Here is a 576716-nt window from a genome sequence, read left to right on the forward strand (position 1 = left end):
AATTCACATCACTTATTCATATTTCCCGCAGAGAGCTGTGATTGGTCAAATGGTTCCAGCTACTCACAGCTCTCTGCGGGAAATATGAATAATCGGTATATATACGGCATATACAGTGGGACTAGAGAAGAGCGGCCGGCCGCCCGCATCTATACATTATACAGGACGATCGCAGGGGTATCAGAAGTGACATCTGCTGCAATCTGTCTATTAATGCAGGTACTACAGCTCCCTGCCTAGAGCAGAGTGAGCTCCATGTTGGGAGTAGTAGTACCTGCAGTCGAGGACAGAGCACAGCAGGTATCACTCCTGACACCCGATGCGATCGTCCTATCTATTGGAGAGATGTGAGCACAGGAGAAAGCCACGCGCATCTATACATTATACAGGACAATCACAGGGGTGTTGCTGATGAAGAAATTAGTTATTTTGAATCGAGTAGAAGTTCGGATTCGGTCCGAATAAAATTTTTCTTGAAATTCGGAATGAATTCGACTTTGTCAGATTCCATTCGCTCATCCCTACATTCAACATGCATTAGCCATCTAAAGTGCCTTTATGTACTGCATTCGTACACACAGTGGGGGAGATTTATTAAAACTTGTGCAAAGGAAAAGTTGCCCAGTTGCCCATAGCAACCAATCAGCTCGCTTCTTTCATTTTGAACAAGGCCTCTTCAAAATGAAAGAAGCAATCTGATTGGTTGCTAGGGGCAACTGGGAAACTTTTCCTCTGGACAGGTTTTAATAAATCTCCCCCAGTGTACCTACCTGGTTTTAAGATAACAGTGCAATAAAAAGTGTGTACATTGAACAGGCACTAGCCATGTAAAGCCACTTTATGTATATATTCTTGGTTTAAGTGCACACACAGTATACCTACTTGGTTGTAAAATAACAACGCACTTTAAAGTGAGTTTATTGAACACTCATTAGCCATCTAATATGCATAAGTGTATATGTTCTGGGTTTATTCGCAAACAAAGTATTTAAAACTGGTTGTAAGATAATAACACAGTTCAAAGCATTGAAAGTGAAAGTTGACTAGCAGGTGAGTGAAAAATCACCCCAAAAATAAGATAGAAAGAAACTTTTAAATACATAAAGGGAATAAACACAGTAAAAAGTAGAGCATTTTTAAAAGAAGAAAAACTACTACAAGAGGACATTGTTTTATATCAGAGGGGAAAGGTCTCTGCAGTAATATCAGGAAGTATTACATTACTGACAGAGTAGTGGATGCATGGAATAGCCTTCCTGCAGAAGTGGTCGCTGCAAATACAGTGAAGGAATTTAAACATGCATGGGATAAGCATAAGGCTATCCTTCATATAAGATAGGGATATGCATAAGGCTATCCTTCATATAAGATAGGGATAAGCATAAGGCTATCCTTCATATTAGATAGGGATATGCATAAGGCTATCCTTCATATAAGATAGGGATAAGCATAAGGCTATCCTTCATATAAGATAGGGATAAGCATAAGGCTATCCTTCATATAAGATAGGGACAGGTATAAGGCTATCCTTCATATAAGATAGGGATAGGCATAAGGCTATCCTTCATATAAGATAGGGATAGGCATAAGGCTATCCTTCATATAAGATAGGGATAAGCATAAGGCTATCCTTCATATAATATAGGGATATGCATAAGGCTATCCTTCATATAAGATAGGGATAAGCATAAGGCTATCCTTCATATAAGATAGGGTCAGGACTATTCATAGTATTCAGGAAAATGGGTAGACTAGATGGGCTGAAGGGTTCTCATCTGCCAACACATTCTATGTTTTATATTTTTCTTATATTAAAATGATTGGTTGCTAAGGGCAAAATCAGACAGTTATAGGCAGATTTATTAAATCTGTGCCACTGTATATATATATATATTTTTATATATATATATATATATATATATATATATATATATACATATAGATGCAAATCATAAAATGTTGCAGTATCTTGTAATACCTTTTTTATTGGACAAACAGAATTTTGTAGAAAAGCTTTCGGGATTCCTCCCTTTATCAAGTCCAAAATTCTCTACAGAATTCTGTTAGTCCAATAAAAAAGGTATTACAAGATACTGCAACATTTATATATATATATATATATATATATATATATATATATATATTTTTTTTTTTTTTTATTTTTTTTTTATTTTTTATTATTATTATTTTTTTAAATATGATTCTTTTTAAAGAGGGAAATGTTTGCATTTCTAGAAAAGTGGCTTTGGTTGGACAATACACTAATAGACTTTGTGAACTGGAATAATGAAGGATCCAAAGAAGACATGTCTTGTGTGATGATGCATGGCAAAAAAGGAACATGGACGACTACATGGTGTTTTAGTTACAAAGGGTACATATGTAAGGCAATGAAAAGTAAGTAGCAATAAACCTGTATCACTTTTCATGTTAGAAATATATATGTATATATATATATATATATATATATATATATATATATATATATATATGTATTCTCTTTCCTTTTCTTCCACATCTGTCCCAGACTTCTTCCAGGAACAATTTGTCAAATTCAGAATCTGCCAAACATCTTAGGCTCCCTACTTTTTGAGTATCATCATCCTCACCTTTTCCCAACCATAGTGGCACAGTAGGTAGGCTGTTTTCCCCATTAGGAATACAGGTGCCCCCTGTAGATTGGTGACACAGTGTGTAGATAGTTAAGCCAGTATGTACATAGATGCCCCCAAGAGGTAAATAGGTGCTCCCAGTAAGTAATTAGATGCCCCAAGTTTGTAAATGAATGCCTCTATTAGGTAGCTAGGCTTCCATAAGGTACTTAAAGGAATACCGTAGTGTTGGGACCCCTGCAATCTGCTGTATGGGGCCCTGGCAGTCTGCATGAAGGGAATGTTCCTTCCCCGCACGACACAGTGTCTGACACGCCCCCTCCATGTATCTTTATGGCATACATGGGGGGCGTGTCGGCCACCGCATCATGCTGGGGACAGACACGCCCCCTTTCGGCCAACTGCCGGGGCCCTGTACAGGAAATGGTCGGATCCCCCGCAATCTATACCTTTTTTTTTTTTTTTAGGGGATGTTATTTTGCACTAAACAATTCCTTTAAATGATCCCAGTAGGAACATAAGCCCCGGGTATCTAGATGGGTCCACCAGTATACAGATTGTACCTTCAGCAAAACAATGAAAAAACTAAGTGTAATCATTTTTCCATTACATTTAAATCGTAGAAATGAGAACGAGTCGTCACGTCATGACAAGATAAAGTACAAAATTACTTTTATTCATAAAAATCCTATTTCTAACCTACTGTATTTTGTATTCACAGCTCCACTGCCCACAGAAAAGACAACAGAGAAGCCAGGTACAGTAAAGACAACATCCAATACTTATGTATTTTCTATTGTATAAAGCAAATTAAGATACAAATGATACCTGCAGTGATGCACCAAGTATTCATACATACATTATAAGCACATTATTCTAAATCATGGGCTAGTTCACAGATCTCAGGTCTATTTATTTATCTATATATCTAGGGCCGGCTCTAACCATAGGCAGATTAGGCTGCTGCCTAGAGCGCCTCCTTGATAAGGGCGGTGCTGAGAAACAGTTTTTTTTTTGTGAAGCCACAGTTATTATTAATGTGTATGTGATGTAATGTGACAGTGCTGCACTCCTGACAGCCGGATAGAGGAGCCAGCACAGCACCACAACTGCACACTCCTCCTCAATTTTCCATCGTTTGAGCTCTGCAGGACCTACCCTAGAATTGAGCTTACTCCTCCCTCCACCTCCTCCCTCCACCTCCTCCCCCAGCCGGGCCGACTAGATGGCGAAAGTGAAGGCCCTTTGATGATGTCACCATCATGTGACCAGATAAGAAGAAGCTTTTTTACAGTGTGTCACCCCAGTAGCAAAGTAATTACATGAGGAGGAGTTTTGTTACAGTGTGTCACCCCAGTAGTAAGATGATTTCATGGCGATACGCTGAATTATTGTACACAGTACATACCGTATGCCTTGGGACCTACACCAGATTTATATTGGCAGCAGAGTCTTTAGGCCATCTCTGAGCTACGGTGACTGTAGCCTCTGTGCCCAGTGGAGTGCTAATGGTCTTTGAACCAATAATAGTGTCTGCTTAAAGGGGTACTCCACTACTCAGCGTTTGGAACAAACTGTTCCGAACGCTGGAGCTGGCGTCGGGAGCTCGCGACGTCATAGCCACACCCCCTCATGATGTCACGCCCCCATCCCCTCAATGCAAGTCTATGGGAGGGGGCTTGAAGGCTGTCACGCCCCCTCCCATAGACTTGCATTGAGGGGGCGGGGCATGACATCATGAGGGGGCCGGGCTATGACGTCACGAGCTCCCGACGCCAGCTCCAGCGTTCGGAACAGTTTGTGGAGTACCCCTTTAAGGAGAACTATTACTCCTTTCCCCTATTACTAAGAGAAGTACTTACACTGTTGGAAAAGATTTTGTGCCACCTCTGTCTGTAGGATTTATATATGTACTAACTTTTTTTATCTGTATTTTTTTTCTTTACAGAAGAAAAGCCCTCACATGGCCTGACCATTGGTGTGGTTGTCCTACTTGTTATTGCTGCCTCGGCCATTGCAGTCTTCTTTGCATATAGAAGGAAATGGAACAAGTCACAACCAGAAATTGGTCTTGATAACAGAATATACCTGGACAGTAACTGTGAAGACGGGACACAAGATGCAAGCGTTCTAATTGAAAACATTGAGCAAAACGAAAATGCTAAATCTATATAAATATAATCCAACCATAACTGTACAATAACATCCAGGCTCATATACAATACCATCCAAAAGGAATATATATCACTGGTCTACAAGACGTTCCATACAATTAAAACATGGTCTAAATAAATAAAGATCACAGAAAGCGAGTTTATGTAAAATTGTAAAGTGGTAATAAATTATTTGTGATTGTTCTCATATCTGTTCATACAAATGCATTTTATTGGAGTGCTTTAACCCCTTAAGGACTCAGGGTTTTTCCGTTTTTGCACTTTCGTTTTTTTCTCCTTACCTTTTAAAAATCATAACCCTTTCAATTTTCCACCTAAAAATCCATATTATGGCTTATTTTTTGCATTGCCAATTCTACTTTGCAGTGACATTAGTCATTTTACCCAAAAATGCACAACGAAACGGAAAAAAAAATCATTGTGCGACAAAATCGAAAAAAAAACGCCATTTTGTAACTTTTGGGGGCTTCCGTTTCTACGCAGTGCATATTTCGTTAAAAATTACACCTTATCATTATTCTGTAGGTCCATACGGTTAAAATGATACCCTACTTATATAGGTTTGATTTTGTCGCACTTCTACATGCAGGAAAATTTATACGTTTAAAAATGTCATCTTCTGACCCCTATAACTTTTTTATTTTTCCACGTACAGGGCGGTATGAGGACTCATTTTTGGCGCCGTGATCTGAAGTTTTTATCGGTATGATTTTTGTTTTGATCTGACTTTTTGATCACTTTTTATTCATTTTTTTAATGGTATAAAAAGTGACCAAAATACGCTTTTTTGGACTCTGGAATTTTTTTGCGCGTACGCCATTGACCGTGCGGTTTAATTAATGATATATTTTTATAGTTCGGACATTTACGCACGCGGCGATACCACATATGTTTATTTATTTATTTTTTTACACTGTTTTATTTTTTTTATGGGAAAAGGGGGGTGATTCAAACTTTTATTAGGGAAGGGGTTAAATGACCTTTATTAACACTTTTTTTTTACATTTTTTTGCAGTGTTTTAGGTCCCATAGGGACCTATAACATGATGTCAGCAGAGAGCACTGTGGTCATGATGTCAGCAGAGAGCACTGTGCTCATGATGTCAGCAGAGAGCACTGTGTTCCAAAAAGAAAATAATTTCTTCTGTAGTATTCAGCAGCTAATAAGTACTGGAAGGATTAAGATTTTTTAATGGAAGTAATTTACAAATCTGGTTTACTTTCTGGCACAAGTTGATTTAACCCCTTAAGGACCAAGGACGTACCTGTACGTCCTTGGTCCTGCTCTTCTGATATAACACGGGGTTACACAGTAACCCCGCGTCATATCATGGCGGGCCCGGCGTCATAGTGAAGCCGGGACCCGCCTCTAATAGCGCGCAGCGCCGATCGCGGCGCCGCGCGCTATTAACCCTTTAGCCGCGCGCTCAAAGCTGAGCCGCGCGGCTGAAAGTGAAAGTTCCCGGCCAACTCAGTCGAGCTGTTCGGGATAGCCGCGGCTAATCGCGGCATCCCGAACAGCTGACAGGACAGCGGGAGGGCCCCTTCCTGCCTCCTCGCTGTCCGATCGCCGAATGACTGCTCAGTGCCTGAGATCCAGGCATGAGCAGTCATCCGGCAGAATCGTTGATCACTGGTTTCTTATGAGAAACCAGTGATCAACATAGAAGATCAGTGTGTGCAGTATGGGACCTATAACACTGCAAAAAAAAAGTGAATAAACATAATTTAACTCCTCCCCTATTAAAAGTTTGAATCACCCCCCTTTTCCAATAAAAAAAAACACAGTGTAAATAAAAATAAAAATAAACATATGTGGTATCACCGCGTGCGGAAATGTCCGAATTATAAAAATATATCATTAATTAAACCGCTCGGTCAATGGCGTGCGCGCAAAAAAATTCCAAAGTCCATTTTTGGTCACTTTTTATATCATTTAAAAATGAATAAAAAGTGATCAATAAGTCCTATCAATGCAAAAATGGTACAGTTAAAAACTTCAGATCACGGCGCAAAAAATGAGCGCTCATACCGCCCCATACATGGAAAAATAAAAAAGTTATAGGGGTCAGAAGATGACAATTTTAAACGTATTAATTTTCCTGCATGTAGTTATGATTTTTTCCAGAAGTCCGACAAAATCAAACCTATATAAGTAGGGTATCATTTTAATTGTATGGACCTACAGAATACATATCAGGTGTCATTTTTACCGAAAAATGTACTACGTAGAAACGGAAGCCCCCAAAAGTTACAAAACAGCGTTTTTTTTTCAATTTTGTCGCACAATGATTTTTTTTCCCGCTTTACCATAGATTTTTGGGCAAAATGACTAACGTCATTACAAAGTAGAATTGGTGGCGCAAAAAATAAGCCATCATATGGATTTTTAGGTGTAAATTTGAAAGAGTTATGATTTTTTAAAGGCAAGGAGCAAAAAACGAAAATGCAAAAACGGAAAAACCTCCGGTCCTTAAGGGGTTAAAAAAAAAAGGTTTTCCACCGGAGTACCCCTTTAATAACTTTTCTCTTTTTTTATAAGTTGAAAAAGAATAATATTTACTCCTGATCCAGTAATGTAGACACATTTAAAACTTCTATATCTGTAGTACTCAGAATTGATGCTTGTTGTAAAAGGATTACTCTTCCCTTAGACATCTTATCCCCTATCTAAATGATAGAGGATAAGATGTCTATTCACAGGCCCCCATGATCTCCACCGCGGCACCCCAGTCATATGGTGCATGAATAATGCGGCCGGATGATGGGCGACCACAGGGATCATGTCCCCTCCATTCATGTACTAGCCGCCACACCCCTTCCCATAGACATGAACGTAGGGACATGGCATGACTTCACGAACACTAAAGCTCAGAGCATATAAAGTTATGGTCCTGCACACGACCATATTAGTATCCTCCTCGCTATATATTAAGAAATATTTAACACCAGCTGACCACACCAGTGTGAGGAAGTGTTTAAAACATAACGATTATTTAATCTTTCTAAAAACACAACTAATTATGTGCTTTCTATCGTACCGAATAATGTTAGCAAAGCAAAAGCAATTAGAAGCCGCTATAATGATGCAAAGTACAATCTGGAGTGCAAATGGTTAAACATCCACCTCACAGATCCCCATATTATAACAAATATAACATATTATTCAATACAGTGCATCGCCATTGCAAAGCATTGAGTACATTTTTCAATACTTTAAAGGGGTACTCTGCGGGCTAATTCTTGTCATCTGTGGCATGTGATAAAAAAACATACCGTTTGGAGAATTATGTAGAATAAAACACAATTGTTCTGACCCAGATGCATTCATAGGGGAGAAATAAAAAATTAAGGAAAGAGAGGTTAAAATTGAAAGGGAAACACTTGTAGCAGAAAGGGAAATGTATGCAACAAATAATATTAATATAAAGAAAGGTTTTAAAGGACAACTGTAGTGGGACACTTTTATATATTCCCGTGCCCGGGCCTCAAAAATAAACAAAATAAACTCATACATACCTTCCTACGACCCCCCGTTGGTCCGTCACAGGCCTCACGATCCGGCATTGTTGACCTCATTCCACTTCCTGGGGACGGGGACGCCGCAGAGCCGTCGGCGTATCACCGGCCGTAGCAATGTCCCGCCCCGGCCTGTGATAGGCTGAGCCCACTGTCATGTAAGAAGCCGGCCAGAGCTCCTTACATAACAGTGGGCTCAGCCTATCACCGGCCGGGACATTGCTGCGGCCGGTGATATGCCCACGTCTCTGCGGCGTCCCCAGGAAGTGGAATGAGGTCAACAATGACCTTAAGGCCTGTGATGGACCAACGGGGGCTCGTAGGAAGGTATGTATGAGTTTATTTTGTTTATTTTTGAGGCCCGGCCACGGGAATATATAAAAGTGTTCTAGAGAAATAAGAGAAAATGTCCCCCTAAAATTTGTAACCCCATTTCTCTCGAGTAAGGAAATACCTAATATGTGGATGTAAAGTGCTCTGCGGTGCACTGCAGGTCTCAGAATGGAAAGAAGCGACATTGGGCTTTTGGAGAGTCAATTTTGCTTAATGGTTTTATGGGGGCACATTGCATTTCGGAAGCCCCCATGGTGCCAGAACAGCAAAAAAAAAAAAAAAAAACTACACCCCTCAATGAACATAACAAGGGGTACAGTGAGCCTTTACACCCCACAGGTGTTAGAATTTTTGCTAAAGTTGGACTTAAAAATAAAAAATAAAAAAATTTCACTAAAATGCTGTTGTTACCCCAAATTTTTCATTTTCACAAGGGGTTATAGTAGAAAAAGTCCCCCAAAATTTGTAGCACCATTTCTTCTCAGTATGGAAATACCCCATATGTGGATGTTATGTGTTATGCGGGTGCACTAAAGGTCTCAGAAGAGAAGGAGCGCTATTGGGCTTTTAGAGAGAGAATATGGTTGGAATGGAAGTTGGGGGCCATGTGCGTTTACAAAGCCCCCATGCTACCAGAACAGTGGACCCCCCCACATGTGACCATATTTCAGAAACTACACCCCTCATGGAATGTAATAAGAGGTGCAGTGAACATTTACACCCCACTGCATTTGGCAGATCTTTGGAACAGTGGGCCGTGCAAATGAAAAATTACATTTTATTATTTTCATGGACCACTGTCAGACACCTGTGGGGTGTAAATGCTCACTGCGCCTGTTATTACATTTCCATAAGGGGTATAGTTTCCAAAATGGAGTCACATGTGGGGGGGGGGGGGTCCACTGTTCGTGGCCTTCAATTCCAGACAAATTCTCTCTCCAAAAGACCAATGGCGCTCCTTCTCTTCTGAGCCCTGTAGCGTGCCTGCAGAGCACTTTATATCCACGTATGGGTTATTTTTTTACTCAGAAGAAATGGTGTTACAATTTTTGGGGGGCTTTTTTCCTATTACCCCTTGTCAAAATGACAAATTTGGAGTAACACCAGCATTAAGGCTCACTATACCCCTTGTTATGTCCTGTAGGGGTGTATTTTCCAAAATAGGGTCACATGTGGGTGTTTTTTTTTGTGTTTATGTCAGAATCGCTGTAACTATCAGCCACCCCTGTGCAAATCACCTCAAATGTACATGGCGTTCTCTAACTCCTGAGCCTTGTTGTGCACCCGCAGATCATTTTACGCGCACACAATGGGTATTTCTGTACTCAGGAGAAATTGCATTATAAATTTTGGGTGTCTTTTTTTCCTTTTAGCTCTTGTGAAAATAAAAAGTATGGGGCAACACCAGCATGTTAGTGTAAATTATTATTTTTTTTTTACAATAACATGCTGGTGTAGACTTTACCTTTTCATAAGGGGTAAAAGGAGAAAAAGCCCTCCAAAATTTGTTAGGCAATTTCTCCCGAGTATGGAAATACTCCATATGTGATCCTAAAATATTGCTTTGAAATACGACTCCGAAGTGAGAGAGCGCCATGCACATTTGAGGCCTAAATTAGGGATTTGCATAGGGACAGACCCTGATGCAAGCATTACACATGCCTCCGATACAAAAAATATCTCACGGCAGTGTTTCCCAAACAGGGTGCCTCCAGCTGTGGCAAAACAGCATGCCTGGACAGTCAATGTGTTAGGATTCGGCTAGCTGGATGTGGATCCTCTGTGTCAGCGAGGAATTGGCGTGGACCGTGTCGGTGGACCGGTTCTAGGTTGCTACTGGTTTTCACCAGAGCCCGCCGCAAAGCAGGATGGTCTTGCTGCGGCGGTAGCAACCAGGTCGTATCCACCGGCAACGGCTTAACCTCGCTGACTGCTGAGAAGGCGTGGGACAGAAGGACTAGGCAGAGGCAAGGTCAGACGTAGCAGAAGGTCGGGGCAGGCGGCAAGGTTCGTAGTCAATAGCAATAGCAGAAGGTCTGGAAACACAGGCTTTGGACAACACTAAACGCTTTCTCTGGCACAAGGCAACAAGATCCGGCCAGGAAGGGAAGGGGAAGTGAGGTTATAAGGACAGGGAGCAGTTGGAAGCTAATTAGACTGATTGGGCCAGGCACCAATCACTGGTGCACTGGCCCTTCAAATCTTAGAGAGCTGGCGCGCGCGCGCCCTAGAGAGCGGAGCCGCACGCGCCAGAACATGACAGCCGAGGACTGGGACGGGTAAGTGGCTTGGGATGCGATTCGCGAGCGGGTGCGTCCCGCTATGCGAATCGCATCCCCATCGTGAATGTCAGTGCAGCGCTCCCGGTCAGCGGGTCTGACCGGAGCGCTGCAGAGAGGAGAATGCCGCAAGCGTTCCGGGGAGGAGCAGGGACCCGGAGCGCTCGGCGTAACACAATGGCTGTCCGGCACTACTGGGCACTATCTGTGGTCGTTGAGACAGTATCCCGGTCTATATATACTTGTATACATTTTAAGTGATTTTAAATGTATGTTCTTTTTGCATTTGTGTCAATAATAATTGGATACCTTTTCTAAACATTGATCTGTATACTCTTTCTTTTTATGATTATGATGCCTCTCTTGCGTAGGATCTAGTTTACATTGCTAGGGGACCTTAGTGTATTTACTACTGGGAGTTGTTAAAATATCCAAAGTCACCTATTCACACCTGGGTGAGTGTAATGCGTTTTTCGTAAGGGCTCACAACTCACTTTATGTCATAATTTAATTTAATGCAATAATATAGTGTAATAATTTTTGTCCCTTGTATAGTGGGGATATTGATCACTGTATAGTGGTTTTTATTTACCAACAGTATGATGGTATTAGTCACTCCAGCAGTAATATCTCATCCTGAAGTGAAGGTACGCCCTTGGTCCTTAAATCCCAGGACGCGAGGGATTACCTGTACGCCCTTTGTCCTGGTGGGGTTAAGAGGTGCCATAAGCTCAGCAGATCCCCTTCTGCCCCCCCCCCCCCCCCCCCAAGATGAGGAACACATTGTATCACCATTATCCCAGCAGATGTTGGTAATAATGGAAAACATGAGTAAAAGTCTTAAAGATTTAAATATGCAGTTGGCACATAAGACCCCATTGCAGTGCCTTTTAACTGTAAATACAGTTTGGTATTAAACATGTAGAAGTAATATGTCAAAATTAGATTAAATAAATTAAATAAGAAATCCCAACGTGGTTCAGAAAGATAAACATGTGAGAGTCTTTTTATTTACCTCAATACCATTTTGATATTTAAGTATTTAAGTATACCGACTAAGTCTAAAGAAGCAATAAAATAATGCCTTCACTTCAGGATGAGATATTACTGCTGCAGTGACTAATACTATCATACAGTTGTTAACTAAAACCCACTATACAGAGATCAATATCCCCACTATACAAGGGACAAAAATGATTACACTATATTATTGCATTAAATTATTGGACTATATTATTGCATTATATTTTAATTGCCATTTTATTTTTTAAGAGACTGTTAAAGTGGTACTCCGCCCCTAGACATCTTATTCCCTATTCAAAGGATAGGGGATAAGATGTCTGATTGCGGGGGTCCCGCCGCTGGGAACCCCCACAATCTCTCCTGCAGCACTCCTATCATCTGGTGCACAGGGACTGCTTCACTCCCTACCTGATGACTGGCAATGCAGGGGCCGGAGGATTGTGATGTCACAGCCCCGCCCCCGTGTGAGGAGCGGGGCTGTGAGAGGTACTTCCCCGCCCCCCCCCCCCCCCCCTGATGGTAGGAAATCTCTGTCTGTTTCCTCTTTTTAGCCAAGTGATAGTTTGCGTAGAGTAGAGGTGAACAGATACATTGTATCTAGTCCACAAGCTTAATTTTGGAAAGTTGGAGCCAAGTGATCTATGAATTAACATGAGCAAACTTGAAAAGTTCAACTCTGCCAGTTCCCCAAACTCGGGCAAAAAGTTCTGGTTCTGACCAAACTAATTCTGTCCGAACCTGTACTTCAACAATAGCCCAAAAACATGTTTCTTTTTTTATTTATTAATTATTATTATTTTTTTTACAAAAACAATACAAATCAAATATATGTGTTAACAATGTAAAATACCAAACTGGCTAATCCTAGCCAGAGCTATCCTGCTATGAAAAACACCTAACTTAGAATAAGAATACAATATAAAGGGAAACAGGAAAAAGAAATAAAGAGGAAAAAGGAAAAAAAAAGAAAGAAATGGGCACCTATCTTAAAAAAAAATACTACTGGGCAGAGAAAGGGACTTTGATTTAGCGTGATCTATATACCTCCCATTTTGCCCATATTCTATTAAATCGATCTTGACTGTTAGAGGCAGAAGCAATGGAACGTTCCATTATATAATTATGCTGGGTAGCATTTAAAATTTGTAGGACATCTGGGACTAATGTACCTTTCCACTTAGCTGCAATTAAAGTTTTAGTCACTGTCAAAACATGTACTATGATGGTAACTTCTGAAGGAGGTGTCTGGTCTAAGTTCAAATGTAGTAGGCCCACTTCTGGTCCCCAAGGGATAGTGGAGCCCGTTATCGTACACAAAGTATCATAAACCTTCCTCCATAACATAACAATTACTTCACACTCCCACCAAACATGAAGCATGGTCCCTATGTGGTTATTGCATCGCCAGCATATTTCAGAGCTGCCAGGGAACATCTTTGACAATTTCTGTGGTGTTAAGAACCATCTATATAATATAATTTCCTGGTAGTCTCCAGAAGGGTTGCGTTATGTGAAACGCTAGAGCATAAAGTAAATACCTGAGTCCATTGTTCTATGGAGAAAGATTTCCCTAATTCTTGCTCCCATTTCTCGCAGCATCTAGGTAGAGTTATTAGAGGTGAGAGGGCATCATACGCTCTCGAGATGCCCCCTTGTTTCATGCTCGCGTTGAAAAAAAAAAGCACAGTATCGCGATTTGGGTTGTTTGAATGGGATGTGTATAGTGGATTTGAAGTGTCTTAGCTGGTAGTATTTATAATATTCTGTAGCTGGGAGGGCAAATTTTTTAACTATGATTGTAAATGGTAACATTCGTCCCTCTGTATCTGTTATGTCGGAGTATTTCTGTATGCCCTGTTTTTCCCATAAACGGAAATTAATATTAGGGATATGCAATTTGAGTGTTTCCAGAGGGATATCTCCCAATCCTAGAGGGAGTATATGATTTCTGATTGAGGGGAGGGTCCTGGCTTTACATGAGGCTTTGATTGTTGGAAAGTGGTTGTGTACTGTTATATTAGTTAAGCGTTAGTTCCAAAGGACTGTAGGGTATCAATGAGGATCCCAAATTAACCCATGATTTGGCTTGGTCGTTGATCCACCATGATTTAAGTTGGTCAATCAATGTCGCCCAGTAATATCTATTTAGATCTGGGCATCCTAGACCACCTCTGTTATTTGGGAGACATAACAGCTGAGAGGAAACTCTAACTTTTAGATTTTTCCAAATAAATTGCATCAGGCTACACTATAAAGCCTGAATTCTGTACTTTGGGACCAGAATGGGGAGGTTATGGAATAAATAAAGGACCTTTGGTAATATGTAATGTCACTGGATAATGTGGATAGTAGTTTGGAGTAATTAATTGGTATCAATTGAGATATGGGAGAAGTGAGTACTATTCCTAAGTACTGGATATTACCATCTGACCATTTGTATGGGTACAGCTTTTGTAGGTGTTCTTTCAAGGCCGGCTCAATACAAATACTTAAAATCTGTGATTTAGTTGGATTTATTTTATAGCAACTCACTTCCCCAAATCTCTACAGAATTCTTGTAGTGACTGTGCTGGTGCTTTGAGAGATGAAATAATATCGTTGGCACAAAGGCCGATGCGGTGCTCTTTATTACCAATAAGCACTCCTTTGATGTCCTTGGCATCTCGGATGCACTGGGCGAGGGGCTCCATCACTAGCGCGAATATCAAAGGAGATAATGGACACCCCTGCCTCGTGCCATTCGACACCCGGTGGAAACAAATAGGATGAATACAAATGCTTTGCACTAGCGGATATGTTATGCTTTTAAAATAAAACTCCAAAAATGATCCCTTTTTGGAGGTAGATTCCTGCCGGAAGAAGCAATGGCTTTTTCCAAGTTATCCAAAAATGATCACTTTTGGGGAGTAGCAACAGGTTGTGTGTTTGGAAAGTGGAGAAGCAATGGCTTTTTACAAGCTGTGAGAAATTATTTCTCTTTTTTGGGGTGTAGCAACAGGATTGGTGTCCTAGAAAATATACTAAAGTGTCACAAAGTCCTTTATGTAGCTTTTTCACAATTAGTCTAAACAAAAAACTGTAACATTTTACTTTCAGTAACATTTTGCCCTGACAGCACAGATGCAGTATGCTCACTGCTGCATAACTATAATAATGATATGTGTGGTCCTACTCCTGTGTTGTTTAGTGCTTAGTGTCCCTCACAGAGATCTTCACCCAACACCTATTATCTCTTAAAATTACTGCAGCTATGTGCATAGGTTTTTATAGTGGCTTTGACATCACCCCAGTAAAGCATTATGGGATACTTTTTAGCAAAGTTCTGACTGTACTGGGATTGTACAGGTTCTGTTCACTCATTTCTACCTATGAAAGATTTATAAATTGTCCCTGCATCCCCGTCAATAGTAAAATATGGGACAAATAATGTGGAAGGGCATAATATGATGCACAGTGTGGATTACAAAAGTTTCCCTTAACAATTGTCTATGTAAAGGGAATTTGTCAGCTGCAATTTATGATCCAAACTGCTGGCACTGTTAAATAACTATTATGACAATGTGATACCTTTAACCTGTTGGGGACGAAGGGCGTATGCATACGCCCTTGCATCCTGGTACTTAAGGACGAAGGGCGTATCCATATGCCCGTGAGAATTTCGGTCCCCGCCATGCAAAAACACCCCCCCCCCCCCCCCCGGTCGGCGATCGGCACAAATCGCAAGTGAATTTACACTTGCGATTTGCGCCGATTCCGGGTCATTTCGGGTCTATGGTGACCCGGAATATAAGGGGGATCGCAGTTGTCTAAGACACCTACAATCCGCCTGAAGGGATAGGAGTGAGGTGGGAGAGGTGCCACCCCTCCTATCCCTGCTATTGGTGGTCTAGACACGACCACCAATAGCAGATCGTTTCGTTTCCCCTGTCCTGCCCACCCACAATAGGTGGGGCAGAACGGGGAAACGAAGGGGACCGAATGCTGAAGGTCCACTTACCCCTCCGGAGGCTGCGGGCGGCGGTGATCGCCGGGCGGCGACGTTGTGCGGCTGAAGAGGACGGCTCCCTGGATCCTACAGAAGCCGGTAAGTTGCCTAGCAACATCTGGAGGGCTACAGTGGTCTCTAACCTGTAGCCCTCCAGATGTTGCAAAATTACAACTCCCAGCATGCCCAGACAGCTGTTTTCTGTTTGGGAATGCTGGAATATGTAGTTTTGCAACAGCTGGAAGACTGCAGTTTGAGACCACTATAACGTGGTCTCTAAACTGTATCCCTCCAGATCTTGCAAAACTACAACTCCTAGCATGCCCAAACAGCTCTTTGCTGTCTGGGCATGCTGGGATTTGTAGTTTTGCAACATCTGGAGGGTCACAGTTTGGAGATCACTGTCCAGTGGTCTATAAACTGTAGCCCTCCAGATGTTGCAAAACTGCAAATCCCAGCATGCCCAAACAGCAAACAGCTGTTTCGGCATGCTGGGAGTTGTAGTTGCGTAACTCCAGCTGTTGCATAACCACATCTTCCAGCATGCCCTTTGGCGATCAGTACATGCTGGGAGTTGTAGTTTTGCAACAGCTGGAGGCACACTGGTCGGAAAATACTCAGTTAGGTTCTGTTACCTAACTGAGTATTTTCCAACCAGTGTGCCTCCAGCAGTTGCAAAAGTACAACTCCCAGCATGCACGGTCATTCAGTACATGCTGGGAGTTGTAGTTTTGCAACAGCTGGAGGCACACTGGTTGGAAAATACTGAGTTCGGTAACAGAACCTAACTGAAGGTTTTCCAACCAGTGTGCCTCCAGCTGTTGCAAAAGTACAACTTCTCAGTCAGTACATGCTGGGAGTTGTAGTTTTGAAACAGCTGGAGGTTTGCCCCCCCCATGTGAATGTACACGGTACATTCACACGGGCAGGTTTACAGTAAGTTTCCTGCTTCAAGTTTGGGCTGCGTCAAATTTTTTGCCGCAGCGCAAACTCCTAGCGGGAAACTCACCATAACACGCCAGTGCTAATGTACCCTAAAAACACTACACTACACTAACACATAATAAAGGGTAAAACACTACATATACACCCCCTTACACTGTCCCCCCCCCCCCCCAATAAAAATGAAAAACGTATTGTACGGCAGTGTTTCCAAAACGGAGCCTCCAGCTGCTGCAAAACAACAACTCCCAGCATTTCTGGACAGCCACTGACTGTCCAGGCTTGCTGGGAGTTTAGCAACAGCTGGTGGCACCTTGTTTGGGAATCACTGGCGTAGAATACCCCTATGTCCACCCCTATGCAATCCGTAATTTAGTCCTCAAATGTGCATGGCGCTCTCTCACTTCAGAGCCCTGTCGTATTTCAAGTAAACAGTGTTGAGCCACATATGGGGTATTTCCGTACTCGGGAGAAATTGCACTACAAATTTTGGGGGGCTTTTTCTCCATTTTTCTCCTGGTGTTGCCCCATACATATTTTCACAAGCAGTAAAAGGGGAAAAAGACACCCAAAATTTGTAAAGCAATTTCTCCTGAGTATGGAAATACCCCATATGTGGGAGTAAAATGCTCTGCGAGCGCACAACACGGCTCAGGAGTGAGAGCGCACCATGTACATTTGAGGCCTAAATTGGTGATTTGCATAGGGGTGGCTGATTTTACAGCGGTTCTGACATAAACACAAAAACATAAATACCCACATGTGACCCCATTTTGGAAACTACACCCCTCACTGAACGTGACAAGGGGTATAGTGAGCCTTAACACCCCACAGGTGTTTGACGAATTTTCATTGAATTTGGATGGGAAAATGAAAAAAAAAAAGTTTTCACTAAAATGCTAGTGTTACCCTAAATTTTTCATTTTCAGAAGGGAAAATAGGAAAAAAGCCCCCCAAAATGTGTAGCCCCATTTCTTCTGAGTAAGACCATAACCCATATGTGGATGTAAAGTGCTCTGCTGGCGCACTACAATGCTCAGAAGAGAAGAAGGAGAGCCATTGGGATTTTGAAGAGAAAATGTGTCCGGAATTGAAGGCCACTTGTGTTTACAAAACCCCCATAGTGTCAGAACAATGGACCCCCCCCACATGTGACCCCATTTTGTAAACTACACCCCTCACGTAATGTAATAAGGGGTACAGTGAGCATTTACGCCCCACAGGTGTCTGACAGATTTTTGGAACAGTGGTCCGTGAAAATGAAAAATTTTATTTTTCATTTGCACAGCCCACTGTTCCAAAGATCTGTCAAACGCCAGTGGGGTGTAAATACTCACTGCAACCCTTTTTAAATTCTGTGAGGGGTGTAGTTTCCAAATGGGGTCACATGTGGGGGGTCCACTGTTCTGATACCACGGGAGCTTTGTAAATAAACATGGCCCCTGACTTCCATTCCAAACAAATTATCTTTCCAAAAGCTCAATGACGCTCCTTATCTTCTGAGCATTGTAGTGCGTAAGCAGAGCATTTTACATTCTAACATGGGGTATTTCCATACTCAGAAGAGATGGGGTTACAAATTTTGGGGGGCATTTTCTCCCATTACCTTTTGTAAAAATGGTAAATTTGGGGGAAAAAACTGCACTTTAGTGAAAACATTTTTTTTTCATTCACACATCCGAATTTAACGAAAAGTCGTCAAACACCTGTAAGGTGTTAAGGCTTACTGGACCCCTTGTTACGTGCCTCGAGGGGTGTAGTTTCCAAAATAGTGTGCCATGTGGGGTTTTCTGCTGTTCTGGCACCATAGGGGCTTCCTAAATGTGACATGCCCCCCAAAAACAATTTCTGCAAAATTCACTCTCCAAAATCCCATTCTTGCTCCTTCCCTTCTGAGCCCTCTACTGTGCCCGCCGAACACTTGACATGAACATATAAGGTATTTCCGTAATTGAGAGAAATTGAGTTACAAATTTTGGGGGGCTTTTTCTCCTATTACCACTTGTAAACATTCAAAAACTGGGTCTACAAGAACATACGAGTGTAAAAAAATGAAGATTTTGAATTTTCTCCCTTCACTTATGCTGCTATTCCTGTAAAACACCTAAAGGGTTAACAAACTTACTGAATGTCATTTTGGATACTTTGAGGGCTGCAGTTTTTATAATTGGGTCATTTGTGAGGTATTTCTAATTTGAAGGCCCTTCAAATCCACTTCAAAACAGAACTGGTCCCTGAAAAATTCCAATTTTGAAAATTTTGCGAAAAATTTGAAAATTGCTGCTGAACTTTGAAGCCCCCTGATGTCTTCCAAAAGTAAAAACTTGTCAACTTTATGATGGAAACATAAAGTAGACATATTGTATATGTGAATCAATATATAAAAATTTTTTGGAATGTCTATTTTCCTTACAAGCAGAGAGCTTCAAAGTTATAAAAATGCAAATTTTCCAATTTTTCATCACATTTTTGAATTTTTCACCGGGAAATGGGAAAAAGGGGAAAAGTATTGACAAAAATTTACCACTACCATAAAGTAGAATATGTCATGAAAAAACTATCTCGGAATCAAATGTATAAGTAAAAGCATCCCAGAGTTATTAATGCTTAAAGTGAAGGGGTCAGATTTGCAAAAAATGCTCCCATCCATAGGGTCATAATGGGGTCCGTCCCCAAGGGGTTAATGTATCTGTCTGTGCTTTTTATTCGCTGGTGTAAGAAGTTAAAGAGGCATTCCTTAGACCCTGAAGTGCTGAGGTCTGGAATGCCTCCTCGCTCCTCCTCCCATCCCTAGCCCTTTTTGATTGACAGTCAGCTGGAAGCACAGTTTGTATATACAGTGCAAAAATTTGATTTGAAAGCAGAGCTTGGCTTCCAGCTGACTGTCAATCAAGAAGAGACAGAGATGGGAGGGGGGAGTGAGGCGGTGCTCCAGACCTCAGCAGTCAGCACTTTAGGGGCTGAGGAACCCCTCTTTAACTCTTTAGAACATCAAATATAAACAGTTTTCTGTGTTATGGGAGCACCGACAGATATATGAAAGGCTCCATGTGTCTCCTTGTCCTAACAACATCTAACAGGGTCAACAGTTTGGAATGTGAATCGCAGCTGATAATATTTTTTTCTGATCTGATAAATGCCCCAGAATGAAATAGGAATGAATTAAGATTGACACCAAACCAGATAAATAATAATTTTGGAGAATTAGCAGTGACAAGGATTTGCTAATCTTTACATAAACTGTATACTGACGTATGCAGAGAGGTTGCTTCACTAATTCTTTACAATATACCAATTCCTTAGAAGATCTCCAGCTGTGATTTTTATTAGATCATCTATTTTCTATTGAAAAAATAGCAGATGTGTACATGCAATGCTATTTTGCAACTCTCTATAACCCCTTAGGAACACAGCCCATTTTCACTAGAGATGAGCGAACTTACAGTAAATTTGATTCGTCACGAACTTCTCGGCTCGGCAGTTGATGACTTATCCTGCATAAATTAGTTCAGCCTTCAGGTGCTCCGGTGGGCTGGAAAAGGTGGATACATTCCTAGGAAAGAGTCTCCTAGGACTGTATCCACCTTTTCCAGCCCACCGGAGCACCGGAAAGCTGAACTAATTTATGCAGGAAAACTCTTCTAGTGCCTAGCCGAGAAGTTTGTGACGAATCGAATTTACTGTATGTTCGCTCATCTCTAATTTTCACCTTCAAGGGGTATTCCAGGATAAAACGTTTTATATATATATATATCAACTGGCTCCAGGAAGTTAAACAGATTTGTAAATTACTTCTATTAAAAAAATCTTAATCCTTTCAGTACTTATGAGCTTCTGAAGTTAAGTTGTTCTTTTCTGACACGTGTCTCGGGAAACGCCCAAACGCCCAGTTTAGAAGAGGTTTGCTATGGGGATTTGCTTCTAAACTGGGCGTTTCCCGAGACACGTGTCATCAGAGAGCACTTAGACAGAAAAGAACTACCTTAACTTCAGAAGCTCATAAGTACTGAAAGGATTAAGATTTTTTAATAGAAGTAATTTACAAATCTGTTTAACTTTCTGGAGCCAGTTGATATATATAAAAAAGTTTTTTCCTGGAATACCCCTTTCAGGACTCAGCCCTTTTTTTGCTAATCTGACCTCTGTCACTTTAAGCATTAATAACTCTGGGATGCTTTAACTTATGAATTTGATTCCGAGAAAGTTTTTTCGTTACATATTCTACTTTACCTTAGTGGTCAATTTTCGTCATTACTTGCATCCTTTCTTGGTGAAAAAATCCCAAAATGTCATCAAAATTTTTTAACATTTTGTATTTTTCTAACTTTGAAACTCTCTGCTTGTAAGGAAAATGGATATTCCAAATAAATTATATATTGATTCACAAATACAATATGTCTACTTTATGTTGGCATCATAAAGTATACATATTTTTACTTTTTGAAGACAATAGAGGGCTTCAAAGTATAGCAGAAATTTTCAAAATTTTCATGAAAATTTCAAAATCTGTATTTTTCAGGGACTCAAAGGATAGGGGATAAGATGTCTGATCACAGGGGTCCCCGCTGCTGGGGCCCCCCTGCGATCCCTCCTGTAGCCCCCCCGAGTCATCAGCTCTCCAGAGCTACAGTACATTTGCTCCATGGCTGATGACTAACGATACAGGGATCGGAGGTTTGTGATGTCATTGCTCCGCCCCCTCATTGCGTTACGTCCCGCCCCCTTAATGCAAGTCTATAGACTTGCAATTCAGGGGGTGGGGCACAACATCACGAGGGGCGGAGCCATAATGTCATGAACCGGCCGGCCCCTGTCATCAGCCACGGAGCAAACTTAGCTCCGGAGACCTGATGACTCGGGGGGCTACAGGAAGGATCGCAAGGGTCCCCAGCAGCAGGACCCCTGTGATCAGACATCTTATCCCCTATCCTTGGATAGGGGATAAGATGTCTAGGGTCAGAGTACCCCTTTAAGTTTGAAGTGGATTTGAGGGGCCTTTCTGTGAGAAATACCCCATAAATTACCCCATTATAGAAACTAAACCCCTCAAAGTATTCAAAATGACATTCAGAAAGTTTGTTTACCCTTTAGGTGTTTCACAAGAATAGCAGCAAAGTGGAGGAGAAAAATCAAAATCTGCATTTTTTACACTAACATGTCCTTGTTTCATTTTAAAAGTGGCATAAGGAGAAGAAGCACTCAAAAATGTGTAGCCCAATTTCTCTCGAGTATGGAAATACCTCATATGTTGACATAAACAGCTCTGCGGGCTCATTACATGGCTCAAGAGGGAAAGAGCAACTGTGGGATTTTTGGAAACAAATTTTGCTGTCATGATTTTTGGGGGTCATGTTGCATTTAGGAAGCCCCCATGGTGCCAGCACAGCAAAAAAAAAAAAAAAAACACATGACACACTATTTTGCAAACTATACCCCTCAAGGAACGTAACAATATAGTGACAATATAGTGACGTAGTAACGTATAGTGAGCCTTAACACCTCACAGGTGTTTGATGACTTTGTGTTGAATTTGGAAGTGAAAATGGAAAATTAGATTTTTAACACTAAAATTATGGTGTTACTCCAATTTTTTCTTTTTCACAAGGGGTTATAGGAGAAAATGGACCCCAAAATTTGAAGCATAATTTCTCCCAATTAAAAAAAATGACACATATGTGGACGTTAAGTGCTCTTATGGCGCACAACAGGTCTCAGGACAGACATTGGACTTTTGGAGAGAGAATTTTGCTGCAATTGAAGTCTGGGCCATGTGCTTTTACAAACCTCCCATGAAGCCAGAACAGCAGAAACCCCCCACATGTGACACCATTTTGGAAACTACTTACATCTCACAGGTTTTTTGAACAGTGGGCCGTAAAAGTGAAAAATTAGATTTTTCGCACTATATTGATAGTGTTTTCCCAAATGTTTCATTTTCACATGGGTAATAGGGCAAAAGGCCCTCAAATTTTGTAGTGCATTTCACCTGAGAAAGAAAATACCCCTTATATTGATATAAAGTGCTCTGCGGGCGCACTGCAGTACTCAGAATAGAAGGAGTGCCATTGGGCTTTTGGAATGAAAAGTTTGTTGGAATTGAAGTCGGGGGCCATGTGCGTTTACAAAGCCCCCATTGTGCAAGAACGGCAGTAACCCCTCACATGAGACACCATTTTAGAAACTACACCCCTCAAGGAATGTAACAAGGGTTATATTGAGAAAAGAGTTTTTTTTTTTTTTTTTTTCGGGGGGGGGGGGGGGGGGGGGGGGGTTAGGTTTTAAACTTGGGAGACAAAGTACTCTGGACTGGTACTTTGAAGTTGAATTTGGGGGAATTAAAATTAGGGAAAAGGAATATAAATTTAGTCCTCCATGGAGGTGTGATACTTCCTGAAGCAATTTTTAATGTAGAGGCCCGGATGATCGGGCAAGTGTCACAGTGATGGTGGTGTCCTTTCGAATCCCCCTCCTGTGACATACACTGCATTTTTTGGGGGGGATCGCCCCTTCATTTCAGTGTGGGGGACATCACCTGGAAAGTGTTGGCCGGGGACGATCTGGGCGACAACAGTTCCAGAGGTGCTCTTACCCGCTCTTTGGCAGTCACCAAAGATGAGGGCCTTTAGAACATACTCTTGGAACTGCAGGTATGTCCTGTGTTGCCAGCGTACTGGGACAGTACAAAAGAGTTATACATCACAACCTGTACCATGTAGACTGCAAATTTTTTGTACCATGCCCGTGTTTTCCGCATGGCATTATATGGCTTGAGGACTTGATCAGAAAGATCAACTCCCCCCATATGCCGATTGTAGTCCAGAATACAATTGGGCTTGAGGACCGGTCCCACGGTACCTCGCACAGAGACAGGGGTGCTGCCTTTCCCATGGATTGTGGACAGCATAAGGAAATCCCTCTTGTCCTTATACCAGACCAGCAACAGGTTTCATGGGAAAAGGCACGGGACTCACCCTGGGGGAAAGGAGTCTGCAGGAGATAGGAAGGAAGGCCTCTTTGATTCTTCCGGACTGTCCCACAAGCAACCGTGGATCTGCCGGCGAGGGATGTGAAGAGAGGGATACAAGTGTGAAAGTTATCCATGTAAAGGTAGTAACCTTTATCTAGCAATGGGTGTAAAAGGCCCCAAAGATTTTCCCGCTAACACCCAGAGTGGAGAGAACATTCTGGGGGTTCAAAACGGGAATCTCATCCTTCATGCACTATAAACTTGCAAGTGTACTATGAGGTACTCTTGCAAAGTTTATACATCTTCACGCCATACTGCACTCCCCTTAAATCTGATGAGAGACTCATCAATAGCGACCTCCCTTCCAGGGACATAGGCCTCCCAAAATTTGGCCCCAAAGTGATTGATGACTGGCCTGATTTTATACAGACATGCCGCATTATCAGCATAATGCAAACAGTTCTGAATGGCCTCGAACCGGGGACGGGGTCTGGTAGAGGACATCCCCACTCCAGTACTGCCTGACCTTTGGGTTTTTAACTAGGCCCATATGCAGCACGAGGCCCCAAAAGGTCCTCATTTCGGCTGCAGTGACTGGGAACCAGCCACTGGCCTAGCTAAGAAGGAGCCCGGGTTTGCGGTGACAAACTTTTGGGCGTACAGGTCCCTCTGGTCAACCATCAGATTGACAAAGTCGTCACTGAAAAAAAAAAAATAGTCCATTTCAGTGAACCTGACTATGTCAATCTTGATTCCTGAGTCGCCAACAAACTCAGGAATCACGGGCTCGTGGTCCGCTGGCTCAGTATAGACAAGTTCACAGGTACCAGGCACCAGTAAACTTGGCTGGGGGGCTTGACTAGTATGAGCGCCATGGGTACTCATACCAGCATGGGGCACAGGGTCAGGAGCAGAGGAGGTTTGCTGCCTCTCATGGCGGCGTCTTCACTGCCTTGATGGCTCATCATCAGAAGATGATGAGTAGGACGCGGAAGAAATAAGGAAGCTGGGGTCTTCTTCGTCCTCTGTGGCGCTTTCAGTGTCGGAGGCAAGTATGGCATATGCCTCATCAACTGAAAACACCCTGCGGGCCATTTCCCTACTCTAATGAGGATGGGTGTGTGTGTGTGTGGGGAAAACTTTATTTGTGTATGTGCTGCGTGTGGTGTGGTGCGATAATACCTTCCTAACCCGCCTAAACCCTACCCAACCTAACTAAACCCGCCCTAACAAAAAAAAATATAAACAGGGAACATTTTTCCAATTACCCCTTGTGAAAATGAAAAATTTAAGATAACACCAGCATTTTAGTGAATAAATACAAATTTTTCCTTTTCATATCCAACTTTAACGAAAATTCTTCAAACACCTATGGGGTGTTAAGGCTCACTATACCCTTTGTTATGTTCCGTGAGGGGTGTAGTTTCCAAAATGGGGTCACATGTGAGTGTTTTTTTTTTTTTTTGTCAGAACCGCTGTAACGATCAGCCACCTTTGTGCAAATCACCTCAAATGTACATGGTGCGCTCTCACTCCTGAGACCTGCTGTACTCAGGAGAAATTGTGTTACAAATTTGGGGGGGTCACTCTGTGTAGGGGTGTGTATATGTAATGATTTACCCTTTATTTTATGTAGCTGTAGATTAGTGTAGTGTTTTTAGGGTACATTCACACGGGTGGGGGTTTACAGCGTTTCCCACTGGGAGTTTGAGCTGCAGCGGAAAATTTGCTGCATCTCAAACTTGCAGCGAGTAACTCACTGTAAACCCCTGCCCGTGTGAATGTACCCTGTACATTCATATGGGGGGGGGGGGGGGGGCGGGACAAACCTCCAGATGTTGCATAACTACAACTCACAGCATGCCCTTTGGCTGTCCATGCATGCTGGGGGTTGTAGTTATGTAATAGCTGGAGGCACACTGGTTGTAAAACACAGAGTTTGTTACTTAACTCAGTGTTTCCCAACCAGTGTGCCTCCAGCTCCTGCTGACACCTCTGACTGTGTCAGGAATTGTCCGGAGCAGGAGAGGTTTGGTATGGGAATTTGCTCCTACTCTGGACAATTCCTGACACAGACAGAGGTGTCAGCAGAGAGCACTGTGGTCAGACTGGAAAGAACTGCCCAACTTCCTGTGGAGCATACAGCAGCTGATGAGTACTGGAAGGATTGCAATTTTTAAATAGAAGTAATTTACACGTTTGTTTAACTTTCTTGAGCCAGTTGATATGGAAAAAAAATAGTTTTCCGTTGCAGTACCCCTTTAAGGCCCCTTTCACACTACCATTATGCTCCTGTAAAAACTACCGTCCTGAACTCCTGTCAGAAAGTCCATAAAACGTCCGTCAAAAAATCCCATTAATGTCGATGGGATTTTTTTTTAACCATCATTTAGCATCAATTATGTCCCATTATGACAGTACATGTACAAATTTTTGTCTCGTCAAAAATAACGGTGGAATAACGGATGTTAAAATTTTAACATTGACGTCCATGGCTGACAGACGTTCAAACATCCGATAGCTCCCGTTATTTTCACCTTCTGGTATGATCCGCTATTGCTACTGGGAATGATTAGTATGGCATCCCAACCAAAAGGGGTTAAAACGGACATAAAATAACGGATGAAATAACGGGTGATAACAGATGGAACATGTCTGTTATTTGACAGAATACCCGTTATAATAACGGACATTGGTCATCAGTCAGTATCCGTTATGTTCAGTTATTTTGTCTATTTTTTCATGACCTCTTTCAAAATGCAGGAACATGACATCAGTGTGAAAGAAGCCTAAGAAAACAACTTGAATGCGGCATGGTAAGCTTTTTTCTGTGGTCAAGGATTTATAAATTGCGACTTTTAAAAAAATGTTGCATTTTTTTTGCACAAACACTTTAACCCCTTAAAGGGGTACTCCGCCCCTGGCATCTTATCCCCTATCCAAAGGATAGGGGATAAGATGTTAGATCGCCGCGGTTCCGCTTCCGGGGACTCCGGGGATCGCTGCTGCAGAATTTTTGGAATTTTTGGAATTTTTCAGGGACCAGTTCAGTTTAAAGTGGATTTAAGGAGCCTTCATATTAGAAATACTCCATAATGGACCCCATTATGAAAACTGCACCCCTCAAAGTATTCAAAATGACATTCAGAAAGTTTGTTAACCCTTTAGGTGTTTCACAGGAATAGCAACAAAATGAAGGGAAAAAACGTTAAAATCTTCATTTTCCACACTCGAATATTCTTGAAGACCCCTTTTTTTAATTTTTACAAGGGGTAAAAGGAGAAAAAGCCCCCCTACATTTTTAACCCAATTTTGCTTGAGTAAGGAAATATCTCATATGTGGATGTAAAGTGCTCTGTGGGTGCACTACAGGGCTTAGAAGGAAAGGAGCGACAATAGGATTTTGGAGAGTGAATTTTGCTGAAATGTTGTTGATTTTTTTTGGGGGGGGGGAGGGTATGTCGCATTTAGAAAGCCCCTATGGTCCCAGAACAGCAAAAAAAAAAAACACATGGCACACTATTTTGGAAACTATACCCCTCAGGGCACGTTACAAGGGGTATAGTAAGCCTTAACACCTCACAGGTGTTTTGCGACTTTTCATTTTTATTTTTCACTAAAAGGCAGTTTTTCCCCCCCAAATTTACCATTTTTACCAGAGGTAATAGTAGAAAATTCCCCCAAATCTGTAACCCCATTTTTTCATAGTATGGAAATACCCCATGTGTGGACGTAAACAGTGCTTTAACTGGGCCGGAACACGGCGGTACTCAGTACCGCCACTTCCAAAAATGGCTCTGGAGAGTACCAGCACCTCTCCGTGCGCCCAGAACGTGGGTTTCTCGTACCGGAACGCAGCCCCAGCAAGTCTGTCGCTATACCGTTCAGCAGGCAGCTCGCCCTCCCGCTCCTTTTTGTGCCCCGCCCCGCTCCGGCTCACCTTCAGTTGGTCCAGGATTTGTATTTCAGCGCGTCCCTGCCGTCACATGACCATCATGACGTTCTGACGCTGGCCCTAGAGCGTGACGTGATGTGTCACGTGATGGTACGCGGCTCACAGGATTACCGCGCGCGGCGTTTAGTGCTGACTGCTGAGTGAGTGAATGTTATTTCAACCTGCCTACTGGGTCTGGGGGGAGGGGAGGGGGTTAATCTGGGGCATCGTATTACCTTCCTACAGGGGGGGAGAGGGGGTAAATTTGGGGCGTACTATCTTCCTACAGGGAGGGAGAGGGGGTTAATCTGGGGGGTATTCTATTCCTACAGGGGGGGAGAGGGGGTTAATCTGGGGGTACTACCTTTCTACAGGGGGGTTAATCTGGGGGTACTACTTTCCTACTGGGGGGAGGGGGTTAATCTGGGGGTACTACCTGCCTACTGGGGGAGGGGGTTAATTTGGGCCCCCCCAGTAGGCAGGTAGTACCCCTAGATCAACCCTCTCCCCCCCCAGTAGGAAAGTAGTACCCCTAGATTAACCCCCTCCCTCCAGCAGGCATGTAGTACCCCAGATTAACCCCTCCCCCCAGTAGGAAGGTAGCACCCCCAGATGAACCCCCCTCCTGGGTTAATCTGGGGGTACTACATGCCTGCTGGAGGGAGGGGGTTAATCTGGGGGTACTACCTGCCTATGGGGGGGAGGGGGTTAATCTGGGGCCCCGAGTAGGCAGGTAGTACCCCCAGATTAACCCTCTCCCCCACGGTAGGATGGTAGTACCCCCAGATCAACCCCCCCCCCCCCCAGTAAGAAGGTAGTACCCTCAAATTAACATCCTCTCCCCCCCAGTAAGAAGGTAGTACCCTCAAATTAAACCCCTCTTCCCGTCAGTAGTAAGGTAGCACCCCCAGATGCTGGGAGCATTCATGTCTATTTTGCTTTTGTGGGGAACTATACTGCACCTAATGTGGGGGAACTATACTGCACCTAATGTAGGGGAACTATACTGCACCTAATGTGGGGGAACTGTACTGCACCTAATGTGGGGGAACTATACTGCACCTAATGTGGGGGACTATACTGCACCTAATGTGGGGGAACTGTACTGCACCTAATGTGGGGGAACTGTACTGCACCTAATGTGGGGGAACTGTACTGCACCTAATGTGGGGAGAACTATATTGCACCTAATGTGGGGAGAACTATACTGCTCCTAATGTGGGGAACTGTACTGCACCTAATGTGGGGGAACCATACTGCTCCTAATGTGGGGAACAGGTTTATGTTTTACTGTTCTATGGTTAGTATGTTATGTTTTATAATTTATTTTATGTACATTTTGTACAACATTTTTTCAATACCCTTTTGCACATTTTATTTATGTTCAGTAGCTCTTTCTAAGGGTACTTTCTAAGGGTATTTTCATGTTCAGTACTGGGGGGGTGGCAAGGGGTGGGGGTTGCGGCGAGCTGGGGGGGGGGGGGAGCACCGACACTTAATAGAGTACCGACACCTCTTTTGGCCCACTTAAAGCACTGGACGTAAAGGAATCTGCAGGTGCACTACAGGGATCAGAAGAGAAAGAGCCACATTTGGCTTTTTGAAGGCAAATTTTGCTGAAATGGTTTTGGGGGGCAGTTCCCATTTAGGAAGCCCCTATGGTGCCACAACAGCAAAAAAACAAAACAAAAAAAAAAACACATGGCACACTATTTGGGAAACAACACCCCTCAAGGAATCTAACAAGGGGTACAGTGACCCCTAACACCCCACAGGTGTTTGATAAATTTGACAGTGACAGCACTACAGGGCTCAGAAGTGAAGGAGCACCATTGGGCTTTTGGAGAGAGAATTTGGTTGGATTAGTCGAAGGCCATGTGCGTTTACAAAGCCCCCATGGTGCCAGAACAGTGGACACCCCCCCCCCCACATCTGACCCCCTTTTCAAACTACACCCCTCACAGAATTTAATAAGGGGTGCAGGGAGTATTTACACCGCACTGGTGTTTGACAGATCTTTGGAACAGTGGGCTGTGCAAATGAAAAATAAAATTTTCGATTTTCACGGACCACTGTTCCAAAAATCTGTGGGTGTAAATGCTCACTGCACTCGTTATTACATTACATGAGGGGTGTAGTTTCCAAAATGGGGTCACATATGGGGGTGGGGGTCCATTGTTCTGGCACTATGGGGACTTTGTAAACACACATGGCCTTCAATTCCGGACACATTCTCTCTCCAAAAGCCCAATGGCGCTCCTTCTCTTCTGAGCACTGTAGTTCGCCCGCAGAGCACTTTACATCCACATATGGGGTATTTCCATACTCAGAAGAAATGTGGTTACAAATTTTGGGGGGCTGTTTTCCTATTTTCCTTTGTGAAAATTAAAACATTTTGGGTAACTCAAGCATTTTAGTGAAAAATTTTTTTTCACTTTCATATCCAACGTTAACGAAAATTTTTAAAACACCTGTGGGGTGTTAAGGCTCGCTATACCCCTTGTTACATTCCATGAGTAGTTTCCAAAATGAGGTCACATGTTGTTATTTATTTTTTGGCATTTATTTCAGAACCGCTGTAAAAGCAGTCACCCGTGTGCAATTTACCAATTTAGGCCTCAAATGTACATGGCGCTCTCTCTCACTGCTGAGCCCACAGAGCATTTTACGTCCACATATGGGGTACTTCCATCCTCAGGAGAAATTACATTACAAATTTTGAGGGTCTTTTTTCCTTTTACCTCTTGTGAAAATGAAAAGTATGGGGCAACACCAGCATGTTAGTGTAAGCATTTTTTACAATAACATGTTGGCGTAGAACCCAATTCTACCTTTTCATAACGGGTAAAAGGAGAAAAAGCCCCCCAAAATTTGTTAGGCAATTTCTTCCAAGTACAGAAATACTCCATATGTGGCACTAAACAGTTGCCTTGAAATACGACAGGGCCCCGAAGTGAGAGTGCGCCAAGCGCATTTTAGACCTCGATTAGGGATTTGCATAGGGACGGACCGGGATGCTAGCATTACACTTGCCATCCAATAACAAAAATACCCTATCATAGTGTTTCCCAAACAGGGTGCCTCCAGCTGTTGCAAAACTCCCAGCATGCCTGGACAGTCAATGACTATGCGACAATACTGGGAGTTGTTGTTTTGCAACAGCTGAAGGCTCCATTTTTTAAACAGTGCCGTAGGAGACATTTTTCATTTTTATTGGGGTTGTGGGGGGGGGGTGTAACTGTGTATGGGTATGTGTATCTATAGTGTGTATATTGTAGTGTAGTGTTTTTAGGGTACATTCACACAGCGGGGGTTCAGAGCAAGTTTCCCGCTGAGAGTTTGAGCCGCATCTCAAACTTGCAGCAGGAGACTCTCACTGTAAACCCCTGCCCGTGTGAATGTACCCTGTTTCAAAACTACAACTTCCAGCATGCCCTTTAGCTGTCCGTGCATGCTGAGAGTTGTAGTTATGCAACAGCTGCAGGCACACTGGTTGCAAAACACAGTTTGTAACATAACTCAGTGTTTCACAACCAGTGTTCCTCCAGCTGTTGCATAACTACAACTCTTAGCATAGACGGACAGCCAAAGGGCATGCTGGGAGTTGTAGTTTTGAAACAGCTGGAGGCACACTGGTTGCGAAACACTGAGTTAAGTAAAAAAAAAATTGTGTTTCCCAACCAGTGTATCTCCAGCTGCTGCAAAACTACAACTCTCAGCATGCACGGAAAGCCAAAGGGCATGCTTGCAGTTGTAGTTATGCAACAGCTGGAGGCACACTACTACAACTCCCTGCATTCCCTTTGGCTGTCCGTGTATGCTGAGAGTTGTGGTTGTTCAACAGCTGGAGGCACACTTTTTTCATTAAAAAATAATGTGCTTCCAGCTGTTGCATAACTATAACTCCGAGAATGCACAGACAGCCAAAGGGCATGTTGGGAGTTGTAGTTGTGCCTCCAGCTGTTGCATAACTACAACTTCCAGCATGCCCTTTGGCTGTGCATGCTGGGAGTTGTTGCTAAGCAACAGCAGGAGGCTAACAGGCCTCAGCTCCTGCTGTATCCTGCTGCCTCCGCTGCTTCTGTTGCTGCGCCTGCCGCTGCCGTCACCGCTCCTGCTGCTGCCACTGCCTGAAGGGAACCCGGCCGACCTCCGGAGAGGTAAGCAAGGCCCTGATCGCCGCCTCAATCACCAGTGATCACCGCCCAGCAGGACAGTGATTGGTCAGTCTATCCGACCGATCACGTGATCGTGAGGCACCAGTGCCACCTAACTCCTGCTATCACCCTTTTTCCCGGGTCATCGGAGACCTGATTGACCTGGAATCGCCGCTAATCACCGGTCTGAAGCACCTCAGGACCCCACCAGCCATGTGATTTCAGCAGGCATCCCATTCCGTTCATAGCCCGGTTACCGAAAGTGAACGGAAACATCCAGGGTGTACATGTACGCCCTTTGTCCTTAAGTCCCAAGATGCAAGGGCGTACCAGTACGCCCTTAGTCCTGGAGAGGTTAAGTATATTTTACTATATTTACAGAAAAACTGTCAGCAGAGTCACCGGCACTAAGCAGTACTGGTCAGGGTCGGACTGGCCTACCGGGATACCGGGAAAATTCCAGGTAGGCCGCTCACCCTGGGGCCGGCAGTGGCCGGCAGTGGCTGGCCTCTGCTCAGTCACCTGAACCATTCTTGTAGATTGGAGTGCGGCCGGGTCGCCCATGCACACTAGCATACAAGGGCCTGATACTAGTGTCAGGACCTTGTATGCACCGGCCGCAGAGTGGCGGAATTGGGAGCTATAAGCTCCCGGCCCCGCCACTCACTCCACTCACCTGTTCCGAGGAGGCCGCGCAGGATGTCTGCTGCATCCAGTGGCGGAATGGGAGGGGGGGGGGGAAGGGGCAACGGGCAATTGGGGCAACTATAGCATGGTGGAGCGGGAGCTGTCAGCTGTCCCGCTCCACCACTCCGTCACCTTTCTCACACGCTGCGGGCTGCGGCTGCTCCGTTCTTGAAGTGTCAGTGACAGCCGCAGGGACGCCACCCACGGCAGGCCGGCATGATGACATCGCCTCTGAGAGACCATTGTATGTTGAAATGATCGTATGACGGTGCCATCGTAGGTCGGGGGGGTCACTGTATACATATATATATAAAATGTTAGCGCCATGAGATTTTGCCACCGCTGCACTATTTGCTGCACTAGGGTTGGGCCTTTGGTAGACCTAGTGACAGATAGTGACAGATGCACCACTGTATTTCACATATATTTAAAAAAAGACTATACATATACACATACATACATACATACAATGCATACATACTCACTCACACATATATCATACATGTGTATATAGATACCTGCATTACACACACGTACAGCACACTATACTTGAATACATGTAACAGATAAACTATTTACATCACACATGTACATCTACACATTACATCTACTTACCTTTATTGAAGGCTGGCTGGCTGCATTAAATACTTTCGGGAGCTGCTAGATGTCCATGCCTCTTGGTGCCTGTAGACTATCCTCATCATCATCAGCTGACAGGCAGCTAAACTGTGCGACAACTAACAGCAGCAGGAGGAGGAAGAGGAGACGGGGGGGGGGGGGGGGGCTGTTTAAGCAGCCTCTCACTGCCAGCACTATGTAAATGAACTCTGCAGCAAAGCTCAACCTTGGATGCTGCTGGCTGCATGGCTACACTGCTTACCCCAGCTACAAACACTATAGCAGCCGCAAGGGTCTCTCTGGAGGATGGGGGCCCTGGGCAATGGCCCAGTTTGCCATGCCCTAACGCCGGCCCTGATTGGTAATATTGGTCAGTATACAGGATTTAGTCAGTAACTAGTGTTGAGCGGCATAGGCCATATTCGAATTTGCGATATTTCGCAAATATATGGATGAATATTTGTCATATATTCACTAAATTCGCATATTTGTAATATTCGCGATTTATTTTCGCATATGCGAAAAACTTGCATATGCGAAAATTTGCTTATGCGAAAATTAGCATATAAAAAATTAGCATCAGCAAACATTCGCATATGCGAAGATTAGCATATGCAAATTTTCGCATATGCGAAAATTCACACGCCAGTCTCACACAGTAGTATTAGAGCCTTCTTTACACCACACAAGCTGGAAGCAGAGAGGGGTGATCACTGTGATGTGTACTGTGAAAAAAAATAAGAAAATTTGCAATTGCGAATATATAGTGCTATATTCGGGAATATAATTCGCATTGCGAATACTCGCGAGCAATACTATCGGTAACAGTATGGTGGTAATATGTATGGTGATAATATTCCTCCTTTTATACTGGTATTTTTGGTAAAATTAGTCTCAGTATACAGGATTTGGTCAGTAACAGTATGGTGGTAATATGCATAGTGATAGTATTTGCTTCTTGTATACTGGTATTATTGATAATATTTTTCTCAGTATACACGATTTTCATATACAATGCTCCAGTTCCTCCAAAGAACCTTTTTCAAGTGTCTTTTACGCTACGGATGAACCACCGACAGCAGTCACACAAGCGAGCTCTCTGCTATAGCTGGGTAGCTCTATGTGTCCGCTTGTGACTGCCGATGGGAAATCTGCTGGTACATGCGGACACACAGAGCTACCCAACCACAGCAGGGAGCTCACTTTTATGACTGCTGTCAGTGCATCAGCAGCATGAAATACGCCACTGTAATGGAGTGTTGCACCATCTTACTTTTTGATTTTGTGAACTGTGATTGGGCCTTGGACGCTGGCACCATTTAATTGAAACATTTGGCGAAGTAGTGCTGTATTTCTTCTGTGATATATATATATATATACAGATTAAAGCAGAAGTCTCATATAGTAAATTTTTTCCATAATGCCCAAGCTGCCTGCAAATAAAACAATAAGGAGGACTCACCTGCCAGCAAAATGCCTGTGTGCCCCGCAGCCGTTTGCTGGCACAATGCTGTGGGGCTGGTATGTAGTATTTTTAAGGGCTGGTTTTTATCCCCAGTCTGGAACTGTTTTACTACAATACAACTTTTTTTTAATTAAAACTGACCTTAGTTAGGTTTAGAAATTAAGATACAGTATATGGATAGAGAAGTACATAAATAGTAGGCGTAAACGTTTAGAATATAATGTAAAGAAACTCATGTTGGATGTAAATGATACATAATTGATGCTGATTTTCTCTTCAATTACATTTACCGTATTTTTCGCCCTATAGGACGCACCGGCATATAAGACGCACCCAATTTTAAAGGTGCAAAATCTAGAAAAAAAAAGATTCTGAACCCAACAGTGATCTTCAACCTGCGGACCTCCAGATGTTGCAAAACTACAACTCTCAGCATGCCCGGACAGCCGTTGGCTGTCCGGGCATGCTGGGAGTTGTAGTTTTGCAACATCTGGAGGTCCGCAGGTTGAAGACCACTGGTATAGGAGGTAATACTCACCTGTCCCTGCCGCTCCGGACCCGTCACCGCTCGTCACCGCTGCCCTGGATGTCGCCCCATCGCTGTCGCCGCGTCCCCGTGGTGTCCCCGACGCTCCGGACGTATTCTTCCCTGGGATCCTCGCTCTCCTTCGCCGTCATCACGTCGCTACACGCGCCGCTCCTATTGGATGACAATCGTGATGACATCGAAGGAGAGCGCCGGCCATGCAGGGGATCCCGGCACGGAGCAGACACCGAGGAGGCAGGTAAGGTCCCTCCCGATGCATCCGGTTTAGTGTCACTTTCCCTTCAGACGCGGCGGTCAGCTTTGATCGCCGCGTCTGAAGGGTTAATACAGGGCATCACCGCGATCGGTGATGTCCTGTATTAGCCGCGGGTCCCGGCCGTTGATGGCCGCAGGGACCGCCGCGATAGGTGTGTGTATTCGCCGTATAAGACGCATGGGATAGGGACCCCCACACCCCCCACCAATAACCCTTTTACAAGTATTATATAAATAAGACAAACAGACTTTTGGAAGAAAGGCCACGGCCGTTTATTGAGGTTAATTAAATAATAAATAAATAATTTAATAAACCTTTAATAAATAAATAAATAATTTAATAACTACCATCAAGAAATGACTTTTATAACCCAAATTATAAACACCATAAACATCAGCTGTCCACCCAGAGGAATCTGGGTGACACCCCCACTGCTAATGTGACAAACTGTCCACCTTGTAGGTGACAACCTCAAAAACAGCCGTGACAAGGGAGGGAGGGTGGGCGAGCTGGTACCTCTTCTTCTTCTTTCAGCAGACTGAACTCACCCCCGAACTGGCCGGGTATATATCGCCCTCAGGATTCCCGCCGTAGGAGAGGTCACCAATCAGGAAGAGATCCCAGCTCCCAGTCTGCCCAGCAACAGCCGGCCCTGCAAGAGAACTCAGCACCACAGTAAGTAAGTGTTAACTCCTAAGGTGCCAATAACTTAAATACAGGATTACTAACCCTGCCTGACCTGAACTGAGGGGGGGGGGGGGGGGGAATGGGGGCCCATCCCATGTGGCCCTTACGTTATCCTCCAGGGCCCTTGACATGGGATAGGGACCCCCACACCCCCCACCAATAACCCTTTTACAAGTATTATATAAATAAGACAAACAGACTTTTGGAAGAAAGGCCACGGCCGTTTATTGAGGTTAATTAAATAATAAATAAATAATTTAATAAACCTTTAATAAATAAATAAATAATTTAATAACTACCATCAAGAAATGACTTTTATAACCCGAATTATAAACACCATAAACATCAGCTGTCCACCCAGAGGAATCTGGGTGACACCCCCACAAAAGCATGCAAACAGCATGCTTACCCCAAAACCGTGGCCTTTTCAACCATACTTTGCAGACCTAAATTTAAAATATCCGAACCAATCTGCGACAAATGAACCCCATCCTCCCAATACAGCCCAGGCACAAAACCCTCTAAATCAGTATGCCTATAAGAAAAACCACTCACATTTTTCATGAAATTCTCCATACTTCTGTTCAGACGTCTACGGATTTTCTCCAGAAATCTAACATTTCTAGCTGACCATGTCAGCCTCGGTATAATTTCAGAAAAAACAAGAACAGTGGAAGGGAAACATTCATGTAAAGCAAACATTGAAAAAGAAAAGAGGTGTTAAACTTGCCAACATCGTTGCCGCCAGCATGCACTATAAGTATATCAGGAGTAGGCCAAAAGGCAGCTTTGGTTATACATGTATCAAACAGCTCTACCCATTTCAAACCCCTTTTACCTCCCCAGAAAACACAGACCTTATTGTTTGGCATATTTAAGTTTAAACCGCCAGATCTAACTGCAGCCCGCTTCTTTGCCCAATGGACGAATGAATGTCCAATCACCCAGACAATTCTGATAGGCTCATCTGAAAGAGAGAGTACTAGTTAATCAGCAGTTCTGGGCGAATGTATATTTTATATCTATTGGATTTCCATCTACCGATATTCATAATTTGGTCGCCAGAAAAACCAGCCAAGGCCGCCTCAGTCGCAGCCCCAATCCTAAAAGAATGGGGGCTGATCCTAAGGGTACCAACACCTAACTCATTACAGCATTTTTTAAGCACATATTTAAATTGGAATGATGTTAAAGGGGAACCATCAGAGTGAGCGAAAAAAGGGGCAGAACCCAACACCTGAGAGCCACAAACCGACATAAATCTCCTGACTAAACCTACTGGACATAACTCGTTACCTGGTAATTCAAAAATCTGTAAAGACTTACCATGACCCATAAGATCATTTTTTGACTTTCTTATGAATAAATTGACAAATGAACTACCCACAGAAACATCCGCAATACGAAGCGGAGAACTAGAAGACCTATTAGCTGCAGTGAACTCGCTAATCCTAAGTGCACAAAAAAATGATATCACAAATGCCGTCTGGAATAGAAGTGACTCAAACCCATCGGTACACACCTTGGGACAGGCACGGAACAGCTTCATCAACAAATTAAAGTCAATGGGGCGCCTCTGGTCCTTTACTGCGGAAGACAAACGATAACCTTTCAAAGCTTGCTTGATCTGATACAGAGAGCTAATCGGGCGAAGCCCCAACCACCTCTGAAAAAACGAAATGCCTGCAAAAATGTTAGAAATGTAACTGGGAGAAAGCTTCTTAACCAATAAACTCTCAAGAAAAACCAGGGAGCTAGAAACCTCAGCACTGGGAACAGAAAAATTATTGGACACACAAAAAGAACACCATTCCGACCATGACTTACAATAATCCTTATACGTTTTTGCAGAGACAGAACCTCTAACATATTGCTGTATCAGTCCCATACTATGTTCCAGAGGTGAGGCGGACAAGGAAGGCCCTCCTGCTGTGCATCCGGACACATCTTGTAAAACCTGGAAAACTTACCACGAGATAGTGCATCAGCAATACATTTAGTAGAGCCTTTGACATACACTGCTTTTAGCCAAATATTCAACTGTAAACATAGTAACACTAAATGACGCAAGAGTTTTATAACAGGGTCGGACTTAGAGGATAAACAATTGATAGCAAAAGCTACTCCCTTGTTATCTGTGTGTATGATTATGCGTCTGTTGCAGAATAACTGAGCCCAAATCACCAATGCTACTACCACCGGAAACAGCTCTAATAGAACAATATTAGTGGTCAAACCTGCATCTATCCATGACTCTGGCCATGCTTCAGCAGACCACTGGCCGTGAAAATACACCCCGAAACCAAATGACCCAGCTGCATCAGTAAAAACCCCCAATTCCGACCAACTAGCAAAATCCGCTTGCCAAACCGACGAACCATTGAAGTCGGTCAGAAACTCCGCCCATAAAGAAAGATCATCCTTAAGGGATCTGCCTAAACGAATATGATGGCTTGGGGATTTAATACCTCTAGTAGCTAGATACAGTCTCTTGGAAAATACTCTGCCCATTGGTATGACTTTAGAAGCAAAAACTAATAGACCAAGCAGTTTCTGAAGCTCCCTTAAAGTGACCTTCTTCCTAACCAAAAATTTTTCAATGTTGAGCAGCATGTCCCCAATTTTTTCTTGAGGTAAAGAAAAAATCATCCTGGTGGAATCAATCTGAACACCCAAAAAAGTTAGATTTCTACAAGGTAACACAGTTTTCTCCTCGGCCAGGGGAACACCAAACTCACAGCATAACTTAGTAAAAGTGTGAAATAGCAAATATATATCGCTCCTACCCATAGCACCCAAAAATAAAAAATCATCCAAATAATGCACCATTCCCCCCGCTGGACATAAACTTCTCACTGCCCACTCTATAAAGGATGCAAAGGCCTCAAAGTAAAAACAAGATAAGGAGAAACCCATTGGGAGAGATTTATCGAAATAATATTTATTCTCAAATTGAAACCCTAGAGAATTAAAGCCTGACTGCCTAACCGGGAGAAGTCTAAACGCTGATTTGATGTCAGCCTTAGCCAGCCACGCACCAGAACCCACCTTGCGGAGCTCCTCCAAGGCTGAGTCAAAAGAAGAATACTGTACTACAAACTCGCTAGCGTCAACTTCATCATTAAGCGATGACTTCTCAGGAAATGAAAGGTGATGAATCAGCCTAAATGTGCCAGGCTCCTTTTTGGGGACAATGCCCAAAGGGGACAGTCTAAAATTTCTAAAGGGAGGTGTATCAAAGGGACCTTCCACTCTCCCTTCCGAAATTTCTTTATTAATTTTTTCCCGTACCACCTCCTTGTGTTGTGTCACAGATTTCAAATTTTCCACCCAAGTACAACCAGAGCCAGTGAATTCAGGAACAAAAAATCCCAAAGAGAAGCCCTCTATTAGCAAATTAGCTTTCTGTGTGTCGGGGAATTTGTTTAGCAATGGTAACATGTTTTTGAGATTCACTGGCGTCAATGCTCTTTGATAATGTCTCCCTACTGGATGGCATGCTCTGGGTGGAGTTAATCTTTCTAAAGCACTTACTAACCGGGTGGTTGTTACCGCAGTGCGAGCATTCATGCTTATATTTACAGTTTGCCTGCCACCGACATTGACCTTCATTGAAGGCAAAACATGTTCCTTTGCGAAAAGTACTTTGACCGGTGGCAGGGAAACTGCGATTTCTTTGAGGCAACATCAGGTTCAACCACAAACCCACATCCTTCTGACCCCATTTCATATGCGGGTGTACCGAAATTTTCTGCCTAAACATCTCATCATAAGTGATCCAGGCCGATCCACCAAAATTTTTATAAGCTTCTAAGATATTATCCAAATGTTGGAACAAGCCAGAACACAACTGGGGTTTTTTCTCACCCATGACCGCCGCTAGAATACAAAAGGCCTGAACCCAATTATGAAACGTTTTGGCAAACGTCTGTCTACGTCTATCCTCTTCCTTCTCATCCTTCTTATTCTCAGACGTTTTATGGTCTTTAAAAGAGGGCAACAATGAGAATATGTCCACAAACTCTCCCCTCCAGATCTTCTCTTTAATATTAGTAGCGAGGTGAAAGCCTAATGGAGACAATTCACAAGTCAATGCCTCTTTCATGCATATACTAGGGACAGAAATAGAACTGGAGGGGAGAGTAGCAGACCGCTCAGCTAAAACCTGACTATCAGTCCCCGAGGGGGACCCACCCGCGGCCTCTGGTATACATAATTTATCAGTAACATCCCTTTGTTCTGAGCTAACCACACTAACCATGTTCTCATTATGTGGAACCGAGGATGGACCCCCCAGCCATGCCGAAGCAGCATGGCTAGGGGCCTTCTGGTTGGTAGCTGGCATGGCGGCTATCATATTAAACAATGCCGCCAGGCCCGCAAAAATACTATGCCCAGTAGCAGTAGTATGCCCCCCGGCAGCTAACCCCTGTGTGTCCGGTGTGTGAGCAGCATCGTACTCACCGGCGGATGCCCTCTGCGACGTGGAGGCGACTTCTTCACCCTTCCTCCTGGGGGAAGCAGACCTGGATAGATGGGCGGGCTGGGCGGGCGTCCTCTTGGCTGAAGTCCTGCTTGTGTTGACGGTCCTCGGCGGCGAAGCCCTCCTCTTTCCTCTGCTCACGCACCTGAGTGATCGGCGCAGCTGCTCCGGTGCTGTACTTGCCGGCGATGGTCTTCCGGTGGCGACTACCTCTGACGTCATTAGCTGGGCGACTTCCGGCTGAGGCCCCGCCTCCTCCGCGTCTCCGTGCAGACTTCCGGCCGGACATCGCGGGGCTGGAACTAACGGAGGAGATGCCGGAACTTCGCCCTCTTCGTATCCGGGCCCCAAGGGATCATTCAGGCAGCGGAGAAGCCAGTCCTCGCCGCCCGACCCCGAAGCCTTCTCCAGCAACCGCAAGTATAGCTCTTTTACAGCGGTGCTGGGGTCGGCAGGGGACTCTTCTGCTGGCTGGAACATCTTCTTTACTTTATCCGCGCAGGAACGAACCAGGAACGCGAGCTGGTACCTCTGCTTCTTCTTTCAGCAGACTGAACTCACCCCCGAACTGGCCGGGTATATATCGCCCTCAGGATTCCCGCCGTAGGAGAGGTCACCAATCAGGAAGAGATCCCAGCTCCCAGTCTGCCCAGCAACAGCCGGCCCTGCAAGAGAACTCAGCACCACAGTAAGTAAGTGTTAACTCCTAAGGTGCCAATAACTTAAATACAGGATTACTAACCCTGCCTGACCTGAACTGAGGGGGGGGGGGGGGAATGGGGGCCCATCCCATGTGGCCCTTACGTTATCCTCCAGGGCCCTTGACACCAACTTTTTCCCCCCAGTTTTGGGGAAGAAAAAGTGCTTCTTATACGGCGAAAAATACAGTATGTATGTAAACTTAAATAAAGAATAAAAAAAATAAAAAAATAAAACTGACCTACAAGTGGTGTATGACAGAATTGTGGCTTTCCTCTGAAATTGTGTGAAAACCATAAAAACAGAAGAGAAATCAGCTGACGAATGCAGATATGACTGGGAGGTCCTCTTTATGTGATGTCCCATGTGACAGGATATTGCTCTATTATATAGACACCACATTTTAGACTATTTTCACTCTTCTCTTAGTGGACGGTAACCGGACTAGTTTGTTGTAGTTTTATTCACATTGAAAGATTATTGAGATATTTTCAATGGCTGGTTTCATATTACTTGCACTTTTATGCCTATTTTGGCCTTCTTGCCTGCTGGGTGAGTAATCCTGTACTTACATTTTCTATAATGGTTATTATTGATATGTCTGGACATATAGGCAGCCTATGTCCAATGTATTCAGAAAGTCTTCAGACTCTTTTACTTTTTTCACATTTTGTTATGTTGACACCTTCCGTCATTCTGCCTTCATTGGGGAATATTTCTCAAAACCTGTGCAGAGGAAAAGTCGACCAGTTGCCCATAGCAACCAATCAGATCGCTTCTTTCATTTTTGAAAAAGGCCTTGAAAAACAAATGAAGCGATCTGATTGGTTGCTATGGGCAACTGGCCAAATTCTCCTCAGCAAAGGTCTTGATGAATCTCCCCCCGATATCCAATAATAAGAATACATTTAGTAAAAACAGAATTTAGAAATATTTGCGCATTTATAAAAAAAGGGAATCCAAATTTTGCATGGACATAAGTATTCAGACCCTTTGCTATGAGACTTAAAATTTCTATCTGGCTCATCCCATTTCTCTTATTCATCTCTGAGATGTTTCTCCTCCTTGGTTGTCACCTGTGGTAATGACTCCTGTCTGTAAGAGTCCTATCCATCTAAGGTCTCACAGCTGACAATACATAGCAGAGCAAAACCAAGCCATGAGGTAGAAAGAACTACCTGTAGAGCTCAGAGACAGGATTGGGTGGAGGAACAGAACTGGAGGAGGGGAAAAAAAATATATTTATACTCAGTGAAAGTTCCCAAGAGCACAATGGCCTCAATAATTCTTAACTGAATGAGGTTTTGAAAACTCAGGACTCTTCCTACAGCTGTCTAACAAAAATGATTAACCTATTGTCATATCAATCGTGGGTTCCACACCCCTCATAATACAGAATATTGTCTGCAGAATAATGTTCACCTTTGAATCCTCTGAACAACTGCTGTACTTGTTGTGGTATTGAATTCGGGTATAAATGTGGTATTTAGAGTGGTTACTACTTGATACGAGTGGGCACTATTTACTACGAGTGGGCACTATTTACTACGAGGGGGCACTATTTGCTACAAGTGGTCATTATTTGATACAAGGAGGCACTATTTCCTGCGAGAAGATACTATATACTATGAGGGGGGCACTATTTGGTATGAGAGGGCACAATTTACTATGATGGAGAAATGTTTGCTATGAGAAGGCACAATTTACTACGAGGGGCTCTATTGGCTATGAGAGGGAAGTAACTAGATATATTCTCTATATTCTCTATTACCCAGTACAAAGGTGGACATTTTCATTTTGTAGGGCACGAATTATTATTTGGGGTAAAAAACTAGTGTTGTTTCGTCTGCTCTAAAACAGTAATACTAACTCGCTTTGTGTCTCCCCACAAATATAAATGACCACCTGTGAGACTCTCATAGATAATAGTGCCTCACACAGAGGTACTATTACTAGTAGTTTTTTTGTGTAACACTCCCAATAAAAACACAACCATTTTGGATTTCTGATCAATGATGATGATCATTAGCACTGATCAAACACAAATAGTGTTTTGTAAAATGTCTTAACATGGTTTTTACATTGTTTTTTTTAACACACTACAGAATCAAGTCTTTACATGGTTCTTTAACACACTACAGAGGAAAACTCTATGTAAAAGCAGCTGCTTTATAATGAGTCAACATTGCTGTCAGACAGTATGGAAAGGAGTAGGAGGAGGAGATTGTGATCCTACTTTATAGTCTGTGAGATCACATCTGGGACACTGGGTTCAGTTTTGATGAACTCATCTACAAAAACCAATGATAAAATATTCAAAAATAGGCAAAGAAAGTGGAACGTAAAACATCAGAATAGACTCTGTTCTGCTTACAAAAAAGACCAACCATCACACAGTGAGTCTGGAAGCCTCTTTAGTTCTTTAACACACTACAGAAAAAAACTCTATGTAAAATAAGCTACTTTATAATGAGTAGATATGAGCGAAGTTACAGTAATTCGATTTGTCACGAACCTCACGGCTCGGCATTTGCTAACTTGCATAAAATAGTTCAGCTTTCAGGAGCTCCGATGGGCTGGAAAAGGTGGATACAGTCCTAAAAGATTCTCCTAGGACTGTATCCATCTTTTCCAGCCAACCGGAGCACCTGAAAGCTGAGCTAATTTATGCAGGAAAAGTCATCAACTGCCGAGCCGAGAAGTTCATGACGAATCGAATTACTGTAACTTCGCTCATCTCTAATAATGAGTCAACAATGCTGTCAGACAGTAGGGGAAGGAGTAGGAGGAGGAGATTGTGATCCTACTTTATAGTATAGTGGGATCACATCTGGGACACTGGGTTCAGTTTTGATGAACTCGTCTACAAAAACCAATGATAAAATATTCAAAAATAGGCTAAAGAAAGTGGAACATAGAACATCAGAAGAGACTCTGTTCTGCTTACAAAAAAGACCAACCATCACACAGTCTGGAAGCCTCCACATACCTTGTTTTATCCATGTGAAGTGATAGTTATCCACATATCTATTTGCACCATTTAGGAAATTGTAATATAATTGCAATAACTAATACAATTTTACCAAAATTTGCAGCAAAAGGTTTTCATAAAAATCATCTTATTTTCAGGTGCCAAAACATTTCTAATCTACAATGACTCCAGCAAGCAATGTTTACAAGCAGAGAATTCTGGGCTCGTCATGGTTGAATGTAATGAAAAGTCTACAATGCAGAAATTTCAATGGATTTCTGAAGATCAGCTTATAAATGTGGGGACATCACAATGTCTGTCTGTATCATCTCTAGTAGAAGGGTCAGCAGTGACGCTGAATACATGTGATGGCAAAAGTGGTCTCCAAAAATGGGAATGTAAGAATGAGACTTTCTTTAGCGTCCTAAAAGTTGATCTTTACATGACCGACAGAGATAGAGGAAAAGTTGTTCTCTCTTCACAACCAAAAGACGGGAGTCGATGGAAAATCTATTCAACTGATGATGATTTATGTGTTAATTCTTATGAAGGTAAGGAAGGTATATATACTCCAAAATGCACCAAGAAGTAGATGTTGGAATAGAATGAAATTGTATATGTATGAATGTAATGATGATATATTTAAGCAATTACAATAGAGTTAAGTGATAAGATTATTGGGAAAAACTGGATGATATAAAGAATTCTCTAGTATCCTGTTGGGCAGCTCTAACCTGGATACTAGATACAGTAAGATAGGGTTGGGCACAGAGAATACCGGTTCCGTATGGCATCCTGTGGGACAGATGCCACCAGATGTTGCAACTGAGCATCAAGCTCCTGCACACTCTTGCTGTATGTGAGTGAGCATTATCCTGCTGAAAAATGGGAGATACAAGGGTCTATTTACACGGCAGAATTTCCGCATGCGGAATTCAGCTCGAGAAATTGCGACTCAAATGAAAGCCCAATAGACTTCAGCGAGATTCCGCTCTCCCATCCACACTTCTGAATTTCTGCTTGCGGAACGTGGATGGGAGTGCAGAATCCCATTGGTCTATTGGGCTTTCATTTGAGGTGCATTTCAATATGCGGAAATTCTGCTGTGTGAATAGACCCTAAGGGAGCTCCTTGTGCTTATCTGTAGATGAAATGATGACATGTTTCTTGGTCGGCTCCCTTGGGGGACACAGGAACCGTGGGTATATCTTGCTGCCACTATGAGGTTGACACTAGGCATTAATAAAAAAAGAAGTCGGCCTCTCCTGGCAGGATATACCCCACCTACTAACTCTGGGCTAATCAGTTTTACCTTAGTGTCAGTAGAAGGCAGACACAGATTTGAAGCTCTCCAGACCTGGTCTTTTCTTTTCTTTTTTCTAGTTTTCTAGTGTGTTAGATTGTTTTTATCTCTTTGTTTTATTTATGTTGGGGCGACAGGTGCATGGCACTGCCTGATCCCCCACTTGCGATGAAGGGGCGCGGTACATAGAGTATGCACTGTTAACACCTTCTCACCACCGACCAGCACAAGGGATGTGCCCTGGGTCCGGCCCCCTAGTGCCCCTGCTCGTCCCGCTTTGGTAGCATGGCACTCTGCTGGTTGAAGCCTTCAGCAGGTGAGTATGTGGGACACCGTCCCTATATACATAATAACCATAGGCGTGCGCAGCCTATTGCATTAGGGTGTGCACCCTAAAGCACAAACTCACGCCGCGCGCGTGCATATATGTGTGTATATATATATATATATATATATATATATATATATATATATATATACACACACATACACACAATTAGTATAGTTCCCCCACATTAGGTGCAGTATAGTTCCCCCACATTAGGTGCAGTATAAGTCCCCCCACATTAGGTGCAGTATAAGTCCCCCCACATTAGGTGCAGTATAAGTCCTGCCACATTAGCTGCCGTAATTGACCACTGGCCCCTGTTCTGCTTATCAAGCACAGGTAGGATTAGCGTTAGGTCTCGCACCAATTTGAGAAACCTTGGCGCTGGTGTGCGGGCTCTGGTGTGTCCTTCATATAAGGATACACTGGCGAATGTCTCAATTTTATCATCAGTGTTGAGGGATAGCCAATGTATTGTTTACATCTACCACAGGAGTGCACCCATATTCCTGTATTGTATTCCTATTGTTACACATCCACACCGTTTATCTGGTGTAGGATTCTATTGTGGCACTTGTAGTCCGCTGCAGGCATCCTCCATTGTATGCATTTTTATGCTGGGGATCGCCCCTAGCAACGGACTACAAGGGCAGGATCTGCTCCCCCAGTATAAATGCACAACCACATTTGGGGTTGAGCACCTCCAGCCATTTGAGACCACGTTTTTTGTTGTTTGTATATATATATATATATATATATATATATATATATACGCACACATACACACAATTAGTATAGTTCCCCCACAATAGGTGCAGTATAGTTCCCCCACATTAGGTGCAGTATAAGTCCCCCCACATTAGGTGCAGTATAAGTCCCCCCACATTAGGTGCAGTATAAGTCCTGCCACATTAGGTGCAGTATAGTTCCCCCACATTAGGTGCAGTATAAGTCCCACCACATTAGGTTGGCAGTACAGTTCACCCACATTAGGTTGGCAGTACAGTTCCCCCACATTAGGTTGGCAGTACAGTTCCCCCACATTAGGTTGGCAGTACAGTTCCCCCACATTAGGTTGGCAGTACAGTTCCCCCACATTAGGTGCAGTTCAGTTCCCCCACATTAGGTGCCACCTAATGTGGGGGAACTGTACTGCACCTAATGTGGGGGAACTGTACTGCACCTAATGTGGGGGAACTGTACTACACCTAATGAAGGGGAACTGTACTGCACCTAATGCGAGGGAACTGTACTGCACCTAATGCGGGGGAACTGTACTGCACCTAATGTGGGGGAACTGTACTGCACCAGTACAGTTCCCCTACATTAAGTGCAGTACAGTTCCCCTACATTAAGTGCAGTACAGTTCCCCCACATTAGGTGCAGTACAGTTCCCCTACATTAGGTGCAGTATAGTTCCCCCACATTAGGTGCAGTATAGTTTCCCCACATTAGGTGCAGTATAGTTTCCCCACATTAGGTGCAGTATAGTTTCCCCACATTAGGTCAAGTATAGTTCCCCCACATTAGGTGCAGTATAGTTCCCCCACATTAGGTGCAGTATAGTTCCCCCACATTAGGTGCAGTATAGTTCCCCCACATTAGGTGCAGTATAGTTCCCCCACATTAGGTGCAGTATAGTTCCCCCACATTAGGTGCAGTATAGTTCCCCCACATTAGGTGCAGTATAGTTCCCCCACATTAGGTGCAGTATAGTTCCCCCACATTAGGTGCAGTATAGTTTCCCCCACATTAGGTGCAGTATAGTTTCCCCCACATTAGGTGCAGTATAGTTTCCCCCACATTAGGTGCAGTATAGTTTCCCCCACATTAGGTGCAGTATAGTTCCCCCACATTAGGTGCAGTATAGTTTCCCCCACATTAGGTGCAGTATAGTTTCCCCCACATTAGGTGCAGTATAGTTTCCCCCACATTAGGTGCAGTATAGTTTCCCCTACATTAGGTGCAGTATAGTTCCCCCACATTAGGTGCAGTATAGTTTCCCACACATTAGGTGCAGTATAGTTTCCCCCACATTAGGTGCAGTATAGTTTCCCCCACATTAGGTGCAGTATAGTTTCCCCCACATTAGGTGCAGTATAGTTTCCCCCACATTAGGTGCAGTATAGTTTCCCCCACATAGTTTCCCCCACACCAGCTCGTGTTGGTCACTTACTATTCCGGCCGGCGCGCGCATCATCTTCCTGGAATCTCCGCTCCTCTGTTGCTATGGGCACACGCACGGGACGTCAATGACGTCCCTGCGTGCACTACTTCCCGGCGGCCCCTGTGTTTTGAAAGTTAACACGGGGGCCGCTGTAGAAAGGTTACTGGGACATCCTTGTGTCCCGAAAAGATCTTTCGGGACACAGGGATGTCCCGAATGTGACGGGGGGGTCCTCTGCGGGCTGCTCAGTGGTGGCCTCGGATGCCTTCCTGGGCTTGATTAGGGTGTGCCTGGGCACACCCGGCACACCCCGTGCGCACGCCTATGATAATAACCCCCCCGCCGCCCTCTCCTTTCTCTACCCTCCCCTCTTTGGGGACCGGGATACTAAAGGGTTGGTAAGACTTCTTTATTATACTTGGGATGGGGATTTTTTCCCTGGCAGGGGGTTCTGTTTTTTTCTTCCCTCCGGCACCTTATTTTGTCCGTGGCCCTGTCCGTTCGGGTCCTGGTGGGCCCTCTCCCTTATCAGCACCTGCGACACTTCTGGCTCTCTGTCTCTCCAGTTGGCACAGCCCTGCTCTTTTCTCCGGCCACGGAAGCTTTGCGCCTGTCGTGCAGCCTTGATTTTTACTTCTTGGGCTTAGCTGACTAATCTGTGTATTTTTTTCCATGTCCAATCCCAGAACCGATCCCCTCCCCCAAACAGGTGGTCGCCGCCTTGGTCAAAGACTTTTCCTGTGCGGGCTGTAAAACAAAAATGCCTGGTGGTTCGGCTGAGTCCACCTGTTCTGCCTGCTCCACTTCACGCCCCAGCCCTCCTGTGCCTTCCGTTCAGGATGGCCCCCTGGACCGTGCGATTTCTGACCCTTCCCCAGTTTGGGTGTCCTTTCTCTCAGACAATCTCTGATTTGGCGCAGGAATCCAGAAAGGTGGCTACTGCCTTGAAACGGTCCTCCTTGAGCCTTCACTCCTGGGAGTCTTGTTCAGCCTCCTTTGGCCGTCCGTCCTGGCGCTCTCACAAGCAACCTAGGGTAATTTCTCAGATTTCTCACTCGATGGGACTTCTCCACGATGCTCCCGCTCCCCATCTCCCAGGCAGTGTCCTCGCTCCTGTGGTTGCTCCCCTGGGGCCCCTTCCCGGTCCCCGGCCTGCTGTTCCAGATATACTACGCCTAGGTCTAGGACTTCAATTGCCAGTTCCTGGTCTCCAGGGGAACTAGTGGATATGGAGTCGGATCCACTCTCGGACATGGTGGACAGTTTGGTGTCAGCCGTCAGGGACACCTTTCACCTGCAGGACCCTGGAACTTCAGACTCAGCACCAGAAGTTTCCTTCCGCCGCACTCGCCATACTCCTAAGGTCTTCCGTTCTCATATGGAGTTTGATGACCTACTGGACGCAGCCTGGAAGCATCCTGACAAACGCTTCCAGGGGTCAAAATGGCTGCAGGCTATGTTTCCGTTTGCCCAAGACCTGGTGTCCAAATGGACCGCCCCGCCTACAGTGGATCCTCCGGTCCCACCCCCTTTCCTTTGGCTTCTTTCAAGGACCCAGTGGACAAGCGGATTGAGAATTTGGCCTAATTCACTTTTGAAGCTGCAAGGTCGTCCTTACTGCCGGCCCCAAAGCGTTGTCTGCCTGGGCTTCCCAACTTCGCCAGGGCATTTTATCCGGGGCTCCTCCAGATGATTAAGCTGACCTGGCCCTCCAGATCTCTAATGCTGGTGACTGTGCTCGGCGTCTCTGGATTCCACATGTTGTGCGGCCTTTGCTTCTGGGAGTTTGGTGGTTATCCGCCGCTCTATGTGGCTGAAGGCCTGGAATGTTGATGCAGCCCCCAAGAAATCCCTCACAGAGCTGCCTTTTGCCAGCGGCCATCTTTTTTTTGGTAAATGCATGGATGAAATCACCTCTGAGGCTCATGGCAGCAAGGGCTCTCTGTTCCCGCAGAATAGGGTACATCGCACCAATTCCCACCACAAGTCCTCTTCTTTCAGCCCTTTCAGTCTTTTGCCTCAAGCCACCACGACAAACCAGTGGCCTAACAGCCTAGGATGGCTCCTTCCTTCAAAGCGTGTCCCTCCTGGAAGCAGGACGATCATTCCAGACTTTTTTTGCCAAGGCAGGTACCCGCAAGCCTCCCTCCACCTGAAGGGGCACCCCCACCCGAGTCTCTTTCTCGGGTGGGTGGTCACCTGTCCCTCATTCGGGACATTTAGCTGGCCCAGCTCCAGTATTCTTGGGTTCGGGACGTCGTTTCCGATGGCTACCGAATCAAGTGTGGTTCTTTTTCCCGGGATCGTTTTTTCAAGTCCCGTCTTCCCCGCTCTCTCCTGCCTTGGCCACAGCTTTTCAGTGTGCACTTCACAAGCTTCTTGCTCAAGAGGTCATCATTCCAGTGCCATTCTATTCAAATCTTTTTGTCGTTCCCAAGAAAGGGGGAACAGTCCGACTGATTCTGGATTTGAGGCTTCTCAATCGGCACTTGCGCCAGCGGCACTTCTGCATGGAATCTCTCCGTTCTGTGGTTGCTTCCATGGATCAGGGCAAATTTCTGTCCTCAGTGGACATCCGGGATGCTTACCTCCACATGCCCATTTGCCCGGCCCACCAGCGGTTCCTCCGTTCTCCACTTAGAGTTTGTGGCTCTGTCCTTTTGGTTGGCCACAGCCCCAAAGATCTTCACCAAGGTCTTGGCTGTGGTGATTGCCATCCTCCATCTCGGCGATCCACATTCCCGGGGTGGACAATTGGGAGGCAGACTTTTTGAGTTGCTCCTCGCCTGACCCTGGAGAGTCTCTCCAACCGGAGGTGCTCAAGCAAATTTGCAAACGCTGTGAGACTCCGGACATGGACCTCTTTGCGTCCTGCCTAAATCGGTTCCTGGCTTCGTCGCCAAGTCTGGCAATCCTCTGGCACTGGCCATAGATGCGTTGGTGATTCCCTGGACACAGTTCTCCCTCCCTTACCTCTTCCCTCCGCTTCCTCTCCTGCCCACGATCATAAGAAAGCTCAAGGCGGAGGGCGTATCGGCGATTCTCGTGGCTCCGAATTGGCCCTGGTTCTCATGGTTTGCCGACGTCGTTTGCCAAGTGGCAGACATTCCCATGCGGCTTCTGGTTCAGCCTGATCTGTTCTCACAAGGTCCTCTCTGCCACCTCAATTTACTGCTGTTGCGGCTGACGACTTGCCAGTTGAAACCGCGGTATTGAGGGCTCGGGGTTTCTCGGTTTGGGTCATTTGCACCATGCTCCGGGCTCGTAAGCCATCATCAGCCAGGATTTATCATCATACCTGGCGAGCCTATTTTCGGTGGTGGGAGGCCGTTGTCTTTTTCTTGCCCAACCTGCTTTCCTTTTTGCAGGCGGGGCTGGAAACGTGCCTCACACTTAGTTCCCTTAAGGGGCAGTTGTCGGCGCTTTCCATCCTTTTTCAGGATTTTTGGCATCTGACCCTCATGTCTGCACTTTCATGCAAGGGGTGGCTCACAAGGCTCCTCCGTACAGGTCCCCTCTCCACAACAGTCTTTCTCGGGTGGGTGGTCACCTGTCCCTCATTCGGGACATTTAGCTGGCTCAGCTCCAGTATTCTTGGGTTCGGGACGTCGTTTCCGATGGCTACCGAATCAAGTTTGGTTCTTTTTCCCGGGATCGTTTTTTCAAGTCCCGTCTTCCCCGCTCTCTCCTGCCTTGGCCACAGCTTTTCAGTGTGCACTTGACAAGCTTCTTGCTCAAGAGGTCATCATTCCAGTGCCATTCTATTCTATTCAAATCTTTTTGTCGTTCCCAAGAAAGAGGGAACAGTCCGACCGATTCTGGATTTGAGGCTTCTCAATCGGCACTTGCGCCAGCGGCACTTCTGCATGGAATCTCTCCGTTCTGTGGTTGCTTCCATGGATCAGGGCAAATTTCTGTCCTCAGTGGACATCCGGGATGCTTACCTCCACATGCCCATTTGCCCGGCCCACCAGCGGTTCCTCCGTTCTCCACTTAGAGTTTGTGGCTCTGTCCTTTTGGTTGGCCACAGCCCCCAAGATCTTCACCAAGGTCTTGGCTGTGGTGATTGCCATCCTCCATCTCGGCGATCCACATTCCCGGGGTGGACAATTGGGAGGCAGACTTTTTGAGTTGCTCCTCGCCTGACCCTGGAGAGTCTCTCCAACCGGAGGTGCTCAAGCAAATTTGCAAACGCTGTGAGACTCCGGACATGGACCTCTTTGCGTCCTGCCTAAATCGGTTCCTGGCTTCGTCGCCAAGTCTGGCAATCCTCTGGCACTGGCCATAGATGCGTTGGTGATTCCCTGGACACAGTTCTCCCTCCCTTACCTCTTCCCTCCGCTTCCTCTCCTGCCCACGATCATAAGAAAGCTCAAGGCGGAGGGCGTATCGGCGATTCTCGTGGCTCCGAATTGGCCCTGGTTCTCATGGTTTGCCGACGTCGTTTGCCAAGTGGCAGACATTCCCATGCGGCTTCCGGTTCAGCCTGATCTGTTCTCACAAGGTCCTCTCTGCCACCTCAATTTACTGCTGTTGCGGCTGACGACTTGCCAGTTGAAACCGCGGTATTGAGGGCTCGGGGTTTCTCGGTTTGGGTCATTTGCACCATGCTCCGGGCTCGTAAGCCATCGTCAGCCAGGATTTATCATCATACCTGGCGAGCCTATTTTCGGTGGTGGGAGGCCGTTGTCTTTTTCTTGCCCAACCTGCTTTCCTTTTTGCAGGCGGGGCTGGAAACGTGCCTCACACTTAGTTCCCTTAAGGGGCAGTTGTCGGCGCTTTCCATCCTTTTTCAGGATTTTTGGCATCTGACCCTCATGTCTGCACTTTCATGCAAGGGGTGGCTCACAAGGCTCCTCCGTACAGGTCCCCTCTCCACAACAGTCTTTCTCGGGTGGGTGGTCACCTGTCCCTCATTCGGGACATTTAGCTGGCTCAGCTCCAGTATTCTTGGGTTCGGGACGTCGTTTCCGATGGCTACCGAATCAAGTTTGGTTCTTTTTCCCGGGATCGTTTTTTCAAGTCCCGTCTTCCCCGCTCTCTCCTGCCTTGGCCACAGCTTTTCAGTGTGCACTTCACAAGCTTCTTGCTCAAGAGGTCATCATTCCAGTGCCATTCTATTCTATTCAAATCTTTTTGTCGTTCCCAAGAAAGAGGGAACAGTCCGACCGATTCTGGATTTGAGGCTTCTCAATCGGCACTTGCGCCAGCGGCACTTCTGCATGGAATCTCTCCGTTCTGTGGTTGCTTCCATGGATCAGGGCAAATTTCTGTCCTCAGTGGACATCCGGGATGCTTACCTCCACATGCCCATTTGCCCGGCCCACCAGCGGTTCCTCCGTTCTCCACTTAGAGTTTGTGGCTCTGTCCTTTTGGTTGGCCACAGCCCCCAAGATCTTCACCAAGGTCTTGGCTGTGGTGATTGCCATCCTCCATCTCGGCGATCCACATTCCCGGGGTGGACAATTGGGAGGCAGACTTTTTGAGTTGCTCCTCGCCTGACCCTGGAGAGTCTCTCCAACCGGAGGTGCTCAAGCAAATTTGCAAACGCTGTGAGACTCCGGACATGGACCTCTTTGCGTCCTGCCTAAATCGGTTCCTGGCTTCGTCGCCAAGTCTGGCAATCCTCTGGCACTGGCCATAGATGCGTTGGTGATTCCCTGGACACAGTTCTCCCTCCCTTACCTCTTCCCTCCGCTTCCTCTCCTGCCCACGATCATAAGAAAGCTCAAGGCGGAGGGCGTATCGGCGATTCTCGTGGCTCCGAATTGGCCCTGGTTCTCATGGTTTGCCGACGTCGTTTGCCAAGTGGCAGATATTCCCATGCGGCTTCCGGTTCAGCCTGATCTGTTCTCACAAGGTCCTCTCTGCCACCTCAATTTACTGCTGTTGCGGCTGACGACTTGCCAGTTGAAACCGCGGTATTGAGGGCTCGGGGTTTCTCGGTGTGGGTCATTTGCACCATGCTCCGGGCTCGTAAGCCATCGTCAGCCAGGATTTATCATCATACCTGGCGAGCCTATTTTCGGTGGTGGGAGGCCGTTGTCTTTTTCTTGCCCAACCTGCTTTCCTTTTTGCAGGCGGGGCTGGAAACGTGCCTCACACTTAGTTCCCTTAAGGAGCAGTTGTCGGCGCTTTCCATCCTTTTTCAGGATTTTTGGCATCTGACCCTCATGTCTGCACTTTCATGCAAGGGGTGGCTCACAAGGCTCCTCCGTACAGGTCCCCTCTCCACAACAGTCTTTCTCGGGTGGGTGGTCACCTGTCCCTCATTCGGGACATTTAGCTGGCTCAGCTCCAGTATTCTTGGGTTCGGGACGTCGTTTCCGATGGCTACCGAATCAAGTTTGGTTCTTTTTCCCGGGATCGTTTTTTCAAGTCCCGTCTTCCCCGCTCTCTCCTGCCTTGGCCACAGCTTTTCAGTGTGCACTTCACAAGCTTCTTGCTCAAGAGGTCATCATTCCAGTGCCATTCTATTCTATTCAAATCTTTTTGTCGTTCCCAAGAAAGAGGGAACAGTCCGACCGATTCTGGATTTGAGGCTTCTCAATCGGCACTTGCGCCAGCGGCACTTCTGCATGGAATCTCTCCGTTCTGTGGTTGCTTCCATGGATCAGGGCAAATTTCTGTCCTCAGTGGACATCCGGGATGCTTACCTCCACATGCCCATTTGCCCGGCCCACCAGCGGTTCCTCCGTTCTCCACTTAGAGTTTGTGGCTCTGTCCTTTTGGTTGGCCACAGCCCCCAAGATCTTCACCAAGGTCTTGGCTGTGGTGATTGCCATCCTCCATCTCGGCGATCCACATTCCCGGGGTGGACAATTGGGAGGCAGACTTTTTGAGTTGCTCCTCGCCTGACCCTGGAGAGTCTCTCCAACCGGAGGTGCTCAAGCAAATTTGCGAACGCTGTGAGACTCCGGACATGGACCTCTTTGCATCCTGCCTAAATCGGTTCCTGGCTTCGTCGACAAGTCTGGCAATCCTCTGGCACTGGCCATAGATGCGTTGGTGATTCCCTGGACACAGTTCTCCCTCCCTTACCTCTTCCCTCCACTTCCTCTCCTGCCCACGATCATAAGAAAGCTCAAGGCAGAGGGCGCATCGCCGATTCTCGTGGCTCCGAATTGGCCCCGGCTCTCATGGTTTGCCGACGTCGTTTGCCAAGTGGCAGACATTCCCATGCGGCTTCCGGTTCAGCCTGATCTGTTCTCACAAGGTCCTCTCTGCCACCTCAATTTACTGCTGTTGCGGCTGACGACTTGCCAGTTGAAACCGCGGTATTGAGGGCTCGGGGTTTCTCGGTTTGGGTCATTTGCACCATGCTCCGGGCTCGTAAGCCATCGTCAGCCAGGATTTATCATCATACCTGGCGAGCCTATTTTCGGTGGTGGGAGGCCGTTGTCTTTTTCTTGCCCAACCTGCTTTCCTTTTTGCAGGCGGGGCTGGAAACGTGCCTCACACTTAGTTCCCTTAAGGGGCAGTTGTCGGCGCTTTCCATCCTTTTTCAGGATTTTTGGCATCTGACCCTCATGTCTGCACTTTCATGCAAGGGGTGGCTCACAAGGCTCCTCCGTACAGGTCCCCTCTCCACCCTGGGACCTGAATCTGGCATTGCAGGGTGCCCCACTTGAGCCCCTCCAGGAGGTTTCCCTCCGCTTACTTTCTTGGAAGGCGTTTTTTTTCTCCGCTGGTGTCTTTATTGGCAGCTCTCTCCTGTCGTCCTAATCCTTCATCAGGCTGTGCTTTGGCTGGTTCCGTCTTTTTTGCTAAAGGTGGTATCCTCTTTCCATCTGAACAAGGATATTGTCCTTCCTTCTGTCCAGCCCCCTCTCACCCTAAGGAGAGCTCTCTCCACAAATTGGATGTTGTCAGAGCCTTGCTAGTCTATCTCTCGGTCACTTCTTCATTTCGACGCTCTGATTCCCTGTTCGTCCTTCCGGAAGACCTATAGTTAGTTAGGCCTATAGTTATAGGGGAGGTTATAGTGCATTCCACCTGCTCCGTTGGGGCCTCCTGGGCGGTCCACAACACAGCTTTGGCCGTGCAGGTGTGTAAGGCGGCCATGTGGTCGTCCGTGCACATGTTTACCAAGTTCCACCAAGTGCACACTTCTGCGTCCTCTGACGCCGGTTTTGGCATTGGGGTGTTGCAGGCAGCGGTGGCTTTGCCCTCTGCCTGGTTTCTCTCTATCTGCGTTCTTTATTCCCATCCTGGGGACTGCTTTGGTACGTCAAACGGTTTCTGTGTACCCCAATGGAGCTAACCGAGAAAAGTAGATTTTTTTATACTTACTGTAAAATCTTTTTCTCGGAGGATCCATTAAGGGGACACAGCGCCTGTCATTGGGATGGTTCGGTTGTTTTTTGTCTGGGCTTTACTTGGACTTCTTGTTGTTGTTCTGTCGGTTCCCTCCTACTGCTTTGGGACTAAACTGATTAGCTCAGAGTTAATAGGCGGGGTATATTCTGTCAGGAGGGGCCAACTTCTTTTTTGTTAATGCCTAGTGGCAGCAAGATATACCCACGGTTCCTGTGTCCCCCAATGCATCCTCTGAGAAAAAGATTTTAAAGTAAGTATAAAAAAATCACTTTAGAAGGAAATAGTAATGGTCAGCCCTGCCCTGTTGAATCCCAAGCAAAACTTGGATTTTTCATAAAAGATGGTACGATTCCCATTCGTAGCAATTCAGGTTTCTCCTTCATGACACCTCTGCAAACAAAGGTGATGGGGGCAGGACATGTAATGAACACCATGAAACAAAAAGTTATTTATGCTAAGCATCTGAAAATGGTCTGGGAAGAGACAAGAGTGTGTGATAGAGGGGCCACCTGTGTCTGGGAAAACTAAGGGTCTATTTACATGGCAGAATTTCTGCATGTGGAATTGCGCCTCAAATGAAAGCCATACTTCTGAATTTCCACTTGCAGAATTCTGCAAGCAGAAATTCAGAAGTGTGGATGGGGATGCAGAATCCCAAAGAAGTCTATCGGGCTTTAATTTGAGGCGCATTTCCGCATGCGGAAATTCTGCCGTGTGAATAGACCCTAAGGGAGCTGCTTGTGCTTGTCTGCAGATGAAATGATGACATATGTTTTTCCACAGAATTATACACTTTAGAAGGAAATAGTAATGGTCAGCCCTGCAAGTTCCCTTTCAAGTTTGATAACAAGATTTATGTAGACTGCACAACTGCTGGGCGATCTGATGGAAGATTCTGGTGCTCTACAACTTCAGATTATGAAACGGACATGTTGTTTGGATTTTGTCCTCCTAAATGTAAGTGTTATAATGGTTTACTGTATATTTATATGGTTACCTAATACATTTTTAAGATCAAGGCATTGCTTTGGGTGAACAGGACCAAACCAATTGATGACACAATGTAGAGTAGTACCGTACCAGCATACAAAATGTGTGTAGATTAGATCAGTACAAAAGTACTGTAAATAGAATCAAAATCTCAAATTTAAATTGTCCCATTTCCCACCTCTCAAAACCAGCCCCAGTGGCCATTCTCTGAGAGTCTTATATATTTGCTAATTTTCTTTCCTCAACATTTGCTAGTTTAGAGCTGTCACGATGCCGGCTGGCAGGTAGTGGATCCTCTGTGCCAGAGAGGGATGGCGAGGACCGCGCTAGTGGACCGGTTCTAAGTCACTACAGGTTTTCACCAGAGCCCGCCGCAAAGCGGGATGGTCTTGCTGCGGCGGTAGTGACCAGGTCGTATCCACTAGCAACGGCTCACCTCTCTGGCTGCTGAAGATGCTGAAGATAGGCGCGGTACAATGGAGTAGGCAGAAGCAAGGTCGGACGTAGCAGAAGGTCGGGGGCAGGCGGCAAGGATCGTAGTCAGGGGCAACGGCAGGAGGTCAGGAACACGGACTAGGAACAGACAAGGAATGCTTTCACTAGGCACAAGTGCAACAAGATCCGGCAAGGGAGTGCAGGGGAAGTGAGGTAATATAGGGAAGTGCACAGGTGATTACCAATTAAGCTAATTGGGAAGATTGGGCCAGGCACCATCATTGGTGCACTGGCCCTTTAAATCGCAGAGACCCGGCGCGCGCGCGCCCTAGGGAGCGGGGCCGCGCGCGCCGGGACAGGACCGAGGGAGAGCGAGTCAGGTACGGGGACCGGGGTGCGCATCGCGAGCGGGCGCTACCCGCATCGCGAATCGCACCCCGGCTGAAGGCGGGACCGCAGCGCACCCGGTCAGTGGATCTGACCGGGGCGCTGCAACAACGAAGATGAGGCGAGCGCTCCGGGGAGGAACGGGGACCCGGAGCGCTCGGCGTAACAGTACCCCCCCCCTTGGGTCTCCCCCTCTTCTTGGGGCCAAAGAACCTGAAAAAAAACTCAATTTTTCCGTGAAGAGGTCCGATGCAAACTAGGAGGGGCTCAGCGCGGAAACGCACAAGACAGTCCAATCTTTTATTGTAAAAACAATAGATGTAGAGGGGTCTGGCGAGACTGGTCACAGGAACGTAGAACCTGTTGATGAGAGAGGCCAAAAAAAATTTTCCTGCAGATCCGGAATCCAAGAAGAGCATAGTAGAGAAGGAGAAGGTAGAGGCAGATATCCGCACAGGCACAGTAAGGCGTGGAGAAGCAGAGTTGACATCAAGAACTGTGTCACCTTCGTGCGGAGTCAGCGTGCGTCTTTCCAGGCGGGGAGGACGGATAGGACAATCCTTCAGGAAGTGTTCGGTACCGGCATAGTACAGGCAAAGATTCTCCATGCGGCGTCGTGTCCTCTCTTGAGGTGTCAAGCAAGACCGGTCAACATGCATAGCCTCCGCGGCGGGAAGCACAGGAACAGATTGCAGAGGACCAGAGGAGAGAGGAGCCGGAGAGAAAAAACGCTTCGTGCGAACAAAGTCCATATCCAGGCGGAGCTCCAGACGCCATCCGGAAGAACGCATGTCAATGCGAGTGGCTAGATGAATGAGTTCATGTAGGTCAGCAGGAGTCTCTCGTGCGGCCAGAACATCTTTAATGTTGCTGGATAGGCCTTTTTTAAAGGTCGCGCAGAGAGTCTCACTATTCCAGGACAACTCGTAAGCAAGAGCACGGAACTGAATGGCGTACTCGCCAACGGAAGAAACACCCTGGGCCAGGTTCAGCAGGGCAATCTCGGCTGAAGAAGCTCGGGCAGGTTCCTCAAAGACACTTCGAATTTCCGAGAAGAAGGAGTGTACCGAGGCAGTGACGGGGTCATTGCGGTCCCAGAGCGGTGCGGCCCATGACAGGGCTTTTCCAGACAGAAGGCAGAACACGAAAGCCACCTTAGACCTTTCAGTAGGAAACTGGTCCGACATCATCTCCAAGTGCTGGGAACATTGCGAAAGAAAGCCATGGCAATACTTAGAGTCCCCATTAAATTTGTCCGGCAAGGACAGGCGGAGGCTAGGAGTGGCCACTCGCTGCGGAAGGGGTGCAGGAGCTGGCGGAGGAGATGATTGCTGAAGAAGTTGCGAATGTTGGCGCACTTCCGACAGCTGGTGGGTTAGAAGGGCGACCTGTCGGGCGATATCAGAGGCAACTGGCAGGGGATGTTGGTGCAAAATGGTGGACACTTCCGACAGCTGGTGGGTTAGATGGGCGATCTGTCGGGCGATATCAGAGACAACTGGCAGGGGAACCTCAGCGGGATCCATGGCCGGATCTACTGTCACGATGCCGGCTGGCAGGTAGTGGATCCTCTGTGCCAGAGAGGGATGGCGAGGACCGCGCTAGTGGACCGGTTCTAAGTCACTACAGGTTTTCACCAGAGCCCGCCGCAAAGCGGGATGGTCTTGCTGCGGCGGTAGTGACCAGGTCGTATCCACTAGCAACGGCTCACCTCTCTGGCTGCTGAAGATGCTGAAGATAGGCGCGGTACAATGGAGTAGGCAGAAGCAAGGTCGGACGTAGCAGAAGGTCGGGGGCAGGCGGCAAGGATCGTAGTCAGGGGCAACGGCAGGAGGTCAGGAACACGGACTAGGAACAGACAAGGAATGCTTTCACTAGGCACAAGTGCAACAAGATCCGGCAAGGGAGTGCAGGGGAAGTGAGGTAATATAGGGAAGTGCACAGGTGATTACCAATTAAGCTAATTGGGAAGATTGGGCCAGGCACCATCATTGGTGCACTGGCCCTTTAAATCGCAGAGACCCGGCGCGCGCGCGCCCTAGGGAGCGGGGCCGCGCGCGCCGGGACAGGACCGAGGGAGAGCGAGTCAGGTACGGGGACCGGGGTGCGCATCGCGAGCGGGCGCTACCCGCATCGCGAATCGCACCCCGGCTGAAGGCGGGACCGCAGCGCACCCGGTCAGTGGATCTGACCGGGGCGCTGCAACAACGAAGATGAGGCGAGCGCTCCGGGGAGGAACGGGGACCCGGAGCGCTCGGCGTAACAAGAGCACTGTGCACAGATTATTCATATCAGTTTCTTTTGTGACACATTGGAGCTCTTCAGTAGTGTTGAGCACTAATATTTGAAATGCAAATTTTAACCGCGAATATCGGCACTTCGCAATTTCAAGAATATGTAGAATATAGTGATATAGATTCGTAATGATGAATATTGTTTATTTTTTTTGAATATGCGAATATATGCAAATATTCACGAATATGCAAATATTCACGAATATCGGCACTTACAGTCAGAGGACACTGATCCCTCCCTTCTTTTAGGTGAAAGATATAATCACGCATGTGCACTATGCGAATTTGATTCCAAATTTTTGCATGGAAAAATTAAGGAGAACGAACATAGTGCATATGCGATTTTCACGAACATAGGACGAATATGCGTCCATACATTCGCAAAATATCGCAAATTCGAATATGGCCCCTGCAGCTCATCACTACTCTTCAGGAGACTGGAAAAAATGAGGAAGTACGGTGAGCCCTAAACTGTGTCCTGCATACACATATATAACATTCTTCCCTGGGCAAAGCCGGGTTCTTAGCTAGTTATGTCTAATATGGACATTAGAAAAGGAACTTAAATGAATAATATATATATATATATATATATATATATATATATATATATATATATATATAAAAATATATATATATATATATATATATAGATGCAAATCAAAAAATGTTGCATTATCTTGTAATACCTTTTTTTATTGGACTAACAGAATTTTGTAGAGAAGCTTTCGGGATTCCTCCAAAGTCCAAAGCAAATCTAAGCTCACAAGCAGAAGACACAGGTTACATGTCCACATATTAGACATACTGACTGAGTACCAGGAACAAGGAACAATAATATATATGTTTAAGCAATACACAGTGTAGGGCTCACCATACTTCCCCAGCTTTCCTAGTCTCCTAAAGAGAATGTCTGGAGGGTAAAGCTGCCACATTGGAGCTCTTCAAGAGGCTCTCCAGCACTGACATGCCCTCTCCCTCCCTGAACACTGATAAGTTATCTACTTCCTCACTATTTTCTTAGCCCGCAATAAATCGTCTCTCCCCCGACCGCCCCCCCCCTCTTCTCCTTGCACCCAAACTTATTATTCTCTACACCTCTCTGCCAGACAGTTAAATTATACTTCACCATGATGTTGTCTGGCTGTAGGATGTATAAAACTCCTGGGCAATCTTCACAGCCCGAGAGAGATGCAATCAGGGAAAGTACAGGAAGTTCCATAGATTTGCATGGGACTTCCAGTACATCTGCTGATTGCATTGCTCTTGGGCTGCAGAAACATGCTTTAACTCTACTATATTTTTATTTGACATATAAGAAAGATAAAATGCAGCTAAATAAATAAACATTGTCATGTGCTCATATACAACTGGCATCCGCACATACGGAGTCGCCACTGTTCCTAAGTCAGCTCCATATTACCCCACAGAACTTTATTACAGTTATTGGGAATGAATTGACAGTGAAATGTCATAGACTATTAGAATTTCTAGGTGATAACGGAGTATAGCACCCTGATGCACTGACAAGGGAGTTGTATACTATGTATGTATACAGTGTAACTATCTACCTTATCTTGTTATTTAGCCGTATAACAGTGCTGTCATTAAATCTCCACCAATTTTTTCATCCTGTCCCAGTCTGCACAGCAAAGCTGACATGTGAGCTATGGAAAACAAAAAGTCAAAGACTGTAGTGACTGCTTTATTCACTCATTTAAAAATAAACACTAAAAAATAACAACAAAAATGTATATAAATATGCAGATTTCTGGTGATATTATCCATTTAACATGTCAAATATGTTTTTTTTCCCAGCCACATCTGACAGCTTTTGGAAAACAGATCCTATTAGTGGTGTCTTCTATCAGACTAACTCCCATTCAGCCCTCACCTGGTACCAAGCGAGAATAAGCTGCCAGCAACAAGATGCAGAACTGCTGAGTATAACTGAACTACATGAACAAGCCTACATCTCAGGTGAGAATTAAGACTGGAAGGGATAAAACAGAGACCTACATGATGGGAGACACAAAGTTTTTTGCAGAAGTTCCCTTTCAGTCACTGCCAAGATAAGTGTGTCTCAGTAGGTATTCACCAACTCGAAGGGATGCTGTATAATCATCACTAAGTAAACAAAATAACAAGAAAGGAGTTTTAATGAGCGGATTTGGTTCTGGCAGAAGAGTTTATTTCTCCTGGCTTTTGCTGATGCATTCTGCATTGCTGAGAGAATGCATGGGCCAATCAGGAAGCTTCCACATCCCTTCCCTCTCAGGTGGGATACTATATATGTAGTCAGCCAGTCTGTTACTCTTTGCCTGTGTTTGAGTTCTTTCTGCACTAGCTCCTGTATCACTCCTTGGTTTATCTTTCCTACACATTTTGACCCTTGCCTAAGTGAACCAACTATTCTTCAGTTTGTTATATTTGTACTACACACACTCTAGGTCTGACTACCTCTTTTACTGTTTGTCTGTGTATCCCCTGTGTTGTCTCTAGTTCTATGCCTGTTCATGTCTTGTGTCCCCCTGAACTACCCCCTAAATTCTGTACAGTGCTTGATTATTGTATTGGACTTTACTATGCACTGCAGTAGAATAAGGTCCTATGCTGTGATTGGAACCTTCCAATTAAGGAGGTGGGCACCCCAAAAGGCAGTGACAATGGTCTAGGTGAGCTCAGGGATGCACTTTTTCCTGCCCAAACTATTAACCTTTGGGATATATATATTCTTGGACTAAACTTTATGTAATGCAGTGTGTTATCTATATCCTGTAGGATTACTGAATGGTCTCACCTCAGCCTTATGGATTGGGCTCAATAGTCTGGACGTTAATGGTGGCTGGAGATGGGACGGTGGAGGTCCTTTTAGATATCTCAACTGGCTTCCAGGTGAATATTGAGGTTAATCTTTGAATGGTATTTTGTAGGTCAAGGGGTGGGGTTTCTCTTTGAGCAAAACACTATTAATGGTGTGTGGAGATTCATAGGCCATAAGCACTCCACTGGGAATTCTGAGAAGGGAGAATATGCAAAGAAGCTTAAAAGGAATCTGTCATTAGTGTCACCCGCACTAACCTGCTGGTGCAGGCTGGTAGTGCGGGTGACACTGATTACAACAATACCTACCTATCCTCAATCTTAGTCCTGTTTGTCTTCTATCTTCTTTAATCTGGCAGCAGGCTTGGTGCACAGTAGGAGCATGCTAATGTCACTGCTGCTGCTTCTCTGCTAGGCCCCACTGTGAGGAGGCTTGGGGAAGCAGCAGTGGTGATGTCAGCGTGCTCCTGCCATGCACCAAGTCTGCCGCCGGATTAAAGATAACAGACAAACGGAACCATGGATTGGGGTTAGGTAAGTATTGTTAAAATCAATGTTACCCACACTATCAGACAATACCAACAGGTTACTGGGGGTGCCATTGATGACAGATTCCCTTTAAGCACAGATAGCTTTCCATAAACATCAGTTTTTTACCCCAAACTACAGAACTTTAGAAACTAACTGGGATTATTTATTACATGGATATGCCTGGACACTGGAGTAGTCACTTGTTGAGATTATGAGGAAGCTTGAAATTAAATTGATCAAACTTTATTTAGATTAAAAATCTTCACGCAAACAATATAATGTATATTAGGTTTACCCATTGTAAAAATAAATAAATAAATACTGCAGTAAAAAAGATATCAAAAAGCAGTTTTTTATTATTATATTAATGTGTTCTATTAAAGTCTATGGAAAAGTGGCCATCTATGTACACATTGGATAAAAAAATATGCAGTAATTTCAACACTGAAATTACTGCAATGTGCACTGACGGCCAATGTTTATAGACCTTATTAAAACACCTTATTAGATAAAAATTAACCCCTTTTAAAACCTATTTTGCAGCAGTTGCTTTGTTATGATTTTATAATGTGTGAATTTAGCCTTAAAATTTTGAACTGTCAACCTTATCTCATATAATGGTGTCTATACAGAACATCTATACCCATTAAGCTAGGTTTCCACTTGGTATTATATTTTTTGTAATTTTTCTAACTGAAGAATTGCCCCAAAAAATATTGGGTTTTGGTCGTCCGTCCCCCCCCCTGTGTTTTTCATTTGACAAGTCATGTGATTCTTTCAGGATTTAAAGAAATTAGAATTAAACAATTAGAATTAAAGAAATAGGGGGGGGAAATGGCAGAAAAAAATTCAGTTTTTCCTCCTACAGACTCTTAGAACTATGATTCAAAGATTCTTATAAATAACAAAAAATAAATAAAAAACGCCAAGTTGCAACATTTTTAAAAATTGCGCTGATCTCAGAACAGCACAAAAAAAACGCTCAAGATAAGTGAAAAAGGACAAAGGAAATAGATATTTCATAATTTCCTATTGACTTTCAGCGAACACCTGTTTTTTAACTTAAAAAAAACAAACAGTGCGGTCAATGTGGCAGAAAAAATGGAAAAAAAAGATGGAAACTTGGCCTAACACTGGTTGGAAGTTACTTAACTTTGTCACTTTATTTAGGAAATCCATCAGACGAACCTGGTGCAAACTGTGTAGCGGTAAATCCTGGAAAAATCACAAAGTGGGAAAGCAAGGAATGCAAACAAAAACTGGGCTATATCTGTAAGAAAGGCAACAGCAAGTCCTCAGAGGTCCCCTCTCCAGGTAGGAAACAATGATATTTGTAAGGGTATGCTGACACAGTGTGTATTTTCTGCTGTAATTAAAAAATCAGCTAACAAAGGCTGAAAATATGTCCGTTAATAAAATACAGCCATTTTTTTGTACTGTGTGAACGTACACTAACAATGACGCATCTAGTTGATTTCAATAAGCTGCTGCCAGACACCTCAGGTGTGAACTTATATACTCTGAGAACAAAATGATTGGACACATAACAGATGTGTAGATTTTTTTTGCCAGTATCTACTGTGATAGATGATAAGTTGATATCAGTGGGGATATACAATATATACATGGAGGGTACAGGAACCTGAGTGATCTGTCACTGGATGTACTAGATGGTATATTTCCCGGTATATTCCCTTATTGGGGTGTATGAATCAGTTGAGATGGTGTGATGGACGACATTAACATTTTTAAACTCTATAGGGGGCTAACTGAATGCGGGGTGCAAGTTGTTCTAATGCAAATTCCAAAACCCCATTTTTGAAGTGTCCTCTTTAGATATATTTATGTCTTCCCAACATGGTTTCTCTGGAGTTATATCTGAGCAGGTTTTTGTCTAGGTCGAACAATATGTTGCCAGTTATGACCTCAAATCATCTTGGAACATCATTTTTACCCGCTTGGCAATTGTCTGGTGTTAATTCACTTTAACAGCCTGGTGACTAATACATAACGTGTAGGGTACTTTCCCCCGAGTTAGGGTACATTCACGTCACATATTTTGCATATGGTTGCCATATACAGTTTTCACATTGAGAAAGGCATGCAAACCATATCGAAATGTATGGGATTTGACATCCCGTACAAAAACGTACACAACTAGATTTATCCGGTTGTGTATCTTTTTGTTCTTGTACGTTATTTTCCTGGGCGTAAAAGTGTGGTGTTGATTTTGGGTTCATTCATGATGTTTTAAAAAACTTTTACATTGTCCTCAATGCAAAAGGCATTGAGCATTAAAATACATACGGTTGTATCACCCGTTTAGAGAAACAAAAAACTGATACGAAACCGTATGTAAAAATCATGATGTGAATGTATCCTTACAGTTTGTAGAGTACTTGGAATAATTCAAGACTTCTTCCTCTCTACTAGTTCAAATTCTATCAAAACCTCAGAATTTTGACCATGTGTGACAAATTCCCAGCCTTGGAGGGCAAGGCTGTGGCAAGGCTTGAGGCTAGCTTTCCTCTGGGTTCTGCTCAAGGTAGTCACACAGTGAAAAAAGTACATGATGAGTGCATTGTTGGTAGAGTGCCCCACCACACATGTGTATCTTGTGACAAATGGTTTTACTTTTCTTATGATATAGAACACTCTTCTAGCCCTGGAGACATATATAGTCTTTGATCAGTTATAGCAATGTATTTCAATAATACAGTCTCAGTCTTATTCACATCTGTTAGGACCGCACTCTGGCTGTTATTTTTAACATTGGTTATTAACCTTGCCGACCGGTACTGCCTGCTTCATGGTACTTGCACTATTGGTGCTCCCCCAGCTAACCCTCCGGTTATTATTGGGGTTCCCTGTTCTGGCTGCTATTCATTGCTTGAACTGGTATACCGCTTCCTTAGGATCTAGCTCTGTACTCTACCCTTTTGCCTAGGGAACGCTGAAAGTCCAAACTGGCTCTATAAAGTGGAACCTTCTAAGTTTACATTAGAGAGGATGGGTTGGTCCACCTGTGGACCCATGGTCCCCTGTGGAACAAATCCAATGGACACAAAAACCAGAACATTACTTTATACCCGGGCAGCACCAGGTACTTTTTTCTAGTTCGCATATAATGGTCATCATGAATTTCTTTTTTATCTTGTTACAGGGACCAGTGAACCCACATTTTGTCCTTCATCATGGACTCCTTATAATGGATACTGCTATTACCTAGTTCATGAAAATAAGATTTGGAAGGACGCCTTGTCATCTTGTAGAAAAGAAGAGAGTGATCTTGTAAGTGTGCACAATATTGAAGAAGCAAGTGCTATAGCCTCACAGTTTCAGTTCGGTAAGTATCTTCTGGTTTACTACAAGTATAAATATGCAATAATATTACTTAATCATAAGACTAGGATGAGTCAACACCAAATGATGTGGCAAACATTGATCTGACCGCACTTCTTCTTCTAGATCTGCATGGATCTTCGGTGTAACTTCAGTTATGAAGAAGCTTGGTCTTATGCCCTAGTGCAGTGTTTCCCAACAGTTTGCCTCCAGCTATTGGCTGTCGAGGCATGCAGGGTGTTGTAGTTTTTCAACAGCTGGCAGCACCTTAATTGATGCTCCAAGGTTTGAAATATCGGAAGATGCAACAAGGGAAACAGGGCATCTGCACCAGTTATTGTGTAGGTTAGTTTATCAATACATCACATTACTGTACGGGGCCTGGTAGCATAGACTACTCTTACAAAAATGCAAAACACTACAGCGAACAGTGTGAAGACATTAAGCCGGCAGGGACTGTTACAAGATCTGCATTCAGAGAACCACAGAACTAAGAATCAATTTACCATTTCTTTCTGTAGTTAGCTCAGCATGATAAAAATATTGCCACCAAGAGTATATGAAAACAATAAAATGTCATGATATACAAATATTATGTTCTTTCAGGAGATGCAGAGTATGTTTGGCTTGGGTTGAATGACTTGAAGACTCAGCTATTGTTTGAATGGAGCGATGGATCTCCAGTGACGTATACGACATGGCAGAGAGGAGAACCATCTCACCTCAATAGCAGAAAAGAGGATTGTGTTGCATTATCCACTAAGGTATGACATTGTGAACGTGTGGACTATGAAGGTAATGTTAGCGATATTAATGTTCCTAGTTAGGGTATTGACTCTTCTTGTAATACGTTTTTACCAGGATGGACAATGGGCGGACAAGATATGTGAGAAAATGTTCCCATATATGTGCAAAAGAAAATCCCTGCAGAGTCACCAAGGGCCAGTTATCGATGATCACCCTGGATGTGATGAGGTAGAGTACATTATGGCCGACAGTTATCAATACATTTCTTATTTTTTTTCTCCAAAATAATATTTCACCTTCCACGGATACACTTTTTACTCACTTGCTTTATCCGTAAAATAAAGTTACTTTGTATATTCAGAGTAAAAAGTCTGAAGTTAGACAAATTTATGAAATGTGATAGAACCCAAATGGAGTGGTCAATTGATTTACGAACATTATTCTTTCTTTATACATGGAATTGAGACCATCCCCTTAGCCAGTCCCCTTAACTATAGCAGGACTGTGCTTATGGTCCTTCCTTCATTCCTCCCAGAATACATGAAATGTTCCCTCCTCACACCCCTCTCCAGATATTAGGGGAGATTTATCAAAACCTGTCACGAGGAAAAGTTGCTGAGTTGCTCATAGCAACCAATCAGATCGCTTTGCTTCACCTACTTAATTTCATCATGTGATTTTTTTAAAAATAATTAGCAAATCCACCACCAAGGCTAAATGGGGAATGGTCTCATTGCCTGACAATATATCAGATCCTCCAATTAAAAGGGTACTCAACCACTACACATAAGATGTCTGATCATGGGGGTCCTGTCTCTGGGACCCTCACAATCTCTGTGCAGTATCGTATCGGGCGTTCTAAACAGTATGTTTAGAATACTGGGCTCCCATGGCGGGGGTCATTATGTCATGCCACGCCCCCTTGTGGCATCACACCGTGCCCTCTCCATTCATGTCTATAGACATGAATGGAGGGGGTGGGGTTATTGGGTGTGGTGTGACATCAGGCCCCTGCTGCGGGAACACAGGTATCTAAACATACTGTTTTGGGTTTTACATTTGCCCACAGTTAGATCCTGTCTCACACAATGGTGCGTGTAATGATTTAGAAGTTGGGTTTGTAGTTTATCAGTTTCCTCCTATTGTTTGATTCGTTTCCTGAGCTTCACTTTATCCCTAACATAGGAGTTTTGTTTTAAGTGTGAAAAAGTTCTGTGCATTTTGATCTTGGTCCGTGTTAAGACCTGTGGGTCTTTGAGTGTTTTTGTATCCTGACTTGTTCTGGACCTTGGACTGTTTGTTTGTTTTTTGACCATGACACCCCTACATGTTAGAGTATAGATTGTCGCCCAGTTGTAAGCCACCATTTTAGGGCTGGTATGCAAGTAGGCAGGCAAAGAGGTTCAGGATCAGCTTAGGGCTCTCTCTCCCCTGCCCTACATTAAATTTTGTGAAGCAATATAAGAAAGTAACGTGGAACTCCACTTGTGGTGTACTCAGAAAAATTTTATTAGCGCAATCCAGTTTACAAAAAGTGACGTTCCGGTCAATTAAGACCTTTCTCACACCAGATTGAATAGTGGGTCAAGAGTGAAATAACAGTGAGGTGGTACTTCGACCATAATCGCTAGTACAATAGATTCTACTAGCGACTATGGTCGCCGCACCACCTACTCTTGTGCACAGTACCTGACCGTTATTTCAGCCTTGACCCACTATTCTTCTGCAGAAATCTGGTCTGAGGAAGGTCTTAATTGACCGAAACATCACTTTTTGTAAATTGGATTGCACTAATAAAATTTTTCTGAGTTCACCGCAAGTGGAGTGCCACGTTACTTTCTTATACTGATTGAAACAGCTTGGGACCCTAACTGAGCACCCACGCTTACAGAGAGCGCCGTATTCACTGCAACTTATGTGAAGCATTCAGCACATCATTCGTGACATAAGGCATGCCATATGTATGGATCATTCTTCCTACTGTTGTCATTTGTGATGCTTTTGCTTTACTTTGTTGTATTCAATATGTGTATTGAATGCTTAAGTCTTTATGCAATGTTGATTTGTGTTTTTAGATTATTTTCTTTGCTATTCTTAAAAAAAAATGTATTGTAATAAAAAGATTGAAAGGAAAATTGCTCTATTCTGACCCCTATAACTTATATTTTTCCATATACCTGTATGAGGGCTCATTTGTGTGCTGTAATTTCTAATTTTTACCAATTTTGTTTGGATGATACTTTTTGATTACTTTTTATTAATTTTTTCTGATATATTATGTGACGTTTATGCTGTTTACCGTTCGGGATCATTAGCATTATATTTTAATAGTTTGAACTCTGCATGTGGTGATGGCAAATATGATAATTAACTTTTACAATTTTTTATTTGTAGAATGGGAAGTGATAAAAAATTTTAACAGGGGAGTGGCTTATATATTTTTAACAACTATTTTTTTTATTTCATACTTATACACCCTATAAGGGACTATTATAACCAACCATTCGATTGCTTGTGCTGTTTAGTGTCATGCTCTAGCATAAAACAGGTCAATAATATTGGCTCTCTACTTGTACAGTCTGCCTAAGGTAAGACTACACAGAGGCAAGGAGAAGCCCTCCAACCAACTGATCGGGATTGCCACATTGCACTGCGGAGGTGACGATCAGTCTCCTGACCCCACGACACATGTCATTTCAACTTTTATGCCACAATCTGCATTGATCACAGTATCTAAAGGGTTAATGATGGACATCAGCATGATTGCTGATGTCCGGCATTAGCAGTGAGTCTTGGCTGTTGATAGCAGCAAACCTATCAGGTAAAAATTGGGTGTAAAGTAGGTTTTAAGAATTCCTATAAAAATTACAATTTATTTAATTTGGAGCTGATCCTTTGCCCTTTGCTTCATGCTCACATTTTGGCACAATGACATATTATCCAATGCACCTCATCCTACCTCATCTACCAGGGATCAGAAAAGTGCATAGATCTTCAGCAGAGATGTGATGACTGATGACATACTGAAATACAAAATATGGATGTTAATGTATATGATATGTAAACCCCCAAACCAAACCCCCCCCCCCTCCCACACACACACACCTGTTCCATTATAGCTATTCCTGCAAATAAGCATAATAGAATTGAACAATAAGGAAGCCAGTTTTTTAAAAAAAAATTTAAAGGGTACTCTGGTGGAAAACAATTATTTTCATATAAACTGGCTCCAGAAAAATTGACTTGTAAATTATTTCTATTAAAAAATCCTAATTCTTCCAGTACTTATTAGCTGCTGTATACTACATAGGAAGTTGAGTTGTTCTTTTCTGTCTGATCACAGTGCTCTCTGCTGACACCTCTGTCCATGTCAGGAACTGTCCAGAGTAGGAGCAAATCCCCATAGCAAACCTATCCTGCTCTGGACAGTTCCTGTCATGGACAGAAGTGTCAGCAGAGAGCACTGTGGTCAGACAGAAAATACAGCATCGCTGTCCTAGATCAGCTCCTAGATCAGGCCGTGCCCCCCCTTGTGCCCCCCCAATTTAAAATAAACTAAGTTATATTCTAATAACTCAGCCGGCGCCCCCCCTTGTGCCCCCCCAATTTAAAATAAACTAAATTATATTCTAATAACTCAGTCGCTCTGACAGCATTTGCAGCCGCGCAGGTGCTGCAAGGGAGCACTGCTTCCTTTTCCATACCCTCTCACCTCGTGAACAGAAAGAGAGGAAGGCTGGCGCGCACATTGCGGACAGCAAAGAGACAGAGTGTAAGCAGTGAGAAGAAGTTAGAACCTGAAGAGCAAGACACAGCAAGAACAGTAAGTACAGTAAGGAGAACTGAGCAAGGAAAGGGGAGTAGAGTGAGAAGAGCCAAGAGCAGTTAGGACAGTTAGGAGCAGTTAGGAAGAGCAAGTAAGGGGGTCTGGGGGGCTGAGCAAATAAGGGGGGAGGTTGAGCAAATAAGGGGGCAGAGCTAATAAGGGGGGCTGAGCAAGTACGGTAAGGGAAAGCTGAGCAAGTAAGGGGGCTGAGCTAATAAAAGGGGACTAAGCAAATAACGTAAGGGGGGCTGAGCTAATAAAGAGGGACTAAGCAAATAACTTAAGGGGGGCTGAGCTAACAAGGGGGAATGAGCAAGTAAAGAGAGATGAACAAATAAGGGAGGGAGGCTGAGAAAATAAGGGAGGGAGGGTAAGCAAGTAAGGCAAGGGGGAGCTGAGCAAGTACGGGGGCTGAGCAAATAAGGGGGAAGCTGTAAGAGGGGGATGAGCAAATGGGGGGGGTGAGCTAATAAGAGGGGGCTGAGCAAATAAGGGGGGAAGGCTGAGCAAATAAGGGGGATGAGCAAGTAAAGAGAGATGAACAAATAAGGGAGGGAGGCTGAGAAAATAAGGGAGGGAGGGTAAGCAAGTAAGGCAAGGGGGGGCTGAGCAAATAAGGGGGCTGAGCAAATAAGGGGGAAGCTGTAAGAGGGGGATGAGCAAATAGGGAGGATGAGCTAATAAGAGGGGGCTGAGCAAATAAGGGGGGGAAGGCAGAGCAAATAAGGGGGATGAGCAAGTAAGGTAAGGGGGAGCTGAACAAGTAAGGAGGGCTGAGCTAATAAGGGGGGACTGAGCAAATAAGGGGGGCTGAGCTGTAAGAGGAGGCTTAGCTAATAGGGGGCTGAGCAAGTAAGGGGGCTGGGCAAGGAAGGGGGAGCAGAAAGCAGAGCAAGTAAGGAGGAGCAGAGGAAGTAAGGGGGGACTGAGCAAATAAGGGGGGGTGAGCAAAAACGGAAGGCTGAGCAATTAAGGGGGGCTGAGTTAATAGGGGGCTGATCAAATAAGGGGGTGCTTAGTAAGTAAGGGGGGGTTGAGCAAACAAGGGAGGATGAGCAAGTAAGGAGCAGCAGAGCAAGTAAGGGGGGGCTGTGCAAGTAATAAAGGGGCTAAGCAAGGAAGGGGGAGCAGAGCAAGTAAGGGGGGGCTGTGCAAGTAATAAAGGGGCTAAGCAAGGAAGGGGGAGCAGAGCAAGTAGAGGGGAGCAGAGAGCAAAGGAAGTAAGGGGGACCTGAGCAAGAAAGGGGGGGCAGAGCAAGCGGACAGTGCGGCTACACTTTACCTACCTGAGATTGCAGTTTGCAGAGGGAGCCAGTGGAGCAGACAGTACGGCTACAAACATCATCTACCTGAGAAAGCAGTTTGCAGAGGGAATGAGTGAAACGAGCAGTGCGGCTTCCTTACCTACCTGAGAGTGCAGTTTGCAGAGGGAGTCTGCAAAATCTGATTATTATTATTATTATTATTTTTTTTTTATTAAACATGTTGTGCACGGTGTGTGTACATGTGTGTGTGTGTATATATATATATATATATATATATATATATATACACACACACACACACACACACACACACACACACACACACACGTTTTAAACCCCCCCCCCCCACACACACACACTTTTGTCACTTGCCCCCCATGTGCCCCCCCCTAAATATGAATGCTGGAGATGCCACTGAAAAGAACTACACAATTTCCTCTGATAAGTACTGGCAGGATTAATATTTATAAATAAAAGTCCTTTACAAATCTGATTAACTTTCTAGCCCCAGTTGATTTGAAAACATTTTAGAGTACCCCTTTAACCAAACAATGCCCCAAGCTTCCAGGCACATAAATAGGGTGCTAGTTAGATGTTCCTTGTGCCCTGTTACTGTTTTTCATATAAATATAATGGATTTTCATTATGATACACATCTGAGATTTCCATGACACGTTTTCTTGCATTACATTTGTATGTATAGATGTGTCTTTATTCCTTACTCCCCTTATTTTTTTTCTTTCTTTCCTGTATCCTTTGGTTTTAAATTACTAATACAAATATTTAATGAGAAAAAAAATAATCTCATCAAATTGTGCAAAACGTATTTCTCATCCTTTAATGTGTACACAGGGTTGGAGGAGACACGGCTTCTATTGTTATCTAATTGGTGAATCCCTTAGTACATTTGCAGAAGCTAACAGCACATGTAACCATCATGGAGCCTTTCTGATGACTATTGAGGACAGGTGATTATTATTTCTATATGTAACATCTTTTGAATAAGAAGGAGGAAAAAACTGCTACTCTGCCATTGTAATTTGTTTCTATGGGTCATCATTACTGTTGTCGTAGTACTCATTCTAGTGGTCACCATTGCAATAAGTGAAAGAGACCCCATCCTTTGTGAAATCGCTTGTTACCACTGATTCTGACACATGTTTGCTGGGGTATAAAAGCAAACTTTGGAATAAACTTATAAAATCACTTTTTCATTTCTTAGTCAAGTGTCAAGAAGGCAGAGCTGAGCTGCTTAAGTGCCATATGATGTACAGAGCCCTACATGTCAAACAAGAAGGATCTGGGAGGTGACGGCCAGCCAGGAGATGTACCAGACTCTGGCACTTGAGCAGCTCAGCTCCACCTTCTTGACACTTGGATGAGAAAAAGCCAAAAGTTTGGCAGCCACCATCAGCTCCAGGATAGGTGCAGTTTGTTCTTACATCTAATCAGCTATCCATCAATGTCTTCAGCTCTTAGCAGCAAATACAGCTGACAGATAACCTTCAAGTAGGCTATAAGTTTCAACATAAAAGTCTGAGACTTTTACACATTGTATCCTCGTATTCTCTTTCAGTGTCATTCGTAAAGACATTTTTGTACCACAAACTTCCATTAACTTTCTGGATATTTTGTCAGAAGCCAAGAATAAAATGTGACATAATGTTTGCTTTTACTGCAGGTTTGAACAGTCCTATATAACAAGTCTGATTGGGTTAAGACCCGAAAAATATTTCTGGACCGGGCTCTCTGATACGGAGGATAAGAACACTTATAAATGGGCCAACGGGCAAGAGGTTTTGTATACACACTGGAACGCACACATGCCTGGTGAGTCCATTGTACACTTTGCTTTTATTGTGCTCAATGTGTCTAGAGGTGAAACTGTCTGCCAACAAAAATGTTGTTAAACAAATTGTATGATACATAATTGTTTTGTCAAACCTTTAAAGGGGTACTCCAGTGAAAAAAATCAACTGATACCAGAAAGTTAAACAGATTTGTAAATTACTTCTATTTAAAAATCTTAATCCTTTCAGTACTTATCAGTTGATATATGCTCCAGAGGAAATTCTTTTCTTTTTGAATTTCCACAGTGCTCTCTTGGTGACACCTCTGGCCATGTCAGGAACTGTCCTATCCTGCTCTTGACAGTTCCTATAGGAACGCCCAGTAAGTAAAAAGGATTTATTCAAATGCAACGCGTTTCACCGCGCTTGTGCGGCTTTCTCAGGCAACTGAGGAAGCCATGCAAGTGCGGTGAAACGCGTTGCATTTCAATACATCCTTTTTACTTACTGGACGTGTCTTCTCCTGGTCAGTGTCGCAAATCTCCCACCGCCCTCTGGAAGTCAGCACTATTATACCGTTCAAGGTTGGGGAGGCTGCAGTCCAGGTTTCTCTGCTCACCCAGGCTAACCATTGTTGTCTGTGAGTTCACACAACCGCCTCTGGTAAGAGTTTTTACATCAATTACCGTGAACCTTACAGAGGCGTTTTTATGCTATGGAGCGCTCTTCTATCTCGTTTTACTTGACAGTTCCTGACATGGACAGAGGTATCAGCAGAGAGAACAATGATCAGACAAAAAACTATACAACTTTCTTTGGAGCATACAGCAGCTGATAAGTACTGGAAGGATTAAGATTTTTAAATAGAAGTAATTTACTAATCTGTTTAACTTTCTGGCACCAGTTGCTTTTTTTTCCCACTACATCTACAACAGAGCTGCACAACCTGCGGCACATGTTGCAGCTAGCTAAGGATCCCGACACACTGTGCAGAAACAAAGCTGATCGTCTGCCTGTGCTGTCAGCAGGGTCTCATGCTACAAGCCATAAGGTCTTTCCTTCTCTGCAGAGGAAGGGGCCCAGGGACCTGCAATAAAGGAAATATGTCATCAATGTCACCTTCACTAACCTGTTGGTACAGACAGGTGATGCAGGTGACACTGGTGACAATATTTACTTGGTCCCGTTCCGTGATGTGCTTCTCCTGCAATCTTCTGCTGTATCTTACATTCCAGGGCCGACTTAGTGACGTCACCGTTGCTGTTTGCTAGCGGTGGAACCCTGCACAGCTGGAACCCTGCACAGCAGCGGTGACATCACTAAGCTCCGCCCATGCTACAACCCGGCCCGGAACTAAACATATGGCGGATGATTGTGGTAGAAGCACTCCATGGAACAGGACCAGGTAAGTACCGTTGTCATCAGTGTCACCAGCAGTACCTGTCTGTACAGACAGGTTAGTGCAGGTGACACTGATGACAGATTTCCTTTAACCAGTGAATTTTTGTATTTTTCATGCCTTCTGATCTATCCAGAAGTATGAAAAAATATATATATACTGTATTCATACAAAACAGATAATCCAAATACACAATATAAATAAGAATAATTAAATGACTAAAATTCAATGGATGCAAAAGACTAAAATGCTGAAAACGAAAAGTCTAATAATGAATGCCTTCAAATATTTTCGTTACAACTTGTCCAGCGGAAAAGTTAACCAGTTGCCTACAGCAACCAATCAGATAATTTCTTATATTTTTCAGAGGCCTTTTTAACAATAAAAAAAACAATCTGCTGGTTGTTATGGGCATCTGCTCCACTTTTGCTTTGCACAGGTTTTGATAAATCTCCCCCATTGTAATTCTTACCGAAATGCTGTGTGGTACCAAAACAATAATTTTATTCAAGAATATGGAATAATTTAAAATACAGAGTAAGGTCGAAATATGAAAAATGAAAACAAAAATGTGCTTAACTTTACTTAAAAAAACTAAACTAAACATAACTATATGTTTCTGTAGTGTGAGTAATAAAAAGTTCAAAATAATAAATAAGTTTGAAAAGGAACATAAAAATGTTCTTAATGAAAAGAAACAAAATAAACAAAACCAGTTCTTTCTGTCATAAACATGTCTAGAAAGCATTAATTGGCTAGTGAATGATGCCGGTCACAGATAAATATAAAATTTGAGATAGATGGATAGATAGATATGAGATAGATAGATACCAAACAAGAAAAATCTGCAGCACTCCAAAATGCGGTAAAAATATGGTGGATTTAATTAACCTAATGGCATAGCTATGCCTTTAGGCTAAATAAATCCACAATTTTTTCACCGTTTTGTATTTTGTATTTTTTCACAGTTTTTCTTGTTTTGTATCTACAATTGACCCATTATCTGGGACAACGACCTGCTGGCACCTGGCACTTTCTCCTTTCCTGGGTTGAGCTGCTTCAATTTTTTACTTTGATAGATAGATAGATTGACAGACAGCAGACAGTGGGAGACTGGCGGGACTGTAGTAGCAAGGAAACAGCAGTCAGAGGTGGAATACTGGAATTATAGTAGCCAGCAGGCAGCAGGCAGTGTTGGACTGGTAAAAGTTGTAGTTGTCATATGACGGTTTAAATCATGTTTTTGTACTAACCTTATTTTTAAAGAATTGTTGGTGATGTTTTTCAAATTTTTTATTTTTTATTCTACTATAAATTTTTAAAATAATGATGAAATCTTGTAGCTTTTTCTGGCCACTAGGGATAAAACTATGCTGAGACTTCCTGTTCTGTACAGATCATTTCACAGTAATGCCTTTCTTCTCAGGGCAGAGAATAAGACACCAGTATGTAGATAACTCTGGATCCACCACCATTCACAGCATAGATCAGCATTCTCCCTCCCTGTAGATTGACCCCTGAAAAGGTCACAGAGAATGCTCAATAGTGTATTTATTTTATCTAAATGGAGCAGGTCCAGTCTACTGCTGTTTATGCCCATAAGTCCTGCTGTAAAGCAAATCACTAAATGCTGTTAAAAACAGCTCAGGAAGGAGGGAATCCCCCATAATAATGTACAAAAAAGACAAAAAAAATTACAATCAGAAATTAGAAACTGAAAAAACGGAACCTCAATGTAAAAACTACATATCTGAAATAAATATAAAAAGGAAACATGCTGCTGAGTCTCTTTTCACTTCATATATTGTAGCAGACCATAACAAAACGTGAGATATGAGAGAGTGATTCCAGGGAACTTAAAGGAAAATAAAACATTTTTAATAAACATGCTATACGTACATAACACACCAATGTTTCTGGTTCACTCTGCTTCTTTTTGGTTCTGTGTCCCATATTTCCAACCGGACAGGACCTGCCTGCTCAGCCAATCAGTGACGGAGGTAAGACACCAATGTGCCACAGGATGAGCAGACAGGTCCTGTGTGATCGGGACAACACAGAACCCAGAAAAAGCAAAGACCAGTGGTAGAACTGGAGCATCGGCGTGGCAGCTACAGGGACCTGAGGTGATAAATATGGGCTTTGGTGCCTGCTCTGTTGCCTTTACACATGACTAGACTGGCTCCGTTGGTGCCCATCTGGCCCAGTTTTTCACCCTAACGCTGTTGGTTACTGTGTGTGCGCTTCTTCCTTGCATTTATAGTCACGTCTTTGCATCTTTGTCCAGCTCCAGTGTCCAGGATTCCGATCCCTCTGGGGACACAAATTGGCTCCTCAATATGTTCTCGCAGAGTTCCTGGAGGCTTTATCCACCCAGTACTTTGTCCGTTGCCGCAGGGCGGATTGTCCCTGCTCCTACAGTGCCTGGTGTACTTTAACAATCCTCCTTCCATGGGGGTACAGGGATAAAGGGGCTTGGCATGTTCAGTGCCTGAGTTTCATCTCCACTACCCCTTGTTTTCCCCTCCACTAGGGGGACTATTTCGCTGGTCGCTTTCTACTACAGAGATGCAGTCATCTTTTCCTTTCCCCTTTATAGGTGGGATATCTGGCTGGGCCCTAATTATTGTCTGAGAGCATTCAGTAGAGCTTTTCACTGTCTCTGCCTGTGTACTTACTGCCCCCTATTGCAGCCTGGCTCTCTTTCTTTTTCTTGGTTATCTACTGCTGCTCAGGCAGCCTTGGCACTCCCCTCTGTCAGAGAGGTTTCTGCTATCATGTGTGGCTCGGCGACAGCTGGTCTAGCCTCCGTCTGTCGTTTGGGTCCTGCCATTGCTCTCCTCCCCCCTCGGCACAATCTCTCTGGTAGGGTGGGTTCCTGCTTCCCTTGACGGTGTCAGTAGCGCTACACTGACTCCACAGTTTTCTAGAGTCACCTTTTTGTGCCCAGAGCCTGGGAGTCCCAGCTCGGTTCCCTTTTTTTCCCCCTCCATTCCTGTCTTTACGGGTAGTTGCTTCGGGCTGCTCTGGTCTGCTTGGACCACTGGAGCCCAGGACCGGTTGGTCTCCTTGTATTGGCCACTATCCTGGGACGCTCTTGCGTGCCTTCTTCTCTAGGTCGGCCCTCCTGATTCTTTGGGCCTTAGTCATGGTTGAGGTCTCATGCATGTGTAGCGACCCTGCCCAGATTTCTCTGCGATCTCATTTATGGGGTGTTCTTTCCCTACCACACTCCTTCTGTCTCAGCACGGATCTTTTTCACCTGGAGCGTTTCGTGGACGTTGGGTTTCCTTACCCTTCAGGTGTAAGTCTTCCGGGAGACTCGGGAACCTCCAATTCCTATGTCGGCCGCTCCAGTGTTCCGGATACTCCTTTTCAGGGTCTTCCGCTCCTTTATTGGCTGTTTATTCTTCTGTGTCTATCTTCCAGGTGACTCAGGAACCTCCATTTCCCATGTCTGTCGCTCTGTTGTTCCAGGATGCCCCTTCTCTGGACATTCCGCTTCTTCTTGGCCATTATTCCCTTCCATCTTCTCCTTCAGGGTCCTTTGTACACCACTGAGGAAGGGGTCAGGACATCACCTATGTGTACCGCGAAACGCGTTTGGTTTGATTGAATATTGCTATGTGTTCACACGGATGTGCGGTTCACCCAAGTTTTTTACCAATTTGCCTATATTTGGACTTAAATATCTATCAGAGCATTTCACATATGAGAAAGAGTGCTCTCCCCATATCAGGATTACATCTATTGCATCTTTGAAGGACTTGAATCTGGACTAAAAACTCTAGCAGACCTTGCTATCCATTTTCATATATTAATAATACATAAAATAATATTTTATTTATTCTGGCTTGATACTATCAATTTGACATATATATATATATATATATATATATATATATATATATATATATATACACTTTTTAGTATTACACACTATTGTGTGGGGGGCACTGATGATCGAGTGTCACATCATCAATTAGTCCATTTTCCATGTGTCCTTCACATACTTCTTTTTAGTAGTGAGTTACTGAGGACTGAGTTTTTCTGTATTATAGATATGTAAAGTACTTCTATTTAAAAATCGTAATCCTTCCAGTCTTTATCAGCTGCTGATGCTCCAAAGGAAGTTCTTTTCTTTTTGAATATCTTTTCTGTCTGACCACAGTGCTCTCTGCTGACACCTCTGTCCATGTCAGGAACTGTCCAGAGTAGGAGAAAATCCCCATAGCAAACCTATCCTGCTCTGGACAGTTCTTGACATGGACAGAGGTGTCAGCAGAGAGCACTTCCTGTAGTCCAGAGCAGTTCAGTGTGTGCAGCGAGCGGGTGTATCCCTTTCTGAGCTCCTCCAGACTTCCAGAGGCAAAGCAGCAGGTGTTACATCAGCCTTTCCCAGGAGCGTGGCAGGCTCCTCGGGAGTCCCTCCCTGCATGGAGTCTCAGGCATCCACTCCTCATTCTTCCAGGCTGGCGGGGAGTGGAGAGAAAACTGCAACAGCCAATGTTCCGGCCGGAGGAAGAAGATCTAGCAGAGTCTGCAGCAATGCAGGCTCTGCTCTTCCGGCAACGGGTGCAAGCCAGAGATCTGGTGGAAAGAAGGTGAGGAGGAAAAGTGTGGAGTTGTGGGCTGAGAGAGGGCCCAAAGAGGCCAGCGCAACCTACTGCTCTCGCATGGCCGCAAGGTTTGCGGAGTACGACCAATGCGGCATGGAGCTGAGGATGGCCAGAGAGGATCTACGGTTGTCTCAAAATCTGCCAAATACGTGGTCCAAAAAGAACCGTCCAGAATTAAAGAAAAGGATCTCAGCGCTTAAAGGTGAAATTGTGAAATTAGAGGTGCGGAGGGCAGAGATTGTTGAAGGGAGCGGCCTCTTCCGGGAGAAGCTGATCAACGAGGATCGGTTTGCCGCCACAAAATCCCCAGGTAAGGTGGAGGTGGATGATGGGGAGAGTAGTGGCGGTGAAGAAAGTGAGGATGGTGGTGAGGAAGAGGAGAAGGTGGTGGAAAATGCAGTTGTGGAGGAAGATGCTGTGCCTGTAGCCCATACCACCCAGGACAGCTACATTGAGCCAGCACAGGTGGCACTTCCACTGACTGATAGTGATGAGGATGATGCAGAGAGTGAGGCTGGGGGATTGCTGAGGGCTATAGTGTTACAGGAGTCCCCAGCCCACCTCCAGAATTTCACTTTTGGAGAAGACCCATGTGAGGATGTGGCAGTTAAACATAAGGCTAAGAAACATGAGATGCAGGAAACTGTGCAGTATGTCTTTGTTCCTTTCCAGCAATCTGGGCCAGCTGCAAAGCTGGTTCAGGCTGCTGGGCCCCCCAGACTGCCAGACCCCGTTTCTGCGGTGGAACGGAGCCAGCATGGGGGGTACAGCATGGCATCAGTAAAGGCTGTGGACGCAATAGAAGTGAAGCCCACCCATCCTGCCGGTAGGGAGGGGCAGGATGGGCTCATGGTGGGCAGCTCTGGCACTACAGGACCGCCCCAGGGTGGCGGGGGGCGTGTGCAAGTGCCAGAAGGGAGCTATGCCGCCGTGTGCTGGGGGGGGGCGGTTCCCCGAGTGCTGTGGGCACTACCGGCACTGCAGGGCACTCCCCTGTGAGAGGGGGGGGGGGAGTGTCCGGGTGCCGGTGGCAGAGAGTGGTAGGTCCATGTGCTCGGGGGGTGGTCCTTCGAGTATAGTGTGTTCTGTGGGCACTCCTCTGTGAAGGGGGGGAGTGTCCAGGTGCCGGAATCATCCGCAGAGCCCGTGCGGTCGGGCAAAGCAGGTGCTGGCATTGTGGGAGGAGCTGGGGTGCGCCCGGTGGGGCAACCTCAGACTCGGATAATAACACCATCCATGGAGGAGGAGCCATCTGTGTCGACCCCAGCAGCAGCACCTAAGCCAGAGAAAAAGACTATTCTGAAGCCAGCAATACTACAACTCCCAGCCAGCTTAGAATCTATTAGTCAGGTCAGGAGTGCAGGGTGTGCGAATGCTGAGTGTAGTAGCGTTGTGGATGAGAGGAGTGTATGTGGGAGTGTCAGTGGAGTGAATGTTGGTGGGAATGGTAGTGGTATGAATGGAAAGTCTGGTGTAGATGAGAGCAGTGGTGTGAATAGTGGTATAGGTGGTTCTGAATCTAGTTCTGGGTCTGGTCTGGCTGCCCCCTCGGTAGTGACTGCTCCTAGGAGCTATGCCAATGTCACTGCCGAGGGTTCAGGGGGGTCCCCGTCTCCGTCCGGCCCTGGGGGCCATTTGCAACAGCGCCTCCTGGAGGCTTTACACAGGGGTGACAGGTCGATTCAGGTAGAGGGAAGGGGGGAGGTCGACCTGTCTTTCTGGATTGAGAGGCACGGTTTGGGGGCTTTCCAAGAGCAGAATGGGGAGGTGGTCTGGTCCCTCCTGACACCCGGGCAGGACAATAACCGTAGGAATGTGGTCCTTCTGATTTGGAGGGGTGAGGATGCATGTCCACCTCACGCTAAAGTGGTTGAGCTCCTCCTTCAGTTGGAATTCAGGGAGAGTGACATCTTTGCCCTGATTCACCCCTACGGTTCGTCTGAATTTGATGTCAGTTTCGTTCGGCCAGAGGGTCTTGAACTCTTCTGGTCAAACTACGAAGTGGCGAAGAACGAGCCCGGCTGGCGGGATTTCGCTGTAAAGGCAATTTCCCATCAGAACTCTGTCAAGAAAGCGACCGTTTTGACCCGTAACGAATCACTTTCTTGTTATGACATCATGACCTGGCTCGGTCGGTATGGGGATGTGACGGACATGCCCAAGAAAAATTTGGATGAGCACGGGATCTGGTCTGGGGCCTGGATGTTTTCCGTCAAACTTAAGCGTTCAGGCAGTACAGTTGCCCACATTCCGTCAGCCGCCTTCCTTGGACGTGATAGGATTCAGGTCTTCTACCAGGGGCAGCCTAAGGTCTGTCACAGGTGTGGCAGCCCCACCCACTTTAGCGCAGCCTGTACTGTGCAGGTCTGCGCTTTGTGTGGTGGGGTGGGTCATCTGGTCTCATCCTGTCGGCAGATCCGGTGCCACCCTTTTAGCCGTTATCCTAGCGCCTTCGCCCGTGCAGTGGCCGCTCCGGCTGAGGAGAGCTGTCAAGTTGCCTCGGCTGGGGAGGGTACGGGCAGGGATGGGGGCGCAACAGGGCTTATGAGGAGGAAAAAGGGCCCCGCAAAACTAAGGCGGGAGGAAAATCGTAGAAGGAGTAGGGAGCTGGAGAGTGCCCAGGTGGCGGGGATAGCTTCAGCCCCTGCTCCTGAAGCTGGCCCTGTAACTGCTGAAGCCCTGGAGGAGAACGTGCTAGATGAGGAGATCAGGAGGCTGCGCAAAGAGGATGGCAATATGGCCAACCCTTCAGATTCCTCCCACTATTAAAGTGTGGATGAGGATAGTGGGGAGAGGCCTAAAAAGAAAGATAAGGGCAAAAGGAAAGGGAGAAAGAAGAGGTCAGAGTCCTCTGTTCCTTGTACTACGGGCCAGGTCCAAAACAGAAGCCTGACTGCCCCCCCTCTGACTGACCTGTCAAACCGGTACCTCGTCCTCGATACAATCTCCTCCCCCTCCTTGGAGGGGGAAGGTGAGGGCGGGGTGCCTAGGAAGAAAAAGCCTCTGGGGGGAACTGGGCCCTGTCCTGTCGGGACACCTTTCTCGGAGGGCAGGGCTAGACCGGGGCCGGATGGAGACGGGGATCAAATGGATCAATCGGATTCCAAAAAAAGGTCTAAGTGTGGTCCAGCCCTCTCGTCTTCTTCGGGGGATGAGGGGGCGAAAAAGAAGGGGAAAAATAAATAAAGGGTGAGGCCATCTAATTCAATCACCCTGTATGGAGGCACTCACCCCATTGACGCTGGCATCTATTAATTGTGCCAGCATAAAGTCTGATACGGCTAGATTCGCAGTCTTTGATTTTCTCGGCCGCTTTGAAGCCGACATTTTCTTTTTACAGGAGACCAGGTTGTCAGATCTAGCCTCTCTGGTTAAAGCCAGAAGAGAGTGGAGGCGCGGCCCCTCCCACTGGTCTCTTGCGGCTGAGCCGTATAGTGGGGTGGCGGTCCTTTTTACCGCTCCTGTTGAATGCCGACGGGTTATTGAATTAGAAATGGGGAGGCGCCTGATCTTAGATGTCTTCATGAAGGGACAAGAGCTTCGGCTCATTAACATCTACGCCCCGCAAACTAAGCAGGGCCGTAAAGATCTCTTTATGAGGATTAAGCCCTTTCTTTTTACGAGTCGGCAACTGATCTTTGGAGGGGACTTCAATAATGTCACAAGGTCCCAAGATCGGAGAGGCTCCAATGGTCCGCTGACTTGCGATAGTGTGGCACTGATTAGCATAGCTAGAGAAGCTCGTCTAGAGGATGCCCACATCCGGAGCCCCTCGGGCCACGCGGGTTTCAACTATCATCAAGGTGGTCACAGGTCAAGGATAGATAGGTTTTATTTAAAGGAGGAAGCCGTCTCTTCCGCAGTGTCCGTGGTTGAGATGGAGTTCTCCGATCACTGTATGATTTTGTTTTCCCTGAATGTTTCAGAGACCCCCCCGGATGGGAAAAGGTTATTGGAAGCTGAATTCGTCCCTCCTGGAGGAAGCAGAGATAAGACAGTCCTTTTTTCTTCAGAGTCAGGTACCTTTACTGGACCTATGTAGTAGTAAGTCAGAGTGGTGGGAGATATTCAAGAAGCGGGTTGCAGGTTTCTTCCGCCAGCTCTCGAGCCTCAGGTCCCTGAACAGGTATCGTCTGTATCAGGGTCTGAGGAGGAAACTCGAACTTCTCGTCTCGACTGGAGGTAGCCGAGAGGATATCTCCAGAGTGAAATCCTTGCTGATGAGGTGTCAGTACGATAGGCACGCATCTTTGGTTTTTGAAAGGGATTACGGGAGGTACCGCTCGCCCGACCCTTACAGAAACTGCAAGATGTCAGTGAGTAGTAAAGTAATTTCGGGACTGATTGATAGTACGGGATCTCTGAATCTGTCTGGATCGGGGATCTTGGAGGTCGTCAGATCCTTCTACTCGCACCTCTTGGGAAGGAAGGATCTGGATTGGGATGGGATGTCGGGTTTCCTGGCTGAAGCCATTTCTGAGCCAGGGGTAGACCCCTCTCTTGGCTTTTTGGCAGACGAGATCAGGGAAGAGGAAGTGAGACTGGCGATCGAGGGGCTTGCAACCAAGAAGTCGCCAGGTCCAGATGGCTTAACATCTGAGTGGTACAGGACCTTTAAGGAGTCTTTAGCTCCCCTCTTGACTGAGGTATTCAATGAGTGCCTCTCCTCGGGCACTCTGCCGAAGTCAATGAGGAGGTCAGCCCTGATTCTTCTCTAAAAGGGTAAAGATCCCATATTGAGAATTGGAGGCCCATAGCTCTTCTCAATACGGACAGGAAGCTTCTGGCTAAGATACTGTTTAATCGGTTGGTGAAGTTTGCACCCCGGCCCCTTTCGGAGGCCCAGCACTGCACTGTTCCAGGCCGAACCACTTTAAGCTCTGTCCTTAGTGTCAGGAAGGCAGTGGAGCAGAGTAGTGCAGGTCTCTGGAAGGGGTACTTGCTGTCCCTGGATCAGGCCAAAGCATTTGATTGGGTGAATCATGAGTACCTCTGGTCCGTCCTCCTGAGATATGGCTTACCAAGTACTTTTGTTAATTGGCTTAAGACCTTGTATGCAGGGGCAGAGGGTTTCCCGCTGGTGAACGGGTGGTCTGGCCGCTCCTTTGAGGTGGGGTCCGGCGTCCGGCAGGGTTGTCCTTTGAGCCCACTCTTATATGTGTTTGCGATCGATCCCTTCCTTAGGAGGGTGAGTCGTGGACCATTGGTGGGAGGCGGGATGAGTCTGGCGGAGCTGGATGTAACCCACAGAGTGGTGGTGTACGCTGACGATGTCACTATTTTCGTCTCCTCAAGAGAGAGGAGGTCGATGTGGTGATGTCGGAGGTGGACCGCTACTCGGAGGATAAGTGTGAGAGTCTCTGGCTGGGAGGTGGAGATCCCACGTTTGATCTCCCGGACACCCTCCCAGGGCCCCAAGAATCAGCAAAAGTCTTAGGCATCACATTCGGCCAGCATGATTATCCCACCAAAAACTGGGATGGTAAGCTCCAGGATGCTGCTCAGAAGGTGGACCAGTGGAAGGGTTGGTCTATGACCCTCAGAGAAAGGGTTCACCTGATCAAATTGTACCTGCTCCCCTTGTTTATCTATCTGGGCAGCGTATGTATCTTGCCAGAGGCTTACTATACTAGGATCTACAGCCTGTTTTTCCAACTGTTATGGGGGAACAGGATGAACCTAGTCAAGAGAGAGGTTACGTACCGCACGAGGAGACAAGGGGGTTAATCTATGGTAAACCCTGTGGTGTTCTTTACGAACACCTTCTTGAAAGCTAACATCGCAAACCTCTGAAAAGAGAGGGCTCCTCCATGGGTAATCTCCTGCAGGGAATGGTTTCGGCCTTTCTTCCAGGAATGGGAGAGAGGAGGGCGAGGGAAGGACTTCCGTACGCCCCATGGATATCTTCCGGCTTACGCTACCCCGACTCTGAAGGCGATACGTCGGTGGGGTCTGGGAGTGTGGGAGATCAGGAGCCAGTCAAGGCAGTTCCTTGATAAATGGGTTCTATTGACCCACTTCCAGAAGCCTCTGGCGCTCAGGGACTGCCCAGGTCGGGATCTGAGGGTGGGGTTGTATCTTTTAAACATGAAAAGAATCCCCCAGAAGTTTTGGGACTTGGCCTGGTGCTGTTTTCAGGGGAAGCTATATGTAAGGGACAACCTGAAGAACAGGAACTCTGATGACCGGGGATGTCCCCGAGAAGAGTGTGGGGACACGCTGGAAAGCATGGACCACTTCCTGTTTCATTGTCCCTTTAATATAGGGGTTTACAACAGGGTGGGTGCTTCCATCGGCTGGAGTCAACTTGCCAGCCTTACCGATCTGGAGTGGGCTTATGGGGCATTCAGGACCCTGGGTGGCCAAGATCGGGGCACTTTATTCTTAATTAGTTTAGTGGTTAGGTACTACACGTGGAATGCACGGTGTTTAGTGTCGACCCAACAGAAAATCCTCTCCGAGGTGGAGGTCTGTATGAACATCACCGGTGACCTCTTGGAAGATCAGGTCTTTGGAGTATGGCAATCTTGGTACCAGTAGGGCTTCTCTCCTATGGAGAGTTTTTTCTTTTGATGTGCCCTATGTACTAGGCCCTTAAGGTGAAGTACCTTGATTTTGGCCAGGGATAGTGTATATATCTTAGGGTGAGTATAGGGTAAGTTTCATGAAGGTAGAGATAGGGTTAGAGGTTGATAGGGAGAGGAATTTAAATTTTATTTTATCAGGATTGCCATCCTTCTTCCTGTTGGGGGCTATGCATGTCACCTTAGCCTTTTGTTTTGTTTTCTATGGATGGATTGTAAAGGGCTTGCAGGCAACCAAACTTGGGCCTTGTGGTTTTTGGTGTATTGTATTGTTAATATTGCTTTGTTGTAGAGTATGTATATATTGTTTTGTATATATTGTTCTGTTTAGGTGGGTAGGGGTGTATTTTAGGTTGGGTGGGGGTTTTTGGAGGGTGATGGTGGCGGTGTGTACCCAGGACCCAGGACTGGACTGTGGCAGTGGGTACTATTTTTTGGGGTCTGGCATGGGTCAATTGTGGACAAAAACCATGACCTATGGACTCTGACCCATGTCCAGAGGGTGTGGTGGGTGATGGGATAGTTTAGTATAGGTTGTTTTTCTGTGTTATTGAGTTGTTTGTTTTGTATATTCTGTATGGTTTTATGTATGTGTATATATATATATATATATATATATATATATATTATTATTATTATTTTTTTATAATTTTTTTTTTGTTTTTTTGTTTAATGTCATAGTTATTTTGAGAGAAAAGCAGTCAGACCAGTTTTCAGTTATTATAGTATAGTGTTAAGAGTATTCATTCCCTTAGGTACGTGAGCGTGATGTTGTGATTTTCTTTGGTATTTTTATGTTTGTGTCCTAGTGTGGATTAGTTTTTGTTTGTGGGTATATGTGTGTGTGTGTGTGTGTGTGTGGCGGGGGGGGGGGGGGTAGGTCGTGGGGGAGAAGAAAGAAGAAATAAAAAATTGGATTTCCAAGTTGGATTATTTTAGTTACGGCAGCTAGCCATATTTTTGTTTTGTTACGGGGAGGATAATAAAAAAAAAATACTAAGAAAAAATGTAAAAAGATGCATGCTATGTTTCCTAGTTTGGATATTTTTAGTTTTTGATCACAGCGAGGAAAGCTCTATTTATGTTCATTAGGTGTGTGTGTGTTGGACTGTAGTAGGTAATGATGAATTTTTGGTTTATCTGGGCTGGCCGGTTAGGAAGGTTTAAGTTGTTATTTTGAGAAACATAGTTTGTTTTTATGTTCAGTTTTGTTAATTATGTTACAGTGAATTGAACTTGTCTTGTGTTTTTTAAAGTTTTGTACTTTTATAATTAAAAAAGAGTGTCAGCAGAGAGCACTGTGATTAGACAAAAAAAACGACACAACTTTTTTTGGAGCATACAGCAGCTGATAAGTACTGGAAGGATTAAGATTTTTAAATAGAAGTAATTTACAAATCTGTTTAACTTTCTGGCACCAGTTGACTTAAAAAAATGTGTTTACTTAGTCTTATCTATGTTATGTAAAGATATGTACTCGGTTCTATTAAATAATACAACTTGCTATTAAATACTATAAAATAATACAACTTGCCCTGCAGAAAAAAAGCCCTCAAATAGGTATGTACTGTAACTAGGAAAAAATTCAGAGTCAGAAGTGTTATTGCAGCCCCTTGAGGTGGAACAATGTGGTAAAGCTCTAGCAAGATGATATATATGTGTTTGCCCCCTATGGATCTCGCTACTTTTATGTGTGTGCTGCAATGATGTTGCAACTTGTTTGCAGTTAATTGCACCAAACAAGCTTAAAGGAGAACTCTGAGATACAAATTATCCCCTATCCTAAGGATCGGAGATGAGTGTTAGATCGCAGGGGGTCCGACTGCTGGGGCCCTGGCTCCCTGCACAGAACGAGCATTTTCGACCACAGTACGAAGCTGCTCCCGACATGCCCCCTCCATGCAGTTTTATGGCAGAGCTGGAGATTGCCAAAAGCAGCGCTCCGTCTCTGCCATAGAACTGTATGGAGGGGGCATGTCGGCCGCCTCTGTCAGCGGTTGTCGAAAATGCCCATTTCATGCAGGAAGCTGGGCTCAGTTCAGGAGATTGTGAGGGCCCCAGCGGTGGGACAATCTAACACTTATCCCCTTATCCTTGTGTGTGTGTGTGTGTGTGTGGGGGGGTTCCGAGTGATCGGACCCCTGGCAATCTTCTCTACAGGGCCTTCCCCAACCTTACGAGACCCACTTTAGCCAGTGATCAGCTGTGCAGACCGTCACTTGTTCTTGTCTTGAAAGGTGGAGGCTGGAGCATGCTGAGAAAGGGTAAGTAACATGTGGACATCATGTATAGGACATTGCGGGGGGTCCCATTGGTCTGACTTCCACCATGACCAGACACTTTTCACCTATACTGTGGATACGGAATAACTTCAGTTCCCCGGAGTACCCCTTTATTGCAATAGCAGCCATTCACATAATGTAATAAAGTCTTATACCAACCTGAGAGTGGAAAGAAAAAGGCTGGGTTCACACCACATTTTTGCAATACAGTTCCCGTATATGTTTTCAATTTGAAAACCGTACGGAACCGTATTGAAAACCGTATGCATTGACTCTCCATTGAAAACCGTATGCCAAAAGATGCATCAGGTTGTGTCCGTTTTGCATCCTGTACGATTTTGTAAGTTTTTTTTCCCATACCCAAAACCGTAGCCTACCATGGTTTTTGGTACGGGTGAAAAACCATATTGAAACGCAAACGTTTTTTTTTTAGCATGGGAGTCAATGGAAACAGTACAGAACAATATGTGCATACGGTTCCATCCGTTTTTCACCATATGGTTTTTGACTTTGCACAGTTTTTTTCTTCGAATTTCAATCAAACAAGTGAAACTTTATTCATAATGGAATAAAAAGTTAAAAACGTATAATTTTTCTCTTAAAAAATTTATGCAAACGGTCATCATTTTTCAAGCCGTATACGGATTAAAATTTGTACACACGTTTTAATATAGTTTAGGCTGCATCCAGATCACGTTTTTGCAATACAGTTGCCGTATCCAGTTTCAGCAAAAAAAAAACGTATTGAACCGTATTCCAAACCGTATGCAAAGACATTACATTGACAACCGTAGCATCCGGTTGCGTACGCTTTGCTTCATTTATGGTTGTATGCGTTTTTTTTCAGCACACAAAACCGTAGTCTACTATGGTTTGAAGTCCGATTGAAAAACTGTATCTAACCTGTGTACGGTTATTTTAAAATGGAGTTCTATGGAAACTGTATTGAACCGTATGTGCGTACGGTTACATCCGGTTTGCACAATACTGTTTTTCTCTTTTTCTTTTTTTACATTTTTTGGGGAAATTCAATAAAAAAAGAACTTTATTTACAATGTTGACAAAAATAAAACCGTATCCGTTTTTTTCCAATGAAAACATATTAAAACGTATGCAAACAGACATCAGTTTTCAAACTGTATATGGTTTAACCCTTTAAGGACGCAGAACGTAAATGTACTTCCTGGTGCGGTGGTACTTAACGCACCAGGACGTACATTTACGTCTTGTGCATAACCGCGGGCATCGGAGCGATGCCCGTGTCATGCGCGGCTGATCCCGGCTGCTGATCGCAGCCAGGGACCCGCCGGCAATGGCCGACGCCCGCGATCTCGCGGGCGTCCGCCATTAACCCCTCACGTGCCGGGATCAATACAGATCCCGGCATCTGCAGCAGTGCGCGATTTCAATGAATGATTGGATCGCCCGCAGCGCTGCTGCGGGTATCCGATCATTCAGAACGCCGCACGGAGGTCCCCTCACCTTCCTCCTTCCGGCTTCTAGCTCCCGGCGTCTTCTGCTTTGGTCTGAGATCGAGCAGACCAGAGCAGGAGATGACCGATAACACTGATCTGTTCTATGTCCTATACATAGAACAGATCAGTATTAGCAATCATGGTATTGCTATGAATAGTCCCCTGTGGGGACTATTCAAGTGTAAAAAAAAAATGTAAAAGTAAAAAAAAATTTGAAAAATCCCCTCCCCCAATAAAAAAGTAAAACGTCAGTTTTTTCCTATTTTACCCCCAAAAAGCATAAAAAAATTAATTTAATAGACATATTTGGTATCGCCGCATGTGTAAATGTCCGAACTATTAAAATGAAATGTTAATGATCCCGTACGGTGAACGGCGTGAACGTAAAAAATAAAATTAAAAAAAAGGACAAAATTGCTACTTTTTTAATACATTTTATTAAAAAAAATTATAAAAAATGTATTAAAAGTTTTTTTATATGCAAATGTGGTATCAAAATAAAAGTACAGATCATGGCGCAAAAAATGAGCCCTCATACCGCCGCTTATACGGAAAAATAAAAAAGTTATAGGTCATCAAAATAAAGGGATTATAAACGTACTAATTTGGTTAAAAAGTTTGTGATTTTTTTTAAGCACAACAATAATATAAAAGTATGTAATAATGGGTATCATTTTAATCGTATTGACCCTCAGAATAAAGAACACACGTCATTTTTACCGTAAATTGTACGGCGTAAATTGTACGGGATCCGGGATCCGTATTGCAAAAACGAGATGTGAATGCAGCCTTTGTCAGGTTTTGAGGAATCCGTTTTTTTATCAAAAACCTATACTGTACAGGAACTGTATTGCAAAAGCGTGGTGTGAACCCAGCCTTACAAAGAATAATCTAACAGAACAAATGCAGTTCTCAGGCTGCAAGTCTGCAGGATGGAGCTTGGGTTCTTTGGTGAGAACATAAGACTTTCAAGCATCTTTCATTCTGTAGAGATAGTAATATGTGCAGACTTTGTTCAGCCTAATAAGAGTCCAACTAAGGTGGGATGATGGAGTTAAAGCAGATCTAACAGCTGAAAAACATGGGTGTATGTAAACAATTGGCTAGATAGGCTTAGTCAGCAGGATTCCAAATGCTCCTTTTTATCTCCATAGTCTGTTCCAGTGCCGTGATATAAGCCTTTTTGTTAATATGTAAATAAGGCTCAAAAGTTTAGAAGGCGTTCCCCAGTACAGAAAGAACCAGGTAAGTCCAGCCCATGTCCCATTTATCTAGTGGCGGTCTGACTGGGTAGGTGGATGCAAGCGCAGTGAATAGGAGGACATGGGATGGACTTACCTAGGCTCTTGCTGTACTGAGTGACACGAGTCCTGAGCTTTTGAGCCATATTTACATACCGTATATACTCGAGTATAAGCTGAGTTTTTCAGCACGATTTTTCGTGCAGAAAACACCCCTCTCGGCTTATACTCGAGTGAACTCTCCGCCCTCAGTGGTCTTCAACCTGCGACCTCCAGATGTTTCAAAACTACAACTCCCAGCATGCTGGGAGTTGTAGTTTTCAAACATCTGGAGGTCCTCAGGTTGAAGACCACTGCCGGGCCTTCGTCATCATCCAGACCCCCCCCCCCCCCTTTAGTTTTGTACTCACCTCCCCTTGGTGGGAAGGAAGGGTGAGCTGGTCCGGGCCATCTGTGCTGCAGGGACCGTCCGGTGGGGAAGGACGACGCACCGGGACGTTCATGTGCAACGTCCCTGTGCGTCGTCGTCAAGTCAAAGTCATTATTCCAGGCCTGAAGCGCAGAGAAGAGCCCCCCCCCCCCCCCCCCGGTGAAAATGGACAGCCCGGAACGACTATCCCTCCCCACCGGACGGTCCCTGCAGCATAGATGGCCCGGACCAGCTCACCCTTCCTTCCCACCGAGGGGAGGTGAGTACAAAACTAAAGGGGGGGGGTCTGGATGATGACGAAGGCCCGGCGGTGGTCTTCAACCTGCCGACCTCCAGATGTTTCAAAACTACAACTCCCAGCATGCTGGGAGTTGTAGTTTTGAAACATCTGGAGGTCCGCAGGTTGAAGACCACTGCGACATTGACAGGCGGTGATGATGAAGGGGGGGGGGGGGGATGATGAAGAGGGGTGTGGGATGATGAGGGGGGGGTGGGATGATGACAGGGGGATGATGACAGGCGGTGATGATAAAGGGGGGATGATGAAGGGAGATGATGAAGGGAGATGATGAAGGGGGGATGATGACAGGGTAATGATGAAGGGGGGGATGATGACAGGCGGTGATGATGAAGGGGGGATGATGACAGGGTGATGATAATGAGGGTGTTAATGACGGGGGTCTGGATGATTACATGGGGGATGATGTATTTCCCACCCTAGGCTTATAGTCGAGTCAATAACTTTTCCTGGATTTTTGGGGTGAAATTAGGGGCCTCTGCTTATATTCGGGTCGGCTTAACAAAAAAGGTTAATAATATTGTTGGATATGTATTAGAGAAGACACTAGCAGCTTGTGATGAGGCAGAACTTGGTTTGCTTGTGTGGATTAACTTGCAAATAAAGAAAAACACTTTAGCTAATTGTAACAGCAGCCATCTTGGTATAAGGAGAAAGAGAGAGAGAAAACCAACAAGTTTTACAGATATACACAACTGACAACCTTAGTGTACAGTGCCATCTACTGGTCAAGTGATGTTAATACACAATACTGTATATGGTACATGCTGTTGTATTCCCAACAACAAATATCACAGCACAGAAAAGGACTATGGAGATTTAAAAAAAAAAAAAAAAGGTATGCAAGGAATCCTGATGACTGGCCCCTTATATTCAGCCATGTTTTCCTGCTGAGAAGTTCACTTTAGGAAACGTGGTCCAGTTTAATTGTTTGCGCACCTGCTGGTAAGTCAGGTGTTCTGGGTATTTGTTACTTCGTGCTGGATAAGGGCCTTTCCTAATGGCCACGTATAACAACCATTGACCCTCATTTCATAAGCCTCAGGGCAGTATCTTGTTCTTTTGGTGGACTTTACACCATGGAAAGATGTGTCTTGGGCTGCAAGTCTTGGACTTGAGGTATAGCCATACTTCTTAAAAAAAAAAATAAACTAGAAAAATTGGATCATCTGCCTATACACGACTTATGTTCTTGATGAAAAGCAAAAGATTGTCTGATAATAAGTCAAGTCTCTTTTCATTACATTTTCAAGACAGAAGACAGGGCTGTGTAGCTGTGAGAACAGGAAACGAAGCTGGATTATGGGATGTTATAATCTGTGAAGAAAAGACTAAGTATGTGTGCAAAAAGTGGGCCCAAGGAGTGACACCACCGCCACCCATCCCGACAACAACAGCAGAACCAACGTGTCCAAGTAATTGGAGTTCACTAGGCCATGCATGCTACAAGGTAAGGACACCTGTCAATGTGAGCGATATATTACAGAGCCACATGTCTGTTCTACTGAGTTATATTCTGTCCGAGCACCAAAGCCTTTCTGCAGTTTTAGTTGGATAAATGTTAGGCTGCCTATGAATGATACCAGTAAGAGGCCTTTAGGCATATGCTTGGCTGGTATATGTATTTTAAATGTATAAATGCTTATTAATAGAGAGATATATCCGAGTTTTTCAGAAGCATATCTAAACTTGGAGCCTTAGGGTATGTTCACACTACGGAATCTTTGCCCAAAATTCTTCTTAGAAAGTATGGAATTTCGGTGGCAAAATTTCACCCACCAAAAAAAAATGATCTTGTTCATTCTTGTGGAGGAATCATGCAAAGACTCCAGGAGAAAATTCCAATTAAATAATTTTTAAACTATTTCAAATTAAAATACAAAATACATATTTTTTTCTACAGTATTACTCTTCAAGTGATCATGAAAAAAAGACCTGGTCTGAAGCAAGAGATTTCTGCAGAGCTATAGGAGGTGACTTGCTCAGTATCACCAGCGAGGAGGATGAGATTGTTGTCCTTCGTACATTGGGGTAAGCCGTGATCTAGTTACAAATAACACATTACAGTATACAATAGATAACATGATATACTTTATGTTTGTTAAAGAAACCTCACTGAATCACACTGAACCTCACTGAATCACACTGAACCTCACTGAATCACACTGAGCCTCACTGAATCACACTGAACCTCACTGAATCACACTGAACCTCACTGAATCACACTGAACCTCACTGAATAACACTGAACCTCACTGAATCACACTGAACCTCACTGAATCGCACTAAACCTCACTGAATCACACTGAACCTCACTGAATCACACTGAACCTCAGTGAATCACACTGAACCTCACTGAATCACACTAAACCTCACTGAATCGCACTAAACCTCACTGAATCACACTGAATCACACTGAACCTCACTGAATCACACTGAACCTCACTGAATCACACTGAACCTCACTGAATCCCACTGAATCACACTGAACCCCACTGAATCACACTGAACCTCACTGAATCACACTAAACCTCACTGAATCACACTGAACCTCACTGAATCACACTGAGTCACACTAAACCTCACTGAATCACACTGAACCTCACTGAATCACACTGAACCTCACTGAATCACACTGAATCACACTGAACCTCACTGAATCACACTGAACCTCACTGAATCACACTGAACCTCACTGAATCCCACTGAATCACACTGAACCTCACTGAATCACACTAAACCTCACTGAATCACACTGAACCTCACTGAATCACACTGAATCTCACTGAATCACACTGAACCTCACTGAATCACACTAAACCTCACTGAATCAAACTGAACCTCACTGAATCACACTGAACCTCACTGAATCACACTGAGCCTCACTGAATCACACTGAACCTCACTGAATCACACTGAACCTCACTGAATCACACTGAACCTCACTGAATAACACTGAACCTCACTGAATCACACTGAACCTCACTGAATCGCACTAAACCTCACTGAATCACACTGAACCTCACTGAATCACACTGAACCTCACTGAATCACAATGAACCTCACTGAATCACACTAAACCTCACTGAATCGCACTAAACCTCACTGAATCACACTGAATCACACTGAACCTCACTGAATCACACTGAACCTCACTGAATCACACTGAACCTCACTGAATCCCACTGAATCACACTGAACCCCACTGAATCACACTGAACCTCACTGAATCACACTAAACCTCACTGAATCACACTGAACCTCACTGAATCACACTGAGTCACACTAAACCTCACTGAATCACACTGAACCTCACTGAATCACACTGAACCTCACTGAATCACACTGAACCTCACTGAATCACACTGAACCTCACTGAATCACACTGAATCACACTGAACCTCACTGAATCACACTGAACCTCACTGAATCACACTGAACCTCACTGAATCCCACTGAATCACACTGAACCTCACTGAATCACACTAAACCTCACTGAATCACACTGAACCTCACTGAATCACACTGAATCTCACTGAATCACACTGAACCTCACTGAATCACACTAAACCTCACTGAATCAAACTGAACCTCACTGAATCACACTGAACCTCACTGAACCTCACTGAGTCACACTGAACCTCACTGAGTCACACTGAACCTCACTGAGTCACACTAAACCTCACTGAATCAAACTGAACCTCACTGAATCACACTGAACCTCACTGAATCACACTGAATCACACTGAACCTCACTGAATCACACTGAACCTCACTGAATCACACTGAACCTCACTGAATCCCACTGAATCACACTGAACCTCACTGAATCACACTAAACCTCACTGAATCACACTGAACCTCACTGAATCACACTGAATCTCACTGAATCACACTGAACCTCACTGAATCACACTAAACCTCACTGAATCAAACTGAACCTCACTGAATCACACTGAACCTCACTGAACCTCACTGAGTCACACTGAACCTCACTGAGTCACACTGAACCTCACTGAGTCACACTAAACCTCACTGAATCAAACTGAACCTCACTGAATCACACTGAACCTCACTGAATCACACTAAACCTCACTGAATCACACTGAACCTCACTGAATCACACTGAACCTCACTGAATCACACTGAATCACACTGAATCACACTGAACCTCACTGAATCACACTGAACCTCACTGAATCACACTGAACCTCACTGAATCACACTGAACCTCACTGAATCACACTGAACCTCACTGAATCACACTGAACCTCACTGAATCACACTGAACCTCACTGAATCACACTAAACCTCACTGAATCACACTGAACCTCACTGAACCTCACTGAACCTCACTGAATCACACTGAATCACACTGAACCTCACTAAACCTCACTGAGTCCCACTGAACCTCACTGAGTCCCACTGAACCTCACTGAGTCCCACTGAACCTCACTGAGTCCCACTGAACCTCACTGAGTCCCACTGAACCTCACTGAGTCACACTAAACCTCACTGAATCACACTGAACCTCAGTGAATCACACTGAACCTCAGTGAATCACACTGAACCTCAGTGAATCACACTGAACCTCAGTGAATCACACTGAACCTCACTGAATCACACTGAATCTCACTGAATCACACTGAATCTCACTGAATCACACTGAACCTCACTGAATCACACTGAACCTCACTAAACCTCACTGAGTCACATTGAACCTCACTGAGTCACACTGAACCTCACTGAATCACACTGAACCTCACTGAATCACACTGAACCTCACTGAACCTCACTGAGTCACACTGAACCTCACTGAATCAAACTGAACCTCACTGAATCAAACTGAACCTCACTGAATCACACTAAACCTCACTGAATCACACTGAACCTCACTGAATCACACTGAACCTCACTGAATCACACTGAACCTCACTGAATCACACTGAATCACAATGAACCTCACTGAATCACACTGAACCTCACTGAATCACACTGAACCTCACTGAATCACACTGAACCTCACTGAGTCACACTGAACCTCACTGAATCACACTGAACCTCACTGAATCACACTAAACCTCCCTGAATCACACTAAACCTCACTGAATCACACTAAACCTCACTGAATCACACTGAACCTCACTGAACCTCACTGAATCACACTGAACCTCACTGAATCACACTGAACCTCACTGAATCACACTGAACCTCACTAAACCTCACTGAGTCACACTGAACCTCACTGAATCACACTAAACCTCACTGAATCACACTGAATCTCACTGAATCACACTGAACTTGGGACCCTGTCTGTTCACACTATGTTCTGAAGCAGGAGGTGCAGACCAGATTAATCTATAGCTTTTTTGAAAATATTTAATATTTATCTATTTTTTAAACCTCTAAACTTTGGAGTCCAGTGGGCGGTGCTCTCAGTTACCGACAGCCTACAATGTATACACAGTCATATGGAAAAATCACCCCTTCAGATTGACAGCAATGAAATAACCAACAACTGTTAATTTTATTCACAAAATGCTAGGCAGAAAAAAATAAATATTTACATAATGTCTAGGGATTTACTGGACCAGATGTTGGTTGCAAAATCCTCCTGGTATCCAGGTGGAAAGTGTCTGCAGAACTATTGATTTTCTATGGATATGATTAATTAATATGTATAGATGAGCAAATCAATTTGGAATGAATTACCGTATTTATCGGCGTATAACACGCACTTTTTAGGCTTAAATTTTTAGCCTAAAGTCTATGTGCGTGTTATACGCCGATACACTCCCAGGAAAGGCAGGGGGAGAGAGGCCATCGCTGCCCGCTTCTCTCCCCCTGCCTTTCCTGGGGTCTAGAGCGCTGCTGCCGGCCCTTCTCTCCCCCTGGCTATCGGCGCCGCTGCCCGTTCTGTCCCCCTGACTATCGGTACCGGCGCCCCATTGCCGGCGCCGATAGCCAGGGGGAGAGAAGCGGCGCCGACAGCCAGGGGGAGAGAAGGGGCAGCGGCACCCATTGCCGGCGCCGCTGCCCCGTTGCCTCCCCCCCATCCCCGGTGGCATAATTACCTGGGTCGGATCCGCGCTGCTGCAGGCCTCCGGCGTGCGTCCCCTGCATCGTTGCTATGCATGGCGTGGCGCACTGACGTCATGCGCCGCGCCGTGCAGCGCATAGCCGGGGACGCACGCCGGAGGCCTGCAGCAGCGCGGACCCGACCCAGGTAATTATGCCACCGGGGATGGGGGGAGGCAACTGGGCAGCGGCGCCGATAGTCAGGGGGACAGAACGGGCAGCGGCACCGATAGCCAGGGGGAGAGAAGGGCCGGCAGCAGCGCTCTAGACCCCAGGAAAGGCAGGGGGAGAGCAGCGGGCAGCGACGGCCTCTCTCCTCCTGCCTTTCCTGGGGGTATATCGGGGTATACACGCGCACACACGCACCCTCATTTTACCATGGATATTTGGGTAAAAAACTTTTTTTACCCAAATATCCTTGGTAAAATGAGGGTGCGTGTTATAGGCCGGTGCGTGGTATACCCCGATAAATACGGTAAATGCATTCCAAATGTGTATGTGTTACCAGGCTCCCTATTTCAGCCTGTGAGGTGCACAGAGAGTGTGGTGACCACATCAGCATCCGCTGATGTTATCTCAGGTCATATGATCACCAAAGCAGGAAGCCTTGTAAGTATTACAGGAGCTTAACAGGGGTTAAGCAGGATGGCATACAGTGTATACCTCGCTGCTCAGTACAAATAGGAGCAGGGCTTCTGTATATATTTTCTATGGTGCTCTGCAGACATTATGTACAGGAGCAGTACAGTACTGAGTCAAAGACAAGTGACCTTGCTCCTGTACACCAGTCCAGTGGTAAGCGACAATGCCCTAAACAGCTCTGCTTACAGCTCCTGCATTCACTGCTCATTTACTGGCATAGTCCATTTGGGTGTGAAATCCAAAGTCCAATTTGAGGCAAATACTTCAGTCGGAAAATTTGGAAGGTTTGCTCATCCTTATTAACCCTTTAACGACCCATTTTTGCACTGTAATTAGTTTTTTTTTTCTCCTCGCTTTTTAATAGCTATTACTCTTTCATTTTCCCATCTAAAGAGCCATATGAGATTTTGTTTTCTTGCTGTAGTGACTGCCTTAATTTTTTCTATAAAATATGCAGAATAAATGACCAAAAAAATAATTGTCAAATTTTGGGGGAAAAAACAAAAAACTATTTTACAAGTTTGGTGGTGGTGGGGTAGGGGTTTCATACCTATTTTTAAGCATTTCGCTAAGCTGCAGTCAAGCTGATGTTTCCTCAGGTCTGAACTATTAAAGCGATACTCAACTTTTTTTTCTATGATTTACTAATTTAAAAAATTTGAACTTTTTTGTTTTTAAGAATGTGCTTTACCCCTTAAAGGAAAACTGTCACATATTTTCGCCCGCACTATCCACAGGTATTGGTGGATAGTGCGGGAGACACTGATTAAAACGAGCCCTACCTTGGTCTGATCCGCGCCGCCGTTCGCCCGCAATTTTAGTTTTAATCTCTCTGTATATCCTGCTGTAACTGGCAAAGGCGGTGCTTCTGCGGGCTAACGGACACTGACGTCAGCACCGCTCATGAATATTCATGAGCGGCGCTGACGTCAGTGTCCGTTAGCCCGCAGAAGCACCGCCTTTGCCAGTTACAGCAGGATATACACAGAGATTAAAACTACAATTGCGAGCGAACGGCGGCGCGGATCAGACCAAGGTAGGGCTCGTTTTAATCAGTGTCTCCCGCACTATCCACCAATACCTGTGGATAGTGCGGGAGAAAATATGTGACAGTTTTCCTTTAAGGACTCAGCGTTTTTCCGTTTTTGCATTTTCATTTTTTCCTCATCACCATCTAAAAATCATAACGCTTTCAATTGTGCACCTAAAAATCCATTTTATGGCTTATTTTTTTGCTACACCAATTCTACTTTGCAGTGACATTAGTAATTTTACCAAAAAATCCACGGCAGAACAGAAAAAAAATTTATTGTGCTACAAAATTGAAGAAAAAATGCCATTTTGTAACTTTTGGGGGCTTCCATTTCTACACAGTGCATTTTTCAGTAAAAATGACCTTATATTTATTCTATAGGTCCATACGGTTAAATGATCCCCTACTTATATAGGTTTGATTTTGTCGTACTTCTGGAAAAAATCATAACTACATGCAGGAAAATTAATGTTTAAAATTGTCATATTCTGACCCCTATAACTTTTTTATATTTCCGCGTATTTGGTGGTATGAGGGCTCATTTTTTGCGCCGTGATCTGAAGTTTTTAACTGTACCATTTTTGCATTGATAGGACTTATTGATTGCTTTTTATTCTTTTTTTCATGATATAAAAAGTGACCAAAAATGCACTAATTTGGACTTTGGAATTTTTTTTTGCACGTACGCCATTGACAGTGCGGTTTAATTAACAATATATTTTTATAATTCGGAAATTTCCGCACGTGGCGATACCACATGTTTATTTTTATTTTATTTACACAGTTTTTTTTTTTTTTTTTTATGGGAAAAGGGGGTAATTCAAACTTTTAATAGGGAAGGCGTTAAATGATCTTTATTCACTTTTTTTTTCACTTTTTTTTTTTTTGCAGTATTATAGCTCCCATAGGGACCTATAACACTGCACACACTGATCTTTCACATTTCCTATGAGAAACCATTGATCAACCAGTGATCGATGATTCTGCCGCTTGACTGCTCATGCCTGGATCTCAGGCAATGAGCAGTCATTCGGCGATCGTACAGCGAGGAGGCAGGTAGGGATCCTCCAGCGGTCTTGTAAGCTGTTCGGGATGCCGCGGCGATCCCGAACAGCTCCCTGAGCTAACCGGCAATGTTTCACTTTCACTTTAGACGCGGAGTTCAACTTAGAAAGCCGCATCTAAAGGGTTAATAGCGCGCGGCACCACGATCAATGCTGCGTGCTATTAGCCACGGGTGCCGGCCGTTGTTAGAGGTTGGCCCCGACCCACTATGACGCTGGGCCACGCCGTTGCCCCGCGTAATAGATCGGTAGCGGACTCATGACGTACGCATACGTCATGGGTCCTTAAGAGGTTAAGGTGAAAATGGGCTTGGTCATTACAGGGTTTAACCCCTTAAGGACCCAGCCATTTTACACCTTAAGAACCGGCCATTTTTTGCACATCTGACCACTGTCACTTTAAACATTAATAACTCTGGAATGCTTTTAGTTATCATTCTGATTCCGAGATTGTTTTTTCATGGCATATTCTACTTTAACATAGTGGTAAAATTTTGTTGTATATTGCATCCTTTCTTGGTGAAAAATCCCCAAATTTGATGAAAAATTAGAAAATTTAGCATTTTTCTAACTTTAAGCTCTCTGCTTGTAAGGAAAATGGATATTTCAAATTATTTTTTTTATTCACATATACAATATGTCCACTTTATGTTTGCATCATAAAATTTACGTGTTTTTACTTTTGGAAGACACCAGAGGGCTTCAAAGTTCAGCAGCAATTTTTCACAAAATTTCCAAACTCACAATTTTTCAGGGACCAGTTCAGGTTTGAAGTTGATTTGAAGGGTCTTCATATTAGAAATACCCCACAAATGACCCCATTATAAAAACTGCACCCCCCAAAGTATTCAAAATGACATTCAGTCAGTGTTTTAGCCCCTTAGGTGTTTCACAGGAATAGCAGCAAAGTGAAGGAGAAAATTCACAATCTCCATTTTTTACACTCGCATGTTCTTGTAGACCCAATTTTTGAATTTTTACAAGGGGTAAAAGGAGAAAATTTATACTTGTATTTGTAGCCCAATTTCTCTCGAGTAAGCACATACCTCATATGTCTATGTAAAGTGTTCGGTGGGCGTAGTAGAGGGCTTAGAAGCGAAGGAGCCACAAGGAGATTTTGGAGAGTATGTTTTTCTGAAATGGTTTTGGGGGGCATGTTGCATTTAGGAAGCCCCTATGGTGCCAGAACAGCAAAAAAAAAAACACATGGCATACCATTTTGGAAACTAGACCCCTTGAGGTACATAACAAGGAATAAAGTGAGCCTTAATACCCCATAGGTGTTTCACGACTTTTGCATATGTAAAAAAATGTAAAAAAAATTTCACTAAAATGTGTGTTTCCCCCCCAAATTTCAAATTTTTGCAAGGCTTAATAGCAGAAAATACCCCCAAAAAATTGTAACCCCATCTCTTCTGAGTATGAAGGTACCCCATAAATTGACCTGAAGTGTACTACGGGCGAACTACAATGCTCAGAAGAGAGGGAGTCATATTTTGCTTTTTGAGAGCAAATTTTGCTCAGGGGCATGTCGCATTTAGGAAGCCCCTATGGTGCCAGGAGAGCAAAATAACCCCCACATGGCATACCATTTTGGAAACTAGACCCCTTGAGGAACATAACAAGGCATAAAGTGAGCATTTACACCCCACTTGTGTCTGTCAGATCTTTGGAACAGTGGGCTGCACAAAATGTTTAATTTGCACAGCCCACTGTTCCAAAGATCTGTCAGACACCTGTGGGGTGTAAATTCTCACTGCACCCCTCATTACATTCCGTGAGGGGTGTAGTTTCCGAAATGGGGTCACATGTGGCGTTTTTTTTTTTTTTTTGCGTTTGTCAAAACCGCTGTAACAATCAGCCACCCCTGTGAAAATCACCTCAAATGTACATGGCGCATGTACATATGGGGTATCTCTGTAGTCGGGAGAAATTGCTTTACAAATTTTGGGGGGCTTTTTTCCCCTTTACCTCTTGTCAAAGTGAAAAGTATAGGGCAACACCAGCATGTTAGTGTAAAAAATTTATTTTTTTACACTAACATGCTGGTGTAGACCCCAACTTCACCTTTTCATAAGGGGTGAAAGGAGAAAGAGACCCCAAAAATGTGTTAGGCAATTTCTCCCGAGTACGGCGATACCCCATATGTGGCCCTAAACTGTTGCCTTGAAATACGACAGGGCTCCGAAGTGAGAGCGCCATGCGCATTTGAGGCCTAAATTAGGGATTTGCATAGGGGTGGACATAGGGGTATTCTACGCCAGTGATTCCCAAACAGGGTGCCTCCAGCTGTTGCAAAACTCCCAGGCTCCCAATGGCTGTCCGGCAATACTGGGAGTTGTTGTTTTGCAACAGCTGGAGGCTCCATTTTGGAAAGAGTGGCGTACCAAACGTTTTTCATTTTTATTGCGGAGGGGGGCTGTGTAGGGGTATGTGTATGTAGTGTTTTTTTACTTTTTATTTTATTTTGTGGTAGTGTAGTGTTTTTAGGGTACAGTCACACGGGCGAGGGATTACAGCGAGTTTTCCGCTGCCGCGCAAAATTTGCTGCATTGCAAACTTGGAGCCTGATACTCACTGTAAGCCCCCTGCCCATGTGAATGTACCCTGTACATTCACAGGGGGGGGGCTCCAGCTGCTGCAAAACTGCAACTCCCAGCATGCACAGTCCATGCTGGTAGTTATAGTTTTGCAACAGCTGGAGGCACACGGGTTGGGACACACTGAGTTAGGAAACAGACAATGTTTCCCAACCAGTGTGCCTCCAGCTGTTGCAAAACCACAACTCCCAAACATTCTCAGGCATGCTGGGAGTAGTAGTTCGGCAACATCTTTAGAGCCATCTTTTAGATCTGGAGGACTACAGTTTGCAGACCACTAATACAGTGGTTCCCAATCTGTGCCCTTCCAGATGTTGCAAAACTACAACTCCCAGTATGCTAAAACTGTCCAGGCATGCTGGGAGTTGTAGTTCTGCAACATCTGAAGGGCCAGATGTTACAGAACTACAAATCCCAGCATGCCTGGACAGTAAGGGCATGCTGAGGATGTGTAGTTTTGCATTCATCGCCGGGATCCGGGTCTTCAGGGACAAGGTAAGTACCGGGGCCGGTCCACAGCACTCCCCCGTCCCCCGCCGCGTCCTCCGGTCTTCCTCCCATCCTCTCCGGACTTCAAGGGGCTGGGCAGGGCGGGAGGAAGTAAACCCCCTCACCCCCTGCAATTGGTCGGATCGCAGGGTATAGGAGGAGGTGGCAGGCTTGGGTCTTTAGCATGGTCCTGGTTGTCTGTGACAACCGGGATCATGCAAAATTACTGGGCGGTCGGGTCCCAGAGACCCGATCAGCCCGGTATCGCCGCAGATCGCAAGGGCGATTTTCCTCGCGATTTGCGGCGATTCGCGATTCGCGTTTGCCCTGGATGCCTGCTGAAGCATTTCAGCAGGCATCCGGTTCCGATCTCTGCCCGGCGCGCGACAGGGACCGGAAATGCCAGGACGTACGGGGACGTCCTGGGTCCTTAAAGCCCAGGGTGCGGGGATGTCCCCTTACTTCCTGGGTCCTTAAGAGGTTAAGGGTTACTCCCCTGGAAAAAAAAAATTTTAAATCAACTGGTTCCAGAAAGTTTAACAGATTTGTAAATTAATTATAAGGAAAATTGAGGCTCAGGATCTTGAATACTGGATAGGCCTTTATCAATTAATTGTTTAAAATAGGTAATCTGCTCCGTGACGCACAGGGCCCTTGTGGGTCAGCGGGGACACAAAATACAATTAAAAAAATTATTAAATTACATAGATAGCATAGAATACATTATAATACAAAAATATATAATGAAATACAATCAATATAAAAGGCACACGTCTGTGGATATTCCAGCCTGTAAGAATAAAATTAAATAGTGGTGCACGTGTCTTTTGAATAGATAGGAATAAGTAAATTGCATAATTGTACTGTTCAACGCGCTGTTTGTAGAATAAGTGGTATCCATTGGTAACAATGTAACAATTATTGCATGGTAACAATGTAGCAATGTCTGGTATACTAGCATTGTTTATGAGCAAACAGTAGCAATGTTAAGTATACTTGCAGTACTGAAGTGGTGAAGGATAGATCGCCGCTTAGAGACTCTGCCATCTCATATGGATAGCGGTGATAGTGGGCTTCAATGATGGGGACTGCAGCGCTTCAATGAGCCGAGAATTTTTCCAAATCGCGTAGAAAAGCGGAGAGAATGTTCAAATTCACGGTCCTATGATGTGTGGCATATGCTGATAGAGACTCAGCTGTCTCAGAAGTTACAGCAATAATGAAAGATCCATTTTTTTTTTGAGGCTGTACAGGTAATCCCTGATGCGGTCAGAGGGTATGTGGCGTCCTCGTGGCCGTGGCAATGAGCATAAGTACCTGGGGCTTAGTGGATGCCGTATAAGCGCAATAGCTGTATTCCAATATAGAGGCTGGATATATGTCATTAGTAGCGGAGCTGGACGCATTTCAAGTCCTCCATAGGACTTTTCTTCAGCAGCTTTAAGATGTGACATTTTGGCATTCAAATACTTAATGTACCCCTGGTGAACCCCTTGAGTAGTCTATTTTTTAAAATGGGGTCATTTTTCATTTTCAGCACCTTTCAGTCTCTGCAAACCTTGCTTAATGCATAAAAACAAAACATACTTTTAAAATTTTTACAATTTTCAAATTTTGTTTGTTAAAATTGTTATCTTTCTAAAATGTAAATCTTTAAAGGAAATCTCTCATCAGTATCACCCGCACTATCCTGTCATAAAGGCTTCTAGTTCAGGTGATACTGATCAAAATGATACTTACATTGCCTCCCTTCCTGCTTTCACGGCTTCCACAGCGCATGCGCCGCTTCCAGACTACACCCGGAAGCGGCATCAGTTTCAACCTCATTCACGCGGCCAATAGTAAAGTGTGAGGATGCACGAAGGCATGAGGGTGAATTACACTGAAACTGACACTGCTTCCGGGTGTACTCTGGAAGCGGCGCATGCGCCGTGGTGAAAACCCGCCTGGCAGAAGATGATGTGGAGTGCCCAGAGCTCCAGTCCTAGCTCCGCCCGTGTCCGAAGGACCTAATTTACATACAAAGAAAGACAGGGATAACGGTGCAACGGTGTCATGTCTGTATTGGTCTGTGTTCACACACAGCTATTGCATTACTGTGTTGTGAACAGTTTTATCTTTCCTGGTCAGGGAAGAGTTAATTTCTCTGGCCTTTTCAGCCCAGGCCTCTGTTAGCAAATAGCCTTTCGGGTGTATCTATTTATAGTCAGCCCAGCTTAGCCTCTGGTTGCTGGTGATTACAGATACTTCCTGATGTCTTGCTGCTAGCTGGCTACTGCCATGCTGCTATGGAGGCTGGGTGAAACACTTTTTGTGTGACCTTTTATCTACTATATCTGTTTTAGCATGCGCTTTGTATTTTCTGGTTTTAGCTATGTTATTTGGAATGCTCTTAGTAGATTTTAAGCTGTGTTTTATAGTTGGTTTTAGGATTTATTATCCATTCTGTTATGTGTCTGTTCACACTGTTTCCTATTGTATCTGTTTTTTGTGTTCAGTGTGAACTGTGTTCTATAATTATATCCGTTGTCTATAGATATCCCTGTTACCTGTCCATGGGGAATCTGGGGAATTGAGAATTAGTACAAGATATCTTCGTGCAAGGTGGACTCTGGGAGATTGTGTTCTAGTATCAAGACATTCCTGTTTCTACTGGAGGTTATCTGGGGAATTGCGATATTCCTGTTTGGTATCCTGGTTCTGTTGTGTGTCCAGTGTGAACAGCGTCCTATATTTATATTCTGTTTGGTTGATCTGATCTTTGTCCTTTTGTATTTGTACCTGTTCAGTGTGAACAGTGCCCTATCTGGAATCCCTGTTTCTGGTCCATGGGGACTTGGAGTCTACTGGACGTTTCTGAGGGATTGCGGTTTCCTGTCTTGTGTTCAGTGTGAACATGTCCTATAATTATATCGTGTGTATCTAGATATCCCTGTTACCTGTCCATGGGGAATCAGGGGAATTGAGAATAAGTACAAGATATCTCCGTGCTCCAAGGTGGACTCTGGGAGATTGCGTTCTAGTATCAAGACATTCCTGTTTCTACTGGTGGTTTCTGGGGAATTGCGATAATTCCTGGTTAGCGATATATCCCTGTTTCTGGTCCATGGACTTGGAGTCTATTGGACGTTCTGGTGGATTATGCTATATTCCTGTCTGTTCCTGAAGTCTGTTGACTTATTCGTTTTCCTGTCTAGTGTTTTGAACTTTATGTTTATTAGTTCTTGTATTCTTATCTCTTGAGTTTGGTACATGTCTACTTATCTATAGTGACCTCTGTTCATGACCACAGATCTATAGAGTCCTCTGTTCACGGCCACTGATGGTGTCCTCTGTGCTGCTCTCTTATCTGTGTCCTCTGAACTTATATATCATAGAGTCGCATGTTCCTGTTAGTTTTCCGGTTGGTGACCGACTATTTGTTAGTTTGTGTTTTTATTAGGCCTCAGCCCTTTAGTTCAGGAAGGGACCAGCACCAAGTTGTCGACTAACCATTTAGGGTGAGTGGGCAAGTAGGCAGGGAGAGCGGTTTTAGGGTCAGATTAGGGCTCGTTCTCCCTGTCCCCTGGTCGGTCCCTAACAAACGGCTGGGCCATTCAGGATATTGTAAGTAACATTTAGATCAGTATCACCCGCACTACAAGCCTGTATGACAAGTTAGTGCGGGTGATACTGATGACTGATTTCCTTTAAAAAACAACAAATTGGTGTTGAAATAAAGTAGACATATGAAAATGTAAATTTCATACTCTATTTGCACAGCATGGCTACGGTCTTACTTGCCGTATGTTGCGGCGTATTTGCTGCAGCATATTTTCCTACCCATTGAAGTTCATGGTTAACAAAATCAGCTGCATATTTTGCTACCCTTTGACTTCAGTGGGTAGCAAAATGCACATCAGCAAATACGCAGCAAGATACAGCACATGAGACCCTACCCTTATTATATAAATATATGTGACATATTAGAGTTAGAAATGTAAATTTTTTTGCAGTTAAAAAAAAATAAATAAATAAATATATATATATATATATATATATATATATATATATATATATATATACAGGACAGACCAAAAGTTTGGACACACCTTCTCATTCAGAGTTTTCTTTATTTTCATGACTATGAAAATTGTAGATTCACACTGAAGGCATCAAAACTATGAATTAACACATGTGGAATTATATACATAACAAAAAAGTGTGAAAATATGTCATATTCTAGGCTCTAGACACCTTTTGCTTTGATTACTGCTTTGCACACTCTTGGCATTCTCTTGATGAGCTTCAAGTGGTAGTCACCTGAAATGGTCTTCCAACAGTCTTGAAGGAGTTCCCAGAGATGCTTAGCACTTGTTGGCCCTTTTTGCTTTCACTCTGCGGTCCAGCTCACCCCAACCATCTCGATTGGGTTCCGGTCTGGTGACTGTGGAGGTCAGGTCATCTGGCGCCGCACCCCATCACTCTCCTTCTTGGTCAAATAGCCCTTACACAGCCTGGAGGTGTTTGGGGTCATTGTCCTGTTGAAAAATAAATGATGGTCCAACTAAACGCAAACCGGATGGAATAGCAGCCGCTGCAAGATGCTGTGGTAGCCATGTTGGTTCAGTATGTCTTCAATTTTGAATAAATCCCCAACAGTGTCACCAGCAAAGCCCCCCCACACCATCACACCTCCTCCTCCACACCAGCACACCTGTGAAGTGAAAACCATTTCAGGTGACTATCTCTTGAATCTCGACAAGAGAATGCCAAGAGTGTGCAAAGCAGTAATCAAAGCAAAAGGTGGCTACTTTGAAGAACCCAGAATATGACATATTTTCAGTTGTTTCACACTTTTTTGTTATGTATATAATTCCACATGTGTTCATTCATAGTTTTTAATGCCTTCAATGTGAATCTACAATTTTCATTGTCATGAAAATAAAGAAAACTCTGAATGAGAAGATGTGTCCAAACTTTTGGTCTGTATTGTGTGTATGTGTATATATATATATATATATATATATATATATATATGTATATATATATATATATATATATATATATATGTTGCACTGTCCTACTTCTCCAATGTAATTTTTTTTTACAATTTGTGACTAACTTGGACTTCCAAAACATTAACAGAGTTATTTTCTATTACAGTCATACATTCCTGATATAAAACAAACTGCATTGGTTGCTAATGACATACAGACCTACAGTACCTTTATTTAGCATGTTCATTAAGAGGTTATGTTTTCCCGTTTATATTGAGATAGTTGAAGTTCCTCATATTAACAACCTCATTGTGATTTGCTGCCTTATGATTTTGCTTCAGTATTTTTTTTTTTATTGTTTTTATCTCCATATATTTCTACCCATGGATATCACACATTTTTAATTTCTCTACAAAATATCTTCCCCAAGTGTGGAATTAAGACATGAGTTAAAATTAGGTCTGTTATACACACATGCAGGATGTATCTGGCTATGTTCCTAAATATTCATGTATTTCTTTCTTTCTACAGATTCTGGAACTTTAAACCCGTGTGGATCGGTCTAGTGCTCAACAATTTGGATGAAGGTTTTACGTGGTCAGATGGTAGCCCAGTAAGTATTGCTTTGGTTGTCATTGTGGTGGGCCGGGGACCTGTATGTGTGGGTTTGTGTGATGAAGTCATAGTTTCTGATAACTGGCTTGAGTGGTTTAACCCTTTGTTCCTCAATGTCCTTTTTCACAAAGCCTAGGAAAAAAGACTTCTGACAGTCAGGGATTTGGTAAACAATGTAAATTTAGGCTGGGTTCAAATATCAATTGTCTAGCAAAGTTTCCCTCCAGTGTGCACCGAAGAGAAATTGATGCTAGAATTGATCCGATTCATTTTAATGGGACAGTTCATAATCATCCAGCGTCCCAGTTTTGGTTACTTGCTGCATTCCCCTGTCCGGTGCCAGAAACAATGGACGCTGGATGCCATACAGCTGATGACAACTATTGCATGTTGTCATCAGTTGCATCAAGATTTAGGATGCCGGACATATGTGAACCCAACCTAACTTAGTTCCTGAAGCAGTGCAATACAATGCAGCAACTTTAATATGTTGCATGACGACTTTGATAGTACAGTTTGAGCATCATGAAAAGCAGAATTTGGTCACTAGTCACTGTCCCTTGCTTTTAGCAGATATTTTCTTTAGCACTGTTAATATTGTCAATGTATGTAATTGTGTCCTAATTTATTGTGCTAACTGGACAATGATCTTCTTGGGGGGTGAACTGTGGTAAAACTATAGAACTTTACCCCACTTACTTTTTATGTCTGATGCGGCAAAACGTCAATTTGAAAGGCACATACAGGAGAAGATCCTGACTTATCGGTGTGTCACCAGGACTGTTACGCCTAGCGCTCCGGGTCCCCGCTCCTCCCCGGAGCGCTCACGGCGTCTCTCTCCCTGCAGCGCCCCGGTCAGTCCCGCTGACCGGGAGCGCTGCACTGACATGGCCGTCGGGGATGCGATTCGCACAGCGGGACGCGCCCGCTCGCGAATCGCATCCCAAGTCACTTACCCGTCCCGGGCCCCTCCTGTCATGTGCTGACGCGCGCGGCTCCGCTCTCTAGGGCGCGCGCGCCAGCTCTCTGAGACTTAAAGGGCCAGTGCACCAATGATTGGTGCCTGGCCCAATTAGCTTAATTGGCTTCCACCTGCTCCCTGGCTATATCTGATCACTTCCCCTGCACTCCCTTGCCGGATCTTGTTGCCTTGTGCCAGTGAAAGCGTTTAGTGTTGTCCAAGCCTGTGTTACCTGAACTCTTGCTATCCATCTTGACTACGAACCTTGCCGCCTGCCCCGACCTTCTGCTACGTCTGACCTTGCCTCTGCCTAGTCCTTCTGTCCCACGCCTTCTCAGCAGTCAGCGAGGTTGAGCCGTTGCTAGTGGATACGACCTGGTTGCTACTGCCGCAGCAAGACCATCCCGCTTTGCGGCGGGCTCTGGTGAACACCAGTAGCCTCTTAGAACCGGTCCACCAGCACGGTCCACGCCAATCCCTCGCTGACACAGAGGATCCACTACCTGTAAGCCGAATCGTGACAGTAGATCCGGCCATGGATCCCGCCGAGGTGCCGCTGCCAAGTCTCGCTGACCTTACCACGGTGGTCGCTCAGCAATCGCAGCAGATTGCCCAACAAGGACAGCAGCTGTCGCAGTTGACCGCCACGTTACAGCAACTTCTGCCTCTGCTACAGCAGCAACCATCTCCTCCGCCAGCTCCTGCACCTCCTCCGCAGCGAGTGGCCGCTCCTAGCCTCCGCTTGTCCCTGCCGGACAAATTTGATGGGGACTCTAGACTCTGCCGTGGATTTCTGTCTCAATGTTCCCTGCATATGGAGATGTTGTCGGACTTGTTTCCTACAGAACGGTCTAAGGTGGCGTTCGTAGTGAGCCTTCTTTCAGGAAAGGCCTTGTCTTGGGCCACACCGCTCTGGGACCGCAATGATCCTGCCACAGCCACAGTCCAGTCCTTCTTCGCTGAAGTCCGTAGTGTCTTCGAGGAACCAGCCCGAGCTTCTTCTGCCGAGACTGCCCTGCTGAACCTGGTCCAGGGTAATTCTTCAGTGGGCGAGTACGCCATCCAATTTCGTACTCTTGCTTCCTAATTATCATGGAATAATGAGGCTCTCTGCGCGACCTTTAAAAAAGGCCTATCCAGTAGCATCAAGGATGTGCTGGCCGCACGAGAGATTCCTACCAACCTGCAAGAACTTATCCATTTGGCCACCCGCATTGACATGCGTTTTTCTGAGAGACATCAGGAGCTCCGCCAGGAAAAAGACTTAGATCTCTGGGCACCTCTCCCACAGCATCCTTTGCAGTCTACGCCTGGGCCTCCCGCCGAGGAGGCCATGCAAGTGGATCGGTCTCGCCTGACCCAGGAAGAGAGGAATCGCCGTAGGGAAGAAAATCTTTGTCTGTACTGTGCCAGTACCGAGCATTTCTTGGTGGATTGCCCTATTCGTCCTCCACGTCTGGGAAACGCACGCACGCACCCAGCTCACGTGGGTGTGGCGTCTCTTGGTTCAAAGTCTGCTTCTCCACGTCTCACGGTGCCCGTGCGGATTTCTCCTTCAGCCAACTCCTCCCTCTCAGCCGTGGCCTGCTTGGACTCTGGTGCCTCTGGGAATTTTATTTTGGAGTCTTTGGTGAATAAATTCTGCATCCCGGTGACCCGTCTCGTCAAGCCGCTCTACATTTCCGCGGTCAACGGAGTCAGATTGGATTGCACCGTGCGTTACCGCACAAAACCCCTCTTAATGTGCATTGGACCCCACCACGAAAGGATTGAGTTCTTCGTCCTTCCCAACTGTACCTCTGAGGTCCTCCTCGGTCTGCCATGGCTCCGGCTTCATTCTCCCACCCTTGACTGGACCACCGGGGAGATCAAGAACTGGGACTCTGCTTGCCACAAGAGATGCCTCTCCCCCCCTCCCAGTCCCGTCAGGCAAGCCTCAGTGCCTCCTCATGGCCCCCGTCCTTGTGTCACCCTGCCCCGTGCCAAGCTTCACCCTCTGCCCTCCCTCCCCATTCCCACTCCTGCTGTACTGCCTACCTTTGAGGAAACCCTCCATTCACTCCCGGTGTCCTCGTCCCAGGTAAAGCAGTTGTCGGACAAAAAAAGGGGGAGACCTAAGGGGGGGGGTACTGTTACGCCTAGCGCTCCGGGTCCCCGCTCCTCCCCGGAGCGCTCACGGCGTCTCTCTCCCTGCAGCGCCCCGGTCAGTCCCGCTGACCGGGAGCGCTGCACTGACATGGCCGTCGGGGATGCGATTCGCACAGCGGGACGCGCCCGCTCGCGAATCGCATCCCAAGTCACTTACCCGTCCCGGGCCCCTCCTGTCATGTGCTGACGCGCGCGGCTCCGCTCTCTAGGGCGCGCACGCGCCAGCTCTCTGAGACTTAAAGGGCCAGTGCACCAATGATTGGTGCCTGGCCCAATTAGCTTAATTGGCTTCCACCTGCTCCCTGGCTATATCTGATCACTTCCCCTGCACTCCCTTGCCGGATCTTGTTGCCTTGTGCCAGTGAAAGCGTTTAGTGTTGTCCAAGCCTGTGTTACCTGAACTCTTGCTATCCATCTTGACTACGAACCTTGCCGCCTGCCCCGACCTTCTGCTACGTCTGACCTTGCCTCTGCCTAGTCCTTCTGTCCCACGCCTTCTCAGCAGTCAGCGAGGTTGAGCCGTTGCTAGTGGATACGACCTGGTTGCTACTGCCGCAGCAAGACCATCCCGCTTTGCGGCGGGCTCTGGTGAACACCAGTAGCCTCTTAGAACCGGTCCACCAGCACGGTCCACGCCAATCCCTCGCTGACACAGAGGATCCACTACCTGTAAGCCGAATCGTGACAAGGACCAGGGCCTGAGGCAAAACGATATCCAGTGTATTTACTAGAGATGAGCGCATTTTTGAAAAATTCGATTCTGCCAATTTGCCAAATTTTCCAGAAAAAAATGGTTCGGTCAGAATTTATTTGCGGTGAATTGCTAGTAAAAACAGCTATTTCTGGCCTACTGAGAGCCTCAATAGGGGTACAGAACACTTTGCCTTGCTGTACCATGCATAGGGTGTGTGCTGGGTTAGTGAAATAATACTGTTATTCAGTATGACATGCAGATTACAGGCATCGCTATTAGAATCACAGTCACAAAGCGGCAGAATGACAGAGCCTGGTGGTGGCATCAGTATAAGGAGACCATATAGTGGCTGAATGACACAGCGTGGAGGTGGCGGCAGCATGAGGAGAACATATAGTGGCTGAATAACACAGCGTGGAGGTGGCGGAAGAATGAGGAGACCATATAGTGGCTGAATGACACAGCGTGAAGGTGGTGGAAGCATGAGGAGACCATATAGTGGCCGAATGACACAGCGTAGAGGTGGAGGCAGCTTGAGGAGAACATATAGTGGCTGAAATACACAGCATGGAGGTGGCGGAAGAATGAGAAGACCATATAGTGGCTGAATGGCACAGCGTGAAGGTGGTGGAAGCATGAGGAGACCATATAGTGGTTGATTGACAGAGCGTGGAGGTGGCGGAAGCATGAGGAGACCATATAGTGGCTGAATGACACAGCGTGGAGGTGCTGTAAGCATGAGGAGACCATACAGCCTCAATATGGGTGTAGAACACTTTGATTTGTCCTAACACACATAGGAAGTGTGCTGTGTTAGTGAAATAATACTGTTATTCAGTATGACATGCAGATTGCAGGCATCACTATTAGAATCACTGCCACAGAGCGTCTGGATGTGACAGAAGGGAGACCATATGGCGTCAAAATTGAAGAGAATAAAAATATTTATGTAATTTTAATTTAATTAAATTTTAATTTATTTAAAATTTTTGAGTACCCATTCTTGTGAGCATCTAGCTGGCAGTCCTCCGTCAGGCAAGATACCACCTGTTCCAGCCAGATTATGGCCTCCTCATGCTGCTGCCACCTCTAGGCTCTGTCATTGTACCGCCATGTTACATGTGACTCCTTGTTGGATTTGGATTTTATTATTAAATCTTAAATTGAAATGTAAAAAAATCGATAGAGCAATAACAATGAACCATAACTGATTAAATGAAAAATTTGCACTTTCACAGTCAGGGGGGCGCTGAGAGGCCCCTGCCTCTCAGTGCCCCCCTGACTGTGAAAGTGCAAATTTTTCATTTAATCAGTTATGGTTCATTGTTATTGCTCTATCGATTTTTTTACATTTCAATTTAAGATTTAATAATAAAATCCAAATCCAACAAGGAGTCACATGTAACATGGCAGTACAATGACAGAGCCTAGAGGTGGCAGCAGCATGAGGAGGCTATAATCTGGCAGAATGACACAGCCTGGAATTATATCCCTTCAGAATATATTGGGAAACACACCCCCATGGGGACCTGAGGTTGCACTATTGAACTTAGGCTTAGAAGACAGACATTTAGCAGATATAACCATAATGGTACACATGCTGACAGTAGTCAAAATGAAGATCGCTAGATTGTGGAATAAGGTTGAAATTAGGAACATATACCACGTAATAAACAATAATTACCTAATGGAACAGTCTATAGCAGCTGCCCAGTACCAACTCCCAAAATTTTTGAGTATATGGGGGGAAATGGCCCCAATTTATGGATAGCCAAATAACACAGGAAGGTTAAAAATAAAAAAAATAATAAAAAAGGGGGAGTTATAAGTGAGTAAGTGGAGATACTCATGGGGACTTAGAGACAAAAATCATATGAAGAACAGGCTGAGTCTATACTTAAAGCTTCTTACTTCTCTCCTTTCTTCTTCTTTACTCTTGACACCTTATTTTCTTCTTTTCTTTTATGTTCCTTTTTTTGTCTCACCTTCCTTACCCACCCATAGGTTATTTTCATAGATATGGAAGTCTAGAATTGAGATGGGGGATACAGGAAGGCGAAATATGGATCTATGTGAAGTATGTGAAGGAGGTGAATTCTACTGGATGATTTCACTGTAATTTGATATATTTAATTTGGAAAATTAGGTGAATTCTACTGCTTGATCTCATTGTAAGATGTTTTGTTTAAAATACAAAAAAAAATAAAAAAATAAAAAGCGATAAAAAAGTCCTATAAAAAAAAAAATGGTCAAGATAGAAACACTATCCGGCACTGCTGTATAGGGAGTGAACATAAGTCTGCACATAAAGTGCAAGAGTGGATACAGTCCTAAGGGTGGTGCTCAATCTTGTAGAAAGAAAGAATTCTTACAACATGGCAATGTAGAAGAAATGATGGCACTCACCCGAAAACGGACTTGCAAGGATGACTTTTATTTCGTGCTTGTCAACCAAAGTGCATGTGCATGGCAGCGTACAGCATTCAGGCAGGTGGAGCGGGCAAGGACGCCGGGGGAACCAGCTTGCAGATGGTTACAGCTGTCTCGCACTTCCGTGCTTCGTGAGGCCATATCCGCTCCCAGGCTGATCCCAGGTAAATACCTGTGGGACCTCTCCTAGGGGCGGAAACTTAGAACACTATGTGAGACAATCAAACAAATGGTGAACCATGTGTAAAAGTTAAAAACACTTAAAAACACAAAATTTTAAAGCAATGTTGGAATATTGTAACTTAATGTAAATAGCATTTATATAAAGATGCCTAGGTCCAATGTATCATTATGACCAAGTCTACCTTGTGCGCCTGTGCGCATAATCCATCTAGCTTCGGTCTGAAGCAAGTCTTTGCGCCTGTCAGTTCCGTCTTTAACTGGCACCCTTTCGATGCCAAAAAAACAGAGTGATGCAGGGTTTTCCATTATGAGCTTCCCAGACGTGGTCTATAATTCTCGGTGAACCTTTTCTTCTACGCAGAGAATAAATATGTTCATGGAACCTGATATGTAACTGGCGAGTGGCACTCCCAACATAGAAACGTCCACAATTGCACTTGAGTCCATATACTACATAGTTGGTTTTACAGCAACAAAAATCTTTCATCTGAATATCTATGTCTCCTATAGTTATTACTTTATTGCATAACAGTTGTTCTGTTTGTTTGTTATTCTGAGAGGACACAAATTTACAACGGGTCAGGATGTTCCCTAAGTTATTGGCTCTGTGAAATGCTACAATTGGTTTCTTCACAGAACATTCAGCAAGAATGGGGTCGTTCTGTATCAGAAACCAATGTTTATTAATCGTGGTATTGATTACATTATGCATAGGGCTGAACTGAAAAGAAAAGGTAAATCTATCTGATTTTTCCTTTCTCCTGCCCGAGCCATTAAGAAGTTTACTCCTATCCTGTCTCGAAGCTTTTGCAAAGGCTTTCTCCAGGACCTTGGTGGGATAACCCCTCTTTTCCAATCTCCTGGAGAGATCCCCGGCCTGGCTGCAAACATTTTCAAAGGAACTGTTAATTCTCCCAAGTCTTAACATTTGGCCATAAGGTATGGCGGTCTTAACGTGCTCAGGGTGGTAACTACCGTAATGTAGTAAGGAATTCCCTGCCGTGGGCTTCCTATACCCGGTAGTTACCAACCCTTCATTGCTGGCCTTAACTAACACATCAAGGAACTCTAATTCTACAGTACTCACATTGAAAGTGAAACTTAAATTCATATCATTTTGTGAGATGTGGTGGCCGAAATCTGAGAAGTCGGCTTCCGACCCGTTCCAGACGACGAACACGTCGTCTACAAACTGGGTAAAACTCTTGATGAACCTTAAATAAGGATTCATGGTAGAGAAAACATATTTTTTCTTAAATGAAGCCACGAATAAATTGGCAAAAGTGCAGGCCACCGGAGTGCCCATGGCAACTCCGGAGGTCTGCCTATACTTCATCAAAAGTAAATGCATTATTTTATAATATGAAAGCCAAGGCTTCACAGATAAAGTCCACACACATCTCACTGTGGTCTGTTTTTTCTAGCATTTCTCTGATGCAAGCAACGCCCACATCTTGCGGAATATTGGTGTATAAAGACTCTATATCTTTGGAAGCCAGTATACACCCTTCTTGCCAATCAAAGTCTGCAATAACAGCCAAAAACTCATTAGTGTCTATAACCAAAGTCTTAATAGAAAATCAACATACCTAGAAATACGTTCGGTTATGGAACCCACCCCGGACACAATGGGGCATCCGGGGGGGGGCCTCCAACCCCTTATGTATTTTAGGTAAAAAATACCATGTAGGGGACTTGGGTGCGGGGGAACAAGTTTAACAGCCATTTTCTCAGAGAGAACACCCCTCTCTACTGCTCTTCTAAGGAGGGTTTTTAGCTTGGAAGCAATTTTAAGGGTGGGATTATTGTCAAGCCTCTCATAATTAGAAGAGTTCTCTAGTTGTCTTCTAGCTTCAGTAACATAATACTCTTCTGTTAGCATGACAATATTCCCACCCTTATCTGCCTTTTTAAAGACCACATGTTTAAGATTCCTGAGCCATGCCAGGGCTTCCCTTTCTTTTGGATTAAGATTATCTGTATGGGTGGAATATTTGAGGGCCCTGATATCCTCCATCACTTTGTGATGGAAGAGATCAAGGTTACTCCCTGGAGTGATAGGGGGGCTGAAATTGGATTTTACACCCCCTGTAAAAATATCATTTGTGGTATGATGACCTGTGGCTGCCTCTATAGTACCTCCTAATAATCAGGTCAGAAGGACACTGGAATTCCGTGCCCTCCGCCTCACTGAAGGGACTGAACCCAAGAGGACCGATAGAAATTGGCATTTCAGCCTTTTTAATATCGCTACTGCCCATGAATTTGTTAGAAAAAAAATTCTTCAAATTAAGCTTTCTTAAAGATTTAAATAAATCAACTTCAAACTGAACCACATCAAAAACTTCAGGAAAACTAAAATTAAGGCTCCGGCTCAGGACCGACAAAGCTGCGGAACTCAAAGTCACATCTGTTAGATTCACAACAGTGGTATTTGGCTGTGGTTCTTCATCTTTTAATGCTCCCACACTACTTGCTTCTTGCGTTTGTATACTATTGGTGCTGTCTTGTTTCCTCCTGTTCCTCCCACGGCCCCTTCTAATGCGTTTTCTAAAGGGACTGTTTTATCTTTATTGTTGGTATTGATACTTTTTCCATCTGTTTTATTAGATTTATTGCACTGTTCAGAGCTATCTGAGGTACTGGATTCCGACTCAGTAGTTAAAAAATCGGACTTCTTTTTAGTATAGGCTTTTTTAGGTCCCCATTTAGATTTGGCATGAGTGGGATTATTTATTGATTTGCGGTATGTTCTTTTATTGGCATTGATGCCCATATAGCCAGAAAAAATATTGTCCAGTTCGAAATCCATTTTATCACGCACGAACTTGTCGCGCCTTTGATCCTTGATGTTTGTTTGTAAAGTAAACAGTTTTTTTTCCAATTTTTTGATGAAGTTGGAATATTGCACGTCCGACATCCTTGTATGTAGTTCTCTCTTGGCCTTACAAAGTGCATCCGTGACAGTGATATATCCAGCTTCATTGCGTTCTCGCAGTAACACCAACATATTACGAGAGTAATTTAAATGAACATTATTCCAGGCCTGTAAAAACGCAGTGTCCTCTAAAAATTGGGAAGGCTCCTTAGAATTACGCAAACCTCTAGGAATTAAATTGCAATCCTCATACGACTTTAAAGACTTAACTGTCCAGTATGTGCGCATTTCTTTTTCTGCCAAATGATGGATTTTTTGTTCCAGACTTTTAATATTCATCACATGTAGGACATCTTTAGCATTACAAATAGTAAAAAACTCCTCAGCGTCCTGCCGCCCTGCCGATACTGCATTTAACTCTTCAATATCCACACTGGTACTAGCTGTACCTTCCTCCATTGCTGCAGACAGCGGATGTTAAACTTGTACTTGTAATGGTACTGATAAAAACTTCAGATCATGGTGCAAAAAATAAGCCCTCAAACCGCCCAGTACGCGGAAAAATAAAAAAGTTATAGGGGTCAGAAGAGGACATTTTTAAACATATACATTTTCCTGCATGTAGTTATGATTTTTTCCAGAAGTACGACAAAATCATACCTATATAATTAGGGTAACATTTTAACCATATGGAATAAAGAGAAGGTGTCATTTTTTACAGAAAAATACACTGCGTAGAAATGGAAACCCCCAAAAGTTACAAAATGGACCAAACTCAAAACTCAACCAACAAGATAGAGAAAGGTTCCACCTCCATTCCTGGGACAGGGGGTGGAGTTGGGAAATCTCCTGCATTTATTGGGTTTTAGCTTACCCTTTAAAGGACAACTGCAGCGGTATGACACTTATCCCCTATCCACAGGATAGGGGATAAGTGTTTGATTGCGGGGGGTCCGACCGCTGGGACCCCCCTCGATCTCCCTAATGGGGCTCCGCCATTAGCGCTCATGGTGACGTAGCGTCAACCTAGAGGTCGACGGTGACGCCCCGTCTCCTCCCCATCCCCATACAGTTCTATGGGGGAGACGGGGAGGCACGAACGCTGCCTCCCCGCCTCTCCCATAGAGATGTATGGAGGAGGCGTGCCGGCTGCAACCTCATGCTGCGACAGGCACGCCCCCTGCACGGGAGAGCCGCGGCCCCGTACAGGAGATCACAGGGGGTCCCAGCATTCGGACTGTGGATAGGGGATAAGTGTTAATCACGCTGCAGATGTCCTTTAACCCTCTCAGGCTGTAAAAAAAAAAAAAAAACTCAGTTTAGGCATGTTTTACAAGAGAAACACAAGAATATGCAATGAAGAGAAACAATTAGCAGTAAACCTTATTATACTGCAGCCACCTAAGTTCGGCGTAGCGGCATTGGCCACCACGTTCTTAAAACAGTTAGTTATGGTTATTACTAGTACTAAAAATAGCAGGATGAGTATCTGTTCAGATTTAGTTTTTCATACATGGGATCAGAAACAAAAAAAACAGGATAAAAGGAGCGGACAGCCCACTTTACTTTGACAATGCCCCAATTAGTAGCAGTATAATGCTTCAAATGACTTACTTCACTGAGGGGAGCTCAGTCCTTATGCTCCCTCTGTGCCAGCTTCCCACCCAAGTCATTGCAGTGTAAGAATAGAAATAAGGCTGCACTCACTAGTGATGCTTCAGCGTGCGTTTACTTCTTCAAGTTCAGAACATAACAGGGGTGCGGGTAACAAAATGCAGGTGCGTGTTGGAGCAACACGTGTTTCACACGGAATGCGCTTCTTCTGGCTCTCAGCGTCACCTGCAATTTTCGCTCTAAATACACCTCCGCTTCCCCCCACTAACTAACTCACCTGAGTTTCACCTTCATTCTTCATGATTACCTGTTCATTCCTGGCCCGCCCAATCCTCAGAGCGTCTGGCGTTCCTGTTACGCCTCTTCCCTGCGTCACACGGGCCGACCCAAAGTTAAACAGATTTGTTAATGACTTCTATTAAAAAATCTTAATCCTTCCAGTACTTATCAGCTGTTGTCTGCGCCAGAGGAAGTTGTGTAGTCCTTCCAGTCTGACCACAGTGCTCTTTGCTGACACCTCTGTCCATTTTAGGAACTGTCCAGAGTAAGAGCAAATCCCCACAGCAAACCTATCCTACTCCGGACAGTTCCTGACATGGACAGAGATGTCAGCAGAGAGCACTGTAGTCAGACTGAAAAGAACTACACAACTTCCTCTGGAGAATACAGGATATAGTGTTTTTTCCATCGGAGTATCCCTTTAAGGCCAACTCATGTTTGTACAATAGATGGCAATGATGGCTTGCTTTTAATATCAGAGATTCATTGTACAGAATTCTAGCATATATCATAAAGTACCTAATGTATTTTGGTAAACAGATTATATAGTATTATACAGGGGTCAAGGGAACTTTACTACTGTCACATGTAGGTTACCACCAGGCTAGTGGCTGACTGGCCTGCTCTGTAATATATACCAGAAAGCTTGTGCTGATATTATATTTTACCATCAGTAATAACGCTGGATGTAATACATGGGTATGTTTAGCTTCCTGAAGTCTTAGAAACCTTGGTTGTTAAGTAGCACCTGACACCAGACATCAGAAAAGGGGTATTCCAGGATTTTTTTTTATTTGACTATGCTACAGGGGCTGTAAAGTGAGTGTAGTTCATAATATAGTGTCTATACCTGTGTGTGATGGTGACCTCGCAATTCTTCTGTGATCTTCGCCTCAATATTTATTTTTAACAGCATTCAAAATGACTCAGGTCTCAGGATTTCCCACTTTGCAGTGCGTTGAGACATGACATCACTAGTCAGTTGTGCAAAGGGAGCCTGTCCTGCTTCAGTGGGTGGAGCGACCGCTGGGTGGGAGAGAGATTATTTAGCAAAAGCTGTAGGCACCCAGATTAGAAAACACTGAATGAATGCAGCTTATTCGTGCTGCAATGGGTGAGGTAGATGATGTATAAAAGGGAGGAAAGTGACCGCAAACTTACAAGCAGGGAACTATGGGATGTGTAGTTTGAGAACCAAATCCAACAGGAAATGCCAAGTTCACAAAAGATAGCCTAGTAGGTATGTACTAAAATCACCTTATGGTGGATAATTCCTTTAACACTGGGGGAAATGGATAGCTTACACTAGCCCCTCCTTCAGACCCAGGGGTGGACACAGACAGCAGAGGGCCCCTGTGCAAAAAATGTGCCTGGGCACCCCCCCCCCCCACCACCACCACCAACACAGATGAACATATAAATGCTATAAATCTATGCTGCCTAAAGGGGGCTCTAAATCTATGCTGTAGATATAGGGCTCCCCTTTAGGCAGCATAGATTTAGATTCCCCTTTAGGCAGCATAGATTTAGAGCACCCCTTTAGGCAGCATAGATTTAGATTCCCCTTTAGGCAGCATAGATTTAGATCCCCCTTTAAGCAGCATAGATTTAGAGCCCCCCCCCCCTTTAGGCAGCATAGATTTAGATCCCCCTTTAGGCTCTGCTGCCTAAAGGGGATCTAAATCTATGCTGCCTAAAGGGGGATCTAAATCTATGCTGCCTAAAGGGGAGCCCTATTTATACAGCATAGATTTAGAGCCCCCCTTTAGGCAGCATAGTTTTAGAGCCCCCCTTTAGGCAGGAAAGATTTAGAGACCCCCTTTAGGCAGCATAGATTTAGAGCCCCCCTTTAGGCAGAATAGATTTAGAGCCCCCCTTTAGGCAGCATAGATTTAGAGCCCCCTTTAGGCAGCATAGATTTAGAGCCCCCCCTTTAAGCTATGCTGCCTAAAGGGGGGCTCTAAATCTATGCTGCCTAAAGGGGGGCTCTAAATATATGCTGCCTAAAGGGGGGCTCTAAATCTATGTTGTAGATTTAGAGCCCCCCTTTAGGCAGCATAGCTTTAGATCCCCTTTAGGCAGCAGATATTTAGAGCCCCCACATCAGGCACTGGCAGCATACTTACATCTGTCGGCGGGTCTCGGGATGCGGGGACTTCTTGGAGGTGCGCGCTATAAGTGATGTGTGCACGTCATCGCATGTGCAGCGCAGGAAGTCGGCGTAGCGGCGCAGTGCTGCGCTTGCAATGACGTCACTACGCGCACCTCCGCCAGGAAGTACCCGCATCCCGTGACCCGCAGGCAGATCCCCCCCTGCCACTTTATTCAGAGATAATGGGGAATAATTATCAGATCCTGTGCAGAGGGAAAGTGGAGCAGTTGTAGATCACTTCTTTAATTTTTCAGATGCCTTAAAAAAAAAAAAAAAAAGAACAATCTGGTTGCTATGGGCAACTGCTCCACTTTCCCTCTGCACAGGATTTGATAAATCTCCCCCATTATCTGTGAATTTCATGTGTGTTGTGGCCTCTGTGATTACTTGTGGTTTTCTCCTGATGAAACAAACTTTTAGCGATATGTGGACCCTTTTTTTGTTTTGTGTAGGTGCTTTGTTTTGGAGTTTTACCCTTACAGTTACAGTCGCCGGCAGATCAGCCAGATATTGTGGCAGCAGTGGTGGCCGGTCACAGGGGGCTCAGTCATGATTGTGACGGCTGCGACCATGAGATTTATACCACTTGTGTATTACAGCCAGAATACTTTTCATTTTCAACTTTCAGACCTATATGAGACTTGTTGCTTTTTGTGCCACCAATTTTACTTTGCAATGGCATCAATCACGCTACCATGAAATACACAGTAAAAACGCCATTTTGCAACTTTTGGGGGCTTCCGTTTATACAAAAAGTAGTATACTTAAAATCATCCTCTTCTGACCCTATAACTTTAGCATTTTCCCATATACTGTGAGGGCTCATCTTTTGCGCTTTGATCTGTAGTTTTTACTGGTCCCATTTTTGTTTTGATGCGACTTTTCGATCACTTTTTTTAAATTAATTTTTTATGGTATATGAAATTACAAAAAATTTGCAATTATGGACTTTGGTATTTTTTTTAACAATTATGCCATTGACCGTGTGGGATAATTAACGTTATATTGGAATAGTTTGGACATTTATTTATTGATTCTTAAATCAATAAATGTGGTGGGTGTGTTAAATGCAGTGTGTGGGAATTATATAGTGCAGTGTTTTCCAAACAATGTATCTCCAGCTGTTGCAAAACTACAACTCCCAGCATGCCCAGACAGCTGTTTGCTTTCTGGGCATACTGGGAGTTGTAGTTTTGTAACAGCTGGAGGCACACTGTTTGGAAAACACAGACATAGTAATTTGTGTGTGAGTATGTAGTATAGATTACCTTCACATGATACACATTCCCCTATACAGGAACTTCTTCCTGGGCCTTCATTGCATAGTAGTCAGGCTCCTCCCACCCATGTGACTGATCACATGGTAATGACATCACCAAATGTCCTCTGCCTCCCATACATAGCCCGATGTTCTGCAGTTATCGCTCCATTGTGCTGCTGTCGTCTGTAAGAGCCTTATCCAGGGAGGAGAGGACAGATGGCAGGAAGTATTTTGCAGCTGGCAGTGAAAGCAGGAGGCTGGGAGATGGGGCCCCTTACTGGAGTACTGGCTGTACCCCCCTGATGGCGGCCCTGCACGAGAGATACAAATGCCGCCTGCATCATTCAGGTCCCATGGTAGGGACGGCCCAGCATGAGAGGGGGCCTGCCGCCGACGGGCCCCCTCTCACGCTGGGCCCCTGTGCAGTTGAACATGTTGCACATGTGATATGTCCGCCCCTGTTCAGACCACCAGGGGCCCTGACATTAACTCCTTATTGCATTTAACTACCACAAATGCTTAAGATGACTCCTCTCCCCCCCAAACCATTAAAGGATATCATATTAACCCATCCAAGCCCTAGACCATGAGGAATAGTGATGTTGACCACTTACTACTCAAGGAATACAAAATGTGTTGTCAGCTGCCATTCACTGCCCTAGACCATCATGGATGCTAACATTAACCTCCTAACTGCACTAGGTCACTAGAAATACTTAGATTAAACAGGATTGAAACAGGTGTGTATGCTGTAGCTCAGCACTGTTCTATGGCACTTAAAGGGGTTCTCCGGTGCTTAGACATCTTATCCCCTATCCAAAGGATAGGGGATAAGATGCTTGATCGCGGGAGTCCCGCCGCTGGGGGACCCCCGGGATCTTGCACGTGGCACCCCGTCTGTAATCAGTCCCCGGAGCGTGTTCGTTCGGCGGTGTGTGACGTCACGCCTCCGCCCCCGTGTGACCTCACGCTCCGCCCCTCAATGCAAGTCTATGGGAGGGGGCGTGACAGCTATCCCGTCCCCTCCCATAGGCTTGCATTGAGGGACGGAGTGTGACGTCACACGCAGTCGGCCCTGTGGTCGCCGGTAATCAGACCCGGAGCGAACACGCTCCGGGGACTGATTACAAACAGGGTGCCGCGTGCAAGATCACGGGGGTCCCCAGCAGCAGGACTCCCGCGATCAGGCATTTTATCCCCTATCCTTTGGATAGGGGATAAGATGTTTAAGCACCGGAGTACCCCTTTAAAGTGTACCATCAGATCCAACAAATTATATATATATATATATATATATATATATATATATATATATATCACTAAGTACCTAATCCTGACCATGTACATCAATTTTTTATGTGTCTAGCACCTTTATTTATTTTTTATTACACTTCTAATTTAGCTCACTAGTCTTAATTCCTCTAAAAGGGAGGGGGCGTGGAATCACTGTTCAGGTCTCCGCCCCCTCCCTCAGTATGCTGTCTGCTCACATCTCACCTAGCATTAGCAAAACTACAACTCCCAGCTTGTCCTCACTGACAGTAGTGGGACACAAGTCTACAGTGGGAGGATTTTTCCTCCAGCTGTGAACCCTGCGCTCACAGCTGTCATTCAAGGAAGTGTGTCCATGACATAGGTGATGATGAATGGACACAGCAGGACTAATATCTGTCCAAGCAGGCGGGGGGGGGGGGGGGGGTGGTGCAGTTGTTTGACTGGCTTTTTCAGTATAAAATACTGAAAATGTTCTAATGAAAGCAATTGCAAAACCAATTGGTTTTGCATGCTTTACAACATATCAAAAGTTTTTGTATCTGACAGTGCCCATTTAAGCTTAAAAGGGAAACATGATATTTTAACCTTGCAGTCAGCCATCACCTAAGAGATTGGTAACATTTGTTTTATTTGCCTATTGTCTGCAGCTCTGAGCATGATACAGATCTGACAGATTCCCTTTGAATGTTGTTCTGGTTCTTCAGTCATTCATTTACAAACTTTCCTGATGAAGGAGTCTCTGAAAACTTTCCAATCTAACTATTTTTGTTGGCCAATAAAGATAGTGCTCCTATAATGCCTTGGTCTCATTTGACACAAAAGTATTAACTACATCTGTTTTTTTTTTTCTATTCATTAGATGAATTTTAAAAATTGGTACTTTTCGGAACCAAACAATGTTGGTGGGAAAGAGTTCTGTGGCATTCTGAATGGCAATGGTTGGCATGATGTACCCTGTGAAGAAGGAAGGCCATGGATTTGTAAGCTAAAAAAAGGTAAATATCGTTCAAAGTTAAAGTGTACCTGTCATTAGCAAAAACTATTTAAACAATGTGGAAAATAACATTATACGTATATTTGTTATATAAGGTACATTGGTTAAAAAAAATGTGTACATTTTTGTCCATGCAGCTATTGCCTGTGTGTCTCTGTAGTAAGCCCCTGTGCACTGAGGACAAGCAGGGCTCTGTACACTGAGGACAAGCAGGGCTCTGTACACTGAGGACAAGCAGGGCTCTGTACACTGAGGACAAGCAGGGCTCTGTACACTGAGGACAAGCAGGGCTCTGTACACTGAGGACAAGCAGGGCTCTGTACACTGAGGACAAGCATGGCTCTGTACACTGAGGACAAGCAGGGCTCTGTACACTGAGGACGAGCAGGGCTCTGTACACTGAAGACAAGCAGGGCTCTGTACACTGAGGACGAGCAGGGCTCTGTACACTGAGGACGAGCAGGGCTCTGTACACTGAGGACGAGCAGGGCTCTGTACACTGAGGACGAGCAGGGCTCTGTACACTGAAGACAAGCAGGGCTCTGTACACTGAGGACAGGCAGGGCTCTGTACACTGAGGACAGGCAGGGATCTGTACACTGAGAACAAGCAGGGCTCTGTGCACTGAGTACAAGCAGGGCTCTGTGCACTGAGGACAGGCAGGGCTATGTACACTGAGGACAAGCAGGGCTCTGTACACTGAGGACAAGCAGGGCTCTGTACACTGAGGACAAGCAGGGCTCTGTACACTGAGGACAAGCAGGGCTCTGTACACTGAGGACAAGCAGGGCTCTGTACACTGAGGACAAGCAGGGCTCTGTACACTGAGGACGAGCAGGGCTCTGTACTCTGAGGACAGCAGGGCTCTGTACACTGAGGACAAGCAGGGCCCTGTACACTGAGGACAAGCAGGGCCCTGTACACTGAGGACAAGCAAGGCCCTGTACACTGAGGACAAGCAGGGCCCTGTACACTGAGGACAAGCAGGGCCCTGTACACTGAGGACAAGCAGGACTCTGTACACTGAAGACAAGCAGGGCTCTATACACTGAGGACAGGCAGGGCTCTGTACACTGAGGACAGGCAGGGATCTGTACACTGAGTACAAGCAGGGCTCTGTGCACTGAGGACAGGCAGGGCTCTGTACACTGAGGACAGGCAGGGCTCTGTACACTGAGGACAAGCAGGGCTCTGTACACTGAGGACAAGCAGGCTCTGTGACACACCCCTGGCTCACACAGCAGGATGACTGAAAAGCCAGGAGCCTACACAAATCCCTGCTTGTCCTGATCTCACTTTCTGTATTTCGTCTCCCAACAGAGACACAAAGACAACAGCTGCAGTGACAGCATTTAATCACCAAAAAATACACATATTTTTTAACATATATATATATATATATATATATATATATATATACAGTATACAGAATATATATATATATATATATATATATATATGTATGTATGTAATAAGGAGAAAGTAGTGGTCAGCTCACACAGGACGACCAACCGCGACCCAGAAAGGTGCGGGCCTCCCCGGAGGCAAGATAGAAGAAAAAAGCTGAAAGTCCAGTGCATTGTAATCAAAGCAGATCGTGCAGTTTATTGTATCAAGCACGCAGAACAACAATGATGCATGGTGGTGACGTGTTTCGGCCAATGGCACCCGGCCTTACTCATGCAACGATAAGACTGCCATGCTATCCTTATGAGGGGGAGGATACTCACCTATTAGTCCACATCGGTGGAATCACACCTGTGGTGCCAGACTGGCGAGACCTCCCACCCATATAGGGATTTCACAATGTGAGAGAAAAAAGAAAAAAAATCACTTAATGGACAAACACAAGAATAACAAAAGAATAACAAAAACAAGAATTAACAAATTGTGCATAATACACACTGGCCCAGATTCATCAAACTGTGTGAGAGAAAAAGTGGAGGGATTTTCCCACAGCAACCAATCACAGCTCAGCTTTCACTTTACCACAGCTCTTTAGCTGAGCTGTGATTGGTTGTTGTGGGAAAATCCCTCCACTTTTTCTCTCACACAGTTTGATAAATCTGGGCCACTGAATTGATCCAAATAGTTATTAAAATATGTCACATCATAACATCAATAAGAAATAACAAAAATGACAAGTTTACAAAATAAAATAAAAGTCAGATATTTAGAAAGTCTCCAATTACGTAAAACATAGGCGATTTTAAAATGTATTTATGACAAACCATCATAAGACTACGGGATTGGACATCAATTGTCATGTTTGTTTTAATATATATAAAACACAATAAGCCAAAAGCCGCAATAATGTAGACAAATATCTAAGTATATAGATAAACGAAATAGCAGCATAATGTGGCATAAGTGCATAATCCCAGTAGAGAAAAACATGGCATCATGGATGAAAGGTATCTTGAGTTGTTATAAATATTAGATATGCAGATTGGGCTTGAAAAAAAATAATAATAATAAAAATAAATAGAACATAAATGTAAATATAAATGTAAAAAATCAAGTGTCTGAGCAAGTAGCAGAGGTCTGAACAGGTGGCAAGAATCAGTGTTAACTACAAAATATAGCATTAAATATGTAGACCTAAATAATAATAACATTACAAATATGTTTCTGAATTATTCAATAATGCAAAATGACATCTTGTCTCCTGTTCAGACCTTGGGGAAATCAGGTATCTATTTTAAGAATGCAAAAAACCTCCCTGTCTAGTAACATCTGTTTATGATTCCCCCCTCGGGTTGGTACATTAACCCTCCCTATACCCTGAAGTTTAAGGGTTAATGTGCTGTCGGAATGTTGTTTGGCACAATGGCGTGTAACCATGGATACATGTTTAGAACTAAAATGCGCAACATCTGAGAAGTGCTTGCGCACTCTGACCTTCAACGGGTTAGTGGTACACCCCACATATTGAATTTGACAAATTTCAGACGATATTAGATAGATGACAAAGGGGGTGTTACAATTCCCATCCTGTTTTATATTATGAATTTCACCCATGGAATAAGATTTGAGCTGAATACCATTGGCCATAATCCCACAACAAATACATTTTTTGTGTCCACACTTATAGGAGCCCGGAACATTGAGCCTCGTGGGTATTATCTAAATTATATAAAGACAGGTACACTTTAACCCCTTAAGGACAATGGACGTACTCCTACGCCCCCGTTTCCGAGCCCTTAAGGACCGAGGACGTAGGAGTATGTCCTGTCCATTCCCAGCCCCCCGCAGCCAGCTGGAGCGAAGCCGGGGCCCGATGCCTGCTGATATCGATCAGCAGGCATCGCGGCATGTCGCCCAGGGGGGTCATGATGACCCCCCATGTCAGCGATGGCCGCAGATCGCTGAACAATTCAGCCCAGCGATCTGCGGCGGATTCCGGGTCAATCGGGTCTCCAGTGACTCGGAATTACTGGCTGATCGGGGCCGTCTCTGAAGGCCCCAAACAGCCATAGCCAGCAAGGGTGAGGTGGCACTGGTGCCACCTCACGATCGCCCTGATTCGTCGGCCGGTTTTCCGGCCGACCAATCAGGGCACCTGCTGCAGGTGTCACTCCCGCAACCCGCTCCGCCCCTCTTCCGGAGGACGTGAGCGGGTGCCGGAACTTGACGCCGGCAGCTGGGGACCCCGATCCCCGGTGCCCCTGTTGGGATTGGGGCCCCAGGAGGGCCGGCGGCGGCGAGGGACTGACCTGCAGCGTGGATCAGCAGTTGGACGTGAGTGACAGCCTCCTGCTGTTGCTTAGCAACAGCTCCCAGCATGCAAAAAGGGCATGCTGGGAGCTGTAGTTATGCAACAGCAGGAGGAAGACCACCACAACTCCCAGCATTCCCTTATGGGCATGCGGTGACTTATAGTTTTGCAACAGCTGGAGGCACATTTTTTCTATGCAAAAGTGTACCTTCAGCTGTTGTATAACTACAACTCCCAGCTCGCACAATCAGCTCAAGTGCATGCTGGGAGTTGTAGTGGTGCATCTGCTGGTTGCATAACTCCAACCTCCAGCATGCCCGTTGTTGTAGAGTTGTAGTTTTGCAACAGCTGAAGGCACACTGGTTATGAAACAATGAGTTAAGTAGCAAACCAGTGTGTCTCCAGCTGTTGCATAACTACAATCCTCAGCCAAAGTAGTATGCCTCCAGCTGTTGCATAACTACAAGTCCCAGCATGCCCTTCCACTGTCTGTACATGCTGGGGGTTGTAGCTTTTGCAACAGCTGAAGGCAAACTGGTTACAAAACACTGAGTTTGTTACCAAACTCGGTGTTTCACAACCAGTGTGCCTCCAGCTGTTGCAAAACTACAACTCCCAGCATGCACGGATAGACCGTACATGCTGGGAGTTGTAGCTTTGCAACAGCTGGATGTTTCTCCCCCCCCACCCCCAATGTGAATGTACAGGGTACACTCACATGGGCAGAGGTTTACAGTAAGTATCCGGCTACAAGTTGGAGCTGCGGCAAATTTTCTGCCGCAGCTCAAACTGCCAGCGAGAAACTACTGTGAACCCCCGCCCGTGCGACTGTACCCTAAAAACACTACACTACATTAACACAAAATAAAATAAAAAGTAAAAAACACTACATATACACATACCCCTACACAGCCCCCCTCCCCAATAAAAATGACAAAGTCTGGTACGCCACTGTTTCCAAAACGGAGCCTCCAGCTGTTGCAAAACAACTACTCCCAGTATTGCCAGATAGCCACTGACTGTCCAGGCATGCTGGGAGTTTTACAACAGCTGGAGGCACCCTGTTTGGGAATCACTGGCATAGAATACCCCTATGTCCACCCCTATGCAAGTCCCTAATTTAGGCCTCAAATGCGCATGGCGCTCTTTCGCTTTGGAGCCCTGTCGTATTTCAAGGCAACAGTTTAGGGTCACATATGGGGTATTGCCGTACTCAGGATAAAATTGTGTTACAAATTTTGGGGGTATTTTCTGCTATTACCCTTTTTAAAAATGTAAAATTTTGGGGAAACCAAGCATTTTAGGTAATTATTTTTTTTTTTTTACATATGCAAAAGTCGTGAATCACCTGTGGGGTATTAAGGTTCACTTTACCCCTTGTTATGTTCCCCGAGGGGTCTAGTTTCCAAAATGGTATGCCATGTGTTTTTTTTTTTTTTTGCTGTTCTGGCACCATAGGGGCTTCCTAAAGGTGACATGCCCCCCAAAAACCATTTGTCGCTCCTTCCCTTCTGAGCCCTCTACTGCGCCCGCCGAACACTTTAGATAGACATATGAGGTATGTGCTTACTCGAGAGAAATTGTGTTTCAAATACAAGTAAAAATTTTTTCCTTTTTACCCCTTGTAAAAATTCAAAAATTGGGTCTACAAGAACATGCGAGTGTAAAAAATGAAGATTTTGAATTTTCTCCTTCACTTTGCTGCTATTCCTGTGAAACTCCTAAAGGGTTAAAACACTTACTGAATGTCATTTTGAATACTTTGGGGGGTGCAGTTTTTATAATGGGGTCATTTGTGGGGTATTTCTAATATGAAGACCCTTCAAATCCACTTCAAACCTGAACTGGTCCCTGAAAAATAGTGAGTTTGAAAATTTTGTGAAAAATTGAAAAATTGGTGCTGAACTTTGAAGCCCTCTGGTGTCTTCCAAAAGTAAAAACTCATAAATTTGATGATGCAAACATAAAGTAGACATATTGGAAATGTGAACCAAAAAAATATTTATTTTGAATATCCATTTTCCTTACAAGCAGAGAGCTTCAAAGTTAGAAAAATGCAAAATTTTCAGTTTTTTCATCAAATTTGGGGATGAAAGGATGCAAGGTACCACAAAAATTTACCACTATGTTAAAGTAGAATATGTCCCGAAAAAACAATCCAGAATCAGAAAAAAAATGCTCTGGTCCTTAAGGTGTAAAATGGCCTGGTCCTTAAGGGGTTAAAGAGTCTTTCCTTCGAAAGATATAGGGGGAGATTTATCAAGGGATTTAGAGCAGTTTTTTTGCTTACAAAAGTCGAACAAAAAGTCGCATGTGCACCTAATCTAATTTTTGTGTGACTTTTGGCTGTAGGCAAAAATGAACAAAAGAGCTTACCAAAGCAAATTTCAGTTTTCACTTTGCAGCAGTCAGGGATTTATCGAGTGCGAAAGTCACACAAAAAGTCACACCCGCCTCAAAGTGGCGTAAATGAAAGCAAGTCTGGAGCTGGCTTACAAAACTTGCTTTTGAGAGCGGAACTTCATATTTTCCGCTGGGAGCAGAGACCACTGCTCCGGCAGGAAATATAAAATCATATCTGTACAAAGGAGTCTGGGCTGACATCACTGTGCAGCCGTCCGGGCTCCGTTTTACCCCATCACCCCACGGTCATCTCCCACCGACTCCCCCCCACCCCTCATCTCTCCCTATTTGTCTTTCCCCCCATCCACGCTCATTCATCTCTCCCCTGGTCATCTCTCCCCCCACCCCCGCTCATTCATCTCTCCCCCCTGCCTGGTCATCTGCCGCAACCCCCCCCCCCCCCCAGTTATCTTCCCCCGCTGCCGGTCCCCCCAGCTTGTCTCCCCCCCTGCCCGGTAATCTCCCGCAACCCGCCACTTATCTTTCTTCCACCGCTGGTCAGCTTCATCTTGCCGCCTGTACATCTCCCACACCGCCGATTGCTGTTACAGGACTATAACTCCCAGCATGTCCTTTCAGTGAGGACATGCTGGGAGTTGCAGTTGCAGCGGTGAGCAGGCCGGTGGTAGATGCAGGCCCGCCTGGGCTGTAATTGGCTGATCCGTCTCAGCCAATCACAGCTCAGACTGGGAAATATGAGATTACACTGTAGTTTCATATTCCGGGGAGCCGGCCAGCCTGCATCTACCACCGGCCCGCTCAGCGCTGCAACTGCAACTCCCAGCATGTCCTCACTGAAAGGACATGCTGGGATTTATAGTCCTGTAACAGCAAGCGGCGGGGTGGGAGATGTACAGTCGGCAAGATGAAGCTGACCAGCGGCGGAGGAAAAGATGAGCGGCAGAAGAAAGATGAGCGGCGGAGGAAAAGATAAGTGGCGGAGGAAAAGATAAGCGGCGGAGGAAAAGATAAGCGGCGGAGGAACAGATAAGCGGTGGAGGAAAAGATAAGCAGCGGAGTAAAAGATAAGCGGAGGAGGAAAGATAAGCGGGGGAAGATAGATAAGCGGCGGAGGAAAAGATAAGCGGCGGAGGAAAGATTAGCAGAGAAGGAAAGATAAATTGCGGTAGATTACTGGGCAGGGGGAGACAAAGGGGGAGATGAGATGGAGGGGGGAGATGAGCTGGGGGGGAGATGAGCTGGAGGGGGGGTGAGATGAGCTTGGGGGTGGGGGGGAGGAGAGATGAGCTGGGGGGATGAGCTAGGGGGTGGGAGGGGGTGCCTCCAGCTGTTGCTAAACTACAACTCCAGTTTAGCTACAGGGTGCCTCCAGCTGTTGCTTAACTACAACTCCCATCACTGGAGTAGTAGTTTAGCTACAGGGTGCCTCCAGCTGTTGCTGAACTACAACTCCCATCATGGGAGTTGTAGTTTAAAAACAGCAAGTCTCTGTTGCTAAACTGGAGGCTTGCTGTTGCTAAATTACAAATGATGGGGGTTGTAGTTTAGCAACAGCTAGAGGCCTCTTGTTTGGAAACGCTGGTTTATGGATGTTTTCCCAAAGGAAGGGTGCCATAAATGTACATGTGTTTTTCTCTTCTCATTTCAGATCCGTGTATGCAGAGGATTTCTTCAGATTCGGTGGACTACATCGATGACCAGTGTTTTTTTTTTTTTTTTTAAACATTAATAAAATGGCTAACAAGGGCTTGTAGGGGAGTGTTTTTTGGAATAAAAGTTTTTTAAAAGTGTTTTTTTTATTTATTTCCTTTACAGGCTTAGTAGTGGAAGCTGTCTTATAGACGGAGTCCATTACTAAGCTGGGTTTAGCGTTAGCCCCAAAAACAGCTAGCGCTAATCCCCAATTATTACCCTGGTTCCCAACGCCACAGGGGTGCTGGGAAGAGCCGGTACCAACAGGCCTGGAGCATCAAAAATGGCGCTCCTGTGCCTAGGCAGAAACAGGCTGGTGTTATTTAGGCTGGGGAGGGCCGGTAACAATGTCCTCGCCCACCCTGGTAATGTCAGGCTGTTGCTGCTTGGTTGGTATCTGGCTGAGAATGAAAATACAGGGAACCCTATGCGTTCCCTGTATTTTCAGAATCAGCAAGATACCAACCAAGCAGCAACAGCCTGACGTTACCAGGGTGGGCGGGGACATTGTTACTGGCCCTCCCCAGTCTAAATAACGCCAGCCTGTTACCTTACGCCTAGGTCCAGAAGTGCCATTTATGATGCTCTGGGCCTGCTGGTACCAGTTCTTCCTGGCACCCCTGTGGCGGTGGGTATTGGGGTAATATTTGGGGGTTAGCGCTGTTTTTGGGCCTAACGCTAACCCCTGGTTTAGTAATGGACTCTTTCTATAAGACAGCTTCCATTACTAAGCCTGTAAAGTAAATAAATTTAAAAAACACAACACGTTAAAAAAAACTTTTACTACAAAAAACACTCCCCCAAAATGTCTTTAAACATTTTATTAATATTAAACCAAACAAACGTGGTTCATCGTAGTCCACTGAATCTGAAGAAGTCCACAGGATACATGGATCTGAATTGAGAAGAAAAAATGGGTTAGTACATTCAGGGGCGAAAGAAGTTGTAAAAAAAAATGTAATAAACACACACATATATATATATATATATATATATATATATATATATATATACACATACTGCACATTTTTTTAAAGCTGCGACTTGAGGTGGGGTGACAAAGTACTGTTCTGAAGTAACTTATTGTTTTTTGCTTATGTGTGCTAAAGAAATGGTATTCAAAAGGGATTTATTGGTTTTTGCTTATGTAAGCCAAATTTATCAACCCCCTGTGATAGTATGATAAATATGTTACACATAAGCAAAACCAAAAGCAAGAAAAAAAATGCCTACAGAACTCGCTTACCAAAGCAATGATAAATCTCCCCCATTGCCTCTTTTGTAGCCAAATTGCATCCTGAATCAGAAATTTTTATGATCCACTTGATGCACAAAAAAAAAACAAAAAAAAAAAACTGCAACATATAGCTTTTCGGCTAAAGCATTCAGTTAGCGGTTATCATCTTCTTGGTACAATCATCCATCTTTCTCCAATATGTTTGTGTAATTACTGTATGTGATTGTGTAAATACTGTTGGGTGCTGCATCATGCTTTGTAAACAAAGACACAATGGGACAAATTCCTCTTGCCACAATGGCCTTTATATGGTAACAAGCACCGTTTCATAAAATGCCCAACGATTGGCTTAGAGTAATGAAGAAAGGAAGCAAAGGGCTGTAGAGCTAAATGAATAAAAGTTAAGTTTCAACTTTTTTTTTTTTTTTCTGACAGTTTTTGGAATACTGCCACTGCAGTTTTTGAGCCAAAGTCAGAAGTGGATCCATAAGAGAGGAGAAGTGTAAGTCCTTCCTATATATATCCTATTCCTTTTGAATACACTTCTGGCTCTGGCTCAAAAACTGCAGTGGCAGTATTCCAAAAACTGCCAGGAAAAAACCAAGTGGAAACTTAGCCTTACACTAATACTGATTATTTTATACATGTAAATTTATGATAAAATTTTACTTTTTTTCTTGTGTCTAGGAGCGGTATTAAAGGAAGAACCAAAACCTATTGGTAAACCATTCATTTTTCATTCATCAACCTAATCTGCCAATCTGTGTCCTGATATTTAAAACATGTGAAAGACCAGACCCACCAAATAAATATAGACTTCAGAATAGAATGAAACAGACTGAAGACTAGATCCCCTTAACTGATACATACTTCAGATCAGACCTACCAAATGAAGATAGACCTTATATTCGACCCCCTTATAATAGACCCCCTAAACTAAAACAGTCTGAGGACTAGATCTCCTAAACTAATACAGACTCCAGATTGACCCAGAGTTAAAGGGGTTCTACACCATAAGGTGATTTTAGTACGTACCTGGCAGACAGTAATGGACATGCTTAGGAAGGATCTGCGCTTTTCCTGGGGCTAAATGACTATGTTGTGAGATTACCATAACACTGTGGCTAGCTGTTTGTGAACTGGTATTTCCTGTTTGGCTTTTCTTTTTTTGACTGCAAATCCCACAATTCCATCTTTCTCCCTTCCACATATCAGCCACCCCACCCAATGAAACATAAATGAGCTGCATCCATTCAAAAGACCTGTGGTTTTCAATCAGGGTGCCTACAGCTGTTGCATTAGTTGCAGATTGATCTCTCTCCCACCAAGTGATCGCTCCACCCATTGAAGCAGACAGGCTCCCTGTCATCAGCTGACTAGTGATGTCAGGTCTCGGCCGAATTGCAACCTGGGAAAAATCTGAGACAGCAGTAATTTTGTATGGCGGTAAAAATAAATATTGGAGTGAAAATCACAGAAGAATTGTGAGAAAACCGTCACACACAGGTAGAGACACTATATTATGAACTACACTAACTTTACAGCCCCTGTAGCATAGTCAAATAAAAAAAAAATATCCTGAAATACCCCTTTAAGACCTTACCCTATGGTATACTCTGCAGATTATAGTCTGTGGCAACATCTGGGCAAAAGTGGCAGGATTCACAAACAGACTCATTATTTCTGCGCGCAATCTGATTAAAAAATATCCAATGCATTTCCCTATTTAAAGGGCTACTCCAATGGAAAACATGTTTTTTTTTTTTTTTTAAATCAACTGGTGCCAGAAAGTTAAACAGATTTGTAAATTACTTCTATTAAAAAATCCTAATCCTTCCAGTACTTATCAGCTGCTGTATAATACAGAGGAAGTCCTTTTCTTTTTGAATTTTTTTTCTGTCTGTCCACGGTGCTCTCTGCTGACATCTCTGTTCATGTCAGGAACTGTCCGGAGCAGGATAGGTTTCCTATGGGGAATTGTTCCTGCTCTGGACAGTTCCTGACATGGAAAGAGGTGTCAGCAGAGAGCACTGTGGTCAGACAGAAAGGAAATAAAAAAATGAAATGAAATGTATTATACAGCAGCTGATAAGTACTGAAAGGATTAAGATTTTTTTTAATAGAAGTAATTTACAAATCTGTTTAACTTAAAATAAAACTGTTTTCCACCTGAGTAACCCTTTAATGGGGTTTGTCTCCAAGCTTGAGGAGTTCGGAGACAAACCCTATAGACATAGTCAAAACCTTTGGTACGTTTACGTTAGAAACAGAAAAATCCACAATGCTCACTGGAATAACTTGAAACTGACAAAAGGTAATAATGTAGAGTGGGTCAAGATACCTGCTGTCTGGAGAAGACACCTTCATACCTGAGACAGCTGGAGCAGTATCTTATGAGGAGTGGGCCAAGATACCTGGAGTTAAAGGGGTTCTCCGGTGCTTAGACATCTTATCCCCTATCCAAAGGATAGGGGGATAAGATGCCTTATCGCGGGAGTCCCGCCACTGGGGACCCCCGTGATCTTGCACACGGCACCCCGTTTGTAATCAGTCCCCGGAGCGTGTTCGCTCTGGGTCTGATTACCGGCGACCACAGGGCCGACAGCGTGTGACGCCCCCTCCCATAGGCCTTCATTGAGAGGCGGAGCGTGACGTCGCATGGGGGCAGAGGCGTGACATCACACGCCGCCGGCCCTATTGTGAACACTGGTAATCCGACCAGGAGCGAACATGCTTACAAATGGTGTGCCGCGTGCAAGATCACGGGGGTCCCCAGCAGCGAGACTCCCGCGATCAGGCATCTTATCCCCTTTCCTTTGTATAGGAGATGAGAAGTACTGGAGAACCCCTTTTAGTGCTGAAGTCTCTTTAAAGGAGTACTATGTTGTTTTTTTTATTATCCCCTGTGCCCGGGCTGCAAAACTATACAAAACAAACTTTAACTCACCTGCTTATGTTCCCGCATTGCTTCGATATCGGTGTCCCGTTCCCCAGTCTCTTTCTTCTTCCACTTCCTGCGGGTCGGTGAGTCATGCTGCTCTCAGCATATCACTGGCCACAGCAATGTCCCGCTGCACCCGGTGATACGATGAGCGCAGTGTGACTCACCGACCCGCAGGAAGCGGAAGAAAACAGAGACTGGGGAACAGGACACCGATATCGGAGCAACGGGGGTACATAGGCAGGTGAGTTAAAGTTTATTTTGTATAGTTTTGCAGCCCGGGCACAGGGGATAATAAAAAAAAAAAAAAAAACACCATAGTACTCCTTTAAGAGTTACGGAAATCGCTGGACTGCAGTGACTGCTTCAAAAGATTGTACAACACAATATTAAGTTCAGGGACCATCATCTGTGTCCAGGCCAATTTCATTTTTTTTCCTTTTTTTTAAATGATTCTGTTGAACCACAACTAAAAAGCAATGTCTGATTTTAATCAGTTATTTTCTGTACATTTTTATTCCATATTCCGTAAGTTTCAACTTTATTGGATCTTGCTGTCTAACGTAAGGGGACCAACAATTTTGTCCATGTCTTTAGTAAATTTGAAAATGTAGTGTATTTTCACTGTAATCCAGTGCCCCCTGTGCCGCCATGCTGCCTGTTACCGTATATAGAACGCATTATTTATGTCCTTCTGACTAACATTGTAATTAGATATTTGTATCCCTTTCACAGAATATGAATTTACAAGTGACGGCTGGCTAATCTACAATGGCAGCCAATACTACGTTAGCGAGGATGAAGTTCCGATGGAGAAAGCGCAAGAATTTTGTAATCGCAATTTTTCGCATCTTGTCACCATTAACAGTGAATCTGAACGGAAATTCCTCTGGAAATATGTGAGTTCTGAATTTTATTATTCTCATGTTAGGCTACAAATTACAGGTCTCATAAAGTTAGGGTAAAATGATAACCAAAACTTCCGGTAAAACAAAAAAAAGAAAATATTTCTGGGGTGAAATTGAAAATAAAACACAACACTATTTAGCAAATTTTGTGGGATTTCATCTTTACGCAGTGCACTTCATGATGACGTGTTATCTTTATTCTGTAGGTCAATAATACGATTACAACAATACCCAATTATGGGTTCTGTTTTATTTTACTACTTTAAAAAAAGAAAAAGTTTACTTTTGTTAACAAAAGAAGTATGCATAAAATTGCCCTACTGACCCCTGTTCCATTTTTGTTTTTACGGGACTTTTTGATCGCTTTTTATTCATTTTTTTCTGATATATGAAGTGACCAAAAATCAGCAGTTTTGATTTTTTTTTTGTTTACATCATTCACCGTGCAGTTTCTTTACCATTCTATTGAAGTAGTTCGGACATTTCCACACACGGTGATATCAATATATATATATATATATATATATATATATATATATATATATATATATATATATATTTATGGTTTTTTTTTAAAGGAGGAAAAGGGGGAGGGGTGATTTATATTTTTATTTATTTTTTATTCACAATTTTAAATCCCCTATTATAGGGGGCCATTATAGCCGTTTTTACTCTGCAATGCTGTACAATAACATTGATCAGTTATATCGGTGTTCTACTTGTATAGTCAGCCTGAGGCAGACTATACACGAAGAGTCCAAAGTATAGTAGGTGGCACTGTAAGATAAAGGTGCTCGGGGATCAGGTACATCCAGTAGAAGTCACGGAAATCCCGGCAATCAGAAATATGCTTGTGAAGTTGTTTTTTTTCTATTCAGGGATGAACTGCATACAAACAGGCAGCACACATTCCAGCGGTTACAGCCTTTGTCAACTGCATGCAGTTGACAAATAGTGTTGAGCGGCATAGGCCATATTCGAATTCGCGAATATTCGCGAATATATGGACGAATATTCGGCATATATTCGCTAAATTCGCATATTCGTAATATTCTTGTATTATTTTCGCATATGCGCAAAATTCGTGTATGCGAAAATTAACATATGCGAAAATTAGCATATACATAAATTAGGATAAGCGAAAATTCGCATATGCGAAAATAAATATATTCGCACGCCTGTCTCACACAGTAGTATTCAAGCCTTCTTTACACCACGCAAGCTGGAAGCAGAGAGGGATGATCACTGTGATGTCTACTGTGAAAAAAAAAACGAATATTCGTAATTACGAATATATAGTGCTATATTCGCGAATATTCACGAATTCGCGAATATGCGATATTCGCAAATAAAATTCACATTGCGAATATTCGCGAGCAACACTATTGACAAAGGCTATTAACCCCAGAATGCATGCTGCCTGTTTGCATGCAGTTCATGCTTGAATAAAAACGATACTTCACAAGCATATTTCTGATTGCCGGAATTTCTTTGACCTCTACTGGATAACAAGAAGAGTGACTATGGCCAGCATAGAGGTAAGCAGAAGACCTCCGGCCGCCATCTTAAAGGGGTACTCCGGGAAACTAAACCCATAGCCCATCCATTCCCTCTCACCAACCTATTTATTTGTCTAAATATCATTCATTATCTTTATAGAGCAGTTTCCTTCTTTCAGCTGTCACTTACATGCAAGAAATTATAGAAAGATGTCATATTCAGATCCAGCTTGTCTCTGTGCAAACCCCTCACTGAGACCTAACACTCACCCTCCTGGAAGACAAAAAACATGTGATTTCTGGCTTCACAGGCACACCTCCCCTCCCTGTGTGAGGATCTTGCCGGCCGGGAAGCCCAGTGAAGATTCTCAGTCACAAATCAGCACATAACGCTGCTCTTTTACGGCTGTAGATCTTTTCACTGACTGCTGCCATTCAAAGCGTATCATGATTTATTGCTGGGGGAAAGGATAGTCTGAAAGAAAAGACATGTACAATGTGTGTGCTGCAGTGTGAGCATGCACATAGATAGTGAAAGCAATTGTCTGGCAGCCATTACACAGAGCTGCACTGACTTCTGGGAGTTGTAGTCTGGACTGCAAGCAAGGAAAAAGAGTTGCCAAAACCACATGGATAAGTAAGGGGACACAGAGGATGGCTTTGGGGCATTTTTTTTTCTTAACTTCCTCGGAGCACTCCAACTTATTGGACCTTATTGATTGCTTTGTAGAGGTCTAACGAGTGCCCCCAAACTCCCAGGCACCTATTATTTACATTCTAAAATATTGCTATTGATTGATTGACATTGATTGACATTGATTGCGGCATATAAAGGGTTAAATAAAGGCCATCAGTGTGATAGTAAAAAAAAAATAAGAAAATGCTGTAGAAGCATATTGCATTGCTTACCTGTCTTCCCCAGTTCTGAAACCACCAACAATACATTTGTTTGGTGGATATGTACCTCCCCTCAACAGATATCACTATTCACTACTTCCTGGTCGAGCAGTTGCTTAGTACTACAATTTATAGAATGTATTGCTTTCCTTCAGGTTTTAGTGCCTTACCCACAGCTGCTACAGATAGTATCTTTTAGGGTGTGTTCACATGCTTCGGATTTGCTGCGACTTATCTCATTTTACATACATTTGTTTTGCTGCTGAAACACTGAAAAGATGACTAAAACTGTTTTGCAACAAATCGGCCACATGTGAACTTAAAGGGGTACTCCGCTGCTCAGTGTTTGGAACAAGCTGTTCCAAATGCTGGAGTCGGCACCGGAGCTCATGACGTCATAGCCCCACCCCCTCATGACGTCACGCCCTGTCCCCTCAACGTAAGTCTATGGGAGGGGGTGTGAAGGCTGTCACACCCCCTCCCATAGACTCGCATTGAGGGAGCGTGGTGTGATGTCATGAGGGGGTGGGGCTATGATGTCACTAGCTCCCGGTGACGGCTCCAGCATTCAGAACAGTTTGTTCCAAATGTTGAGCAGCAAAGTACCCCTTTAACCTTACGCAGTCAGTCAGACAGTAGCTGCTGTATTCATTCCCTGTCTGCTCCTCTGCTCACCACAAGACAGCAAGCTGTAAATACCACATTCTTCCCTAAGGGTATGTTCACGCTGAGGATTTGGAGAGGAATTTCCACGAGTAATTCTGCTTGCTTATTCTTCTCCAATTCATTCAGCAGTGCCATACCCCATAGTATGTAGTTAACTTTCCTCTCCGCAGTTCACACTGAGGAAATTCTGCTAGCGGAATTCTGTCACAGAATTCCGTTCCGCATGAAGAATGAACATGTTCTTTCTTCATGCGGAATTCGGCTCGTAACTTAATAGAAGTAAATATATACATTTTTGGCAGTCTGCCACGCCTCCGTGCGGAATTTGCACGGAATTTGAGCAGGAATTCGTGCATTACTGTGTGTCCTATCCTCTTTTTTATTTCCGCACGGAATTCAGCATGAATTCTGCACAAATCCCGCGCGAACTCTGTGCAAATCCAGCGCGAATTCCGCGGGGAAAAAAAAGTTTTGGAGCAGATTTTGTAAGCAAAAATTCCGCTCACACCTTAACCAGTGCGAACATACCCTTAATGTCTAAATAAGGTTTTATTCCCCCCATCAAAATGTAAAAACAAAAATATACATAGAAGTATGTGTGTATGATAGGGCTGGGGAAAAGTGGTGAACTGAACTTGAGGAGCTTGTTAGAGGTAGTGACATCATTTAGGGGGTGGGGCTTGATCTCAGAGACAAGATCCAGCCACACCTCCTGAGACAGCAGAGTATAAGACACTGTATAGATATGTGTGGAGAGATAGAGATAGAGGAGATAGATAGATATAGAGATAGAGGAGATAGATAGAGGAGATAGATAGAGATAGAGGAGATAGAGGAGATAGAGGAGATAGATAGATATAGAGATAGAGGAGATAGATAGAGGAGATAGAGGAGATAGATAGATATAGAGATAGAGGAGATAGATAGAGGAGATAGAGGAGATAGATAGAGAAAGAGATAGAGATAGAAGAGATAGATAGAGATAGAGGAGATAGATAGAGATAGAGGAGATAGAGAAAGAGATAGAGGAGATAGATAGAGAAAGAGATAGAGGAGATAGAGATAGAGGAGATAGATAGATATGGAGATAGATAGAGACAGGGGAGATAGATAGAGATAGAGATAGAGGAGATAGATAGAGATAGAGGAGATAGATAGAGATAGAGGAGATAGAGAAAGAGATAGAGGAGATAGATAGAGAAAGAGATAGAGAAGATAGAGATAGAGGAGATAGATAGAGATAGAGGAGATAGATAGAGAAAGAGATAGAGATAGAGGAGATAGATATAGAGATAGAGGAGATAGATAGATATAGAGATAGAGGAGATAGAGATAGAGGAGATAGATAGATATAGAGATAGAGGAGATAGAGATAGAGGAGATATATATATATAGAGATAGAGGAGATAGATAGAGATAGAGGAGATAGATAGATAGATATAGAGATAGAGGAGATAGAGATAGAGGAGATAGATATATATAGAGATAGAGGAGATAGATAGAGATAGAGGAGATAGATAGAGGAGATAGATATATATAGAGATAGAGGAGATAGAGATAGAGGAGATAGATAGATATAGAGATAGAGGAGATAGATAGAGATAGAGGAGATAGATAGATATAGAGATAGAGGAGATAGATAGAGAAAGAGATAGAGGAGATAGATAGATATAGAGATAGAGGAGATAGAGATAGAGGAGATAGATAGAGAAAGAGATAGAGGAGATAGAGATAGAGGAGATAGATATATATAGAGATAGAGGAGATAGATAGAGATAGATGGAGATAGAGGAGATAGATGGAGATAGAGGAGATAGATAGAGATAGAGGAGATAGATAGAGATAGAGGAGATAGAGAAAGAGATAGAGGAGATAGATAGAGAAAGAGATAGAGGAGATAGATAGAGAAAGAGATAGAGGAGATGGATAGAGAGAGATGAGATAGATAGAGATAGAGGAGATAGATGGAGATAGATAGATATAGAGATAGAGGAGATAGATAGAGGAGATTGATAGAGATAGATGAGATAGATAGATATAGAGATAGAGGAGATAGAGATAGAGGAGATAGATAGAGGAGATAGAGGAGATAGAAATAGAGATAGAGGAGATAGAGGAGATAGAGATGGAGGAGATAGAGATAGAGATGGAGGAGATAGAGATGGAGGAGATAGAGATGGAGGAGATAGAGATGGAGGAGATAGAGATGGAGGAGATAGAGATGGAGGAGATAGAGATAGAGGAGATAGAGATAGAGGAGGTCGAGAGAGAGAGAGAGCGCACTGCTGAGACAACACCACACTGACAATAAGAGGACTACACAACTTCCTGTCAGGGGTATTTCAAGCAAAAACATGCTGAAGCTCATGCAATTTGTGGCAACACTATATTAGTAGATTTTAACTGTTGGGGTGATAGATTTATCTCAGTACAATTTCTGATACCATTAACCCCTCAAGGACACAGACCATTTTGGCCTTAAGGACATAGGAAATGTTATCTTTACATGTTCTCTTTTTCCTCTCATTCTAAAAATCATAACTCTTTTATATTTCCATCCACAGACCCATATGAGGGCTTATTTTTTGCTTAACCAATTGTACTTTGTAATGACACCTTTTTATTTTACCATAAAATGTATGGCAAAACAAAAGAAATATTATTTGTGTGGGGAAATTGAAATGAAAACTGCAATTTTGCACATTTTCGAAGGTTTCGTTTTTACACTGTACACTTTACAGTAAAAATTACATGTTTTCTTTATTATGTGGATCAATACGATTAAAATGATACCCATTATTACATACTTTTCTATTGTTGTACTGCTTTATAAAAACAACTTTTTTTTTTTTTTACAAAAAAAATTATATTTAAAACTGCCCTATTTTGACCATCTATAACTTTCTCATTGTTTTGTATACAGGGATGTAAAAGGGCTAATTTTTTGCGCTGTGATCTGTAGTTTTTATCGGTACCATGTGTATATGTGATATAATATTAGTTTTTTATTAAGTTTTTAGGGAATATGATGTTGTGACCAAAAAGCAGCAATTTTTTTTTATTTTTTATTTTTTTACATTTACAACATTTACCGTACAGGATCGTTATCATTACGTTTTGATAGTCCGAAAATTTATACACATAGCAATGCCAAATATGTTTATTAATTATAATTTTTTTTACGCTTTTTAGGAGTAAAATGTTTAATTTGATTTGCTAATACTGTTCCGTTCTATGCATATGCATAGCACAGATCAGTGTTATCTGCGATCTTCTAATCTGGTGTGCTCGATCTCAGACCAGAGCAGAAGACCCCAGGAGACGGACGGAGGCAGGTGAGGGAACCTCCATCCGCCATGCTGGATAATCGGAACCTTGAGACAGCACCGTGGGCGAACCGATCAAGCAATTTAACCCTCGCATTGCTGCAAATGCCGTGATCTGCATTGATCATGGCATCGGAGGGGTTAATGGTGGACATCAGCTCGATCGCTATTGTCCACCATTACCAGCGGTTTCCTGGCTGCTGTTAGCAGCTGGGACCTGCTGCGCATTATGCAAGCACCGTTCTGGGGTCGCGTCATGTATAGGATGTAAATGTACATCCTGGTGTGTTAATTACCAGGGCACCAGGACGTAAATTTACATCCTATGTCATTAAGGGGTTAAAACCTGTTAAGTCCGACTCATTGCAGCTCTCAGAAAAAATAGAACATAACTGGGGCCATGATGCTCATGTGTATAGAACCTTATTTACCTTCTTCTCTTTTTTATTTTTAGACTTTAAGCAAAAGAGAAGAACAATCTTATTATATTGGCCTCCGTTTGGGACTGGATAAAGAGTTTAAGTAGGTGCTTAACAGATAAAGCCACTTATTGTTGGTTATTGAACATATATGGATGATATACTGTATAAAGCTATTGTTTACATGGTGCAGACCAGGAAGAGCAAGGTGCTAAAAAAAAGGGACATCTCTGCTGTAAGTGACAAGTTACATCAACCATCCCCTGTATACTAACCTGTATACTCCAGCAGAAGACATTCTCACTAAATAAGGAATAAAAGTATTGTCAATCCCAACTCTAAAGGGGTACTCACTCCGGTGGAAAACTTTATTTATTTATTTTTTTTTAAATCAACTGGTGCCAGAAAGTTAATCAGATTTGTAAATTACTTCTATTAAAAAATATTAATCCTTCTAGTACTTATTAGCTGCTGAATACTACAGAGGAAATTATTTTCTTTTTGGAACACAGAGCACTCTGCTGACATCTCTGTCCATTTTAAGAACTGTCCAGAGTAAAAGAAACTCCCCATAGCAAACATATGCTGCTCTGGACACTTCCTAAAATGGACAGAGATGTCAGCTGAGAGCACTGTGGTCGTGATGTCAGCAGAGAGCTCTGTGGTCCAAAAAGAAAATAATTTCCTCTACAGTATTCAGAAGCTAAGAAGTACTGGAAGGATTAAGATTTTTTAATAGAAGTCATTTACTAATATGTTTAACTTTCTGGCATCAGTTGATTAAAAAAAAAAAAGCTTTACAGCGGAGTACCCCTTTAAAGGAATTTCACACATCTGTATTGAAGCTGTCACTGAAGGACCCTGGTGTAGCTAAGGGCCCTGGTGTAGCTGTATGTCGGAATTATATGTCATCATATCTTTAAAAAGATATTTAAATATAAACTGTGGTGTATTGGTAGCAGGCCAATTGATTGACAGTATTAGACCAAACTCTTTATTTTTTTTTATTTTTTTTTTTCAATTTAAAAAAAGACTTATAATTATTGCTACAAATTGTAACAATACATTATACAGCAATACACAACCCATCCCCACAACCAAATGCCTCCAGGGTACACCACAAAAATCTCCACTGCGTCCAATTGCAGAGTGGGCCCAGAGCCCAATTCCAAATTGGCAAATGTAATATGGTAAAGAAGAAATGAAAGCTGGCCACTCACCATTTCGTGTCTTCAAACTTCTTTATTAGACGAAGATATTACTCACATACATTCATGGGACTGGGACAGATCCAGGGGGGTACAGATAGGCAACAAGCTCTGTTTTGCACTAACAAGGGCTTCCTCCGAAACCATTCACGTTCAAGTGCATAGGGCGTCATGGAAGGTCAGGCCAGGTCAACAACTCACGGGTAGAATAGGTACCAAGTCAATAGGAAAATCAAGAACAAGCCAAAATGTCAAAACCAAGAGGAGAGCATAGTACAAAAACCAAGCCAGAGTCAAATCAAACAATGGTCAAACCAGAAGGGCAGCATAGTACAAGATCAGCAGGCATGAAAGTAGTCGTGAAACAGGCACAGAACAGGTCACATCAGGCCAGATCAGAAAAACAGGAGACAAGGCATAGGGGAACAAGAAAAAGTACGATGGTAACAGAATGGAACCACAATTACATATATATATATATATATATATATATATATATATATATATGTGTATATATATATATATATATATATATATATATTGAGAAAACAGACATGATCCCACATCCACAATTTGTAATTTGATCTACTTGCTTCTCAACATCAATTCGATAACTAACAGGTTGTTAGTATACATTTTGATCAAAAAGTACAAGCCCACTCTCCACGTTAAGGCCACCTATTCAGAGTGGGTCTAGCATAAAATGGCGTAGCACTGGGGGGCGACCACCACCGCCGCAACACCAGTGCCCACAGGAGGAACGACCCACTGGCAGAGCAGCCCCAGTGCCACTCAAACCAGTCCCAGGGCCGCACCTCCCCATAGACACATTGCCACAGCAGTAATGGACGCCGCACAGCACCACACTAGTGTTAACAAGGTGTAAAAGCTCACTTACCATGTGCTCCCAGACTGGGAGGCTGCTAGAAACGAAAGGGCCCTGTGCAGCCTCCTGCTAATTATATATATATATATATATATATATATATATATATATATATATATATATATTTATATACACTGCTCAAAAAATAAAGGGAACACTAAGATACACCCTAGATCTGAATGAATGAACTAATCGTATTTAATAATTTCGTCTTTACATAGTTGAATGTGCTGACAACAAAATCATACAAAAATTATCAATGAAAATAAAATTTATCAACCCATGGAGGTCTGGATATGGAGTCACACTCAAAATCAAAATGGAAAACCACACTACAGGCTGACCCAACTTTGATGTAATGTCCTTAAAACAAGTCAAAATGGGGCTCAGTAGGGTGTGTGGCCTCCACGTGCCCGTATGACCTCCCTACAACGTCTGGGCATGCTCCTGATGAGGTGGAGGATGGCCTCCTCTCTAAAGCATCCGCCAACTCCTGGACACTCTGTGGTGCAACATGGCATTGGTGGATGGAGCGAGACATGATGTCCCAGATGTGCTCAATTGGATTCAGGTCTTGGGAACGGGCGGGCCAGTCCATAGCATCAATGCCTTCCTCTTGAAGGAACTGCTGACACACTCCAACCACATGAGGTCTAGCATTGTCTTGCATTAGAAGGAACCCAGGGCCAACAGCACCAGCATATGGTCTCACAGGGGGTCTGAGGATCTCATCTCGGTACCTAATGGCAGTCTGGCTACCTCTGGAAAGCATATGGAGGGCTGTGCGGCCCCACCAAAGAAGTGCCACCCCACATCATTACTGACCCACCGCCAAACTGGTCATGCTGGAGGATGTTCTCTGGCAAATGCCAAACGTCCTGCACGGTGTTAGGCTGTAAGCACAACCCCCATCTGTGGATGTCTGGCCCTCATACCACCCTCATGGAGCCTGTTTCTGACTGTTTGAGTGGACACACGCACATTTGTGGACTGCTGGAGGTCATTTTGTAGGGCTCTGGCAGTGCTCCTCCTGCTCCTCCTTGCACAAAGGCAGAGGTAGCGGTCCTGCTGCTGGGTTGTTGCCTTCCTACGGTCTCCTCCATGTCTCCTGATGTACTGGCCTGTCTCCTGTAGCGCCTCCATGCTCTGAACACTACGCTGACAGACACAGCAAACCTTTTTGCCACAGCATTGATGTGCCATCCTGGATGCGCTGCCCTACCTGAGCCACTTGTGTGGGTTGTAGACTCCGTCTCATGCTACCACTAGAGTGAAAGCACCGCCAGCATTCAAAAGTGACCAAAACATCAGCCAGGAAGCATAGGATCTGAGAAATGGTCTGTGGTCACCACCTGCAGAATCACTCCTTTATTGTGGGTGTCTTGCTAATTGCCTATTATTGCCTGTTGTCTGTTCCATTTGCACAACAGCATGTGAAATTGATTGTCAATCAGTGTTGCTTCCTGCGTGGACAGTGTGATTTCACAGAAGTGTGATTGTCTTGGTGTTACATTGTGTTGTTTAAGTGTTCCCTTTATTTTTTTGAGGAGTATAGTTTAACAACAGAAGAACCAGATGGTTCTAGTAGAGATACATATCAAGATGTATGAGCAGCATACGGGAATCAGCCTCAGTGTAAGGTGTTTCCATCAATAAGGCTATAATTTATTTATGACCTAAAGTCACCTATGTAACTTTCAACATATGACAAAAAGAGAGAATCTAACATAAAACATTTTTTAACTGTACTGTGTGACTGGGAAACACAGACGTTGGTTGGTGGGTCCGCAGATTTGTATGGGTGCTGAATTCAGCATATGTGCTAACTATATTCAATGTAATATTAGACATATCCAATGCAAAAAAGTGGCACTGTTCTAAGGAAACCCCTATAAGCCCTTTAGAGTAAATTTCCACCTAAAACATAACATGGTCATACAGTATATTAGTAAATCAGTAGCCAATGTTTGATATTTGAGGAAAAACCAGCATTCCAGCCAGAAAAAAACTCAGGTGGATGGCTGAACTGCCGCCTGCAAGACCCTGCGGCCCAAGCCTGCTTCAGAGGATGCAAAGATGTGAACACAGTAAAACTTGGCAAAGGTATGCAGAGACGACCAAGCTGCCGCCTTGCAAACCTGCAGAGCCAAAGCCCCAAGCCTGACCGCCCAAGAAGCACCCACCTGACCCTTGCAACGATATGCCTCCGAAATGGGGAAGTGTATCCACTGGGAGATAGTGGCCTTGGAAGCCGGGAGCCCCTTCTGCCGCCCATCGGGAAACACAAACAGAGAGTCACACCCCCAGAAGGAGGAAGTGACCGTCAAATTTGTCCAAACCACCCGAACCAAGTCCAGCCTGTGAAGCCGGCGTTCCTGCGGAAGAGAAGGGGATGGGCAGAAAGAAGGCAACACGATCTCCTCGTTCAAGTGAAAGGAAGTCACTACCTTGGGTTGAAAAGAGGGTACCTGCCGAAGGACCACCTTGTCTTGGTGAAGCACCAAAAAGGGGGAATGGCAAGAGAGGGCAGCCAATTTTGACACACAGCAAATAGACGTAACGGCGACAAGGAAGGCCACCTTTCAGAAAAGGAAGCGAAGGGAAACCTTCCCAAGAGGCTCAAATGGAGTGCCCTGCGGAGCATCCAAAATGAGGTTGAGGTCCCAAGGTGCAGTGGGGGGCTGGAATGGAGGGATCTCGTGAGCCGCACCCTGAAAAAAGTTGTACCCTGCAAGGGGGCGTTGGAAGAGAACAGAAAGTGCTGAAACCTGCCCCTTGATGGAACTGAGGGCAAGGCGCATTTCCAGGCCCGATTGCAAAAAGGCCAAGAGATTCGGCAAGGAAAAAGTTGGGAGAGAGAGAACTAGCTTCACACCGACACGGAGCATGGTCCAGATCACATGGGTAGAGAATATCGGAGCGCTCAAAACCACCACACCGTCAAACGAAAGTAAATTGGGATGGCAGAGAGGTCCTTGGGAATGGAGGATGGAATGATCAGGAAGACGCAAGGGAACGTCTGCCACGAGACTTACCAAGTCCGCGTACCACATGCGACGAGGCCAATCCAGAGCCACCAGAATTGCCGAGACGCCCTCTGCCTTGAGCTTGCAGCCGACCCTGGGAAGAAGTGAAAGCGGAGGGAAGAGGTAGGGAAGACCGAAGGGGATCCAAGGAACCACAAGAGCGTCTACCGCCAGGACAAGGGGATCCCTCGACCTGGAGACGAAGCGAGGGACTTTCCTGTTCAGGCGAAATGCGAAGAGATCCACGTCTGGAATTCCCCAGCGGTGACAGATTTGAGCGAAGACCTCCGAGTGAAGGGACCATTCACCCGGGTCGGTAGTGGAGCGACTTAGAAAGTTTGCTTCCTAATTGGTGATCCCGGGAATGTGAATCGCTGATATGGCTGAAACGTGAAGTTCCGCCCAAGAGTGGATCTTCAACACTTCCTTCCTGGCTGCCGAACTGCGGGTGCCACTCAGGTGATGGATGTATGCCATGGCTAGAGCGCTGTCCATCTGCACCTGTACTGGAAGACCCCGTGGCAGGCAACTCCAGAACATTGATGGGTAGGCCGGACTCCGACGGGGTCCAACTGCCCTGGACCTTTTCATCCTGAAAGACACCACCCTAGCCAAGCAGACTCGCATCCGTGGTCAGAACATGCCAATGGAGAGGCAGGAAGGAGTAGCCCTGCCCAGAGGAGAGGAGACCAAAGCCACCAAATGAGGGAGCGGAAGTCGGTGGAGAGACAAGGGGGATTTGTTCCACTGAGAGACGATGGCCCACTAGAGAGGATGGTACCAAAATTGGGCAAAGGGAACTACCTCCATAGAAGCCACCATCCTGCCCAGAACAGACATGCAGGCATGGAAAGGAATCAGACCCGGCCACCGAAGTAAGCGAATCCCCGACAACAGCTCGCAGAGCTTGTCCTCCGGAAGAGTCAATCGAGCTGCCGCCGTGTTGAAGCGGTTCCCGAGAAAGGTCAAAGATTGGGAGGGAGACAGGTTGGATTTCTCGTGGTTGATGATCCAACCGAAACTGGAGAGTGATTGTAGAGTGATGTTGACACTGACCCAATTCTGCTCCAGGAAGGGAGCCTTGATGAGTAGGTTGTCCAAATTGGGGAGGACCGAGACACTCCAAAAGTGGAGGAGAGCCACCACTGCTGCCAGCTTCTTCAGGAAGACTCGGGGCGCAGTCGCCAGCCCGAAGGGCAGGGCGACAAACTGAAAATGACCCCCAGGAACCTGAGAAAACGCTGGTGGGTCAGGAAGATAGGCAAGTAGACATCCCCTACAGTATGTACATGGCAGAGAGGAACTTCCCCTGATCCATAAAGGTGACAACTGACTGCAGGGATTCCATCCGGAAATGTCGCAGCCACACATGATGGTTTAGAAGCTTCAAGTTGAGAACTTCCGCTGCGAGTCCGAGCGACGCGGACGATTTTGGGGCAAGAGGGAACTCTTGCCCCCGGTAGCCACAGGGATGATCTCAACTAGGCGCTTGCCAAAGAGACGAGACCCCAAAAAGGGAAGCTCAGTAAGGGAATGCTTAGAGGCCGCATCGGCATTCCAAGCCTTAAGCCACATGGAGTGCCGAAGAGCCACTAGATTGCCTGAGGCAAAGGCAGCTCAGAGAGCAGACTCCAAGGAGGCTGAGCAGAGGTAGTCCCCAGCATTATCGATTTGCTGAGCTAGATCTGCCAAATTGCCAGGGGATGCACCCGCTAAAATCCCCTGACGCAATTGACTGTACCAAACCAAAAGGGCCTTAGATACCCAAGTATAGGCAAAGGCTGGTGCCAAAGCTGAACCTACCGCCTCAAAAGCGAATTTTGCCAAATTCTCAATGCGCTTATCAGAGGGATCTTTAAAGGAGGCTGCATCAGCCAACGGCAGGGTAGTGTATTTAGACAGCCGCGAAACAGGAGGGTCCACCGTAGGAGGAGAAGACCACTTGGTAACCAGGTCCTGAGGAAGGGAAAGAGAGTCCGAAGCTTCTTAATCCCATGGAAGCTCTTATCAGGATGCTTCCAGGCCGTCTACAACAGCTCGTCAAATTCAGTGTGTGGGCTGAAAACTTGGGGTGCCTGACGAGCACGATGAAAGGACACTTCAGGGACTGCCCCTGAAGTTCCTGGTTCCTGCAGGTGGAATATGTCCCTGACTGCCCACACCAGACTATCCACCAAACCTGACATACGGGAAGTCTCTTCCGAGTCAGAGGGAGGACCTGAATCCGAGTCCATGAGCTCCCTGGAACGGGTGGAGGTGGACTGGGAGCGGGGGGGGGGGAGACCGGGAGCGGACACTGGGTGACCAGTTACGGCGGCGCCTGGAAAGAGGAAGAGAAAGAGCGGCGGTGTGAGGGCCCCGCGCGTCTGGACCGAGGAGTCAAAGGAGAGGCGACCCGGGCGGCCACTGGAGGGCCACAGAGAATGGCTGGAGGGAGGATCTACCGTCGTCTCCCTGGGGGACAAATGCAAGGAGGACCGCCTCAAAGCGTAGACACTAAGCTTAAACTGAGTTGCTCAGAGCCAGGAAGCAGGTATATACCGCTGAGAGGAGCCAACTTTCTTTAGTTTTTTTTTCCCTAGTATCAGCCTCCTAACGGCAAGCAGCATATACCCATGGTCCTGTGTCCCCAATGAAGCTCTCAAGAAAATAAAAAAACATCTTCTTCCTAGAAACAGCACCACTTCTGTCCATGGGTTGTCACAGGAAAGATATATATATATATATATATATATATATTTATGTACACTCAAGATTAAGATAAAACTCCCACTGGATAGTGCAGGTGTGACATACTAAATATTGCCCAAAGGGTTTTGTTTTTAATAGCAGACTGTATTATAACATACTTTCAAGGTTTTGTTTCATGGTAAATGGATGCTGTCATTATAACAGAAAAAATGAAACTTTTTATCTATGACAGAGACATGTTAAAGGTTTTGATTGGTCAGGGTGTTCAGACTCCCACCGATCTACAGAATATGCGAGGAGAATTGCGCACTTATCGCATTCTCTCAAGGCTCTGTGTCACATGACCAAGATGGTCTCATGATGGAAGTCTATGGGACCATTACAGTCACATAGACAAAGAAAGGGGAGAGAAGCACTTAGTCTGACAGAGCGGCCAGCCGCAGAGTGAAGTCCACTGCCACACACTTCACTGACTTGTAACTCCCGATCGCAGAGAGTCTCAGGACTAAGACCAAATGGGATCTCAACTTTTGACATGAAAAGTTGTATCAAGTGAAGCTGTAAGGCTATGTTCACACAGTGGAATGTCGGCACGGAAAATTTCGGTGCAGACATTCCACCAACAGCGAAGCGCCGGTAGAACATGTCAGAACTAGAGCCGCTCAGAAATGCATTTCGTGTAGACTCAGCAGAAAGCATAGACATGACTATTCTTCCTGTGGATGCTGAAATCTGAATTTCCAACACAGTTTCACTGAAAGCAATTATTCTGCGGAATTCTGCAAGGAAATTCCATTGTGTGAACATAGCCTAAGAATTATTCTAGTTGTCCACAGGACTATAGGGTTATTTTAACCCTTTGGTTATCAGATGAAAAAAAATGTATTATGATCGTTCTTCTTTTATACCTGGTTATATTAAGCTTTAACATTATCCTGACAGTTGCATTTGTTTGTCATTAGGTGGATGGATGGTTCTCCAATTGACTTTGTTGCCTGGGATTCTACCCAACCTGACTTTTACAATTATGATGAATTTTGCACTGAGATGAAATCATCCAATGGTATGGCTTAAATCTATATTGATGTTCTTATATGTAACAAAATCATGAGAATTTGCAACTTTGACAAGAATGGATTTTGCATGTTATGGCGGAAAAATTGTTTGTTTATGCCTCAACCTTTTTACACAGTAATCCTTAATTATTTGACCCATTGTACTATGAGTGATCGTACCATAGAGGAAGACTTTGTGGCTGCTTCTGCAAATAGAGTAGAAGGGAGGGCAATTCATTTGTTTAAAAGAAGCAGATCTAGGAAATATTCACATAACTGTTGCCATTCAAGTCCATAAAGGAGTGATGTAAGTGTTGCTGTGTTTTTTTTCTTAATTTACACAATTAAAGGGGTACTCCAGAGGGGGAAAAAAAATATGAACTGGTGGTAAAAAGTTATACAGATTTATAAATTACTTCTATTTATAAATCTTAATCCTTCCAGTATTTATCAGCTGCTGTATGCTCCACAGGAAGTTGTGTAGTTCTTTCCAGTCTGACCACAGTGGTCTCTGCTGACACCTCTGTCCATGTCAGGAACTGTCCGGAGTAGGAGCAAATCCCCAAAGCAAACCTCTCCTGCTCTGGACAGTTCCTGACATAGACAGAGGTGTCATCAGAAAGCACTGTGGTAAGACTGAAAAGAACAACTCAACTTCCTCTGGAGCATACAGCAGCTGATAAGTACTGGAAGGATTAGGATTTTTAAATAGAAGTAATTTACATATCTGTGTAATTTTCTGGTATCAGTTGATTTGAAAACATTTCTTTACTCCGAAGTACCCCTTTTAATTAAAGGGGTACTACACCCCTTGACATCTTCCCCCCCCACCCCCCCTCGAGTAATCAGCTACACGGAACTAAGTTTGCTCCGTGGCTGATGACTAACGATACAGGGGCTGGAGTATCGTGACGTCACGCCCCGTCCCATAGACTTACATTGAGGGGGCAGGTCTTGATGTCACGAGGGGGCGGAGCCGTGTCATCACGATACTCCGGACCCTGTATCGTGAGTAATAAGCCATGGAGTAAACTTATCTCTGTACAGCTGATGACTCGGGGGGCTGCAGGAGAGATCGCGGGGGTTCCCACTGCAGGGACCCCGCGATCAGTCATTTGGATAAGGAATAAGATGTCTAGGGGCAGAGTACCCCTTTAATCTTATAGTATATTTTACACTGATCAGTCCAGATTTTTATAGAACCCCTTTAACAAATGTTTTATTTCTTTATATTATTTCATTTTTATAGGACTTTGGTGTGACATAAATTGTGGTTATCCCAAAGCATTTATCTGTGAAAGGACAAATAGTTCCAGCAATGCAACATTTACCCCAGCTATTCCTGCACCAGACGGTGGATGCCCATCAGATTGGCTTTTATTTGGAGATAAGGTAATTTATAACTAGAGAGTTAAGTACGTAGAATATTTTTTTGTAATAAAATAATGCCTGGTAAAGGAATGGTTGGACGAGGATGGGGTAGAGAGGAGTACTCATACAATCACCATAGATTGGACAGCTGATGTATCTGTGTCGTGTCTGGCTAGAGGCTCCGTACACCCCAGCTGTATAGACCAATTCACATAGAGAAAAATGACACATACACAGGGATTGTGTTATATGTCTATGTGGTATTATGGTAAAGGGTTGAATACCTGAAAGGCGTTGGCGAATGTGCTCTCCTGTTTTATATGCTCGAATAAAGAACCATCATCACTGCACTCCTGGATGCTGGATATTCCTTTTATACTTTATCTTGGATGTTGGTGGGGATGCGGCGCGCTAATCCGTGCACAGGTGTATTTGAGGAATGTGTAGAAGTCTATTCCATCTCACAATGTCATATTGTCAACCATCCTCCTCCTGAGATGACAGAGAATGAGCAAACCAGTCCACAAAAACTGAATTATCCTCCAAAACAACACAACCTTAAGAAGACATGGACAACTTTTGTTTGCTGATGTTGCTGCTTCTACGACCACAAGGCTGCTTCTACTACCTGTACAGGAAATTACTTTTCATTTCATACAAAAGTATAGTAAACAGGACATGGAAACATATATTCACCTGGTGTTAAAGTCTCTAGGATTCCATTACTGGAACGGTCTTTAGAACAAATTCATCACCCTCTGGGACACTCCATTCCTGGCCATCCTGGATCGCCTCCCTCTGGGCAAAGATGAAGCGCTCGCTAGCATGCGAGCTGCAGAACGTTTCAGGTGTTGCCTCCCTTTCTCAACTCTCAACTCAAACGTCCCGATCTGCAGCTCGCATGCTAACGAGCGCTACATCTTTGCCCAGAGGGAAGCAATCCAGGATGGCCAGGAATGGAGTGTCCCAGAGGTGGATGAATTTGTTCTAAAGACATCGTACCAGTAATGGAATCCTAGAGACTTTAACACCAGGTGAATATATGTTTCCATGTCCTGTTTACTATACTTTTGTATGAAATGAAAAGTAATTGGATAAAAGTAGATATACAACGCAATCCCTGTGGAAGTGTAATTTTTCTCTATGCAAAGTAGAGAGGAGTACCCCTGCCATGTCCTTTGCCAGTTAGCATGTTGATAATACCAGCACTGTGGGTGGCACCAATTTTCCCAGGCCCTGTACAGGTAGTAGAAGCAGCCTTGTGGTCGTAGAAGCAGCAACATCAGCAAACAAAAGTTGTCCATGTCTTCTTAAGGTTGTGTTGTTTTGGAGGATAATTCAGTAATTGTGGACTGGTTTGCTCATTCTCTGTCATCTCAGGAGGAGGATGGTTGACAATATGACGTTGTGAGATGGAATAGACTGGTACACATTCCTCAAGTACACCTGTGCACGGATTAGCGCGCCGCATCCCCACCAACATCCAAGATAAAGTATAAAAGGAATATCCAGCATCCAGGAGTGCAGTGATGATGGTTCTTTATTCGCGCATATAAAACAAGAGAGCACATTTGCCAACGCCTTTCAGGTATTCAACTCTTTACCATAATTAAGTGTTTAATACCTGAAATGCATTGGTGATTGTGCTCTTTTGTTTTACATGCACAACTAAAGAAGAAACCTGATCACTGTACTCCTGGATGCTGGGTATTTCTTTTAGACAATATGACACTAAGCCAGGTGTCAGCGGATTCCTCATTGTCTATAGTTACACGGGGTGGTGCCTTTTTCTAGATGGTGTGTTCCATCATCTCTGTCTTTGCCCCCCCCCCCCCCCCCTCCAGTGCTAAGCACATGGAGGAGTTGTATAAGGACAGTAAGCCTCTGAAGTGTAATGCAGAGGCGCTGAAGGTGGAAGCAATGGCCAATCATAGCACTAGTGGGACTGGTGGTGGTAAGCTCCGTGGCGATAGAGTAAGGCATCATGGATGGATGGTGGATATTATAAAGGGAAGCAAGGAGTCCATGCTTCCAACAGAAGTTCATATTGAGAGGAGTGATGGGGTCGATGAGGAGGAGTTTGACGATGCAGAGGTAGGTCCAGAACATCTGTCAAATGTACCATACGTAGGCCTGCTGGTACGATCACGCATAGCAAGAGTCTGAGTCACTACAAGGGACAATCCAGTATTTCTGGGCTTCTTCCTGTAATAAAAACCAAGTTAGTTTAAAAAGAAGAGGAATGAGAGAAATAAAAACCAAAACAAACAGATATAAACCAATCCATTACTCTCCACATCGCCAGTACCCCAAGTGAGTGTGCTCTATGGTCTCCTTTTGCACTGTTACTGTGACATTCTCCTATCATATCAAATTTGTTGGGTACATGAGCTAGGTTGCATATTCACGGTCAGGGCACAGCCCAAGAAACTAATTATAAAATCTTAACCAGATGGTACAGAGTTCCGGCCATCCTTACTCGTATGTATCCCTCTCTCCCGGACATGTGCTGATGATGTGGCGCTGCAGGCGGCACAATGCTACATATTTGGCTTACCTGCCCTACACTGTCGACCTTTTGGACCCGGGACCTGGATCTGATTCACCTCTTTCAAATTACAACTTGACCCAAGCCCCTTCTTCCTTTCCATCCTTCCAGACACGGTCTCCAAATGGTCTAAATCTCTTCTTTGCTTTCTTTTGGCTGCAAGGACAGTAATCCCCTGCCTATGAAGATCTACCCTTCCTCCCTCCCTCTCGTCTTGGCTTCAGGAGGTCTCTCATCTCCAAAGAAGGGAGGAACTTTTGGCAGACTCACGTAGGCAGTTGACCAAACATCAGACCCTTTGGCACGGATGGAATTTGCTTCCTCCTCAGAATTCAGAGACCTTTACCCACCGATCCCTTCTCCAATACATAATTCCTATACACACCTAACTTTTGCCCCTTTGTGTGAGAACTGCTTCAGCTAAAGTAAACCGTCCATTGTTCGCCTGTGGGCTGAAGGGAACATTTCCTAAAGTTTACTGGTTCAGTTTGCTCAACACGTAATATGACATATGAGTTCCTCTCCAAACCCCAGTCATACAGTTCTATTTCTCTATGTCTTTATTTGTTGTCCTTTTGTTGTAACTTCGAATGTCCCTAAATTTCTGATAATAGGTGTACAGTATAATGGTGAGTATTTTTATATATGATTGAGTAAGGTAACCAAAGGGAAACTTTTACTTTCTATGATACCTCATGGTGGTATTGCTGTCTTTTGGTTATATTATAAACTGTTTTGATTATATTTTAGATCAAACTTCCTATGTCAAATATCTATTAATATATTTCAGTGTTATGGAATATTTGGCACAGGAGAGGATGAAGGAGTTCACTGGGATAACGCTAGACGTGAATGTCAGTCCTTAGGAGGAAATCTGGCCACCATAAATGATGATTTGGTACAATGTAAGTCATGTATAGACTTTTTCTAATGTATATTTTACTGATGACCAAAATGACAAACCAAAAAGAATAATATATAGATGTCACAGGGGGTGTCTAACCAGTCTATATGCACACCCTACCAAAATGTGAAGTAGTACACCAAGGCAAAAGGTAAACTCAATATCCAATATATACCAAAAAAGAACCAAAAGGAGCCACTTGTAATATATATATATATATATATATATATATATATATATATATATATATATATACATCTGTGCCCAATCCCGCCCACTGACATTGCATTGCTATACGCATGGGGATATGTACAGAGCATTGCACCCTAGTGGCTGTAGTACAGAAACTAGGGTGCAATTCTCTGCACATTCCCCCCATGTGTAAGCAGGGGTGTAGAAGGGCTGAATGGAGGGATGAAGACAGGAGTGACAGAGGGGAGGACAAATCACAGGGGGGAGTGGGGTACCTGAAGCTGAGCTGTGGTTATGGAGCATCATCCCCTTCCTGGCACATGAGAGTGTGGATCCCCTTCCCAGCCTGCACCGCACTCACGGCGCCGTAGGGGGAGGAGGCGGCTGTGTGTGCACACAGACTTCACTTTCCCCCTACAGAGCCGTGAGTGAGTGAAAGGCGTGCTGGCCGGGGCGGGAAATTAAAAAAATAGATATTTTCTTTTGTAGGCGCCAGGCAGCTTTCCCTTTTTGCCGACACCCCGGCTGAGGCAGTGCGGGATTTGCGGGACCTGCAGGTATAGCACCTGACGTCACAATCCCAATGTAGGCCTCTAATGGTAACATAATAATATATGATATAACAGAGTTAAAGGGATTATCCTGGAATAGAAAACCAGAGCTAATTTGTTCCAAAAACAGTGCCACCTCTGTCCTTGGGTTGTGTGCGGTATTACAACATGTCTCCATTCACTTCAATGGAACTGAGTTGCAATACGACACACAACCTGAGGGAAGGGGTGGCACTGTTTTTGGAAGAAATTAGCTCTGGTATTCTATTCCTGGACAACCCCTTTAATATGGTACATCTTATAAGATTTCTTGCCCAGTTAAGGTGCCATGTGCATAAAGTGCCAAAATACAGAAATCAAAATCCAAGATGAAGGGTACAAAATACTGTGGTAAGTGAATCATACAAACCTAACAAGCTAGTGCAGCAAGTGAAGCAGGTACCAGGATGGCACCACTCCAACATGCGTTTCGCCATGCATGACCTCCATTCGGGAGTCCCGGACGAAGGTCATAGTACAGGGAAATTGGTAAATATAGAAACCGTACTTCATGTTGGTTGAAGGCTTTAGAAGAGGTGGTGAACAGAATTTGAGCTTGGTATGAATGTAGTCCTAGAAGGTTGACCAGGCTGGCTAGTATGGAACTAAAGCTGCCACAAAGCACTGTATGGCGTATCTTTATAAAAAAAAAAAAAAAAAAAAATATATACAGATTACATCTTCTGACAAGCTGGTGTTCAGTGATGAGGTGACTTTTCACCACAAGGTTAGAATTTGGGGCTCAGAACAACCATGCAACCCTTATTGAGCACACAAAGACCTCACCCAAAGTAGACATGTTCTGTGCAATGAGCAGATTGAAAGTCTACAGTCCCTTCTTTTTTTTTTTTTTTTTTTTTTAGGATGCGGTCACTGGCCATCCTACCCGGACATGGTACATTAAAGGGGTACTCCGGTGGAAAACTTTTTTTTTTTTAAATCAACTGGTGCCAAAAAGTTAAACAGATTTGTAAATTACTTATATTAAAAAATCCAGTACTTATTAGCTGCTGAATACTACTAAGGACATTCTTTTCTTTTTGGAACACAGAGCTCTCTGCTGACATCACAAGCACAGTGCTCTCTGCTGACATCCATTTTAGGAACTATCCAGAGCAGCATATGTTTACTATGGGGATTTTCTCCTGCTCTGGACAGTTCTTAAAATGGACAGAGATGTCAGCAGAGAGCATTGTGCTCCAAAAAGAAAATAATTTCCGCTGTAGTATTCAGCAGCTAATAAGTACTGGAAGGATTAAGATTTTTTAATAGAAGTAATTTACAAATCTGTTTAACTTTCTGGCATCAGTTGATTAAAAAAAAAAAAAAAAAGGTTTCCACCGGAGTACCCCTTTAACCCCTTAAGAACCCAACCATTTTACACCTTAGGACCCGGCCATTTTTTGCACATCTGACCACTGTCACTTTAAACATTAATAACTCTGGAATGCTTTTAGTTATCATTCTGATTCCCAGATTGTTTTTTGTGACATATTCTACTTTAACTTAGTGGTAACATTTTTTGGTAACTTGCATCCTTTCTTGGTGAAAAATCCCAAAATTTGATGAAAAATTTGAAAATGTTGCATTTTTCTAACTTTGAAGCTCTCTGCTTGTAATGAAAATGGATATTCCAAATATTATTTTTTTTTAATTCACATATACAATATGTCTACTTTATATTTGCATCATAAAATTGACGAGTTTTTACTTTTGGAAGACACCAGAGGGCTTCAAAGTTCAGCAGCAATTTTCCAATTTTTCACAAAATTTCCAAAATCACAATTTTTCAGGGACCAGTTCAGGTTTGAAGTGAATTTGAAGGGTCTTCATCTTAGAAATACCCCACAAATAACCCCATTATAAAAACTGCACCCCCCAAAGTATTCAAAATGACATTCAGTAAGCGTTTTAACCCTTTAGGTGTTTCACAGGAATAGCAGCAACGTGAAGGAGAAAAGGATAGAATGTATACTTATATTTGTAGCCCAATTTCTCTCAAGTAAGCACATACCTCATATGTCTATGTAAAGTGTTCGGCGGGCACAGTAGAGGGCTCAGAAGGGAAGGAGCGACAAGGGGATTTTGGAGCGTACTTTTTTCTGAAATGGTTTTTGGGGGGCATGTTGCATTTAGGAAGCCCCTATGGTGCGTGCCAGAACAGGAAAAAAAAACACATGGCATACCATTTTGGAAACTATACCCCTTGAGGAACGTAACAAGGAATAAAGTGAGCCTTAATACCCCACAGGTGTTTCACGACTTTTGCATATGTAAAAAATTTAAAAAAAAATTTCAATAAAATGTGTGTTTCCCCCCAAATTTCACATTTTTGCAAGGGTTAATAGCAGAAAATACCCCCCAAAATTTGTAACCCCATCTCTTCTGAGTATGGAGGTACCCCATAAGTTGACCTGAAGCTCACTACGGGCGAACTACAATGCTCAGAAGAGAAGGAGTCATATTTAGCTTTTTGAGAGCAAATTTTGCTCGGGGGGCATGTCGCATTTAGGAAGCCCCTATGGTGCCAAAACAGCAAAATAACCCCCACATGGCATACCATTTTGGAAACTAGACCCCTTGAGGAACGTAACAAGGGGTACAGTGAGCATTTACCCCCCACTGGTGTCAGATCTTTGGAACAGTGGGCTGTACAAAATTTTTAATTTGCACAGCCCACTGTTCCAAAGATCTGTCAGACACCAGTGGGGTGTAAATTCTCACTGCACCCCTCATTACATTCCGTGAGGGGTGTAGTTTCCGAAATGGGGTTACATGTGGTTTTTTTTTTTTTTTTGCGTTTGTCAAAACCGCTGTAACAATCAGCCACCCCTGTGCAAATCACCTCAAATGTACATGGTGCACTCTCCCTTCTGGGCCTTGTTGTGCGCCCCCAGAGCACTTTGCGCCCACATATGGGGTATCTCCGTAGTCGGGAGAAATTGCATTACAAATTTTGGGGGGCGTTTTTCCCTTTTACCTCTTGTCAAAATGAAAAGTATAGGGCAACACCAGCATGTTAGTGTACAAAATTTATTTTTTTACACTAACATGCTGGTGTAGACCCCAAGTTCACCTTTTCATAAGGGGTGAAAGGAGAAAAAGCCCCCCAAAATTTGTAAGACAATTTCTCCCGATTACGGCGATACCCCATATGTGGCCCTAAACTGTTGCCTTGAAATACGACAGGGCTCCAAAGTGAGAGCGCCATGCGCATTTGAGGCCTGAATTAGGGATTTGCATAGGGGTGGACATAGGGGTATTCTACGCCAGTGATTCCCAAACAGGGTGCCTCCAGCTGTTGAAAAACTCCCAGCATGCTTGGACAGTCGACGGCTGTCCGGCAATACTGGGAGTTGTTGTTTTGCAACAGCTGGGAGTTGCGATTTGCGGCGATCGCCGACATGGGGGGCCTACATGGCCCCCCTCGGCGTTTGCCCTGGATCCCTGCTGAAGGATTTCAGCAGGGATCCGCTTCCGATCTCCGCCGGGTGAGCGGCGGAGACCAGGAGAAGACCATGACGTATGCATACGTCATGGGTCCTTAAGAGGTTAATGGTTTATGCCACAGATCAGCAGGATGGTCACCTCTACATTTCCATCTGGATATTTGCCGATATGTGGTAACCACGAGTGAAACCCTACTTGGTTCTTGGGGGGGTTATGAACTCAGGGTCGGCTGGTATTAACCCTTAATGTCATGTGAAGCCACTGTAGTCTTGGTATCTCCCGGGGTACTACAGGTCCGGGGAACTCCATCTCCCCACAGGCTAGCAAGGAAAGAATTTACTCCACACTAGGTTGCAGTTTAACGGAGGCTTTACTAACTTGAAGATAGGTGGTACAATCTCCACAGCGCTCAACCAAAGTCTCCCAAAGGGTTAACAGACAGTCTAGTCTAGAGGACCACACAGCTTGCAGTGCCTGGACTTGATATTACATATATGCTTGGCTCTTACAGCCGGACTAGGAGTTTTAGGTCTGCGCTATATTAGGCTTGAGATTAAAGTCACTTACTGAAGTGTTGGTAGATTTGTGGCTTTTCGCCAGAAGATATTGAATTGTCCTTTAGGAATTCTCTGATCAAGGCTGCAGTAAAGGCTGGATATTCCTCCACTCTGTACTCTGAACTCAAATTAGCTGATGATTCTTCACTTTGAACCCTGAACTCCACTCAACTCCTCTACACAGGAAATACCACCCCTTATCAGGGAAGGCTGAACTACAGCCCATTGGCCAGGCAGCTGTGCATCATAGAGTTGTCTGTATCCCCTTTAGGATTTACAATAAAGCTACATACATGTAATAACATAATATAACACCTTACACAAAAGTCTAGCCCTCAGTCCTCCACTCTCACATACCCTGACTAGGCATGAGGTTGCTAGGTAACATACTTAAAGCTACGGACACCTAATAACGGATTGCTAAGTTATAACAGTACAAATACACATTAGAAATGGTTGAGTCCCTGCAGGGGAGCCCCCAGGACACTGGAGGTCTCAATCTGACAGGGCCTACAATACCTTGACACAATGTAACTGTACTGGGACACCACAGATACATGAATGAAACTCTACATGTACGTTGGATCAGCTGTGCAGGAATCAACAATTCTCCAATATTGTGCTGGCCTCCATGATTGCCAGAGAATTGACAGTCAGCCACAGTACACATTGTGAGACAGTGACAGGAATGGTGGTCAGGGATCACAATATTTCCTCAAGGTACATATCACAAGGTTACAGAAAGTGCATAGGTCATCCAGGAAAGGTCGGATGACATATGAGAAATCCAGGATAGTATAAATTCCTTAGAAGTCCATAACTTCTAAGGAACCTTTGATAAAGTCCATTTTCAGGCTTGGATTATTATGGAATAAAAAGAAAGTTTAAAGTGGGGCCTTTTATTCCCTTCCTGGCAAGTCCAGGTTTTCATTGTGGCCCAAATCAGCATAGGTGCTGACAAAAGCTTGTTAAAGGGGTTATCCAGTAGATATAGTTAGTTTACTATTGTCCCCAGGCTGCATACAAAAATAACAAACGCTTTGACTCACCTTTTGCCACTCCCTTGTAGCTCCACAGCTGGTAACTCTTCTTTCCCCTGAGCTGCATAGCATCTACAGTCGGGGGATGTGACAGTGCCGCTCCTAATCAGTGGCCAAGGGGGGCACCGGTACAGCCAGTGATTAATGGAGCGGTGCTGTTACATCACATCTACAGTTCTGACCGGCTCTGGTGAAGCAGACTGTCATCGGAGCCCTGATCCCGGAGCTATGAGGGAGCGACAGCAAGTGAGTTAAAGGGGTACTCCATCCCTAAACATCTTATCCCCTATCCAAAGGATAGGGGATAAGATGTCTGATTACAGGGGTCCTGCTGCTTGGAACCCCTGAGATCTCTCCTGCCGCACAGAGGATCATGATGTCATGGTCCCGCCCCCTTGTGATGTAACCTCTGCCCCCTCATGACATCATGCCCCGCCCCCTTAGTGCACGTCTGTTGGAGGGGGCGTGGTGGCCGTTACGCCCCCTCCCATAGACTTGCATTGAGGGGGCAGGGTGTGACGTCACGAGGGGGGTGAGGCCGTGACGTCACGATCTTCCGGCCCCTGCATCGCCAGTCATCAGGCACGGAGCGAAGCTCACTTCGTGCACCAGATGACATGGGTGCTGAAGGAGAGATCGTGAGGGTTCCTTTGGATAGGGGATAAGAGCACCCCTTTAAAGTGTTTTTATTTTTGTATGTAGCTTGGGGACAATAAGAAATTTATAGAAAATTATATACCGTATTTTTCGCCCTATAGGACGCACCGGCGTATAAGACGCACCCAATTTTTAGTTGCAAAATCTAAAAAAAATTAAGATTTTGAACCCAATAGTGATCTTCAATCTGAGGACCTCCAGATGTTGCAAAACTACAACTCCCAGCATGCCCGGACAGCCGTTGGCTGTCCGGGCATGCTGGAAGTTGTAGTTTTGCAACATCTGGAGGTCCGCAGATTGAAGACCACTGCAGCAGATGGTAATACTCACGTGTCCCCGCTGCTCCGGACCCGTCACCGCTGCCCTGGATGTCGCTCCATCGCTGTCGCCGCGTCCCCGTCGCTCCGGAACGTCTCTGCTGCTGGCCGGGTATCCGCGCTCTCTGTCGCCGCCATCACGTCGTTACGCACGCCGACGCACGTACGCAACGACGTGATGACGAGGAAGGAGAGCGCCGGCCATACAGCGGATCCCTGAACGGAGAAGACACCGAGGAGGCAGGTAAAGTCCCCCCCGGTGTCCTGTAAGCACTAACCCGGCTATTCAGTCAGGCTGTTCGGGACCGCCGCGGTGAAATCGCGGCGGTCCCGAACAGCCTGACTGAACAGCCGGGTTAGTGTTACTTTCCCTTCAGACGCGGCGGTCAGCTTTGATCGTCGCGTCTGAAGGGTTAATACAGGGCATTACCGCGATCGGTGATGTCCTGTATTAGCCGCGGGTCCCGGACGTTGATGGCCGCAGGGACCGCCGCGATAGGGGTGTATTCGCCGTATAAGACGCACCGACTTTTCCCCCCCAGTTTTGGGGAAGAAAAAGTGCGTCTTATACGGCGAAAAATACGGTAATAAAGGAATTATATAACCAGTCCTCAAGGATAGTAAAAAGAGAAAAAAAAGGGAGAAATAGCAGGGAGAAATAGCAAGGGGGAAAAGAAAAAAGAATAAAGAATAGTAATTGACAGATAAAAAATAATAATACACCAGATATAATGTCTAAAATAGTTACTAGAATAGTTAAAATTATTAAAATATAGATAAAAAATACCTGCAAAATAAATAGCTTAAACAATGATATACATGTATTAATTAAATAGGAAAAATACTAAAACACCTGGGCAGGGCCCTTACCCAGGTATTAAATGTTTATGCTTTATAAAAAATAAGTAAAAATAATTGCCAACCTATATAAAAAAAATGTTCATAAAAAATAGTACATGAATAGTTTCAATGTCAGCCAATATCCAATAGCAGTATGGTGATTGCAATCTGATTTAATAGCCACAAGGATTAGTACTGTTCATCACATACAGCTAGTGAGCTGTAATAGCAGCAAAGGGAAAGTAAAATGTCTATTAGATGTAGCAGATGAGCGATACAGTCGTGACAGTTGTAGCAATCATTTGAATTGTAACATTCACTTAGATAGAAGAGAGTCGGTTACTATGAATGTAGATGGTAACAATATTCAGAGCGGTAGCTTATTAGAAGTCTTCGCCGTGTTTCTCGGCAGCTGGCTGGCTCCGGAGCGGCAAACTCCGGTGACTGTGATAGATCAGCGCCTGCACGGACTCAGGCAAGGGCAACCACCAACCTTGTATGGTTATAGGGGTTCCTCCAGAGAAATGCTGAAGTTGGTACACTGGCTCAAGATCATGCGGTGTTCATCTCTGTATCATAGAGAGCCGGCATCCGATATCAGAGGGTAAGTGAATGTTCTTGCAGTCTCAAAAACAGCGAGCAGCTGGAGGCCGGCGTCCTTGTGGTGTGAATAGCGCGCTATTCACTGGTGGGCCGCAGATTTGGGTATTGCAGCGCTTACAAGGCGGCATTGGCTGATTAGGTGGCTGATATTAGCAATATATGGTTATGGCAAATAGTAGCAATAAGAAATTAACTAATTCCAGATAACCCCTTTAATGAGCTTTAAAGAAAGCTGTAGCTCAGTCTGCAGCCTGAAGCTGGGAAGATCGTGAACCTCTGATGGAGTCAGGCCAACAGTTGGAGAGGCGGAGCCCCGGGTCCCACTCTTTTCCGGGCCGCACCTTCTCATTCTGCCTATGTCACATAGTTGACTGACAGGCAGCCATGTATAGCTTTGGTGAATCTGCCCTCTGCCTGCCAATCAACTACATTGTGCTGTCCCAGTACGGGATATTGTCCCGTCTGGTCCTTCTGTCCTGTCAGGATGAGTCCCTGTCTGTCCCTGGGGCTCTCCTGCAGTATGTCCCCCTGTGTACATAGGTTTTACAAAAGTAAAGGACCTTTTATTGTTAGTCACATGATTATAATTAAATCACATGTTTAAGTCATATGACTCAAAGAACCCCACCAGTGACCAGGTGACCTCCCAAGTAAAATATGGGCTCCTTGCACAGCCCCCCTATATAATATGGGGAGGAGCTGCAATCGCTCTTTTTTTATCTCTCTTGTTCCTGAGGTCCAGTGCAGTGCAGATGTCTCAGTGTGTGTGTCCAGAGCATTGGAGGCCTCAAGCCTAAAGTCTACAGCCACCTATCAATTGCAAGTAAGCTAAAGTCTTCTAATTGTCAGTCATCAAGTCAGTCAAGTCAAGTCTACTGTCTATTCAGCATAGCCTGCAATATACTGTAGTCTGTCAAGTCACTGCAAGTCCCACAAAGCCTGCGAGGTCTCTCTGTGTCTCTGGCCACCTCTCTGGGATATTGGCCGGACTGCATAGACTGTACCATCTGTCTAACCTCAGTAAAATCTACCGTTACCCTTAACCTTGCCTTGGACTCTTTATTGCCCCTGTCTCACCTAGGATTAGGGGTACTACCTTCGGGTGGTTATATAAGAAAACCACGCCCTGGCGTCACGAACATGAAGGGGTTAATACCATCTATCCCTTAGGCACTAACATCTGTCCCGCATCTACCTCACCACACCCGTGGCTCACCACAAGGTGACATAGGCAGAAAGAGAAGGTGTGGCCCAGAGCAGAGCGGATCCGGGGGTCCGACTGTAAGCCTAACATCCCCCGAGGGCTTATAAGGCTGAAATTTGTAAGTATAAAGAAGCCAAGCGTAACTATAAATATATAGATTTATGGCATTATGCTGCCATACTATACACATTATTACTGACACCATACAGTGCACAAAAATAACTCTGCCATACTGTACAAATACATAATGCTGCCATCCTGTGTATAAAATAATACACCAATATAAAGAAAGCCAGAGTTCTACTAATAAATTAGAGTACCCTCCTTACTACTGCCAGATTTCTGCACAAATTCACATTTCTGCATGTAAATCTTCAGCAGCAAATATGCACCAAATTGTGTGTGTGGGGGGGATGGGAGCTGTCAGGACCTGCCACCTGTTACTACTTACCAGGCTCCAGGCAACTTTTTTCAACCCTTAACAACCACAAGCGTATATTTACGCTTGTGGCCGGCTCCCAGTATGTGAAGCGCGCTGAGGAGCTGAGTGGGCTTCGTACCTGAGGGGTCCCGGTTGCTATGAACAGCCAGGACCTGCGTCTAATATCGCCAATCAGGCTGATGTCTGGTGTTAACCCTTTAGACGCTGCGATCAAAGTTTATCATGGCGTCTAAACTGTGAGAAAATACTGCTGGTTAGCTAAGCGGAGCTGTTCGGGACCGCCACGGGGAAATTGCAGCGTCCCGAACAGCTGAGAGGACAGCAGGAGGTGCCTTACTGTGCTCCATGCTGTCCAATCGTTGTTTAATTGTTCCAAGCCTGAGTTCCAGGCTTGGGAAATCAAGCGCAAATAACACTGATCAATGCTATGCTATGGCATCGCATTGTTCAGTGTATGCAATCAAAGGATTGCATGTAATAGTTCCCTATGGGGGCTAAAAAAAAAGTGTAAAAAAAGTGAACAAATGTGATTTAACCCCTTCCTGAATAAAAGTTTGAATCACCTCTCTTTTCCCATAAAAAATAAATAAATTGTAAACAAAAATAAAAATAAACATATGTGGTATTGCCGCATGCGTAAATGTCCAAAATATAAAAATATAGTGTTACCTAAACTGGTCAGTGGCATACACGTAAAAAAATTCCAAAGTCCAAAATTGCGTATTTTTGGTCCCTTTGTATACCCTGAAAAAAATTATAAAAAGCGATCAAAAAGTCCCATCAAAACAATTACGATACCAATAAAAACTTCAGATCACGGCGCAAAAAAAATTCGCCCTCATACCACCCCGTATATGGAAAAATAAAAAAGGTATAGGGGTCAGAAGATGACAATTTTAAACATACTAATTTTGGTGCATGTAGTTATCATTTTTTTTAAAGAAGTAAAAAAAAAAATATATATATATATTACTTGGGTATTATTGTAACTGTATGGACTTACAGAATAAATATAAAAGTGCACTGCGTAGAATCGGAAGCCCCCAAAAGTTACAAAATAGCGTTTTTTTCCAATTTTGCCCCAAAAATATATTTTTTCTGGTTTTGCCATAAATTTTGGGCTGAAATGATTGATGTAATTACAAAGTACAGTTGCTGGTGCAAAAAAACAAGCTCTCATATGAGTCTGTAGGTGCAACATTTTATTTTTAAAAGGTGAGGTGGAAAATACAAAAGTGCAAAAAAAAAAAAAAAACTCTGGTCCTTAAGGGGCTAAACTATGATTATTATAAAACACCCGAGCTTACTGTATCATAGTAATTCACAGTGTCCCGACATCTTGCTGCTTGCACCAATTTTATGCAAATGATTGTTTTCCTTTAAAGGGTTTTTCACTAATGAAACCTTTTTTGAACTGTCTAATAGATTTTTGTATATTGGTAGATAAAGTTATTTTACTACCTTTCTGTGATTTTTCTTGCTTTGCTTCTGATGCAAACTGCTCTGTTCTCTCAATTAGCCCGCTTCCTGTCTAGTGTACCTCCTATAATAAATTATCTGTTTCTTATTGACACTGTAGCTGGCAATTCATTCAACTGTATCTCCTATCCTGTGGTTGTAGTGACAAGGGTTATAGTCAAGAAGGTTAGCGGATGGGAGATAGAATTGGCTGAATTTCCAGCTAGAATGAACAGCAGAAACCGGAAATGAGCCTGTTGAGAGAACAGAGCAGACAGTTTGCCTCAGAAGCAAAAAGGAAGCATGAAAAACCACAGAAACGTAGTAAAATAACTTTTGGGGCAAAGATTGACTATGGCCCAGATTCACCAAAGAATGTCTACGGTAGAGCTTTTTTCCCACGTTTTTTTGGGTGGTGGGTTTGACTAGCGTGCATCTTATTTATCAAGAAGGTGCAGCAGGATGATAAATTTTGCGTAGCTCTGCTGTGGTGGGAAAAGCTCTACCACATACACTTTTTCTAGACGCTTGTGAGGGAGGGAAGTAAACACTTTCCCGGGTCCAGAATTTGGCAGGTTATGTGTTTTTACTTTCACTGAGCTGCCGGGACATTTTTACTTGTGTTTTAGACGCTACAAACAAATTTGATTGCGGTGTCCATGGGTTAAAGCCGGCATCACTGTGATCGGTGATGTGTGGCATTAGAGATGGATCCTGGTGGCAGATAGCCTCCAGGACCACCCAGCTATGACCCGCACTCAGCTCTTGACCACAAGAGGTTAAAGGTTGAATTGCGGAAGGTAGAAGTGATTCCCACACCTACTGGTAGGGGGTGTAGCTTTGTGCCTGAACTGCGCCAAAACATAGACAGAAAAAATGCTCTAATGCCCTATGTATCTAAATGACATTGCATTTTTCCGTAGCCTGATATGTATATGATATGTTTTATTTCAGCTTTTTTGATGTCTAATTTAAAAAACATCATGGTTGATGTGTGGATTGGATTACATAACCTGGCTAAGACAAACAATTTTGTTTGGGCGGATCAAAGTGGAGTGTATTTTACCAACTGGGCCAACGGTCGGCCAAACCGCTTTTCTTGGAATCCTGTAAGTAATTCTTTGTGTTTACACAGTTTAATATATAACAATAGTTATTAACAATGCAGGGGCCTGAATCACTTTCTACTTTTGTATGTGCATTGGCTGATTTTTTTGTAGGCATATAGGCAACAGTAACTTATAAATACACTGACTATATGTAATGAAATGTATTACTATTTGTTATTGATACAATTAGAGATGAACGAGCTGAGCTCAAGGGAAAAAGTGGCTTACCAGACTTTTGAACTTTGCCAAGGTCAGCCCACATGAGCCTGACAACAGCACTATTTTTAGCAAAAGGGATGAGGAATAACTGATGTTTTGGCCCCTGAATGACTGGAGTAGGTAATAGGAACACTAAGATTAAATCAGGGCATTCAGCTCCCAGACCAATCAGGAGGCAGCATAAGGGTGGGTTTAAGAGGCACCTTGTTGCAGCTGCCATTTTGGAGAGAAAGCTGAGGAACTACTATTCCCAGAAAACCTTCACAAATCTAATAGAAAGCAAGCTGAGCAAAGCATCAGTGGATTGACCACAGACAGTGGCCTCCTGTCACTTGCATCACTGTATTGATTTGGTGCACTACAGATCCCAGCAGCTTGACTGCAGCATGCACCTATAAAACTTATCACATTGCAATATAAAGCCAGCTGAGCAAAGTATTGCGCAGTGGGCTTACCTCAGACAGTGACCTTCTGTCACCTGCATTACTGTATCCAATTGCTGCACTACAGATCACAGCAGTGTGGTGTGATTCTTTTCTATCTTACCAGATGCAGAAAACTAGGCACAGTGCCATCTCTGAAAAAAAGGCATAGCCATAAGCACATGGAGCAGCATCACAAGGTCTGGCTACAAGTATCACTAGACCACCACCACCTGTTGTCCGCTGGCTACTACAACTACCATTAGGTCACCACCACCTGCTGGCTACAACTACTACCACCAGTCCACCTATGCCTGCTGTCTGCTGGCTACTACAACCCCCACCAGTCATCCTATGCCTGCTTTTACTACTACTCCCACCAGTCCACCTATGTCTGCTCTCCGCTGGCTACTTCAACTCCCACCAATCCACTACTACCTGCTGTCTGCTGGCTACTACAACTCCCACCAGTCCACCACTACCTGCTGTCCCCTAGCTACTACAACTCCTACAAGCCCACCACAGCCTTTTATCTTCAGGCTACAACGCCCACCATTCCACCATTACCTTTGCTGCTGCTACTACCAGACAGGCCTACACATATACAAGCCATTTATTTTTTGTTATTTTTGGGGCTTTTCATAGAAAAGCTATTTCTTCTTCACTATTTTTGGATACCAATCCTGCAAAAGCAGTCATTTTAGGAATGCTTGGAAAAAGCCATTTCGTCTTCCAATATCTCTGTGTCCCTTTTAACACATGGAGGCATGTTTCCACAACCAGGGATACTTTAGGCCACTTTATTTAAGTGTTAGATAATATGGATTACATGAAGGACGCCGTAACTTTTACATGAACTCAGCCAACCACTTTCAAACCACTTTTATACATTCCTTTGTGACCCTAGCTGTGTTATAGACTTTAGGCTTTAGAGCTCTTAGGCAGTGTTATACACATGTTTTGAGGCTTAAATTATTGCCGAACAGGTTCTCCGCAAACCAAACTTTTTTGAAAATTTTGACGAACCAGCCGATCCTAACTTTTGAAAAGCTTGCTCACCTTTACTCACACCTAGAGAGGGACAAGGAAAGGGTTGTAGAAGACGCTAGATGTTGTATGAAGTACGCTACAATGTTCTCAGCCATACAGTACACTTTAAAGACAAACATGTTTAACCCCTTTCCGCCCTATAACATATAGTTAACCCTTTCATGACCCAGCTAATTTTTTTGAATGGAATTGCACAATTTTGTAGGGCAATAATTTTTTCGGAGTTCAAAATACAGTAAATCTGACATGCCATCTTTATTCTTATACTTTTTTTTACATTTTAGATGCCTCATTTTTTACATTTCAGATGCCTAAAGGGTCTAAAGGGTTAATAGTGCCAGTCACCGAGATCAATTTTACCGTTCCCTTCTACCTAGTTACAGAACCCCATTCACTTGCATTGTACTTTGTTGCACATTTTCAGAGTGCAAATCATAACTGATAAACCACATACCTCCTCCGCCAACATCACCCCTGCACTCCTACAGAATACCAGTGACTGTCTCTCTGCTGTCTCAGACATCATGTCCTCTTCATATCTGAAACTAAATCTTTCTAAAACAGAACTTCTTGTCTTTTCTCCATCAACTGATACTGTACCTAACCCTGACATTTCCATCTCGGTATGTGGTACTACCATAACTCCTTGGCAGCAGGCTCGCTGTCTTGGAGTTATACTTGACTCTGATCTGTCTTTCACTCCCCATATTCAGTCTCTTTCACGTTCTTGTCACCTGCATCTCAAAAACATTTACAGAATCCGCCCGTTTCTCACTACTGACACTGCTAAAACTCTCATTATTGCTTTGATTCACTCCCGCCTTGACTACTGTAACTCTTTACTAATAGGCCTTCCTTTCTCCAAACTCTCTCCTCTCCAGTCCATCCTTAATGCTGCAGCCAGACTCATCTTCCTCTCCAGCCGCTACACCGACGCCTCCTCCCTGTGCCAGTCACTACACTGGTAACCAATTCAGTCCAGAATACAGTACAAAATCCTCAGTCTCACACACAAAGCTCTCCACAATGCTGCACCTCCCTACATCTCCTCTCTCATCTCTGTCTACCATCCTACACGTTCTCTCCGATCTGCTAATGATCTCACACTAACATCTTCTATAATCCGAACTTCTCACTCCTGTCTCCAAGACTTCACTCGTGCTGCACCGGTTCTCTGGAATGCTATCCCTCAATCCCTCAGACTCAACAACAACATCCATAGTTTCAAACATGGCCTGAAAACACATCTCTTCAGACAGGCCTATAACAGTCTCTAATTGGCCTCAACATATCCTCAATATATCCCCACACCTCTTGTTTGAATAGTTATTGTGTAATTTTATGTCTGATACTTGTCTTTGTTTGTACCCCATAATTGTAAGCACTGCGGAATCTGTAGGCGCTATATATATAAATAAATAAATAATAATAATACAGAAAGCTAACCCAGTCCACCCTATTTGTATTGGATATACATGATAATGTGTAAATTTTGCCATGGGCTACCTGATAACTACTGGGGGGATCGGGTGCCGTCGGGCGCTGTGGGAAGTCTTGTAATTTTGGGTGGCTGATTTCCATGTAGTAGTAACAGCAGCCGTCTGGCCTGTGCTCGTCACGTGTTCCGGCCACAGGCTGAGATTTCAGACTAATGCCAGGCCAGCATGAGTCCGAAATCACTAACAGACTTCCCGAATAAAAATAAAAACCATATAAATAGACATCTTTCATAAAGACATACATTTAGGAACTTGTTATTTATATATTTATTTACAACATATAAAAACTTTAATCTTTTTAAGATTGACTCTGAATGCGTGGCTTTGCAACGTGGGGGTTTATTGAACGCTGGTACCTGGATTGACACGGATTGTAGTCTGAACAAAGGATACATCTGCCAGAAATATAAGGGTAAGTTCAGACATGGTGAAAAAATGATTTCATGTGAATGTTTTTAATCAGCAGGGCCTGGATGTGACTGCAACCCCTGCATCCTCTATTGGTTTTCTCTGCTTAGAGGATATATAGCAGACGATAGAAACATAGAATGTGTCGGCCCAATATTGTAAATACTGTGAATAGTTCCTGTCTCTATCTTATATGAAGGATAGCCTTATACCTATCCCTATCTTACATAAAGGATAGTCTTATGTCTATCCCTATCTTATATGAAGGATAGCCTTATACCTATCCCTATCTTACATAAAGGATAGTCTTATGTCTATCCCTATCTTATATGAAGGATAGCCTTATGCCCATCCCTATCTTATATGAAGGATAGCCTTATACCTATCCCTATCTTACATAAAGGATAGTCTTATGTCTATCTCTATCTTATATGAAGGATAGCCTTATGCCCATCCCTATCTTATATGAAGGATAGCCTTATGCCTATCCCTATCTTATATGAAGGATAGCCTTATCCCTATCCCAATCATATTATATTATTATCCCTTTAGAGGCTAAGATCAATGCTAATCACAGTGTCAAAAAGAATAAATGACAGGTGCTTATTGTCCTGTGCTGATCATCAAACCCCACAGCACAATCGTAGGGTCCGATGAGTTCAAATGGCGTTGGAGGTCCCCTTACTAGCCTCCTGCCGCCAGATCAACATTTGATGGGGTACTCCAGTAAAAAACAAATATTTTCAAATTAACTGGTACCAGAAAGTTGTTAATTACTTCTATTTAAATATTATTTAAATAATATATTCTATTTATCAGCTGCTGTATGCTCCAAAGTAAGTTGTGTAGTTCTTTCCAGTCTGACCGCAGTGCTCTCTGCTGACACCTCTGTCTGTGTCAGGAACTGTCCATAGTAGATGCAAATCCCCATAATAAACCTCTCCTGCTCTGGACAGTTCCTGACACGGACAGAGGTGTCAGTAGAGAGCACTGTGGTCAGACAGGTAGGAACTTCACAAATTCCTCTGGAGCATACAACAGCTGATAAGTAATAGAAGGATTAAGATTTTTTTTATAGAAGTAATTTAAAAATCTTGAAAAGTGTAATGTGCAGTCAGCTCACCAAATCATCTCCAAGGAGCCTCCAATAGTACATGTAGAAAAACAAGTGCCAGCGGTAAAATTACTTCTCCTTTATTTTATCCAATTTAAAACATCGACATAGGATGGTCTCAGAAACATCAACAGCAAGGTAAAAACTCAGGAAACGCTCTGCATGACGCGTTTCAGGTCATGTGACCTTTCTTCAGATGCATGACAGGTAGTGAAGAGGTTGAGTTTATATGTGGCTGAACGGAACAGGTGCGCAAATAGCGCACAAGGGATTAACCCTGTTGGTTCCAAACCCTAATTCACCTGTCCACTGAAAATCATGACAATGTGTTCCATAATAGAATATAAGCTCCATTTACCCTAGAATTCTTAAATTTTGTCCCATAATTTTTTCAGTTTTCAGGAACAATTTTATGTTCAGAGTACAGGAGCTTTAATGGGGGCTAAGTCCTCCCCATCAGTAGCAAATATTTGTGTCCACTGGTGGGAGATGCAATACATTTTTTTGTGATTTAAATCCTTTTTTTTTACCCATATTGTCTAACGCCTGATGAAAAGACCATTCCGGCCTTTAAACTCGCTGTGCGTAGAAATAAATCATAAGTTTATGTATACCCCTTGTTCCTACCTTATCTTTTGATGACCGGCAGCGCGGATCTATTTCCAATCAATTTCTTGTGTCCGTCCTTGTATGGTCTTAATTTAGGATCGTATGTTATCTTGCACTAATATATATATATGTATATATATATATATATATATATATATATATCACAATGTGTTATGTCGTGTTTTTCTTTTTGTTTTTTTCTACCCTTGAGCTTATATTCTATAGTTCCATTATGGAACATATTGTCATGCTGTAGTCATGATTTTCAGTGGACAGGTGAATAAGGATTTGGAACCAACAGGGTTAATCCCTTGTGCACTATTAGTGCACCTGTTCTGTTTAGCCACATATAACCCACACCTCTTCACTACCTGTCATGTATCTGAAGAAAGGTCACATGACCTGAAACGCGTCATGCAGAGCGTTTCCTGAGTTTTTACCTTGCTGTTGATGTTTTTAAGACCATCCTATGTTGACGTTTTAACTTGGATAAAATAAAGGAGAAGTCATTTTACTGCTGGAACTTGTTTTTCTAATTTACAAATCTGTAATGGCACCAGTTGATTTGAATATTGAAAAAATTTAAAAAAAAAATTCCACCGGAGCACCACTTTAAACCTTCCAGTACTTACCAGCTGCTGTTTGCTGCAGAGGAAGTTGTGTAGTTCTTCCCAGTCGGACCACAGTGCTCCCTGCTGATACCTTTCCTGCTCTGGAAAGTTCCTGACACGGACAGAGGTGTCAGCAGAGAGCACTGTGGTCAGACAGGAAAGATCTTCACAACTTCCTCTGGAGCATACAGAAGCTGATAATTACTGGAAGGGTTAAGATTTTTAAATAGAAGTAATTTACAAATCTGTCAAACTTTCTGACACTGGAGTACCCATTTTATCCCCTTAAGGACCCAGCCCATTTTTGCACATCTGACCACTGTCACTTTAAGCATTAATAACTCTGGGATGCTTTTACTTTTCATTCTGATTCCTAGACTGTTTTTTCGTGACATATTCTAGTTTATGTTAGTGGTACAATTTTGTCAATACTTTCTTGTTGAAAAATGCAAAAATTTGATGAAAAATTTTAAATTTTAGCATTTTTTTAACTTTGAAACTCTCTGTTTATGAGGAAAATGGTCATCCCAAATAAATTGTATATTGATTCACATATGCTATGTATATATATATATATATATATATATATATATATATATATATATACACACAATATAAAGTAGACATGTGTTTACTTTTGTAAGACATCAGAGGGCTTTAAAGTTCAGCAGCAATTTTTCAAAAAAGTTTCGAAATCAGAATTTTTCAGGGCCCCCTCCCATAGACTTGCATAGAGGCGGTGGGGCGTGACATCACATGGGGGCGGAGTCGTGACGTCACGATCTTCCGTCCCCGTGGTCTGGAGCAGACCCTCCAGCGCTTCCGGAGCAGTAACAGGTGGGTGCTGCGTGCTATATTGCGGGGGTCCCCAGCAGCGGGACCCCCGCGATCAGACATCTTATCCCCTATCCTTTGGATAGGGGATAAGATGTGTAGGGGTGGAGTACCCCTTTAAAATTGTAACTCATCAGAAAAAGACAGGAGCCGATGGAGCCAAAGTCTGCGGGATGGCTAAAATGTAGCGCAAATGACAAGCAGCGAGAGGAGTAGAACAAATAAACAGGACAGCACAGGGAACCAAGCAGGACCAGAGAACTCAAAACGCAAAAACTCTGCAACCCACCAGAGAGGCTTTCCAATACCGGATTCTAAACTGCGCAACATGAATGCCAGCAGGACATAGGACAAACACACAGAGGGAACATGTTACAGCATTAACAATATACAGTAACAAGCCCCTAAAAGATAGTAAGTGGATCCTTAAAGGGGCACTGCAGTGGAATGTTTAAGAAAAAGAAAAAACATGCCGAGGCTGTCTTTTAAAATAATTAAAAAAAATAAAAACCTGTCCTTATGTCTCTTGCTCTTCTGCTGCATCTGTTATTCGTCTATGACACTTAGCTGCGCTCCACTCCGTGGTGCTGAGGGTCAATATGCCAAATTGTTGCTCTGACAATCAATGGCCACAGCAGTGTCCCACCTCAGCCAATGATTAGCTGAGCGACAATGTCACGTATTAACCCCCTGCACCAGTTTGAGCAGGCAGCATGGGCATTCTTCTACACAATCCATTTAAAAAGCCTCAGGAATAGGGGCAACACCTCAAGGCCTGAGAACGCATAAACTAGACATGATCATTACAGCATATCCAAAGCTGAAGCGGTTGTGCAGCGAAAACTAACTTATGCCCTATCCACAGGATAGGGGATAAGTAGATGATCGCGGGCTTACCACAATCTCCTGCATGGTGCTTCAGCCTTTCTCATGAACGGACCAGGGGTCGGCACTCCCTCTTTATGTATCTTTATGGGAGAGCCGGAAATACACAAGTACAGCAAGCTGACCCCTACTCCCCCCCCCCCGAGATCAGCTACTTAAAGGGGTACTCCCGGTGAAAACTTTTCTTTTAAATCAACTGGTGCCAGAAATGTAAACAGATTTGTAAATGACTTCTATTAAAAATGTTTAATCCTTCCAGTACTTATTAGCAGCTGAATACTACAGAGGAAATGGTTTTCTTTTTGGAACACAGAGCTCTCTGCTGACATCATGACCACAGTGCTCTCTGCTGACATCTCTGTCCATTTTAAGAACTGTCCAGAGTAGGAGAAAATCCCCATAGCAAACATAGGCTGCTCTGGACAGTTCCTAAAATGGACAGAGATGTCAGCAGAGAGCACTGTGGTCATGATGTCAACAGAGAGCTCTGTGTTCAAAAAAGAAAACCATTTCCTCTGTAGTATACAGACCCTAAAAAGTACTGGAAAGATTAAGATTTTTTTAATAAAAGTAATTTACAAATCTGTTTAACTTTCTGGCATCAGTTGATTAAAAAAAAAAAAGTTTTAAAGGAGAGTACCCCTTTAACCCCTTAAGGACCAAGGGCGTACAGGTACGCCTTTGCTCCCTGGTACTCAAGGACCAAGGGCGTACCTGTACGCCCGTGGGAATTTCGGTCCCTGCCGTGCGCCGGGCTGGGACCAGACCAAGGTGACTGTTGATATCGATCAGCAGGCACCCCGCGCCAATGCCTGGGGGGGTCATCAGACCCCCCCATGTAGGCGATCGCCGAAAATCGCAAGTGAATTCACACTTGCGATTCTCGGCTATTCCGGTGATGCGGGTCACGTGCTAACCCGGAGATACAAGGTGATCGGGGGTGTAGGATACACTCCCTATCACCCTCTGTATCTATGGGGAGGTGGCGATTTCGTCACCCCCCCGAGGATCGCTGCTATTGGCCGGACGATTAACGGGGTTAACGGCCCCTTCTCGCGGCTCTGCTTGCCCCCTGAGTTCATTCAGCGGGCAGAGCTGCGAGAAGGAGCCAGGGACCCCCCCCTCTGTGAAGATCGGAGCCCCTCACAGAGGAAGACCCCCCTTAGAGCAGGGAGAGAGTACAGCCCCAGGGACAGGTAGGGTTAACAAGTAAAGTAAAGTAAAAAAAATAGTTAGAATTTCCGCCACAATTTTTTTTAGTGTGACACGGGCCTATTAGGGGTTCAGGGCGCTGCATTTGCCCGCAGATTATTTTTTTCCCCCATACAGTTACACCAATCACACACACTACATACTCAACCCCCCCACACACACACACCCCCACCCCCCCCCCCCACCACCGTAGAAAAAAGGCGATGGCTCGCCAGGCATTTTTGGCAGCGGAGGCATACGCTTTTCTTGCCTCCGACTCCGAATCTGTCAGTGAGGACGATGAAGATCCTACATTCCTGTGTTTTTGGAGGCCTACATACCCCTCAGGGAGCTCTCGGTCGATGAGTCTCTTATCAGTTTTAAGGGGAGACTCATCTTCCGCCAGTATATTCCCTCGAAGCGGGCGCGGTATGGCGTGAAGCTCAATAAACTTTGTGAGAGTACCTCCGGGTACACTCTCAAGTTTAGAGTGTATGAGGGACGAGATTCCCGTATTGAACCCCCAGATTGTTCCCCCACTCTGGGTATTAGCGGGAAAATCGTTTGGGAGCTTGTGCACCCTTTGCTGGATAAGGGTTACCACGTGTACGTGGACAACTTTTATACCAGCATCCCTCTGTTCACATCCCTTGCCGACAGATCCATGTCCGCTTGTGGGACTGTGTGGAAAAACCAGAGAGGCCTCCCTCTAAATTTTCTGCAGACACCTATGCCCAAGGGTGAGTCCCGTCCCCTTGCCAATGAAAACCTGTTGCTGGTCAAGTATACGTATAAAAGGGATGTCCTTATGCTGACCACTATTCATGGCAACGGCAGCTCACCTGTCCCTGTGCGAGGTACCACAACAACGGTCCTCAAGCCCGATTGTATTCTGGACTACAATCGGTATATGGGGGGAGTTGATCTTTCTGATCAAGTCCTCAAGCCATACATGGCCATGCGGAAAACACGGGTATGGTACAAAAAAGTTGCGGTCTACTTGGTACAGGTTGCCATGTACAACGCTTTTGTACTGTCCCAGTACGCTGGTGTGGTAAGCCTCTGGGGTAGTGGTAGTGTAGTCAGGGTTTTGCTTGAGTATATCAGGGGTTAAGGTTAACCCTATAGTTCGTGACGCCAGGCTGAGGGCTAGTATGCTGAGGTAATTATCCAGCCAATCGCCGCCCTTCCCAGTAACGATAGGTGCATGCAAATAATAACTGAAGGTAGCTGAACTTGAACTTGGATAAACTTTACTTAAAGGCTTGCGGTACATCCAATGAACAGTAACAGTCTCATCACTACAGTCTCTATACACTTCAGTGACTGACAGTTGTTGCGGACCTTGACTTTTGCTATAAGTCTCTGAATTCAGGGTAATTTGTGAAGAACCGTACGGATTTAGGGGATTGAGACGGTCCGGTGATCTTGCAGAGTGCTTAGGGATTGATACACTCACGGTTTTGTAATGATCAGCCGTTGCCGCAAGGCTCAGGCCTAAAACTCACTGGTGACAGCAGCGCAGATCCTTCTCTCACCAAAGCCCGGGAACAAGAGAGTGAGCAATGGCCGCCGCTCCCTTATATGGGCAGGGCCGTTTTAATTGGTCCGAATATCTGTCACTCACCGTTACAAGGAATGATAGGTGCAATACGTCAAAGGGACCTCCAAAGGTCCTTAAGCAAAAACCATAGAGTTTACCTGATCACGTGATCCGCAGGTCCTGCTACGCTCTGTACAGGTAATTAACCAATTATATACATTTGTACATTTACATTTATATAAATCCTCAATAAACTGCTAGATTTACTAATTTCTAGATGAGAGGTGACAAGGGGCGAACTAGATAAGAAGGACCCCGACGTCCTAGGGACTCTGGCTATGGGGACCTATACACAGGTACCGTATAGGATGCGGTACCGGGACACCACACTGGCAACACAGGGACATTCCTCCAGTTCCGAGAAGAAGTCCTAAAGGTCCTGATCTTTGGCGACCGGGAAAGATCAGGCCAGACTTCCCAAGAAACTGGAGTTATAGGTGCCAGAGTGTGTAACAGGAGGGGGATAGGGAAGGATACCACCACTCAGTGTGACACTTTCCCCCCGATCATCCGGGCTTCAGCAATAAAACTCACTGTACCGCTTGTTATGTTCCTTGAGGGATGTAGTTTCCGAAATAGTATGCCATGTGTTTTTTTTTTTGCTGTCCTGGCACCATAGGGGCTTCCTAAATGCGACATGCGACTCCTTCTCTTCTGAGCATTGTAGTGTGCCCAAAGTGCACTTGACGTCCACACATGGGGTATTTCCATACTCAGAAGAGATGGGGTTACACATTCTGGGGGGCATTTTCTACTATTATCCCTTTTAAAAATGTAAAATTTGGGGAAAAACCAGAATTTTTGTAAAAAAAATAAAATAATCATTTACATATCCAAAGTCGTCAAACACCTGTAGGGTGTTAAGGCTCAGCGGACCCCTTGTTACGTTCCTTGAGGGGTGTAGTTTCCAAAATAGTAGGCCATGTGTTGTTGTTTTTTGCTGTTCTGGCACCATAGGGGCTTCCTAAATGGGACATGCCCCCCAAAATCCATTTCAGCAAAATGTGCTTTTCAAAAGCCAAATATGACTCTTTCTCTTTTGAGCATTGTAATGCGCCCGCAGTGCACTTGACGCCCACACATGGGGTATTTTCATAGTCAGAAGAGATGGGGTTACAAATTTTGGGGGGCATTTTCTCCTATTACCCCTTGTAAAAATTTAAAATTTGGTGGAAAACCAGCATTTTAGTGAAAAAAAAAATCATTTACACATCCAACTTTAACGAAAAGTCATCAAACACCTGTGGGGTGTTAAGGCTCAGCGGACCCCTTGTTACGTTCCTTGAGGGGTGTAGTTTCCAAAATAGTATGCCATGTGTTTTTTTTTTGCTGTTCTGGCACCATAGGGGCTTCCTAAATGGGACATGCCCCCCAAAAACCATTTCAGAAAAACTCACTCTCCAAAACCCCACTGTCGCTCCTTCCCTTCTGAGCCCTCTACTGCGCCCGCCGAACACTTGACATACACATATGAGGTATTTCCTTACTCGAGGGAAATTTCTTTACAAATTTTAGGAAGATTTCTCTCCTTTTACCCCTTGTAAAAATTCAAAAACTGGGTTTACAAGAACATGCGAGTGTAAACATTTAAGATTTTGAATTTTCTCCTTCACTTTGCTGCTATTCCTGTGAAACACCTAAAGGGTTAACACACTTTGAATGTCATTTTGAATACTTTGGGGGGGGGGGGGTGCAGTTTTTATAATTGGGTCATTTGTGGAGTATTTATAATATGAAGGCCCTTCAAATCCGCTTCAAAACTGAACTGGTCCCTGAAAAATTCTGCTTTTGAAAATTTTTGGGAAAATTGCTGCTATACTTTGAAGCCCTCTGATGTCTTCCAAAAGTAAAAACATGTCAACTTTATGATGCAAATATAAAGCAGACATACTGTATATGTGAATCAAGATATAATTTATTTGAAATATTCATTTTCCTTACAAGCAGAGAGCTTCAAAGTTAGAAAAATGCTACATTTTAAATTTTTTCATCAAATTTTGGAATTTTTCACCATGAAATGATGCAAGTATCGACAAAAATTTACCACTAACATAAAGTAGAATATGTCATGAAAAAACTGTCTCGGAATCAGAATGAAAGGTAAAAGCATCCCAGAGTTATTAATGCTTAAAGTGAAAGTGGTCAGATGTTGCAAAAAAACGCTCTGGTCCTACAGTGGAAATTGGCCTGGTCCTTAAGGGGTTAATCCCTATGCTGTGAGTAGGGGATAACTTAGTTTTTGCTGCACAACCCCTTTAATGTTGTTACCATGTGGCTCCATATTAAAAAGCAGTAGATGATGAGATGACAAAAGTTCTTCTGTCCTGTGTGATGCAGTAGACTATATCAACATTAGGGCCTGATCTAGTATAATATCCAACTTTGTAATTATATCCAAACTACAATATGTTTGGAGTACTACTCTCAGGAGATAGAGTATTCAGGAAGGTAAGGTTAAAGTACAACCGGCCCACCAGTAGCATTATTACTTGCTTAGCGTGCGTCTAAGAGAATGTTCTTAGAGGGATAGAAACCCTCAGCTTACATACATTTACATTTCGTATACATTACACTCATCCTGATTGAATGTAACTTTATTGTGGTGTATACACAGCTCACCATTCTGTCTTCTCACGATCAGCAATTACCTAACTAAATATAAAGGTGTCTTCTCAAGGTTCCTGTATGATCCGGACACCTTTTAAAAATATAAATGAGAAAAAAATGTCATAAAATTTGATCAAAAAGTTCCAACAAAACAAAAAGGGTACTGATAAAAACCACAAATCACGCTGCCAAAAAATGAGCCCTCATACAGCCCTGTATACAAAAATATAAAATAAAAAGTTATAAGGGTCAGAATAGGACAATTTTAAGCATACTGATTTTGTTACTTACATTTTTTTAAAGCAGTAGTAAGACTACGTAAACATGGGTATCATTTTAATTGTATTGACCCACAGAATAAAGAGTCAGTTTTACCATCATGTGCAATGTGTAATCAAAATGTCAGATACCAATTCATTCAGTGAACTAAAGTAGCCATTATATTATTGCTAATCACATGGGAACAATTATAGCGTAATCAAATAGCAGCGCCTACAGAGCTCACATAGTGTCTTGCACCTACCTTTTTTATTGTCCCATATTATTGTGGGATTGTCCTACCAAATGGGCCTAGAATGGGCCAAGATTTTGAAGCCATTCCTGGCAAAACTGGGGGTTGAGTAAAGAGCTGCACAAAAAGGTCACAAACCAAATATGGCTCATGCCTTTTCATAAATGCATTTTTTATTTTAGACTTAAAGAGAAACTGACAGCTAGTTCACCTTCACTAAACTCAATATACTGGGTATAGTGCAGATGAACAGCTTTAAAAAGAAGGATTACTCACATTTTTATTTCCATAGCTATTGCACTCCTGTGCGCAATGGAGGCAGGGAGCCAGCTCGCCAAGCTCCCCTGCCTCCTTGTTCTCATGTCCTAGTGTTCATGTCCATGTTCTCATGTCCTAGTGAGAGTGAAGATGTTAGCATATTCAGCAAGATGGTGGGCCGAGCAGTAAAAATGGAGAAGGCAGGGGAGCTTAGCGAGCCGGCTCTCCACCTCCATTGCACAGAGCTGTGCAAAAGCTACGGAAATATAAACAGGCAGAAATCTGAAAATGCTTCATCAACAAATGTGAATGACCCCTCTTTTTAAAGCTATTCAGTATATTGGGCTTAGTGCGGGTGAACTAGCTGTCAGTTTCTCTTTAAAAGCTGTAATGTAATAGTTTATTGCCTTCTGCTAATCTCTTTATTTGTATCTCTTTGCTTTAGATCCAAGTTTTCTGGTTATTCCAACCACTCCTTCTGCTCATGGCTACTATAACTATGGAGATGCCAGATACAAGTTTGATAAAACCAAGAGGAGTTGGGACGAAGCGCGTCAGGAGTGCCTGAAGGATAATTCACAGCTAGCCAGCATCTTAGACGAGTACACCACATCTTTTCTAAAACTTCACTTGGTCAAACATAAGGAGCCTTTTTGGATCGGCCTATACAGTAGCAATGAGGTATAAAAAAAAGATAACATTGTGCAACTATATGGACATGTTAGGACTCGTTCACATCAATGTCAGTCCCCGTTAACTCATGCAGGTTTTCAAATCTGTTCAAGGCTTTTTCAAACGGCTGTAGATAGATCTGTAGTATGGGGTGTGAGATGCAGGGCAGATGGGATTACCGTAGGGGCAGATTGCATTAACCCCTTGTATTCGTGATGCCAGGGTGTGGTTTATCCTCATGCCACCTGAAGGTATACCGCTGGATCCTGTGCTAGGCACGGGGGCAATAATGACTCCGATGCCAAATTACGGACAATGGTAGCTTTATTGAGTGACAGATGGAACAGTCTATACAGTTCAGCCAGGCCCACAGGCGTGACCAGTGCCTTTAGAGACCTTAAAGGGGTACTCTGGTGAAAAACCATCAACTGGTGCCAGAAAGTTAAACAGATTTGTAAATTACTTCTATTAAAAAATCTTAATCCTTCCTGTACTTATTAGCTGCTGAATACTACAGAGGAAATTATTTACTTTTTGAAACACAGAGCTCTCTGCTGACATCATGAGCACAGTGCTCTCTGCTGACATCTCTGTCCACAACAGCATATGTTTGCTATGGGGATTTCCTTTTCCTCTGGACAGTTCCTAAAATGGACAGAGATGTCAACAGAGAGCACTGTGCTCATGATGTCAGCAGACAGCTCTGTGTTTCAAATGGAAAAGAATTTCCACTGTAGTATTCAGCAGCTAATAAGTACAGGAAGTATTAAGATTTTTTAATAGAAGTAATTTACAAATCTGTTTACTTTCTGGCACCAGTTGATTTAAAAAAAAAAAAAGTTTTTCACCGGAGTACCCCTTTAAGGGCTTGCTGGGACTTGCATTAGATTGGGACAATTTTAGCGCAGGCCACTCTGACTTGACAATAGATGACAGTGACTGACTTGACTTGAGACTGACTAAGCTGTGACTTTAGCTTACTTGTAGAATTGTAGCTTGTGGCTGCAGGACTGACTTGAAGCCTCCTATGACACCAAACACACTCCTAGGCTTGACTTGAGAGACTCAGGAATTAAGAGAGAGAAGAGACTCCTCCCAGGGCTTTTAAAGGGGAGACTCTGGTGGGGTCCCATAGGTCACCTTTAGGTCACTTGGTCACCGATACCTCCTGGGTTACACTCACATGACTACTCACATGACAACTGGTGATCACATGTTAACATTTCTTAAAGCAATAACACTTCTATACACATTTTACAATATAATATATGGCAGAAAATATATACATGAGGGGACACTGAAGGGAGGCTGCCTGACAGGGCAGCAAGGGTACAGGGGAACAACTTCCATACTGGGCCACCGCAGATTCATTGATGTGAATGGGATTTTTTTTTTTTTTACATTTCTTTGTCACCCGTTTGCACTTGTTTGGTTCCTATTCAATTTTTTTGCAGAGAAAAGACATGCAGTATTTTTGCTGTATTTATGCAGTATTTTTTTTTCTCCGTCAAAATAACTGAACAGAAACGGATAAATTAAATTTATCTTTGAAGTATGTGGCAAATGGATGAGCCTTTTATGTCATCCATTTGCACCCGGTTTTAAAAACCTGTTTTTGATCTGTTATTACTTCTGACCATGCTCAGAAGAGGTGCAAACAATGGACTCCTGCAGTGCTGTGGGACTACTACTATTCCCATCATAGAACAGACTTGACTGGGTTTTTACACTCATACTGTGCGGATTATGATTCAGAGAGCCGGCCAGCCAGGGCTAAGCAGTAATAGGAGGGATGGCTACTGCCAGGGAAGCGGGCGGCATTGCGCTGCATTCCCTGGCCAGATATCTTAATAAGGATCCGCACGCTATGAGTTTAAAAACCCATTTGAAAGCCCTGAATGACCATTCTGTGTCGGCCATTCAGGGCTCTGGTGGGGGATTCGAAAATGAAAGTACGGGACAAATATACATCGCATGGGAGCGGAGCATGCCACCCCCTGGTTAATCTGTTGGGGACGGTGGGCATACCTGTACGCCCTCCGCCCACTCACTTTCTATAACGCTGGTCACTCGGCACCTAGCAACGGCTGGGACCAGTGGCTAATAGCATGCAGCACTAATCGCAGTGTTGCGCGCTATTAACCCTTTAGACGCATGGTTCGAAGTTGAACACCGCGTCTTAAGTGAAAGTAAACTAATGTCAGTTAGCTCAGGGGGCTGTTCGGGATAGCTGCGGCAAAATCACGGCATCCCGAACAGCTGTAAGACAGCAGGAGGGTCCCCTACCTTCCTCCTCGCTGTCAGATCGCTGAGATCAGGGCATGATCAGTCAAGCGGCAGAATCATTGATCAATGGTTTCCTATGAGAAACCATTGATCAATGTAAAAGATCAGTGTGAGCAGTGTTATAGTCTCCTATGGGAGCTATAACATTGCAAAAAAAAAAAAAAAAAGTGAAAAAAAAGTGAATAAAGATAATTTAACCCCTTCCCTAATAAAAGTTTGAATCACCCCCCTTTTCCCATAAAAAAAACCCAGTGTAAATAAAAATAAACCGCGTGCGGAAATGTCCGAACTATAAAAATATATCGTTAATTTAAGGAGATCTGTAGTGCTCTGAACTTTATCCCTTATGCGAAGGATAGGGGATAAGTTTTAGATCGCGGCGGGTCGGAGCGCTGGGGCCCCCCGCGATCTCCTGTACGGGGCAGCAGCATTGTACAGGAATCCCATAGGGGCATGCCGGCTGCTGTGTCATGCAGGAACGGAACGCCCCCTTTCCTGTACATTGCTGCGGCCCCGTACAGGAGATCACGGGGGGGCCCCCGTGCTCGGACCACCCGCGATCTAAAACTTGTTGTAAACTTATTATAAAGTTCAGAGCACTACAGATCTCCTTTAAACCGCACTGTCAATGGCGCACGCGCAAAAAATTCCAGAGTCCAAAATAGCGTATTTTTGGTCACTTTTTATAAAATAAAAAAATTATTAAAAAGCGATCAAAAAGTTCCATCGATACAAAGATGGTACTGCTAAAGACTTCAGATCACGGCGCAAAAAATGAGTCCTCATACCGCCCCGTACACGGAAAAATAAAAAAGGTATAGGGGTCAGAAGATGACAATTTTAAACGTATACATTTTCCTGCATGTAGTTATGATTTTTTCCATAAGTACAACAAAATCAAACCTATATAAGTAGGGGGCGTGGTTTGGCCGCTGCACTGAATGGCCGCCTGAAAGAACAGCTCCGTGCACAGCGCTCTTATACTTGCTGATAGTACCTGCCAGCGACCATCTCAGCTACTGCAAAGGACACCTGGTCCACCATGGCATCCTACGGCAGGAAGAGGAATACTTACCAGGGCGATAGCGGGTCCCTAAAGAACTTTTTCAGTGCCGGGAAGCAGAGAGGACGCGCGAAGCAAGATGGCGCCGACTCCCCTCCGATGCATGGAGAAGATCCCCGCGCTCACAAGTCCCTTATCCCACTGCCGCAGCGCTTGGGGAAAACCAATACCGGAGGTCAGACAAGAGACTTACCTACTACTCGAGCCCTGAAGGACTGTGAATTGCCGCGTCATTGGGGCTCCCCGATCCACCCGGCGGAGCCTGTGCTGGGAGACTCGGCCGCGGGAGACGACACGCTGCCTCTGCTACCAGGTGAGCTCTCCGATCTCCAGCGGGAGGGACCCGAGGCCCCGGGACTGACATCTTCCTCTCCCCAGTTTAGTCCCGCCAAGCAGAGGCCGAGACTCCACGCTGAATCGGGCAGTGAGTGGGAGGGAGAATCGAGGGACTTAGCCGTCAACCCAACAGAGGAGGCTGACTTATTTGCAGCGTACCAGGCCTCTGATAAGATGGTGTCTGAAAACACCTTGAAAGAAATGCTTTTGATCCTTCGATCATCTATCAGTAAGGACTTCTCCTCCCTCCTGGTACCTATAAAGCAATCCATACAAGGTCTTGATTCTAAAGTGCAACATGTGGAGACTAAAATGGCCTCCTTTGCTTCTGCCCACAATGGCCTTGTGGATGCCCACAATGCTCTGGATGACAAGGTCAGCGCCATCTACGCCAAAGCGGTAGACGCAGAGGATCGAAATAGGCGCAACAACATTAAATTCCGGGGTATCCCAGAAGCTATTCCCAATTCACAGCTTGCAAAGTACGTGACGGATTTAACAAAGCACTTTTTACCTGACCTGGAGCCGTTTGAATACAGCATAGATCGGGCTCATAGAGTGGCAAAACCTAGGTCCTTACCTGATGACCTTCCCAGAGACGTGCTGGATAGATACACCTTTTTTAAGACAAAAGACCTGGTCTTACAATTCTCTAGGAAGCACAAATATATGCCAACTCCATATGAAGATATACAGCTTTTTGTGGACCTGTCGTCCGCGACACTACAAGCATGACGGAACCTGCAACCGCTGACTATGGAACTTCGCAAATTAGATATTCCATATCGCTGGGGATTCCCGACAAAGCTGCTGGTGACATACCGCAACAAGATGCATTCCTTCTCAACTGTGGAAAGCGGTTTGAAATCACTAGCCGATTGGGGATTCAAGACCTCCATACATCACCAGTCCTCCCCACCTCGTTCCCCAAATGGAGATACCATGCCGACCACTTGAATCCGGTTTCAGAGTATGGTATAGTGCCCTGTTAGAGAATATGTTTGAGTGCTCCACACGCTGTGATATTTTCATTGACACTAGTTGTACACGTACCCCCTGAGAGCAATTCAACTAGATTGGATTGCGGTCAGTTCTATTTTTGCTATTATTCTTACTGTTCAGTTGTTTACCTGTTCTGTACAAATATTGCTGTCGTATTACTAGAGAGTATATATTGACTGCTTAGCTGGAGCCACTGTTTCTTCGCATAGTAGAGCGTTACGTCCAGAGTGTGCATCCTTTCCTCCTTCTCTGCTTTCTTTTATTTATTTATTTATTTTCTCTCACCTTTGTCTTTTCTCCTCTCTTTGACCCCTTTATGCTATGGGTATAGAGATTTTATCTCTCAATGTCAATGGGTTGAATAGCCCTTACAAACGGAGCTTCTTGTGGCGAGAAGTGACGCGGACGCCTGTAGACATAGTATGCATCCAGGAGACCCATGTGTCCTCCAAAAAGCCGCCTACTTTACGCCACAATAAATTTCCACTTATTGTACACTCCTCTTACCGTAAGAAACAACGAGGTGTTATGATAGCCTTTAGTAACAATATTGCTGTCTCCATTACTCACCAAATTATTGATCCCCAGAGCAGATTCATAATATTAGTTTGCCTACTTGATAATGTTGAATATACTATTGTTAATCTATATGCCCCCAATGTGAGACAAAGTCGCTTTCTGAAGTCACTGATGACCAAAATTGCTTCTGTACGTAGAGGTGCCCTTATTCTATGCGGGGACTTCAACTCTGTAGTTTCGTCCTCATTGGACCAGTCGGTTCCATCGACCCGCAGATCATTTTACTTACCAGACTTTTTAGCTGATAACGATCTCTTTGATATATGGCGATTACAGCATGCTTCAGAACGCAACTTTTCTTACTACTCCCCAAGATTTCATACCTTCTCGAGAATTGACATGATACTAATTGATAGACATCTTATTGATCGGGTTGTTTCCTCCAGCATTGGTCATAGAACATGGTCTGATCATGCCCCCGTTGGTATAACGATACAAGATATCACCCAAAAGCACAGTGATTTCGTCTGGCGTGCCAATACCCATTTGATAGCCCACACTGACCACTCAGCCACTATCAATGCCGCTCTAGCTGAGTACTTTGCCCTCAACGACACTGCAGACGTCACTCCAATGACTGTGTGGCTTGCCCATAAAGCAGTTGTCCGGGGCAGGTTTATTCAGTTGGGGTCGCAACTTAAGAAACAGAGGAACTTAGAGGTTAATGAATCTCTTAATAAGATTGCCACTTTAGAGTCTCTTCTTAAATGCAAATTCTCTAAAGACATTGATAGCCAGCTCACCCATGAGAGACTTCACCTTAGGCGACTATTGCTACATAAAAATGAACAAGCTCTGAAAAAATCTAGGGTAAAGTTCTATACCCAGGACAACAAGACTGGGTCATTGCTTGCTAGGAAGTTGAAACCCGCCCATTATAGACAAAGAATCTCCTGCCTTAAACACCCTATAACACTACAACCCCAACAGGCTCCCAGAGACATAGCAAATGCCTTTCAAGTCTATTACAAATCTTTATATAACAGTCAGACCCTACCTGTCCACAACCTGAACAAGTTGCCATAGATGACTTTCTTTCTTCTTTGCGCCTTCCCAAACTCTCTCCTACTGCTCTCTCTGCTCTCAATGCTCCCATATCTACCCAGGAGATAGCTGATGCTGTTAAATCTATGCCCAATAACAAATCCCCTGGACCGGACGGACTCCCTAACGAATACTACAAACGGTTTCTTCCTACTTTATTACCTTACCTTCAATCTATCTTCTCCACTGCTATGACATCGGGCTCCCTTCCCCCAGACATGTTAGACGCTTTGATCACGACTATTCCAAAACCGGGTAAATCTCCTGACTCGACTGCTAACTACCGCCCCATATCTCTCTTAAATGGTGACGTTAAACTGTACGCGAAAATCCTAGCACGACGTTTATGCCCATATTTACCGGGACTGTTGGGTAGAGACCAGGTGGGCTTCACTAGAGGTCGTCAGGCTCCAGACAACACTAGGCGTGTTCTCTCCCTGATGCAATACTGTGAACATGCTAACCTCCCTGCCGTGTTCCTAACATTAGATGCTGAAAAGGCTTTCGACAGAGTAAATTGGTCCTATGCCTTTTCGGCCTTGCGAAAGTTTGGCTTTGACTGCCCGATATTATCTGCAGTTAAGGCTCTCTACTCTAATCCAGTTGCGAGGGTTTTCACCAATGGTGCCCTCTCTGATAGATTTGCCCTGTCAAATGGAACACGGCAGGGATGTCCCCTGTCCCCACTGATCTTTCTCCTCACCATAGAACCCTTAGCGCAAGCCATCAGACAGGATAGTAACATAGCGGGCATCTCGGTAGGGCCAACAGAACACAAACTTGCGCTCTTCGCGGATGACATTTTGCTGACTTTGATGAACCCTGGTCCCTCCCTCTCAGCCCTTTTTGACAAGCTCCATTCCTTCGGTGATCTTTCCTACTACAAACTGAATGTCAGCAAATCCCAAATCTTACCCGTGTGCGTTCCTTCTGATCTCTTATCCTCCATCCGACCTTTGTTCCCACTGGATTGGCAGCATCAATCTGTCTCCTATTTGGGTATTCAACTTACTTGTCCCTCTTCTGATCTTTTCAGCGCCAACTTTCTACCCATCCTTTCCTCGTTTACGACAGCTTTTGCGTCTTATAGCAAACATATCCTGTCCTGGTTGGGGAGAATAGCGGCGTTTAAGATGCTCTTACTGCCTAAACTGCTCTACTTATTTCGCACACTACCTATTGCTATTCCTCGCTCCTTCTTTCGTTCTCTAGACGTCATTCTAGATAAGTTTATCTGGACCCAAAAACGGCCGAGAGTTCCTAGGAGAGTTATGACCCAAAAAAAACCTAGTGGCGGACTGGGTAGACCACTTGTAGAAGATTATTATAAAGCTTCTGTCCTTGATCAGGCAAGATATTGGTGGTCCGGATCGTCTGATAAAAAATGGGTGGAATTGGAACAACACCTCAATAATGCTTGTTCCTTAAAAGCGAGACTCCTAGTGCCAGCCTCCCATAATATTTTGCCTAAAACCTTTCTCTCCTCGGTTACTACCACAGATAAAATATGGCGGGATTGTATGCGCCATGTCCCTCAGAGCCCCCCATGTTCTCCAGCGGTGATCCCTCTGGACTTGCTAAAACTCTATATACCTGACCTAGACCTTAAAAGATGGCATGCTGCCGGTATTTACTCGATTAGGGACATCCTTGATGATCACAGCTCAGTACACTTCTCTACAATTAGGGGAAAATATCACTTATCTAATAAGGAATTCTGTAGAAGTCTTCAAATAAGAAGTTGTCTGGACAAAGGGCTTCTGAATGAGGTCAAAGTCTCGCCGAGACTCCTAGGTTTTCTTAACGTGTCTGATAGCCAGACGAGGGGCATCACCTTTTTCTATGACCTGTTGGGTAACAAATCAGAAATATCTAAGTTTCCTTTTATGCAACGTTGGGAGAGTGACCTGGGCAGTGAGTTTTCCCTGGAGCAATGGCAGGCGGCCTTCCGACTCGTATCATCTACATTCAAATGTACGAACCATCAGGAGGCGATGTTTAAAACAATGTACCGATGGTATTTTACTCCCCATAGACTGCACCGAATAGACCCAAATTGCCCCCCCTGTTGTTGGCGAAATTGTGGAGGAGTCGGAACGCTGTTTCATCTGCTATGGGACTGCCCTGCTATCCAGCCTCTATGGCAGAGTATAGGTAGAGTTGCCACGAGGCTCCTGGGCCTTCAGATTCCGCTAAAACCGTGCACTGCCCTGCTGTTGATAGACTTCCAAGACTATCCCTCCACAGCTAGAACACTGATGGCTCACCTTTTCATGTCCACTAAACTGCACATCGCTAGAAAGTGGAAGTCCACATCAGTACCTACCCTGTCTGATATTTTGACATATGTAAACCTTTCCTGTGCCTATGAGAGAACTTATGCCCTTGCTAACTCTGCTGATGCGAAATTCCTCAGAGAGTGGGACATGTGGATTCATAGCCCACACTATTTCTCTTAACCTGTTCTATTGTCCATTATCCACTTTCCTCTTGCTCTTCCCTCTATGTCTTCTTGTATGCTCCTCTCCTCGCTCTTCTCTACCGGCACACTCTGGCCGTGATTCGACACATGACGCTTAGTGGCATTAGATATTCACATCCACTGTTTTCTGGTATCTTTACTACCGTGGCTAGTAGGAGGTATTAAGCCTCTGTTTATTTTCTTTGTTTATTTCTTTGTTTATTCAGTCTACTCCAACTACCTGTTTCCATCCGTAGATGCTTCAGCTTGCATCTGCATATGCTGTCTATGTCTGTTACAATTCTGGTTGCCCAAGCTCTCACATGACATTTACCTTACAGTGTTTCGATACGACCATCATCGAGAGCTATATTGGACTTTTTTAGTTTTGGAGGAACTATAATGGACTCTACTAGACTTGTCTCGAATGTTGTCTATTTTTTTCTTTCTCTCTGTGTTTATTTTTTTTTTTTTTTTGTGTTCGTTTATACGTGATGGTCCTTCTGTCAAAGGACCACCCTGTTCATTCCACTGTTGTCTGGACACATATGTCCTGGTGTTACTTGCTTATGTTTATTATAAAATGAATAAAACATTTAAAATGAAAAAAAAACCTATATAAGTAGGGCATCATTTTAATCGTATGGACCTACAGAATAAAGATAAGGGGAGATATTTATCAAAGCTGTCTATGTCCCGCATCAATATAGACCAAACTACAGAGGGTTAGGCTGATCTACTGTGCGCCTAATTTATCAAAAGGTGCAAGGCTCTTGATAAATTCTGTGTACAGACTTCATGATCTATGCTTTAGACTGTATTTAAGCGTGCTCCAGCATGGTCTGACATTTCGGCGTACTTTCAGCCGATGCGACTTGTCGCTGAAAAGTCACTTTTGATAAATTCAGCACCAATGCATTTTTTATGCATTTCCGTCTAAAATAGACTAGAATGCATCATGTTCTAAAAATACTCTAGAGCAAAAGTTGCAGAAAAGTCACACATATTTAGACTGCGACTTTCTCTGCGACAAATTTATACAGGAAAAAACAGTCTAAATACTTTGATAAATATCCCCCATTGTGTCATAAGATGAGGATAAGGTTTTAACGAACAATGTACTGCGTAGAAACGCACAATGATTTTTTTTTCCTTTTCACCGTAGATTTTTGGGTAAAATGACTGATGCCATTACAAAGTAGAATTGGTGATGCAAAAAATAAGCCATCATATGTATTTTTAGGTGCAAAATTGAAAGGGTTATGATTTTTAAAAGCTAAGGAGGAAAAAAAAAAACAAATGCAAAAGCGGAAAAACCCTCCGTCCCCAAAGGGTTAATAGCTCATGATCGCAGCAGATCTCAGAAGTGAGCCCGGTGGGATCAATCCCTCAGCCCCTGTACTGCTACTCCCAACATGGAACAGACTCTCTTCCATGATGGGGTAGTAGTACATACACTACTGTAGTCTCCCCAGCCACCCACAGACTCCCACTGCCGGGGGAACTACTACTCCCACCATGGAAACGAGTCTGTTCCATGATGGGAGTAGTAGTACTCTGGCTGCGGGAGTCTGTAGGCGGCTGACTTTTTCACAGTTAACGGATGAAAAAACTGATGCAAAAGGATGAATCAGTTTGCATCCATTTGTTAGTATGGTCCGTTTAGCAGCAATGACAGGATAATAGCTGGACAGGAGACAACGGCAGTGTGAACCTAGCCTTATACATATTTTGTTATACAATAAACAGATAAGACACCAAGATGTCCTAATATAGACTGGAAAGCTGAGACCTCAAGGGTCTGCAAAGGAAAAATGGAGAAACCCCTTGCTCCAGGTAGATTAACCCTTCAAATGCCATTTTCAAATCATGACTGTGGCACGTGAAGAGTGCCACTTACCTGCAGCAGCAGCCCGGGTGATCGCCCACTCCTGCAATCCTCTTCTCAGTGTCTATGGCAGCTGGGGGTCTTGTAAAGGCCATGAACGTCTGAATATCTGGCTGTGCTTTGCACAATAACTGAGTATATTGCCTGTCAGCATTATGCTGATAGGCTTAATATACTGCACTAGAGACCTAGGGCAGGGTATTATACCAGCCATCTGGTGACCACTGTTAGGACCAGCTCTGCCTATAGGCAAAATAGGCAGATGCCTAGAGCGGCCTCTCCTGGGGGGGGGGGGGGGGGGGCTCTGCCCGCCCCAACAAAAGCAACCAGCTAGCTTTTCCCCGATCAGCCAGTGCAGCCCTGATAGCACCCCCCCCCCCCCCCACATATGTTGGAGGAGAACAGCACGCAGCGCTCCACTGATGTCACCCCCTCTCCCCTCTCACCCCCACCATCATGCTGGAGGAGCACTGCAAGCAAAAACAGGGATCCACTGTGAAAGTGCCCCAACAGCAAAATTAGCTTTTGCCAAGGTTGCAAAAGTCCTTGCACCAGCCCTGACCAGTGTCAATCCTTGTGGGACTAGTGAAAAGTAAAATAAAAAGTAAAATTAAAATGTACATGAAATTCAATATTTTTAAAAATTCCCATAATTGCAAGAAAACAATTAAAGTCAAACGTTTTCCCCCAAAAATACATTTCCGAAATTTGCCCTAACATAGGACCTTCATGTCGAAAAAGAAAACCAAGTTATGGCTCTTGTAAAGTGGCAACACTAATTCTAAATATTTTTAAAAGTTTTTATTATGGCAATATAGTAAAAAAAACTATAAAATGTGGTATCACTGTAATTGTACAGACCTACAGAATAAAGATATCATTTTATATTTATCGCATGGTATGAATTTAAAATGCAAAAAATGAGCAAAACCAGCAAAAAATAAAAATAAAAAAAAAATGTTATAAAAATTATAATTCTTTCAGACTAAAAACACATATAAATGGGTTGATAACTGGAAAGTGCGCTACACAAAATGGGCGGCTGAGGAGCCAAGCAAAGACCTTTCCTGTGTATATGTGGATACGGATGGACAATGGAAGACATCATCTTGTAATGAGAGTTATTCTTCAATCTGCAAACAAACAGATGGTAAGTGATCATTTCCCAGCTGCCTAAGGCTAGGTTCTCAGTTTTGTGGAACCCTGATACAACAGCTGATACCTTTTCCTGATCCCGTCGGGAAGTTGAAAACAGATGAAGTGGGTAAGTAATGCAATTTATGTAACTCCCATTGACTCTAATAAAAGTTGTACAAATAGCTTAGCCCCGCGAGCTATGCTGTTTATGTAACGCCAGAATAGCTAGTCTTGCATACAGGCCTGGTGGGGGTTGGGTAGCTGAAAAGATAAGATGGATATACCTCTTTAGGTAATTCAGGGAACCAATCTGTGCGTAGGTGCTAGATAATCATTAAGAAATTTTGCCCAATAAAAAAAAAGATGGAAACCAAATAGCCTATTATAAGTCAATGTGATCTTGTATTATCACAGATCAAGAATTGAAGGGGTATTCCGGGCAAAAACAGATTTCTGATCACGCTGGGCCCACTGCTGGGACCCCCCGCAATCTCCCAAGCAGTTCCAACATTCCATGCGGGACTGCGTCTCCAGTTTCGGAAACCTCCGGGTTTCTTGGACTGGGGATGTGACGTCATGCCACGCCCCTTCCATTCATGTCTATGGGAGGAGGCGTGGCAGCCGTCATGCCCTCTCCCATAGACATGAATGGAGGGGAGATGTAGGAGAGAGAAAAAGAGACGGGGGCGCTCCCTTCGTATATGTATACCGACTTAGTGTGACCCTCCACCACACCTAAGTGATATACTCACCAGATAGAGTTGCAAGCCTTGATCCCAGGTTTCCCGGGGTCAGTGCATGTAGTGGGCCGGTGTAAGTATGGTATTGGTAGGTATTGGCTGCCGCACTCTGACCAGGACTGGACCCTTGTGCAAGGGTCAGTATAAGCAAATTGTGGATATTGGGGAAAAAAACGGTCTTAGAGGCGCTGCACAAAAGTGGACTGCACAAAAGAGACTCGAGCCAGCACAGGACAATTATTATTTTATTTGACAATGCGGACGATGCGTTTCGGCACACAGAGAGTGCCTTCCTCAGGTCCAAACATAAAGTGTTAGGGTGTCTACTGGGCAAAAGACCACCAGAGTGCACAACTCCTTTAATCATGAAGAATGTCCTCCATGTTTCCAGTTCCTGCTTTTAAACATTAAAGGAGTACTCCACAGTGTTTAACATCTTATACCCTATCCACAGGATAGGGAATAAGTGCCTAACAGCGCAATGTCCTACTGCTGAGACTCCCCTGTGATCTTGATTTTGAATTGAGAGGGATTGAAATCCCTGCTTCAAACATTCTCTATGGGAGCAACAGAGACAGGGAGATTCAGGCACCATTTTGGAGATCACGGGGGTACACCCAATCACACACCTATCCCCTTTCCTATGGATAGGATATAAGTTGTCAAACGCTAAAGTACCCCTTTAATATTAGTCTGAGTCCAGAGATTCTCTGTGAATACATTAACATGGTTGCCTCAGTGTATATGCCGGCATGACAGGCCCTATAGTATTGGAGGAACACAATACACATATGTTTAAAAATGTGTACTGTTTATATGCATTGATGTTTTCTTGTATATTTTTTTTTTTCCATTTTAAAGTTGTTCCTCCCACTTACCTACCTGAAACACCTGGGGCATGCCCAAACACAACATCAAAGATCTGGATTCCCTTTCGTAACCATTGCTATTTGTTTGAATCATCTTCCTCTAAAAAGTGGTCTGATGCACAATTACAATGTCTTTATTATGGTAAGTTTTAGAAATACATGATAGATAAATAGAACTTATACCTAGTGTTGAGCATGAATATTTGAAATGCTAATGCAAATTTATGCGAATATTTATGCAAATATCGGTACTTCCAGACTGGACACTGATCCCTCCCTTCTTTTAGGTGTAAGATATAATTGCGCATGCACACTATGCGAATTTCATTATGAATTTTTGCATGAAAAAAAAAGAACGAATATAGCAAATATGCAAATTTCGCGAACAAATATATTCGCAAAATATTGGGAATCCGAATATGAAAATTATTTCATTTTATAGTGGTCACTATAATTGCTTGTTATACTGTAGATATATGGTGAGCAGAGGGTCTAGCATAAATGCTATGAAACAAATGTAGACACTTGGCTGGCAAGTTGTCAGGTTTGTTACAGCAAAATTAGGGTTGTAGTTAGTATGTGTGAGTGTGTACTTCAGGGGTCTTCAGGAGGGTGTTCCATAGTAAACTTTGCAAGGTCTCCCTCACCTAAATTTCCTTGGGTTACTCTGAGACATCACTGACCTGAGAAAATACAGAAGGGAGACTCCAGATGTTAGTCTGTCGATTTGGACAGGCCGGCCCAAGGGACACCTGAACCTAGTCCTTACTTTGTTAGAGGGCCCTTCAGCTTTGCTCTTGTCCCTAAAGCATCCACTTATGTTGGTACTAGCCCTGTAGCGGAACACGCTGTAAAGGTGTTATCTTGTTGCCTAAACCTGGAATATTGTAGTTGGAGGCAGACTCCCACTGAAGGTGTGAGAGCTGCTGCTGCGGGGGGAGGTTACTCCTTCTTTGGCCAAGGCAAGACTCAGCATGACCAGTATGTGTTTTAGGTCCATCCACTGTATCTGGGGACTAGGGTGGAGACAGGACAGCCCATAGACATGTTACCAACTTTACACAGTGAAGATAAGGATTTGGGGTACAGGCAATTAACCCCCTTGCACTTATAATGGCTTAGTGCATACAGAAGACATAATCATAGAAATAAAAATACACTTGCATAGCGATACATTTACAGACATACACCTGAGACTAACCTCAGGCAACAGTCACCTGAACAGTGTCAATGATAGCACAAGGTGACCATGCCCTAGGATACCACATATGTATATAAGAAGCTAATGCATAGGTATTCAAAAAGCACTTGGGGAAAAAAAAAAGTCTTATAAAGTGCAGCATAGGATATTTTTTAATTATAGATAATGATCTAATCATGTAGTTTACAGGAAATCAGGTGACACAGGAGAGACAAGTTCCTGTGACACATAAAACCATATCATTTTCTTGTTGTTTGGGGTGAGTGTGCATTATTTGGGCAAAAAAGGGGATTACTTAAGGTACATTTACACATACCGCCCCTGCTGCAGATTTGATGCTGCAGATTTCAGCTATTTATTTATATTGAATAAATCCTCAGCATCAAATCCACAGCGCATGCGGTACGTGTGAACGTACCCGTATATGTTTTTCTAATTTCATAATGACAACTAACCAAATAAAAAAAAGGAATGTAATACACTTACCTATTAGAGATGTGCTAACACCTAGGATTTTAATTTTTATTCTTATGCTGGTTTTGGTGTTTATCACTAGTAGTTTGATGAACAGTAGACGTCACTCAGAAGCTCAGTTATTCTCGTAGTGTGGCCATTCCTTGTTGGTTCGCCATTTAGTATTTCTTTCTTTCAGTGCAGCTCTTTTATTTAAAGGGGTTCTCCATGTTTGAAACACTACATTTAAAAAGTAAGGGGGAGGGCAGACCAGCAACTTACTAATTGGAAGTATTATATATACTGTGTTTTTATATATATAGATATATATAGATATATATAGGGAAAACACACAAGACCATTTGTACACTCTGTGCTCTGGCCGCTAACACTGCTCTGCCGGCGGGGATGGGATTCGCATCGAGGGACTCACCTCCCACACTTCCATGCCGGATCTTCAGTGCCCCTAGCCTGAGATTAAGCGACCCTTATAGCCTGTTAGCCTACCCGTGTTTCCAGACCTTCCGCTACGTTTTTAGACTCCGCACCTTTGCCGCCTGCCTTGGCATTCTGCTACGTTTGACTATGCTACTGCCTTGTCCTTCAGTACCTCACCTTGTCCAGCTACCTGTGTGTGGTTGAGCCGTGTCGGGGGTAGCGACCTGGGTGTCGCCTGCCGCAGCAAGCCCATCCTGCCTTGCGGCGGGCTCTGGTGAAGACCAGCGGCACCTTAGACTCCGCTCCCCGATATGGTCCGAGTCATCAGACACTCAGGTCAGTGGATCCACATCCAGCACCGTTACAGCCATGCTTCTTGCTGCTGCTATGGGGCAGAATGTGGAGAAATGATGTCCATGGTGCTGACTGTGGATAGGGTTGCCACCTGACCAGTATTTTACCGGCACAGATGGTATTTTTTATATTCTGTGGTATAGAAAGGTCACCTGGATTTGCAGCTGAGAGTTAAAGGATATGTGACAGGATGAGATGGCAGTTTAGAATGGAGGCAGTTGGAGTGGGGGTAGGGGGAGAGATACGGGAACATTGAAGACTCATGGGAAATGTAGTCTTCGGTTTATAAGCAGTGAATGCTGTGGGAGCAAGGGGCATCGTTTAACTGAGCATCATTATAAAAAATCACTAAAAACAGCTCTACTAGGCACAGCGACTATATATTAATGCACCACATGCATTATCTGAGGAATCGTGAAAGTCGGATAACCCCTTTAAGGCATTGTCCCCCACTTTAACTCCCAACTGTCTCTCATCCAAAGCTTGACAAATCTCAGGAACCAGGTCATCATGGCGACTGAGAATTTTATCCTGGCTCCTATGTGTTTTTCAGCCTAAGCATCGGCAGCAGTGTATAGTAGTTGGATACACCCGGCAGCTGATGTATCCCCTTCAAATCTAGGGCTGAGCCACCTGTGCAGAGAAGGGCACTGCTCTGTGCTTTCCCGGGTGGTGACCAGCGGTAGCTCTTTCTGCACTTCCTCTCATTGAAAGGGCTATTGTGCTGCCTCCTAAATGCACTTGGCTGCGGCATTGCCGGAGAGGAGTGGCGGCAGAGGGTGTATCCTGGCCTCAGTCACTTTGTGCCCCTTCAACCTGCAGGGGAAGCTGTCATCAGGAGCGAAGGACACAGCCAGAAGGTGACCAGAGGACGTCGCCTTGCACTGTCCCCGCCAACCAGGTTGGTGCTGCAGGCCCTGCCATGTGTGGGAGAGACGGAGGACTGTACACTCAGCCCCTGCCCTGCAGCCTGCTCCTGTCCAGGTGATCAGGTGATAACTCTGCTGTCACCTGCAGTGCTGACAGCCAGCCCCAGGCCCCATGCTGAATCCTCTGTCACCCTCCCTCCTGCTGTTCCTTCTGTCATTGCTCTCACCCTCCCTCCTGCTGAACCTCCTTTCACCTTTTTTCCGGCTGCACCTTCTGTCACTGCTGTTACCCTTTCTCCTTCTGTACCTCCTGTCACCCCTCCTCCTGCTGCACCTCTTTTCATCCTCCCTCCTGCTATACCTTCTGCTGTAAAAGTATTTAAAAAAATACTTTTAAAAATATAAAAAAAATCTCACCCTAATTGGAATTCTAATTAAATTTCAAATTAAAAAAGTTAAAAAAAAAATGCATTCATTAAAGGGGTACTCCGACGCTAAGACAACTTATGCCCTATCCAAAGGATAGGAGATAAGATGCCTGATCGCGGGGGTCCCGCCGCTGGGGACCCCCACAATCTTTCATGCAGCACCCCGCTATCATCAGCCTCCAGAGTGAACATCGCTCCGGGTCTGATGACTCACGATCATGGGGCCGGAGTATCGTGATGTCACGGCTCCACCCCGTGTGACGTCATGCTCCGCCCCCTCAATGCAAGCCTATGGGAGGGAGCGTGACAGCCGCCACACCTGTTTCTGTTGTATTTTTTAATGTTATACCTGTTAATATTTTGTATCCTCTTTGGTTAGGTTTGTTACATAGCTTGTTGGTTGTCCCTAGCCTGTAGTCAGTGTACTTGAACTGTGTCTTGACCCGTATTCATACCTGTCTATTTTGTATCCTTTATGGCTAGGCTGGTTCCATAGCTAGTTGCTTTTTCCCTGACCTGGAGTAGGTTTGTTTTTTGTATTTTGTATTCCTTCATGGTTGGAGTTTGGTTCTGATGTTTGTCTAGTGTGAATTAGTTCAAGTGAATCCTGTTCTATATAGTTTTCGGATTTCAGATGACCTTCCATCCCCTGCATTCCTGGGTTAATCTTGCCATTATATTGACACATTAACCTTCCTCTGTTATATTATTATACCTGTTGCATCTTGCTTTGGTTTTTAGGTTGTTGTCTGTACGCATTATACTTTCTTCTATGATTTCCTGATATCTGTTTGTATCTATTTTGCATTCCTGCCATTATTTAGTATCCTGGTTTCCTGTCTTTCTTAGCTTGTTGCCATTGGTATCCTGACTTGTATCCCCGACCTTGTACAATTCTGTTTATTGTTTTGAATCATGTCGCCCCTGTACTTTAGAAAAATCCTCCAGCTCCTCCTAAGTAGTGTTGAGCGGCATAGGCCATATTCGAATTTGCGATATTTCGCGAATATATGGACAAATATTCATCATATATATCGCTAAATTTGCATATTCGTAATATTCACGTTTTATTTTCGCATATGCGCAAATTAGCATATGAAAAATTAGCATAAACAAAAATTTGCATATGCAGAAATTAGCATATGCGAAAATTCGTACACCAGTCTCACACAGTAGTAATAGAGCCTTCTTTACACCACACAAGCTGGAAGCAGAGACGGGTGATCACTGTGATGTGTACTGTGAAAAAAAGAAGAAAAATAAACAATATTCGTAATTACAAATATATAGTGCTATATTCGCGAATATTCACGAATTCGCGAATATGCGATATTCGCGAATAAAATTCGCATTGCGAATATTCGCGAGCAACACTACTCCTAAGGGACAAACAAGGCACTGCCTGTAAAACAGGTCATAGACCCATAACAGGTCATAGACCCATCAATGTACATGTATAACATGTTTCGAAACTGGACAGGTTTCTTCCTCAGATACAAGGTACATAATGAAACACACAATTTATATACACTCCCACGGCCACATGATCGGAAATGACATGTATAAAATTAGCATACAAGGCATTACAAAACAAACACCATAATTTCATAAAAATACCTTTTCATAAAAAATTATTAATAACTTTCAATATGAGGTGTATAAAACCTTTTATTTTATACTGAGGTATGTTCAATAACTTCATTTAGTCCTTCCGGTGTCAGCGTGTTAAATCACAATATCTAATAGGACCTGTACTTTAGTCAGGGGAGGGACTGGCTCCAAGTTGTGAAATTGTCGCCTAGGGCGATTACACAAGTAGGCAATGAAAGGGATTTTGAATAAGCTCAGGGTGCACTATTCTCTTCCCTACGCAACATTATGTGACAGTACCACTTTGGAATGCATATGACTTTTTGATATTTTTTTTTCTGTTTTTCAGGAGGTGGATTAACAAAATATTTCTTTTTTTTTTGCTTTGTTTAAGCCCAAGAAAAATGTCCAGCAAAAAAATTCCCTTTTATTTAGATCAAAGTAAAAAGCATGGACATACAAAAGTGGTCACAAAATAAGATAGGCTTGACACGTTTTGGGGGTTACTCCTAAATCATAAGTACTGGTGAATGCCATCCATGATTCCCTAAAATAGACCCCACACTAATGTCAAATGAATTGCACCTGGCAGTGTCTTGGTTTCCGTTAATATGATTCGCTGAGAGAGAAAAACAGCTAGTATTAAAGGGGTACTCTGCCTACAGACATCTTATTCCCTATCCAAAGGATTTGTTGAGAATGTTGGGTTTGGGCATCCGGATAAGTGACATCACGCCCCCTCCATTCAGTGACATTCATCATGCCCCCTTCCATAGACTTGAATGGAGGGGGTGTGGCGTGACATCACGTCTCTGGCTGCCCCAAACCTTTAGATAAGGGATAAGACCAGGCCGTTCGCTACAGGACAGGCAAACCCAGCAATTGCTTGGGGCCCCGAGCTGCCTGGGGGGCCCCGAGCAGAACCAGTGCTTGCCCGTCCTGTAGCGATTAACAATCCTGCTCTTGGAGTTTGTGCTCCGGGCCCCAGGCACCCAAACAAGAGGGCCCCCGAATGTCTGACATGTTTTTAAAATAAACTAATTTGCAGCTTTGGAGTTCTTCTCACCTCACCACAATCACGCTCCCCCACCCCCGCTGCATTTGGTGTCTTCCCTAGACCGGACTCTTCTCTCAGCTGTCTGAGCAGGAGGAGGGGGAGCAGAGAGCTGTGAGGAAAGGAGATCACAGAGGCTGTCCAACATGGGGCCTGACTAACGTAGGTGTCCCTGCATGTATTTGTGTGTAAGTGTGTGTGTGTGTGGATATATATATGTGTATAAGCATGTGTGTGTGGATATATATGTGTGTACATATGTGTATGTCTATGTACTGTGCCTGTGTGTGTGTGTGTTACTACTGTGGATGTCTATATGTAAAGTGCATGTGTTTATCCATACCAGTGTTTCCCAACCAGGGTGCATCCAGTTGTTGCAAAACTACAACTCCCAGCATGCCCAGACAGCCAAAGGCTGTCTGGGCATGCTGGGAGTTGTAGTTTTGCAACCTCTGTAGGCATCCTGGTTGGGAAACACTGATCTATTCTGTGTGTGTATGAAGCATGTATAGTATGTAATGTGTGCAGTGTGTATTTGTGTGTGTATGATGCATGTACAGTATGTAATGTGTACAGTGTGTGTGTATATGATGCATGTACAGTATGTAATGTGTACAGTATGTGTATGTTTGAAGCATGCATGTACAGTATGTAATGTGTACAGTGTGTGTATGATGCATGTACAGTATGTAATGTGTACAGTATGTTGTGTGTGTGTATGAAACATGTACAGTATGTAATGTGTACAGTGTGTTGTGTGTGTATGAAGCATGCATGTAAAGTATGTAATGTGTACAGTATGTTGTTTGTAGGATGCATGTACAGTATGTAATGTGTACAGTGTGTTGTGTGTGTATGAAGCATGCATGTACAGTATATAATGTGTACAGTTGTTATGTGTGCATGAAGCATGTATGTACAGTATGTAATGTGTACAGTGTGTGTGTATAATACATGTACAGTATGTAATGTGTACAGTATGTTGTGTGTGTATGATACATGTACAGTATGTAATGTGTACAGTGTGTTGTGTGTGTATGAAGCATGCATGTAAAGTATGTAATGTGTACAGTATGTTGTTTGTAGGATGCATGTACAGTATGTAATGTGTACAGTGTGTTGTGTGTGTATGAAGCATGCATGTACAGTATATAATGTGTACAGTGTGTTATGTGTGCATGAAGCATGCATGTACAGTATGTAATGTGTACAGTATCTGTGTGTGTATGAAGCATGCACGTACAATATGTAATGTATACAGTGTGTTATGTGTGTATATAATGCATGCAGTGGCAGATTCAGGGGGGAAACGGGGCAATTGCCCCGTCCCGTGCATGCGCCCATTGGAAAGCAACGCGGAGGAGCGAAGCATTGAACAGGACATGTGCTGGCCAAAATGGTAAGTGACCAGCGGCACATCAGCTTCAGTGCTCCGACCACCGCTCCTCCAGTCCCGGGACCTTCTGCTATGTTGGCCGGACAAAAGAAGCAGTGGTCAGAACACTGAAGTAGGGCAGTAAACAGACATACAGCCTCCAGCCATACACTGTATGGCTGGAGGCTGTATGTCTGTGGGGGAACATACTACACCTAATGTGGGGGGACTATACTGCACCTAATGTGGGGTAAACTATACTGCCAACCTAATGTGGAGAACTATACTGCACCAAATGTGGAGAACTATACTGCACCTAATGTGGGGGACTATACTAATGTGGAGAACTATACTGCACCTAATGTGGGGAACTATACTGCACCTAATGTGGAGAACTATACTGCATCTAATGTGGGGAGAACTATACTGCACCTAATGTGGGGAGAACTATACTGCACCTAATGTGGGGAACTATACTGCACCTAATGTGGGGAACTATACTGCCTAATATGGGGGAACTATACTGAACCTAATGTGGGGGAACTATACTGCACATAACGTGGGGGACTATACTGCACCTAATGTGTTGAACTATACTGCCTAATATGGGGGAACTATACTGCACCTAATGTGGGGAACACTGCTAGCCTAACATGGGGGGAACTGTGCCACACCTAATGTGGGGGGAACTGTGCCGCACCTAAGGTGGGGGGAACTGTGCCGCACCTAACTTGGGGGGGGGTGGGACTGTGCCGCACCTAACGTGGGGGAACTGCGCTGCACCTAATGTGGGGGCCTCGTATAGACGTTCGCTCACGTCGCGCTCCCAGCATTCAAGGGCCGGTGTTACTACGTCCTGATGCTGGCCCTAGAGCGTGACGTGCGTTAACATAATTGGGGGGGGCCTCCATGTCCATTTTGCTTGGGGCCCCCAAATTCCTTTAAATGGCCCTGGATAAGACGTCTAGGGGAGAAGTACCCATTTTACCCTTACTAAGTCAGTACTGCAGAGATAAATATTTACAAATACATGTTTACATGAAATTACATCTCATAACGGGATAATTACAAGCAGAAGAAACAAAGCTTTTTTGCTAATTTTTTTAAATAATTATCTTTTGTAAATATATATTGTTTCTTTAGCTTGTAATTATCCTATAATGACCTCAGGTAAACATGTATTTGTAAATATTTATCTTTGCATCACTGGAAAATGTTATTGGTCAGGTCATGGCGGTTGTGTATTTTGATTTTATTTTTTTATGTTTTATATTTTTTAAGAGATGTAAAGTGAAAATATATTTTTTATTTTTTGGTGGATGGCTGTTTTTTTTATATACTTTATTTTATGTGCATTTAACTTTTACTTTTTTTTTTTTACTTTTACTAGTCCCAGTGGGTAACTATCATTAGAAAAAAAATTTTGATCGGACTGGGTCCCACTCCTGAGATCTACCGCAATGGCTAGTTATATGCATAATTGTACAGAGAAAAAGGACGTATCTGCCGACCAGGGAGCTTAGCACACTGCCGCTTGCTTCCCTGGCTTATCACTAGCGATTGCAGTAGATCTCAGGAGTGGGACCCAGTGCGATCATAAATTTGACATATCTGGGCAACATGTGAAGAGTTTTTTCATGGTAAGGCTTAAAGTGGAAATTATATAAAAAGAAATATGAGATCAGTAAATAAATTGTGTAAATCACGTACCTAGAGGAATAGAGATGACAAGCATGCCAAATTATTCACTGTTGAATTTTATAGGTGCCAGTTTAACTTCAATTGAGGATTCAATGGAACTGGATTTCCTCCTCCATCATACTGAGTTACTCAGTGACCGGCAAAGTATATTTTGGATTGGACTATACAAGAATGTGGAAGGTATAGTATCAGAACATTGTCTGTTTTGTCAGAGACCATTTATTTTTCATCATATTGTTGTGTTGACCATTCTGCAAAATAGACTTATTTATCTTGATTAATGAAGGAAATATACACAAGGCCTACCAGGTGGCAGATGGGCATTCCCTGGGCTGCCATATGTTTGGCATTGGGCTAAACTAAACAGTAGAGTCTAAGGGAAACTCTGTTTTTCACCCATTTACCGCCATATATAGATTTGGGCATTACTGCAGGGAACACCCTGGTGGCCACTTTTAGAGTAGTCTATGTTGGCAACAGCCGATAAATCTAAGTGCAGTACCAAAGCAGTAGACAATTGGAGTAACTTGGCAACCAGACATCAGAGTTAGTTTGTGTTTTATCAATACAAAGAACAAGCCAATATCAATTCAGGCAGAACTCTTAAAGTACGAAGAGCAGTCAATGGGTCAGGGCAGACAGCAGGTGAACAAACAAGGTCAGGAACCGAAGAAACTGAACAGTAAATACTGTTGTACAAACAGGGACCTATGAATCTTGTGTATAAGGCAGGGATATGATGAGAGAGCAGACAACAGCAGACTTACTGGACAATCGATTGGTTTAGGAAGAGAAATGTAAAAGGAATCAAGTATCTATAATGATGCTGGAAGGCAAAGCTTGGAATATACCGAATTAATATACCGAATTGTTTATGGTCCTAAGAATTGTGGGGCCAAGTTGTATTGAGTTCTGAAGAAATGACAAACCTTGTCCCTGAAATAAAAGGAGGGGCCCTGTGCTTTTTATCTGTATTAGTTTTAAAACAAGAGATGTCTTTGATGCTTATGTCAGAGAGCAAGGAGTTAAGCTAGGATTACATATGTCTGGCGTCCCGCATACGAAATCTCAACGCAACTGATGCCACAACTGATGACAACGTGCATCAGTTGTGTAGCATCTTGCGTACATTTTTTTCTGAACACTATATGCGCTGCCAGGCAACTGATATATGTAAAGGAGGCTTTAGAAAGAGATTTGTTGTTTGTGTACGATACATTTTGAAGCTCTACTTTTTTTCAGTTGTATTATTATTCTAGGAGAATTTAGCCCAGGGAAAAAACTCAACCAATTGTCTATTTAGGAGGGTGCAAAGCATCAAAGGGAATTTTCCCGAACTTGATTGACATAACTGTTCATCAGTCTGTGAGTGATAAGGAGAAGATGAGCTTGGCTTCTAAAAGTCTGCAAGTCCGATGTAAATAGAATGCTCCTGCCTAATATTATCTGCATAGGTAATCAATACACGGGAAATGTTTGATAAGCAAGGAGAGCTGGTAAGCTGCCAACTTGGACAACTGCTACCAAGATGACCATGTATTCTGAAGAACTTCAAAAGCCCAAAATAAAGTTGATAGATGTATGAGTCTATAGAGAATCTGGAACTGGCACAGGAAATAACAATATAATGTATTAGATTTTTGGTGAATGCCCTTGCTTTGTGCATATATAAAACAGCATTCTGATTCTGTGGCACAACCACAAGGCAAGTGGGATCAATATTAAAATGACATTTTGTAGACAAATTGTCAAAGCAGGACAATGCATATACCTTAACATTCTTGTCTATAGGGTGCCATTTTTGAAAAAGTCAAAGTAGGAGAAGAAAAAAGTATCAACAAGGCTGGCTGGGTTTTAAAGGGGTACTCCACTGCTCAGTTTGGAACAAACTGTTTCGAACGCTGGAGCAGGCGCCGGGAGCTTCTGACATCATAGCCCCGCCCCCTCAATGCAAGTCTTTGGGAGGGGCATTACAGCCATCACGCCCCCTCCCATATACTTGCATTGAGGGGGCGGGGTGGGACGTCAAGAGGGGGTGGGGCTATGTTCTCACGAGCTCCCCTGCCGGCTCCAACATTCGGAACAGTTTGTTCCAAACGCTGAGCAGTGGAGTACCCCTTTAAGATAATGGCAGGGTTGACAGACACCTCCAGAAAGTGTCACCACTTTTTCAAGGCCAGTTTGATTGCAAGTCTTCACAACACTCATACAATACTTCTTTTTATCACACAAAAGCTCTGGAAAATAAACTGCAGGGTAGACATTTCCATTTTCTCTCCTTATGAGAGATAAAGAAAACAGCTCCTGTGCCCACAGAAGAAGCGTCCACCTCTAAGAAGAATGGAATGGAGGGATCCGGTCAGTGAAAATTTAAGCTAAGGCAAAAGTATCTTTGAATTGTTAGAGAGTCCAGTTCTTGGCATTGGTAATGTTCATGGTTGAGGCAGTGATAAGAACCTACCAAAGTTGAATAATGGGGAATGAACTGTCATTAAAAGATGTCAGAGACCTAGAAACATTCAATGGCTTGGATACTTTGAAGACATGGGCACTTGAGATATGCAAAAAAAAAAAAAGCTTGAGCCATTCCATCTGCATGGGAATATCAGGAGAAGCTGATGTAGAAGACTGCAGTGGTCTTAGGAAAGTGGAGGTCAGCTGACTGTGCTGAAGCATCCAATGGACACAGTCAGTCTTTCATTATCTTATTCAGAATCTAGTTATCCAATTTGATGGAGAAATACCTGGCAGGTCATTGACATCTAGTTGTTCCTTTTACAAGGATGCCATCAAGGCCTGATTATTCCGTGTGACCTTAGTATTCATTTTTCAAAACTGGATAGCACAACGAAAAATGGAGAGAGAAGCAATCAGAGGAGCCCACTCTGGCTGCTTAGCAGCCCCCTGGAAGGAAGAAGTCTTGCAAGTTGGACATCACCAGGTCAGTTCTCTCCCAGAGACATAATACTCTGTCAAAAACTTAAAATCTAAGGTACGCTGGTTGAGAAATCTCTGCAGCATTTGTGGTTGCCATCATAGTAAGGACCAGAGGCACATGTAAACCAGGACTAAAGTATTCCGACTGAGGTAAAGTCAAGAAAACTGATGCAGAGGCCACTACTTCAGAAGCCTAAGTAGCTAGTGTGAGGATATTAAGATGAAGGAAAATGGTCTGTTGGACTGGTTTAGCATCTAAATCATAGGCTTCTGGAGGCCAACATCAGCAGAATTCATGGCCTAAGTAAATTGTGAAATTTGGTATATGTGCATCCCCTAGGTTGCTATGGGTTTAGGTTGGGCTAAACAGATGAGTGGAGTCTACCAGAGCACCTTGTTTTATGTTTTAATCCTTACACTGGACTTTGTAGTAGGGAACCCTATGGTAACAATCCTTAAGAGTTATCTCCATTACACTCAGACATAGGTCAAGGCTGACAAAGTTCTATCAATATGAAACGTGGTCAGTAGGTTAGGACAGGCAGCAGACAAACAGGCATGGTCAGGGAACAGTTTAAGAAACATAATAAATAGATCAGTAGAACACTTTCCCACCAAACAATAACCTGGAAACCTTTCTGTTCAGACAGGGAGTCATACTTTAAAGAGGTATTATCACTGTCACTCATCCTCCTGTTCACATAGCCCCTTATCTATCAATCTACATCTGGTTTTGCCCAAAGTCACAGGTTACCTATCATATCTAAATGAGCGCCAGTAAAATGCTATGGGCAATATCAGACAGTTTTGATTTTAGGCAGATTGATAAAACTGGGCCATAGTGTGACAGTATTGAAGCTGTAGTAGGGCAATGGTCGGCACAATCTGAAAGGTGGTGGTGCACAAGGAGAGAAGTAATACAGTGTAATGAAGGAGGTCCCAGCACTCACCAATGCAAGCAATTGATATTTTATTGTATATCCAAGTCACAGGACGCGTATCGGCACTTAGCCTTCCTCTGCTGTCCTGTGACTTGGATATACAATAAAAGTATTGAAGCTGTAGTGACTTCCATATTGTCTATAAAGTTTGGGACTACAGTACAGAAGTCAGTGCTTGACCTTGGTTATAACGGAAAAAAAAGGCCATTTTGAAATTTTAAGCTATAGTTCCATCTAACCAGGAACCTAAAAGGATATTTAAAGGGGTACTCTGCCCTTAGACATCTTATCCCCTATCTAAAGGATAGGGGATAAGATGTCTGATCATTAGGGTCTTGCTGCTGGGAACCCCCGCATTCTCCCTGTAGCACGCCGACATCTGGTTCACGGAGCGAGCTTCGCTCCATGCCTGATGACTGGTGATGCAGGGGCCGGAGGATCATGAGGTTAGGCCCCCTCCAATAGACTTGCATTGAGGGGGCGGGGCTGTAACATCATGATCCTCCGGCCCCTGCATCGCCAGTCATCAGGCATGGAGCGAAGCTCGCTCCGTGAACCAGATGTCGGCGTGCTACAGGGAGAATGCGGGGGTTCCCAGCGGTGGGACTCCTGCGATCCGACATCTTATCCCCTATCCTTTGGATAGGGGATAAGATGTCTAGAGGCTGAGTACCCCTTTAAGTAAAGAACACCCTCAAAGATACATTGAATATTCGATTTTTCAAATATACATTTTTGTGAAAAAAATATTTGTGTTCCTAGACAAATGGCTTTGGTTGGACAGTACACCAATTGACTTTGTAAACTGGAACAATGAAGAACCTCCCAAAGACTTGTTTACAAAGTGTTTGATGATGAATGCTATAACAGGAACATGGGACACTAAATGGTGCCAATTCATGGAAGGGTACATATGTAAGACATTAAAAAGTAAGTAGTTATAAACCTGTGTCACCACTTTTATTTTAGAAACATTTTTTTTTTATTTTTCTATTCATGGTAATACTGTATACCTCAAAACATGCGTCCAAGGTAGAGAGGCGGCACTCCAGACAGAATTTGTTTCTGCAGAATATGTCAGACATCTTAGGCTCCTCAATTTTCAGACACTTTTTCCCACCCATAGTGCCCCAAATGGTAAAAAGACATTCCTGGTAGAAGGTAGATTTCCCCAGTAGGTAGTTGGTCCCAATAAGTAGATGGGCCCTTCAATTAGATCAGTTGTTTTCCCCATTAGGAATATAGGTGCCTCTAGTAGGTTGGGTAGCTAGACCCCTGGTAGGTTCTTAGGTGATCCAGATAGAGAGATAAGCCCCCAGTATCTAGATAGGTACACCAATAGATAGGTCCCCTATCCTGTCTTGATAGGAGGAGCTTTCAGCTGAAGGCAGCACTCACTTTCAGGATCAAGGGCAAATGCTTGCGGTCCCCAGTCCTGGTAGGTGGTGGCACCCTAGGCAGGTGCCTATCTTCACCTACCCGTCCTTTCAGTCCTGGAGTGAAGCTTAGCGGGAAGGAATGGTGTCTGACAAGTAGGGGTCTGTCGCAAGAAAGTATCTGATAGGTGAGGATGTAATACTGTGCCATAAAGAACATCATCCACACAGGTACAGTAAGGATTAAGATTTTTTAATAGAAGCAATTTACAAATCTCAGTATATACAAGTTGTTCGGCACTGCTTACTTCTGTACCTATAGCGGGTGGACACTGAGTCGCTGTTGCGGCAGTGGACAAGGGGGTGCTCAGACAAAGAAGACGTAACCTTGGTATACTTGATGGAAGAAGGAAAAGTCGGCACTCACCGGTATTTCCAGTTCAGTAAGATTTATTGCACATACTCACAGCCTGATACATATCAAAGGGAGGACAGCAGATGGTAACTGGGGGGGGTATCACAGAGAGGCGACACCGATGTTTCGCACTGATTAGTGCTTCGACGGAAATACCGGTGAGTGCCGACTTTTCATTCTTCTATCAAGTATACTAATTTACAAATCTGTTTAACTTTCTGGAGCTAGTTGATATTTAAAGGAGTAGTCCGGCGCGCAATTTTCTCACTTTATCCCGTCCGGGGTGCAAAATAAAAGAAAACAAACTTTCTCTTACCTGCCAACGAGCCCCCGGTGCTCCGGTACAGGTGTTCGGACCCCGGGCTGTATTCTTCTTACTTCCTGTTAGCCCGGCACGTCGCACGGAGCTTCAGCCTATCACCTGCCGCAGCGATGTCCCGCCTCGGGGGCTCGTTGGCAGGTAAGAGAAAGTTTGTTTTCTTTTATTTTGCAGCCCGGACGGGATAAAGTGAGAAAAGTGTACGCCGGAGTACTCCTTAAAAAAAAAAATGTTTTTTTCCTGGAATACCCCTGTAACCTCCTTCAAATACTGAAATGGTTGTCAGAACATGGATCACATGACACAGCTAGGGGTTGAAGATATATGGATACAAGATAGCTGCCATTAGACACATTACACTGCTGGAGTACTGGTGATGATTTAGAATTGTTTTGGCACAAAAGTATAGATCACTATAAATGGATTTTTACTATTTGAACATAGGTATGAGTTCACTCCAGGAATGAACCAGACTATACATCTAATCTTATATACGGATGTATTTCTTTATGCATTGGATTGTGGATACAAGCTATGTTTTTGCCTTGAAAGTCAGTGCATATGGTTTCCTTTTTCCTACTGCAAAAGTTGTGTCATGCAGAGCTATTAAAGGTCACCCATACACATACCTCCCGACATTTCAGTCCCCATATACAGTAATATTAATCCTCACCTCCCCAAAATCTTCCAGAAACACCTACTTTTGGATACATTGTCGATGGACAAACGGCTAGGAGGTATGCCCACAGAGCGGCATGAGGCCTTATTGTATCTCTATGTGCCACCTACATCATACATATCATTATCTTATGTCTTATTTCATAGCTGCTGTTAGCTTGAAAAATATTGAATAATAATTCAAATATCCCCAGATGAATTTTCTGGGTAAACCTACCCGCATCTTGATGGCGGCTTTATGTCTTTGTACTCTAAGCAGAACATTGGAAGTTCAAAGGACAATGATTCCTCCATTACACTGAAATAATAAAAATGTGAACATGAGAACAAATCCAAAATTATAAAAGATTTTTTTTTCAAAATTCATGAAAAACTGATTTATAACCTGTTATTATTATATTCACAGCTCCACTGCCCACAGAAAAGATACCAGAGATACAAGGTATAGTAGAGACAACATCTACTACTTATGTATTTTCTATTGTATAAAGCCAATCAAGATACCATTGATACATCAAGTATTCGTACATACATTATAAGCACTTTATTCTAAAAAAAAAATGACTCCTATAATGTGGGTTGGTTAGCAGATCTCATATCAAGAGCTATCTTTATATCTACAGTATCTATCTTTCAATTTATCATTATCTATCTATCTATCTCATATCTATTTATCTATCTCATATCTATCCACTTTAAGTTACTGTATATAAAGGGTAGGTGGGGCATATACCTTGGGACCTCAACCAGGTTTTTATTTGGCAGCAGAGTCTTAAGGTCACCTCTGGGCTGCGGAGTGACTGCGCCCTCTGCACAACCTACATTTAGGCCTTTGCATGCAGCATTTATTACAAAGGGTCCAAGTTCTGTTCTTCTTGTCAATCGCTATGATTCCCCATTTATCTGCATTTAGGAAAAATCCACTGGTGCAATTTTTATTGCCGTAGGAAAATAGACATACAGTAATATATTGTCAGCCGGTCTGGCTTTGCCTGTCTCTCAGATAAACAGATGATCAGATGTGTTAACTTCTCTGATGTATATCTATTGGGCTTACATGGTCTATCGCCTAGAGCAAAAGATTTTGTGCTTTGAAAAAAAACTAGTTTTCAGGCCACAAATATTTTTCTATATGGAGCATTAGGCGAAACAGCTGTCGTGCTCTATGTCTCACTGTGGGGCTCTGTTTTCTACATCGTGTGAAAATGGCAACCACACAACATTGAAAGGCAGCAGTGCACCAGCCATTGCATCTGCAGACAAGTATATGTAAGGATGAGAGACTGTCGCATGCATACATACACTTCATTAATGCACACCATAGAATGTTCTTTCCATGAAACTTTACACCGATAGAGGAAAGTACATACAGAAGCAGGGACTCCTGTTAAAAAAGTAAAAGTAGCGCGCAGTGTATCAAGTTGGCAACAGCTGCATCTGTAGCTTTATAATGATTAAATTCCACTTTCATTGATGTTAATATTGATATAAATGATAGTAATGTTTACCTGCATAAGGTTAAGTGTAACGCCCCATGGGTGTGGACCCATGGTGCGACAAGTGGCAGCCGGCCAGACAGGCAGTATGGGGCAGAACTGACACGAAAATACCCTCAAACGCAGCAATGGGGATTAATGTGTTTATTTACAACGTATTATCAAAAGGAAAATACCATAACAGGCCGGGGTCATCAGCCAGACAGGCTACAGGACAGGGAAAGACATCCTTGCTGAAGCCCAGAACAGCAGGTGGTGCACTGGCAGGTTTAAAAGGGTTATCAAAGAATCGAAAAAGAGAGCTAATTTCTTTCAAAAACCGCTCCCCCTCTGTCTCCAGGTTGGGTGTGGTTTTGCAGTTCAGTTCCATTGAAGTGAATGGAGCCAAGTTGTAATACCACATCATGCTATAGACAGACAGGGAGCTGTTTTTGAAAGAAATTAGCTCTGTTTCTGGATTCCTTGATAACCCCTTTAAATAGGGAGGAGTGTCCATTAGGAAGTGCATGCTGACTCTATAAAATAGAGCCAGTATTTGCATGCGGCCCCCTGTGGACAGAGTGGAAACAAAGCAGACAGGAACATGGAACAAAGCAGAGTACAAATACCAGGAAACACAGCAAAAACAAAGTACAAAGAATGTCACCCGGCACTGGTAAGACCCAGGGCACATGGTACGCTGGTGGTTGCCAACCAGCAGTATTACAACTAGGATTCCTTACAGGTTTTTATGGCATTTTTTTGGATAACGGCCACTGCAGTTTTTGAGCCTAAGCCAGAAGTGGATCCAGCAGGAAGGAGAAGTCTAAGGCTGCATTCACACTGTGGTTTGAGCGTATGGCTGCTGGATCCGGCTGGGGGAGGAGAAAACCATGCGCTCCTGTACCCCAGCCAGTGCCGAACTCCATTGACTTTATTGAGCCGGTTCATTAAAGTCAATGCAGTTCGGTGCCGGTCCGGCTGGGGTATGGGAATGCGCGGTCTTCCTCTTCCCCAGCCGGATCCAGCAGCCGGATACTCCAAACGCAGTGTGAATGCAGCTGAAGTCCTTTCTTTATATTTCCCATTCTGCATACACTTCTGGCTTTGGCTCAAAACTGCAGTGACAGTTTTCCAAAAAACGCCAGAAAAAAAAACCTGCATGGAAACCTAGCCTAAACAGAAGTTATTATGGCAATTGGCATTGGAACCTCTATTGAGATCTGTCACAGATTTCCTCTTTTTGATGGGAAAATATTGCGTCATGCAATGATAGTTTTCCCATGAAGATGACAGTCACCTCAGCGGAACCTAAGGGACTGAACCTGATGATAAGTCAAGGTGGTTTGTCTTCTGGTGACCAATGTGTAATGCAACCAGCAGAACCTTTTGGCTTCTGTTATCAATGGAAGTCATTTTGTAACTGTTGGGGTCTTCTGATTCTACGTAGTTCACTTTTCCAGGGGTCCAAGGAACTAAAATGGAACACAGTCTACTTGTCCCTCATGAAAACCCACTTGTCTTGGTACACAAAATAATTTCAACCAAAATAGTACATAAATATGGTCTTTATTTATTATTAATTGCGGCGCCAATTGTACTTTGTAATGAAACCTTTCATTTTTCCATAACTTATGCTATGAAACAAAAAAAATGTATCCGTGAGGAGAAACTGATAAAAAATATATATATCCCGAGCCCGTGTCATAGAAGGGGAGTACTCTGTTGCTAGACATCTTATCCCCTCTCCATAGATTAGGGGATAAGATGTCTAGCAATGGAGTACCCCTTTAAGTGTGACCTCTATCTGTAGGATTTATATATGTAATAACCTTCTAATCCATATTTTCCTTTACAGAAGCGAAGCCCTCATATGGCATGCCCATTGGTGGGGTCATCCTGGTCATACTTATTATTGCCAGCGCGGCTATCGCAGTTTTCTTCGTTTACAGGAGGAAATGGAACAAGTCACAATCAGGCAATGGTTTTAATAACAGAATATACCTGGACAGTAGCTGTGAAGCTGGGACACAAGATGCAAACGTCTTAATTGAAAATATTGTACAAAGTGAACATGAAGATTAATTCATATATAATCCAACCGTCACTGCACAATAATATCCAGGCTCATATATAATCCCATATACAAAGAATAAATAAGACAGGTACATGCTCCAAACCATTACAAAAATGATGTAAAAAAAATAACAGTAAGCAAGTTATTGTAAAATAGGTAATGGATTATTCTTAATAAATTCTTCTTTTCTTATGTCTGTATGTTTATGATACATACAAATACATTTCATTGGAGTGCTATAATAACTTTCTCTCTTTAATATAATGAAGAAGTATAATGTTTATTTCTATAAAATAAGAAATTGTGTAGTACTGAGAATTGGTGCTTGCCACACCTCATCTAGGAAGGTCACTATATTCCTAGTCCTGTCTACAGTCCTTGGCTCAGGTATTATCCCTCTGCAAGGATACAGGTCTTTACAGAAAGGAGAACCAAGCTCTAGGGTGGCATTTGAGGGGGATCTCTTGCATCCTTGTCGTCCTGGTCCAGTCTCCAGTATGATAGACAGAGTCAGGGGGAGTCCCTCTCGGATATGCCAGCAGTTTGGTGTCGCAGCAAAGGCCATAGATGTAAGTAGAGAGAGGTCCTTTGCACAAGTACCATGGACCCTCCCCAAAGTTTGCTCAGTTGAATAGCAAAAACAAAAAATACGCTTGTTAGGGAAAGGATCTAACAATATCCAAGGTGCCCCACTTGGCACTGATAACCCTATATAACCCTACTAAAACGTAACTTATAATCATATACTTAAAAGATGACGTTATATTTAAAATCATCAATGTTGCCACAGAATCCCAAATATGACCAAAATAAATCTCAGTGCTTTTCAATAGAGAATGTATAATATGTCCTCTATACCATAGTAGCTGGTCACACTGAGTGGAAAACAATTGATATAGAAATAGATGTGTTAAACCTTATGCCGTAATCCTTAGGCTACTCATTCTGTGACAACAAAGAATTTTAAAAACATAACAGACACAGCCTCCCTGACATGTTTCGCTCTAATCGAGCTTCATCAGAGGTACATGCTCATGACAGTCATAAGCCTATTCCTCTGATGAAGCTCATTTAGAGCAAAACCTGTCAGGGGGGCTGTGTCTGTTATGTTTTTAAAGTTCTTTGTCACAGAATGAGTAGCCTAAGGACTACGGCATAAAGCTTAACACATCTATTTCTATATCAATGGTATAGACTGGATGTATTATAGAGGATTATAATGGTGAAGAGGATGTATTCTATGTTCTCTATTAATAAGCACTGAGATTTATTTTGTTTACATTTGTGATTCTGTGGCAATATTGGTGATTTTAAATATAATGTCATCTTTTAAGTATATTATTAAAAGTTATGTTTTATTAGGGTTATATAGGGTTATCAGTGCCAAGTGGGGCACCTTGGATAGTGTTTTCAGTTGAATAGGACACAAGCCAGTGCTATATCCAAGCAAGTGCAACACTAAGTTAGTCTACGTGCTCAAGGGACATTCCTAAATCCAGGTACAGTGAGAACACAGGATTAGAGATCCACAAGCAAGTCAAGTAGAAAGTAAAGTTGCTAAGTTTACAGCTGTTTTCCAAAAACCATGGCTTTTGGGGTCCGTCTGTCAGGGGCTACAACCCTCATCTCCAACCCATCATCACTCTCATCATACACAACCTTTTTTATGGCATGACAAACTTCACCTTTAGATTATCACAAAAGTTTAATTTAAAGGGGTTATCCAGCATAAGGTGATTTTAGTACGTACCTGGGAGGCAGTAATGGACATGCTTAGGAAGGATCTGCGCTTATCTTAGGGCTAAATGGCTATGTTGTGAGATTACCATTACACTGTGGCTAGCTTTTTGTGAACTGGTACTGTATTTCCTGTTTGACTTTTTTTTTCTTTTTGACTACAAATCCCACAATTCCATTTTCCTCCCTCCCACACATCAGCCACCCCACCCATTAAAACCTAAATGAGCTGCATCCATTCAAAAGACCTGTGGTTTTCAATCAGTGTGCCTACAGCTGTTGAATTAGTTGCAGATTGATCTCTCTCCCACCAAGCGATCCCTCCACCCATTGAAGCAGACAGGCTCCCTGTTATCAGCTGATTAGTGAGTCAGGTCTCGGCCTCATTGCAAGCTGGGAAATATCTGAGAAAACAGTCATTTTATATGCTGTTAAAAATAAATATTGGGGTGAAAATCACAGAAGAATTATGAGAAAACCGTCACACACAGGTACAGACACTATATTATAAACTACACTAACTTTACAGCCCCTGTACCATAGTCTAATAAAAAAAATTATTAATTAATTCCGAAGGAACAATATCTGATGATGAGAAGGAAATGTTCCACCTTTGTTGTCTTCAAAAAAAAAAATTTGTACTAAAATGCGGGTTTTCCCAAAAAATTTTCAATTTTACAAGGGGTAATAGGAGAAAATGACCCCCAAAATTTGTAACCCCATCTCTTCTGAGTATGGAAATACCTCATATGTGGATGTCAAGTGCTCTGTTGGCAGACTACAATGCTCAGAAGAGAAGGAGTCACATTTGGCTTTTGCAAAGTACATTTTGCTGAAATGTTTTTTTGGGGGCAGGTCCCATTTAGGAAGCCCCTATGGTGCCAGGACAGCAAAAAAACAAAACAAAAAAAAAACACATGGCACACTATTTTGGAAACTACACCCCTCAAGGAAGGTAACAAGGGGTACAGTGAGCCTTAACACCCCACAGGTGTTTGACGACTTTTCGTAAAAGTTGGACGTGTAAATTTATTTATTTATTTTTTCACTAAAATGCTGGTTTTCCCCAAAATTTTACATTTTTACAAGGGGTAATAGGAGAAAATGACTCCCAAAATTTATGACCCCATCTCTTCTGAGTATGGAAATACCTCATATGTGCACGTCAAGTGCTCTGTTGGCGTACTACAATGCTCAGAAGAGAAGGAGTCACATTTGGCTTTTGCAAAGTAAATTTTGCTGAAATTGTTTTTTTGGGGAGGTCCCATTTAGGAAGCCCCTATGGGGCCAGGACAGCAAAAAAAAAAAAACACATGGCAAACTATTTTGGAAACTACACCCCTCAAGGAACATAACAAGGGGTACAGTGAGCCTTAACACCCCACAGGTGTTTGACGACTTTTCGTTAAAGTTGGACGTGTAAATTATTATTATTTTTTTACAAAAATGCTGATTTCCCCCCAAATTTTAAATTTTTACAAGGGGTAATAGGAGAAAATGACCCCCAAAATTTGTAACCCCATCTCTTCTGAGTATGGAAATACCTCATATGTGCACGTCAAGTGCTCTGTTGGCTCAGAAGAGAAGGAGTCACATTTGGCTTTTGCAAAGTAAATTTTGCTGAAATGGTTATTTGGGGGGAGGTCCCATTTAGGAAGCCCCTATGGTGCCAGGACAGGAAAAAATCCCCCACATGGCATACTATTTTGGAAAGTACACCCCTCAAGGAACGTAACAAAGGGTACAGTGAGCCTTAACACCCCACAGGTGTTTGACGACTTTGGATGTGTAAATGGTTTTTTTATTCTTATTTTCCACTAAAATGCTGGTTTTTCCCAAAATGTTACATATTTACAAGGGTTAATAAGAGAAATGCCCCCTCAAAATGTGTAACCCCCCTTTTCTGAGTATGGAAATACCCCATGTGTGGACGTCAAGTGCACTGCGGGCAAACTACAATGCTCAGAAGAGAAGGAGTCACATTTGCAAATTTTGCTGAAATGGGGGGGGCATATCGCATTTCGGAAGCCCCTATTGTGCCAGGACAGCAAAAAATCCCCCACATGGCATACTATTTTGGAAACTACACCCCTCAAGGAATGTAACAAGGGGTACAGTGAGCCTTAACACCCCACAGGTGTTTGATAAATATTCATGAATTGGGATGTGAAAATGAAAAATTTTATTTTTTTACACTAAAATACTGGGGTTACCCCAAATTTTTCATTTTCACAAGTGGTAAAAGGAGAAAATGTCATTGTAAATGTGTAAATACATTTCTTAGGAGTAAGGACATACCTCATATCTTGGCGTAAACAGCATGCACACCGGTCTCAGAGGTACCGGAGATCAGTCAGGGTCCTTGAGCTTTGGCTTTCTCCTATGGAGCCAGAACAGTGGGACCCCCCCTCAAGGGGCATTACATGGGGTAAATAACTGGGGTACACTAAATAACTAAAATGGGGTACAGTGGGACATAAAATTATAAATTATGTTCCCAGAATGATGACCCAGAGCATAGCCAAAACTAAAAAATATGCCCACCCCAAACCCTGTGATCTGAATCATCATTCTGGGAATGTGATGTGTGTGGCCGTCCCTAACCTGTTGCCTCAAATGCGCACCCCGCTCAGGTGGAGAGAGAGCGCTGCGCATTTGAGGCAACATAAAAATTCCCCGATGATAGTGACTCAATGACCCATGACCCATTTTTTGTAAAAAAAAAAAATACCCCCAGAGGTCTTATCAGTTTTTTTTTCCAGATGAAACTTTATTTTGGGCAATTTAGTGGTTTATGGCGTTAAAACTTGGAATGTACTCTGGACTTGGTACATTGGGGTCAAATTATGGAAAATTAAAATGAGAAGGGAAAATTTAGTACTCCATGGAAGTGTGATACTCCCTGAAGCAATCCTTAATGCAGAGGCCCGGATGATCGGGGCAAGTGTCACATTGAGTGGTGGTATCCTTCCGTATCCCCCTCTTGCAACACACTCTGCATCTTTTCTGGGTTCGTCCCTTCTTTCCAGTATGGGGGACTTCACCTGGAAAGTGTTGGCCTGGGACGATCCTGGCACCTATTACTCCAGTTCCTTGGGAAGTCTGGCCTGCTCTTTCCCGGTCGCCAAAGATCAGGACCTTTAGGACTTCTTCTTGGAACTGGAGGAATGTCCCTGTGTTGCCAGCGTGCTGGGACAGTACAAAAGAGTTGTGCATGGCAACCTGTACCATGTAGACCGCAACCGTGTTTTTCGCATGGCCTGTATGGCATGTATGGCTTGAGGACTTGATCAGAAAGATCAACTCCCCCCATATACCGATTGTAGTCCAGAATACAATCGGGCTTGAGGACCGTTGTTGTGGTACCTCGCACAGGGACAGGTGAGCTGCCGTTGCCATGAATAGTGGTCAGCATAAGGACATCCCTCTTATCCTTATACTTGACCAACAACAGGTTTTCATGGGCAAGGGCATGGGACTCACCCTTGGCAATAGGTGTCTGCAGAAAATTTAGAGGGAGGCCTCTCTGGTTTTTACGCACGGTCCCACAAGCGGACGTCGATCTGGCGGCAAGGGATGTGAAGAGAGGGATGCTGGTATAAAAGTTATCCACGTACACGTGGTAACCCTTATCCAGCAATGGGTGCACAAGCTCCCAAACGAGTTTCCCGCTAACACCCAGAGTGGGGGAACAATCTGGGGGTTCAATACGGGAATCTCGTCCCTCATACACTCTTAACTTGTAAGTGTACCCGGAGGTACTCTCACAAAGTTTATAGAGCTTCACGCCATATCACGCCCGCTTCGAGGTAATATACTGGCGTAAGATGAGTCTCCCCTTAAAACTGATAAGAGACTCATCAACCGAGAGGTCCCTGAGCGGTACGTAGGCCTCCAAAAATTTGGCCCCAAAGTGATCGATGACCCGCATCACCGGAATCGCAGTGATTCACAAGTGTGAATTCGCTTGTGGTTTTTTGCGATCGCGGAAACCCCCCTGGGCGTTTGCACGGGATGCCTGCTGAATGATTTCAGCAGGCATCCCGGTCCGATCCCCGCCCGGCGGGGACCGGAATTGTCCATGTCGTACGCGTACGTCATGGGTCCTTAAGTACCAGGGTGTCATGACGTACGCGTACGTCAACGGTCCTTAAGGGGTTAAGGACAATGGACGTATATTTACATTTATTGTCCGCTCCCGTTATATGAAGCGTGCTCATAAGCTGAGTGCACTTCATACCCGGTGGGTCCTGGTTGCTATCAGCAACCAGAGCCCGTAGCTAATGCAGGACATCGCGGATCGGGCTGATGTCTGGCATTAACTCTTTAGACGCTGCATTCAAAGTTGATTGCGATGTCTAAACAGGAGAAAAGTAATCCCGGCTAGCTCAGTGGGCTGATCGATCAGCTAAAAGGACGGCAGATGGTCTCTTACCTGGCTCCCTGCTGTCGGATCGGTGCTCAGAGGCTCCAATCAGTCATGGCAGGCTGGAGCAATGGAGCACTGATAAGGGTGCATTCACATCACGTTCTCGTATACTTTTTTTTTTTTAGGAAAACCGTATGCATAGACATCCCATACAAAAATGTATGCAACAAGAAGCATCCAGTTGCATATGTTTTTGGTCGTGTACGGTTTTGTGTGTTTATTTTTACCAAACACAAAACTGCAGTCTACTATGGTTTTGTGTCCTGTTTAAAAACCGTATACAAACTGTATCCATTTTTTTTTTACATTCAAGTCAATGAAAAACGGATGTGTCTATAGTGGCATACTTTTTTGGGGATACGTTTTTTTTTTCTTGCACATGGAAAACCACACCTACTGTCCTAGGAATTTCAATAAAACAATCTGAACTTTATTGCAAGAAAATGTTAACCTCTTAAGGACCCATGACGTATGCATACGTCATCACACCCTGGGTCTTAAGGACCCATGACGTATGCATACGTCATGGTCTTTTCCTGGTCTCCGCCGCTCACCCAGCAGAGATCGGAAGCGGATACCTTCTGAAATCATTCAGCAGGGATCCAGGGCAAATGCCGAGGGGGGCCATGTAGGCCCCTCATGTCGGCGATCACCGCAAATCGCAAGGGAAATCGCCCTTGCGATCTGCGGCGATACCGGGCTGATTGGGTCTCTGGGACCCGACCGCCCGGTAATTTTGCATGATCCCGGCTGGGAAGTCCGGAGAGGACGGGAGGAAGACCGGAGGACGCGGCGGGGGACGGGGGAGTTCTGGAGACCGGCCCCGGTACTTACCTCGTCCCTGAAGACCCGTATACCGGCCAGGAAGATGGCGGCGGCGGCGACAGGTGAGTGGATGTTCAGCCGTGGTCGGGCCCTTTACAGCAATGCACGTCGCCGTAAAGCGACATGTATTGCTGTATTGGGACCCTGTATACTACAACTTCCAGCATGCCCAGACAGCCCTTGGCATCTGGGCATGCTGGGAGTTGTAGTTTTGCAACATCTGGAGGTCCACAGTTTGGAGACCACTGTGCCCTTCCAGATGTTGCAAAACTACACATCCTCAGCATCCCCTTACTGTCCAGGCATGCTGGGAGTTGTAGTTCTGTAACATCTGGCCCTTCAGATGTTGCAGAACTACAACTCCCAGCATGCCTGGACAGTTTTGGCATACTGGGAGTTGTAGTTTTGCAACATCTGGAAGGGCACAGATTGGGAACCACTGTATTAGTGGTCTGCAAACTGTAGTCCTCCAGATGTTGCAAACTACAACTCCAAGCATGCTGGGAGTTGTAGTTCGGCAACATCTGGCTCTAAAGATGTTGCCGAACTACTACTCCCAGCATGCCTGAGAATGTTTGGGAGTTGTGGTTTTGCAACAACTGGAGGCACACTGGTTGGGAAACATTGTCTGTTTCCTAACTCAGTGTTTCCCAACCCGTGTGACTCCAGCTGTTGCAAAACTATAACTACCAGCATGCACTGATAGACTGTGCATGCTGGGAGTTGTAGTTTTGCAAAAGCTGGAGGTCCCCCCCCCCCCTGTGAATGTACAGGGTACATTCACATGGGCAGGGGCTTACAGTGAGTATCAGGCTGCAAGTTTGCGATGCAGCAAATTTTGCGTGGCAGCTCATACTCGCAGCGGGAAAATCGCTGTAACCCCCTCTGCCCGTGTGACTGTACCCTAAAAACACTACACTACACTACACTACCACAAAAAACACTACATATACACATACCCCTACACAGCCCCCCTCCCCTCCCCAATAAAAATGAAAAACGTCTGGTACGCCACTGTTTTCAAAATGGAGCCTCCAGCTGTTGCAAAACAACAACTCCCTGTATTGCCGGACAGCCGTCGACTGTCCAAGCATGCTGGGAGTTTTGCAACAGCTGGAGGCACCCTGTTTGGGAATCACTGGCGTAGAATACCCCTATGTCCACCCCTATGCAAATCCCTAATTCAGGCCTCAAATGCGCATGGCGCTCTCACTTTGGAGCCCTGTCGTATTTCAAGGCAACAGTTTAGGGTCACATATGGGGAATCGCCGTACTCGGGAGAAATTGCCTTACAAATTTTGGGGGTCTTTTTCTCCTTTCACCCCTTATGAAAAGGTGAAGTTGGGTTCTACACCAGCATGTTAGTGTAAAAAAAATTATTTTTTACACTAACATGCTGGTGTTGCCCTATACTTTTCATTTTGACAAGAGGTAAAAGGGAAAAAAGCCCCCCAAAATTTGTAATGCAATTTCTCCCGACTACGGAGATACCCCATATGTGGGCGCAAAGTGCTCTGGGGGCGCACAACAAGGCCCAGAAGGGAGAGTGCACCATGTACATTTGAGGTGATTTGCACAGGGGTGGCTGATTGTTACAGCAGTTTTGACAAACGCAAAAAAAAAACAAAAAAACACATGTGACCCCATTTCGGAAACTACACCCCTCACGGTATGTAATGAGGGGTGCAGTGAGAATTTACACCCCACTGGTGTCTGACAGATCTTTGGAACAGTGGGCTGCGCAAATTAAAAATTTTGTACAGCCCACTGTTCCAAAGATCTGACAGACACCAGTGGGGGGTAAATGCTCACTGTACCCCTTGTTACGTTCCTCAAGGGGTCTAGTTTCCAAAATGGTATGCAATGTGGGGGTTATTTTGCTGTTCTGGCACCATAGGGGCTTCCTAAATGCGACAAGCCCCCCGAGCAAAATTTGCTCTCAAAAAGCCAAATATGACTCCTTCTCTTCTGAGCATTGTAGTTCGCCCGTAGTGCGCTTCAGGTCAACTTATGGGGTACCTCCATACTCAGAAGAGATGTGGTTACTAATTTTGGGGGGTATTTTCTGCTATTAACCCTTGCAAAAATGTGAAATTTGGGGGGAAACACACATTTTTGTGACATTTTTTTTTTTTTTTTACGTATGCAAAAGTCGTGAAACCCCTGTGGGGTATTAAGGCTCACTTTATTCCTTGTTACGTTCCTCAAGGGGTCTAGTTTCCAAAATGGTATGGCATGTGGGTATTTTTTTTTGCTGTCCTGGCACCATAGGGGCTTCCTAAATGCGACATGCCCCCGAGCAAAATTTGCTCTCAAAAAGCCAAATATGACTCCTTCTCTTCTGAGCATTGTAGTTCGCCCGTAGTGCGCTTCAGGTCAACTTATGGGGTACCTCCATACTAAGAAGAGATGAGGTTACAAATTTTGGGGGGTATTTTCTGCTATTAACCCTTGTAAAAATGTGAAATTTGGGGGGAAACACACATTTTATAGAAATTTTTTTAACATTTTTTTACATATGCAAAAGTCGTGAAACACCTGTGGCGTATTAAGGCTCACTTTATTCCTTGTTACGTTCCTCAAGGGGTATAGTTTCCAAAATGGTATGCCATGTGTTTTTTTTTCCTGTTCTGGCACCATAGGGGCTTCCTAAATGCAACATGCCCCCCAAAAACCATTTCAGAAAAACGTACGCTCCAAAATCCCCTTGTCGCTCCTTCCCTTCTGAGCCCTCTACTGCGCCCGCCGAACAATTTACATAGACATATGAGGTATGTGCTTACTCAAGAGAAATTGGGCTACAAATATAAGTATACATTTTCTCCTTTTACGCCTTGTAAAAATTCAAAAATTGGGTCTACAAGAACATGCGAGTGTAAAAAATGAAGATTGTGAATTTTCTCCTTCACTTTGCTGCTATTCCTGTGAAACACCTAAAAGGTTAAAACTATGACTGAATGTCATTTTGAATAATTTGGGGGGTGCAGTTTGTATAATGGGGTCATTTGTGGGGTATTTCTAAGATGAAGACCCTTCAAATTCACTTCAAAAGTGAACTGGTCCCTGAAAAATTGTGATTTTGGAAATATTGTGAAAAATTGGAAAATTGCTGCTGAACTTTGAAGCCCTCTGGTGTCTTCCAAAAGTAAAAACTCGTCAATTTTATGATGCAAATATAAAGTAGACATATTGTATATGTGAATAAAAAATAATAATATTTGGAATATCCATTTTCATTACAAGCAGAGAGCTTCAAAGTTAGAAAAATGCTAAATTTTCAAATTTTTCATAAAATTTTGGGATTTTTCACCAAGAAAGTATGCAAGTTACCAAAAAATGTTACCACTAAGTTAAAGTAGAATATGTCACGAAAAAACAATCTCGGAATCAGAATGATAACTGAAAGCATTCCAGAGTTATTAATGTTTAAAGTGACAGTGGTCAGATGTGCAAAAAATGGCCGGGTCCTAAGGTGTAAAATGGCTGGGTCCTTAAGGGGTTAATGAAAAAAACGTATACGTTTTTTTTTTTTTGCAAAATCTAATGCAACAGGACATCTAAATGCAAAACACATTTGGTTTAAAACAGTGTACAGTTAAAATTATGAGCACGTGTTCCATATTGTTTTGACAGTTTTTGAAACATACCTTTTCCTAAAAAAAAAAGATTCAAAACAGTATGGCAAATTTGTGAAGTGAATGCACCCTAAGGCCGCTTTCACACTATAGAATGCCCTGTTTTAAAGATCCGTTACAATGACCCCTTAACAAAACCATTAAAAACGGATGTCAAACAGCCGATACAAAATCCCATTATAGTCTATGGGATTTTAACATAACCCGTTTTAACCCTTCATAGCCCATTATTAATAATGGATGTTATTTTGTGACGGGAGAAGGTAACGGGAGAAATAGTGCATGTGTGCCTAAATGCCAGAACTATAAAAATATAATGTTAATTAAACTGCATGGCCAATTGCTTACACGTAAAAATATACTAATTTATTGCATATTTTTGGTCACTTCATATATCATAAAAAAATGAATAAAAAGCAATCAAAAAGTTGCCTCACAAGAAAATTGGTACCGATAAAAACTACAGACCACAATGCAAAAATAAGCCCTCAAACATCCTCGCATACAGAAAAATAAAAAAGTTATAGGGGTCAGAAGAGGACAGTTTTAAAAGAAAACAGTCAGCTTTCTCCCCTTGTACTACTGGCTGGTAGTGCGGAGGACGCTGATCAGTTTTATGCTTACTGTGCCTGGATCTGCCACGCCGTTCGCCCATAATCTACTATTTTCAGTATATGTAAAATGAGGTCCTAACTGGCACCGGCCAGGCTAACTGGCACTCTGACGTCAGTGCCGCTGTCCGCAGCACCACCCAGCTCATCAATATTCCTCCCCTCTCTCTTCATAACAGAGCGGGGAGAAGAGGGAGAGGCGGAGGGAGGAGAGGAATATTGATGAGCCGGGCGGTGCTGCGGCCAGTGGCACTGACGTCAGAGTGCCAGTTAGCCTGGCCAGGGCCAGTTAGGACCTCATTAGCATATCTCGAAAATAGGAGATTACGGCACGTCGAATCCAGGCACAGTTAGCATCAAACTCATCAGCATCCTCCGCACTACCAGCCAGTACCGCTGGTTAATGCGGGGGGAGAAAGCTGACAGTTTTCCTTTAAGCATTCTTATTTTTGTACAAAAGTTATACTTTTTTAACAGTATTGCAATAAAACAAAACCTATACCAATTGGGTATTATTTTAATCCTATAGACCTACATAATAAAAATGTAACATTTTTACCGAAAAGTGCAGTGCATAGAAATAGAAGCCCCCAAAAGTTGCAAAATGTGTTTGTTCTTTTCAATTTTGCCCCAAAATTTTTCTTTCTTGTTTCACTGTTGATTTTCTGGTAAAATTAGTGATGTCATTACAAAGAAAAATTGGTGGCGCAAAAAGCAAGCCCTCATATGGGTCGGTAGGTAGAAAACTGAAAACGTTAAGATTTTTAGAAAGGGAGGAGTAAAAAGCGAAATTGCAAAAAAGAGAAAAAAAATACTTTGTTCTTAAGGGGTTAAACTTTCCAAACCTAAAAACCTTAATTTACTACCAGATGTCTATAAGGGACAGTGTCACAAAATCCAACAACACTGGCCCTCATTTACTAAGAGTGTTGGGTTTTTACTAGTGTGAAATGTTATTTCAGACTTGCAGGATTCCTCTCTATTTACTATGGGGATTCTCTGTGAATTTAAAAGTAAATAGGTTGGGTTGTGAAACCACACCCCCTTTTGGTCTGACCACACCTCCTCTGCAACAGACCATGCCACTTTTTCCCATTCTGGCTATCACTTAATAATAATACTAATACCCCCTATGTATTCCTGTATTAAAGGGGTACTCCGCTGCTCATTGTTTGAAACAAACTGTTCCGAACACTGGAGCCGGCGCCGGGAGCTCGAGATGTCATAGCCCCGCCCCCTCATCATTCCACATCCCACCCCCTCAATGCAAGTCTATCGGAGGGGGCTTAACAGCCTTCCCTAGACTTGCATTGAGGGGGCGGAGTGTGATGTCATGAGGGGGCAGCGCCAGCTCCAGTGTTCAGAACAGTTTGTTCCAAATGCTGAGTAGTGAAGTACCCCTTTAAGAGACATTAATGGCCAGAAGTTTTGCCACATCCATTGACTACAACACGAAACCTATTCTTCATCATTTCTATTCCTCTCAAGAGTGACAAACTGGATCAGGGGACCCTCGTTCTCCTGAAATGTTTTGGCCCCACATATGGAATCCCAACTAATGACATACTTATGTAATATTCTGTGGATAAGCAATAAACCTCACAGACAGTACTCTTTTAAAGGAGATGTCCGGTGCAGACTTTTCCTATTCCATCCTGCCCGGGCTGCAAAAAAAGAGAAAATAAACTTTCACTTACCTTCCTACGTTCCCCCCGGAGCTCTGATCAGTCCGCTGATCAGTCGGCCTGGCTGTCTGCTTCCTACTTCCTTTATCCCGGTACGTCACACGGCGCTTCAGCCTAAGGGAAGTAGCTGGTAGACAGCCCAGCCGACCGATCAGCTGTTGCGGAGCTCCGGGGGAACGTAGGAAGGTAAGTGAAAGTTTATTTTCTCTTTTTTTTCAGCCTGGGCCGGATGGAATAGGAAAAGTCTGCACCGGACATCTCCTTTAAATTGTGTGATAAGAATAATGGAGCTGATGGAGAGTGGAGTGCTTCTTGGGTTTGCAGTGATCTAGCTTATCCTTCAGGAAGGAACTTGTCAGCATCTTCTAATGTTTTGTTTTACATTGATTTCCCTTGCCTTATTTCATTGTCTCCATTTTCGACATATCAAGGACAACATCCGAATTCCTAGTATGTACAGATGAGACTCTTTTCAGATTCACCAAATCTTCTAGAACAACTTCCTGCTCTTCATCACTTAGACACTTCCTTCACCTTTGGAAATTCCTAGACAAGTAGTATTTTAAGCAATATGGTATGGTTGTAAAGTTAGGATGCTGGTAGCTTCCTAAGCAAGTCTATTCATGCCCTTAAAGGCATATGTATGTATGTATGATGCCCCAGTTATTTCTTAAAGGGACATTCCATTCACATTATTATATATGGACAATAAATTAGGATGACAAAGCATAAAATTGTAATACCATTATTGATGCTTCTCTTATGGCCCACCATCATCTAGGGGTATATGTACCTTAAAGCCTTGAGTACTGAAGCAGCTCAGCCCCCCTTCCTCTTTGACATTTTAGCCACAACGACAAAGGGCTTTTTAGAAGTCATTGTTTCCCTTGCAAGTGAGGCAGTGGTATGTATTATACATTTGTACTGTTGTCAATAGAAGTGTGGTGTTCCAGTGCAGAACACCTTTACTACTGGAGCTCTGTCAGGTAGTTGTTATCCCCAAGGTGCCTGTCTCTGACACTAACCCTGTGTTTTAAGGTGAAAATGTCTTAATTTTGTTTTCCAACCTTTGGTGCTACCGTGCCTTTAATAGAGTTAAAGGAAATCCACAGGATAAGTGTCTGATTTCGGGGGGTCCGAACGCTGGGACCCCCTGTGATCTCCTGCACAGGGCCCCGGCTCTGCTGCAACATGATGCCGTGTCCAACACGCCCACTCCATGTATCTCTATGTGAGAGGAAGGGATGCATTACACATGTAGACAGCTTTTACTCTGTGTTTTTTACTCTAGTTTTATATGGTAATTTCAAGTGACAGTTGCGCTTTAAGTCTTATTATGGCGAAAATCTCAGAGGCTACAGAGATTAAAGTAATGTAGGCATGGTAAAGAGGTAAATTTAGTTTTAGATTGATGTTCTATCACAGCACGAAAATCAATTAGGTGAAGGGTTCATCAAAAAACATTAGCACTCCACTCCACCCATTCGGCCCAGGCATTTTTAATTAGCAGGAGACTGCATATGGGTTTCCTCCTAGCATTCTCCAAGCAGGGAGCACATGGTAGGTGTTCACACTGGTGTGGTTCTCTGTGGCAGCCAATGTTGCTATGATGCTTTGTCTGTGGGATGCTGTGCCCCAGAGCTGGGGGCTTGGTCGGGCAGTAATGGGGCTGCCTGGCCACTGGATCATTCCCCCCCCGGTGGGCTTGGTGTCTCGGAGGCAGTGGTCACCGCCTAGTGCTATGCCGGAGTTAGGTTAGGAACCCACTCTGACTAGTTGGCCTTGACGCAACGTCAAGGCCAACTAGTCAGACTGGGATCCAACCTTGTGCTTGTACTTTTTGACCAAAATACTTATACTAACAACCTGCTAAATTTTGGAATCTATGCTGAGAAGCAAGTAGATCAAAATACAAATTGTGGATGTGCGGTTGTGTTTCTGTTTCTCTATTTTTGTTTAAAAATATCATCACTGAAACCAAACAACTGTCCTTCTAAAATATACATTTTAATATGTCTTATATAAAATTTCCGACCAACATAGCCGGTGGGCCCTAAAATCCAAAGGAATGCACAAATACTACATAAATAACAGCAATTACTTATAAATGGATATATGACAGAACAAAAAGTGTGTTCAGGTGACTTGTGCACTGTAGTAAATGGTCTACTCGCAGTTGAGTTGCTTCAGAATCCATGAAAAGCAATACAAGCAACTATAGCAATATATAAATCTTGATGTCTATGCTGTCAGCAGTTATACTTTGAACAATACAAGCAATAAGGATAGCATAAATAATTCATAGACTCCTTCACTCAAGGGATTCAAATCACAGGCATCCACATGCTATATATCAACCACACATCCGTGGGCGCTAAACATATCCACTTAAGCAAGCCAACTGATGAACAAACAAAAACATAACCGTGTACTCGAGCAAGAGGTGCTATACAACAATATACTTAAAAAATTCTCAACGCGTTTCCCCCATTGCCTTAGGGGTTCCTCAGGAGACAAGTTACCTATACCCCATGATAAGGGCAAGAGGTGATCCTTCAATGTGTAGAAGAACTGAACGGCCGATATGTTCTAACATTATGGCTGATGTAGGCAGATAAAAGCATACCCGTATGCCATGGCCAAAGTCAAAGGCTTAAAGGGGTTATCCAAGAATAGAAAAACACAGCTATTTTCCATCCAAAAGCTCCCCTTCTGTCTCCAGGTTGGGTGTGGTTCTGCAGCTTAGTTCCAAAATCTGTGGCAGGCTATCCACTATGAAAGATGATTTATAATGCTCCTTGCATCGGGACTGTTGGGCTCCTTAAAGGGGTACTCCGGTGGAAAACAATTGCTTAAAAATCAACTTGCTCAAGAAAGTTAAACAGATTTGTAAATTATTTCTATTTAAAAATCTTAACCCTTCCAGTACTTATCAGCTGCTGGGCTACAGAGTTCTTTCTTATTTCATTTTGTTCAGTCTGACCACAGTGCTCTCTGCTAACACTTCTGTCCATGTCAGGAACTGTCCAGAGCAGGAGCGGTTTGCTATGGGGATTTGCTCCTGCTCTGGACAGTTCCTGACATGAGAATCAAAAACTACCCCAATGGGTAACTGATCCCAGGCTACTTACAAGAGCATAACAAAGACAAGAAAAATGCATTGTAGAGATCAAACAATACTTTATTAAACACACAGAAGCATTAAAAACCCATAAAAGGGATTGAAAGAAGTACAATACACATTATAATGATGGCCACAATGGACCAGACTAAAGAATGATGGCTACCAATAAGATAAATATAAAACACAGGAATGTATGTAAACAAATCCTTATTATTGGGCCTAAACCCACATGAGAAAATATAACATGATAAGACAGGTTACTCTAGTGCTGAATAGATTGTAGCAAAATATATAACAACATATAGAAAAAACCACAGTGGGACAGAGTATACCTGGGTAACCAACACCTAACCCAACGTTTCGCTACTGCTTCATCCGGGGCGTGGTCTATGCCAGTTCCACCCCTCCTTTTATATGGCTATGAACCAATCATGACATGACCTGTCACACCTACGTCATCGCGCTGCGCCCAAGCAGTATTACAAAAGAGAGCGTTTGCGCCCAAATAATAGACATACAGGAGTATAAGGCGTGGTACCTCCCACCGCTCACCTGTATTAACCGGAGCAATTCGCGCCGTGTAAGTATCACAACGGCGCATGATCGAACACGTCATGGACACTTCCGGCGGATGATACGCCCACGGAGCGACACGCCACAAAGCATGACGCGGAGCGCCACCCCAGGGGCGGGCACACGCTGGGAGCAGCCCGATCATGTGATCGCATCAAAGCACGTGACCGGGAGCACAGCCCGGCCCCCCCGCAAACCACAACGACAAATCAGCAGTGGAGAGAGGGGGGACGGGCGGCGACCCCGAGCACACACCAAGAAGCAGAACGTGCTCAACCAAAAAAGTATGCATTATAAAGAACAATACATAGATGATAAAACATAATAAATAAAAATACATGTTAGACACTCAACACAGAATAATCTGTTATGAAATATGCACATAAGGGTACAACAGATAGGCGTGATACAGGTAATTATATGTGTTAAACTAACATATTCCCTATAATGAGTATATATGGTGTGAAATATGAGTAACAAGATGTAAGTGAATAAGTTGGTGATGTGACTTGAAGGATGATGAATGCGACAAACAAAAAATATAAATACATATAATAGAGACATTAAATAAATAGTTGATTCTTGTTGATTATTAAGTACATGTAATAATTTATAATATTAATCACGTGATACCATGGTATAGACAAAATTGGTAACATGGGACAATGGGTTACAAGAGCCCATATGTACCAAGCACCATATTGCAATGTGCCCACAAATATTTACATAAGAGGTCTCAATAAATCAAAAAGGAGACCAAAAACGTGATGCATGCAAAAAACAAAACAGTGCAAAGGAGTGAGGGTGAAAAAAAGGTTGTGCAATGTGCTCACAAATGTGAAGTATACTTACCCAAATACCACTTTAACCAGTGGTCACATGATCTAGGGATCTTAAAATAGATTAATTGTGCATACATATGTATATGAGTGATTGCATACCCATTTTTTGAAAGGACCAGGATAACCAGTAAATAGAAATGTGAAAAAATATGAAAAAATATACAATATAAATATCAAAAAATAATAATAAAATTGATGATAAAAAAGAACCCCGGATGATGCAGCAGCGTTGTCCAAGATAAGAGCTAATATAACAATGTAAAATATGACAGAGAGCTTGGAGTTGAACATGATTCACATAGCTTCATGACTGCAGGACGAACTTCCGTATGGTAACAGGACCTAAATATGAAAAATACAGAAAAAAAGGAAGGAAGGAAAAAGGAAATATTAAAACCAAGTTAAAATCAAACTTAAAAAAAGTCGAAAAGAGAGATCCAAAAGAAGAAGGGCATGTCACTCATAGATGCAAGGGCAGTTCAGAGGAACGGGGCATAGCTATTTACCTCGTTCAAGCCTTGGGGTGCTATTGTTCCCAATCTAAAGATCCATCGAGTTTCATGCTGGGCTAATATTCGCGGCCAGTTACCTTGACGTGGTCCAATAGTCACATGATCAATGCCTCTAAATCGGAGGAGAGAACTGTTGCATTCATGTTTTTCTCTGAAATGTCGAGGAATGGACTTTAATTGGACAATGTCAGTCTCGTTTTTTGCTGCTTGTATGTCTAATACATGCTCTCTGATCCGTCGCCGAAATTCTCTTGTGGTCATCCCTATATAGGTCAAATTGCAGGGGCATGTTGCTGCATAAATTACCCCTTTGTGGTGCATGTAATCGGATGAAGTATCTTATAGGTTCTAGTCCCTGTAGCATCATTGAAGGATGTAGTTTTCTCCATATTGGGACAAGCGACACATTTACCACAGGGTGTATTTCCTGATCTGGGACCCTTACCTCCAAATAGATATCTTTTTTTGTCGCCTTCGGTGTAGTGACTGTGCACTAAAGTATCCTTGATGTTCCTGCTGCGGCGATAAGTAATCGATGGTAAGGGTGGAAGTGCATCACACAGGGATGAATCTGTTAGGAGGATAGACCAATGGCGTTGCAGGATTTCAGCTACCTGGGTACTTCTGGAATTATATTCAAGAATGCATCTGACCTGTTCGTTGGTCTTCTTATGTTCCTTATTGTTGGGTAATAAAGATGTACGATTAAGTCTCTTCGCTCTATTGTGAGCAAATTTGATACACCGATTACTGTACCCTCTTTCCTTGAATCGCGTGGTTAGATCAGCAGCCTGTTGCTCAAAATGTATGTCATTGGAGCATAGTCTTCTAGCTCTTACAAATTGGCCATATGGGATGTTCTTTAACAACCTTTTTTTCACCCTCACTCCTTTGCACTGTTTTGTTTTTTGCATGCATCACGTTTTTGGTCTCCTTTTTGATTTATTGAGACCTCTTATGTAAATATTTGTGGGCACATTGCAATATGGTGCTTGGTACATATGGGCTCTTGTAACCCATTGTCCCATGTTACCAATTTTGTCTATACCATGGTATCACGTGATTAATATTATAAATTATTACATGTACTTAATAATCAACAAGAATCAACTATTTATTTAATGTCTCTATTATATGTATTTATATTTTTTTGTTTGTCGCATTCATCATCCTTCAAGTCACATCACCAGCTTATTCACTTACATCTTGTTACTCACATTTCACACCATATATACTCATTATAGGGAATATGTTAGTTTAACACATATAATTACCTGTATCACGCCTATCTGTTGTACCCTTATGTGCATATTGCATAACAGATTATTCTGTGCTGAGTGTCTAACATGTATTTTTATTATTTATTATGTTTTATCATCTATGTATTGTTCTTTATAATGCATACTTTTTTTGTTGAGCACGTTCTGCTTCTTGGTGTGTGCTCGGGGTCGTTGCCCGTCCCCCCTCCCTCCACTGCTGATTTGTCGTTGTGGTTTGCGGGGGGCCGGGCTGTGCTCCCGGTCACGTGCTTTGATGCGATCACATGATCGGGCTGCTCCCGGCGTGTTCCCGCCCCTGGAGTGGCGCTCCGCGTCATACTTTGTGGCGTGGCGTGTCGCTCCGTGGGCGCATCATCCGCCGGAAGTGTCCATGACGTGTTCGATCATGCGCCGTTGTGATACTTACACGGTGCGAATTGCTCCGGTTAATACAGGTGAGCGGTGGGAGGTACCACGCCTTATACTCCTGTATGTCTATTATTTGGGCGCAAACGCCCTCTTTTGTAATACTGCTTGGGCGCAGCGTGATGACGTAGGTGTGACAGGTCATGTCATGATTGGTTCATAGCCATATAAAAGGAGGGGTGGAACTGGCATAGACCACGCCCCGGATGAAGCAGTAGCGAAACGTTGGGTTAGGTGTTGGTTACCCAGGTATACTCTGTCCCACTGTGGTTTTTTCTATATGTTGTTATATATTTTGCTATAATCTATTCAGCACTAGAGTAACCTGTCTTATCATGTTATATTTTCTCATGTGGGTTTAGGCCCAATAATAAGGATTTGTTTACATACATTCCTGTGTTTTATATTTATCTTATTGGTAGCCATCATTCTTTAGTCTGATCCATTGTGGCCATCATTATAATGTGTATTGTACTTCTTTCAATCCCATTTATGGGTTTTTAATGCTTCTGTGTGTTTAATAAAGTATTGTTTGATCTCTACAACGCATTTTTCTTGTCTTTGTTATGCTTCAGTTCCTGACATGGACAGAGTTGTCAGCAGAGAGCACTATGGTCAGACAGAAAAAAATATTTAAAAAGAAAAGAACTTCCTCTGGAGCATACAGCAGCTGATAAGCACTGGAAGGATAAAGATTTTTTTTTTTAATAGAAGTAATTTACAAATCTGTTTAATGTTCTTGCACAAGTTGATTTAAAAAAAAATTGAAGTACCCCTTTAAGAATCTAGGACCTTAAAGGACCTATATCCTAACATACAGAACACAGCAGATGTCTGTTGTCTTGTAGACAGTCTTCTCCGGAACTTTCAATGAATGAGACTTGCTAGCTTAACATTTTACCTATCAGTTATCTTGAGGAAGGAATACATTTTTTTCTTCATTGTTTCTCTCAGAACACAAAGTTATTCACATGATAACTACAAAACTATCATTAGATATCAGTTCCTTTACGCACGAGAGAAACAAACATCAATGTCCAACCAGGGTCTCCAAGCAAATATATTGTCTACTCACTGATAAGGCCTAAAAATTGTACTTTCTCCTTGTGGTGCCTGTAGAAATACTCAAAAATACTAGACCATTGTTTGGTACTATATATCGTTCCTTAAAGGGGTACTCCAGTGGAAAACTTTTTTTTTTTTTAAATCAACTGGTGCCATAAAGTTAAACAGATTTGTAAATTACTTCTATTAAAAATCTTAATCCTTCCAGTACTTATTAGCTGCTGAATACTACAGAGGAAATTATTTTCTTTTTGGAACACAGTGCTCTCTGCTGACATCTCTGTCCATTTTAAGAACTGTCCAGAGTAGGAGAAAATCCCCATAGCAAACATATGCTGCTTGGGACAGTTCCTTAAATGGACAGATATGTCAGCAGAGAGCACTGTGCTCGTGATGTCAGCAGAGAGCACTGTGTTCCAAAAAGAAAATAATTTCCTCTGTAGTATTCAGCAGCTAAAAAGTACGGGAAGGATTACGATTTTTTTAATAGAAGTAATTTACAAATCTGCTTGCCACACAACAGGAGAAGGAAATAATCGGAGCACTCACCTTGGACACCGAATACGTAGTGCAAAGAACCTTTATTTTCATAAATCCAAGTTGGATACAGTAGCAGGGAGGAGGAGATGTTAACCTGCGGGTGGGCTACACAGATGGGCGACGGTCCGTTATTGCGCCTTAGCGCTTCGTCAGGCCCCTCAAGTCGGCATGTTACAGCCAGGTAGGTACAAAAGACAAAGGGGTTACAAGGGGTTACAATCCAACACCAATAGAAACAACTGTGTCCAAATTAACACCGTGAGTGCTGGTGAAAAACAACTAAAACCAAAGTGTCTTTAAATACCAAGTCTGAACATGGAGCAGCGCAACGAGTGGGAGACAAACATATGGAGGAATAAATCATAATAGTGCACTTAATTCATTGCAATCAGTTAATCCCAGTGGTCCCGTTACATTGCAACAGATTATCCACCTGGCTTCTTTTTTCATTAGATTTGATTTTTGTTTTTCCTCCATATGGTTGTTCAACCCTTTCCAGTCCTGCGAATCTAAGGGCTTCTGGGTCTCCATTGTGGAAATTCATCATATGTTCTATCAGACGGGTTGATCCCTTCTTAGTTTTTATAGAATACAAATGTTCCTTAACCCTATGAAATAAAGGGTGAATCGTCTTCCCTATGTAAAAAAAAAAGCCGCAATCGCATACCAATGTGTACACGACATGATCTGTTCGGCATGAAATAAATTGATTTACATATACATCTTTTTCTCCCAATTTAACAGTTTTGGCTCCCATATTAATCTTACAGTATGGACATGTTCCACACTTAAAATTCCCTATGGGTCTTGTGTCTGTAAGCCAATTGTTACGCCGAGCGCTCCGGGTCCCTGCTCCTCCCCGTAGCACTCGCAGCGTTCTTCTGTCTGCAGCGCCCCGGTCAGACCCGCTGACCGGGAGCGCTGCACTGTTACTGCCTGCGGGGATGTGATCTGCGTAGCGGGACGCGCCCGCCCGTGGGTCGCATCCCAATCGTCTCACCTGTCCCGTTCCCTGGCTGTCACGTCCCGGCGCGCGCGGCCCCGCTCTCTAGGGCGCGCACGCCGGCTCTCTGAAATGTAACCCCTCAAGGACGCAGGACGTACTCAAACGGCCCCTTTTCCGAGTCCTTAAGGACTCAGGACGTTTGAGTACGTCCTGTCAAATCCCGGCCCCCCGCCGCTAGCTGGAGGGGAGCCGGTGCCCGATGCCTGCTGAAATCGTTCAGCAGGCATCGGGGCATATCGCCCAGGGGGGTCATTATGCCCCCCCATGTCGGCGATGGCCGCAGATCGCTGGACAATTCAGTGCGGCAGATTCCGGGTCAATCGGGTCTCCAGTGACCCGGTGACCCGGAATTACAGGCCCCGAACAGCCAGAGCCTGCAGGGGTGAGGTGGCACTGGTGCAACCTCACGATCGCCCTGATTCGTCGGCCGGTTTCCCGGCCGACCAATCAGGGCGCCTGCTGCGGGTGTCACTCCCGCAACCCGCTCCGCCCCTCTTCCGGAGAACGTGAGCGGGTGCGGGACGTGCACCCCAGGTGCTGGGGACTCCGATCCCCGGCGTCAATGTTGGGATCGGGGCCCCAGGAGCGACGGCCGCGGCGGCGACGACGAGGGACTGATGTGATGCGGCTGGATCGTTGGAGGTGAGTGACAGCCTCCTGCTGTTGCTTAGCAACAGCTCCCAGCGTGCAAAAAGGGCATGCTGGGAGCTGTAGTTATGCAACAGCAGGAGGCAGACCACCACAACTCCCAGCATGCCCTTATGGGCATGCTAGGACTTGTAGTTTTGCAACAGCTGGAGGAACATTTTTTCTATGGAAAAGTGTACCTTCAGCTGTTGTGTAACTACAACTCCCAGCTTGCACAAACAGCTAAAGTGCATGCTGGGAGTTGTAGTAGTGCATCTGCTGGTTGCATAACTACAACTCCCAGCATGCCCGTTGGCTGTCGGTGACTGCTGGGAGTTGTAGTTTTGCAACAGCTGAAGGCACACTGAGTTATGTAGCAAACCAGTGTGTCTCCAGCTGTTGCATAACTACAGTCCCCAGCATCCCCAGCCAAAGTAGTATGCCTCCAGCTGTTGCATAACTACAAGACCCAGCATGCCCTTCTGCTGTCCGTACATGCTGGGGGTTGTAGCTTTTGCAACAGCTGAAGGTACACTGGTTGCAAAACACTAAGTTTGTTACCAAACTTGGTGTTTCACATCCAGTGTGCCTCCAGCTGTTGCAAAACTACAACTCCCAGCATGCACTGATAGACCGTACATGCTGGGAGTTGTAGTTTTGCAACAGCTGGATGTTTCTTCCCCCCCCCCAATGTGAACGTACAGGGTACACTCACATGGGCGGAGGATTACAGTAAGTATCCGGCAGCAAGTTTGAGCTGTGGCAGATTTTCTGCCGCAGCTCAAACTGCCAGCGAGAAACTACTGTGAACCCCCCACCCGTGCGACTGTACCCTAAAAACACTACACTAACACACAATAAAAAGTAAAAAACACTACGTATACACATACCCCTATACAACCCCCCTCCCCTCCCCAATAAAAATGAAAAACGTCTGGTACGCCACTGTTTCCAAAACGGAGCCTCCATCGGTTGCAAAACTACAACTCCCAGCATGCACTGATAGACCATACATGCTGGGAGTTGTAGTTTTTCAACAGCTGGATGTTCCCCCCCCCCCCCCCCCCCCCCCAATGTGAACGTACAGGATACACTCACATGGGCGGAGGATTACAGTAAGTATCCGGCTGCAAGTTTGAGCTGCGGCAAATTTTCTGCCGCAGCTCAAACTGCCAGCGAGAAACTACTGTGAACCCCCGCCCGTGCGACTGTACCCTAAAAACACTACACTACACTAAGACACAATAAAATAAAAAGTAAAAAACACTACATATACACATACCCCTACACAGCCCCCCTCCCCAATAAAAATGAAAAACGTCTGGTACGTCACTGTTTCCAAAACGGAGCCTCCAGCTGTTGCAAAACAACTACTCCCAGTATTGCAAGATAGCCACTGACTGTCTAGGCATGCTGGGAGTTTTACATCAGCTGGAGGCACCCTGTTTGGGAATCACTGGCGTAGAATACCCCTATGTCCACCCCTATGCAAGTCCCTAATTTAGGCCTCAAATGCGCATGGCACTCTCACTTTGGAGCCCTGTCGTATTTCAAGGCAACAGTTTAGGGCCACATATGGGGTATCGCCGTACTCGGGAGAAATTGTGTTACACATTTTGGGGGGTTATTTTCTGCTTTTACCCTTTTTAAAAATGTAAAATTTTTGGGAAAAGAGGCATTTTAGGTAAAAAAAAAAAATTTTTTTACATATGCAAAAGTCGTGAAACACCTGTGGGGTATTAAGGTTCACTTAACCCCTTGTTACGTTCCCCGAGGGGTCTAGTTTCCAAAATGGTATGCCATGTGTTTTGTTTTTTGCTGTTCTGGCACCATAGGGGCTTCCTAAATGCGGCATGCCCCCAGAGCAAAATTTGCTTTCAAAAAGCCAAATGTGACTCCTTCTCTTCTGAGACCTGTAGTGGGTCAGAAGAGCACTTTTCACCCCCATATGGGGTGTTTTCTGAATCGGGAGAAATTGGGCTTCAAATTTTGGGGGGTATTTTCTGCTTTAACCCTTTGTAAAAATGTAATTTTTTTGGGAAACCAAGCATTTTAGGTATTTTTTTTTTTTTTTTACATATGCAAAAGTTGTGAAACCCCTGTTGGGTATTAAGGTTCACTTTACCCCTTGTTACGTTCCCCAAGGGGTCTAGTTTCCAAAATGGTATGCCATGTTTTTTTTTTTGCTGTCCTGGCATCATAGGGGCTTCCTAAATGCGGCATGCCCCCAGAGCAAAATTTCCTTCAAAAAAGCCAAATGTGACTCCTTCTCTTCTGAGTAGTGTGCCAGCAGAGCACTTTTCACCCCCATATGGGGTGTTTTCTGAATCGGGAGAAATTGGGCTTCAAATTTTGGGGGGTATTTTCTGCTATTACCCTTTTTAAAAATGTAAAACTTTTGGGAAACCAAGCATTCTAGGGAAATTTTTTACATATGCAAAAGTCGTGAATCACCTGTGGGGTATTAAGGTTTACTTTACCCCTTGTTATGTTCCCCCAGGGGTGTAGTTTCCAAAATGTTTTTTTTTTTTGCTGCTGTTCTGGCACCATAGGGGCTTCCTAAATGTGACATGCCCCCCAAAAACCATTTGTCGCTCCTTCCCTTCTGAGCCCTCTACTGCGCCCGCCGAACAATTAACATAGACATATGAGGTATGTCCTTACTCGAGAAAAATTGGTTTTCAAATACAAGTAAACATTTTCTCCTTTTTACCCCTTGCAAAAATTCAAAAATTGGGTCTACAAAAACATGCGAGTGTTAAAAATGAAAATTGTGAATTTTCTCCTTCACTTTGCTGCTATTCCTGTGAAACACCTAAAGGGTTAAAACGCTGACTGAATGTCATTTTGAATACTTTGGGGGGTGCAGTTTTTGTAATGGGGTCTTTTATGGGGTATTTCTAATATGAAGACCCTTCAAATCCACTTCAAACCTGAACTGGTCCCTGAAAAAAAGCGAGTTTCAAAATTTTGTGAAAAATTGGAAAATTGCTGCTGAACTTTGAAGCCCTCTGGTGTCTTCCAAAAGTAAAAACACGTCAATTTTATGATGCAAACATAAAGTAGACATATTGTATATGTGATTAAAAATTTTTTTATTTTGAATATCCATTTTCCTTACAAGCAGAGAGCTTCAAAGTTAGAAAAATGCAAAAATTTCAAATTTTTCATCAAATTTTGGGATTTTTCACCAAAAAAGGATGCAAGTTACCACAAAATTTTACCACTATGTTAAAGTAGAATATGTCACGAAAAAACAATCTTGGAATCAGATTGATAACTAAAAGCATTCCAGAGTTATTAATGTTTAAAGTGACAGTGGTCAGAATTGCAAAAAATGCAAGGTGAAAAAGGGCTCAGTCCTTAAGGGGTTAAAGGGCCAGTGCACCACTAATTGGTGCCTGGCCCAATCAGTTGTATCACTCCCATTCCTTATAAAAAACCCACTTCCCCTTCCTGTCCTTGCCAGATCTTGTTGCCCTAGTGCCCTGAGAAAGCGTTTTGTGTATCTCAAGCCTGTGTATCCAGACCCTTGCCGTTGCCCCTGACTTTGAACCATTGAAGCCTGCCCTGACCTTCTGCTACGTCCGACCTTGCTCTTGCCTTGTCCCTGTGTACTGCGCCTATCTCAGCTGTCAGTGGGGTTGAGTCGCTATCGGGTGGAACGACCTGGGGGTTACCTGCCGCTGCAAGTCCATCCCGCTTTGCGGCGGGCTCTGAGGAAAACCAATAACCCCTTAGATTCCGTTCCCCTGGTACGGCCCACGCCATCACCTCCCTGACACAGAGGATCCACCTCCAGTGTCCTCTCCGCATACCAGTCCGGATCCTGACACCAATCTTTTTTAACGGTATTATTTTGAGCACATTTTTTTTTTTAAATCATGTATGGTGGCATTCTTTTTATATGTGATAATGGGAGGATTTTTTTTGTCACTGTGTTGAGATCCTCATCTGTCTGCAAAATATGCCAGTGCTTGAAAATCGCTTTTCTTAAAGTGTCATTCATATTAGTGTTCTTGAATGAAAAAAACGCACGTTCCTCATTTATTTTTATCTCTTTTTTTCTGACTTCTTTTTAAAACATTTCTTGGAGCCTTATCAATTTTCCTTTTCGCTTGTTCACAGATCTTACTGGGATAACCCGTATTTTTTAGTCTAACCATTAACTCCTCAGTTTGTTCGTGAAATTTTTCTTCTGTGTTATTTATAAGTTTTAGACGAACCATCTGCCCGTACGGGATATTATACTTTACCTGGGGAGGTTGAGAGAACTCGTAATGCAACAATGCGTTTTTAGAAATCTGTTTACGGAAACCCGATGTAACTATTTGACCATCCGTTATGTCTATTTCAATGTCCAGGAATTCCAGAGAGTCACCTCCAAAAACATGTGTGAATTGCATATTGACGTAATTTGCGTCATTCAAATAGGAGACGAATTCCTGGAATTCCTGAGGGGACCCATCCCATATCAGTAGTAAATCGTCCACAAAATGCAGAAGGAGTTTGATGTTACGTGTGAACGGGTTTAGAGAAGTAAAGACATAATTTTTTTCAAAAATGGCTAGAAAAATATTAGCAAAAGAGCACGACATGGGCACGACACATCACTGTACTCGTTTTTTGATTTAACCATTGGGAGTCAAACTGTAAATTATTGTTAGAAAGGACTAATCGGGTAGATTCTGTAACGAAATCCCTAAAATCGGCAGATTTCTTAGTAAACACGAGGAATTCGTTGAGAGCCCCTATACCTGCATACTGAGAGATGCGGGTATACAGGCATTTGACGTCAATGGAAGCTAACGCAAAACCTGGTTGCCATGAAACATTTTGAGGGTATGTGTTTTAACAAAGGAGATATGAGCCATTCAACGTAGCTCGTCAGGTACTCTGTGGGGAATCCTATCCCCGCTACTATTGGCCTCCCGGGGGGAGGGAGGGGGGGGAATCACCCCTTTGTGAACCTTAGGTAAAATATACCACTTCGGCTTCGTCGGCATCTCAGGAAGTAATTTCTCTGCTGTTTTTATGGAGATTAAGCCCTTTTCTGTGTATGTTCTCAAATGATTACGTAACTTATCCATAGTTTTTTTGGTAGGATCATAATTAAGTTTTTGATAGACCTCTGTATTGTTAAGTTGTTTTAAAGATTCATTCACATAGTCCTCCTTTTTCCAGACAACTACCCCGCCCCCTTTATCAGCCTTAGAAACTATTATATCTTTTTGGGTGCCCAACCATTTTAGTGCTTTTTTCTGCTTTTCAGAGATATTATCATGATTAGGTGGATAAATTAATGCCATCACTTCTTGGCAGACAGATTTATAAAAAAAAAAGGTCAATTAGGATTCCTGGTGCGATAGGATTGCTAAATTTCGAAGAATTTTCTCCAGAAAAATATTGGGGTGATGGATCGGGGGTGTCATCTGACTCATAGGACATATTGGGGAAGACATTACCTAATTCTTCTAACTCATTTACTACTAGCTTATCTTGGCTAGTCAACTCAGCTACGGGACTAAATCCCAACGCTCCAATTGTGCATGGGATCTCTCCCTCTTTCACAAACATATCATTATCCCATAGACTTGCATTGAGGGGACGGGCGTGACATCACATGGGGGCGGAGTCCTGACATCACGGACTTCCGTTCCCGTAGTCACGACTCAAACCCTCCAGTGGTTCCGGTGAAAAAACAGGTGGGTCCCGCAATCAGACATCTTATCCCCTATCCTTTGGATACAATGTCTTGGATGTCCTTTAAAGCACGATCTGGAAGACCAAGAACAATATCAGACAGAACAGCTCGCAGGATTGTGAGAAAAACTATTCAAAACTCACGTTTGACTGCACAATCTCTCCAAAAAGAGCTGGCAGACACTGGAGTTGTGGTACACTATTCCACTATAAAGAGATACTTGTACAAATATGGTCTTCATGGAAGAGTCATCAGAAGAAAACCTCTTCTACATCCTCACCACAAAAATCAGCGTTTGAACTTTGCAAATGAACATATAGACAAGCCTGATGCATTTTGGAAACAAGTTCTGTGGACCGATGAGGTTAAAATGTAACTTTTTGGCCGGAATGAGCAAAGGTACGTTTGGAGAAGAAGGGGAACAGAATTTAATGAAAAGAACCTCTGTCCAACTGTTAAAGAGGTACTCCGTTGAAAACCTTTTTTCTTTTAAATCAACTAGTGCCAGAAAGTTAATCATATTTGTAAATTACTTCTATTAAAAATCCTTCCAGTACTTATTAGCTGCTGAATACTACAGAGGAAATTCCATTCTTTTTGGAACACTGATGACATCAGGAGAACAGTGCTCTCTGCTGACATCTCTGTCCATTTTAGCAACTGTGCATAGCAGATGTATGCTAAGGGCAGCATGGGGGCTCAGTGGTTAGCAATGTTGCCTTGCAGTGCTTGGGCCTTGGGTTCACATCCCACTAAGGACAACAATAAATAAAGAGTTATTATTATTATTATTATTATTATTATTAATAAAATGACGTCAGCAAAGAGCACTGTGTTTGTGATGTCATCAGAGAGAATTCCAAAAATAAAAGAATTTCCTCTGTAGTATTCAGCAGCTAATAAGTACAGGAAGGATTAAGATTTTTTAATAGAAGTCATTTACAAATCTGTTTAACTTTCTGGCTCCAGTTGATTTAAAAGAAAAATGGTTTTCACCGGAGTACCCCTTTAAGCATGGGGGTGGATCAATCATGCTTTGGGGTTGTATTGCAGCCAGTGGCATAGGGAACATCTCACGAGTAGAAGGAAAAATGGATTCAATAAAATTTCAGCAAATTTTGGATGCTAACTTGATGCCATCTGTGGAAAAGCTGAAGTTAAAGAGAGGATGGCTTCTACAAATGGATAATGATCCTAAACACACTTCGAAATCCACGGGGGATTACATCAAGAGGCGTAAACTGAAGGTTTTGCCATGGCCTTCACAATCTCCTGACCTCAACATAATTGAAAATCTATGGATAGACCTTAAAAGAGCAGTGCATGACAGACAGCCCAGAAATCTCAAAGAACTGGAAGACTTTGGTAAGGAAGAATGGGCAAAGATACCTCAAACAAGAATTGAAAGACTCTTGGCTGGCTACAAAAAGCATTTACAAGCTGTGATACTTAACAAAGGGGGCAGTACAAGATATTAACTCTACAGGGTGCCCAAACTTTTGCAGACGCCATTTTTTTGTTTTCTGCTATTTTGAAAGTGTAAATGATGGAAATAAAATCTAACTTTTGTTGACATATTATAAGAATGTCTAATCTGTAATTTGATGCCTTTTGGAGATTTTTCCATCTTTCTTTGGCTTCCTTATGCACATTAATACAAATTTTTACCTGGGGTTCCCAAACTTTTGATCCCCACTGAGTATCTTCCAAGACCTGTGATGACATCATCAGGAATCCTAGCCTATAGGAGTCATCGCAGGTCCTAGCAGATCAATAGTAAGTCTATTAGTGCTGTCTATGTGCTCTACTATACTCACACTACTGTATTTTGCCGCTGCAAAAATGCCACAATTTTACAGTGAAAATGTAGTAATGTTAATATCACCTTAAAGCTTTTCAGGGGCCCCCTTTTGACTACCTGGGTTGCCCCCCACCCTAACGCCGACCCTGCATGGGGGCTTCCTAAATGCGACATGTCCCCCCAAAAACCATTTCAGCAAAATTCTCTCTCCAAGATCCCAAAGTTGCTCTTTTCCTCCTGAGCCTTGTTGTGTGCCCACAGAGCACTTTACTAGAATTGACAAAGACCAGTATATGGTGGGTGAGTAGCTAATCACAATACTAATTTTGGGGGGCTTTTTTCCCTTTACCCCTTGTAAAAATGCAAAGAATGGGGCTACAAGAACATGTAAGTGTAAAAATTGAGATTTTGAGTTTTCTCCTCCACTTTGCTGCTATTCCTGTGAAACACCTAAAGGGTTAACAATCTTTCTGAATGTCATTTTGAATACTTTAAGTGGTACAGTTTTCATAATGGGGTAATTTATTGGGAATTTCTAACATAAAGACGCTGAAATGGCTGGATGCGAGCTATGACTGGGCGGTTAATAGACAGGATTACAGTCTTCAGAAATTATGTACAAATAAGAAAGGGGGAGAGGTTTGCTTATACTTAAAATCCTGTCTTAGGCCCTTTCTGCGTGAGGACATTATTGAGGAAAATGATTATGTGAAGTCTCTGAAGGTGGAAATAAGGTGTGGGGGTAAGAACAAGAAATTACTCATAGGCATTTGTTAGTAGACACCTAGCATAACAGAAGCAACAGAAGACATACTTATAGGACAAATAGATGGAGCAGCAAAGAAGATAGAAGTCACTATTATGGGGGACTTTAACTAACTGACATCGACTGGGAAGCTGAAACCTGCAGGTCCAGCAAGGTAAACAGATTTTTGGCAATAATAAAGGACAATTACCTATGCCAACTAGTGCAGGATGCAACAAGAGGGGGATCGCTTCTGGACCTTATACTAACCAATAGGCCAGACAAAGTTTCTGAGGTAGAGAAAGGGGGTCATTTTGGTAATAGTGACCACAACATAATAAGTTTTCATTTATTATATAAGAGAACGTCTACTAGTGGGGTTACAAAAACTTTAATCTTCAAGAAGGCCAATTTTCAACAACTTTAATAATGTACGGTAGGTAGTATTTTATTTTAAACATGCAACGCGTTTCAAAGCCCTGTCGGACTTCTCCTCGGGTGTGTATTACACGCGTTGCGTGTTTAAAATAAAATACTACTTATTTTATTGAAGTCAATCTCCTTCATCAAACTGGCAGCATGATTGGAGGTTTCCCATTCCCATTTGTCTCTATCCTCTGTTGTACGTCCCTTGTGGCATTGGAAGCCGCAGTAGCCGGATTCAATTATTATTACTGAAGTGATTGTAAGTGTTGTGCCTGGAGTATGTAACACCCTGAAAAGGTGAGCACGTTTCCTGACACTTATGAAAGCTCTGTTTGGTCTCATAAATCCTACAAAAGGGAGTGCTCCCGGTTTGTTTTGTTCTCAATTTTCAACAACTAAGAGAGGACCTGGAAATGTTGGCCCTTTAAGGAATATTATGGAGATAATGGTGAAGGAGGATGAGGAAAAGGCCAATCTACTAAATGACTTCTTCTCTACTGTATTTACAAAGGAAAATCCAATGTCAGATAACAGGGGAGGGAGCAAAGTAAATTCTCCGGCAAATCTCACCTTTTTAAACCAAAAAAAAAGTGCAGTGCCGTCTTAGTGACATAAAACACACAAATCACCAGGCCCAGATGGCATCCATCCCAGGGTTTTACAAGAATTAAGTACTATTCTAGATAGACCCTTATTTCTTATATTTAAAGATTCTATAATAACCAGGATTGCTCCACAGGACTGGCACTTAGCAAATGTTGTACCAATATTCAAAAAGGGGGTAAAAATGGACCCTGGGAACTATAGGCCTGTAAGTTTAACATCTGTTGTGGGTAAGATTTTTGTGGATTTTCTGAGAGATGCTAGTATGGAATATCTTAATGAATATAACCTTCTGACACAGCAACTATATGGGTTTATGCGGGATCGGTCCAGTCAGACTAATCTTATCAGCTTCTATGAGGAGGTCAGTTATGGATTGGATCGAGGTGAAGCTGTGGATGTTGTATATCTGGACTTTTCTAAGACATTTGATACTGTGCCACACAAAAGGTTGGTACATAAAATGAGGATGCTGGGACTAGGGGAGGATATATGTTAATGGGTTAGTAACTGGCTCAGTGATAGGAAGCAGAGGGTGGAGATCATTGGAGCTTACTCTGGTTGGGTGACAGTTACAAGTGGGGACCACAGGGGGCAGTAATGGCTCCACTCCTTTACAATATGTTTATTAATGACCTTGTAGAGGGATTACAGAGTAGAATTTCTATATTTGCAGATTACACCCAACTGGGTAGAGTGATCACAACAGAGGATGATAACATAATATTACAGAGGGATCTGGGGAAGCTGGAGTCTTGGGCACAGACATGGCAAATTAAGTTTAATGTGAAGAAATATTAAGTTATGCACTTGGGTCATAAAAACGAAATGTTAAATTATGTGCTAAATAATAAGACATTAGGTCAAACTTCTACAGAAAATTATTTGGGGTACTGGTGGACAGTAAACTCTACTTTAGTGATCAGTGCCAGGCAGCAGCTGCCAAGGCTAACAAACAGCTACTGTTGAAAAATGAATGTACTAATGATGAACTGGAAAGTTTTCACAAACAGATGGATAAACAATTTGCAACCTGGAAGAAGGAGATATCTGATAGGAAGAGCAAAAAGCTAGCCCGACAGTTAAATGATGTACAGACAAAAAGGGTATATAAATGGCAGCGTCGTCCAATGGAGGAGGGACGAAGACGCTCCATGTCAGTGTCATCATTTTCCTCTTCAAGTGAAAATGGCGAAAATAGATATCGGAATACTCAGAACAACCAAGTTTCAAACGGAAGAAGGATAGTTATCAAAATACCTCAAAGAGACGCCCATCGGGCCAGGACGGGGCAGCAGGACAGAGGGGTCCGTCTGGAGCAGCTTGTACAATTCAGGAGGAGACATCCCAAGGCACCAATTTGAAGGTAATTCATTTATCTCATCATTTACTGACACCTACAGACTTAGATGTATTAGGGAGAGGACTGACTTTTTCTCCCTCTGCATCTTTTGATACATTTTCAGCAATAAAAGACTTACATTTATTTGGCCGGAACCTGATTTTTAAGAAATGGCACCACAGCACAGAGTGTGAAACGTTTACAACAGCTGAGGAAAGAGCAGCTATTCGCACCTTAGAGGAATTACTACATGAACAAGAACCTCCCTTTGCACAGGTACCTACATGTATAAGAAAGAAATCTAGCAAATTTCCAGCCTTGTCGCTCTGCCCAGCCGTAGACCTGTTTGTCAAATTAGTAAGTAAAGAATTCAAACAATTTCCAGGGTACATTTATAATGATAACTTGACCAAAGAGGAATGCCAGAGTCTGTTTAAATTGAGTAAACTAGAGGATGTAATATACAAGGCGGCCGACAAAGGTGGCAATATTGTAAATGGCCAGTCAAAATGTATGAGGCTGAGGCTTATAAACAGTTGAGAAACACCTCTCTTTTTTCCTTGTTTTTCACCATTCAGGTTTTTTTGCACATTTACTTTGCAGTGTTATTTTCACATCAACACTCTTTTCTTAGTGGTTCATTATTTGTTATACACTTTCAGTATAGTATATATGTATATACATATGTATATATATATATATATACATTTTTTGTACATTATTAACATGCACTTTACACTTATTTATATATTTTATTTTTTATGGACGTACATCTATAATCTGCTTTTTTCACTCCTTTTTTCGTATATTGATGCTTATATCACTGACAGTGATCACTTTATAACTTTCATATATATATTTTTTTTTTATTTGAATTTGGGTCTTAATTCATCACCTTTTAGCATATCACCTATCCGCTTCTCCCCCCCCCCCCTTTTTTCTTTTTCCTCTTTTTTTTGTTGGGGTTCTTAATATATTTGTATGGGGTTCTTAATATATGGTGGGCGATGAATTTGAATTAATTAATTGTTTGGGATATTACTATGCTTTATGGATTTATGTATATATGAGTAAATTATACATTGTGAACTAATTATTTATTCCTATGTACTTATGTATTTATGTATATATTTATCCCCTTATATATGTATTTTTGTTCCTTTATGTATTTCTGCTCCTATATGTACTTATACCAACTTAATAGCAATGGTTTGTGTGGACCCCTTTGTTATCAAATATACTGTGTTACCATGTTATGCCACTGGAGGGCAATATGTCTCCTCATGTGCAGCTTAGCTGGATTTCCAGCGGCTGCCTCTACCAGTAGTGCACATGCGCCGCCCTGGTTCCCATTCGGCGTCCTTGTCGGCCGCGTCTCTCGCGCGATCCAAGTCACATGACTGGTCATGTGATCGGGTTGTAGGACGCGGCCTTCCGGGACGCCGGGTGGAGTATCCGGTGCGGCAAACGTGCACCGTAATACATGTGTGGAATGAGGACACATACGTGGCAACTATGTTTTAATTGGTTTTATGTCGGTATAAATAGAAGAGAGGTTGAGGGTAGCGCCACTCCCGGACGAAGGCTTGAACGTGCCGAAACACGCCTTGGGGTGACGCTGCCTTGGACCCTGTGAGCTGTCTGCTGTCCACATCCTGCACTTGCACATTGCAATTTTTTGAGGGGGTTGGTATCAGCTTACCATAGCACTTTATGCATTTATTTGCACATTTCCCTTAGTCTACCTTATAGTGTGACTTACGTATATACTGCCAACTTATTATAGGGGTTAGTGCAATAATTACCATAGCTACCTCTCTTGTGCAATATCACCTTATGTGACAGCGCAGGTTCCGGGGCAGTGTTGTTTCTTTCCCATGTGTTGTAATTTTCCTCCTTGCATATTATGTGCCTGTTTTTATGAGTTTTTTGGTATAATAAAGTTTATTGATATTTGACATGACAAGGGGGCATCCTCTATGTCTAGAGGAAAGAAGGTTTCACCATCATCACAGACAGAGATTATTTACTGTTAGAGCAGTGAGACTATGGAATTCTCTGCCACAAACTAGTTCAAGGGGGGCCTGGATGTTTTTCTGGAAAAATATAATATTACAGGTTATGGATACTAGATTCATGGGGATAAAACATTGATCCAGTGATTTATTCTGATCGCCATATTGGAGTCGGGAAGAAATTTTCCCTCTGTCATGGGCAATTGGCATCAGCCTCCTGGATCAACACAGTAGGGTTTTAGGTTGAACTTGATGGACTCTTGACTTTTTCAACATTGCAAACTATGTTACTATATTACTATGTAAATTCACTTAAAAAATTAACAGGTGCCTGAAAAATTCAGATTTTGACATTTTCGTGAAAATTTGGAAAATTGCTGCTAAACTTTAACCCCTTAAGGACTATAGTCTGTGTGTCAATACGATTAAAATAATACCCATGATTATATACTTTTCTATTATTGTTCGGCTTTAAAAAAAAAATTACAAACTTTTTAACCAAATTAGTATGTTTAAAATCCTTCTATTATGCTGACCTATAACTTTTTCATTTTTCCGAATAAGCGGCAGCATGAGGGCTAATTTTTTTGCACCGTGATCTGTACTTTTTATTGATACCACATTTGCATATATGAAACTTTAAATACATCTTTTAGCAATTTTTTGGGAATAAAATGTTACAAAAAAGCTGCAATTTTGGACTTTTCTTTTTTTACGTTCACGCCATTCACCATATCGGATCATTAACAGTATATTTTAATAGTTCAGATATTCTATCCTATTCGCAGCGCCCCGGTCAGACCTGCCGACCGGGTGATAATGTTCCCAGCCGGGATGCGATTCGCGATGCGGGACGCGCCCGCTCTCTATGCGCATCCCGACTCGCTTACCAGACCCGTTCCCCGTCTGTGCTGTCCCGGCGCGCGCGGCCCCCGCTCCTTAGGGCGCGCGCGCGCCGGGTCTTTGCGATTTAAAGGGCCGATGCGCCACTGATTGGCGCATGAGGTTTTAATCAGTACCTTCACCTGTGCACTTCCCTATTTATACCTCACTTCCCCTGCACTCCCTTGCCAGATCTTGTTGCCATTGTGCCAGTGAAAGCGTTTCCTTGTGTGTTCCTAGCCTGTGTTCCAGACCTCCTGCCGTTGCCCCTGACCTTCTGCTACGTCCGACCTTGCTCTTGTCTACTCCCTTGTACCGCGCCTATCTTCAGCAGTCAGAGAGGTTGAGCCGTTGCTGGTGGATACGACCTGGTTGCTACCGCCGCTGCAAGACCATCCCGCTTTGCGGCGGGCTCTGGTGAATACCAGTAGCAACTTAGAACCGGTCCACCGACACGGTCCACACCAATCCCTCTCTGGCACAGAGGTTCCACCTCCAGCCAGGCGAATCGTGACAATTATTATTATTATTCATTTTACAATTTTTGGGGGTAACATGGGAAAAAGGGACAATTTAAATTTTTTATGTGGGAGGGTATTTTTCTAATTTTTTTAAAAACTTTTTTTAATAACTTTTTTTACTTTTATTTTTAAACTTTAATATTCCCCATAGGGCAGGGGTTCTCAACCAGGGGTACGTGTACCCCTAGGGGTATGCCAAGGGTTATGAGGGGGTATGGCAATTCTCTGACAAATATCGGCCATGCATTGGCCAATATTTGTCAGCGCAGAGCGGGAATTGGATGCTGCAGTTGCCGCAGCAGCTTACGCCGGAGCTGCGGCTGCAGCCACTTTGTGTGAGCTGCAGTGGCTGCCAGGCCTGACGTGTGACATCCCTGACATTACGTGGTGGTGCTGGTACAGTGCAGAAGGACGTCCCCCATCAGTGTGGCCCTCAGACTCCTGCCGAACGGGATAGACACAGGCCTGGTAAGCATGTTAAACTAAGTATAACACTGCAGTATGGGAGGGTGCAATTGTATGTATCTCCTGTATTGGCCCAGGGGGATCGGAGGGGGGGAATAATGACACAAGGAGATTAAGATGGAGGGGGGGGGGAATAACGGCAAAAGGGGATTAGGAAAGAGGGGGGATAATGGCAAAAGGGGATCAGGGGGAAGGGAATAATGGCACAAGGGGATTAAGATGGAGGGGGAGGGATAATGGCAAAAGGGGATCAGAGGGAGGGGGGAATAATGGCACAAGGGGATTAAGTATCACATTAGTATTGCATTAAAAAGGTAAGCACACGCCAATATGAAATTAAGTACTTTTATTAGTTATTTTGTCTGCAGGTACCCCTCGCGTGTAAGTTCCACATGAGGGGTACCCGTGGACATACTTTCACCCTTTGGGGCTACAGTCGTGAAAAAGGTTGAGAACCACTGTCATAGGGGACTATCTATAGCAATCATTGCTAATACTGTTCAGTGCTATCCATAGGGCATAACACTGATCAGTGTTATCGGTGATCTTCTGTTCTGGCCTGCTCGATCTCAGACCAGAGCAGAAGACCCCTGGAGACGGCCAGAGGCAGGTGAGGGGACCTCCGGCTGCCATGCTGGATGATTGGATCCCCGTGACAGCACTGTGGGCGATCCGATCATCTATTTTAGTGACCGCACTGCCACAGATGCCGTGATCTGTATTGATCACGGCATCTAAGGGGTTAATGGCAAACATCAGTGCGATCGCTGGTGTGTGCCGTTACCGGACGGTCCCTGGCTGCTGATAGCAGCTGAGACCTGTGGCGCATGACCTGAGCATTGGTCCGATGCTTGAGCTCATGTACAGGGCGTAAATGTACGTCCTGGTGCGTTAAGTACCACCGCAAAAGGACGTACATTTATGTCTTGCATAGTTAAGGGGTGAAAGTCCTATTTTGTATATGCATCTATATATAATTTATTTGGCATGTCCATTTTCCTTACAAACAGAGAGAGGCAAAGTTAGAGAAATTCAATATTTTCTAATGTTTCCTGAAATTTGGGAATTTTTCACTAAGCAATTATGCAAGATTACCACTAACATAAAGTAGAATATGTCATGAAAAAATTATCTCAGAATCAAATTCATAAGTAAAAGCATCCCGAGTCCTTAAGGTCAAATGGGCTGCGTCCTTAAGGGGTTAAAGGGGTACTCCGGTGGAAAACATTTTTTTTATTTTTGTTTCAAATCAACTAGTGCCAGAAAGTTATACAGATTTGTAATTTACTTCTGTTAAACAATCTTAATCCATTCATTACTAATCAGCTGCTGTATGCTCCAGAGGAAGTTGTGTAGTTCTTTCCAGTGTGACCACAGTGCTCTCTGATGACACTTCTGTCCATGTCAGGAACTGTCCAGAGCAGGAGCAAATCCCCATCGCAAACCTCTCCTGCTCTGGACAGTTTCTGACATGGACAGAGGTGTCAGCAGAGAGCACTGTGGTCAGACTGGAAAGAACTACACAACTTCCTCTGGGGCATACAGAAGCTGATAATTACTGGAAGGATTAAGATTTTTTAATAGAAACAATTTACAAATTTGTTTAACTTTCTGAAGCAAGCTAATTTGAAAAAAAAAAAAAATTCCACCATAGTATCCCTTTAAGAAAAACAGAGTGCGTGCCTCGTTATAAATTTGGCACATTTTGGACTATAATGAAATCTTGCCCTACTATGAGCAGACATAGCTATGCTCCAAAACTCACACCATTCTCTGCATGTCAAGTTTACTTGACATTCTTCAAAACTTATAAATGTAGAGAAAAGGCTCAGTGCAAACTATAAACTGGCTGAAACTGATCCATAAATGTAGGACTCAAAGTTTGTCTGGCACTAACTTATTGGGCGGCATTTTTTCATTGTGTTAACCTTTTTTCTGTCTATATTTGGTGCTATTTTGTTGCAAGTGTCCTTTTCTTAATCCTTTTTTGAGCCTTTCGGTCTACACATTTCTGCTGATTTTGAGTTGCAATCCACTGATTTTGGCAATACACATGATACGGACGAGTTTTATAAACTGCGCCTTTTTGTGAAAAGGCGCAAAAAAGGTGCAAAACCACCAAAAAGTCTCTAAACTACACCAGCCCAGACTTAACTTAGCTTTTTGGTGTATGTGAAGAGTGAAATTTCAGAAAATGTGACCTGCACAAATTTTATCAAATGCTCTGTGACCATTTAATAAATTTGGTGTCCTACACATTACCAGCACACAAAAAAAGTGTAGAAAAATGCTTCACTTACACCTACAATGATAAATGCTTCACTTACACCTACAATGATAAATGACCCCATTGCTCTTTGCTAGTGTTGCTCGCGAATATTCGCAATTCGAATATTATTCGCGAATATCGCATATTCGCGAATTCGCGAATTTCGCGAATATATCGCTATATATTCGTAATTACGAATATTCGTTTATTTTTATTTTTTCTTCACAGTACACATCACAGTGATCATCCCTCTCTGCTTCCAGCTTGTGTGGTGTAAAGAAGGCTCTAATACTACTGTGTGAGACTGGCGCGCGAATATTCGCATATGCGAAAATTCACATATGCTAATTTCCGCATATGCGAATTTTCGCGTAAGTTAATTTTGTATATGCTAATTTTCACATGTTAATTTTCGCACACGCGATTTTTCGCATATGCGAAAATAAAACGAGAATATAACGAATATGCGAATATTCGCGAATATATGACGAATATTCGTCCATATATTCGCGAATATTCGCGAATTCGAATATGGCCTATGCCGCTCAACACTACTCTTTGCATAATTTTTTCCTTGGAATGCAAATAGAGAAGGATGTGGTAATAACTGGTATATTTCTTGATTCATTTTGTCATTGTATTTAGGGGCTTTTCTTTAGGGAAAATAGGGAAGTTTCTGTTAAAAACGGATGTTTGCTGTTCCAAAGCTGTGACTAATAGTAGCTTGTTATGTTTTTCACTCGTGGATGAAATACAAGAATTTTTGTTGTTTTATTTATTTTATTTCATATTTTATCTTTTTTTTTACAAACAGTATCTCCCATAAGTGAGTCCACCCCTCACATTATATATACAGTATATACCATAAGTGAGTCCACCCCTCACATTATATATACAGTATATACCATAAGTGAGTCCACCCCTCACATTATATATACAGTATCTCCCATAAGTGACTCCACTCCTCACATTATATATACAGTATCTCCATAAGTGAGTCCACCCCTCACATTATATATACAATATCTCCCATAAGTGAGTCCACCCCTCACATTATATACAGTATCTCCCATAAGTGAGTCCACCCCTCACATTATATATACAGTATATCCCATAAGTGAGTCCACCCCTCACATTATATACAGTATCTCCCATAAGTGACTCCACCCCTCACATTATATATACAGTATCTCCCATAAGTGAGTCCACCCCTCACATTATATATACAGTATATCCCATAAGTGATTCCACCCCTCACATTATATATACAGTATCTCCCATAAGTGAGTCCACCCCTCACATTATATATACAGTATCTCCCATAAGTGAGTCCACCCTCACATTATATATACAGTATCTCCCATAAGTGAGTTCACCCCTCACATTATATATACAGTATCTCCCATAAGTGAGTCCACCCCTCACATTATATATACAGTATCTCCCATAAGTGAGTCCACCCCTCACATTATATACAGTATATACCATAAGTGAGTCCACCCCTCACATTATATATACAGTATCTCCCATAAGTGAGTCCACCCCTCACATTATATATACAGTATATCCCATAAATGAGTCCACCCTCACATTATATATACAGTATCTCCCATAAGTGAGTCCACCCCTCACATTATATACAGTATCTCCCATAAGTGAGTCCACCCCTCACATTATATACAGTATATCCCATAAGTGAGTCCACCCCTCACATTATATACAGTATCTCCCATAAGTGAGTCCACCCCTCACATTATATACACAGTATATCCCATAAGTGACTCCACCCCTCACATTATATATACAGTATCTCCCATAAGTGAGTCCACCCCTCACATTATATATACAGTATCTCCCATAAGTGAGTCCACCCCTCAGATTATATACACAGTATATCCCATAAATGAGTCCACCCCTCACATTACATACAGTATATCCCATAAGTGAGTCCACCCCTCACATTATATACAGTATATACCATAAGTGAGTCCACCCCTCACATTATATACAGTATATCCCATAAGTGAGTCCACCCCTCACATTATATACAGTATCTCCCATAAGTGAGTCCACCCCTCACATTATATATACAGTATCTCCCATAAGTGAGTCCACCCCTCACATTATATATACAGTATATCCCATAAGTGAGTCCACCCCTCACATTATATATACAGTATATCCCATAAGTGACTCCACTCCTCACATTATATATACAATATCTCCCATAAGTGAGTCCACCCCTCACATTATATACAGTATCTCCCATAAGTGAGTCCACCCCTCACATTATATATACAGTATATCCCATAAGTGAGTCCACCCCTCACATTATATACAGTATCTCCCATAAGTGACTCCACCCCTCACATTATATATACAGTATATCCCATAAGTGAGTCCACCCCTCACATTATATATACAGTATATCCCATAAGTGAGTCCACCCCTCACATTATATACAGTATCTCCCATAAGTGAGTCCACCCTCACATTATATATACAGTATCTCCCATAAGTGAGTCCACCCCTCACAGTATATATACAGTATCTCCCATAAGTGAGTCCACCCTCACATTATATATACAGTATCTCCCATAAGTGAGTTCACCCCTCACATTATATATACAGTATCTCCCATAAGTGAGTCCACCCCTCACATTATATATACAGTATCTCCCATAAGTGAGTTCACCCCTCATATTATATATACAGTATCTCCCATAAGTGAGTCCGCCCCTCACATTATATATACAGTATCTCCCATAAGTGAGTCCACCCCTCACATTATATATACAGTATCTCCCATAAGTGAGTCCACCCCTCACATTATATATACAGTATATCCCATAAATGAGTCCACCCTCACATTATATATACAGTATCTCCCATAAGTGAGTCCACCCCTCACATTATATACAGTATCTCCCATAAGTGAGTCCACCCCTCACATTATATACAGTATATCCCATAAGTGAGTCCACCCCTCACATTATATACAGTATCTCCCATAAGTGAGTCCACCCCTCACATTATATACACAGTATATCCCATAAGTGACTCCACCCCTCACATTATATATACAGTATCTCCCATAAGTGAGTCCACCCCTCACATTATATATACAGTATCTCCCATAAGTGAGTCCACCCCTCACATTATATATACAGTATATCCCATAAGTGAGTCCACCCCTCACATTATATACAGTATATACCATAAGTGAGTCCACCCCTCACATTATATACAGTATATCCCATAAGTGAGTCCACCCCTCACATTATATACAGTATCTCCCATAAGTGAGTCCACCCCTCACATTATATATACAGTATCTCCCATAAGTGAGTCCACCCCTCACATTATATATACAGTATATCCCATAAGTGAGTCCACCCCTCACATTATATATACAGTATCTCCCATAAGTGACTCTACCCCTCACATTATATTTACAGTATCTCCCATAAGTGAGTCCACCCCTCACATTATATATACAGTATCTCCCATAAGTGACTCTACCCCTCACATTATATTTACAGTATATCCCATAAGTGAGTCCACCCCTCACATTATATATACAGTATCTCCCATAAGTGAGTCCACCCCTCACATTATATACAGTATATCCCATAAGTGAGTCCACCCCTCACATTATATACAGTATATCCCATAAGTGAGTCCACCTCTCACATTATATATACAGTATATCCCATAAGTGAGTCCACCCCTCACATTATATATACAGTATCTCCCATAAGTGAGTCCACCCCTCACATTATATACAGTATCTCCCATAAGTGAGTCCACCCCTCACATTATATATACAGTATATCCCATAAGTGAGTCCACCCCTCACATTATATATACAGTATATACCATAAGTGAGTCCACCCCTCACATTATATACAGTATATACCATATATGAGTCCACCCCTCACATTATATACAGTATCTCCCATAAGTGAGTCCACCCCTCACATTATATATACAGTATCTCCTATAAGTGAGTCCACCCCTCACATTATATATACAGTATATACCATAAGTGAGTCCACCCCTCACATTATATACAGTATATACCATAAGTGAGTCCACCCCTCACATTATATATACAGTATATCCCATAAGTGAGTCCACCCCTCACATTATATACAGTATCTCCCATAAGTGAGTCCACCCCTCACATTATATATACAGTATATCCCATAAGTGACTCCACCCCTCACATTATATATACAGTATCTCCTATAAGTGAGTCCACCCCTCACATTATATACAGTATCTCCGATAAGTGAGTCCACCCCTCACATTATATATACAGTATCTCCCATAAGTGTGTCCACCCCTCACATTATATATACAGTATATCCCATAAGTGACTCCACCCCTCACATTATATACAATATATCCCATAAGTGAGTCCACCCCTCACATTATATATACAGTATATCCCATAAGTGACTCCACCCCTCACATTATATATACAGTATCTCCTATAAGTGAGTCCACCCCTCACATTATATACAGTATCTCCGATAAGTGACTCCACCCCTCACATTATATATACAGTATCTCCCATAAGTGAGTCCACCCCTCACATTATATACAGTATCTCCCATAAGTGAGTCCACCCTCACATTATATATACAGTATCTCCCATAAGTGAGTCCACCCCTCACATTATATACACAGTATCTCCCATAAGTGAGTTCACCCCTCACATTATATATACAGTATATCCCATAAGTGAGTCCACCCCTCACATTATATACAGTATCTCCCATAAGTGACTCCACCCCTCACATTATATACAGTATATCCCATAAGTGACTCCACCCCTCACATTATATACAGTATCTCCCATAAGTGAGTCCACCCTTCACATTATATACAGTATCTCCCATAAGTGACTCCACCCCTCACATTATATATACAGTATATCCCATAAGTAACTCCACCCCTCACATTATATACAGTATATCCCATAAGTGACTCCACCCCTCACATTATATATACAGTATCTCCCATAATTGAGTCCACCCCTCACATTATATATACAGTATATCCCATAAGTGAGTCCACCCCTCAGATTATATATATACAGTATCTCCCATAAGTGAGTCCACCCCTCACATTATATATACAGTATCTCCCATAATTGAGTCCACCCCTCACATTATATATACAGTATCTCCCATAAGTGAGTCCACCCCTCACATTATATATACAGTATCTCCCATAAGTGACTCCACCCCTCAGATTATATATACAGTATCTCCCATAAGTGAGTCCACCCCTCACATTATATACAGTATATCCCATAAGTGAGTCCACCCCTCACATTATATATACAGTATATCCCATAAGTGACTCCACCCCTCACATTATATACAGTATCTCCCATAAGTGACTCCACCCCTCACATTATACATACAGTATCTCCCATAAGTGACTCCACCCCTCACATTATATATACAGTATCTCCCATAAGTGAGTCCACCCCTCACATATATACAGTATCTCCTATAAGTGAGTCCACCCCTCACATTATATATACAGTATATACCATAAGTGAGTCCATCCCTCACATTATATATATATATACAGTATATCCCAAAAGTGAGTCCACCCCTCACATTATATATACAGTATCTCCCATAAATGAGTCCACCCCTCACATTATATATACAGTATCTCCCATAAGTGAGTCCACCCCTCACATTATATATACAGTATATCCCATAAGTGACTCCACCCCTCACATTATATATACAGTATATCCCATAAGTGAGTCCACCCCTCACATTATATATACAGTATCTCCCATAAGTGAGTCCACCCCTCACATTATATATACAGTATCTCCCATAAGTGAGTCCACCCCTCACATTATATATACAGTATATCCCATAAGTGACTCCACCCCTCACATTATATATACAGTATATCCCATAAGTGAGTCCACCCCTCACATTATATATACAGTATATCCCATAAGTGAGTCCACCCCTCACATTATATACAGTATCTCCCATAAGTGAGTCCACCCCTCACATTATATATACAGTATCTCCCATAAATGAGTCCACCCCTCACATTATATATACAGTATATCCCATAAGTGAGTCCACCCCTCACATTATATACAGTATCTCCCATAAGTGAGTCCACCCTCACATTATATATACAGTATCTCCCATAAGTGAGTCCACCCTCACATTATATATACAGTATCTCTCATAAGTGAGTTCACCCCTCACATTATATATACAGTATCTCCCATAAGTGAGTCCACCCCTCACATTATATACAGTATATCCCATAAGTGAGTCCACCCCTCACATTATATACAGTATCTCCCATAAGTGAGTCCACCCCTCACATTATATACACAGTATATCCCATAAGTGACTCCACCCCTCACATTATATATACAGTATCTCCCATAAGTGAGTCCACCCTCACATTATATATACAGTATCTCCCATAAGTGAGTCCACCCTCACATTATATATACAGTATCTCCCATAAGTGAGTTCACCCCTCACATTATATACAGTATCTCCCATAAGTGAGTCCACCCTCACATTATATATACAGTATCTCCCATAAGTGAGTTCACCCCTCACATTATATATACAGTATCTCCCATAAGTGAGTCCACCCCTCACATTATATACAGTATATCCCATAAGTGAGTCCACCCCTCACATTATATATACAGTATCTCCCATAAGTGACTCCACCCCTCACATTATATATACAGTATCTCCCATAAGTGACTCCACCCCTCACATTATATATACAGTATATCCCATAGGTGAGTCCACCCCTCACATTATATATACAGTATATCCCATAAGTGAGTCCACCCCTCACATTATATATACAGTATCTCCCATAGGTGAGTCCACCCCTCACATTATATATACAGTATATCCCATAAGTGAGTCCACCCCTCACATTATATATACAGTATCTCCCATAAGTGAGTCCACCCCTCACATTATATATACAGTATATCCCATAAGTGACTCCACCCCTCACATTATATATACAGTATCTCCCATAAGTGAGTCCACCCCTCACATTATATATACAGTATATCCCATAAGTGAGTCCACCCCTCACATTATATACAGTATCTCCCATAAGTGAGTCCACCCTCACATTATATATACAGTATCTCCCATAAATGAGTCCACCCCTCACATTATATACAGTATATCCCATAAGTGAGTTCACCCCTCACATTATATATACAGTATCTCCCATAAGTGACTCCACCCCTCACATTATATACAGTATCTCCCATAAGTGAGTCCACCCCTCACATTATATATACAGTATCTCCCATAAATGAGTCCACCCCTCACATTATATATACAGTATATCCCATAAGTGAGTCCACCCCTCACATTATATACAGTATCTCCCATAAGTGAGTCCACCCTCACATTATATATACAGTATCTCCCATAAGTGAGTCCACCCTCACATTATATATACAGTATCTCCCATAAGTGAGTCCACCCCTCACATTATATACAGTATATCCCATAAGTGAGTCCACCCCTCACATTATATACAGTATCTCCCATAAGTGAGTCCACCCCTCACATTATATACACAGTATATCCCATAAGTGACTCCACCCCTCACATTATATATACAGTATCTCCCATAAGTGAGTCCACCCCTCACATTATATATACAGTATCTCCCATAAGTGAGTCCACCCCTCACATTATATATACAGTATCTCCCATAAGTGAGTCCACCCCTCAGATTATATACACAGTATATCCCATAAATGAGTCCACCCCTCACATTACATACAGTATATCCCATAAGTGAGTCCACCCCTCACATTATATATACAGTATCTCCCATAAGTGAGTCCACCCCTCACATTATATACAGTATCTCCCATAAGTGACTCCACCCCTCACATTATATACAGTATCTCCCATAAGTGAGTCCACCTCTCACATTATATATACAGTATCTCCCATAAGTGAGTCCACCCCTCACATTATATATACAGTATCTCCCATAAGTGAGTCCACCCCTCACATTATATACAGTATCTCCCATAAGTGAGTCCACCTCTCACATTATATATACAGTATCTCCCATAAGTGAGTCCACCCCTCACATTATATACAGTATATCCCATAAGTGAGTCCACCCCTCACATTATATACAGTATCTCCCATAAGTGAGTCCACCCCTCACATTATATACACAGTATATCCCATAAGTGACTCCACCCCTCACATTATATATACAGTATCTCCCATAAGTGAGTCCACCCCTCACATTATATATACAGTATCTCCCATAAGTGAGTCCACCCCTCAGATTATATACACAGTATATCCCATAATTGAGTCCACCCCTCACATTATATATACAGTATCTCCCATAAGTGAGTCCACCCCTCACATTATATATACAGTATCTCCCATAAGTGAGTCCACCCCTCACATTATATACAGTATCTCCCATAAGTGACTCCACCCCTCACATTATATATACAGTATCTCCCATAAGTGAGTCCACCCCTCACATTATATACAGTATCTCCCATAAGTGAGTCCACCCTCACATTATATATACAGTATCTCCCATAAGTGAGTCCACCCTCACATTATATATACAGTATCTCCCATAAGTGAGTCCACCCCTCACATTATATATACAGTATCTCCCATAAGTGAGTCCACCCGTCACATTATATATACAGTATCTCCCATAAGTGAGTCCACCCCTCACATTATATATACAGTACAGTGGCATTGCTTGGGTTGGTGTCACCCGGTGCGGTAGAAAATGGTGTCACCCCCATACCTACCCCCTCCCCCCAGTACGTTTTTAGCCTGTTGTGACAGACACCATTGGTGTAGCGCATTGTGAGAAATTCCAGTATAATAATCAGACATACCAGTTGCCACAGAATAGGAAAGTGTTAAAGAAGTTTTCACCATTCAAATATACAGCTCCCTGAATTACTTAAAGGGGTACTCCACTGGAAAACATTTACTTTTATATCAACTGGTGCCAGAAAGTTAAACAGATTTTTAAATTACTTCTATTTAAAATCTTAATCCTTACAGTACTTATAAGCTGGTGTATGCCCCAGAGGAAGTTGTGTATTTCTTTCCAGTCTGACCACAGTGCTATTTGCTGACACCTCTGACCATGTCTGGAACGGTCCAGAGCAGGATAGGTTTGCTATGGGGATTTGCTCCTACTATGGACAGTTCTTGACATGGACAGAGGTGTCAGCACAGAGCACTGTGGTCAGACAGAAAAGAAATTAAAAAAGAAAAGAACTTCCTGTGAATCGCTTGTACAGCAGCTAATAAGTACTGGAAGGATTAAGATTTTTAAATAGAAGTAATTTACAAATCTGTTGAACTTTGTAGCACCAGTTGATAAAAAAAAAATGTTTTCCAGTAGAGTACCCCTTTGAGCAGTGGTGAGGTTATGCTGGGAATTGTAGTTTCACTCACCATAAGTGTAGAACTGACAAGCGACTACAGCTCTTATAGGACATAGAGAGGAGAATGTACAATGGTATCAGTGACTACAGGTGACGTCTTCTCTATAGTCTTCCCTTATCTAATTCCGATGGTACATACCGCCTGGACTTGTTCCAGCTAAAACTTCTCTCCGCAGAATGTGACGCCCAGACGTCTCCTCACTATGTCAGCGCATTCTCATCCTCTATATGAAAACAAGTATTATTATAAACCTGCCAGACACTGAATCCTCTAAATATAATACTACTATACACTATACTCTCTGATTATAAACCTTCCATACACTGTACCCACTGAATATAATACTACCACACACTGTACATTCTGAATATAATACCAACACATACTGTACATTCTGAATATAATACCGCCACACACTGTACCCTCTGAATATAATACTACTACTCACTGCGCCCTCTGAATATAATGCTACTACAAACTGCGCCCTCTGAATACAATGTTGCCATACAGTGCACCCTCTGAATATAATACCACAACTGCAGTAACACCCCTAAACATCCGTTAGCTGATGCTATTACCACGGGAGGGGGGTATTGGTGGTGTTGCTAGTGGATGATGGGGGTGCTACTACTGGGGGGGGGGGTGTTGCTGGAGGATGATGAGGGTGCTACTGGTCATCCCCCCTGGCAGTATTACCCCCATCATCCATCGGCAGGCTCATCCTCCTGGCAGGAGCACCGCCATCATCCACCATCAGGATCTGCTGATGGAGGTGCTACTGCTGGGGGGGGGGCGTGTTGCTGGTGGATGATGAGGGTGCTACTGCCCCACTTTAGGTAGGCAGCAGTTCCCCCACATTAGGTAGGTACCAGTTACCCCACATTAAGTAGCAATTTCCCCACATTAGGTAGCACATATTCCCCACATTAGGTAGCAATTTCCCCACATTAGGTAGCACAGATTCCCCACATTAGGTAGCAGTTTCCCCACATTAGGTAGCATAGATTCCCCACATTCGGTAGCACAGATTCCCCACAATAGGTAGCATAGACTCCCCACATTTGGTAGCACAGATTCCCCACATTAGGTAACAGTTTCCCCACATTAGGTAGCATAGACTCCCCACATTAGGTAGCATAGACTCCACACATTTGATAGTAGTTTCCCCACATTAGGCCACAGGTTCCCTTGCAGGTTCCCCAAAATTGGTCAAAGTCTCCCCACATTAGATCGCTGGTTCAAACCCCCCCACAAAAAACACATACAACACAGAGAGACACACACACAAACACACACACACAGTCAGAGAGACACACACTCACAGACACACACAGAGTCACACAGTCCCCCACACACACAGTCACACACACACACAGTCACACACACAGTCACACACACTCACAGACAGACACACACAGAGTCACACAGTCACACACACAGTCACACACAGTCACACACACGCACAGTCACACTCACAGACAGACACACACAGAGTCACACAAACACACACACACACAGAGTCACACACACACAGAGTCACACAAACACACCCACACAGAGTCACACAGTCACACACACACACACAGAGTCACACAAACACACACACACAGAGTCACACAGTCACACACACACATACACAGAGAGTCACACAAACACACACACAGAGTCACACACACAGAGTCACACAGTCACACACACACAGAGTCACATGCACACACACACACAGAGTCACACAGTCACACACACACAGAGTCACAAACACACACACACAGAGTCACACACAGACAGTCACACACAGACAGACAGAGAGACACACACACACTCACCCATCCAGCGCAGCGATCCTTCTCTCCGGGCGCCCTGCGAGTGACGTCACTTGTCCTCCTGCGCGGCCATGCGGTGGGATGTCAGGCCAGCGCAACCGAAGATGCGGGAGCGGAGGCCGGGCACCGTGCAGGTGAAGGCCGGGGGGGGGGGTGCTGACAGATGGGCGCACCGCACACACAGCGCAGGTGAAGGGGGGGGTGCTGACGGACTGGAGGCCGGTCGGAAACAGATAACAGATGGGGGGGGGGGGGTGGTTTTAGCTGGGGAGGGGGGGGTGCTGCGGAGCGTCTTGGTGTCACCCGGGTCGCAACGCCACTGATACAGTATCTCCATTAAGTGAGTCCACCCCTCACATTATATACAGTATCTCCCATAAAGGAGTCCACCCCTCACATTATATATACAGTATCTCCCATAAGTGAGTCCACCCCTCACATTATACACAGTATCTCCCATAAGGGAGTCCACCCCTCACATTATATACAGTATCTCCCATAAGTGAGTCCACCCCTCACATTATATACAGTATCTCCCATAAGTGAGTCCACTCCTCACATTATATATACAGTATCTCCCATAAGGGAGTCCACCCCTCACATTATATACAGTATCTCCCATAAATGAGTCCAACCCTCACATTATATATACAGTATATCCAACAAGTGAGTCCACTCACATTATATACAGTATCTCCCATAAGTGAGTCCAACCTCACTTTATATACAGTATCTCCCATAAATGAGTCCACCCCTCACATTACATATACAGTATCTACCATAAGTGAGTCCACCCCTCACATCTTATGTATATATAATGTGAGGGGTGGACTCACTTATGTGAGATACTGTATATAATGTGAGGGGTGGACTCATTTATGGGAGATACTGTATATATAATGTGAGGGGTGGACTCACTTATGGGATATACTGTATATAATGTGAGGGGTGGACTCACTTATGTGAGATACTGTATATATATTGTGAGGGGTGGACTCATTTATGGGAGATACTGTATATATAATGTGAGTGGTAGACTCACTTATTGGAGATACTGTATATATAATGTGAGGGGTGGAGTCACTCATGGGAGATATTGTATATATAATGTGAGGGGTGGACTCACTTATGGGAGATACTGTATATAATGTGAGGGGTGGACTCACTTATGGGAGATACTGTATATATAATGTGAGGGGTGGACTCACTTATGGGAGATACTGTATATAATGTGAGGGGTGGACTCACTTATGGGAGATACTGTATATAATGTGAGGGGTGGACTTACTTATGGGAGATACTGTATATACACCCTGTTCAAAATGATTATGCTAATTATATTTTTCTCATTTACCTAAATAATTTATGTAAATAACAGCATAATTTATCAACTATTACATGTTAAATTCAAATTTTATTGAACAAACTTCCTAATGATAACAGGATTTTTTTTAAACAGAAAAAACTTACAATGCACTGTTCTAAATTATTGCGCACAGTAAGTATCAAAACACTTTATAGGTTGTAAAGAACTGAAAATTGTCATTTGTTGTGTTTGCAGCATATTTACTGAAATCACAAGCTATTTCAATCAAACTTTTAACAACATTTTAACTTTTTAAACATTTCAACAGGTCACGTTACATTTTAACACAGGACCCCTTATTTGATAGCAGCTTCACAAGTCTTTCATCCATTGAACTTGTGAGTTCTCAGCTTGAATTTGTTTGCAAGATGTCAGAATACCCTCAAAGAGCTGCTGTTTGGATGTAAACTGCCTCACACTCTCATAAATCTTTTGCATGAGGATGCTCCAAAAGTTCTCAATAGGATTGAGGTCACGGGAGGATGGAGACCACAGCATGGCTTTCTCTCCTTTTAACCCCATAGCAGCCATTGATGCAGAGTTATTCTTTAAAGCATTAGATGGTGCATTGTAATGCCTCAAGATGATTTTATTATGGAAAGCATAGTTCTTCCTTCTGTACTAGCGAAGAACGTGGTCAGTCAGAAACTCCACATACTTTGCAAAGATCATTTTTTACACCTTCAGGGATCCTAAACGGGCCAACCTGCTCTCTTCCCATGATTTCGACCCAAAACATGACTCCACCACTGCCTTGCTGACGTCACAGCCTAATTGGAACCGGGTGGCTGTCCGCCAACCATCCACTACTCCATCCATCTGGACCATCCAGGGTTGAATGACACTCATCAATGAACAGGACTGTTTGAAAATTAGTCTTCATGTATTTTTCTGCCCAATGCAGCCGTGTCTGCTTGTGAGCATTGTTTAGTGGTGGCCGAATAGAAGGTTTATGCACAGTTGCAAGACTCTGGAGGACTCTACACCTTGATATCCGTGGTACTCCAGAGGCACCAGCTGCTTCAATTATCTGTTTGCTGTTATGTAATGGTATTTTAGCAGCTGCTCTCTTGATCCGATGCATGGATCTGGCCAAAATCTTCCTCAATGTGCCTTTACCTTTTAGCCATTAGTCCTACTTTTGAGACACAATGATAACCGAAGATGGGTCTGGACGGAGATTACATGGGCATTTTTTTTAATCATTTGCATATTATTAAAGGGGTACTCCCTTGCCCCAGCACTCTGAACATTGTGTAACGACCACACCCCCTTGTGATGAGGGGGGCCTCCATTCATGTCTATGGGAGGTGGCGTGACGCCCCCCTCTCATAGACATGAATTAAGGGGGGGGGGGTAGTTTGACACGATCACGGTCGCCCGCTCCAAGCATTCTGAAGAAAATGTTCAGAACGCTGGGGCACAAGAGTATCCCTTTAACATATTTATTGATTCTGAGATTTCGATAACTACATGACTGTCCCTTTTGGTTACATTTTAAATGCTAATGCTGTGTAATGTTCATGTGAACTGCCAAGGTTAGTTGGCAATTCCCCCACAGTGCCTTGGAAAAAGGAAAATGTACAACACAGAAGACGTTTGAATGTTATCTGTAAATGCTCTGGATTGCTTCATAAATTGCCAAAGCAGCATCCTGTATCAGTTGTGTTTACTGGATGTCCTCAGTTTTTCCTGCATGTCTGGGTAGGTAAACAAGGGTGTTACATTCTATAAATATGTTCATCTTGTAATGATACTAATAGCCCTTACAATTGCAACTCCATCTTTGTATCCACTTAAAAAATTCAGATTGTATCACAAAGACTGTGGTCGGGTTTCAGATATCATATGTGACTTTATTGATTCATACAATTTTATATTGTTTGCTCTATTTCATGAAATCTGTTTATCCAACTGAAACTGTAAACTTATGTAGCAGGCAAAGCTGAGATCTGTGAAAGGGTTAAAACACACACACTCACACAAGAACGTTTGAGGAAACAAATGGAGCTTCTGCCAGTCAAGCCTCTCTACAGAGAGGAAGTTAGTTCAGTGCTATTCTGTCCAGGACAGCATAGGGTGAAGATCTCCTGTTCTGTTTAGGCAACACTCAGAAGCTCAGCCCATGGGAGTATGGTGAAAAAGGACCCTACAATTTCACATCAGGAATTTTACTGCATTCTACAGTTGGACATTGCAGTACCTCTGATACTAGCAACAAGTGTCTCTGCCTCTGAACGACACAGTGAGAAAACAGATGTGTAGAACAAAACCTATTGCCTCTAAGCTCCGTTGTTAGTGACACTAAAAACTATGATCCAAGTAGTTTGCTACCTGTACCAGAGAGAAACCAGAGACCCCATGAAAACTGAATACAGATGGGTATCCTCTCCTGGAGAAGTTTTTTGGCTTGGCGTTAATCTCTAGTCATGTTTTAAGGCTTCTAATCAGAGACAAACACTGACATGCAGGGAAAGCTGCCGTCAAAAGGTGGCAACAGAGAGCTAATTTGAATGTTCTTCTACCCAGAATTCCCAGTGGAGCATGAATGGCCTTTAAAGGGGTATTCCAGGAATTTTTTTTATTTGACTATGCTACAGGGGCTGTACAGTTAGTGTAGTTCCTAATATAGTGTCTGTACCTGTGTGTGATGATGGTTTTTTCACAATTCTTCTGTGATTTTTGCCCCAATGTTTATTTTTAACAGCATACAAAATGACTCAGGTCTCGTGCTTTCCCAGATTATAGTGCTTCGAGACATGACCTCACTAGGGGAGTGATCAGAGGGAGTCTAGCCTGCTTCAATGGGTGTACTTACCGCTGGGTGGGAGAGAGGTTATTTTGCAACAGCTGTAGGCACCCTGATTAGAAAACACTGGTGTATTGCATTGAATGGATCAATGAGTGGGGTGGCTGTTGTGTGGGTGGTCGGAAAGTAACCTCATACTTACAAACTATGGAACTATGGGATGTGTAGTTTAGAGAACAAAATTCAACAGGAAATACCCAGTTCTGGCAGGTATGTACTGCTAAAATCACCTTATAGTGGATAACCCCTTTAACCTCTTAAGGACATAGGACGTTCTCTAACGTCCCCGCTACCTGGGCTTTAATGCCCAAGGACTTTAGAGAACGTCCTGTTGTATTTCCGATCTCTGCCACGCGCCGGGCAGAGATCGAAACTGGATGCCTGCTGAAATCCTTCAGCAGGCATCCAGGGCAAACGCCGAGGGGCGCCATGTAGGCCCCCCCATCTCGGCAATCGACGCAAATTGCAAGGGAACTCTCCCTTGCGATCTGCGGCGATACCGGGCTGATCGGGTCTCTGGGACCCGACCGCCCGGTAATTTCGCATGATCCCGGCTGTCACAGACATCCAGGACCATGCTGAAGACTAGGAGGGAGGTGGCAAGCCTGCCACCTCCTCCGATCCCCTGCGATCAGTCGGTTAACTAACCGACCAATCGCAAGGGGGGGGGCGGTTACTTCCTCCCGTCCTGCCCGGCCCCTTGAAGTCCGGAGAGGACGGGAGGAAGACCGGAGGACGCGGCGGGGGACGGGGGAGTGCTGGGGACCGGCCCCGGTACTTACCTCGTCCCTGAAGACCCGGATCCAGACGATGAAGACGGCGGCGGCGACAGGTGAGTAGATCTTCAGCCGCGGTCGGGCCCTTTACAGCAATGCACGTCGCCGTAAAGCGATATGCATTGCTGTAATGGGACCCTGTAAACTACAACTCCCAGCATGCCCAGACAGCCCTTGGCGTCTGGGCATGCTGGGAGTTGCAGTTTTGCAACATCTGGAGGTCCACAGTTTGGAGACCACTGTGCCCTTCCAGATGTTGGAAAACTACACATCCTCAGCATGCCCTTACTGTCCAGGCATGCTGGGAGTTGTAGTTCTGTAACATCTGGCCCTTCAGATGTTGCAGAACTACAACTCCCAGCATGCCTGGACAGTTTTGGCATACTGGGAGTTGTAGTTTTGCAACATCTGGAAGGTCACAGATTGGGAACCACTGTATTAGTGGTCTGCAAACTGTAGTCCTCCAGATGTTGCAAAACTACAACTCCCAGCATGCTGGGAGTTGTAGTTCGGCAACATCTGGCTCTAAAGATGTTGCCGAACTACTACTCCCAGCATGCCTGAGAATGCTGGGAGTTGTGGTTTTGCAACAACTGGAGGCACACTGGTTGGGAAACATTGTCTGTTTCCTAACTCAGTGTTTCCCAACCGTGTGCCTCCAGCTGTTGCAAAACTATAACTACCAGCATGCACTGATAAACTGTGCATGCTGGGAGTTGTAGTTTTGTAACAGCTGGAGGTCCCCCCCCCCCCCCCCCCTATGAATGTACAGGGTACATTCACATGGGCAGGGGGCTTACAGTGAGTATCAGGCTGCAAGTTTGCGATGCAGCAAATTTTGCGCGGCAGCTCAAACTCGCAGCGGGAAACTCGCTGTAATCCCCCGCGCGTGTGACTGTACCCTAAAAACACTACACTACACTAACACAAAATAAAATAAAAAGTAAAAAACACTACATATACACATAACCCTACACAGCCCCCCTCCCCTCCCAATAAAAATGAAAAACGTCTGGTACGCCACTGTTTCCAAAATTGAGCCTCCAGCTGTTGCAAAACAACAACTCCCAGTATTGCCGGACAGCCATTGACTGTCCAAGCATGCTGGGAGTTTTGCAACAGCTGGAGGCACCCTGTTTGGGAATCACTGGCGTAGAATACCCCTATGTCCACCCCTATGCAAATCCCAAATTAGGCCTCAAATGCGCATGGCGCTCTTATTTTGGAGCCCTGTCGTATTTCAAGGCAACAGTTTAGGGTCACAAATGGGGTATCGCCGTACTCAGGAGAAATTGTGTTACAAATTTTGGGGGGCTTTTTCTCCTTTAACCCCTAATCAAAAGGTGAAGTTGGGGTCTACAACAGCATGTTAGTGTAAAAAAATAAATTTTTTACACTAACACGCTGGTGTTGCCCTATACTGTTCATTTTGACAAGAGGTAAAAGGGAAAAAAGCCCCCCAAAATTTGTAATACAACTTCTCCTGACTACAGAGATACCCCATAAGTGGGCGCAAAGTGCTCTGGGGGCGCACAACAAGGCCCAGAAGGGAGAGTGCACCATGTACATTTGAGGTAATTTGCACAGGGGTGGCTGATTGTTACAGCGGTTTTGACAAACGCAAAAAAAAAAAAAACACATGTGACCCCATTTCGGAAACTACACCCCTCACGGAATATAATGAGGGGTGCAGTGAGAATTTACACCCCACTGGTGTCTGACAGATCTTTGGAACAGTGGGCTGTGCAAATTAAACATTTTGTACAGCCCACTGTTCCAAAGTTCTGACAGACACCAGTGGGGGGTAAATGCTCACTGTACCCCTTGTTACGTTCCTCAAGGGGTCTAGTTTCCAAAATGGTATGCCATGTGGGGGTTATTTTGCTGTCCTGGCACCATAGGGGCTTCCTAAATGCAACATGCCCCCCGAGCAAAATTTGCTCTCCAAAAGCCAAATATGACTCCTTCTCTTCTGAGCATTGTAGTTCGCCCATAGTGCACTTCAGGTCCACTTATGGTGTACCTTCATACTCAGAAGAGATGGGGTTACAAATTTTGGGGGGTATTTTCTGCTATTAACCCTTGCAGAAATTTGAAATTTGGGGGGAAACACACATTTTAGTGAAAAAATATATATATTTTTTTTACATATGCAAAAGTCGTGAAACCCCTGTGGGGTATTAAGGCTCACTTTATTCCTTGTTACCTTCCTCAAGGGGTCTTGTTTCCAAAATGGTATGCCATGTGAGGTTTTTTTGCTGTTGTGGCACCATAGGGGCTTCCTAAATGCAACATGCCCCCCGACCAAAAGTTGCTCTCCAAAAGCCAAATATGACTCCTTCTCTTCTGAGCATTGTAGTTCGCCCGTAGTGCACTTCAGGTCCACTTATGGGGTACCTTCATACTCAGAAGAGATGGGGTTACAAATTTTGGGGGGTATTTTCTGCTATTAACCCTTGCAAAAATGTGAAATTTGGGGGGAAACACACATTTTAGTGAAAAAAATATATATATTTTTTTACATATGCAAAAGTCGTGAAACACCTGTGGGGTATTAAGGTTCACTTTACCCCTTGTTACGTTCCCCAAGGGGTCTAGTTTCCAAAAGGGTATGCCATGTGGGGATTTTTTGCTGTTCTGGTACCATAGGGGCTTCCTAAATGCAACATGCCCCCCAAAAACCATTTCAGAAAAACGTAGAACACTTTACATAGACATATGAGGTATGTCCTTACTCGAGAGAAATTGGGCTACAAATATAAGTATACATTTTCTCCTTTTTCCCCTTGTAAAAATTAAAAAAATTGGGTCTACAAGAACATGCGAGTGTAAAAAATGAAGATGGTGAATTTTCTCCTTCACTTTGCTGCTATTCCTGTGAAACACCTAAAGGGTTAAAACGCTGACTGAATGTCATCTTGAATACTTTGGGGGGTGTAGTTTTTATAATGGGGTCTTTTATGGGGTATTTCTAATATGAAGACCCTTCAAATCCACTTCAAACCTGAACTGGTCCCTGAAAAATAGTGAGTTTGAAAATTTTGTGAAAAATTGGAAAATTGCTGCTGAAATTTGAAGCCCTCTGATGTCTTCCAAAAGTAAAATCATGTCAATTTTATGATGCAAACATAAAGTAGACATATTGTATTTGTGAATAAAAAATTTTTTTATTTGGAATATCCATTTTCCTTACAAGCAGAGAGCTTCAAAGTTAGAAAAATTCAAAATTTTCAATTTTTTCATAAAATTTTGGAATTTTTCACTAAGAAACTATGCAAGTATCGACAAAATTTTACCAATAACATAAAGTAGAATATGTCACGAAAAAACAATCTCGGAATCAGAATGATAGGTAAAAGCATTCCAGAGTTATTAATGTTTAAAGTGACAGTGGTCAGATGTTCAAAAAACGCTCCGGTCCTAAGGTGTAAAATGGCCTGGTCCTTAAGGGGTTAAGTCTTCACACATCTTTATTACTACCTTCTTATATTGGTTCATAGTTCAGTTCTTATCAGTTTTGAATTGTTATAAATGTAGTGGCCAAATACTGTTTATGTAAGTATAGGAGAATATAACAGGCAAGAAGCAGGTAACCTAAAAAGCATAGCCCCATCCTTGCCAGGTCTCACCTCAGGTCCACCAGTGGTCTTTTTCAGGAAAACCTCAGCACATAACATTTACAGTTTATCTTCGGAAACAAAGTGTCATTTCTGTTAATTCCAGGAAATGCCTGTTATTTCCTTTTCCTATATCCAGACGTGTAAAAGAGAAACCCTAAGATATATAGATATTTCAATCACTCTTCTCTGGTCAAAAATGTGATGATTTCACAGTAATGGTGGAGAATGAGAGGTTAATCACTGCTCGCTGACCTTTCATTGTAAAAGGTATTTTTAACAAGTGGTCAAATCCGATCTGTATGTTCATGACTGGTGGAATGTCAGAGCCATAAACTATATATACATAGAGGTGTGTCTGTGTCATGAGTACCATTACTTTACATACAGAATGCACCTACAAAAGACATTTCGTTACTTTATTATTTACCGTATTTTTCGCCCTATAGGACGCACCGGCATGTAAGACGCACCCAATTTTAAAGGTGCAAAATCTAGAAAAAAAAGATTCTGAACCCAACAGTGATCTTCAACCTGCGGACCTCCAGATGTTGCAAAAGTACAACTCCCAGCATGGACCTGTCACCGCTGCCCTGGATGTCGCTCCATCACTGTCACTGCGTCCCCGTGGTGTCCCCGACGCTCCGGACGTCTTCTTCCCCGGGATCCACGCTCTCCGTCGCCGTCATCACGTCGCTACGCACGCCGCTTCTATTGGATGATGGTACGGCGTGCGCGACGAAGTGATGACGTCGAAGGAGAGCGCCGGCCATGCAGGGGATCCCGGCACGGAGCAGACACCGAGGAGGCAGGTAAGGTCCCTCCCGATGCAGCCGATTTAGTGTCACTTTCCCTTCAGACGCGGCGGTCAGCTTTGATCGCCGCGTCTGAAGGGTTAATATAGGGCATCACCGCGATCGGTGATGTCCTGTATTAGCCGCGGGTCCCGGCCGTTGATCGCGATAGGTGTGTATTCGCCATATAAGACGCACCGACTTTTCCCCCCCATTTTGGGGAAGAAAAAGTAAGTTTTATACGGCGAAAAAATACGGTATATTGCATTATACATATCTACAATTCATAGTCATCCCGACTTGTATTATACTTCAGAGCTGTATTCAAAATTCTGCCTCTCACATCTGCCAGCCTTAAATGTATTTGAACGCTTGATCTGGTATTTGCATTTGGAATGATGTCATTTTAACACCAGCCAGGTATAGTTATGTCAGGTAAAGCTGTGTGTGGTGTGTTGGTTTAAACACAAAAATGTTTAAACATTTTATAATAGATATCAATTGGATACAGCCAGTATAAATCAGCTCAGTAATACAAAGAGAACCAACACATGTGCTATCCAATATATGGCAATTAAGGGAATGCTTTTCTTTTGGAAGAGTGGCATAAAGCAGATTTCCCTTAAAGGAAATCTGCAGTAAAATAAACGTATCCACTATCCACAGGATAGGGGATAAGTGTCTGATCGTGGGGAGTCCGAATGCTGGGACCCCCCGCGATCTCTAGCTCAGGGCCTCGTCTCTCCTGCGGCTTTCCTATGCAGGAGGCGTGCCGGCAGCAGCATGACGCCGTGGCTGACAAGCCTCCTCCATGTAGTTCTATGGGAGATGCGTTAATGCAGTGTTCGTGCATCCCTGCCTCTCCCAAAGAACTGTATGGGGGTAGTGTCCGTCGAGCTCAGTGAGGTCGCCGATACACGCAATAGAAAAACAATCAAGAAAATGTAGATCAGCTCACCAATACGTGTCAAGCATCTGACAATGATTCCGGAGCACGGATGCAGGGAGCCGCCACTCCCCGTAACACTGGGAAAAAAAATAGAAGCAAGGGTCCGGCTCCTGGGTGTGCATATCCAATAAAACTTAGCCTTTAATAACGCATATTAAAACATGGAGGTTCGCCACTGAGTGGCAAGTGACATGTCACTTAAAAAAAAAAAGGGGTGAAACGCCGACGCGTTTCGAGCAGTTGCTCTTAGTCATGACGTAACTAAGAGCAACTGCTCGAAACGCGTCAGCGTTTCACCCCTTTTTTTTTTTAAAGTGACATGTCACTTGCCACTCAGTGGCGAAACTCCATGTTTTAATATGCGTTATTAAAGGCTAAGTTTAATTGGATATGCCCACCCAGGAGCCGGACCCTTGCTTCTATTTTTTTCCCCGATACACGCAATAGTCAATGCACAGCGTGGCAATGCCGGTGCCCCATGCGGGGGATTGTGGGGGGTTCCAGCGGTCGGACTCCCCTGCTGTTGTTGTCACGTATGGGCAGGGTAGAGTGAAGCCCTGAACTCACCTGTTCCCACTTGCCCTGCCCCCCAGGCGACTGGTCCACAACCACGGTGACAGTCCCTGCCTGAATAAGTGCAGGGAATAAAACATCAACAAAATAAACTTACAAGAAAGATGGAGGTCGGGGCAATGTATGGACTCACACACACACTAACAGAAATAATTACTAAACATACACACGCAATATGTCACAGTCCACAAGCCGAGTCAGTACCAAGAGATAACAGAAAAGCAAAATCATAGAAACAGGAGAGGAGTCAGAGAACAGAGACAATAGGTCAAACATGCCAGAAATTCAAGATACAGTAAAAAATGCTAGCTAGGAGTATGAGCTCTTTCGCAGGCAAGGTGTGAGAGCCGACTGCCAGCTTATATAGGAGCCAAAACAGGTGCTCCAATCAAGGTCAACTGACCAGTCTCAGAAGACAGGCATCAGCACAGCAACAAGAATAAACAAAACCTTTCAGTGCAGATTAACCCTTTGGCTTCCTACAGTTGTCCTTTTAAAAGTCAGTGTTTCGCTCTAAGTTTTAGAAACTGACTGGGAATATATGCCAAGCCAGTAACCTCTCCAAAAGGACAGCTATGCTCTGTATTAACGAGGGTCAATAACCATGAAACAGCTTTCTGCAGATGGGTTTTCTTTCCTTCTGGAGAGATTTCTCACCTGGCATACATTCCAAGTCAGTCTCTGCGACTCCGAGTTGGAGCAAAACACTGACTTTTAGGATATGGTCCCACGTAACGCTAATGCAGCGTATTCCATGCTGCTAAAAATGTGCAGTTCAGCGAGAAATACGCTGCATATTCTAAGCATACACTGTGTTTAGTGAGGTTTGGGGGCAGGACCGCGCGTCACAGTCACGTCAGCACGCAGCCCCTCCCCCAAACCTCACTGAATACACATGGCTTCCACCGGGTAGCCCTGTATGTATGCTGATCAGAGAATATGCAACGTATTTCCCGCTGCGCAGCGTGAAATACGCTGCGTAAGCGCTACGTGGGACCGTACCCTTAAGGGAAAGCTTCCTAAAATGGTGGCGTGAGAGCTGCTTTACATATTCTTTTTTCCCCATCCAATAAATGAAACAAATAACACATAATCATAAAAAATAAAATAATAAATAACATGCCAAATCGTGATCTGTCTAATATATCCCACCCTGTGACAGGCACCATTGTCAGCAGATAAGCCCTGTTATTCACGTCACCTGTCAGTGTTAGGTGTTCATAATATTACGGGTCACTCAATAATAGTACTATTAAGCTGACACATTTTCATAATTTTCGGTCATTCACCCCTTTGTTTTTTTCCCCTTTTCTTGGAAAGACATTGAGATAATTAGTGTAACATGGAACAAAACAAGAATGAGTCTGTGCAATGATTGTTCTTCCATTTTCCTGTCGGCAGTCAATCTATTAACAGATGCCGGTGACTCTCACTTTTTACTGTGCTGTGTCAGATCTGTTCTAGAACCGAATGAATCAGCAAAATTACTTCTTTTTAGGACAGAATGTTTTATTTAAGATGTTCTTTGCACACACACACACATATAGGGATATATATATACAGTGGTCCCTCAACATACGATGGTAATCCGTTCCAAACGGACCATCGTTTGTTGAAACCATCGTATGTTGAGGGATCCGTGCAATGTATAGGACAGTGGTCTACAACCTGCGGACCTCCAGATGTTGCAAAACTACAACACCCAGCATGCCCGGACAGCCGTTGGCTGTCCGGGCATGCTGGGAGTTGTAGTTTTGCAACATCTGGAGGTCCGCAGGTTGAAGACCACTGGTATAGGAAGTTGTACTCACCTTTCCCCGCCGCTCCGGACCGTCACCGATCGTCACCGCTACCCGGGATGTCGCCTTCCATCGCTGTCGCCGCTTCCCGAGGTGTCCCCGACGCTTCAGCAAGGCCTCTGCTTCCCCGGCATCCTCACTCTCCGTCGCCGCCATCACGACGCTACGCACGCCGCTCCTATTGGATGACGGGACGGCGTGCGCAGCGACGTGATGACGACGATGGAAAGCGCCGACGATGCAGAGGATCCCGAAGAGGACGCGCCGGAGCCCCAAGGACAGGTAAGTGATCATCACCAGAGCACATGGGGCACCGTAAACGGCTATCCGGTGTCAGCTGAAGCAGTCTGCGCTGTCGGATAGCCGTTTACGCGATGGCCCCGATATACAAAAGCATCGTATGTTGATGCTGCCTTCAATATGCGATGGCCTCTGAGAGGCCATCGCATGTTGAAATTATCGTATGTCGGGGCCATCGTAGGTCGGGGGGGGGGGGGGTGTCACTGTATATATACATATATATATATATATATATATATAAATGTATGTTTTTTTATTAATTAATTTATTTTTAAAATGGCAGTCAGAGAAAGCGGTGATATTGGCATTTCCATTCTCCTTGCTAATTTCGTTATTTGGGCTTTGCATGCTCCTGGTCACATTATAGATCTGTTTTGCATGAAACCTGAAAGGGGTACACCACTGGAATACTTTTTTTTTTTTTAATCAACTGATTAAGATAAACTGAAGAAAGTTAAACAGATTTTTTAAATTACTTCTATTTAAAAAATCTTAATCCTTCCAGTACTTATCAGCTGCTATATGCTCCAATGGAAGTTTTTTTCTTTTTGAATTTCCTTTCTGTCTGACCACAGTGCTCTCTGCTGACACCTCTGTCCACGTCAGGAACTGTCCAGAGCAGGACAGGTTTGCTATGGGGATTTGCTCCTGCTCTGGACAGTTCCTAAAATAGACAGAGGTGTCAGCAGAGAGGACTGTGGTCAGACAGAAAATAAATTCAAAAAGAAAAGAACTTGCTGTGGAGCATATAGCAGCTGAAAAGTACTGGAAGGATTAAGATTTTTAAAAAGAAGTAATTTACAAATCTGTTTAACTTTCTGGCACCAGTTGATAAAAAAAACAATTCCCCTTTAAAGTGGCATCTCATAAAGGTGCACAAGGCCCCTACTGTTCCTACATAAGGTTTAGATTCCATGCAAAGGAACATGGAAGTTTTCTCTATTGGATTTGTGGAATGTTCCATCTAACCTGTATACGCCAAGCATATCTCTGTAAATATGGCACAGAGTCAACTGCGTGACAATAGAACTCTGAGGCTTTGTAGTTCCATTCTAGGCACCCATACATGCTCTGTGCGCTGCTTTACAGGCTTTACCATGTGTATGAACCTTCAAAGCATATCTGTCATATTACAGAAAAAAATACTCGGTCATACAGATGCTTCAAATTTTTGTGTCTTGGCTCACAAATCCCTCTGTTCTGCTGCTCACTCATTCTGACATCCACTGCACAGGGAAGAGCGTGTCTGAGGCAAGCGCTGAGCCTGCCCTCGCTCAGCATGCATTCAATTCTTCCCTGAGTTTGCTCTGCTGTGCTGGGCCTCTTCATCCAATCACTACAGGCTGCTCTGTAACCCCCTCCTCTCTTTTTTCAGACAGTAGTCTGATATACAGGACAGGAGTGAGCACAGAGGAGAGCTAGTCCCGCCCTCACTTACTGGTCTTTGTTCCGGCCTGTGCTTCAGCTGAGACAAAGATGATGTTGCAGCTTGACAGGATTACGTTCTGGATGGTATGGGGACCCCTAGAGGTCATTTTTTATAAGTTATGATTTCTATAAAAAGTACATAATGAAATTTATATGAAGCATATTAGATTGATTAAAGGGGTACTCCCATGGGGAAAAAAAAATCTACTTTTTATCAACTGGTTCCAGAAACTTTAACAGGTTTGTAAATTACTACGAGATTACTACTAAATAATATTAATCCTTCCAGTACTTATCAGCTGCTGTATGCTCCAGAGGAAGTTGTGTAGTTCTTTCCAGTCTGTCTACAGTGCTCTCTGTTGACACCTCTGTCCATTTTAGGAACTTTCCAGAGTAAGAGCAAATCCCCATAGCAAGCCTATCCTACTCTGGACAGTTCCTGTCATGGACAGAGGTGTCAGCAGAGAGCACTCCAGAGTACCCCTTTAATGTCTCGGAAAGATGCACAACAATGCCCAAGTGGATGACCTAACTTATCTTAGACTGTACTAGGGACCTACTCATTGACAATACCATATACTACAAAAGAAAAACAAGCATTAGACTGGTTAAAATCGTTAAAGGGGGTGGTCATAAAGAAATCCGATAAAGGAGGTAATGTTGTTCTGATGACAGAACAAAATTACCTCCAGGAAGCACAGCGACACCTGTCAGATAGAAACAATTATGAACCTCTGAAGAAAAATCCCATCCCCCAGCTATCATCTAAACTTCAGTCCCCCCTTAGGAAACATGTCGAAAAAAGGTACCATTTCCCAAAATACAGCAATAAAACTCTTCCCCCCAAATTCCAGTTATCCATGTTGGTACTTTATACCTAAAGTATACAAGACGTTGGAGACCCCACCCGGACGACCTATTGTCTTGGGGGTGGGGTCTCTAACAGAACCTATCTCTCAATATGCAGATTGGTTGTTGCGCCCGTTACTTAGAGAAATACTGACTATGGTGAGAGACACAAATGAGTTTCTATCCATGGTGGGTGCCATAAACTGGCCTGAGGGGTGTATATTAGCCTCATTAGACATTGTTCACATTTGTTCACAAGTATCATTCAGGAGGTAGCAATAGATTGTGTGCGCAAGCTTCTACAAAAAACAGATAAGAGACAAGCATTTGTCACATTTGTATGTGAAACTCTGCTTCTGATCCGGTCTAATAATTTTATAACACATGGTACTGTATAGTCAAAAAAGTGGCGTGGCTATGGGGACGCCGGTGGCTTGTCAATATGTATGTAGCCGTATTAGAACAGAGATTATTTTTTTCCTTAAACAACAGATTTCTGAAATACATAAAAAATTACGTCAGATTTGTCAATGACGTTTTGATAGTGTGGACAGGGTCGGAAGCAGAATTCACTGAATTTGTAGACTACGTTAATAATGCTAATAATAGGAATTTGAGATGTACATACAAAACTAGTCCAAAGGAGCTGGAAATCTTGTTGGTCCTGGTCAGGGTGCAGGATGGAGCTACAGGAAGCCCACGGCAGACAACTTCCTCCTGCACCACGACAGCTATCATCCATCACATGTCCAATCATCAGTTCCCTACAGTCAATTTTTAACTCCTTAAGGACATATGACGTACTGGAACGTCATGTGTCCCCTCCCGATCTATAACGCGGGGCCACGGCCGGGCCCCGCGTTATAACATCGGCTGGGAACCGTGGATAATAGCGCGTGGTGCCGCGCGCTATTAACCCTTTAGATGCGGCATTCAATGTTGAACGCCACGTCTAAGGTGAAAGTATGCCGGTTAGATCAGTGGGCTGTTTGGGATAGCCGCGGTATCCTGAACAGCTTACAAGACAGCCGGAGGGCCCCTACCTGCCTCCTCGCTGTCCGATCGCCGAATGACTGCTCAGTGCCTGAGATCCAGGCATGAGCAGTCAAGCGGCAGAATCATCGATCACTGGTTTCCTATGAGAAACCAGTGATCAATGTAAAAGATCAGTGTGTGCAGTGTTATAGGTCCCTATGGGAGCTATAACACTGCAAAAACAAAAGTGAAAAAGTGAATAAAGATCATTTAACACCTCCCCTATTAGAAGTTTGAATCCCCCCCCCTTTTCCCATAAAAAAAACACAGTGTAAATAAAAATAAAAATAAACATATATGGTATCGCCGCGTGCGGAAATGTCAGAATGATAAAAATATATAGTTAATTCAACTAAAAATTCCAAGGTCCAAAATAGTGCATTTTTGGTCACTTTTTATATCCTGAAAAAATGAATAAAAAGCGATCAATAAGACCCATCAATGCAAAAATGTTACCGTTAAAAACTTCAGATCACGGCGCAAAAAATGAGCCCTCATACCGCCCCATACGTGGAAAAATAAAAAGTTATAGGGGTCAGAAATGACAATTTTAAACGTATTAATTTTTCTGCATGTAGTTATGATTTTTTCCAGAAGTCCGACAAAATCAAAACTATATAAGTAGGGGATCATTTTCATCATATGAACCTACAGAATAAAGATAAGATGTCATTTTGCACCGAAAAATGTACTACGTAGAAACAGAAGCCCCCAAGAGTTACAAAACAGCGTTTTTTTCAATTTTGTCTCACAATTATTTTTTTCCCCGTTTCACCGTAGATTTTTGGGCAAAATGACTGACGTGATTACAAAGTAGCATTGGTGGCGCAAAAAATAAGCCCTCGTATGGATTTTTAGGTTCAAAATTGAAAGAGTTATGATTTTTTTAAAGGCAAAGAGCAAAAAACGAAAATGCCAAAACGGAAAACCCCCCGGTCCTTAAGGGGTTAAGATTAAAGAGGATTAATAGTACACAACAGAGTTTTGAAACACAAGCAAACGACCTCTGCGACTGTTAGATTGAGGATATCTGAAGCGAGTCCTACAAAAACAAAAAGCCTATATTAAAGCAAACAGCATGGATAGAAATGACAAGTTAAGGAATTCTGTTCAGGTGAGCAAAAATAGGACAAAGAAGGATGACAGCAATCGGCGCTTTTGCTTTGCCTTCCAATATAGCTCCATGTCTATTACATCAAAGCCATAGAACGAAACTGGTACCCAGTGTAGGTGATACCATCGTAAATTGGTAAACATGTCCCCAAAGTAGATGATACCATCACCCGCAGCAGGTTCCTCACAGGGAAATCTTACTGGTTAAGCAACACGGACCCTGCAGGTAATCACAAATGCAAGGGATGTAATTGGAGTAATACTTTTTTTACCTGGAAAAGGATACAATATTAGAGGTCTTTTTATAAAAATCAGAGACTTCATGTGCTGCCGAACCGATCATGTAATTTACCCATTAACATGCGGTTTTATGTGGGAAGCACCACCAGTCCCATGCATGTACGGTTCAGGGAACATGTGTACTCCCGGAAATCAGGAAAGGGTTCCCCAACACTTTAAAGGGTACCTCTCATCAAAAAAAATGTTTTTATATATTATAGATTAATGTATGCAGAATAACTTTACAATTGCATGTTATTAAAAAATATGCTTCTTTCTATTTAATTTTCCACTTTGAAGAAATGACCACTAGGGGTCTCTCTACCAGTCCTGGCAGCAAGCATTTCAGACTCATGCTGGAGTCCTAAACACTACGAGCTGCCAGTCTGCTTTGTTCACAAAGGAGAACACTCAGAGCTGCCAGCCTGCTTTGTTCACAGCCTGTTTGGCTGTGAACAAAGCAGGCTGGCAGCTCTGAGTGTTTAGGACTCCAGCATGAGTCAGAAATGCTTGCTGACAGGACTGATCGGGAAAAATACAATAGAAAGAAGCATATTTTTCATTAACATGCTATTGGAAAGTTATTCAACATTCATTAATCTAAAATATAGCAAAAGTTTATTTGATGAGAGGTACCCTTTAATGAAGTACAGGGGGGAAAACCCAGCAGTCATAAAATTCTTTGGAATCCAGCGAATCCCTTTCAGAGGAGGTGCGGATAGGAAGAAAACCTTACTACGCACAGAAGCTAGGTGGATCTTGCGCATGGATGCGCAGGGTAACCTAGGTCTGAATGACAAATTAGATTTAGGAGTATTTTTGTAAAAGGTCTTCTAACCATGTGTACATACATTACTGTATCGAATTGGTTTGATTTTAACCATTTTTAAAGTCACTAGCACTTTTTTGTATCACACCTACCTGATGATGTCAGCCACGACAGGTGTATAACCGGCACTGACGTTACCAGGTCGTGAACTACGAAACAGCTGTCACACCGGTTCTATGAAACATCCCGGCATTGCCGCCCGCTGCCTGTTCAGCTGCATTCTGCACTTTCATTTTTGCATCACGACAAGAAAGAATAAAGTAATTTGCCTTTGAAGAGCGGTGAGTGCTATCCGTGTATATTCTTTTTATATTCATTTGTGTGGAAGCGATTTGTGCAATACTGGAGTGAGCACCATCTGTCTCTTATCTCAGGATTTCCAGCTGATTTAATCACGCTTGTTATACAGTGGAAGCCGAGTTAGGCTAACTTAAAGGGGTACTCCGCCCCTAGATATCTTATCCCCTATCCAAAGGATAGGGGATAAGATGTCAGATCGCCGGGGTCCCGCTGCTGGGGACCCCGGGGACCGCCGCTGCAGCACCTCGCTATCATTACTGTGCAAAGCGAGATCGCTCTGCACGTAATGACGGGCAATACAGGGGCCGGAGCATCGTTATGTCACGGCTCCGCCCCTCGTGACGTCACGTCCCGCCCCCGTCAATACAAGCCTATGGGAAGGGGGCATGGCGGTCATCACGCCCCCTGACATAGACTTGCATTAAGGGGACGGGCCGTGATGTCATGAGGGGCGGAGCCATGATGTCACGCTGCTCCGGCCCCTGTATCTCCCGTCATGACGCACAGAGCGAACTCGCTCTGTGCAGTAATGATGGCGGGGTGCCGCAGCGGCGATCCCCAGGGTCCCCAGCAGCGGGACCGCGGCGATCTAACATCTTATCCCCTATCCTTTGGATAGGGGTTAAGATGCCAGGGGCGGAGTACCCCTTTAATGCAGTGCCAGACAAAATATTTCTACTGTGTGCATACCACATGATAAATTGTGATAATGTGCAACCCTTTTGGCCCATTGTACAAAAATTAATCATAAACTACCCCAATGGACACAGATCTGGGAGACTACTGCATAATACTCTAATGCTCAAAATATCCAATAATGTCCTATTAGATGGTATCTAGTACCTGCAGGGATTGATCTTGAGGCCCCCGAATACTCTTCAGAATGTTTAAGAGGGTGTTCAACTACTGGAGAGGTATCATATTTGCCCTGTAGTTTCCAGATTCTGGACCCAAATCTGTAATCTTCCTCTGTAACTATGACAAAGGAACATATATTTGTTTAGGGGACAGAAAGTTGCATTGGCATCATAGATGGGGATTCTTTACTGTAAGAGCTGTGAGAAAACGGAAATGTCTTCCAGAGGATGTTAAGATGGTTCATTCGTTCAAAAGGGGCCTGTATGCCTTTCGTATAATACACACATGCGAGGAAAATAGTTGGTTGCATTTGTTAAAGACAGAAAACCCACAATACTCCCTGAAATAACTTGAAACTGATAAAAGAAATAATGAATAAAAATTAACTGAAAATTAACTGAAGAAAATCCAACATTGCTTTTGAACTATGGTTTAATAGAATGAATCCTTTTGAGAAACAATGAAACCGGTCTGGACAAGAATGATGAGCCCTAAAAAGGTAGGAAATAATTTGACAATAGGGACATGTTATACTGAGATGTGTCCTGCAATAAGTGTCACAGGTGTCTCCAAACTTTACATCAGTCAGTCGCCTATTTATTGGGTGAAAAGTAGTCACTGTTCTGTTTGGAATCATGGTGTGAACCACATTGAAGATGGACCACAGAAAGCCAAGGGAAGAGTTGTCTCGGCAGATCAGGAAGAAAATGGTAGACAGGCATGTTATAGGAAAAGGGGAGAAGACCATCTCCAAGCAGCTTGATGTCCCTGTGACTACAGTGTCACATATTATTCAGACGTTTAAGGTCCACAAGACTATAGCTAAACCCCTTGGACGGGAACCCGCCCAGTTTAGAAGCAAATCCCCATAGCAAACCTCTTCTAAACTGGGCGGTTCCCGGGACACGTGTCATCAGAGAGCACTTAGACAGAAAAGAACAACCTTAACTTCAGAAGCTCATAAGTACTGAAAGGATTAAGATTTTTTAATAGAAGTAATTTACAAATCTGTTAAACTTTCTGGAGCCAGTTGATATATATTTAAAAAAAAAAAAGTTTTTTCCTGGATAACCCCTTTAAAGGGGTACTCCGCTGCTCAGCATTTGGAAGAAACTGTTCCGAATGCTGGAACCGACAGCTCGTGACATCATAGCCCCCGCCCTCTCATGACGTCATGCCCCGCCCCCTCAATGCAAGTCTAGGGGAGGGGGCATGATGGCTGTCACGCCCCCTCCCTTACACTTGCATTGAGGGGGCGGGATGTGACGTCATGAGGGGGCGAGGGCTATGACGTCACGAGCTGTCGGTTCCAGCATTCGGAACAGTTTGTTCCAAACGCTGAGCAGCGGAGTACCCCTTTAATGAAATACCATTCACATCTGATGGTGGAAGATCTCAGAAGAGAGAAATGTCAAAAAAGACCAATACATTCTGTCACAAATGTTTGCAAAGACGCCTGCATCGGTAAATAATTTATTTTAACAGCATAAAGAAATAAATAAATAAAGCAAGACGCGTTTCGGGAGTCACAGCTCCCTTCAATTAATTGCAGGTGGTTGTTTTATTCTTTATGATTTCTTTATGCTGTTAAATTATTTACCAATACCCACGACTTAGGGTTAATTCCTTGGACGCGCCACCGCAGCATTTTTTCTACATTTTCTTGCATTCTACATACGGACCCATCACTGGGCACCGTCCTCATGCTTCAGGCCTGCATACCAAGCTACCATCACCGGCAAGGGACACGCTACCCTCCACCCGGGTACCTACCTACACCGGCCAGAGACCCACACCGCACCCGGCGCTACCTCCACTTCTTTTTTCACCAATGCATTTCATCCATATGTGTACAGTTACAACTAGAGATGAGCGAACTTACAGTAAATTCGATTCGTCACGAACTTCTCGGCTCGGCAGTTGATGACTTATCCTGCATAAAATAGTTCAGCTTTCAGGTGCTCCCGTGGGCTAGAAAAGGTGGATACAGTCCTAGGAGACTCTTTCCTAGGAATGTATCCACCTTTTCCAGCCCACGGGAGCATCTGAAAGCTGAACTAATTTATGCACGATAAGTCATCAACTGCCGAGCCGAGAAGTTTGTGACGAATCGAATTTACTGTAAGTTCGCTCATCTCTAGTTACAACCACGGAACCTGGCTTTGTCCTCATTGTGATAGATGAATGAACCTGTATGAATCGCTTTTATACATCAGAAAGTTTTTTCCCGAATATATTCCTATACGCCACATGGTCTTGATAGGTCATAGAATGGCCCCACTTTGACTTTGTGATGATTTTATTACCAATAAACCAATCCATACAAGAAACACAGAAACCATTTCCAAGAAGCCACAATATCAAAAAGAGTGGGAAACCATCATGGGGCTTCCAGCCTCTTACGTGAAGCCGTGGTCAATAGAAATTTAGCTTATGAAAGCAAAGTTAGGACTGGGAGTTCCTGTTTGCTTTAAAGTTCCATGTGACAGGATATTTCTTTGTCATTTAGAGGCCACAACTTTCCTTGGATGTTGCAGTCTTCTTCCTAAAGTGAAGGGAAGGTTTGCTGGACTCGCAGGTTCAGCTCCGGCTTCTAGAACTCATAGAACTCAATTCCAAACCAAGGACTGGAAAGAATAATGAGATATTTGCAATGACTGCCTCCATATTCCTAATATTCCTTTACCTGATCCTGCCGTCCTATCAGCTGGGTGAGTTTATTCGTGTTATTTCCTAATGTGCTGAGTTATAAATGTTACAGATATTCCAGGACATCTGCATTATCCTATAACATAACTGTACAGTATTGGCTCACAGCCATGTTGTGTTATCTATTACAGTACTGTGCAAGAAAATATGGATGTGAAATTAGTTTTTTTTTTTATAGAATTTTAGACAGATAGATATAAGAAGGATAGATATATAGATAGATATGAGATAGATAGATATGAGATAGATAGATATAAGAAGGATAGATATATAGATAGATATGATATATATATATATAGATAGATAGATAGATAGATATGAGATAGATAGATAGATAGATAGATAGATAGATAGATATGTGATGAGTGTATGAATGTATTTTGGTGATAAATAAAGTCACTATTTTTCACTACGCTGGAGTGCTGCTGCATTTACCTGTTTGCTAGATATGAGATGGATAGATATGAGATAGATAGATAGGAAAAGGATAGATAGATATAAAGATAGATAGATATGAGATAGATAGATAGATATGAGAAGGATAGATATGAGATAGATAGATAGATAGATATATAGATAGATATGAAATAGATAGATAGATAGATAGATAGATATGAGATAGATAGATAGATAGATAGATATGAGATAGATAGATATGAGATAGATAGATAGATATGAGATAGATAGATATGAGATAGATAGATATGAGATAGATAGATAGATATGAGATAGATAGATAGATAGATAGATATGAGATAGATAGATATGAGATAGATAGATAGATAGATATGACATAGATAGATAGATAGATATGAGATAGATAGATATGAGATAGATAGATAGATAGATAGATATGAGATAGATAGATAGATAGATAGATATAGATAGATATGAGATAGATAGATATGAGATAGATAGATATGAGATAGATAGATAGATAGATATAGATAGATATGAGATAGATAGATATGAGATAGATAGATAGATATGAGATAGATAGATAGATAGATATGAGATAGATAGATATGAGATAGATAGATAGATAGATATGAGATAGATAGATAGATATGAGATAGATAGATATGAGATAGATAGATAGATAGATAGATATGAGATAGATAGATAGATATAGATAGATATGAGATAGATAGATATGAGATAGATAGATATGAGATAGATAGATAGATATGAGATAGATAGATAGACAGATAGATAGATATGAGATAGATAGATAAATAGATAGATAGATATGAGAAGGATAGATAGATAAATAGATAGATATGAGACGGATAGATAGATAGATAGATTTGAGATAGATATGAGATAGATATGAGATAAATAGATAGATAGATTTGAGATAGATAGATAGATAAATATGAGATAGATATGAGATAGATAGATAGATAGATTAATAGATAATTATATAGATATGAGATAGATAGATAGATAGATAGATAGATAGATAAATAGATATAAATATGGATATTATGGATATTTTTTTAATAGAATTTTAGACAGATAGATAGATGGAGGAACAAAAAAAAAAAAGAGTGGAAAATCTATGTGGCAGCTACATGTACTGTTGTGCTCTAGACATTGCGGGTACTTGAGGACCGCGCTTGAGAAACACTGATGTAGATGTTGCAGACACATTTGGTCCCAGAAGACTGAATGGGATCTTAAGTGCTCTGTACCAAATGAGGGAGGCCTTTAGGCCTTTAATAGATTGTGCATTGGGATTAAGAAGCTAAAACTTGACTTTAGAGTCAAAATTATATCAAAGTCCATGAACTATTTGAGTACAAACTATGGGGGAGATTTATCAAAACCTGTGCAGAGGAAGAGTGGTGCAGTTGCCCATAGCAACCAATCAGATTGCTTCTTTCATTTTCCACAGGCCTCTAAAGAGGCCTGTGGAAAATGAAAGACGCGATCTGATTGGTTGCTATGGGCAACTGCACCACTCTTCCTCTGCACAGGTTTTGATAAATCTCCCTCTATATCCATCACATTTTACTATTCAGTAAAGTATTTTGCATTGTATAAAAGATTGAGAACCGTGACTATATACAGATGACTGTCATCATGTATCCTATTTTTATGATGTAAGGTGCAAACTCCCGAGATTTCTGGGACTATTTTGAGTATACATTACAGTAGTTTCACATTTTAATTGGATAGAACAGATTGAGGAATTCTTAGCTCTTGGACAAATCCTTTAAGGAGGCTCCTTGGCCATTTCACTCCATTGACTAATACAATATTGGGCACTGGTATGAACTGGATGGATGGATGGATGGATGGATCTGAGGTGGGAATCTTACATTAGTTACTGATCACTATCGTTCATCTGTTTATAAGAAAGTCATAGCATGGGAGGTATAAGACTGGGGATTACAGGGTCAGGGTGGTCATTGGTTTGACTCTTTTGTTGCTGAGAGGTTTTGGTCTTAAAGGGGTATTCCAGGCAAAAACTTTTTTTTTTATATATATATATATATATATATATATATATATATATATATATATATATATATCAACTGGCTCCGGAAAGTTAAACAGATTTGTAAATTCGGGTAGAAAAACAGACATGGTGCACATCCACAATCTTGTATAATGATCTGATTGCTTCTCAGCATAATATCAAAAACTAACAGGTTAGTTTTTGATAACCTGTTAGTTTTTGATATTGTGCTGAGAAGCAATCAGATCATTATACAAGATTGTAGATGTGCGCTATGTCTGTATTCTACTCGAATTCATATTGTGATTTCTATCTTCCCCTTTTTTTTTAATTTTTTTTTTTGAACATGTGCTGCACTCTTCCCCACCCCCTCAGCCCAAACCTATATAGGTGGTAATTAGCCACACTAGGGCCATTTCACTCCTGGCTGCCTCCCAGTCTAACTGGGAGAGCAAGGTAGGTGAGCCATTACACCTTGTTCACACTGGTGTGGTGCGGGGCGGCGTCTTTTGCTGCCGTGGCGCTGTGTCTGCGGGCGGGTGCGGCCTATAGACTGGTTTGAGAGGCATTGGGGCCGCTCTGCCAGTGGGTCGCTCCCCCCCCCCCCCCCCGTGGGCACCTGTGTCGCGGCGGTGGTGGTCGCCGCCCGGTGCTACGCCATTTTATGCTAGGGACCCACTCTGGATAGGTGGCCTTGACGTGGCGAGTGGGCTTGTACTTTTTGATCAAAAATGTATACTAACAACCTGTTAGTTTTTGATATTGTGCTGAGAAGCAATCAGATCATTATACAAGATTGTAGATGTGCGCTATGTCTGTATTCTACTCGAATTCAGATTTGTAAATTACTTCTATTAAAAAATCTTAATCCTTCCAATAGTTATTAGCTTCTGAAGTTGAGTTGTTGTTTTCTGTCTAACTGCTCAATGATGACTCATGTCCCAGGAGCTGTGCAGTTCCTATGGGGAAATTTTCCCATCATGCACAGCTCCCGGGACGTGACATCATCATAGTGCAGTTGGACAGAAAACTTCAGAAGCTAATAACTATTGGACTTTTTAATAGAAGTAATTTACCAATCTGTGTAACTTTCTGGAGCCAGTTGATATATATAAAAAAGTTTTTGCCTGGAATACCCCTTTAAGACTTGGACCCCTGACCTGTTATATCGTAATGATGGACTTATAGTGAACCGGGTACATGTCTAGGCTATGAGAGTGATCAAGAGCAACTAATGTGCTGGTTTGATTTTATAGGGATTTTGTAGATTTCAGTAAATTAGATTTAAATATCACTGCATGCCATGTTCTGTAACTTCCTTTTATACAGTAAGGACTTCCATTTATATTATTATATTTTATTATACCTATTCATGGCATACATCCAACATATATGTTTTCACAGGTTCAGGGACACTGATTGTCATGTCTCACTATGTTTCCTCAATTATATTCTTAAAGGGGCACTCCGCTGCTCAGCATTTGGAACAAACTGTCCCGAACACTGGTGCCAGAAGCTTGTGACGTCATTGTCCCGCCCCCTCATGCCGTCATGTCCCACCCCCTCAATGCAAGTCTATGGGAGGGGGCGTGACATCCGTCACGCCCCCTCCCATAGACTTGCATTGAGGGGGCGGGGCGTGACATCATGAGGGGGCGGGACTATGATGTCACGAGCTCCCGGCGCTGGCTCCAGCATTTGGAACAGTTTGTGCCAAACGCTGAGCAGTGGAGTACCCCTTTAAGGTGACCATACACATGAGCTAGCTATTTCTCCCTATCTCACTAGACACATGTCTGCTTGGCTCAGGTGAGCATTCATGTGTTCTAAAGAGAGAGAGAAAGAGAGGAGGGGTAAGCCGATGCCGGACTCCTCTGATGGTTGTTTATCTTCCCAAAAACAATGGGGTCGAGTAGTTGAAATGAAATATACCTGATCCTTATCTCTCCTAACTTTCTCTGTCATAGGCGAGTCAGGAGGCCCCTATACACATTAAATGATTGGCTGGTTTTGTATGGAAGCCGTTAACATTGTCAGAGGAGAACGATAAGAATCTCCACTGGGCTGCAGAATTATGAAATATGGGGACAGTAAAAGAAAATATATTATACATTAAGCAATATCACCACTTGGCTGCAAACATGGCAGTAAATTACTGTAAATTACAATATGTTCTTCCCTACTGAGCCCTTACTGCCATTTCTGCCATAAAGAAACTTAAAGTAGAGATGGGTAAAGCCTTGTATAGTTCTTGTCAAGAATGAATGGGAACCCTAATTGGTAAACTGCATAAAAAAAAAAAAAAAATTTTAAAAGTAGGAAATATAGCTATAAGGTGGCAACGAGGAGTCAAACAATTGCACAAACAGTACCAAATAATAAATAAATGGCATTAGGAATTGTAGTATTTTCAAAACCCATGAAGGTACCTTACTCTTTATAGTGACTCTACACTGGTAAATGATGGGAAAATTAGATTGCGGTTACTCAATATTAATAAAAAGTAGGGTATTTGGGGAAAAAATAAAAAATAAATATATACAGTACAGACCAAAAGTTTGGACACACCTTCTCATTCAGAGTTTTCTTTATTTTCATGACTATGAAAATTGTAGATTCACACTGAAGGCATCAAAACTATGAATTAACACATGTGGAATTATAGACATAACAAAAAAGTGTGAAACAACTGAAAATATGTCATATTCTAGGTTCTAGCCACCTTTTGCTTTGATTACTGCTTTGCACACTCTTGGCATTTTCTTGATGAGCTTCAAGAGGTAGTCACCTGAAATGGTCTTCCAACAGTCTTGAAGGAGTTCCCAGAGATGCTTAGCACTTGTTGGCCCTTTTGCCTTCATTGGGTTCAGGTCCGGTGACTGTGGAGGCCAGGTCATCTGGCGCAGCACCCCATCACTCTCCTTCTTGGTCAAATAGCCCTTACACAGCCTGGAGGTGTTTGGGGTCATTGTCCTGTTGAAAAATAAATGATGGTCCAACTAAACGCAAACCGGATGGAATAGCAGCCGCTGCAAGATGCTGTGGTAGCCATGCTGGTTCAGTATGCCTTCAATTTTGAATAAATCCCCAACAGTGTCACCAACAAAGCCCCCCCCACACACACCATCACACCTCCTCCTCCACACCAACACACCTGGGAAGTGAAAACCATTTCAGGTGACTACCTCTTGAATCTCAACAAGAGAATGCCAAGAGTGTGCAAAGGAGTTATCAAAGCAAAAGGTGGTTACTTTGAAGAACCTAGAATATGACATGTTTTCAGTTGTTTCACACTTTTTTGTTATGTATATAATTCCACATGTGTTACTTCATTGTTTTGATGCCTTCAGTGTGAATCTACAATTTTCATAGTCATGAAAATAAAGAAAACTCTGAATGAGAAGATGTGTCCAAACTTTTGGTCTGTACTGTATGTATATATATATATATATATATATATATATATATATATATATAGAGATATATATAGAGATATATAATGCTGCATTAGTCCCCCTTTATAAACTCGTATGCTTATTTAGAGCCAATTTCTTATGTGACAGTAGAGCTCAATTGCCAGATCCCAGATGCATTTACCAGTTCCACCTTATACAGATGTTCTAAATACATTTGCTTGGCTCACCTATAGATATAATAAACTTGTTTGTCTACTGATGTTTCATTTGGAGCTGTAAATAGAAGCTGTCACTGTTGGTTTATTGAATAACCGGGCATTGCCCCATATATGTAAAAATGATTGATCTTGATTTTCCTCCAACAAATAAATTAAAACATTAATTTATTTATTTACTTATTTTTAATTTATACTATACAAATTGCTTCACAAAATCTTTTTTTTTAGACTCTGACACATTTTTAATCTACAATGAAGACCACAAGAAATGTATAGACACTAGGAATTCCATTATTGTGACCGCTCGATGCAATGAAAAGTCGAATACACAGAAGTTTCGGTGGATTTCTAAAAACCAGCTCATAAATGTGGGGACATCCCAATGCTTGGCTGTATCATCCATAGCGGATTTGTCAGCGGTGACGCTATACACATGTGACGGCAGCAGTGACCTCCAGAAATGGGAATGCAAAAATGAGACTTTGTTTGGAATTGTGGGATCTCCCCTTCACTTGAACTATGGCAACAGAAAAGAAGACGTCCTGCTCTATAAAGGTGCGGGGGTGTGGAGCAAGTGGAAAATCTACTTAAGTCCAGATGATTTATGTGCTAAGGCATACGAAGGTAAGGAGAACAGCTCTGGGTAGGTGTACTATAGGTGTACTAATGGTGTACTATAGGTGTACTAATAAGTGTACTAATGGTGTACTAATGGTGTACTATAGGTGTACTAATGGTGTACTATAGGTGTACTAATGGTGTACTATAGGTGTACTAATGGTGTACTAATGGTGTACTATAGGTGTACTAATAAGTGTACTAATGGTGTACTAATGGTGTACTATAGGTGTACTAATGGTGTACTATCGGTGTACTAATGGTGTACTATAGGTGTATTAATGGTGTACTAATGGTGTACTATAGGTGTACTAATGGTGTACTATAGGTGTACTAATAAGTGTACTAATGGTGTACTAATGGTGTACTATAGGTGTACTAATGGTGTACTATAGGTGTACTAATGGTGTACTATAGGTGTATTAATGGTGTACTAATGGTGTACTATAGGTGTACTAATGGTGTACTATAGGTGTACTAATGGTGTACTATAGGTGTACTAATGGTGTACTATAGGTGTACTAATGGTGTACTAATGGTGTACTATAGGTGTACTATAGGTGTACTAATGGTGTACTATAGGTGTACTAATGGTGTACTAATGGTGTACTATAGGTGTACTAATGGTGTACTATAGGTGTACTAATGGTGTACTATAGGTGTACTAATGGTGTACTAATGGTGTACTATAGGTGTACTATAGGTGTACTAATGGTGTACTATAGGTGTACTAATGGTGTACTATAGGTGTACTAATGGTGTACTAATGGTGTACTATAGGTGTACTAATGGTGTACTATAGGTGTACTAATGGTGTACTATAGGTGTACTAATGGTGTACTATAGGTGTACTAATGGTGTACTATAGGTGTACTTATGGTGTACTATAGGTGTACTATAGGTGTACTATAGGTGTACTATAGGTGTACTATAGGTGTACTATAGGTGTACTATAGGTGTACTATAGGTGTACTAAAGGTGTACTATAGGTGTACTAATGGTGTACTAATGGTGTACTATAGGTGTACTAATGGTGTACTAATGGTGTACTAATGGTGTACTAATGGTGTACTATAGGTGTACTAATGGTGTACTAATGGTGTACTATAGGTGTACTAATGGTGTACTATAGGTGTACTATAGGTGTACTAATGGTGTACTAATGGTGTACTATAGGTGTACTAATGGTGTACTAATGGTGTACTATAGGTGTACTAATGGTGTACTAATGGTGTACTATAGGTGTACTAATGGTGTACTAATGGTGTACTATAGGTGTACTAATGGTGTACTATAGGTGTACTAATGGTGTACTATAGGTGTACTATAGGTGTACTATAGGTGTACTAATGGTGTACTAATGGTGTACTATAGGTGTACTAATGGTGTACTATAGGTGTACTAATGGTGTACTAATGGTGTACTATAGGTGTACTAATGGTGTACTATAGGTGTACTAATGGTGTACTAATGGTGTACTATAGGTGTACTAATGGTGTACTATAGGTGTACTAATGGTGTACTATAGGTGTACTAATGGTGTACTATAGGTGTACTATAGGTGTACTATAGGTGTACTAATGGTGTACTAATGGTGTACTATAGGTGTACTAATGGTGTACTATAGGTGTACTAATGGTGTACTATAGGTGTACTAATGGTGTACTATAGGTGTACTAATGGTGTACTAATGGTGTACTATAGGTGTACTAATGGTGTACTAATGGTGTACTATAGGTGTACTAATGGTGTATTATAGGTGTACTAATGGTGTACTATAGGTGTACTAATGGTGTACTATAGGTGTACTAATGGTGTACTAATGGTGTACTAATGGTGTACTATAGGTGTACTAATGGTGTACTATAGGTGTACTAATGGTGTACTATAGGTGTACTAATGGTGTACTAATGGTGTACTATAGGTGTACTAATGGTGTACTAATGGTGTACTAATGGTGTACTATAGGTGTACTAATGGTGTACTATAGGTGTACTAATGGTGTACTATAGGTGTACTAATGGTGTACTAATAGGTGTACTAATGGTGTACTATAGGTGTACTAATGGTGTACTAATAGGTGTACTAATGGTGTACTATAGGTGTACTAATGGTGTACTATAGGTGTACTAATGGTGTACTAATGGTGTACTAATGGTGTACTAATGGTGTACTATAGGTGTACTAATGGTGTACTATAGGTGTACTAATGGTGTACTATAGGTGTACTAATGGTGTACTAATGGTGTACTAATGGTGTACTATAGGTGTACTAATGGTGTACTAATGGTGTACTAATGGTGTACTATAGGTGTACTAATGGTGTACTATAGGTGTACTAATGGTGTACTATAGGTGTACTAATGGTGTACTAATGGTGTACTATAGGTGTACTAATGGTGTACTATAGGTGTACTAATGGTGTACTAATGGTGTACTAATGGTGTACTATAGGTGTACTAATGGTGTACTATTACACAGAGGTCCCCATTCTGGTTCTCAAGGCCACCAACAGTCCAGGATGTGAATATTTCCCTTGTTCCCATGGAGTAACTGAAAAAAAAAATAACAAAATGTTGGTGGATCCTGAGGACTGGGTTGAGGACCACTGCTATAACATGATTCCTTTGGAAATAGATGTAAACAATGTCAGGGTCCAAGTCAAAAAGGGTATCCTAATACAGTGATCTCTATTATTGGCTTTTTAGCAATTGTGAAACTAAAATTCCCAGCCGATCTATCAGGGAATGCTGAGTGCTGCAATATCATCACCAATAGAAGATTCCAACTTATAAACGGGTACTCCGATGGAAAACCTTTTTTTTTTTTTTTTTAATCAACTGGTGCTAGAAAGTTAAACAGATTTGTAAATTACTTCTATTAAAAAATCTTAATCCTTCCAGTAGTTTTTAGGGGCTGTATACTACAGAGGAAATGCTTTTCTTTTTGGAATTCTCCTTTGTCACGACCACAGTGCTCTCTGCTGTCCATTTTAGGAACTGTCCAGAGCAGAATATGTTTGCTATGAGGATTTTCTCCTACTCTGGACAGTTCCTAAAATGGACAGCAGAGGTCAGCAGAGAGCACTGTGGACGTGACGGAAGAGAAATCCAAAAAAAGAAAAGCATTTCCTCTGTAGTATGCAGCCGCTAATAAGTACTGGAAGGATTAAGATTTGTTTTAATAGAAGTAATTTACAAATCTTTTTGGCACCAGTTGATTTAAAAAAATTAAAAAAAAGTTTTCCACCGGAGTGAGTACCCCTTTATAAGTTGGAATCTTCTATTGGTGATGATATTGCAACACTCAGCATTCCCTGATAGATCGGCTTGGAATTTTAGTTTCACAATTGCTAAAAAGCCAATAATAGAGATCACTGTATTGGGATACCCTTTTTGACATGGACCCTGACATTGTTTACATCTATTTCCATAGGAAGCATGTTTTCCACCAGAGTACCCCTTTAACAGTGATATCCTATCTATAGGCTTGGAGATGTGTCTGATCACAAGGGTCAACCGTTGGGACCTTCCACGCTCTTCAGAATGGGGACCTTAGTCATATGCACACTGCCACTCCATTCATTGGCTATAGACCTGCTGGAGTCTAGTACAGTGTTCGACTACCTCCGGTAGCTCCATAGACAATGAATGGAGCAGTGCCATTCTCTCATGACTCGCTGCTCCTTTCCAAGGTAAGACTCCCATTCTCAAGGCCGCAAGGTTCCCAGTGGACGAACCCTCCACAATCTGACATTTATTCCCTAACCTGTAGATAGCAAATTAGTATTATAAATTGGAATATCCCTTTAACCCGAGGGTCTCGCCTTCTGCATACTATCAAGGAAAGAGAGAACGGAGAAGGCACTCTCATGTGCAGGAATCCAAGTAATCCCACACGGAAGAGGGGGAAGAGGAAGAAAGCCTCTTAATAAAGTTGGTTGTGTTACAAACACAACAATGGGGAGCGCATGTGAATAGGTTCCGTCTGCGGCCGTCCTGTCAAGATGTAGCTACAGATAAAGAAAGACTTCAGAGGAAGACAGGAAAACCAGGCGCTGATCGGAACAAGACGAGCAGAACCACTGGAACTTCAGGTAAGTAACTTTATTGATCCAGCATGCAACGCGTTTCACTGCGCATGCGCAGCGAAATGCGTTGCATGCTGGATCAATAAAGTTACTTACCTGAATTCCCGTGGTTCTGCTCCTCTTGTTCCGATCAGCGCCCGGTTTTCCTGTCTTCCTCTGAAATCCTTATTTATCTGTACGTACCAACAAGATCTAGGTATCACTTCGGGGATGATGTTCTGATGTCACATTGGGTGGGCCACCTGCAAGTTCTACCATGTATTCTAGTCTGAAAAGCTGAGATGCCGAGTGACGGAGAATTGAGGAGTTTATGGAGAATTTTTAGATTGCTACTATAACTTCAAGTAAATATTTCAGCTAAAGTTTTATGGGTTGTCAATATACTTACTTAATGCTCCTTCTCCTCAATGTTGAAAGGTATCTTTACATGACAGATCGGCTTTGGGTGAGCAGCAAATCTATTGCAGACATGAACAAATGATAGAGCCCATTGCAAAGTATTGCATGTTGTCGCAGCTACAATACCTTACAATATGAAAAGTATGGTGTTGGCAAAGTATGAACTAGTATGTGCAAAAATGGCTCCTTGAAACAACTAACCGGTTGGGTTGCTGGGTTTTCACTATCGTAAGCATCTGTCATTAATTTTAAAAGACAGGATAAATCTTTTAAATGTAAAGGACTTGTCTAGTAGTTCCAGAATGTAGACAAGTAGATGCAATTTTGATTGACCAATATGGTAAGTTCTTCTCCTAGGCATGACTTTATTTAATAAATGGGCCTCCCGGCAACAGCGAAAAGTTTCCTTACTTCAATTGTATATTACTAGCTCGCAAATCAAATCTGTACTGGCTTTACCAACGTGGCCAACAACAGCATTGTCAGGGGCGTACCTAGAGCATTTGGCACCCGGGGCGGACCCTTTGTTTGTCACCCCTCCTTAATTATACCCCTTTTTTTTCTTATATTCCATTTTCTTTATTGAAATGTTATCACATTACATGGCACAATAATACAAAACACAACCCACACCATATGCGTCAAGTCTGCCCCCCTCCATTTGGCATTTTGGGAATGGGCCAGTTTTATCATCGAGATTCTGTGGTTCATATTTAAGGATGAACATGCAATGTTGGAAAAAACCTCCTCCCACTCTTCTACTCCTACCTGACCTACATCTTGAGACCACTTTTCTCTACTTTTTGGGCCTGATTTTTCCATAGAAGCTCTTACCAATCCCCTATGCACCCTGCCCAGCCCCTTTGTAGTTGTAGTCTGTAACCCAAATATATAGTCCAATAATGTATGTTCGTCTATTACCCATCTAGGATTATTTTTTTGCCTCTCATACGCGCTCTTCGTTTGTACATATAGGAAGTGACTCTTCTGATTTATGTTATATTCACTTCTTAATGTGCTCCAATCTTTTAACCTATTCTCTACCACTAAGTTTACAACCTTTATCAAGCAGGATGTGGAATCTAGGCATCTACTGCTAGAGGGTACAAGGTTACTGACCCAAGTAGCCCTGGTATGGGTCGCGGCTTGCCAAGTGGTCCAGACAGACCCCGGGGCACAGACATATTTTATGCAGGTTTGAGTACCAGGATATTAGTCAGATCCAGGCAGAAGAGTGATGGCAGGTAGCACAAGTTCATAGTCAAGTACTGGCAGTAGAGTTGTGGTAGGTGGCACAAGTGTCACCAGTCCAGGGAGTTCAATGTAATACACAAGGGTCAGGAAGAGACATTATCAGGTAAACAGGAATAGGGCAGAAAAAGTTAGGAGATAAGGACCAACATACCTTCACTATGGCAAAACCAGACTATTGCTCAGGTACAATGAAGGCATGGAGCAGTCTTAAATAGGTAATGCCTGGCAGGGAGGGATGAGGATACATTAGAAACAAGCACACTGGCCCTGTAAATTGCAGCCAGTGAACATGCATCCCCCTAATTAGGCAGATCAGAAATTGCAGCCATATGGGTGGGAGGGGGGGGGGGGGGTTGAGCAGAAGGCAGACTAGAGGAGGAAGCGAAGGTCAGATGGTCTTTGGGATGAGACATTGATTGCAGCCCTGCAGCAGTAAGTGCCAGGTAGAGCCAATCACCTGCAGGTGCCAACTACCGGCATTACAGATATGTTAAATATTTCAGCTCTAAAGGCTGTATAGATGTGAAGGAAGTTCTAGAATTTAATGTAACATAGGATCAATGCAAGATAAGGAATGTTATGTATTTTTATAAATAATTTTCATCTGTAAACTGTTAAATAAATGGTCCCTCTTATTATGCCAGTAATTGTTCTCATCATCATGACAGTTTCTGTGGCTAGTTTTGCATTTCAGTATATCTGTTTCCATAGCTGTATACACAAATTGACAATAGATGGGATGGTGCATGACTGGTTGGGATGCTCCCCACTTCCACAGTTTTTGGAAAATACTGGTGAGGTCAGCTGTGAATTTTCTGCTCCTAATATACCTAGTACACCAGATGACAATCTTCTATACCTATAATATTTCCTTAAGGTAGGATGGAAAACACTTTGAGAACTGGATATACTAACCAGTTCTTGGATACAATGTCGTGTTCAAAGGAGATATCTTGTGCCGGAAAACGTACCCCCTATTCAAAAAGTACCTGTCAGATCCCACTAAATGTTTCTCAGTACCTAATCCTGACCAGGTACATCTAATTGTTATGCCTCTATCACCTATATTTATTATAAAAAATCTCTCTTTTCAATAGCTCACAGTGTAAAATCCTCCCAGGGGAAGGGGGCGTGTCCCTCCCTTGTGGTGGTGGGAGGTAATTGGTGTGTGGTGGGAGGGGGCGTGTCCCTCCCTTGTGGTGGGAGGTGATTGGTTTGTGGTAGAAGGGGATATTTCCCTCCCTTGTGGTGGTAGGAGGGGATTGGTGTGTGGTGGGTGGGGGCGTGTCCCTCCCTTGTGGTGGGAGGTGATTGGTGTGTGGTGGAAGGGGATGTTTCCCTCCCTTGTGGTGGTGGGAGGTGATTGGTGTGTGGTGGGAGGGGGCGTGTCCCTCCCTTGTGGTGGTGGGAGGTGATTGGTGTGTCTGCTCACGCAATCTTGTCTATGACTCATGGACAAACCTGAAGCTGCTGCAGGACTGGTTAGTGTCCCAGTAAGTATGAGGGCCCCTAGTGGTAGGATTTTCAGGAGCAGAGCGTTTACTTAAAAATCTTAACAACCAGATTACAAAAGGTCTTTCATTTTCTTCAGCAACAACACATAAAAGTGTTTGGATCTGAGAGTGCGCATTTAAAGGGGTATTCTAATTTTATAAACTGATGGCATATGGCTAGGAGTGAATGGGGTTAGCGGCAGTTCCTTGCACAACCTGGAGGCCAGGAGTGCTGCTGCTGCTTATTCTTTCACATGGCTATAAACCATTACTATGAGATAGAACTAAATGGGTAATGTTTCTTCTGAGGGAGAGAGTAATTAAGATGTGTGGAGACTTATAGGCCATTGATCGTCCACTGGAAAAACTGTGAAGAAAGGTTTTGCAAAGCAGCTCTTATGCCAGGTGGTTTTCCCTCAAAATAAGTGTTTCACTCCAATTAAGAGTTCTGGAAACTGACTGGGAATGTATGTCTTAGCAGTAGAGAGGGAAGTGCTCATATCAGGTGAGACCTCACTTGGAGTATTGTGTGCAGTACTGGAGATCTCCAGAATGATATAGATACATTGGAGAAGATACTACACTACTACATGGGTTGCAGGATAAAACTTAAGGATAAAGGATCTTATTGTGTATAGAATAAAGATGAGACAGAGGGATATGATAGAAACTTTTATATACAAAAAGGGAATCAACACGGTAAAGGAGGAAAGGAGATTTATATAGGAGAAAAACCACCACAAGAGGACATAATTTTATATCAGAGGGGAAAGGTCTCTGCAGTAATATCAGGAAGTATTACTTTACTGAGAGAGTAGTGGATGCAAGGAATAGTCTTCCTGAAGAAATGGCAGCTGCAAAAACAGTGAAGGAGTTTAAGCATACATGGGACAGGTATAAGCCTATCCTTCATATAAGATAGAGATAGGTATAAGGATATCCTTCATATATGAGAGGGATAGGTATAAGACTATCCTTCATATAAGATAGGGCCAGGAACTATTCATAGTATTCAGAATTTTGGGCAGACTAGATGGGCCAAGTGGTTGTTATCTGCCGACATATTCTATGTTTCTATATGTACACTTGTACTTTTTCTCCATAGAGTCTAATATTTGTTAATATGTATGCATTTCATAACTTTCCCTATGATCCTTCACATGAAGAATGCTTCATTTTGCTTTTCCACAGAGATATACACTTTGCAAGGAAATGCCAATGGGCAGCCCTGTGTGTTCCCCTTCAAGTTTGAAAACAAATGGTACGCAGACTGCACAACTGCTGGACGATCAGATGGAAAACTTTGGTGCTCTGCAACTGTGGAATATGAAAAGGAGAAATTGTATGGATTTTGTCCGTCTACATGTAAGTCATCTACTGATTTATTGTTAGGCCAGGTTTAAATGCCTTGATGCTTTGTAACTTTTCCCCAGAATATTTATAAATTCTTGTTTCATAATAAATGGGGAATCTCTGAGCTGTAGTTCCACCTCCTTAGTACTGTCATCACCTCTTTTGTTGGGACATTTTGTTGGGACATTTAGAGGAGAATGAAGTGTGGTTACAGAATGCTGCCTTGTCCTGAGCAATGCCACAGGCAGAGGAGCGGACAGGGAATGAATACAGCAGATGCTGCAGATTTACTGACTGCAGAGCAATAGACTACTGTGTACTGAAATGTTCTGCAGCAGCTCTGGTCAAAGAACTGGCAGGAGTGATGTGGGAGGGGGCAGGGCAGGGTGGAAGGCTGAAGGAAAGTTATACATTCTGGGAATTGTATTACTGAGCAACTGCTCAACCACAAAATAGTAAGAGGAAAGGGAGAGGATTCCTTACCCACAAACAAATATATATTTTTTTATAATTTCAGAACTTAGGGAAGAAAAGATAATGATATATGCTTCTGCAGCAATTTTTTTTTACCTGATGTGAGTGTATGGCCACACAGTACGGGACAGTGTCAGATTTAATAATGAGCAGTACTCATATTATTTGAGCAGTGTATTATTGGTTAATTATATACTTTATCATTGTATTATTTGAGTGTTACATGGTTCACCATATGGAGAGGCATTGCCAATATACAAGGTCCTGCACAGGGCATCATCCAATCTAAGGCCAACCCTTGCACTTCATACATTTTCCATTTGATTTGAACAATTTTGCTTAGTTTGGGTGAATTTTTAGACCTGACATCTCATGACCCCCCCCCCCCCCTCATTACTCTCCACCTCCACTATTTATGGTTCATACTGGAAGAATATACGACCAGATAGGAGAGAATGGTAAAAATCTTGGCCTACAGCCATAACAACAGTTTTGCATCGTCACATGTCAGTGGTATTTTACTCGAAACTATAACAATATATGTTTCCTTTGTTTTTGTCGGCGGAGGGGGGGGGGGGGGGGGGGGGAATTAGCACTTGCCCAGCGATACATTTGTTATTTTAGGCTCGGACAATGCACATTACCAGCAGAACATCAAACATCTGCTTTGGTCATTCACCTCTGATAATGTTTCTGTCAACAAGACCTTCAGATCGTTGTATTTCCAGGTTTCCTACATGTCAGTTCCCCATCTCAAATGGCGTTTATGTCAGATCCCATTATTGTAGAACTGAACTACGCACATTTACTATTATTATTATTACTTTTTCATTATTATGAATATTATTACATTTCATTATTATTATATTATTATTCTTTATATGATTATTGTTATTAGATCACCTGGGAGAGATGTCACATAGTGTTATTAAATAGGATTTTAGAAATCTCCTGACCCTGATGTTTTGTAGAGTTTTACCCATTGACTTTAAGGGTAGGGTCACACTGAGCGGATACCGGGAGCCGACCGTGCGTCACAGTTATGCCGGTGCACAAGGCTGGCCTTCGAACCTTATTGCAGACACAGGGATGCAGCAAGGAAAGCCCTGTATCTGCTCCTAGCGCATACACAGCATATTTTCCGCTGCTCAACAGATTTCTCGCATCATCAAATACACTGCGTATCCGCTCAGTGTGACCCTACCGTAAAGAAGTAACATCGACAACCGTAATTGTGGCGCAGTATGTATTATCGCAGTTATTTTCTATAGAAGCAGTTTTAGAAGAATCTTTCTTATGCTGGATTCATACTGCACAAGTCTCCTCCATTTAGAGAAGGTCAGAGGGCTCCCCATTATCTCTACCTTCCTGGCTGCCGAATACTCTGTGCAATGCTACTGGCTGTAAGGGCACATTCAAACCAATATTCAAAATGTGGTCAAAATGGACCCAGGGAACTATAGGCCTGTAAGTTTAAAGGGGTATTCCAGGAAAAAACTTTTTTTTTATCTATCAACTGGCTCCATAAAGTTAAACAGATTTGTAAATTATTTCTATTAAAAAATCTTCATCCTTTTAGTACTTATGAGCTTCTGAAGTTGAGTTGTTCTTTTCTGTCTAAGTTCTCTTTGATGACACCTGTCTCGGGAACCGCCCAGTTTAGAAACAAATCCCCATAGCAAACCTATTCTACTCAGTGCAGTTCCTGAGACAAGCAGAGATGTCAGCAGAGAGCACTGTTGCCAGACAGAAAACAACAACTCAACTTCAGCAGCAGATAATTATTGAAAGGATTAAGATTTTTTTGATAGAAGTAATTAAAAAATCTGTTTAACTTTCTGGAGCCAGTTGATACAAAAAAAAGTTTTTCTTGGAATACCCGTTTAACATCTGTTGTGGGTAAGATTTTTGAGGGTTTTCTGAGACATGCTATTCTGGAATATCTTAATCAATATAACCTTCTGACACAGCAACAATATGAGTTTATGCGGGATCGGTCCTGAGTAATCTGATGTGAGGATAGTTATTGATTGGATTGGGGTGAAGCGGTGGATGTTATATATCTGGACTTTTCTAAAGCGTTTGATACTGTGCTAAAGGTTAGTACATAAAATGAGAAAACTAGGACTAGGGGAGGACATATGTAAATGGATTAGTAACTGGCTCAGTGATAGGAAGCAGAGGGGGGGGGGGATCAATGGAACTTACTCTGGTTGGGTGACAGTTACTAGTGGGGACCACAGCGGGCAGTACTGGCTCCATTTCTTTTCAATACCTTTATTTGCAGATGACACTAAATTGGGTAAGGTGATCACCACAGAGGAGCATAATATAATATTACAGAGGGATCTGGGGAAGCTGGAGGCTTCGGCACAGACATGGCAAATTATGTTTAATGGGGATAAATGTAAGGTTATGCACTAGGGCTGTAAAAACAAAATGTACAATTATGTGCTAAATAATAAGACATTAGGTAAAACTTCTACAGAAAAGGACTTGGGGGTACTGGTGGACAGTAAACTCTACTTTAGTGATCAGTGCCAGGTAGCAGCTGCCAAGGCTAACAAAGTCATGGGATGTATCATAGAGGCTTGGGACAAGGACATAGTTTTACCTCTGTATAAATCATTAGTCAGATCACATATGAAGTAATGTGTCCTGTATATAAAAAGGACATAACAGAACTGGAGAGGGTGCAGAGGAGGGCAATAAATATAATGAATCATATTGGAGGATTACAAGACCAAGACAGTCTATAAAGCTTGGGGTTGTTTAGTCCGGAGAAAAGACATCTTAGGGGCCATCTGATCACAATGTACAAATATATGAATGGACAGTACAGAGATCTTTCTTGTGATCTTTTTATACCTAGGCCGGTAACCATGACTAGGGGACATCCTTTACATCTAGGGGACAGAAGGTTTCGCCATCATCATAGACACAGATTCTTTACTGTAAGAGCAGTGAGACTATGGAACTCTCTGTCACATTATGTTGTGATGTCTGACTCAATAAATGAGTTCAGGGGGGCCTGGAGGATTTCTGGAAAAATATAATATTACAGGTTATGAATACGAGATTTATGTGGATAGAACTTTGAAAAAAAGATGTTTCCTCTTTCATGGGGCAATTGGCATCAGCCTCATGGGTTTTTCTTTTTTTTTTGCCTTCCTCTGGACCAACACAGTAGGGTTTTAGGTTGATGAACTCTTGTCTTTTTGTTCAACCTTACAAATGATGTTACTATGTCACATGGTGGAATGGTTGAAAGTTACAGAAAGACATTCCGTATGAGGCAGGTGCCGACTTAATCAGTCTCGGACTGTAATGAATGTTCAAGCGGATTTTACCGATGGAATCAACATGTTCATTTTTTCCACCATGGAAGTTCTGCCACATGTACGGTGCAGCATTGCACAGTAAGGAGTATGTGGTGATGGGGTTACATTACCGGGGTCAGTTTAGGAGACAGATGGTCTTTAAATGTTTTTGGTCATTAATGGGAAGAATAAGTAAAATATCAATGTAAATTAAGGAGTCCCGATAACTAATCTTGTCATGCATTTTTCCATTTTTATTTTGTTGCTTCATTTCTGTACAAAGTTACAAAGAAGTTAAAATCTAGCAATGAGCTTTTTCTGCCCAGAGATTCTGTATGATACCTTGTTAGAGGCTGTTTTTTTTATATTGAAGGAGGGGAAGTGACCTTAGGGTCCAGTTAGAAAGTGAGTGGCTTCCTTTTTCCTGTTCCCCTGCATGCTTACATAGCTGTCCAGATTGTATCCTAGAAAAAGGGTCAAAGTAAACAATAGTCGACAAAAAAGAAATCCTTTCACGTGTCAGAATGTCATTGTGGTTTCTTCCTCTTTCACGGAGAACCATCCGATAAGTGGCCCTTGCTCCGTTCTCTGGGGCTTCAGTTGTAAAACAGCCTTTGACAGCAGTAATAAAACTGCACTTTGTTTTTTGTATCGCTTCATTTTTTGCTAAAGTTTTTATTGTATTTTGCAGTAGTAAGATAAAGGCTTGTGAAGCTTTGTAGAGGGTATAATGACACATCCCTATGCAACTCAAAATGATTTTTTTCATTCATCAAATTTTTTGTTTATAGTTTAAAGGTTTTCCAGTGAAAAAATAACTCCTCCCCTGTCCACAGGATAAGGGATAAGTATATGATCATGGGGGGGTCCAACCACTGGGATCTCACACGATTTCCAGAATGGGGCCTGAGTGCTGTACTAGGGAACCTTCCATGCTCCCTTATAAATGAATGTAGCACGTGCGGGCTGAGAGCTGGAGTCCCATTCTGGAGAACGTGGGGGGTCCTAGCAGTCAGATTCCATGCGATCAGATACATATCCCTTATTCTGGGGATATGTGATCGATATTTTTAGCTGATAAACCCCTTTAGGGACCAGGTTCACATGTTGCGGTAACCACTCAAGCATCTTATAATCACATCACAAAACCATAACAAATTAGGGTAAAACTGGAGTCATTTACCATACAGCACATTATCACCCATTATAATAAGAGATGGAGCCTATTTGGTCTGGGCTTCCTCTCTCCAAATGTCCCATCACTTGGTCTGCTTCTATAGTCTGGTAATCCATTCCTGCCACTAAAGGAAACAGGCCTATTGTGCCTCATGACAAATCTAGGTCTCATCATAGCCTTCCAAGCTACCATTACCCATAGAACGTAGCAATATAACCGGCACCAGGTAGAATAGTTTCAGATTGTGGAAGGAAATAGGGCTCGTTCACACTGCCGCGGTGCTTTCTCTTCTCAACTTCAATAAAATTTCGGATCCATGACGGACCCTATTCAAGTCAATGGGATCCATCGGTACCCAACGGTGTCAGTTGTGCATTGACCAAATCTGGGTCCGTTCAGCACTAAAACAAGAGCAAAACGGACCCAGAACGGGATGGAGCATAATGGCCATGGCAACTTCTAAAAGGACAGAAAGACTAAAAAAAAAAGCTGCTATAAAACATTCAATATTTTCTTCTCAGCCACAGCTGAAAACATGTGGACTACAGATTCTGTTACTGGGGTCAACTATCAAATTAACGCCAATTCAGCCCTTACGTGGTACCAAGCCAGGAGGAGCTGCCAGCAACAAAATGCAGAACTGCTGAGTGTAACCGAGCTACATGAACAATCATTCATCTCAGGTAAGAACCAAATTAAAGGCCAATTAGTAAAGACACATCAAAGATCTACACAATTGGAGACACAATTACATTTATGAGGAATGGTATGGGAGATCTGTCAAAATAGTTTCTAAGTATTCCCATATCTGCATATAGAAGATCTAGTGACTTTACATACAGAACTTAAAGGAGTAGTCCAGTGGTGACCCAGTGGTGAACAACTTATCCCCTATCCTAAGGATAGGGGATAAGTTTGAGATCGCGAGGGTCCGACCGCTGGGGCCCCCTGCGATCTCCTGTACGGAGCCCCGACAGCCCTTCGGCAATCTCCGGCTCTGCCATAGAGATGTATTGAGGGGGCGTGTCGGCCGCCGCTTTGTGCGGGGGTCGACACCCACTATCTGGCCGGAGAGCCTGGCCCCCGTACAGAGAGATCGCAGGGGGCCCCTGCGATCTCAAATGTATTCCCTATCCTTAGGATAGCGGATAAGTTTTTCACCACTGGACTACTCTGTTAATTATTTACTTATCATCTAGGGGCCAGATAGCATATCACATGTCATAACAGTCTAGGAGTCTTTGGACCAATGGTGCCCTCTACTATATGTAGGGTGGGTAAAGGGTACATTTTACATTGATACCTACATGTATGGTTACTAACAAACAATGACCCATCTCTACTTTCAGAGCTATATAGTGAATAAGTGAATTGATTATGTTAATTAATTTTATTTAATTTTATAGGGTTAACAAATTCCCTTACTGCAGTCCTATGGATGGGACTGAATAGTCTGGACTTCAATGCCGGATGGCGATGGGAAGGTGGAGGTCCTTTTAGATATCTCAACTGGGTTCCAGGTGAATATTGAAGTTCATATATTGAATAGTAATCTATATAGAACTATTTATCTTATTTACTTATTTATCCTTCATTCAATCAATAGGTAAAATGTAATTTATTACAATGCATGATGGGAGCGTCAGATTCATGGAGATGGATATTCTCCAAATAATGTTCTTATGATGCAAACATTTTGTCTTTTCTATAGGAAATCCATCAACAGAACCTGGAATAAACTGTGTGTCACTAAACCCTGGAAAGAGTGGTAAATGGGAAAGCAGGGAGTGCTCCCAAAAACTGGGGTATATCTGTAAAAAAGGCAACAGCTCCGCTTCTTATGTTCCACCTTCAGGTAGGAAAAAACTTCTACATTGTTATGGGGCTGCCTACGATTAGAAAAACAGGGTCTGCTCTTTTTCTATACACAGAAAGAATTGCAGCTTGAATGGGGCAGCAAAATCTGCAGCAAAAATACACACGTGTGCATACCTATAAAGCATATTTCCGGTATATAACACAATCCGCCAATAATTTCTGGGAAAGTTAAAAGGGTAATGTTCAGAACGCCAGGCATCTGCATGGAGATCGCGGGGGGTCCCAGCAGCCGGACCCCACGATCAGACATCTTACCGTATCCCCTATGTCTAGATGTCTAGAAACAGAGTTCCCCTGTAAGGTCATAGGGGGAGATTTATCAAGACCTGTCCGGAGGAAAGTTGCTGAGTTGCCCATAGAAACCAACAGATTGATTTGTTCATTTTTGAAAAGTCTTCTTAAAAATTAAAGAAGCGATCTGATTGGTTTCTATGGGAGACTCAGCAACTTTTCCTCTGGACAGGTTTTAATAAATCTCCTGCACAGGTCTTTCTTAGCCTACTAATAAAGCAAATGTATCACCTACATTTTTTTTCCTAATTGGAGACGGATACTGAAAAATCTTTTTTCTAATGTGTTTCTATATTCTGATTGTAATTTTTGATATATATATATTTTTTTTTTCTGTACATTGTTATGGGGCCGCCATCTGGCCTTTATTTATTGATATCTTCATGCAGGACCCATGGGCATAGGGAAGAATAGACAGGACCTGTCCTATTCAGATGAATTAGAAATGTTATCTGTGACCATTTTAGAGATCATTTCACAGGGAGCGGCGATGCTGAGCTCTGCTGTTAAAGGGGTTATCCAGGAAAAAACATATATATATATATATATATATATATCAACTGGCTCCAGAAAGTTAAACAGATATTTGTATATTACTTCTATTAAAAAATCTTCATCCTTTCAGTACTTATGAGCTGCTGAAGTTGAGTTGTTCTTTTCTGTCTAATTGCTCTCTGATGACACGTGTCTCGGGAACTGTCCAGAGTAGAAGCAAATCCCCATGGCAAACCTCTTCTACTCTGTGCAGTTCCCGAGACAAGCAGAGATGTCAGCAGAGAGCACTGTTGCCAGACAGAAAACAACAACTCAACTTCAGCAGCTGATAATTATTGTAATGATTAAGATTTTTTAATAGAAGTAATTTACAAATCTGTTTAACTTTCTGGAGCCAGTTGATATAAAAAAGAAAAAAAGTTTTTCCTGGAATACCCGTTTAATGGTGATGGATCCAATGTTATCTTTATACTGGTGTCACCTTTCACTCTATGCCTAAGAAGAAAGACATTGCTGGGAAATTATCTATATGGAATAGGATTATAATAAAAAGATGGTAAAATAGCATAAACTATGTGTATATATATATATAGTATATATTATTTGCAAAAATGTTAGTAGACTAGAAAAACCTATTGCATCTCATTCTCTATCCCAACTTCAACACTAGGTTCTATGTTGTGTTTTTTTTACTGTGAATTTTTTTTTTTTTATGACTGTGGTGGAGAAACGTCCCAAGTTGGACACCATCTTTTTAGGGAAAATGTCTCAACTGCAAGGGCAAGAGACCAGGGCAGAATAGATAGCGGGCAAGGTAGGAGGCTTAAAAGGAAATCCCCTGAGGCATTCTCATGTTCCGTTAGCCACTGCGGACCTACTTGTTTCTGTAATCTAATGTAACTGACTAGACCAGATGAAGGCTCTAAGGCCCCTTTCACACTATACATTCTTCCGTTTTTAAGATCCGTTATATGTTCTGTTATGAAAACCCTGAAAATTGGCCGTGAAATGGCCGTTACAAAATCCCATTGTAGTCTATGGGATTTTTACATTATCCGTTTTAACCCGTCACAGACCTTATTTTGTGATGTGCATGCACTATTTCTTCCGTTCTTTCTCCCGTCACAAAATAACGTCCATTATTATTAACGGGCTATGACGGGTTAAAACGGATAATGTAAAAATCCCATAGACTATAATGGGATTTTGTAACGCCGTTTAACGAACGATTTTCAGGGTTTTCATAACGGAACATATAACGGATCTTTAAAAAATGGAAGAATGTATAGTGTGAAAGAGGTCTTAAAGGTTATGCTGACTTTACATTTACACCCCTATATAGAGCCGGAAAAGCTTGTATTGTTTGGACTGAGAGTAGCCACCAGTCCTTCCTGACGAAGCAGGGGTGCCAGTGAAACGTTGGAGGCGCTGGCTAATGCTCGGAGTTTTTAATTAGCAGCCACTAACAGCTCCCTAAAACAGATCATCTTATCAAAAGATGATGATCGCTGTGCAATCATTCTGCTATTAATTGAAGTTACTGCTTATAATATTACAATGGGAGCTGGTCTGAGGCTGGGATTTTAAATAATTAGTTGTGTAGATCACACCATAAGGCAAAATCACACATTTACTATTTATATTATATACTTTAATATTTTAATAGGACAAATAAAAGTTACATTTTAGGAGGTACTTAGTTTAAGGGTTCCCCTTAGGGGGTTTCCCCTAAAATAGTTGTGAATATATTATGACCCTGGTACCCCCTGTGGGGCATTTGTTGTGATATGGGACTGAGAGTAGACATAAAGGCAGCAAGCAGGAATGAGAAACCCGAAGACAGAGGAAGCATCAGGGTAGACAAGTAACAAGTCAGAGGTCAAGTCCATAGAACCAGGATCTTAAAGGGGTACTCCAGTGGAAAACTTTTTTATTTTATTTATTTATTTATTTATTTATTTTATCAACTGGTATCAGAAAGTTAAACAGACTTGTACATTACTTCTATTAAAAAATCTTAATCTTTCCAGTACTTATTAGCTGCTGAATACTACAGAGGAAATTATTTTCTTTTTGGAACACAGAGCTCTCTGCTGACATCATGACCACAGTGCTCTCTGCTGACATCTCTGTCCATTTTAGGAACTGTCCCGAGCAACATATGTTTTCTATGGGGATTTTCTCCTACACTGGACAGTTCTTAAAATGGACAGAGGTGTCTGTGCTCGTAATGTCAGCAAAGAGCTCTGGGTTCCAAAAAGAAAAGAATTTCCTCTCTAGTATTCAGCAGCTAATAAGTACTGAAAGGTTTAAGATTTTTTAATAAAAGTAATTTACAAATCTGTTTAACTTTCTGGCACCAGTTGATTAAAAAGAAAAAGTTTTCCACCGGAGTACCCCTTTAAGTGATATAATATCTGTACATTTCTTAGATAAGAACCCACTGTAAAAGTCAACAGCAAGTCTATATATACCAATAAGGCCATTAGGTTACACAGAAAAGGAAGTGCTCCATAAATTTGTTACCAGATAACCCCTGGATAAACTACTGACATTGTCTGCTTAATGTATCACTGTAAGTATGTAGTGGTCATACATGGTTTGATATCTTGTTACAGGGGTTAATGACGCAATCACTTGCCCGGCATCCTGGATACCCTATAATGGATACTGCTATACTTTGCTGAAGGAAACTATGATGTGGAAGGATGCCGTGTTAGCTTGCAGGAAAGAAGAGGGGGATCTCGCAAGTTTGCACAATATTGAAGAATCAAGCTTTATTACCTCCCAGTTTGAGTTTGGTAGGTAGATGTTATATTAATGCACATATTATTGACTTTATTTAGAATGACACAAATGTCAACTGGTGCCAGAAAGTTAAACAGATTTGTAAATTACTTCTATATTAAAAATCTTAATCATTCCAGTACTTATCAGCTGCTGTTTGCTTCAGAGGAAGTTCTTTTCTTTTGTAATTTCTTTCCAGTCTGATCACAATGCTCTCTGCTGACACCTCTGTCCATGTCAGGAACTGTTCAGAGCAGGAGCAAATCCTCATAGCAAACCTCTCCTACTCTCCTGGACAGTTCCTGACATAGACAGAGATGTCAGCAGAGAACACTGTGGTCCAACAGAAAAGAAATTCAAAAAGAAAAGAACTTCCTCTGGAGCATACAGCAGCTGATAAGTACTGGAAGGATTAAGATTTTTTTATATGGAAGTAATTTACAAATCTGTTTTAAAAAATTCCACCAGAGTACCCCTTTAATACTTTTTTTTTATTTTCTCTCTAGGAGATACAGAGTTTGTTTGGCTTGGGTTGAATGACTTGAAGACTCAACTATTTTTTGAATGGAGCGATGGATCTCCAGTGACGTATACGACATGGCAGAGAGGAGAACCATCTCACCTGACCAACAAGCAAGAGGATTGTGTGGCGTTATCCACTAAGGTATGACATTGTGGATCTTGGGGTCATAAGAATCTGCATTTAATGTAGAAACATGAAGCATAATCCATAAACCATTACGTAAGATGCAGTTGGCAACAAAGTATCTACCCTATAAAAGCGAATTATCTCATTATTTGAGAAAGGTTTGAAGCTTGAAACCTAAAAAGATGTAAGACCAAGCCTAGAATAACTAATATTTGAACTCTTTGTCTCACCCAAAGCTCCAAAACCCTGCTTCTGTTTTCACATAAGTAAAATTAGGACACTCACCCCATGTCTGGTGGTAGAAAGTGTTGATCATGTCTGAATTCTGAAGTATGACTGTACCTGGAACATGGCCTCCCACTGCTCCCTTAAAAAGTCCCTGTCATGATCTTAATACATTTTATAATCCTCCCAGTTCACTCCCCCCCCATCATGATAAACCACGCCCCAACCTTTATTTTTATTATTTTTTAGTTTTCTAGCTTGAAATTGCTCTGTATGTTCTGTTCAGTCTCAGTCAGCTCCACAGACTGAAAAGGGGCGTTCCCCAGCAGGCGTGACATCATCTGAAGACATACAGGGGAGAAGCTTCTCTCTCACTCTGCTTCACACAGCCGAGCAGTTCAGTGTAAGATGGGCTGTGATTGGGCCACACACACCCCTCAGTTTTGTGCACTGAACTCTACAGTGTGTCAGCTCTGCACAGCAGTTTCAAAAGGAAGCTGACATATTCAGCTCTATACACTCTATATACTGTGTTGAGCTGAGGTCCCGCCTGCATTTCCTGACTTATGTCTCTGCCAGGCTGCCACAGAGACAATCTGCAAGCTGAACTGCAGGCAGGCCCAGGAGGAGGACCCCTGGTGGCCAAGCTGTTAGGGGTTAATTTAACACATAAAGTTACAACAACAAATATATTAGAAAAGTAATTAAAATAGACTAATCTACAATATATTTCATTTCATTGATGGTGACAGGTAGCACTTAAATGTGTATCAGAACATGCATGTCTCTATCTGCCTACCAAAATCATAATCCTGTACACCGCGGCACCGTTCTCAGCTCAAATTATGGATGATCTTTGCATAATACAAGAAAAAAAAGGCCACAAATCCATCACTTTGGGGTTTACAATGAATTGTCCTTGTTATACAGGATGGACACTGGGCAGACAAGATGTGTGAGAAGAAGTTCCCATATCTGTGCAAGAGAAAACCCCTGCCGGTGGATCATGAACAAGCTCCTCCTGTGGAGCAGGGTTGTGATAAGGTACAGTATGGAACAGCGATAACAAGACTTCTAGATATCACATTTTATCCTTATTGAACGTCACACACATAATAGTGTATAAGAGTTAATAGGCCACTGACCGCCACATAAAACACATAAGGCCGGGTTCACATGGCAGAATATCCGCATGGAAAACCTCTGTTCCGACATTCTGCAGACCGCGGGAGCTGACATCACATGCTGGCGATAGGACTGCACACGCAGAGAATCCCATCGCATTTCAATGGGAGTCTTCTGCTGCAGAATTACTGTGCGGAATTCCAATGCATAACTCCGCACTGAAATTCTGCCCTGTGCACAGAGCCTGAGTGATTGGTTAAAGGAGTACTCCGGTGGAAAACATTTTTTTGTAAATCAACTAGCGCCAGAAAGTTAAACAGATTTGTAAATTATTTCTATTAAAAAATCTTTACCCTTCAAGTACTTATTAGCAGCTGTATGCCACAGAAGAAATTATTTTCTTTTTGGACTTCTTTTTTGTCTTGTCCACAGTGCTCTCTGCTGACACCTCTATCTGTGTCAGGAACTGTCCAGAGCAGCATAGGTTTGCTATTAGGATTTACTCCTGCTCTGGAAAGTTCCTGATACGGGCATCGGGTGTCAGCAGAGAGCACTGTGGACAAGACAAAAAATAAATTCAAAAAGAAAAGAATATCCTCTGTAGCATACAGCTGCTAAAAAGTACTGGAAGAGTAAAGATGATTTTTTATATAGAAGTCATTTACAAATCTGTTTAACTTTCTGGCACCAGTTAATTAAAAAAAAAAAAAAAAAATTTCCAGTGGAATACCCCTTTAACAACAATGCTTTTCCTTTAATGCTTGGCTTAAAGGGGTAATTCAGTGGAAAGCATTTTTTTTTAAAAACAACTGGTGCCAGAAAGTTAAACAGATTTGTAAATGATAGTGCAAGCAGAAGAAGATATTCACCGGAGCACTCTCCTCGGACACCAGGTACGTAGTGCAGCAAAAAACGTTTATTTCTTTTTGCCAAGTTAGATACAGCAGCAGGGAGGAGGAGATGTAAACCTGCGGGTGGGCTACACCGATGGGCGACAGTCCGTTATCGCGCCTTAGCACTTCGCCAGAATTTCCTTTGTAGCATACAGCTGCTAAAAAGTACTGGAAGGGTAAAGATTTTTTTTTAATAGAAGTAATTTACAAATCTGTTTAACTTTCTGGCACCAGTTGATTTAAAAAAAAAAAAAAATGTTTTCCAGTGGAGTACCCCTTTAAGGGATATGTGCATTTCTGATAGGTCCTAGCGCCGGCTTGTTCTGCCGTTGCATGCTGCATACAAACTCTCTGCCTGGAATTTCAGGTGTAGATTCCGTAGTGTGAATGGGCCTGAACACTAAAAATGCAGAATGCCTTTTAGGGTATGTTCACACGATGGAATCAGTGGCGGATCCAGAGTGTAATCTCGGGAGGGGCACTATCGGGCTATATTTGCAAGCGGGAATGTCCTCACAGAAAATCTCAGCACTGCAGAGTCCCATTGATAACAATGGGATTCTGCTGCACATGGCAGAATTTCCGCACTAGATGTTTCTGCCATGGAAATTCTGATTCCGGCATCCACAGAAAGAATAGACAAGTCTATAAGATGGCTCATTTCTGAGTGGTCCTAGCGCATGTTCTGGTCGCACTCCGCTGTCGGGGGAATGTTCACACAGAAATTTTCTGGGCCGACATTTCAGCATGTGAACATAGCCTTACAAGGCTAAATGAATCGGCAGTTGATCCATTAGCTTCAGGTTCCCTCAACAGAGTCATCTATATAATCCAATGGACTTCCACTGATTTCTGTGGGTGCCCTGCAATTCATTTTACTGTCAAGAACACAAAGGGTGTCTTCACACCATGCAGTTATATTCTTTCTGCCTATTCACTTGAGCAAAATTCAAGTAATGAGGAATGTTAGAGGTGAGTAGATCCTTCATTTAGGAAACTGGTGGTTGTCCAAGCTCATGGACTCTATTGTGACATATGACTATGAAATAGGGAATAACCATTGGGACTGGATTAGTGCTTTACTCTAGATAGCATGTTAGCAGGATACAAGGATGTGGCCGACCTTTCTAAATTCGGTATACTGTCATCATCACAACTGTATGTCCCTACAAATAGAATACTCATAGGTTGTATGTGTTGACAGGGATGGAAAAGACATGGATTCTACTGCTACTTGATCAGTACATCAGCGGGTTCATTTCCAGAAGCGAATAACACGTGCAATAGTTTGGGAGCGTACTTGATGACTGTGGAAGACAGGTATGGTAATATTCTTCAAGCTATCCAAATAACAATTAATATTTGTATAATAAGTTATACACAGTATAGTTATATACATTATAATCATTTGGTGATCACCCAAGTGTAGATTTCATATAAAGAGCTGTAGACCTAAGTGATCGTCACATGACTAGTGTTGTTCACGAATATTCGCAATGCGAATTTTATTCGCGAATATAGCACTATATATTCGTAATTACGAATATTCTTTTTTTTTTTTTTGGCTTTTTTTTTCACAGTACACATCACAGTGATCAGCCCTCTCTGCTTGTGTGGTGTAAAGAAGGCTCTAATACTACTTTGTGAGACTGGCGTGCGAATTTTCGCTTATGCGGAAATTTGCATATGCTAATTTTCGCATATGCGAATTTTCGCTTATGTTAATTTTTTATATGATAATTTTCGTATATGTTAATTTTTGCATACGCCACTTTTTCGCATATATGCGAAAATAAGATGCGAATATTACGAATATGCACATTTAGCGAATATATGACGAATATACATCCATATATTCGCAAAATATTGCGAATTCGAATATGGCCTATACCGCTCAACACTACACATGACCAGGACAAATTTTTTAATAAAACTACCCTAAACTAAACTCTATGGCAGTAGACTTTAGTGACTGTAGACAGGACACACTTGTCTTTGTACTCCTCAACTGGTCACTGCCCCACACACTTGACACCATCTTAACCAAATAAGTTTATCTTGGTCTCATTGGTTCCTGAAATCCATGTTCTTAGTCTTCTTGTCTTCAGTAAAGTGTTTGTGGATTTTCTTGTGCTTCATCTTTAGAAAAGTCTTCATTATGGGACAACAGCCATGCAGGTCAATTTGATGCAGTGTGCCACATATAGCCTGAGCACTAACAGGCTGACACCCCTTCTCCCCCCCACCTACCCTTTCACCCTTTGCAGCAATGGGTGTCTATTTCCCAAAGACAACCTCTGGATATGTCGCTGAGCACGTGCACTCAGCTTATTTGGTTGGCCATGGCAAATCCTGTTCTGAGTGGAATCTGCACTGTGAAACCACTGTATGGTCTTGACCATTGTGCCGCAGCTCAGTTTCAGGGTCTTGGCATTCTTCTTATAGCCTAGGTCATCTTGATGTAGAACAACACTTTTTTTCAGATTCTTGGAGAGTTCTTTGTCATGAGGTACCATGTTGAACTTCCAGTCACCAGTATTAGAATGTGTGAGAGCAATAACACCAAATTTAGGACACCTGCTCCCAATTTCCACCTTAAACCCTGTAACATTAACAAGTCACATGACACTGGGGTGGGAAAATGGCTAATTGGGCCCAATTTGGACATTTTCACTTAGAAGTGCACTTAGTAATTCTGTCCATAGTGTCAATTTAGTCTAAATCCTTTTGACTCATTCATGCAGCCATATTTCCCAATATTTGTGAATGACATGTGGTAAGGACTCAGATTACCCAGCCCTGCATCCTCCGTCCTGTTCTGCTGTCATCAGCGATTATATTCCTACAACAATCGGATATCACTCATTCAGTAGTGCTGAAGCTGCATCTGTGTCCCCAAGCTTCCTGACGACGCTCATCCTCAAGACAGTCAGATAAGGAAGGGAAGAGAGGTTATCAGCTCTAAAGGAAACTCAGCCATAAGAAATCGCAATAAGAGAGTAAGAGGAGGGAACTGGAAAGATAAGGATGTCTGTACTGCCTGGGAATAGCATCCTGTATCCACCAGTATTTAGGACACTTGAGAAGATTTAAAAAAAATAAAATTATATATATATATATGATCTATCATTTTTTGGTTAAGATTGGATTGTTTTGTTGTAAAACTACTAACAAAATAGCGCCAAAGTTTACAAGAGGGATAGCTACAGCGTGTTACTCTCCAGCCATTGGAAGACTGTAGGGCAACTGGGAGCTGTAAAAAACTAAAGATACTGCTCTATACTATATGTGGTGGCCCAGTACAGGAATTGCACCCCTGTACCCCAGCTTCCCTGTCCGTCAGACTTCATCCTGTGACTCCGGGCCCCCCTTCACCTGTTTCCTATGTATATTCCTTATATTGCCTATGTTATCCAGTGTATTGTACATAAAATGTGTTATACCTTTAAGTAATGTTGCTTTGTGTTGTAACCAAGGAAGGTACCAGTGACATGTGACCTACAGGGTGACCTATGGGACCCCTCCAGAGTCTCCCCCATATAAGCTCTGGGTGGAGCTTTCTCAGACTTTTATGCTCTTCTCTACTGAGTGCAGCAAGATCAAGTCTGGAGACAGTGTCTTGTGTCCTAAAAGGCCTAAAGTCTACCACGCAGCCACAAATCCACAAGTCCATCACCCCCTAGATCCAAGTCAAATCCTGGTAAGCTACAAAAGGGGTAAAATATGTCATAGTCAGTCTCAGTGAAGTCAGTTCAAGTCAAATCTGTCTCAAGTCAACGTGGCCCTGCATCAAATTGTCCACGTCCACTATAAGTCCCAGCAAGCCCTGTGGTCTCTGAAGTCACTGGTCACCTCCATGGGCCTAGCCAAGCTGTATAGACTGTTACACTTGTCTGACTCAGTAAAGCTGCCGTAGTTCAGTAACTTGGCGTCAGAGTCATTATTTGCCCCCGTGCCTAGCCAAGGATCCAGCAGTATACCTTCGGGTGGTGTGGAGGATAAACCCTGCCCTGGCATCACGAACACAAGGAGTTAATGTCATCTGCCCCTAGGGTAATTACATCTGCCCTCATCACACCCTCACCACATATACCTCTATAGGGGGCGCTAGTTCTTGTGAGCAACTTATCAGCATGGGCTGACGTCCTTTGCCTATCAGGGCATGCTGGGAGCTGTATATTCCCACAAGCGAAAGAGCCACAGGCTGGAGCCAACTGCTCTATACTTTACCTCTAGTGATAGACTGGTACCCAAGGTTTGCTACCACCATGAATCTTAACTCCATAGCTGTAAATTACATTTTGTGTGGTAAAAAGTTAACGCAATGTCTTTAGATTACTTTCTGCATGTTAACTGTATTTTACTATTATTTGAGCACTGTGTGGTAATATGCACTTTTTATGTAGCATTGTTTTTTAGGCTCAATGAGGGAGCTTTATCAAAACCTGTGAAGAAGAAAAGTTGGCTAGTTGCCCATAGCAACCAATAAGATGGCTTATTTTATCCTTCTGTGGCCTTTGTAAAAATTAAAGCAGCAATCTGATTGGTTGCGATGGGCGACTGGTGAACTTTTCCTCTGCACAAGTTTTGATGAATCCCCCCTTTGGCTGGGAGTTGTAGTTTTGCAACAGCTAGAGGCACAATGTCGGAAAATACTGATCTACATGAAAATACTGTATAACCTTATCTTGGATGTTCCTTGCAGATTTGAACAGGCCTATTTGACAAGTCTGATAGGTTTTAGACCTGAGAAGTATTTCTGGACTGGACTCTCCGATTTAGAGGAAAGGAACACCTTTAAATGGACCAACAGGGAAAGAGTACTGTACACCCACTGGAACGCTGACATGCCGGGTAAGTCACTGAATCTGTTTCCATGCTTCCTGTTCAGACCCTGTACTTTGTGCTGTGAACAGATTTCCCTGACTGCTCCTCCTCCCCTCTCACAGCAGAAGCAAAATATGCAGCCACATCCCCTTCTTCTCCCCCTCTCTGGGTAAATACTCCAAATGCATTTTGGGGAGGCTGAGAAAAATTTATAGTGGATAGATAGAGGCCTGTAGGAAACTAAAAAGTGAGGAAAATTCACGTTTACTACTGATTTATGCAAAAAATTATATAATGGGTTGTATAACAATGTTATTTGCATTGGAAATAGGAGCATACTGAATTTGGCTATTCTATTGCTGAGCCTTTAAAGGGGTACTCCGGTGAAAACCTTTTTTCTTTTAAAGCAACTGGTGGCAGAAAGTTAAACATATTTGTAAATTACTTCTATTAAAAAATCTTAATCCTACCAGTACTTATTAGCTGCTGAATGCTACAGAGGAAATTCCTTTCTTTTTGGAACACTGATGACATCAAGAACACAGTGCTCTCTGCTGACATCTCTATCCATTTTAGCAACCATGCATAGCATATGTATGCTAAGGGCAACATGGTGGCTCAGTGGTTAGAACTGCTGCCTTGCAGTGCTGGGGATTTGGGTTCAAATCCCACTAAGGACAACAATAAATAAAGCGTTATTATTATAATAATGTCAGCAGAGAGAACTGTGGTCGTGATGTCATCAGAGAGCATTCCAAAAAGAAAAGAATTTCCTCTGTAGTATTCAGCAGCTAATAAGTACAGGAAGGATTAAGATTTTTTTATAGAAGTAATTTACAAATATGTTTAACTTTCTGTCACTAGTTGATTTAAAAGAAAAAAGGTTTTCACCGGAGTACCCCTTTAAGGCCATGTCCAGACGGGGGAATGTCCCCCACAGAAGCATGAAGAGACACATTATGATATGAAATCAGCATAGAACAGGTTAAACACACATCAGATCAGATGACTATTCACATTAACCTGTGATGGTACACTGCAGAATCAAGAAGATTTTCATGAATTGACTTCTGTGGGAACATATACAAACTTTTTCAAAAATGTTATTGAATTTTCAAGGCAGGAAACAGGGCTGTGTCGCTATGAGAACTGGAAGGAAAGCGGGATTATGGGATGTTATGAACTGTGAAGAAAGTGCTAAGTATGTGTGCAAGAAGTGGGCCCAAGGAGTGACACCACCGCCCTTACCTACCACTACACCAGAACCAACATGTCCACCCAACTGGAAGTCATCCAGCCGCTCATGTTACAAAGTAAGGAGAAAATAAAGTGGAGCGGCATGCCTATAAAATCATAGGGTCGATAAACAAAAGTCAGAATGGACCCCTTCCCACTTAGGGGTGCGGCCCACTGGCTATGGATTCTGTATCTCTGTATGAAGTGTTAGAGTCACAGAACGCATGAGCCAGCCTCTACGGTAGGTAGATCACTCGCTTTTAAGAGCATTGGAAATTTGGGGAAAAAATTTGAATCTCTAATCTGCATTGAAGGTGAATTGCTCCTTTATATACATACAGTTTGGGGATGGGATCAGTCCATAAATAAAACTGCCCTATTAGTATGTAAAAATGGCAAATTTCAACAATATTAGGTTGAAATGTATAATGTAAACTTCACAAAGCAATGTGAAAATGTTGTATGTTGGGAGGACATCACATATTTTTGTTCCACATATGTCTACAAGGAATTTTACAAAATGTTACATCTGTTGTTTCGTTTTATTTACAGCATTACATAATGGAGACTGCCGATAAAAAGTCATGGTTTAATGCCAAGACATTCTGCAGAGCAATCGGAGGCGACTTACTCAGCATCTCAGACAAGGAAGAAGAGCAGACGGTGTGGTCCATGCTGCTGTAAGTGGTATTACAGTTCTTGATCATACCAAGGACGTTCAAAAAGTTCCTGCCCTTTTATATTTTCATTGGAAAAGGTGAAGGCAGGAGAAGTAGTAATTTGTTGTATCTTAGCCTGTCATGTGTTAGATAGTTCTTCCTGTCAAGCCACCCACGTAGACAAGTCATATAATTTGTTTTTTATGTGGAAACTTTTTGAATGTCCCTTGTATATACTTTAGGATACTGTATGCCAGGGACGTGCACAGACATTTTGGATGGCAGGGGCTCAAGTAAAACAGAGGGCACTTTTCATAATTTAAAAAACGTCTGCCAGACTTAATGTGCTGCGGCCCAGGGATACAGTGGACTCCCGCCAGGCCTCCTCAACATTCCTATCCCCCATAAAAGTTGGTGTTTTTGTAAAATCGAGTCAAGAACAGTTTCTATGAAGGTCCGCCCTGTGTATATACACTTTGGCTGTGCTGTCAGTCTTATTTACAGAAAACATGTGACAGCTGCCCTATAATATACTGTATTATAGAGGAGATTCATCAAAACCTGTGCGGAGAAAGAGCAGTGCAGTTGTCCATAGCAACCAATCAGATCGTTTTGCAGAAGGATTTTCCTCTGCAAAGGTTTTAATAAATCTCCCCCTATATGCCCCGGTCTGACCTCTATATGACAGAACCCATCACCTATCATCAATCACCAATCACCCATCCCCAATCATCCAGCACCAATCACCCAGCACCTATCACCGATCACCCACCATATGCAGGAATCTCCACACAGCTCTGGTTCTTACACTGAAGAAATGGGCACCACACAAATATATACTTACATGCTACAATATACTAGAGTTGGCAAAAAAAAAAAAAGAATTATAAATATACAAAGACGGCCAGGTGTAGCACAGCATACAGGATGGAGGCAGGGAAGCTCCGCCTCCATTGCACACAATACTGATGCATACTAGCAATGTGGGGCAATACCTAGAAATTGGAAAGAACAATTTTTGTATACATGCACTGTAATCTAGTGTATTGGGTTTAGTGCGAGTAAACAGCCTGTCAGTTTCCCTTTAGTTATATACCGTACCCCCCTTAATTCCCTATATACTGTGCCACCATTCATCTATTAATTCCCTATATACTGTGCCACTATTAATTAACTATACTGTGCCCCCACTAAGGGTGCGTTCACACATGCGTATTTTCTGCTTCAGATCTGCTGCAGATTTGCTTTAGCAGATTTCTCTTCCCATTGTCAATGGGAAGCAAAATCTGCAGCAGATCTGCAGCAAAAATAGGCACGTGTGAACGCACCCTAAGGATCTATACACAGTGCCAGCATACATAAAAAATATAATGTTCCAATATAATGAAATATATACTGTGCTTCCATAAATTCCCTGTATACTGTGCTTACATTCCTCCAATAATTCCCTAATAATGTGCTTCATACAATACATACAAACACAAAACATAAAGGGACATACAGTACATAGGTAATATACACACATACACAGAGACACTTTGACACATACATACAGGTACAAATATACATTAACCCTTTAACGACGCAGGACGTATATTTACGTCCTGCGCCGGCTCCCGCGATATGAAGCGGGGTCGCGCTGCGACCCCGCATCACATCGCGTCGGTCCCGGCGCTCATCAACGGCCGGGACCCGCGGCTAATACCACACATCGCCGATCGTGGCAATGTGCGGTATTAACCCTTTAGAAGCGGCGGTCAAAGCTGACCGCAGCTTCTAAAGCGAAAGTGAAAGTATCCCGGCTAGTCAGTCGGGCTATTCCGGACTGCCGAGGGGAAATCGGGAGGGCCCTTACCTGCCTCCTCGGTGTCCGATCGACGAATGACTGCTCCGTGCCTGAGATCCAGGCAGGAGCAGTCAAGCGCTGATAACACTGATCACAGGCGTGTTAATACACGCCTGTGATCAGCATAGGAGATCAGTGTGTGCAGTGTTATAGGTCCCTATGGGACCTATAACACTGCAAAAAAAAAGTAAATAAAAGTGTTAATAAAGGTCATTTAACCCCTTCCCTAATAAAAGTTTGAATCACCCCCCTTTTCCCATAAAAAAATAAAACAGTGTAAATAAAAATAAAAATAAACATATGTGGTATCGCCACGTGCGTAAATGTCCGAACTATAAAAATATATTGTTAATTAAACCGCACAGTCAATGACGTATGCGCAAAAAAATTCCAAAGTCCAAAAAAGCGTATTTTGGTCACTTTTTATACCATTAAAAAATGAATAAAAAGTGATCAAAAAGTTCGATCTAAACAAAAATCATACCGATAAAAACTTCAGATCACGGCGCAAAAATGAGTCCTCATACCGCCCTGTACGTGGAAGAATAAAAAAGTTATAGGGATCAGAAGATGACATTTTTAAACATATAAATTTTCCTGCATGTAGTTAGGATTTTTTCCAGAAGTGCGACAAAATCAAACCTATATAAGTAGGGCATCATTTTAACCGTATGGACCTACAGAATAATGATAAGGTGTCATTTTTACCGAAATATGCACTCCGTAGAAACGGAAGCCCCCAAAAGTTACAAAATGGCGTTTTTTCTTCGATTTTGTCGCACAATGATTTTTTTTTCTGTTTCGTCGTGAATTTTAGGGTAAAATGACTGATGTCACTGGAAAGTAGAATTGGTGACGCAAAAAATAAGCCATAATATGGATTTTTAGGTGGAAAATTGAAAGGGTTATGAATTTTAAAAGGTAAGGAGGAAAAAACGAAAGTGCAAAAATGGAAAAACCCTGAGTCCTTAAGGGGTTAAGAAACATAAATACACAGACACACATATAACATGGAATATATACTAAAAGATATAGCCAATAAGCACATTATACATACAGGTACACACATACAATCAATGTAAGTGTGTACCAGCTCACCTTCAGCTGCTAGCGCACGAACTGGCGTGGACTACGCCCATGTAAGATGCAGAAAGGAATAGAATGTCCAGCGCTTGACTCGGAGAGCAGGAACTTTTAATTAGAATCCACAGGAAAACATACAGGAACACAAATGCATTTGTGTTCCTGTATGTTTTCCTGTGGATTCTAATTAAAAGTTCCTGCTCTCCGAGTCAAGCGCTGGACATTCTATTCCTTTCTACACATACAATCACTCATAGATATATACACATACATACATAGATTCACTTGCTATACACACACACACACACACACACATACATACATACATACACACACACATACATAGATTCACTTGCTATACACACACACACACATACATACACACATACATAGATTCACTTGCTCATTATATATATGAGCAAGTGAATCTATGTATGTATGTATGTATGTGTGTGTGTGTGTGTGTGTGTGTCTATATATATATATATATATATATATATCTATATATATATATATATATATATATATATATATATATTACACACACACACACATATACACTTGCTCACATATACAGGCACATACATAGAGATAGACACACACACAAACACACATATATACACCTCACACTGACATACAGTCACTCAATATATACACAGTCACTTACACTAAGGCCCCAGCCATCCCACTCTGCACATACATAGAGATACACACACACACATATATATATATATATATACACACACTGAGACACAATCACGCAAATATATTTACAGTTACTTACAGTAAGGGCTGCATAGACTGAAGTTTGTGGCGGGACATGCTGTGGGCGGGGCTTCTCTCTGCCTCCTCTGCTCCTGTCTCCTCCGTGTGGAGAAATAGAGAAATAGCAGAGAAATAGCTGATAATGACAGGGTAAGTGACGCCCCCTTGCTGCAGGGAGGGCACAGCACCCTCCAATAAACCACATACAAATCTCCCCAGCAATGGATCCTTTTTACTTCACCTGTCACCCTGAGTCTGCAGCTCTTTTTCTGAGGGCATTAGAGGGGCAGGTTAGGAAAAGGGCAGGGGCTCAAGCCCCCTTCCACTCCTATGTGTGCACGTCTCTGCTGTATGCGCTATTTGTGGATCTAGAGGAGATGGACTGGCAACTCTTCTCACAGTTGTCCTGGAAAGTTCTACATAGAAAGCTTAGTTGGGGGAATATATCATGTGACCAAGGCATCACTCATTCTTTATCCAAACATTTAATTCTTACACTCTTAAAGGGGTACTCCGCTGCTAGGCATCTTATCCCCTATCCAAAGGATAGGGGATAAGATGTCTGATCACAGGGGTCCTGCTGCTAGAACCCCCACAATCTTCGTGCAGCCGAAAACAGCTTTCTAAATAAACTTACAGCTCTCCACAGACAGATTTATGCAGTTTTTAAAAATGTTTTTCTCAACCACATGATGACTTTACTCAGATTGCTTAAACACAGTTACCACGACGCTGCAACACAGCATAAAATCTGCTGCAAGAAATCCACAGCTCATACAGTACATGGGAACATTCCCTTACAGTGCAACACTGTGTACTTACAGCAGTAGATACGCTAGTATTTACACAAGGGACACCTGCCCTAACCTTTACGAGTGGTGAGAGAAAAAAGGGAAGCCTTGATTTACCTTTCAAGTACAGTGTGGATCCAATCCAGGAGACAAGCTTGCTCAGTTTTTAGGTATACAGACTTTCTCAATGAATGTTTTCCTCTCTCCTGCACATAGCACATGCTGGCCCTGATTTATCAATCAGCCTGAAACCCTAATTGTCTGTTTTTTCCCACAGCAACCAATCACAACTCAACTTTCACTTTACCAGAGCTTGTTAAAATATGATAGTTGAGCTGTGATTGGTCGCTGTGATAAAAAACCAAACAATTAGGGTTTCAGGCTGGTTGATAAATATAGGCCACCAAGTCCTTCCCCCATTTCCTGTGTTCCCTCTTACTGTCAATGTTACAAGAGATGGGATTACCCTAACAACAGGCAGTGGACAACAGATTGCAGAGAAGGCAGACACCTAGTGGCCGTTTGTCTGGAGTTAGAAATCATTTTTGGTCATTGAAGTGATTTAAAAAAAGATTTAAAAATACTGTATGATAGGTATGTTAGGCTATCAATGGAGGGAAATTGTTTGAAACAACAGTACCCAATTAAATGAATACCTATCATGTCCAATTCTTATACAGTGACCCCCCCGACCTACGATGGCCCCGACATATGATCATTTTAACATACGATGGTCTCTCAGAGGCAGCATCAACATACGATGCTTTTGTATGTCGGGGCCATCGCATAAATGGCTATCCGGCAGCGCAGACTGCTTCAGCTGCCACTGAATAGCCGTTTACGGTGCCCCGTGTGGTCCTCTGACGATCACTTACCTGTCCTCGGGGCTCCGGCGCATCCTCTTCGGGATCCCCTTCGCTCTCCTCCACTGTCCTCACGTCGCTGCGCACGCCGTCCCGTCATCCAATAGGAGCGGCGTGCGTAGCGACGTGATGGCGGCGACGGAGATCGAGGATGCCAGGGAAGCAGAGGCCTTGCCGGAGCATCGGGGACACCCCGGGGACGCGGCGACAGAGATGGAAGGCGACATCCCGGGCTGCGGTGATGAGCGGTGACGGTCCGGAGCGGCGGGGAGAGGTGAGTACAACTTCCTCTACCAGTGGTCTTCAACCTGCGGACCTCCAGATGTTGCAAAACTACAACTCCCAGCATGCCCGGACAGCCGTTGGCTGTCCGGGCATGCTGGGTGTTGTAGTTTTGCAACATCTGGAGGTCCGCAGGTTGTAGACCACTGTCCTATACTTTACATTGCACGGATCCCTCAACATACGATGGTTTCAACAAACGATGGTCCGTTTGGAACGGATTACCATCGTATGTTGAGGGACCACTGCATCTGTTTACTTGTAATAAACATTATAACAGATTTATATAAGATAAAGCCTTTTCTGTCTGCTGCATTATAAACATCAAGAGACTTACTGGTAGTTTCTGTTTCTCTTTCTCTGCACAAGACACGATGGCATCTACCGTAATGTCTTCTGGGTTGGTCTAATAAACAGTAATACTGAGGAAGGCTTCGCATGGTCAGATGACTCCCCTGTAAGTGAATCTTTTCTTTTACTGCACACTAGCATGTGTTTCACCTATAGTTACAGTAGAACAAGCTCGGCTATGCCGTTCAGCACACTATGGCGGTCTATCAGCAGATGAGAATGTCCCATTACACAGTAAAAACAAGCAATCTCCAGGTAGCAGAGCGGGATCAATGGAAGCGCTGAGACCAGATAAGAAGTTAAAAGGATTTATTTCCCATAATGCAACGCGTTTCACGGTCACCCGCTTCCTCAGGCATGACCCGCTTCCTCAGGATGCCTGAGGAAGCGGGTGACCGTGAAACGCGTTGCATTATGGGAAATAAATCCTTTTAACTTCTTATCTGGTCTCAGCGCTTCCATTGATCCCGCTCTGCTACAGGGAGATTGCTTGTTTTTATCGTGATTCTATTTCAGCGGGACGAAGCTGCAGAGACCCTTTGATGATACGCCCAGTTCCATTGTTGTACTTGGTTGGAGTACAACTTCATGTGGTAAGCGCAATTCACACTTAGCGTTACCAACTCACCTTTGGTGTTACACTACGGAGCGCATCCGTTTGTGCTTTTTTATTTCCATTACACAATAAGGGTCTATTCATACGTACAGTATTCTGCGCAGATTTGATGCGCAGGATTTCAAGCGGTGTTCAGTCATTCAGTTTATATTGAAATCTGCAGCAGAAAATCCTGCGCATCAAATCTTTGCACAATACTGTACATGTGTTTAGGGTCTACTAAATCAACAAATTAACTGTATGATACGTTATACTAAATTTCATTTTACTTTACATTAAATTCAGCATAGTTTGTAAGATCTCTGCATGCTGTCACTGAATGGGAATCTTCGTTGTTAGTTACCATTGTATTAAAATGTGTCCTGGTCATGTGATTTAAATGTAGAAACAAGAAATGGAGCAGATCACGCTCTGGTATCCAGCACCTGATTGTGTGTAAGGTGAGAAATATTGCGCACTCACCTGGAAGTGTTACACTCCAAACACAACGCCACTTGCGTGTAGAAATTACAGCTGTATATAGGGGGTGCTGGTGTTCATCCAGGGGATGTTAATGGCAGTCAGTATCCTCCCATCACCCAGAGCCGGATATGGGTAACCTGATGAAGAAGAGATATGCCCCTCGAAATGCGCCGGCTATATTATAAACTATGGAAGGAAAATGGATACTGAGACAGTTCTTTAAAGGGTACCTCTCATCAAATAAACTTTTGATATATTTTAGATTAATGAATGTTGAATAACTTTCCAATAGCATGTTAATGAAAAATATTCTTCTTTCTATTGTATTTTTCCCGATCAGTCCTGGCAGCAAGCATTTCTGACTCATGCTGGAGTCCTAAACACTCAGATCTGCCAGCCTGCTTTGTTCACAGCCAAACAGGCTGTGAACAAAGCAGGCTGGCAGCTCTGAGTGTTCTTCTTTGTGAACAAAGCAGACTGGCAGCTCGTAGTGTTTAGGACTCCAGCATGAGTCTGAAATGCTTGCTGCCAGGACTGGTAGGGAGACCCCTAGTGGTCATTTCTTCAAAGTGGAAAATTAAATAGAAAGAAGCATATTTTTTAATAACATGCAATTGTAAAATTATTCCTCATACATTAATCTATAATATATCAAAAGTTTTTTTGATGAGAGGTACCCTTTAACATCCGATGTACCGCTGTTTGGCAACCCGGGGAGTATCCATTTTCCTTTGGTAGTTTTCGGGGCTTTGGACAGACTACTTCGTTTGACTGTTCATGTGATGGGCACAAAGGTGCAGGGGCTGTGAGAGTACAGGTATCACCAGTGCATCATTACATCATCATCACATCATCAAAAATCCACATTGATGAGATGATTTGTGTGTAATTTTTCAATTTAGCAAATAAGAATGTTTTATGCTCTTCCTATATTCATTATTATATACAGTTCATCTATGAAAACTGGGCGTATGGTGAACCCAACAACTACCAGGGGCTGGAGCTCTGCGGGGAGGTGAATACTGATCATCGACTGACCTGGAATGATAGACACTGTGATATTCCACAGGACTGGATCTGCGAACTAAAAAAAGGTACAAAACTTTAAAAATATAAAGCCAACAAATGTCCAATCCCTACCACCAGGAAAAATTCTTAAAGGAGTACTCCAACGTCAAATAGAAAAAAAAAAAAAAACGCTGCAGAAGCATATAGCAATGTTTTTTAGGGGTCTGGTTCTTCCTGGTTGAGTAGTTGGTCAATTCCCAGAATGCATTGCTTTTGGAGATGAGTGAACTTACAGTAAATTCGATTCGTCACGAACTTCTCGGCTCGGCAGTTGATGACTTATCCTGCGTAAATTAGTTCAGCCTTGAGGTGCTCCGGTGGGCTGGAAAAGGTGGATACATTCCTAGGAAAGAGTCTCCTAGGACTGTATCCACCTTTTCCAGCCCACCGGAGCACCTGAAAGCTGAACTCATTTATGCAGGAAAAGTCATCAACTGCCGAGCCGAGAAGTTCGTGACGAATCGAATTTACTGTAAATTCGCTCATCTCTAATCTTATCCCCTATCCTTTGGATAGAGGATAAGATATATTAGGGCTGGAATACCCCTTTAATTAATTTCATTGCAACTGAGCTGCAATACCACACCCAACCTGCGGGCAGGATTTATGCTGTTCTGGGAAGAAATCAGCTTTGTTTTTCTAATCCTAAATGGCAATTTTTTTATTTTATTTTTTTTTAATACTCTCATTTACAATGATTAGGCAATTCATGAATTAAGTGTGTCCCCGATCTCACTCATACCAGAAATGCAGACATTTATAGTAAAATATAATCTGCTTGGTTCTACAATTACATTGACATCCTTGCGTATAGTGTTAGTATAGAAAACATCTTTCAGCATTGATGGTGTATAAGGTACTGCTGACATCTAGGGGTCAGAAAGAGTTTAACACTTCGAAAATTGTAGGGTTAATTGTAGGGCCCAGATTTGGCTAACGTAGCCGAATGCAGGGTTTCCCAGCCAGGGTGCCTCCAGCTGTTGCAAAACTACAACTCCCAGCATGCTTGGACATCCAGCAGTTTTCCAGGCATGCTGGGAGTTGTAGTTTGGCAACAGATGGAGGAACACTGGTTGGGAAATGGAGTGTAGCCTTGGTAAATTGTAAGGTGCACAATAGGGAGCTATAGAGTGCATGAACCATTGGGGGCAGTGTTTCCAAAAAAAAGTGTGCCTCCAGCTGTTGCAAAACTAAAACTCTCAGCATGCCCAGACAGCCTTTGGCTGTCTGGGCATGCTGAGAGTTGTAGTTTTGCAACAGCTGGAGGCACCCTGTTATAGAGATATGTCCATCCTTACCTTTCCTTAAATTTAGTTACATGATGATGATACAAATTCAGTACTATAACACAACGTGCTTGCAAAAACCCTCAACAAGCTGCAATTCACAAGACAACCACTAGGAGTTGTAGATCTGCAACAGCTGGAGGCTCACTGGTTTGGAAACATTGCCTTAGGCTAGGATTCCACTTTTTTTTTTTTTCTGACAGTTTTTGGAATACTGCCACTGCAGTTTTTGAGCCAAAGTCAGAAGTGGATCCATAAGGGAGGAGAAGTGTAAGTCCTTCCTTTATATGTCCTATTCCTTTTGAATACACTTCTGGCTTTGGCTCAAAAACTGCAGTGGCCGTATTCCAAAAACTGCCAGGAAAAAAAACTAAGTGGAAACTTAGCCTTAGGGGTTTGAAGAATTGCAACAAAAATAAATAAATAAATAAATAAATAAATAAATAAATAAATAAAAATGACATCTTTTAATCCATTGAAAAATAATAGCTTATGAAATTTGTGGTCGCACTATATCTTTCCACGGTGACTGCCAAGTAAACAGTTATAAGGCATTTTCATTAGTCAGAAGAGATACCCATCTCCGAAATTACAGCGAATGTAACAAAAGTTGAAAAGGGCATCAGGCTAATAAGGAGAAGACTGAAAGATGGATTACCACAGCGCTACCTGCGACTAACATGGAAATGATGGAAATGAATATTTATTGTGAGACTACTACCTTAAAGGGGTATTCCAGGAAAAAACTTTTTATATATATATATATATATATATATATATATATATATATATATATATATCTATATAATATATATATATCAACTGGCTCCAGAAAGTTAAACAGATTTGTAAATTACTTCTATTAAAAAATCTTAATCCTTTCAGTACTTATGAGCTTCTGAAGTTAAGGTTGTTCTTTTCTGTCCTCTCTTATGACACCTGTCTCGGGAAACGCCCAGTTTAGAAGAGGTTTGCTATGGGGATTTTCTTCTAAACTGGGCGGTTCCCGAGACACGTGTCATCAGAGAGGACTTAGACAGAAAAGAACAACCTTAACTTCAGAAGCTTATTAGTACTTAAAGGATTAAGATTTTATAATAGAAGTCATTTACAAATCTGTTTAACTTTCTGGAGCCAGTTGATATATATATATATATATATATATATATATATATATATAAAAAAAAGTTTTTCCTGGATAACCCCTTTAATACAGGAAAATAAATCCTGTAGCTGTTGCTTTAAAAAAAAACAAAAAAAACACTTTTAACATGTCCTAGAGCAGTGGTCTTCAACCTGCGGACCTCCAGATGTTGCAAAACTACAACTCCCAGCATGCCCGGACAGCCGTTGGCTGTCCGGGCATGCTGGGAGTTGTAGTTTTGCAACATCTGGAGGTCCGCAGGTTGGAGACCACTGTCTTAGAGCAAAGTTTCCCAACCAGTGTTTTTCCAGCTGTTGCAAAACTACAACTCCCAGCGTTCCCAGGCAGCCGGGCATGCTGGGAGTTGTAGATTTACAACAGCTGGAGGCACACTGCTCTTGGACATGTCAAAAGTTATTTTTTTCAAAATGACAGTGCCCATTTAAAACTGTATGCCAATGATATGAACTCATGGGCTATCACTGGGATATCCTGTAGTGCCATGATCCATGAGGATCATGAAAAGAAAAAAAACTCCAACTTCGGCGCTGTTCCAGTAAAGCACTGTTCTGTTTTTTAATCAAGAAAAAACATATTTATTGCACCAAATACGTTTTACAGGCACATCAGAGGCAAGACGCGTTTCGGGTCACTGCGTACCCGTCACATCTGCAAAAACCCTGAGAAAGGGTACGCAGTGACCCGAAACGCGTCTTGCCTCTGATGTGCCTGTAAAACTTATTTGGTGCAATAAATATGGTTTTACTTGATAAAAAAACGGAACAGTGCTTTTACTGGAACAGCGCCGAAGTTGGAGCTTTTTTTCTTTTCATGAACCTTTGTCTCTGGACCCGCTGATTCGGTGTCCAGCAATCACTCCTCTGGCCTGCAGTTCCTTGGTACCCCGACATATGGGGTGATATGCATCGAAACCAAGAGGTGACACAGGTGAGAGTCCACTTTTAGACTGCCACCATCCTCTTATACTCGCAGGGTTACACGAGGCGCTGCCCTCTTCTCTTCTTTTTATCCTCTCTATGATCCATGAGGAGGCCTGATTATTTGGACTCCCATTTATCCATAGAATAAAAGGGGCAGGGCCTCTTACATGCTTTTTCTGTCCAGCGTGGCTCCCAAGAGTCATAGCAATGAATTGTATCCTTTTTAATTATTTATTTGAAGGGGTACTCCAGTGGAAAACTTTTTTTTTTTTTTTTTAAATCAACTGGTACCAGAAAGTTAAACGGATTTGTAAATTACTTCTATTAAAAAATCTTAATCCTTCCAGTACTTATTAGCTGCTGAATTCTTTTCTTTTTGAAACACAGAGCTCTCTGCTGACATCATGACCACAGTGCTCTCTGCTGACATCTCTGTCCATTTTAGGAACTGTCTAGAGCAGCATATGTTTGCTATGAGGATTTTCTCCTACTCTGGAAAGTTCTTAAAATGGACAGAGATGTCAGCAGAGAGCACTGTGGTCATGATGTCAGCAGAGAGCTCTGTGTTCCAAAAAGAAAAGAATTTCTTCTGTAATATTCAGCAGCTAATAAGTACTGGAAGGATTAAGATTTTTTATAGAAGTAGTTTTCAAATCTGGGAAAGAAATGTATAAAGTTGTGTAGCTCACTTAGTAGTAGATTGAACCTTAGGTTAAAGGTGTTACCTTTACCCAAGAAGGCCTATAATTAAAATAAAAGGAGGTATATAAACATAATTTATATAAAACCAGTCCACAAGGTACAATTTGAAAATGTGAAGAATAGGTAAATGAGAGTTGGTCCAGTAAAAGTTAATATATGGTATTTATTAGATACAACAATTAATTAAAATATATATATATATATATATATATATATATATATATATATATTAAAGGACAACCTATAAAGTCCCAGCAGGGCCCTTGCATGGGGTATAGGGGTCCAAGAGGATAATAAGAAGGGTAATAAAAAATGGTAATAAAAATTAAAAATGTAGGGGTATACTGTATATCGAAGCAATTATTAATAGTCTCTAGTATAGATGAAATTCATTCGGTTTAAACGCTTATTAGGCTTGCGTCCGGCCTATTGAAGTTAATGTCCTGGACTCTGATTTGCCGCTGGGTGTTCCGGAGCTGGTTGCGGGAGTGGTGATCTGTGATGGCGTCCTCGTGTCTGAACAGAGCGCTGACTGCGCGCGTGATGCGGTGTTCACCGAACAGAGGGCATCCAGCAGTTGCAAATGCCGGAATGGCAAATTGATTCTGAATGTCGATATACAGTACATTATAGAATAGCTATACGCGTTTCAAGGCCTTGGGCCTTTTCTTCAGTAGCAATGGAGATCTCCGGCAAATCAGAGTCCAGGACATTAACTTCAATAGGCCGGACGCAAGCCGTGCCAGCCCAGGACTCAGCCATCCAACTGCCGGACAGGCACCTACCCATTTGTGCCGACTGCCCAGCCGTGCCAGCCTATCCTGTCCTGTTCCCCTTAGGAGCTGGTGAGTGGTGCTGTGCACCGAACCCTATCATTAACAACCGTTCAGACTCAGTACAATATCGCAGTGCAGCGCTCTTCTACAATAACTTTGTATCACCTACCGATGACTGAGCTGTGATAATATTAGTATATTGCCACATGAATTGTTACACTGCATTACTACAACAACTTCGTATCCCCAATTTATGAATGAATTGTGATAACCTAGCAGCCTATAATCACAGTATACTTTCACTTCAACGCTGAACATTCTAAACATTTTTGATTGAACTGTGACACATTGACTAATAAGCGTTTCAACCGAATGAATTTCATCTATACTAGAGACTATTAATAATTGTTTCGATATACAGTATACCCCTACATTTTTTATTTTTATTACCATTTTTTATTACCATTCTTATTATCCTCTTGGACCCCTATACCCCATGCAAGGGCCCTGCTGGGACTTTATAGGTTGTCCTTTATTATATATATATATTAATTAATTGTTGTATCTAATAAATACCATATATTGACTTTTACTGGACCAACTCTCATTTACCAATTTTTCTCATTTTCAAATTGTACCTTGAGGACTAGTTTTATATAAATTATGTTTATATACCTCCATATAGTTTTCAAATCTGTTTAACTTTCTGGCACCAGTTGATTAAAAAAAAATCTATTTTCCACTGGAGTACCCCTTTAAGATAGCTGCTTTCTCTAATCACCCCCTACCACAATAAAAGCTCCTCCCCATCCTTAGGTTGTGTGTGGTATTACAACTTGGCTCCATTCACTTCAATGGAACTGAGCTGCAGAACCACACACAACCTGAAGACAAAAGCGGTACTGTTTTTGAAAGAGGGCGGCTATATTTCTCTAATCCTGGATAACCCACCCCCCCTTTTTTTTTTTTTCAAATCAACTGGTGCCAGAAAGTTAAACAGATTTGTAAATTACTTCTTATTAGAAATCTTAATCCTTCCAGTACTTATCAGTACTTTCTTTTTGAAGTTCTTTTCTTTATGAATTTCTTTTCTGTCTGACCACAGTGCTCTCTGCTGACACCTCTATCCATCTCCAACTGTCCAGAGTAGGAGAGGTTTGCTATGGGTGTTTGCTCCTTCTCTGGACAGTTTCTGATATGGACAGAGGTGTCAGCAGAGAGCACTGTGGTCAGACAGGAAAGAAATTCAAAAAGAAAATAACTTCCTTTGGAGCATACAGCAGCTGATAAGTACTGGAAGGATTAAGATTTTTTAATATAAGTAATTTACAAATCTGTTTAACTTTCTGCCACCAGTTGAGAAAAAAAAAAGTGTTTTCCACTGAAGTACCCCTTTAACTCTTGGCAGCTTTTTAAAAGTTCAGAAATCTGGAGCTACCTTTAACCCCTTAACGACGCAGGACGTATATTTACGTCCTGCGCCGGCTCCCGCAATATGAAGCGGGATCGCGCCGCGATCCCGCATCATATCGCGTCGGTCCCGGCGCTCATCAACGGCCGGGACCCGCGGCTAATACCACACATCGCCGATCGCGGCGATGTGCGGTATTAACCCTTTAGAAGCGGCGGTCAAAGCTGACCGCCGCTTCTAAAGTGAAAGTGACCCGGCTTCTCAGTGGGGCTGTTCGGGACCGCCGCGGTGAAATCGCGGCGTCCCGAACAGCTTACAGGACACCGGGAGGGCCCTTACCTGCCTCCTCGGTGTCCGATCGACGAATGACTGCTCCGTGCTTGAGATCCAGGCAGGAGCAGTCAAGCGCCGATAACACTGATCACAGGCGTGATAATATACGCCTGTGATCTGTGTAAAAGATCAGTGTGTGCAGTGTTATAGGTCCCTATGGGAGAGATCAGTGTGTGCAGTGTTATAGGTCCCTATGGGACCTATAACACTGCAAAAAAAAATGTAAAAAAAAGTGTTAATAAAGGTCATTTAACCCCTTCCCTAATAAAAGTTTGAATCACCCCCCCTTTTTCCATAAAAAAAAATAAAACAGTGTACAAAAAAATAAAAATAAACATATGTGGTATTGCCGCGTGCATAAATGTCCGAACTATAAAAATATATCATTAATTAAACCGTACGGTCAATGGCGTACGCGCAAAAAAATTCCAAAGTCCAAAAAAGCTTATTTTGGTCACTTTTTATACCATTAAAAAATTAATAAAAAGTGATCAAAAAGTCCGATCAAAACAAAAATCATACCGGCAAAAACTTCAGATGACGGTGCAAAAAATTAGTCCTCATACCGTCCTGTACGTGGAAAAATAAAAAAGTTATAGGGGTCAGAAGATGACATTTTTAAACGTATAAATTTTCCTGCATGTACGGTAGTTATGATTTTTTTCAGAAGTGCGACAAAATCAAACCTATATAAGTAGGGTATCATTTTAACCGTATGGACCTACAGAATAATGATAAGGTGTAATTTTTACCAAAATATGCACTGCGTAGAAACAGAAGCCCCCAAAAATTACAAAATGGCGTTTTTTTCCGATTTTGTCGCACAATCTTTTTTTTTTTTCCATTTCGCCGTGCATTTTTGGGTAAAATGACTAATTTCACTGCAAAGTAGAATTGGCGACGCAAAATATAAGCCATAATATGGATTTTTAGGTGGAAAATTGAAAGGGTTATGATTTTTAAAAGGTAAGGAGGAAAAAACGAAAGTGCAAAAACGGAAAAACCCTGAGTCCTTAAGGGGTTAAAGTCTAAAGCTCTTCTGGGTAGTGTGCCCTCAATTTGTAAATATATATAAAACAGGAAACATCATTCTTTACCTGTCCTCATGGTCTAACACATCCCAAAATGTGTGTCCCAAGATGACTAGCTTAGAAAACATGACTGTGTTATACTTTGTCAGTAGATGTTCATATGCATTGCGGCCACCCAGTGGTTGTCATGTGAATTTCAGCCTGTTGAGTGTTTTGTTAGCATGTTGTGTTATTGTGTTCAATCTGTATCATCACGAACTGGAGCCTGTAACTGAATTCAATGAAATTTCAAGGGGTATTCCAGGAAAAAATAACTTTTTTATATATATATATCAACTGGCTCCAGAAAGTTAAACAGATTTGTAAATTACTGCTATTAAAAAAATCTTCATCCTTCCAATAATTATCAGCTGCTGAAGTTGAGTTGTGGTCATGACATCAGAGAAATCTAAAAAGTAAAGCATTTCCTCTGTAGTATACAGCCCCTAAAAAGTACTGGAAGGATTAAGATTTTGTAATAGAAGTAATTTACAAATCTGTTTAACTTTCTGGAGCCAGTTGATGTATAAAAAAAAAGTTTTACCTGGTTAACCCCTTTAAGGGTGGACATATATCTATAGCAGTGTTTCCCAACCAGGGTGCCTCCAGCTGTTGCAAAACTACAACTCCCAACAGTTTTAGTTTTGCAACAGCTGGAGGAACCCTAGTTGATGAATACTGCTCTAAAAGGTAGGCACTGTATTTTGTTATCATTTACCGTAAAAGTACATTGTCGGAAATCACAGGTTATTACGACACTATCATTTTATTCCTAGGTGCAACATTAAAGCCAGAACCCACAAAGTCACCAGTTCCCGGTAAGTAATTTTTATGTAAATTTGACATTAATCTGGTTATGCTTTTGGGAATTTGGTAGCAATAGATTTCACAGAGGGCAGATTATTATTAGGTATCTAGAGGGGTAATATTTAGAAAAGGTAACAATTGTGATTGTAGACAAATAATTTTTAAATAAAGTCCAGCACGGGTATGAAATCAAGTAAAATCTTTTTATTGGTCTCCTGTATAACATACAGTGATCCCTCAACTTACAATGACCTCAACATACAATAGTTTCAACATACAATGGTCTTTTCTGGACCATTGTAACTTGAAACCAGGCTCAACTTACAATGTACGGACAGTCCAGATCTGTGAAACGTGTCCATGGGCGAAAGAACCGACCAATCAGAATGGGCATTCACTGGTAAAACCCCTGTATTACTGAAGTGCATGCACTGACTGGTGTCTGGTAGCGCCCCCTACAGTACAGGGAGGTATTACATGTTCTGTACTACTCCTAACCTGTATTACTGAAGTGCATGCACTGTCTGGTGTCTGGTAGCGCCCCCTACAGTACAGGAAGGTATTACATGTTCTGTACTACTCCTTACCTGTATTACTGAAGTGCATGCACTGACTGGTGTCTGGTAGCGCCCCCTACAGTACAGGGAGGTATTACATGTTCTGTACTACTCCTTACCTGTATTACTGAAGTGCAGGCACTGACTGGCTGTCTGGTAGCACCCCCTACAGTACAGGGAGGTATTACATGTTCTGTACTACTCTTAACCTGTATTACTGAAGTGCATGCACTGACTGGTGTCTGGTAGCGCCCCCTACAGTACAGGGAGGTATTACATGTTCTGTACTACTCCTAACCTGTATTACTGAAGTGCATGCACTGGCTGGTGTCTGGTAGCGCCCCCTACAGTACAGGAAGGTATTACATGTTCTGTACTACTCCTTACCTGTATTACTGAAGTGCATGCACTGACTGGTGTCTGGTAGCGCCCCCTACAGTACAGGGAGGTATTACATGTTCTGTACTACTCCTTACCTGTATTACTGAAGTGCAGGCACTGACTGGCTGTCTGGTAGCACCCCCTACAGTACAGGGAGGTATTACATGTTCTGTACTACTCTTAACCTGTATTACTGAAGTGCATGCACTGACTGGTGTCTGGTAGCGCCCCCTACAGTACAGGGAGGTATTACATGTTCTGTACTCTTTACCTGTGCCAGGCATAGCTGCTCCTTTGGACACCAGGTGATTTACAGCTCCCAGGAGATTTTTCTTACTTTTATATATAAGGATTTGTTTTATCTGTATTAATTATCTACTTCGTGTTCTTTAATCCTCACTTTTTTTCCTATTTTTGGATGACATTTTGGGGCTTCAGAACCAATTACCAGGTTTCCATAGAGGACAAACATAGTAACATAATAACATAGATTGTAAGGCTGAAAAAAGACAAAGGGGAGATTTGTCAAAACCTGTCCAGAGGTTAAGTTGCTGAGTTGCCCATAGCAACCAATCAGATCGCTTCTTTCATTTTTCAGAGGCATTATCAAAAGTGAAAGCAGTGATCTGATTGGTTGCTATGGGCTCTGGACAGGTCTTGATAAATCTCCCCCAAAGAGCCCATCGAGTTCAACCTATAACCTTACTGTGTTGATCTGGCAAAAGGCAACCCCCCCCCCCCCCCCCCCCCATGAGGCTGATGCCAATTGCCCCATGACAAAGGAAAAATTTGTTCCCGACTTCAATATGGCAGAATAGATCCCTGGATCAACGTTCTATCCCCATAAATCTAGTATCCATAACCATTAATATTATCACTTTCTAGAAATACATCCAGGCCCCTCTTGAACTTGCTTATTCAGTCAAACATCACAACATCATGTGCAGAAAGTTCCATAGTCTCACTGCTCTTACAGTAAAGAATCACTGTCTGTGATGATGGTGAAACCTTCTTTCTTCTAGACATAGTGGATGCCCCCTTGTCATGGTTACCGGCCTAGGTATTAAGAGATCCCTAGAAAGATCTCTGTACTGTCCATTCATATAATCAGATCGCCACTAAGATAACCTGTCTTGGTCCTGTAATCCTCCCATACCATTAATAATCGTTGTCGCCCTCCTCTTCACCCTCTCCAGTTCGGCCATGTCCTTTTTATATACAGGTGCCCAGAACTGGATGCAATACTCCACGAGCCTCTATGCCTCTCCTGATACATCCCATGACTTTGTTAGCCTTGGCAGCCGCTGCCTGGCACTGATCACTAAAGTAGAGTTTACTGTCCACCAGAACCCTCAAGTCTTTTTCGGTAGAAGTTTTACCTAATGTCTTATTATTTAGCACATAATTGTACATTTTGTTTTTTTTATGGCCCTAGTGCATAACATTAAATATATCCACATTAAACATAATTTGCAATGTCTGTGCCCAAGACTCCAGCTTCCCCAGATCCCTCTGTAATATTATATTATGCTCCTCTGTTGTGATCACTCTACCCAGTTTGGTGTCATCTGCAAATACAGAAATTCTACTCTGTAATCATTACTAAACATATTGTAAAGGAGTGGAGCCAGTACTGCCCCCTGTGGTCCCCACTAGTAACTGTCACCCAACCAGAGTAAGTTCTATTGATCACCCTCTGCTTCCTATCACTGAGCCAGTTGCTAATCCATTTACATATGTCCTCCCCCAGTCCCAGCATCCTCATTTTATGTACTAACCTTTTGTAAGGCACAGTATCAAACGCCTTAGAAAAGTTCAGATAAATAACATCCACCACTTCACCCCGCTTGACGGGTTTCAACTCATCTTAATCATAAGTGATCTGTCAAGCATATAAGTTTGTCTGATATGTTGTACATGTGACCAATAATGCATTTTACTTCATTTAATACCCGTACTGGACTTCATTTGAAAATTTGTCATAGGCCATATTCAAATTCGCGATATTTCGCGAATATATGGACGAATATTCGTCATATATTCACAAAATTCGCATATTCGTTATATTCCTTATATTTTTTTGTGCATATGTGAAAATGTATGCGCATATTCACGAATATCGAGCCCTCCCTTCTTTAAAGGGTAGCTCCCACCATCATGTTTTTTTTTTTCTGTCCCTGCCTATTGCCCTTCTATCCCTAACACCCTAACTGCCTTTATTTTTTTACTATTTTAAAAAGGGCATTTAGTCTGCCTGGTAGTGTGCTTACTACCAGGCAGACTTCCCCAGCAGGCACCGCGTCACTGATGCCTCCTGGGGGGGGCCAACTTCCGCCCTTAGTTCTCCTAACAGGGTGCCTCCAGCTGTTTCACCACTACAACTCCCAGCATGCCCTGACATCTATTGGCTGTCAGGGCATGCTGGGAGTTGTAGTGGTAAAACAACTGGAGGCACCCAGGACAGGAGCTTCATGGGGGAAGGAGTGAGCCGGGAGCCGATGCAGGAGGGACGGGTGCGGGGGAGCCTCTTCCTGCTGCTCGGTGAGTAACACCCAAACACCCCCCCGCACCCCCCGTACCTTGCAGCAGCGCCCCCCACCCCCCCCCCTGTACTTTGCAGCAGCGCCCCCATCCCCCCCCCGCACCTTGCAGCATCGCCCCCCGTACCTTGCAGCAGCACCCCCCGCACCTTGCAGAAGCACCCCTCGCGCCCCCTGTACCTTGCAGGAGCAGCCAACCCCCCGCGCCCCCCGTACCTTGCAGGAGCAGCCCCCCGCACCTTGCAGCAGGGCTGTCTGTGAGTGCGGGAAGCCGATGCGCAGCCCTGGCCGTTACTGTGCCTGCGCAAAATTTCAACTGATGCCCTGCCGGAATCAGTCGGAATTTTGCAGTGACGTCACTCCGCACTGCATTCGGCCACTAGGAGGGCGCCCCCTAGTGGCCGAATTTCAAATTGCTTTTAAAATGTTTTCAAAGCATTTTTTTTTTTTTTTATAAAAGTATATTAGAGATATGTTGTAGTACTTAATACTACAACATATCAAAAATAATTTTTCATGACAGTGCCCATTTAATGGTATAGGGAACTAAAGGGCTAGTGCAGTGGTCTCCAACCTGCGGACCTCCAGATGTTGCAAAACTACAACTCCCAGCATGCCCCGACAGCCGTTGGCTGTCCGGGCATGCTGGAAGTTGTAGTTTTGCAACATCAGGAAGTCCACAGGTTGGAGACCACTGCACTAGCCCATTAGTTCCCTATACCATTAAAGAAGGGAGGGCTCAATATTCGCGAATATGCGCATATGCGAAGAGCAGAGAGGGATGCAGTGATCACTGTGATGTGTAATGTTAAAAAAAAGCGAATATTCGTAATTGCGAATATATAGCGCTATATTCGCAATATTCGCAAATTCGCAAATATGCGATATTCGCAATTAAAATTCGAATTGCGAATATTCGCAAGCAACACTACTTATGAATGATACTCTCATGGCTTGAAACCCGTCAAGCATGTGTTTTTCCATTATGCTGTACATGTCACCAATAAAAGGAGATTTTACTTGATTTCATACCCATGCTGGATTTTATTTGGAAATTTGTAATTTGTCTACGGGTTGGCTCTACCGAGTCCAAAAAATTCAAGATCCCCCCCAACCATTCACTTTCTTTCTGCCGCAGATTTCGCTGCAGTTTTGAATGGGAATTGACCCTATTCAATCTGCATCCTGGCTGCCCGACATGCTTTATGGGCAAAATCCTTACAGAAAACTCATAAGAAAGTGAATATGAGTGAATGCGAACAAAATGACAACATTAGGACGTTTTTTACAGAAGGCCGTCACAAGTGTTCTGCGTCAGGACGTACATGTAAAGTACTTCATATGAACATGATGGTGGATTTTTTTTTAGTATTAATGCTGTGTTCACATTGTGTAGTTTATTTTCTCAAAATTTTTTTTTTTTAGCACTTTTCTGCGATTTTTATGTGATTTTGCTAAACAACTGACCTACAATACCACACACCACCTGAGGACATGTGTGGTGTTTAGAGATGAGCGAACTTACAGTAAATTTGATTCGTCACGAACTTCTCGGCTCGGCAGTTGATGACTTATCCTGCATAAATTAGTTCAGCTTTCAGGTGCTCCGATGGGCTGGAAAATGTGGATACAGTCCTAGGAGACTCTTTCCTAGGAATGTATCCACCTTTTCCAGCCCACCGGAGCACCTGAAGGCTGAACTAATTTACGCAGGATGAGTCATCAACTGCCGAGCCGAGAAGTTTGTGACGAATCGAATTTACTGTAAGTTCGCTCATCTCTAGTGGTGTTGTTTTTGGGAGAAATCAGCTCTGTTTTTGTAATCCTGGATAACCCTTTTAAAGGGGTACCCCGATGGAAACCTTTTTTTTTTTTTTTTTTTTAAATCAACTGGTGCCAGAAAGTTAAACAGATTTGTAAATGACTTTGATTAAAAAAAATCTTAATCCTTCCAGTACTTATCAGCTGCAGAATACTACAGAGGAAAGCTCTCCGCTGACATCTCTGCCAATTTTAGGAACTGTCCAGAGCAGCATATGTTTGGCTATGGGGATTTTCTCCTATTCTGGACAGTTCTTAAAATGGACAGAGGTGTCAGCAGAGAGCACTGTGCTCGTGATGTCAGCAGAGAGCTCTGTGTTCCAAAAAGAAAATAATTTCCTCTGTAGCATTCAGCAGCTAATAGGTACTGGAAGGATTAATATTTTTTTAATGGAAGAAATTTACAAATCTGTTTAACTTTCTGGCACCAGTTGATAAAAAAAAAAAAAAATAAGTTTTCCACCGGAGTACCCCTTTAGGTTACCTATGTTGATATGACTGCAACAAGCTGATTTCTATGGGAGGGAGAGTTGGGGTAGGTGGGGATTCCCTTTCTTGCAGCTATAATATACAGGTTTCACTGAAATCTAAGGCTGCACAACTCCTTAAAGGGGTAGTCCACTGGCCAGCGTTCGGAACTAAATGTTCCAAACGCTGTTTTCGCGCTATGGAGGTCGGCCATGCTCCTTGTGACATCATGGTCACGTCCCTCAATGCAAGTCAATGGGAGGGGGCGTGGGCCCGGGGTTCGCATCCCCTCTCTCCGGCTATGTTGATGACACACAGGACTCACCTGCCTTCGACACATGCCAGCTGTCAATCCTCAGCGCAACGTAATTGGTGAGGTGATAAAGCCCTGGATCCTAGCTGACCTCAAACTGTGACTATTGGCCCGACTCTCGCAGGTAGGAATCAGACAGGTGAGTATCCTTTATTTTAGTATTTTTTTTATTTTTTATTTTTTTTTAAGCCCAGATGAGCCCATGTTTCTAGCAACAGACAACCTGTTTAAAGGGGTACTCCGGTGAAAAAACTTTTTTTTTTTTTTTTTTTAATCAACTGGTGCCAGAAAGTTAAACAGATTTGTAAATTTCTTCTATTAAAAAATCTTAATACTTCCTGTACTTATTAGCTGCTGAATACTACAGGGAAATTCTTTTCTTTTTGAAACACAGAGCTCTCTGCTGACATCACAAGCACAGCGCTCTCTGCTGACATCTCTGTCCATTTTAGGAACTGTCCAGAGCAGCATATGTTTGCTATAGGGATTTCCTTTTACTCTGGACAGTTCCTAAAATGGACAGAGATGTCAGCAGAAAGCACTGTGCTCATGATGTCAGCAGACAGCTCTGTGTTTCAAACGGAAAAGAATTTCCACTGTAGTATTCAGCAGCTAATAAGTACAGGAAGGATTAAGATTTTTTAATATAAGTAATTTACAAATCTGTTTAACTTTCTGCCACCAGTTGATTTAAAAAAAAAAAAAAAACGTTTTTCACCGGAGTACCCCTTTAACCATTTATTTGCTGATTAATAACCTACTTTTTTTTCCCCTTAGATTTTGAGCTTACAAGTGACGGCTGGGTAATCCGTGATGACAGACAATACTATGTTAGCAAGGAAGAAGTGCCCATGGATAAGGCCCGCGAATTCTGCAAACGTAATTTCGGCGATCTCGTCTCCATTAACAGTGAATCCGAAAGGAGATTCTTGTGGAGATACGTAAGTTCAGAATGCTAAAAATGAATGATCTACACCAGTTGCTCGCAATGTAAAAAGAAGGGGAAAGGAAGCCTTCTATACATTGATTCCGAACTAGAGCAGTGGTCTCCAACTTGTGGACCTCCAGCTGTTGCAAAAGCTGGAGGTCCACAGTTTGGAGACCACTCCCCAAAAGGAATAAATCATAAAGGGGAAGGGGAAAAGCCCTTATTTTCATACAGGAACATCCTATTAAACCTTTATAGATACAGGACGCACATTTACAGCCTGAAAGCCCTAAGGGGCTTTGAAGCTAGCTCAGGATTCAAGATGGCGGCAAGAGGTCTCCAACTTTCCTTTGTGATTCTCCCTGTGGCTCAGATTGGAGTGCACTGCGTAGAAACATATCCCTCCAAATTAGCCAAATTGCTTCTATTATTATTATTATTATTATTATTATTTTATCCTGTAAATAATTTAATTTAGTTTTTTCATACATTTTCGGGTAAAATAAGTAATGTAATTACACATTGCAGTTGGGCCCACATAAAACAAGCCCTTCTATGGACCTATAGGTGCAAAATTGAAAAAGTTATGTTCCATGAAAAGGGGAAGAGGAAAAAAAATTATACTTAAAAATGAAAAATTGCTGAATCCTTAAGGGGTTAATGTTATTGTTATATTTTCCCTTTGATGTCAATAAGGGAAAATCCACACAAAGGGTACGTTCACAAGGACGGATCCACAGCGTCTTTTACGCTGCGGATCCGCCGACGATGGACCCTACAGTGTTGCCTCCATCTGTGTCTGCTCATAGCAGCAATCCGCCGCTACGAGCAGACATGCTGCAATGTGCGAGTCGTCGTGCGCATGCGCAGTATACAGCCGTTGGTTGTTCCAGCATGCTGGAAGTTGTAGTTTTGCAACAGCTGGTGGCACCCTGGTTAGGAAACCAGTTAGTTCTGTAACTCTCAATAAGACTTGCACTTGTCTCCAGGTATCTCGGCCAACTCCTCATAAGATACTGCTCCAGCAATCTCAGGTGTGAGGTGTCTAAATAAATAAATAAATGTTTTAAAAATATATAAATAAGCCCCTCCCTAATAAAAATTTAAATACCCCCCCACTCCCATTTTACAAATAAAAAAGTATATTTAAATAAATAAATAAACATTTGATATCACTAATGTTGAAATAACAAAAGCCAAAAATAAATGAAAAGGGATTAAAAAATCCTATCATAACAAAAATGATACCAATAAAAACTACAAATTACGGCGCAGAAAAGGAGCCACTATACATCCTTGTATACGGAGAAATAAAAAAAATGATAGGGATAAGAAAAGGACTATTTTAAGAATACTTATTTTGTTAAAAAGTTGTTTGACTTTTTTTTTTTTAAAGTACCGTATATACTCGAGTATAAGCCGAGTTTTTCAGCACGATTTTTCGTGTTGAAAATGCCCCCCTCGGCTTATACTCGAGTGAACTCTCCGCCTGTCAATACTTCGTCATCATCCAGACCCCTCCTTTAGTTTTCTACTCCCCTCTCCTCGGTGGGAAGGAAGGGTGAGCTGGTCCGGGCCATCTATGCTGCAGGGACCATCCAGTGGGGAGGGTTAGTCGTTCCGGACTGTCCATCTTCACTGGGAGGCCCACTTCTCCACTCCGGGCCCGGCCCCGGACTAGTGACGTTGCCTTGACGAAGACGCACAGGGACGTCCCTGCGCATGAACGTCCCTGTGCGTCGTCGTCAAGGCAACGTCACTAGTCCCGGGCCGGGCCCGGTGCAGAGAAGAAGGCCTCCCGGTGAAGATGGACAGTCCGGAACGACTAACCCTCCCCACCGGATGGTCCCTTCAGCATAGATGGCCCGGACCAGCTCACCCTTCCTTCCCACCGAGGGGAGGTGAGTAGAAAACTAAAGGGGGGTCTGGATGATGATGAAGGCCCGGCAGTGGTCTTCAACCTGCGGACCTCCAGATGTTTCAAAATAGCCGATTGCTGTTCGGGCACGCTGGGAGTTGTAGTTTTGCAACATCTAGAGGTCCGCAGGTTGAAGACCACTGATTGAAGGGATTGACAGGTGGTGATGATGAAGGGGGGGAGCGGATGATGACAGGGTGATGATGACGGGGGTCTGGATGATGACAGGGTGATGATGACAGGGGTGATAATGACAGGGTGATGATGACAGGGTGATGATGATGAGGGTGTTAATGACGGGGGTCTGGATGATGACATGGGGGGGATGATGTATTTCCTACCCTAGGCTTATAGTCGAGTCAATAACTTTTCCTGGGCTTTTGGGGTGAAATTAGGGGCATCTGCTTATATTTGGGTCGGCTTATACGCGAGTATATACGGTAGTACAATAATACAAAAACTATGTAAATATGGATATCGTTATTAACCCACAGAATAAAGAGAACATGTCCATTTCACCGTAAAGTTCACTGTGTAAAATGGAAACCCTGCAAAATTGCATGACTGGAGGGACGTTAGACCTGCCCCTTTCCCTTAAAACATTAACCAACCATCTCTCGTTCCACCACCCACCATTGTTCCCACAAAAAACCCTGACACATGTTGTGGTGAAAAATGGGCCGGTATTTACATAAATGTAACCATTTACATAACCAAACATTACTTTCAAACCTTTTCCTCAACTTAGGCACTAACTATTTTACCCCTGGCCAAATTCACCTGACCCAGGGGTACCCACAAGCGTTAGTGCCTGCTCCCATTAACTCCTGGGGCCCCGACACACCACCAGAAGGCCCATCCAGCTGTGTCCCCAACAGCTGTCAACACCATTCCTCTAACCAAACACTGGAATTGTCCTCCATTAATCCCAACCAGGATCCCTTTTACCTGCCAACCCGAATCGTCAGCATCTACTCCCGGAAAATCAAGGAAGGGTGGGTGGGACCTCTTCTCTTCCTTCTTCATGTGGGATTGAGCTCTCCTCACCTCCGGCACTGGCTACTGCTACAGACTCCTCCCCCTGACCTCCTCCCGACCTCTGACCTCACGTACACCTTCCCCCCTTAAAGGGCCAGCTCTCCTCTAAATTTCTTTCCTATATTGACCCCCCAAACTTAAGTGAAGGGGTCTCTAACGTCCCCGTCACGCTGCCACTGCGTTACAGGGTGCCCCTCCACTCCGTTTTGCTCCCATTGTCTTTTTTTTTTTAATTTCTCCCAACAAATATCGTTTTCGTTGCACCATACATTTTATGGTAAAACGAAAAGTGTCATTGCCAAGTACAATTGGTCACTCAAAAAAAAAGAACCCTCATATGGGTCTGTGGATGGAAAAATAAAAGAGTTATGGCTCTTTAAAACAATAAGAAAAAAATTGAAAATGTAAAAATGAAAATTGTCTGTATCTACAAGGCCAAAATAGGATGTGTCCTTAAAGGGTTAAAGGGGTTATCCAGTGTTTGCTAATATATATATATATATATATATATATATATATATATATATATATATACCTCTAGGAAAAACAACTATACTAACCTGGTCCTGATCCCCTGCTGTTCCTTGGCAACAATCAGCTCCCTATCTTTCTCTCTTCTTCCTGCTTCTGAGATGCATCCAGACACTTAACTTCATTTTCTCTTCTTTTTCCCTTTTAGATTTTGAAGACTGGAAAGGCCGATGGTTACTTTATTGGCTTACGTCTGGCAGTGGATAGAGAGTTTATGTAGGTGCTTATAAGTGTTCAGAGCCCTGCTTGTCCTCCCTGCACAGAGCCCTGCTTGTCCTCAGTGTACAGAGCCCTGCTTGTCCTCGGTGTACAGAGCCCTGCTTGTCCTCAGTGTACAGAGCCCTGCTTGTCCTCAGTGTACAGAGCCCTGCTTGTCCTCAGTGTACAGAACCCTGCTTGTCCTCAGTGTACAGAGCCCTGCTTGTCCTCAGTGTACAGAACCCTGCTTGTCCTCAGTGTACAGAACCCTACTTGTCCTCGGTGTACAGAGCCCTGGTTGTCCTCAGTGTACAGAGCCCTGCTTGTCCTCAGTGTACAGAGCCCTACTTGTCCTCAGTGTACAGAGCCCTGCTTGTCCTCAGTGTACAGAGCCCTGCTTGTCCTCAGTATACAGAACCCTGCTTGTCCTCAGTGTACAGAGCCCTGCTTGTCCTCAGTATACAGAGCCCTGCTGTCAACTGCATGCATGTGTTCTGAATGGACAGAGGAGGAAAAGCCATTGCCAGACTTTCCTGGGGGCATCTTATCTCCCAGGAACAATAGGATCTGGCAGTTAAAATGATGTATGATCCTTCTTTTCCCCACCAGAATACGTAGAATATTCTATATTAGTTTGACTGTGTTTTTTGGTGGTCGGAAGAGAATCTGGAGGTTATATTAAGTGTACCTTAAATAACCAGAGTATCTCATTGACCAATATTATAAGACCGTCTCGGTCACATGATACAGAGGCGGGAGGCCCTAAGCAGCATGTGCCAAACGAGCACTTCTCTTAACTCCTTCTAGCGATCGGACAGGGTCTGAACACTGACCCCGACGGATGAAAACTTTTAAAGTCTCCATGACCTATCAAAAATGTTGTTATTACTATTTTTTTTTTCTTTTTTTTTACGTTAGTCATGATATTTCAGCAGTCATTTGTAAAATATAACTGGTATTATAACCTCAACATTTCTATTTTATCAGGTGGATGGATGGTTCCCCTATAGACTTTGTTGCCTGGGCATCCTATGAACCCAACTTTGCCAACAATGATGAGAACTGCGTTACAATGTATAGAAACTTAGGTATGTCTTGTGACTATGACAACTCTATCTTAAACAAAAACATGGCAATATATAGAAATGTCCTCAAAGCATAAAAAAACATAAACCACCTCGGATTGCCCACTGAACTCTTATGAAGCGCAAACATTATGGAGGCTTAGGCCTGCCGGATTGCAAGTTCTATTACATGGCCTCTGTTCTATGTAGACTCCTGAATGGTTTCCATGCTCACACAAAGAAATCATGGATTCCTTTGGAATCCACTCTCTCAGGCTGCTCTTTCACAGTTTTTCCTTAGTTGCCCCTCTCGGCTTTGCCCAGCAATACTAAGGAGCTCTCACCCGTTTCTCATACACTCAGAACATTTTGTAAAACATATTTAGTAAAATTTCCCCTGTTTTCTAAAGATGGTCCACTAACGCCTTTATTAGGCAATCCCCATTTTCTACCAGGCCTTACCTCTTCTAGATTCCTAAAATGTCTGGCCTACTATCCTCTAGTGGTCTTTTCAGTTATGTCTGGACCATCCCTTAAACCTTCCTTGAGCTACTCCCAGTTTCTCCTCAGACGAGCAAACTATTGATGGAATATGCTCAGTTACGGCACTTTATAAGAGCTAAGGAAACGGAGCTTTCCTTATCCAGAGACTTAAAGGGGTACTCCACCCCTAGACATTCTTATCTCCTATCCAAATGATAGGGGATAAGATGTCAGATCGCGGGGGTCCTGCCGCTGGGGACCCCCAGGATCTTGGCTGCAGCACCCGCCTGTTGCGGCTTCTGGAAACGCTGGAGGCTTCGGCTCCCGACCACGGTGACATAAGATCGTGACATCACGACTCCACCCCCGTGTGACATCACGCCCCGCCCCCTCAATGCAAGTCTATGGGAGGGGGCGTGACAGCCGTCACGCCCCCTCCCATAGACTTGCATTGAGGGGGCGGGGCGTGATGTCACACGGGGGCGGAATCATGACATCACGATCTCCTGTCACCGTGGTCGTGAGGCGTTAGGATGAGAGCCTCCAGCACTGCTGGAGGCCGCAACAGGTGGGTCCTGCAGCCGAAATCGCGGTTGTCCCCAGCGCCGGGACCCCAGCGATCTGACATCTTACCCCTATCCTTTCAAAAGGGGATAAGATGTCTAGGGGCGGAGTACCCCTTTAACTCCCTTTGAACAGCTATGCATTGCTTCTGAACAAACTATGAAATCTATTATATATAACTTGCATCCTGAAATAGATCGAGACCATAAACCTATCTATATAAAGAGCTGGGAAAAGGAACTTAATAGGTCATTCACGGAATAATGAATGGAATTCTTCCTATCTTTTTTGTCACAAATTGTTTAAGTCATGCAGGATACAAATGATAAAATCTTATCGAGATGGTATAGGGTACCATCTCTTTTGCATAAAATTTATTCACAATCTTCCGCTATATGCTGGAGGTGTAACGAAGGAATCTTTTTATTTTTTTTATCCATGTCTGGTGGTCATGTTCTCTAATTCAACTATTCTGGTTAAAAGTAATAGAGATCACTAATAAAGTCACTGGAGTGAATTTGGAAAATGATCCAGCAGTTCTTCTTTTATCTATGTTTCCTGATAGCATCACTCGCACATCCAAATCGCTTTTTAGATTTTTAATTTTATCGGCTAGAACAGTTCTTCCAAGATTATGGAAGTCTTCACATCCTCCAACAATTATTGACTGGTTTGCGGAAGTTAAAAGGGTATGTAGAATAGAAGATCTTTTATCCTCCAATACTCCTAAATCAAAGACATATTCTAGAACAGGCATAGGCAACCTTCGGCACTGCAGATGTTTTGGACTACATCTCCCATGATGCTCTTACAGCCAAAATGCTGACGAAACATCATGGGAGATGTAGTCCAAAACATCTGCCGAAGGTTGCCTATGCCTGTTCTATACTATGGCTCCCTTGGGTGACATTTACCCACTCCTCGGATTATCTAAAAGGGGTACTCCGCTGCTCAGCATTTGGAACAAAACAATGTTCCAGCACCGGGAGTTCGTGACATCATAGCCCCACCCCCTCATGACATCACACCCCCTCGCATAGACTTGCATTGAGGGGGCGTTATGTCACGTTATGTTTGTTCCAAACACTGAGCAGCGGAGTACCCCTTTAATCTCTAACTTTCTATGGACACACAAACTACTGTTATATCAAACATCCCATCTTAGGTGGGCTTCCCCCCATAGGAATTAGCTTCTGTTTATAACAACTGAAACTTTGGACTGGGATAGATGCAATAGATGTAAAAAAAAATTTGTGTGTGTGTAGGAGGCCCCCTGCTTATGTTATTCTGTGTGAATCCAACAAATTTAACATTTGCTATTATAACTTATAATTTTGTACTTATTTCCTTTATATGCCCTTTCCCATTTATAAGGTTTATGTAGAATTTTTACATTCCTCCTGCTCCCACTCTGTATGAACACTATTCACTATTCCCTACCCTTTTATTTTTCCTTTCCTGTACCCCTTTTATATTATTTGGGATAAGAAAAATCAAAGAAACCTGTTTCGAAGTGATAAAGTTTACCGGCACTGCAGAAGAATTGAACACCTGTTTATGACTGACTGCTTTGCTCATGATTAAATATTACATTTCTATATCAGCTTGAGCAAAACATAACAATTTTTTTTACTTTTGTTAATTTTAATAAATGTCCTGTGTCTATATGTTGTTGTTACATACCTGTCACTGCGCCCCCTGGTGTATTTTTTCCACTCATAGAATGTCCTTCTAATATGTCCAATACTGGGGGTCACACATGCTCAGTAGCTCAGTTCTGTCACCAGGATCCTCCTGTACATGGGCAGATGACGGATTTCTGCTGTTGGGCTTCTTCTCACTGGCCCTATCATGGTGGATGTGCAATATAACAGCAATATCTAGATATAGGAGAATTTTTTCACCATATTATCCGACAGTGAAATGTAATATGTAAAGGACATCTGCAGTGCAATATAACTTATCCCCTATCAGAAGGATAGGGGATAAGTTATAGATTGCGGGGATTCCGAGTGCTGGGGTCCCCCGCAATCTTCTGTATGGCAGTATGCTGGAAAGGAGGGCCTTTCGTCCATGCATGATGCGGTGGCTGACACGCCCCCTCCATGGATCCCATAGAGATACATGGAGGGGGCGTGTCTGCCATGGCTTTCTGCTGGGGGGAACACTGCACTTCCTGCAGACTGCCGCGGCCCTGTCCAGGAGATTGTGGGTGGCCCCAGCGCTCGGACCCCCCGCGAGCTATAACTTATCTCCTAACCTTCAGTGAGCACTGTCACTTAAAAAAAAAACTTTTGACATGATGTAGAGACGAGATCTGAGTGTTCACACCACAACCAATAGCTAGAACTAGTTGAAAGAAGAGCGTGCAAAGCAAGACAAACTTACCATGTAAGTCTATAAGATTGTCTGGGTCAGCTGCACGTTCTCCCCACTGGTTCTAACAATTGGTCTAGGTCTGAACACTCAGACCCCAACCAATTAAAACTTTGAAGTCAAAAACTTCTTTTGACATGTACAACATATAAAAAAGCTTTTGACGGTGCCCATTTAAAAAAAAAATTAAACTAAAAAAACTAGACTATTGCATCATTTCATTATTATTTCATTCTGATCGCAGGGTATTGGAATGATATAAATTGCGGTTATCCAAATCCATTTATATGTGAAAGGAAAAACAGTTCTATAAACGCAACAGCTGCTCCAACTGCTCCATCACCACAAGGCAACTGTCAGCCAGACTGGCTTTTATTTGGAAAAAAGGTACATTTTTGGTAAAGAAATGTTTAATTATAAAATGTAATTAGATACTGTAGGTTAGACAGTCAAGTAGAGTAATGTTTTTTCTTTACTAAGAGAGGGTCTTTAATTGAACTCTCACCAGAGCCATTATTAAAATGATAAAATAAAGTTTTTGTTTTTATTGACTTCAATGGGGGCTGTATAGTTTCCTATACAGTAAGTTCCCCTAGTTGCGGCTTCAGGCAAACACAATTTTATCATGAAACTGAGTGAAACATGATGCATACATGGAAAATGAAAAAGGGGGGAACCCATCATTTGCAACATGTTTACTCCACTGTTCTAAATTACACCTTCATCCTAGTCCTTAAATTCTCTCCGACACACACACACACCTTATTTCCCTACTCTTTTCCTATAGGATTTTTTTATTTTAAGATTTGTCTGTACTCATCTGATTCCCACAGGGACATATTTTGTGGATGTCTTTGTTGTGGATAGTATTTTGGTATGTAAGATTATTGGTGGCCAGCCCGTTCATTTGGACTCATGCAAACTTGTTTTAGTATTTAATTTGTATTGATGGTCTTTCTCTGCAAGCGTTGTTAAGCGACCTAATTTAACATTCACTTCAATTTAACGTTGTTATTTTTGTGAATCCGTTCACTTGGGGAACAGTTGACCTCTTTTTGGACACATTGATCTGTGGTGGTCTTGTGGGATTATAAGGCTACTATTGATATCTGTTATTCATTGTAGTCTGGGGTGGAGATGAGTTGATATCCAATAATTTCTGGAAGTCTAAGTAGTTAACAGTTAACATTTTATTTTATTTTAATATAATCATATTTTTATTTAATTTAGAACACTAAAAGTGTTGAGAGGAATCTGTCAGATGCAATTCACATTCCAAACTGCTAACACTGTTAGATGCTGTTAGGACAAGGAGACACTTGGCACCTTTTATATATTTGTCTGGGCTTCCATAACATAGAAAAATGCTTTTATCCTCTGGTGTAAAGTGTCAAAGAGGTGTTCCCAAGCCCCTGAAGTGCTGAGGGCTAGACGCCCCTATACTCCCCCTCCCATCCCTGTCCCAGCTTGCTTGACAGTCAGCTGGAAGCCGGGCCCTGTTCCCAAATCTTGCACCTGCACACAATTTGTATGCACAGCACAGGAACCAGATTTGGAAACAGTGCCTGGCTTCCAGATGACAGTCAATCAAGCAGGGACAGAGATGGGAGGGGGAGATCCATTCCTTAGCACTCTTGGGAATGCTTCTTTGCACCAACTAATAAAAGTAAGCACAGACATATATATGATAGGTCCCATGTGCATCTTTGACCTAACAACAGTCTAACAGTGTCAGTAGTTTGGAACGGGAATGGCAGCTGAGAGGTTTCCTTTAATGGAGGTCAAGTCAAGAAGGTGTAAATGTAATATTTAGACTTCTAGAGATTGAAGCTCTGATGAATTATCCCTATTGCAATACATTATATGATGTAGTTGTAGCAGAACAAATAGTTTCATCATGTTAGTTTGTTTTTCTTTGGGTGAACCAATTGTTTCTGACTTCATGATGAGCTGTTGTAGTCTTGCTGCAGCTAGAAAACCATTGGTTTAAGACCATTGACTCAACAATTTGTATACATTTTACAGCAATTATTATAATATGTTTAATCTGCTTCAGTGTTACAGAATATTTGGCAACGAAAATGAGGAAGTGATTGACTGGCATGCCGCAAGAACCTCCTGCCTATCAAAAGGAGGAAATCTGGTCACCATAAATGATGACTTGACACAATGTACGTAAGCTAAATCTCAGTGTTCTCCCCTCTTACCAGTATATGGCCACTTATCTATGGCTAAATATCTGTATTTGATCTGTTTTATTCCAGCTTTCCTTATAGCTAATTTAATAGACGCAAAAGCCGATGTGTGGATCGGAATGAACGACGTGAATTCAGAACACAAGTTTCTTTGGACTGATCAAAGTGGTGTGTATTTTACAAACTGGGCTAAAGGTCATCCTTCAGGAAGTCACATCTATGCCTACGATGATGATGTAAGTTATGCAATGTATTGCTTACATTTTAGATATCATCAAGCTAGAAAATTATATAAACAGTTAGGCACTGTCACTTGAAGAAACTTTCATAGGGACATGTGAAAAATTTTGATCGGCCAGGGTCTTATTGCTGAGCCCCCCCACCAGTCAGGAAAATAATTGGGATAAGCGTCCGGTAGCACACTTTGATCCCATAGACTTATAATGGAGCACCAAGACAAAGATCGCTCAGAGCTGGGGAGTAAAGCACGTTGCCGCTCGCTTATCCCTGCTCATTCTCCTGATAAGTGTGCGTCTCAGCACCGAGATCCCCAGTCTATCAAGACATTTGACATGTCCTTGTGACATTGACAAAGTTAAGGCTGGAGCTATTGGTAACTTTATTAATATGACAGGATAACAATTTAGTGGTTACATTTTTAAAAGCACTGTGTCTTAGCTTGAAGAGATTTTCTACTTTGTACGAAACCTTTTTGTTAGAAGAGAAAAAATGACCATAAGGTGTCCCAGCGAACAATTGCAATCTCTGGGAAACATAATAGTAAATGTTAAATTTCCCTACAGCTCCCCCAGAGGAAGAATGAAGTATTTCATGATGGGATGTTAGCAGGGCCAGACTGGGACCAAAAATAGGCCTGGGCTTATTAGACTATGCCGCCCTTTTTTTTTTTTTTTTTTTTTGTGGGGGTCGCAGTAGTCAGACTCCCATTAAAATAAAATAGGTTGCATAGTCTAAAATCACCTTGCTTAAAGTGGTTCTCCAGCTTTTGCAAAGCTTCAGGCATGATGGGAGTTGTAGCTTTGTAACACCTGAAGAGCCACAGATTGGGGCAGAGTTTTGTCCATCATCACTGCAGAAATTAAAATTGACAACAGCTCTGATGGGACACAGTCAGACAGAATACATATTAATATACTGATTCACAGGAGACGTCATCTCTGTTGTCTTTCTTTTTCACCTTCTTCTGGTCCAGATGCCATTTCTTCTTCCAGCTACATCTTCCTCTGCAGAGTCTGATGCCGAGACATCATTGGTTACTTGGTCAGCAGATCCTCATCCTCTGTATTATGACAATAATCATTATAACCCTGCCAGACATCATACCTTAAAAAAAATAATACTGCCAAACATCAGTTCCCCTAAAAATAATACTGCCAGACATCATGCTCCCTAAAAATAATACTGCCGGACATCATGCTCCCTAAAAAAAATACTGCCAGACATCATGCTCCCGAAAAATAATACTGCCAGACATCATTCCTCCCAAAAATAATACTGCCAGACACTGTTTCTTCTGTTTGGCAGAATCCCACCCCAGACGACTTTGCCCCTTCTTACCCTCCCTCCACCAGTCATCATTCTTCCAGCTTTTGTTCCCCATTCTGCCCCCTTTTCCTTCTTCATCCTTCCTTCAACTCCTTTTTGTACCCCTTTTTGCTGTTGAAGTGCAGTTAGCTTATTTAAAAATACCCAGTATTTTTGGTTGCATCTATATCTGCTTAATGGGGTACTCCACTGGAAAACTATTTTTTTCTACGCAACTGGTGTCAGAAAGTTAAACAGATTTGTGAATTACTTCTGTTTCAAAATCTTAAAGGAGTACTCCGGTGCACACTTTTTTCATTGTATCCCGTCCGGGCTGCAAAATAAAAGAAAACACACTTTCTCTTACCTGCCAACGAGCCCCCGGAGCTCCGGTACAGGTGTTCAGTCCCCGGGCTGTATTCTTCTTACTTCCTGTTAGCCCGGCACGTCACACGGAGCTTCAGCCTATCAATGGCCGAGGCGGGACATCACTGTGGCCAGTGATAGGCTGAAGCTCCGTGTGACGTGTCGGGCTAACAGGAAGTAAGAAGAATACAGCCCGGGGACCGAACACCTGTACCGGAGCTACGGGGGCTCGTTGGCAGGTAAGATAAAGTGTGTTTTCTTTTATTTTGCAGCCCGGACGGGATACAATGAAAAAAGTGTGCACCGGACTACTCCTTTAACCCTTCCAGTACTTATCAGCTGCTGTATACTACAGAGGAAGCTGAGTTGTTCTTTTCTGTCTGACCACAGTTCTCTCTGCTGACACCTCTGTCCATGTAAAGAACTGTCTAGAGCAGGAGAGGTTTGCTATGGGGATTTGCTCCTGCTCTGGACAGTTCCTGACATGGACAGAGGTGTTAGCATAGAGCACTGTGGTCAGACAGAACAGCAGCTGATAAGTACTGGAAGGATTGAGATTTTTTAATAAAAGTAATAAAAAAATCTGTATAACTTTCTAATGCCAGATAATATGGAAAAAAAATGTTTTCCACTGGAGTACCCCTTTAATCCCTTAATGACGAGTGCCGTAAATGTACGGCGCTGCTAGGAGTTACTTAGCGCATAGTGCCATACATTTACGGCATTGCGTTCCTTGATTAGCGCATCTCCAGACATGGTAATTGGACTGGGATGGCTGCTGTTATCTAACAGCAGTCACCCCTGCATATGGTCCAGGGGGGTCCTGAGACGCCCATTGTCTGCAATCGTTGTGATTCGACGATCAATTCTGATTGGCGAATCACGGCTTTTCCGGGTCAATCGGGTCACCGGTGACCCAGAAAATGACGGTGATTGGTGCTGTCAGAGACGGCACCAATCACCCTTGCCGACCAGGAGTGAGGTGGCACTGATGCCACGTCATGATCACCGTGATTGATCGGCCGAGATCGGTTCCTGCAGGACAGGTGATCAGCAGTGGTGGCGGGAGTCGCCTTACCAGCGAGTCCAGAGCGGCTGCAAGAACCAGCAGCAGTAGGAGGTGAGGCCGATGTGCCTCCTGCTGTTGCTTAACAACAACTCCCAGCATGCAGAGCCAAAGTGCATGCTGGGAGTTGTATTTATGCAACAGCTGGAGGCACAACTACAGCTCCCAGCGTGCCCTTTGGCTGTCTGTGCATGCTGGGAGTTATAATTATGCAACAGTTGGAGGCACATTTTTTCATAGAAAAATGTGCCTCATGCTGTTGCATAACTATAACTCCCAGCATGCACTAACTGCCAAAGGTCATGCTGAGAGTTGTAGTTGTGTCTCCAGCTGTTGCATAACTACAACTCCCAGCATGAACTTCGGCTGTCTGAGAGTTTTAGTTTTACAACAGCTGAAGGCACACTGGTTGCAAAACATTTGGTTAGGGTTTGCTACCTAACTCAGTGTTTCACAACCAGTGTGCCTCCAGCTGTTGCAAAACTAAAACTCTCAGCAAAACTCTCAGCATGCATTGACCGACCGAGGATGCTGGGAGTTGTAGTTTTGCAACAGCTGTACAGGGTACATTCACACAGGCAGGGGTTTACAGAGATTTTCCCGTTGGGAGTTTGAGCTGCAGCGGAAAATTTGCCACAGCTCAAACTCCCAGCAGGAAACTCGCTGTGAACCCGACCGTGTAAATGTAAATTAAAAACACTAAACCACACTAAATAAAAAGTGAAACACTACATATACACACCCTTCTACTATACACCAATCCCCCACCCCCAATAAAAATGAAAAACACCTAGTATGGCACTGTTTCCAAAACGGTGCCTCCAGTTGTTGCAAAACAACGACTCCCAGTATTTTGCAACAGCTGGAGGCACCCTGTTTGGGGAACACTGACGTGTCCATCCCTATGCAAATACCTAATTTAGGCCTCAAATGCGCATGGCACTCTCTCACTTCGGATCCCTGTCGTATTTCAAGGCAACAGTTAAGGGCCACATATGAGGTATTTCCGTACTCGGGAGAAATTGGGTTACAAAGTTTGGGGGGCTTTTTTTTCCTTATACCATTTATGAAAAGGTAAGTTGGGGTCTACACCAGCATGTTAGTATAAAATGTTTTTATTTTTTACACTAACATGCTGGTGTTGCCCCATTTCAGTGGTAAAGGGAAAAACAGACCCCCCAAAATTTGTAATGCAATTTCTCCTGAGTACGTAAATGCCCCATATGTAGACGTAAAGTGCTCTGCGGGCGCACAATAGAGCTCAGGAGTGAGAGCGCACTATGTACATTTGAGGCCTAAATTGCTGATTTGTATAGGGGTGGCTAATAGTTACAGTGCTTCTGACATGAATGCAAAAAAAAAAAAACACCCACATGTGACCCTATTTTAGAAACTACACCGCTCACGAAACATAACAAGGGGTATAGTGAGCCTTAACACCCCACAGGTGTTTGACAAATTTTCCTTAAAAATTAAAATGTTTTCACTAAAATGCTGGTTTTCATTTTCACAAGGGGTAATCGGTGAAAAAAACACCCAAAATTTGTTACCACATTTCTTCTGAGCATGGAAATACCCCATATGTGGATGCAAAGTGCTCTGCGGGCGCACTACAGGTCTCAGAAGAGAAGAAGCGCCAATGGGCTTTTGAAGAGAGAATTTGGCTGGAATTGAAGGCCATGTGTGTTTACCAAGCCCCCATGCTGCCAAAACAGTGAACCCCCCACATGTAACCCTATTTTGGAAACTACACCCATCATGGGATGTAATAAGGGGTGCAGTGAGCAATTACACCCCACAGGTGTCTGACAGATTTTTTGAACAGTGGCCCGTGAAAATTTTTAATTAAATTACTAATTTCCAAAGATCTCTCAAACGCCAATGGGGTGTAAATGCTCACTGCACCCCTGATTACATTCCGTGAGGGGTGTAGTTTACAAAATGGGTCACATGTGGGGAGGGGTCCTCTGTTCTGGCAGCACAGTGGCTTTATAAACGCACATGGCCCTCGACTTCTATTCCAACCAAATTCTCTCTCCAAAAGCTCAACGGAGCTCCTTCTCTTCTGAGCCTTGTAGTGCGCCCACAGAGCACTTTACATTTACATATGGGATATTTTCATACTCATGCAATGAACAGTGCTGGCAATCAGTGTATGCAGTGTTATAGCCCCCTATTGGAGCTATAACACTGCAAAAACAAAGTGTCAAATAAAAGTTAATAAATGTGATTTAACCCTTTCCCTAATAAATGTCTAAATCACCCCCCTTTTCCCATAAAAACTAACAAACATGTAAATAAAAATAAATATAAACGCATGTGGTATCGCCGAACTATAAAAATATATCCTTAATTTAACCACACGGTCAATGGTGTACGCTCAAAAAAATTCCAAAGTCCAAAATAACGTATTTTTGGTCACTTTTTATATCGCTAAAAAATTAATAAAAAGCGATCAAAAAGTCCGATCAATACAAAAATGGTACTGATTAAAAAAATGAGCCCTCATACCTCCCCATATGCGGTAAAATAAAAAAGTTATAGGGGTCAGAAAATGACAATTTTTAAACGTATAAATTTTCCTGCATGTAGTTATGATTTTTTCCAGAAGTACGACAAAATCAAACCTATATAAGTAGGGGATCATTTTAATTTTATGGACCTACAGAATAAAGAAAAGGTGTAATTTTTTTATGAAAAATTTACTGCGTAGAAATTGAAGCCCCGAAAATGGCATTTTCTCTTCAATTTCATTGCACAATGTTTTTTTTTTCTGTTTCGCTGTAGATTTTTGGGTTAAATGACTGATGTCACTGCAAAGTAGAATTGGTGGCACAAAAATAAGCCATCATATGGATTTTTAGGTATAAAATTGAAAAGGTTATGATTTTTAAAAGGGGAGGAGGAAAAAACGAAAGTGCAAAAACTGAAAAACCCGTGGTCCTTAAGGGGTTAAAGGGGTACTCCACTGGGGCAAAAAAAAAGTTTTAATCAATTGATGCCAGAAAGTAAAAAATAAATGTAAATTACTTCTATTTAAAAATCTTAATCCTTCCAGTACTCATCAGCTGCTGTTTACAACAGAGGAAGTTCTTTTCTTTTTGAACTTCCTTTCTGTCTGACCACAGTGCTCTCTGCTGACACCTCTGTCCATTTAAGGAACTGTCCAGAGTAAATCCTCATAGCAAACCTCTCCTGCTCTTAACAGTTCCTGACATGGACAGAGGTGTCAGCAGAGAGCACTGTGGTCAGACAGAGAGGAAGTTCCAAAAGAAAAGAACTTCCTCTGCAGTATATAGCAGCTGATTAGTACTGGAAGGGTTAAGATTTTTTAATAGAAGTAATTTGCAAATCTGTTTAACTTTCTGGCATCAGTTGATTAAATTTTTTTTTCCATTGGAGTACCCTTTAAGGTCATAATACGCTGCGTCCTTAAGGGGTACTCAAGTACTTTTCCTTAAGTGTCTGATCACAGAGTGTCTGTCTGTTGCAATCCCCTGCAATCTCCGAAACGGGGCCCGGCTCTCCGTGTGCAGTGGGGTCGGCACATGCTCCATGCAGATACACAAGCACTTGAGATACACAAGTATCATGTATACACTGCAAATGGGGATTCGGGGCCCCGTCCTGAAGATAGCAAGGGGTCCAAGCAGTCTCACTTCATGTGGATAGGAATTATGTTTTAAAGTACTGGAATACCCCTTTAAGGTAAGACAGAAGAAAAGTACAATCTTCTTGATGTGTCAGAAAAGATTTGGCTTTTTTTTCTGATCAATATTGAATTACTATATTTTATGATAGACTGACTGTGTCGCTATGAAGCGTGGATCTGTATTGGATGCTGGGGCATGGACTGAAGAAGAATGTGAATTGAACAAAGGATACATCTGCCAGAAAGCTCAAGGTAGGCAGCATAGGATTTTATAATGTTAAGCATATGTCAATATTAGGGATCGACCGATATCGTTTTTTTAGGGCCGATACCGATAATCGGTGGAGGTTAGGGCCGATAACTTATACCGATATTCCGGTATAAGTTATCGGCTATTTACCCCCCCCCTCACACCGCTGCAGATCATTGATTTAAATCAACGAACTGCAGCGGCTTTTGCGGTGCCATAGACCGCCGCTCCCACCCGCTTCTCTCCCGCTGCCTGTCCGGGGGTCCTGAGTCCTATCACCGCCACCGCGCCCGCCCCCCCCCCAACCGTCGCACCGCCCCATCGCGCCGCGTCGCACCCCCCACCACACCGCCCCATTGCCTCCCCCATCCCTGGTTTTATAATTACCTGTTCCCGGGGTCCACTCTACATCTGGCTTCGGTGGCGTCCTCCTGAGCTGTCACTGTGCAAACTGACGGTCACGTTGCGTTGCGTCACATCACTCGTCATTGCGCACAGCATAACGCAGGACGCAGCAGGAGCCAGAAGTAGCGTTGACCCCGGGCCCCGGGAACAATTAATTATAAAACCGGGGATGGGGGTGGCAATGGGGCGGTGCGGTGGGGGGTGCGACGCGGTGCGGCGGGTAGGTGGGGGGGGGGGCGTTGGGGGGGCGGTCGTGGTGTTGTGGGGGCGATGCGGGGGGCGGGGCATTATCGGCATATCGGCAAGGTAATTGCCGATACCAATAATGCACAAAATCGTGATTATCGGCCAAACCGATAATCGGTCGATCCCTAGTCAATATGAATGATGGAAATGTAAAAAATTAGGGGCACTCACCAACAGGTCATGTACAACCTGTTGGTGAGTGCCCCTCATTTTCTACATTTTCACCTGGGACTTCATATGCTTGTTATCTATGAGGTTTGAGCACCACTATCTAGTTACCACCATGTCTAGGATTTTAGTGAATTTTAATATGGGCAGTGTCGGCTGCTGTATTTTGCTAGACCATGGTCAATTTTAATGGCATAGTCAACAGATTATGTGGTAAGAGAATGATCGACCATGATGGCTTTTAACTTGTTGTCCCCTTTGTTATCCTATTGAAGGTGTATGACCACATTGAGATGTGCTCCCCTCCCCCTTCCCCAGATATTTCTCTGAAGTTATGGATGGCCAGTCCAACCATGGAACCAAAGTTTTCTTAAAACTAATTTTCGCTATTGCACTCCTTATGGTGAATAAAAAAGATTTCTAATATACTTTGGTTAAAAAAAATGAAGTTTTCTATGTTTTATTTGTGCTTAAAAAAGCTCAAGACCACATTTTCCCCCATCTCATACACAGACTTAGGACGGAAACACAGGAAGTGCAGCCTGGAGTGCTGAGGGGTGTGTGTCCAACCAACAGCATATGGCAGTTAAGTGTGAGAGGAGCTATGATTGGATGAGGCTGGACACACCCCCATCAGCACTCCAGGCTGAACTTCCTGTGTTTGGGCTTCGGTCCTAAGTCTGTGTATGAGATGGGGGAAAAATGTGCTCTTGAGCTTTTTTAAGCACAAATAAAACATAGAAAACTTCATTTGTTTTAACCAAAGTATATTAGAAATATTTTTTATTTACCATAAGGTGTGCAATAGCAAACATTAATTTTAATGAGAGTTACCCTTTAACTATAAACAGAGAAGGGTGAGGCCCACTTTTGGGCATTATTAATGCTGTGTGATAGCTGTATTGTGAAGATATCCTTGGTCTCTTTAACCCCTTAACGACGAAGGACGTATATTTACGTCCTGCACTGGCTCCCACGATATGCCGCGAGTTCACGCGGGGACCCTGCGTCATATCGCGGTGTTCCCGGCAACCATCAACGGCCGGGACCCGCGGCTTATACAGGACATCACCGATCGCGGTGATGCCCTGTATTAACCCTTCAGACGTGGAGATCAAAGCTGACCGCCGCATCTGAAGCAAAAGTGAAACTATGCCAGCTGCTCAGTCGCGCTGTTCGGGACCGCCGCGGTGAAATCGTTTCGTCCTGAACAGGTTACAGGACACCTGGAGGGACCCTACCTGCTTCTTCGGGGTCCGATCGGCGAATGACTGCTCCGAGCCTGAGATCCAGGCAGGAGCAGTCAAGCGCCGATAACACTGATCACAGGTGTCTTAATACACGCCAGTGATCAGCATAGGAGATCAGTGTGTGCAGTGTTATAGTTCCCTATGGGACCTATAACACTGCAAAAAAAAAGTTAAAAAAAAGTGTTAATAAAAATCATTTAACCCCTTCCCTAATGAAAGTTTGAATCACCCCCCTTTTTTTCCCATTAAAAAAATAAAACAGTGTAAATAAAAATATGTGGTATCGCCGCATGCGTAAATGTCCGAACTATAAAAATATATCATTAATTAAACCGCACGGTCAATGTCGTACACATAAAAAAAATTCCAAAGTCCCAAAAAGCGTATTTTTGGTCACTTTTTATACCATTAAAAAATGAATAAAAAGTGATCAAAAAGTGAGATCAAAACAAAAATGGTACCGATAAAAACTTCAAATCACGGCACAAAAAATAAGCCATCATACCGCCCTGTATGTGGAAAAATAAAAAAGTTATAGGGGTCAGAAGATGAAATATTTAAACGTATAAATTTTCCTGCATGTAGTTATGATTTTTTCCAGAAATACGACAAAATCAAACCTATATAAGTAGAGATCATTTTAATCGTATGGACCTACAGAATAATGATAAGGTGTAATTTTTACCGAAATATGCACTGCGTAGAAACGGAAGCCCCCAAAATTACAAAATGGCGTTTTTTCTTCGATTTTGTCCCACAATTATTTTTTTTTCCGTTTCGCCGTGGATTTTTGGGTAAAATGACTAATGTCACTGCAAAGTAGAATTGGTGATGCAAAAAATAAGCGGATTTTTAGGTGTAAAATTGAAAGGGTTATGATTTTTAAAAGGTAAGGAGGAAAAAACGAAAATGCAAAAACTGAAAAACCCTGCGTCCTTAAGGGGTTAAATCCTTCTCAATCTTTTCTTATTTAGATCCAGAAATTCCAGCTGTTCCCACCGCGCCCTCCCAATCCAACCAGTATAAATATGGAGATGCCAGCTACAAGTTTGTGAAAAACAAGATGAAATGGGATGAAGCGCGTCGGGTGTGCAAGAATTCAGACTCCGAACTAGTCAGCATCTTAAATGAATATACCACATCTTTTCTGAAACTTCACTTAGCTAAACATGAGGAGCCCTTTTGGATCGGCCTGACCAGTAGCAACAAGGTGTAGAGCGATATATTTTTTTTATTTTTCTGTTAAGCATAGAAAAAAATGTTTACGTGACACAAATGCTAGCGTTATGGGAATGTTATATATAGCAGGAATCTGCCTGCCATCCTGTCTTCTCTTGTTCATTGGTCTGTTTGGGTCACAGCTGATCCCTTACTCTGGTTCAGACTACCTTGACTGCCAACCCTGGAGTTTTTAGGGTTTTTCTAAATTATCCCTGGATTATCCCTGTATTGTGCAGGTCTGTGTAGATTGTAGTGTAAACTCTGTGAGTTTGAATGTAGTATCCCTTGAATCTCTATAGTTCCTCATTCTTGTCTTGATCTTAGTTCCTTAGGTTGGTTTACAGTATTTTTTGTGTATGTTTGTATTTAGTAGTCGCTGCTGGTTTAGGCTGCATTCACACCACGTTTTTGCAATACAGTTCCCGTATACGTTTTCTATGTGAAAACCGTATGGAACCGTATTGGAAAGCGTATGCTTTGACTCTCCATTGAAAACCGTATGCCAAAAGATGCATCAGGTTGTGTCCGTTTTGCATCCTGTACGGTTTTGTCAGGTTTTTTTCCTGTACCAAAACCGTAGTCTACCACGGTTTTAGGTCTGTTTGAAAAACTGTATTAACCGTATACGTTTTTTTTTAAACATGGGCGCCAATGGGAACCGTACAGAACTGTATGTGCATACAGTTCCATCTGGTTTTCACCATACGGTTTTTGACTTTGCACAGTTTTTTTTTCTTGGAATTTCAATCAAACAAGTAAAACTTTATTCAACTTTCTTAAAAAACGGATGCAACCGGATGTCAGTTTTCAAACGGTATACGGTTTTTAACTGTATACGGGTTAAAATTTGTACACACGTTTTGATACAGTTTAGTCAGGTTTTGAGGAATCCGTTTTTCCTCAAAAACCTGATACAGGAACTGTATTGCAAAAATGTGGTTTGAATGCAGCCTTACAGCTAGTTTTTCTTGTTGAGAGTTCATGTGTTTTAGTTTTCCACTATCCTTGCTTCTCTGTATAAAGACTTTCTTCATGTTTCTTTTAGGGAGGGTTGGTCCAGGGTTTCCATAGGGACATTGCAGGGACAGTAAGACTAGTTTTTTGGGGGCAAAATGAGGCAAGTTTGGGCTTTTTTGGGGGCAAAACACCAAAAAAAACAACAAAAAAAAACAAGAGGAGTTCTAGCCTAATAGAATGTTAGGTAACATGTATCTACTTCTAATTCTAGTCTAGTGATATGTACCACTGGATCGATAACTGGAAGCTTCGCTACACAAAATGGGCTGCGGGGGAACCAAAGAGGAAAAACTCTTGCGTTTATGTTGACATCGATGGACAGTGGAAAACATCATCTTGTGAGGAGACCTATTCAGCAATCTGCAAACAGACAAATGGTAAAAAGATTAAAACCAGATAGATGCCATGTGTGAAATAAGGAATTTGGGAATATGAAATACTGAAACAGATACAAAGTCGAGGCAGCTTATATGTACTTAAGGAGAACAACCCAACAAAAATGTATATTTATTTATGTCATTAAATAGCTTTGGCTTCCCTGAACACACACCTTTCTACATCTACAGTGTTGTTGTAATGTAGGTTAGATTTGCATTACGATTGCGCTTTTTGAGGCATTGATACATCAGGGTGTTAAATTAAGGTGTTGACAGGTACGAACCCCATAGATTATGATGGTCTGAACATAGCAAGTAACTACATTCAGGTACATGCGTTTGTACTCAGACCCTAAAGCGTAGTGTGCTGTACTTTAGGGTCCCAGTAAAAGCTCATAGAAGCTCGTAAAATGACTGGAACGTTGTCACTATCTACATTCAGGTTATTAAACCTATGAGGCTTGCTCCTGTCCATGCATGGATATGTCACTATCATTTGACAGGATTCTGACTCCGGAAGGTACATTCATAATGTGACCATATTATAAAGAAAGAATAATATGCACTTACAGCTAGGCTATGGCTGTCAATCCTAGGAGTCCGGGGACACGAGTGGAGTCGGCGTCTGCATGGAGCGCTCCGAGCGCTCCATGCAGACGCCGACTCCACTCGTGTCCCCGGACTCCTAGGATTGACAGCCATAGCCTAGCGGTGAGTGCATATTATTCTTTCTTTATAATATGACCACGATACTGCAGCTTTTCTAATATGCACCCCGCAGGTGGCGTTTTCACGTGAGTACCCCGGGCCGTCATATCTGTATATACGATCCATAGGAGCCATAGAACAGGCTTAGATTACATTGCACACCTTGAGAGTGCCCCCATCTGCCATTTCTGCTGTATATTCGTACATTCATAATGTGACCTAACTTTAGCAGGGCTCACTGGTCATTAAACAGCCAAACAAACTAAAAAATGGCTACCAATATGTAAAACACTGCTCTAGATGGCTTATAGGGGTACTCTGCTGCCCCAGCATTTGGGATATTTTGTTCTGAATGCTTGGAGTGGGCGACGGGGGTTGTGATGTCACGGCCATGCCCTCGTGATGTCACACCACGCCCCCTCAATGCAAGTCTATGAGAGGGAGCATGGCGGCATCACGAGGGGCATGGCTGTGATATCATGACACCCCCTGTCGGCACCCAGTGTTCTAAATGAACACTGGGTGCTGCACAGAGATCACAGGGGTCCTTGCTGCGGGACCCCTGCGATCAGACATCTTATCCCCTATCCAAAGGATGTCTAGGGGCGGAGTACCCCCTTTAAGCTACCAGTGGGTATACACCAGGACCTGCTGCAATGGAGGATAGGCATGGCTGCTAGGGACACAGCTTGCCGCAACGGAAATTCTAATTCCATACTCCACCAATAAAAGGATCATTCTATCATGTTCATTCTTTTGACCGAATACCACGCAGACTTCATTGATGTCAATAGGGACGGCACAGATCCATGCAGTAATAGCACCAATTCATTCTGCGGCATCTTACACACGATATGTCCACCCAGAATTTCTCTGGGTCAATATTCTGTACTCTGCACATAGCCTTACTGTCTTTGACATGTCACCAAAGTTTAGATCACACTGGATCTCAGTCCTGAGACTTACATCAATCAAGAGTTATAAGTCGTTAAAATACATGGAAGTGCACACTTCCCTTCGGGGCTGTCAATCAAATTTGACTTATTCACTGATTTAGTCTATGCAGTGAAAGGAATAGATTGTGCAGCCAGCCAGGGAGAGAAGAGTGCTACTGTGGACTTCACTGGCTTATAATTCGCTATTGCAGCTGGTCTCAGGACTGAGACCTGGTGCGATCTAAACCTTTGGCATTCCTGGATGACATGTCAGAAGTTTTAAAAATGATAGCAATGCTTCAAAATACTTTAAGATAGGATGGATTGTTTGGTACTTCATGCTATCAATAGACGTGAAGACACTTATATAAAATGCAAACTTTGTATTGTATCCACACACAACGAAATTGTGTAAACAGAAATATAAGATTTCATTTTATAAACATTTCCTTTTTTTTTATAGTTATTGCTCCCACCGAACCACCTCAAAAACCTGGAAAATGTCCGGAAACAGGTGGAAAACCCTGGTTAGCCTTCCGGGGCCATTGCTACCTTATTGAATCAACATACACCAGAAACTGGGCTTCAGCCTCCATGGAATGTCTTCGAATGGGTGAGTTCTAGGAATATTTACTTCATGCATTGTTAGTGCAACCATAAAGGATATTGTGGCTTTGTATGCAGAAATTGTCTAGAGCGAGTGGGAATGTAAATATTTTTGGGTTACTGGAATGTTTTGCCAAAGATCTCCTCTGAGTTTGGAGGATTTGGAACTTCATGAATATCAAGGACAGCCATTGATTTCAGTAGGATGTTTGCAATTCTTCATGGTGGATCTGTAAGAGGGAATTGAACTGTTTCTGCTCGATTTCCCTGCAAATTACAACTGGTTTCCAGAGATCCTAGCACTAAAACACCCTGTGATCCAGTGTTACCCAACCAACAGGCTGTCCGGCCATGCTGGAAGTTGTAGTTTTGTAACAGCTGGAGACACCCTGGTTGTAAAATACTGCTGCTGCTACAAAGAGTGATTATCCAAATTAGGCAACCTTTAGTCTTAATTTTTGTTTTCTTATTTCAAGTGTACACTTTTTATGCTTTCAGAACTAAAGTTGAGTGAGCAAACTTTGGAGCATTGCTAGGTTCGGCTAGTGAAAATCTGAAAATTTTGGGGCTGAGCTTTGCTCGCAGCTGAAAGACACGAGTACAGCTCAGCCCAGGAAGGAAGGAGTTAAATAGCTCTGCGCTAGTTAACTCCTTGGAAGGTGTTTACATTATACATCTATATGGATGTATAATATATACAGTGAACAGAGTGATACTTACCATGTCCTCGCTGGTGCAGACCTCTTCTTGTGTAGCCCCTCCCATGACATCATCACTAGAGGTGGGGCTACACAAGAAGAGACCCGGACCAGCAACGAGATGGTAAGTATCACTCTCTTTATTGTAAACATTAAACAGCCATATAGATGGCTGTATAATGTATCCCCCCCCCCCAGGGAGTTCACTAGGGCAGCAATAATTAACCCCTTCCTTGCAGGGCCAGCTGATAGCACTCAGCCCAGTAAGATGTTACAGTAAACCAGCAGATTCTCTTGTTTACTGTGACAAGAGTTAGGTTGCTCTGCACAGCATCTGCGCAACACTTTGACAAGCCTATAGAGCCGAGCTTTCGTCTAGCTCACTAAACTCTGTTTAGAGCCAATTTCCAGTTTTTTTATGGTCTCAACAATACTGATAACCTGAGCATTACATAATACAATCATAAAATTGTATCTTGTATGGCTCTTTTGATGATGTATGAATTCCTCCATTTTTTCATATATATTTTTTTTTATATTTGCTTTACATATTGGTTTGTCTAATAAAGATTTATTGCTGTATTTACTCTTTACAAGTGACTCAGTTTTCTTCTTTTGGTTGTATATATGGAGATTGCCATACGGTGCTGACTAGTTTACAGGGGCCACTGTGCTATAGTACAGTGGTCCCTCAACATACGATGGTAATCCGTTCCAAATGAACCATCGTTTGTTGAAACCATCGTATGTTGAGGGATCCGTGCAATGTAAAGTATAGGAAGTTGTACTCACCTGTTCCTGCCGCTCCGGACCCGTCACCGCTGCCCTGGATGTCGCCCTCCATCGCTGTCGCCGCGTCCCCGGGGTGTCCCCGACGCTCCGGACGTCTCTGCTTCCCCGGGATCCTCGCTCTCCGTCGCCGCCATCACGTCACTACGCACGCACACCGCTCCTATTGGATGAAGGGACGGCGTGTGTGCTACGTGATGACGACGAAGGAGAGCGCTGGCGATGGAGGGGATCATGAAGAGGACGCTCCGGAGCCCCGAGGACAGGTAGGAGACCATCACCGGAGCACACAGGGCACTGTAAACGGCTATCCAGTGGCAGCTGAAGCAGTCAGCACTGCCAGATAGCCGTTTATGCGATGGCCCCAACATACAAAAGCATCGTATATTGATGCTGCCTTCAACATGCGATGGCCTCTGAGAGGCCATCGCATGTTGAAATTATCGTATGTCGGGGTCATTGTAGGTCGGGGGGTCACTGTACTTCTCAAAGCAATATCCTGTATGATTGCCTGTTTTTCTTTTTATTGGTTTATGCTGTTTTGAGTAAACCTGAGCCAACAGCAGATCATTGAATACATTGCAAACCATAATATTCGACCAGCATAATATTGGGATTTTATGCCAACTAGATTATATATCTGTATTTTATTCCATAACTCCTTGAATTTTACAGATGCCAATTTAATATCGGTCGAAGATTCTATTGAATTGGATTTCCTTTTCCATCATCTTGAGTTGCTAAGTGACAACGTGAAGTCTTTTTGGGTTGGTCTATATAGGAATGTAGAAGGTATAGTATTAACCTCCTTGCTACTTTATATCAATATTCAGTAATGACAGTCAGTTTGGTTTTGCCTGTATTTTTACCTTAGTCCTCCTCTCTTTTCTTAAAGTAGAATTTTTTTTTTTTAAATCAAGTTCAAAATTCTATTTATATACGGTAGACGGATTATGCCCCATTGGGTGTAAAATAGGGAAACCTGCATCAACAACATTCTGTATATTATATTTTAGGTTTAGCACACAACTCAGTGACCTCTAACTTAGGGGTAATACCGGTATATCAAGGGTCCTTTACCCTAATAAACCCAAGACATGGTGTGTCCCTGAGGTGCCCTAGTTGCAGCAATAGTCTCTCCAAGAAGAAAAATATTTTATAATATTTGACAATGTAAACTGTGTTCCAAAAAAATAGCAAAAATTATGGAATGATCTCAACAAACTATAATATCCAAACCTCCAAAACACCTGTTTAGGAACATTACCCCCGGCTTCCCCTTGCCCCTAGCAAAGCTCCCTGCTGTTTGCCAATCATGCTGGCTCCACCAAGATGTTCGGTGTCCTCCCTTATCGTTCACAGCCCTCTCATGCCAATCCCTCTGCTCTCTGTCAGGAACTACTTACTTACTCAATGGATTGTTCAGATGTACCTATAACACTTTGGATAGTGTGGATAAAAAGAAAGAAAGAGAAAAAACTGCAGGGTATATTTTATAACACTCAAAGGAAAGGTCTCTTGCAGAAATGTGACCAACCGGTTTTGTCAGGTACATGCTGACTTCATCAGGGATTTAATTAGACAAAACTAGACAAATTTTTAGGGCACAAGAAAAGAATAGAAATTGCATTAAAGGGGCACTCCGCTGCTCAGCCTTTGGAACAAACTGTTCCAAACGCAGGAGCCAGTGCCGGGAGCTCGTGACATCATAGCCCCGCTCCCTCATGATGTCACACCCCACCCCCTCAATGCAAGTTTATGGGAGGGGGCGTGACGGATGTCACGCCCCCTCCCATAGACTTGCATTGAGGGGGCGGAGCGTGATGGCCGGAGGGGGCGGGGCTATGACGTCACAAGCTATCAGCTCCGGCTCCAGTGTTCGGAACAGTTTGTTCTAAAGGCTCAGCAGTGGAGTGCCCCTTTAATATGTAGTTTGGATGGATCAAGTGTCTGGGCCTCAGTACTATCCTTAGCTTATTGGAAATATCTGTGTTAATTTCTAGAAAAATGGCTTTGGTTAGACAATACACCATTGGACTTTGTGAACTGGAATACAGGAGAACCGTCTGACGGCTCCGATGAGAACTGCGTGGAAATGTACGCCACAAAGGGGACATGGAATAACATCTACTGCTCTTCTTATAGAGGCTATGTATGTAAGAGGTTAAAAAGTAAGTAACCAAGGTCCTGTCTTCTTGATGCTGTAATGGAATTTTACCATAAATATTGTCTTTGTTTGTCTGTGTTATCTTGATTATAGGAATACCCACAATCTAACCAATTTTTAAACAAAATGACGAATATCTGATATACTGACTGTACAATGATTGATCGTCCAACTCATGATATGTTACATCTTGTATTCACAGTTCCACTGCCTACCGCAAAGGCTATAGAGAAACCAGGTACAGTATATTTCCCATTCATCCACAAAGACATATGCAAACAACAACTGCATACATATCGTCACACAAATATACATACATACACAGATCCACACTGTTACACAGATACACAGACATACAATATCTCCCATACTGTAAGTACATCCTTCATATTTATGTAAATATTGTATTCTATCTTTTCATGCGACAAAACTGAATAAATGACCCTCTGCTAGAATGTAAAGTAGTGAGTGCACAGCCTGTATAACAGTGTTTAATGTTGTGTCTCCTCAAGAGAGTGTGAGAGCGATAACACCAAATTTAAGACACCTGCTCCCTATTCACACCTGAAACCTTGTAACACTAATGAGTCACACGACACCAGGGAGGGGAAAAAAAATGGCTAATTGGCCCAGTTTGGACATTTCCACTTAGAGGTGCACTCACATTTTTGGCCAAGGTTTAGATATTAATGGTTGTGTGTTGTTATTTTTAGGGGGTCATTTCTTAAGTGTTGTCACATTCATGAGAGATACTGTGCACACATTTCCATACACATATACACACCGTGACACACATATAGTACATGCAGGTACATACACAGATATACACTGTGACTAGTGTTGAGCGGCATAGGCCATATTCGAATTCACGAATATTCGCATATTCATAATATTCTTGTTTTATTTTTGCATATGCGAATATTCACGTGTGCGAAAATTAACATATGCGAAAATTTGCATATGCAAAAATTAGTATAAGCGAAAATTCGCACACCAGTCTCACACAGTAGTATTAGAGCCTTCTTTACACCACACAAGCTGGAAGCAGAGAGGGATGATCACTGTGATGTGTACTGTGAAAAAAAAAAAAAGAATATTCGTAATTACGAATATATAGCGCTATATTCGCGAATATTCGCGAATTCGCGAACATGCGATATTCGCGAATAAAATTCGAATTGCGAATATTCGCGAGCAACACTAACTGTGACACACATGTACACTGAAAGGAGGGACCAATTCACATAGTGACAACTATAACTTATCAATTATCTTTTTTTTTTTTTATATATATACTGCATTGATATATGCATACACTTTTCTATGTATACATTAATATTAGATTGTGTGTAAGAGAAACAGTTCGCCTGGCACTGCAAATGATTAGTTCAAGCTGACATATGAAGCAACATACGAAGTTAACTGGAAGTCCCAGAGAAAGGAGGCGCTCACACCTTTAGTGCACAAATCGCTTCCAACATTAGGTATGTAAAGAAAAGGTGAGGCAAGCACTCACCACTCTTCTTGTAGTTTTTTCTTGTTTCTCTTTATTCAAGTGGTGCACATGACAAGGTACATAACGTGCAAGGACAAGCAGCGGGCTGCCGCCCGCTGCTTGTCCTTGCACATTATGTACCTTGTCATGTGAACCACTTGAATAAAGAGAAACAAGAAAATACTACAAGAAGAGTGGTGAGTGCTTGCCTCAAATTTTCTTTACATACCTATTAATATTAGATTACTTGAGTGATTTTCTCCAGATTTACTGGGAATACTTGGAGTATACATGCATTCCTATAATGTATAATTGTATATTGTGTATATACAATACTTGTTGGTTGTATTATAATGCATATTTTAAATCAGTGATTTATTATTCTTATTTTTTTTTTTTTATAGAACCACTCAAGCCAGAAAAGTCCTCCCATGGCATAACCGGTGGTGTGGTCATTGTGGTAATACTAGTCATTGCTGGCGCCACCATAGCAGTCTACTATTTATATAGGAGGAAGCAGAACAAGTCACCACCAGATGCCAGCTTTAACAATTCGTTATACTTTGATGACAACCCTGCACCCTCAACACACGATACAAAAATCTTAGTGGAAAACATTGAGCAAAATGAAAACGCCATTTCTTAATTCTCCATAAAATCTGACTTTGATTGTACAATGATTCTCAGGCAGGGACGGACTCTGTTGAGATGTAAGCCCCATCATTCCAACTATGGCAAGAAAAATCCATCCAAAATAATAAGGCCGATTCATGAATTCCACCATACAGGGTTGACTTACTATTTTTTTTGCAAGAGACAGGCCCCATTTATAGGACTGATATCCTAGCTAAAGGGTAAACCAAAATTGACACCCAGCAGCCATCTTGTTAGTATTTAGAGTTCATGGCATTTTCACGTTCTGAACACTTTGTCATATGGAATGGACAAAAGTCATTCATTGAAATCTTGATTTATAAAGGTGTAATAGAATAGGACGGTCTGGATTTAATCTTTTTTTTTTTTTGTAGTTTAACTACATTTTGCTTCAGACTTTACATCTGAACATATTGGGCATCTCTATAACGCTGTAGAAAAAGAGCAGTTTTGCTGCAGTAAGGAATAAAAGTATTAGAGTTAAACAAATATGTCACATACAGTACCTGAGACCAGCATAGGACAGAAGTAGATATACTGAGCTTGTGAGCTCGAGAACATGCATTTTTCTATTATTTGTGTCAGTATTATAATTAAAAACTGTATAAATGCTGCTAAGACACACTCAGCACCTGTGAGTTCTGCTCCCCCCAGCACACACAGAAGCCTGTGAGTCCTGCTCCCCCCACCACACACAGAAGAAGCCTGTAAGTCCTGCTCCCCCCAGCACACACAGAAGCCTGTGAGTCCTGCTCCCCTCACGACACACAGAAGAAGCCTGTGAGTCCTGCTCCCCCCACGACACACAGAAGAAGCCTGTGAGTCCTGCTCCCCCCACCACACACAGAAGAAGCCTGTGAGTCCAACCCCCCCGCCCCCACCACACACAGAAGAAGCCTGTGAGTCCTGCTCCCCCCACCACACACAGAAGAAGCCTGTGAGTCCTGCTCCCCCCCACCACACACAGAAGAAGCCTGTGAGGCCTGCTTTCCACCACCCACTCAGGGACAGCCTGTGAGTCCTGCTTACCTTTCTCACACACAGCGGAAGCCTATAAATCCTACTTCCCCTGGCTACACATAAAGAAAACCTGTGATTCCTGCTTCCCCCTCCCACTCATAAAGAAAGCTTGTGAGTCCTACCTTCTCCACTATTCATAGAGAAAGCCTGTGAGTCCTGCTTCCCACACCCACTCCTAGAAAAAGCCTGTGAGTCCTGCTTCCCTCATCTATTCATAGAGAAAGCCTGTGAGTCCTGCTTCCCCCACCCTATCATAAAGAAAGCCTGTGAGTCCTGCTTTCTCCACCCACACACAGCGATAAACATCTACTATTTAAAAATACTGAACCAAATAATGGAAAACTACGTACACATGGGCCAACCATCTCCTCCACTATCATTTGCAGAGGATAGCATAGGGGACCTCATAGAGCTGCTTTATTTGACCAGTGAGATATACACAGTATTATCCCACACAATTGCTATCATATGCAGAGGATAGCATAGGGGACCTCATAGAGCTGCTTTATTTCACCAGTGAGATATACACAGTATTATCCCACACAATTGCTATCATATGCAGAGGATAGCATAGGGGACCTCATAGAGCTGCTTTATTTGACCAGTGAGATACACACAGTATAATCCCACACAATTGCTACTGCTGCTATGTAGAGATCAGTGTCAGAAGCTAGCTACATCCCCCCTCTCAGCCATTCTTCTATAGGCATTCATTTGATCATGTCTCTCCATAGTGAGAGGTATAGGGTTTTAGGATTTATAAGTTTTGTTCAGATGTTGGGGTGGAGCCTCTGAGTATCTTGGTGACAGCTACAAAAACGAATATGACTGACAGTGGTAGCGGATTCCTGTCTCAATAACTAAAAGCAGTAATTTTCATTGTTAAAGGCATTATCCCACAATCAAAACTCATCCCCTATTCCCAGGATAGGGAAAAACTAGCTGATCAGGGGTCACAGCTGATTGGACTGCCACAGATAACAGAAAATGAATGAATGAATAGAGCACACACATATGTGCAGTCAGAGCTCTATTCATTATCTATGGGGCTTCCAAACATTGCCAAGCGTTCCAGGCTAAGCATTTCACATATCGTTCTTGTGATCAGTAAGGGTCCCAGCGGTCAGGCCCCCAGTGTACAAGCTAGTTATCTTCTATCCTGTGAATGGGCATACCTTTGTTTTTTGTTTTTTTTCTCTCTCAGAGCCGAGGTACGTGCTCTCAAATCACCCAAGTAGAAGTAAAATCTGCAATTGTTCACACAAAAAAACGTGCACGAAAATGTGGTCTATCGCAAGCCCTTCTCCGAAAGGAGAGAGGCCCCCCAACAAACTAAACCCTTCGCCTTCTGGCCAAAAGGCACCTGCAAGGTTCCAGGTACAATGCCCCTTTTCACCAAAGCTACTTAGGGACCGAAAGTGTTCCCGGCGGACAACTAGGCGTTAACCAGGCTGTCACCAAGGAACCAATAAAACCGGTTTGGCATCCTGCTGAAGCAGGGTTGCGACGGAGTTTAGCAGGGAGTTGAGGAACCTCATGGCCACACACACCTCCCCTAGACAGGCAGGAGGAACACCCAGAAGGACCTTTGGGCCTCAGGCACTAAGCCGGGGGGCACGTCTGACCTCAGCATCTGAAGTAGCTATGCCACTGAGTGTATATACATGTTTACAGCAAGTAGTACCAGGAATAAGACAGGGTTGCTGCAGAGTGTTGAGAATTACAGATTGTGAATGTGTTATGATTCCTCATTCAAAGGGACATGGCCAGATACAAAATGCTCCTAAAAAGCAGGTGATGTACAGTAATATACAATGTGGGCTGTGAAAATTCCAGATTCATATTAAAACAGTATTATTTCACATAAACGTGCCTCATTTTACTATCTCAAGCTGCACAGTGGTGCATTGATCTACACATAATCACAAATCATTGCAAATATTTCCGTTGTTTGTGTTGTTTCTAATGATTGTTACAGATGATGTGTCAAATAAAATGTTCCTTTTATTCCTGTGTGTGCGCATCACTCATTTCACTATCATCCAAAATTTGATTTTATATATATATATATATATATATATATATATATATGTATATATATATACATATATAGTTGAGTATAGTTGAATATACTATATATACTGTGTATATATATATATATATATATATATATATATATATATTTTTTTTTTTATACAGATATATTGTTGTGTAGTTGGGGACACCCAGCGCCCATCATAAACGAATAAAATTTAAAAATACAGAAAAAAATAAATAAAAAATAAATAAATATATATATATACATATATATATATATATATATATATATATATATATATATATATTTTTTTTTTTTTTTTGGTCAGGGCAACTATCAGAAAGCCTAAAGCCTAACTATCCCTATAAGCATAAATCGTGACCTCCTGAGGTTGACCAAGCATGATGACTGGGTTAGACTTACCTTATATATACAAAAAGCCGATTTAATTTTGCCCTAGCCGCCGTATGAACGTATGCCTATAAAGTGGGCATACCCTGTAATAAAGTAAGTATGAAAGAATAAGAAATAAAAAGAGTGGGTCGGGTGGGGCATGCCGTAATGGCGTCAGTGTAGGAGACGACCTGAGTGCTTTAAGTAGGGACAGCAGCCCCTCCCACAGCAGGTGTGAAAGCCTAACACACCAGTGACACATTAAACATAATTGAGGACGACGTCGACAAGCCCTAACACTTGTGGTCAGGGCAAATATCAGAAAGCCTCGACCCTAGCTATCCCTATACTACAATGCAGCATAAATCGTGACCTGAAGTTGACCAAGCATAATGACTGAGTAAGATTTACCTTATATATACAATAAGCAGCTTGAACTGTGTCCTAGCCGCCGAATGAAAGTACGCCTATAAAGTGGGCAAAAATCAAACGGGTAGGGTAATTAAAGATAAACAGAAAATGTAACATCTGTACCGTGCGGATCTTTGTGTAATCATATAACCACTGAAGACTACCATACGTGGACAGTGACATATGTGCAATATGCTAATTGTAACAACATGAATAAGTACTTGGAAAGCAGTGACCATGATTTATATTGTGTATGAAGTACACACGTGGTAACCCTCATAAATGACAAGCTATTTACTTACCCATCCCTGCTCCTTACGTTCTGTATGACATTATGTTGAACAAGGATAATCCGAATACCTTCTCTATAGCAAATGCCTGTTGCACCTCAAATAGCCTAAAATCTAAGTGGCAAAATATAACAGAGTGGATAGGTGAAATGAAAGCTTAATTGAACATATGGTAACTAGTGTTGAGCAGCATAGGCCATATTCGAATTCGCGAATATTCGCGAATATATGGACGAATATTCGTCATATATTCGCGAATATTCGCATATTCGTTATATATTCTCGTTTTATTTCTCGTATGCGAAAATTAACATATGTGAAAATTAGCATATACAAAATTAACATACGCGAAAATTCGCATATGCGAAAATTTTCGTATATGCGAATTTTTGCACGCCAGTCTCACACAGTAGTATTACAGCCTTCTTTACACCACACAAGCTGGAAGCAGAGAGGGGTGATCACTGTGATGTGTACTGTGAAGAAAAAAAAATTACGAATATATAGCGCAATATTCGCGAAATTCACGAATTCGCGAATATGCGATATTCGCGAATAATATTCGAATTGCGAATATTCGCGAGCAACACTAATGGTAACCTCCTGATATACTTCAAGTGGAAACAATGACAGTATGAATTTGTGTTAAACAGATACACTCCCAATTAATCTTAGCATACCCTGGAAGAAAGAAAAACTCACACTACTTAATGAACGCTCTGTGAATCAGACTCTTAATGTAACCATTGTGCCTATATAGTTGCGACATGACAAGGTGTAATCATCGTTACTGTAGTCGTGACAGGACATTGCATACCATGGTGCCTGTGACAGGACATAGCGTAACCTTCATACCTGTTATCGTGACAGAACATTGTGAAACCATTGTGTCTGTAGTTGAGACAGGACATTGCATTGCCATTGTGCCTGGAGTCATGACAGGGCATTACTTACCATCGTGCCTGTAGTCGTAACAGGGCATTACTAACCATCATGACTGTAGTCGTGACCGGACAATGCATAACCATCATGCCTATAGTCATGATAAGACATGGTGAAAACCATTGTGCCTGTAGTCATGACAGGACATTACTTACCATCGTACCTGTAGTTGTGACAGGACATTGCGTAACCATCATGCCTATAGTTGTGACAGGACATTGCATAACCATCGGGCCTGTAGTCATGACAGGGCATTACTTACCATCGTGCCTGTAGTTGTGACCGGACAAAGTGTAACCATCATACCTATGAAAGGCATGGCAACGTGTGAAGGGTATGGTAACATATGAAGGGCATGGTAACATATGAAGGGCATGGTAACTTATGAAGGGAATGGTAACGTATGAAGAATGTGGCAAAGTATGAAAACGTACCGTACAAAAACATGGCACTACATGAAGGACATATAAAAAATATGGTGAAGTCTTCAAGCCATGCATGCATGATAATGTATACAATATAACGTAACACATCAATAGTATATAATGTACATATAGCATGGCAACTTATAATTGGCATAATACGTATACCAGTCAAAGTCATGAAACAAGGCAGGGAAACCTTGAAATGTCATGGTAACGCATGAACAACATGGCGATGCATGATTTAGCATGGTGGTGCCTGTATAGCATAGTGACACATAATATAGCACCGTGACACATGTAATAGCACCGTGACAACTGTTATAGCATAGTGATGCATGTCATAGCATAGTGACGCATGTCATAGTACAGTGACACATGTAACAGCATGATGACACATGTGATAGCACGATAACACGTACTAGGAATGGTGCTGTATGCCAAGTGTATCCAACAGCATTGTAAAGTAGGTAAAGTAACATATGCCTGGCGTAGTAATGTATACATGGAAAGGTGATGTTGGAATGGATTTAACATATATATAATCAAATATATTTTAATTGATATAATGACTTCATTTACATCTGCTTAGTTCTTTGCTAAACATTAGCTGACCAGAAGAAATCAGCCCCACCCCCCACCCCCCCCCCCCCTCCCCAGTACAGCATGACAATCAAGATTGAACTGTTTGCAGAGAGATGAAGTAATGTCAGAATGACATTTGGACATTTGGGGAGAAGAACAAGGTTAATAATTGCTTAGCGCTTAGAAGCGAATAAAGTCAACTTGCACATGACAAAAAAACTATGTACTCATATCTTAAATACACACACATCACTAATAATTAATCAATAATGTGTGTGGTAATTTATGTTGATTCTGAAGTCTACATAAACCTGTGAAATGCTGTAATAAACACTAGGAAGTATTTCTTTACTTCAATGCATTCATCAAATAATGATAAATTTGGACAGGAACACTTCAGTTGGCGTCCGAACAGGGACTCCGAGCAGTGGTACCGGAAGGCAGTCACGAGATAAGGCATTAAGCCAGACCAACCGGATACAGATGGAACACAGACAAGCCTGATCAACTCTAAAAGTACTGTAGGACAAATTTCTTGTTGTATCCTAGCCATTACTCTGTCTCCCCCGCTTGGTCTGCCTTATGATTTAGCTGACTGGCTTTTGGCCAACACACAAGACAGGTAAAAAGTTCTTGCTCAGAGTCGTTTTGCTGAACCTGTCATAATCTGTTGCCCGGGTATATTTGTTGAGATGTGTGTGTTCTCAAGAAGAGGGCTGGGTCTCAAGGAGATTGAATGGGAGAGGGCACTAATAGCTGCTGCTACAGAAGATATTTCTGTTAGTGAGAGTATTAGTGAGTAGGTGCTGGACTCCCGTAGTTCAAACCACCACTGCAGTAAGGCGTGTCTTGAATAAACGTGTATACAGAAAAGTATAACATGAGAGTTCCTCTGCCTATAAGACATTTCCGTGATCTTCCCTGAGATCCCAGACAGAATTATACAGGACAAAGCTGAGAGATTGAGTTCCAGAGAAAGCTAATAATCAACTCCAGTTAGTCTGTGAGAGAAGATATTAGTGAATTTGGCAGGATGCCAGTAGTTTAATAGAGACAAAGTGTACAGTTAGTGCCCCTGGTACGTGCACACGCACGGGATTTCTCTGATAATAACACATTTCTGTGACTTGTCCTAGTGTGTATATTTATGTTATCATTATTTATGTCATGTCATGTCCAAATTGTGTCTGTGGATTAATGTTAGCAGTTTCAGATGGGGGTTGAAGATTGCTTAAAGGGGTATTCCAGGCAAAACCTTTTTTATATATATATCAACTGGCTCCGGAAAGTTAAACAGATTTGTAAATGACTTCTATTAAAAAATCTTAATCCTTTCAATAGTTATTAGCTTCTGAAGTTTTCTGCTCAATGATGATGTCACGTCCCGGGAGCTGTGCATGATGGGAAAATATCCCCATAGGAACTGCACAGCTCCCGGGACATGAGTCATCAGAGAGCAGTTAGACAGAAAACAACAACTCAACTTCAGACTTGTTCATTAGAACAAGAAATAGATCAGGGGGATAAGAAGGTATATGTGTACCATAAATGTCTTAATGCTGATGAAATGCCCCCAACCCCCATCAATGTTTTAAGTCAGCCACCACCCTTTAATGTCTCAGCACAGGAAGCTGAACTTCAGGCCCTCATCATGGCATGCAAATTGGCAGAAGGCCAAATAGCGAATATATACACCGATTCCGCTTATGCATTTGGTGCTACCCTTAATTTTGGATTACTGTGGAAAACTAGAGGCTTCCTGACAGCAATCAAGGATCTGATGGGTGCCTTACTCCTCCCAACTCAAGTGGTAGTTCTGGAAGGAAAGGGCAGCAACCTAGCAGACTCTGCAGCCAAACAAGCAGCCAGAAACTCACAGGAAGGGAAGAGCAGAGTGGAGGACACCCCTACATTGGCCCTACAGACCCTACCAGTAGACAAATCCCAGTTGAAAGAACTACAAGAGGCAGCGAGCCCTGAAGAAAAGGACGTATGGAAACAGAAAGGAGCCGTGTTGAATAGGAATGGCCTATTTGAAAATAACAGGAAGCCCTGCTTACCAAGAAGTATGTACCAAGCAGTGGTGCAGTGGGCAAATGGAGCTGCCCACTTGTCAAAAACTGTCATGAATGCCCTAATTCAAAAGTACTACACAGTACCAGGAATTACACCACTAACAAACAACTACTGCAAGTCGGAAGATTTGAGTACACCCTTGTGGTGGTGGACATGTTCTCAGGGTATCCAGAAGCCTACCCAACTAACAATATGACAGCCAAGACCACAGGCAAGAAACTCCTCAATGAAATAGTATGCCGTTATGGAGTATCTGAAGTCATAGAAAGTGACCAAGGACCTGCTTTCACAGCTATGGTGACAAATTAAATCTGGTTTGCCCTAGGAGTCACTTTATCCTTCCATACCCCCTATAACCCCCAGAGCAGTGGAAAGGTTGAAAAAATGAATGGTACAATTAAAACCCAAATGTTGAAAAGGCCCCAGAAACTGGTCTACCCTGGCCCAATAGTCTACCCATTGCCCACTATAGCATCAGATACACCCCTAGAGGAGTGCATTCCCTATCCCCCTATGACATTTTGTTTGGCACAACCCTAAGATTAGGGTGTTACTATCCTCAGCAGTTACAAGTACAGTCTGATGCACTAACTACAGTAATTATGTGGTCGCATTATCAAAGGAGCTGACTAAAATGTATGCCAAGTTTTTTCTTCTATTCCAGATCCTGAAGCAGTTGCTTGGACTCACAAGCTATTGCCTGGTGATTGGGTACTAGTGAAATAATTTGTGACAAAGAACCCTCATGAGCCCAGATTTGATGGTCCACTCCAAGTTGTGCTGACCACATTCACTTCAGTCAAGGTGAAAAGAAAGAACACCTGGATCCACACTTCCCACTGCAAGAAGGTGCCAACACTAGAAGACGAAGGAACCAGTCCAACCCAATCATGAAGATCATACATATCCTTTGTCTAGTATCAATGGCACTAGGCAGCCCAGAGATAGAGCTATATCTATGAAAAAAAGGGACAAATATGGTTCTGATTTAATTCAGTAAATACCACTGTAGCCACATATGTTTTTGATGCATGTGCAATGTTAGCTTGCCCAAGGGGAGCCAATGAATGGGAGTGGTATTGGGAAGGTTATGGGGAAGGATATGTGTCACTGGTGGCCCATGGGGAGAGGATTGTAAGTACTGGTCCACAGCGGCCTGGAATTCTGGGCCCCCATGGGGTTACAAACCTGAACAGTCCACAGCTACAAACAGCAAGGACAAGGAAGGTAGACCTTTGTTAGACTGCCTGAAGTTGGTAAAAACAGGCCCCGGTATGCGTCTAACACTATCCATTCAGAATCCAGTCCCCAGTGATGCAGGGACTTATGTCCTTGATTGGTGGTTTGGAGGGACTAACCAAGGTCACCAGAAAAGGTTTGAAATTAAGGATATATATAGTTCAGGGGAATGGAGAGACCCTAATGCACCCCTAGTTCAATCTATAGAACAACATGTCCAGTCCTACAAGAAAATGGTAGCTATAGCAAATCTTACCTTCGTAGACACTATGGCCATAGAAACAGGATAATCAGATGTTAACCTCTGGCTCGAGTAGATGAGGTATACAGCAGGAAAGAGTAATAGAACCATCTGTTATGTTTGTGGTAGTGCCAGGCCTCATCTAGGTACAGTCCCATTATATACCCCAGAACAAGCAGAGAAATGCTTCCTCAGCCTATATACCAATAGGTCCACAAAGCACACAAATTGTGAATGGTGGAAGAAAGAATATCCTATAATCACCAAAACCCCTAAACCAGGAGAAGGTATCAACATTTACCCTGGGAAATATACTTGCTATTCCATCCCAGGTAACCAAGGCAGATTCATGGGAACTTTACTGGTGGTTACTATTCCTCATATCGAGTTATGGATAAACCAAACTACAAGGCCAAGTCCAGTCTCTAGGTGATATTTACTCGTTGTGTGGAAACTGGACTGGAGAATGCACATTGACTAAAGTCATTATGCCTGTGCATATCTTTAACCATGAACCAATAGCAGAACAAAAAACTTACCATAGGAACAGGCAAGAAGTCCCTAAAGGGAGCCTTGACCCCATGTGTATATTGATGCCATTGGGGTCCCAAGGGGGTTCCCAGAGGAGTTTAAGGCTAGAGATCAAGTAAAAGCAGGATTTCAATCTTTCCTACTACCCATAGTCACGATAAATAAGAATGTAGACTGGATTAATTATATATATTACAATCAACAAAGATTTGTAAACTTTTCAATAGAAGCCTTCAAAGGACAGGCTGAACAGCTTAGCGCCACATCTACTATGACGTTTCAAAATAGGATGGCCTTAGATATGATCTTAGCCAAGAAAGGAGGGGTATGTAAAATGTTTGAGGATACCTGTTGTACGTACATCCCAGATAACACAGGATCCAAGGGTAAAGTAACCAACTAACAAAAGTTAGAAAGTCTTTCATTGGAAATTAAAAGAAATTCTGGAGTGTCAGACCCCTGGGACCAATATTTTAATGGGATGGGGGGTTAGCAGATATTGATTCAAATAGGAATAACAATTCTAACAATTCTTATGATCCTTGCATTCATCATCTGTTGTGTGCTGCCATGCCTAAAAAAGATATGTGAAAAAGCCATGGATAATGCTACTCCTATGCTGACGAACCTCAACTATGAAGAATACCATGAAGGACCATATACCCCATTAAAGAAATTACTGAATACAGAATCATTGTATATGTAAGGGACAGCTTCTGAAAATCTATGTACAAAGTCTGTGGCAAGGGGGTCATGGAATAATAGCCATGATTCATCTAACGTACAGCAAGAAGAAAAAGAGTTGGAGAAGTACATAGGAGAGATGACATAGGACTAAATGTTAGGGAAAGAATGTAAAAATAGCCATTTTAAGGGGCAAATTGTAATGGATTTAATATAAATAAATATATATATATATATATACATAAAATCATATATATTTTAATTGATAAAATGACTTATTTTACATCTGCTTAGTTCTTTGCTCAATATTAGCTGACCATAAGAAATCAGCCTCCCCCCCCCCCCCCAGTACAGCATGACAATAAAGATTGAACTGTTCGCAGAGAGAAAAAAGTAATGTTAGAATGACATTTGGGGAGAAGAACAAGGTTAATAATTGCTTTATTTGCTTTAGAAGCAAATAAAGTCAACTTGCACATGACAAAAACTATGTACATGTATCTTAAATGCACACACATCACTAATAATTAATCAATAATGTGTGTGGTAATTTATGTTGATTTTGAAGTCTATATGTGGTAGCCTGGTACCGGATTGTATCCGTTACCTTGTGGTGAGGTCTCCAAAGTCAGAGTCCCTAGTTACCGGTGGGGTCCTCATCTATAGTTAGCCCCTTGTCACTCCTTAAATAATTCAAATTAGTCAAATTCTAAGTGTATATATGTATATAATGTATACTTACCTTGTTGTAGCGTCGCAGGACCTGCGGGTCACGTGATGCATTTCAAAACTCTATGGTTTTATGGTTCAAGGACCTTTGGAGGAAGTCAGGTGATCGCCCACCAAGCATTGTAACGGTGAGTGACTGCTGGCGCGGAGCAATCCAAAACGGCCCTGCCAATATAAGGGAGCGGCGGCCATTAAGCCTCGTGGGCTGCTGATAGAGGAGGATCTGCGTACCTGGCGTCAGCAGTGGCTAGGCCCTAGCCTTGCAGCAACGGCCATCTTACAGAACTGTGAGTTATCTCAATCCCTCTTAAGTCTGCGGGATCACCGGACCTAAACAGACCCCTAAATCCGGACGGATCTCTGCATCAATCATCACCTAATTCTAATAACCTCTTGGATAAGTTAATGGTCCGTGGCATCTGTCAATCACTGCCGTACTGCATAGAGACTGTATTGCTAAGACTGTTGCTGTTAATTGGATGTACCGCAAGTACCTTAGTAAAGTTTATACAAGTTCAAGTTCATCGATATTGTGGACCTTCATTCATTTAAGTACGCACCTATCGTTTCTGGGAAGGGTGGCGATAGGCCGAAGATTTACCTCAGCGTATTAACCCTCACCCTGGCGTCACGAGTGACAGGGGTTAAATTAACCCCTCATATACCTAAGCAACACCCCAGCTACACTACATCCCCCAAGGGCTACCACAAAGCCTTTTTGGTGTCGCACAAACAGGATTCGGGTGTGTGCCTACTACTGTTGCCACTAGTGAAAGTGTACTCCCCCCAAGTAACGAACTTTATTCATGTGCTGTGAACCGTGTTGTTGTGTACGGGAGCGGTGTCCGTGGTGCACCATACAAGGGAGCCACGAGGAAAGTAAGGGGGGAGGCGAAAATTTATCTGCAACTAAGATGTGTAAACTGCGCAATGAGTTCATGCTGCGATCCTCTGGTCCGGTCAGCACAGGCGGAGCTATACTGCTGCTGGAAAAGTGCGCAAAAAAGGTCCACGCTGTGCCATGCCCCGCCCCTGGGTGTGGCTGCCAAGATGCTGTATAACAGCCAAAAGGGAACGTGGAGATACAGGAGTCGTCTCTGGAGGGACCGGAAGTTGGGGCTGCACCGATGACGTCCTTCCAGCTGGCCGCCATTTTGGGGAAGCCAACTATAAAAGACACCACGCACAGCGACCTCTTCAGTCTGCACAGGGAGCCGGAGAGTACAGACATGGCGGAGAGCAGAATTCCACGTGGTGAAGATGGCAAAATGGAGCTGGAACAGCGGAAAGTTGTGGCAGTTGCAGCCCGACTTTTCCAAGAACTTGCTGACTGTCTGCAGCGGTTGTCATTGGACGAAGAGGGGGCCTGCAATCTTCCCCCACTGCCTGATGATGACGATGATTGGCCAGAGACACCTACAGCGGTGAGCGCAGGGACACCTGGAGGTGCATCGCCGGTGAGACTGTCCCCTCACCACAGAACTTGGGGCTCGTGGACCGAGATCCCATTGGAGGAGTCTGCAGTGAGTACCCCGCCAGAGGCGGACTTCTCTTCCTCCTCCAGCGCTGAGGCCATACCCCGATTAAGCTTGCCATGTGCACGACCGTGCTCACCGAAATTGCCGCAATGGGTGTTTGGAGATGAGCCAGAGCTGATCGAATACATGCACAAGGTACTTCAACTAATACCTGGGAAGCCACTCCCACAAATCCCAACTGCACAGAGAGAAAGGGTTCGTCAAGAAGCCGAGCTGGCCGAATTGATGGAAATGTTAAAGGCCCAACACAAAGAATTGTATGCCCCTAATCACGTGCATTTGCCTCATGAAGAAAAAGTGCGGCATCAAGAAAATACCAAAGAAATGGAGGCATTGTACATACACAAATGGGATCACCCCCGAGAAGGGGAGGAGCCATTGGAAAGAAGAAGAGCAACTGTGGCCAAGTTCGACAAGGTCAGAGGTTATGGGACACTTCTTGACTGCCACACTGGGCAGACCATCCTCGTAAACCGGCGAGCAGTACAAAGGCCATATCTACACAAAAAGTTCTACAGCCTCTTTGGATTTTATGCATTACCCCCTCATCAACAGATACAGTTGCTTCTGGGACAGCTCCAGGGACCCGCCTTGGAGGAACTTTGCACCTGGCCGGCGGCTGATAAAGCCACAGTGGGACAGATTTTTGAAGGACTTTCTCAGGTGTTTGAATCTCGTTCTCCCTCGGAGGTAAGCCTTAGACTATATGATCGATGTCAGAAGCCAGGTGAGACTCTCAGAGCATATGCAGTAGCTTTACAGCTTTACAGAGCGCATTAGAGGCGGTACAGAAGTTGGACGGCATCACGCCCGATCAGGGCAACCGAGCACTGATGGACCGTTTTATAGAAGGGGCACTGAACAAATGGGACAAGGCCCAACTTAGGATGCTGGCCGCACAAAATCCCGACATGGCTTTCCCAGCTTTTAAGAGACTAGCGGTTAAAGTGATAGAATCAGAACCTCAAACAGAGGAGGCTAGTATTCCCGCTAGAGAATCTCCGGGGCCCTCGCCCCAGCCACCTGTCCCTTCTCAGCCTGCCCTGCCAACACCTTCTTCTAGCCCTTGGACAGCTGACCTAGAAGACATTAAACAGGACATTGAGCAGTTAGCCAAGGCCTTTAACCCTTTAACGACGCAGGACGTATATTTACTGCGACCCCGCATCACATCGCGTTGGTCCCGGCGCTCATCAACGGACGGGACCCACGGCTAATACCACACATCGCCGATCGCGGCAATGTGCGGTATTAACCCTTTAGAAGCGGCGGTCAAAGCTGACCGCCGCTTCAAAAGCAAAGTGAAAGTATCCTGGCTAGTCAGTCGGGCTGTTCGGGACCGCCACGGTGAAATCGCGGCGTCCCAAACAGCTTGCAGGACACCGGGAGGGCCCTTACCTGCCTCCTCGGTGTCCAATCAACGAATGACTGCTCCGTGCCTGAGATCCAGGCAGGAGCAGTCAAGCGCCGATAACGCTGATCACAGGCCTGTTAATACACGCCAGTGATCAGCATAGGAGATCAGTGTGTGCAGTGTTATAGGTCCCTATGGGACCTATAACACTGCAAAAAAAAAAGTAAAAAAAAGTGTTAATAAAGGTCATTTAACCCCTTCCCTAATAAAAGTTTGAATCACCCCCCTTTTCCCATAAAAAAAATAAAACTGTGTAAATAAAAATAAACATATGTGGTATCCCCGCGTGCGTAAATGTCTGAACTATAAAAAGATATTGTTAATTAAACCGCACAGTCAATGGTGTACGCGCAAAAAAATTCAAAAGTCCAAAAAAGCGTACTTTGGTCACTTTTTATACCATTAAAAATGAATAAAAAGTGATCAAAAAGTCCGATCAAAACAAAAATTGTCGTGAATTTTTGGGTAAAATGACTGATGTCACTACAAAGTAGAATTGGTGACGCAAAAAATAAGCCATAATATGGATTTTTTGGTCCTTAAGTCCTTAAGGGGTTAAAGAAATGGCTGTACTGCCCAATCCTTCTAGATCTGCAAAACCGCCACCTAAGAAACCTGACCCCGCCCTGCTGATCCACCTAATACCCCTCCTGTGAGACCGCCTGAAAGTCAGAGACCTGTCTGTAGTTATTGTAACAAGAATGGACACTGGAAGAGTCAATGCTGGGCTTTAAACGGGCGTCCCCTGGGGTCGAGGACCGCACCCCAGGTGTGGCTGCTGATGGTCCAGAACCAACCAGCGACAAGAAAGGACTGTCTATGTATGTAGCTTCTTGTCCTTATGTATAGGTGATAGTTGAAGGTATCCGGTTACAAGCTCTGATAGATACGGGGTCTCAGGTGTCCACTATTCCACAGGGGGTTTTCTATAAGTATTGGGGTCCAGAAAGGTTGTGTGAACCTAAGGAAGCGGAGTTTAGAGTAATTGCAAGGAACGGGAAACCAGTACCCAGGCATGGCTACTGGGAGCCCACGGTGAAGGTGGGAAAGCATGTGTTAGAAAGGCGGGGTGTGATTGTCACCAATTTTAGAGATGAAGGGGCAGCTTACTTCATTTTAGGAATGAGTATTATGAGGCACTGTTTTAATGATATTGTCTGTGCACTGCATGCATCTCTCTCTCACTTGTCACTTCCAGGCCGGCGAGCTGCCAAACACTACCTCAAAATCCCCCAAGCAGAACAGAAGTTTGAGAATCATCAAGGAGAAATCTGTCGAGTAAGGATCCAAGATATACGTGCCGTTAGTCTACAGCCACAGACGGAGACAGTTATTTGGTGTCGTGCCCGACCCGGGGTGAAAAATCAAGATTATCAAGAGCTCTTGGAACCCATCCTACTGGAAGATTGTCCCTTGGTGTGAGCAGCTAGAAGCCTAGTAACAGTATGTAATGGGAAAGTTCCGGTGAGACTCATTAATCTCTCTCAAGTTGCCGCCCAACTACCCAAGTATACCCCTGTGGCTACCCTGCACCATTTAGACGTCAGAGATGTGGTTTCGAAGTCACAAGTGGCCCAACGAGGACCTGACCAGAATCCTGCGGAACCTTGGTGGGGCCAACTGCAAATAGGAGGCGAAGATACCCCCAAGGAACAAGTGGAAGGAGTCATCCAGGTAGCTAAAAAAAGAAGCTTTCAGCAAATTCCCCACAGACTTTGGCAGGACCACAATGATCAAACATCGGATTCTCACTGGGGACAGTCCACCCATTAAGGAGAGACATCGCCATGTGGCTCCTGGGATGTATCAGACCATAAAGAAGATGCTCGTGGAGATGAAAGAGGCTGATGTCATCCAAGAAAGCCAGAGTCCTTGGGCCGCACCTTTGGTCCTGGTGAAGAAAAAAGATGGGATTATCCGATTTTGCGTAGATTACTGGAAGTTGAACGGCATAACTCATAAGGATGCCTACCCTCTTCCCCGTATTGAAGAATCCTTGACTACACTGGGGTCTGCCGCCTACTTTTCCACACTGGATTTGACGAGCGGTTACTGGCAGGTGCCAATGGCGGAGGAGGATAGAGAGATGACCGCATATGTGACCACTATGGGACTCTTCGAGTTCAAAAGTATGCCCTTTGGACTGTGCAATGCACCGGCTACTTTGCAACGCTTAATGGAACGATGTTTGGGACATCTTAACTTCCAGAGTGTTCTGTTGTATTTAGATGACGTCATCGTCTATTCCCGGACATATCAGGAACACCTGGACCACCTGAAAGAAGTCCTTATCCAACATGGACTCAAGGTTAAACCTTCTAAATGTCACTTGCTAAAGCCACAAGTACACTATCTGGGACTTGTCGTCAGTGCTCAAGGAGTTCAGCCTGATCCGGACAAAATGAGTGCTGTGAAAGAGTGGCCTACCCCCAGGACAGTGCGAGACATCCAAAGTTTCCTGGGATTTGCTGGTTATTACAGACGCTTCATCCCCCACTTTGCTCAAATTGCTGGGCCCTTAACCGAGTTACTGAGAGGGACTGCCCGGGAGAATTATAACCGGAGGCTACCCATACAGTGGGCAGAAGAACAAGAAGATGCCTTCCAAGCCCTGAAGTACCTCCTAACGGAACCCCCCATTTTGGCGTATCCTGACTACAGCCTGCCATTCCGTTCATATACAGACGCTAGTGTTACGCCGAGCGCTCCGGGTCCCCGCTCCTCCCTGGAGCGCTCGCTTCACTCTCCCCGCGGCAGCGCTCCGGTCACGTCCTCTGACCCGGGGCGCTGCGATTCCGCTGCCAGCCGGGATGCGATTCGCGATGCGGGTAGCGCCCGCTCGCGATGCGCACCCCGGCTCCCCTACCTGACTCGCTCTCCGTCTGTTCTGTCCCGGCGCGCGCGGCCCCGCTCCCTAGGGCGCGCGCGCGCCGGGTCTCTGCGATTTAAAGGGCCACTGCGCCGCTGATTGGCGCAGTGGTCCCAATTAGTGTGTTCACCTGTGCACTTCCCTATATCACCTCACTTCCCCTGCACTCCCTTGCCGGATCTTGTTGCCTTAGTGCCAGTGAAAGCGTTCCTTGTGTGTTCCTTGCCTGTGTTTCCAGACCTTCTGCCGTTTCCCCTGACTACGATCCTTGCTGCCTGCCCCGACCTTCTGCTACGTCCGACCTTGCTTTTGCCTACTCCCTTGTACCGCGCCTATCTTCAGCAGCCAGAGAGGTGAGCCGTTGCTAGTGGATACGACCTGGTCACTACCGCCGCAGCAAGACCATCCCGCTTTGCGGCGGGCTCTGGTGAAAACCAGTAGTGGCTTAGAACCGGTCCACTAGCACGGTCCACGCCAATCCCTCTCTGGCACAGAGGATCCACTACCTGCCAGCCGGCATCGTGACAGTAGATCCGGCCATGGATCCCGCTGAAGTTCCTCTGCCAGTTGTCGCTGACCTCACCACGGTGGTCGCCCAGCAGTCACAACAGATAGCGCAACAAGGCCAACAGCTGTCTCAACTGACCGTTATGCTACAACAGTTACTACCACAGCTTCAGCAGTCATCTCCTCCGCCAGCTCCTGCACCTCCTCTGCAGCGAGTGGCCGCTCCTGGGATACGCTTATCCTTGCCGGATAAATTTGATGGGGACTCTAAGTTTTGCCGTGGCTTTCTTTCCCAATGTTCCCTGCATCTGGAGATGATGTCGGACCTGTTTCCCACTGAAAGGTCTAAGGTGGCTTTCGTAGTCAGCCTTCTGTCCGGAAAAGCCCTGTCATGGGCCACACCGCTCTGGGACCGCAATGACCCCGTCACTGCCTCTGTACACTCCTTCTTCTCGGAAATCCGAAGTGTCTTTGAGGAACCTGCCCGAGCCTCTTCTGCTGAGACTGCCCTGTTGAACCTGGTCCAGGGTAATTCTTCCGTTGGCGAGTATGCCGTACAATTCCGTACTCTTGCTTCAGAATTGTCCTGGAATAATGAGGCCCTCTGCGCGACCTTCAAAAAAGGCCTATCCAGCAACATTAAAGATGTTCTGGCCGCACGAGAAATTCCTGCTAATCTACATGAACTTATTCACCTAGCCACTCGCATTGACATGCGTTTTTCCGAAAGGCGTCAGGAACTCCGCCAAGATATGGACTCTGTTCGCACGAGGCGTTTCTCCTCCTCGGCTCCTCTCTCCTCTGGTCCCCTGCAATCTGTTCCTGTGCCTCCCGCCGTGGAGGCTATGCAGGTCGACCGGTCTCGCCTGACACCTCAAGAGAGGACACGACGCCGTATGGAGAACCTCTGCCTGTACTGTGCTAGTACCGAACACTTCCTAAGAGATTGTCCTATCCGTCCTCCCCGCCTGGAAAGACGTACGCTGACTCCGCACAAAGGGGAGACAGTCCTTGATGTCTACTCTGCTTCTCCACGTCTTACTGTGCCTGTGCGGATGTCTGCCTCTGCCTTCTCCTTCTCTACAGTGGCCTTCTTGGACTCAGGATCTGCAGGAAATTTTATTTTGGCCTCTCTCGTCAACAGGTTCAACATCCCGGTGACCAGTCTCGCCAGATCCCTCTACATCAATTGTGTAAATAATGAAAGATTGGACTGTACCATACGTTTCCGCACGGAGCCCCTTCTTATGAGCATCGGATCTCATCATGAGAGGATTGAACTTTTGGTCCTCCCCAATTGCACCTCGGAAATTCTCCTTGGACTTCCCTGGCTTCAACTTCATTCCCCTACCCTGGATTGGTCCACTGGGGAGATCAAGAGTTGGGGGTCCTCTTGTTCCAAGAACTGTCTAAAACCGGTTCCCAGTAACCCTTGCCGTAACTCTGTGGTTCCTCCAGTAACCGGTCTCCCTAAGGCCTATATGGACTTCGCGGATGTTTTCTGCAAAAAACAAGCTGAGACTCTACCTCCTCACAGGCCTTATGATTGCCCTATCGACCTCCTCCCGGGCACTACTCCACCCCGGGGCAGAATTTATCCTCTCTCTGCCCCAGAGACTCTTGCCATGTCCGAATACGTCCAGGAGAATCTAAAAAAGGGCTTTATCCGTAAATCCTCCTCTCCTGCCGGAGCCGGATTTTTCTTTGTGTCCAAAAAAGATGGCTCCCTACGTCCTTGCATTGACTACCGCGGTCTTAATAAAATCACGGTTAAGAACCGCTACCCCTTACCCCTCATCTCTGAACTCTTTGATCGCCTCCAAGGTGCCCACATCTTCACTAAATTGGACTTAAGAGGCGCCTATAACCTCATCCGCATCAGAGAGGGGGACGAGTGGAAAACGGCATTTAACACCAGAGATGGACACTTTGAGTATCTGGTCATGCCCTTTGGACTGTGCAACGCCCCTGCCGTCTTCCAAGACTTTGTCAATGAAATTTTTCGTGATCTGTTATACTCCTGTGTTGTTGTATATCTGGACGATATCCTAATTTTTTCTGCCAATCTAGAAGAACACCGCCAGCATGTCCGTATGGTTCTTCAGAGACTTCGTGACAACCAACTCTATGCCAAAATTGAGAAATGTCTGTTTGAATGCCAATCTCTTCCTTTTCTAGGATATTTGGTCTCTGGCCAGGGACTACAGATGGATCCAGACAAACTCTCTGCCGTCTTAGATTGGCCACGCCCCTCCGGACTCCGTGCTATCCAACGCTTTTTGGGGTTCGCCAATTATTACAGGCAATTTATTCCACATTTTTCTACCATTGTGGCTCCTATCGTGGCTTTAACCAAAAAAAATGCTGATCCCAAGTCCTGGCCTCCTCAAGCAGAAGACGCCTTTAAACGACTCAAGTCTGCCTTTTCTTCGGCTCCCGTCCTCTCCAGACCTGACCCTTCCAAACCCTTCCTATTGGAGGTTGATGCCTCCTCAGTGGGAGCTGGAGCTGTTCTTCTACAAAAAAATTCTTCCGGGCATGCTGTCACTTGTGGTTTTTTCTCTAGGACCTTCTCTCCAGCGGAGAGGAACTACTCCATCAGGGATCGAGAGCTTCTAGCCATTAAATTAGCACTTGAGGAATGGAGGCATCTGCTGGAGGGATCAAGTTCTCCTGTTATTATCTACACCGACCACAAGAACCTCTCCTACCTCCAGTCTGCCCAACGGCTGAATCCTCGCCAGGCCCGGTGGTCTCTGTTCTTTGCCCGATTTAATTTTGAGATTCACTTTCGTCCTGCCGATAAGAACATTAGGGCCGATGCTCTCTCTCGTTCCTCGGATGCCTCAGAAGTTGAACTCTCTCCGCAACACATCATTCCACCTGACTGCCTGATCTCCACTTCTCCTGCCTCCATCAGGCAGACTCCTCCAGGAAAGACCTTTGTTTCTCCTCGCCAACGCCTCGGAATCCTCAAATGGGGTCACTCCTCCCATCTCGCAGGTCATGCGGGTATCAAGAAATCTGTGCAACTCATCTCCCGCTTCTATTGGTGGCCGACTCTGGAGACGGATGTTGTGGACTTTGTGCGAGCCTGCACTATCTGTGCCCGGGATAAGACTCCTCGCCAGAAGCCCGCTGGTTTTCTTCATCCTCTGCCTGTCCCCGATCAGCCTTGGTCTCTGATTGGTATGGATTTTATTACTGATTTACCCCCTTCCCGTGGCAACACTGTTATTTGGGTGGTCGTTGATCGATTCTCCAAAATGGCACATTTCATCCCTCTTCCTGGTCTTCCTTCTGCGCCTCAGTTGGCTAAACAATTTTTTGTACACATTTTTCGTCTTCACGGGTTGCCTACGCAGATTGTCTCGGATAGAGGCGTCCAATTCGTGTCTAAATTCTGGAGGGCTCTCTGTAAACAACTCAAGATTAAATTAAATTTTTCTTCTGCATATCATCCCCAGTCCAATGGACAAGTAGAAAGGATTAACCAGATCTTGGGTGATTATTTGCGACATTTTGTTTCCTCCCGCCAGGATGACTGGGCAGATCTCCTCCCATGGGCCGAATTCTCGTATAACTTCAGGGTCTCTGAGTCTTCCTCCAAATCCCCATTTTTCGTGGTGTACGGCCGTCACCCTCTTCCCCCCCTCCCTACTCCCTTGCCCTCTGGTCTGCCCGCTGTGGATGAAATTTCTCGTGACCTTTCCATCATATGGAGAGAGACCCAAAATTCTCTCTTACAGGCTTCATCACGCATGAAGAAGTTCGCGGATAAGAAAAGAAGAGCTCCCCCCGTTTTTTCCCCTGGAGACAAGGTATGGCTCTCCGCTAAATATGTCCGCTTCCGTGTCCCTAGCTACAAGTTGGGACCACGCTATCTTGGTCCTTTCAAAATTTTGTGTCAAATTAATCCTGTCTCTTATAAACTTCTTCTTCCTCCCTCTCTTCGTATCCCTAATGCCTTTCACGTCTCCCTTCTCAAACCACTCATCCTCAACCGTTTTTCTCCCAAATCTGTTCCTCCCACTCCTGTTTCTGGCTCCTCGGACATCTTCTCGGTCAAAGAAATTTTAGCTGCCAAAAAGGTCAGAGGGAAGAATTTTTTTTTAGTGGACTGGGAGGGTTGTGGTCCTGAAGAGAGATCCTGGGAACCTGAGGACAACATCCTAGACAAAAGTCTGCTCCTCAGGTTCTCAGGCTCTAAGAAGAGGGGGAGACCCAAGGGGGGGGTACTGTTACGCCGAGCGCTCCGGGTCCCCGCTCCTCCCCGGAGCGCTCGCTTCACTCTCCCCGCGGCAGCGCTCCGGTCACGTCCTCTGACCCGGGGCGCTGCGATTCCGCTGCCAGCCGGGATGCGATTCGCGATGCGGGTAGCGCCCGCTCGCGATGCGCACCCCGGCTCCCCTATCTGACTCGCTCTCCGTCTGTTCTGTCCCGGCGCGCGCGGCCCCGCTCCCTAGGGCGCGCGCGCGCCGGGTCTCTGCGATTTAAAGGGCCACTGCGCCGCTGATTGGCGCAGTGGTCCCAATTAGTGTGTTCACCTGTGCACTTCCCTATATCACCTCACTTCCCCTGCACTCCCTTGCCGGATCTTGTTGCCTTAGTGCCAGTGAAAGCGTTCCTTGTGTGTTCCTTGCCTGTGTTTCCAGACCTTCTGCCGTTTCCCCTGACTACGATCCTTGCTGCCTGCCCCGACCTTCTGCTACGTCCGACCTTGCTTTTGCCTACTCCCTTGTACCGCGCCTATCTTCAGCAGCCAGAGAGGTGAGCCGTTGCTAGTGGATACGACCTGGTCACTACCGCCGCAGCAAGACCATCCCGCTTTGCGGCGGGCTCTGGTGAAAACCAGTAGTGGCTTAGAACCGGTCCACTAGCACGGTCCACGCCAATCCCTCTCTGGCACAGAGGATCCACTACCTGCCAGCCGGCATCGTGACAGCTAGCTTCGAAGGTCTGGGAGCAGTCTTATCTCAGGTGCAAGATGGCAAAGAGAGGGTGATTGCCTACGCCAGCCGACATCTCCGAGGCGCCGAAAAGAATGACGGCAACTACAGCTCCTTCAAACTGGAGCTCCTGGCCCTGGTCTGGGCCATTACTGAGAAGTTTAAAGGGGTAGTCCAGTGGTGAAAAACTTATCCCCTATCCTAAGGATAGGGGATAAGTTTGAGATCGCGGGGGGTCCGACCACTGGGGCCCCCTGCAATCTCTCTGTACGGGGGCCAGGCTCTCCGGCCAGATAGCGGGTGTCGATCAACACACGAAGCGGCGGCCGACACGCACCCTCAATACATCTCTATGGCAGAGCCGGAGATTGCCGAAGGCAGCGCTTCGGCTCTGCCATAGAGTTGTATTGAGGGGGCGTGTCGGCCGCCGCTTCGAGCGGAGGTCGACACGCCCCCTTTTCGCGGGCTGTCGGGGCTCCGTACAGGAGATCGCAGGGGGCCCCAGCGGTCGGACCCCCCCGCGATCTGCAACTTATCCCCTATCCTTAGGATAGGGGATAAGTTGCTCACCACTGGGTTCACCACTGGATATCTCCTTTAAGGACTATCTGGCTGCTACTCCCTTCACGTTCTACACTGATAACAACCCCTTGGCCCATTTGAACACAGCTAAGTTGGGAGCTCTTGAACAGCGCTGGGCCTCTCGGTTGGCTAACTATGACTTCAACATTAAAGGGGTATTCCAGGAAAAAACTTTTTTTAATATATCAACTGGCTCCAGAAAGTTAAACAGATTTGTAAATTACTTCTATTAAAAAATCTTAATCCTTTCAGTACTTATGAGCTTTTGAAGTTAAGGTTGTTCTTTTCTGGCTAAGTGCTCTCTGATGACACGTGTCTCGGGAAATGCCCAGTTTTGAAGCAAACCCCCATAGCAAACATCTTCTAAACTGGGCATTTCCTGAGACACGTGTCATCAGAGAGCACTTATCCAGAAAAGAGCAACCTTAACTTCAGAAGCTCATAAGTACTGAAAGGATTAAGATTTTTTAATAGAAGTAATTTACAAATCTGTTTAACTTTCTGGAGCCAGTTGATATATAAAAAAAAGTTTTTTCCCTGGATAACCCCTTTAAGTACCGCAGCGGAAAAACCAACGTTAATGCGGATGTACTTTCTCGCATGGCCCCGGGAGAAGCACCTCCTGCTGAAGATGTGTGGGAAGATGTGGAGATGCCTCCCTTCTACTGAAGGTTCGTGAGCCAGAGTGCTCTAACTGCCCAGGAGGATGACGGACCTGAATCTCCCAAAGTTCCTGAACATTTATCCACATGGAAGACACTTCAGGACCTCTTAGACTATTGCCTCCACAAGAAAGTGCCCACTCGGTTGCACAAGACACAAGGGAACTTTGAATTGAAGCGGCTGTGGCAGCAGAGGAATCGCCTGTTCCTTCACAAGGGGTTGGTCTACCGAAATTCCCTAGACCCAGTCTCCGGAGATCGCATACATCAGATTGTGGTCCCCAGAAGAGATGCAGCCATGGTCCTGAATGCCTATCATGACTAGTCCGGACATTTCATCGTCCAGAAGACTGAAGCCACCCTCAGAAGAAGATTTTACTGGATAGGGATGGGGGGAGACGTTAAGAAGTGGTGCGCCGAATGCTCCGTGTGCAATGTTATCAAAAATCACAGAAGGGACGCAAGGGCCCCTTTACATCCCATCTGTACAGAGAGGCCGAACCAGATTGTTGCCTTAGATCATGTGAAGTTGGCTCCCACTCGATCGGGCTACTGTCATGCTCTGACTATGGTGGATCATTACTCCAAATGGGTGGTCGTGGTCCCTATCAAAGACCTTACAGCCAAGATGGCTGCTCAGGTCTTCTACCGTCATTGGATCCAACCTCTGGAGTGTTCCAAATCGGTCCTCACGGATCGGGGAACCGCCTTTGAAGCCCGCCTGTTCCAAGAACTTTGTCAGTTGCATGACTGCAAGAAGCTCCGGACGACGGCCTACCATCACCAAGGGAACGGGCTCTGCGAGAGGATAAATCAAGTATTCATCAAAATGCTCAGAGCTGCATCTGTCTCAAAACATGAAGAGTGGCCACAGTTGTTACCTGAACTTCTAGAAATTTACAACAACACCGTCCACTGTTCTACAGGGTATACGCCCTTTTTCCTAATGATGGGCTGACACGGCCAATTGCCAAAGGATCGGACCTTCGGGTTGCAGGCACCTTTTAACAATTCCCCTCAGGTTTCTCAAGGTTGGGTGTCGGAGCATCAACGAAGAATCGAGGAGGCCAAAAACATTGTTGAGAAGACAATGGGTGAAGTTCATGAGCGCCAGCAGAAAGATTATAACCGGCATGCTGTGGCTCAGCCCTTACAGCTTGGAAATAAGGTGTGGCTCCGAAAGTTCCATAGAACCTATAAATTGGACTCACTGTGGGAAATGGAACCATATACCATCACTGCAGTCCCTTACCCCGAAACGGATGTATATGAGATACAGAAAGAAGGGTTCGAGCCGCAGGTGGTCCACAGAAACAGAAGAAAAGTGTACCTGAAAGAAGACATGCTTGGCTCACCTCCTTCTACTCCTTCTACTTCAACTCCAACAAGGCCAGTGAGAGAATATGTACCGGGAGAAGGAATTCACCCAGCTATGGACGTTCCTTTGTTCCCATCTCAGCAGCCTACCATGTATTGGGGTATACCGTTTCCAGCCTTATCCAGCCAGCCACCATTGGTTGCTCCGCCCAGCCAGGTGCCAATAGCCGTTCCACCCAACCAGTTACCAATAGCTGTTACCCCCATCAGCCACCATTGGTTGCTACACCAAGCATCAGTCCTACTCCTGTGGTTGTCCCAGGTCTTGATAAACCTTCTTCTTCTGACTTCAGGGAACCTCCCAGTCCAACCGAAGATATTGCTTCTGTTTCCAGCTCTCCTGCTGGTACCTCGGGGACTGAAGTTCCTGCAGAATCACCAAGTGAAGGAACTCCTGATGACTTGGAGGTGGTGTTGCGGCGGTCTCAAAGGACTACACAGGGCAAATTACCCGTAAGGTACCAAGATTCACATTTAGTACCTGCACACATAGTACCTTTGATAACCCACTTCAATGCTCTACCTATAAATTTTCAGTACTCTAGACTACTCACTTAAATGTACTACCTCAATCTACTTCAGTACATACACAAAAACAAAATGTATCTCACATTCAAGAAACACTTAGGAATTGTAGCCTATTGATACCCAATTCCTGCCACTGTTAGGTACACTCATATTTCTCCTTCTCTGTATTGCGTGTGTGAGATGCTCTACCTGGCTAGTAGGTGCTCTTGCGAGTATAGAATTGGGCATGTAGTCCTAAAGGTAACCTAGGTAGGTTATTTTGAAGTGCTCTTGGGGTAAGTAGCGTGTAGCCGATAGACCCTAGCAGCCAATCTTACTGTGACCTAGCTTCCGGCTAGCCAGTATACCTTTCGTGTACTAACAGGTAACTCATTGTTGGCAAAAGGAAAAAAATGTGTGAGATAATTAAAAAATGTGTTTAGTCAGCTTGAAGCTAAATGTATATAGAGCAGTACTAATGTGTCTAGTTAGCCTCATAAAATGTGTAGAAAGCTAAAACAAAATGTTTTAGGAGCTAGCAACTAAATGTCAGATAGCTACCTAATTGTATAGTATACCTAATTTTATAGCTTAGAATGTATAAGTAAGCTTAATTAAAATGTCTAAGAAGCTAGAAACTGAAGGTCTAGATCTTCATAATTGTCCAGATAGCTTCATAAATGTATAGGAAGCCTTTATGATTGTCTAGTAGGATTACTAGTCTAAAAAATGTTTCAACTGCCTAGAAAAATATCTAGTAGGTTTAAAAGTACCTAACGTATATAAAAGTTTTGTCAGGATATAGATTCTGTCTAGTTAACAATCTTATTCCACCTGCCCTAGTTCCTGCCCTAGTTCCAAAGCTACACTACATCCCCCAAGGGCTACCACATATATAAACCTGTGAAATGCTGTAATAAACACGAGGAAGAATTTCTTTACTAAACAGAATGTGTCAGTTTGATATTCACTTCAATATATGCATCAAATAATAATTGATTTGGACAGGAATAGATATCCACTGGGTCTGTAAAGGAGAGTTCTACTTCAATGTATGCATAGCAAGGTAATGATGTAATTGTAGTAAAATATGAGTTGTTTATGCATACACAGTATAATGAAATGACAACTTATCCAAGCTCTGAAAGGGGGACGACATACTCTCAAAGGCAGAGCATGTCCAACACTGCAACATTTAAGAGGGCACAGCTGGCTGCAGTAGAACTTAACAACCGAATCCAAAGCAGATAGTGGTGCAAAGATTACTGGCACCTAATTTGATACTGCCGAAAGCTGCACCGACATGGAGAGTTATGGCCTCTCATGATTCCACAAGTAAAAACCAAACCTCCACCAGCAGATGACCCACCCTGCCTGTAAAAGCTCTCTATTAGCTGATTAAGGGCATAGGCAGTGATGTAGGATGATATATGGATTGCAAGAAAGGAACAAGCACTTGGGACCTATGTGCCTATACTGCAGGCTATGGCCAGCCAAAGAAATACAGCTATACCAGCCATCAACCCAGCTTGCTTTTAACCTAAAGCCTTCACACTGCCTGTAACCATGACAGCCAAAGCCCCTAGTTAATGTGGCATCCCTGCCAACACTCCCTGTCGCTGTAATATATAACCTGCCGGAGCGGTGCTGCATGCTGCCCACTGATGTTCACAAGCTACGTTCTTCTTGTGGACTCCGCTGGCTTCTGAAAGTTATCTGTTACTCCTGCTCCTGAATGCTGCTGTCGAGCAGCTGAATCTGAACCAGAACTCCCGCCAACAGGAACTCATGCTGAGATGATGTCAGTGTAGGAGACGACCTGAGTGCTTTAAGTAGGGACAGCAGCCCCTCCCACAACAGGTGTGAAAGCCTAACTCACCAGTGACACATTAGACATAATTGAGGATAACGTCGACTGCTGCCTGTGAGTGTGGTGTGAATGAGTTGCTCCTCCCACAAACACAGCTGATTTAGCCTAACACACACACACACACATATATATATATATATATATATATATATATATATATATATATCAATTGCATATGAAAAGTTAAAGGAGTACTCTGGCGCGCACTTTTTTCCTTTTATCCTGTCCGGGCTGCAAAATAAAAGAAAACACACTTTCTCTTACCTGCCAACGAGCCCCCAGAGCTCCGGTACAGGTGTTCGGTCCCTGGGCTGTATTCTTCTTACTTCCTGTCAGCCCAGCACGTCACATGGAGCTTCAGCCTATCACCAGCCGAGGAGGGACATCGCTGCGGCCGGTGATAGGCTGAAGCTCCGTGTGACGTGCCGGGCTAACAGGAAGTAAGAAGAATACAGCCCGGGGACCGAACACCTGTACCGGAGTGTACCGGAGCTCCGGGGGCTCGTTGGCAGGTAAGAGAAAGTGTGTTTTCTTTTATTTTGCAGCCCGGACGGGATAAAAGGAAAAAAGTGCGCGCCGGAGTACTCCTTTAAGCACGTTTGTCGTCTGCACTCTGCTCTGTTTAACTATTGAAGCCATCTCCCTATATATGTCAGCTGCCTTAGTTAAAGCTCTATATCACTCTGACAGCCTCACAGAAGATGCAGCTCAAATATGGAGGTGCCGAAGTAGTATAAATAGGCATGAAGAGACAATTAACTGCTCTACTGTTTTTTTAATAAAACCACATAGAGAGCATTTTTATCCAGAATTTACACAAGTGCAAGAATTTTTTTATTTATGGATTGCTGGACAACAACTACAAGAAGGCATCAACTGAACCTCTATCCACCATAATACTGATTCATTATTTATTTAGCGCCAGCATATTCCAAAGCACTGTACACAGCGTGTCATCAATCAAATTGTTCCCTGTCTCCTTCTGGACTCACAATTTAAATCCATCCATATGTTTTGGAGCTATCCTTGGTGGCATTCAAACCTAAGACACCACTGAGTCACCGCAATCGCTAACAGGTAGCTCTGCTATGTACAAGTCTCATAATAACTTCCTCACACATAGTAGCTATAGGAGCTATATGAGAGACTATTCTTGTATAAATAATTTTAATTGCATCGGAGAGGCTGTAGACTGCATTCTACGCAGCAGCATGTATTTCACAGGCAGTGCACAACATTTTTTACATCGTTGCAGAGTTTGTAAGGTTGAAAAAAAGACAAGAGTCTATCAAGTTCAACCTATATCTCTACAGTGTGTAATGTTATTACCCTCCAGAAATTCAACCAGGCCTCATTTTAAAGGGGTACTCCGGTGAAAACCTTTTTTTTTTAAATCAACTGGTGGCAGAAAGTTAAACATATTTGTAAATTACTTCTATTAAAAAATCTTAATCCTTCCTGTACTTATTAGCTGCTGAATACTTCAGAGGAAATTATTTTCTTTTTCGAATGCTCTCTGATGACATCACGAGCACAGTTCTCTCTGCTGACGTTATTATAATAATGCTTTATTTGTTGTTGTCCTTAGTGGGATTTGAACCCAAGTCCCCAGCACTGCAAGGCAGCAGTGCTAACCACTGAGCCACCATGCTGCCCTTAGCGTACATCTGCTATGCATGGTTGCTGAAATGGACAGAGATGTCAGCAGAGAGCACTGTGCTCGTGATGTCATCAGTGTTCCAAAAAGAAAGGAATTTCCTCTGTAGCATTCAGCAGCTAATAAGTACTGGAAGGATTAAGATTTTTTAATAGAAGTAATTTACAAATATGTTTAACTTTCTTCCACCAGTTGATTTAAAAGAAGAAAGGTTTTCACCGGAGTACCCCTTTAACTCATTGCGTTCATCCTGACCACTTCTTATGGCAAAAAGTTCTATAGTCTCACTGCTCTTACAGTAAAGAACCTCCAAGCCTGAGAAGACTTAGAGGGGAATGTACTAAAGTCTGCAACAGGCACACTTTTATGAGCAAACACTTTCTGTTAAATTCACAGCAAAAACTGAAAAAAATACAGCAAGAGCACAGCCTCAGGACAGGTATATATCTACTATATATCTTGATTTCATAGAGATAGCAGCAGCAACATACAGATAGAGATGGGTGGGAAGCAGAGGTGTGTATATCCTGATTCTTATGGAGACAGCAGCAGTATACATATAGAGCTGGGAGGAAATGGGAGGAGTCTGTGAGTTAACAAGCATGATCAAGCAGGCAATGATGACATCCTGTAGTTCACAGGAAGTCAGCTGACCCAGGACTTACTTCCTTTTGACACTTTAAGCTATGTAACTTTCTGAGTAGTCCAAGTAATGAAAAGCATAGATGCAGCTGTTTTGCAATGAAACAAATGGCCCTGTATAACTCTATGGGACGCTGATATGGAAAAAAAACAATTGATGCTTCAACCTAAATGGTGAGATATTTAATAATTAAAAAAAACTCCTGTAGAAGAAGAAAAGGGTGGTCAATGACAAGGATTAACTCTAGAGTTACAGAATTTTTAATGTGTTTGTGATATGGGTTCATATCAATGGGAATTCCATGAGACACTGCAATAGGCCTGATAATAACTCATATTGTCTCAAATCTATCACTAAGCTTCAAATATGATTCTATTCACAGGTTGGTACCAGGTACTGGTAATGGATGACACTTTTGGCACTAACATCTGCAGATTGGTGGACATTTTATACTAGTGTTTACTACTCCAGGGTGCCTCCAGCTGTTACAAAAATACAACTCCCAGCATGCTTGGACAACCATTGGGAGTTGTAATTTTGCAACATCTGGAGGCACCCTGGTTGGTAAACACTATTTTATGCTATCAACTTCCGCCAGCTAGTCTGTTGCTAAGCAATGGCCTAAATGTATTTTGGTACAGAACAAACAGTGCACTCCAAAACTGATTCATTAGGGTGACTGGAGGGCTCTGGAATTATCACAATAGGAAGCTGCAGTTTTACATTTTGTTAGCCATCATTTAATCTGTGACCCTATTAGTAAAAGTTTTTGACTATTATTTTTGCATGTTGCATTTAAAAAGAAAATGTTAATGACAACGTTCAGCTTATGTTGGATTTGTTCTATTTATATATTTAACTTAAAAATATATTTTCTTTTTCTCCATGACAACTGCACAATTTCATGTACATAGGCGTGCGCAGCCTACTGCATTAGGGTGTGCACCCTAAAGCACAAACTCACTCCGCGCACGCGTGTGTTTATGTATATATATATATATATATATATATATATATATATATATATATATATACATACATACATATACACACACACACACAGTCCTGCATGCATAGTATAGGAGGATTGGATCCAGGGCAGGTTTTAGGCTTAGCATGGCCCTGGGCAAAATCAGAAGTGGGGTCCCAAAAGTTGTAATAGTGCACTAATCAGATTAGCACATTTTTGGTCACTTCAAATACCATAAAAAATATCTAAAAAGCAAAAAAAAATAAAAAATGATACCGATAAAAACTACAAATCACAGCGCTAAAAATGACCCTCATACATCCCCATATACAGAAAAATAAAAGTGCTATAGGGATCAGAATAGTACAATTTTATATTTTTGTATAGTTCCCCCACATTAGGTTGGCAGCATAGTTCCTCCACATTAGGTTGGCAGTATAAATCTCCCACATTAGGATGGAAATATATTTCCCTCACATTAGGTTGGCAGTATAGTTCCCCCACATTAGATGGTAGTATAGTTCCCCCACATTAGGTTAGTAGTATAGTTCCCCCATATTAGGTTAGTAGCACAGTTCCTCCACATTAGGTGCAGTACAGTTCCCCCACATTAGTTGCAGTACAGTTCCCCCACATTAGATGCAATATAGTTCCCCCACATTAGGTGCAATATAGTTCCCCACATTAGGTGCAATACAGTTCCCCCACATTAGGTGCAATATAGTTCCCCACATTAGGTACAGTATAGTTCCCCCACATTAGGTGCAGTATAGTTCCCCCACATTAGGTGCAGTACAGTTCCCCCACATTAGGTGCAGTACAGTTCCCCCACATTAGGTGCAGTACAGTTCCCCCACATTAGGTGCAATAAAGTTCCCCACATTAAGTGCAATATAGTTCCCCACATTAGGTGCAATACAGTTCCCCACATTAGGTGCAGTATAGTTCCCCCACATTAGGTGCAGTATAGTTCCCCACATTAGGTGCAATATAGTTCCCCCACATTAGGTGCAATATAGTTCCCCCACATTAGGTGCAGTATAGTTATAATTGTAGGGAGGAGGACAAGTCTAGAATTTACCATGAGGCTTACGGGACTAATTCTACCCCTGATCTTATATTTGCCAAGGGGTTCAATGGGCGGAGCCAAAGGGTTGTCAAAATTAGGTTTTGCCAGAGTGTCAAAAATCCATGCACCAGCCCTGACTAGACCTCCCACTTGTGTGTATGTTACTGGTGTTTATAGGGAGGCATTTCATGTGGATTTGAAAAAAAAATTGTAAGTTGAATGGTAAAACTCATGTTTTTCTTTACTTGGCAAACAGAAGAACGCTTTTACTATAAGATGGGGGCACAGAGGGGGGAATATTCCAAATAGAATTTTTTTTTGCACCAGATTGGTTGAAAAAGTGATGCGGCACCCAGCAAGCTTGGAGCAGCATGCACGTTGTAGTTTTGGGTCTGCAGCTGACCCAAAACTAGGACTCCCAGCATGTTACACCATAATCTAAATTGTACTCCTATATAGATGTGTGGAGTTGTAGTTTTGGTCATCATAGATTGTATCAGGGCATGCTGGGAATTGTAGTTGGTAACTGCACCTCCCAGCATTGCATTCCTTCAAGGAATGCAATGCTAGGATGTGCAGTTACCAACTACAATTCCCAGCATGCCCTGATACAATATATGGTGACCAAAACTACAACTCCCATTATGTTGCACTGGGGGTGCTGTGTGTGTGTGTGTGAGGTGCTGTGTGTGTGTGTGAGTGTGTGTGTGTGTGTGTGGGGGGGGGGGGTGAGGTGCTGTGTGTGTGTGTAGGGGTGCTGTGTGTGTGAGGTGCTGTGTGTGTGTGTGAGTGTGTGTGTGTGTGTGTGGGGGGGGGGGTGAGGTGCTGTGTGTGTGTGTAGGGGTGCTGTGTGTGTGAGGTGCTGTGTGTGAGTGTGGGTGGGTGCTGTGTGTGTGTGTGTGAGGTGCTGTGTGTGTGAGTGTGTGGGGGGGTGGTGAGGTGCTGTGTGTGTGTGTAGGGGTGCTGTGTGTGTGAGGTGCTGTGTGTGAGTGTGTGGGGGGGTGCTGTGTGTGCGTGTGGGGGGTGCTGTGTGTGAGTGTGGGGGGGTGCTGTGTGTGAGTGTGGGGGGGGGGTGCTGTGTGTGCGTGTGGGGGGTGCTGTGTGTGAGTGTGGGGGGGTGCTGTGTGTGAGTGTGGGGGGGGGGGTGCTGTGTGTGAGTGTGGGGGGTGCTGTGTGTGTGTGTTTGAGGGGTGCTATGGGTGCTGTGCAGGGGATTGGGCACATAATACATTCATAATATAAAATATATACATAATACATAAAAAAAATGTTTATTTCAGCTCCCGGGTCGGTGCTGTAGTAGTTTTTAGTATTTTTGCTGGTAGAAGAGCACGGACTACAGAGAGTGGGCCGTGTCCCGTGTATCAGAACAAAGGAAAAAAGAAAGTTATGTATGTATTATGGATGTATGCTGTATTATGTGTGCATGTGTATATTATGTATGCATGTATTATATATGTATGATGTTTGTATTTATGCATTATGTGTATATATATATATATATATATATATATATTTTACATACATAATGCATAAATACAAACATCATACATATATAATACATACATAATATACACATGCACACATAATACAGCATACATCCATAATACATACATAATACACACCATACATACATATAATACACATCATACATACATAATACACACCATACATACATATTATACATACATACATACATACATACATACTACACATCATACACACCATACATACATATTACACACACCATACATACATATTACACACACCATACATACATATTACACACACTATACATACATATTACACACACCATACATACATATTACACACACTATACATACATATTGCACAAATCATACATACATATTACACACACCATACATACATATTACACACACTATACATACATATTACACACATCATACATACATATTACACACACCATACATACATATTACACACACCATACATACATACATACATACATACATACTACACATCATACATACATAAAACACACCATACATACATATTACACACACCATACATACATATTACACACACCATACATACATACATACTACACATCATACATACATAATACACACATCATGCATACCTATTACACACACCATACATGCTACACACACCATACATACATATTACACACACACCATACATACATATAACACACACCATACATACTACACACACCATACATACTACACACACCATACATACATATTACACACACACCATACATACATAATACACACATCATACATACTACACACACCATACATACATATTACACACACACCATACATACATACTACACACACCATACATACTACACACACCATACATACATATTACACACACACCATACATACATATTACACACACCATACATACTACACACACCATACATACATATTACACACACACCATACATACATACTACACACACCATACATACTACACACACCATACATACATATTACACACACACCATACATACATACTACACACACCATACATACATATTACACACACACCATACATACGTATTACACACACCATACATACTACACACACCATACATACATATTACACACACACCATACATACATAATACACACATCATACATACATAATACACACCATACATACATATTACACATCATACATACATACATATTACACACATCATGCATACATATTACACACACCATACATACTACACACACCATACATACATATTACACACACACCATACATACATATTACACACACCATACATACATAATACACACCATACATACATATTACACATCATACATACATACATATTACACACATCATACATACATACATAATACACACACACCATACATACATATTACACACACCATACATACATAATACACACCATACATACATATTACACATCATACATACATACATATTACACACATCATACATACATACATAATACACACACATCATACATACATATTACACACACCATACATACATATAATACACACCATACATACATAATACACACATCATACATACATAATACACACCATACATACATATAATACACACCATACATACATAATACACACATCATACATACATAATACACACCATACATACATATTACATATCATACATACATATTACACACACCATACATACATATTACACACACCATACATACATATTACACACACCATACATACATAATACACACCATACATACATATTACACACCATACATACATATTGCACACCATACATACATAATACACACATCATACATACATAATACACACCATACATACATATTACATATCATACATACATATTACACACACCATACATACATATTACACACATCATACATACATAATACACACCATACATACATATTACATATCATACATACATATTACACACACCATACATACATATTACACACACCATACATACATAATACACACCATACATACATATTACACACATCATACATACATATTGCACACATCATACATACATATTACACACATCATACATCCCACCCCCCTCCCGTCCTCGGTCTGTGCACTTTTCTTACCTGCGGCAGCCATGTTGGGGTCAGAGGCCGGGCACGTCCACTCCCATCTGCTGCACACTTTGCACCATCGCCCACTTCTTCCTCATGCCGAGGAATGGACACTCGGTGCCAGGAGTTGCGGCCAGGATCATCCCAGTAGGTGGAGGCAGACGTGCGCAGCTGCGGGGCAGCCCCTGCGTCTGCAGTTAGCGCAGCAGTGTGTGTGGCTGGGGAAGGGGGAGGAGCGGCCCGGAGGAAGGGGAAAAGAGTGGCCCAGAGGACGGGGGGATAGAGCGGCCGGAGGACAGGGGATAGAGTGGCCCGGAGGACAGGGGATAGAGCGGCCCAGAGGACAGGGGATAGAGCGGCCCGGAGGACAGGGGATAGAGCGGCCCGGAGGACAGGGGATAGAGCGGCCCGGAGGACAGGGGATAGAGCAGCCCGGAGGACAGGGGATAGAGCGGCCCGGAGGACAGGGGATAGAGCGGCCCGGAGGACAGGGGATAGAGCCGCAAATTCCGCAAATTAAAAAAAAAATGCTTTTTTAAACATCCGGTGTGCCCTGAAAGTCTTTCAGGGCACACCGGATGTTTAGAAATGCATTTTTTTTTTAAATTTGCGGCTCCGGCCGCTCTATCCCTGCTGCCTGCTGCCATACATGATGGGGATGTAGTCCTGAACTGTGAGCCTACATTATGTAGGCTTACAGCTCAGGACTACATCCCCATCATGTATGATTGTTACTGTCGGGGATGTCCGGTGGGGCTGGGGTTTAGTAGGGAGGAAAAAAAGTCCTGCAGCAGCGGGCCGCGGCGGCTGTGATTAGGGTGTGCCTGTGCGCACCCGGCACACCCCGTGCGCACGCCTATGTTCATGTATATGACTGGTTAATGCTCAAAATCTTTGCATGCAAACAATACAAGTTGCAAGTTTAGTGCCTACTCAGAAACCACGGTCCATGTGCACTGGCTACCTCTGTACCTCCCTCTAGTTATAATATGCATCCATTCCGGAAAAAATCCATTATGGGTTAAAATACTCCAACATGTGCAGCCCTAGTGTCACGTTGGGCAGGGATAAGTGCAACCCTGAACTGACTCACACCCTCTGTCCCTGCCTTTTGGGGTGCTCCCCTCCTTAATAGGGTGCTGGTCTCTACCCTACTAAGGTGCAGAGTGTAGTGAAGTTAAAGGGGTACTCCGGTGGCAAACATTTTTTTTTTAATCAACTGGTGCCAGGAAGTTAAACAGATTTGTAAATTTCTTCTATTTAAAATTCTTAATCCTTCCAGTACTTATCAACTGCTGTATAATATAGAGGAAGTTCAGGAACAATTCCCCAAAGCAAACCTCTCCTGCTCTGGACAGTTCCTGACATGAACAGAGGTGTCAGCAGAGAGCACAGTGGTCAGACAGAAAATAAATTCCTCTGTATTAAAGAGCAGCTGATAAGTACTGGAAGGATTAAGATTTTTTTATAAAGTAATTTACAAATCTGTTTAACATTTTGGCACCAGTTGATTTAAAAAAAATGTTTTCCACCGGAGTACATCTTTGAAGTAACAAATAAACACAGTGTGGAAGTCAGAAACAGGTCAAGGTACAAAAGGGTCAACAGTGCAGCAAAAAGATGGATAGGGAAACTTATACAAATGTAAAGTCAGTAGAGTCAAAGAAGCCAAGTGGGTTATGGAGAAAAAGGGGGAGCTGGAGCTGCTGTTAGAATGAGAGCCAGGCACACCTGTTACACCCAGCTGTTGCAAAACTAAAATTCTGTCCACGGACAACCAAGCACTACATCAGAGTTGAGCGAGCTGAGCCCCCCGAACCAAGATTTGATCCGAACTTTGGGGGTTCACGGCTCGCTGAACTTTCAAACATTGCCAGGTTCAGCTCGCGCGAACCTGGCAGTGTTGGTGCTGAGCTGCGTATACAATGAAGAGAGTGATACTTACCATCTCATTGCTGGTCTGCCCCCTAGTGATGTAATTGCTAGAAGCGAGGCTCAACAAGAAGAGGCTCAAACCAGCATGGAAAGAAAGTACCACTCTCTTCACTGTACACATTATGCAGCCATATACTGTAGATACTGTAGGTTGACAACATGTCTAGTGATGATTCAGGCAAAAAATTATGGCAACATAGCCTAGTACCTCCCGACTGCAACTGTGCCATCATAACAAAGGCAATCTACAACACTACACCCAAGCATTGTTTCACACAAGTTTATTGGTGTACAGTATGTTCATAATACAGATCCAAAAAATTTACTTATTACAGATTAAAAATCATTAGTATGTTATTGGGATTTCACCAGTATTGCTTCAGTATTGCATCTGTATTTCTGTACAGTAAGTCTTGAAGCTCTGTCTACCAGGCAGGAAATTGAACCACACTCTGAAAATGGATGTAAAATAGATGAGGACAATAAAATATGAATACACTGTGGATCAAATACAGATGCATCAGTGTATTAACCCCTCTCCTTAGAATTTAATAGGAGCTTTACATTCACAAAAAGAAGCCCATTCTACAAACATACTGCAAACCCACAGAGCAAACCTCTGAAAGGAAAACAATTTTTTTTACAATCAGCAGGTGCCAAAAATTTACACAGATTTGTAAATTACTTCTATTTAAAAATCTTAATACTTCCAGTACTTATCTGCTGCTGTATGCTACAGAGGAAGATGTTGGTTCTTTTCTGTCTGACCACAGTGCTATCTGCTGATGCATCTGTCCAGAGTAGGAGCAAGTCCTCGTAGCAAACCTATCCTGCTCTGGACAGTTCCTGGCATGGACAGAGGTGTCAGCAGAGAGCACTGAGGTCAGACAGAAAATAACTATACAGCTTCCTCTGGAGAATACAGCAGCTGAAAAGTACTGGAAGGATTAAGATTTTTGAATAGAAGTAATTTACAAATCTGTTTAACTTTCTGCCAGCAGTTGATTAAAAGAATTGTTTTCCACCGCAGCACCCCTTTAATTCTCCTTATAACCTCCAATAGGTATGGATCCACTGTACTACCAAACTAGTTTTGCTTTGGGTCACATCCAGAAACAAAGTCTAAGTACATTCTAGGTCTTTACCTCTAAAAGTGAATGCAAACGCTGTATTGCTACTGCTAGAGGGTAGGAAGTGGTCCCACAATGACCAGATGTCTACTTGTGTGTGGATTCAGGCAGGTCAATCAGATAAAGCTAGTTAGTCAGCAAGGTCATACACTGGAGAGACAGAACAGTACAGGGATGAGACAGAGGCTAATACAGACGGATGGTCAGGGAAGGTGACACAGGTTTAGGTCAGCAAACCAGATAGGCAACAGAAGAGATAGTATGGTACAGAAGGGTCAGCCAGAGCAGTAAACAGGCTCAGATCAGGATACACAGAATAACAGGAACAGAGTAGCAAACCTTCGTTATGGACGTTAGTAACAAACAATGCTCAGGCAATCGGGAGTGGGTGGAGCAGCCTTATATAGATGTAAAGTAGGTGGACTATGATAGCTAGGGGAAGGATAAGGCATGTGCACATTGGCCCTTTACATTTATACAATCTGACAAGAACACCCTAGAGGCCAGGGACAGAAATGTGGCACAAAAACAAGCATAGTGGCAGCAGACAGAAGGGGCAGCACGTGTATGAATCGGGAGCCAGCAGCAGGTAGTTAATGTCAGGACATCAGTGAGAGCAACTCACTGAAATTACACTCCTGCTCTGGACAGTTCCTGACATGGACAGAGGTGGCAGTAGGGAGCACTTAGGCTGGGTTCACACCACGTTTTTCAAATACGGTTACCGTATACGATTTTCCACTAAAAAACTTATGGCAAAACCGTATACAACCGTATGACTCCAAATACGTTTTTTCCCCATATACGGTTCCAAAATGTATGTACGGTTCTATCCGTTTGCATCCGTCTTTGCCAACGGTTTTGCTATTTTGTTGGAATTAGTTTTCAAGCAATTTAATAAAGTTACTATTGTTCTATTGAAATTCCTTCTGCGCATGTGTCAACTCCAAAAACGGATTAGAAAAACCGTGTGCAACCGTATTCTGAAATTCTGTGTACGGTTCTCATAGACAACAATGTTAAAAGAACCGCATACGGTTCACATACAGTTTTCCAACTGGAGGCAAAAACGTGGTCAACAGTGTTTTTGCCTACGGTTGAAAAATCGGCAAAACCGTATCCGAGGCAAAACGGATGCAACCGTACACAACATTTGGAATACGGTTTACAATGCATTCTCTATGCATACGGTTACAGATACAGTCGTATAGGTTTTTTTGCGGAAAACCGTATACGGTTACCATATTTGAAAATCGTAGTGTGAACCCAGCCTTAATCAGATTGATTTTGAGAATAAGTTATTTCTTCTCTCCAGAGCACCCCTTTAACATTCACTCCATATTATGATTTGCAAACTACAGATGTAATGAAAATGCTAAATGCTCACGTGAAAGCTACCTTTATCTGAGCCAGAGTGCAACAGAGAGCCATGAAAAGTGAACCAAGTTTTCGACAGTCAGCCTGCAACACTGCAGCTACTGTATAACAGTGCCAACCTGTAGCAATGCCAAGAAACCTGTCTGACACATTTATAGAATAAATCTTTTTTTCACAAAGACTCTCTTTTCATTATTAAAAAAAAAAAATCAATGGCAACCAAACTTTATTTAAACTTTCACAATCAAAACTAACTAACATTAATGAACCTTTTAATCATTAATTTTATATAGATATGGTTTTTTTTTACTTTTTGTGTCCACTTTTTCTTTGACAAAAAAAAGCTGCATCATTTTATATGCCTTGATGGTTGTTAATTTGGCTGTTTCATGCAGTAAACTCTGCACAGACCCCCCGTTGTCTAGAAGCAGCTTGTCACTGCAAATCAGCTTAGTGAACCAATTAATAAATTCCTTCAAAACACATTGCAGTCATTCTACTTAGCAGGCTTGTTTGTATTACCTTTTAAAGTCTTCATACCGCACTGCTAGCACTGGGATTCTATATGCTGTGGATGTTTAATTTCCAACATAGGAGTCATCATGTGGAGGAAGCATCCTTTCTGCATTATAGCATTTTTCTTCTTATTTTATCTACTCTACATGGAAGCACATGCTGAATCCCGCCATGAGGAAACCAACCAGACCTACAGCTCCAGAGGACTTCTGCAGACTCTTCACACTTTTTTGCCTGGGAATGAAACAGATCTTCGCAGGAACAGCTCAAAAGAGATTTTAACATTGTTGTTAGAGAAGGTGGAATGTCCAAGCAATTTAAATGGAAGACAGCAAAGTTGTGATCGGGTCAGTAAGTAAATCATGAAAGCTAGCGCGCCAAATGCTTTTATAGAAATATTGCTATTATTCAGTCTATAGTTTTCAACTTTACACTTTTAGATTCGAATTTAGATTTGTTTATTTTTTTACTTTTTTTATAAGGTTGGTGTTTTAGTAAAAATTTTATTAATTAATTATATTTTTTAATTATTTAGTTTTTTTAGTTAATTACATTTAATTTACTTAATTATGTCTGTTTATTTCTGCCAAATGAGAGTTTAAAAGAAATGAGTATTTTGTAATTGGGTAATTTCACACAATTTTATTTTATTTTTTATATAAACAGAAACACAGAGAGAGTATTAACTAAACTAAAATGTAATATACTTGCAGGACAAAATAGTTTCTATATAGTAGTAACTTTATTTAAAAGTAAGTATGTTGGCACAAATGATTAGTATTCCATCAGCATTCTTTATGCCACACCATGGTTATTGTGTTAGCATACGTGCTCGGAATATTTTATCTTCAGTTCAGCAACACTGAACATCTAAAGAACTTGAGTTAAACCTAGTTTAGAGAGAAAACTTAAGCTTTTGAATTACAAAGCAAATCATTTTGGGAGAACATTGTTTGTTCAAGAACTTTTTTGCATGGCATAAAAATAAGTATGGCATCCATTTAAAAAGAAAAAAGAAGAAGCTCTAAATTGTCTTTATGAATTTATTTGGTTTTGTAAAATTTGATATATTATATTATATATTATTACTGTTTAAAAGGGGAAAGTATTTACAATAATATTAATAATTATTACAACCAACATTACTGATCAATCATTTCTTATGTAAAAACTTACTCAATAATCGTTCCTTTTATAGTACTTGTTGTATTCCAACCTTAACTACAGAATATAATACATTTTAAAACTTACTAAGGATTTACAGACTATTACTCAAAGTCATAGATAGTGGGGAAAGTCTATATAAATATATCTATTGTTATTGTAACAAAAGGTCAGATAATTTGAGGGAATTTTAGCCATTTTTTGGAACTTCTGAAATAGAAAAGCTCATGAATATGCTAATTCTTCTCATTGTTGAAATTGTTGAAACAAAAGAAAAGGGAAAACACTGTTATTATCTATCTACCTATGAGGCAATAATCAACTAAAGAGTTTACTTTACTTCTTTGCCAAATAAGTGGGCTCATGGAGCATACCCATAGCATTTTTAAAGGAACAAAGTACATTGTGTTACTTCTAGTGCTCGTCCTGTGGGATGGATGGTGTCTGACACAGGGATTAAAAGAACTCCAAACATATAATTCCTCTTGTATGGCCATCAAAGTAAAAAAAAAAAAAATTGGAGGGAATTTATTAAGACTGACATCATAGACAACAGTCTCAAGTTAAAGAAGGCTGGCTTCAGAAGCACCAGATTTATTAAGATTATCTCACATACAGTCTGGCTTAGATATCTACACCAGCTCCAAGCTGAAGTAGATTTCTGACAGATCTTGTAATAAATCATGACAAATCTGTCGATTCACTGAGGCAATGCCCCTCCCTCTAAGCCCCACCCCCTTTTCCCTAAAATTGCAGAATGGCTGAAAGTCTCACATTTTTGCCCAATATAAAAATACAGCCTCGATAAATTTCCCCTTAGGTCTTGAGGAAACTGGGTCACTGAGACAACACTCTTCCTTTAAAACCCCACACTCCTTTTCCTAAAAGTAGTATAGGTCATGCAAAATGACAAACAAAAAGTCACACATTTTACAGCCTTGATAAATTCCCCCACTTAGATCTTCTTTATAGTAATATGTTAATAAAGCTTAATCATTGTATAATGAAATGTTATAACATTTTCTAATATATTGTGTGTTTCATCAAGAAGTTTAAAAATAGGCTAAATTTACATCTAGTCTTGGAAATCCTCTGTGAGCGAAAAAAAACAGCATGGACTTCAGTCTAATGGCAAACCCAGGGAGCCTGTATGATGGAATATTTAGTCCTTATGTTTTGCATTTATAAGTCATAGAAGTAATATTTTGATGAGAGAAGGTTTGATATCAGCAAGAAAACATGTATATATTAGCAACTCATAGAAAAATTCCTAGACCAGTAGTTGTCGAGTAGTAGACTGTAATCTACAGGTAGACCTTGGAGAGAACCAGTCTCAACCACTGCTAGTTTGTGTTCCACCCATTGGATGGTCAATATATACTCTAGTTTAAAACACGAGGAAAAAAAACACGGTCATCATGTATGAAGAAGGTATAGCTATGTCGTACAACTACCTAGGCCACTGATTAGCTTGCTTAGGATTTACAGTTCAAGTATTGGAAAAGCTTGGCTACTCTTGACCAATAGTTGATACATTGTAACAACAGATGTTCAAAATTACTACTGTTAGGTCTTTAAATCCAAAAAAGGATGTTTCCTTTCATTAGTATGAAAAAACTTTAAAACACTTTAAAACGATTACAACAATTAGGAAAGAAACCCAAATGATATTATAGTAAAAAAGAAAAAATAATTTTGTACAATTTTTCAATAAATAATGGTAATGATTATTTACATGAGACAAAAAAAAACTTTCAAGCACAGATATATCATACAAACCATTAAAGGGGTTCTCCAATTTCAGATATTAATGGTTTATCCCTTCTCTTTAAGTTAGTGTTTTACTGCAACCTGGAGTCTAAAAAACTAACAGGAGTATGCAAAGCTCTTTTTCCATTTGGAGAGATCTCTGGCTTGGAATACATTCCCAGACAGTTTTCAAGGCTCCTGGTTGGAGTGAAACACTAATTGAAGGGACAGTCTCCTGAAAAGGTGGTGTGTGAACTGATTTGCATATCCTTTCTTCCCAGAAAGTCTCCACACATTATGATGACACTCTCCTTAAAGAGAAACATTGCTCCTTTAGTCTATGATGATAAGCCTCTTTCTATCTAACATACACCCTGCTCTGTATTGATGAATGGCAAAACCCTCGAAACATCTATCTACAGATGGGTATTCTCTCATTCTGAAGAGCTCTTTTGCTTAACACATTCCCAGTTAGTTTCCAAGACTCCTGGTTGGAGTAAAACACTGACTTGAAGGAAAAGCCTAAGAAAAGGTGGTGTCAATGGCCTGTAGGTCTCTACACATCTTTATGGCACTCCCCTTAAGGAAAAACATTACTCTTTTAATCCCACAAGCACAGGATGCACACACTGATCTGTATTATAAAGACCTTAGTCATTGGAAAGAAGTCAACTAAGCAAAATTTTTCTTGAAAAAAAACGTTTCTTTTTTTTAGGTAAGCATATTGTTACATATTTAGTACGGTTGACAAAGACATATGGCCATCAAGCGCAACCATGGAATTGAAAAGAAAGGGTAGGGTTGGATGAAGGGGAAGGTTTGTTGTTTTATGTTTTAGTTGATATATAAAAAAAAGTTTTGGCCTGGAATACCCCTTTAATGCTATTTTGTACTAAGAATGTATCTACCCTTGTTTTGAAGCTTTCAAGTGTTCCTGCTGTGACCAGTTCCTGAGGTAGATTGTTCAATAAAGTCACACTACTTATGGTAAAGAAGGCTTGTTGTCACCCCTTGAGACTAAACATTTTCTTTTTTAGATGGAGGTAGTGACTCCTGGTCCTTTGAGGGTGTTTAACCTGGAACAGTTTTTCCCCATATTTTTTGTATAGGCCATATATGCACATGTATACATTGATAATATCCCCCCTTAAACATCTCTTATCAAGACAAAAAAAATAAAAAATTCTTCTATTCTTTTCTCATAGCTAAGATGTTCCATGCCCCTTATTAGATTGGTCACGCTTCTCTGCACCCTTTCCAGTTCCACAATGTCCCTTTTATGAACTGATGACCAAAACTGAACATTCCAGGTGAGGCCGTACCAATGCTTTATAAAGGGGTAGTATTATATCCATGCCTCTTTTGATACATGACAATATTCTGCTGGCCATAGAAGTGGCTGCCTGACATTGCATGCTATTCTACAGTCTATGATCTACAAGTAGTTTTTAAAACCCAGATACATATCTTTAGATTTATCCACATTGAACCTCATTTGCCAATAGGATGCCCAGACAGTCAATCCAAGTCATCTTGTAACTTATGCACATCCTCTATAGACTGCGCCGTACTACAAAGCTTGGTGTCATCTGCAAAGATAGAAAAAGAGCTGTTAATCCCATCCTCTATATCAATAATGAAAAAAATTAAACAAGAATGGGCCCAATACTGAACCTTGGGGTACCCCACTAATAACCGGGAAACAATCAGAGTACGAATCACTGACCACCACTCCCTGGGTACAATTCATAAGCCTGTTTTCAATCTAATTACAAACCAAAATTTTCAAACTCAAAGACCGTGAGGGACAGTATCAAAAGCTTTTGCAAAATCCAAAACCACTATGGGGGGTATTTATGAAGCATTTTACCCTTGTTTTCTTGGGTATAATTGTCACAATATTTTGGCGCAGTGTGTTTATTGCGACTTTTCAGATACGCATATACCTGTGTTTGGCTGTGATCAGGTTTTTGCAGTGGTCAGGAATTTATAAAAATGCGACTTTTTAAAACGGCACAAAATTTGGCGCAAACCCTTTAAAATGTGCAAATCACCTCCATAAAATACTGGCATAGAAAATATGCATTACAAAAATTTGTTGAAATTACTCATTAATATAAGCAGATCACCTTGTTATTTGAAAAAAATAAATATATATATATATATATATATATATATATATATATATATATGTATATATATATATATATATATATATATATATATATATATATATATATATATAACTTTGAAAATTTAAAACCACTTTTCAATATGGTTAGGATGGAAATGCCTAATAGTCTGGATATTTGGTGCAATTAAGTTTACAAGCCATAGTTGTTAACATGGTTATCCAAATTATTACTTTAAAATTGTTTTTTATGGATGCAAATTAGATACCTTTTGTAATATGTTTGTTTCACAATTTTCTAGTAGTTTATCAAGAAAATAGCTAATCAGAATCCCACCACTAGGGGTCCTCATACGTACTGGGACACTAACTAGTCGTGTAGCAGATTTGGGCTTGTCCATGAGTCATGGACAAGAGATGATTCATGGACAAGGCTGCATGAGCAGTTGCACTGATCACATCCTACCACCACAAGGTAGGGACACGCCCCCTTCCCCTCATTGGATTTATAACCCTGTGAGCTAATGAAAAGATGTAAAATGAAATGTAAAATAAAGTACATTCACAATGAAGCTGCTAAACTTCCTTGCAGTAACACACAAGGAATCACCTCTGAAAAAGCTTCCTTGAACCATCACCTGAAAAATTCACACATATGGCATATGTCATTTCTGAAATTGCACCAAATTTATAGCCCGATTTGCTCCTTTTTGCTAATTTGGTGCAGTGAGTTAAAAAACCATCCATGAAAAAAGAAGTAAAAAAACACATACCACCACATTATTCGGAAATACCCACCTTCATCTACAGCCATTCCTCTGTCAAGGCTTCTCAGACTTTTGGCTAAGATCAAGTGTAGTACCTTCCTGTTAGTTAGCGGTGTGGAAAACCACCAAGGCAGGATACAGGAACCACACAGAATGGTGCAGGTGTACCAGAGCCAGCTGTATCTTTTGGATCTCGCCTTAAAGGGGTACTCCGGTGCTTAAACATCTTATCCCCTATCCAAAGGATAGGGGATAAGATGCCTGATCGCGGGAGTCCCGCAGCTGGGGACCCCCGGGATCATGCACGCGGCACCCCGTTTGTAATCAGACCCGGAGCGTGTTCGCTCCAAGTCTGATTATGGTCGACCGCAGGACGGGCGGCGTGTGACGTCACGCCTGCGCCCCCGTGTGACATCACGCTCCGCCCCTCAATGCAAGCCTACGGGAGGGGGCGTGATAGCTATCACGCCCCCTCCCGTAGGCTTGCATTGAGGGGCGGAGCGTGATGTCACATGGGGGCGGAGGCGTGACATCACACGCCGCCCGCCCTGCGGTCGACCATAATCAGACTTGGAGCGAACACGCTCCGGGTCTGATTACAAACGGGGTGCCGCGTGCATGATCCCGGGGGTCCCCAGCTGCGGGACTCCCGCAATCAGGCATCTTATCCCCTATCCTTTGGATAGGGGATAAGATGTTTAAGCACCGGAGTACCCCTTTAAGGTTTGGTTAGAGCAAAGGCCGAGGTGCAAAAGTGCCCTGGGTGACTCTAATTGTGACCCCATGGTGCCGAAACACACTTGGGAGTAGCAACCCCACTTGACAGATGGCACGCAGCCCGCACTTCATCTCTCACTCTTCTGAGCACTTACCTCTAGCATTCCAGCCTTTTGGCTCTTGATCTGCAGAGGAATTTTCATAGATCCGGCCGGATGTGTGGGCAGTATCACACTGTGCACATCCACTTATTTATTTTATATGTTTTTTGTCACTGTGCTCACAATTGTGTTCTTTTTATGTACACTGGGATTTGGTCAGGGTGCGGTATCCCTTCTGGGTGTCCCTCCTAGAGGAGGTGTGTATGGCCATCAGGTTCCTCACCTCCCTACCATGCCCGGTGGCATTCCTGCTTCGGCAGGAATGCCGAACAGGTTTTACTGGTTCTTTGATGGCAACTTGGTTAACGTCTAGTTGTTTGACAGGGAATCACTTATAATACTAGGGAATCACTTATAATACTAGTATTCCTGTATGTAGTCCATAATGAGTCCTTCAAAAAAATTCCCACAATGCATATTAAGCTTATTGGTCTATAATTACCTGGGGAAGACCAAGAGCCATTTTTGAAGATTGGTACCACATTGGCCTTATGCCAGTCCCTCAGTACAATACCAGACATTAGAGAATCTCTAAATATAATGGACAAGGGTACAGAAACTTAGTTCTCTAAGAACTCTTGGGTGTAATCCAATCTGGTCCTAGAGATTTGCTTACATTTACTTTTACTTACTTTGGATCATATCTACAGTAAGCCAGTTCAAGTACATTACATAATATGCTACCAGCACCGGCCAGGCCTACGTCAGCTCCTCCCTCTTCCTTCATATATACAGAACTAAAGAACCCATTCAGTAGCTCTGCCTTCTCTTGATCGCCAGTGTGGAAGACATCCTTTGGATAGGGAATAAGATGCATGCCGCTGGGACCCCCTGCGATCTCCATGCAGCACCCCCATTCTATGCGGAGCTGCGTCTCCAGTCTCGGAAAGCTCTTTGTTTCTGGGACTGGAGAAGTGAAGTAAAAAAAATCACAGAAAAAAGGCTGGTTACTGGTTACTGATACAAGAGAAGGCTAGAAACCTATTTCCATTATGATGAAGATCACCCACAATGCTATATAAGGGGAGCATGCACAGGTGCAAAATAGTGATGAACAACCAATCCCATGCCTCCTATTCATGAGGTGGGGGGGGTTGCTTAGTGTTATAGTTGCACACAGATAAGGCAATATACAGGGTGCCAGTACCATGATAATGTGTAGTGCACCATGCTGGCTTACAACGGTGATGCCCATACTATTCAATCAGGCGGGCTGCCCAGCATCTTTCATGTGCACCCCACAAATGCACTGACAACCCAGGCTCCCCCAGCATCACAAGGCCAGACCACATCTCAAAACTAAATAAATATATATATATATATATATATAAGGGAATATGCAATGCAGCTCTCACACCACCTTCTCAGCTAGCATGCCCTAGAATCAGCTTTAGCTCCAAATACTGGGTCTCAAAAACTGATTAGGTTTTAGGCCAAGCCAGAAATTTCCCCAAAAGGGAAGAAGACCCATCTACAGACAGCTGTTCATTCAGTCATTACAAGTCATACAATAAATTACAATCACACAAAGCATGACAGTACGATACACAGCAAAGGTTCCCTAAGCTACACATTACACGGCATGTTACTCTAACACTCCACTCAATCCTGTAAGAGAAAAGCACAAGAAATCGAAAAAACCAAACAATACAATTTGTGATCGGGGTAGGGGCGTGGGCTATGGGTCGGGGCTGGGGGCATGGGGGAGTGGGCAACTGTGTGGGGGTAGGGCGGGGGGGGCGGATCACAGGGCCAGACTAATGGGCTACATCTTCAGGGGGACATGGGGGAAGGAAAGGAGTCTTCACTCATCTTCTTCATCGATGGCCAGACTGTCCAAGATGGAATAGTCTTTGAGCAGGCTCCTGATAAACCTGCGGCAGTCCCTAATGAACTCCTGGGTGGGGCACCGCTTCCGGTGTACAGAGATTCAAAAAGGCCATTAGCACTCCACGGGCTAAAGCTGATTCGAGGGCATGCTACCTGAGAAGGTGGTGTGAGAGCTGCTTTGCATATTCTGACTAAATATTCATATGATAAACATGAGGTATTAGTTGATATTTTGGCCAGAATTCGCAAGCTCGCAACCCACGTCCCAAGTCACTACACTAACAATTTTGAAGAAAAACACAAAAAAAGGCCATCATGCGGGGGGGGGTATATATATATATATATATATATATATATATATATATATATATATATAGACCATCTTCCTGTTTACAGCATTGCATCCATCATTTCTCTTTTAACCTGGTGTTATTCTATCCCTCAGTCTTCACTCATGACACCCAATTTTTACTCCAGACAAAGACCAACATGATTAGTCAAAGTCTTTTTAAATCTACAAAGTCTGCAAAGACCTATTAAGATAAACAAACAGATAAACACATTTTTCAGAAATTTCATGCATCTAATTAGATTTCTTTTTGTCATGGTTTTTAAATTTAGAAACAACTTTTTCGGTTAAGAAAAATCTATTTGTTTTCTGTAGTTTGGTAATTGAATTAGATATAACATTACACATTTATGTTTTTTATTCATTATATTACATATGCTGGAAACAGATTACATTGTCATATTTTTCTTCTCACATTTCCGAAGTGGCATAATGCGACATCTGTGGATTTTATGATTTCATGCTGCAGTGGGAGGATATGTTTAGAAAATGGATTCTGTATAGGTCACATTTCCCCATATTTAGAGGAAATATGTTCAAATAACTGTCTCCTGTTTTGATTTTTAACAATTCATTAAATTAGCTACAAAATTCATGTGGGATTTTTGTCCTAAAAAACAAAACAGGTGCCTTTTTTCAAAAATATTTTGAATTTTTAACAGTTTAGTTTTAAAACAAATTGGCCCACACAAGGGGTCTTAACCCCTTAAGGACGCAGGACGTAAATGTACGTCCTGGTGAGGTGGTACTTAACGCACCAGGACGTACATTTACATCCTATGCATAACCGCGGGCATCGGAGCGATGCCCGTGTCATGTGCGGCTGATCCCGGCTGCTGATCGCAGCCAGGGACCCGCCGGCAATGGCCGACGCCCGCGATCTCACGGGCGTCCGCCATTAACCCCTCACATGCCGGGATCAATACAGATCCCGGCATCTGCGGCAGTTCGCGATTTGAATGAATGATCGGATCGCCCGCAGCGCTGCTGCGGGGATCCGATCATTCATAACGCCGCACGGAGGTCCCCTCTCCTTCCTCCTTGCGGCTCCCGGCGTCTCCTGCTCTGGTCTGTGATCGAGCAGACCAGAGCAGAAGATGACCGATAATACTGATCTGTTCTATGTCCTATACATAGAACAGATCAGTATTAGCAATCATGGTATTGCTATGAATAGTCCCCTATGGGGACTATTCAAGTGTAAAAAAAAATGTAAAAAAATGTAAAAGTAAAAAAAAGTGAAAAATCCCCTCCCCCAATAAAAAAGTAAAACGTCCGTTTTTTCCTATTTTACCCCCAAAAAGCGTAAAAAACATTTTTTATAGACATATTTGGTATCGCCACGTGCGTAAATGTCCGAACTATTAAAATAAAATGTTAATGATCCCGTACGGTGAACGGCGTGAACAAAAAAAAAAATAAAAGTCCAAAATTCCTACTTTTGTAATGCATTTTATTAAAAAAAAAATTATAAAAAATTAATTAAAAGTTTTTCATATGCAAATGTGGTATCAAAAAAAGTACAGATCATGGCGCAAAAAATGAGCCCCCATACCGCCGCTTATACGGAAAAATAAAAAAGTTAGAGGTCATCAAAATAAAGGGATTATAAACGTACTAATTTGGTTAAAAAGTTTTGGATTTTTTTTAAGCGCAACAATAATAGAAAAGTATGTAATAATGGGTATCATTTTAATCGTATTGACCCTCAGAATAAAGAACACACATCATTTTTACCATAAATTGTACGGCGTGAAAACGAAACCTTTCAAAATTAGCAAAATTGCGTTTTTCGTTTTAATTTCCCCACAAAAATAGTGTTTTTTGGTTGCGCCATACATTTTATGATATAATGAGTGATGTCGTTACAAAGGACAACTGGTCGCGCAAAAAACAAGCCCTCATACTAGTCTGTGGATGAAAATTTAAAAGAGTTATGATTTTTAGAAGGCGAGGAGGAAAAAATGAAAACGTAAAAATTAAATTGTCTGAGTCCTTAAGGCCAAAATGGGCTGAGTCCTTAAGAGGTTAAAGGGGTTATCCAGGAAAAAACTTTTTTTTATATATATCAACTGGCTCCAGAAAGTTAAACAGATTTGTAAATTACTTCTATTAAAAAATCTTAATCCTTTCAGTACTTATGAGCTTCTGAAGTTGAGTTGTTCTTTTCTGTCTAAGTGCTCTCTGATGACACGTGTCTCGGGAAATGCCCAGTTTAGAAGCAAATCCCCATAGCAAACCTCTTCTAAACTGGGCGTTTCCCGAGACACGTGTCATCAGAGATTACTTAGACAGAAAAGAACAACCTTAACTTCAGAAGCTCATAAGTACTGAAAGGATTAAGATTTTTTAATAGAAGTAATTTACAGATCTAATGTGCAAGGAGAAGGTGAAAAAGTCGGCAGACTCACCAAGGCTTCTTTTTTCAGGGTTGCTTCTTTATTAAATACTCACATACAAAACTTTGTGCGAAAGGGGAGAGAGGATCACATGGAGGGGGGTATTCACTGTCTGGCGACAGAATCTGTTTCACTCGGTAATCGAGCTTCTTCTGGCCATGATTGTTAGGAACACTGTGCTGCTTCTTATACAGGTGGGTACTCAGGTTCAATCACTTAGAACCTCCCATCTGTCTTGACGAAAGACTTCAAGGCGTTGGCTTTTAATCCAGCCCTATAACGCCTTTACTATGTAAACGTCATAAGAATCCAGCGTATAATAATATCAATGGAAGGGATGGGGGAAAAAGTGCATTAAAAACAAAGTACATTAAAAACAAGGTGCATAATCTATCTTATCATTCAGGCCTATAGGGCCTGTTGCTGATGTACGAATTATCCAGTGAGTTTCTCGCTGCAACAGTAAGCGATCTGTATCTATCCCCGGTCTGGGTTTAACTCTCTCCACGCCGGAGAAAGTTAATACATCAGACTTCCCTCCGTGAACTTCCACCATATGGGATATAAAACGAGGAGCTCCTTTTAGTGTGCGAAGCGAATACATATGTTCCCTTATTCTCGCACAGAGCTGACGAATCGTTTTCCCAATATAGTGGTAGCCACAGGGGCAGAACATAACATAGACTACATATTTTGTTCGACAAGTTATTAGATCTGTAACAGTGTGTGTTATGGATCCCATGCGCATCGTTTTCAACTCAGCATTATATTTACAAAAATTACATGTTCTACAAGCGTAGTTCCCCTTTGGTGTCAATTGTTCTAGCCACTGTGTCTCTTTCTTAGGAGGCATCATTCTACTTTTTTGTAGTATATCTCCTAACGATTTATTCTTTCTATATGAGATAAGCGGTTTACGACTAGCTACTTCTTTCAGATCTGGGTCTCCTTCTATTATATGCCAGTTACGTCTGACTGCCTGTTCTATGACTTCATTGAGTGGTGAATTTTGAAAGGTGAATGCAAAGCGTTTTTTAGTGGGTACTGATTCTTTTTCTTTTTTGGTGTTCAGAAGGGATTTTTCTCTGGCACTTATCTGCTCGTTTGCGACCTTCTTTTATTAAGGTCCTCGGATAGGACCGTTCCAACAGGCGCTTTTCTAGATCATCTGCCTGTTCCCCATAAATCTCATCCGATTCATTGTTTCTTCGTAATCTCACAAATTGTCCGTAAGGGACACCCCTCTTCACTGAGTCTGGGTGAGAACTACCATAGTGAAGAAGGGTGTTCCTTGAAATAGGTTTTCTATAGCCTTCGCTGGTGAGCCTCTTTCCATGAACCCTAAGTTTTAGGTCTAGGAACTCTAATGATGTTCCCCCATATTGCGAGGTGAAGGACATATTCACAGAGTTAGTTGTGTTTAGATATGTGACAAAGTCATGAAATTGTACCTCTGAACCTGACCATGCTATAAGAATGTCATCCACATATCGCATGTATAATTTGAGGTTTAGTTTTTTTTCCCACAGAATGTACATTAATGGAAAAGAAATGTATTGAAATGTTAGCCTATGATTTTGAAGACCCTGCGAACAGAGCCCAGCCTGGGCACTGTCGGAGTGCCTTCACCAAGGGTAAAAAGTCCAAATTTAACCCCCCGATACCCCCGGGAGGACAACTGGATTTATTTCAGAATTCAGTATTACAAGACGTCAGGTCTATATTGTACAGAGAAACCCCTGTCAATTTGTCAACTGCAGAACAAATAGCTCTCAACGCTCTAAAAAAGAGAGAAGACCTAGTTATTATTAGGGCTGATAAAGGAGGGAGTGTCGTATTAATGTATAAGACCATGTATACACTAGAAGCCGAAAGGCAATTGAGTGGTAGGTCTACTTACACCCCCCTTAAAACGGACCCAACACCAAAAATTTTAAAAGGTCTTACTACACTTTTACACAAATTTGTAGAGCAAGGGATGCTATCAAAAAAGAATGCAGAACGATTAATACCTGATTCACCTAAACCGGCAACATGGTACCATCTTCCAAAAGTACATAAAGAGCAGACCCCACCCCCGGGACGTCCGATAGTCTCGGGAATGGGGTCTGTAACCGAATATTTATCCCACTATCCAGAATGGTTACTATCTCCACTTCTTCCATCTATACCAGCTTACATTAAGGACACTCTCCATCTTTTACAGAATATTCAAACAATGACTTGGGAACCGGGTTGGAGCTTATGCTCCATTGATGTTGTTAGCTTATATACCCGCATCCCGTCGGAGGCGGGTATAGGAGCTATGAAAGACTTCCAAAGATGGTCGAATAAATCTAACGAATTTATTCTGTTCATAGAGGAAGCCCTTTCCTTCCTTCTATCGAACAGCACATTCAAGTTTGCTGATCAGTGGTACAAGCAGGACACCGGGACCCCGATGGGTACCCCGGTGTCCTGCACGTACGCAAACATATTTTTGGCCGTTTTGGAAAGCCAGATCGTCTATTCTTCCAATAATCCATATATCGCATGTATCAAATTATACATGCGATATGTGGATGACATTCTTATAGCATGGTCAGGTTCAGAGGTACAATTTCATGACTTTGTCACATATCTAAACACAACTAACTCTGTGAATATGTCCTTCACCTCGCAATATGGGGGAACATCATTAGAGTTCCTAGACCTAAAACTTAGGGTTCATGGAGAGAGGCTCACCAGCGAAGGCTATAGAAAACCTATTTCAAGGAACACCCTTCTTCACTATGGTAGTTCTCACCCAGACTCAGTGAAGAGGGGTGTCCCTTACGGACAATTTGTGAGATTACGAAGAAACAATGAATCGGATGAGATTTATGGGGAACAGGCAGATGATCTAGAAAAGCGCCTGTTGGAACGGTCCTATCCGAGGACCTTAATAAAAGAAGGTCGCAAACGAGCAGATAAGTGCCAGAGAAAAATCCCTTCTGAACACCAAAAAAGAAAAAGAATCAGTACCCACTAAAAAACGCTTTGCATTCACCTTTCAAAATTCACCACTCAATGAAGTCATAGAACAGGCAGTCAGACGTAACTGGCATATAATAGAAGGAGACCCAGATCTGAAAGAAGTAGCTAGTCGTAAACCGCTTATCTCATATAGAAAGAATAAATCGTTAGGAGATATACTACAAAAAAGTAGAATGATGCCTCCTAAGAAAGAGACACAGTGGCTAGAACAATTGACACCAAAGGGGAACTACGCCTGTAGAACATGTAATTTTTGTAAATATAATGCTGAGTTGAAAACGATGCGCATGGGATCCATAACACACACTGTTACAGATCTAATAACTTGTCGAACAAAATATGTAGTCTATGTTATGTTCTGCCCCTGTGGCTACCACTATATTGGGAAAACGATTCGTCAGCTCTGTGCGAGAATAAGGGAACATATGTATTCGCTTCGCACACTAAAAGGAGCTCCTCGTTTTATATCCCATATGGTGGAAGTTCACGGAGGGAAGTCTGATGTATTAACTTTCTCCAGCGTGGAGAGAGTTAAACCCAGACTGGGGATAGATACAGATCGCTTACTGTTGCAGCGAGAAACTCACTGGATAATTCGTACATCAGCAACAGGCCCTATAGGCCTGAATGATAAGATAGATTATGCACCTTGTTTTTAATGTACTTTGTTTTTAATGCACTTTTTCCCCCATCCCTTCCATTGATATTATTATACGCTGGATTCTTATGACGTTGACATAGTAAAGGCGTTATAGGGCTGGATTAAAAGCCAACGCCTTGAAGTCTTACGTCAAGACAGATGGGAGGTTCTAAGTGATTGAACCTGAGTACCCACCTGTATAAGAAGCAGCACAGTGTTCCTAACAATCATGGCCAGAAGAAGCTCGATTACCGAGTGAAACAGATTTTGTCGCCAGACAGTGAATACCCCCCTCCATGTGATCCTCTCTCCCCTTTCGCACAAAGTTTTGTATGTGAGTATTTAATAAAGAAGCAACCCTGAAAAAAGAAGCCTTGGTGAGTCTGCCGACTTTTTCACCTTCTCCTTGCACATTGTATTTGACTCGTCTCACAAGTCAGAGCACTACCTCAGCTTCGGGGATTACTCCTATTCATCCTAGATCCAGGTCCTTTTCGGTGGTCAGCAGCAGTGCCGGACATTGATATCTCTGTTTTTTGCCTAATTTACAGATCTGTTTAACTTTCTGGAGCCAGTTGAGATATAAAAAAAGTTTTTTCCTGGAATACCTCTTTAAGGTTGTTCTTTTCTGTCTAAGTAATCTCTGATGACACCTGTCTCGGGAACCGCCCAGTTTAGAAGAGGTTTGCTATGGGGATTTGCTTCTAAACTGGGCGTTTCCCGAGACACGTGTCATCAGAGAGCACTTAGACAGAAAAGAACAACCTTAACTTCAGAAGCTCATATGTATTGAAACGATTAAGATTTTTTAATAAAAGTAATTTACAGATCTGTTTAACTTTCAGGAGCCAGTTGATATATAAAAAAAAGTTTTTTCCTGGATAACCCCTTTAAGGCGCCATAATATTAATGGCCTATCCCTTAGATAGGGAGGGTCTATCTTAAAGGAGAACTCCAGAATAAAAAAATTGTCCTCCATACTGCCGGGGCCAAAAACGTCACACTGCCGCACAGCCTATCGACGGCCGAGTTGGGACTTCGCTGCGGCCGGTGATTGGCTGAGTGCAGTATGACTCGCCGACCACCGGAAACCAGAAAGAGGATCGCGGCGGAGACCGAAGTGGGTTACCGGAGGCACCGGGAGAGCAAAGGAAGGTATGTACATCTTTATTTTTTTTTACTGCCGGCAGTATGGAGGCCAATTTTTATATTCTGGAGTTCTCCTTTAAGGCATCCATACTGATCAGCTGTTTGTTTAATAGTCAACAAGGCATAGTAGTGTAATTTTGGTATATATATATATAATTTTGTAGCCTTATTCCAATGCTGTTTTTCCTTTGTAACTTTGCTCCTCTGTTCACACAATATATAGGATGGGGGGGAGATTATAATTGGTCCTTGGTCCTTTGTGGAGTTGAGGAAAATGTATTAAAAGTTTGCACCATGAGTGGTAAATTTCACACAAGTACACTAAAGTCTTTTTCTAGAGTTCTGCTTGGGTTGGTGTAGATTTGCAAATTTATGGACCACTTGAAGTGTGTTTTTGTGTTGGTGTTGCGAAAAATCTAAAAAAATATGCACAAAACAGCACAGGCAAAAAACTATGCAAGCAATATATACCAAAAGAAAGTCCAAAATCAATGATCAAATTTTACTTTTTGGTAGACTATTTACAGTTAAGATAGTCAATCCCTTTATCTTGGCAATGGAGAAACATAGCAATAAAATAAAAGCATTGTAAGAATCAGGGTATCTGAGGCTACACTGTTATATATATAAAAAAAGAATGTATTCTAGGAACTTTATTTCTTCAGCCTTTGAGCCCATAATGCCAAGTTATTAGAGATGAGTGAATCGAAGCTGACGAACCAGAATTTGTTACGAATTTCATGAAATATTCGCAACAAATGCGAATATCACTGTGATTCTATTGCGCAAATCACTTCATTAAACTCCATTTACTGCAGTCCAGGCTCCAGGGCATCTAAATTGGCAGATCCACAAGTCAGTACATGGGGCAAGGAACGTTGGGAAGGTGGGAAGGCGAGGCGGGAAGGGAAGTAGGCAGGATGACCCTGAATCACATGCAGGATGCATCAGTAGCCAGTCACCCCTGTGATGTCAAAGCCCAATATATTTGGCAGCCATTTTGCAGCTCTTCATTTCATTCATTACACTGCATCGAGATAGGACGGACATCGCTGTGTGTGTGTGTTACACAGAAAAGCTCATTCCAGCAGCGTTTCACATCCTAGTCACATCAGCTTTCTGGTGGACAGAGAAGTGTTTTTTTCACTGAAAAGGATTTTTACTGCAGCCATAAACCTACCAGTCACTTTCTTCAGCATTGTATTACAGAGAGGGGCAGATAGCTGTGTGTTTCCTCATACATTTCAACAAGCTGCCTCAACTTCATAAACCTTTGCAGAGGAGGCAGGAATAATTTTTCAGTGCAATTCTGTGTCTTTGTGCCACAACAAATCATCTGCTGGTTAAACTAGTCTGTTGATGGTATAATACCCAGTAGTCCCTTCCTAATTGTCTTTGACAGAGTGCAATTTTGCGTTTAGTACACAGCTTTTTTTGTGCTGCATCACTGTTGTGTACTGCTGGTGTTGTGCAAAAATAATTTTTTTTTAAGTGTACTGTACCACATTTTTCTGCCCTCATAAGTGCATATCACATACGTACATCTAAGTAGTGTACTATGTTGTACCTGTTAATCTGTCAAGGGCCTAGATACTGTGAAAGTCCAGGCAAAAGTAATCACCGGCTGGTGTTTTACTAAAAATAATTTTTGAAGCGAACAGTAGTGCATTTTTCTGCCCTCAGTAGCGAATTTTTCTACACTCATAAGTGCATACCACATACTTACATCTAAGTGCTGTACTATTTTCTGCCTGTTAATCTGTCAAGAGCCTACATACTGTAAAAGGACAGCCAAAAGTCATCACCGGCTGGTGTTTTATTCAAATAATTTTTGAAGCGAACAGTAGTGCATTTTTCTGCCCTCATAAGTGCATAACACTTACCTACGTCTAAGTAGTGTACTATTTTGTACCTGTTAATCTGTCAAGGGCCTACATACACCAGTTGGTGTTTTATGCCAATACGTTTATTAAGCATTTTTCTGCCCTCGTACATGCATACCACATTCCTACATCTAAGTAGTGTACTATTTTGTTCCTGTTAATCTGTCAAGGGCCTACATACTGTGAAAGGACAGCCAATAGTACACACCTGCTGCTGTTTTAGAGAAATACTGTTTTAAGAGTAGTGAAGCGTATTGTACTCCCCTCATAAACGCAATAAGTATGTTAAGGAAGAGTAGTGCCAGGACATGCACAGTGGAGTGGCAGAGGCCTAAATTCATCAGGCGCAGGCAGATGTCGCAGCAGAGTAGGGGCGTGTGGCAGCCGGAGTCGCAGCGAGAGGTCTGAGCTCCTGGTGTCAGCTAGCAGTCTTGTCTCGACCAGCAACCCAGCAGCTGTGATTGATCGGTTCACTCGGTCATCCACTTCATCCCAAGTGACAGCTAACACCCCCAGTCAAGAGTCGGTGGGTTCCACAGACTCACCTGTTTGCATGGCCCTCATGCTGCTGCCACCTCAAGGCTCTCTCATTGTGCTGCCATGTGACTCCTTGCTAAATTTGGTCCTGTGTACTCACAACGAACAGCGGGACACTAAAACTTGGGAGTTAAAATTTCTATTCAAAAATCCTTCATTTCAATTTCAAAATCTTAAATTTCAAAATCTTAAATTTCAATGGTCTCCTCATGATTCAGCCACCTCCAGGCTGTGCAATTCCACCACTATATGGTCTCATGATTCAGCCACTTCCAGGCTGTGTCATTCAGCCACTATATTGTCTCCTCATGCTGCCACAAACTCCAGGCAGTCATTCAGCCACGATATGGTCTCATCATACTGATGCCATCTCAAGGCTCTGTCATTGTGCCGCCATGTGAAATGTGACTCCTTGTTAAATTTGGTCTTTTGTACACACACGCAGGGGCCCGGGGCACTAAAACTTGGGAGTTAAAATTTCAATGTGAAAATCCTCAATTTCAATGTAAAAATCTTTAATTTCTATTTAAAAATCTTAAATTTCGATGGTCTCCTCATGCTTCTGCCAACTCTAGGCTGTGTCATTCAGCCACTATATGGTCTCCTCATGCTTCTGCCAACTCCTGGCTGTGTCATTCAGCCACTATATGGTCTCCTCATGCTGACAACACCTCCACACTGTGCCATTCAGCCACTATATGGTGTCCTCATGCTGCCAACACCTCCACGCTGTGTCATTCAGCCACTATATGGTCTCCTCATGCTGCCGCCACTTCCACGCTGTGTCGTTCAGCAACTATATGTTCCCCTCATGCTGCCAACACCTCCACACTGTGTCATTCAGCCACTGTATGGTCTCCTCATACTGATGCCACCTCCAGGCTCTATCATTGTGCCGCTCTGCGGCAGTGATTCTAAAATTGTTGCCTGTAATCTACATGTCATACTGAATAACAGTATTATTTCACTACCCCAGCACACTCCATATGCATGTTAGAACAAAGCAAAGTGTTCTATACCCTTATTGAGGCTCTCTGTAGTCCATAAATAGCCATTTTTAATGTAGATTTTCCGCAAATAAATTCGGATTGGACCAAATTTTTTTGAAAAATTCGGCGAATAAGCCTAATCGAATTTTTCAAATGTTCGCTCATCTCTACAAGTTATAATATTGTGTTCTATTATCTATTGGCCAAGTAGCTATTATGATTCTATTATCTCTGTGCGCTGCTTTGTCCCATTATCATGCACTGGACACACACCCTGGAGTGCTTGAGTGCAAGTCTTTTTATTTTACTGTTGTCTCTGACCTCTCCCAGTGTTCCATGCGGCAAAAGACAATGGGGGAGATTTATCAAAACCTGTCCAGAGGAAAAGTTGCTGAAAAATGAAAGAAGCAATCTGATTGGTTGCTATGGGCAACTCAGTAACTTTTCCTCTGGGTAAGTTTTGATAAATAAGTCACATGTTCTTCAGGGGGTGTGGCTATGCTGCAGTGGGTGGGTGAAAAGCAGTGCTAACCACTGAGCTACCCATAAAAAAAGAATCCTGGAATACCCCTTTAAAAGGGTACTCCACTCCTAGACATCTTATCCCTTATCCAAAGGATAGGGGATAAGTTGTATGATCGCGGGGGTCCCGCCGCTGGGGACCCCCGCCATCTCCCTGCTGCACCCGGTGTTTGTTTAAAGCGTCAGGTGCAGCATCAGAGGAACATGACGTCACGGCCATGCCCCCTCAATGCAAGTCTATGGGAGGGGGCATGACGGACGTCATGCTCCCTCCCATAGACTTGCATTGGGGGTGTGTGGCTGTGATGTCACGAGCGGGATGTGGCCTTGATGTCACAAGCCTCCAATGCTGCACCTGATGCTCTAAACAGTCCTCTGACATGGAGCAAAGTTCGCTCCTTGCACCAGATGTCTGGGGTGCTGCAGCCAAGTGGTGGGACCCCCGTGATCAGCCATCTTATTCCCTCTCCTTTGAATAGGGGATAAGATGTCTAGGGGCGGAGTACCCCTTTAACTCCTTAAGGACTCAGGACATACCGGAACGTCCTGAGCCCAGCTCCCGGTGTTTAAAACGGGGTCACGCTGTGACCCCGCATCACACCGGGTCAGTCCCGGCTGCTACTCATAGCCGGGACCCTGGGCTAACAGCGCGCGGCACCGATCATTGTGCCACGCGCTGTTAACCCTTCAGTTGCGGCGATCAAAGTTGACCGCCGTGTCTGAAAGTGAAACTAAACGCTTCCTGGCAGCTCAGTCGGGCTGATCGGGACATCGCGATAAAATCGCGATGTTCCGAACAGCTGGGACGCAGGGGGAGGTCTCCTTACCTGTGTCCGTGGCGTCCGATCGGGGTTTGATTGCTCCAAGCCGGAGCTACAGGCTTGAGCAATCGAGCCCCTATCTAGCTGAACCGTGCAGATCTATGGCTCTGCAGGGATCAGCATAGGAGATCAGTGTGTGCAGTGTTATAGGTCCCTACGCAACACTGCAAAAAAAAAGTGAAAAAAAAGTTAACAAAGGTCATTTAACATTTAACCCCTTCCATATTAAAAGTTTTAATCAACCCCCTTTTCCCATAAAAAAAAACCGGTGTAAATAAAAATAAACATATGTGGTATCGCCGCATGCTTAAATGTCCGATCTATAAAAATATATCATTAATTAAAGTGCACGGTCAATGGCGTACGCGCAAAAAATTCCAAAATCCAAAATAGCTTATTTTTGGTCACTTTTTATATCATAAAAAAATTAATAAAAAGCGATCAAAAAGTCCGATCAATACAAAAATGGTACCGATAAAAACGTCAGAACACGGCGAAAAAAAATGAGCCCTCATACCGACCTGTATGCGGAAAAAAAAAAGTTATTGGGGTCAGAAGATGGCAATTTTAAACGTATACATTTTCATGCATGTAGTTATGATTTTTTTCAGAAGTACGACAAAATCAAACCTATATAAGTAGGGTATCATATTAATCGTATGGACCTACAGAATAAAGATAACGTGTCATTTTTACCAAAAAATGCACTGCATAGAAATGGAAGCCCCCAAAATTTACAAAATTAAATTTTGTCGCACAATGATTTTTTTTTTCCGTTTCGCTGTGGATTTTTTGGTAAAATGACTAATGTCACTGCAAAGTAGAATTGGTGGCGCAAAAAATAAGCCATCATTTGGAATTTTATGTGCAAAATTTAAAGCGTTATGATTTTTAGAAGGTGATGAGGAAAAAATGAAAATGCAAAAACGGAAATACGCTGAGTCCTTAAGGGGTTAACTAAAATATATGAAGGCTAATATGTTTTTAAACTGAGAAGAGAAAAGATGCAAATATTTTAAAAAATTTTTGCTCTACATTTTTTTAAACAAAAAACAATAATACAGTCTCTTCAACTGAAATAGGTGACAAGACTAAAAATAAAAAAAGACAACTTCTTCTGTAACATACAGCAGCTGATGAGTTCTGGAAGGGTTACATTTTTTAGTTAGAAATCATTTACAGATCTGTATAACTTTCTGGCACCAGTTGGTTGGGGAGAAAAAAAAATACTTCTTCCCCGGAATACCCCCTTATAATAGATAAAGACGTATTTCCAACTTTTTATTCGAGTACAGCAATGTTTGGAAACCCCACAGGGAATAAACAGAATTCAGATCATGTGCATTGTGTTTTATTTGGTTTTATATGTTCTTGTGCTGATGACTGATGATATTCAGATACGAGATGATGTTCCCAATACATACATGTGTTTTTTTGTTTTTTTTCTTCATTATTTCAAAATGTCCCTTATTTATCAAAACTTTATGGGTCCAATTTTCTTGCATATTACCTACAAATAAATGGTTTCATCTAACATAGAGCCTTTACCATGAGTTAGTACTCGGGTCATCAGCAAAATTTACACTGAAGTAACATTCGCTCAACAAGATCTCCTCCTCAACAACTTGATATATTTCTTGTATATTTGCTTGGTTTTAGTGCCTTCAAGCTGATACTCTTCTGTCCATGGCTGGTAAGGGAATCGGGAGTAAATTGGATGATGATACAATGCAAAAGATATCAGTCATACTACTGTTTTATATATTAAACAAAAAGGACTTCTGCTCCTCATCGTCCGATGTGTTGAACATGGACTATTTATTCTATCGCAACAGTATACTCAACCTAAGGAAAGAGGAAGACTGCCATTATTTGTCTAGCAATGAATTAGAGGACATTCTACAGGAAACAATGCGCTATTTCCAGATATCTAATGGACAAGGGGTAAGATAATTGGTAAGATTGTGGAGATGATCCGGTTAGGAGATGGTTAAATGGAGTCCATTGTTCTTGAAGTTGATGTGTTAGAATTAGAAAAACTGAGAAAGTGTATAGGTGGCCATACATTTTAGACTATAGCTGGCTGAATGTGCTACCTTTATCGGGTTCTGTGGACTGTCTAAGTGTATGGTGACCATCCAACTCTCCACCAACAGATTATGTTGGAGAGAGAAGGGTCAGTCATTGTTCTGGGAGAAATAAGTCACCACCCAAGCTGTCTGGCTGTGACCTTCCACTCCCTTTAGAAAACACATGAACGTTCATCCATCAGGAGGGAATGTTAGGAGAGATGGTTGTTGACCAAACAAAAGTTAAGCCAACAGTCAACGAAAATGTATGGATAGGAGATAAGATGTCTGATTGCGGGGGTCCCGCCACTGGGGACCCCTGCGATCTCGGATGCGGCACCCCAGTCATCCTGTGCACGGAGCGAACTTTCCTCCGTGCCGGATGACTGGAAATGCGGGGCAGAGCCTTGTTACGTCACGGCCATGCCCCGCTCATGACGTCACTGCCACGCTCCCTCAAAGCAAGTCTATGAGAGGGGGCGTGGAGGCTGCCACGCCCCCTCCCATAGACTTGCTTTGAGGGGGCGTGGCCGTGATGTCACGAGCGCGTGTGGCCGGGACATCACAAGCCTCTGGCGCTGCACCCGATGCTCTAGACGAACACAGGTGCAGCAGGGAGATTGCGGGGGTTCCCAACCCCCTCGATCAGACATCTTATCCCCTATCTTTTAGATAGAGGAAGAGATGTCTAGGGGTGGTGTACCCCTTTAACAGGTGCCAAATTGTGATGCCTAGACAACTGAGATGAATTAAAGGGGGACTCCGCCCCTAGACATCTTATCCCTATCCAAATGATATTAGATAAGATGTCTGATCACAAGGGTCCTGCCTCTGGGGACCCCCGCGATCTCCCTGCTGCACCCGGCATTTGTTTAGAGCATTGGGTGCAGCGCTGGAAGCTTGTGATGTTATGGCTGCGTTCCGCTTGTGACATCACAGTAATGCCCCCCTCAATTTAAGTCTATGGGAGGGGGCATGATGGCCGTCACGCCCCCTGCCATAGACTTGCATTGAGAGGGCATATCCGTGACATCACAAGCTTCATGAACCTCCGCCCCGCATCACATAGACTTGCATTGAGGGGACGTGGCCATGATGTCACGAGCTTCATGAGCCTCTTCCCCGCATTGCCAGTCATCTGGCACGGAGCAAAGTTCACTCTGTGCACCGGATGTCTGGGGTGCCGCAGCCAAGTTCGTGGGGTCCCCAGCGGCGGGACCCCTGCAATCAGACATCTTATCACCTATCCAAAGGATGAGGGATAAGATGTCTGATCGCTTGGGTCCTGCCGCTGGGGACCCCCGCGATCTCCCTGCTGCAGTTGGCATTCATTTAGAGCATCGGGTGCAGCGCCGGTTGCTTGTGACATCACGGCCATGCCCCGCTCCTGATGTCCCGGCCACAACCCCTCAATGCAAGTCTCAAGTGGGGTGTGATCGTAATTCCACCCCCTGTATCACCAGTCATTTGGCATGGAGTGAAGTTCGCTCTGTGCACCGGATGTCTGGGGTGCCGCAGCCAAGATCGCAGGGGTCCCCAGCAGCAGGACCCCCGCAATCAGGCATCTTATCCCCTATCCTTTGGATATCTCCTTCTCCCCTATCTCCTTCTCCATTCAAATGAGGCACTCTAATGAATGGTGGTGGTCCCAGTGGTTGGATTCCCACTGAACAGACATTTATCCATGATCCTGTGGATAGAGGATGAATGTTCTTTGTGGAAAACCCCTTTTATTGATCTGCTGTGGAGATCTTGGTATTGTTAAGGTCACAGACATTTTACTGTAGTTATTGTCCTGTGTACTAGTCATGACATAAGACTATTATAGTCCCTTTTTTGGTTTGTCAGTGTTCAGATGTAGATTCTCTGGAGAAGGACTTTGGGGTTCTGCACAGTATTGATGAAATGAGTCTCCCCAGACTGTCTGAAGTGATTCTCACGGCTTCCATACAACACATCTGCGTCAGAAGAGACACCTTACCCAGTGTGGACTTCTTTACCGATTCCATCTTCAAATCCTTAAATAAAACTAATGAGCTGTATGCTACAGGTAAAGTTTCCAAAAGTGTATGAATATGTATAAATGTATATGACTATGTATGAATTGTTGCATTATTTACATTATGTTTGTCAGTTTTAGGCCAAGAATACACAAAGATTTTTACAAAGCAAATTTCTGTTTTGTGACCAAAGTCTCACCTAGTTAAGATCAAGTGACTTGGGTGATTTTAGATAAAAGTTTTTCACGCCATTTATTTTAAGCCATTTATTTTCATTAACAGCTGCAGGAAAATTTAAAGGGGTACTCTGGTGGAAGAAGACATTTTTTTTTTATATCAGCTGGTGCCAGAAAGTTAAACAGATTTGTAAAGTACTTCTGTTTAAAAATCTTAATCCATCCTGTACTTATCAGCTGCTGTATGCTCCAGAGGAAATTGTATAGTTCTTTTCTGTCTGACCACAGTGCTCTCTGCTGACACGTCTGTCCATGTCAGGAACTGTCCAGCAAACCTATCCTGCCCTGGTCAGTTCCTGACATGGACAGTGGTGTCAGCAGAGAGCCCTGTGGTCAGACAGAAAAGAAATTCAAATAGAAAAGAACTTCCTCTGGAGCATACAGCAGCTAATAAATACTTGAAGGTTAAGATTTTTAAATAGAAGTAATTAACAAATCTGTTCAACTGTCTGGCGCCAGTTGATTTAAAAAGAAATTCCACTGGAGTATCCCTTTAAAGCGGAAAAACTTTTGATATGTCCCACAAAATTGTCAACAGTTTTGATCAATCAGGGTCTCAGTGTTGAAACCTCCACCGATCATAAGATATAGTCGGGAAAAGAAGTGTGCTTTACTCCCTGATTCAGTGCTCAATGTAGTCTTATTGCAGGACTCCTTGGGAACTATGAGGGGAAACTTATCAATGTTGGTGTGAGTTCGAAGTTGTGTTTTTTTTTATGTTTTTGCACCAAATATATCAAAAGTAGCAAACTGTAGATAAATTAGGTGCAGGTCTACATACCTTACCTTACACATGCAAAAATGTTGAAGGCACTTTTCCTAAGTCAGCAAAATGGTGGTGTAGACTGGCACCAAAATGTTATCCATTGCGCAAATATTTGCGCCTAAATGTAAAAAGGTGCAGTTCTTAAAGAGTACCTGTCACCAAATAAAACTTTTAATATAGTGATTTTTGTGTAATTAGCAGGCACTTTCCCATTCACTTGCTTTTAACCCCTTAAGGATCAGGCCAATTTTCACTGTAGGACCAGTGCGTTTTTTTTACCACTTTCACTGTATGCATTAATAACTCTGGGATGCTTTTACCTATCATTCTGATTCCGAGATTGTTTTTTCGTAACATATTCTACTTTATGTTATTGGTAAAATTTTGTCGATACGTGCATAATTTCTTAGTGAAAAATTCCATGATGAAAAATTCCATGATGAAAAAATTGAAAATTTAGCATTTTTCTAACTTTGAAGCTCTCTGCTTGTAAGGAAAATAGACATTCTGAATAAATTATATTTTGATTCACAAATACAATATGTCTACTTTATGTTTGCATCATAAAGTTGACATGTTTTTACTTTCGGACGACTTCAGAGGGCTTCAAAGTTCAGCAGCAATTTTCCAATTTTTCACAAAATTTTCAAAATCTGAATTTTTTATGGACCAGTTCAGATTTGAAGGGCCTTCTTATTAGAAATGACCCCCAAATGACCCCCATTATAAAAACTGCACCCCTCAAAGTATTCAAAATGACATTCAGTAAGTGTGTTTACCCTTTAGGTGTTTCACAGGAATAGCAGCAAAGTGAAGGAGAAAATTCAAAATCTTAATTTTTTACAATGGCATGTTCTTGTAGACCCAGTTGTTGAATTTTTACAAGGGGTAAAAGGAGAAAAATCCTCTCAAAATTTGTAACCCAATTTCTCTCGAGTAAGGAAATACCTCATATGTGTATGTCAAGTGTTCGGCGGGCGCAGTAGAGGGCTCAGAAGGGAAGGAGCGACAATGAGATTTTGGAAAGTGAATTTTGCTGAAATGGTTTTTGGGGGGCATGTCACATTTAATAAGCCCCTATGGTGCCAGAACAGCAGAAAACCCCGCACATGGAATACCATTTTGGAAACTTCACCCCTCAAGGCACGTAACAAGGGGTCCAGTGAGCCTTTAAACCCCACAGGTGTTTGACGACTTTTCGTTAAAGTCAGATGTGTAAATGAATAAAAAAAAATTTCACTAAAGTGCAGTTTTTCCCCCAAATTTACCATTTTTATAAAGGGTAATGGGAGAAAATGCCCCCCAAAATTTGTAACCCCATCTCTTCTGAGTATGGAAATACTCATTGTTAGGACGTCATTTTTCATTTTCATAGACCACTGTTCCAAAAATCTGTCAGACCCCTGTGGGGCGTAAATGCTCACTGTACCCCTTATTACGTTACATGAGGGGTGTAGTTTCCAAAATGGGGTCACATGTTGGGGGGTCCATTGTTCCGGCACTATGGGGGCATTGTAAACACACGTGGCCTTCAATTCTGGACAAATTTTCTCTTCAAAATCCCAATGGGGCTCCTTCTCTTCTGAGCATTGTAGTTCGCCCGCAGAGTACTTTACATCCACATATGGGTATGGTCTTAATCAGAAGAAATGGGGCTACAAATTTGGGGGGCTTTTTTCCTATTTTCCCTTGTGAAAATGAAAAATTTAGGGTAACACCAGCATTTCATTGAAAATTTTTTTTTTTTCCATTTTCCCATCCAACTTTGATGAAAATTCGTCAAAAACACCAGTGGGGTGTTAAGGCTCACTATATTCCTTGTTACATTCTGTGAGGGGTGTAGTTTCCAAAATGGGGTCACATGTGGGTATTTATGTTTTTGCGTTTATGTCAGAACCGCTGTAAAATCAGCCACCCCTGTGCAAATCACCAATTTAGGCCTGAAATGTACATGGTGCGCTCTCACTCCTGAGCCTTGTTGTGATCCTCCCCGAGCATTTTACGCCCACATATGGGGTATTTCCGTACTCAGGAGAAATTGCGTAACAAATTTTGGGGGTCTTTTTTTCCTTTTACCTCTTGTGAAAATAAAAAGTACGGGGCAACACCAGCATGTCAGTGTAAATCTTTTTTTTTACACTAACAGGCTGGTGTAGACCCCAACTTTTCTTTTTCATAAGGGGTAAAAGGAGGAAAAGCCCCCAAAATATTTAGTGCAATTTCTCCCGAGTAGGGGAATACCCCATATGTGGCCCTAAACTGTTTCCTTGAAATACGACAGGGCTCCAAAGTGAGTGAGCGCCATGCGCATTTGAGGACTAAATTAGGGACTGCATAGGGGTGGACATAGGGGTATTTTACGCCAGTGATTCCCAAACAGGGTGCCTCCAGCTGTTGCTAAACTCCCAGCATCCCTGGACAGTCAGTGGCTGTCCGGAAATGCTGGGAGTTGTTGTTTTGCAACAGCTGGAGGCTCCGTTTTGGAAACACTGCCGTACAATACATTTTTCATTTTTATTGAGGGGACAGTGTAAGGGGGTGTATATGTAGTGTTTTACCCTTTGTTATGTGTTAGTGTAGTGTAGTGTTTTTAGGGTACGTTCACACTGGCGGCAGTTTACAGTAAGCTTACCGCTAGGAGTATGCGCTGCGGCGAAAAATCTGCCGCAGCTCATACTTGAAGCAGGAAACTTACTGTAAACCTGCCCGTGTGAATGTACCCTGTACGTTCACATGGGGGGGAGGCGGGCAAACCTCCAGCTGTTTCAAAACTACAACTCCCAGCATGCACTGACAGACAGTGCATGCTGGGAGTTGTACTTTTGCAACAGCTGGAGGCACACTGGTTGGAAAACCTTCAGTTAGGTTCTGTTACCTAACTCAGTATTTCAGCCAGTGTGCCTCCAGCTGTTGCAAAACTACAACTCCCAGCATGTACTGATTGCCAAAGGGCATGCTGGGAGATGTAGTTATGCAACAGCTGGAGGTACGCAACTACAACTCCCAGCATGCCAAGACAGCTGTTTGCTGTTTGGGCATGCTGGGATTTGCAGTTTTGCAACATCTGTAGGGCTACAATTTAGAGCTCTCCAAACTGTGGACCTCCAGCTGTTGCAAAACTACAGATCCCAGCATGCCCAGGCAGCAAACTGCTGTTTGGGCATGCTAGGAGTTGCAGTTTTGCAACATCTGGAGGGCCACAGTTAGAGATCACTGCCAGTGATCTCCAAACTGGGGCCCTCCAACTGTTGCAAAACTGCAAATCCCTGCATGCCCAAACAGCTGTCTGGGCATGCTGGGAGCTGTAGTTTTGCAACATCTGAAGGGTTACAGTTTAGAGACCACCGTATAGTGGTCTCAAACTGTACCCTCCAGATGTTGCTAGGCAACTTACCGGCTTCCGTCGGATCCAGGGAGCCAGCCGTACGACATCGCCGGACTCCGATCTCCTCCACCAATGGTCACCCGCAGCCTCGCCCGCGGGGTAAGTGGACGTCGCCGCCGGTCCTCTGTCGGTTCCCCGTTCTGCCCCGCCTATTGTGGGTGGGCAGAATGGGGAAACCGAAAGTAAAGCCCCCCGCCCCCGATCTGCTATTGGTGGTCGCGTCTAGACCACCAATAGCAGGGATTGGAGGAGTGGCATCCCTGCCACCTCACTCCTATCAGTTTAGGGGGATTGTGGGTGTCTTGGACAACCGTGAACCCCGTTATATTCCGGGTCACCATAGACCCGTATGCCCCGGAATAGCCGCAAATCGCAAGTTTGAATTCACTTGCGATTTGCAACGATCGCCTGGGTATTTGTGATGGGTGACTTCTGATCGATATCAGCAGTCACCCCTGTTCGGTCCCTGCCTGGCGCGAGGCAGGGACCGAAATTCCCACGGATGTATGAGTACGTGCCTGGTCCTTAAGACCCAGGGCGCAGGGACGTACTCATACGTGCCTGGTCCTTAAGGGGTTAAAATTATCAACATAAATATGTTTAAAATGTAATATAAAAAATGGCCACTAAGTGGCTCTGTTCTGTTCCTTGCCACAATTAAAACAGTGAGTTAGGTCTCCTTCTGGCCTGACAGGAGACCAAACTCAGGAAGTGTTTCTCTGCACTGAGATTGTCAGCAAAAAGTGAAAGCTCTATAGATTCTCACAGAAAGCTGCACAGGCTGAAACCTGCAGGAGAGCCTCATTGATAGCAACACAGATTGAAACATGCACAGAGCCTGAGGTCTTCTATTCACAGCACTGCAACAATGTGAGGGCGGAAGTGGTCCCCAGCAGGCTTCAGTGATTTCATGCCTGCTGGGAAACACCCACTTTCTCCTGCTGGGAAATTGTGCTGCGCGAGCAAGAGGAAAGATATGATACACAGCTTTTTAAAACTCTGAAATTGTTTTTGGTGTTAGGAGTAGCTAGGGAACATAGCCTGAGGTAGTTGAGAACAGTGTATTTGGTGACAGGTACTTTTTAAATATGCTACCACTGCAAATCACAGCTGGAAACTTGTTCTACTACAACACTTGCAGCTACACCATTTGAAAAGGTGCAAATAAGCCATGGTACAAATAATTCCTCCATAGACTGATAATGGAGCATGTCTCCTGCAATGAGATAGACTGAGCTCTAAGCTGAAGAATCGGAGGAGTCTCTATCAATCAAAACTTTTGATATGTCTGACGCATGAAAAGCTTTTTTTTATTTTATTTTAAATGACCCTTAATGCACATGTCACCATTGGCATAACTTACACTATGGTGTGACTGCTACTTCTTCATGCCATATAGCCATGCTCCTGGATAACAGAGCAAAAGTATGTCATTGTTATATTATTAAAAAACGAAAAAGCAGCACTCAATATCAAGCATCCGCTGGAAAGTAGAAGTAAATTAAAGGTATATAAATGATAAACAATTAACTATTAAAGAGTAATGATTTATGTTTGATCGCCACTTAGAAATAGATGAACTTATAGGAAGATTGAAATCAGCAATGACCTGTATCAAGACCGACCATAACCACAGAAGGAAGCTGCGAAGTCTCGTAATCCCAGGAACAAGCCATGAACCATTACCTGCTCCAGCGGTGGAAACTAATGAAGAGCCTAAGGGAAGACATAATGATGTTCCTGAGAGCCAGGGCCATGCGGCAGGATGGAGTATGGTACTATGTGAATAGTCTCCACCATATTAACAGCTACAGTATAAAAGTCATTCCAGGGGTAACGTTTTGAGTGCATTAAAGGGGTACTCCACTGCCCCAGTGTCCGGAATATTTAGTTCCGAATGCAGGGTACGGGCTGTGGGGGTTGTGACGTCACACCACGCCCCCTCAATGCAAGTCTATGGGAGGGGGCATGACTGACGTCATGCCCCCTCCCATAGACTTGCATTGAGGGGAGGTGACGTCATGAGGGGCGTGGCCGTGACATCACGACCCCTGCACCCAGCGTTCTGAACTAAATGTTCCGGACATTGGGGCAGTGGAGTACCCCTTTAAGGCTATGTTCATTCGACGGAACGATTCTCTGTGTAGACATTCCGCAAACTGCAGACCACAGGAATGCGCCGTCTCATAGACAGCTTTGCATTCCGTGCGGACTCCGCACAAAGAATAAACATGTTCATTCTTTGTACGGAATATCCGCTGTGTGCACTGAGCAGCAGAATCCCGTTGAATTCTGCGGGACGATTCTGCAGCGGAATTTCCGTGCAGACATTCCAAGCAGAATTCCGCATGGAAATTGTGGCATGTGAACGTGGCCTAACAGTAGGGCCCCATTAGAATTTTATTAGTGAGCCCTAAGATTTCAGTGTCTCTAGGTGTTGCTTTAACGGGGTACTCCGATGCTCAGGATTTGGCACAAAATGTTCCGAATTCTTAGAGCTGCCGCCGGGAGCTCGTGGCGTTATGGCCCCTCCCCCTCATGACATCACACCCCGCCCCCTCAATGCAAGTTTATGGGAGGGGGTGTGATGGCTGTTTGGACCACCACCTATGCCCCCTTTGTGACAGAAACACCGGCTTTTCACAGGCAGTTTGTTCCAAACGCCGAGCAGCGGAGTACCCTTTTAAGTATGTACGCCATTATGCTTGGGAAAAAGAAGTGACACATTTTTACACAATGCTCATCTGCACCCGAATCTGCGACTTTTCTGTATATTTACACCAAATTTTCTTAGTCTAGATGTCAATGTGGTGTAAGGACAGTCAACCATGTGCCAGAATTCTTAGCAGGCCAATGAAGGCTATGACGCTCTCCCCTGAGACCAGAACATAAAATGATGTCAGGCTTTAAGAAATCTCATCCTTAATGTTTAAATTTTTCAAGCTGATTTATTTTCTTATTTTAGAGTCATCGTTGCTTTTCTTCTTATGAACTTGTGAAAATTGTTCTACAAAATAGCCGATCTCCAGTTTCCTTGGAACAATTTAAACAAATTAGTCCGGCAATAATTCATCAGCTTCTTTCTTGCACGTGCCCAGTGGAGGACTTTACAAGTACACAGCTTCCCCCTCCCACCACTCTTGAAAGTGAGTCTTCTGCTATATTGTCAACTTAAAGGTGTATTCAAGCCCCAGGAAAAAAATAAATTAAAGGGGTACTCCGCCCCTATACATCTTATCCCCTATCCAAAGGATAGGGGATAAGATGTCAGATCGCCGTGGTGCCGCTGCTGGGGAGCCCCGGGATCACCGCTGCGGCACCCCACCATCATTACAGCACAGAGCGAGTTTGCTCTGTGCGTAATGACGCGCAATAAAGGGGCCGGAGCATCGTTACGTCAGGGCTCCGCCCCTCGTGATGTCACGGCCCGCCCCTTTCAATACAAGTCTATGGGAGGGGGCACGGCGGTCGTCACGCCCCCTGCCATAGACTTGCATTAAGGAGACAGGCCGTGATGTCACGAGGGGCGGAGCCATGACGTCACGCGGCTCCGTCCCCTGTATCGCCAGTCATTACGCACAGAGCGAACTCGCTCTGTGCTGTAATGATAGCGCAGTGCCGCAGCGGGGATCCCGGGGATCCCCAGCAGCGGCACTGCGGCGATCTGACATCTTATCCCCTATCCTTTGGATAGGGGATAAGATGTCTAGGGGCGGAGTACCCCTTTAAACGGGTACTCTGGTGGAAAACAATTTTTTTTTTAAATCCACTGGTGCCAGAAAGTTAAACAGATTTGTAAATGACTTCAATTTGAAAATCTTAAGCCTTTCAGTACTTATCAGCTGCTGTATGCTCCACAGGAAGTTGTTTTTCTTTTCTGTTTGACCACAATGCTCTCTGCTGCCACCTCTGTTTATGTCAGGAACTGTCCAGAGTACAAGCAAATTCCCATAAAAAAAAAGCCTCTCCTGCTCTGGACAGTTACTGATATGGACAGAGGTGTCAGCAGAGAACACTGTGGTCAGACAGAAAATAAATTCAAAAAGAAAAAAACTTCCTCTGGAGTATACAGCAGCTGATAAGTACTGGTAGGGGTCGTTAAGATTTTTTTTTAATACAAATCTGTTTAACTTTGTTGCACCTGTTGATGTAAAAATAGCTGTTTTCCACTGGAGTACCCCTTTAAAATAAGGCAAGGAGTTAAAAATATAAAAAAGAAACATACTTACCTGCCTTGATCCCCACTGCTGCTATTCTATTGTACTGTGATGGGTCTATCCTGCCAGTCACTGACAGAGGTGGGTAACTGCTGAGGTCAGTGATTGGCTGATAGGGCAAGTCCTGCAGAGTCTAAAAGTCACATAAACCAGGAATCAGCAGTGAGTTGTGGGGACCAGAAGCTGTCAGAACAGCAGCAGCAGGGGATCAGGGCAGGTCAGTGTTCTTTCCTTTTTATTTATTTTTAGCACCAGGAATTTTTGTTTCTATGGCTGGAATACCCATTTAGCCATTAATTTGCACTATGTTGGTGTTGTTCTGCAATTCCATGGTTTTGTGGTATTACATAGGTTGTAGTACTAACTACGAGTTGTAATGTTCCACAGGGTATGGATACAGCACGATTGCAGTTTTGCTTCTTACAATCGGATCCATGTTCGGAGCGACTCTCATAATCTTCAGTTCTTGTGAGGAGAGCTATAAACTCATCTTACAGCTGTTTGTCGGACTGGCTGTAGGGACTCTCTCCGGAGATGCCTTGCTGCACCTGATCCCTCAGGTAAAGCTTCTTTCCAGTTATCGATTTATTCAGAAAAATAATATATCTTATTTTCATATTGCTAACATTCTCATGGGAGCATATTTTGGGTTGAAAGCGAACCTTATGAAATCACTGCCATCCCGCCTATATCCTATATAATTGGATGTATGGCTTCAGAAGAACCCGGCTCACGGCGCTGATCGACCAGACAGGTGGATTGACTAAAACAGGTTTATTGACCAAAATGCAACGCGTTTCGCTGCGCATGCGCAGCGAAACGCGTTGCATTTTGGTCAATAAACCTGTTTTAGTCAATCCACCTGTCTGGTCGATCAGCACCATGGGCCGCGTTCTTCTGAAGCCATACATCCCATTGCCGCATATGCTCCGGAGGGCAGCGAGCGACCTACTCTATATACCTTTTCCATTGTTGTGTATGTGCTTACACAACCACCCAGGGTGAGCAGCTAATTTACATACTAAACTCACGCTTCCTTTTCCTTATAGACTAGTGTTGCTCTCGAATATTCGCAATGCGAATTTTATTCGCGAATTCGCGAATATTCACGAATATAGCACTATATATTCGCAATTACGAATATTGTTTTTTTTTTTTTTCACAGTACACATCACAGTGATCATCCCTCTCTGCTTCCAGCTTGTGTGGTGTAAAGAAGACTCTAATACTACTGTGTGAGACGGGCGTACAAATTTTCGCATATGTGAAAATTAGCATATGCTAATTTTTGCATATGCAAATTTCCGTTTATGCAAATGTTCGCAGGTGCGAATTTTCGTTTATGCTGCTTTTTGCATACGCAAATTTTCACATAACGCAAATATTACGAATATGCGAATTTAGCGAATATATGACGAATATTCGTCCATATATTCGCGAAATATTGTGAATTCGAATATGGCCTATGCCGCTCAACACTATTATAGACAGTGAAAGGCAGAGCTCATCTAAGGGTGCATGCACACCACATTTTTGCAATGCAGTTCCCGTATCAGGATTTTGATGAAAAATGGATTCCTCAAAACCAGACTAAACTGTTTCAAAACGTGTGTACAAATTTCAACCCTTATATGGTTAAAAATCGTATACGATTTGAAAAATGATGTCTGGTTGCATCCGTTTTTTAAGAAAAAAAGTATAAGTTTTTAACTTTTCACTCCATTTTGAATAAAGCTTCACTTGTTTGATTGAAATTCCAAGAAAATAAACTGTGCAAAGTCAAAAACCGTATGGTGAAAACCGGATGGAACCGTACGCACATACGGTTCTGTACTGTTCCCATTGACTCCCATGTTGAAAAACTAAATGTTGACGGTTTAATACGGTTTTTCACCCAGACCAAAAAATGTGTTAGTCTATGGTTTTGGGTACGAGTAAAAAACCGGACCGTGCAAAACCATATAAGACGCAAAACGGACTAAACCGGATGATGCGTTTGATATACGGTTTACAATGTTAAATCAATGCATACGGTTTTCTTTACGGTTCCGCACTTTTTTTTACCTTGAAACCGTATACGGGAACTGTATAGCAAATACGTGGTGTGCATGCACCCTTACACCGCCAAGCCTTGCTGAGGCCCAGAACCTGGGCCACTAGAATGACATCGGGGAGAGAGGCCGTAGCCCATTTGTCTGGTGGCGCAGTGAGTGTGACAGGTTTGGAATTGGCTGCAATAGTTCTCACCACACCTGCCCGGCCATGCGAAATCTCAGCACAAGTGCAGGACCCCAGCAAGCCGTATTGGTGTGGGCGGAGCCTTGTCTCTCTGTCAATGGACGGGAGGGCAACCCTAAGGCACAGAATAAGCTACACCAAGCCGAATTTTTTTTTGTAGTGGAATAACCACTTAGATAGGAATAACAGGTATCCTTTTATTGAAATGTATGTGACAGTGCCATTGGTTTAATTTCTTTTTTTTTTCATATTTTTTCGACAGTAGTATTAAAATAAGAAAATGCTTTATTCGGGACAAGGCGTTTCTAGAGGCATTCTACTCTATTTGTCAGATCAAAAGCCTCTAGAAATGCCTTGTCCTATTTGAAACAATTTTCTTATTTTATACCTACTGCCCATACGTGAATATTAAACCCATCATGAGCGCTATTCTGCAAAACCAAATTTCTGGAGTTTTCGAGTTACCACTTTGCCTTAGTACAGAACAAGGGAAACAAGGCATTAAAGGGGTACTTCGATGGAAAACTTTTTTTTTTTAATCAGCTGGTGCCGGAAAGTTAAACAGATTTGTAAATTACTTCTATTAAAAAATCTTAATCCTTCCAGTACTTATTGGCTGCTGAATACTACTGTGGAAATTATTTTCTTTTTGGAACACAGAGCTCTCTGCTGACATCACGAGCACAGTGCTCTCTGCTGACATCTCTGTCCATTTTAGGAACTGTCCATTTTAGGAACTGTCCAGAGCAGCATATGTTTGCTATGGGGATTTTCTCCTACTCTGAACAGTTTTTAAAATGGACAGATATGTCAGCAGAGAGCACTGTGGTCGTGATGTCAGCAGAGAGCCCTGTGTTGCAAAAAGAAAATAATTTCCTATGTAGTATTCAGCAGCTAAAATGTCCTGGAAGGATTAAGATTTTTTAATAGAAGTAATTTACAAATCTGTTTAACTTTCTGGCACCAGTTGCTAAAAAAAAAAAAAAACGTTTTCCACCGGAGTACCCCTTTAAAGGGGTACTCCACTGCCCCAATATTCGGAACATTTTGTTACGAACGCTAGGTGCGGGCTGAAGGGGTTGTGACATCACGGCCATGCCCCTTGTAACGTCACACCACACCCCCTCAATGCCACGCCCCCTCCCATAGACTAGCATTGAGGGGGTATGGCGTGACATCACCAGGGGACATGGCCATGACATCACGACCCCCGCAGCCGGCACCCAGCGTTCGTAACAAAATGTTTTGAATGCTGGGGCAGTGGAGTACCCCTTTAAGGCTGATCATGGTGGAGCTCTGACAACATCTGAGTCATGAAACACATTGCAGGTTGTCACAAAAGTGAACATATAAAAGAGCTATTTCTATTATAACAAGTTTTGTTTTGTTGGCAGATAAAATTAACTAATTGAAAATGTAAGCTGACTACATAGTAAAATCATAGAAATGATCTATTTTGGGTAAAATTACCTTTAAATAAGGAATATACGGTGATCTTCATTGAGAGCTTGTAAGCTTTGACCTCCATCACTTTTAACAGTGGTGAATAGTGTTGCTCGCGAATATTCGCAATTCGAATTTTATTCGCGAATATCGCATATTCGCGAATTCGCGAATATTCGCGAATATAGCGCTATATATTCGTAATTACGAATATTCGTTTTTTGTTTTTGTTTTTTTTTTCACAGTACACATCACAGTGATCATCCCTCTCTGCTTCCAGCTTGTGTGGTGTAAGAAGGCTCTAATACTACTGTGTGAGACTGGTGTGCGAATATTCGCATATGCGAACATTTGCATATGCGAATTTTCGCTGATGCTAATTTTAGTATATGCAAATTTTCGTATATGCTAATTTTCGCATATGCGAAAATAAAACGAGAATATGACGAATATGCGAATATTCGCGAATATGACGAATATTCGTCCATATATTCGAGAATATTCGCGAATTCGAATATGGCCTATGCTGCTCAACACTAGTGGTGAATACAAAAGAAAGGGGGCCCAATAAAAAAAGATCAAAATGGGCCATATAGTGCCTGGTTTGACATGGTTTCTGTTTTCCCCACCATGCTTTTCCTGACCATTGGGACCATTCCACCCCTCCGAACTTGTCAACACTGCAGTTTATCTGAAGAGGAAAAGAATACACAGGTTCTTACTACCCAGTAACAAAGGGGAATAAATAGCAGAGGCTATCCTCTTTTATCCAATGGTCAATTGGGGAGATTTATCAAAACCTGTGCAGAGGAAGAGTGGTGTAGTTGCCCATAGCAACCAATCAGATTGCTTCTTTCATTTTCCACAGGCCTCTTTAGAGGCCTGTGGAAAATGAAAGAAGCGATCTGATTGGTTGCTATGGGCATCTGCACCACTCTTTCTCTGCACAGGTTTTGATGAATCTCCCCCAATATGTACCCTTGCATTAGCCGAGCTGTCCGAAACCCTTCAGTACCTCTTCTATATGTGGAAGATGACATAATTTCACAATTTACATGACCCCCAATTAAAGGGGTACTCCGCCAGAAAAAAAAAAAAATTCAAACCAACTGTTACCAGAAAGTTAAACAGATTTGTAAATTACTTCTATTTAAAAATCTTACTCTGGTGGAAAACCTTTTTTATTTTTTTTTATTTTTTTTATAAATCAACTGGTGCCAAAAAGTTAAACGGATTTGTAAATGACTTCTATTAAAAAATATTAATCCTTCCAGTACTTATTAGCTGCCGAATACTACAGAGGAAATTATTTTCTTTTTGGATTTTTTTTTCTGTCCACAGTGCTCTCTGCTGACACCTCTGTCCGTTTTAGGTACTGTCCAGAGCAGCATATGTTTGTTATCGGGATTTTTTCCTCCTGCTCTGGACAGTTCCTGACATGGACAAAGATGTCAGAAGAGAGCACAGTGGACAGACAGAAAAGAAATCCAAAAAGAAAAGAATTTCCTCTGTAGTATACAGCTGCTAATAAGTACTGGAAGGATTAAGATTTTTTTAATAGAAGTAATTTACAAATCTGTTTAACTTTCTGGCACCAGTTGATTTAAAAACAAAAAGTTTTCCACCGGAGTACCCCTTTAATCCTTCCAGTACTTATCAGCTGCTGTATGCTCCACAGGAAGTTTTTTCTTTTAGAATGTCATTCCAGTCTGACCACAGTGCTCTCCGCTGAAACCTCTGTCCATGTCAGGAATTGTCCAGAGTAGGATAAAATCCCCATTGAAAACCTATCCTGCTCTGGACAGTTTCTGACACGGACAGAGGTGGCAGCAGAGAGCACTGTGGTCAGACTGAAAAGAAAGTCAAAAAGAAAAGAACTTCCTCTGGAAGTTCTGGAAGGATTAAGATTTTTAAATAGAAGTAGCTAACACATCTGTTTATCTCTCTGACACCAGTTGATAAAAAAAAAAAAAAAATGTTTTCCACAGGAGTACTCCTTTAAATTTAAAGGGTACCTCTCATCAAAAAAACTTTGATATATTGTATATTAATGTATGCAGAATAACTTCACAATTGCATGTTATTAAAAAATATGCTTCTTTCTATTTAATTTTCCACTTTGAAGAAATGACCACTAGGGGTCTCCCTACCAGTCCTGGCAGCAAGCATTTCAGACTCATGCTGGAGTCCTAAACACTACGAGCTGCCAGTCTGCTTTGTTCACAAAGGAGAACACTCAGAGCTGCCAGCCTGCTTTGTTCACAGCCTGTTTGGCTGTGAACAAAGCAGGCTGGCAGCTCTGAGTGTTTAGGACTCCAGCATGAGTCAGAAATGCTTGCTGCCAGGACTGATCAGGAAAAATACAATAGAAAGAAGCATATTTTTCAGTAACATGCTATTGGAAAGTTATTCAACATTTATTAATCTAAAATATATCAAAAGTTTATTTGATGAGAGGTACCCTTTAAATAACCATAAACTGAGAGCCATACAAGCTTCATTACCTGCAGAACAATATTGAAGGACCCTTTTACACTACTATATTAGTAACACGTCAGAATATCATTTTTGGCATCTAAATCGAGAGATACACTATGATGACCCTACACGTTTCACAATTGTTACATTTTCTACAGGTTTTGGGTATTCATGAAAATATTTCCCATGAACATCACGGACAAGATGGGGAACTTTACTTAGAGGAGAAGCAATATTTGTGGAAAATATTGGCAATGATCGGAGGCATCCATGGGTTCTTCCTCATCAACAAAATTTCCTTCCTCATTATTTCGTCTACGAGACAGGTGGGGGACGTTTGTATTCTTATTACTTGTTATCTGCATTTATTATTCCATGCATACTGTAGGCTTTCTCTCTATTGGGGAATGGGGTTATTGTGGGGCCCTTTAAAAGGTGGTCTGAACTTACACTGTCCATCGTGCTTTTTTAACTTGCAAAGTGCTTCCTCCTATACACAACAAGAGAGTAATTTCACCTGTCCCACCAAGAAAAGAGTAAAAAAGTAAAGATCTTGTTGCATTAGGCTGTTCTAGCTTTGAGTGGTGTTAAGGGGTACTCCGGAGTAAAATAAAATAATATTTCCAAATCAACAGGTGCAGGAAAATACTTCTATTCAAAAATGTAATCCTTCCAGTACTTATCAGAAGCTGTATGCTCCACAGGAAGTTGTGTAGTTCTTTTCTGTCTGACCACAGTGCTCTCTGCTGACACCTCTGTCCATGTCAGGAACTGTCCAGAGCAGGATAGGTTTTCTATGGAGATTTGCTTCTACTCTGGACAGTTCCTGACACGGACAGAGGTGGCAGCAGAAAGCACTGTGGTCAGACTGGAGAGAACTACACAACTTCCTCTGGAACATAAAGCAGCTGATCAGTACTGGAAGGATTAAGCTTTTTAAATATAGGTAATTTACAAATCTGTGTAACTATCTGCCACCAGTTTTCCCCTCTGTAGTACCCCTTTAATTGCTAGCTCGATTAAGCAATAGCATCACCTATAAAGACCACAACAACATAATTTCTTAAAATAAATTACCTATTAACAGATGTGAAATTTAATTTCTGGGAGCGGGCATAAGAGACAGTCTGAGAAGGACAACCTGAATAGATTGATGGCACCCATGTAGGACGTATGATCCCTCTCACCCAATCATTCTAGGGTGTGATCAGAGTCGTTAGTTGAAGTCTATGGGCCACAATGCAAAATATGAATTAGGGTCCCCCACCTACCATGTGCTGTTCATAATACTGATGTCATATGTGAAAGAGGGGCCTTTGGGCTTCCTCTGGCACCAGGGACAGGTGTCAACTGCCCCATCTATAGCAGTGGTTTTTGAATTGTGCAACTCCAGATGTTGCAAAACTACAATGCCCAGCATTCTCGGACAGCTGTTGGCTGTCTGGGCATACTGGGAGTTGTAGTTTTGCAAGAGCTGGAGATTTACAGTTTGGAGACCTAGGATCTATAGGTATGTCCATCTATATGAATATGCATCTGTGAAGTAGAGTTGGCAAGTAGGTCCATAGGCACCCTCTAACCTACTGTTAGGCTATGTTCACAGGCAGGGCTTGACTGGCCTACCAAAAATTCCCGGTAGGCCGACTTCCTTGTGGGCCGACAGTGTCTGAAGCACAGTCTGCCTGAGTCCCGACAAGCAGGGCCAGCGTTAGGGTATGGAAAACTAGGTAATTGCCCAGGGCCCCTGTCCTCCAGAGGGCCCCCTGCAGCTGCTATAGTGTTTGTAGCTGGGGGAAGCAGTGTAGCCCTGCAGCCAGCAGCATCCAGGATTGAGCCTCACTGCAGAGTTCATTTACAAAGCGCTGGCAGTAAGAGGTTCCTTTAACACCCCCCCCCCCTCCTCCTTTCCTCATCTGGAAGACAGTCTGCAGGCACCAGGAGGCTTGAATATCTAGCAGCTAACTAAAGTATTTAATGCACCCAGCCAGCCTTCAATAAAAGTAAGTATAAGTTATATTTAATGTGCAGATGTACATGTGTGATGTAAACAGTTTCTGTTACATGTATTCCAGTATAGTGTGCTGTACGTGTGTGTAATGCAGGTATGTATATACACATGTATGATATATGTGTGAGTGAGTATGTATGTGTTGTATGTATGTGTGTGTAAATGTATAGTTTTTTTAATATATGTGATATAAAGTGGTGCATCTGTCACTATCTGTCACTAGGTCTATCTAAGGCCCAACCCTAGTGCAGCAAATATTGCAGCAGTGGCAAAATCTCATGGCGCTAACATTTGATATATATATATTTGATATATATATATATATATATATATATATATATATATATATATGCCATTATTAATGTTTCCCAACCAGGGTGCCTCCAGCTGTATAGGCTGTTCTGGTATGCTGGGATTCGTAGTTTTACAATAGCTGGGAGCATCCTGATTGGGAAACACTGATTTATGAATGTGTGTATATATCAATGTTTCGCAACCAGGGTGCCTCCAGCTGCTGAGAGTTGTAGTTTTGCATCAGCTGGATACTCTCTGGTTGGGAAATATACATATATATATATATATATATATATATATTATTTTTTTTCTTTCCTATGATATATACACACACGCACAGTAGTGTATTTCAGGGGGTGTAATCCAAACTTTTCTCTCCGGTGTGTCCAACCATCTGGCGTCAAAATTAAGACGCTGAATGATTGTGAACGAGATCAGTTCAAGCATCAGTTTCCCTCCAGTGCACGCCTGATATATGTAATTTAAAGGAGACAGATGTGTGGAGGGTGGAGAATTAATTCACAAACTTATAGGCAACCCAAAAAAAAACAAAGTACCGAAGTAGCGTTGTCAAGAGGCAAATGGGCACTAAGAGAAAAAAGCTGTGCCGGGGGTTCTTATCACCTCCTTCATGAGGTCACAGGAAGCTATATTTAGAATGGTCACCAATGAGGTTTGTCCCACTATGATTGATTGGCCACTAAACATGGCCAGAAAAGGCAGCCTATCAACAACAAAATATACAATCTGCCAATCCAGGTTGCTTAGTTGCCCATAGCAACCAATCAGCTCACTTCTTTTCTTTCTGAAAAGTCTGACTGTTTTGCTTACTACTATAAACTATTGGGATTGAGCACCAGTCTGTATGCAGGAACCTGCAAAGTCGTTAAAAGGTGTTTGCTGTCCGTGCGTCAGTTAAACAAGTCCCTGGTGGTAGTGTTGGACTTTGTAGTGCTGACCACTGTGCCTTCCGTTGTCTCCCTATACACTGCTAGGGAAAGACGTGTTAATTAATCCGGCTGGACAGGGAGCAGCCAACAGGACCCGTCTATGTGACTATTTACACGCATTCTGATGGCATTTTTAAACTATGATTACTCTGAAACAACCGGACGTCTCAATGTAATTCATAGTGTCCCGGAATCGCAATGCCTGCACCAGTTTTATACTGCCCAAATCGTGATCACAGGTTCCCTTTAAACCCTGCATGCCCATGCTGTAATTATGATGTCTCTGACCTAAGTCTGGTCCGAGGTGTTTATTTGTATTCATTGGGATAAGTGGGTTAGTGTTAGCGTTGTACTAGCTGTGCGAAATATAACTGGAAAAATTGTGAAAAAAAAACATGTTTAAACAGCCACATTTCAAAAACTGAAAACTTGTTGTGGTCATTTAAAAAATTCTGACTCCTAGATTCAAAACAAATTTGTTAAAGGGGGACTCCAGTATTTTAACCCTATGTAATATCTACTACAGGAGGACAGAGAGTAAAACAAAGAAACCCCTCTCTTAAATTCCCCACTCCTGCACTGCCGCAGAAATGACGTAATTCTGTTCCTGGTATTTGGCACTTCCGGGTCAGGTGACATCACACTGCCAGCCATCCAATCAGCGGCTGAGGCTGGGCATGGCCCGTAATTAAGTGAGCAGCCATGTAACATCACGTCACCTAACCCAGGAGTGCTGGACACCAGGAACTGAGTTCCATGAATCTGATGGCAGCGCAAGAGCAAGGAAGAGCGGATTTTCTTACTGTCTTCCTTCCTAATCCTTGTTGGGGAGGAAAATAAACAAAGGAGGAAGCTTTTGACTTCATATCCCGTCCTCATATATTGTTGTCATATCCCAACCCCATATCCCATCCACATATCCCGTCCTCCTATCCCAGCCTCCTATCCCGTCCTCCTATCTTGACCTCCTATCTCGACCTCCTATCCCTTCCTCCTATTCCTTCCTTTCTATCTTTACCTCCTATCCTGTCCTCCTATCCCGTCCTCCTATCTCGACCTCCTATCTTGACCTTCTATCTCGAGCTCCTATCCCGACCTCCTATCCCATCCTCATATCCCGTCCTTCTATCTCGACCTCCTATCCCTTACTCCTATCCCGTCCTCCTATCTCGACCTCCCATCTCGACCTCCTATCCCGACCTCCTATCCCGTCCTCCTATCTCGACCTCCTATCCCGTCTTCCTATCCCGTCCTCCTATGTCGACCTCCTATCTCGACCTTCCATCTCGATCTCCTATCCCATCCTCCTATCCCAGCCCTTCTATCTTGACCTCCTATCCCATCCTCCTATCCCGACCTCCTATCCCGTCCTCCTATCTCGACCTCATATCCCGACCTCATATCCCTTCCTCAAATCCCATCCTCCTATTTAGATCTCCTATGTCAACCTCCTATGTCAACCTCCTACCCTGTCCTCCTTTCCCGTCCTCATATCTCGACCTCCTATCTCGACCTCCTATCCCGACCTCCTATCCCGTCCTCCTATCCCGTCCTCCTTTCCCGTCCTCATATCTCGACCTCCTATCCCGACCTCCTATCCTGTCCTTCTATCCCGTCCTCCTTTCCCGTCCTCATATCTCGACCTCCTAACTCAACCTCCTATCCCGACCCGTAATATGTGTACCAGGTATTGAAACATCTCCAGCCTTACTGAAGTTATGTGGGAACATACATTTCCCATTGATTTGCATGGGACTTTAAACAAAAACCCTAACCCTCACAAATGGGGGTAGTTAAGGGTTAAATTAACTATCCTATATTTTAAGTGGACATATAAGTAACATGTGACCAAGTATTATCGAAATATCTCCAGCCGTTTGGAAGTTATGCAGTAACATATATTTCCCATAAACTTGTATGGGACTTTAAACATAAACCCTGACCCTGGAAAATAGGGGTGAGTAAGGGTTAAATCACCTATCCAATGTTTGTTGTTAACATATAAGTAACACGTGTGCTAAGTTTCATGTTAATATCTTTAGCCGTTTGGACGTGATGCTGGAACATACACACACACATACATACATACATACACACACACATACATGCACACATACACACATACATACATACACACATACACACACACACATACATACACACACACATACATGCACACATACATACACACATACATACATACACACACATACATACATACACACATACATACACACATACAAACATACATACATACACACACACATACATGCACACATACACATATACATACATACACATATACACACACATACATGCACACATACACACATACATACATACATATATACATACATACACACACATACATACACACATACATACACACATACATACATACATACATACACACATACACACACAAATACATACATACACACATGCATACATACATACATACACACACAAACATACATACATACACACATACATACATACATACATACACACATACACACACAAATACATACATACACACATACATACATACACACATTGCGTTTTATATACATAGATTAATACCACATTTCTGTCTGATAACACAACTGTCTAACACCACAACATAGTTCTCTTTTTGGGCCTGGCAAATAAAATGCCAGGCTTCCCAGTCCCTTCCCTGCACCCAGTGACTGCCACAATGACACAATGCTGTGGGGCTGGTATGCTAATTTTTCCAGGATTGGTTGTTAGCCCCAGTCCGATCCTGTTCACAAGACAGACTTTCTGAGTGGAATTCCGAATGAAAATGCTGAAACTGCTGGGACTCTGCTGCACTGTGCATACAGCGGAATTTTCACAGCAGATGGTTCTGCTGTGGAAATCCCAATTCCAGTTTCCGAAATCCCAATTCCAGAATAGACATGTCTATTCTTTTTGCGCATTCTGCTTGGAAATGCATTGGCATCTATGAAACATTTTCGAGTGGTCCGAGCACCCACTGGATCATGTAAATGTGCGGAATATCCACCGTGGACATTCGCAGAGAATCGGCCGCGTGAACATGGCCTTATGGTGACCTTATATATTAACACAGCTGTCTGGTTACACATTCTCTTTTGCCTATACCCTAGTTGTTGAAAGGGTCATCCTCCTCTAGGCATCTTATACCCCAACTAAAGGAAAGGGATAACATGTCTGATTGCAGGGGTGTGTGTGTGTGTGTGTATGTGTGTTTGGGGGTCTTAGCAGCTCAGAGTCAAAAATCCCTATGGCGCTGCCTTGATACTCCTCAGCATGAGTCAAACAATGTGACTTTGTTTTTATGTTGTGGTTTACAGGATCTGCACCAGTAAATGTATTTTTAGTTTACATAACTTACAATAATACACTTGAGCTCATTTAAGGATTACAGAGGAATTATTTATTTTGCTGTTCCATTTTGTTAGATTTCCAAAGCTGTTCTGTGTCGCAATCACTTCTATAGAAAAATCTTAAGCCTTCTGTGGTGGCTTGATGCGGAACACTCTTGTCCACCTGCCCTGTCAGGTGGATGTCACTTTAAGGTGTCTGCTCTGGCTCACAGGTCCAGGTGAATGTATAGGGAATCACATATGCATTTTGCTCAATCAGGACCTTCAGCCCTTCTTCACCCAGGTCTGTCTAGACGGGGAGTAGTTAGTTAGTTAGTAGAGTAGTGTAGAGGAAAGTGAGTGGGGGTCCAGTCCAGACCTCTGCTGTGTGACCTGTACCTCACCACATGAGGACAGGCCAAAAAGACCCAATTTTAAAGATTTCTGTTCCTGAGCGACATTACCCTTCACCAGGATCCCGCCAAACAGGTCATCAATCCTGCCAAGTCTAAAGCTTTATGGAGAACAGGGGCCCCATAGCCAAACTACAGATAAAGTGAGTGAAGATCCTCCAGCCACTCCTGTGCATACAAGTCCATCCTGGCGGTAAACACCTACTTTGGATTCCCCACAGTGAAGTAGCGAATGGCAGTGATAGTCAGCTCCCAAGTCAAGTCTACCGCAGTCAAGTCTTAGTCAGTCCAATCTAGACACATCAAGGCTACCTAGTGAAGTCAGTCCAAGTCAAGCTCAGACAAGTCTAAATCACAATTCAGTCATGAAAGCAACTGTGGTTTCCCTCTACATCCATCAGCCAAAATGCAAAACACTTTAAGTACTTATCAGCTGCTGTATGCTCCAGAGGAAGTTGTGCAGTTCTTTTCAGTCTGACCACAGAGCTCTCTGCTGACCCCTCTGTCCATGTCAGGAACTGTCCAGAGTAGGAGAAAATCCCCATAGCAAACTTCTCCTGCTCTGGACAGTTCCTGACATGGATTGTTACTGTGACCTTATATATAAACACATCTGTCTGGTTACACCTTCTCTTTTGTCTATACCCTAGTTATTAATAAGATTTTCTCTTTATGTTTGCAATAGAGTCTAAAATCCCTATGGCGCTGCCTTGATAATATCCAGCATAAGTCGAAGAATGTAACTTTGTTTTGTCGTCATCCTTTCCAGTATCTGCTCCAGTAATGTGCTAGGTTTAAGTGTATTTTCAATTACATAACTTTACAATAATACACTTGAGCTTATTTAGAGATTACAGAGGAATAATTTTGCTGTCCCCTTTCGTTGGGTTTCCAGAGCCGTTCCGTGTCACTTAACAGCCCAACTAAGGAGCATACTTAGCTCTATGTTATATTAACTTACGCAGTATGAGGTCTCTCAGCGCTTCTAAACAAGACGTGATTGATGACAGGATTCTAGAATGCTTTGTTCTGAGCTTCCTGTAACCTAGAATGCAGTAAACAAACGTGAATTATCATAATGTAGCGCTGCCTTTTTGGATCCGATTCATGTTCTTATCTTAAAGGAGCACTGTATGTGCAAAATACACACAAAAAATGGTTGTCCATATACCATTGAGCAGAAACCAATGGATGGTCTTCAAACTAAAAAAAAAAGAGTTGTTCTATTCTTTGCAATGATAACTGTAGGAAAGATATAGAAAAAAATTCTTCTATATGTCTCAGGAGATCAGCCACTTTAGTCTGCCTACCACCCCCAACCTCCGCCCTGTTAAATTTGGCTGCAGAAGGAATAGGAAATCGGCAACACCGAACCACGTCTCTTTAACTATGCGGTCCCCTATTTGTATCCTGTTCTCCAAAACTACAGGGTGGGCCATTTATATGGATACACCTTAATAAAATGGGAATGGTTGGTGATATTAACTTCCTGTTTGTGGCACATTAGTATATGTGAGGGGGAAACTTTTCAAGACGGGTGGTGACCATGGCGGCCATTTTGAAGTTGGCCATTTAGAATCCAACTTTTGTTTTTTCAATAGGAAGAGGGTCATGTGACACATCAAACTTATTGGGAATTTCACAAGAAAAACAATGATGTTCTTGGTTTTAACGTAACTTTATTCTTTCATGAGTTATTTACAAGTTTCTGACCACTTATAAAATGTGTTCAATGTGCTGCCCATTGTGTTGGATTGTCAATGCAACCCTCTTCTCCCACTCTCCACACACTGATAGCAACACCGCAGGAGAAATGCTAGCACAGGCTTCCAGTATCCGTAGTTCCAGGTGCTGCATATCTCGTATCTTCATAGCATAGACAATTGCCTTCAGATGACCCCAGTTTCCAGGAAACTGTTCATCTAGGAATGCTCGGACCTGACACCCATAATGTGGTGGCGCACCATCTTGCTGGAAAAACTCAGGGAACATGCCAGCTTCAGTGCATAAAGAGGGAAGCACATCATCATGTAGCAATTTCAGTGGCATTGCTAGGGTTGGTGTCACCCGGTGCGGTAGAAATTGGTGTCACCCCATACCTCGTCCCCCCCCCCCCCCCTCAGTAAGTTTTTAGCCTGTTGTGACAGACACCACTGGTGTAGCGCATTGTGAGAAATTCCAGTATAATAATCAGATATACCAGTTGCCACAGAATGGGAAAGTGTTAAAGAAGTTTTCACCATTTAAATGTACAGCTCCCTGAATTACTTAAAGGGGTACTCCACTGGAAAACATTTACTTTTATATCAACTGGTGTCAGAAAGTTAAACAGATTTTTAAATTACTTCTATTTAAAATCTTAATCCTTACATTACTTATAAGCTGTTGTATTCTCCACAGGAAGTTGTGTAGTTCTTTCCAGTCTGTCCACTGCTCTGTCTGTCCATGTTAGGAACTGTCCAGAGCAGGATAGGTTTGCAATGGGGATTTGCTCCTACTATGCACAGAGCACTGTGGTTAGACAGAAAAGAAATTAAAAAAGAAAAGAACTTCCTGTGAATCGCTTATACAGCAGCTAATAAGTACAGGAAGGATTAAGATTTTTAAATATAAGTAATTTACAAATCTTTTCAACTTTGTAGCACCAGTTGATTAAAAAAATGTTTTCCAGTAGAGTACCCCTTTATGCAGTGGTAAGGTTATGCTGGGAGTTGTAGTTTCACTCACCATAACTGTAGCACTTACAAGTGACTACAGCTCTGATAGGACATAGTGAGGAGAATGTACAATGATATCAGTGACTACAGGTGATGTCTTCTCTATAGTGAGGAGAATACACAATGATATCAGTGACTACAGGTGACGTCTTCTCTATAGTGAGGAGAATGTACAATCATATCAGTGACTACAGGTGACGTCTTCTCTATAGTGAGGAGAATGTACAATCATATCAGTGACTACAGGTGACGTCTTCTCTATAGTGAGGAGAATACACAATCATATCAGTGACTACAGGTGACGTCTTCTCGCCTTTCCTTATCTAATTCAGATGGTACATACCGCCTGGTCCAGCTAAAACTTCTGTCTGTAGAATGTGACGCCCAGACGTCTCCTCACTATGTCAGCGCATTATCATCCTCTTTATGAAAACAAGTATTATTATAAACCTGCCAGACACTGTATCCTCTAAATATAATACTACTATACACTATACTCTGATTATAAACCTTACATACACCATACCCACTGAATATAATACTACCACACACTGTACATTCTGAATATAATACCAACACATACTGTACACTCTGAATATAAATCTGCCACATACTGTACACTCTGAATATAAATCTGCCACATACTGTACCCCTGAATATAATACCTGCCCCACACTGTACCCTCTGAATATAATACTACCACATACTGTACCCTCTGAATATAAATCTGCCACATACTGTACCCTCTGAATATAAATCTGGGGGTGTTGCTAGTAGTGTTGAGCGGCATAGGCCATATTCGAATTCGCGAATATTCGCGAATATATGGACGAATATTCGTATATATTCGCGAATATTCGCATATTCGTTATATTCTCGTTTTATTTTCGCATACGCGAAGATTCGCGTATACGAAAATTAAAATATGTGAAAATTCGCATACACAAAATTAGCACGTGCGAACATTCGCATATGCGAAAATTAGCATATGCTAATTTTCGCATATTTGAATTTTTGCACGCCAGTCTCACACAGTAGTATTACAGCCTTCTTTACACCACACAAGCTGGAAGCAGAGAGGGGTGATCACTGTGATGTGTACTGTGAAGAAAAAAACAACAAAAAAAAACGAATATTCGTAATTACGAATATATAGCGCTATATTCGCGAAATTCGCGAATTCGCGAATATGCGATATTCGCGAATAATATTCGAATTGCGAATATTCGCGAGCAACACTAGTTGCTAGTGGATGATGGGGGTGCTAGTACTGGGGGTGTTGCTGGAAGATGATGAGGGTGCTACTGGCCATCCCCCCTGGCAGTATCACCACCATCATCCATCGGCAGGATCATCCTCCTGGCAGGAGCACCCCCATCATCCACCATCAGGATCTGCTGACGGAGGTGATGCTGCTGGGGGGGTTTGCTGGTGGATGATGAGGGTGCTACTGCCAGGGGGGGAGCATTAGGTAGGCAGCAGTTCCCCCACTTAAGGTAGGTAGCAGTTCCCCCACATTAGGTAGGTAGTAATTTCCCCACATTAGGTAGCACAGATTCCCCACATTAGGTAGCACAGATTCCACACATTAGGTAGCAGTTTCCCCACATTAGGTAGCACAGATTCCCCACATTAGGTAGCAGTTTTCCCACATTATGTAGCAGCTTTCGCACATTAGGTAGCAGTTTCCCCACATTAGGTAGCAGATTCCCCACATTTCGTATTCGTTTCCCCCCATTAGGCCGCAGGTTCCCTTGCATGTTCCCCACAATAGGTCAAAGTCTCCCCACTTTAGATCGCTGGTTCAAACAACCCCCCCCCCCTCCCCCCGCACAAAAAAAAACACATACACACAACACAGTCAGAGAGACACATACACAGTCAGAGAGACAAACACTCACAGACAGAGAGACACACACACAGACAGAGTCACACACAGTCACACACACACAGAGTCACACGCAGTCACACACACAGAGTCACATACAGACAGAGAGTCACTCACAGACAGAGAGTCACACACAGACAGAGAGTCACACACAGACAGAGATAGCGACAGACACACACACAAACACACACACACTCACAGACAGAGACACACACACACAGAGAAAGTCACACACACACAGTCACACACACAGAGTCACACACAGACAGTCACACACAGTCACACACACAGAGAGTCACACACAGTCACACACACAGAGAGTCACACACACAGAGAGTCACACACACACACACACAGACAGAGACACACAAACAGAGATAGAGTGAGACAGACACACACTCACTCACCCATCCAGCGCAGCGCTCCTTCTCTTCGGGCGCTCTGCGAGTGACATCACATCCTCCTGCGCGGCCATGCGGAGACACGTCAGGCCGGCGCAACAGAAGACGTGGGGGCGCAGGCCGGTTCACTGTGCAGGTGACGGGGGGATGGTCCTACTAATACGGAGAGACAGCGCAAGTGAGGACGGGCAGGGGTGCTGCTAGTACGGAGACAGCACAACTGAGGACCGGGGGCGTACCTGGTGTCACCCCATCAGGATGGTGTCACCCGGTGCGGGCCGCACCTCCCGCGCCCGGGTCGCAACGCCACTGAGCAATTTCACATATCCAGTGGCCTTGAGGTTTCCATTGATGAAGCATGGCCCCACTATCTTTGTACCCAATATACCACACCATACCATCAATTTTTGTGTTCCAACAGTCTTGGAGGGATCTATCCAATGTGGGTTAGTGTCAGACCAATAGCGGTGGTTTTGTTTGTTAACTTCACCAGTCACATAAAAGTTTGCCTCATCACTGAACAAAATCTTCTGCGTAAACTGAGGATCCTGTTCCAATTTTTGTCATGCCCATTCTGCAGCACCTGAAACCACGGATACTGGAAGCCTGTGCTAGCATTTCTCCTGCGGTGTATATAGTAGTATATAGCAGTGTATACGGTTACTGGAAGCCTGTACTAGCATTTCTCCTGCGGTGTTGCTATCAGTGTGTGAATAGTGGGAGAAGAGGGTTGCATTGACAATCCAACACAATGTGCAGCACTTTGAACACATTTTATAAGTGGTCAGAAACTTGTAAATAACTCAAGAAAGAATAAAGTTACATTAAAACCAAGCACATCATTGTTTTTCTTGTGAAATTTCCAATAAGTTTGATGTGTGTCATGACCCTCTTCCTATTGAAAAAAAAAAATTGGATTCAAAATGGCCGACTTCAAAATGTCCGCCATGGTCACCACCCATCTTGAAAGTTCCCCCCCTCACATATACTAATGTGCCACAAATAGGAAGTTAATATCACCAACCATTCTCATTTAATTAAGGTGTATCCATATAAATGGCCCACCCTGTATAAGGCATAAGGTGAACAAATATTACAAACAATGCAGATTCCTAAATGAGTTGTCTCACAAAGACCACCTCTTTTTCAACACAAGCCAACCCAATGATAACCTGATCTCAGTGGGTTGGGCTTCTCTAATCCCTTCCTTCCATCCCATGATTAGCTGTAAAAGCCAAAGGAAAGCTATCAATCAGTGGACAGCGACGCTGGAAGTGGCAAGAAAGAATATGTAAATCTGCTCTAACACCCCTTTTTCTAAGTGATTTTCCCATTAAAATCTGTGTTTTTTTTTCATATTCAAAGGATAAGTTGAGAAATGCAAATCATATAAAGCAACAATAGATACGGCAAGCACAGCTTCACATTAGCTTCATTTAGTAGATTGAGGAAGGAAAAGGGAGGAGATAGGAGGGGAAGGGGGTGTTTCACTCCAACTAGGCATCTTGGAAACTGACTGGGAATGTATGCAAATCCAAAGATCTCTTCAGAAGCAGAGAATACCCATCTGCAGACAGCTGTTAAAGTATAATTGCCCCTCATCAGTACAGGGTAGGGTGTCGGAGACTTATAGGTCATTTACGTTTCACTGGAAATCATGGTAAGAAACAACATGCAAAGCTGCTCTCACACTACTTTTTAAAATAGTTTTCCATTTAAAAATCAGTGTATCATTTAAACTAGGAGTCTTGGGGAAACTGACAGGGAATGTATGCCAAGCCAGAGATCTCATCAAATGGAAAAAAATACTGGCTGCAGACAGCTGTTACAGGATTATTGCCCCTCATCAGTACAGAAAAGGGTGCTGTCAAATGCGGGGCCTACCATTGTAGGGCTAAAGGGGTATTATTTCTCCAATTATTAGCTATAGGTCGTGTGTCCTTTGATGCCTGTCGTTTAGATGGCGTAGTTCCCTTATTTACACTTCTGCACATGCGCTAACTCACCATAGGTTGAGCGATGCCCATATCTATAATGGCAGAGTTTGCATTCTGTATCTGTAAGCGCATGCGTAAGTCTGGACAATGACACGCATCACATGTGACCAGTTTTCTCATATGCTGATTGGTTTAATGAAAAACGATGGGTAGGGCTTTCACGGACTGAGCTTCCGGAACGCCAAGAGGCCCGTACACGCTGCTACATATGTTTACAAGTAATGTATAACTACTGTATTTTATTAATTGGCTCCTCTGGTTGTTATTGTTTTTAAAGTCACGGATTTTAAGTGTGTGACAATGTATTTCACTGAATCTAGATTGCTGATGTTGAGCATACACTGAATGTATAGTCACACTACTCTGTACAATATTTTTATACTGTACCTTAATTGCACTGATTGCACTTTATTATTTCACTAATTGATTGAGGAGTCACATTGCTGCTGTGTATAAATTGCACCTCAGTTCTGTTGTGAGTTGTTTGAAAAAGATCCTGGAGAGGATCAAAACGTTGCTGCCTTTTCACATTTTTTGATGGAGTAAACACGCTATGGAGTTCTGCAATGGACTCTATATATATATATATATCACACAAGAAAACGTCCGGCACTCAGGAAGTTGCAGATAAAACTTATAAATGGCCTTATTCACACGCTGTAAGGCAGGACACAATCTGATGCATTTCGCACGCTCAGGTGCTTACGACTAAGCACCTGAGCGTGCGAAACGCGTCAGATTGTGTCCTGCCTTACAGCGTGTGAATAAAGCCATTTATAAGTTTTATCTGCAACTTCCTGAGTGCCAGACGTTTTCTTGTGTGACTTCTATTGAGCCGGGAACGGTACCGGTGTCCGCAGCACGAGGACGTGCAGTAAACGCAGGAGTGGTGAGCAGCCTTACCTTGTCTGCACACATATATATATATATATATATATATATATATAAACAGTCAGGTACATAAATATTGGGACATCAACATAATTCTAACATTTTTGGCTCTATATACCGCCACAATGGATTTGAAATGAAACAAACAAGATGAACTTTAACTGCAGATTGTCAGCTTTAATTTGAGGATATTTACATCCAAATCAGGTGAACGGTGTAGGAATTACAACAGTTCGCATATGTGCCTACCACTTGTTAAGGGACCAAAAGTAATGGAACAATTGGCTTCTCAGCTGTTCCATGGTCAGGTGTGTGTTATTCCCTCATTCTGCCAATTACAATGAGCAGATAGAAGATCTAGAGTTCATTTCAAGTGTGCTATTTGCATTTGGAATCTGTTGCTGTCAACTCTCAAGATGAGATCCAAGGAGCTGTCACTATCAGTGAAACAAGCCATCATTAGGCTGAAAAAAACTAAACAACCCCATCAGAGAGATAGCCAAAACATTAGACGTGGCCAAAACAACTGTTTGGTACATTCTTAACCCCTTAAGGACCAGGCCATTTTATACCTTAAGGACCGGAGCATTTTTTTGCAATTCTGACCACTGTCACTTTAAACATTAATAACTCTGGAATGCTTTTAGTTATCATTCTGATTCCGAGATTGTTTTTTCGTGACATATTCTACTTTAACTTAATGGTAAAATTTTATGGTAACTTGCATCCTTTCTTGGTGAAAAATCCCAAAATTTGATGAAAAAAATGAAAATTTTGCATTTTTCTAACTTTGAAGCTCTCTGCTTGTAAGGAAAATGGATATTCAAAATATATTTTTTTTGGGTTCACATATACAATATGTCTACTTTATGTTTGCATCATAAAATTTATGAGTTTTTACTTTTGGAAGACACCATAGGGCTTCAAAGTTCAGTAGCCATTTTGAAATTTTTTACAAAATTTTCAAACTCACTATTTTTCAGGGACCAGTTCAGTTTTGAAGTGGATTTGAAGGGTCTTCATATTAGAAATACCCCATAAAAGACCCCATTATAAAAACTACACCCTCTAAAGTATTCAAAAAAACATTCAGTAAGTGTATTAACCCTTTAGGTGTTTCACAGGAATAGCAGCAAAGTGAAGGAGAAAATTCAAAATCTTCTTTTTTTACACTCGCATGTTCTTGTAGACCCAATTTTTGAATTTTTGCAAGGGATAAAAAGGAAAAAATTTTTACTTGTATTTGAAACCCAATTTCTCTCGAGTAAGCACATACCTCATATGTCTATGTTAATTGTTCGGCGGGCGCAGTAGAGGGCTCAGAAGGGAAGGAGCGACAAATGGTTTTTGGGGGGCATGCCGCATTTAGGAAGCCCCTTTGGTGCCAGGACAGCAAAAAAAAAAACACATGGCATACCATTTTGGAAACTAGACCCCTCGGGGAACGTAACAAGGGGTAATGTGAACCTTAATACCCTACAGGTGTTTCACGACTTTTGCATATGTAAAAAAATATATATTTTTTTACCTAAAATGCTTGGTTTCCCAAAATTTTTACAATTTTAAAAAGGGTAATAGCAGAAAATACCCCCCAAAATTTGAAGCCCAATTTCTCCCGATTCAGAAAACACCCCATATGGGTGTGAAAAGTGCTCTGCTGGCGCACTACAGGTCTCAGAAGAGAAGGAGTCACATTTGGCTTTTTGAAAGCGAATTTTGCTCTGGGGGCATGCCGCATTTAGGAAGCCCCTATGGTGCCAGGACAGCAAAAAAAAAACACATGGCATACTATTTTGGAAACTAGACCCCTCGGGAACGTAACAAGGGGTAATTTGAACCTTAATACCCTACAGGTGTTTCACGACTTTTGCATATGTAAAAAAATATATATTTTTTTTACCTAAAATGCTTGTTTTCCCAAAAATTTTACATTTTTTAAAAGGGTAATAGCAGAAAATACCCCCCAAAATTTGAAGCCCAATTTCTCCCGAGTACGGCGATACCCCATATGTGGCCCTAAACTGTTGCCTTGAAATACGACAGGGCTCTAAAGTGAGAGCGCCATGCGCATTTGAGGCCTAAATTAGGGACTTGCATAGGGGTGGACATAGGGGTATTCTACGCCAGTGATTCCCAAACAGGGTGCCTCCAGCTGTTGTAAAACTCCCAGCATGCCTGGACAGTCAACGGCTATCTGGCAATACTGGGAGTAGTTGTTTTGCAACAGCTGGAGGCTCCGTTTTGGAAACAGTGGCGTACCAGACGTTTTTCATTTTTATTGGGGAGGGGGGTTGTATAGGGGTATGTGTATATGTAGTGTTTTTTACTTTTTATTTTATTTTGTGGTAGTGTAGTGTAGTGTTTTTAGGGTACAGTCGCATGGGCGGGGGGTTCACAGTAGTTTCTCGCTGGCAGTTTGAGCTACGGCAGAAAATTTGACGCAGCTCAAACTTGCAGCCGGATACTTACTGTGATCCTCCGCCCATGTGAGTGTACCCTGTACGTTCACATAGGGGGGGGGGAACATCCAGCTGTTGCAAAACTACAACTCCCAGCATGTACGGTCTATCAGTGCATGCTGGGAGTTGTAGTTTTGCAACCGCTGGAGGCTCCGTTCTGGAAACAGTGGCGTACCAGACGTTTTTCATTTTTATTGGGGAGGGGAGGGGGGCTGTGTAGGGGTATGTGTATATGTAGTGTTTTTTACTTTTTATTTTATTGTGTGTTAGTGTAGTGTTTTTAGGGTACAGTCGCACGGGCGGGGGGTTCACAGTAGTTTCTCGCTGGCAGTTTGAGCTGCGGCAGAAATTTTGCCGTACCTCAAACTTGCAGCCGGATACTAACTGTAATCCTCCGCCCATGTGAGTGTACCCTGTACGTTCACATTGGGGGGGGGAACATCCAGCTGTTGCAAAACTACAACTCCCAGCATGTACGGTCTATCAGTGCATGCTGGGAGTTGTAGTTTTGCAACAGCTGGAGGCACACTGGTTGTGAAACACCGAGTTTGGTAACAAACTCAGTGTTTTGCAACCAGTGTGCCTTCAGCTGTTGCAAAAGCTACAACCCCCAGCATGTACGGACAGCGGAAGGGCATGCTGGGTGTTGTAGTTATGCAACAGCTGGAGGCATACTACTTTGGCTGGGGATGCTGGGGATTGTAGTTATGCAACAGCTGGAGACACACTGGTTTACTACTTAACTCAGTGTGCCTTCAGCTGTTGCAAAACTACAACTCTCAGCAGTCACCGACAGCCAACGGGCATGCTGGGAGTTGTAGTTATGCAACCACCAGATGCACCACTACAACTCCCAGCATGCACTTTAGCTGATTGTGCAAGCTGGGAGTTGTAGTTACACAACAGCTGAAGGTACACTTTTCCATAGAAAGAATGTGCCTCCAGCTGTTGCAAAACTACAAGTCCCAGCATGCCCATAAGGGCATGCTGGGAGTTGTGGTGGTCTGCCTCCTGCTGTTGCATAACTACAGCTCCCAGCATGCCCTTTTTGCATGCTGGGAGCTGTTGCTAAGCAACAGCAGGAGGCTGTCACTCACCTCCAACGATCCTCGCCGCACAGGTCAGTCCCTCATCGTCTCCGCCGCCGCCGCTGCTCCTGGGGCCCCGATCCCAACAGGGACGCCGGGGATCGGGGTCCCCAGCACCGGGGGTCGTCTTCCCGCACCCGCTCACGTCCTCCGGAAGAGGGGCGGAGCGGGTTGCGGGAGTGACACCCGCAGCAGGCGCCCTGATTGGTCGGCCGGTAATCCGGCCGACGAATCAGGGCGATCGTGAGGTGGCACCAGTGCCACCTCACCCCTGCTGGCTCTGGCTGATCGGGGCCGTCTCTGACGGCCCCGATCAGCCAATAATTCCGGGTCACCGGGTCACTGGAGACCCGATTGACCCGGAATCCGCCGCAGATCGCTGGACTGAATTGTCCAGCGATCTGCGGCCATCGCCGACATGGGGGGTCATAATGACCCCCCTGGGCGATATGCCCCGATGCCTGCTGAACGATTTCAGCAGGCATCGGGGACCGGCTCCGCTCCAGATGGTTGCGGGGGGCCGGTAAAACACATGACGTTCTCATACGTCATGTGTCCTTAAGGACTCGGAAATGGAGACGTATGAGAACGTCATGTGTCCTTAAGGGGTTAAAAAGAGCTCAGCAACACCAAAAGACCCGGAAGACCAAGGAAAACAACTGCAGAGGATGAGCGAAGAATTCTTTCCCTAGTGAAGAAAACACCCTTCACAACAGTTGGCCAGCTGAAGAACACTCCCCAGGAGGTAGGTGTATGTGTGTCAAAGTCAACAATCAAGAGAAGACTTCTCCAGAGAGAATACAGAGGGTTAACCACAGGATGGAAACCATTGGTGAGCCTCAAAAACAGGAAGGCCAGATTACAGTTTGCCAAACGACATCTAAAAAGCCTTCACAGTTCTGGAACAACATCCTATGGACAGATGACACCTAGATCAACTTGTACCAGAGTGATGGGAAGAGAAGAGTCTGGAGAAGGAAAGGAACATGATCCTAAGCATACACCTCATCAGTGAAGCATGGTGGTGGTAGTGTCATGGCATAGTGGGTATGTATGGCTGCCAATGAAACTGCTTCTCTTGTATTTATTGATGATGTGACTGCTGACAAAAGCAGCAGGATGAATTCTGAAGTGTTTCGGGCAATATTATCTACTCATTCAACAAAATGCTTCAGAACTCATTGGACGGCCCATCACAGTGCAGATGGACAATGACCCAAAGCAAACTGCCAAAGGAAACAAAGAGTTTTTTTTTCAAGGGAAAGAAGTGGAATGTTATGCAATGGCCAAGTCAATGACCTGAATCCGATTGAGCATGCATTTCACTTGCTGAAGACATAACTGAAGGGAAAATGCCCCAAGAACAAGCAGGAACTGAACATAGTTGCAGTAGAGGCAGCAGAGCATCAGCAGGGATGAAACCAAGCAATGTCTGCTGATGTCTATGCGTTCCAGACTTCAAGCTGTAATTAACTGCAAAGCATTTGCAAACAAGTATTAAAAAGTGAAAGTTTGATGATTTTTATCCTGTCCCATTACTTTTGGTCCCTTAACAAGTGGAAGGCACATGTGCAAACTGTTGTAATTCCTACACCGTTCACCTGATTTGGAAGTAAATATCCTCAAAATAAAGCTGACAATCTGCAGTTAAAGCACATCTTGTTTGTTCCATTTCCAATCTTTTGTGGTGGTGTATAGAGCCAAAAATGTTAGAATTGTGTTGATGTTCCAATATTTATGGACCTGACTGTGTGTGTATATATATATATATATATATATATATATATATATATATATAGTATTTACATAATATGTAAAAAATTCTGATCATATATTAATTTTAAGGTCCACTACATTAGACTGCAGATACTAGACAGTGTTATCACTAATAAAACAAATAAAATAGCATGTTATCAAGAAACTCACAATAAAGTAAGGAGGTGCTGGTGCTTCTTCTTCCTTTTTTTATTTTTTTTTATTACAACTGACCAGCCACTTGTATTCTCACAACTTTGTACTTTTTCAGGAACTTATCTGTATACAGGTCCAGTCCCAAATCTTGAACAGAAAGAATAAATAGTAATGTACTGTATTTGAGTAATGGCATCTTGCCAAACTGAAGGGCTGCCAAGGCCATGGTTGTTCAGAAAAGCCATGAGCACTGTCTGGTCCACGTGCCAAGGTGAAGAATAGTTGCTGCCTTGATTGGTTCTTTAAGAACTGGTTGGTATATGGACCACAGCCAAAGTGAGGAAATTGAAGATTATATTGTCTTTTAAAGGGTTATCTGTTTTCATGCATTCCAGATTGGCGCTTGTTAACTCTGTAGCATTGACCCATGTAGTAGGGTCCTAAGTTTTCAGTTTTCCTGCAGTGCCACTGAAGCGTGCCAACGGGAATGAGCAGGTCTGAGGGGGGTCTGGATACTTTTCTGGAAAACTTTAATAATACAGGTTATGGATACTAGATTAATGTGGATAGAACATTGATCCAGGGACTTATTCTGATGCCATATTGGAGTCGGGAAGTAATTTTTTCTCTCATGGGGCAATTTTTATTAACCTCATGTTGGTTTGTTTTGCCTTCTTCTGGATCAACACAGTAGGGTTTTAGATTGGACTCGATGGACTCTGATCTTTTTTCAACCTTGCAGACTATGAGGGGATTTTATCAAACAGTTTAGGCTGCTTTTTTGTCTAAATTTGTCACAGGAAAAGTCACGGGCTGGACTTTTCCTGCGACATTTCATTTAGACTATTTAATTTTTATGACCCTGAAGTAATCTGATTTAGATCACTTTGTGCGAAAAGTCGCAAAAAAGTTGCACGGACCAGATATAGAAGAAATCACAGGGAATTTCAACCCTGCCCTATATCACTCCGTACAACAATTGTATTAATGGGGTACTCCAGCGCTAAGACATCTTATCCCCCATCCAAAGGATAGGGGATAAGATGCCTGATCGCGGGCATCCGCTACTGGAGACCCCCGTGATCTTGCACGCAGCACCCCGTTAGAATCAGTCCCCAGAGCCTCACTGTAAGATGCACAGAGCTTGAGGTCTTCTATTCATCACAGCACTGCAACGATGTGAGGGCAGAAGTGGTCCCCCAGCAAGCTTCAGTGATGTCATGCCTGCTGGGAAACGCCAACTTTCTCTTGCTGGGAGAAGCAAGAAGAAAGATAAGCTACAGAGCTTTTTAAAAATCTCTGAAATCATTTTTTAAGGGTGAGAAGGGTGTTAGGAGTAGTTAGGAAACATAGCTTGAGTTAGTTTAGAAAAGTTTCTTTGGTGACAGGTACTCTATAAGCTTCCCCAAGGGTACCTGAATAAAGTGCCCAGTCGTTCCTATTGTGAGTGTCCTTGGTGGACAAATGAGACCAGAGAGGAGATGCATGTAACAGGTAACCAGTAAACAATTCATCCACATACTGTACACAGAGGCACAGTTTTTTTTTTTTTTTTTTTACAGATTACAGTCTTGATTCTAACAAGATGACAGTAGATGGTACTGGTAACAAAGAGTTAACCCAAGCACTATCAGTGAATGTCCTTAACAACTTCCTGACATGTCCACACCCCTGAGGTCATGTAAAATCAGACTGGGAGGCTCCTGGTGGCAGAAGTGGTCCAAATCCAACCATAGGTCCAATACATTCACAGACAGAAGAGATGTCCCCAAGTTGAGGACTAGGTGACTATTCTGTGTATTAACCATGGTGTCTCGCAGGTACCTATTAAAAGGGTCAAACCTTCACTCAACTAACTTAAGAACAAAGCGTGCTGTTATACTGCACCACCACAGAGAAAACTAAGCAACAAAGGGTCTTCAACTTAATGTCTCATGAAGACCTCCATTTCAAACGCTCTATTTTGGCAAATCCTAGGGGTGGGTTTACTTTTGAAGCTCCTCTATGAGCTTGGGTTCAGAACTGCTGAAAAATAACCATAAAAAATATTCTATTGGACCTGACCTGTCCATGTAACATTTACATTTACTTTACCCGCAATGTACAGTTGAGCAAAAAAGTATTTAGTCAGCCACCAATTGTGCAAGTTCTCCCACTTAAAAAGATAGGTATACCTCAACTATGAGAGACATAATGAGAAATAAAATCCATAAAATCACATTGTCTGTTTTTTAAAGGATTTATTTGCAAATTATGGTGGAAAATAAGTATTTGGTCAATAACAAAAGTTAATCTCAATACTTTGTTATATACCCTTTGTTAGCAATGACAGAGGTCAAATGTTTTCTGTAAGTCTTCACAAGGTTTTCACACACTGTTGCTGGTATTTTGGCCCATTCCTCCATGCAGATCTCCTCTAGAGCAGTGATGTTTTGGGGCTGTCGCTGGGCAACACAGACTTTCAACTCCCTCCAAAGGTTTTCTATGGGGTTGAGATCTGGAGACTGGCTAGGCCACTCCAGGACCTTGAAATGCTTCTTATGAAGCCATTCCTTCGTTGCCCGGGCAGCATGTTTGGAATCATTGTCATGCTGAAAGACCCAGCCACGTTTCATCTTCAATGCTGTTGCTAATGGAAGGAGGTTTTCACTCAAAATATCATGATACATGGCCCTATTCATTCTTTCCTTTACATGGATAAGTCGTCCTGGTCCCTTTGCAGAAAAACTGCCCCAAAGCATGATGTTTCCACCCCCATGCTTCATAGTAGGTATGGTGTTCTTTTGATGCAACTTTCTCCTCCAAACACAATGAGTTGAGTTTTTAACAAAAAGTTCTACTTATGACATTCTCCCAATACTCTTCTGGATCATCCAAATGCTCTTTAGCAAACTTCAGACTTGCCCGGACACGTACTGGCTTAAGCAGGGGAACACGTCTGGAAATGCATGATTTGAGTCCCCGGTGGTGTAGTGTGTCACTTATGGTAACCTTTGTTACCTTGATCCCAGCTCTCTGCAGGTCATTCACTGGGTCCCCCCGTGTGGTTCAGGGATTTCTGCTCACCGTTCTTGCGATCATTTTGACACCAGGGGGTGAGATCTTGCGTGGAGCCTCAGATCGTGGCAGATTATCAGTGGTCTTGTATGTCTTCCATTTTCTAATAATTGCTCCCACAGTTGATTTCTTCACACCAAGCTGCTTGCCTATTGCAGATTCAGTCTTCCCAGCCTGGTGCAGGTCTACAATTTTGTTTCTGGTGTCCTACGCCAGCTCTTTGGTCTTGGCCATAGTGGAGTTTGGAGTGTGACTTCTTGAGGTTGTGGACAGGTGTCTTTTATACTGTTAACAAGTTCAAACAGGTGCCATTAATACAGGTAACAAGTGGAAGACAGAGGAGACTCTTAAAGAAGTAGTTACAGGTCTGTGAGAGCCAGAAATCTTACTTGTTTGTAGGTGACCAAATACTTATTTTATAATTTATAATTATAATTCTTTAAAAATCAGACAATGTGATTTTATGGATTTTTTTTTCTCATTATTTCTCTCTTAGTTGAGGTATACCTATGATGAAAATTACAGGCCTCTCTCATCTTTTTAAGTGGGAGAACTTGCACAATTGGTGGCTGACTAAATACTTTTTTGCCCCACTGTATGACCAGTCACAGCTTTCCCTGTGGATGACAACTGATGGCCAGACATGTGGCAATTGTATTACTGATGTCACAGTAATGCCTTGTCCTTAGTCAATAATGTGACTAGTGGTCATAATACTTCAAGCAACAAAAAAAAAAAATGTATATATTTTATTATTATAATTCATGATCAATTAATCTTGCATCCAATTGAGAAACATAGTTGGCACTTTTCAAGGAACTTGGTGAAACAGCCGTCAATTGACATGTTTTTGTCTACTGTTCCCAGTCAGTGGAGCACTTTATGGCATCTGGTCTGACTCAACTTTAAAAACTTTGCTAGGCATAAACAAGTGTATCCAGTCTGCTCCTCATCAGAAGGACCTGAAGCTGTTTATGTATGGAGTGCAGGAATTTGGGCTTTTGATGTGTAGCTTCTATTTAAAGCCTCCATGATAACTGGCTTACATTGTGGAATGCTCCACCTAATTCTGTCATGCGGCGGAGTGAAGCGGTTCTATCAATCTGATCGGACTATTTTAGAATCGCTCAGAAATAGAAGTGTAATGGAACAAGCTACGGCTTGGAGGACTTCATAGAAAGTGGTGGCTTACACGTAAATGAGGGCTCTTGTGGATTGTTTCAAGCCGAGATTCAAGAATTAAACATTTCTGCACAGTAGAATTCCTGTACTCTGGATTGAGAACAATTTATTTTAAATCAACTGGTGCAAGAAAGTTATACAGATTTGTAAATTACTTCTATTAAAAAATCTTCATCCTTCCTGTACTTATCAGCTGCTGTATACTACAGAGACAGTTCTTTTCTTTTTGAATTATTTTCTGTCTGTCCACGGTGCTCTCTGCTGACACCTATGTCCGTGTCAGGAACTGGCTCTGGACAGAGGTGTCAGCAGAGAGCACTGTGGACAGACAGAAAAAGAAATTCAAAAAGAAAAGAACTTCATCTGTAGTATACAGCAGCTGATAAGTACATGAAGGATTAAGATTTTTTTAATAGAAGTAATATACAAATCTGTTTAACTTTCTGGCACCAATTGATTTAAAATACATTGTATTCCACCAGAGTACCCCTTTAAACCAACACATGCTTAGATAGAAAGCAATCCAGGTTATCATACAACACAGAAACATAGAGGAATTCTTGGGGATGGAGGGCCCATTTCCCTCCTAATGACGTTGCAACGAAACATGTAGAGGGGCACGGATACAATTTCAATAATAGGTTCTGATGTTTGGTGATGAATGGTGGAGACTGCAGATTCAGCTACACTAACCCCTTAAGGACCGAGCCCTTTTTCACCTTAAGGACCGGAGCGTTTTTTGCAATTCTGACCACTGTCACTTTAAACATTAATAACTCTGGAATGCTTTTAGTTATCATTCTGATTCCGAGATTGTTATTTCGTGACATATTCTACTTTAACTTAGTGGTAAAAATGTTATGGTACCTTGCATCCTTTCTTGGTGAAAAGTCCCCAAATTTGATGAAAAAAATGAAAATTTTGCATTTTTCTAACTTTGAAGCTCTCTGCTTGTAAGGAAAATGGATATTCAAAATAAAACATTTTTGGGTTCACATATACAATATGTCTACTTTATGTTTGCATCATAAAATTTATGAGTTTTAACTTTTGGAAGACACCAGAGGGCTTCAAAGTTCAGCAGCAATTTTGAAATTTTTCACAAAATTTTCAAACTCGCTATTTTTCATGGACCAGTTCAGGTTTGAAGTGGATTTGAAGGGTCTTCATATTAGAAATACCCAATAAATGACCCCATTATAAAAACTGCACCCCCCAAAGTATTCAAAATGACATTCAGTAAGTGTATTAACCCTTTAGGTGTTTCACAGGAATAGCAGCAAAGTGAAAGAGAAAATTCAAAATCTTCATTTTTTACACTCACATGTTCTTGTAGACCCAATTTTAGAATTTTTGCAAGGGGTAAAAAGGAGAACATTTTTACTTGTATTTGAAACCCAATTTCTCTCGAGTAAGGATATACCTCATATGTCTATGTTAATTGTTCAGTGGGCGCAGTAGAGGGCTCAGAAGGGAAGGAGCGACAAATGGTTTTTGGGGGGCATGTCACCTTTAGGAAGCCCCTATGGTGCCAGGACAGCAAAAAAACACACATGGCATACCATTTTGGAAACTAGACCCCTCAGGGAACGTAACAAGGGGTAAAGTGAACCTTAATACCCCACAGGTGTTTCACGACTTTTGCATATGTAAAAAGAATAATTTTTTTTTACCTAAAATGCTTGGTTTCCCAAAAATTTTACATTTTTAAAAAGGGTAATAGCAGAAAATACCCCCCAAAATTTGAAGTCCAATTTCTCCCGATTCAGAAAACACCCCATATGGGGGTGAAAAGTGCTCTGCTGGCGCACTACAGGTCTCAGAAGAGAAGGAGTCACATTTGGCTTTTTGAAAGCAAATTTTGCTCTGGGGGCATGCCGCATTTAGAAAGCCCCTATGGTGCGGGGACAGCAAAAAAAAAAAACACATGGCATGCCATTTTGGAAACTAGACCCCTCGGGGAACGTAACAAGGGGTTAAGTGAACCTTTATACCCCACAGGTGTTTCATGACTTTTGTATATGTAAAGAAAAAAATTTTTTTTACCTAAAATGCTTGTTTTCCCAAAATTTTTTAAAAAGGGTAATAGCAGAAAATACCCCCCAAAATTTGAAGCCCAATTTCTCCCGAGTACTGCGATACCCCATATGTGGCCCTAAACTGTTGCCTTGAAATACAACAGGGCTCCAAAGTGAGAGCGCCATACGCATTTGAGGCCTAAATTAGGGATTGCATAGGGGTGGACATAAGGCAATTCTACGCCAGTGATTCCCAAACAGGGGGCCTCCAGCTGTTGTAAAACTCCCAGCATGCCTAGACAGTCAGTGGCTGTCTGGCAATACTGGGGGTAATTGTTTTGCAACAGCTGGAGGCTCCGTTCTGGAAACAGTGGCGTACCAGCCGTTTTTCATTTTTATTGAGGAGGGGGGCTGTGTAGGGGTATGTGTATATGTAGTGTTTTTTACTTTTTATTTTATTTTGTGTTAGTGTAGTGTAGTGTTTTTAGGGTACAGTCGCACGGGCGGGGGTTCACAGTAGTTTCTCGCTGGCAGTTTGAGCTGCAGCAGAAAACTTGCAGTCGGATACTTACTGTAATCCTCCGCCCATGTGAGTGTACCCTGTACGTTCACATTGGGGGGGGGGGGACATCCAGCTGTTGCAAAACTACAACTCCCAGCATGTACGGTCTATCAGTGCATGCTGGGAGTTGTAGTTTTGCAACCGCTGGAGGCTCCGTTTTGGAAACAGTGACGTACCAGCCGTTTTTCATTTTTATTGGGGAGGGGAAGGGGGCTGTGTAAGGATATGTGTATATGTAGTGTTTTTTACTTTTTATTTTATTTTGTGTTAGTGTAGTGTAGTCTTTTTAGGGTACAGTCGCACAGGCGGGGGTTCACAGTAGTTTCTCGCCGGCAGTTTGAGCAGCGGCAGAAAATTTGCTGCAGTTCAAACTTGCAGCCGGATACTTACTGTAATCCTCCGCCCATGTGAGTGTACCCTGTACGCTGGGAGTTGTAGTTTTGCAACAGCTGGAGACATACAGGTTGTGAAACACCGAGTTTGGTAACAAACTCAGTGTTTTGCAACCAGTGTGCCTTCAGCTGTTGCAAAAGCTACAACCCCCAGCATGTACGGACAGCGGAAGGGCATGCTCGTTCATGTAGTTATGCAACAGCTGGAGGCATACTACATTGGCTGGGGATGCTGGGGATTGTAGTTATGCAACAGCTGGAGACACACTGGTTTGCTACTTAACTCAGTGTGCCTTCAGCTGTTGCAAAACTACAACTCTCAGCAGTCACCGACAGCCAACGGGCATGCTGGGAGTTGTAGTTATGCAACCACCAGATGCACCACTACAACTCCCAGCATGCACTTTAGCTGATTGTGCAAGCTGGGAGTTGTAGTTACACAACAGCTGAAGGTACACTTTTCCATAGAAAAAATGTGCCTCCAGCTGTTGCAAAACTACAAGTCCCAGCATGCCCATAAGGGCATGCTGGGAGTTGTGGTGGTCTGCCTCCTGCTGTTGCATAACTACAGCTCCCAGCATGCCCTTTTTGCATGCTGGGAGCTGTTGCTAAGCAACAGCAGGAGGCTGTCACTCACCTCCTGCTGCTGCTCCACGATGCCGCCGCACAAGTCAGTCCCTCGCCGCCGCCGTCGCTCCTGAGGCCCCGATCCCAACAGGGACACCGTGGATCGGGGTCCCCAGCACCCGGGGTGCACGTCCCACACCCGCTCACGTCCTCTGGAAGAGGGGCGGAGCGGGTTGCGGGAGTGACACCCGCAGCAGGCGCCCTGATTGGTCGGCCGGGAAACCGGCCGACGAATCAGGGTGATCGTGAGGTGGCACCAGTGCCACCTCACCCCTGCTGCCTCTGGCTGTTTGGGGCCGTCTCTGACGGCCCCGATCAGCCAGTAATTCCGGGTCATCGGGTCACTGGAGACCAGATTGACCCGGAATCCGCCGCAGATCGCTGGACTGAATTGTCCAGCGATCTGCGTCAATCGCCGACATGGGGGGTCATAATGAACCCCCTGGGCGATATGCCGGGATGCCTGCTGAACAATTTCAACAGGCATCCGGCCCCGGCTCCCCTCCGGCTAGCGGCGGGGGCCGGAAATGCTCAGGGCGTATCCATACGCCCTCGGTCCTTAAGGACTTGGAAAGGGGGGCGTATGGATACGCCCTATGTCCTTAAGGGGCTAATATTGGTCAATTGACCAACAGTAAATTATAAGACAAACAGCTTTTAGTATATAAGAATAAAAGTGAAGCGTTGGGAGGACTATGAGGACTCCCTGACCTCCATTACAGGAGCCTAATCTCTCCCTCTGTATTTCTTCACTGACCACGCATGATTCCCTTCTCTTTCTTCACTTTTATCTATTTCGTTCTGCCTAGTTTTTTTTCCTCCACCTTTCCATACCTTATTTTTCTTTACCCCACTTATTTCTTTTTATGTTTTTTTTTATATATACTTTAGAAATTCTATGCGTCTCATGTAGATCTAGTTGAGATTCCATATGTAATGTCGGTTTCAATTTTACTACAGTATAACTCTCTGTTAGATGTAAGGCCTTATCGGGCTTTTATCCTAAGATGTTAACTACACAACCTTATGTGCCTGACCCTGATGGTTTGCTAACGAGACTGCTCTTGACTTGTTATTGTCTTTCCTATTTTTATATTGTTTGTATCTTAAATATCCTGATGAAAACAATAAATAAAACTGTTATATAAAAAAAGAATAAAAGTGAAGTTTTAGGGGTGGGCATTTAATAAGGGTTTTTACCACGGGCTTTGGCCCGTGGGTTTGGGTATTGTACATTGTGCCCTTACCTACCTGGGGTTACAATTTTGTAATCCCTCAGGATGGTATACAGGCAGGCAGGGACAAGCCTAGAGTCATGGAAGCCTCGTGCTGATTTGTTTTGGGTGCCCCCTGGTGGGCAAGGTTATATAATTAAGACAATCTTATGTCAGCGGCCAAACCCAGGAGCCCACCCTAATGATCCAATCAGGATTCCGCATATGTCTCCTAAATAATAAAGACAAGAGTGAAATAAAGAGCGTAACTGTATGGTGAAAGTGCACTGTACTGTAGTAGTCAGTATAGCACTACTGTTTTGGGTGGGGCCAGAGGCATAGCTTGTAGTTTTTGGGCCCCAGTGCAAAATGTGTAATAGGGCCTCATGTGCACCATTTGCCATTTATAATACTGATGTCTTTTTATGGGGCAGATGTGTCTTGTGGCCCCCTCAGCCACCAATGCAACTGTTCTCTCTGCACCCCTATAGTTAAGGCCCTGGGTGGCACCCTAATCTCCATTTGACCAGGCAAGACTAGTGCCTCAGTTCCGGAAGAAAAAAAATTAACTCTTGGTTGTCACATCCTGTACTCCTCAGCCCCTTTCCACCTGGGAGCCTTGCACCCGCCTGAGTATGGCCCAGCAGCTGGTGGTGTAGTTATGGGGGCTGCAGAGGTAGCAATCATACCTGGCCTCTGGTGCCTTATAGGAGATCTGTAGTGCTCTGAACGTATCCCCTATCCGAAGGATAGGGGATAAGTTATAGATTGCAGGGATCCAAGCTCTGGGGCCCCCCAATCTCCGTACGGGGCCGCGGCAATGTACAGGAAAAAAGGCGTTCCGTCCCCGCATGACACAGCAGCCGACACGCCCCCTCCATGTATCTCTATGGGATTCAAGGAGGGGCGTGCCGGCTGCCACGTCATGCCGGGATGGAATGCCCCCTTTCCTGTACATTGCCGCGGCCCCATACAGGAGATCGTGGGGGGGGGCCCAGCGCTTGGATAGTGGATAAGATGTTTGGATAGGGGATAAGATGTCTAAGGCCGGAATACCCCTTTAACCTTAAACTATCCATTTAAAAGGTATGTACAGCAGTGGCAGAATTGGTGCAGCAATTTCTATGACTGTCTCTTTCGTCTGAATGTATCATGTATGGATCAGATTTTCAGTTCCTTCCATTCCTGTACTATTACACACTTTTCTTACCATTTTGCAATGCTTTGAGCAGGGTCTGTCCCTAGTGAATGGCCACCTGTCACATTCCCACGACCTCCCACTGGATTCCCATTTGAATGACCAGTCAAGGAAAGCCAAATCTACATCTACTATTCAGCTGGTAAGTCCTGAGTTATAAAGGAGCCACCTGAGCCTGGTGTCAGCAAGTGACAGTGATGCTAAAATATATGAAAATGGGAAAAGTAGAAAAAAAATGTAGATAAAAATAAGAAATTTGACAGAAAATCAAGCCTAAGGATTTTTTATATAAAAATTTGAACCATTGCTCCCCATACTTCTTTAAATGATATCACATACTTTTATACTTTTATGTGATGGACAACCTTGGTTACTTTCAGCTATTAAAGAAGTTGTCCAGAAGGTATTGGTCAGGTATGGTAGCTGAGCCTTATTAATATAAATGGAGCTGAGGTGCACTACCATGCACATCCTGTAGATAGAAGAGTGGCGTTGTTAAATTCTCGACAACCCCTTTAATGTATGGTATTTTGGTATTTTAAATCTAATAAATGTTATACCTGTCACATGCTACTTTGTAGAGCAGGGATGTAAATCATTCTCCATAGAAGACAATGTAAACCATAAAGTTTTTTTTTTGCCCCTTCTCACATTACGGATAGATGGGGAAGGGGAGTTCAATAAGGCATCCTACACAGAACAGAAAGGTCCAGCAGAGTAGAGTTCCTTAAAGGGGTACCCCGCCCCTAGACATCTTATCCCCTATCCAAAGGACGCGGGACCCCCGCCGCTGGGGACCCCGTGATCTAGGCTGCGGCACCCCAGACATCCGGTGGGCGGAGCGAACTGGTGATGCAGGGCAGAGGCTCGTGACATCGCGGTCACGCCCCGCTCATGATGTCACAGCCATAGACTTGCATTGAAGGGGTGTGGCCATGACGTTGCAAGCCTCCGGGACTGCACTCGACGCTCTAAAGGAACGTGTGTCGTCGACCTCACTGAGGCCAACGACACGCCCCCCCCCCATACAGCTCTATGGGAGAATCGGGGATGCACGAACGCTGCATCTCCGCCTCTCCCGTAGAGATACATGGCATGGCACAACAGAGCCGAGGTCCCGTACAGGAGATCGCGAGGGGTCCTGGCATTCAGACCCCTTGCGATGAGATAGGGGGTAGGATAAGTGGGGATAGGGGATAAGTGTTATACACCGCAGATCTCCTTTAAAACTTAAAGTGTTATCCAGGAATAGAAAAACAGAGCCAATTTCTTTCAAAAACAGCTCCACATCTGTCTCCAGGTTGTGTGTGGTATTACAACTTGGTTCTATTTACATTAATAGAACTGAGCATCAGAACCACACCCAAGTCCACACAACACTGTTAGATCTGATATGTTTCGGTCATCAATGACCTTAATCATAGATCTAGGACCAAAACATGTCAGATCTAACAGTGTTGCGTGGACTCCTGTAATTTTAAACTTATTTGAGTTTTTTGCATCAACATAAAAGCCCGTGCAACAAAGACATTTAAGGTGAATAAAATATTTGTATCAAACACCTCAAATAGTCATATAATGTCTAATGATTAAAAAATTGATTAACCTATTGATTGTGAGGAGGCAAAGACTTTAAAAAAAAAATCCTACAGTACTCAACACATAAAAATAATAATAAAAATTGTAACTTGCTTTAGTCCACACCCAAATATTCCAACATTTACTTATCTCATTCCAATACTACAAGTAACACTGCTGTTTAAAGTTGTAGTATTTCCTATGCTGCATGCCAAAGCATCCATCACTTCATGTGAACGTAAAGGAAACGCTATACAAATTCCCTTCAACTGAGTACAATGGACTCAGTAGAAATCTATCCTCATATTGCGCCACCTAGTGGCTAGTGCTGGAAATTTTACATTTAGTAGAGCTGACTCTAAGGAAGAACCACATAGATAAGAGGTCTTATACTACACATAATAATAATTAAAAAAATAATAATTAAAGAAACGTATGATATGGAATGTTAAAAGAACACGGTACAATAGCTAATGGCTTTACTCATTTTTTTACATGATTTTTTTTGCTGATAGAAACGGACAAAATGTTTTCATAAACACCTGCAAGCATTAAAGGGGTACTGTGCTCTTAGACAATTTATCCCCTATCCAAAGGGGACCCCCACGTTCTCTGTGCAGCACCCAGCATCTATTTAGAATGCAGGGTGCGGGCAGCGGGGGTCCGTGACATCACAGCCACGCCCCTTGTGACGTCCCACCACGCCCCTCAATGCAAGTCCACGCCCCCCCTCCCATAGACTTGCGTTGAGGAGGCATGGGGTGACGTCACGAGGGGCGTGACCATGACGTCACGACCCCCGCCACCTGCTACAAGCGTTCGGAACAAAATGTTCTAAACGCTGGGGCAGCGGAGTACCCCTTTAAGGATAGACTATGCCATCACTGGTAACAAAAAAATGCTAAAAACTTTTCCTAATTCAACAAATAGGTGTTACATAAATCTATGTAGCTCTGAGATGTCATAGTAGAATACTGTATTGAGCCCAAAAGGTATTTACTATTCAACATGTAAATTCTATGACTTTTATGATCTTTAAATACATTTTACCTGCTTTACTATCATTATTTCATGATTATTTCTATAGAGGAGCCCAGAAGACTGTGAACCTACAGAGGGCGCTATAGCAGATATTGCTCCAGTCAACCTCAGAGTTCGAAAGAAACGTAAGTACAGAAATAACAAAAAAATACTAAGAGACATCACTTCTGTAGCCTTCAAGAAGAAGACCAGTGTGGTGTCCCGGTACCGTATCCTATCCGGTACCTTTTATTGTTGGTCCCCATAGCAAGAGTCCCTAGGACGTTGGGGTCCCAATTGTCTAGTTCACCCCTAGTCACCTCTCATCCAGTTGGTAATTGTCCAGTAACCACTTAGGATTTGGATGTATAAGATTGTATAAATGTAAATAAATAGTTAATTACCTGCCCATAGCGTAGCGGGACCTGTGGGTCACGTGGTCAGGTGAACTCTATGGTATTTCCGCTTGAGGACCTTTGGAGGTCCCTGTGACGTAGTCAATCCCATCACACTGTGTAACAGTGAATGACAGATGTTCGGATCAATCAGATTAGCCCCACCCTCTGCCCATATAAGGGAGTGGCGGCCATGTTCTCGCTCTCTTGTTCCTGTGCAAGCAAGCAAGAAGCATCTGTGCTGCTGAGATCAGTGAGTCTAGGCCTGAACCTTGCGGCGACGGCCGATAACTTCTAATTTCTGAGTGTATCAATCTCCAGGCACTCTGCAGGATCACCGGACCTTATCTATCCCCTAAATCCGGACGGATCTGCAATTCAGAGACTTTTAATATCATTCAAGGTCCGCAACAATTGTCAGTCATTGAGATATATAGAGACTGTTTGCCTGAGACTGTCATTGTTCATTGGATGTACTGCAAGCACTTAAGTAAAGTTTGTTCAAGTACCTTGTGGACCTTCAGTCACTTTATTACATGCACCTATCGTTTCTGGGAAGGGCGGCGATAGGCCGGAGAATTACCTCAGCATACTAGCCCTCAACCTGGCGTCACGAACTATAGGGTTAACATTAACCCCTTATCTACTACAACATCCCAACTACCCTACACCCCCCAAAGCATACCACACCAGCATCAAGTCGCACTTCTAGTATGAGAGGGCAGCAGTAGTGGAGTTTAGTGGACACCCGGGCAGGTTCAGACCTCTTCTACCACCCGGAGAATGGCTCTTAGGTCACCTCAGGAACTTTTATACCTTAGGAACTAGCTCAGGACACTTCACTGGTTAACTCTTCTCCACCTTTACCATCTGTTGCTACCTTGTTCAAGTTGGAACTGCATCTTGTTAAAGAACTGTGTCTCCATTCAATCGAGTAATTTGTTACTGAACAAAGTGAAATTACCCATTGCATTCAATTCCTCTCTTGTCTTGTTCTTCCTCCTCCCGGAGTCAAGATTTAGCCGACACCTGCGTAACATTATGCGTAACATTATGGGTCTGGACTGGCCATCGGCCATTTGCCCGGTGGACTGTCACTTGCTTTGGAGCCAGACTTTTTTTTAAATAAAACTTCTGCAGCTCTGATTTCTCTTGCCTTGTAAAACCCCCTTATCTGGTTGTACTAAAGGGCACCCCACTCTAAGCTGGTCCCTCGCCACACCCACAGAGCTCTGTGCCTCCTCTACAAGGTGGCTGAGGAAAAGGACAGATTGGTATGGGGGGGGGGGGGGACCAGAGAAGTATAAAGGAGGAGGACAGAGGGGTCTGGGGGGGAAGAGGAGTCTGGAGGAGTCTAGTGGTCTGGGGCAGTGGAGTCTAGAAGAGGGAACAGAGAGGTGTGGAGTAGAAGGGGACAGAGGACTCTGGGGGGCAGAGGAGTATAGAGGAGGATAGAGGGGTCATGGGGGTTGGGGGCAGAGAAGTCTGGAAGAGGCACAGATGCCCAATAGGGTTTAGGTCTGGAGACATGCTTGGCCAGTCCATCACCTTTATCCTCAGCTTCTTTAGAAAGGCAGTGGTGGTCTTGGAGGTGTTTGTGGTTGTAATCATATGTGAATACTGCCCTGCATCCCAGTCTGTGAAGGGAGGGGATCGGGCTCTGCTCTAGTATGTCACAGTTCATGTTGGCATTCATGGTTCCCTCAATAACTGTAGCCCCCCCCCAGTGCCAGCAGCACTCATACAGGCCCAGACCATGACACTTCCACCACCATGCTTGTACTCCTCACCTGGTTGACACCACACACGCTTGACACCATCTGAACCAAATAAGTTTATCTTGGTCTCATTGGTCACAGGACTTGGTTCCAGTAATCCACGTCCTTAGTCTGCTTGTCTTCAGCAAACTGTGATTGGGCTTTCTTGTGCTTCATCTTTAGAAGTCAGTTAATCATAGAAAAAAATAAAAATTAACCCAGCTTAAATCTCACACATATTGACTATTTCAGTAGAATTATATACATACACATTTTTTTTCATCTTATAGATAACGGGATAACCTTGCTAGCAATAATGATCTTGGTTGGAGACAGTCTGCATAACTTTGCCGATGGCATGGTGATAGGATCAGCATTTTCATCTTCAACTGAAACGGGCGTAGCGACAACTATTGCTATTCTATGTCATGAAATCCCCCATGAAATGGGTGAGTACCGCAAATGAACATGTTATAAATGCACTGTGTTATGCCGAGCGGTGGCTCTGAGACAGTGTGATGTAAAGATTTAAAGAGGTTCTCCACCATAAGGTGATTTTAGTACTTACCAGCAGGACAGTAAAGGACATGCTTAGGAAGGATCAGTGGTTGTTTTGGGGCAAAATGTTGTGAGTCCGTTGTAACACTGTGGCTTTCTTTTTGTGAAATGGCCTGAAATTTCCTGCTGGAGTTCCCGCTCTCCAACTACAAGTCCCAGGATCCCTTGTTTGTAAGTGTGAGTTTATTTTTCTGCCGTCACGCCCCCTCCCATAGACACAAATGGAGGGGGTGTGGCGTGATGTCACATCCCTAGTCCCAGAAACCTGGAGGTTTCTGAAATTGGAGATTCAGCACCCGCATAGAATGTGGGTGCTGCAGGGAGATCGCGGGGGGTCTCAGCGGGTGCTGAATCTCCTTTGGATAGGGGATAAAAAGGGGTTTTCCCACAAAAGAAACTCATCCCCAATCTGTAGAATAAGTGTCTGATCTTTGGGGGTCCAAATGCTGAGATCCCCCCTTTGATCATGAGAACAGAGGTCTAGTGGTCACTTTGTTTGTCTGACGCAGCGGTCTGACATGCACACTGACAGCCCATCGGTACCTTGTGATCAGGTTGTGGGCACACCATCTGGCATGCAGCAAGAGGCCCTTCCCTCTGTAAATCCATGTGGCTTGAAATGGTATTCCACAGAATAAGTAATACATGTTAGATTGATCAGCATCTGATGGGACCTGCAATTGGAGTCCCAGTTTATCTCTCTTAGGACAGCCGAGATGAGAAGGATTAAAGATGCGTCACCCATACTGTCTCATGTTTCTCTTCACGATCTTATAGGGGATTCAGAAATGCTCCTCTCTGCTGTTACCAAACTAGCCCCACCCCCACCCCTTCCTGGTGTTAAACATTTCCACTGAAAATCATCTCACCTTTGTCCTATGTCTGCAAGACAAGCAATGAAGTAGGAAAATGAAACTCTGCCCACCAGTTCTAGTAGAGCTACAAATTATAGATAAAGCCTGCAGAGCAGAAATCTGCTCTTCATATACACACAGGGAGGCCTATCCTGAAAAGTCACCTGAATTGACAGATATGCTTTAAAGAAATGAATTTGTTTTTCTCTTACAGGGGATTTTGCGGTGTTACTGAATACAGGACTTACAGCTAAAATCGCCTTCCTCATGAACTTCATCAGTGCACTGACAGCCTTTGCGGGGCTGTACATCGGCCTGTCAGTGTCAGCCAACCCAGATGTACAGATCTGGATATTTGCGATCACTGCGGGGATGTTCCTATATCTGTCACTAGTAGAAATGGTGAGTGACTTTTATATTTAAGTTCAGAGCATAAAATGCATAAAATCTTTTCTTTTTGCATACACCCTCGTAGACATACACAGCTCATGTCCAGTGTTTTTTAGGCCTTTAGGACCAGACACCGCTAAGACATTTTGACTAACCTACTAGTGGTACCTTTCTCTGACTAACACCAAGGTTGTCCACCAAAACAAAATCCCTGATAAGTCCCAGGGGATTTAGTTATTTACAATGACCCTTTGGGAAGTAACCCCCCTCTGGGGAAAAAAAACTATATCTAGGGACCCTCTAATATTTAACCCTATTGTTATTACTTAAAACATGGGGGGGTCCCCAATGAACACACACTATTAGGTTAAAAACGCAGTAATCCCTTTCATGTCTACTTCACTTCTATTGGACTTTCGCTTCACTAGATGTTCTTGATTGCCCTCACTATGTTTCCATAATTATTGGACTGCCTTGGTATGTTAATGAGGACTATTGTCTCTTTATTTTAACACTGCTAGTCCAATAGTGACTGGTAGGGTCAGTTGGGCCCCACATGTCAAATACTCCTATGCCATTTCGCATTAAAGGGGTTATCCAGGAAAAAACTTTTTTATATATATATATCAACTGGCTCAAGAAAGTTAAACAGATTTGTAAATTACTTCTAATAAAAAATATGAATCCTTTCAGTACTTTTTAGCTGCTGAAGTTGAGTTGTTCTTTTCTGTCTAAGTGCTCTCTGATGACACCTGTCTCGGGAACTGTCCAAAGTAGAAGCAAATCCCCATAGCAAACCTATTCTACTCTGTGTAGTTCCCGAGACAAGCAGAGATGTCAGCAGAGAGCACTGTTGCCAGACAGAAAAGAACAAGTCAACTTCAGCAACTGATAATTATTGGAAGGATTAAGATTTTTTTAATAGAAGTAATTTACAAATTTGTTTAACTTTCTGGAGCCAGTTGATATATAAAAAAAATATTTTTTCCTGGAATACCCCTTTAAGATTCCCTCTCCAGAGTGAACTTTTCAGTATGGAAGCTCCGTTGTACTTTGGCGGAAAACAATTTTTTTTTTTTAAATCAGCTGGTGCCAGAAAGTTAAACATATTTGTAAATTACTTCTGTTTAAGTATCTCAATCCTTCCAGTACTTATAAGCTGCTGTATGCTACAGTATTGTTCTTTTCTTTTTTAAATTCCTTTTCTGTCTGACCACGGTGCTCTCTTCTGACACCTCTGTCCATGTCAGGAACTGTCAAGAGCAGGAGAGGTTTTCTATGGGGATTTGCTCCTCCCCTGGACAGTTCCTGTCATGGACAGAGGTGTCAGCAGAGAGCACTGTGGTCAGACTGGAAAGAACTACACAACTTCCTCTGTAGTATACAGCAGCTGATAAGTACTGGAAGGATTAAGAATTTTAAATAGAGGTAATTTACAAATCTGTATAACTTTCTGGCACCAGTTGAGATTAAAAAAAATGTTTACCACCAGAGTACCCCTTTAAGTCACAGGGTGAGCACTGTTTTAAAATACCGACAACCTCCCCGACATTTCGCCAGCAATCTGGCTTCATCAAGGGTTGTGAGGCACCACCAAGGTTGCTGCTAAATTCCAAATGGTGTGACAGTGCCTTCTTATGGGTGGCATTGGTTGTAGGACAGTCTTGAGATTTCTTAAGTAAGGCCCTTGCCAACGGTTGCTGAGACGCCCCGTACACAAGCCTACGTCTGGCTACACCAATGTTGGCTTAAAAACCTATGGATGTAGACACCAACAAATACCTTGGTGGTGTGCTACTGTTTCCGATAGCGTAGCAGACGATGGAAAGTGTATACAGTAGCAGGGACTCCTTTCCATTGCCTGACTGCCTACTCTTGTAGGTACAGTTCTATAGTTAGTATGGATGGTAGCTTACTTTAATGTTCTACTGGATTTAAGAGACCAATGAAAGATACATTAAGATATATACTTTGAGGATTATAGAATCCTTTGCATGAACTTTAACCACTGGTGAGACCCAGGCATTACTCCATTCTTGTTGGCGGAGCCACAGTAGGAGGCATTTGAGAAGCCATAGTCTGGGTCAGTGGTCTTCAAACTGTGGACCTCTAGATGTTGCAAAACAACAACTCCCAGCATGCCCGGACAGCCGTTGGCTGTCCGGGCATGCTGGGAGTTGTTGTTTTGCAACAGCTGGAGGTACACAGTTTAGAGACCACTGGTCCAGGAAGGGCCAGCTCTGCCCATAGGCAAAATAGGCAGCCACCTAGAGCGCCCTCTTGAGGGGGGCAGGCACTGTTCTGCCTGCTGCAAGAAAGTTAGACAAGAAAGGTATCCGAACCACGCGCTCAGCCAGCAGCATGAGGAGGAGGTTTGTTACAGTGTGTCACCCCAGTAGTAAGGATATTACAAGAGGAGGGGGTTTGTTACATTGTGTCACCCCAGTAGTAAGGTGATTACATGAGGAGGGGGTTTGTTACAGTGTGTCCCCCCAGAAGTAAGGGGATTTCATGAGGAGGAGGTTTGTCACAGTGTGTCACCCCACTAGTAAGGATATTACAAGAGGAGGAGGTTTGTTACATTGTGTCACCCCAGTAGTAAGGAGATTACATGAGGAGGAGGTTTGTTACGGTGTGTCCCCCCAGTAGTAAGGATATTACAAGAGGAGGGGGTTTGTTACATTGTGTCACCCCAGTAGTAAGGTGATTACATGAGGAGGGGGTTTGTTACAGTGTGCCCCCCCCCCCAGAAGTAAGGGGATTTCATGAGGAGGAGGTTTGTCACAGTGTGTCACCCCACTAGTAAGGATATTACAAGAGGAGGAGGTTTGTTACATTGTGTCACCCCAGTAGTAAGGAGATTACATGAGGAGGAGGTTTGTTACGGTGTGTCCCCCCAGAAGTAAGGGGATTTTATGAGGAGGAGGTTTGTCACAGTGTGTTGCCCCAGTAGTATGGATATTACATGAGGAGGGGGGTTGTTACAGTGTGTCACCCCAGTAGTAAGGAGATTACATGAGGAGGAGGTTTGTTACAGTGTGTCACCCCAGTAGTAAGGAGATTACATGAGGAGGGGGTTTGTTACAGTGTGTTACCTCAGTAGTAAGGTGATTACATGAGGAGGAGGTTTGTCACAGTGTTTCACCCCAGTAGTAAGGATATTACATAATGAGGAGGTTTGTTACAGTGTGTCGCCCCACTAGTAAGGATATTACATGAGGAGGAGGTGTGTTACAGTGTGTCACCCCAGTAGTAAGGAGATTTCATTAGGAGGAGGTTTGTTACAGTGTGTCTCCCCCAGAAGTAAATATATTACATGAGGAGGGGGTTTGTTATAGTGTGTCATCCCAGTAGTAAGGGGATTACATGAGGAGGAGGTTTGTTACAGTGTGTCACCCCAGTAGTAAGGTGATTACATGAGGAGGGGGTTTGATACATTGTGTCCCCCCAGTAGTAAGGTGATTACATGGGGAGGAGGTTTGTTACAGTGTATCACCCCAGTAGTAAGGTGATTACATGGGGAGGAGGTTTGTTACAGTGTGTCCCCCCAGTAGTAAGGAGATTACATGAGGAGGTTTGTTACAGTGTATCACCCCAATAGTAAGGAGATTACATGAGGAGGAGGTTATAGTGTGTCACCCCGGTAGTAAGGAGGGGCGGGCCAATGGGTGGAGTCAAGAGTGCAGCAAAATTAGCTTTTGCCTAGGGTGGCAAAAATTCATGCACCAGCCCTGGGTCTAGGTGATTGTATCACTGGTATTCATGGCATCAGTTGACTTAATTCAATGTGCCCTCCACAGATTTTGGCCATAAGAATGCTCTAAGCAGACCCTACAACCATTCTTGTTATGTCTTTTTCTTCCTCCACAAGTTGCTGACTCGATTTGGCTGACAGTAAGATAACATAACATTGATGCGCCATCTAAACCAGCAGCGGAATGTTCTGCAATGAGTCCCACCCTTCTTGAATCATCTCCATCATAACATCCAAGTATCCGTCATTAGATAGAAGTGACACATGAATCGTGCCCATCTGCATCACTTCATCAGGCTTGAATGTCACAAATGCGATAATTGTCAGTCACAGCCATGTGTCATGTTGGAGCGGTATCAAGTGCAGCTTCTTTACAAGATCCCAGCGCTACTGTGGTTGTGACTGATACAATGTATCAAGAACTTAGTTCTTATAATCTAAATAATGAAACTTGGTAGAATTGTTGTTGCTGGACATTTATCCATCTCCAGAGCCTGCGTATACCAAAATTATATCATCGCATGTTAGTTCCTAATAATATTAGATTACATGAATGTCCCTATGTCATATCTATCTATCTCATATCTATCTATCTCATATCTATCTATCTATCTCATACCTATCTATCTCATACCTATCTATCTATCTCATATCTATCTATCTATCTATCTCATATCTATCTATCTATCTATCTCATATCTCATATCTATCTATCTATCTCATATCTATCTATCTATCTCATATCTATCTATCTATTTCATATATATATATCTTATATCTATCTATCTCATATCTATCTATCTATCTCATATCTATCTCATATCTATCTATCTATCTCATATCTATCTATCTCATATCTATCTATCTATCTATCTCATATCTATCTATCTATCTCATATCTATCTCATATCTATCTATCTATCTCATATCTATCTATCTATCTCATATCTATCTATCTATCTCATATCTATCTTATATCTATCTATCTCATATCTATCTATCTCATATCTATCTATCTATCTATCTATCTCATATCTATCTATCTCATACCTATCTATCTCATATCTATCTATCTATCTCATATCTATCTATCTCATATCTCTCTCTCTATCTCATATCTATCTATCTATCTATCTATCTCATATCTGTCTATCATCTATCTATTTATTTATCACCATTCAATTATACTGATAACACACAAACAGTTTTTACCTGTTATGTCTTTCATTGAGCACACATCCATTGCATTGAGTAAACATCTACAGTGCAGAGAATAGCTTAGATCTATCTATCTATCTATCATATCAATTCATAATTTATTTATTATTTATTTATGTACTGTATGCATCGCCATCTGCACTTCTGTATATCTAGTAAAAAGTTTTTCCTATCTCATTTCTTACAGTTACCTGAAATGACTCATATTCAGACACAGAGACCTTGGCTGATGTTTTTCCTGCAAAATTTAGGACTGCTCCTGGGATGGCTGTGCCTATTACTACTAGCGATATATGAACATAAAATTAAACTATAACATTACTGTCAGTATTTTACTATACTTGATATCTTTTCATCCTGACTTTGTAGTGAGATGTTCTGCATACTGTATGTGTTTAAGAAAAAGTCTGCTCTATAATGTTTAGTATATCTCCAGATCTATTGTCATTATTGTTTTCTTTCAATAGAAAATACATGGATTAAATGGATAAGTTATTTCATGTTTCTATTTCTGAGCCATATGCTGTATATTTTTAAGGAGGTTTGAATGAAACATAATGCTGCAACATTAGATTCAGACCTGAAATCCATTGCTTGAAAAACACTGCAACAGAGTATACAAAAAATATCTATCTTTTGCAAATATAGGACGAATATTTGTCTATATATTTGTGAAATATCATGAATTCGAATATGGCCAATGCCGCTCATCACTAATCTAAATATATTATATCTATCTCCTATCTATCTCATATCTATCGATCTATCTCATATCTATCTCATATCTATCTCATATCTATCTCATATCTATCTCATATCTATCTCATATCTATCTCATATCTATCTCATATCTATCTCATATCTATCTCATATCTATCTCATATCTATCTCATATCTATCTCATATCTATCTCATATCTATCTGTATCATATCTATCTATCTATCTCATATCTATATATCTATCTCATATCTATCTATCTATCGCATATCTATCTATCTATCTATCTATCTCATATCTATCTATCTATCTATCTATATATCTATCTATCTCTTATCTATCTATTCATCCATCTATCTCATATCTATCTATCTATCTAGCTATACAAACAAGAGGATAACAGCAGCACACTGCTAGCGCTAAGCTATATGTGAACTATGACATGTTTTACTTTGCAATACTGTTACGGTGAACAATAGAAATTGCTTCACTTACCATTTGGCCAAATTATGTGTACCAAACCAACATGATAAGGTGACCTCTTTGGGGCAGACCCTACACTATGAATATGCCTCTCCTAGGCTGCACTGAGCCTCAATATCTGGGCATGTAACATCTGGCACATCCCTCACCTAATGAAATGGGTGGGGTGCACGAACCAAGATAGAGGCAGCCACTCCCACACATATGTAACATAAAAAGCATTAACTATTCAGCACTTCCTAATACACAACTTTTGTATGAAATAAGTATACAGGTGTACACTGCTGCGGCTGAACTACAAATACAAACAAGAGGATAACAGCAGGACACTGCTAGCCCAGTTATTGCTTTTTATGTTACACATGCACTCCACCCATTGCACTAGGTGAGGGATGTGCTTGACGTTATATGCCCCAATATTGAGGCTCAGTGCAGCCTAGGAGAGGCATATTCATAGTGTAGGGTCTGTCACAAAGAGGTCACCTTATCATGGTGGGATGGTACACACTATTTGGCCAAATGGTAAGCTAAGAACCTCTATTTTTCACCATGACAGTATTGCATCTATTTATCGAATTCCATTCAATTAAACTAATAACACACAAACAGTTTGTACTGTTCACATTGCACATCGAGTAAACATCCACAGTGCAGGGAGTAACTTAGATAGCAACATATTCACAGGATAGTGTCTGATCACAGAGAGTCTGACTTCAGGGACTCCTGACAATCTCTAGAACAGAGCCCAGGCTATCCCCTGAATGGAGCAGTATGTCAGCACATGCTCTATTCAGTGTCTATGGGCACACAAGAGATACCCAAAGACATTGCTTGGGTATCTTCAGGGTTCCATAGACAATGAATAGAGCATATGCTGACACAGCGGAGAGTTTCGGGTCCCCATTCTAGAGATCAGAACCCCCACAATCAGTCACATACTTTCATGTCTGTCTTGGTCTGTGTTCACACACAGCTATTGGATTTGCTTGTGTGTGAACAGTTTTATGTTCCCTGGTCAGGGAATAGTTAAAGCCTTTAGCTTTCTGTCCAATAGGTCTTAGGGTGTGTCTACATAAGATCAGCTCTGTCTAGCCTTGGGGCTGGTGATTACAGACTTACACATGGACATGCTGCTATGGAGCTCTTGGTGAAACACTCCTTGTTTGAGCTTTTAATCTACTATCTCTGTTTTACCATGCACCTTGCATTTATCTTTGATATATTTTGGGCTTTTACCCGTGGTTAGATAGCATGATTTTAGTAGATTTTAATCTGTGTTTGTATAGTCGGTTTTACGATTTGTATGTCCTTTCTGCTACGTATCTGTTCACACTGTGTTACCGCTCCAAGGGGACTTTGTGTCTACTGGAGGTTTTGTAACTAGACATCCCTGCGTCTGCTCAGTGGGACAATTCTTTGTCTACTGGAGGCTTTCTGAGGGATTGTGATTATTTTTGTCTTGTGTTCAGTGTGAACAGTGTTCTATAATTATATTCTGTTTTTCTGAGTTGTAATTAGGCATCCCGGTTACTGCTCCATGGGGAAAATCCTGTGTCTACTGGAGGTTTTCCCAGAGATTGCGATTATTCCTGTCTTGTGTTCAGTGTGAACAGTGTTCTATAATAATATCCTGTTGTATCTGTTTTCTGAGTTGTAACTAGGAATCCCTGTTACCTATCAATGGGGACTCCGTGTCTACTGGAGGTTTTCTGAGGGATTGCGATTATTTCTGTCTTGTGTTCAGTGTCAACAGTGTTCTATAATTATATCCTGTTGTGTCTGTTTTCTGAGTTGTAACTGGGTATCCCTGTTACCTATCCATGGGGACTCCATGTCTACTGGAGGTTTTCTGAGGGATTGCGATTATTCCTGTCTTGTGTTCAGTGTGAACGGTGTTCTATTATTATATCCTGTTGTATCCGTTTTTCTGGGTTGTAACTAGGCATCCCTGTTACCTGTCCATGGGGACTCTAGGGGAGATTTACCAAATCCTGTCCAGAGGAAAAGTTGCTGAGTTGCCCATGGCAACCAATCAGATCGCTTCTTTCATTTTTAACAAGGCCTCTGCAAAATGAAAGAAGCGATCTGATTGGTTGCTATGGGCAACTCAGCAACTTTTCCTCTGGACAGGTTTTGAAAAATCTCCCCCTCTGTGTCTACTGGAGGTGTTCTGAGATATTGTGATTATTCCTGTTTAGCGATAGATCAATGTTACCAGTCCATGGGGAATTTGTGCCTACTGGAGGTTCTGGGGGATTATGCTATATTCCTGTCTGTTCCTGGAGTCTGTTTAGACTCATCCGTTTTCCTGTCTGGTGTTTTATTAGTTCATTATTCAGATCTTTGGAGTTTTGTACATGCACTGATCATAGAGTACTTGATCATTTAGCTAGTGTTTTCCTCTGTGCTTTACCATTGGTCTATAGTGTCCCCTGTGCTGCTCACTGATCTGTGTACTCTGAACTTAATCCTACAGAGTTTTATGTTCCTGTTATGTTTCTGGCTTGTGACCGACTGTTTATTACTATGTGTTTTTAATGCCCCTGCACTTTAGTTCAGGGAGAGACCGGTGCCCAGTTGTCGATCCACCGTTTAGGGTGGATGGGCAAGTAGGCAGGGAGAGATGTTTTAGGGTCAGTTTAGGGCTCACTCTCCCTGTCCCCCTGGTCGGTCCCTGACATATACCTTATCCTGTGGATAGTAGATACATATTTTATCCCTTTACATCTCTTTTCTGTTGGTGTTTTACATGTATTATAAAAAATGACCAGTGTTATGTTAAAAGGGATGGTGATAGGGGAAATGTGTCTGATTCCAGGGGGTTTTACCACTGAGACCAGAGCGGGACCCGTCTCTCACCTCGAGGTGATCTGGCTACCACCTTCTTAGACGAACTGGTCTCTGGAGGGGGCCGTCAGCTTGTCTGAAGGTGAGGGGCTGGAGTACTCAGGTGAGTCGGGTTCGGGTGATCCCGGGGTCCTAGTGGTCAGACACATTTCCCCTATCCTGTGAGTAGGGGATACATTTTTAATAAGAAGGTAACTTGTAATATTATGACAGTCCATGTTTTCTAGGGAAAGATGAAAGATTGCTGGAGGTAAAAGTACATTAAGAGATGAAGTAACAGTTAGATTCCTTTATTAGTGTTACTTCCGGTGTCACAGCTGAAAATCATATCTCGAGTCCTCACGCGCTCCGGGAACTATTTGTACCTGACAAAGAGCCTGATATATTTAGTGATTCAGACGTAGTTTATGTCTTTGTGTGTCAGACTCATAGAACTCACACTTTTCATTTCACAGCAAAATACAAGATCCTGGAGATATTTTGTAATAGCTTTATAAGATTTATCCCTAAGGTGTTACACACATTAAAGGCTTCTGTCATTTTTCCCTGTTAGGGTGCATTCAAACCACAATTATTCATACGATGACCGGATCCGGGTGCTCCCGTATCCCGGCCGGACCCGACCTATATCTTATTCATTTAAATGAGCCGACCAGAGTAAGACTGTGACTCCGGTCGGCTCACTTTTGGCCCGTATCGGGTTTTGTGACCGGACTGAAAAGTTTGGTGTTCTACGGTTTTCAGTCTTGTCACAAAACCGGATATGTGGCAAAATTGAGTCGACCGGAGTCACAGTCTTACTCTGGTTGGCCCATTTAAATTAATGAGATGCGGGATGGGGTACAGGAGCACCATGTTTTCACATCTCCCAGCCGGATCCGGTCACCGTATGAAAGAATCGTTGTGTGAATGCACCCTTATGTGCAGAAAATTTACCTGAGCAAAATTTTAAAAGCTGTTGGGGTCCCTAAGGTGACTTTTTTTTAGAACCATTGCTGGACAGAGGTGCTGTCTATTGTTTCCCATGCACAAGTTTATTTACAATATACAGTTCATCCAACGACCAACACAACAGAGGTGCATAGATAGAGCCCATATAGAGATAGAGAGAGCAGTATACATAGTGGCAAGGCCGTACTTACCATAATATATGCAGCTGCTATTGGGCCCTTGGTGTGAGGGGGCTCCGTCCTGGTTGGTTCCATTCTTTCTCTATTGTTAAGAAACTGTGCAGAACTCTCTCCAGGGAACTTGCTTCTGTGTAAGGGGTACATCTGGGTCCACTATGGATATATATAGTCAAGACCCCTAATCTTTTTATTAAAAGGGTTGTCCAGGGAACAAAGAAGGTCCTTTATATTCGGCAAACACCCAGCACTTACTTAGTAGGGATTACGGGATTGGTATCAATTGCGATTATCGTGTGCGGATGAAACCATGCCCGCATCTAATGTCCAGAATCACTGTGATGTCGCTGCAGCATTATGGAGCTGATGATCATCGCTTACGGGCAGGGTTTTGCCAACACATCCTAACTGCCACCGCTCCCTCTCGTCTAGGAAGGTATACATAAGAGCAGGGGTCAAGTCCTAGGAAAAAAGTGTGGGATCTCACCCAAGATTTCCACTGGAGGGCTGGTGCTGCAGGACTCCTGCTAATGGGAACAGAGGCATCCATTATTGTAGGTGTAAGTGAAGCATTTATGTAAAAAATTAGCCCTTATACATCCCCATATATGGAAAAATAAAAAAGTTATAAGGGTCAGAAAATGAAAATTTTAAGCACACTAATTTTGGTGCGTGTAGTTAGGATTTTGTTAGTAGTAAAATAAAATAAAACAAATATAAATTGGATATCCTCGTAACCATATGGACCTAAAAAATAAAGATATGGTGTCATTTTTACCGAAAAGTGCACTGCATAGAATCGGAAGCCCCAAAAGTTGCAAAATAGAGTTTTTTTTCCTATTTTTCCCCACAAATATTTTTTTTATGGTTTCACCATAAATTTGGTGGTGAAATGATTGAAATCATTACAAAGTACAATTGGTGGCACAAAAAACAAGCCCTCATATGGCTTTGTAGGTGCAAAATTGAAAGTGTTCTGATTTTTAGAAGGTGATGAGGAAAATGTGAAAGTGCAAAAAGGAAAAAACCTGTGGTCCTTATATACACAAAAACAGCTCTAAAGATAAATAATAGTGTTCCTGATATGGAAAAACTGCAGGAACAATGGTAGAGATTGATCAAAACCTGTCCTGAGGAAAAGTTGACCAGTTGCCCATAGCAACCAATCAGATCACTTCTTTCATTTTTCAGAGGCCTGGCTGGTTGCTATGGGCAACTCAGCACTGCTTCCTCTGGGCAGGTTTTGATAAATCTTCCCCTCTGTTCCCATGCGTTCCTGCAGGACTTGAGCGCTGCTTGAAAGCGGAAGTGAGTGCCGGGGAGCATTATACCGAAGTGCAGTGCTAAAATGTGCTGAACCACACATTGCACGAATGTTAACCCTACTATGACCAAACGAAAGAAATAATAAGAATGTGAAATATTGTTAAACAAGAATTTCACAGTCCAGTCTTTGGTATTAGCCACCAGCGCCTTTTTTTTTGGGGGGGGGGGGGGGGGGGGACGGCCTAGCGGTCCCTCTCATCATGGTTCCTACACAGGGGCATAGATATAGGGGATACTGAGGTAGCAGTTGCAACAGGGCCCTGGTATCTAAGGATACCCTATAAGGAACCAGTATTATAATTGGCACATGGGGCCCTGTTGCAGATTTTGCATTGGGGCCCAGAAGCTACAAGTTACGCCTCTGATCCTACAGCAGTTATAGGGTCTGCCTCTATGGTCAGCACATACAACAGTACTATTATGATTCTGGGCTCTACCAGTTGGAGGCGCTGCGTAAAGATCTTAATCGATGAGCTGTTTGGAAGGCGGTCAAGTCTGCGTATTAAATTGCCGAAAGATCTACAGCCTTCTGACACATTAGCTGTCTGTTCCGGATAGTACATTCCATGTCATATCAGCGGAGGCATCGCGTTGTAAATTTACGCCGTTCCCCGCGCTCCAGAATCTTGTTCTTTGCCTTATATGACTTCTCATGCAGTAGGTTTAGTATATACAATCCTAAACGGCTTCACGGTATCTATGTATTTATTATATCAAGATCATAAATCCTGCTTTATTTCTTTTTCGGACTTTATTTTAGAAGCGCCGGGTTTATTTTTAACACGTAGCGCAGATAAATATTTGCCAGAGAGGAACTTCAGTCCGACGAGAAAACCGAAAGATCAAAGTCGTGTGCCTGTGCCAAGGAGACTACAGAGTCCTAGATGCAACGGAGATATCCTGTTTGATCATATATTACTGCTCTTTTAGATGTATGTGGCGGTATATTGGACTATGGCGCGTCAACGTGTTTATTTTTTTTTCTGTGAACATGTGACAGTTTACCTTGTCTATATATGTTTGAAGTTTATTGGGGCTGCACTCTTAACCCCTTAAGGACCAGGGGGTTTTCTGTTTTTGCACTTTCAATTTTTCCTCCTTACCTTTAAAAAATCATAACCCTTTCAATTTTGCACCTAAAAATCCATATTATGGCTTATTTTTTGCGCCACCAATTCTACTTTGCAGTGACATCAGTCATTTTACCCAAAAATCTACGGCGAAATGGAAATTTTTCGGTAAAAATGACACCTAATCTTTATTCTGTAGGTCCATACGATTAAAATGATACCCTACTTGTATCGGTTTGATTTTGTCGTACTTCTGAAAAAAATCTTCATGCAGGAAAATTTATACGTTTAAAATTGTCATCTTCTGACCCCTATAACTTTTTTTATTTTACTGCTTATGGGTTGTTTTGAGGGCAATTTTTTTTTGCGCCATCATCTGAAGTTTTTAGCGGTACCCTTTTTGTATTGATCGGACTTGTTGATCACTTTTTATTCATTTTTTCATGACATAAAAAGTGACCAAAAATACACTATCTTGGACGTTGTAATTTTTTTGCGCGTACGCCATTGACTGTGCAGTTTAATTAACTATATATTTTTATAATTCGGACATTTCCGCACGCGGCGATACCACATATGTTTATTTTTATTTACACCTTTTTTTTTTTTTTTAAATGGGAAAAGGGGGGTGATTCAAACTTTTAATAGGGGAGGTGTTAAATGATCTTTATTCACTTTTTTTTCCACTTTTTTTTTGCAGTGTTTATAGCTCCCATAGGGACCTATAACACTGCACACACTGATCTTTTACATTGATCACTGGTTTCTCATAGGAAACCAGTGATCGATGATTCTGCCTCTTGACTGCTCAGGCCTGGATCTCAGGCACTGAGCAGTCATTCGGCGATCGGACACCAGGAGGAAGGTAGGGGACCCTCCTCGTGTCCAGTAGCTGTTCGGGATGCCGCGATTTCGCCGCGGCGATCCCGAACAGCTCCCTGAGCTAACCGGCATGGTTTCACTTTCACTTTAGATGCAGCGTTCAACTTTGAATGCCGCGTCTAAAGGGTTAATAGTGCCCGGCACCGCGATCACTGCCGCACGCTAGTAGCCACGGGTCCTGGCCTGTTAGAGGCCGGGCCCAACCCGCTATGATGCAGGGCCATGTCGTGGCCCCGCGTTATAGAAAGGGAAAGGACTCAGGACGTACTGGTATGTCCTTAGTCCTTAAGGGGTTAAAGGAGTACTCAAGTGGGAAAAAAAAATTTGAATCAACTGGTGCCAAAAAATTATACAGATTTGTAAATTACTTCTAATAAAAAATGTTAACCCTTCCAGTACTTATCAGTTGCTGTATGATCCACAGGAAGTTGAGGCGTTCTTTTCAGTCTGACCACAGTGCTCTCTGCTGACACCTCTGTCCATATCAGGAACTGTCCAGAGTTGGAGCAAATCCCCATAGCAAACCTCTCCTGCTCTGGACTGATCCTGACACAGACAGAGGTAGCAGCAGAGAGCACTCTGGTCAGACAGAAAAGAAATTCAACAATAAAAAAAAAAAAACTTCCTCTGGAGCATACAGCAGCTGATAAGTACTGGAAGGGTTAACATTTTTTATTAGAAGTAATTTACAAATCTGTATAATTTTTTGGCACCAGTTGATTCCGATTTTTATAAAAAAAAGTAATTTTACTAATCTGTTTAACTTTCTGCCACCAGTTGATTAGAATTTTGTTTTTCCACTGGAGTACCCCTTTAAGGACATCCTCATGCACTCTGAATATACATTAGAGCGTTTCCCAACCAGGGTGCCTCCAGCTGTTACAAAACTAAAACTCCTAGCATGTTGGAAGTTGTAGTTTTGCAGCAGCTGGAGACACTCCGCTTAGAAAACACTGCATTGGAGAGAGGCATTGTGGGAAGTACTTATTATTGACTTCATGGGGCACAGAGTTCCTTCCATCATGTTGATTTACCTTTAACCCTTTAATGGCGGAGCCTTGTTTTTGCCAATTTTCATTTTTGCGTTTTGGTTTTTCTTTTCTCTTTTTAAAATCCATAACCAACATTTTTCACCTACATATAATCCATATGAGGCTTGTTTTATGCAGGACCAATACTACTTTATAATGACATGCTTTGTTTTACCATGAAAAGTACAGCAAGGCCAAAAAAGTATGCAGTGCACTTTATGGTTAAAACAATGTGGTATTTGTATTCTGCAGGTCAACACGATTGCAACAAAACCCCGTTTAGATAGGTTTTGTTTTATTTTACAACTTTTTAAAAAATTTTACTTTTTCCATAAGAAAATGAGTATGCTTGAAATTGTCCTCTTCTGACCCCAATAACTCTGTATACGGGGCTATATGTGGTCTAATTTTTTGCGCCGTGATCTGTAGTTTTTATAGGTACCATTTTTGTCTTGATTGGACTTTTTCATTGCTTTTTAATTTTTTTCTGGTATATGAAGTGACCAAAAACCTGCAATTCTGGACTTTGAAATTTTTTTGCATTTACACCATTCACGATGAAGTTTAATTAACAATATATTTTTATATTTCAGGCTTTCCTACATGTGGGGATTAGTGTTGAGCGGCATAGGCCATATTCGAATTCGCGAATATTCGCGAATAAATGGACGAATATTCGTCATGTATTCGCGGATATTCGCATATTCGTTACATTCTCGTTTTATTTTCGCATATGCGTAAATTCGCGTATGCGAAAATTAACATATGTGAATATTAGCATATACAAAATTAGCATACGCGAAAATGCGCATATGCGAAAATTAGCATATGCGCATTTTCGCATATGCGAATTTTCGCACGCCAGTCTCACACAGTAGTATTAGAGCCTTCTTTACACCACACAAGCTGGAAGCAGAGAGGGGTGATCACTGTGATGTGTACTGTGAAAAAAATAAATAAATAAAAAAACGAATATTCGTAATTACGAATATATAGCGCTATATTCGCGAAATTCGCGAATTCGCGAATATGCGATATTCGCGAATAATATTCGAATTGCGAATATTCGTGAGCAACACTAGTGGGGATACCACATATGTTTACGGTTAATTTCATTTACTTTTTTTTTAATGGGAAAGGAGAGGGGGGGGGGGGAATTAAAGGGATACTCCGGGGGAAAAAAATTTCTTTTTTAAATCAACTGGTACCAGAAAGTTATACAGATTTGTAAATGACTTCTATTTCAAAATATTAACCCTTCCAGTACTTATCAGCTACTGTATGATCCAGGGGAAGTTGTGTAGTTCTTTTCAGTCTGCCCACAGTGCTCTCTGCTGACACCTCTGTCCATGTCAGGAACTGTCCAGAGCAGGAACAAATCCCCATTTTTTTTTTTTATCTAAGAGCCGGGGAAGGTGCTCTCAAATCACCCAAGTGCAAGAAAAAGTGCAAATGTGTTACACTAAAAAAACGTGCACAAAGGATGCGATCTATCGCAAGCCCTTCTCCGATAGGAGAGGGGCCCCCAACAAACCTTACCCTTCACCTCTGGGCCAAAAGGTACCTGCGAGGTTCCAGGTTCGATGTCCCTTTTCGCCGAAGCTACTAAGGGACCACAAATGCTACCGACATCCCCCTTGGCCTTAGCCAAGGTATCTGCCCGCAGAGCCGATAACAGTAGGTACCCTGCCAAAGCAGGAGTACCCGGGGTGTTTGCAGGGAGCTTTGGAACCTGATGGCCACACACACCTCCCCTAGACTGCCAGGAGGGACACCCAGAAGGGCTACCGCATCCTGACAAATCCAGTGGACACACAACGCGCAAAAAGTGACACAGTGAGACAAATATAATAATAATAATCATAATGTTATTTATATAGTGCCTACAGATTCTGCAGCGCAAATATAAATAAATAAGTGAATGAGTGCAGATATACTGCCTGGACATCTGGCCGGATCTATAAAAATTTCTCTGATCCTAACCAGAAGGCCGGGAATCAAGAGGTGAGTACCACAATGTGAAGAGATTATGGTGCCTTAGTCTTCAACTTAGTGAGCCAATACTCCCAGTGAGTTTCGGCACCTCGGGGTCACCACTCCCCGAGGCACAAAAGTACCTCGGCTCTAGACCCTCTCAGCCTCAAGGCGAGACCCAGAGGAAACAGGTCACATCGGGGCAGCCGTCGAGCTGATTCCTCAGAACCAGCCCCGGAAAGCCCTGGTTGAAAGCCCTGGTACACCTGCCCCTTCCATGCAGCATCCATCTCCACCAGCCCCACACCGGTGTGGTTGTCCACTGGCATGAAACTGATAAGAACAGATACTACACTTGATCTTAGCCAAAAGGCCAAGAAGCAAACAAATCCCCATAGCAAACCTCTCCTGCTCTGGACAGTTCCTGACATGGACAGAGGTGGCAGCAGAGAGCACTGTGGTCAGACAGGAAGGAACTACACAACTTCCTCTCGAGCATACAGTGGCTGATAAGTACTGGAAGGATTTCGATTTTTAAATAGAAGTAATTTACAAATCTGCAGTAAAAAAAAAAAAAAAAGCACGTACGTGCACTCACCGCTCAACGGAGACAATTCGGTATGGGAGTCTGGTTCACGGGAAGCTGGGTTTCAGCATCAGCGCAGGTAGAACGCCTCTGAGCGCCGTTCTACCTGCACCGATGCTGAAACCCAGCTTCCCGTGAACCAGACTCTCATACTGAATTGTCTCAGTTGAACGGGGAATGCACGTACGTGCTTTTTATAACTGCATATATTGATACTTCATACATTTGTATGTGCACCCCGCAGGAGATAATGCAATAGGCTGCCGACACCACGCTGCATCTTTACCCCAGGTGAAGTAGCCTCTTTGTGTGCTCTCTCCTCTCTTGCCTTTCCATTTCTAATTTACAAATCTGTTTAACTTTCTGGCACCAGTTAATAAAAAAAATATATATTTTTTCCATTGGAGTACCCCTTTAACATTTTATTAGAGAAGGAGCTTATTCACATTTATTACATTTTTTTAATTATTTTGTTCACAATTTTTTAAACCCCATAGGGAACTATTACCTGCAATCTTTTGATTGCATAAACTGTTCTGCATTGATCAGTGTTATCAGCGCTCTACTTGCACAGGCTCTCTGGAGCGCTGTTTGAACACCATGGGTGCCTAGGCAGTAGTTGCACATAAATCTAGTGCCCGATGGTGCCAGGTAGCCCCTCTGCCACATAAGACAACAGTATTATAAGCAGTACATGAAGTAGGGGGCCTTGTTACCGATTTTGCATTTAATGGGTACTCCGGCGCTAAGACTAGTGTTGCTCGCGAATATTCGCAATACGAATTTTATTCGCGAATATCGCATATTCGAGAATTCGCGAATATTCGCGAATATAGCGCTATATATTCGTAATTACGAATATTCGTTTTTGTTTTTTTCCCCCACAGTACACATCACAGTGATCACCCCTCTCTGCTTCCAGCTTGTGTGGTGTAAAGAAGGCTCTAATACTACTGTGTGAGACTGGTGTGCGAATTTTCGCATATGCGAAAATTAGCATATGCTAATTTTCGCATATGCGAATTTCTGCTTATGTTAATTTTCGCATATGCAAATTTTCGCATATGTTATTTTCGCATACGAAAACTTTTCGCATATGCGGAAATAAAACGAGAATATTATGAATATGCGAATATTCGCGAATATATGACGAATATTCGTCCATATATTCGCGAATATTCGCAAATTCGAATATGGCCTATGCCGCTCAACACTAGCTAAGACATCTTATCCCCTATCCAAAGGATAGGGGATAAGATGTCAGATCGCCGGGGTCCCGCTGCTGGGGACACCCCAGGATTTACAATGCAGCACCCACCTTTAGTGGCTTCCGGAACCGCTGGAGGTCCTCAGGCTGAATCCATCTCAACCAAAGGAAGGAGCATAGTGAGGTCACGGCTCCGCCTGTGTGATGTCTTGCTCCGCCCACTCAATGCAAGTCTATTGGAGGGCCGTAACAGATGTCACGCCCCCCTCCCATAGGCTTGCATTGAGGGGGCGGAGCCGTGACATCACTATGCTCCGTCCCTGTGATCGCCGGTAATCAGACGCGGAGCGAACACGCTCCGGCGACTGATTCTAACAGGGTGCGGTGTGGAAGATCACGGGGGTCCCCTGCGGCAGGACCCCCGTGATCAGCCATCTTATCCCCTATCCTTTGGATAGGGGATAAGATGTATTAGTGCCGGAGTACCCCTTTAAGGTCCGAAATCTTCAATTTATGCCTCTGTCAATACATGTTTATCTTACGGCCATAAATCATTTTTTTTTTTTTATATTTCTGCCAGATTTGACCTTTTTATATACAATCTACACAGCAGCCCCCGTATGTTTTCTCAATCCCTGTAAGAACAGAAGGTTAGCTGAAGGTCAGGAGCAGAGTGGAATGAGCCACTTCACATTGTCGGAGGTAAACAATGGCTTCTTGACTTAAAAGGTATGGTCACAGCGCTTCGCAATCTCTGGCACTGAGGCGATGACAGACATGGGTGTCTGCAGCCATCGGACGCACGGCCTATCTGTGATCACATAGTGCTGCTGCTATCTATGCTCTGCCAGGGTCACATTTATAGCATTCTCCCTGCATGTGTGTCATTTAACCGAAAGAAGCCACCTAAACTTCAGCAGAAGACGTGGAATAAAAATGATTAAATACAAATAAAGGAGTGTTACAACGACTGTCAGATGCATTGGTATGTATCTAGCTGAATAATTTCATACACTGCATGCTCTACCACATATAGTGTTGCCACTAGTGATGAGCGGCATCGCCCATATTCGAATTCGCGATATTTCGTGAATATATAGACAAATATTCGTCCTATATTCGCGAATTCCGCGTATTTGGCATGTTGGCAAATGTGAATATTCGCATATTCGTGTATTCGAGGAAGAAAACAGTGAGTGGGTGGGCAACTTTACTATTGGTTGCTAGGGATGTCTGACAAGTGTATTTGCATCATTTAATTGGCCCACAAGTGAAAAGAAGGAATATGCAAATATTCACATATGCGGGAAAAAAAGCGAATATTCGCAATTTCGAATATATAGCGAATATATTCGCAATATTTGCAAATTCGCCATAAAAATTAGAAATGTGAATATTAGAGTCCAACACTAGTTGCCACCTGGCTGGTATTTTACCAGCACAGCCGGTATTTTGGCCACCCTGCCGGTATTTTTATACTAACAATACTACCGGCCATTCAATGTTTATACAATCAATCCTCCATCTCCCGGAATGTTGCACCAAAACCTATATCAGTGTCTCCCAACCAGAGCACCTCCAGCTGTTGTAAAACTACAACTCCCAGCATGCCGGGAGTTGTAGTTTTGCAACAGCTGGAGGCACCTCGGGTTGGGAAACACTGACCTATACTATATACTACTATAGAGTCCCAACATGCTGGGAGTTGTAGTTTTTGCTTGGGACAGCTTCTGAAAAACAGGCTGTATCAGGGCATGCTGGAAGTTGTAGTTTTCATTGGATGCAGGCTGTATCAGGGCATGCTGGAAGTTGTAGTTAATAACTAACTGCAACTCCCGAATTTAATTTAAATAAAAGCAATCAAAAAGTCACCTTAAAGCAAATATGGTACTGTTAAAAACTACAGATCGTGGCACAAAAAATTAGCACTCTTACAGGCCCATATAAGGAGAAATAAAAAGGTTATAGAGGTCAGAATAGGACAACATTTCCCCTGCATACGTGTATCCTGTAATGTTACGCATATATAATTAATTATGCAAATAAGCATGGCCGGTATTTTTTTTGCAAGAAAGGTGGCAACCCTACCCACATACAGGAAGGAAAAACTTGGGCAGATATGACTACATTGAACACACCTTCCCTCTACAAAACCTTTTGCCCTCCCCCCGCTCGGTAAAATAACAACAGACACCGTGCTTCTCTTTTAGTGGGCTGAGGTGGTGGTCACAGCTCCAATTTTATTAATAGTAATAAACAGCACTATAGCGTGCAACTCTAACTCAACACTGCATAGCAGTAACCATATAACAAAAACGGTGATATTGACCTGTTCCACAGCCGCAGAGGAATGCCAACCGTCGGATCCCCGATGGACATGACTGCCCACAGCATCTTTCATCTTCTAAGGTCATACCATTTCCATGCCACTAGGAGCCCGTGTATCCCTACATGGAGCTCCGACCGCCACTCAACAGGAATGTTACGCCGAGCGCTCCGGGTCCCCGCTCCTCCCCGGAGCGCTCGCTACACTCTCGTTACTGCAGCGCTCCGGTCAGATCCACTGACCCGGGGCGCTGCGATACCGCCTCCAGCCGGGATGCGATTCGCGATGCGGGTGGCGCCCGCTCGCGATGCGCACCCCGGCTCCCGTACCTGACTCGCTCTCCGTGGGTCCTGTCCCGGCACGCGCGGCCCCGCTCCCTAGGGCGCGCGCGCACCGGGTCTTTGCGATTTAAAGGGCCACTGCGCCGCTGATTGGCGCAGTGGTTCTAATTAGTGTGTTCACCTGTGCACTCCTTATTTATACCTCACTTCCCCTGCACTCCCTCGCCGGATCTTGTTGCCATTGTGCCAGTGAAAGCGTTTCCTTGTGTGTTCCTAGCCTGTGTTCCAGACCTCCTGCCGTTGCCCCTGACTACGATCCTTGCTGCCTGCCCCGACCTTCTGCTACGTCCGACCTTGCTTCTGTCTACTCCCTTGTACCGCGCCTATCTTCAGCAGTCAGAGAGGTTGAGCCGTTGCTTGTGGATACGACCTGGTCACTACCGCCGCAGCAAGACCATCCCGCTTTGCGGCGGGCTCTGGTGAAAACCAGTAGTGACTTAGAACCGATCCACTAGCACGGTCCACGCCAATCCCTCTCTGGCACAGAGGATCCACTACCTGCCAGCCGGCATCGTGACAGTAGATCCGGCCATGGATCCCGCTGAAGTTCCTCTGCCAGTTGTCGCCGACCTCACCACGGTGGTCGCCCAGCAGTCACAACAGATAGCGCAACAAGGCCAACAGCTGTCTCAACTGACCGTGATGCTACAGCAGCTACTACCACAGCTTCAGCAATCATCTCCTCCGCCAGCTCCTGCACCTCCTCCGCAGCGAGTGGCCGCTTCTGGTCTACGACTATCCTTGCCGGATAAATTTGATGGGGACTCTAAATTCTGCCGTGGCTTTCTTTCCCAATGTTCCCTGCACTTGGAGATGATGTCGGACCAGTTTCCTACTGAAAGGTCTAAGGTGGCTTTCGTAGTCAGCCTTCTGTCTGGAAAAGCTCTGTCATGGGCCACACCGCTCTGGGACCGCAATGACCCCGTCACTGCCTCTATACACTCCTTCTTCTCGGAAATTCAAAGTGTCTTTGAGGAACCTGCCCAAGCCTCTTCTGCTGAGACTGCCCTGTTGAACCTGGTCCAGGGTAATTCTTCCGTTGGCGAGTACGCCGTACAATTCCGTACTCTTGCTTCAGAACTATCCTGGAATAATGAGGCCCTCTGCGCGACCTTTAAAAAAGGCCTATCCAGCAACATTAAAGATGTTCTGGCCGCACGAGAAATCCCTGCTAACCTACATGAACTCATTCATCTAGCCACTCGCATTGACATGCGTTTTTCCGAAAGGCGTCAGGAGCTCCGCCAGGATATGGACTTTGTTCGCACGAGGCGTTTTTTCTCCCCGGCTCCTCTCTCCTCTGGTCCCCTGCAATCCGTTCCTGTGCCTCCCGCCGTGGAGGCTATGCAGGTCGACCGGTCTCGCCTGACACCTCAAGAGAGGACACGACGCCGCATGGAGAATCTCTGCCTGTACTGTGCCAGTACCGAACACTTCCTGAAGGATTGTCCTATCCGTCCTCCCCGCCTGGAAAGACTACGCTGACTCCGCACAAAGGTGAGACAGTCCTTGATGTCAACTCTGCTTCTCCACGTCTTACTGTGCCTGTGCGGATATCTGCCTCTGCCTTCTTCTCTACTATGGCCTTCTTGGATTCTGGATCTGCAGGAAATTTTATTTTGGCCTCTCTCGTCAACAGGTTCAACATCCCGGTGACCAGTCTCGCCAGACCCCTCTACATCAATTGTGTAAACAATGAAAGATTGGACTGTACCATACGTTTCCGCACGGAGCCCCTTCTAATGTGCATCGGACCTCATCACGAGAAAATTGAATTTTTGGTCCTCCCCAATTGCACTTCCGAAATTCTCCTTGGACTACCCTGGCTTCAACTCCATTCCCCAACCCTGGATTGGTCCACTGGGGAGATCAAGAGTTGGGGGCCCTCTTGTTTCAAGGACTGCCTAAAACCGGTTCCCAGTACCCCTTGCCGTGACTCTGTGGTTCCCCCTGTAACCGGTCTCCCTAAGGCCTATATGGACTTTGCGGATGTTTTTTGCAAAAAACAAGCTGAGACTCTACCTCCTCACAGGCCTTATGATTGTCCTATTGACCTCCTCCCGGGCACTACTCCACCCCGGGGCAGAATTTATCCTCTGTCCGCCCCAGAGACTCTTGCTATGTCTGAGTACATCCAGGAAAATTTAAAAAAGGGCTTTATCCGTAAATCCTCCTCTCCTGCCGGAGCCGGATTTTTCTTTGTGTCCAAAAAAGATGGCTCTCTACGTCCTTGCATTGACTACCGCGGTCTTAATAAAATCACGGTAAAGAACCGCTACCCCCTACCTCTCATCTCTGAACTCTTTGATCGCCTCCAAGGTGCCCACATCTTTACCAAACTGGACTTAAGAGGTGCTTATAATCTCATCCGCATCAGAGAGGGGGATGAATGGAAAACGGCATTTAACACTAGAGATGGACACTTTGAGTATCTGGTCATGCCCTTTGGCCTGTGCAACGCCCCTGCCGTCTTCCAAGACTTTGTTAATGAAATTTTTCGTGATCTCTTGTGTTGTTGTATATCTGGACGATATCCTGATTTTTTCTGCCAATCTAGAAGAACACCGCCAGCATGTCCGTATGGTTCTTCAGAGACTTCGTGACAATCAACTTTATGCCAAGATAGAGAAATGTCTGTTTGAATGCCAATCTCTTCCTTTCCTAGGATACTTGGTCTCTGGCCAGGGACTACAAATGGATCCAGACAAACTCTCTGCCGTCTTAGATTGGCCACGCCCCTCCGGACTCCGTGCTATCCAACGTTTTTTGGGGTTCGCCAATTATTACAGGCAATTTATTCCACATTTTTCTACCGTTGTGGCTCCTATCGTGGCTTTAACCTAAAAAAATGCCAATCCCAAGTCATGGCCTCCTCAAGCGGAAGACGCCTTTAAACGGCTCAAGTCTGCCTTTTCTTCGGCTCCCGTGCTCTCCAGACCTGACCCATCTAAACCCTTCCTATTGGAGGTTGATGCCTCCTCAGTAGGAGCTGGAGCGGTCCTTCTACAAAAAAATTCTTCCGGGCATGCTGTTACTTGTGGTTTTTTTTCTAGGACCTTCTCTCCGGCGGAGAGGAACTACTCCATCGGGGATCGAGAGCTTCTAGCCATTAAATTAGCACTTGAGGAATGGAGGCATCTGCTGGAGGGATCAAGATTTCCAATTATTATTTACACCGATCACAAGAACCTCTCCTATCTCCAATCTGCCCAACAGCTGAATCCTCGCCAGGCCAGGTGGTCTCTGTTCTTTGCCCGATTTAATTTTGAAATTCACTTTCGGCCTGCCGATAAGAACATTAGGGCCGATGCTCTCTCTCGTTCCTCGGATGCCTCGGAAGTTGAACTCTCTCCGCAACACATCATTCCTCCTGACTGCCTGATTTCCACTTCTCCAGCCTCCATCAGGCAAACTCCTCCAGGAAAGACCTTCGTCTCTCCACGCCAACGCCTCGGAATCCTCAAATGGGGTCACTCCTCCCATCTCGCAGGTCATGCAGGCATCAAGAAATCTGTGCAACTCATCTCTCGCTTCTATTGGTGGCCGACTCTGGAGACGGATGTCGTGGACTTTGTGCGAGCCTGCACTGTCTGTGCCCGGGATAAGACTCCTCGCCAGAAGCCCGCTGGTTTTCTTCATCCTCTGCCTGTCCCCGAACAGCCTTGGTCTCTGATTGGTATGGATTTTATTACAGACTTACCCCCATCCCGTGGCAACACTGTTGTTTGGGTGGTCGTTGATCGATTCTCCAAAATGGCACATTTCATCCCTCTTCCTGGTCTTCCTTCAGCGCCTCAGTTGGCTAAACAATTTTTTGTACACATTTTTCGTCTTCACGGGTTGCCCACGCAGATCGTCTCGGATAGAGACGTCCAATTCGTGTCAAAATTCTGGAGGGCTCTCTGTAAACAACTCAAGATTAAATTAAACTTTTCTTCTGCATATCATCCTCAATCCAATGGACAAGTAGAAAGAATTAACCAGGTCTTGGGTGATTATTTACGACATTTTGTTTCCTCCCGCCAGGATAATTGGGCAGATCTTCTACCATGGGCCGAATTCTCGTATAACTTCAGAGTCTCTGAATCTTCCTCCAAATCCCCATTTTTCGTGGTGTACGGCCGTCACCCTCTTCCTCCCCTCCCTACCCCCTTGCCCTCTGGTCTGCCCGCTGTGGATGAAATTTCTCGTGATCTTTCCACCATATGGAGAGAGACCCAAAATTCTCTCTTACAGGCTTCATCACGCATGAAGAAGTTTGCTGATAAGAAAAGAAGAGCTCCTCCCATTTTTTCTCCTGGAGACAAGGTATGGCTCTCCGCTAAATATGTCCGCTTCCGTGTCCTTTCAAAATTTTGTGCCAGATTAATCCTGTCTCTTACAAACTTCTTCTTCCTCCTTCTCTTCGTATTCCTAATGCCTTTCACGTTTCTCTTCTTAAACCACTTGTCATCAACCGTTTCTCTCCCAAACTTGTTTCCCCCACTCCTGTTTCCGGCTCCTCGGACATCTTCTCCGTCAAAGAGATTCTGGCATCCAAGAAGGTCAGAGGGAAAACTTTTTTTTTAGTTGATTGGGAGGGTTGTGGTCCAGAAGAGAGATCCTGGGAACCTGAGGACAATATTCTAGACAAAAGTCTGCTCCTCAGGTTCTCAGGCTCTAAGAAGAGGGGGAGACCCAAGGGGGGGGGGTACTGTTACGCCGAGCGCTCCGGGTCCCCGCTCCTCCCCGGAGCGCTCGCTACACTCTCGTTACTGCAGCGCTCCGGTCAGATCCACTGACCCGGGGCGCTGCGATACCGCCTCCAGCCGGGATGCGATTCACGATGCGGGTGGCGCCCGCTCGCGATGCGCACCCCGGCTCCCGTACCTGACTCGCTCTCCGTCGGTCCTGTCCCGGCGCGCGCGGCCCCGCTCCCTAGGGCGCGCGCGCGCCGGGTCTTTGCGATTTAAAGGGCCACTGCGCCGCTGATTGGCGCAGTGGTTCTAATTAGTGTGTTCATCTGTGCACTCCTTATTTATACCTCACTTCCCCTGCACTCCCTCGCCGGATCTTGTTGCCATTGTGCCAGTGAAAGCGTTTCCTTGTGTGTTCCTAGCCTGTGTTCCAGACCTCCTGCCGTTGCCCCTGACTACGATCCTTGCTGCCTGCCCCGACCTTCTGCTACGTCCGACCTTGCTTCTGTCTACTCCCTTGTACCGCGCCTATCTTCAGCAGTCAGAGAGGTTGAGCCGTTGCTAGTGGATACGACCTGGTCACTACCGCCGCAGCAAGACCATCCCGCTTTGCGGCGGGCTCTGGTGAAAACCAGTAGTGACTTAGAACCGGTCCACTAGCACGGTCCACGCCAATCCCTCTCTGGCACAGAGGATCCACTACCTGCCAGCCGGCATCGTGACAAGGAACAGGGCCTGCTCCAGACCATCCTGCAGGCCCGATAGAAAAATGTCCAGCCCAATATCATTGAGGTGGACCCCATCTGCGATCATGAATCGTCTGTTGTCACCCTCCAGCTCGCGGTGACGGACCACCACCCCGCCCTTGGACCGAACAAAACGAGCCATTCTAGCATTGACCAGGCGGCGAGACAGCTCAATGGCCTCAGCATCCCTGGCCCCTTGCCACTTGACCCGAGGAACAATCTCCGACCATACCAGAATCAGCTCCGTTAAGAAGCCAGATAACCTCTCCACATCAACTTTCATGACGGTGATGATCTCTGGAAAGCGGGTAAAACAAAGGTCAACCAAAATCACCGGAGAGCGAACCATTCCGGCAATAACCACTGCTTCCGAAAGAATTTGCTGCCAACGCATGCCCGGAATCCCACGCCAGTGGGCATCAATGTTCGGAACACCTAACGATCTTCCGCCAGGACGGCAACTCGCCCTCTGGGCCGCCCGGTGGATATACGAATGCCCCAAGAAGAACACAGAAGCCACCGGAGACTCTGAAACAGAAAACAAGTTAAAGAAGCAGTTCCGGACGAACGTATCCCGCATAACATGCCGAGCGCCATCTCCCAATTCGCTGAATGTCCGCTACGGCCAGCCCGGCACGCGACGCCTCCGTAGCCACACCAATCCGAAAGGAATGTGTGCCAAATTCAGCCGCCGGGGCACCAACAGCCCCAAGGCACCGCTTAAAAACTGCCTGGAACTGATAGCGCGTCCGGGGGGAACCGTCAGCATGCGCGAAAAAATGCTCACCACCCGCGCGAACCGCCAAATAACCAAAAAAAGCCCGAACAGGACACACTTCCCCGTCCACAGACCGCAAACTAACCCACGCCCCCTGGCCCATCTGATCCGTCTTGGACCTGCGTATACGTAACTGCAATATGCCGTTCGAGCAAACTACATCCTCAAACAACAAACCACCCACGCCCGACTTAGACGCGGGAACCATCTCACCGACCCGAAAAGCGCCAAAAAACGCGGCGCAAAAAGCAGCAGAAAAAAGCAACGACTCAAATTGAGAAGGACAACACTCCTTCGTAGCCAACAGCAGAGCCACCAACAAAGCATAGGAAACCGGGCGCCTGCGCTCGTGCCTGACGTGGGTCTTCTGCCAACCCTTCAGCGCCTGCTGAATTAAAAAACGCTTCGTCACATCTTCCCAACCCAAAAGTTTAAAGTAAAAACTCACTCCCGCCAGCCTCCGGCGGGCCACCACAGCGGAAACAGCAGCTGCGCGCAAAGATAACAAATAGTCAATGGTTACCGATAAGCGGGACTCCCCACAGACTTCCACCGGTCGTCCAGCAACCATGCCCCACCAAGCAGCCCACGCCTTACCATTTCCTGTCCAAGTAGCAGTCGCTACCGATGATTGGATAAGGGGCATCAATCGACCGTCACCAGGTCCCACACCAACCGGGGGCAAGGAGTGCCCTCCTGGGCCGCATCCGGGCACATCTTCCGAAAGGCCTGAAACTGAAAACGGGACAAAGCATCAGCAATCACATTGTCAACCCCAGGGACGTGGCGGGCCCGGAACCAAATATTCAGCTCCAGACAGCGAAGCACCAGATGACGAAGCAGGGACAACACAGGAAGCGAAGAGGACGTGAGACCGTTAACACAGTGAACCACACTCACATTGTCAGATCAGAAAACAACCCGGCGGTTACTAAAAAGATTCCCCCAAAGTTCCACCGCAACCACAATGGGAAAAAGTTCCAGCAACGTAAGGTTCCGGCATCGCCCATCTTCACGCCACTCCCGAGGCCACTCCTCGGCACACCACGCACCATCAAAGAAAGCCCTGAAACCCAAAGACCCCGCAGCGTCCGTGAACAGTTGAAGTTCACCATTGGGCAATTCAGCCGCCTGCCAACAAGTGCGACCATTGTAGCATCACAAAAATTCCCTCCAAACCAAAACATCAGCCCGCAACTGCCGGGAAATGCGGATCCTGTGGTCCGGATGCCGCGCCCCTCTCGTGGACAAAGACAGCCTCCGTGAAAAAACCCGCCCCATGGGCATAACTCTGCATGCAAAGACAAGGTGACCCAACAACACCTGCATTTGCCGCAACGTGACCTTCTTAACCTCACAAAAAACTTCCACTAAACCCAACAAAGATTCCAACTTCTCACTCTGCAGGCGAAAAACCATTGCAACCGAATCAATCTCAATGCCCAAGAATGACATCACAGTAGCAGGACCCTCCGTCTTATCCGCCGACAAAGGAACACCAAATTTACGCATAAAGAAACAAAAAGAATCCAAAAGAAAACGACACCTGGAAGACCCGGCTGGGGCAACACAAAAAAAGTAATGAATAAAAGAGGAACTGCCTGTTTCCACGCGAACCACCCATTCCAAAAATAAACTGAACAACTCAAAGTAGTGGCACGAGATGGAACAGCCCATAGGTAAACAAACATCAAAATAAAACAACCCGTCAACCCGACACCCCAGCAGGTGGTGACATTCCGGATGAACCGGCAACAACCGGAATGCTGATTCAATGTCGGATTTTGCCATCAAGGCCCCCGCTCCCGCACTCCTAACCAGGGCAACTGCCCTATCAAAAGAAACATAGGACACAGACGCATCCTCCTTGGGAATTCCGTCATTCACCGAAGAACCCTTCGGGTACGATAGGTGATGGATGAGCCGGAACTTCCCTGCCTCCTTCTTGGGCACCACACCCAAAGGGGACACCCGCAGGTTGTGAAAAGGCGGGATGGAAAAGGGGCCCATAAACCTACCCAAAGCCACCTCCTTGCCAATCTTGTCCCGAAGCACGTCAGGACGCTCACGAGCCGATTTCAAGTTATCCGGAAAAACACCACCAACCGTACTCAAAACAAACGGAATAAAGAAACCACATTCAAAACCATCTGTTAGAACCAAAGCGGCTTCCCTAATAGGGTACCGCTCTAACCACAGGCGCATCGCGGCCACCCTCACTGGGGTCCTTCCCTCCGGCAGCAGACGCCGGGCGGGCGTTTTTGCAGCCCTAGGGCAGCGCACTGCTGCATGTCCCCCGCCGCAGGAGGAACACTCATGCTTGTACTTGCACAAGCTGAGAAATCGTCAGTGGCCCTCATTGAAGAGCCAACAAGCCCCGGGCCTTCGCACGGCCACTGACCCCGTAGCCCCGGGCTGACATCATTAGGCGCAACCAGACATCAGTCGCCTTAACACCCCAACCAACCTCCAGCTGCAACGCCAGCCGCCGACGAAATTCTTCGTCGTAATGCCACCAGGCAGAACCCCCATGAACCTTGTAGGCATTGTAAAAAGAATCCATATAAATAAAAAGTTCCGAACAGCGTTCGGGGTGCTTTTCACCCATAACACACCCCAAGACAGCAAAGGCCTGTAATCAGTTACCCATGGACTTGGCAACCTTAGGCCTAAAGGGACCCGCCTTCTCAGACTGAGGTCTCCGCTCCTTATCTATGGTATGTTGGTCCACAGAAACCAGGGACCACAAATCCACATATGCATTACCCCAAATCTTCTCCTAACCGCTTCGTCCACATGCACCCCCAAAGGGCTAAGCCCACAAAAAATAGCCTCCTTGTGTACGCCCGCCCTAACCGGGGACACACGACGGGCTGGGGTAGCCAATTTTTCCCCTGGCGGCACTTCCAACTTGGAAAGAACGGCCTTCAAAACAGATAAAACATCAGCAGACCCACCCCCAGTACCCCAAGCCCCCGCAAAGTCGAACTCACCAGTCCGCGCAGGAGCACCAGAAGAAGTCGACGGACCACTGGAGGAAGCATCAGGCACTGGATCTGACACCGGAGCAGGAGGAGGAGCAGGATCCGGATTCGGAGCTGGAGCCGCGCTGGGCCGCTCGCATCCGCGCGAAGACCTCCTAGGGGACCTGGAACGTCGCCGACGACTGCCACGCCGGCGAGCCCTCCTGTCCGGGCTCGCCGAGCTCCAGGAGCTGTCTCTTGAAGAAGATGGCGATCGCCAGCGGGACGAGCGGGACCTCCCAGATCTCGCTCTGCATCTGTGGTCCCGGCGACAACTGCGGTGTGACCGAGCACGAGACTCAGCAGCCCTGCACCGCCGAGAGCGGCCAGAACCCCGGGAGGATGACCTGGAAAAACGCCTGCGTACACTCCTCACAGACCCCCTTGAAGCCCGGTCACGCGGGGGCTGGCTGACCCGCTGCTCAAACACCTGACCCCCAGCAAGAGACAGTGAAGGGCCGGTGATAGGGGGGGAGGGGGAGGTGGGGGCGCTACCTGAGGGACAGTCAGAGAAGAGGGGCCAGCAGCATCATCCCCGGGGCCCATGCTATCTCGGGCATCCTCAAATAATGGGTCCTCCTCCCCCAAGTCTACAGGTAGGGGTTGGGACACAGCCAGCCCACCACCATGTGGCAGGCTGACCGCCGATACCCGCGCCGGCGGCGTGTCCAGAACCTCGTCAGCCGACGAGGAGGCACGGGATCCGGCCGAGGGGGCATGATGATTTCCCATGACCCCGGAATTCTCACCGCACTGCCCGGGGACCGCCGCAACTACCGAGGATGCGCGCGACTACCGGAAGCGCGCGCGCAGGAAGGGGAGGAGCCATCCCCCGTAACCCGGCACTAGCAGCAGCAGGCCCAGGCCCCGATGCAGAGGCCAAAGCCTGCGCCACTGCAAGTCCCCGCCGCCCGCTGGTATTAACCCGCGGCGGGCTGGGACTCAATCTAGAAGGGGGGCGGGATTGCCTACCCGTCCGGCGGCTCGCTGCAGGCACCGAAACCGCCGACGATGACAAGGACCGGGCCGAGGAGGGGACCCCAGCGGACGCCATATCGGGAAGGAGCCGTGACAGGAGCCCAGGATCAGCCAGCAACCGCTCCCATATCGCCAACCACACATCCTCGTCAGCCATAGCGAGCACCTACGTCTCTTGTTGCTGGTGAGGTAAGAGGAGGGGAGGAAGCAGGAGAGTCTCCTATATCCCCTATGGGCGTAACTACCCTCCCCTAGTTCCCACCCCGACCTGTGGGAGGGCCCAACCTTGTTCGGCACATGTTAACCCCCCAGTGTCCATACAGTCAGTGGGACCTATTCCCATTACAGGACAGGTCCCACACAGACTTAGGGTGCAATCACGCTGAGTAAATCAAGAGGAATTTATGCTTACGTGCTGAAAAAAGAATTTTCTATTCGCGCAGAATTGAGCGTGGAAATGGGGGAGAAAGAAGTGAAGGGTTTTTCAGCCATTTCCCGCGCGAATTCCGCACAAATCCTGCGCAAATTCTGCGTGAAAATGATGTGGGGCGGAATTTTTTTTTACCATTGACTTCTATTGGATTCTGCTCACGGAGTCCACTTGAAGATTGAACATGTTCTTTCTTCCAGCGGAAAGGAATTCAGCGTCGGAATTCTTCTAGCAGAATTTCCGATGTGTGAACAGGACAGCAGAAAAAACATTAAAGTCAATGGGCAGAGGAGATGTGCATTCATTTGGAGCGGAGAATTCAAGAGGAATTACTCGAGTTAATTCCTCTTGAATTACTAAGTGTGAACGCACCCTTAGGAACAAGGAGGACTGCAGGGAGGATGGAAGATCAGATAGACTGGAAGGGTTAAAAAAGGGGGGGGTAAGGTCACATTTCCAGGTGATACAGCCATAGGTGAGTTCTTCTTGAAGTTAAAGGGGTATTCCAGGCAAAACCTTTATATATATATATATATATATATATATATATATATATATATATATATATATATATATATATCAACTGGCTCCGGAAAGTTAAACAGATTTGTAAATTACTTCTATTAAAAAATCTTAATCCTTCCAATAGTTATTAGCTTCTGAAGTTTTCTGTTTAACTGCTCAATGATGATGTCACGTCCCAGAAGCTGTGCATGATGGGAGAATATCCCCATAGGAACTGCACAGCTCCCGGGACGTAAGTCATCAGAGAGCAGTTAGACAGAAAACAACAACTCAACTTCAGAAGCTAATAACTATTGGACGGATTAAGATTTTTTAATAGAAGTAATTTACAAATCTGTTTAACTTTCCGGAGCCAGTTGATATATATAAAAAAAGTTTTGGCCTGGAATACCCCTTTAATGTATATTCAAATAATAATAATAATTCATTATTAATAAAGGATCAACATATTCCGCAGTGTCTTACATCATTCAAATTAGTCCCTTTGGGGCTTATGACTTAAAGGACAACTGTAGTGGAACACTTTTATATATTCCCGTGCCCGGGCCTCAAAAATAAACAAAATAAACTCATCCATACCTTCCTACGAGCCCCCGTTGGTCCGTCACAGGCCTCACGGTCCGGCAGTGTTGACCTCATTCCACTTCCTGGGGACGGGGACGCCGCAGAGCCGTCGGCGTATCACCAGCTGTAGCGATGTCCCGCCCCGGCCAGTGTTAGGTTGAGCCCACTGTCATGTAAGGAGCTCTGGCCGGCTTCTTACATGACAGTGGGCTCAGCCTATCACAGACCGGGGCGGGACATTGCTGTGGCCGGTGATACTCCGACGACTCTGCGGCGTCCCCGTCCCCAGGAAATGGAATGAGGTCAGCACTGCCGGACCGTGAGGCCTGTGCCGGACCAACGGGGGCTCGTAGGAAGGTATGTATGAGTTTATTTTGTTTATTTTTGAGGCACGGGCATATATAAAAGTGTTCCACTACAGTTGTCCTTTAATTCACCTATCAGTATGTTTTGGAGTGTGAGAGGAAACCCATGTACCAGAGGAAACCCACACAAACTCCTTGGCAGATTTTGTCCTTGGTGGGCTTTGGTGTGTTGGTAGGTGGATGGATGTTCTTGCTGGGCACAGTTCCAGGAAACAAGCACTACAGAAAAGCTGGGTATGCAGTGCCAATAACAGATTTGTCACATTAAATCTGTGGGGTGTAGTTGAGAGGTGAACCTATTTTTCTGCGAAAGAGACTTAAAAGAGCACTGTCAGATTCAAAAACGTTTTATATGTTGTACAGGTTGACAGAATATTTCTAAAATACTTTATAAGAGTATTTTATTTCCTTTTTATATAATTCATGGCTTATAAAATAAAGACCACTAGGGGTCCCCATACCATCCATAACACAATCCTGTCCGGCTGCACCATCATGTTTGTCCCAGCTAAAGCACAGGCAGGGACAAAGTCCAGTAAGTGAGGGTGGGACTAGTCCTCCTCTGTCCAATCAGACTGCCGGATACCTGCACTATTAGTAGCGGTGGTATTATGAAGCACCAGATGTGGTGCATAATGGCTATATCCATGGTTCCTGTTTGATCCCAGTCTGCTGGCCCCCCAGATGTACAGCTTTATGCACCTTGAATAAAATAAATCCTTCACCTACTCGAGAGGGAGTTACAGAGCAGCCTGCAGTGATTGGATGAAGAGACCCAGCACTGCACAGCAGACTTAGGAAGGAAGTGATTGCATGGTGAGTGAGGACCCGCCTCTTCCAGAGCACAGAGTGAAAAACAGAGTGAGCAGCAGATAGAAGGTATTTGTAAGAGAAATATAGGTGCTAGACACATAAAAATTGTATGTACGGGATCAGGATTAGGTGCACTGGGTGGAAACGTATGCCCCCAAAAATTGCAACATTGTCTTTTTGAGTGATGTTATTACAAAGAACGATTGGTGGCGCAAAAAAACAATCCCTCATATGGGTCTGTAGTTGGAAAATTTTAAGCAATATGGCTACTGGAAGGCGAGGAAGAAAAAACAAAAATGCAAAATTAAAAAATTAAAACTATGGGGGAGATTTATCAAAGGATCTAGACTGATTTTTCCTGTCTAAAATTGTCGCACAGAAAGTCGCAGTCTAAATATGTGCGACTTTTTTGTGACTTTTGCGTTAGAGGATTTTTAGAACATTATGCATGCTAGTCTATTTTAGACGGAAAAATGCATTGGTGCTGACTTTATCAAAAGCGACTTTTCGGCGACAAGTCGCATCGGCTGAAAGTACGCTGAAATGTCAGACCACGCTGGAACAAGTTTAAATACAGTCTAAAAGCATAGATCCCGAAGTCTGTGCGCAGAATTTATCAAGAGCAGTGCTACTTTTGATAAATTAGGCGCACAATAGACCGGACTAACCCTCTGTATTTTGGTCTATATTGATGCGGGATATAGGCAGCTTTGATAAATTTCCCGCTATGTCATTAAGTGGTTAAAACACCAAAGCTAAGTTCACATAATGTTTTTATGTCTTATTTTGCCTTCCATAGAGGACTAGGTATAGAAGTCCTAGATTTATTGAAAAAAAACAAAAAAAAACCATTGTTTCAGCATGCGGCAATTTTAGAAAACCGCCACTGAGCCAAAAAAAAAAAAAACACTAAGGAAGAGTGAAAGCCACCAAGTTAGTGATGCTTTGGAATTCCCTTTCAGCTTACATCTGGGTATGGAATTTTTTGTTAAAAAAAAAATTCTATGGGTGGTGGATTGGGTTGCCTAAAAAGAGCAACAACAAAAAAAATGTCTCCGTTTTTTTTTTTTTTTTTTGGTGGGGAGCTTTTTACACCCTGAATTATTTCGCAGGGGCCACCGGGAGGTAGTGCACGCAGGGATGTCACTGACATCCCATGCGTGCGCCCATAGGAACGGAGGGGCAGAGCATTGGAGCATCGAGGAGGATGACGTGTGGGCATGGTAATCATCTTCAGTACATCATCTTCAGTACTCCGACCACCGCTCCTCCGGTCCCAGGACCTACTGCTATGGCCCATAGGCCATAGCAGTAGATTGTGACTTCGGACCGGAGGAGCGGTGGACGGAGCACTGAAGTGGAGCAGTACACAGACATACAGTCTCCAGCGATACACTGTATATGGCTGAAGGCTGTATGTCTGTGGGGGAGCTATACTGCACCTAATGTGGAGAACTATACTGCACCTAATGTGGGGAACTATACGGCACCTAATGTGGGGAACTATACTGCACCTAATGTGGGGAAACTATACTACACCTAATGTGGGGAAACTATACTACACCTAATGTGGGGAACTATGCTGCACCTAATGTGGGGGAACTATACTGCACCTAATGTGGGGGAACTATACTGCACCTAATGTGGGGGAACTATACTGCACCTAATGTGGGGGAACTATACTGCACCTAATATGGGGGAACTATACTGCACCTAATGTGGGAGAACTATACAGCACCTAATGTGGGGGAACTATACAGCGCCTAATGTGGGGGAACTATACTGCACCTAATGTGGGGGAACTATACTGCACCTAATGTGGGGAAACTATACTGCAACTAATGTGGGGGAACAATACTGCACACCTAACGTGGGGGAACTATACTACCAACCTAAAGTGGGGGAACTAAACTGCCAGCCTAATGTGGGGGGGACTAAAACCTAATGTGGGGGAACTACACTGCCAACCTAATGTGGGGGAACTATACTGACAGCCTAATGTGGGGGAACAATACTGCCAACCTAACGTGGGGGAACTATACTGACAACCTAATGTGGGGGGGGGAACCTATACCGCCAACCTAATGTGGCAGAACTACACCCTAATGTGGGGAACTACACTGCCAACCTAATGTCGGGGAACTACAACCTAATGTGGGGGGAACTATACTGCCAATCTAATGTGGGGGAACTGTGAAGCCAGCCTAATGTGGGGGAACTGTGCTGCCAATCTAATGTGGGGGTACTACAACGTAATGTGAGGGAACTATACTGCCAACCTAATGTGGAGGAACAGTGAAGCCAGCCTAATGTGGGGGAACTGTGCTGCCAATCTAATGTGGGGGTACTACAACCTAATGTGGGGGAACTATACTGCCAGCCTAATGTGGGGGAACTACAACCTAATGTGTAGAAACTACAGCCTAATGTGGGGGAACTATACTGCCAACCTAATGTGGGGGAACTATGCTGCCAACCTAATGTGGGAGAACTACAACCTAATGTGGGGGGAACTATACAAAAATATTAAATTGTACTATTCTGATTCCTGTAACTCTTTTATTTTTCTGTATATGGGGATGTATTAGGGTCATTTTTTGCGCAGTGATTTGTAGTTTTTGCCGGTACCATTTTTGTTTTGATGGGACTTTTCAATTGCTTTTTAGATATTTTTTTATGGTATTTGAAGTGACCAAAAATGTGCAAATCTGGTTAGTGCACTATAACGACTTTTGGGGCCCCACTTTTGATTTTGCCTGGGGTAACGCTAAGCCTAAAACCGGCCCTGGTAGGACAGACATGCTCCTCCTCCAGACCGGGCTTTGGGGTGCACACCCTATGGATGCCATATAACTGGTGACAAGTTGCCATCAGTTGCGGCATCAGTTACATCAAGATTTAGGCCTCTGCCGAATGCCTCACGTTTGAACCCAGTCTTAGACAGTTTTTTCGTGCAAATTGTTTCAGAACTTTTTAGTAGTAAAACTATTGCATCGTTCTTATATCAAAATTTTAGTTTGTTTTATATTTGTTAAAACATACTCCTTTCCACTTTTAAAATCTTAATATAAAAAAGTATCTTATTAATTTATATTTGCTTACTCTTTCTAAAAAGAACTACGTGAAGATGAAAGAAAATCATAAAGAAATCATGACAGTAATATAAAAAAATCATAAAATATGTAAATAAAAAAAAAGTCCAACATAATCTCAGAGGCCTATTAAAATATTAATAGTTCACATGGCAAAAGTTCAATTGTACTCAAGGGAAACTCATGCTAGGAAATTCTCAGAAGATCCAAGCAACAGTCACGGACAATGGCCGAAAATCCTTCAGGGTGAAGGGGTTGACCGGTCACCGTATATTCTCTGCTTCCAAACCAAACAATAATAAACTATGTAGAAATATATGGAGCAAAAAATTCATGTAACTTTATTCAAGAAGCCAAATTTATATGGGCACTGTCAGAATCAAATACTTTTATATGTTGTACATCTTGGCAAAAGATTAACCTTTCTAATATACTGCATAAGAAAAGGTTATCTTCTTTTTATTGAACTCCTCTGTGCTCACTCCTGTCCTATCACACTGTAGCATGAAAACAGAGAGGAGGGAGTTACAGAGCAGCCTGTAGTGATTGGATGAAGAGAACCAGCACAGCACATCAGACTCATGGAGGAAGTGAATGCATGGTGAGTGAGGGCGGGCTCAGTGCTTGCCTCAGACACGCCCCTTCCTGAGTAGTGAGCAGCAGAACAGAGGGATTTGTGAGCCAAATACAAAAGCTAGACACATAAAAAAGACATGAAAAGCATCTGCATGACCTAGTGAGTAAAATATATACGCATTTTTTTTTCTATGATATGTTATTTTGTGGAGCCAAGTTAGATGCAGCGGTCAGAACTGACACTATTGACAGTCAAGTCAATCTTGCTAATAGAGCTGTGCAGTATAGATAGGTATGGATCCACGGATACCTGCACTATTAGCAGCGGTGGTCTGATGAAGCACTAGATGTGGTGCGTAATGGCTAAATCCATGGCAAACCCCAGATATTTGTCTTTATGCACCTCGAATAAAAGAAATCCTCCACCTACTGGAAACATGGGTGCCTCCTTATTGCCTTTATTTCTATAACTGTTTATTTTAATTGCAATTTTTATTTGGTTATTTGGGATTTTTAAAAATTTGTATTTATTTCATTGGGGGTATGTTCTCACTCCTTAAAAATCATGACTGTATTTTTACGGTGCATAAATATACTCTTAGACTGTATTTATTTTTTATTTTTTTTAAGTTTTACACAATTAATAATAATTAATTACAGAGATCCAACATAATATTCTGTATATTATTTCAGATAATATTTCAGGTATTCCTGTTGGGACATTTTTGCTTGCAGCATTTTTGACATTTTGATAGGGTTAAAATATGTGGCTTTTTTTTTTTACTTTTTTTTGGTCTAAAAAGCTGCAGTGAAATAAAACATGAATATATATCTGAAAATCTACATACACAATATTTTGGTTTGCACAAAAAAGTTATGACTGGAGTTCTGATGAAAAGCCCTTACCAGTCCATTTTTCAGTTTTCCCCCTCTATTGCTGCCAACAGGTCCACTTTATAGTGTGCATATTGTTTAAAAAAATGTATTGGAATAACCCTTCTGAATGATGTTATTGCTGTCACTGCTATTCTTGAGCCCCCTGAGAGGCCCCCCCATGGAGCACAACTATTTCTCATTCTTTACATTTTATGGAGTAAAACCAGAATAAAGCTGTTTGCCAGTAGTACACTCATAGTTACTTCCTCCCTTACTTTTCTAACCAATCACAGCAAAACACATCACATTCTCCTCTCTGCTATGCTATGATATAGTGCTGTTAAAAGTGCACTGAACAGGCTGTCACTGTGCTGGGCTTATGAAGCCTTTGTAGTGCTCTTTTATTAACCCAATGTGCACATGCTCATCACAAAAAACAGGCAGAATGCAAGAAGGTAAACGCTGGTGATAGATGGGTCTTTCTTTGTAGATAGCTTCTTCATACCATGTTACCTGTTGCCCATCATCTGGGCTCTGGGGACCTATTACAGATTTTGTATTGGGACCTCGGTGAAGGTACAATTAGCTTTTCTCATTTCCTGAGTCTTCCCTCATTTCCATTACAATATGTTACAGACTTTTCATGTAGGAGGGAAGGAAAATCGCAGCTTTGTTGCAAGGTGCTCAGTTTTGACAAGTCAACAATCTTGATAATCCTTTAATGATAGTCGTACAAGGAGATAACATGAAAAACAGACGTTGTGTACGGAATATGCATAACAATAGCACCTACAGTACAGGATGCTAATCTGTACAGACATGTTCCACACATAACAAACAACTACATTCTACTATAACCCTACTGTGTTGATCCAGAGGAAGGTAACCCCTCCACCATATGGCTTATGCCAATTGCCCCATAACAGAGGAAAAATTCCTTCCCGACTCCAATATGAATAAATCCAAGGATCAACATTCTGTCTCTTTAAATCTAATGGATTCTAAAATGTATAATATATTCAGAAAAACAAAGGCTGACAACTCAAGGCAATGCAACAAAAGAAATATACTGTATATATATATATATATATATATATATATATATATATATATATATATATATATACATCTTATTTGGACATTCAGGTCCTATAAGTGGATAAAACATATGGGGAAAACTGTCCAGAGGAAAAGTTGCTGAGTTGCCCAAAGCAACCAATCAGATCGCTTCTTCCATTTTTGAAAAGGCCTGTGAAAAATGAAAGAAGGGATCTGATTGGTTGCTATGGGCAACTCAGCAACTTTTTCTCAGGACAGGTTATGATAAATCTCCCCCCCATGGTGTGATAAAACCAACAATGAATTATATATACAGTATTCACATATAAAAAAAAATATACTAAAGTTGCAACGTATTCATTGGTCAATAAACGAATGAATAAATCAGAGCAAATTAATACGACAGAAAAATTCTTAAAGTCAAAGAATCCGTTAATTATATAAATGTGCTTGGAAAATGTCCGTATTAGAACTCGTAATGGGAGTTACAGAATTTCCTTGGTATCCTGATCATTTGCCTCCAGTTGCAAAACTACAACTCCCAGCATTGCCCCGAAGTTGTAGTTTTTGCAACCGCTGAAAGCACACTGGTTGGGCAACACTGCCCTAAACTTTTGCTAAAAAATGGAATGGAGAAGTAGTCATATGCAAAACTGACGCCCCATTCTGACAGGAGAGTAGGGACCGTGAGTTTGATTTATCAAAACCTGTGAACCTGTGCAGAGGAAGAGTGGTGCAGTTGTCCATAGAAACCAATCAGCTTGCTTCTTTCATTTTTAAAGAGGCCTGGAAAAAATGAAAGAAGCGATCTGATTGGTTACTATGGGTAACTGCACCACTCTTCCTCTAGACATGTTTTAAAAATCTTCCGCCCCCCCCCCCCCCTGTTCTTGAGATAATGGTGGTCCCAGCAGTGAGATCCTCAGCAATCATTTATGTGTCTCCTATCCTGTAGGTAGAAGATAAATGTTGAAGGGGTACTCCCAGGAAATATATCCCCTATCCACAGGATAAGTTCCTGATCTCAGGGAGTCTGACCGCTGGGGCTCCCCGCAATCTACCCAGCTACTCACTGTTCCTCGGTGCGCCGTCACCCACCCTCAGAGACAAGCTATAATGATGGTCCACTTAGCCGAGCCAGGGTCCTATCGAGGCCCAGTTTTAGGCTTAGCATGGCCCTAGGCAAAATCAAAAGTGCACTAACCAGATTTGAAAATTTTTGGTCACTTCAAATATTATAAAAAATTTTTTCTAAAAAGCAATTGAAAAGTCCCATCAAAACAAAAATTGTACCGATAAAAACTACAAATCACTGCACAAAAAATGACCCTAATACATCCCCATATACAGAAAAATATAGGGATCAGAATAGTACAATTTTATATTTTTGTATAGTTCCCCCCACATTAGATAAAGAGTATAGCTCCCCACATTAGGTGCAGTATAGTTCCCCCACATTAGGTGCAGTATAGTTCCCCCCCATTAGGTGCAGTATAGTTCCCCACATTAGGTGCAGTATGGTTCCCCCATTTAGGTGCAGTATAGTTCTCCACATTAGGTGAAGTATAGTCCCCCACATTAGGTGCAGTATAGTTCCCCACATTGGGTGCAGTATAGTTCCCCCACATTAGGTGCAGTATAGTTCCCCACATTAGGTGCAGTATAGTTCCCCCACATTAGGTGCAGTATAGTTCCCCACATTAGGTGCAGTATAGTTCCCCCACATTAGGTGCAGTATAGTTCCCCACATTAGGTGCAGTATAGTTCCCCACATTGGGTGTAGTATAGTTCCCCCACATTAGGTGCAGTATAGTTCCCCACATTAGGTGCAGTATAGTTCCCCCACATTAGGTGCAGTATAGTTCCCCACATTAGGTGCAGTATAGTTCCCCCACATTAGGTGCAGTATAGTTCCCCACATTAGGTGCAGTATAGTTCCCCACATTAGGTGCAGTATAGTTCTCCACATTAGGTGCAGTATAGTTCCCCACATTAGGTGCAGTATAGTTCCCCACATTAGGTGCAGTATAGTTCCCCACATTGGGTGCAGTATAGTTCCTCCACATTAGGTGCAGTATAGTTCCCCACATTAGGTGCAGTATAGTTCCCCCACATTAGGTGCAGTATAGTTCCCCACATTAGGTGCAGTATAGTTCCCCCACATTAGGTGCAGTATAGTTCCCCACATTAGGTGCAGTATAGTTCCCCACATTAGGTGCAGTATAGTTTCCCCACATTAGGTGCAGTATAGTTCCCCACATTAGGTGCAGTATAGTTCCCCACATTAGGTGCAGTATAGTTCCCCACATTAGGTGCAGTATTGTTCCCCCACATTAGGTGCAGTACAGTTCCCCCACATTAGGTGCAGTATGTTCCCCCACAGACATACAGCTTTCAGCCATATACAGTGTATGGCTGGAGGCTGTATGCCTGTTTACTACCCCACTTGAGTATTCCGAACACTGAAGATGACCGCAGGTCACTTACCATACCCGCGTGTCCTCCTCACTGCTCCGCTCCGCTGTACTGTTGCCAAGGGTGCACGCACAGGAAGTCAGTGACATCACTGCGTGCGCTTCCTCCCAGTGGCCCCAGCATTTTTAAAGTTAGCGCAGGGCCGCTGTGAGGTAAACGGGGCATCCTTCTGTCCTGAAAAGATTTTTCGGGTCACAGGGATGTCCCGAATGTGACGAGCTGGTCACTGTTTTAAAGTGGCCGCAGCCAGGCTGCTAATCTTTAACAAGAAGCCAACGCTGCGGCCACTTTAAAACAGTTGCCCCCCCTACTGAGCAGCCGGCAGGGGGCCCCCTGGGGGATGGGGGCCCTAGGCAATTGCCTGGTTTTCCCCGCCCTAACCCCGGCCCCGGTCCTATCTCAGTCTGGTGATTGGCTGAGCAGCCCATCACTGAAGCTTGTCTCTGAGGGTGGGGGCCTGATGACACTAAGGACCCCGTAGACCCTGTAGTAGATGGCGCGGTGCCCCCAGTGGTCGGACCCTCATCGGTCCGAAACATATCCCCTACCCTGTGGATAGAGGATACATTTTATTTCCTCAGAGTACTCCTTTAATGGTCAGGCAACTGTACCCCCAAATCTCAGAAAGACATTTTTAGAGGTTATCATGAAGGATATTACAAGTGAATGACCAGCATAAAATGGTCTATCCCAAGGCACTTCTCCCAACAGAGCGTTTCAGGTTACGATTATAAGCATATTCTTAGTATTCTTTATTCTAACATCTACAACGCGTTTCGAATACTGGATTGGATTCTCCATCAAGTTTAGAGGTTTTGCCCTACTATTCATAGTGCATCTGTAATTCATCAATCCTATTACTAAAATTTGATTCAGAGTACTATTAAAGGAGATCTCCGGCAAAAAATAACTTATCCCCTGTCCACAGGATAGGGGATATGTAGCCCCAACGGTCGGACCCCCCGTGATCAAAGGGGCAGGACCCGGCGCTCAGCATTCCTATGGGAGCGCCAAAAAGACCCGAGTACAGCTCTACGGCATCATCGAAATTAATGGAGGGTGTACCATTTACTGATAGACGACACGTGCTACTCACTGAGAGCGTCGGGGTCCCCAGTGGTCTGACCCCCCGCGATCAGCTACTTATTCCCTATCCTGTAGATAGAGGGTAAGTTATTTTTTGCCACAGTACTCCTTTAATTTTAATAAGATTATACACAACCACCATTTCTTATTGAATAAAATCCTTTATTAAATGAGTTAATTAAAATAAATAAATAAACAAAATAAATAAATGCGGAGAAGGAAGCTGGGAGACATCTGGAACAAGAATAATACCGACACTGGATACAGCAGTAAAACAAGATTCATGCGGATGTTTGAATGATTTATATGAGGACTTGACATTTTATTCTCACTAGTATTACATATATTCTACATACACAACCCCCCCTCTCAACAACCCCCCTAACATACTGACCCCCTACCACCTAGCCCTAAGGGCCCATGCATGTGGGGCAGACACAAGAATGCACATGTAGCGTACAATAGGCCTTTCTAAGGAAAGTTGTCATTACCAAGACTTTAGTGTAGCTTCAAGACATAACACTTCATGTAAGTTCTGCCAGTAAATATATATGTCTATTCCTATCCCCCGGATTACAGCATTTTTGTTATATTATGTGGTTTCTTAGCACTAAATTGAATGTATTGTTAGCTTGCCCTTTTATGATACAATATGCCGTGCAGCAGACAGGATTTAGAATTACATGAATATATTTTTGTGTTGGCAGATAAGAACCATTCGGCCCATATAGTCTGCCCAATATCCTGAATACTATACTTCTACTATATATACTACTATAATTCCCTATCCCTATCTTATATAAAGGACAGCCTTATACCTATCTCTATCTTATATGAAGGATAGCCTTATGTCTATCCCTATCTTATATGAATCATAGCCTCATGCCAATCCCTATCTTATATGAAGGATAGTCTTATACCTATCCCTATCTTATATGAAGGATAGCCTTATACCTATCCCTATCTTATATGAAGGATAGTCTTATACCTATCCCTATCTTATATGAAGGATAGCCTTATACCTATCCCTATCTTATATGAAGGATAGCCTTATACCTGACCCTATCTTATATGAAGGATAGCCTTATACCTGACCCTATCTTATATGAAGGATAGCCTTATACCTGACCCTATCTTATATAAAGGATAGCCTTATACCTATCCCTATCTTATATAAAGGATAGCCTTATGCCTATCCCTATCTTATATGAAGGATAGCCTTATAACTATCTCTATCTTATATGAAGGATAGCCTTATACCTGTCCCTATCTTATATGAAGGATAGCCTTATGTATATCTCTATCTTATATGAAGGAATATCCTTATGCCTATCCCTGTCTTATAAGATAGATGGCCCAGATTTATCAAACTGTGTGAGAGAAAAAGTGGAGTGACTTTCCCAGAGCAACCAATCACAGCTCAGCTAACGAGCTGAGGTAAAGTGAAAGCTGAGCTGTGATTGGTTGCTGTGGAAAAATCACTCCACTTTTTCTCTCACAGTTTGATAAATCCAGGCCGATATCCTTGTGCTTATCCCATGCATGCTTAAACTCCTTCACTGTATTTGCAGCGACCACTTCTGCAGGAAGGCTATTCCATGCATCCACTACTCTCTCAGTAAAGTAATACTTCCTGATATTACTGCAAAACCCTTTCCCCTCTAATATAAAACGATGTCCTTGTGGTCGTTTTTCTTCTTTTAGATATACTCTCCTCCTTTACTGCGTCCATGCAGCATGCAATATTATTGTGCACAGTGAAATGCCAAACACTGTGCCAGTACTGGAAACTAATGAAAATGTTCTATCTTATGTTCTCTTTAACATTTTTTGTAGCCTTTTAGATACTTTACACCAAAAGAGCAATTGGGTATGGGCTTATTAAAAGTGTGGCATGTGTAGCGAGTTTTTGGAGCACCCCCTAGTGTCTCTGGGGTCCCTTACCCTAGCTACCTCACTACGCCCGACAGTCGGATCTTGAGCCTCCTCTATCTGGGAGCTGGGGTACATGTCTGGGGCAGTGCCTTCACCCAGTGGAGGGTAAGGATGTGGGGTCCCACTGGGATACTTTGTACAATGAGACTGACACAAATGTGAACTAACTTTATATAGTAAGTAGCAAATGAACAACATACATAGGATAATAAAATAGTGTAACACAGATAGGAATGCAATGTGGATTTTCCTCACCCACCCACTAGCACACCTGCGGCCATTGGTGCACATGGGAGTGTTGGGGTCCTTATAAGTCCTGCTCTGCAGAGTCACTGAAACAGCCTGCACTGTGTAAGGCTGGGTTCACACTACGTTTTTGCCATACTGTTTTCAATCCGTTTTTCTAAAGAAAACCGCATGGCAAAAAAACGGATGGAACAGTATGGGAAAAAGTAAACCGTATGCGTTTTTAAACAGTATACTGTTTTTAAAAGTGCATACAGTTCCGTCAGTTTTTATAGAAAAAAAACCCATACGTTTTTGAAAATGTTGTCCATTTTTAATGGGAGGGGTCTTGGGTGGGGACTTTAGGATTCAAATGCGCATGTGCAAAGTTAAAACGTATACGTTTTTCCCCTATGGAACCGTATACATGTGCGTTTCCTATTGATGTCCATGTTAAAAAAAACGTATGCGGTTGCAGTAAGGTTTTGAAACCGGAGTCAAAACCGTTGACCACAATTTTATCTCCGGTTTAAAAACCGTACTGCAACCGCATAAGTTTTTTTAACATGGACGTCAATGGGAAACGCACATGTATAAGGTTCCATAAGGGAAAAACGTATACGTTTTTACTTTGCACATGCGCATTTGAATCCTTAAGTCCCCACCCAAGACCCCTCCCATTAAAAATGTACAAAATTTTCAAAAACGTATGCTTTTTTTTCTATAAAAACTGACGGAACTGTATGCACTTTTAAAAACAGTATACTGTTTAAAAACGCATACGGTTTACTTTTTTCCCATACTGTTCCATCCGTTTTTTGCCATACGTTTTTTTTAGAAAAACAGATTGAAAACAGTATGACAAAAACGTGATGTGAACCCAGCCTAAGCTTATAGTCGTCTCAGCAAATCCTCAGGGCACAGGACCTGTGTGATGTCACAATCATGTGACCAAAGTCTCCACCAATCAGCATTATCTCTCATGAAATGGCTGCTAATCATGTGATCACAGCTCCAGTCTTATTAACAGCCTACTAGTTCATTTGTGGTCTCCATCTGCCATCTACTGGGCATTTCAGATAATGCAGCCAACTCCACAGGGGTTACACATGGTTACCTAAATGCTCCACTTTTTGGTATTAAAGTGCAATCTAATAGACCATGTAAACTTAGTCTAGACTAGGGTTTCCTAACCAAGTTGCTTCCAGCTCTTGCAAAACTACATCCTCCGGCCTTTGGCTGTGAGAAATCTGGTACCTTCTTACACTCAATACTCCAATAAATGCAAAACAGATAGCCGTAATGTGGTACCACGTGTGGTATAGGTAAATACCTTATCACTTTGTGACGCCAGGGCACTGTTATTCTATACACAGTCCGATGTTGGAGACAGCTTCTCCTGGGCCAGACACAGGGAGTAAAGGAACACACCAACGTCAGGTAACAGATAACTGTCTTTACTGTGCTGGGTGCAGATCAGGGCTCAAGTCCTGCAGGAATGAGTGGGAACTGAGTTACTGCACTTTTTCCACAGCAGGAACACCGTTCCCATTGGCCGGAGTCCTGCAGGACCAGCCCTTGAGTGGAAATCTTTGGTAAGTTCCCTCACTTTATTTCCCAGGACTTGACCCCTGGTGCAGATGGTATTACACTGACAGTATGGTGCAGTGTGAGAGGATGCAGCGTAACCCTTTGGGAGCCCTGTTGCCTTGCTGGGACTTGTGGTGCTTTGACCAAATAAATTGATACTAACTTGTGAGAGTAGATGATTGAGCCTGGTAGGTAGGGTTCTGTAAAGGTATTGTAGCTTCCTCTTCCACCATGCGGGTGATCCTTGCAGAATGATCGGATAAAGTAGATTTGATCTGGGCCTTCCCTCAGAGCACACAACACACCTTTACCACACTGATGTTCAGCTTACACCACAGTGACAAGCAACTCCTCCCCCACTACACTATATGGGCTAGAATTTAGGGGTTCCCATTGGCAGGCAGGGTCACATGGGGTTTACACTGCTCTCTGCTTAAAGGCACAGTAACGCATAAATAACATGCATAAGGATAACAACAAAATACTTAAAAATATATTGCGTCTTGGTAAAGGGCAAAACATAATTAATGTGGCATGAAGTCTCTTAGTGGGCCCAAGACCGGTGCTGCAGGTTTGCCCGAAGCAGTCCGAAACCACAGGACAGCCTTTGGTGCTGGGACACCACAATAAAGGGTTGGGAGGTTCACACAAAAACGGGGGATTACTGTCCCTAAAAAACCCTCACAATTAATATAGAACCCAGTATTTGCTGCCTTTAGCAATAATACTAATACAAAACCTTAAAAAGAGCTATGATTGTAGCAGCCTGGAGTGGCCAAAATATAGAAATCTGTATTGAAAAATCATGACATACAAATTAAAATCATCTTAAAAATACACATTCTAAACATCTATAAAGATGGTGGCAACAAAATAACACAGGGGCGGTCCTGGCTCTTGTAGTATAATCACAGTAGGAACATAAAATAATGTAGATATTAGTGTTGAGCGGCATAGGCCATATTCGAATTCGCGAATATTCGCGAATATATGGACGAATATTCGTCATATATTCACGAATATTCGCATATTCGTTATATCCTCGTTTTATTTTCGCATATGCGCAAATTAGCGTATGCGAAAATTTGCAGATGTGAAAATTAGCATATACAAAATTAGCATAAGCTAAAATTCGCATATACGAAAATACGCATATGCGAATTTTCGCATATGCGAATTTTCGCACGCCAGTCTCACACAGTAGTATTAGAGCCTTCTTTACACCACACAAGCTGGAAGCAGAGAGTGGTGATCACTGTGATGTGTACTGTGAAGAAAAAATAAAAATAAATAAAAATAAAACCAATATTCGTAATTACGAATATATAGCGCTATATTCGCGAAATTCGCGAATTCGCGAATATGCGATGTTCGCGAATAATATTCGAATTGCGAATATTCGCGAGCAACACTAGTAGATATTTCCTATAGACAACAATGTCATAGGAGTAAATCTATATACAGTGGTCCCTCAACATACGATGGTAATCCGTTCCAAATGGACCATCGTTTGTTGAAACCATCGTATGTCGAGGGATCCGTGCAATGTAAAGTATAGGACAGTGGTCTACAACCTGCGGACCTCCAGATGTTGCAAAACTACAACACCCAGCATGCCCGGACAGCCAACGGCTGTCCGGGCATGCTGGGAGTTGTAGTTTTGCAACATCTGGAGGTCCGCAGGTTGAAGACCACTGGTAGAGGAAGTTGTACTCACGTGTCCCCGCCGCTCCGGACCGTCACCGCTGCCCTGGATGTCGCTGTCCATCGCTGTCGCCGTGTCCCCGGGGTGTCCCTGACGCCCCGGCAAGGCCTCTGCTTCCCCGGCATCCTCGCTCTCCGTCGCCGCCATCACGTCGCTACGCACGGCGCTCCTATTGGATGACTGCGACGTGATGACTACGATGGTGGGCGCCGACAATGCAGGGGATCCCGAAGAGGAGGTGCCGGACCCCCGAGGACAGGTAAGTGATCGTCAGCGGACCACACGGGGCACCATAAACGGCTATCCGGTGGCAGCTGAAGCAGTCTGCGCTGTCGGATAGCCGTTTATGCGATGGCCCCGACATACAAAAGCATCGTATGTTGATGCTGCCTTCAACATGCGATGGCCTCTGAGAGTGATCGTATGTTGGAATGATTGTATGTCGGGGCCATCGTAGGTCGGGGGGTCACTGTTGCAGCTGGACAGGATTATGTTCTGGATGGTATGGGGACCCCTAGTGGTCTCTTATAATAAACAATGATTTCTATAAAAAGTAAATAAAATGTTCTTATGAAGTATATTAGAAAGGTTGATGTTTTGCCAAGATGTACAACGTATAAAAAGTTTTTGAATCCGGCAGTGCCCATTTAAGCCTTGTGACCCAGCCGCCCGGCACACTTCTGCAAACTTTTCCCAACCCAGTAAATTCTCCATTCTCTGTTTATTTAACCATAACGCAAAAGTTGCAACATCTCCCAGCATTCCTCCTCCTCTTCTTCTTCTCCACATGATTTAATCTCTGACCTCCAGCACTTTAAACACATAAATCTCTGGGCCGCTTGTGTCTAATGTGAAAACCTCCTGCGTGTAATGACACCCTGATGGGTTTTGGCCTCCTCTGTGATGGATCTCTGTCTCTCCATGCAGTCATGGTCCTTTCTCATGAATAATGCTTCTCTCTCTCTCTCTCTCTCTGATGAAGAGCAGTGGGTGCTGAAATCTCCTTTTATTTCCCAACCAGGATGCCGCCAGCTGTTGCAACACTACAACTCCCAGCATGCCCGGACAGCCAAATTCCTCCTCCGATCCCCACCAGGGTACCTCCAGCTGTTGCAAAACTATAACTCTCAGCATGCCCAGACAGCCAAAGGCAACAGCTGGAGGCACACTGGTTGGGATCCACTTTCTTATAGTAACATTAAAATATTTCAGTGTTTTCCAACCAGTGTGCCTCCTGCTGTTGCAAAATTACAACTCCCAGTATGCCTGGACAGCCAAATCCTCCTCCGATCCCCACCAGGCTGCCTCCAGCTGTTGCAAAACTACAACTCCCAGCATGCCCAGACAGCCAAAGGCAACAGCTGGAGGCACACTGGCTGGGATACACTTTCTTATAGTAACAATAAAATATATCAGTGTTTTCCAACCAGTGTGCCTCCTTCTGTTGCAAAATTACAACTCTCAGCATGCCTGGACAGCCATCCTCTGTGATGGATCTCTCTCTCTCCATGCAGCCATGGTTCTCTCTCTCTCTCTCTCTGATGAAGAGCAGTGGGTGCTGAAATCTCCTTTTATTCCAGTGTTTCCCAACCAGGGTGCCTCCAGCTGTTGCAAAACTACAACTCCCAGCATGCCCGGACAGCCGAAGGCAACAGCTGGAGGCACACTGGCTGGGATACACTTTCTTATAGTAACAATAAAATATATCAGTGTTTTCCAACCAGTGTGCCTCCTGCTGTTGCAAAATTACAACTCTCAGCATGCCTGGACAGCCATCCTCTGTTATGGATCTCTCTCTCTCCACGCAGCCATGGTTCTCTCTCTCTCTCTCTCTCTCTGATGAAGAGCAGTGGGTGCTGAAATCTCCTTTTATTCCAGTGTTTCCCAACCAGGGTGCCTCCAGCTGTTGCAAAACTACAACTCCCAGTATTCCTGGACAGCCAAATCCTCCTCCGATCCCCACCAGACTGCCTCCAGCTGTTGCAAAACTACAACTCCTAGCATGCCCGTACAGCCAAAGGCAACAGCTGGAGGAACACTGGTTGGGATCCACTTTCTTATAGTAACAATAAAATATTTCAGTGTTTTCCAACCAGTGTGCCTCCTGCTGTTGCAAAATTACAACTCTCAGCATGCCTGGACAGCCAAATCCTCCTCTGATCCCAACCAGGGTTCCTCCAGCTGCTGCAAAACTACAACTCTCAGCATGCCTAGACAGCCATCCTCTGTGATGGATCTCTCTCTCTCTCCATGCAGTCATGGTCCTTTCTCATGAATAATGCTTCTCTCTCCCTGAAGAGCAGTGAGTGCTGAAATCTCCTTTTATCACAGTGTTTCCTAACCAGGGTGCCTCCAGCTGTTGCAAAACTACAACTCTCAGCATGCCCGTACAGCCAAAGGCAACAGCTGGAGGCACACTGGCTGGGATACACTTTCTTATAGTAACAAAAAAATATTTCAGTGTTTTCCAACCAGTGTGCCTCCTGCTGTTGCAAAATTACAACTCTCAGCATGCCTGGACAGCCATCCTCTATGATGGATCTCTCTCTCTCTCTCCATACAGTCATGGTCCTTTCTCATGTATAATGCTTCTCTCTCTCTCTCTCTCTCTCTCTCTCTCTCTCTCTCTCTCTCTCTCTCTCTCTCTCTCTGATGAAGAGCAGTGGGTGCTGAAATCTCCTTTTATTACAAAGTTTCCCAACCAGGGTGACTCCAGCTGTTGCAAAACTACAACTTCCAGTATGCCCGGACAGCCAAATCCTCCTCCGATCCCAACCAGGGTTCCTCCAGCTGCTGCAAAACTACAACTCTCAGCATGCCTAGACAGCCATCCTCTGTGATGGATCTCTCTCTCTCTCCATGCAGTCATGGTCCTTTCTCATGAATAATGCTTCTCTCTCCCTGAAGAGCAGTGAGTGCTGAAATCTCCTTTTATTACAGTGTTTCCTAACCAGGGTGCCTCCAGCTGTTGCAAAACTACAACTCCCAGCATGCCCGGACAGCCAAAGGCAACAGCTGGAGGCACACTGGCTGGGATACACTTTCTTATAGTAACAATAAAATATATCAGTGTTTTCCAACCAGTGTGCCTCCTGCTGTTGCAAAATTACAACTCTCAGCATGCCTGGACAGCCATCCTCTGTGATGGATCTCTCTCTCTCCATGCAGTCATGGTTCTCTCTCTCTCTCTCTCTCTCTCTCTGATGAAGAGCAGTGGGTGCTGAAATCTCCTTTTATTCCAGTGTTTCCCAACCAGGGTGCCTCCAGCTGTTGCAAAACTACAACTCCCAGCATGCCCGGACAGCCGAAGGCAACAGCTGGAGGCACACTGGCTGGGATACACTTTCTTATAGTAACAATAAAATATCAGTGTTTTCCAACCAGTGTGCCTCCTGCTGTTGCAAAATTACAACTCTCAGCATGCCTGGACAGCCATCCTCTGTTATGGATCTCTCTCTCTCCATGCAGCCATGGTTCTCTCTCTCTCTCTCTGATGAAGAGCAGTGGGTGCTGAAATCTCCTTTTATTCCAGTGTTTCCCAACCAGGGTGCCTCCAGCTGTTGCAAAACTACAACTCCCAGCATGCCCGGACAGCCGAAGGCTGTCCGGGCATGCTGGGAGTTGTAGTTTTGCAACAGCTGGAGGCACCCTGGTTGGGAAACACTGTTTTATTACATTGAATTTCTGCTTTGTATCAGTTCACATGCGTCACGGATACATTGTTGCAGAGTGGGGAGCAGGCAGGAGTAAAAGGGGGGGGGGAAGGTGTTGCATGCAGGGCTGCAGGGAGAGTTTGGATCAAGGCATGGGGGTCCTGCTGACACCCCCATCTCAGTGCATGTCTCAGCTCAGTCTGTGTATAAGGCTCAGGCAGGGTAACCACTCCTCCTCTATGTCTCCAGCCTGCCTGGGAGGGGGCTCAGCTTGTGAGCTCTTCTTGCTACAGACAAGTCACAGAGAGTGAAGTGGATCTGGAGAGGAAAGCAAGCAAGCAAGCAGCAGCCATCCTGGGACTGATCCTGCCTCTACCATGATACCATATCAGGCAATATAACAAGACCAGACTGCTTGGATGTAGAAGAAGCTTGTGCTTGGTGCACAATCCAATCTCTTTATTTTATTTTTTATTTATTTTTATTTTTTTATTTTTATTTTTTTTGTTCTTTACTTTTTCTTTAATATTCTATTCTTTTTCCAATGGTCCAAAACAACATGTCCAAGACCCCCTCAGCCTCACAGGAGATCCATATGGATGTACTGGAGAACCCCACTATACAGGTAGAGGTCCCCTTTTTATAGTCTATATGTTGTGTTGATGTTTTAGCCTACATGATGCTATGCAGTATTGTTCATAGATGTGTGATGTTTGTAGCATTGTTACATTGTATTCAGCCGGTTCTGTTCTTTAGATCTCTTGTATTTTGGCAATATTTGGATTCAGCCCATTCTAACAGGTCAAATGGGGACTTTGGTGTTACAAAGTTGCATATGGTTTTAAATGGATTTAGGGTATGGTGCATGTTTGGGAGATGTAAATGGTGTTGGGTGAAGTTGAGACGTGTAGTCATACAGCACCTGTTGCCTCAGTGCTGTGAAGGATTCACCGATCATGAGTGGTAGTGGTCAGATCCATGACATAGGACAGTGGTCTCCAAACTGTGACCCTCCAGATGTTGCAAAACTACAACTCCCAGCATGCCCAGGTTTTGCAGAATCAGTTCCATGTACAGTGCAGCTTTCACTGATCATGAGTGGTAATGATAAGATCCTTAATATAGGACAGTGGTCTCCAAACTGTGACCCTCCAGATGTTGCAAAACTACAACTCCCAGCATGCCTGGGTATTGGGCGCAGTTGGGACTTGTATTCCAACAGGCACCTGTTGGCTCAGTTCCTTGTACAGTAAAGGTTTCGCTGATAGTGATCAGATCCTTCATATTGGACAATTGTCTTCAAACTGTGGCCCTCCAGATGTTTCAAAACTACAACTCCCAGCATGCCCAGGTTTTGCAGAATCAGTTCCATGTACAGTGCAGGTTTCACTGATCATGAGTGGTAATGGTCAGATCCTTAATATAGGACAGTGGTCTCCAAACTGTGACCATCCAGATGTTGCAAAACTACAACTCCCAGCATGCCTGGGTATTTGGCGCAGTTGGGACTTGTATTCCCACAGGCACCTGTTGGCTCAGTTCCTTGTACAGTAAAGGTTTCACTGATCATGAGTGGTAATGGTCAGATCCTTAATATAGGACAGTGGTCTCCAAACTGTGACCCTCCAGGTGTTGCAAAACTACAACTCCCAGCATGCCTTGGTTTTGAGTCCAGTTGGGACTAGTATTCCCACATGCACCTGTTGGCTCAGTTCCTCGTACAGCAAAGTTTTCACTGATCGTAACTGGTAGTGGACAGATCCTTCATATAGGACAATTGTCTTCAAATGGTGACCCTCCAGATGTTGCAAAACTACAACTCCCAGCATGCCTGGACAAACGTTGGCTGTCCGGGCATGCAGGGAGTTGTAGTTTTGCAACATCTGGAGAGCAGCAGTTTGGAGAACACTCACATAGAAACCTTTTCTTCCAGATGTTGCAAAACTACAAAACCCAGCATGTCCGGACAGCCAACGTGCGTCCTGGCATGCTGGGAGTTGCTGTTTTGCAACATTTGAAGGGCCACGGTTTGGAGATCACTCACATAGAAAAATCACTGTTGGCTGTCCGGGCATGCTGGGATTTGTAGTTTTGCAACATCTAGAGGGCCACAGTTTGGAGATCACACAAACAGAAAAATCACCCACCAGATGTTGCAAAACTACAACTCCCAGCATGCCCGGACAGCCGTTGGCTGTCCGGGCATGCTGGGATTTGTAGTTTTGCAACATCTGGAGGGCCACTGTTTGGAGACCACTGCCATCGAAAAATCCCAGGCTTTTCAGTGGATACTCTGTGGAGGCCAGTGATTGTTCCAGATGCATTTGTCATATATGGAGCTTTGGAGGAGACTGAAATCTCCAGCACCAGGTTTGTCTAAATATAGTTCCAGTCAAGCAGGGAACACATCAGTTGTGAAATGGAGAAAAGGGGGGAATGAAATGACTTTTAACATCTCCAGCCATACAATATAAACACCTAGAAAATTAGACATTATAGAACATTCTGTTGCAGTTTCTACACATTATTGGCCAAATGAAAATTGTTACATTTTGACCCATCGTTATTAGTCAACAGAAACAAATGTATCAATCTTTAGCAGTTCTGTCTGATCAGTTTATTACCAGATCAATTGTGCTCTGTCGTTTGTTTGTTTATTTCTTTATTATTGACAATGTTTAGATTATTGTCAACAGGTAACATTTTAGGTTTATACGTCATCTGGTCTTCAATCACTTGCAAATGTCCTGACACCTAAGAGTATTCGTTACCATACAGACCCTATAATACTTTAAAGGGGTTATCCAGGAAAAAACGTTTATATATATATATATATATATATATATATATATATATATATATATATATATCAACTGGCTCCAGAAATTTAAACAGATTTGTAAATGACTTCTATTAAAAAATCTTAATCCTTTCAGTACTTATGAGCTTCTGAAGTTAAGGTTGTTCTTTTCTGTCTAAGTGCTCTCTGATGACACCTGTCTCGGGAAACGGCCAGTTTAGAAGCAAATCCCCATAGCAAACCTCTTCTAAACTGGGCGTTTCCCGAGACAGGTGTCATCAGAGAGGACAGACAGAAAAGAACAACCTTAACTTCAGAAGCTCATAAGTACTGAAAGGATTAAGATTTTTTTTAATAGAAGTAATTTACAAATCTGTTTAAATTTCTGGAGCCAGTTGATATATATAAAAAAAGTTTTTTTCCTGGAATACCCCTTTAAGGAAGGAGGCTGCACGCTTTTCGGTTCTGCACAGCAAGGCTTTCTGATCACTGTTCCGATCCATTGCTTCTATACAGTGTGGGAATATTTTTGACCGTAATACCTTATAGCAGTATTTTCTCAAGCAGCATGCCTCCAGCTGTGGCAGAACAACAACTCCCAGCATGCCAAGACAGCCAAAGGCAACAACTGGAGGGAAACTGGTTAGGATACACTGTCTAATAGTTTCAAAAATATGTCACTGTTTTCTAACCAGTGTACCTCCAGCTGTTGTAAAACTACAACTCCCAGCATGCCTAGAAAGCTAAAAGACAGCATGCCTGGACAGCCAAATCCTCCTCCGATGCCAACCAGGGTGCCTCCAGCTGTTGCAACACTACAACACCAAAGGACAGAATGCCCAGACAGCCAAAGGCAACAGCTGGAGGCACACTTGTTGGGATACGCTGTCTTAAAGAAACAATAAAATATGTCAGTGTTTTCCAACCAGTATCCCTCCAGCTGTTGCAAAACTAAAACTCCCAGTATGCCTGGACAGCCAAAGGCAACATTTGGAGGCATGCTGGTTGGGAAACACTTTCTTTTAGTATCAATAAAATATTCCAGTGTTTTCCAACCAGTGTGCCTCCAGCTGTTGCCTTTGGCCGTCCGGGCATGCTGAGAGTTGTGGTTTTGCAACAGCTGGCGGCACACTGGTTGGAAAACACTGGAATATGTCATACATTTCTAAACAGTTGACTGACTACTGGTGTAGGTTCTCACATGCCACTTTGTCTCCCATCGGCCAGGCTCGGAATCACTTAAGAAATGCCAGTCTGGCCCATCAATTATTGAGCCAACATTCTGACCGTTGGCCTATGGCTGTCAGGACATGCTGGCAGTTGTAAGTTTGCAACAGCTGGAGACACATGTTGGAAAACACAAGAATAGGTCATAAATTACTAGCCTATGGCTGTCCAGGCATGCTGGGAGTTTTAGTTTTGCAACAGCTGGAGGCACACTGCTTGGGAAACACTATCCATTCACACTACGGAATCTCCGGGCAGAAATACCGCCTGAAGTGGGCGCCAACAAAGTAAGCCGGCACTAGGTCCATTTTGAAATGCACCGTCTCCATTGACAGCAATGCATTTCCAAACATGTACATTCTTTTGGTGGAGTCTAGGTTCTGTCATTTCTGGAGGTTCCGCCGTGGAAATTCCATAGTGTGAATTGTGCAACAGAATCCCATAGAGAACAATGGGAGGCACTGCACTGTATTTTCAAAGTTGTATTCCAGTGTGGAATTCGGCTCGGAATGGGCACTTACAAATAAATGTACCTAAAATTGTGACTATATGGCTGGAAATTCTCACCAATAAAAAGATGGTCTGAACTTTCTAATTTTTTCTGACCTGTGTATCCCCATAGTAAATAGAATGAAATCATATAAGTCTGAAACAACAATTTTTAAATGCAGCCCATTTAACCCCTGGTGAACTTATCAAAAACTGATGTGTAATGCAGGTTTTTTTTTTTTGTACAGTTTGTTCTGCTTCTGGTTTTGTTTTGTATTCATTTTTAATTAATATTTTATTATAAGTTGTCTGTTTAGATCTGTACTTGTTTCATTATTTGGTTAAAAATGTAATTTATTATTTTTTGAGGGGTATTTTGGAGATATTGTTTAATTAAGAATTACCGACATGTGAAGTATGCAAAAATGGAAGATGCTTCAATCCATTGACTTCTATAGGCTGACAAGGGTACCATATGGAAATGTTGCATCAGTATGAAAAAACACCAAATCAAAAAGCAAACGTTTAAAAAAAAATTATATATATATATACTGTATATACACAGTAAATGTGAATAAATCCAGTTGAATGCAATAGAATGAAAAGTGTGAATGAGTCCGTATCACGAAGTTGTCCTTTGGTGTGGGAAATGTATCATCTGATGCATCAGTTTTGTGGCATAATTTCCCTATGATTTTTGGGGAGGGCTGTGGACAACAGCACCAGGTGATACCCCCCTAACTGGGGTGACATCATCAAGTGGGAAGTAATCCCGCGATGGTGTCACCCAGCAACGCAAGCAAGTGTCTTGCCTCTGGGAACGCAGAGGCAGTACATTAGAATGGGGGAGTGGGAGCTGGCAGCTCCTACTCCACCATTCACTCACAGGCTGCAGACACTTCTTGCTAGGGATGTCCTGATACTGATACTAGTATCGGTATTGGGGCTGATACCAGGTATTTGCATGGTATCAGGGACACGTCTAATGTCCCTGATACCAAAGCTGATACCTGGGGGGGGGGGGGGTGATCCGCTGCCCCGTTCTCTGATCCACATCACTGCCGCTGCTCCATTCTTTGATCCACATCACTGATGGGGGCATTATTCAAGGGGCATTGTGGTAGTATTATATTCAGAGGGTACAGTGTGTGGCAGTATTATATTTAGCGGGTGTAATGTGTGGTAGCATTATATTCAGTGGCTACAACGTGTGGTAGTATTATATTCAGAGGATACAGTGTGTGGTAGTATTATATTCAGAGGGTTCAGTGTGTGGCAGTATGATATTCAGAGGGTACAGTGTGTGGTAGTATTATATTCAGAGGGTACAGTGTGTAGCAGTATTATATTCAGAGGGTACAGTGTGTGGTAGTATTATATTCAGAGGGTGTAGTGTATGGTAGTATTATATTCAGAGGGTACAGTGTGTGGTAGTATTATATTCAGAGGTTACAGTGTGTAGCAGTATTATATTTAGAGGGTACAGTGTGTGGTAGTATTATATTCAGAGGGTACAGTGTGTGGTAGTATTATATTCAGAGGGTGTAATGTGTGGTAGCATTATATTCAGTGGCTACAGTGTGTTGCGTTAATATATTTAGAGGGTAAAGTGTGTGGTAGTATTATATTCAGAGGGTACAGTGTGGTAGTATTACATTCAGAGAGCGCAGTGTGTAGCAGTATTATATCTAGAGAGCGCAGTGTGTAACAGGGTTATAATGATTATTGTTTTCACATAAAGGATCAGACTCTGCTGACATAGTGAGGAGCCAATGCCATTTGGGCGTCACGTTTTGCAGAGAGAAGATTTTGCTGGATAAAGTCCTGGCGATATGTACCATCTGAATTAGATAAGGGAAGACTATAGAGAAGATGTCACCTGTAATCACTGATATCATTGTGTATGCTGCCTGACTGTCCCATCAGAGCTGTTTCACTTGTAAGTACTGCAGTTATGATGGGTGAAACAACAACTCTCAGCATAACCTTACCACTGTTTAGAACCTAACTGGGAGCTTTAGTTTTAAATGGTTAAAACTTCTCTAGCACTGTCCCATTCTGTGGCAATTGATATATTTGATTATTATACTGGAAATAATTTTCTGCAACGAGCTACACCACTGGCATCTGTCACGTCTGTCACAACAGGCTAAAAAATTTTCTTTGGGGGGTATATTTTAGCTTCTGGGCCCCAATGCAAAATCTGCAACAGGGCCCCATATGCCATGTTTCTTATGGGGAACATGTGCTTTGGGGCCCCTTTAGGCACCAGGGCCCTGGTGTGACTGCTACCTCTATAGCTACGCCCCTGCACAGGTACAGACACTATATTATGAACTACTTTAACTTTACAGCCCCTGTAGCTCAGTCAAATAAAAAAACATCCTGGAATTCCCCTTTAGATATCCATACACATATGATAAACTAACATTATCTCTCCTAAACCCCTTATTCATATGAATGGTTATCTTGGCTGAGCATTATTGTGTTCTGAATGGAGAGAGGAGGGATGAGCTGCTGTCAGACTCTTTTAGGGGCAGCTTATCTCTCAGAGAGAAAAAGATTAGGCACATGAAGTCCAACTAACCCTACGTCAAAAGGACTCCAAATACTTTAGACAGTTGGCAAGTCCTCAGGACTGGTGCAAGGATTTTTGACACCCTAGGGAAAAGGTAATTCTGCCACCCCCTTGACTCAGCCCATTGGCTCTGCCCTTTTACACACCTCAGCTTACTGCAGGGGTGACACATTAACAAACTAACCTCCTCCTCTCCACTGAAAACAGTGTACAATAACTTTCTTGCAGTGGACAGAGTGGCGCCTCCATCAAGAAGGCTGCCTATTTTGCCTATAGGTGGAGCTAACCCTACAAGTCCTTCTGAAGTTGGTGGGCTTGGACAACTCTATTCTAATGTCTATGGGGGCCTTTCCACATGATTCTTCTTTCCAACTGCCAGGTCCCCCCACCGATCACAACAACTGAGGCCCCTCATCCCCTGAGTGAATAGAACGGCAGTGTGCATGCCCAACCGGTACTCCAGTCACTGTCTATGTGGCTTTGAAACATGGCAAGCACTGAACGCTATGTTTGGAAGCCCTGCAGAGAGTGAACAAATCAGTGGCCGAGCATATGCGCTGAAGAATAGCTGTCCCATTTGTCCATTTGGAATGAAGATGCAGTCATGTTCCATTCATATCATCTGTCAGGGGAGAGTTGAAGGCCAGTCAGTCCTGCTGAAATTGGTGGTCTTGCACAACTTCATTCTAATGTCTATGGGGCCTTTAGCTTGGACATAGCTATAGGGGATAAAGAGGTACTAAAAGAAGTTGTGGAAAGAACAATTGTCAGGATCCGGGTACTGTGAGGATACTGGTGGTGGATCCTCTGTGTCAGCTGGGTGATGACGTGGGCCGTACCTGGGGAACGGAGTCTAAGGGGCTACTGGTTTTCACCAGAGCCCGCCGCAAAGCGGGATGGACTTGCAGCGGCAGGTAACCCCCAGGTCGTTCCACCCGATAGCGACTTAACCCCAACTGACGGCTGAGAAAGGCGCGGTACAAGGGATTAGGCAAGAGCAAGGTCGGACGTAGCAGAAGGTCAGGGCAGGCAGCAAGGATCATAGTCAGGGGCAACGGCAGAGGGTCTGGAACACTGGCTTGGGACATACATGGAACGCTTTCACTGGCACAAGGGCAACAAGATCCGGCGATGCTGGGAAGGGGAAGTGAGGTAATATAGGCTAGGACACAGGTGTAAGCACTAATTGGGCCAGGCGCCAATCAGTGGCGCACTGGCCCTTTAAATCACAGAGAGCCGGCGCGCGCACGCCCTAGGGAGCGGGGCCGCGCGCGCCGGGACTGAACTGACGGAGGACAGGTCGGGTAAGAAGACTGGGATTGCGAACCGCAAGCGGGCACGTCCCGCTTCGCGGGTCGCATCCCCGCCAGTGACATTAATGCAGCGCTCCCGGTCAGCGGGTCTGACCGGGGCGCTGCGACAAGGTGAACGCTGCGAGCGCTCCGGGGAGGAGCGGGGACCCGGAGCGCTTGGCGTAACAACAATTCTGCATACAGTGCTATTCTATTTGTCAAAACAGTGGAAACCATGAAAGAACCTGAGGGGCCCCATTGTGAGTGATTAGGGTCCTTCGGGTGTTGTTGGTGTGCATCAATACCATGAGAGAACACTCTACATCAGTGGTCTCAAACTGTGGCCCTCCAAATGTGGCAAAACTTCAACTCCCAGCATGCCCGGACAGACTTCGGCTGTCCGGGCATGCTGGGAGTTGAAGTTTTGCAACATCTAGAAGGCCATAGTTTGAGACCACTGGTCTACATTATTCTCTTCGTTTGCTTTTCTAATGGTTCGGAGCCAATCTTGTGCCCATTGGTACTATGCCATTGTGGAATTCTTTGGTCAGCCATGGCAGCCCCTACTCCAATAGAAAAGTATTATAGGTGAAGTGAGAGGATGACACAGTTATAGCAAAGAGAGAGACAACAACTAGTGATAATAATATCCTCATCATCATGGTGGTGACATTTCAGTGCACAGAGCGAGAAGTCACGGAGGGAGAATATACCTATACATTCACAGAGCCGGGAATTGCTGCATTGTTGAAGCGCTCTATTGATGCGTGTATGGAAGTTACAGAATGTATTATGAGATTTCTTTTAAATTATTTGTCTTCACTGCCAGAACAAATTGAATTGTCGGCATGGCAACTATCACATGCTACTTTATCTGTAGGCTGCAGAACGGTTTAACCAAACATCGTGTATGCTGTAATGTATGGAGCACAGAAATATCCCGGGGTGATGTAGGGTATTGGATATGCAGTGCTGCTAATATGAAATCTATCTTTCTATCTCATATCTATCTATCTCATATCTATCTAAAATCTATCAATTTATCTATCTATCTAATATCTATCTCATATCTATCTATCTATTTATCTCATATCTATCTATCTCATATCTATCTCATATCTATCTGTCTATCTATCTATCTATATCATATCTATCCATTTATCTATCTATCTATCTATCTCATATCTATCTATCCATCTATCTCATATCTATCTATCTATATCATATCTATCTATAAATGTTTCTTCTATCTATGCATTTATCTATCTCATATCTATCTATCTATCTATCTCATATCACATCTATCTATCTATCTCATATCTATCTATCTATCTATACATGTATCTTCTATCTATCCATTTATCTATCTCATATCTATCTATCCATCTATTTCCAAATGGCGGAGGACAGCACAACCACTGTAAGTCTTGAGATAGTAATCCGGGTGCAATAGGAAAGAAATGTGGTCCCAGTCGCAGACCACATCCATAAATTCCAACAATAAGTCCAACAGCACTCACGGGTTCAAGTAAAAAACACAACAGTGTTTATTTAAACCATGTTCAAATGCAACGTTTCAGTGATATCCACCACCTTTTTCAAGCATGTCTATCCATCTATCCATCTGTGGTGTCCCGGTACCGTATTACATACAGTACCTTGGTATGGGTCCCCAAAGTCAGAGTTCCTAGGAACCGTGGGATCCTCAGGTTTAGTCTTCCCCTAGTCACCCCTTAGATAGTGAATATATTGTTATAATAAATGTGTATAAATGTATATAGAAAGTGTACTTACCTTGCGCTAGCGTCGCAGGACCTGCGGGTCACGTGACGAGGCTTTTGTCTCTATGGTTAGTGAAAAGGACCTTTGGAGGTTCATAGGCCATGTGATACCCACAATGCTTTGTGAGGCTGATTGACAGATGGCGTGGACCAATCCAAAAACGGCCAGCCCCTGCCCATATAAGGGAGCTGCGGCCATTGTTCTCTCTCTTGGGTTGCTGTCACTGAATGAGGTAGGACCTCCGCAACTTACAACGACAATTACTAGGCCAAAGCCTTGCGGCCTCGGCTAAATTACACAGTGAGTTCTTATAAATTCTCCGTAATTACTGGCAAGGACCCTGGACCTAAACTTAACCCCATATCCAGCGGATCTGCGCATACTAAATTCCTGCAAGCTAAAGAACTTACTCAAAGTCCCAACCAATGGTCAATCTCAGCCAAGCTGTTCATAAACTCTATTACAAAGACTGTTTGTATGTTCTCATGTTACAGAAAATCTTCAGTAAAAGTTGATGCAAGTTTTCAGCGAAGCTCTGGTTGTGGACAATACTTTATTCTGCGAACACCTATCGTCCTTGGGAAGGGTGGCGATAGGCCAAGACACACAGCATTTAACCCTCACCCTGGTGTCACGAGTGACAAGGGTTAATAGCACCCTTTATAAACTGCACAGCAACATCCCGACCACCACATCCACATCCACAAGGCGACCACCACACATCTATCTATCTATCTATCTATCTATCCATTTATCTATCTCATATCTATCTATCTATCCATTTATCTATCTATCTCATATCTATCTATCTATCTTATATTTATCTATCTCATATATATCTATCTATCGATCTATCTATCTCATTTCTATCTATCTCATATATATATCCATGTATTCATCCAGAGCTCAAGTCCTGCAGGACCAGCCCTTGAGTGGAAATCTTGGGTGAGTTCCCTCACTTTTTTCCCAGGACTTGACCCCTGTGTGTGTGTATGTATGTATATATATATATATATATATATATATATATATATATATATATATATGTATATGTATATGTATATGTATATATATATATATATATATATATATATATACACACACAGTACAGACCAAAAGTTTGGACACCTTCTCATTCAAAGAGTTTTCTTTATTTTCATGACTATGAAATTGTAGATTCACAATGAAGGATAGATAACACATGTGGAATTATAGACATAACAAAAAAGAGTGAAACAACTGAAAATATGTCATATTCTAGGTGGAAAGTGTCCCCAAGTGCAGTCACAAAAACCATCAAGAGCTACAAAGAAACTGGCTGACATGCGGAGCGCCCCAGGAAAGGAAGACCAAGAGTCACCTCTGCTGCGGAGGATAAGTTCATCCGAGTCACCAGCCTCAGAAATCGCAGGTTAACAGCAGCTCAGATTAGAGACCAGGTCAATGCCACACAGAGTTCTAGCAGCTGACATATCTCTAGAACAACAGAGGAGACTGTGTGAGGCCTTCATCATACAATATCTGCTAGGAAACCACTGCTAAGGACAGGCAACAAGCAGAAGAGACTTGTTTGGGCTAAAGAACACAAGGAATGGACATTAGACCAGTGGAAATCTGTGCTTTGGTCTGATGAGTCCAAATTTGAGATCTTTGGTTCCAACCACCGTGTCTTTGTGCGACACAGAAAAGGTGAGCGGACGGACTCTACATGCCTGGTTCCCACCATGAAGCATGGAGGAGGAGGTGTGATGGTGTGGGGGGGCTTTGCTGGTGACACTGTTGGGGATTTATTCAAAATTGAAGGCATACTGAACCAACATGTCTACCACAGCATCTTGCAGCGGCTGCTATTCCAACCGGTTTGCGTTTAGTTGGACCATCATTTATTTTTTAACAGAACAATGACCCCAAACACCTCCAGGCTGTGTAAGGGCTATTTGACCAAGAAGGAGAGTGATGGGGTGCTGCTCCAGATGACCTGACCTCCACAGTCACCAGACCGGAACCCAATGAAGGCAAAAGGGCCAACAAGTGCTAAGCATCTCTGGGAACTCCTTCAAGACTGTTGGAAGACCATTTCAGGTGACTACCTCCTGAAGCTCATCAAGGGAATGCCAAGAGTGTGCAAAGCAGTAATCAAAGCAAAAGGTGGCTACTTTGAAGAACCCAAAATATGACATATTTTCAGTTGTTTCACACTTTTTTGTTATGTCTATAATTCCACATGTGCTAATTCATAGTTTTGATGCCTTCAGTGTGAATCTACAATTTTCATAGTCATGAAAATAAAGAAAACTCTTTGAATGAGAAGGTGTGTCCAAACTTTTGGTCTGTACTGTATATATCATTTGTCTATCTATCTATCTATCTATCAATCATCTATATCTGCCATTGTTATGCTACTTATCTGCATTTAAATAATTGAAGGCTTCTTTCACACTGCAGTGTCCATTAAAGGGACACGTCAAGATAGTCCCTGAATTCTACGTCCAACATATGCTTTTGACTGATGTTATTTATTGTCATCTGTCATACATAGGGTCCCATAGTGAAAAGGGACATAGGAAAAGTGAAGCAGTTGCCCATAGCAACCAGTCAGATCGCTTCTTTCATTTTCAAAAAGGACCTCTGAAAAATGAAAGAAACGATCTGATTGGTTGCTATGGGCAACTGGTCAACTTTTCCTCCTTGCTATTCCCTCCAGCAGACCCCGCTGCATATGTCATGAGCGGAAGCCAAAATGAGACACCTTTGGGGGAAAATTTATCAAGATCTGTCCAGAGGAAAAGTTGCTGAGTTGCCCATAACAACCAATTAGATTGCTTCTTTCATTTTCAAGGCCTTTTCAAAAATGAAAGAAGCCATCTGATTGGTTGCTAGGGGCAACTCAGCAACTTTTCCTCTGGACAGGTTTTGATAAATCTCCGCCTTGGTGCCCACCAGGTATATGGGGTTCTATGGATCCCTTTAATGTTTGCACAAGGATCTGCCCTAGTGAAATAGAAATTGGCTGGACAGTGAGTAATGCAATGTGATACCGCCATTAAAGCTACAAGGAGTGCAAAGATAGCACTATCTGGTTAGACCCTACTCATGAGGTCTTCTAGACGCCTAAAGCCACAAGAGAGAACTGCCCAGTGCCCCTTATACTATAAAGTTGTGTTCCCCAAACTGTGGACCTCCAGCTGTTGCAAAACTGCAACTCCCAGCTAGTGTTGAGCGGCATAGGCCATATTCGAATTCGCGAATATTCGCGAATATATGGACGAACATTCGTCATATATTCGCGAATATTCGCATATTCGTTATATTTCCGCTTTATTTTCGCATATGCGGAAATTCGCATATGCGAAAAATTTACACATGCGAATATTTTCATATGCAAAATTAACAAGCGCGAAAATTCGCATATGCGGAAATACGCATATGCTAATTTTCGCATATGCGCATTTTCGCACGACAGTCTCACACAGTAGTATTACAGCCTTCTTTACACCAAACAAGCTGGAAGCAGAGAGGGGTGATCACTGTGATGTGTACTGTGAAAAAAAAACAAAAAAAACCCCGAATATTCGTAATTACGAATATATAGCGCTATATTCGCGAAATTCGCGAATTCGCGAATATGCGATATTCGCGAATAATATTCGAATTGCGAATATTCGTGAGCAACACTACTCCCAGCATGCCCGGACAGCCAACGGCTGTCCGGGCATGCTGGGAGTTGCAGTTTTGCAACAGCAGGAGGTCCACAGTTTGGGGGTCACTGCTGTACCGTCTGTAAGTGATGGTGATCCTCGTCTTTGATAATCCTCGGCTTTGCAGCTTGGCACTATTGCCTAGGTGCCCGAATAATAGAATAACCAATAAACCTAAGCCATGATTGTCTAAATGTTCAATTAACCATAATTTGTATCGCCGTCTGGTTACGCCACACTATCCGACTCACAATGCAATGCCGCCATTTCAGGCAAAACACACACTTTATTAACTTTCTCCTAGAAATCTATTAAAGGAGATATCCAGTGCTGAAAAACGTATCCCCTATCCTAAGGATAGGGGATAAGTTTCAGATCGCGGGGGGTCCGACCGCTGGGGCACCCTGTGATCTCCTGTACGGGGCCCCGGCAGCCTGCGGGAAGGGGGCGTGTTGACCACCGCAAGAAGCGGCAGCTGACACGCCCCCTCAATACAACTCTATGGCAGAGCCGGAGCGCTGCTTTCGGCAATCTCCGGCTCTGCCATAGCAATGTATTGAGGGGGCGTGTCAGCCGCCGCTCCATGCCCCAGCGGTCAGAAACACCCTCACCCCCGCACCATCTGAAACGTATCCCCTTATCCACTATCCTTGACCACTGTAAGAGAATTGTATGGCCTCTACAATTCTGAACCAAGACCTGTTGCTGCTGCTTGCCAGGCTGGATTAAAAGTGTATATTTTGTTTGAGGATAAACTGCCCTGCGTGTATACATGGGGATTAGCACAGTTTATGGCCATTATATAACTTGTGTATCCTAGCCTCTATCATGACTCCCATATATACTGCACACGGAAGAGGGGATTCTGTTCTACTATATCTCTATAGCATACCCTTAGAAGCAGAATGGAAGATATTATAGAGCAGCAATGAGCAGTGTAACCTGTGAATTAAGCCTTGGTGTGCAATCTAATGCAGTAAGTTATTTGTAGTTTCTTTTCAATCTTTGCAGTTTGCCTCTGATTTCTGAACTCACTCTGCCTCCGGGTTTCCTGATCACCCCTTCTTTCTCCATAGACCAGTGTGGTGCCCACTGGTGATGGGGTGACTAATTAAAGGGTGTAAGATGCAATTTTGTGATGCCAGGGCAATGTTAACCCCCACGTTACGAAAAGGAGATAGCTTCTCCTGGGCCAGGGGCAGGGTAGTGAATACACTGATGCAAGGTTACGGGTTACTATCTTTACTGAGGCAGAAGTTGTTAAATCTGTCACAGCTTAGACTTAAGTACAGAAGGAAGTGCAGAGTGATCTAGGATAGCCTGTCGCCTTGCTGGGATTTGTAGTTGCTTTTGCTGCAGGCTTCAGATTAAAAAGCAGTCCACACTGACTTAAAGACTTTAGACTGAATGACTTTAGAGAATGTTTTCCCCCGGAATTTTATGCTCACCGCTCGGCTTTGACTTTCACTTGAACGAGGGGGTGTCCTGAGATTGGCGTGGCTGCATATTTTGGATTTCTCTTTCTTAGGCTTCCTCTGACGTCTCTGAACTGTATTGCGCTCTACCTCACTACTCAACAACTCCTCCCCCCCTATACTATATAAGGGCTAGGTTTGGGGGTAACCCATTGGGGTGTCAGGGTCACCTGTTTCACTCTGCCACAATCCCCAACACAGGAATACAACAAAGTATATTAAATTACACTATTGAGCAGTGGGCCCAACACAGGGACAGCAGGGATTCCAGAGGCAATCTTTAGCCCACAGGATGACATATTGTGTTGGGACACCACACTAGTATGGGCAGTATGTACCAACAAACCAAATACATGTCAAGTTCAGCTTATATCTCCAGGTAACACTCTTTTTCACGCAAACTAGCCAGCAGTGCAACTAGCTTTGCCAGGATTGCGTGGAAATGCAGTTGCTTACTTTATTGATATCCTTATAAAATACAGAGGCAGATCAAGTAATTAACGTGTTTTGAGTCTTAAGTAGTGTTGAGCAGCATAGGCCATATTCGAATTCGCGAATATTCGCGAATATATGGACGAATATTCGTCATATATTCGCGAATATTCGCATATTCGTTTTATTTTCGCATATGCGAACATTCGCATATGCGAAAATTAGCATATACAAATTTTCGCATGTGCGAATTTTCGCAAATGCGAATTTTCGCGCGCCAGTCTCACACAGTAGTATTAGAGCCTTCTTTACACCACACAAGCTGGAAGCAGAGAGGGGTGATCACTGTGATGTGTACTGTGAAAAAAAAAAAAAAATAATAAGAATATTCGTAATTACGAATATATAGCGCTATATTCGCGAAATTCGCGAATTCGCGAATATGCGATATTCGCGAATAATATTCGAATTGCGAATATTCGTGAGCAACACTAGTCTTAAGGACTCATAATCATGGCATCAATTATGCCATGATTAGGAGTCTTTGAGACTCAAAATATGTTGTTTACTGTATCTGCCTCTGTACTTTATCTGGATTCCAAAAAAGAGAGTACCTGCATTTCCCAAGGTTGAAGACAGTCTTGCTATACAGACTTAGGTATTCACTTACAAATAAGACAAACTAACATGTTTACAGCACCTAAGTGCTCTTCTTCAAGTTCACGGGCAGTATATAATCTGATCCATCAGTGAGCTAAAGTGAAAATTGATCAGGGGCCAGAAGGGGAGGAAAGAAGCTTGATAAGAGGAGAAAGAAGCATTTTCCCTACTAAGCTATAGTTTAAAGTTTCTTACATTCACTCTGTACTATTGATTTATGCACCGTTTTTTAAAATGACAGCAACCTTGTCATTTATAAAGGGGTCGTCTTGATTAGATATTTGTCTTCTACAAAGACTCTTGTGTTTTCTGTGTTGGGTGATTCCTTTGTAGCTTTCTTTACCCTACAGTTCAGCAGATTCCTCGAGGAGGGCATCTGGAGATAGGGCTGCAGGCTCCTTAGCGTCAGACTAAAATGTAAACTGGAAGTGGCTAGGTATGTTCTGCAGCATCTGCGCCCAGCACTAGAGGGATCTGCAGTGTCTCCAATTGTTGCAGAACTCTGTTAGTCCCCGCATAACAAGTGCACCAGTTGCCAAAGCAAATAAGGAATTTTTTAAGATACAGAACTATTTCATGTTGTCTACATTTTCTATGATCCAGTAGCTGATGCAGAGCAAACTCTAGTACACCGCAGCATTTTTTTTTACAAATGAAGATTTGATTTACAATGTGATGGAGAACATAAATTTATGGGAATGTATATGTTATGCCAGAGGCTGGGAGGAAACCTCCATGTTTAATGGTGCACTATGTAATGTTCTGCGTTGAACTCCATAGCAACCTGCAAACTCTATGTGCCAGTCCTCTAGCATACTTTACAAGGGTGGTCCGCATAAATATGTTTACATTTAAAAAGGTTATCGAAGTTTTAGATATTCAAAAAAGGGACCCAAATGCAATAAAATAAACCAATCAATACTCGCCTTGTCTTGGCATCATGGCTTCCTGGAAAAATATTTTCACCAATGCTTAGCTAAAATTTGTTGTGTCACGACGGGGTTAAACATAGCACTTGAGTTGAGCATAGACTGACCATAATTCCTTGAGGACATTGGAATAGCAAAAAGAGAATAGGGTTATGTAATGCTACCATATATAGTTGTAGGTCCCTATACTGCCCTCCTATATAGTTGTAGACACCTAAACTGCCCCCATTTATAGTTGTAGACCCCTATACTGCCTCTATATAAAGTAATAAGCAACCATATATCGTTGTAAGCCCCTATACTGCCCAATGATGTGGAGTTTTAAGCCCCTATACTGTCCCATATATAGTTGTAGGCCTCCATACTACCCCCATATATAGTTGTAAGCCCCTATACATCCATGCTGTTGGGCTTCTTCAGTTCTTCACTGATTCTCTGGTCTGAGGTAGGAACAAATTGGTATGGCTGGGTCATAGCAGTCGGACCCTAGACCGAAGGAACAATAAAGCACTGAGGCTGATGCGGGCAGAAGTTTAGTTGCCATTCAGGTGCCTGTTCCTGGTTCCATGCCAGGGTCCGGGCTAGCGCTCTTCTGGTGTCCTTCTGCTCCCTATAAGTTTATTAAAACTAATAAAATTCTACTGATGAAAAAAATTATTTTTTTCATCAGTAGAACTGTTGACACCAGTTTAAATAGATGCATGACAGAAGATGACCCCCCCATGGGACCCACACCTGTCTGGAGATCAAAGTTTGCCCAGCCCCCTCTGGCCTGCTTGGAGCCATAAAAAAGGTAGAGTAGTCAAAAACAGTCCAATGGACTATTTAATGTAATTTACATGACACCTTAGACCTTAGATGTAAATGAAAGTTTCATAAACACTATTTCGGTAACTTGCCACCTGTTGGTCTCCACACTCCTACTGAGAGTTGCTGCACTGTTACCGAATGGGCTCCATATAATAGCAATTCATCTTCTACAGTATGACCTTCTACAGGGATCCCCTTTAATGTGTTATGGGCCTGAAAGGGTGCACAAAGGTCCTAACAGAGGAACAGTACATGAGAAATAGGAAAACATGATTTGTATGCTGATAATCATCATGTTGTCTTCCAGCATGATAGGTGGAAAATAGAAATCAGGAGAAGTTAGACAGGGTTCAAGAAGCTTTGACTGTATGGGGCCCAGATATTTAGAATTGGACAGGTATGGTGGATATGTTATTATGTGGTGGCCCAGTACAGGAGTTGCATCCCTGTACCCTTGCTATCCTGTCAGGCGGACTCTATTGCGGTGTCCCCTGAGTCCCTCTTTAATCTATGTAATGTAAATGGTTAATTATATCTTTTGTTATCTACTATAATGTCTTTATACTTTTATGTGCCTTTAAATACTGTTACCAAGTGTTGTAACCAAGGAAGGTACCAGTGATCATGTGACTATTAGGGTGACCTATGGGACCCCTCCAGAGTCTCCCCCATATAATTTCTGGGAGGAGCTAGTTCAGTCTCTTGAGGTCAGTGAAGTCAAGTCTTGCAGCCATGCTTCTTCCAATCCAGTGCCCCACAGGTGAAAGTCAAAACCTGGTAAGCTACATACGGGATGAAGTCTGTCTAGTCAGTCCTAGTCAAGTCAGTCAAGATCAGTCGGTATACAGTCAGCGTGGGCCTTCAGCAAATTGTCCAAATCCACTACAAGTCCCAGAAAGCCCTAAAGTCTCTGAAGTCACTGGTCACCTCCTTGGGCCTCACTGAGCTGTAAAGACTATTCCATCTGTCTGCCTCAGTAGAGCTGCTGTTGTTCCGTAACTTGGCATCAGAGTTATTATTTGCTCCGTGCCTAGCCCAGGATCCATACCTTTGGGTGGTGCAGAGGTTAACGACGCCCTGGAATCACAAATACAAGGGGTTAATGCCATCTGCCTCTAGGGTAATAACATCTGCCCTCATCACACCCTCACCACAATTACATAACTGGAAAGTTTGGGACAACCCCTGTAGGAGTGGGTGAGCACACAATGTCCACATGCTTGAACCCCAACAATAATCTGTTATCTATTGGAAAACCTGGCATTAAAGGGGTACTCCGGAGGAAAAAAAATGTTTTCAAATCAACTGGTGCTAGAAAGTTATACAGATTTGTCAGTTATGTCTGTTTAAAAGTCTTAAAGGAGTTATACAGCGTAAGTGCTGTTTTTCCTAACCATGCCCATTGTTTGTGATATAAAGATAAAATCTCTATTTACCGCAAGTGCTACCACAGTGCCTCCGGTGTCCTTCTCTGGTCCCCCAATGTAATCATCTCCCATAGCTATAGCGTGACATGTTGGGTCCGGGCTCAATGCTTCATTCTTCCACTCGGCGGATGGCTGGCAGCAGCACTGTCCCGCCTCGGCTAGCGATTCGCTGAATGACAGTATGACACGTTGGGCCTGGACCTGACACGTCGCAATGAAACTTATAAAGACAATCACATCTGGGACCGGAACAAGAAAAGGTTTACTTTTTTATATCCCACACAATGAGCATAGTTAGGAAAAAACCACCCCTCCCGCTGTATAACCCCTTAAAGGACAACTGCAGCCATTACAACTATCTCGTATCCACAGTTTAGTGTTTGATTGTGGGGGTTCGACTGCTTGACCCCCGTAATCTCCCAAACGGGCCCTGGCATTTCCGCTCTGTAAGGGCTAATGCGCATATCGTAGACCTCAATGAGGTCAACGGTACACCCCCCCCCCCCCCCCTACAGCTCTATTGGAGGGGGGGGGGGGGGGAATGAACACTACCTCCCCGCCTCTCCCGTAGAACTACATGGAGGAGGCTTGTTGGCCACGGGCCCCGTGCAGGAGTTCGCAGGGGGTCCCAGCGGTCGGACTCCTAGCGATCAGACACTTATCCCCTATCCTGTGGATAGGGGATAAGTTGTCATAGCTGAATATTTCCTTTAAGGTCTTCCAGTACTTATCAGCTGCTGTATGCTCCAGAGGAAGTTGTGTAGTTCTTTTCAGTCTGACCACAGTGCTCTCTGCAGCCACTTCTGTCCAAGTCAGGAACTGTCCAGAGTAGGAGCAAATCCCAACATCAAACCTCTCCTGCCAGTTCCTGACAATAGCAGAGAGCACTGTGGTCAGACTGGAAAGAACTACACAACTTCCTCTGGTGCATACAGCATCTAATAAGTACTGGAAGGATTAAGATTTTTAATTTAAAAATCTGCATGGAAACGTAACCCCCAGTAGTTGCAAAATTATTTTAAAAAATTGTTTTAGTTTTTTTCCCTAATTTTTCCCTGCAAATAATTTTTGGAGGGACTTCACTGTAGATTTGTTTGGTAAAATGAGTGATGTTATCACAAAGTACAATTGGTCCCGCATAAAACAAGCCCTTCTATGTCCCTTTAGGGTAAAAATGGAAAAATATTTGGTTATTTAAAAAAAGAAAATAATAATAATAAAAAGGAGGAAAACAAACAAAAAAAGAAAATGCAAAAATGAAAAAATCGCAGTATCCTCTAAGGATATGTTTGCACTACGGAATCTTTGCGCGGAATTTCGATCAGGCATTGCTGCATAAAATCATGCATTTTTTTTTAACATGTTTATTCATTTGGTCTGAGATTACTCGCGGACCGCATTGCTGTCAATGGTGTCACCGCAGGTCTGTGCGGTCCTAGCACCAAAGGATTTCGGTGGAAGCCCCTCAGGTGAAATCTCTGGAATATTTCACAGTGTGGACATTGTTTCCCTAATTGTTTTGCACAGCTGGAGGCTCTCTGTTTGGGAAATACTACTTTAAGGGTTAAAAACAGGTTGTACTAGTAGGGCTCATACATACTGTACAGACAGTTCTCGGGAGTCCTTCATACCACAGATCATAGAGATATTCCTCTGTATAGTAGAAAAGCTATGGAATTTTCAGCAAAATAATACCTCCATACCTGTACCCATCTTTACCAAGCCTCAGTATTTGGTTTGCCATGCCGTTATTAAAGGGGTTCTCCACCTTAAGGTGATTTTAGTACGTACCTGCCAGACAGTAATGGACAAGCTTAGAAGAATCTGTGTTTGTCTTGGGGCTAAAAAGCTATGTTCTGAGTCAAACATGATACTGTGGCTCTTTTTGTGAACTGGCTTTTTCCTGTTGGAGTTCATTCCCTTAAACTACAAGTCCCATGATCCCTTGTTTGTAAGTGTGAGGCCACTTTTCTCCAGTGTTTTCTGACCAGGTTGCCTCCGGCTGTTGCAAAACTACAATTCACTGTAGAATGATCTTCTTCCCACCCAGCAATCGCTCCACCCATTGAAGCAAAGACAGGCTCCCTCTGAACACCTGACTAGTGATGTGATGTCTTGGGCCGCATTGCAACCTGGGAAAACCTGAGATGACACTCATTTTGTATGCTGTTAAAACAAAATATTGGGGGGGGGGGGGGGGAATTACAGAATAAAGAGACCACAATGAAACACAGATACAGACACTATATTATGAACTACACTAACTTGACAGCCCCTGTAGCATAGTCAAATAAAAAAAATCCCGGAGAATACCCCTTTAAAGCATTACTAATATTCTATGTTTCCACATGTGATCACTTAGATCTGTCATCTGTTTCATTAATCTGTTGGCCCATCTGTGTTCTCTTGGCACCGATGGTAGTGCCCACGAAGCTCATGGTTACACTTCACTAATGGGTTAGGAGATGCAAAGTGCAAGAGGCATGGCATGGCCTTGTGAAGGGTGAGATGGGGTATAAGTCCAGATTCCTGGCTTGTATAATTCCCTTTCTACAAATATCTCATCGTCTTCCTTTTATATCAGCAACTCTGCAGAATGTTTTATAGTTGTGTATTTTAGGACATAAAGCTGGTGTCTGGATAAAGGCTTATGCAATGCAGATAGCACTACAGAGCTGGTTGCTCTTCCGGTTAACAGTGGTGTCTGCCTATAGCAGTGTTTCCCAACCAGGGTGCCTCCAACTGTTGTAAAACTACAACTCCCAGCATGCTCGGACAGCCGAAGGCTGTCCGAGCATGCTGGGAGTTGTAGTTTTGCAGCAGCTAGAGGCATCCTGGTTGGGTAAAACTGGCTTTCAGAAACACATTACATAAAAAAATAACCAAATAAAGCAACTTTTTCATTTCCCACTAGCATCCTGTAGATGAATCCACAAAGAGTCCTTAAAGGGATACTCCAGTGGAGAACCTTTTTTTTTTTTTTCTTTAATCAACTGGTGCCAGAAGGTTATACAGATTTGTAAATTACTTCTATTAAAAAAAAATCTTAATCCTTCCAGTACTTACAGTGGCTGTATACTACAGAGGACGTTCTTTTCTTTTTGAATTTATTTTCTCTCTCTGACCACAGTGCTCTCTGCTGACTCCTCTGTCCATGTCAGAAGTTTGCTATGGGGATTTGCTCTTGCTCTGGACAGTTCGGCAGACGGAGAGGTGTCAGCAGAGAGCACTGTGGTCAGACAGAAAGGAAATTCAAAAATAAATGAACTTCCTCTGTACTATATAGCAGATGATAAGTACTGGAAGGATTAACATTTTCAAATAGATGTAATTTACAAATCTGTTTAACTTTCTTGCACCAGTTGATTTATAAAAAAGAAAAAAATCACCAGAGTACCCCTTTAACCCCTTAAATTGCACTGTCAGAATCAAAAACTTCTTATATTTTGAACATCTTGGCAAAACATTAAAGGGATTATCCAGGACTAGAAAAACACAGCTAATTTCTTTCGAAAACAGCTCCATGTCTGTCCCCAGGTTGGGTGTGGTTTTACTACTTGGCTCCATTCACTTCAACTGGAACTGAGCTGCAATACCACACACAACCTGGGGACAGACGCGTAGTGGCTTTTGAAAGAAATTTGCTCTGTTTTTCTATTCAACCTTTCTAATATACTTCATAAAAAAAATATTATAAAAATCATGACTTATAAAAAAAAAAAAAAAAGAACACTAGGGGGCAGCAGCATCATATTTGTCTGAAGCACACGCTGGGACAAAGTCCAGTAAATGAGGGTGGGACTAGCACTCTTCTGTGCTGACTCCTGTCCTATCAGACTGCGACATGAAAACAGAGAGGAGGGGGTTATAGAGCAGCCTGCAGTGATTGGATGAAGAGACACAGCACAGCAGACTCAGGAAGGAAGTGACTGCATGGTGAGTGAGGGCGGGCTCAGTGCTTGCCTTGGACACACCCCTTCCTGAGCTGTGGATGTCAGAAGGAGTGAGCAGCAGAATAGAGAGATTTCAGAGCCAAATAAAGAAGCTAGACACATAAACACATGTAAAGAATCTGCATGACCTAGTCAGTAATATATAGAAGAATTTTTTATTTTTCTGTAATATGATAGGTACGCTATAAGGATACAGACTA

At 43.3% G+C, this 576716-nt stretch overlaps 5 protein-coding genes, 1 long non-coding RNA gene and 1 pseudogene across 16 annotated transcripts in view; 5 read left to right on the forward strand and 2 right to left on the reverse strand.

Annotated features, from left to right (window-relative positions):
- The first annotated feature begins 720 nt into the window (after positions 1 to 720).
- On the forward strand, positions 721 to 4946 carry LOC130273048 (macrophage mannose receptor 1-like). 3 transcript variants are annotated; one of them, XM_056519223.1, is made up of 4 exons: positions 721 to 799; positions 2236 to 2397; positions 3334 to 3369; positions 4561 to 4946. In XM_056519223.1, the coding sequence occupies exons 2-4, from the start codon at positions 2307 to 2309 to the stop codon at positions 4785 to 4787; spliced, it is 354 nt and encodes a 117-aa protein (XP_056375198.1). In that variant the 5' UTR covers positions 721 to 799; positions 2236 to 2306; the 3' UTR covers positions 4788 to 4946. The 3 variants fall into 3 exon arrangements, with proteins under 3 accessions (XP_056375198.1, XP_056375196.1, XP_056375197.1); XM_056519221.1 differs by having other exon boundaries at positions 730 to 1050; XM_056519222.1 differs by having other exon boundaries at positions 730 to 911.
- A 21656-nt stretch (positions 4947 to 26602) lies between these two features.
- Positions 26603 to 254252, forward strand: LOC130273044 (macrophage mannose receptor 1-like). Of its 4 annotated transcripts, none has more exons than XM_056519204.1 (30): positions 26603 to 26650; positions 44497 to 44889; positions 57239 to 57412; positions 62380 to 62541; positions 63343 to 63456; positions 65086 to 65229; positions 67079 to 67261; positions 67864 to 68021; positions 68119 to 68232; positions 73948 to 74063; positions 74777 to 74925; positions 94467 to 94663; positions 95117 to 95244; positions 110630 to 110711; positions 127448 to 127583; positions 137281 to 137313; positions 140270 to 140433; positions 147285 to 147352; positions 156023 to 156123; positions 157365 to 157507; positions 160825 to 160939; positions 173243 to 173397; positions 176891 to 176999; positions 187664 to 187899; positions 199534 to 199699; positions 201288 to 201437; positions 210822 to 210938; positions 215399 to 215566; positions 217831 to 217866; positions 220758 to 221133. In XM_056519204.1, exons 1-30 carry the CDS (start codon positions 26641 to 26643, stop codon positions 220982 to 220984), a joined length of 4248 nt encoding a protein of 1415 aa, XP_056375179.1. In that variant the 5' UTR covers positions 26603 to 26640; the 3' UTR covers positions 220985 to 221133. The 4 variants fall into 4 exon arrangements, with proteins under 4 accessions (XP_056375179.1, XP_056375180.1, XP_056375181.1 ...); XM_056519205.1 differs by lacking the exon at positions 26603 to 26650 and adding an exon at positions 31849 to 31928; XM_056519206.1 differs by lacking the exons at positions 26603 to 26650; positions 220758 to 221133 and adding exons at positions 41710 to 41919; positions 254165 to 254252.
- LOC130273051 (uncharacterized) lies at positions 62079 to 71842 on the reverse strand. Of its 2 annotated transcripts, none has more exons than XR_008843853.1 (3): positions 71717 to 71842; positions 70964 to 71027; positions 62079 to 62228 (listed from the first exon to the last, which is right to left on the reverse strand). It is a non-coding gene; the product is annotated as an uncharacterized LOC130273051 (long non-coding RNA). The 2 variants fall into 2 exon arrangements; XR_008843852.1 differs by lacking the exon at positions 62079 to 62228 and adding an exon at positions 67177 to 67280.
- A 39931-nt stretch (positions 254253 to 294183) lies between the features above and the next one.
- On the forward strand, positions 294184 to 384144 carry LOC130273043 (macrophage mannose receptor 1-like). Its single transcript, XM_056519201.1, has 30 exons — positions 294184 to 294365; positions 300690 to 301085; positions 309507 to 309680; positions 315161 to 315322; positions 316046 to 316159; positions 316351 to 316494; positions 319922 to 320104; positions 320597 to 320754; positions 321895 to 322008; positions 324187 to 324302; positions 327688 to 327836; positions 328929 to 329122; positions 329598 to 329725; positions 335704 to 335791; positions 337713 to 337857; positions 346271 to 346312; positions 353159 to 353322; positions 356945 to 357012; positions 357982 to 358082; positions 361726 to 361868; positions 363538 to 363652; positions 363746 to 363912; positions 370455 to 370557; positions 373599 to 373834; positions 375074 to 375239; positions 377346 to 377495; positions 379651 to 379767; positions 380979 to 381146; positions 381345 to 381380; positions 383042 to 384144. The coding sequence occupies exons 1-30, from the start codon at positions 294308 to 294310 to the stop codon at positions 383281 to 383283; spliced, it is 4341 nt and encodes a 1446-aa protein (XP_056375176.1). The 5' UTR covers positions 294184 to 294307; the 3' UTR covers positions 383284 to 384144.
- Positions 384145 to 424087: 39943 nt separating this feature from the next.
- SLC39A12 (solute carrier family 39 member 12) lies at positions 424088 to 506372 on the forward strand. Of its 3 annotated transcripts, XM_056519208.1 has the most exons (12): positions 424088 to 424427; positions 446563 to 446847; positions 448821 to 449022; positions 454929 to 455134; positions 456325 to 456505; positions 457964 to 458136; positions 463894 to 464061; positions 494387 to 494494; positions 497018 to 497096; positions 499393 to 499551; positions 500729 to 500916; positions 506064 to 506372. In XM_056519208.1, the coding sequence occupies exons 1-12, from the start codon at positions 424167 to 424169 to the stop codon at positions 506190 to 506192; spliced, it is 2139 nt and encodes a 712-aa protein (XP_056375183.1). In that variant the 5' UTR covers positions 424088 to 424166; the 3' UTR covers positions 506193 to 506372. The 3 variants fall into 3 exon arrangements, with proteins under 3 accessions (XP_056375183.1, XP_056375184.1, XP_056375185.1); XM_056519209.1 differs by lacking the exon at positions 494387 to 494494; XM_056519210.1 differs by lacking the exons at positions 424088 to 424427; positions 446563 to 446847; positions 448821 to 449022; ... (1 more) ...; positions 456325 to 456505; positions 457964 to 458136 and adding an exon at positions 462188 to 462207.
- Positions 506373 to 517517: 11145 nt separating this feature from the next.
- LOC130274637 (U2 spliceosomal RNA) lies at positions 517518 to 517719 on the reverse strand (annotated as a pseudogene).
- A 35537-nt stretch (positions 517720 to 553256) lies between these two features.
- CACNB2 (calcium voltage-gated channel auxiliary subunit beta 2) overlaps positions 553257 to 576716 on the forward strand; it is a 324896-nt gene continuing 301436 nt past the window's right edge. Inside the window, exon 1 of one of the 3 annotated variants that reach the window (XM_056519211.1) lies at positions 553257 to 553589. In XM_056519211.1, the coding sequence (XP_056375186.1) occupies positions 553509 to 553589 (81 nt within the window). In that variant the 5' untranslated portion in view covers positions 553257 to 553508. Of the gene's footprint in view, positions 553590 to 566069; positions 566150 to 576716 lie in introns of those variants that run through there. The other 2 variants (XM_056519216.1, XM_056519212.1) reach the window with 2 other exon arrangements.

This window comes from Hyla sarda, chromosome 5, assembly GCF_029499605.1.
Source record: "Hyla sarda isolate aHylSar1 chromosome 5, aHylSar1.hap1, whole genome shotgun sequence".
In the NCBI taxonomy this organism is placed as follows: Eukaryota; Metazoa; Chordata; class Amphibia; order Anura; family Hylidae; genus Hyla; species Hyla sarda.

Coding starts and splice junctions, on each gene's coding strand:
- LOC130273044 (XM_056519202.1), top strand. CDS start 41,862: ATGGCTGGTTTCATATTACTTGCACTTTTATGCCTATTTTGGCCTTCT. Junction 74,926..94,466: donor CTGGAACGCACACATGCCTG/GTGAGTCCATTG, acceptor TACATTTTCAAG/ACAGAAGACAGGGCTGTGTA. Junction 215,567..217,830: donor CATATGTAAGACATTAAAAA/GTAAGTAGTTAT, acceptor TTATATTCACAG/CTCCACTGCCCACAGAAAAG.
- LOC130273043 (XM_056519201.1), top strand. CDS start 294,308: ATGACTGCCTCCATATTCCTAATATTCCTTTACCTGATCCTGCCGTCC. Junction 309,681..315,160: donor TGGATTTTGTCCGTCTACAT/GTAAGTCATCTA, acceptor TTTTCTTCTCAG/CCACAGCTGAAAACATGTGG. Junction 346,313..353,158: donor CACAAAGTCACCAGTTCCCG/GTAAGTAATTTT, acceptor TTTTCCCCTTAG/ATTTTGAGCTTACAAGTGAC.
- SLC39A12 (XM_056519208.1), top strand. CDS start 424,167: ATGTGGAGGAAGCATCCTTTCTGCATTATAGCATTTTTCTTCTTATTT. Junction 458,137..463,893: donor TGCTGCACCTGATCCCTCAG/GTAAAGCTTCTT, acceptor CATTTTCTACAG/GTTTTGGGTATTCATGAAAA. Junction 499,552..500,728: donor TGAAATCCCCCATGAAATGG/GTGAGTACCGCA, acceptor TTTCTCTTACAG/GGGATTTTGCGGTGTTACTG.
- LOC130273048 (XM_056519223.1), top strand. CDS start 2,307: ATGTCTTGTGTGATGATGCATGGCAAAAAAGGAACATGGACGACTACA. Junction 2,398..3,333: donor CATATGTAAGGCAATGAAAA/GTAAGTAGCAAT, acceptor TTGTATTCACAG/CTCCACTGCCCACAGAAAAG. Junction 3,370..4,560: donor AAAGACAACAGAGAAGCCAG/GTACAGTAAAGA, acceptor TTTTCTTTACAG/AAGAAAAGCCCTCACATGGC.